We start from the raw sequence: 569,346 nt of genomic DNA, 5'->3' as shown, positions 1-569,346 counted from the left end.
TTTAATCTGCTAAAAGTATTGCACCTACAATTTGGCTGTTAAAAATTTGCGATGGATTAAGCATGGAGGGACACAGCGTCTCCTCAAGGTTTCTCCTGTCTGTTAAGCTCCGTATCAGTGTAACTCCATGTAAAGAGGCGTAATGACGTAGAATCAACTGGCCACACCTACGCGTTTCGTCATCAAAAGGACGTCATCTGGGATAGGCTGCTGGATTCGCGTCATCACACATGCCCTTATTTAATGCCGCAAATCTATCTTGACTAAGGGGAAGAAGCGGAAGGGCTAATGGAAAACACAAAACACCAGCATAGTGAATGCTGGACGTAATAAGGAGCATAACAAAGACTTATGGGATAAATAGATATCTGCCATCTTGTGGTGAAAAAGGAGAAAACATGTAACAGAGCCAACACGGAGAAAAGAGAAAGGAGAACACCGAAAACCTCAAATAATAATTAATTATACAAAAAAACAGAAAATTAATAGATAATCTATATAACAATAAAAATATTACATAGACAAAAGTAAGTGTGATTGACTAAAATAAATCAATAAAATATATTAAAATATATTAAAAATAACAATAAAACATTCTTAAAAAAATATATATAAAAATGAATACAGAGAAGAACTAGGCATTGTTTAAAAAACAATTAATGTCCCAATCGACATTTAACCCATGAGGGACATAAGATTTCATATCGAATATCCACTTCGTTTTGAGTTTAGATATCGAACGAACCTTATTTGTACCTCTCCAATGTGGACACAATTTCTCAATAGGAACAAAAAGAGTCCCTTTAGTTTGTTGATTATGGTACTTAGCATAATGTTTTGATAGGTTGTGTTTGGGAAAACCCTGTATAATATTCCCCACATGTTCTTCTAATCTCACATGGAGGGCTCTCTTGGTTCGTCCGATATACTGTTTAGAACATGGGCACTGGATAAGGTATACTACACATTCGCTGGAACATATAAAAAAAGAATCAATGTCATAACTTATATTTGTCTGGGTGGACTGGAAAGATTCATATTTCCGCCCTTGGAAAGAGATGATTTGACATATCTTATGCCTACGACAAGGGTAATGGAAATTGAGCTTATATGTACAGTACATGAAAGATCTGCTGGAATAAAAGTTCCCAAATACTTCAAGGCTTGATCTGACCATTAAAATTGATAGCTGGGCTTCAGTGATCTCATCATATCATTGGAAATTGCAACTCCCATAGCTTCTGATTTTGAAAGATTGATCTTATAATAAGATAGGGAGCCGTATGTCTCCATTTCTTGGAAAAGATTAGGAAGGGATATCATTGCATTAATCAATGAAAAATGCATATCATCGGCATAAGAGGGGGACATAACTCCACTGGAGATCCACCAAATCATACTATTTCCCACCCCTACATATCATAGGACCGAGAATATAAAATGCCAGTTAAGCCGATTGAAGGCCTTCTCTGCATCTGTCCCCAAAAATACACAAGGGATTTTGGATGAGTTAGCCACATGGATCAAATCCAAAGCCTTGATTGTATTATCCCGTGCTTCCTGCATCTGAACAAACCCTACCTGATCCATTGATCAGGGAGGGAAGATATTGTTGAAGCCGTGTTGCGAGAATCTTAGCAAAGAGTTTCAGATCTGCATTTAAAAGAGATATCGGTCTAGAACTCCAATATTGCGATTGGGTTTTGCCATCTTTAAGTAATACCGTAATTAAGGCTTTCAAGGATTCTGTATGAAAGGAGCTTAAGTCTCCCAATCCATTAAATATTTTTACAAGACAGGGTCCTAGGATAGGGAAGAGAAGCTTAAAATATTGAACAGAAAATTCATCTGGGCCAGTGACCTTGCCTGTCTTTGCCAAACTCAACACTACCTGAACTTCATCTATTGTAATTGGTAATTCCAATTCTTGCTGTTCAGTAGGCGTAAGACTCGGCATTCCAGAAGATGCCAAGTAGTCGTCCACCACAGTCTAGGTCGGGCAGTTTGGGTGTAAGTTGTAAACTTTAGATTCTACATGGAGCTATTTGTCAGACTATAGACAGACAATGCCCAAAAGACTGGAAACCCACTGCCCATGCTTTTTACATGTGCACTATTAAGCCCACTATACTTTAAACATTATCTGACCTTGCATTTGCCCTTTTTCTGATAATATGGCTCATGGGCTTTGTACCCTGCAATATTTTGTTACCTTTACAATCTTTAAATATTACAGTACATGTGGAAGTTTGTTGTTCCCTGCTTGAAAAATTCAAACAATCTTTTGTGAAATAACTACTGTGACAGCTGCCACACTCCTCTCCTACACATAATGGCCACCATCATACCCCCACACTCCGTTTCAGCACAGACTTACCTCTGTCATACTGTCTGCAGTTTCTTCCTGCACATACTCCCTACCATCTTAACCTTCACTCTTCTCTCCTGCACATGTTGTGTGCCATCATGTCCTCTGTGCTTCTCTCTTGCACTTACTGGTCACCTTCATACCATCTGCACTCTGCTCCTGTGCACACTGCCCACCATCAGATCCTCTGAAATCATCTCCACATACTACCTACCTTCATATTTTTTGCACTTTTCCCCTTGAATGCACTGCCTGTCATCATACTCTCTGCAGTACCTTCCTGCACAAACTACCAGCTGCCACACCCTTCGACTCTTGCACATACTGAATGGTGTCATATGCTTCTCACTCTCCTGCTGTGTGCTGACATACCCTTGAATGCCTCTTCTGTGCTTGCTGCCAACCATCCTGTCCTCTGCACTCATTTCCTACACATATTACCTGCCATTATACCCTTCCCACTCCTCTCCCATACACACTGCCTGTCATCAAACCTCTGCACTCCTCTCCTGTGCATACTGGAACCTGCGGCCCGCAAAATCATTCCATCCGCCCCCCCCCCCGTGCCGCTGAGTGTGTGTCTGCGGAGCTGTCAGAAGGAGCCGATGTTTACCTTGTAGTTCCGGCTCCTTCTGACTAGGGGTGCAACGGATCGTCACCGATCTGTGATCCGAATGGGTCACCCCGTTTGGATCGGCACACCCCGCGATCCGCGGAGCGCTCCGGAGCCTCGGCCTAGGAAAGTCCCCGGCTTCGGCCTAGCTCCGGAGCGGCGGCCATCTTGGTACACCCGGCAGCGGCCCTCCTCTCTGTTCACACCCACAGAGGAGGAGGAGCCCACGCTCGAGGGAAACACACGCCGCTGTCTGAGGTCTGCACTACTGTGGGGTTACTGTCTGAGGTCTGCACTACTGTGGGGGTTACTGTCTGAGGTCTGCACTACTGGGGGGGGGTTACTGTCTGAGATTTTTTTTTTTTGCTGATCCGAAAAATAATCCGATCTGTGACTCCTGATCCGAGGAATGTTTGACCAAATATAACAGGCTAATTTTTTAAGTTGATCATTTTGTACAGCCCCCGAAAAATCCAAATGGCCCTTAGCAGAAAAAAGGTTCCCCACCCCTGATGTAGATGGTCAAAGGGAATGCAGAGTTAGAAAGTTCATTAAGGCAGTATTCACACAATAATATAGGAAGAGGTAGAGAAAAGGACCAAGATGAATAAGGGAAAGGGTAGGTATTATTAAGAGAGAAGTAGAGAGGGCTGGGGGGGGGGGGGGTTATGGTAGATTCTGCAAGTCCCAGCCTATAGCACTGTCCATCTAGCTCTGTTAATTATAGTGAGAGGAGGGAGCTATCTAGGTGCAAGTGCCCATTATAGTATAGCCATGGGCTCCAAATCTTCAGATATTGTGCATGAGTATCAGTGAGCATGGAGTTTAGCTTTTCATGTATCATGGTGCCCATAAGTCTTTGCATAACCTCAGAAAAGTTTATTGACTGCCTGGCTTCTCCAAGCTGTGGCTAGAGTTTACCCGGGTACCAGAAACACAAACTGTCATCTTTCTCTGATGTTCATGTGACAGCAGGTATATGTGCAAGAGAACAGTATGACAACAGACAGTATGTGCACGAGGGAATGGCAGCAAGCAGTATGTGCAGGAGAGAAGCGCAGAGATTCTGATAGCCGTAAGCTTGTCCTGGAGAGGCATGCCAGAATTTATGATGGAGTAGTATGTAAAGGAGAGGAATGTGTAGGGACAGAGAGTAGTTTGTGTAGGAGAAGCATGCTGCATAAAATAACTTATTTTGACATTATAGGGAACCTATCAGGGAAAAGTATAAAAGTTGCTTCTGCTAAACTGTATTTTTGAATGTGCATGCTCCTCATCAGTTATCCTCATCCTTCTTTCGCTCCTTAGTAAGGAACTGACCTAAAACAAGCATGCGCATTAAAGATATCAGGGCACCAGATCTACACATGATTGTTTCAAGTAAGTAGGATAAAAGGAAATGCCCCAATGCCACATGCCCTTGAAAAGATAACTAAAATCAGTTTCCATATGTCTAACCTGGTGAGTTCCTTTTAAAAAATCACATAATTCATATCATTTTTTTGCCTCACTTGCTAATGTTTGGTTTTGTACAATCAGTTTGCTCTATTTCACTGAGAACGTACGTTGTGGTTATGCCACACTATGCCGTCCTTGTCTGGATAAAGCTGGTTTCTGTGATGTGATTATTGTGGCAGCAATGTCTACAATAATAAAAATAAACTGGGCACAACTTGTACTCTTACTCATCACTGGATTCATACACTTGTATGTCCGTTCGTGTCTATTCTACTAAATCTTATTCTAGCTTGGCATGATTCACTGACACAATGAAAGGCACTATTCATAAAACCCAGAACACAAAATTCCTTAAGTACTATTGTTCAGTATAAGTTTGACTTTGTTGTCAATGTAACCCCAATATACACTTATAAAGAGCTTACATACCCATCCATCCATGACAATCTGGCTTTTGTGAATTCTAATAATCAAGTGGGAACCGGATATGGTAAGAATAGCTTGATATTCATTAAAGAAAAAGAGGCTTTTTTTTAATAATAGAAAATTCTGTATTGATAAAGCAATGCAGCACTTCGTAACACTTTATATACAGTTTACAAGTATTGCTCGTGTCTAAAGCCATTTTCGTAACAGAATGTTCTTTATTTTGGCATTTAAAATTCAGTACAAAACCAAAAAGAATTACTTTTGTAATATTTTATAACTGGCCACAGTATCTGAGGGGCAGCTGCATATTGGCATAACTGACTGATGGCATGATTTTTTTATTACATGTTGGAGAACTGGAAGAATGTTGAGATTAAGACAAGCAGAAAACCGAGAAAGGTTGATAAACATACAATGGATGCTATACACAAGGAAGTTCACGCAAGAGCAGATGCAGGAGAGGGTTCTCCAAGAGACAGGTCCTCCTTGTATTGCTTTGGCACAGGGGCAGCGAGTGAGAAGGCACTTGCAGTCGGTTATATGAGCTTTTAGGGATCCAGCCCATGCAGAGCAAAGGTTTCACTATGCAAACATCGTCATCTGGAGCCACTGTAAATGAAAAAAGAGACAACCGTAGAGGGTCATTCAAACAGGAGCATTATGCATATTAGTAGATGTAGAGGTCTGAATTATATCAGGTCTTACATTACATTTTATTAGGAAGTATGGTATATATTTAATTAACATATATTTTGATTCATTATTGCAGAATTTTTACCAGCTTGCTCTTTTCTTTTTATGCAGCAATTTGTAGGTCAGCCACTAGACAGTGGGTATAATATCTCCATATACTATGAGCAAATATGGTAAAACCATGTACATATACTGTATATATTTACTGACTAAACATAGGAACAAAGTGTCTTAACTGCTAGCTGACTGTATACTGTATATATACAGCGGCGATCCTGCACTTCTGGGTCTGGGGCATGCATGTGCGCTGCCTGCGACCCGCTCTTGCTGCGATTGGACACAGTGGGAGCCAATCAGCGGGTCCGGCTGAGTCAATATCCGCCAGGACCCACATATTTTTGGCACTGATCACTGTATTAGTGTCACTGGTTCCCAAAAAGTGTCAGGTAGAATCCGATTTGTCCGCTGCAATATCGCAGTTCCACCATAGGTCGCTGATCACCGCCATTACTAGTTAAAAAAATAAAATAAGAATTCCAAAATATATCCCACAGTTTGTAGATGCTATAACTATAAACCAATCAATATATGCTTATTGGTATTTTTTTTATCAAAAATATGTAGCAGATTACATATTGGTCTAAATTTATAATTTTATTTTGGGGGGGAATTTGAAATGTTTTTAGTAGAAAATTAAAATAACACATTGATAAGATTATTAACATCAAGGGGATTCAACTACATATATGTCTAAAAAGTAATTGAAAACAAATTCCCTGTACAGTGGGCATTTCTAAAAAGGCAAAACTTGGGCACTTCCTGATAGTGTTAGAAACTTGCAAAAAAATGTATTAGCCAGGGAAGCTGCCCATCATCGTGATGAGCCAACAGGCAAATGGAGGCCCAATAGCAAACAACAAAACTACCCAGAGGTGTCAAGAGGTTGCCTGTCAGAGCCTTTCTGATATTTGGCCATAACAGGAAGGTTTAAGAGGCTGTTGTAGTTGCATAAATAGCTAATACAAAGATATCATTTAAACTCCTAACATTCTGCATTTATCGATGGCTACAAAATATAAAACTCTGCTACTGCTAGTACAGTCTTAAAGGATAAGTTCACTTTTTGGATAAAAATAACTAATGTATTTTTATTTTGCAGGTGCCCTGATTATCAGTGCAGCCCCAATAGTGCCCAGCAATGCTGCCTTTCAGTGCTGCATTAGTGCCTCCTCATCACTGCCCTCTTTTCAATGCCGCCTCATCAGCGCACATCAGTGAAAGAGAAAAATTACTTATTTACAACATTTTTACGACAGAAACTAAGAAAATATATTTTTTCAACATTTTTGGACTTTTTAAATTTTTTTGGGCAAAAAATAAAAACACCAGTGGTGATTAAATACCACCAAAACAAAGTTCTATCTATGTTGTTTGGGTACAGTGTTGCATGACTGCGCAATTATCATTCAAAGTGCAACACCGCTGAAAGCTGAAAATTGGCCTGGGCAGGAAGGTGGTAAAAGTGCCCAGTAGGCAAGTAGTTAAAATATCAAAGTAATAAATCAAATATTGCGCCAAAAACAAAGAGTAGCTGCTAAACACAACAATGAGACACAAATTGTAATAGTGCAATACAATATAAAGTGTAGCACTGTGAATGTGAATGAATGGGGCAAACCATCAATATCAAAGTGACATAGGTGGAACCATAAAAATGTGATAGATCCTAATGTGCAAATTAATAGGCCCTTTTGATATATGGACAGTAATGTGGACAGTACATATAACCAGAAAAAGGGGATATATAAAGTGTAACACAATATAAATCATAAAATGTGTTAAAAATGATATAAACACAAATGCATCAAAAACAGCCAACACCAATTCAGTGTAAATGGCAAAAAGCGCCCATGAAGAAAGAAATGAAAAAACAATCCTCATAAGGGTAAGTGGTCAGACTCAAAAGCTGTAAGCATTAAACAGTTCATCTATGAATATACAAGTGGGGGGGAGACTTGTCCAAAGTCGCACTGTACTCGATACTTCAAGCGATCTAGATATATTCGGTGTAATATGCAGAATGCCACTCGGGAGTGCCTTCACCAATGGGCAAGGGGAGAAATTAATACTCTTACCCTCCGGAGTGGACCCAACTCACCATACGGTGGTGAATCGCATGCGGTTAATCACAACAAGGACTTGAAGGGACTGGATCTGTACAACACTTCCTCCTCTCCACGGGAAACGGCCTTCTGTGTTAGACCAACCGTTGTGGCATCAAGCTCTGGTCTAACACAGAAGGTCGTTTCCGGTGGAGAGGAGGAAGTGTTCTGCAGATCCAGTCCCTTCAAGTCCTTGTTGTGATTAAGCGCATGCGATTCACCACCGTATGGTGAGTTGGGTCCACTCCGGAGGGTAAGAGTATTAATTTCTCCCCTTGCCCATTGGTGAAGGCACTCCCGAGTGGCATTCTGCATATTACACCGAATATATCTAGATCGCTTGAAGTATCGAGTACAGTGCGACTTTGGACAAGTCTCCCCCCCACTTGGATATTCATAGATGAACTGTTTAATGTTTACAGCTTTTGAGTCTGACCACTTACCCTTATGAGGATTGGGGGCTTTTTGCCATTTACACTGTATTGGTGTTGGCTGTTTTTGATGCATTTCCACTGCATTTTTGTTGATATCATTTTTAACACATTTTATGATTTATATTGTGTTACACTTTATATATCTCCTTTTTCTGGTTATATGATCTGTCCACATTACAATCCATATATCAAATTAAATTTGCACATTAGGATCTATCACATTTTTATGGTTCCACCTGTGTCACTTTGATATTGATGGTTTGCCCCATTCATTCACATTCACAGCGCTACACTTTATATTTGAAAGTAGTTAAAATAGTGTTACAATGACTCAATAATAAGAAGGTAATGAAAAATTATATAAATGAAGAAGAGCATGGAATGGCTTGAAATAAATATGAATGGAAATGTTTTGTACAATTCAAGAACTTACAGAGAAAAGGGTGAAGTTGATAATGCCATCTTTGTCTGTATCCATGTTTTGGAAGAATCCTGAGAAAGAAAAGCATATTGTTATTCTAATATAAAAGTAATTCAGGCATCTCTAGAGAATGGAGTATTTAGAATCCAGACACTTTAATTTGCACAAATACCTATAAGATTTATTCTTTAAAGAAAAGAAGTCCAGCCTGAGCTCATTTGGCTGGGATTCTCCTATGGAGCACAGGAGTGCAATTCGTTTTGCACTCCTGTGACCCGTTTTCAGCAGAGAGCGGTCTGAAGTCCGCTCTCTGCTGATGTCACACAGATCAGTCCAGACACTGCATTATCCTGACTCTGGGAGCATGGATCCACCAGGTGCCTGTCTCAGCCTCTCAACGAGCCGCTGAGATGGCCATTCCCCGCCCCTCCACAGCTCAGCACTCCAGTGAGCGAGGAGGGAGCAGAACGGAGAGCTGCTGATTAACAAGCAACAGCTCTCTGCTCAGAAACCCGAGAAAACCGAGCCATCGGAAATGTTAGATTTTGAGAGCGTTTTGCAAGACAAGCAAAATGTTTTGATACATTTTGCCTTGATATACAAGTGATGTCTTGATAGAAGAGTAGTGTCATGTCACAACCGAGTATAAAAAAAGAAGAGAGGAGCCTCTAAGTGTATTAATATGGTTACATTTAAGGAAAGGTACAACATTTAGCAACTTATTGTTACACTTAGAGGTGCCTCTCTTCTCTTTTATACAATGTTTATACCCTGCTTTGCTATACAAGTGCTTTGGATTACAAGCATGTTTCTGGAACAAATTATGCTCGCAAAGCAAGGTTTTACTGTATACACACACACGCACACTGTGTTGTGAAAAGTATTGGGATGCCTGCCTTTTACATACACATGAAATTTAATGGCGTCTTAGTCTGTAGGGTTCAATATTGATTTGGCCCACCCTTTGCAGCTATGGAAGATGCGCTTATGGATGAATGGACAGCCTTCCCAGAAGAGTTGAAGCTGTTATAGCGGCAAAGGGTGGGCCAACTCAATATTGAACCCTACAGACTAAGACTGGAATGTCATTAAAGTTTTTGTGCATGTAAAGGCAAGTGTCACAATACTTTTGACGATATAGTATATATACACACAGAATAGACAATTTTATTACACTTCAGTCCTAATGAAAAAAAAAAATGTGTGTAAAACTATGAAAATGCTTTGGCTGTCACCTTTTGATAGACTATTTCATTGTGACAAATAAAAAAAATCCCTACAGCGTTATTCTCTAATCCTTTACACAAAATTAATCTCACAAGGACCCTCCAAGAATCCCACCCAATATTAGAGAGCTGTCACACTTTAGCAATCAGCCAATTTATTCAGACACTCTACCAGGCTTGAAGTCCAGCAATCGATAACCCCAACTCTGGAATAATTCAGTTTTTGTTGAAAACCTAAGAGCCCTACAGGAAACTTTTTCTAAGGTCACTTTCACATTGGGGCGCGGGGTGCGGTGGCGGTAAAGCGTTGCTATTTTTAGCGGCGCTTTACCGTCGGAATTGTGGCGGTATTCTGCTGCTAGCGCTGCAGTTTAACCCCCCGCTAGCGGCCGAAAAAGGGTTAATACCGCCAGAGGCGCATTGCCGGCGGTATAGCTGTGGTTTCCCATTGCTTTCAATGGGAAGGAGTGGTGGAGGAGCGGTAAACACACCGTTCATTCACCGCTCCAAAGATGCGGCTAGCAGGACTTTTGGAGCGGTCCTGCTTGTGCACCGCTCCAGTGTGAAAGTCTTCAGGCTTTCACACTGGAGAAACAGCAGCCGCTGTTTCAGATCGCTCTGCAGGCGCTATTTTTAGCGCAATATCGCCTGCAAACCGCCCCAGTGTGAAAGGGGTCTAATGCCACGTACACACGACCATTTTTAATGGTCTAGAAAAAACAATGTTTTTTTCAAACCGATTATTGTTAAACCGGCCCTGCCTACACACGATCGTGAAAAAAAAATGCTCTAGCAAAACGCAGTGACGTACGACGGGGAAGGTCCATTCGGATGGCGCCACCCTTGGGGCTGCTTTTGCTGATTTTGTGTTAATAAAAGACGATTTGCGCTTTTCAGTCTGTTACAGCGTGATGAATGTGCTATCTCCATTACGAACGCTAGTTTTACCAGAACGAGCGCTCCCGTCTCATAACTTGCTTCTGAACATGCGTGTTTTTTTCACGTCGTTAAAGCCCACACGCAACAATTTTTTACAACGTTAAAAACGACGTGAAAATTTAGAGCATGTTCTAAATTTTTAATGGTCATTTCTTACGTTGTGAAAAATGCTCTGGAGCCCACACACATTCGTTTTTAGTGACATTAAAAAAAATATGTAATTTTTTACATCCCGAAAAACGATCGTGTGTACGTGGCATTAGAGAAACATTGTCTAATTTTTAGTCTGTCGAAATTCTAGTTGCTTGACTTCATGAAGACCTACTGGCTTCAATGCTTTGAATCATGGAAACGGCACAAGCATGCATATTTGCCCTGGGTCAGTGCCTTAGAAAGAGCTGTAGACAATAGGTCAGAAAAATAGCCAGGCAACTAGCAAGACAGAAAGACATCAGTCAGCAAAGGCCTCCTCTTTAATTTAGTGTATACATGACCACACAGAAATCCTCTGCTACAGATTATTTCAGCTGGTTCCCAAATAGGAGAAAGTAGCAATGTGTTTATAGCCAGGATTACAAATTAAGAAAACATGCAACAGAATATGTGACTACAGCAAATAAATCTTGGAATAGGTATCTGGGTACTGGAGAAGTAAATAATTGTAGAACGTATTACATTTCAATGGAAAATGCCTGAAATAAGGATTCCACTTACTGAACATGGTCTCCAGTCTGATCAGACAACACACAAAGCAATCGAAATTCACAGACAGATCAGGCTCAGAATATCTGGTGATAATCAGCTGATGCAGGGTGTTGCTCAGTTTGAAACCTGGGGAAAACAGTAGGTAAAATAAATCTATGTACAGACATTATATATCAAGCATAACAACTAATATACAATATACTGAGCAACTGACCTGCAGACTCCACTGCCAGGCGCATTTCATAGGCATTCATGCTTCCCGATTTGTCCATGTCAAACTGTCTGAAAACAGTCTACAAAACAAATAGAAATATTCAGCGTATTATTGGTTATTAAACTGTTGACTAAAATGGACTCTCTTAGTGATGTTATAGTTAATTTTTAAATAGCTTTGGATAAAGTAGGGAAGATACATAGCCTCTGTTAAATTTTGAATGCTGACTGGGTCCCCATTATGGCAATTTCCCATCACTCTCACCTATTGACCAGTGTCCTTGGGACAAGAGGACAAAGACAGCAAACAGACACTGACAGTCATAAAAACAAAAACAAAGATTATCAGTCCTCCCTATGAAAAGTTATACACAATGGGGATGAAGCAACAAGAACCTCATGGGGATCATAAGCCTTTTCTGCTCTCCAAACACATTTTCTCTGGAGTTTCACCTAAACACATTAGTCCATCCAAAATGCATGCTTACATTTTTGATGGATGCAGGAGTGTCACATTAAAAAATAATTGTATACATCTCAGGTGCTCTGGCAGAGATGCTTCTTTTAAATTCCTAGAGCTGCCCAACTGCTAATCTCGGTAGAATGTTTTCTTAATTTTATATTGTAGAAAAGCGGTCTCCAAACTTCCTATAAAGTGCCAATTTACTTTTCTTCAGACTTTAGGGAGCCAGTCTGTGGCTATTGGGAGTAAAACATTTCCCATTATTGTTGTCATTGGGAGGAATTATGCCCCATCATTGGTGTTTTTGGTAGGAATTGTGCCACATTGTTGGTGTCATTGGGAGGAACTGTGTCACTTTGTTGGTGTAAGCAAATGGAATAGTGCCCCAAGGGCTAGATAAAAGCAAGCAAAAGGCCGCATCTGGCCCCCGGGCCACAGTTTGGAGACCACTGTTGAAGAAGATAGAATGAGATTGGAAGTAATCAAAGGTTGACAAAAACAGATAAAACTCCAAGGTGGGTGAAAACAAAGGCTGGAATTATAGCAGGGAGATCTTACCACTGGAGTCTCCAAAAGGTACAGTATGAAGAGCAATTTCATCCCATCAGCTAGCCCCTTATATCTCTAGCACACTCCAGCTAGAAAACCCTGCACCTCTGCCCACTCCTTCTGCAGTCTCCAAATAAACAGTATGAAATAACTTCTCAGTAAATATCAAAAATGAAATATTCGTTTCCTCTAGACCTACCAGGTAATTTTTTATTTTATTCCACAGGACATTAAACTCCAACATTCCAAGTTTTCCATTCCCATCTTTCTGTGGTACAAGTTAAGGACAACACTCCACATCTGAGACATCCAAGTTCAGAGAATCCTGCCATCTAAAGCATTCATTAAAAACTTTGACGACCCACACCATGGAAATGCTAAGCTGACTCCAGTAAACTAAAATGTGATTGGTTGCTATGGGGGTCCACCCTCTGTACATCATGGATGACATTGGTACCGATTTTAAAATAAGCCTGCAATTGCATTAAATAATCTTGATCTACAGAGGATACTGGAGCCTTATCAATATTTTAGAACACAAATGATTACATGCCTTAAAATTATCAATGTCCAAGACCCCTTTCACACCGACAGTGGGCCGCGTTAGCAGAAAAGCTCCGCTAGTTATAGCTTTACCGTCATTTTAGTGGCACTTTTGGCCGCTAGCGGGGCGCTTTTAACCCCCACTAGCCGCCAAGGGGGTTAATAGCGCCCGAAAAGCGGCGCTTCGGCAGAGCTGCTCGTTCATTTCAATGGGCAGGGGCAGTAAAGGAGCGGTCTATACAACGCTCCTCCACCGCTCCAAGGATGCTGATTGCAGGACTTTTTTTTAACGTCCTGCAAGTGCACCACCCTAGTCTGAAAGCACACGCGCTCGCACACTGGGGCTGCAAGGGAGGTGTTTTTCAGGAGCTTTACAGGCGCTATTTTTAGCCCAAATGCGCCTGAAAAACACCCCAGTGTGAAAGGGGGTCTAATAATTAATAGATCAGAGTAACAATAAATATACAGATGATGACTCAAAATTGCACTATACAATTTCAGGATTATGGAGACATTTTTAATGTGTGTTGGCTCCATCTGGATTGAATGTATTCCTACAAAATTGATGACAATGTTAAACAATTATTGGGTAAGTTGGAAGGTTTTATTAAGCTTGAAGCAAATTCAAGAACTGGCCACATAAGTGACCATAACTTTAATTACATTTTCTCTGAGGTGGATTCACACATCGCATGTATTTCTGCATGCATGACAACACACAGATCTCACTGGCGTTGGAGGTGTGAATAAGCCCACATAGTTTTTATTTCCCTATCACACTAAACTTCAGCATATAGATGTGAACCATTTCCTTAGAATGAATGGGATTTCTACTTGTAATGCATTTGTATGCAGCAAAATACAAAGGTTTTGCAGCATGAGGAGGTTTTTTACCCATGCGGCTGTGTCCAATCACAGCCGATCACATGTACTGTAAATGAGGAAGTGCCGTTTATCAGCTCTCCTCGCCTCACACTGACAGAGTGTGAGGCGAGGAGAGCCGATCAGCAGTATCTTGTCGCAGGGGAGACTGTACGGATAATCAGGGCACTGATGATCAGTGCAGCCCCAGCAGTGCCCATCAGTGACACTAATCAGTATAATAACCTTTCAGGTGCTACAGGCACATTAATATGAGGGAAGTGAGTAAACAAAGCCAGCTATTCACATAAATGTGCTGCCTGACCAAATCGCAACCCTCAACACTTGGTGGTGCAAAGAGAGAAATTAGTGGAGGTGTAAAATTTGTTGCTGTGAACTTCTTATTCTCTTGTGCACATAAGTAACAAGGCTTCACCCGTCCTCTAGGACAGTGTTTCTCAACTCCAGTCCTCAAGGCGCCCCAACAGGTCATATTTTCAGGATTTCCCTCAGATGAAACGGCTGTGGTAATTACTAAGGCAGTGAAACTGATCAAATCAACTGTGCAAAAAATTGGTAAGCCTGAAAACATGACCTGTTGGGGTGCCTTGAAGACTGGAGTTGAGAAACACTGCTCCAGGATGTGTAGCTTTCTAGAGGAGCAGAAAGTGGCAACAAAGACAATCAGTTCCTCGCTCCAGCTGTTAGTGCTAAAGTGCAGAGACCAATGGTGACATGAATATCAGAGAGTGAGGTGTGTGCTGGAGTGCAGATCTCACAGATACTGGAAAGTTAGGTGTGCATTGGAGTGCAGATCTCACTGATTTTACAGATACAGTACTGAGGTGAGGTGTTTGCTGGAGTGCAGATTTCACTGGTGTCACAGATACTGGGAAGTGAGGTGTGTGTACTGGAGTGCAGATCTACCTGGTGTAGCACTACCCCCGCAGGAGCTGCTGGTTATGTTTTGGGTGGCACGTTACCTCTGTGTTCTTGCCGTCTAGGGTAAAAGCAGAGTCTGAAGAATTTCAATGTCCACACAATGCTGAGAAACACTCCTGTTTCCAGGAACAGAACACCCGGATAGGTCCCTCTCAATGGCCTAGCAGCTGGGATGGTGCACGAATTAAAGTAAGGTCTCTGCCACAAACCTTCCTTTAGAGATGAGACTCTTTGGTCCAGAATTCTCTGCCACACGATTCAGCACCTGGATCTCTTTAGCTTGGTTTCTTCAGAACTTTTAGATCCGACAGGCGAAACTGTCAAGCCTCTCGGTGTAAGGTGCATCATTCAATGATTCAACGTTTCCAGGCCTTCCCCCAGGATACCAGCATGTTGCTTGGCCCTCTCCAGGATAGGTCCTCCCATGGCTTACTTCATCAAGTGGCTTCCTCCCGCAGGACGGACAGCACAGGATCACCTCTGCAGTGCAGGCCCCAGCCAGACAACTGGGCCCAGCAGACAAAGCCTCAGCCCCAGACCAACGTGGCCCGGAACCAGGATTCAGAGCACGCGCCTCAGGCCAGGCTGGCCAGGAGGCGTGGACAGACGGACAGACCCCGCACCAATGGCGTCTATCCCTTAAGTACCCCTCCCCAGCATGCACAGCGGGCGACCACTTTCACTGATTCGCTACTGAGGGGGACACTCAATACACCCTGACCTTGCTGCTGTCACCCTTGGCCTGGGGTGGTGATGACACCCCCAGGCAAGCAATGGTATATATTCTCAGCACAGCGATGGCTGGAACAGAGGCTAAATTGCCCTTAATCACTTTGGTCTGAGCCAAATAACAGCTCAGACCCCCACTAAATTTAAAACAGCGCCTGTTCAACAGAAGCAGGGCGCTACACTGGTATCACAGATACTTGGAAGTGAGGCGTGTGCGCTGGAGTGCAGCTCTAGTTTGTTGTGTCATGGATACTGGAATGTGAAAAGTCTACTGAAGTGCAGATCTCACTGGCGTCACAGATACTGGGAAGTGAGGTGTGTGCTGGAGTGCAGATCTCACTGGTATCACAGACACAGTAATGGGAAGTGAGGTGTGTGTACTGGAGTGCAGCTCTAGTTTGTTGTGTCATGGATACTGGGAAGTGAGGTGTGCGCTGGAGTGCAGCTCTAGTTTGTTGTGTCATGGATACTGGGAAGTGAGGTGTGTGCTGGAGTGCAGCTCTAGTTTGTTGTGTCATGGATACTGGGAAGTGAGGTGTGTACTGGAGTGCAGCTCTAGTTTGTTGTGTCATGGATACTGGGAAGTGAGGTGTGTACTGGAGTGCAGCTCTAGTTTGTTGTGTCATGGATACTGGGAAGTGAGGTGTGTACTGGAGTGCAGCTCTAGTTTGTTGTGTCATGGATACTGGGAAGTGAGGTGTGTACTGGAGTGCAGCTCTAGTTTGTTGTGTCATGGATACTGGGAAGTGAGGTGTGTACTGGAGTGCAGCTCTAGTTTGTTGTGTCATGGATACTGGGAAGTGAGGTGTGTACTGGAGTGCAGCTCTAGTTTGTTGTGTCATGGATACTGGGAAGTGAGGTGTGTACTGGAGTGCAGAACTCACTGGCATCACAGATACTGGGAAGTGAGGTGTGTGCTGGAAACCAGATCTCACTGGTATCACAGATACAGTACTGAGAAGTGAGGTGTGTGTACTGGAGTGCAGCTCTAGTTTGTTGTGTCATGGATACTGGGAAGTGAGGTGTGTACTGGAGTGTAGATCTCACTGGTGTCACAGATACTGTGGAGTGAAGTGTGTGCTGGAGTGCAGATCTCATGAGAGGCATTCATACTGGGGAGTTATCTGTGTGTGTTGGAGGGAATTTCTCCTCAAGGAGATGAATACCAGAAAGGCAGTTCTGTGTGATGCCGCACACATCTAAGTAGTCTTTCCTCTTGCACTTTGCTTCCTTTGTGCATTTCTACAAACCACTGTTCAATTTTTTATTACAGTTTTTTGATATGTAGTGCCAGTATACAGTAGGCATACATTAAAATTTGACTGGATAACTTTTGGAGCCAAACAAATTGTTATAAAGTGTATATAACACCAACATATAGTATATAATAGCTAAAGGACATTTCATTCAACCTGTACATGAAAGGATACATCCATTAAATTCACCATACTGCGACAAGACTCCAAACTAAATCCTGTAGTGCGAAGGTCTTTATCTGCATTGAAAAAAATTCAGATTACAATCAATACTGCTCTGTTACTGAGCCAAAATTCAACTAAACGGCCAACCTTAACTAACATTTCCAGCCAGCACAAGCGCAGTCCCATTTACTGCAGTGTATCCTCCCTTTTCCAGTATCATAAAACATTCCTTAATCACTTTTCTAACAGGGAAAATGTTTAATTTTCCAGACACATTAAATTAACATTTTTTGGAACAAAATTGCTTTAAACCCCTAAACAATTATATATGTTCTGAAAGCAGGTGTCGCAAGATGTGTGCAACAGTTTGTCAAGCACATATTTTTGGGAAAAAATGGATAGGATCGGTGGCACCCGTTCGCCCCTAATGGACAGGCCGCCACTGCTCCATACCCTTAAAAAAAACGGGTGGCAATGATAGTGCTTCATGGTTACCACAAAGGAAAATTTGCTCTGATTACTGTACTGCACAGTCTGGCGATTCCTTCAGGATTAAAACATTTTTTTTTCAAAGGTATCACTGATATATTGATTTGCCAAATGCTAAGATTTGTGTGGAAATTCTATGTGGATACTTACGCTTAGTTATAATTTTGTTTAATATGGTCTGTAGCTCCAAAACGCTAACTTCCATATCCTGTGTGATAAGAACAAAGCTGTCAATAGGAGGCAACAACTACATGCATATAGCAGACTATACAGACTAAGGTATGACTACAAGGGGTGCAGATGTCAGCGCTCTTAACCATGCCTGTATTGGAAAGTTTGTTCAGCCACTAAACCCCCCTCCCAATCACAGCCTGCCTCTGGCACACACCCCCCTCCCAATCACAGCCTGCCTCTGGCACACACCCCCTCCCAATCACAGCATGCCTCTGGCGCACACACCCCCTCCCAATCACAGCCTGCCTCTGGCACACACCCCCTCCCAATCACAGCCTGCCTCTGATACACACCCCCTCCCAATCACAGCATGCCTCTGGCGCACACACCCCCTCCCAATCACAGCCTGCCTCTGGCACACACCCCCTCCCAATCACAGCCTGCCTCTGGCACACACCCCCTCCCAATCACAGCCTGCCTCTGGCACACACCCCCTCCCAATCACAGCCTGCCTCTGGCACACACCCCCTCCCAATCACAGCCTGCCTCTGGCACACACCCCCTCCCAATCACAGCCTGCCTCTGGCACACACCCCCTCCCAATCACAAGCCTGCCTCTGGCACACACCCCCTCCCAATCACAGCCTGCCTCTGGCATACACCCCTCCCTCCCATTCACAGCCTGCCTCTGGCACACACCCCTCCCTCCCATTCACAGCCTGCCTCTGGCACACACCCTCTCCCAATCACAGCCTGCCTCTGGCACACACCCCCTACCAATCACAGCCTGCATCTTGCCTCACGATGGACAGACTATGGAATACAGACATGCTGTGTGTCTGCATAGTACCCTGTAGACCCGTCCCCCACTATCAGGAAGAAGAGATGCATGGTCGCACTGCTCGACACTACAGTGCGATTTGGCCTGGTGCATTGCAATACAATGAAGCATGACTGAATTTCAGAGCTGCACTAGGCTGTGTGTCCATGCGGTAAAAAACGTGTGTGACCACATTTAGTGTGAATTGGTCATAAGTTATACATAAACGTTGAAGTCAAGGCTAGCACAAACTATGCTTAAAATAGCTCCCATCCACTTTCTAACTTCTATACTAACTACCATGTAAAAAATCATGTAGCTGGATCTCCCAAGAGGCTGGCTTCAGGGGACAGGAGAGAGTGCCGACAACGGATGGCATGCCTTTGCATTGACACCACCCATAGTCTAAAGCCTCGTACACATGCTCGGTTTTCTCTGCAAAACTGCTGGCAGAACTTTCTTGCTGAGTAAACTGAGTGTGTGTACGAGGCTTTCAGGTTTCTGGTCTGGAAATCTCTATTTTCTCGTTGAGATTCTTGTCGGCCTGTTTACCGACGAGAAACCCGAGAGTGTGTATACTTACCTGTCGCCGTGGAAACCCGTGCATGCTTAAAATGACTGATGCAAGCGCGGTAGCTTCCACAGCATAGGTAGGGTGAAGCAAGATGGAGGCGACGGCATCGAATGTGACGAGCGCATGCTCGTTGTACGTGATGATGTCACCGCGTTCTTGCCTTTCAAGAGAACCGCGGTTCTTTTAAAAGGTCTGTGGGTACACTCGGGCAGCAAGAGATTCTTGCCAAGAATCTCGTCGGGAAAAACAAAGTTTTTTTTCTTGACGAGATTCTTGCCCGTGTGTACGAGGCCTTACTGTGGGACATTAATTGTTGGATATCCCTGCTGCTACCTCAAGCCATTCGCTGTGAGCCAATCTGGACTAGAGCGCTCTAGGTAAGTATAGGCACATATAGGTGAGTATAAGCATCTTCCTTTAATAGGATAGTTCATATAGGAGTTAGATGGGGGCAGGAGCCATTTTTAGCATAGTTAGTTCTCCAGAAATCCACTTTAAGTTAGTTATCAAAAAAGTTATGCCAGATACCACACCATACCTTCAGCGGTCTAGTGGGACCTACTCAATACATAATATAAAATACTCCAACAAAAAACATACTGCTTGGGAATATAAATTCTTATAATATACATACTGCACCAGCAAGTTGACTGAAAAGTTTTTTAAATCCTTCATCAAGGTCTGCTTCAGTTACAGCTTTCTGGAAATACATAGAAATGCCAAAGTATTAAAAAGGCATAAAGCATCCATATGTCATTTTAACACATTAAATGATCTTGGCACAGGATCAATGGCAATATGGTGGCACGTCTAGGGACATTTAGCATGAATTTCCCATCAGTGTTTAATTCTAGTATGTCATTCACTGGGCAGCCCTGCATTTGTATACATTTTACAAAATCTATTGTGTAGAATGTCTACCATCTGCTGGACAATGATTGAAATAGCAGAATAGAAATAACTGGCAGAGTGGAGTTTAATGACAACTCTGTACCTTTTTTCAATTGTAGGTGTGGTACATATTTAATAAAAGCAGTAATTTCCTCCTATTGTTACATGGCAGGTTGAAAAAGGCACATGTCCAAAGAGTTTAACCAATAGAAAAATGAATAAACAAATAAATCAACATCTTGCACCCACAGAACCCGATCCCCACAACTGAAGATGAAAAGCCTTAGGCCCAGTTCACACCCTCCACAGTTTCGTACAGTTTTTCTGCACTAAAAATGAATGCACAATGTTTTCCATGTATTCCAATGGCTCTAGTTGGCTCTAGTTCACACCATGCAGTCAGTTTCCGGTCAGTTTCCGATTCAGAAACTGACTGCATGGTGTGAACTAGAGCCAACTAGAGCCATTGGAATACATGGAAAACACTGTTTATGCATTTTGTGCAGAAAATTGCACATGGAAATGAACAGAGCTGCGTGTGGTGTGAACTGGCCCTTATGAAGCATTATTCAGTTTGCTCCAAGAGAGAAAAATATCCAATGATACGATTAGGTTGCTTCCTGATCCCATATCCAATCCCTGAATCAACAATCTGCAGTGTTATTACAAATATTTATAGCCAGTTATTTTCTGTGCATTTAGAAACATATCCAGATATTTATTTTAACCAGTCTACATCAGCTGGCTAGAACTAGCACACAGAAGCCTAAAAATGCCCCGTTTTTAGGCATTCAGGCATTTTCTTTTAGGTATCATAATGCAGCCCATCGTTTTTAATAGGCCTGCGTTTAAAAGGCCTATTAGTATCAGTTTCTGGTTGGTATTTTTATGTGTGTATATGCCACACTTTATGTGTGTGTGCATACACATGGATCCGTGAAAGTGCTATACAGTCTATCCTTGCGTTCTTTTTTGCCAGGAATATCTGATGTTCAGACATCCGTACCATGTGCAAGTACCCTTACTGTGAAGAAGTTTCTCTGTAGGCAGTAGAAACCCCCTTTTTCCTCCAGATGCAAGGAGTGCCCCCCTTGTCATCTGCAATGACCTTCGGGCCAGTTCACTCCATACGCGTTTCTTGCACTGCGTTCAAAATGCACTACACTTGCGATCTGCAGCGGGCGTCAGTGTTACCTTTACAACACCCCAAATGCAGGTTGCAAATGCAGTGCGTTTGACTGAACCGGATCACATGGTACAATGGTACCATGCTATCTGGTTGCTATGTGTTTTGTTAGAGTAGTGCATGCATTACTTTTGGCGCGTTCTGGCATGATTTCAGCCTATTCAAATGAATGGGCTGAAATCCTATGAGAATCACACAGGAATGCACAACGCATTCCTGTCCAATTCATTTTCCGAATTGGCTCTGAAAGTGAACAATTTTGCACCAAGTTTACTATAATATGATCACTTTGAGTAGCAGCTTATTAGAACTGGATATCTACACATAATTTCTTCTAAACTACATTTTGCGATAACACAACAAAAACACTACAGTATTACTAAATAAAAGTATATCAATAAAAGTAAAAAGAAAACGGGCCATACAAATTATGTTTGGCTACTCACCTCAGAGGGTAGATTGGCAGATATTGGATCATCCATTTCACTGAAATAAAATAAAAAATCGTTCTGCTTCATAACTATATATTCTAAATCACTTTTTCAACTTGTCATATAAGCAAAACAATATGATCTCAAAGCTCAGGTACTCAATAATGTACAGATATTTTTTTTGTGTGATTTAATAAATGCTCAGCATACTGTTCTAAATGTTTACTTTTCTGAAGCATGACTATGGACTGGTTCCTAAAAGTGACAACTGTGGACAACGACTCTGCTGGCAGTCTCTAAAAGGAGTGCAAGCAGCAGGGTGACAACACAAAAGCACAAGGGGGAGACAGTTGCCACCTCATAATAGGCAGAGCTAGAACAAAGTCCTGTCAGGATTACCAAGTATTTTAACCACTTAATGACCCGCTCACGTACATATACGTCGGAACTTTAAAGCTGGATATCTCGGTAACGGCAGCAGCTGTTGCCACAACCAAGATGTCCATCTTTTTTGTGAGCGGTCCTGTAAACAATAAAATGTGGTCACCGCAGAGGATTCGCCACAAGATCACCGTTATCGGCGGAGGCGATCGGGTCCTTCCTCCTGCTTGGCTGGGATACGAGTGAGGGCAAGATGGCCCCCACCCATCCCCATAGCATAGCAGGGCGGAAGCGACGTCAAAATGTCACTTCCACCCATGCTTCCTAAAGGCACATTTTCATGTTTTTTTTATTGCATTTTAGTCTAAATATGAGATCTGAGGTCTTTTTGACCCCAGATCTCATATTTAAGAGGACCTGTCATGCTTTTTTCTATTGCAAGGGATGTTTACATTTTTTAATTCAAAAAGCTGTTTTTTTTAAAAAAAAAATGCGCTTTTAAGACCCCTGCGCAAATACGGTGTGACAAAAAGTATTGCAATGACCACCATTTTATTCTCTAGGGTGTTAGAAAAAATATATCTATAATGTTTGGGGGTTCCAAATAATTTTCTAGCAAAAAAAAACAAACTGTTTTAATCTTGATTTACTTTAAAGTGGAACTTCCACTTTAAGAACTCCAGACCCCCTGACATGCCACATTTGGCATTCCCTTTTGTTTTGGGAGGGAGTGTGAACGTAGTTTTGACAGGTACGCAGCTCCCACTTCCGCTTGGGCCGCCTAGGCGGCCCCTCTCTCCCTACAATCTTCTGAAAAACTTCACAAGTCTCAAAAGATTGCCCGGCCATTCAGGACATGCAGCGCGACTCGCGCTCGGCTGTGAAGCAAGCAAGCTGTCACAGCCAGGTGCCCACAGTAGTAATCCGGGCACCGCGGAGAGGAGGGGGGAGAGAATCGAGGCTTCGGGCGGGTGGACTGTGCGACAGGCGAGTATGTATTTATTAAAAGTCTTTTAATAAACACAGAAATGGGTGGAACTCCGCTTTAATTGGTATCTTGTTCACCACACTATCCCAAAACGCTACCAGAAAGCCAACATAAACCCAGTACTTCTGGGTATGGGGGAACATATAACATCCCACTGCCCCCTTCCCTACACATCTCAAACATATCGCATAAAAAATGCTTTGAATTATATACAATCACTTTTAGTGCTTTTAATTAGGCAATCAAGGATTAAAATATGAATATGAACTTTGGATACTTTAGTTTCGTGGTATAAAACAAGTGTTAGTTACCACAATGTTTAAGGCCCACTCTGGGAGGAGCGCAGCTCTGATATAACAATCCCCTGCACTGGAAGTGGCAACAGTAAGGGACCCAGATGGGGGATTTAGGGGAGTATTGCTAGATTCAGCAAATAGGGGGAAAAGGACTGTTAGCATACATTGGGGGGTGGGGGGGGGGGGGGTTAAAGAGTTAAAAAAAAGTTTAAAACTTTGTATTATTCCAGAGTTGGTTAATGACAACCTGCCACCTTTTCCTCATTATGACTAAATCACACTGGTTACATTACATTACATTGCTCATTTCATTAGTTGCCATTGTCACTTACACAGTCCCATGTTTATTTTCTGAAAAGACTCTCAGGACAAAGTCTCCCTCATTATTGGGTTCAAAGGTGGAAGGCACTACTATGTATTCCCCAGGGGGAAGCTTGTGTCGGGTGCTGACTTCTCGCAGGTTAATGAATTGCTCGGATCGTGCACGGGATGCGTTGCTTAGGAAGAAGTCACGCTTGAGATGCACAGCTGACTGTCCTACGAACTAATGGGAAATATTATGTTATTTGAGGATGGCTAAGGACAGTTAGAAAAAAATATATAGTTCAGTAAAAAGTTAAGTTGGATGACAAATGGATATATTTCACATAGTAAACAATATAGAAATGACAATAAAAGAAGAAAGAATAAGGCTAGTCATACATTATGCTATTTTCTTTCTTTCAACCATGGGTTGGGCATTTTAGGTGAAACTGCAGCTCAAAATAATTTGTTTTGTATAGTAGAGATGGGTCTTTGGTGCTGGCTGTGTCCTAATTTTTTTTTTTCTCATTTCTTGTCCTGGTGACCACTGACCCTGATAGAGAAACTAATAGACAATCTCCCTACTTGAGATGACTACTTGCTTCTTATCACTGTAACAGGAAGTGAGGGAAAATCTTTCCTAATGTGGCTAAAAAACTTACAAATTGTTTGTGTTTTGCTTACCTGAACAAAATAATTCGAAATAACCTTCTACAGTGAATCCGTGTGAAATATAACATATACAACAAAAATTGTAATCTGCAGCGCTACAATAAAATATCCTATACTACACAGGTGTCAAACACAAGGCCCGTGGGCCGAATCCGGCACTCCAGGCCATTTCATGTGGCCCTCGCACCTCTCCTGCAGCTGCAGGAGAGCTCCAACCCTCCTCTTGTTCTTCTCCAGACCCTGTACTTTCTGCTTTCAAGCAATGCATCCATCTTCTTCCCAGCAGCAGCATAAGGAAAGGGGGTGCACAGTGATGTAAGGGAGATTTGGGGACTCAACTTCTGATGGTGGGGTGGCTCTTGACATCTAATGTAAGGGGAGGGGGTGCGCTGGACATCTAATCTTACAGATACAACCGGCCCTTTTGAGGGCAATCATAATGCTGATGAGGCCCGCGATAAAATTTAGTTTGACACCCCTGCTACTATAATAGAAAAAAAACAATAAATCAAAATAATGTTTAAAGTACATGAATTGAAATAGTGCAAATCAAATCCAAACCATTTAGAACTAAGCATGTGCGTAGAGGTGCATTCTGTTTTTGCATGGTTTGGCCAGTGGCGGCTGGTGCTCAAATTTTTTGGGGGGGGCGCAAACAAATGAAAAAAAACCAAACAATTGCAGCCTCACTGTGCCCATCAAACGCAGCCGCTGTGCCCATCAAACGCAGCCACTGTGCCATCAAACGCAGCCACTGTGCCATCAAACGCAGCCACTGTGCCATCAAACGCAGCCACTGTGCCATCAAACGCAGCCACTGTGCCATCAAACGCAGCCACTGTGCCATCAAACACAGCCACTGTGCCATCAAACACAGCCACTGTGCCAGCAATTGTCGCCACTGTGCCATCAATTGTCGCCACTGTGCTATGCCAACAAATGCAGCCACTGTGCCATCATTTATCACCACTGTGCCATGCCATCAAACGCAGCCACTGTGCCATCAATTGTTACCACTGTGCCATCAATTGTCGCCACTGTGCCCATCAATTGTCGCCACTGTGCCCATCAATTGTCGCCACTGTGCCCATCAATTGTCGCCACTGTGCCCATCAATTGTCGCCACTGTGCCCATCAATTGTCGCCACTGTGCCCATCAATTGTCGCCACTGTGCCCATCAATTGTCGCCACTGTGCCCATCAATTGTCGCTACTGTGCATGCCAAACGCAGCCACTGTGCCATCAATTGTCACCACTGTGCCCATCAATTGTCACCACTGTGCCCATCAATTGTCACCACTGTGCCCATCAATTGTCACCACTGTGCCATGCCAAACGCAGCCACTGTGCCATCAATTGTCGCCACTGTGCCCATCAATTGTCGCCACTGTGCCCATCAATTGTCGCCACTGTGCCCATCAATTGTCGCCACTGTGCCCTGTAAATTCTGTCAGATGCATTTTGATGTGCTTTCATTGACTTCTATGGGCCTTCCAATTTTTTTTTACATATTGTATTGTTCAGAATGCACTGTAATGCAGTACTGATATGGGAACAGACACTAGTTTTATTATAGGGAAGTTGGGCACATGCCTTTTAGCATGTTACACTGTGTATGGTAAAATGCAACAGTGTAAATGGGCTCCAAGTGAAAAAAAAGTCCATAGATAATGAACAAGGATTATTCAGTCTGTAACTTTTCTTCCTTAATTGATCCAAATTAATTGCCATTTCATAAAAAGTCCTCAGAAGTCGTGTGATCCCCATTTAAAAAACAACTCTCTTGAACCAAAATGTCCTAACCAGCCAGAGTAAAACTCAATTAAGCAGGCCATAGATGGATCAAATCTTGGTCGGTTCAGCAGGCACCAGCCGACATTCTATCCATCTATGGGCAGTCTGGCACAACCAGCAGCATGTCAGATTTATAGCATTATTGACAGCCGCTAAAAGTAATCATTGTGCTCTCCTGGCAGGGACACAATAGCTCTGCGGGAGGAATTTCCCCATCAACACTGATTGTGATTGATAGGAGAATCGCACGATTTTCACAGCTGTATATATCCTAGGGACCCCTGTCACCAAGACAAAAAGTGATGGGAAAACCAAAACTGTCACCAGAACAAAAAATCAGCGTAATCATCCAATGATGACAAGGTTGGCCATACATTTACAACCACTTTATGCTACAGGTAAGCCTATAATAAGGCTTAGGCCTCGTACACACGGGCCAGAATCTCGTCAGGAAAAAAAGGTTGTTTTTCCTGACGAAATTGTTGGCAAGAATCTCTTACTGCCTGAGTGTACACACAGACCTTTCAAAAGAACCGCGGTTCTTTTGAAAGGCAAGAACGCGGTGACGTCATTGCGTATGACGAGAATGCGCTCATCACATTCGATGCCGTCGCCGCCATCTTGCTTCACCCTACCTATGCTGTGGAAGCTACCGCGCATACGTCAAAGTCATTTCGAGCATGCGCAGGTTTCCACAGCGACAGGTAACACACTTTATGGAGAAATATGGGGTCTATAAGACGCTACATCTCTCCTCCAGGCTGGAAAGCGTCAGATCAAAAAAAAAAAAAAAGATCTGATGCTTTCCAGCCAAGATCGCCGCTTTGTTGAAATACGCAGCCCGGACGTGACGGGACAGGGAAGCTGGTCAGAGTTAATGGGAAGATGGATGGAGCCAAATACAAGGCAATATTAAAAGAGGGTCTGCAAAAGATTTTAAACTGGGGCCGAGGTTCACCATCCAGCAGGACAATGACCCTAAACATACAGCCAGAGCTACACAACATCACACCCAGCCCTCCGACAGTCATAGAGATGACTGGTGACCATCTGGTCACCGAAAATCTCTATGATCTTTATCTGGCAGCAGCAGATTCTTTCCCCGGGTCCTTGATGGCACAGGAGAGCCCAGAGAAGAACCGGGGGGCGGGATGTCCCCTCCCGCCATCTGTAAGAACAATCAAGAGGGGGAACTGCCGATATGACAATTATGGTCTCCAGCAAGCAAAGAGTTTAAATCCTGCTGAAACATTACAATTTTACTTAATTGCAACAAAGGAACAGGACTCCACAGAAAACTCATTACTTGCACATGTGATTGCTCAAGATTCTATCAAAAGCCTACACAGTGCTTGAGGTAGGAATATTTGGTATGCCCACTACTGTCAGTAGCTTTACTGCAGTAAGGTGGTCATCTTTTTGGGGGATATACTGGCCATATGACTACAAGGGGAGATGAGGATGTAGTGCTTCTCTCTTTACAACAATTGGACTAATCATATAATAAAGCAGATAGACACCCTCACTTTTTACTTAATTTGAGAAAGTTACTGCAAAACCTGACTTATTATCTATAAAAAAAAGCAGCAGTTAAGAATCTGCAACCAAGCACACTAAAATCCTTGCAATTTATATATACAAAAAAAAAAATAATGACGATTTGTTTCGCTCAAACAAAAGTGTAATTTCACTTAAAGATTTTTTCAACAGAAGCCTAATTTCCTGTCTTTGACAGCCTATGCTTTCTTTACTTTGTCCAAGTGTAAAAAAAATAGTAACTGAAAAGGGTATAGTAAACATGAAAAGTAAAGAGTGTGATTAGTCAGAAGAGTGGTAGACCAGCAATATAAGGAGAACACAGGGCACAACAAGTGAATTATTAGATGCTCAGTTGATCCAATACAAATACAACTTATCTTCTGCATCAGTTGCATGTACATAAGCTTGCATACCTCTCTGGGGACCTGTGGAAAGAAAACAGATATGCAAATTATGAATAAGACTCACTATCTGGTATGTATTATTTTAAAGCTACAATAGTTATAAAGGGGCCTATTCCGAAATACTACTCTACAGGTGAAATATTGGGGAAAACAATAACCGTCTCTGAATTTAGGGCAACCTCGTCATCTCTAAATAGTTTTCAAAACGAGAGAAATATAAAAAAAAGTTGCCATTACTAATCTCCTTCTAAGAATGCTAGTTAGTGGCTGCATGTGGCCCAATTATCTTTAGATTGCATGTTGTCACAAGCCAGGCCCTCATAAACCTCTTAAATGGTATTGTATCTTTACTGTCCCCTTTTTTGGCAAAGTTCTGTTCAAAATAAATTTGGTATAATATAAAAACAATACAATTTAAGGCATAGACCACAACAAGCATGCTTTACATGAAGTCGGAACTCCTGATCTGCATATTTATTCCTGGTGACTGACTCAAAGTATTGGAGCCATTCGATCAGCAGGACAGCCAGGCAACTAAAACTGGCCAACTCTTATACAATTTCCATTAGATTTACCTTAAACTATTTAGTGCAAGGGGCCTGCCTGACTGCATTCAAATTGAAAGTGTTAAGGTTTGATCTCATATTCTATGGTTTAGGCAAATTTACAGGAAAATTGTACTAGAAAATTGTATAATGTGTGGCCAGCCTAACATTTTCAGGAGACCAGAAATGGCAGCTACCAGTACAGGTTTCTCAAAGGAAGAATTTTTTGCCAAGTGTATATCTTTTGTTTGCAACAATTGTTCTGAACATATGGTCTAAACAATTATACATTTATAGCATTTAAAAAAATTCAGAATAATATTAGGGGTCGGCAACCACCGGCATGCATGCCAGACATGGTTCGCCAGGGAAGACTGAGACACCCACCTCCCACATATCAGCAAAATCGGCTGACGGCTGCAGCTGGCTACACAGGAGAGCGCACGGCTGGTTCGTTATTACTTAATTTCCTGCCTGCCTCTGTTCCTGCCCACTTCACGGCTTGTCTGCAGCCAATTTGGAAGCGGTTTTGAAGATGGCCAGATCTAGGGGGTGGCGAGCTGACCTCCCCCACCATGGATGCTGTGCCCGGGTTGTTAAGCTCCTTCTTCTATGCACAAACTCCACTCAGCCCGACAGGATATGCAGCAGAGCCGTTACTACCAACACTGCACAGCTGAGATTGGATTATTTTACAGACACAACCTTGATCTGCAGTGTGTAGATGGCTGTTGCAGTTCTCACCTGTGAAACCCTCAGATTGGTGTGCAGTGGCAACAGCCTGCTTCTCACTGTGCAGATTAAGGTTGAGTCTGTAAAAGAATCCAATCTCTGCTACTTAAAGTTCCCTGCCAGCAGTGACCGATTTTCTGCCTTGCTGACCCCAGCATCTGCCCCACTGACCCCTGTTCTATGCCCTGCTACCCTATCCTCTGACTCCATCATATACCCTGCGGACCCCATCCAATGCCCTGCTCATCCTGTCCTTTGCCCTGCTGACACCATTCCCTTTCCTGCTTACCCCTGTCCCTCTGTCCTGTTGACCCCATCCTCTACCCTGCTGACCCCATCCTCTGCCCCCCCCTTGACTTCTTTTACTGCCAACCCACACACACACATACACAGACAGGCAAGAACTGGTCCTGTTGAGTTATATGCCCCAAGCTACCTGCTCTCATTTTTAACTGACAATTACCCAGCTATTGGGAACTACTAATTTAGAGGTGCAGGAATTGGGACTGATCTGAGGCATAAAGGTGCAGGAATTGGGGAGATCTGAGGTGTGAAGGTGCAGGAATTGGGGAGATCTGAGGCGTGAAGGTGCAGGAATTGGGGAGATCTGAGGTGAAATGGTGCAAAGCTCAATATTAATTTCTTACTATTATTCAAGTCGTCTACAGCATTTACTTTAGAAAAATACCTACTCATTACTGAGTGTGTGAAGTTGGCCTTTTTTTTTTTAAAATCTCAATTTATTTTAAAACCTTTTTTGGCACCTTATGTTAAAAACATTGCCATCCCCTGATCTATATGTTCTCTTGCATGTCTTATGGGTGAACTCATCCTATTTTCGTATATAAATATGTCACACCAAGTATCCTAAATGCTACCCTAAAACTGAGCACTGTAAGCTACCATACCTCATAGACGGCAAAACCGATTGTCTCCATGTCCTTCCCAAATCTTTTCTCTTTTCTTCGGTTTTTCTGCATAAGGGCAATGAGGAAGGTGCAGCCTTTTTCACTGCCATAGTCATCATCTTCATCCTCAATGTCCAGCTTTAATTTAAACTGTGGGTTAATCCAGAACGTAGCTATGAAGGAAAAGAATCGTGATAAAAAGGAGGGGAGAATTTAGCTAGAGAGACATATAAGTCAGCTGCTAATCAGTAAAAATGTCAGCTCAACTGCTACTGACTTGGCAACAATTTCCTAGACATTGTAACCGCTGTACCATCATGTGATCTGATGTTTTTTAAAAAGGGGAATGGGGTATAATGAAGCCCAGAGTGATGTAGTGTGTAAAGTGTAGCACATCTGGTTTGTGAAGTTTAGCAAGATTGAGGGGATAATGGATCCTTATAATAGCCCAAATACTGTGTGCAACAGTCCTAAAGTACATAAAACGATGCTAGTTGCAGGTTTATCTTATGGTAATAAAGTTTACAAACAGTATTACACTGTAGATTCGATTTTTATTACATCTGTTGCTGATGGAGGAGATATGGATAGAAATTAACTATTAAGTTGAATAACTGTATACTCTCAAGCACTTTTTGACCTTTTGTCAAATTAGGGTATAACATTAAAGTGATTGTAAAGTCTTGTTTTTTTTTTTTAATATATATATATATATATATATATATATATATATATATATATATATATATATATATATATATATATACACACATATATATATATGAATGAATGAATGAATGAAAACTTATATAGCGCAGCACATGCAAATTTAATCGCCTCTGGGCGCCTGTTGTTCCTGTCTCCTTTGGTATCAAAAGAGATGAGTCTTGATCTTTCTCCTGAATGCTAAGTGATTCTCCTCCAACCGAATGCTGGTTGGTAAAGCGTTCCATAGTCTAGGCCCTTGGACCGCGAATCTCCTTTCTCCTTTGGACTTGTATCTGGCTTTGGGTATCTGGAGGAAATTTTGATTGGTGGAACGCAGAACGCGGTTGGGTTTATGAGCTTTTATTTTTTCGCATAGATAATGGGGAGCATTCCCATAGATACATATATATATACACACTGCTCAAAAAAAATTAAAGGAACACTTTTGAATCAGAACTCTTGGGATATTGATCTGGTCAGTTAAGTAGCAGAGGGGGAGGGGTGTATACAGAGGGGGTTGTTAATCAGTTTCAGACGCTTTGCTGTTAATTGAAATTAACAACAGGTGCACTAGATGGGCAACAATGAGACAACCTCACCTCCAAAAACAGGAATGTTTTTTCAGGTGGAGGTGTCCGACATTTTTTTTCCCTACTCATCTTTTCTGACTTTTTTTCAATAGTTTTGCATTTGGCCAGGGTCAGTGTCACTACTGGTAGCACAAGGCTATACTTGGACCCTATAAAGGTTGCACAGGCAGTCTAACTCCTCCAGGATGGCACATCAATACTGGTCATTGCCAGAAGGTTTGCCATGTCTCCCAGCACAGTCTCAAGAGCATGGAGGGGATTCCAGGAGACAGGCAGTTACTCTAGGAGAGCTGGAGAGAGCCGTAGAAGGTCCTTAACCCATCAGCAGGACCGGTATCTGCTCCTTTGTGCGAGGAAGAACAGGAATAGCACTGCCAGAGCCCTACAAAATAACCTCCAGCAGCCCACTGGTGTGAATGTCTCTGACCAAACAATCAGAAACAGACTTCACGGGGGTGGCCTGAGGGCCCGACGTCCTCTAGTGTGCTCTGTGCTCACTACCGGACACTGTGGAGCTCGATTGGCATTTTCCATTGAACACCAGAATTGGCAGGTCCGCCACTGGTGCCCCATGCTTTTCACAGATGAGAGCAGGTTCACCCTGAGCATATGTGTCAGACGTGAAAGGGTCTGGAGAAGCTGGGGAGAACTTTATGCTGCCTTTAACATCGTTCAGCATGACCGGTTTGGTGGTGGGTCAGTGATGGTCTGGGGAGGCATATCCATGGAGGGATGCACAGACCTCTACAGGTTACACAATGGAACCCTGACTGCCATTAGGTATCGGGATGAAATCCTTGGACCCATTGTCAGACCCTACGCTGGTGCAGTGGGTCCTGGGTTCCTCCTGGTGCACGACAATGCCCGGCCTCATGTGGCGAGAGCATGCAGCCAGTTCCTGGAGGATGAAGAAATTGATATGATTGAATGGCCCCCACGCTCACCTGACCTAAATCCAAAAGAACACCTCTGGGACATTATGTTTCAGTCCATCCGGTGCTGCCAGGTTGCACCTCAGTCTGTTCAAGAGCTCAGTGATGCTCTGGTCCAGATCTGGGCATACATGTTACAGATTCCTGTGCAGAAAAATTCTGCATGCGATACCAGTGTTGTGGTGTGAACAGGGCATAGAGATGAAAAAAACATTTTTTTTTCTTTGTACCCTTGCAGAATGTGTGCAGAAAAATCTGACATCTCTGCACCACGGTGTGAATGAGGCCTAAAAGTGACATATCTGATGCAGTCTGTCAGCAGCATTAACATGCGGTGGATTCCACCACCTACTGATCCAGCAATCTTCAGTATAGACCTGCTCAAAGCTGCATAGCCTTACTCCTTAACCGCTTGCCGCACGCAGATATGCGTCTGCAGCATGGCACGGGCAGGCAAAAGGACCAACCTGTACGTCCCCTTTACGAAGCGGTTGTTGTGGGTGCGCGTGCCCGGCGCGATCTCCCTGAGCGCGCCCGCAGGTCTCGCAGACTCGATCGCCGCGGGCATACCCTCGATTGTCACACGGAGACATAGAACGGGGAGATGTTAGTGTAAACACAACATCTCCCCATTCTGCCTAGCTGACACGGTCACTAATCGTGTTCCCTGTCATCAGGAACACGATCAGTGACGTGTCACAGCAAGCCACGCCCCCCAACAGTAAGAATGACGCCTTAGGGAACACTTAACCCCTACACCGCCACCTAGTGGTTAACCCCTTCACTGCCAGTGTCATTTTCACAGTAACAAGTGCATTTTTATAGCACTGATCGCTGTAAAAAGGACAATGGTCCCAAAAATGTGTCAAAAGTGTCCGCCATAATGTCGCAGTCATGATAAAAATCACAGATCGCGCTAGTAAAAAAAAAAAAATTAATAAAAATGCTTTAAAACTATCCCCTATTTTGTAGACGCTGTAACTTTTGTGCAAACCGATCAATAATCGATTATTGCGATTTTTTCCCCAAAAATATGTATCGGCCTAAACTGAGGAAGACGTTTTTTTATATATTTTTGGGGGATATTATAGCAAAAAGTAAAAAATATTGAATTTTTTTCAAAATTGTCGCTCTATTTTTGTTTATAGCGCAAAAAATAAAAAAAACGCAGAGATGATCAAATGCCACCAGAAGAAAGCTCTTGTGGGAAAATAAGGACGTAAATTTTGTTTGGGAGCCACGTCGCACGACTGCACAATTGTCCGTTAAAGCGACGCAGTGCCGAATCGCAAAAAGTGGCCAAGTGCTTTAGCTACAAAATGGTCCGGGGCTTAAACGGTTAAGGCCGTATACAGTTTCAGAAGTCACTTTACAGTTTTCCCATAGAATTACAAGAGGCAGCAGTGTTTATGTACAGTATGTACTGGTTGTTTTGGAGATCACACAATGAAGATCTTACATTTTACTACACAGAGGGCTTCCAATAAAATAGACGATTTTCAAAGTTGTAAGAATCAGAAACAAATGCAATATAATTACCTGGAAAGTTTCTACAGCCACCAGCTGTGCTCCCCTTTCTCCAGTTTCCATGATAAAATGTTGTGTTCCATTTGCGAATTTTGCGGGCTTTCAAGGCATCTGGTGTGAGATTGCAAATTTCTAGACGGTCAAATTCCCGGAGAAATTCTTGAAATGACATCCTAAAAGAAAGAAAATCACAAATATACACCAGTGAAAAGGTTTGCAGAAAAATAGGATTTTTAAAACCGCTTACCTGTAAAATCCTTTTCTTGGAGTACAATCACTGGACACGGAGCAGCCGTAGTAATTACTATGTGGGTTATTTTCCCTTTCCCCCCCATAATATAATCAAATTAGGGATGGAGGCACATAGTTGGATATCCGAAAAATGGTTCTTAACCCTATTATGTGTTTATTTTTGAATGGTTACCGTATGTATATTTCTATGCTGCTATATTTTCATTGCTAATGTAATATTGTTGCCATATTTTTTTTTGTTCGTATTTTGAGTTTTTCTATGGTTTGATACATTTTTTCATTTTTAGGCATTTACATTATTTTGTTTTGGGTAGCTTGCACGAGGTGGCGCTGTATGGACTGCATCCGTTTACTGTCCCTCTTTACCCGGGAGCTGCGATGCGTTCTTGGCGCCCTCCCCCCAGCCATCGTGCTGTGCATGGGGGGTGGGCGGGCTTGTCCAGTTGCGCATTGGCACCACGATTGGACGCCGTGCGTGTGACGTCAAAGTTGACGCTATCACACCGGGGTCCCCTCTACAACCAATGGCGTGCCTGTAGGGAGTTTGATTACCCGTTGCCACGGGCGGTTGATGACGCCCTGGGCCTGGGCTCCTCCCTACTTCAGTCATGCCAGCATGAGGCTGGGAGTATGTCCCTGGGATGGCTTGGGCTCCTTCTTGGCCCCCCGCCTGGTTTGGACATCTTCATTGATTGCTGGCTGAAGATGCCGTATCCTCCTCACACCATACCTTTTTGATCCTCATATCTACACATATTAGGTAATTTATACAGATCCTAATGTGAGCCCCTGGTTCTCTTCTCATCACACATTTTCACTTTTTACCCCTTATTTTTTGTTTTGTTTTTCACATCTACACTTTTCTTCTCCTCACTATCTCTCCCCATTTCCTCCTGTATCCTATTTGAATTTTCTAAGATCCATTTTACTGGCCCTCATACTTATGTTTAATGTTTTTTTCAGACCAAATGCATCTTCTCCTGATGAGGCGATAAAGTCGCTGAAACACGTCGAGCCAACAAGCCTTTCAGTATCTATAGGCTATCCTAGATGCATTATGTCACCACAACATGTTGTGATTTAGCTAATTTTAATAATGTTTGTTAACTCATATGTTTATATGGAGCCTGCTGGCCAAGACATCTGTACTTGTGTAACTTTTTTCTAAACATATTCATTATTCCACTTGTGTCTCATTCAAAGTCCCAAACTTCCTTCTTTTAAATATGTGGGTTATACGCCACATATATAGGTGAATGAACACTGGCACACCCAAAAGACAGGAAGTCCCCCTCTATATAACCCCTCCCATACAGGAAGTACCTCAATTTTTGTAGAAAAGCAAATAATACATATCCCAATAAGATGGGAGAGACCTCTGTGTCCCATGATGTACTCCAAGAAAAGGATTTTACAGGTAAGCTGTTATAAAAATCCTATTTTCTTTATCGTAAATCACGAAACACAGAGAAGCCATAGTAATTACTATGTGGGATATCCCAAAGCAACGCCTCTGAGGGGAGGGAGACACATATCAAAGCAGGCCACCATTAGACATGAGGATCTATACTGCTGCCTGCAATACACTGCGCCCAAAAGGGGCATCCTCTTGCCGGCCTTACATCCAACTGATAACATTTTGTAAATGTATGTACTGACGACCAAGTCGCGGCCTCACAAATCATAGTCATAGAGGCTTGGTGATGCATGCCCATGAAGCACTCACTGCCCTGGTAGAGTGCCCTTAAATTGAAAAAGGCAGAACCCTTCTTTTCAAACCATAAGCCTGAATTATAACTTGACAAAATACACTTTGAAATAGTCGACTTCGACACTGCCTGCCCTTTCCTGGGCCATTCTGGCAGCACAAACAAAGCATCAGTTTTCCGTATCTGAGCTATCACCTTCAGATAGACAGCTCTCACCACATCGAGAGAATGTAACAATTTTTCCTCCGGAGAACGATGATCTAGAAAAAAGGAAGGCAGGGAGATATCCTGGTTCAGGTGAAAACTGGACACTACCTTAGGCAGAAAGGTTGCCTGAGGACGCAACACCATCTTGTCCTTATGAATAATTAAGCATGGCTCTTTACATGAAAAAGCTGCCAATTCTGATACTCTCCTTGCCACCAAAAAAAACTTCCTTGTCAACAGGATCAAGGGAATATGGCGCATCGGCTCAAAAGGCTGTCTTTGTGAGGCCGATAAAACTAGATTCAAATCCCATGGGCACAAGGGTGACCTAACTAGAGGAGTTATACGCGCTACCCCTTGTATAAAGGCCCAGATTAAAGAATGCGAGGCAAGCGGCCTTTATAAAAACACTGACAAAGCCGAGATCTGACCCACAATTGTAATCAGGGCTAGTTTCATTTCTACCGCCAAATGTAGGAAGGCAAGAATTCTTCCTATGACATACTTCCAAGGATGCCATCTTTTGGTTTCACACCAGGAAACATAGGACCTCCAGACCCTAATAAAATGGTCCTAGAAGCCAGCTTCATTTAAATAATCAGGGTAGTTACCACTGAGCCTGAAAACCCCTGATTCTTTAAAATGTGGGCTTCAATAGCCATACCGTTAAATTTAGTGATTGTAAGGCAGGATGGAACACTGGTCCTTAGGACACCAAGTCTGGACGGGATGGAAGAGTCCACGGTTTCCCAACAGCCATCCTTATGATTTCTGCAAACCATGATCTTCTGGGCCAAGGCAGGGCTACCAGAATTACCGGCTTCCCGTCCTCTTTGATCTTGCGTAGAAGCCACGATAGCAGCTTGTCGGAACATTTGGGGTTAAAAGAATACACATAAGATCGCACATTTGATATGTTTCATAGTGTTCCATATTCATAATATGTTTAGCAGAAGAGATGCCATTTTGTGTCTTAAACCTGTGAATAAGGCCTTGTTCCCAGAATGACCTATCTCTTCACAAGAAACTGGATGCCTATCTGTGCCATCTCCAAGGTCATATATATTGGGGGTTTAACACTTAGAAGATAAGAGAATGATGAGGAATTCTGGTTTCATGGGAGATGAAAAGCCTGCACAGCATGACACGAAACTCAGCATTGTCTTTGCACTATGAGACTAAGGGGGCTATTCACAATCCCAGTGAAATTATATTATCTTAAATAGTATTGTATCTTTATAATGCCACAACAACAACATGTATATCAGTAATTCACATAATACTACTCGTTAATACATAGACACTACTGGGGTCCCAGGTATAAGATCCTAAAATAACTTCAAAGTATTAGACTGCCTTGATCACAGCCCGACATTAGTTTAAAGGAACTTTCCAAGGCACGTGTGTTGATCATAAAACCTTATCTCAATCATAACTTTAGACGTTGCCAAGATGTCTGACAACTGTTTGACATACAGGACAATTTATGGGGGGGTTTTATAGGCCCAAGTTAGAGAGATCATAAGTCATGATTAACTCTGCTTGACCTCATCATTAGGAATAATTCCTTACACGCTACTGCCCCCTACAGGTTAATATCGGCATTGGTTCAATATAGACTTATCAAAACATATTATTATGTGACATCGGCAGTCATGTGATAGTGATGTGACACACCCACTTCTTGGGAGAGATAAAAAGTGATTACTCAGGACAGAGAGGGAGGCTGATGGGAAGAAGCTTGATGGGAGAGAGATGGCTGATCTCTGGAAGCTGCTCTGATCTCTGAAGGAAGCTGGAAAGCAGAGAGTGACCGCAAACATGTAGGGGCTCTCAAGAGTCCTTCATTAGGACTTTCCCTCATCAAACAGAAAGATCTCTTATTACTGGTAATGTATCATTTTGATCTTACATCCTCTATGCAATAGGTAGTTTAAACAGTTACCAACTGGGGCCACTATATTATCTTAGCAAGTGTTAATTGTACCTGGAATGTCTTTAACTGCAGCATGAGATACTTCAGAGGCAATTACAGAAGTAACGCACAGACGTACTGTATATAGATACTTGTTACATATATCGATCACAATTACATTGTGAGTCCTAGTGAATGGCCTAATGTTGGCATATGTTTAAACAGGTGATGCAGTAGAGATAGCCTTGTGTGTTAAAAAGACATTCTTGGCCAAATTACCAAGAACTGTCCACAGGACATCTTGTCCTTGTGTTTTATGTAGCAGTGGCAAGAGATCTGTTTGTTATTGAGAAGAGATAATTCAATGTCAAGGTTATGTCACTAAAAGCTAAAAGGTTTTAAATACGCCAAGATGATTTAAATATGAGAGCTATGAATGCCTTGTCATAATATTGTAAATAGTCTCTAAACATTCAGCCATCGCTTATTTCTGATTATAGAAGCATATCAATTAATTTTTGTAATACGAATTGTACCCGATTTAGATTTTGCACTGTACCTTTAGTTAATAAATATATATATTTTAAATATTCATTTGTATTGCTTGTCCTCAAAATAGCACGGATAAAAGAATTTTAGATATCTTGTATTGTAGGAAAATTGTATTTCTCCCAAAGCACAGATATACATATTTTCATAATACAATAATATTTTATAGTTCAGAATAAATATTCTGACGGTATGCGTAGGCTATATGCCGAGATACGTCAATGGTTCTGACATATATGGGGGCTCGTCCGGGATCTGTCAACGTTTGAGACAAGTAATATAATTGTGCAAAATTATATATATTTTTGTCATTATTAATTTTTAATTTTTTGGGAAAAAAAAAAATTAAATATAATTTAAAAAAATTAATATTTGTATTGCCATTGTTAGATGCAATATTGAAAAATGACAAAGACTAAAGTTATTTTTAGCGCAGCCGGTCCTGCTGATGCAGAGACTGAAATTGGTCTGCATCACAGACAGTTTGCAAAATATCAGGTATTGTCTTCCATCAGAGAAGTATGGGTAATGAAGACAGAGCTTGGTCCCTATAAGTCAGCTGACGCTGCAATAAGGACAATGGGAACTTTCAAATTTAAGCCCAATCAAAGTACCACAGAACTTTTAAAAGTTCTCAAGAAAGCCCAGGCTGTTGTAAGAAGCCCAGATTTTGAAGCCATGAATTTTCCCGATTATTTGGTAAGGCTTTGCCAAATAAAATAAAGTAAAAAATATTATGGCCAGGGATTATTACCCTAAAAATGGATTGGTTTGGTTAAACAGAACACCATCCTTTTTAGGGTTCTACAGAACCAGAGCTTCAAAAATAAATTTAAAAAGCCCGCTCAAATAATGGCTTAATAAGAGCAAGAACAAAATTGAAGCTCCTCTCAATTAAAAAGTTACACTCAGTTCTAAAAAAAAAAAACTAGAAAGTGGAATCTAGCTGAGATGTTCAAAAATGTAAATGTCTGTTTAAAAGTTTTTTTTTCTTTTCTTTAAAACGGAGTCTTTCACACCCTCCTTTGTGAAAAGGTGGGGGGTGAAAAGAGCAGCCAAGACATGGCTTTGTAGAAACTGACAGGTTTAAGGAATGTCTGTGTGATACCAGTGGGGGGGGCATTGCTCCTTGCTTATACAAACACACAATACTGACAAAGTAAAAAAAAAAAAAAAAAACTGTTCCATGTCATTCATTCCAAGTATATGTGTTTTGTTTTTATATTGTTTTCCTTACAGGTATTTTGTAATAACAGGATACCATATGAATATATGGAATATTTCAAATAAATCCAAGCAATTATGTTATTTCAGAAATATTTAAAATAAATCCAAGAATTTATTTTCTGAAAAATACATCAGCTAAAATTATTTATTTTAAGCTAACTTGGTAAATATTTCAGCACTGCCCTGAAATCAAATACAAATAAAAAGCCCAGTTGTATTTCAACTTAAAAGGGAATGAAGTAATTTATATTCCCACAGGTATAATCAATATGCCCACGATCGATTACAAATGGGTATCGATCTCCTTAACAATATTTATATCCTATTGTGATTTTATAAAAATAATAATGAGGCCATACATGTGAACCTTCTCGGTTCTCTCACATTCAGTGAGTATAAGTGAGATCCATATTTAGATGGCACCCTCATACAGGCATCTCCGATTTTCCCCAACATGAGGGTCAGACAGGAGGATCATACTAAAGTGTATGTCCCCTGGAATATAATTGAGAGGTATGCTTGGAAGGTGATATTCTCAAATGCTCACATCCATACAGTGTATGCTGACTCTATTGAGCTTCGCAATTATACGTAATCCTACTGGGATTGTATGGTATTTTCCCCCCAGGTCAATGACCTGTGGAATATTTATGAGGTTCATATTTATGCCAGGAATATAATCACATTAGTAGAAATTATTAAAATAGTTGATCAATAGTTGATCAATCCTAAAATAAATATTTAGGTACTTCAGGAAATAAATAAATGAATAATCAGTCAATCATTTATTCCTGATAATCAATGACCCAATATATCATGTGTACATTGACAACGATATATTACATTGCTTTGTTATGCACATAGATCTGGTAAATACCAATGAGGTCCAGATTAAAATAAAATCCAAGTAGTTTCATAAATGAACATGAAGCCCTAATATAATCTTGGTTACTGCCAGATGCAGTAAACATATTAGTACCACAAAGGTCATTATTCAGACAGGTACTAATACAATTTTATTATTACCCGGCCATGTATACATAGGCCAAAGATTTTAAAAGAACCCTACTGCATTAAAATGTTTCGCAGACAGGATGTACACAGAAAAGATTTCAGTAAATCACACTTAAATGAAAGAAAAGTTTTCATAGAGTTTAAGAAAATATGTTTATGAAAAGATTCCTGTGACGTGTTATAATAGACATACACATAGCCGGGATCCAATCTGATCCAAGTGAAAACGTACCTTGTGTTTTAAATCAAACATTGTTGTCTTTCCCTAGCTGGCTATGTTTCGCTAGTGGAGACCATTAAGAATTTAAAGGAAAGGAGCTTTGTAGGATCAGTGCACCGGATCTAATGATAATCCTATACTTGATATTCTTAAACTAAATGGTCATTGCGTTTGTATGCTGATCTAAGACAGCTACATAAACGAGTATATATGTACAGCTAAGCTGTGCCATACATTGACCAATGCTGGATACAAAAATACAAAGCGCTAAGTATTTCACAACACTAAGTGATGCCCAATGATGGTGGAACATTCAGGTAAGTCCTGAAGACCCATACAAGCTGGCAGTTAACGGTGGTAAGAAATAGTACAACTGAAACAGAATGTAACTTGGTCAGATAAATTCATGTTTTGAATGTGATTTTGTTTCTGTTTGTTATTTTACATAAGGCCAAGGCCTGATATACCTTCAAGAAAAAGTTTAACATAGGTGGATGATATTTTTGTTGAATAGCAAAATGTTTGAAAAGCGTATCCCAGGGTCCAGATATGTTCTTAACCAGTTGAGGGAGGCGGGTGTTTGAAATTTAATTTCAGGAAGACCAATGGTGTCGCTCCAAGGTTCATCCCCTGAGGCCTACGGTTCGTAGCCTCAGGCCCCATACACACGAGAGGATTTATCCGCAGATACGGTCCAGCGGACCGTATCCGCGGATAAATCCTCTCGAGGATTTCAGAAGATTTCTATGCGATGGCGTGTACACACCATCGCATTGAAATCCGCGCTGAAATCCTCTGCCGATGACGTGTCGCGCCGTCGCCGCTATTATGACGCGGCGACGGGCGCGACGCTGTCATATAAGGAATTCCACGCATGCGTCAAATCATTACGACGCGTGCGGGGAATCCCTTTAGACGGATGGATCCGGTAAGTCTGTACAGACGAGCGGATCCATCCGTTGGAATGGATTCCAGCAGATGGATTTGTTGAGCATGTCAGCAAATATCCATCTGCTGGAAATCCATCCCAGGGGAGATTTATCCGCGGATAAATATCCGACGGAGTGTACACACCATAGAATCTATCCGCAGAAACCCATTTGATGGGATTTATCTGCGGATAGATTCTATGGTGTGTATGGGGCCTAAGTCTCGCACAAGAAGAAAATGGAGACTGTGATGAGGTCAAGAGTATCTGCCAATATCAGTGAATTGAGAACATGTTTGGGTATGGTATGAAATATGAAATTGTATGCTTGTCATCCTAGTTTCCAACCAAGAATGCTGGAAGGTAATGTATAAGAAGAGACTTAACAGGATCAAGAGAATGTAATGTAATAAAAATGACATTGTGATATTTCTCTCTTGACTTACAGATCTCCAAATCTTATACTTCAGCATTAATGTTGATCCTGCCATTCATGGCACAATAATATTATCATTACATCGTTGATGATTGTTAGTTAATTAAAATATAGTTAACCAATCGCTATATCATATATATATAGCATAGTTAGAAAAGGTAAATCTTAATTAACAAGAATATGTATTCATACTGTCTATTTACTCCAATAGAAAATGATTGACAATCCAGACCAGATCGTTGATTGGTAAAGGTGAAGTGATCTACCAAAGACGCAACGTCGCATGGATGATGTTAATCCTTGGCATCCCATTCCGGAGGGAACCGTCACCAAACCACACTCCGGACCCGATCACTGATTGGTAAAGATGAAGTCAACCACTAAAAGATACCGCGATCGTCTGGATGAAGTTAATCCGTGATGCCCAGTTCCGGATGGAACCTGCCGCCACATTGAATCCTTCATCAGGAGTCATGAAGCAAGATGCTCCAGGATTCGTATTGTCGGAAAGAGAGATTTGTTGCAGAAGTCCCTTGTTCATTCGAATCCAAGAATATCCGTCGAAAGAAGGGATATTGAGTCCCATTTACAGCTTGTAACACTACAAGAGCGGATTCACTGAAGAGTTCTTCAATTGCTGGTTTTCCAGTTTTGTTTTTATTACATTTGAAATGGGGGGTGACACCACCACTGCAACAGTTCATTTTGTTTTTATAAAGACTTGAACTCGTCAAGGAAGATCCAAGTCATACAAGAACACTCTTTATCATATGGACGAAGAGAGGAACATTTTTTTTTTTTAGTATAAAGAAAAATAATAATGTGGCCATATCTTTTTAACCACTGATATTTCTTCGGACACCGTTTCTTAACCACTTGAGATCCGCGCTATAGACGAAATACGTCCGCAGCGCGGCTCTCAAGTGCCAAGTGGCCGTTTAAAAACGGCCTTTTATGTGCATTACCCGCGCGCGCCACTGGGTGGCGCGCGGCGGGTAAAAACTGTCCCGACGCATCGCCGAAGACCCGATGCGTGTACCTGGCGGCCGCGATGTCCGCCGGGTACACGCGATCGTCGGTGACACGGCAGGTGACAGCAGGGACGTGGAGCTCTGTGTGTAAACACAGAGCTCCACGTGCTGTCAGAGGAGAGGAGACCGATCTGTGTCTCTTGTACATAGAGACACAGCATCGGTCCCCTCCCCCAGTCACCCCCCTCCCCCCACACAGTTATAACACACCCAGGCTACACAGTTAACCCCTTCCTCACCCCCTAGTGTTAACCCCTTCACTGCCAGTCACATTTATACAGTAATTCGTGCATTTTTATAGCACTGATCGCTGTATAAATGTGAATGGCGTCAAATTTGTGTCAAAAGTGTCCGATACGTCCGCCGCAATATCCCAGTCCCAATAAAAATCGCAGATCGCCGCCATTACTAGTAAAAAAAAAAATAATAAAAAAAATCATAATTCTGTTCCCCATTTTGTAGGCGCTATAACTTTTGCGCAAACCAGTCGCTTATTGCGATTTTTTTTTTTTTTTTTACAAAAATACGTCGAAAAATACGTATCGGCCTTAACTGAGAAAAAAAATAGTTTTTTTAAAAAAAAATTGGGATATTTATTATAGCAACAAGTAAAAAAATATATATTTTTTTTAAATTGTTGCTCTTTTTTTGTTTATAGCGCAAAAAATAAAAACCACAGAGGTGATCAAATACCACCAAAAGAAAGCTCTATTTGTGGGGAAAAAAGGACGCCAATTTTGTTTGGGAGCCACGTCGCACGACCGCGCAATTGTCAGTTAAAGCGACGCAGTGCCGGACGCTGAGATTTCGCCTGGGAACGAAGGGGGTTTATGTGCCCAGTAAGCAAGTGGTTAACATGTGTTTGGCTATTCGCCACACTATGAAAGAACGTGGGGGGGATTTGTCGGAACATTTGGGGTTAAAAGAATACACATAAGATCGCACATTTGATATGTTTCATAGTGTTCCATATTCATAATATGTTTAGCAGAAGAGATGCCATTTTGTGTCTTAAACCTGTGAATAAGGCCTTGTTCCCAGAATGACCTATCTCTTCACAAGAAACTGGATGCCTATCTGTGCCATCTCCAAGGTCATATATCTTGGGGGTTTAACACTTAGAAGATAAGAGAATGATGAGGAATTCTGGTTTCATGGGAGATGAAAAGCCTGCACAGCATGACACGAAACTCAGCATTGTCTTTGCACTATGAGACTAAGGGGGCTATTCACAATCCCAGTGAAATTATATTATCTTAAATAGTATTGTATCTTTATAATGCCACAACAACAACATGTATATCAGTAATTCACATAATACTACTCGTTAATACATAGACACTACTGGGGTCCCAGGTATAAGATCCTAAAATAACTTCAAAGTATTAGACTGCCTTGATCACAGCCCGACATTAGTTTAAAGGAACTTTCCAAGGCACGTGTGTTGATCATAAAACCTTATCTCAATCATAACTTTAGACGTTGCCAAGATGTCTGACAACTGTTTGACATACAGGACAATTTATGGGGGGGGGGTTTTATAGGCCCAAGTTAGAGGTCATAAGTCATGATTAACTCTGCTTGACCTCATCATTAGGAATAATTCCTTACACGCTACTGCCCCCTACAGGTTAATATCGGCATTGGTTCAATATAGACTTATCAAAACATATTATTATGTGACATCGGCAGTCATGTGATAGTGATGTGACACACCCACTTCTTGGGAGAGATAAAAAAGTGATTACTCAGGACAGAGAGGGGGGCTGATGGGAAGAAGCTTGATGGGAGATGGCTGGAGCTGATCCCTGGAAGGCTGATCTCTGATCTCTGAAGGAAGCTGGAAGGGAGAGATTGACCGCAAAGATGTAGGGGAATGAAGAGGGTCCTTCATTAGGACTTTCCCTTCTCAAACAGAAAGATCTCTTACATACTGGTAACGTATAATCTTGATTATTTACCTTTTTGGTAATTCGGAGATTTTCACATACACACACACACAACTAAAACCATGTAAATATACTTGGCAAATATAATTTGGAAATTGGTTATGTCTAACTGCAGCATGACGTAATTGTATTCCAAATATTAAAGACATACGCATTACGTTTGACTTTGAAAAGCTAAGTGCCAATGATGGTAAATCGGTTTTAGAGTGAGGGCGTATGTGAAGATATATCCTCACCAAATTTAACAAAAGCTTGGGTACAACATAACATTTGTTATGTACACATATTTAAGAAGCAGTAGCAAGAGATCTGTTTGTTATTGAGAAGAAATAATACAATGTTAAGGTTATGTCACCAAAAGCTAAAATGTTTCAAATACGCCAAGATGATTTAAATATGAGAGCTATGAATGCCTTGTGATAATATTGTAAATAGTCTCTAAACATTCAACCATCGCTTATTTCTGATTATAGAAGCATATCAAATAATTGTTGTAATACGAATTGTACCTGATTTTAGATTTTGCACTGTACCTTTAGTTAATAAATATATATATTTTAAATATTCATTTGTATTGCTTGTCCTCAAAATAGCACGGATAAAAGAATTTTAGATATCTTGTATTGTAGGAAAATTGTATTTCTCCCAAAGCACAGATATACATATTTTCATAATACAATAATATTTTATAGTTCAGAATAAATATTCTGACGGTATATGTAGGCTCTATGCCGAGATACGTCAATGGTTCTGACAAGCTGAACTGGGGGTAAGCATAAATCAGTGAAAACTGATCCCAAGGGGTTACTAATGCATCTGTCCAGCATGCAAGTGGATCCCTTGTCCTTGACACAAAGTTGTCTAACTTCATATTGAACCTGGACGCTATTAGATCTACGTCCGGGATGCCCCATTTTTGGCATATGGGCAAAAATTGGGATGCAGAGACCATTCTACCGGCAACAATTGTTGGTGGCTCATAAAATCCGCCTGCCAATTCTCCACTCCTGGAATGAAGACTGCAGATAGGCAAGGTACATGCCTCTCTGCCCAAGCCAGAATATGGTTCTCCTCCCTCTGGACTGCGTGACTTCTGGTGCCTCTTTGGTGGCTGATGTAAGCCACTGCTGTGGCATTGTTGGATTGTATCCTGATGGGACAACCCTGCAACCTGAAAGTCCAGGCCATTAGAGCCAGAAGCGCCGCCCGAACCTCTAGAATGTTAATAAGCAAGGCCTTTTCGGACTCTGACCACATCCCCTGGACAGTGGTCTCCTCCAGAACCGCTCCCCAGCCCAAGAGGCTGGCATCCGTCGTTACTACCCTCCAGGTTACTGGCATGAAGGATTTCCCCTTCTGCAAATTTTTGGTTATCAACCACCAATTGAGACCCTTGTGCACCCTTGGGGCCAGATACATTGGGTAAGCAATACAAGGATCTTTTTGTTCCAAGCCGACAAAATACTGTTTTGCAACAGTTTTGAATGAAATTGGGCATAGGGAATGCATGAAGCCACCATTTTCCCTAACAACCTCATGCAAAGGCGAATGGAAGGATCTTTCTTTGCCTTGACCCCATGGACAAGACCTTTTTTAGCCCTGACTTTCATCAGGCAAAAATACTTTTTCTTGGGCTGTGTCTATAACCAGAACAAAAAATCCCCAAGTCTTCTTACTGGTCGTAAGGCTGACTTCTCTAGGTTGAGTATCCAACCCAGGCGATCCAAATACTTGACAGTGTTGGACACACTCTGGTCTATCAGCAGCAGGTCATCTAGGTATGCCATTACTGATATACCCTGGACCCTTAGTCTTGATAGTACAGGGGCCAGAACTTTTGTTAACACCCGGGGTGTGGTGGCTAACCCAAAGGGCAAGGCCACGAACTGAAAGTGTCGCTGTTCTACCACGAATCGCAGAAACTTCTGGTGAGCAGGGAAAATTGGCACATGCAGATATGCATCCTTGATGTCTATTGATGCTACACATTCTCCTCCCCGCAGGGTAGATAAAACTGACCGGATTGACTCCATGCGTAAAGAGTGGAAGGTTAAGAACTGATTTAGATCTTTGATATCTAGAATGGGTCTGACATCTCCATTTGGCTTTGGCACCGTGAAGAGATTTGAAGAAAACACCATGCCCTGCTCTTCTGAGGGAATCTCTATAATTACACCCTGAGACGTCAATCGGGAATAAAGACCTTTTTTTCACTAGGTCTTTGGAAACGTTCGACCTTAGAAAACGAAAAGGTGGAAACACTCAAAACTCTAGTTTGTACCCAAGAGATACCGTGGAGATGACCCATCTGTCTTGGATGTCTTCCTGCCAAGCCCCTGAGAACTGCAGAAGCCGATCGAGCGGGGGTGCTCCTTCATAAGGAGGCTTTGGATCTCTGCTTTGCAGGCTTCTGCCCCCAGGGCTTACCTCTTGAACCTGATGGTGGAGGCCGCCTCGACGCACCTGGTATCGGGGAAGAAGAACGTTTAAATGAAGGACATCTACTACTCCTTTTAACTGGTAAAAGGGCACTCTTACCACCTGAAATTATTTGTATACATTTATCCAAAATCAACCCCGAACAACCATTCCCCATGAAAGGCAAAACCTGCCAATAGCTTTTTTGCATGGCAATTCAGCTGACCAATGCTTCAACCAGAGAATTCTACGCATATGCACCGATAAGAGAGCAAGGTGTGACAACTGATGAATAGAATCTTTAAGAGTGTCAACTGCAAAACATAAGGCTCTAGGTAGCTCAGCTAACTCACGGGCCGCTTCCCCTTGAGCGGGGACACCTTTAATAACCTGCTTAAGTTGGTCTTTTAGGGATTGACATATGCCTATTGCTGCTACTGCAGGCTGTGCTGCTGCACCAGCCACAGCTAAAGAGGCCTTAAGCAAAGATTCCAGCTTTTTTATCGGCTGGGTCCTTAAAAACCTGGACATTGTCCACTGGACAAGTTAGACTCCTATACATAGAAGATAGGCAGCGTCTACTGCTGGCAAACTCCACTTCTTAGTGAATTTTTCCTCCATCGGATAAAGAAGAGACCATCTTCTAGGAGGAAGAAAATACCTATCTGGGTGATCCCAGTCAGCATTTATCAGCCGCACCAGCTATGGGTGTACAGGGAAAGCATGCGGACCCTGTGAAGGCCTTAAAGAACCCAAAAAGGAAAAGGGGGCCTCGGCTACCTGTGCTGGGGGCAACTTGTATCCAGAAAGGACCAACTCCATAAGGGATTGAACTAACAACTTTTGAAATTGCGAGGCTGAGAAGGGCTCTTCTGAGACTGAATCCTCAGAGGAGGAGTCATCTGCCTGCCCTTCTCCCCGGTCACCCAATGGTATCTCAACATCATCTGCCCATTCCTGTTTCAATACTGGAAGGTCAGGAGGAGGAGAAGGGGACCTATAGCGTTTTTTCCTGGACTGGGAGGAAGACGAGAACATATTGGCTATTTTTCCTTCCAAACCAGCTAACGCTGAAGCCAAATCGTCCTTAGTGACATATGCAGAGGCTGAAATGTTGGAAGTAGCTACTATGCCTGACAGCCTAAATGGCTCAGACTGGCCAGTTGCTTGTGGTCTTTAAGGGGAGGATAGTACTGTGGAAGCGTGACTAGGATTCTCAGACCCCAACCGCGGCGCCCTTGCATTCCTCCCTGCTCTATTCCCCCCAGCTTTCTTTTGGGACGACAGGGGTTATTTACGAAAGGCAAATCCACTTTGCACTACAAGTACAAATTGCACTTGAAATTGCACTGAAAGTGCACTTGGAAGTGCAGTCGCTGTAGATCCAAGGGGGACACGCAAGGAAAATAAAAAACAGCATTTTAGCTTGCACATGATTGGATAATAAAATCAGCAGAGCTTCCCCTCATTTTAGATCTACCCCTCAGATTTACAGCGACTGCACTTCCAAGTGCACTTTCAGTGCAATTTCAAGTGCAGAGTGGATTTGTCTTTCGTAAATAACCCCCATAGTCCTAAGCACAAAAGGCAGAGGTACTTACAATATGCATCCACTGCTGAGCTATAGTCCAGCAATGGAAAATATGCCGCCATCACTTCTCAGCCTGATGCCAAGTAGATGTTCCTGTAAGCACTGTATCTAACACCCATACAGTGCTTACATGCCCTTGTGTCTCTCCATCAGCAACCAGACTCTTCCCATAGTCATAACTTTATAGGCAGTAAGCCTTGCGCCTGCGCTGTGTATTACGTGAACGTTTGTTTCCACATGCACGCCGCCGCGCCTAAGCCACACCCCCAACGTCCTATGGTGGCTCTTTAAACAGAGCTGCGCGCAGACATGGCGGTCCCGGCTATCGGGACAGCACGGAGGGGGGGGCTGCAAATATCAGGGGGATGCCGACTACCACGCTCAGGAGGTGGGCGATCCCCCGAGCTTTTTGGCGGCACAGACAGATCAAAGTAAGGGGCAATGCTATCCACAGGAGTGCTGCCAGACACTTGAGACACAACAAAAGGGAAGCATGGTGATGTTAAAACACCAGGCATGTTACAATACACACTCTAGTGGTAACAAACAGGCAAGGCATTCACTACTCAGAAGAAGTCCCATAAAGTGAACCATATGTGTTCCTTTCTAAGGATCGTCTTTTAACTTAACATTCCCGCCGCAGGATACTGCTGGAAACAGAGCCAGACCCAATCTTCCCCCATCATGGCGGGCCATGTCATGACGGACCTTCAAGGACCGGGTCCCTCTTACATACTGGGGTCCACACCCTTGGACCCGTACAGCACCCTGCCAAGACAACCTTTGGTTTAGTCATGTAACCAAGGACCCTGATCACAGGGTCCAGTGCTCAAAAGAGGAGCATTACAGGCAGGACACCTAGCTTATTCTTCCTCGAGGCTCGGGTACCATCCATTTTGGCCATTCTTTTTTTGCCACCTTGAATGGATCCGACTGCATAACCCCTTGATCCTGCAATGGGGCTCTTCTTCGGCATATCACTAACCACCGTGACCAACACCTTGAGACACTGGCAAAAAAACGGAGGTACTTCCTGTATGAGAGTGGTTATATAGAGGGGGACTTCCTGTCTTTTGGGTGTGCCAGTGTCCGTTCACCTATAGGTGGTGTATAACACACATAGTAATTACTATGGCTGCTCTGTGTCCCGTGATGTATGATAAAGAAACTAGGTTTGATTTGTAAAGTCTATAATCTGTACTGAAATCATAACCAAGTTCCTAAATAAACATTTCATTAAGGAAAATACAGAGGCTGCCATCTTGGCTCACCTTTTGAAAATGCTAGCTGTCTGGTTTGCCTGTTCACCCTTTTCCTTTTACACTTTACAAGTCACAGATTTGGAAGAAGTATGTAGATATGTTCTGACTTCACTTTGCCTTGACTTGCTGCATGCATGATTCAGGTTAAGTGGCTCAGAAAGTCAAAGTTGGAGAAAACCACGTAACTAGCTTTCTGTCCAAGGTAAACAGTAGTAACTCCCACATTTCTCAGTGGTGGGTTTCCTATAATGTGGCAGAAGAAATGCTCACATGACAATTGTGACACATATTGATTACAGTGTATCTGCAGCTATAAGCTTTTTTTGACTAGATTGAGGAAGGGTTAGAACCTCTGTCTAATATGTGTGTCCCCATAAGTGATTTCCCATACACAGAAAGAGTATTCGAGACTAAAGCCTCGTACACACGACCGAGTTTCTCGGAAAAAAACAGCAAGAAACTTGCTGTTTTTTTTTGCAGAGGAAACCGGTCGTGTGTACACTTTTTGACGAGGAAACTGTCGAGGATCTCGTCGAGCCAAAAAGAGAGCATGTTCTCTATTTCCTTGACGGGAATGGAGAAAATTGGCTCGCCGAGATCCTCGACAGCCCAACAAGGAACTCGACGAGCAAAACGATGTGTTTCGCCCGTCGAGTTCCTCGGCCGTGTGTACAAGGCTTCAATCTTCCCAAGAAAGCAAGGTTCCCATTCTTCTCCACTCTACCAAAAATTATCACCAAAAAAGTTTTGGCTTGAGTTACACTTTACCCTGCTATAGTAATTTGTCTGGTTGGTCTGCACCAGTGGTGGTAGGCCAATCATTTTATGTTCAGATGGCACCTAGTACTGCTATCCACAGAGCAGCATATTTTGTGTAACCGCCATTCTTTGAAAGAGTGACAGCAGAAAAAGATCAAGTGTCCCATAGCATCTGCCCTCTCTTTTTTTTATTGTGTTTTTTTGTGCTTTTTTGTTTTGCTTGTGTGTGAACCTATGTTTATCCCAAGCTTATTTAAATTCACGTACTGTTGATTGACTCACCACCTCTAGCGGAAGTCAGTTCCAAGCCTCCATTACACTTCTGGTATATTATTACTTTTTAAGGTTACGTTTTTAGTGTATACCGGCGTCATTGGCTGGAGCTGCTGGTTAGCAACGAACATAAGCGGGTGCCTAACGTCATTCCATCACCTCTGAAGAAGTCACGCCCCTTTGGAACCTAACGCGTACAGAATACGTGATCGATGATCGTGACGTCACCCGCGTCCCACACTTTGTCTCATGGAGTACAGATTGTTTTACACGCTGCAAACCCCTGACACCGTGGAACAGTGCCTTACTTGTAAGTGCATAATTTTTACCTTTTATAATAAATTTCATTCAAACGGAGAACACTAGATTTTGTTTTTGCTTTTCCATATATATACACCTTATTGGAGTCGGTTGATGAGATCACTTATGCTCTAAGTACTGGCTTAATATCCTCCTGACCCAGAGTGCCTGGCTTGATCAGCCCATTGAGGGAACCACTCTAAAGACCTGACTGATATATTCAGGGGTCCATTACCTGAGGTGAGCTGCTAGAACTACTACTGGTGGAAGTCATCACGAAAGTCACTTTAAGTACCATCTATTTTGCACTTTGGACACTTGCTGGTGTATGCTCATCACCTCTATTTTGAAGGATTAATATGAAAAGCATGGACTGTGTTCTCATAAAAATATCGATTCTACCATTTTAGATGTGTCTTTTGACGTTTTGCGCTGCACTGCTGTTTTACATTTTGAGATTAGGGATTTCATATTTTGACCCTCAGTGTTGTAGCTGCTGTATTTTTAGGTTGTTTGCGCTGGTTGTTTCACTATTTTAGTTACTTTGGATGACAATGATTACAAGTCAGAATTAAATTAGGTGAACATTTAAATTCTTACCGCAGCTACTTTACAAATGTATACACATTCGCCGCCTATGGCAGAACTCAGCTTTGTCTTAGCAGTGATTGGTTGAGGGAGAAATGAATGTACAATGTACTGTGAATCAGAAATATCTGTAAAGGCCACTGTTCAATCCAACATCATTTTACAAAAAACTATCCTATAGGAACACTCACCAAAATTCACCATCTTCCATTTTTAGTCTGAGATCTCTCTCTGATTGATCCACATAATTCCATTCATTTGAACTAGAAAAATACAAATATGCATTTAAGATAATTAACTTATACCTTTGATTCAAACTCAATATTTCAATACAATAGTAGTCATAAAGAGCATGGCAGACGCCAAGTTCTGACACGTACCCATCACTCCAGGCACCGGTCCACTCAACCTCACCCCAGGGGTTCCTCATGCGAACTAATTTAGTACTTTGGCCTCTGTAATTAACCTTAAATATAAAAAAAAAAAATGCAATCAGGTTTTAAGATTTATTTGCCAAGGATGAAAAGTTGTAATATGTTTCCATAGGTCAAACAATGGTAACACAATATCAGCATAGCATAGCCAGGAAATCCTATTTCATTTGGAAAAATTGGCCTGAGTGATTCATTAAAGATGAAAAATTAGAGGACTGGCTGAATTTCAATCAGTTTGTGGCCTCGACTGATCTACAGAAGTCGATTATTTACTCAAATTCTTTAGAAGGGTCATGTTGAAAAAAATTCAGATGATTAGCGGCTGCTAATCACCTGCAGCCACTGATCAGTGTAATCTGACTTCATCAGCCTCATTCTGAGCATAGGAATTCTGATCTGTATTACCCAACACCTAAAACCTATGTTTTTGTTCCTCTGCTCTTGCTTGCCCATCTGTTTGTGATTTTAATTTTTTTTTATCCAGAAAAGAGTTTATTGAAGAACAAGTAAAAAAAAAAAAAAAACATACATCAAAGCTACATAAACAATCTGATACAAATCCAAACAAAATGAACCATAATATTGCACATACATCACAAACCATTCCCGGCTCTGCCCAACTCCCACCCCCTACCGTGATGAGCTGCCAGATCCCCCAGATGAAACCCAAACGCAAAACATACATCCTGTTCAAGTACCTAGGCCTAGCAATCTGCCCATGACCAGATTCACCGGGGCCAAGCCCGGTACATTCAGCCACGGTCCCCACAACCTCTCAAACTTCTGGGCACAACCCCTATGTTGGTATATTATTTTCTCCTTCCAGAGCATATCCCCCATTGTATTGATCCATTCTTTAAGGGTAGGAGGGTCCTCCGATATCCAATGAGTCATTAAAAGCTTGCGAGCCAAAAACAGAGGTCTAATTACTGCCACCCTTGTGCCTTCCTCCCACTCCAACTCGTCCAGTATATGAAGTAAACATTGTTTTGGATCTGTAGGCAATGAAATCTGGAACACACTGTTTATGGTGCCCACCACCCTCTTCCAATATGAGTGAGGTTTCGGGCATCTCCACAGTAGGTGGATCAAGTCACTGTGGTCTTTCTTACACCTGGTGCACAGCGGGGTGGGCCGCAACCCCATAGCAAACAGTCTGTGGGGGGGTGCAATACACCCTCAGTAGTAAATACAATTGCGACACTCTATGGGACACATTCAGGGAGCATACTGGTACCGCCTGCAGGGTGTGATTTTGATCTTTAATTTACCTGCTGTTCCTCTAACTCACTACTAGACTATTGTTCACTATAGTCTGTCTATGACCAAGCGTTTTATGTTTCAATATATTGTACTTTGTTTTGGACTACTGCTACCAATCCTGGCTTATTTCAGGTTAACTCTCATCACATCCCTGCTATCATGCACTCCACGGCTATTATTGGACTGCTAACATTTAAATAAGCCCCATACCCCACCTATGGATGTACATTCCAACATCTGGCCTTACCACTGCTGCTCTGAGGAGTCCTACTAATGTCAGATAGTTTTAACTCACCAATCATGCAAATTTAAGGCTGTCCATTAATAGGGAGATATCTCATTTGGTTCAATGGGTGGTGAGACATCTGTCAACCTTTGAAAGTGTCACCACAGTGTGTTCTCCCTGTCTTGGTGGTGGTTGAAGTTGCACATAACAAGCCTGTTCTCCAAAAATAATGGAAGGATCAAATGTTGCAGGGATTTTGTGCAATCTCTGTGTTCAATGATGAGTACTTACTTATAGCCAGAAATATTTCCCCCTTGGCAAGTCCTTCCCCATCTAATCAGTGTAGCATAGTTTGTGTTATTCATGGCCATTCTAAGGCCTCATACACACTAGATATTTTTAACGTGGCTGTTAGGTACATCTGGTTATTTTTTTTCTGCCTCTAAACCCCCCTGCATATTATACTTTGTGTCTATGCCCTTAGGGGAGTTTAGAGACAGAAAAGACAAAAAAAACACTGCCAGCACGTCCAGGAGTAGTGGCGTTTTGGCAGAAATGATGCATGTAAACGTTTCTAATCGAACGTTAACGCCAGGCACTTTAAGCACTTGAGCGGAAATTAATTTCAGTGGCCAGAATAAATTTTTGTCTGGCCAATGAAATTAAGATGTACCGTAAGTGCTTGACGCACCTAAAGGTGTTACAGGCGTTTACAAACGTCAAGTGTTTTTTCTAACAAAACACTGCTGCCAGGAGGAAAGGCGTCTAGGAGAGATGACAAAACATCCAGTGTGCATGAGGCCTAAGTGTCTAGAGAAGAAAAATACCTATCCCCAAACCTTTACATTATTTGAGATAACCAAACAAAAACATTCAATCCCAATATATAAAATATCTAGGGTTTTACATCTTCACAAATGTATTTTGCACACTTTCACATTGTTATTAACAAAACAAAAAGCATTCTATAAAACAAAGGGCCATAACATAGAGTATAAAAACTTGAAGATCTGTACTAGGCGCGATCATTCCCTTTGATGCTGTGACATACTTCGGCATGTCATGGTGCCAGAAGAGTTTGATATCACCCAGATTTCTCAATTATGCAAACTAAGTTGGGTTTTGCAGTTTTCTCCAGGATTGGCAACTTCTGGATTGTGTTCTGGAGCCCAGAGGTTTTGTAGAGACTTGAGAGGGATGGAGCCTCTAACCCTGCATCCACATTTTACTGGAAACCAGCATCCTGATTGTGCAGGTGTGCACAGCCTTTTTCGTCAAGGGGTTGTCTATTGTTTTGTACTCATTTCCCTGGAGACCAGCTGTTGGAGGAGCAGCGCGTGTGAAAAGATCCTGGAAGAGTGTCCCATCTGGCCTCACAAAGAGGCCATTTGATCTGACCAGGCAATTGCCCGAGAGAAGTATTAGGACACTGTATGTCCTTAAGCGAGAGCCTGTGCAGCTCAAGCTCTGCTGTTTGTCTTGTCAGAAGATTTAATGACTGGACGTGGTGAGTCTGTGCAGAGACAGGCTCAGGGACTACTCTGTTCAGATAAGCAGGAGGCTGGAAAATTTGCATTTGTTGTTATGTTTTTTTTATTTTTTTTTTTAATTTCCCCTAGCCGAACAAACCCTCATCCCACCCTCATCCCTTAGCCCCACCCTCCACCCTCCCCTATCTCCGAAATTCAGTCTCGTATTGTATCTCTCTTTGCCCGTTATACTTCTTACACTATATCATCCTATCTATATACCTCGATGAAAGTTTAAAATAAACCCAATCCTGCCATTTTAGTTTAAATCCTCCTTCTCCTTCCTCTCCCATGAACCTGAGCTGTTCAGCATAATATATATCATTGATTCTGCAAAACCAGCTCCTCTCTGTTGGACTCATAGGGTCCTTCCATTGTTTGGGGATCAGACTCTTTGCTGCATCTAGTACGTGGGGAAGTAAAGTTCTCATATACTGTTTGGTTGACATTTCTGTCCCGTGGAACAGACAGACCCATGGATCAGGAGGTATTTTAATTCCGGTTATCTCCTCAATTACTAATAATACGTTATTCCAGTATGTTTTAATTTTTGGACAGGTCCACCATATATGTGACATAGTACCCACTTCAAGACAGCCCCTCCAACAATATTTGGAGGTATCATCTCGAAAACGGTGTGCTATGACCGGGGTTATATACCACCGTGCTAAACATTTGAAGTTCATTTCGATTAATGCACAGTTAGTTGAACTAGTATGCGTCTTTTTTAATATTTTCCTGACCTCTAACTCGGTTTTACCCGTTCCCAATTCCTCTTCCCATTTATTAATATAAGGAGGGAAACCGGGATCTTTCAATCCCATCAAAATTTTGTAAATTGAGGAGATCCCGCCTCTTCCTTTTGGTGCCAAACACAAACGCTCCAAAGGGAGCAGATTTCTATCTGACCTCGGGGGGGAGGGGAAGGAATCTACAAAATGCGTCAGCTGCATATATCGCCACCAGTTCAGCTCAAACAATTCTTTTTTTTTACTTAATTCCTGGTAGGTAAGAATTTTGCCGTCTTTTAATATATCTTTTAATTGTGCATCTGGTTTTTTAATCCAGTTACCAAACAGGCCTATTTTCCCTGGTGCAAAAAAAATTGTGTCGAGTAGAGGGATTAATGGGGAGTTAAAGCCCCATCTGTGCTTTTTGTGTGTCCTATCCCATATGGACATGGATGCCAATGTGATCGTGTGCATGTGCGTATTTTGTTGTCTGAAATGTGGCGGTATCCAAATCTCTTTTCCTAATAGTGACTTGTTTGAGCAACTTTCTAATCTAACCCACCTTTTCTCATTGTTATCTCTAACCCAATCAACCACCCGTGCCATGTGAATAGCCGTGTAATATGTGTAAATATCAGGTACCCCCAAACCACCACGTTCCTTATCTCTAATTAATATTTCCATACTTATGCGCGGTTTTTTGCTCCGCCATATAAACCTATTTAATAACTGTTTTAATATTTTAAAGTAAGCACCTGGTAATGCGATTGGTAACATTTGAATTTTATATAATATCTTAGGGAGGATAAACATTTTAAAACAATTTATTCTCCCTAGTAGAGATCTTTGTCTAGATGCAATTCTCTTTAAATCAATTTTAATATCATTTAATAACGGGATAAAATTCTGTAGGTAAATTAGCTCCGGGGATGTTGTGATATTAACTCCCAAGTATTTTATCTCGATATCTTTCCAAATAAATGGAAACTCTTGCTTATATCTCCGTACGTCCTGTGCGTTCACGCTAATATTAAGGATTTCTGATTTTAGAGGATTGATTTTGAAATTTGACACATCTCCATACAATTTAAGAGTTTTTAATAGATTCGGGAGGGTTATAGTTGGGTTCGTTATATATAGTAAGATATCGTCGGCGAATGCTGCGAGCTTATGTTCCCCATCATTTGTTTGAATCCCCCTGATGTCCGGGTTATTTCTAATCCCGTCCAGCAATGGTTCCAAAGATAAAATAAATAAAAGAGGGGACAGGGGGCACCCCTGTCTGGTCCCATTGAACATCTCAAAAGTCCCTGATAGTGTCCCATTCACTTTGACTCTTGCTGTTGGATGTTTATACAGAGCATTTATCCACCCCATCATTTTTGGACCGATCCCAATGAACTCCAATGTGTTCAATAGAAATCCCCAGTCTACCCTGTCGAACGCCTTTTCGGCGTCTATAGACAGGAGTAGACCTGGGGATTTACTATCTTTTAATATCTGTGTTAACAGGAGTGTTCTGATGCTGTTGTCCCTACCTTCCCTCCCAGGGACAAAGCCTACTTGATCAGTATGTACTAAATCTTTCATGATTATTTTCATTCTCCCGGCTAAGATTTTGGCAAACAATTTTACGTCCGCATTTAATAGCGAGATGGGTCTAAAACTAGAACATAAGGAGGGATCTTTATTGCATTTGTTGTTATGATGAAGACCCCTGTAAGGGCAACCTTCTCTGAGTTTTTGAACTATGCTTTTGAATAAAACTGGGCAAAAACCCCAAAACGTGCATCACTAGCTGGACTGAAGTTCACGAAAGGCGCTACATTTGAGTGAACCCACACAGTGCACAGAAATTGGTATACTATATATAGTATACTATTGCAGACAGACATAGTCAGAACCCCCCCTCCATGCAGTGCAAGCAAGGACAATTGTGCTTAGGGGTGAGGCTGGTTCTCAGCCCTGCCAGTGTAAAGTACTGCAGTAAGAAGGCTACAATTTTTACATCTCCTTCTAAAAATGCTAGTTGCCTGGCTGTCATGCAGATGCTTTACTTTCAACGCTTACTATCCCAGAAAATAAGGAACTTTTATGCATGCCTGTGCGGGGTCTTTGACTTAGACATCTTGAAGCCAAAGTGCCAGAAAACTCATAAAAAGGCCACCAAAGCAGCCTACATATTTCTCTCACCTGAAAGACACACTTCAACTTATACATGTGTTTACCCAGAGCCTTAGATCCAAACTACAATAGTAAGTATTTTGATGGAGGACCCGAGTTGTTTCTAGTGACAATAAGTACATTAAACTGAATCGCTAATCATGTGCTAAATATTTTAGTGCTGGATATACCTCTTTGGCTCCAGTGAGTGAGTATGCATGACCTTTGACCAGCTTTTTGAAGGTTACAGCTTCCATATCTGCTGCACCAGAGATCTAAGAAATAAAACCAAGACAGTTAAGAGGGGTAGAACAAAACTGTAAAAACAAATAAAATTATAAATGAATTGAGCAAATGTAGTAAAAGATGGTGGCGACTAAAAAATTCAAGGAGCTGAGCAGTGACTGCTTCCAAACAGTCCCTGTCCAGGTATTCTAGCCGCTGTTTGCTTTGGCTGCTTGAATACAATAGCCATCAGTGTCGATTCCACGTGGATGGAAAAAAATGTAACCATGCAGGAAAGCAAACGAACCAATCAGATTTAATCTCAGATATGTTCTGAGCCATCAGAATAATAAAGAATGGTTGCTATAGTTTACTGCAGATTTACCTTGTAAACTGATGATTAAACAGGAAAACAAAGAATATAATGAGGAAGCCGCTATAGAAACCAAGGCTTTGGGATGACACTGTTGAAATCTGTGGAAAAAAAAACTATTGATTCACTCACATCAATGGAGCAGCCCATGAGAGATCCTCTCTCCAAAGCCTTTGCGATGATTGTAAACAGGTCACCTGGTGGTTTTTTCAGCTCATACCACTCAGTTACTCCTCCAGTAAAGTCTTCAAAGCCCTCAGAGGTGCTCCCTCCTGAGAGAGCCTCATAACTCCCATTAGCTCTACAGTGATGAACAGGAAAAGATAGGTCAGCAAAAGACATCTACACCAAAATCTCACATCTTTAAAATGAACATTTTTGTAGGGGTGAAAATCTAGAATGAAAAATAAAAAGGTGGCTCATACTTTGCATAGGCTTTCTCCAGCAGCGCACTCCAGAATTCATCCCCAGAGGCTGAATGTACAAAGACCAGTTTCCCATCTTTAACTGGAAGGTAATCGTCAATTACGACATCCACCCACTCGCCATACTGCCAGAGCTTTAAAAACAGATTGCATGGTTAATATAATGAAGCAAGCTTTATATCCTACCTTCCCTAAGAGCATTACATAGGCAGATGTAATAATGAGAAATACCACGTGGTGTCGCTGTCAGTCTAAACAATGATTTTGTAAACAGGGCCTAGATAGTTTATTTTTAAGTTTATTTAATTTTGTTTTTAAAGAAAGCTAATCAGAAACATAGCTGTATGCTTAAATTCCACGGTTATATATAAAAAAAATAAAAAAAAGTATAACGAAGAGAAAGGTTTCCGTTTTGTTGTACAGTATCTATTCTACAGGGTCCCCCAACAAGGTTAAGTTTAAAGGACAAAGTTGTAATATATTGAAAAGTTTAAATGTCCTCAGAATAACTGGTTGTACTCAATATGAGGTTAAGTAAAGGGGGAAAAGGCGAAACGATAGTTCTGGAATCGCATGGATGGCTGATCGGTGTAGGTCAGGTAGATAGGGGAAGAGTAGGATAAGGAGGCAATAAGGGTATAGAGAGTTATATGGGGGGGGGGGGGGGGAGCTCCTGCTATGGCTCTAGAGACCGGATTAAGAGTCAGGTCACATGACAGATATTTCAGATGTTGTACCAGTTGTGCCATATTAGTACTAAACACATATAGCTGCTGCTCCCTTCTTTTCCCCATTTATATTTTTACTGTAACCAAATACTCTCGACTTTACTTGAAAGTATATGAAATAAAAAAAGACACATGTAACCCATGACAAAAATACCAGTGCTAATTTCTACCTTATGGAAGTCATCGCCCTGACATGCACATTCATAACTTGCTTGATACGATCTGCTACTCGGTGCCCTATACTATTATGCACCATTCAATTTTGCATATTGTTTGTTTCTTGACTTTTTATAAGAATTTCCTTTATTCACTTTCTGTTTTTTGGCGCTTTCTTAGAATAAATATTTATTTATGCAAATAATTAGCATCTGCATGGTAAGTAGAACCTGTAGTCACAAAAATTGGTGAAACATATTTGTTCAAACAACAGATAAATAACTGATAAAGCAAATAAAGATAACATACTATGGAAATGTAAACAAGCAGTTTATATATATTAAATATACACACACACACACACATACATATATACACCATATTGTCAAAAGTATTGTGACACCTGCCGTGAGAGTCGGTTCACACAGGGGCAACCTGGGATCCGACTTCAGGTCGCCCCTAGTCGCCTCAAGTCGCGCTGCATGAAGAAATGAATGTAAGTGAATGGAGCCGTCTTAAATGTACACTACTGCAGTCGCTCCGACTTGAAAAAAGGTTCCTGTACTACTTCAATCCGACTTGTAAGCGACATGTACCCATTTATTTAAATGGAAGTCGCCTCCAAGTCGGATCCCCATTCACAGTGAGGCAACTTTACAGGAAGTAAGCACGCAGACCAGCCGGTCAGAAAAGGGGTGGGGATGAGCGAGCGCCCCTCCCTCCTGAGCCGTACCAGGGGGCATGCCCTCAACATGGGGGGGTTGGTGCTTTGGGGCGCCTTTCGGCCCCCCACCCTAAAGCACCTTGCCCCTATGTTGATGACCATAGGGTGGGGGGCCGGGATCTGGGGGCCCCCTCATTAAAGGGGGCTCCCGGATTCCAAAAGGAACCCCGCCCGCAGACCCCGAAAACCAACGGCCAGGGTTGTCGGGGTCTGCGGGTGGGGGGCTCATTGGAATCTGGGAGCCCCCTTTAATGAGGGGGGCCCCCAGATCCCGGCCCCCCACCATATGTGAATGAGTATGGGGTACATCATACCCCTACCCATTCACCTGGTGGAAGAAAAATGTCAATAAAAAAACACTACACAGGTTTTTAAAGTAGTTTATTAGGCAGCCCTGGGGGTCTTCTTCCGACTTCGGGGGTCTTTTACGACTTCTCCCTTCTGCCGGGCACCACCGCTGTCTTCTTTCAGCTCTTTTTCCAGCGGGGGCCCGGCCTTCTCTCTTCTTCCGACTTCGGTGGGTCTTCTTCCGACTTCGGAGTGTCTTCTTCCGACTTTTCCGCTCTCTTCTCCCTTCTGCCGGGCACCACCGATGTCTTCTTTCAGCTCTTTTACCAGCGGGGGCCCGGTCTTCTGCGTCGTCTTCTTCTCTTCTTCGATGTTGACTCACGCTGTAATGCCGGGTGTGCGGTGCGCGGCGGTTTATATAGGCCTCTTATGACAACACAGTCCCAGCATGCTCCAGGTGGTGACGACATAAGGGGGCGGGGTATGCTGGGACTGTGATGTCATAAGAGGTCTATATAAACTGCCGCGCACCGCACACCCGGCATTACAGGGCGAGTGAGCATCGAGTCAACATCGAAGAAGAGAAGAAGGTGACGCAGAAGACTGGGCCCCTCGCTGGTAAAAGAGCTGAAAGAAGACAGCAGTGGTGCCCGGCAGAAGGGAGAAGTCGAAAGACCCCAGAAGTCGGAAAAAGACCCCCGGAGCTGCCTAATAAACTACTTTAAAAACCTGTGTAGAGTTTTTTTATTGACATTTTTCTTTCACCAGGTGAATGGTTAGGGGTACGATGTACCCCATACTCATTCACATGGGGTGAGGGGGCCAGGATCTGGGGGCTCCCTTATTAAAGGGGGCTCCCAGATTCCGATAAGCCCCATGCCCGCAGACCCCGACAACCAACAGTCAAGGTTGTCGGGAAGAGGCCCTTGTCCCCATCAATATGGGGGCGAGGTGCTTTGGGGTGGCACCCACCCCCCATGTTGAGGGCATGTCGCCTGGTACGGCTCAGGAGGGGGGCGCTCGCTCATCCCCACCCCTTTCCTGACCGGCCAGTCTGCGTGCTCGAATAAGGGTCTGGATTTGGGGGGACCCCCATGCCGCTTTTTTGGCGTAGGGGTTCCCCTTGAAATCCATACCAGACCTAAGGGCCTGGTATGCTCCTGGAGGGGGAACCCATGACGGTTTTTTATTTAAAATTTGGCATCGAGTTCCCCTTCCTGGTGGCGACTTCAAGTTGTGTTGTAGGTCGCGTTGTGATTCATACTCAAGTCGTGTTCAAGTTGCCTCCCAAAGTCGCACTGAAAGTCGTGTTGCCCCTGTGTGAACCGGCTTTTACACGCACATGAACTTTAATGGTATCCCAGTCTAAAGCTGGATACACACTGTACAACTTTTGTTGTTAGATTTTCTATAGATTTACCTTCATATATGTAGTGCAAGGGCCTGCCCGATTGCATACAATTTGAAAGTGTTTGGGGTGGACCTCATATTATATGGTTTTGGTAAATCTAAAGAAAAAAATCTCAAGAAAATTGTATATTGTGTATCCAGCTTTAGGTTGTAGGGTTTAATATTGAGTGGGCCCACCCTTTGCAGCTAGAAGAGCTTCAACTCTTCTGGGAAGGCTGTCCATGAGGTTTAGGAGTGCGTCTATGAGAATGTTTGACCATTCTTCCAGAAGCGCATTTGTGAGGACAGGCACTGATGTGGACAAGAAGACCCTGGCTCGCAGTCTCCGCTCTAATTTATCCCAAAGGTGTTCTTGCTACACCCCACACTAGACTTGTATGCTACCGTGCATGCGTCAAACTCTTATCAAGCATGCGCAGGTTTACCTGGGACAGGTAAGCATACAGACGACCGGATTTCTTGGCAGGAAACACTCTGCCTGGAAACCTGAGAAAATAGAGAACCCTGCTTTCTGTTTTCCCATCGGGATTCTCGGCTGTTTTCCTGACTGGAAAACTGCTAGGGAGCATACACACAGCTGGGATTCCCGGCCAAATGCTCTCCTGCCGGGAAAACCAGTCGTGTGTACGAGGCTACACTCCTAAACCTTGTGGACAGCCTTCCCAGAAGCGTTGAAGCTGTTATAGCTGCAAAGGGTGGGCCAACTCAATATTGAAACTTATGGATTAAGACTTGGATTCCATTAAAGTTCATGCGCCTGTAAAGGCAGGTGTCCCAATACTTTTGACAATCTAGTGTGTACATGTGTATGTATACACACACACACACACACACACACACAAACTGTATCTATACCTATCTCAAGCAAAAAACAAAAAAAATTACCACGTGGGTCAGATGTAGAGAAAATGGAGTTGTACAAGAGGATCTGGTGAGTTGTTTTTTTTTTTACCCTCTGGCAGTTCTCACTTTAAGCCAAGCAGTTCCAACCCAAAAGACTGATTCATCGCTGCTTTCATTCCATCATGTGACTCTCCATAAGAGAGCAGGGAATCTGTATAAATAGTTCTGTACTGAAATCTCTGGCAATGACCCATCACTTCCACAGCACTTCGTACTTCTGCCTGTGGGTTCCCACATACTGCACTTTCCTGTGTGCATTAACAATGACTGGGCGGGGTAACGATAAACTGACATTACTACCAAGCCCAATTTCCCAGAGTAGTTAAACATAGGTAGATAAAGGTTGGGTCCTGAATGCAAATATGTGACATCTTCACCTAGATAATTGTGTTGCCAAAACATAATCCCAACAGTAAAGCTATACTGACCTTTAATGCACCGCACACCTACAGCTGCAGGTTAGTAGGAAGGGCGGTGCCGTACTAAATAGCAGAATTGTATACTTTTGCGTTAAAGCAAAAATGTTGCTCTGAAAATTTACTTACACTGCCCCACCTCCTCAAGAATACTACCTGTTATTTTTTTTAATGGTGCCATTTCTTATGTTTTCTCATTGTTTATGTTTTCTACTCCCCACCACCATTCTGGCCATTGAGTAAAGTTTCTCTTAAATATGTATACTTTATGTATTTCCCATGAAAACACTAAGTAATAAGGGTGCATATGTATCTTCTTTGGTGGTATGGTCACAGTGCAGACTGCCCTGCAAAGTATCCCCACCAGAACATACACCCTAAACAGTGTAAATGTACAACAGATAGCAAGTCCGCTAAAGAGAACTGATAATATAATGGCCGACTTGACCATATAACTGTCTAAACTGCATTGGGTGTGACATTCTGGAAACCAAAAACATACAAATGATGTTCCAAAAAACAATTATATTGGTCCATGTAACTGGCCACCCATTCTGTGGTGGCCGAGGTCATTTACATGTTGTGCATTTTTGCTGAATTTTCACAACTGGACATAAAACACACATAATCTTCTATGAGAGATAGATCAAACACCCTGGCAGGAAAGGCATGAGACATGCTGGTGTATTGCTGTTTTTTTTAGCTGAATACAATGTGAATGGCCTCAGGATATCTGAATATTTTCATTCTATAGAAATATTTTTTTTATTACGTATCGAAGGTATTCTAAACGCTTTATCAACCAGTTTATTAGGATTATTTGTAATCAATTTAAGTGTTGGGACACACACAAAAACAGTAGAGCAGTGGTCACAGACCAATGAAAGAAAAAAACAAACAAACAAACATAACATGACCTTTAACCTAAAACACATGGGGCTGATTTACTAAAGGCAAATATACTGTGCACTGCAAGTGTACTTGCTACAGAGCTTAGTAAACCAGATACAGCTTTACTTTGCAAAGAATACTTAAAGTGGCTGTAAACCCAATGAAAAAAAAAAACCCTGCAAAATAAAGGCATAATGAGCTAGTATGCATAGCATACTAGCTCATTATGATTTACTTACCTTAGATTGAAGCCCTCGCAGTGGTCCTCATCTCCCCCTCCAGCGGCATTTCTCCAAGGGGTTACTTCCGGGTATTGCGGCTCCGGCGCTGTGATTGGCCAGAGCCGTGATGTCACTCCCACGCATGAACGCGGGAGCAGCCAGTAACAGCACACGGATTGAAGCAATGGTACATAGGTGCCATTGCTTCAGTTTGTCCCAGTGCTCATGTGCCGATGACATGGGGACAAGCAGGGGACAGGGATATCTCCTAAATAAGGATAAGCTCCAGCGTGTTCGCACAGTCCATGTGCAGAGCCCGCCAGGAAGTCGGCACCACACTGCACTAATCACAGGCAGGGAGACATTTCCCGATCTCTGCAGCCGAGCACCATGGATGCCGGAGCTCATCCTTACTCCTAAACCGTGCAGGTTTAGGAGATATCCTGGGTAGCTACAGGTAAGTCTTAATATAGGCTTACCTGTAGAATAAAGTGAGTGAGTGAGTGAAAAACCTGTAAAGCGCAACACATGCAAACTGAATCGCCTCTGGGCGCTTTTTCCATTCCAAGGGTAAGGAAGCCCCTCAACCTCAGAAGAGATGGGTTTTAATCTTTCTCCTGAAGGCCAAGTGGTCCGACTCCAGTCGGATGGTAGTTGGTAACGCATTCCACAGCCGAGGTCCCTGGAGTTTACAACCACTTCAATCACATGCAAAAATAAAAAACAGCATTTTTGCTTGCACATGATTGGATGCTAGAAATCAGCAGAGCTTCCTCTCATTTCAGAGCTTCCCCTCAGATCTAGAGCAACTGCACTTGCAGCGCACAGTATATTTAACGTTAGTAAATCAACCTCCCTCTGAACTGTAGGGCCCCTAATGCTGGAATTGGCAAGAAAACTTCCAGTAAAACAGAACACTGACTGTCACATCACACTGCACAAATATTAAATTGGAAGGCCATCACCCAGTACCTGGAAATGGAACACTCCTGCATAGTTCTGCTGGAAGCTCTGACCATGAGGAACCACTCGATGGAGAAGAGTATCATTCAACGTAAGAGAGGCTATAGCAGCAAGGAGCCAACAGTCACCTAGGCAGAAGAACAAGGAAAATATAAAACAATCCACAATAATATGATTAACATTGTAACCCTATATTCACAGAATAAGTAGAGTCCTGGTGTTACTGCACCATTTATTTTTTTCAGTTCTATAGGCGTTTTTATACTTGTCAAGCTTCAGCGGTTTGCTTCCTAGACTGGGCAAGGGGAGGAGAACAGTTTCTTTTGGAGGGGAGGAGTTCTTTATGCTTAAAAATATGTACGAAAATGCATTTATTGCACATTTACAGGCATTCACATTGATGTCCATGGGGCCAAAAAAAATATGCATGTGTGTAGTGCGTTTAACCTATTCAGTGGACGCAGGTTTGTGGTTTGAAGCACTACTTTGAACTGTCTAATGATAGTGGGGAGACCATCCTCATATGGTGCTTTTTCTTTTCATTTGTACTAATGCTTCTTAATAATAGTTATCCAGTTCTGCGTAATGTTATGCACACTTCCTCATGGTCTACCTTTAATGAATCTCATATCATTTTTATTTTTTCTCTTTAGCTTTTTTGTTTACATTCCGCAGCAGGCACGACTCATCGTTGTTAGGAAGCTGGCGCCTAACAACAAATGCAAATGTGTTTGTTTACATCCGTTTAGATTGGCTTCCTGAATGGACATATGCTTGTCTGTTTTTCATGCCCATGTGAAAGGATCCTCAGAACCCTCTAGCGGTACTTTTTCTAGTATTGCATGTCTTGTAAATCATTTTACAACTTAGGAAACGTTACAAGACTACCATCAACACCTTACCAATTTCTTACACATCATTCAGGAAGATTTGTCAAGAAATATAGATTTCTATTTTAATTCAAATTATTTGGCAAATTATTATTTTTTTACAAACAAAATGTACTAAGCATGGTGTGCTTCTGGGCTCTACACAAAGTGCTTGTTCTGCTAATAGTGTACTTGTTGTGGGTATATATTCTTATTAATTATTTAACATTTACTAAAATGTCTATGTGATGTATTTTTGCCATGTCATGTTGGATTATTTTGTATACAGCTTTTTAAATACTGCCTCTAGCAGTCAACTGTATATAAATATTTCTTAGCATTCTCTGGTTTATGACTTCTGATATATGCTCACTTAGCCTAAAGGCTTAAGATATGAAAGGTGTGAAACTGGCCTATTATAAAAAGGTAATGACAGTGACTGGCAGGTATCCTAGCCTGTCTGACTGCTCATTCCCGAGGAGGGGAACTGTAGATATGAGAAAAGATCAGGGAAATATATATTTTTAAAAAACCAACGTGGTATACTTACCTGCTCTGTGCAATGATTTTGCACAGAGCAGCCCAGATCCTCCTTTTCTCTGACCCCAAGCCGGGGCTCCTTTCCCCCCTTCCCCCTGCAGAGTGCCCCCATAACAAGCCGCTTGCTATGGGGGCACTCATACAGGCTTGCTCCAGAGCCATGGCTCAGGAGACCATAGACACACACAGTGCCACTTGCCCTCACCCTCCCCCACCCTCTTCATTGGCTATGATTGACAGACTCAGGAGTCAATGGCTCCTGCCCTCAGGCACAGCGCGGGATCAAAATCAGGCTCAGGTAAGTACAGTGGGGGCTGGAGGGGTAGCTGCACACAGAAGTTTTTTTTACCTTAAAGGAGAAGTCCAGCCAAAACTTGTTTGGCCGGACATCTCCTATGGATCGCAGGAGTGCAGTTTGTTTTGCACTCCTGTGACCCGTTTTCAGCAAAGAGCAGACTAAAGTCCGCTCTCTGCTGACGTCACAGAAGTCAGTGCAGGCACTGCGTCATCGTGACAATAAAGTCTGGATCTGTCAGGTGCTTACACCCGGCTCATGCTCTCAGCTACCCGCTAAGAGCCTTAGCTGGCCGCCCCCTCTACAGCCCAGCGCTCCAATGAGCAAGGAGGGAGCAGAGCAGAGAGCTGTGACTGACAGTCTACAGCTCTCTGTTTGGGGAGCTCTGAAAACCAAGCAATCGGCGGTGTTCGATCGTTCAGTTGTCAGTGCAGAGGCACCAGGGGGCAGATGCATCATCAGACCGATTCTGCATCCACCGTGGCAAGTATGATTCCTAAGAAAAAACAACCTTTACATCTCTTTTAAAGCATAGATTGCATTATAGTAAAAAACCTTCTGCCTTTATAACCACTTTAATAGGCGAAGAGTGTTCATCAAGCCCCACACATGAAAAAACTATTTAAATAATAATACTTTGAATAATAATCATAATACACAATAGTTTTCTTGTGACTGTCATTGACACTTCCTCTTAGTATGAACAACTGACAACATGGTAGTTACAATGCAGAATGTTTAGTAAATGCACAGCATTCAGTTCTTTTGCATCACTCCTATCACTATGGGTGTGCTCACTGGTTCTTCAACAGAGTTTGACTTGGGTGCATACACTGCCTCTTTAATATAGTTTCAGGTGGGGAATTATGCTCTGTGCTGGATGTGTGGACATACAAATATCCCTCCTAGAAAAGGGAGGGTGGAAGGTTACATACAATGAGGACAGAAATAACACACAGCTGACAGACAATTCAAGGCCATTTCTGCTGGGTGCTGACCAGTCAACCTTGGGTAGCAATGTCTCGCTACTTGCAACCTCACCTTTAGAACTAGGGACTGTTTAAAATCTCTACAGAGACCTCAAAAGATTTATTGTCCCCAGATGACTTTCCATCGTTTATCGACCACCTATTGACCCCTAGATATTACTGATCCTCGGGGGTTGATTGGACAACACTAAAGCCCTGTACTCCCGATCGGTTTGTCTGATGGACTATTTTCATCAGACAAACCGATCGTGTGGGGGCCCCATCGGTTTGTTTTCCATCGGTGAAAAAAAATAGAACATGTTTTAAAAAATTTCTATGGATAAAAAAACGATAGAAAAAAAACGATCGTCTGTGTGGAAGTCCATCGGTCAAAAATCCATGCATGCTCAGAATCAAGTCGTAAGCATTGAACTTTATTTTTCTCAGCACGTCGTAGTGTTTTACGTCACCGCGTCAGACACGTCGGATTTTTGACCGATGGCGTGTAGGCAAGACTGATGAAAGTCAGCTTCATCGGATATCCAATGAAAAAATCCATTGGATTAGATTCCATCAGATATCCGATCGTGTGTACAGGGCTTGTGTTGCTTTACTTAACCCAAATAGATTGTTAAAGCAGAACTATACTTACCTTCAGTCCAGTGATGCCGTGTCCAAGGGCTCCCCGCCGCTCGCTCACATCTTTGAGTGCCCAGTTTCTGGATATCGATTGCTGGCAGCTTTCATTGGCCGCCCAATGTGACTTCACTCTCGCACATGTGTAAGTGTTCAAGTAGCTTTGGAATTGCCAAAATTCTAGAGCGAGCTGCACGTCCAGAGCTCACTGTACAGGAGTGGACAGGCAGGTAGGTAACTTTAATGCAGAAGAGACAAAGCATGTCTCTTCTGCATTAAGAAAATACTGTCTGTGCACCTATTTATATTTATTACATAGAGTTACACTTTAATTTTACAAAGGTAATGGCATTTTGCAAAGGAATCTGCCCCAAAACTTGGTGAATGAGGCAAAACTCTGCTGACTTTTATCACCCAGTTATATGCAAGTAAATACACTTGAAACTTCACTGCATTCACTAAGCTCTGGGGCAAATTCCTTGAAAAGGTGCAACTTCCTCCTTAACTCGGAACTATGACTGCTTTACGCCCATGCTGGCTTTTGAAACTAGTTGCCAAACTTGCCTGACAACCCAAGGCCTAATAGCTCTATTATATTCCTTTTTTTTTGGATGCCTCTAATGCCTAGGCGCCCTCCTATTGCACACAGTGGGAACAAGACCTTAGCACCTCACAATCCCCTGAAGAATGGAACAGAATGTGGGAAGCTTTATTTCGCTTCTTATGCAACATGGTGGCACTAGAGAATGTGTTCAAGGTAACATATTGATCATATTATACCTGGTGAGAACTGCAAAATACCTCCCCACCTATCCCGGCTCCATGTTTTGGGTGGTGCGCAGACATGGGTGAAATGAAACACATAGGATGAACGTACCCTAAAGTTAAAGGATAAGTTCACCCTTCTGAACACGTTACATGTTACACCCTAAACATGGGTGTAACATGTTCAGCATCTGCCTGCTCTTCCCCGATCCCCCATCCCTGTGACAGCAGACCTGGGATCTTTTCCTTGTACCCGCTGACACAAAAAAAAAAACAGATCCATGTGAATCAATGAACTACAACTACCGGGAATAGCAAAAACGGGAACGTGTACTTGTGATTCATATCTTAATGGCCACGAAACAGACAATTGTGAAAGCGTGAAAAACTTTGCTCCTCTATTGCAAAGGTGTGTACATGGCACGCTAGTAAATGAAGAGTTCAAGCAATACTCGCCAATACGCATGATAAATACACACATATCTGGCAACCTTGGTTGGATCAGTTCCTGTTGATGCACCTTCCTACATGCTTTCTAGAATTACAGAGCGTGGAACCCGCCCAGATACGCGAACCATGGGCCCCAGGTGATCTGCATTCTCCACCCTACCCCCTTCTCTCCCCCTCTCCTTCCTTTTTCACTCTTTACTTTCCTTTGTGTTATCTGCTGCTCTTTATAGGTCCAATACATTATTCCCGTCTCCCCAAGGCCATTCTATATACAACTTTATGTTCCCTGCTCAGGAAGGCTGTGAGCCAGTTACTGAACATGGTGGACCCCCTTGTAGTCCTTTTTTTAGATCGAGCTCAGACACCCAGCCTGAGACATGAACTTTACCTCCAGTGTTCCTATGGATGTATTTTTCATCTAGCCCTATAGATTAGGCTCCTGTAACACACACCCCTTCAGCATCTTGATTGTCATGGGCTGCATCTTTTACTCTCAGGCTGAGTGAATTGTCGTATTGGTACCTTAATTATATTACAGATAGCAGCTTTCTGTTAGATCAATGAATATTTGACTGTGGTATTGTTGGTTATGTTCATTACGGTTTTCCACTGATGGTCTATTTGTCAAATATGTTTCTTACCTTAATTTTTCCAATGAAAATATTGTGAAAGAAAAGTGCAACTTCCCTTGCAAAGTGAAAAGTATACTATTTGCCTTTAGTAAATCAACCCCTAAAGCCTCGTACTCACGATCGGATTTTCTGCAGACAAAAGCGTCTGACTTTTGTCCGAAGAGCATTGGCCAGGAACTTGTCTTGCATACAAACGGCACCCAATTGCCGGCCAACAAACACGATCATAGTGATGTACTACATTGTTTTTCAGCTCTTTAGCGCCACCCTTTGGGCATCTTCTGCTAATATTGTGTTTGGTGACCGTTGCTTAAAGCATTAAAGCCTGCCATCCAACATTTGTCCGCAGAAAATCCGACAACAATTGTCCGATGCGGCCAGATTTAAGGCCAACAGTCTGTCAACACACAATTCCAGTTGGAAAATCCAATTGTGTGTACAGGTACGAGGCTTTAGTGTTAAAATTGCAAGGAAAGACATCTGTGTGATAATGCAAAAGACTTTTCTCTCTGCTGAATTAAGCAATAATAATATAGCTCAATGTACAATATAAAGTATATTATAGGTTGATGTATCTGTTGATGTTAGAAACATAGTCCTCAAAAGGAAAGATTTGCTAAATAAAACACAATTACACAGTTGAGCATTAACACAAGATTTAGGGCAGATAGTGTATAATTTAGGTTTCATTCCCTAAGAAACATAATCGTATATTTTAATAACATTTAACAGACTCAATAAAAATTATGAAATCATGAAAAGCAAGACACTCACAGATTCATGAACATAGAATCTACTGACAATGATTTACACTGAACTTGTTATGGGTTGTGTACCCAATGCAATGACCATGCAGCAGTACCACATATGTCTGAGAGCTACATGCTAATTTTATAAGGTGATCACAATGATTCGCATGTATTTTTTCAAATAGTGTGCCTGGCATTCAGAATTAATGCATAGTGTGTGGTCACCAAGCAGACTTAGGCCTCATTCACACATTCGTACTACAGTGTACACCCGTGCACGGACCATGTCTACCCGCATGGGGATGCACAGATGTTCCATGCATCCACTAGTCACTGATCCCAATTTACATCTGTGCTGGTGTGTGTCGTACAGAGCAACGTCTGTGTCAATGCATCGGCTGTGTCCCAACTGACATGAATAGGACTGCCTGAACCAGGATGCGTGGAACACCTGTGGTCCCTGTGCGGATAAACATGGCCCATGCAGGTGTGTACACTATAGAATGCCAGTGTGAATGCGGCCTAAGTCTGCATGACGACGACACAATATGCATTATTTATGAATGCCAGGCACACCATTTGAGGCTGAGAAATATACATGCAAATCGCATTAGAAAATAGCATGTAGCTCTCAGATATCTGTGGTAATACTGCGTGCATCATTTTACACAACCCAGTACACAACCCATAACAAGTGTAAACTATTGTCAGTACATTTTATCTGTGCAGGTCTCTACTTTTCTCTATTTAACAATTTTGAATGAGAGTGGAATTTTTATATAAAAAATTCTGAGTATATTTCTTAGTGAATAAAACACAAAACATACCGTATATGCCCCAAATCTTGTGTTAGTGGTCTATTGTGTAATGGTGTGCAAGCTTTACTTGACATGAATGGGACTGCTTGCACAGGGATGCACAGGGATACGGGGATGCATGGAATACTTGTGCATCCCTGTGTGGGTAAAACACATCCCTCACATGAGTGTACCCTGTAGTATGCCTGTGTGGACAAGCGCTTATAATACACAAATTAGACAACTGAGGTCATTCACTGCATGGTCCCTGCGATATAGGAGAAATCCTTCCGTGTACATACCTGGAACATAGTGCAGGGGAAGATAAAGAGTAATGATAAGTAATAAAGATCCCTGAGTCAGAATCGTAATGTTTATAATACACCTACATATTGCAGCATTCCACAAACAGATTTAGTGGTAATTTAGTATTGTACCAGGTTATCCATTAATTAAAGCAGAAAGTATGGAATTGGAGGTGGGGTGTCTGCAAGAACCATGAAGAGGCAGCCAGTTCCCTGATGGCATAAGAAAAGTAGATGGTGGTGTGTGACCAGGAGTGCGGATTAGAGCAATGGATTAGACCAGACAACTTTAAATTTGCTAGGATACAAAAAAAATGACCTCCCCACCAATGCGCTAAACAACTGCAATTTCCCTTGCTGGCATCTTCTGCCCAGCTTCTTTCAGGTGCCAGGTCTTTAACCGTTATGATTGGCTGGCACAGGATAACATAACACACGCAAAGGAGATTATTTATCCTGGCACACAAGCCCCATATCAAGAATGTAACATGAGCTGCACATTCTAAACAAGAAAGCGAACAGGAAAGTAAGTTTGTTGCAATTTTATGTTTTGGATCTTTAGGCAATAAAAGGGCATCACCTAAACTCAATCCCAACCTTCTACACACATTGGGCTTTGTGTACATGCATGCCCCCCACATACACATTTAAGCTGCTCACACTGCAAGAAACACTGACACGCCTCAGCTCCAGATCAGTGACTCAGAAAAGAGAAATGTGAGACAGGAGGAGGGAGTGACGCCTGAGGGAATCCCTGTGTCACACACCCAAAATAAATCCTCACAGAGCATGCCTTCCAACACCCGCACACACTACGCCCAGCAAAGCCCCTACAGTCTAAACTATTGTTCATGCAGAACAGCAAACCTGAATGGTAACTCTGAATATGTGTCAGTAATCTGTGTAAACAGAAGCAGGTCACCTACAGAACCCATGCTACCGTACACAAGTACCTCTCCATAGGCATCTACATGCTCAGCCCTCCACCTAGAACTACAGGTCTTTGTACTCATGCAATTGTTTTGTAACTCCTATAAAATCAGTACATTTTCCATGTTTTCCACTGCAGAAAAAAAAAAAAGGAGGGGGGAAGAATGTTATAAACTTAGAAACAGCCCATTGCTTCTAGGCCTAGCCCACGTGATCTTTTCACAAGTTTACATCTGGGGACTCGCAGAACGTCAGTTCACATAAACAGGCACACAGTGACAGGGGTAAGTAATACAGTAAAACCTTGGTTTGAGAGTAACTTGGTTTGAGAGCATTTTGCAAGATGAGCAAAATGTTTTAATAAATTTTGCCTTGATATATACAAGCAATGTCTTGATACAAGAGTAGCGTCATGTCACAACAGAGTGTAAAAGAGAAGAGAGGAGCCTCTAAGTGTAGCAATATGGTTACATTTAATGAAGGTACAACATTTGGCAACTTATTGCTACACAGAGGTGCCTCTCTTCTCTTTTATACCCTGTAAAAAAAATGCTTTGATATACAAGTGCTTTGGATTACAAGCATGTTTCTGGAATGAATTATGCTCGCAATCCAAGGTTTTACTGTATTAGCGTGCTAATAGAAGACAAGTATGAAGCCTCGTACACACGACCGAGGAACTCGATGGGCGAAACACATCGTTTTCCTCGTTGAGTTCCTTGTTAGGCTGTCGAGGAACTCGACAAGGCAAGTTTCTCCATTCCCGTAGAGGAAAAAGAAGACATGCTCTCTTTTTGGCTCGACAGAATCCTCGACAGTTTCCTCGTCGAAAAATGTACACACGACCGGTTTCCTCGGCAAAAAAAAAAATCCCAGCAAGTTTCTTGCTGGTTTTTGCAGAGAAACTCGGTCGTGTGTACGAGGCCTGACAATGCTTTTCCTCTGGCAGGAGTGCACTTTATTCTGCACTCCTTTGACACTCGGGAAAGATCCTGACTTTACAGTTGGGATTCACCCAATTGCCTGGACGGGCAGCTGGCTCAGCCTCTCAATGATCCACTGAGAGCCAGCCGCTCCCCACCCTCCACAGCCCAGCACAGTGAAGGCTGGAGGGGCAGAGCAGAGAGCCGGTCACTGACAGTCACCGCTCTCTGCCAAGAGCTAAAGGGGAAAACTGAGAAATCAGCAGTGTTTGAGATTGCTCAGTTCTCAGGGTAGAGCCAGTGGGGGGACAGTTGCAGTTGGGATCAGTGCTGCAGCCATCTAGTATGATTTTTATTTTGTTTCCCTCTGTATTGCTGCACTTTTCTTTTGTTTAAATCATTTTTATTTTAAATTATTTTCCGGTCTTGAATTTATACCCAATAAACCAGACAGTGGAGGTCCTGGCACTGATCCTGGTGTGAGGTCTTAACTGAATTGTTTGGACATTTGATCTGAGGCCAGAATATAACAGGTTATGTTCTACTGGGCTGCTTCAAATCCCATTTCTGCTGCAATATACTAAATTCAGACAGGCAATCAGCAAACTAGCAATACATATCTAAATTATCTTATAATAAGCATGCAGAATGTTTGGCTTGCACTGTAACCCCATATTTTGGGGTTTTACTTTAAGAACAGTGAAACTATTGCTTATTGGTCTCCCTGCCATGCAAGCTCTTATTTGTAGCAGTTTACTTTATATATTTCAACACACAGAAAATGACTGGTGTAAAACGGCATAAGCCCCGGTTCTCACTGGTGCAGCTCTAAAATCGTGCTACATGATTTCAAAGCAACCTGCGACTTCATACAACAGTCTGTGCAAATTGCAAGGAAGTTGGCAAAAAGTAGTGCAGAAACCTTTTTCAAAGTTGCTGAAACATGAAAGGAAGAAAAAATCCTGGATGGCCGCACACCGTTGAAGGCATCTTTATTGAAATCTTGTGTAGCAGATGAAATCCAATGCAGCAACTTCATGTTACAGAAAACAGGAAGAGCTGCTGATGCATTTCACACCGTATTAACATGATTAATCATAGCGAGTCGTAGCAATTTGAATGGTTCCATTGCAGACAATGGGGGACGTCATGCGATTTGGAACTTTCAAATTTCATGAGAAATTGCACCAGTGTGAACGGAGGCTTAGTCATTCTTCTTAAAGGGAACCTAGATACAAGCAAAGTAGAATTGCAGGATATTTCTAACTAATCTTGAAACGGGTCCCTCCACCTTCCTAAAAACCTAACTAACCTGTGGAAGAAAGATCTGCATACTTACCTATTTTCAGTCTGTTCTGGTCATTTAATCTCCCGTGCAGTGTTGCAAGTGACGGCGTTTAAATAAACGCCGTTACGCAACGATTGCCCTCCTGCGGGTAACTAGTAATCTACCTGATTACTTTTACCCTACGGCGCACCGCGTATAGACACTCCCCCTTGCTCGGGATTGGACTATCAAAGTGCAGATCATCTGGCCGTCCAATCCCGAGCAAGGGGAGTGTCTATACGGGGCGGGGAACAGACAGCTATTCAAATTCAAGCTGTAATGTTCCCCGCACGGTGATTAACTAGGCGGCGACGGACGGCATCTAGGTATGGGGAGACACATGGCTCATGGCTGCATACTGTATGTGGGGGGGAGACACATGGCTCATGGCTGCATACTGTATGGGGGGGGGGGGGGAAGACACATGGCTGCATTCTGTATGTGGGGGGACATGGCTGCATTCTGTATGTGGGGGGACATGGCTGCATTCTGTATGTGGGGGGACATGGCTGCATTCTGTATGTGGGGGGGCAGGCCCAGCAAATGCAATACTGTGTACAATTATTAATATCATCATCACACTCCACCTGCCCAGGCAGCAATACTGTACAATATAGATTCAGTGTGCAGTGTGAGTGACACTGCTGCAGTGCACACTGAATCTATATTGTACAGTATTGCTGCCTGGGGAGGTGGAGTGTGATGATGATATTAATAATTGTACACAGTATTGCATTTGCTGGGCCTGCCATATACTGTACTATACTGTATAACTGCACTACAAAATTCCTTTACAAATAATGCATATTTTAAAATGTTATTAGTAATAACATTTTAAAATATGCATTATTTGTAAAGGAATTTTGTAGTGCAGTTATACAGTATAGTACAGCATATGGCAGGCCCAGCAAATGCAATACTGTGTACAATTATTAATATCATCATCACACTCCACCTGCCCAGGCAGCAATACTGTACAAAATAGATTCAGTGTGCACTGCAGCAGTGTCACTCACACTGCACACTGAATCTATATTGTACAGTATTGCAGGGCAGGTGGAGTGTGATGATGATATTAATAATTGTACACAGTACGAAATGTTCTAAAATATTGTATATAGTGTTTTTATTCTTCAATCAGTTAATATAAACATCTTTGATACTAAAGATGTTATATAACGTAATAGCATTGTAGAATATAAAAAAAAAAATCTCAGTTACTTTTCCGAGTAACTAGTTACTTTGCTAATAAAGTAACTGAGTCACTAACTCAATTACTTTTTCGGGCAAGTAACTTGTAATTGTAACTAGTTACTTTTTTAAAGGAAGATGAACAACGCTGCTCCCATGTAAGCTAGCGCCTATTTTAAAAAAAGTTACCTGCCCAGCCATTCTTTCCTTGATGTTCCTCTACTGCCAGTGATTTCACTGCCGTGCGTTCCACACCGGCCCAGGCCGACTTCCTGGTGGCCACGGGACGGATTGAGGCGCTTATAACAACTACCATACCCGATCAGATCTTAATGCTAGAATTAAAGCGGGGGTTCCACAGCAGATCGTTTTTATTTTCTGTTTTTTTTGCATTCAATGTATTTGTAGATCACCAATTAGTACTCACATGTTTGGTGACTTTAAACCTCCCCTGTCTGTTTTCAGGCAAAAGATTAACTTTTAAAATCAGCTCCATTTTGCTTGTGGGCATTGTGAACCCCACAAGCACTGACTTCCTGGAAGCTGTGGACGGTGTGCTCTTGAAAAAGGCACCCCTGGCGGATAAGGAAACCCCCCCCCCGTATTGCGTAGACGCGTCACGAACCTCAACGGAGTTTCCGAAAGTAGCCGAACATGTAGAGCTGTGAGTTAGCTCTACACGGCGCCTGCGCACCGACTAGGAGTCGTGTAGAGCTGACTGCGCAGGCGCCGTGAGAAATTATACTGCTCTAAAACCTGCTAATCCCTTGGCTTTGCTTCCGTCCCACTTAAGCTACGAATAAGCATCACATGATGTGAAACATGTCAGTCACCTTTTTCCTTTTGTTCATTTCATTTTGACTGCATCGCTTTGGTTGTTTTTTGGATTTTATTTGTATAATACCGACATTGTTTTAAGGAGTGCGGCAGTCCAGGACCTTTTTCTATCCAATGCGCAGGCGGCGTGTAGAGCTGACTCGCAGCTCTACATGTTCGGCTACTTTCGGAAACTCCGTTGTTTGTGACGTGCCTGCGCAATACGGGGGGGGGTCCTTATGCGCCAGGGGGGAACTTTTTCGGAAGGACATCACACATCTGGGAGAACTCCCAGATTACATTGCGCCTCAGGATAGAAATGCCTACTCCCGCGGGAATGAGTACCCGGAAGCCGAATTTAAAATAGCGATAATAAGGTATGTACAACCTAAAAAAATAAATAAAAAAAAGTGGCTACTGTACATTTTGGTAGTGTAAAGAATTTGCTCTTATATAGATGTTATTTTGGGTGAACCTCCGCTTTAAGGATGTGGAGTTCATGGAGCCCATGTTGGCTGGCTTGGGTGATCGGGTGGCTCAACATACGACGATATGGGAGTGCTGGTATCTATGGATAGATCCCCCTTGATTGCATGAGTTTCTCCCTGCTTTGTGATGTGAACTTGTCTACAGCCCAGGAGCGACAAGTCTAGCTGGTTTTCTTCTATCCCCAGATATGCAGGCCACACAATTAAAAGTTACCTAATATGCTGATAGTATGTTTGACTGAGGTTCTCCTATTGTTATTACTTAAAGCGGAGTTCCAGCCTTCTTTGATGTTTATTAAAAGTCAGCAGCTACAAAAAGCATAGCTGCTGGCTTTTAATAAACATACACTTACCTGCTACACTGTCCAGCTCCGCTCCGCTCCTCTCCCCCCCTCTCCGCGGGCACCTCAATCCTAACTGTGGGCACCCGGCCGTGACAGCTTTTGGCTTCACGGCTGGGCACTCACTGCAAATGCGCGAGCGCCGCTGTGCAACCTGATTGGACAGGCGATCGCCTGGGACCTGTCACATGGCCCAGGCGATCGCCTACAGGGAGGGGCCCGCCAAAAGGCGATATGATGTATCGCCTTAGCGGTCCCTGGGCGGAAGGAGAAAGTGGGACAGGAAGTCCCACTCCTCCTGAAGCCCCCACCCCCCCCCTAAAAAATTACATGCCAAATGTGGCATGTAAGGGGGCGAGGAGTGGATTAAGCGAGAAGTTCCACTTTGGGTGGAACTCCGCTTCAAGAATTAAGTTTTCACCTTTTGCAGAGGTGTATCACAGCCTCTTTTGTCAATAGGCCATGCCATATTTGATATTTGCGAGTTGCCTTTGTGTTACCCAGAGAAGTTTGTTCTTTTTTTATTATTTTTCTTTCTTCTTTTTCCTCTTTGTGTCCTATATTTTTGTATTGAATGATCAAAACTTAATAAAAATTGTCAATTATAAAAAAAAAAAAAGTAAAAGCCACATAAAAAATAAAATTACTTTTAGAACACTGCATAAAGGTGTTAAATTATTTTGAAAAAACCTGTTTAACCAGACCCCCCCTGCAGGTTTATGACTAAACGTGGTAGTATGCACAGCATAGCCGGAAAAAGGTTTTCTCTGGACAGCCGCACTGAAACTAGTGCTTCGTCATAGCTGACATATTAGCACATTATGACAGATACAGACTTGCCTGTCAAAGGAAGCCCTCCAGCACTGCCCTGTCACCGCTCTTGCTGGTCCCAGGCAATTTCAATTTTTGCCTGGACCTCTTTCTGGGTTCTGTCTCTTCGGCTGCTTGAATAGCTAAGCTGCAAATATGTCGCTCCCCTGCATGTGCACCCGAGTCACATAATCACAACACAGTGATTGTGTGCTGTAAATTCACTCTGAGCTGTGCATGCGCGACTCGGTTTGCATGACAGCTGACAGACAGGGGGAATCATTTAAAAAGGAGAAGCAGGGTCAAAGCTCTTTTGGCCTTACCTCTCCTGTAGGTCACATTTCGTTCAGCACTCCTGTGACCCAGATTTAGCAAACAGCAAGCTTAAGTCATCTGTTGGCTGACATCACTTAGCCGGTCCAGGCACTGGAGAGATCCCAACTTTAATGTTGGAATACACCCAGATAGCTGGACAAGCAGCAGGCTCAGCCTCTCAGCACAGATGAGTATGTAGGTTTGTGTTTTTAAAACCCCATATTTCTCTTTTAAGACACAAAAGACCGATAAGCCCTGTACACATGATCGGATATCTGATGAAATCTAATCCAATGGATTTTTTTGTCGGATATCAGATGAAGCTGACTTTCATCAGTCTTGCCTACACAAACACCATCGGTTAAAAATCTGATCGTGTCCAACGCGGTGACGTAAAACACTACGATGTGCTGTGAAAAATGAAGTTCAATGCTTCCAAGCATGAGTCGACTGGATTCTGACCATGCGTGGATTTTTGACCGATGGATTTCCCCACAGACGATCGTTTTTTTCTATCGTTTTTTTAACCATAAGAAGCATTTAAAACAGGTTCAATTTTTTTTTTAACTGATGGATAAAAAAACGATGGGGCCCACACACGATAGTTTCGTCCGATGAAACCGGTCCATCGGTCCGTTTTCTTTATACAAACCGATCGTGTGTACAGGGCTATAGGGTATCTTCTGTCATATAACACGCAGGCACAGTTTACTCTCTATTTTCAGGGTAAATAAGTGAGTGTTATACGCCAATAAATACAGTATGTGTTTTGATAAATACCCTATACAGTAAAACCTTGTTTTGAGAGTGTTTTGCAAGACAAGCAAAATGTTTTAAAAATTTTAGCCTTCATATACATACTCATGTCACAACGGAGTATAAAAAAGAAGAGAGGAGCCTCTAAGTGTAGTAATATGGTTACATTTAATGAAGGTACATCATTTAGCAACGTATTGCTACACTTAGGAGGTACCTCTCTTCTCTTTTATACCCTGTAAAAAAAATGCTTTGAAATTCAAGTGCTTTGGATTACAAGCTTTCTTTTTTTTTTCCCGAAACGAATTACGCTTGCAAACCAAGGTTTTGCTATACTTTCTTCTAAATTTATTCCATGAATTGTGAAGCTATTGGTCTTTTGCTTTTGGGTCTTACTAATATGCTTTCTGTGTGTGTGGTATGCATTTTTTTATAATAAATAATTTGTAATAAGTAATCTGCACTTTACACCATTAAACTAAAGCCTGTCACTGTGTCATTCATAGAAATTCAAATCTTTATTGGCTACATTTAAAACACAACTGTATCAGGCTAATGCAGCCTTCCTCTTAGCTATACACACAGTAGATCTGATTCCTAAATGTTGATATCTCCGACCATAAAAAAAAAATTATATTAATAGTTGTCTCTACTCCTTACCGAGAGCCCCTTGGCAGATGTCTGTCCTTGTAGCACCATCCACTATAAACTGCGGATTAGACACAAGTTGCTGTAAAAAGAAAAAAAATATATATGAATTAGCACAATGACAATAAAATGAAGATAACTTAAAATATGATTGAATGTATCTGCATATTCAAGCTATAATTTACCAGGCAATGTAAATAAGACGTTAAAGCAAATACTATACATGAAATCACCTGCTATGCCATATGTTCAACATTCATACCATGCATTGAACTTTGACTGCAAAAAGGTCTCAACCACATGGGTGCAGAAAGCCATGCACCATAAAAAAACAAGAGTATTTCTGCACTGGCAGTCACAGTCTGCATACAACTGTCTGTATAAATCAATGACAGGCTGTGACTATATAGTGGTAACTGCACATTCAAGTGTATTTGCATACAGGGACAGATGAACGGCTCTGTACGCAAACATCTGTGTCCAGGGGCGTACAGCCTACTGTCATTCATTTGTCCAGACGGCTGAATGCAAACATCTGACTGCCGGGCAATATGAAATATACTTTGAACACAATGGACTTTTTTTCAAGCTATATAAAAGTTTACGTTACCAATTATCTTTTTTGCTTATCTTTTTCCTGTTATACAGGAAAGCTGAGAGCTGTAAGAAAGTCAATGTCCACACGTTGCGTTCTCTTTTTTCTGCTTTATTTACCAAACGTGGTAAAAGAACAAACAATAGGTTGAAGAGGTGGAAAGGGGGTAAAGGTAGTGGGTTCAGGCGTAGAACTTAGTCAGAAGCACTCCTGCTTCCAGTCATAAACATTAGTCGCCACTCTAGCCAGAGTGGGTATTGTGCCCCTGGATAGGCCTCTCTCACTAGTCCTAGAAGCCAGAGCGGCACACGGAACTTTGGTAAAGTCTCTGCCACGACCTTCCCAAAGGTGGAGATACGTTCGGTCCAGAATCCTCTCAATTTAGGATTAAGCACCCGGATCTCTTCTTGAATTAAATCCTTGTAGATTCAGGAAACTGACAGGCGACCACTGCTCAGCCTTTCAGTATTAGTGCATCCTTCAATGAAGTTCCAGAACAGGTACTTCATTCGGTGGCTTCCTCCCTCAGGACGGACAGCACAGGATCACTTGATAGATGTAGACCCAGTCTGACTACTGGGCCTACCCTGTAGATCACGACTCCAGACCAATGTGGTTCCAGAGCCAGGAACTCTTGGACACACACCCCGGGACAGGAGGGCCACACACAGGGGGTGGTGGGACAACTGCCCAGGGCGAACGACGATAACCCAGAACCAGTGACGTCTGCTCCTTAAATACTCTTCCCCAGCATGCACAGCGAGGCGATCAACCCCCACTGATTGGCCGCTGAGAAAGAATACCCAATGCACCTTGGTCTGACCGCTGCCACCCTCGGCCTGGGGTGGAACCGACACCCCAGGCAACAATAGTGGTCACCTGCAGTACAGCCATGGCTGAAACAGAAGCCCAATTTTGAAAACAAATCAGTCAGAGGTAACTAATCCTCTGACTAACCCCTAAATTTAAAGTAGAGCCAGCATAGAAAACAGCTGCCCGTTACATATAAATAGGACATTTACATGATCTACGGATTCAACATGAATCACATAACCTTTTTATTAACAAAAGATAAGCATGCACAAATATGAAGGACATTTGACAGACTTTGCAACAGTGTAATAAAAAAAAAAAATGTATCTCAAAAATGATACAGATTGAAGAAAGGGCCCATGGTAGTTTGTGTGCCCTGGCGATGTCCGTGTGAAAGATGGGTGCAGAGTATGGATGTGAGAATGGGTGGGGAGGGAGGAAGGGGGTGCTGTATGATGGCAAATATTAGAGGTTAAAAGAGTCATGGCAAAAATAAGAAATAAGAGTGGGGGGGGGGGGTGAGAGGATTGGGGATGCAGGGAGGCCAAGTGGGTATGGGGAGTGTGGGAGAGACAAAGAAAAGTGGAGGGGTGGAAAGGTAGATTTTTGGAATAAGAGTCCCCTGTTGGATTTGCCTTCTCCATAGGTACAGTTTATCCACCAGGATTGAATGGTTTGTCACAGAGCGAGAGGGTGCGATTGGTCAAGAGAAGCGAGGGAAAATAATAATGTTTTTCAGTCTTAAGAGTTTTTATTTCGATCGAGCATGCCCACGTGTTCTAAAATATTAATGATTATTTGACTGCTTTCATCTATAAGGACAACTGACTCACAGATCTTGAACACCACAACTGCTATCACTTCCATAGCTGTGCAGTGTCTTCCTTCTGGGAAACGAATCCTCTCATATATTATAAAACACACTTATGTAATAGTAGTTAGGATGCTGCTTTACATAGAGTAAGGCCTCGTACACACGGCCGAGGAACTCGACGTGCCAAACACATCGAGTTCCTCGGCCAGTTCAGCACTGAAGCCGCCGAGGAGCTCGGCGGGGAGAGAGCTCCCATAGAACAACGAGGAAATAGAGAACATGTTCTCTATTTCCTCGCCGAGCTCATCATCGGCTTCCTCGGCCGAAAGTGTACACACGACCAGTTTCCTCGGCAGAATTCAGCCAGAAACTCGGTCGGAAGCTGAATTCTGCCGAGGAAACTGGTCGTGTGTACGGGGCCTGACAGTTCTAGTTCATTTACAACTCTCTGATGGGAAAACAGAGTTGGCAGTGTGCAGGTACTACATGTTCCAACGCCTCTGCTCTGCCTTCTCTGCTCATATGGCTGTCGTTTGTAAATGTATAAACATAGCAGGAAAGTCTCCTCTTCGATGGACTATATTTACATAAGAAACCAAAGTAGTGGGTTGGCAATTGTACATGATAGCAAAAGGGACATATTTACCTGTATATTTATTTGATTAGACTCTTATGGGCACCCTTGTGTTCCAGTTTTTGTATACTACGCCTTGGGCTTTCAAATTAAAAGAAAAATAGTTGTCTTCAGAAATGTTAAAATTAGCTTGTGTTAAAACACTGATACTACATGCAGAAGACGGTTGAGATACCACCCAAAACCACAAGTGGCTTACGCACATCATTGGAGCCGCAGGCAATAGCTAGATCTTGTGTATAACATGCTTGGACTTATCACAACAGAGACAAATATCGTTACTTTTTTTTTTTACCAATCTTTGTCAATAAATAGGACCGAGGCCTAGAATTGGTAGAAGTACAGGCGACAGTGGAGCAGTAGATTCATGCGAGTATTTCTTTTGAGGATAATCCAGCAATCAAAGCAATAGGGGATTTAAAGGGGTTGTAAAGGTACATTTTTTCCCTAAATAGCTTCCTTTACCTTAGTGCAGTCCTCCTTCACTTACCTCATCCTTCCATTTTGCTTTTAAATGTCCTTATTTCTTCTGGGAAAAGCTCACTTTCTGTTCTTCTGTCTGTAACTCACCACCGTAATGCAAGGCTTTCTCCCTGGTGTGGAGAAAGCCTCTTGAGGGGGGAGGGGGCGAGCAGGCAAGTCAGGACACTCTCTACTTTGCAGATAGAGAAAGGAGCTGTGTGTTAGTTGGGCGTCCTGACCCTCCTGCTCGCCCCCTCCCCCCTCAATAGGCTTTCTCCACACCAGGGAGAAAGCCTTGCATTACGGTGTGGAGTTACAGACAGAAGAACAGGAAGTGAGGATTTCTCACAAGAAATAAGGACATTTAAAAGCAAAATTGAAGGATAAGGTAAGTAAGGCCCCGTACACACGTCCGAGGAACTCAACGGGCAAAACTCATCGTTTTGCTCGTCGAGTTCTGTGTGAAGCCGCCGAGGATCTCGGCGAGCCAACTTTCCTCATTGAACAACGAGGAAATAGAGAACACAACCCCTTTTAAGTGTGAAGTTCTGCTCCAGGACTTGTGTAAATGGGCATTTGCTCAGGTTAGAGCTGCTTTTTTTCCAATAAAGGTCAATGAGAAAGAAAATGCGACATGAAAAGGGCTTGATGAAGGAACCAAGTTCTCAGAAGTGTCTTAGACAGATCTTTAACACTAACTAAATGCACCAGAAAGCATGCCTTTATTCACCCATGTACAGTAAATTTTAAGGCCACAGTATCTGATGCTGCAATATTTTATACCACTAACGAAAATCAAGTTGAATGGCAAATCACATAGCCGGCGAGCGCAAACCCAGAAGAAATACCAGGGGAAGATGTCAGCCCTATCAGCAGTCACAGTACATCGCTAGAGGGCTACATTCCAAAGTGAGTATTTCATAATGTGCTAGTATGCAATGCATACTAGCACATTATTCCATTGCCTTGCAGGTTTTTTTTTTTTTTTAAACAGCCACAGTTTACAACTGCTTTAAAAGTAGCATACCTCTCATGAAACATAAACATTTTTTTTTTTTACACGGCAGATAAAAAAAAAAAATGCCTAGAGTTCCATTTATATGTGGATACATAAAACATGAAGAAAAAAAAAAGGGGGGGCTAACCTGCCCACTGTCATCTTGTGTTACTTTAAGCCAAGCAATATATGTATACACATATAATGGGTGGAATGACAAACCTGTTACAACTAGAAGTGACAATAAAAAATGATCATACATAATTCAGAAGCCAAGTAAAGGGAGAAACCACTTTCTAAAAACTGTATCATGGTAAAGGTGTGATTACCAAGTTGGCAACACCCACTTACCCAACAGTAAATTCAATTAGGCTCCTTTCACACTAGGCAGACTCCGTCAATACAGAATCCACCAGCTCAGCGGGAGATCTGTCCGCTGATCTCCACTGAGCCGGCGGATGACAAGCCCCTCTCACTGAGCGGGGAGGGGCTTGTGTAGCGCCGCTGTCTCCTATGGAGCGATCTGATGAAAACGGACAGCATGTCCTGCCATGGACGGATGGGGACGTCTCGCCATACGTCTGATTTTGGCAGATCGGATCGGGGCGGATGTCAGAGGACATGTCTCCGCTGACATCCGATGGTCCATAGGACTGTATGGAGCGGCCGTTCAGGTCCGCAGTCAAAACTGACAGGCGGACCTGAACGGTCCGTCCTGTGAAAGGGGCCTTAAACATACTTGGGATAAGCACTGGATTATAATCAGCCAAAGAGATAAATTCCAAAACAACAAAACACACAACAGGGAAAGTGGGCTCCCAATTTGAACGCAAGAAGTTGCTAAGAAAAAATAAATAAAAAATTGGGTGGTTTACCTCTCCAACCTTTCCCCAAAATGTATAAGTTTTCTCCCAGTGTATAAAACATACAAGAATACATGCAATGGAAAAAAAACTTGGGTGGGGCACTAAGAGAAATGTGAGAACAAACGTAATCATCAGCAAGGTGGTTATTTTCTTATTATCAACTTTTGCATTCCAAATCTGAGCTACAAGTGTATGTGTAGCCTTGTTTTTCTTTTTTAGTTTTGAATAGAGTGAGGGAGGACTAAAACTCATTTGTTGCCTGTGCACGCTTGAGAAAATTTCCCTTTACTTCCCATCCCAGACTTTAAAAGAAGTTGCCCACTGTGAGCAGGGCTGTCTTTAATATGGTTTGGGCCCTGGGCAAACATTTTTTTTGTACAAAAGGTACAGCAGCCCATTGATTTGAATGGGCTGCCATGCCTTGGTTTCCTGCAGAAAAAAGGTGCATTCAGCATTTTAAAAATACAGTTGCCTTGAAATCCATTCTGCTTTTGCACAATGCTACTTACCTGCAGTTCTTGCACACACAAACGCACTGTGTTTTTAAAAGCGTGACCTAAACGTCTAAAAATGCAGCAAGTTTGACAGTGCAGGAACTGAAGATAAGTCACAGCAGACAGCAGAATGGACAGACAGTGCTGTATTTCAGTGCTTCATGGGCATAGGGGTGCCGTGTGAGCAGCCTATTACATGAGGCATGCGCTTTTCTTTGCAGCCCATTCAAATGAATGGGCTGCTGTGCCTGCGCAAATGTGGGCCGCCAAAACACATACATGTGAACCAGCCAGGCCCAAAATAAGCCCATCAAGCAGTTAAATACAGACAGTAATGCCATGTGCTCTGAGGCCTTACTCAGCCTGGACTGCAGGCCTGGTCTGTGATTTAAAGAGTTCCTCTATTTTACACATGGCATGGGGTCCCATGGTGCTAAAGCAGAATGGACAGACGGTGCTGTGACCCCATGCCATGCCATGTGTAAAATAGAGGAACTTTTTAAAACACTGACCAGACCTGCAGTGAATCATCAAATATTATAAAGACTTTGGGCACACTCTACAGAAAACTTCTATTTACAATATAGATTAGCAAACAGTGACATACCTTGAGGAGCAGGACATGAAGAAGTCAGCCTCGGGAAGAGCAAACTGGGGATGTTATAAAATCACATTCTAATTCACTTTTATATACAAGCAGCACCCAGTGGCAGGAAGGGAGAAGTGCACGTCTAAAGGGAAGCCAGGGGTGCTGTACATTTTATAACATTGGGAAGGGAAGCAGTACTGTCACTGGCTGCGTGCCGCTGATGATTTTCAGCCTGATTTGTGGGCAGCACAGGGGCTTAATGGGCGGCAGGGCCGCCATCAGGAATTATGGGGCCACTTACACAGCTTCATGCATGGGCCCCCTGGAGCAGAGAACCGGGGGGGGGGGCTGCCGCAAATTTAGAAGCGGGGGCCCTTTACAAAAAAAGAAAGAAAGAAAGAAAAATATATATAAAAAAGGGGTGTAGCCATCCGGGGCCCTGGGGACCTCTGGGCCCTTTAATAAAAAGAAAAAAATAAATAAAAAATATATATATATATATTTTTTAAAAAGGGGGTTGCCATCTGGGGCCCTGGGGACCTCTGGGCCCTTTAATAATTTTTTTTTATAAAAATAAATTACAAAAAAAGGGGGGTTGCCATCCGGGACCTCTGGGCCCTTTAATAACAAATAAAATATATATATATATAAAAAAGAAACATTTATAAAAAAGGGGGGGTTGCCATCCAGGGCCCTGGGGACCTCTGGGCCCTTTAATAAAAAATAAAAAAAATATATAAACAAAAATAAAAAAAATAAACATTTATAAAAAATAAAAAAAAAAGGGTGTTTGCCACATGGGAACCTGGGGACCTCTGAGCCCTTTAATGAAAAAAAATTATATATATATATATATATATATATATATATATATATATATATATATATATATATATATATATATATATATAAAAAAGAAATAAAAAGAAAAAAAAGAAATAAAATAATAATAAAAAAAGGGGGGTTGCCATCCGGGGCCCTGGGGACCTTTAATAAAAAATAAAAATATATTAAAAAAAACATTTTTTTTATTTAAAAATAAATAAAAAAAGGGGGGTTGCCATCTGGGGCCCTGGGGACCTCCGGACCCCTAAAAAAAAAAAAAAAAAAAAAAATTTTTTTTTTTTAAAGGGGGTTGCTTTGGGCCCCCAACAGTGACAGGGCCCTGGGCAGCTTCCCCATTTGCCCTGTGGTAAAGACGGCCCTGACTGTGAGGCAAGTTCCCCTCCTGGGCCTTTGACCCTGGAACAGCTGTCCCTATTGGAAGATATCTGGCAACCGCAAAAAAATTTTTTAGGGACAATGGGCACCAGTATAGAAGTGCGACTCTTCCCAGTGGGGACGCAGCAAAAAATAAAAAAAAGTGACCCTTTTCTGCTATATTTTCAAAGGGATACACTAAAAAGTAAACCCGTCATGCAACTGCAGTTCTCCTCCTGAAGTATCTGACCGGAAACTGACTGCATGGTGTGAACTAGAGCCATTGGAATACATGGAAAACACTGTGCATGCATTTTGTGCAGAAAAAAAGCACACGGAACTGAACGGAACTGCGTCTGGTGTGAACCGGCCCTTAGTGTTTTTTGAGTATTTGAGCCAGAACAAGTATGAGGAAAGACAGAACAAAGTCCTTTTCTGCATGGCAGACAGATTTACATCCTCTGCATTTTAAGAGTCTATGGGGATCACCTTCTGGCCAGAGGTAGACGGGACCTATTGGTTTCTATGGCGCTCTACTGCGCAGGTGCAGTCAGGACACAGAGGACTTACATAGGATGTAAACAATCCCTGGAGAATGCAGTTGTCAAATCGAAGTAAGTACTGTATGCGTCTCTGGGGAGGGTATGGGATCTGATGTGTCAACTTAAAGGGAGCTTACGTACTTTAGATGGTTGTAATGTGCCCTTGAAAATATAGCATAAGTGATTAAAGATCAATGACCAATACAAGCAACAGCAATATTACACTATATTGGATTTTTGTCACTGTACAATTGCTTGATATTGTAAATATCTAGGTCATTGGTGCCCAAGCGAAGGCCCTTTGGTACTTGCTGTGCAGACCCCCGCAGTCAGCTGTGGGATTAGAAACGCTGATTTGTAAAGGTGCTCCAATGACAAAAATCTCTAGCAGTAAGACCCCTTTCACACTGAGGGCGTTTTGAAGGCGCTATAGCGTTAAAATTTCTCCTGCCCTTAAAGAGCTGCTCTATTGTCTCAAGTGTGAAAGGCCGAGGGCTTTCACACTAGAGCGGTGCGCTGGCAGGGCGTCAGGAAAAGTCCTGCCAGCAGCTTCTTTGGTGTGCATTAGGAGCGGTGAACTCACGGCTCCTGCCCATTGAAATCAATGGACAGCGCCGTGGTACCGATGGCAATACGCCGCTGTAGAAGCGCATTGCAGGCGGTATTAACCCTTTCTCGGCCGCTAGCGGGGGTTAAAAGCGCCCCGCTAGTGGCCGAAATGCGCCGCAAATCCGACGGTAAAATAGCAGCATTTTACCGCTATTTTACCGGCCACGCTATGGGCATCAGCAGTGTGAAAGGGGTCTAACCTTTCCCTTGTTCACTACACATGCAGCATGTCCACAGTCTCTAACCAACTCCTATAGTATTCAGCAGACAGTCTTCTGTAGTATTTCATATATTAAATATTATGCCCAATCCTTCAGTAATGTCAGGGGTATTGGTTGAGATCCTCTCATCAGTTAACAACCACTTCTCTACATCACGCTGCAATAAAAGGGGTAGAAGGAATGAACTGCCCACCAGAGAAAGTTATGTTGTCCTCAGAGAGGAACATAAAGGTTGCTTTGGGTGGAATGTCATAAAGTATTAATGGCACGGGAGGGGAAGACATGTTAAACCGATAACAACAGGCCCAACAATTGTGTAAATTCACCCCCTGAAGGCTCTTAACTCAGTCAGCACACTGCTTTATACAAGATGGGCCATACGCACGCAACGCCTGACCCTGAAGTTACAGTATGTGGCCGTTTTTCCACAATAGTCTGTTTTATATTGGATACAAAGTAATACAATAGGACTGTTTTAGTTTTAAGGGTTTATGCAATGTTAAATCACAAATGTATTCCATATTTTAGAAATCAGTAGAAAAGTGATTTTTCAAAATTGCATTCATTTTTTAATTCCTATTTTTGACATTTTAGATTGAAAAAAATTATATTGTCAATTTGTCATTGGACATTTGACATTTCTAGATAAAATGTTGACCTGAAAAATGTGTTGATTTGTTGGTTTCTCCATTCTACAAGTATTCAGAACAGAAAAGAGACACAAATTTGTTATAAAAGAATGGAAGGAAAAGGTGGAATGTCAAATTTGTGAAAACATCATGAGGCCTGTTTCACATAGGCTTCAGCTTGTATACAGTGCCTTGAAAAAGTATTCACACCCCTTGAAATTTTCCACATTTTGCCATGTTACAATCAAAAACATAAATGTATTTTATGCGATAGACCAACACAAAGTGGCACAGAATTGTGAAGTGGAAGGAAAATGATAAATGGTTTCAAGATTTTGTACAAATAAATATCTGAAAAGTGTGGTATGCATTTGTATTCAAATAAATATCTAAAAAAAGTTTTGGCATGCATTTGTATTCAGCCCCCTTTGCTCTGACACCCCTTTGCTCTGATACCCCTAACTAAAATTTAGTGGAACCAATTGCCTTCAGAAGTCACCCAATTAATAGAGTCCACCTTTGTGTAATTTCATCTCAGTATAAATACAGCTGTTCTGGGATGCTCTAAGGCCCTGTACACGCGACCGGTTCATCCGATGAGAATGGTCCGACGGACCGTTTTCATCGGTCCACCGCTGAAGTGGCCTGATGGTCTGATGTGTGTACACACCATCAGTTCAAAAACCGATCGGGTCAGAACGCGGTGACGTAAAACACACAACGTGCTGAAAAACGAAGTTCAATGCTTCCAAGCATGCGGCGACTTGATTCTGAGCATGCACGGGTTTTGAACCGATGCTTTTGTGTACTAACCATCGGTTTGGCCCGATCGGTCAGCGGTCCATCGGTTTGATTTTAACGCAAGTTATAACATTTTGGTCCGAAGGACAAAAGACCGATGGGCCGTACACACAATCGGTTTGGACCGATGAAACTGAACCTCGGTCCATTCTCATCGGTTTTGACCGGTCGTGTGTACGCGGCCTAAGAGGTTTGTTATCAAACCTTAGTGAACAAACAGCATCATGAAGCCCAAGGAACTGGGGGAGAAGTGGGGTTAGGTTATAAAAAAAAATCCAAAGCTTTGAACATCTCATGGAGCCCTGTTCAATCCATCGTCTGAAAATTTAAAGAGTATGGCACAACTGCAAACCTACCAAGACATGGCCGTCCACCTAATGCCCAGCCGGGCAAGGAGAGCATTAATCAGAGAAGCAGCTATGGTAACTCTGGAGGAGCAGCAGAGAGCCACAGCTCAGGTGGGAGAATCTGTCCACAGGACAACTATTAGTCATGTGCTCCACAGATCTGGCCTTTATGGAAGAGTGGCAAGAAGAAAGCCAAGAATGCAAGAAGCCATGTGGGGGACGCAGCAAACATGTGGAAGAAGGTGCTCTGGTCAGATGAGACCATGTGTGTTGGAAAAAAAAACACTGCACATCACCTTGAACACACCATGTTGATGGGAAGATGTTTGGAGCCAATTACAGGGCAATCTTAGAAGAAAACCTGTTAGGCCTTGTACACACCACCGGACATGTCCGATGAAAACGGTCCGCGGACCATTTTCATCGGACATGTCCGCTCAGAGATTTTGGTCTGATGGTTGTACACACCATCAAACCAAAATCCCAGCGGACAGAGAACGCGGTGACGTAGACGACACCGACGTTCTCTATCGCGCGAGTTCAATGCTTCCACGCATGCGTCGAATCAATTCGACGCATGCGCGGGATTTCGGTCCGCTGGTTAGACGTACTAACCAGCGGACATGTCCGACGGACAGCTTTCCAGCGGACATGTTTCTTAGCATGCTAAGAAACATTTGTCCGCTGGAAACCTGTCCGCTAGGCCGGAAAATTGTCCGGTCGGCCCTACACACGACCGAACATGTCCGCGGAAACTGGTCCGGCGGACCAGTTTCAGCGGACATGTTCGGTCGAGTGTACAAGCCCTTAGAGTCTGCAAAACACTTAAAGGGGTTGTAAACCCTCGTGTTTTTTCACTTTAATGCATCCTGGCAGTGACCGGGCCCTTACCGAGCCCAGTATTTCCCCTGGTGGGGACACGCTGTACCTCTCTCCACGGGGTGGTGCATACTAGCTCATTATGGCTTTTGCTTTTCAGGTATGAAACAAAAATAAAAAATAGCAGCGGGTTTACTACCGCTTTAATGGACCACAGGGATGTATACAGACGAGGGAAAGATGGTAGGGTAATGAAAGGAAAGGCATATGATGGGATTGGGGGCATGGATTTTAAACCAAGAATCCAAATCTATCATAACTATGAAGGTGATTAAGCTGTATTATTGAAATTTCTAGTTTAATGGAAATGAACCTGGTTTGAAAAACTCTAGAAAGCCACAATCTTGTTATGCCAAAACAATACATTTTGTGACTATTATAGTTGTCAACAGCTTAAAGCGGGAGTTCACTCATAAAACAATTTTTCCCCTTAGATGGATGCTCGTTTTGTCTAGGGGAATCGGCTAGTTGTTTTAAAATATGAGCTGTACTTACCGTTTTCGAGATGCATCTTCTCCGTCGCTTCCGGGTATGGGTCTTCTGGAGCGGGTGTTCCTTCTTGATTGACAGTCTTCCGAGAGGCTTCCGACGGTCGCATCCATCGCGTCACTAGTAGCCGAAAGAAGCCGAACGACGGTGCGGCTCTATACTGCGCCTGCGCACCGACGTTTGGTTTCTTTCGGAAAATCGTGACGCGATGGATGCGACCGTCGGAAGCCTCTCGGAAGACTGTCAATCAAAATAGGAACGCCCAGTCCCGCAGCCCATACCCGGAAGCGGCGGAGAAGATTCATCTCGTAAACGGTAAGTACAGCTCATATTTTAAAACAAATAGCCGATTCCCCTAGACAAAACGAGCATCCATCTAAGGGGAAAAAGTGTTATGTACGGGTGAACCCCCGCTTTAACATAGAACTATAGGCAAAACTTTTTTTTTTTTCACATTTTGAATAGAGTACAGGAGGGTTATAACATCTGTTTTTTTACCCATGTGTGTTCCATTGTGGAGATTTATTTGTCTTCACTTCCTGTCCCATAGGCAAACAAGAAGTATGAGGAAATCCCTACAAATTACCCACTTGCTACAAAATCACGTACCTGTGCGTCATTTCGCTCAAGTGATTGTACTAGAGTGATGCCTGCAGGTTCAGATATCACCCGAGACAGCCGCTCGGCTGTTATTACAAGCAGCGAGAGAGGACATCCCCCCTCCCGCCACCTTTGGTGGCTTGCCCAGGTTCTCCTGTCCCACCGGGAGACCCGAGCCGCCAGCTGGCATGTCTGCTGGCTGGCTGGAGAACCGAACAAAGCTGGAATTGGTTTTGATTGGGTCTCTGATGTAGTAACCCAGAAGCGACGCAAAGCCAACCTTGCCAGTTTTAAAAAAATCCTCCGTATTCCAAAATGCCAATCTTGGCGTTTTGAATACTTTTAAGTGCAGAGAAAGGGTTTGGGGGTCTTTTAGACCCCAGATCTCTCCATAAAGAGTACCTGTCACTGCCTATTACTGTCACAAGGGATGGTTACAATCCTTGTGACAGCAATGAAAGTGATCAGAATTTTTTTTTTTAAAAAGACAGTGTAAAAAAAAAGATAAAATAAGAAAAAAACTAAAAAAGAATAAAACATCCCTCCGTTCTCCAAAGCAAACACATATTGTATGTAGGCTGCAAATGTAAACAGTGTTCAAACCACACATGTGAGGTATTGCCGCGATCATTAGAGCGAGAACAATAATTCTAGTGCAAGACCTCCTCTGTAGCTCCAAACAGGTAACCATTAAATATTTTTAAACATCGCCTATGGAGATTTCCAAGTACCGTAGTTTGTTGCCATTCCACGAGTGAGGGCAATTTTAAAGCATGACATGTTGGGCATCTATTTACTCGGCATAACATTATCTTTCACGCTATACAAAAAATTGGGGTAACTTTACTGTTTTTTTTTTATTTTTATTAATTGAAGTGTATTTTTCCCCAAAAATTGTGTTTGAAAGACCACTGTATGTGACATAAAATATTTCAACAACCGCCATTTTATTCTCTAGAGTCTCTGCTAAAAATGTACACACATACATACATACATACATACATACATACATACACACACACACACACACACACACACACACACACACACGTATATATAATGTTTGGGGGTTCTAAGTAATTTTTGAGCAAAAATATACAGATTTTAACTTGTAAGCAACAAATATCAGAATGAGGCCTCGTACACACGACCGAGAAACTTGACGGGCAAAACACATCGAGTTCCTCGTCGAGTTCCTTGTTAGGCTTGTCGAGGAACTTGACAAGCTTGCTTTGCGTACACACATTCAAGCCAAAATCTCCTCATTCTCAAACGCGGTGACATACAACACATACAACGGCAGGGGAAGTTCGATTTCATGTGTTTGCGTGTTAAATAAAAGTTTGGTAAGAGACATTTTGCACTTTTCAGTCTGTTACAGCTTTAAAAATGTGTTATCTCCATTACAAATGCTACTTTTACTCCCGTCTCATACTTTATTCTGAGCATGCGCGGGTTTCTTAGCTTACAGACGTTTGAGTTTCTCGTCGAAAACCAGCCTGTCGAGGATCTCGACGAGCCAAATCAGACTCCCATCGAGGAAATAGAGAACTTGCTCTCTTTTTGGCTCGACGAGGTTCTCAACAGTTTCCCCAACGAAAATGTACACACGACCGGTTTCCTCGGCAAAAAATATCTCCCAGCAAGTTTCTTGCTTGTTTTTGCCGAGAAACTCGGTCGTGTGTACGAGGCCTTAGGCTTGGTCTTGAAGTTGTTAAGAGAAACCTTTGAGGGTCCCCCAGGTGATCAGAACTAGCGTCACATTTGAAGATTTCCTCCCTGTTCCTTATTGGGGACAACCCAAAATTTGGGATTTTCTTTCACTTTCAATGATAATGGTAAACAAGACAAATAGAGAGGGTGAGTCTCCTTAATGGGGGCGCAGGCAGCAATAAAACCTGACAGGCGTTCTAATCCCTCTCCACTCTATCCAAAACTGAAAAAAAAAAAAAAAGTTTTGTATCCTTAACCCTGAGTAGTAAGTACTTGAGGCTCAAAGTACTCTGAGAAAAAGCAAGCAATATATAGGATCCAAAATGCATTACATGCATTTTAGGCTGGGTTTACACTTATGCGGTTACAGATATTGCATGCGATTCGCACCGCATTCCTGTGCGCATCACATGTAATGTCTGTGCGATGTGAATTCAGCCATAAAGTTTGTATGTCTGAAATCGCATTGCATCCGCATTGGTATCAGATCACATAGGTGTTCAGACCGATCCGATTCCATCCGACTCCACAGTTCGCACTTCATCCTGCAAACCAATTTGGGGGTATCACTAACTTTATATTGACACCTGCAGCGGTTCGCAGAGCTCAGTGGGAACTGCCAGCTATTCAGATGCAATGTGGGAATCCACACAGGAATCGCTGTGGTTTCCACATCGCACCAGTGTGAACCTAGCCTAAAAGATACAAAAGGACAATTGTAAGTTGCAATCACTAAATACAAAACATCCCAAGGGTGGCAGTCTCAAACAATTTATATACCTTCAATTCATAGATTTAAAATTTTCATAAGAACGCCTTACCGCTACTACAAATCAATAGCAATGTAATATGTGTTCTAGTTGAAGCTGAACTGACAATTAAAATTATGTAAAATATACATTTTCTGAATTTCACAGTCTAATCCACTATATTACAGGAAGGTTTATATACTTGCATGGTTAATTCATGGTCGATTAATCAACTTGGGTACAAGCCACCTGCCCATACATGCTGAACCAGCCAAAATGTGAACCGTCTATGGCCGGCTTTAGTAAATGAGGGGAAGTTCAGCTAACTTCCATCATCCAATAATGTTTATTTTTCCTTGCATGTGAATGGGTATTCTCTGCAAAGTGAAGCTTAACCTCATGTACTAAACTCACAGTCTATTTGCCTTTAGTAAATGAACTCCAATTCCACAACCTTGATCAAACTATGATAATAGGTGAAACAAATCTGATCTATGATAAAACAAACAGCAGCACTATTGAAATATTTACATAGGGGGGCCAGGAGGCGGGGTCTAGCTGCACAGTCATGCTGCACTAGAGCTCCGCTCTGTGGGGAAAGAAAACCGCAAATAATTGATTTTAATAGAGCTGCAAACGAACAGAAAACGACGGGTCGAGTTCCCAGGAGGTGAGGAGAACCATTTTATTGAAATATGGTGCTGGGGGGTGCCAGAAATAAGGGTAAATCCAACCCTAATAGCACGGCCCAGCAGATGAAGGGCTCTGTAAAAAAGGCGGCATTCTCCTCAGCCACCTCAGCTACCTCAGAGTCTAATACTGAGGGGAAAGGCAAGCAATGCTTGTTAAAGGGAATGAAATCTGCAGCTTCTCTGAGGAACATGGACACGGACAGTGAGGAGGAGGACTTGTCTAATACCCCACAAATAGCTACATTAAGTAAGACAGTCCCCTCAGAGCTCCTAAGTCAATTCGAGAAAATGCTGAATAAAGCGCTAAAGCGCACCTCAGAGCAAATCACCACTAGTCTAACTAAGGAAATAAGAGACTTGGGCTGCCGCACAGAGACTTTAGAGGCAAAAATGGACGAAATTGAAATTTATACTCAAGATTGCCAATCAGAACTAGATGCGCTTAAAGAGGAGAACTTGGTACTTCATAGCAAACTAGAAGATTTTGAGAACCGCGCCAGGAGATCGAATTTGAGATTCAGGGGAATTCCTGAGACGGTCCTGGACCTTTCAGGTACCATTCTAGCACTGTGTCAGGAGCTAGTGCCGGGACTGCCTGTAGAACGCCTGGAATTTGATAGAATACATAGGGCATTAGCCCCCAAAAAATCTGAGGGACCCCCCAGGGATATCATTGCAAAATTCCACTACTACAGAACAAAAGAGCAGGTTCTGGAAGCAGCCAGAGAGAAGAGCAGTTTAACATTCCAGGGAAACAATTTCCAGATATTCGCCGATCTATCGCAACTGACAATTACCAAACGGCGTGCAATGAAACCCCTTTTAGTGGAATTACAACAGCGAAACATAAAGTACCAATGGGGATTTCCCTTCTCCCTCAGATTTACATTCCAGGGCTCAAAGATAGTGTGCAGATCACCTGATCAATTACACCAAGCTTTAATTGATCTGAAGCTCATTGATCACAGTATCACACACAACTCCTCCCGCAGAAGATCAGCATCAACATCTTCCCGCAATGGCATCATTCAACCTGAAAAGAACAATGGAACTCATCACACAAACAAGCGAGGAAGATTTGTGTCTCAACCCCAAGACCAAGAGGATACAATGGACTGACCACCTTCCAGAGGACCTCATGAATTTCTTCTTCCCCTGGTCACAAGAACACTTCACAAGAAAAGATGTACAGATTGCATGGATTGAGAACTTGATGTTTTTTATTTTTATTTTTATTTTTTTTACTCTTATTTTTTATTTCTACTTTTAAATTTTTCTCTTTTGACCCAATTTTATTCTCATTTTCACCGCTTATTGCGATTCTTATTTTTCATTTTTTACCTTGCACTCCTACCTTTATCACATTCTTACTTCTTTCCATTTTTTTTCCACTTTCCCCCCCACTTTTTATTTCCTCACCTCCTCCTCACCTTAGGGTGGGGAGGAGGGGGGGGGGGAACGACAAGGCCTGCCCCTTCATTCGCAGGGTCCCTCAGACTTATGACATCCCACACCATTTAATTACACCCCGGGGACCTAAGAGACACCTCTAAAACCCATTCTCTTATCCTCCTCTAGTTATAATATCCAAAGTTGCTTCACCACATTACACCACCTCGTGCACTAGTAGCCCAGTCAGCGTCCAGGCGCAAGGCGAGTTTTGGTGTGTAGAATCTGCATTGTTTTAATGGTCAATAGGTAGATACCCAATCTGACATATATCTGATCAATAGAAGCCTAATCTTACCCAAACTATTGGACCTACTTGAGGAATTTTTTCCTAAAATTCCAATGGAACACATGATCCAATTAAAACATCTTTGGTATAGGCTAATGAATTCTACAATCTCTTTATTTAATTAATTAATTAAGGATAGTTAACCCCCTCTCATATCTCTCGCCTAAACAACAGAAGGCGAGTAGTTAGTGTTATCCTGTTCGAAATGTTATTAACAGCTTAGTTGAGAAAAAACACCTCAGACGGTGTTTACTTGAACATATTTACAGCGGTTTTCCACCGCACGGAACCAACCTGTGCTCCACCATGATCTCCTCAGTTCCCCGCAAGATTAAGCGGGGGATTGATGGGATCCCCTTTTCCCCTGGCGGGGGTAGTCCATCCCCGCCACGGGTAAACCTAACAAACTTTATTGGTTTATTGTTGACTGTTTATTTACAATTTTTTTCTGTGTTTACCTTCCTTTTCAAGGTTGAATACCCCATAGACCCCTTTTCCTTTTCTTTCCCCAAGTCTGCAGGGATTGGGCTGGCCAGATGTCCTCCGGTTTATCACGGTAAGATGGACAGAGAAGTAAAGCTACCATGGCACCATTGAATATATTGTCGTTAAATGTACAGGGATTGAATGTGCCACAGAAAAGAACCAAGGCCTTCAGAACATTTCAGGCCAAAAAAGCCCATATTGTTTGCCTACAGGAAACTCACTTTACTACGAACACGACTCCTAGATTTTTTAACCCCTCCTATCCACAAGTCTATTCAGCCTCTGCTTCAGTCAAAAAAAGGGGAACCCTTATCGCTTTTCATCGCACCACACCATTCACTCTAAAAACGGAAATCAAAGATCCAGAGGGCAGATACATACTATTAACAGGCCAAGTGTTAGATACGGAGATCACGATAGTATCTTATTATGCTCCTAATCTAAACCCGTTACCCTTCTTATCGCATCTTTTCCAAATAATTAATTCACATAAAATAGGGACTCTCCTCATCTGCGGAGACTCCAACCAAGTCCTTCTTCCATTCTTAGATAAAACCCCCTATGTCACACCTAAACACCAAGCTAAATGGACCCTTCCCAACTTATTAGCCAAATACAATTTAGTAGACACGTGGAGAGAACACAATCCCACAAAACGTAACTACACATACTTTTCAAACCCACACCAATCCTTCAGCCGAATTGATCATATTTTTGTGACAATCGGTATGGTCCCTGAAATACTATATTCAAATATAATACCCATCCCTTGGTCAGATCACAATGCGGTGTACACCACAATGGCATCAACCATTCCGAAAAAACCATGATCCCACTTGGTATCTTCCTGAAATTATACTCAAACACCCTGCCCATTGCCAATTGATTGAACAAGCTCTAAAAGACTATCTAGAACTCAATGCAAGCCCTGAAATATCCCCACTTACATTATGGGAAGCACATAAGCCAGTCCTCAGAGGAGCATTCCAGCGGCAAATAGGGATCTTAAAAAAGGAGCGAGCACTGATGGCAAGAAAATTGGAAACAGAATTCAACTTAGCATTTCTGGCCCTACAAAACTGCCAAACTCAAACTAATAGAACTCGGCTGGACAAAGCACGTCTGGAATACGACTTGTTCTTAACCGATTCGGCAAATAGAACACTTAATAGATCTAGACATGCTTTCTACAAGCAAGCTAATAAACCAGGGACATATTTAGCTAGAGCGCTAAACACACTCAATAAGACTTTTAAACCCATAAAGTTAAAAATTGCCAACAGGGTTCTCTCCAGCAACCCACTTAAAATAGTTCAAAAGTTTAGCTCACATCTAAAACAACTCTACTCAGAAACTACTGTATTTGACGAATCTAAAGCTGACTCCTTTTTTGCACAAATTAATCTTCCACAAATAAGTCAATCACAGAAAGAACAGTTGGAAGAACCAATTACGCAAGAGGATGTAGCTTTAGCCATTCGGGAACTCAAAATTAACAAAAGACCGGGACCTGACGGGTTCTCGGCAAACTACCTCAAAACTTTTACTGAGTTACTTTCACCCAGACTGGCAGAGGCATTTAACAACTTACTAGAGCAAAAAACCTTCAGACGTGAAACGTTGCTAGCAACGGTTTGTATGATTCCCAAACCACATTCGGATGACACACTTTGTAGCAATTATCGTCCCATATCTATGCTTAACATAGATATAAAACTATTAGGTAAAATACTAGCTACCCGCCTTAACAATTTTATCGGTACTCTAATCAATCGAGATCAAGTAGGTTTCATGCCATCCAGACAAGCGGGCGATAATATACGCAGGGCATGCCTCTTGGCCAACATAGCAAAGAAAAGGGGTATACCGGCGTGTTTTCTCTCTCTGGACATCAAACAAGCTTTTGATTCTGTTTCCTGGGCGTATTTAAAATATACTCTACAGAAATGGGGCTTTGGCCCTAATTTCACTAATTGGGTTATGGAACTTTATAATAACCCTAAAGCTTATGTTAAATACGCAGGATATAAGTCTGACACATTTGATATCAGAAGAGGAACACGTCAGGGCTGCCCGTTATCCCCGTTATTATTTGCCCTCCTTATCGAACCGCTTGCTCAGAAAATCAGATCAGACCCCACTATCCTAGGTATAGAATTAGGAGGTCATAAACATAAATTATGCCTATTTGCGGATGACATTCTTTTATTTCTTTCTTCCCCGCAAGTAACTGGCCCTAATCTCATCCCAATACTTGATAGATTCGCAACGTTCTCAGGTCTAGCCATTAATCCCAAGAAATGTGTAGCACTAAACATATCCCTCTCAAGACTAGAATTAAGTGCAGCCACAGTAGGTCTTCCATTTACATGGTCGGATAAGAGCATCCCGTACTTAGGAACACACGTAACGGCTGATACATCTGATTTATTCTCTTATAATTATCCCCCTCTTCTTAAACAGATAACAAACTTACTCAAATCCTGGTCCCAGCTCCCATTATCCTGGTTAGGTAGGATCAACGCAGTTAAGATGACAATATTACCAAAATTGTTGTATCTTTTTAGAGTGCTCCCGAGTCCAATACCGGCTTACTTTCTGAGGATAATACAAAACAGAATGACGACCTTTATATGGGGCACATCTAGGCCCAGAATAAAGGCGAAAATCTTGCATCTCCCCAAAACTCAAGGAGGGTTAGGATATCCGAATTTTACAAACTACTATAGGGCAGCGCAAATTTCAACCTTGGCCAAATATCATGCAAAAAAGGAAACACCTCTCTGGGTAGCGATTGAGGCAACCGAGTGTGATCCCATCCCTCCAGCTAACTTACTATGGATTCTTCCCAAGCTACGCGGGAAAATCTGCAATCCAATTATTAAACATTCTCTCTCACTATGGGATAGCTATAAATCCAAGTATTCACTGGTGTCCCCTCTCAACCCACTGCTTTCATTTTATAAAAACCCAACATTTTATCCGGCATGGATCTTCCCTAACACATTCAAGGAATGGGTAAGGAAAGACTGTATATATGTCTATAAATTTTTGGATTCATCGGGTGTCATGCCCTTCCCGACAGTATGTAAAAAATACAGTATACCTCAATCAGAATTGTTTCGATACCTCCAAATAAAAAATTTCGTGGAAACACATCTGACCTCTTCGGCTCTGAAAAAACAGATTTCACCTTTTGAAAGTATATGTAAAGATAATCCACATGCAAGAGGTACAATTTCGGTTCTGTACTTGCAGTCACTATCCCACAATAACACAACAAAGCTTCCTTATGTTCAGAAATGGGAGAGTGACCTGGGTATAGAACTTAATACCTCGGATTGGAATCAAATATGGCGAAACACTAAATCGGCTTCCTCGAATATAATAGCATTGGAAGCGGGCTATAAGGTATTAATGAGATGGTACCTGGTGCCAAGCAGAATAGCTAAATATGCACCAAACTGCACCGGACATTGCTATAGGGGTTGCATCACCGAAGGTACATATTTTCATACTTGGTGGACGTGTCCAATAGTACAGAAATTCTGGGATAAGATTTTCAAGATGGTAAATGCGGTGACTAAATTGAGAATACTTCCAGACCCTAAATTGGCACTACTGAATTTAAAGCCCATCAATCTAACACACACGCACTTCAAGCTACTAACACAACTCTTTACGGCAGCCAAACAAACCATAGCAAAAGCTTGGAAAACTCCAATTTTATCAACGACGGAAACAAAAAATAGAATGAATATTGCTATGACGCACGCCAAAATGGAAGCGTTAGAAACGGACACGATCGCCAACTTTGAAAAAATATGGAACCCTTGGATACAATATGCTATACCAGAAAATTTTAATAAAGGTGTAATGATGCCATGGTAGCTTTCCTATACAAAAATAACCGTTGTACATTTCATGCTTTGAGGACGGATCCTAGCCCATCCCTGCAGACTTCCTTACCTGACCCCCCCCCCCCCCCCCCCCATTTTCCTTCCTTTTCTTCCCTTCTTCCTTTTCCTGATCTGATACTGCATAAGGTAGTACCCTCGTGTATCTACCGTTAACTTTGAAAAGGTAGCACATTTTAGAAATTTAAAGTTGATAGGTAGTAAGGTTACATTAAATAAGGACGTATTATCTTTGATATATTATCCACTAGCCACTAGGACAAGTTGTAAGGATTACATATTTGGCTATGTTAACTACTTAAACTCTTCCTGCGATAGTACACAGAACATGGCTAAAATATTCCCGTTTATTGTTTAAGAAAGATGATACTGTTAGTCAATCTTATGTTATAATAACCACCTGATTACTGTAACGAATGTATGCTTCATGTACAATTTATTCTTGCATTTAATAAAGATATTCTTGACAAGGAAATATTTACATAGATGTGCCATCACTATAATAGTTGTTGTAACGAGATCTGTTCATAGATACAGACATGGCTCAAGAGGTTCACTATTAAAAAGGCAGAATGTGACCGATCCTGTTTTTCTTCTGCTTGCTCGGTCTTGCTCGGATAGACCATCTCAGCTCATTGTGTACTGTCAAACATTTCATGAATAAAGCTTTGGCATTTGTTCTGTCTTTTTGGTATTTTCTAAAGAGTTCAAATCCAGTATTATTTACAGCCACACTGACATAAACTTTCAATAAAATGAGCTATAGAGGGAAATAGGGGAATTGAAGGGGTCCAGTGCCAGCCCACTGAATTGGTTTTTCCTCTTAAAATATATTTGTAATCATCACTTGCTGTATCTTAGCATGTATTGTATTTAGTCTGTTGTGTTTATGTGGCTGAACTACAGTTGGAGCTACATTAGATAAGCCAGTCATAGGAAACGCCATGCTCTCCATTATGAGCACGGATTGCAATATCAGTCCTGCTCTGTATAAGGTACTTGTTTTTCATCCTTTTTGGGTCCAGTCAGTCACACGTGTTACCACATGGGGGTTAAGTCACTAAGAGCTATATAACGGAAAATAAGATGCGGTAAAATAACTCTTTCATTAAATCAGTTGTGAAAGTTAAAGGGTCACTAAAGGAAAAAAAAAATTTGCCTAAAATTAATGTCTGCAAGGTAGCCAGACAGAATAGTGTAATGATTCTGTTAAAAAACGAGTAAATACCTATTAAATTCCTTCATCTATATCACCTCCGGAGTTCTAGTTCCTGTTCTCTCATTCACTTCCTGGTTTGCGGTGCTCGTTCATGTAAGAATTACATTTCCCAGTATGAATTGCGGCACGCATAGTAATTCACACCTCCTTGAAGTCTCTAACACATAGAGAGCGTCCTGCCACACAGATGTAGTTCCCAGGAGGGGGCGAGCATGTCACTGAAAACCGCAGTAAAGCCTCCCTTCACGGTGGTCAGTAAAATCAGACAAGCAGGAAGTTAACAGAACAGAGAAGAAATAGAGCAACTTCTGAGCAAAAACGAACAATGAGGAAGTGAAAAGAGGAATGTCTGCAGGTAAAGGATGCTTATTATGAAAAACAAAAAAATTCCTTTACAACCCCTTTAAATTTAGTACGAATTTTGCGTTAAATACCGAATGCAGTATTTTTTCGATTTAGCGATAATTACTGCATTATTTAATGCAGCAATTTACCACATTGAGCAAAAACACACCATATTTAAACACAAAAAAAAAAAAAGCTGTGGGGTCCTCCCAAAATCCATACCAGACCCTTATCTGAGCATGCAGCCCGGCAAGTCAGGAAAGGGGGGCACCCCCTGCCCCAAAGCACCCCCCCATGCTAAGGGCATATAGACTGGTATGGTTCGGGGGGGGGGCTGCTTGCTCGCTTGCCCCCCGCCCCTTTCTGTCCTGCCGGGCTGAATGCTTAGATAAGGGTCTTGTATGGATTTGGGGGTAAGGGGGGCCATGCCATTTAAAAAAATTGGTGTGGGGTTCACCATAAAATTCATACCAGACCCAAAGGGCTTGGTATGCATTTGGGGGGGGGGGTCCCACACTTTTTTTTTTTTCATCATTTTTAATTGTCTGCATTTTTTTACATTACATTGTTAACCTCCCTGGCGGTATTCCCGAGTCTGACTCGGGGTTAGATTTTCATGCTGCGATCGGTAACCCCGAGTCAGACTCGGGCTCGCTGGATCCACAGGGAGTGTTTACTTACCTTTTCCCTGGATACAGCGATGCCACCGCGCTGTGTGAGCGAGCGGGTGCTCGCTCGATTCACACAGCGTCCTCCTGTGCCGCCGATCTCCGTTCCCTGCGACGTTACGACGCACAGGAGCGGAGAACGGCGCCAAATTCAAAAAAAGTAAACAAACACATTACATACAGTATACTGTAATCTTATAGATTACAGTACTGTATGTAAAAAATACACACACCCCTAGTCCCTAGTGGTCTGTCCAGTGTCCTACATGTTCTTTTATATAATAAAAAACGTTCTTTCTGCCTGCAAACTGTAGATTGTCCATAGCAACCAAAAGTGTCTTTTTATGTCAAAAACGGTTTTAGATCAGCTAGAAAACAGCGATAATAAATTATAATCACTTGCAGAATTGTGCGATAGCGATTTGTGGGGAAATTCGTCATAAAAAAAATAAAAATAATGACAGCGACAATTCTGCAACTGAGCAAATTTCAGTGATTTTGAGTTGATTACATTATTGAATAATTTTTATTATAATTATATTATTATTTGTTATAATTATTTATAATTATTTATTATATTATAATTTATAATTTTGTTTTTAAAAAAAATTCATACCCGGGATGCCTACAAGACTCTTGTTTGGTCAGATTTAAGTGAGTTATTCCTAAAAATTACAGGCCTACAGTATAAATCACCAAATTTCCTTGCAAATAATTGTACCGCTTTCAGCACCTTTTTTCTGAAAGAATCATACCGCCAGGGAGGTTAAGTAGTACTTGTTCCAGTTTTTTACTCATATATTCAATTTTAGATAACCTGAAAAAACGCTCTTTGAAATCGGGGAACAAACTAAAAAAGAGGTAATTGAGCAGAACTTCCAAAGTAATATTGCCTGATGGTATCTACTGCATTTCAGCAGAATTACTCAACAGGAAGTCTACTTTGTACAGCCAAAAACCCGTTCCCTGTAATAAACAACTTCATCTGAGGTTTATGTAGTTTGAACATAAAGCATATCTCAAGGCACATACTTTTTCAAAGTTTTGGCTATAGATACACTTTCACCGCTTGCGGACTGCCCCACCCACATATACTGCAGCAGGGTGGCCACTCTGTGCCAGATCACATACCTAGGACGTGATCTGAAACTTCCGGGTTTGGGGCGCGCACGCAAGAAAGCTGCCAGCGACCCACTCCCGCTGTATTTGGACACAGCGGGAGCCAATCAGTGGGTCCGGCGGACGTGATGTCCGCCGGGACCCGCCAAACTTTTGGGAGACAGGCAGAATGGCGGTCTGTCTATGTAAACAAGGCAGCGCAAAAAATAAAAACTACAGAGGTGATCAAATAGCACCAAAAGAAAGCTCCATTTGTGTAAAAAAAAAAAAAAAAGACAAACATTTTATTTGGGTACAGCGTCGCAGTTAAAGTAACACAGTGCCGTATCGCAAAAAATGGCCTGGTCATGAAGGGGGGGGTAAACCTTTCAGAGCTGAAGTGGTTAAAGTGGATGTAAACCTGAATTATTATTTTTTTAGGGCTGGCACAATGTAAAGTATAAGATTTCAAATTATCTGTGCCCAGTCTTGCCACAAAGAGTTAATCCAGCTTTGAGCAATCCTCTTATCTTTTTTCAGTGAGATAAAACAGACAACCAGAGAAAACCTTGTCTGTTCTTCCCCCCTATATTGAGTGACAGGTGATTCACAAGCCTGAGAAGTCATGTGATGACTTTTCTGTGTTTTGACTGGATGTTAGTGATCATAGCAGAATTTAGTGTAAGAAATACACAGGAGAAAATGCACGCTGACAAGGGGAGTGTAGAGGAGGGCGGGGAGTCTACTGACATCACGACTCCACCCACCGAGCTCCAGACAACAGACCCACCCACAGAATCTGCAGTTTTTCAGGTCTGATAACAAACAGAGAGGAGACATTTGACAGGTAAGGATACATGCAGGAGGCATCTACATCCCTATAGATCAGCACTATGGCAGTAGTTTAGAAAGGATGAGAGTGGGTTTACATCCACTTTAAACATACCCTGGTGTCATTTAACAGCTTTTAGTGGATAAATACACATGGGTAACCACAGTATCTCACACCACTTGTTTCTTACTACTTATGGCCTTTTCTCTGCATCATTATTAGGCCTACAGATATGTCTAAAACAGTGTAGGGTCCTGTAATAGACTTGGGTTTAGGAGTAACAAAAGATCAGCAATGCATTCTCCTTCAAGGAAGACGCATCAAATTACCAAATCGTTGATCTAAACAAAAATAAATTCATGCTACAAAATGGTTTCATATTTTGCTTAATAACAGAGCTGGCAAGGCTACAAAAATGCAGCAGCTTATAGATAAGGAAGCCCAGGCAGCACTTCCTACAGAAGCCACTATAGCACTCGATATTCACCATTCTACTAAGCGGTTTGGACTGGAAACTATATTATCCTTATAAATTAGTTTGTGGAACAGATAAGTGGCATCTATAGGACCAGGGGACGCTCAGAGACTGCGCACATACTACAGGAGACGCTCAGAGACTGCGCACATACTACAGGAGATGCTCAGAGACTGCGCACATACTACAGGGGACGCTCACAGACTGCGCACATACTACAGGGGACGCTCACAGACTGCGCACATACTACAGGGGACGCTCACAGACTGCGCACATACTACAGGGGACGCTCAGAGACTGCGCACATACTACAGGAGACGCTCAGAGACTGCGCACATACTACAGGGGACGCTCAGAGACTGCGCACATACTACAAGGGATGCTCACAGACTGCGCACATACTACAGGGGATGCTCAGAGACTGCACACATACTGTAATACAGGAGATGCTCAGAGACTGCGCACATACTACAGGGGACGCTCAGAGACTGCGCACATACTACAGGGGACGCTCAGAGACTGCGCACATACTACAGGGGACGCTCAGAGACTGCGCACATACTACAGGGGACGCTCAGAGACTGCGCACATACTACAGGGGACGCTCAGAGACTGCGCACATACTACAGGGGACGCTCAGAGACTGTGCACATACTACAGGGGACGCTCAGAGACTGCGCACATACTACAGGGGACGCTCAGAGACTGCGCACATACTACAGGAGATGACCAGCCGGGCTCACCATGCACTTTTAGAAGTCGGGGCAGGGCTCCCACTGGGAGCTCTGCTCCTACTACAGCCGTTCCCTCCTGAGCATACAGGCTGCATGGGGTGGGGGTCAGAGCATCAGTGGAGCTCCCGGCCCCGCCCTCTCTCTGCTGGCTGGAGAATACAGCGCTGCCTCCCTCCCGAGTATACAGACTACATGGGGCAGGACCAGAGTGTCAGTGGAGCTCCCGGCCCCGCCCTCTCTCTGCTGGCTGGAGAATACAGCACTGCCTCCCTCCCGAGTATACAGACTACATGGGGCAGGACCAGAGTGTCAGTGGAGTTCCCGGCCCCGTCCCATTCCTTCTCTGATGCCTTACTAAAGAAGCTGAGGGTAAAGGTGATGGACTGGCCAAGCATGTCTCCAGACCTAAACCCTATTGAACATCTGTGGGCCATCCTAAAACAGAAGGTGGAGGAGCTCAAAGTCTCTAACATCCACCAGCTCCGTGATGTCATCATGGAGGAGTGTAAGAGGAGTCCTGTGAAGCTCGGGTGAACTCCATGCCCAAAAGGGTTAAGGCAGTGCTGGACAATAATGGTGCCACACAAAACATTGACACTTTGGGCAGAATTTGTACATTTTCACTTAGGGGTGTACTCACTTCTGTTGCCAGCAGTTTAGACATTAATGGCTGTGTGTTGAGCCATTTGGAGGGAACAACAAATATACACTGTTATACAAGCTGTACACTCACTACTTTACATTTTTAAATGTCTTCAGTGTTATCACATGAAAAGATATTTTATTCTATTTACAAATTATATATATATTTATATATATATATATATATATATATATATATATACACACACATACATACACATACACACACATACACACACACACACACACACACACACACCCTGCAGAGCTGCTTTTTCTGTAAAATGCAATGCAATATGGCTACTTGGAGATGCTCTGTACACAAATGGTGTACAGAACACCCCCCTACCATATGTAATTTCCTGTTTTTGTGACTGGCTTAATGGTTTTCCTAAAAGTGTGCACAAAGATATAACATTTTGGGCATCACCTGCAAAAAAAAAAAATATGGATGCAGATCCTGCCACTTTCCTCATAAGAACTCTGCAAGTGCAGCAGCTGATTGATAATTATAAAATCACTCCCATTCACCTTCCACATAAACAAACAGCTATTTCTTCAGAATAACAAAAAGTAATCTGCAACAAAGTTTGTTAAAATCCCTGCAATGTACATAGATCACCCAGACAGACATATTTTTTTCTCAACAAAAGCCCCAGACCATATTGCTGGTCAAAGACCAGGCCACTTTTTGCGATTCGGCACTGCTTCAATTTAACTGACAATTGCGCGGTCGTGCGAAGTGGCTCCCAAACAAAATTGGCGTCCTTTTTTTCCCCACAAATAGAGCTTTATTTTGGTGGTATTTGATCACCTCTGCGGTTTTTAGTTTTTGCGCTATAAACAAAAATAGAGCGACAATTTTGAAAAAAAATTATATTTTTTACTTTTCGCTGTAATAAATATCCCCCAAAAATATATAAAAACAATTTTTTTCCTTAGTTTAGGCCGATACGTATTCTTCTACATATTTTTCGTAATAAAATAAAAAATAAATCGCATTAAGCGTTGATTGGTTTGCGCAAAGGTTATAGCGTCTACAACATAGGGCATAGTTTTATGGCATTTTTATTACTATTTTTTTTTTTTTACTAGTAATGGCGGCGATCAGCGATTTTTATCGGTACTACGACATTATGGCGGACACTTCGGACACTTTTGACACATTTTTGGGACCATTGGCATTTTTATAGCGATCAGTGCTATAAAAATGCATTGATTACTATAAAAATGCCACTGGCGGTGAAGGGGTTAACACTAGGGGGCGAGGAAGGGGTTAAGTATGTTCCCTGGGTGTGTTCTAACTGAAGGGGGGTGGACTGACTTGGGGAAATTACTGATCGCTGTTCATACATTGTATGAACAGACAATCAGGCATTTCTCCCCCTGACAGGACCGGGAGCTGTGTGTTCTCGCTCTGTAACGAGCGATCGCGGGTGCCCGACGGTGATTGCGTGCATCAGGGGTGCGCGCCCCTATTGGCTGCTCGGCGAGATGACGTCAGCAAGCGGTTAAAGGCCAAGTTCACCTTTGGGAACATGTGACTTCCATTCCAGTAAGTCTGTATCCAGGGCCGATCACTCGCAGGTATTTTCTCCACGAGCAATTACATGCAAGCGGACACGATGAGCTGCATGAGCTGTCAGTCTTCCACTACTTTTAATGGGGCTGCCTCCTGCAGCTAATCGCCAGGAACTCCCAAAGGGGTTCTTGCATGTTACTGCACCTGAGCCCATTCTCAAGTGTGGATTGGGCCTTATCCTTACTGCCCCCCCAAATTGAATCATACAATTTACTTGCATAGTATTTTGTTGCCTTCATATTGTTTTCTTCAATAGGATGTTAATAAAAGGAAGGCGTTCTCATTTCATTTCTCAGAAGATAAATCTGCTTCTGCAGGGATTATAGAAAGTACATTAATAATCTGATATTTAATGTCACCAACATGAATCCACTTATCCAAAATAAACAAGCAGATGTCTTAAAGGGGATGGCATACTCTTTAAAGAATGTACGGAATCAGAGAGGAGAATAAAAAATAAGAAATAAACAGCTGATCTCAAACATGAAGACCCTGTATAAAATGGGGAATTATGTCTGTGCTGTAGCCCCCTTGTATGTTGGTATATTATTTGAGATATATATATATATATATATATATATATATATATATATATATATATATATATATATATATATATATATACATATACATATACACACACACACACACACATACATACATACATACATTCACTCAGGCCTCGTACACACGGCGAGAGCTCCCATAGAACAACGAGGAAATAGAGAACATGTTCTCTATTTCCTCGTCGAGCTCCTCGTCGGCTTCCTCGGCCGAAAGTGTACACACGACCAGTTTCCTCGGCAGAATTCAGCCAGAAACTCGGTCGGAAGCTGAATTCTGCCGAGGAAACTGGTCGTGTGTACGGGGCCTCACACTCTGGATTTCAATATTATTTTCTATACTGCAATCACTGTCGCATACACAGTATATATACCCCTAAACCAGAATGAGAGGCAAATAAAACAAATAATGAATATCTCTTACCGTGGGCCGAATCCATTTAACTCCGTAGGTCTTGGAGGAATTTGGGCCAAGCTCTTTAAAGCCCAAGGAATAAGCACTTGGAGGAAAAGTTTCATCTTTAAACAGAGTTCCATTTGCTAAGCACTCGTGCTGAATCCGCTCAAAATCCTGCCCCAGAAACTTCACAGCATTTTCGTGTTTTCCTACACCCAGCTCTTGGTCCCGCTGTTTCTGTAGCTGGGCAGAGATCCCAGTGGCGTATACGGGAACAATCGCTTCCTCACTCATCTTGACTTCTCCAAAGACCTGAATTCATTTCCACAAAACATGAGTCAGAACTTAGAAATACAAAATTCAAACAGGCTGTTTAAAGGACACAATCAGGTTTTAGGCCTGGTTCACACCTATGCATTTTTCAGTTTTGCAGAAACACACTACACTACATTTAACATGGTTTCCTATGGATGTAGTTCACATCTGTGCATTTTGTGAAAGGGCCAGGTTTTTTTTTTTTGGGGGGGGGGGGGGGGGGTTTGGTTACATAGACTTCAATAGTTTAAAGATGTGTATTAACCACCCCCGGACCATTTGGCTGCCAAATGACCAGGTCACTTTTTGCAATTCAGCACTGCTTCACTTTAACTAACAATTGCGCGGTTGTGCGATGTGTCTCCCAAACAAAATTTACGTCCTTTTTTTCCCACAAATAGAGCTTTATTTTGGTGGTATTTGATCACCTCTGCGGTGTTTATTTTTTGCCCTATTAACAAAAATAGAGCAAAATTTTTTAGAAAAAAGCAATCTTTTTTACTTTTTGTTATAATAAATATCCCCATAAAATCTAATATATATATATATATATATATATATATATATATATATATATATATATATATATATATATATATTGTCCTCTTTTTTCGTTGATACATATTCTTCTACATATTTTTTGAAAAAAAAAAATCGCAATAAGCGTTTATTGATTGGCAAAAGTTATAGCGTCTACAAAATGGGGGATAGTTTTCTGGCATTCTTATTAATAATATTTTTATTGTGACTGCGACATTATGGCGGACACTTTTGGTGCTATTTTGGGACCACATTTATACAGCGATCAGTGCTATAAAAATGCACTGGTTACTGTGTAAATGTGACTGGCAGTGAAAGAGTTAACCACTAGGGGGCTAAGAAGGGATTAAGGGTGTCCTAGGGAGTGATTCTAACTGTTAGGGGGCGTGTATACGAGTGATACGTCACTGATCACTGCTCCTGAGAGAGAGCAGACGATTAGTGACATGTCACTAGGCAGAACGGGGAGATGCTGTGTTTACACTGACATCTCCCCATTCTTCAGCTCTGTGACCAAATCGCGGGACACCGGCGGACATCAAGTCCACGGTCACGGAGCTCGCGGCAGTCGCACGCAAGCACGGTGGCAAATTCAAACTGATGTAAATATACGTCGATTTGTCTGTCGATGCCATTCTGCCGACGTGAGCCGGTCCTTAACCACTTAAGGACCGCTGCACGACTATATACGTCGACAGAATGGCACGGCTGGGCACAGGGATGTATTTTCATATATATACACGTCCCCTTTAAGAGCCCAGCCATGGATCGCGAGTGCGGCCCGCGGGACCCGCCATTAGTAGTAAAAAAAATATATATATTAATAAAAATTCCATAAAACTATCCCCTATTTTTTAAACGCTATAAATTCGAACCAATCGATAAACCCTTATTGTGATTTTTGTTGCCAAAAATAGGTAGAAGAATACGTATCGGCCTAAACTGAGGAAAAAAATAATTTTTTTTATATCTTTTTTGGGGATATTTATTTATTTCTGGGACTGTCCCGCAATTGACATGTCTGTCCTGGGTCCTGGGCACCTTCATTCCAGGACAATACAATGCCCCGGAATGGAATGGAATGGAATAAAGGACACAGCCATGAGCCACCCCCTACTAACTAATAACTACATTTCCGGAACTGGTTGCTAGGGCCAGCGCTGCCTGGCATCTTGCAACCAGTGACAATTTACTCTCAGACCGTGAGACCAGGAGCGAGGCCTGCGCCTAGTGCAGCACTGCTGTCCCCGCCCACCTCGGCGGCACCTCCTTCTCTGGCACCCAGCGGCAAGCAGCAGGGACTGATGTGGTCTTCACTCTCCAGATAGTGACGCCACTCCTTGCCTTCTACGCACGTGGCTCATGCAGAGGGAGTGACAGCAGCACTGCATCTGGTTGCAGGCTATGGGTGGCAAGCGGCACTGCATCTGGTGGCAAGTGGCACATTCACCTGACAAATAACCCGCTGCCAAATTACCCATCAACCACGAGACTACATTACCCCCTGCCCCCTCATCTTTTTGGAGGAAGGTGAGAGAGATGGTGTGTCCCTGAATGGCAGTTTTAAAATGTGGTCACCCTAGTAAGGAGTGTCAACTGAGGGCTTTTTAACTACATCTGAACTGGTCAATTCGAGTAAAAAAAAAAAAAAGGATCAAATCAATTTACATCCTTATTGAACACTTTATCATTTTTTTGTTTTTACATTTATTTATCCGATCCTCTGCTCCTGCTGGCGCTTCTGCACTGGTAGCCCAGTCCAGACAGCACTTTCTCACTTTTACTCCTGTGGTCTAAAACCAATGCAGGGTCCATAGCCCTGCACTGAACACAAGAACAATAAGAGGAATAGTCCACTGCCTGAGCATGGAGGAGGAGAAGATTGTGTAAGTAAAAGTGCTTTTCCATCACCTAAATCCAAACAAGCAGTTGACCCTTGCAGTGTGGGTGCAGCACCACTGCAAAGGGAAGAGTTTTAGTACTACAGGAGTTAGGCTTTAAAGACATTTGGTAGCTTATCCAAGCCACTTCCTCAGGTCTAATGAGCAGTGGCAGCTGGTGCTCTATTTTTTGGGAGAGGTGGCAATGAAACCCCACCCCACCCTGCTTCTCCTTTAGGCCAATCCGGTCTTAAGACCAGCTTCCTGATTGGCCAGGAGTAAAAGCAGGAAGACAATAGTGGATTTTGATTTGCTAATGTCAGAAGTGGGTGGGCCCAACCTTTGTAAATCCAATTAGAGCCTCAGGCTCTAAACATGTGCTTCTTTTTTTATATATCTCTATTTTTTTTTACATCTCTGTTTAATGTGTTTCTCCATTACAATCACATTGTGAAACACACATAAAAAAAAAAAAAAAATCCTAAATACATACAAACACCGCTGCTGATGAGCCACCACTGAAAATGAGTGCCAGGAAGATACCTCAACATTAAAATCCACACCTTAATCCAATTACCATGAATTTTGTAGATGTTGATTGCCACAGAGAACAGGATGGGAGGTGTGAACGTTGTGGAGACACCCTGTTCTAGTTACATAATCCCATAGCTGGTGTCAAGATGACTGCATAGGTGTAAGTTCCTAGGTTTAAACAGCTAAAGTTGTGAACTGTTGTCAAACCATGGGGCAAAGATGTTAAAAATGGGATCATGTATAGAAAACAGATGGTGATTGATTTACTAAAACTGGAGAGTGCATGGCAGCCAATCAGCTCTTAACTTCAGCTTGTTCAATTAAGCTTTGACAATAAAATCTGGAAGCTGATTGGTTTATCTGCTGAGTAGCACCTGATTTTGCACTCTTCAGTTTTAGTAAATAATCCCCATGGCGCCTAATTCACTCACCCTTTTCAGGTATGTTCATGACATTCATTTGAACTGAATAAGTGGCTTGTACGGGCTACAAAGCATCTTCAACATTGCAGAACACGTCCGGTTGAATGGGGCAAACTACTACCAATAGCTAGACCAGGATCTAGATATACGAGAACCTTTAGGCCGGATTCACACTTGTGTGGTGCGAATTCCAGCTCTGTTATCTCTGCAAAGAGATAAGAGAACTGTTCAGCAGATCGTCTCCGTTTTAGCTGCGAATTTGGAGACCTGGGAGAGGGGAGGGGGGGAGTGTATTGAGGAGAATGAGAGAAATCCTGATGAAAATCAGATGCGTGCCCATAGAAGATAATGGGCCGTAACTCGCACCTGAGCCGCACCGCAATGCCTAGAAAACGCACACGTTTTTTGGGCAATGCGCAGTGTGAATGCATCGCACAATGTGAACCAGCCTCATTAAAATCAATGTATTTTATAATGTTATGCGAATTGGATGCGGTTTAAGCGGCACTTAATTTGCATAGGTGTGAACCCGGCCTTAAAGACACACATTGAAATTACACATAATACAGCATAACATGAAACTTAAATTCTGCCTATACCTACGTACTAATACATGTGAGCACAGGGCAATCTCTAAAACAGGGGTCCTCTTTATTTAGAGCAGAAATCTCAGCCTAGGTTCACACTGCTACGAATTCAAAATCGCGGTAAAATGCGCGATTTTACCATGATTTCGCTGCTGCGATTTTGCCGCGATTTCGGCCGCAATTTAATGTAAATCGCAGCCCGAAATCGCAAAAAGTAGTACCGGAACTACTTTTTGAAATCGCAGATGCGGCGTCGCACTGATTAGGACAGTGCCATTGCCGACAATTGCCGCCGATTTGAGATGCGATTTGACATGTCAAATCGCATCTCAAATCGTTCCAAATCGTACCCAGTGTGAACCAGGGCACAATCATACTTTTTGGAAAAGAAAGAGCAAAGCTGGTCACTGTGTTATAAGCCAGGCTCAAAGTATTTGTGAATCCAAAACATTTCAGCTTTGGGTAGAGTTAGGACTGGTTAAGACAGGTGTGTGCGAAGATCGCAGGTATTACTGGTTTTGTGAAAAGTCACAAATAGCCGAGGGCCACCATTAGCCTGTCATTGCATTGTATGGGCTGAACTGATACAGACCTGTCAGTTTAGATTGAGAAATCTACAGATTCCTTCCACTGGAACTTGCAGGGTGTCCTAATCACTATGTGAATGTACACTTTGTAACCAGAACAGGTGTCCACCTTGGAAGATTTACCCTCACCTCCTGTTTCTGTGACAACTAACGTTTTGGAATGTCAATTACTTTTGTAATGGAGAAAATGGTTATGGGGGGGGGGGGGGGGCTGCACCCAGAAAGTTTTTTACCTTAAAGCCCAAAAAAATAAAAAATACATTTAAGTCAGCAGCTACAATACTGCAGCTGCTGACTTTTAAAATATGGACACTTACCTGCCCAACACGCCCGCGATGATCTTACCCGAAGCCGACCCGTCCCTCGGCTCCCGGGTGGAGGCGCCACCATCTTCAGTAAGGGAATCAGGAAGTGAAGCCTTGCGGCTTCAGTCTGGTTCCCTACTGCACATGCGTGAGTCGCGTTGCACGTCCTGACTGCTCCCTGCTGTCTTCTGCAACCTGTGTGTCTCCCAGAAGACAGAGGGGGGCCAGACATGGTGTAGATCGCCGCAGATTCTGTATTAGACAGGTATCTGCCCCCCCTCCTGAAATTTGCCAAATGTGACACCGGAGGGAGGGGAGGAACGCAATAAGCGGAAGTTCCATTAAGATAAAAAAGCCTTCAGTGTGCAGCAGCCCCCCTAATACTTACCTGAGCCCCATCTCTATCCAGCGATGTTGCACGAGAGATTCAGCTGTCCACAGGACTCTCCCTCCTGATTGGCTGAAACAGCAGTGAAACGCCATTGGATACCGCTGCTGTCAATTAAAGCCAGTGAGCCAATGAAGAGAGTGAGGGGGCGGCGGCCGGGGCATGGCTCAGTGTCTGAATGGGCACACAGAGCTGTGGTGTGGCTCGGGTGCCCCCAAAGCAAGTTGCTTGCTGTGGGGGGCACGCAACAGGAGGGAGGGGTCAGGAGTGCCGAAGAGGAGGATCTGGGCTGTTCTGTGCAAAACCACTGCACAGAGCAGGTAAGTATGACATGCTTGTTATTTTGAAATAAAGAAAAAAAAAAAAGACTTAAAGACTTTAACCACTTAACCACCAGCCGCCGTCCACAAACGGCGGCAAGGTGGTTGCTTAACTGGGGGTCGCCGTTCTGAAACGGCGCCCACCAGAAGCAGTAATGCGCGCCGCCTCGGGCGCGCACACAGAAAATTCTGTGCGCGCCGGGTCTATGAGACCCGGCGCTACACAGATCACGGTAACTGACCGGCAACGGCGGTCTTTTACCATGTGATCGCGCCGTCCAATGACGGCGCGATCACATGTAAACAAACCGGCGTCATTTGATGACGCCGGTTCCTCCCTCCTCTCGCTGTACCGATCGGTACAGTGTGAGAGGAGAGCGCGGATGGCAGCAGCAGTGTGGGATGGATCTGTGACTATTGCAGTCACAGATCCATCCATCCCTGCTCAGCCATCCCTGCATTAACCCCTGCAATACTCTGCCTTCCCTGCGCAATACTCTGCAATGCTCTGCCTTCCCTGCGCAATTACTCTGCAATACCCCCTGCGCAATACTCTGCAATACCCCCGCGCAATACTCTGCAATACCCCCACGCAATACTCTGCAATACCCCCACGCAATACTCTGCAATACCCCCGCGCAATACTCTGCAATACCCCCGCGCAATACTCTGCAAAACCCCCGCGCAATACTCTGCAAAACCCCCGCGCAATACTCTGCAATACCCCCGCGCAATACTCTGCAATACCCCCGCGCAATACTCTGCAATACCCCCGCGCAATACTCTGCAATACCCCCGCGCAATACTCTGCAATACCCCCGCGCAATACTCTGCAATACCCCCGCTCAATACTCTGCAATACCCCCGCACCAATACTCTGCAATACCCCCGCGCAATACTCTGCAATACCCCCGCGCAATACTCTGCAATACCCCCGCGCAATACTCTGCAATACCCCCGCGCAATACTCTGCAATACCCCCCCTCAATACTCTGCAATACCCCCGCACCAATACTCTGCAATACCCCCGCTCAATACTCTGCAATACCCCCGCACCAATACTCTGCAATACCCCCGCACCAATACTCTGCAATACCCCCGCACCAATACTCTGCAATACCCCCGCGCAATACTCTGCAGTACCCCTTGCGCAATACTCTGCAGTACCCCCGCGCAATACTCTGCAATACCCCCGCGCAATACTCTGCAATACCCCCGCGCAATACTCTGCAATACCCCCGCGCAATACTCTGCAATACCCCCGCGCAATACTCTGCAATACCTCCGCGCAATACTCTGCAATACCCCTGCCAGTACTCTGCAATACCCCACACACAATACTCTGCAATACCCCCACACAATACTCTGCAATACCCCCACACAATACTCTGCAATACCCCCCACACAATACTCTGCAATACCCCCCACACAATACTCTGCAATACCCCCCACACAATACTCTGCAATACCCCCCACACAATACTCTGCAATACCCCCCACACAATACTCTGCAATACCCCCCACACAATACTCTGCAATACCCCCACACAATACTCTGCAATACCCCCCACACAATACTCTGCAATACCCCCCACACAATACTCTGCAATACCCCCCACACAATACTCTGCAATACCCCCCACACAATACTCTGCAATACCCCCCACACAATACTCTGCAATACCCCCCACACAATACTCTGCAATACCCCCGCACCAATACTCTGCAATACCCCCGCACCATACTCTGCAATACCCCCACACCAATACTTTGCAATACCCCGGCCAATACTTTGCAATACCCCGGCCAATACTTTGCAATACCCCGGCCAATACTCTACAATACCCAGAAAATACTCTGGGGAAAAAAATTTGTTTTAACCACTTCCCGCCCACGTCATATGAGGTCCTTGACTTTGTGCAGGGATATCTAAATGATGCCTGCAGCTACAGGCATCATTCAGATATCATTTTTTTCAGCCGGCGATTCTCTACACCATAAGAACGATCATGGCGGCTGTTCCGCCTCTTGATCGTTCTTACGGGAGGCAAAAAGGGACGTCCCCACTCCCTTCGCCCTCCGGTGCTTTTTCTGACTCACCGCTGCGATCTAAGCCAGGATCGGTTTTTTTCTTGTTTTTTTTCAGGCTTCCCAGCCTAGAGGTGAGATGTGGGGTCTTATTGACCCCATATCTCACTGTAAAGAGGACCTGTCATGCTATATTCCTATTACAAGGGATGTTTCCATTCCTTGTAATTGGAATAAAAGTGATCAAAACATTTATTTTTGGGGAAAAACGTGTCAAACTAAAATAAATTAAGTAAAATGAACAATAAAAATAAAAAAAAAATATTTAAAGCGCCCCTGTTCCCGCGTGCTCGTATACAGAAGCGAATGTGTACGTAAGTCCCGCCCACATATGAAAACGGTGTTCAAACCACACATGTGGGGTATCGCTGCGAACGTTAGAGCGAGAGCAATCATTTTGGCCCCAGACCTCCTCTGTAACTAAAAACATGTAACCAGTAAAAACATTTAAAACGTCACCTATGGGGATTTTTAAGTAGCGAAGTTTGGCGCCATTCCACAAGCGTGTGCAATATTGAAGGGTGACATGTTGGGTATCTATTTACTCGGCGTAACTTCGTCTTTCATATTATGCAAAAACATTGGGCTAACTTTAATGTTTTTTTTTTTTAAAAAGCACAAAACTGTTTTATTTCCCAAAAAAATGCGTTCGGAAAATTGCTGTGCAAATACCATGCGCGATAAAAAGTTGCAACGACCGCCATTGTATTCTCTAGGGTCTTTGCTAAAAAAGCATATATAATGTTTTGGGGTTCTATGTAATTTTCTAGCAAATAAATGATGATTTTTACATGTAGGAGAGGAATGTCAGAATTGGCCTGGGTGTTCCAGAACGCCTGATGGTGCTCCCTGCATGTCGGGCCTCTGTATGTGGCCACGCTGTGTAAAAGTCTCACACATGTGGTATCGCCATACTCGGGAGGAATAGCAGAATGTGTTTTGGGGTGTAATTTGTGGTATGCATATGCTGTGTGTGAGAAATAACCTGCTAGTATGAAACTTTTGTGGAAAAAAAAAAAAAAAAAAAAAAAACCTTGATTTTGCAAAGAATTGTGGGAAAAAATGACAACTTCAAAAAACTCACCATGCCTCTTTCTAAATACGTTGGAATGTCTTCTTTCCAAAAAGGGGTCATTTAGGGGGTATTTGTACTTTTCTGGCATGTTAGGGTCTCAAGAAATGAGAGAGGCCGTCAGTACTTCAGGTGTGATCAAATTGATCAATTTTCAGTAATTGGTACCATAGCTTGTAGACCCTATAACTTTCACCCAGACTAAATAATATCCAAATTTTTTTTTTTTTTTTTTTACCAAAGATATGTAGCAGTATACATTTTAGGCCAAATTTATGAAGAAAAATTCATTTTTTGCAAAATCTTATAATAGAAATGAAGAAAAATTCATTTTTTTACAAAATTTTCGTTCTTTTTTCATTTATAGCGAAAAAAATAAAAAACGCAGAGGTGATCAAATACCACCAAAATAAAGCTCTATTTGTGGGAAAAAAAGGACAAAAATTTCATTTGGTTACAGTGTTGTATGACTGAGTTATTGTCATTCAAAATGTGAGAGCACCGAAAGCTGAAAATTGGTCTGGTTATTAAGTGGGTTTAAGTGCCCAGTTGTCAAGTGGTTAATATCACTTTAAGGCCCCTTTAACATTGTCCGATGTGGTCTGCCTGTCAGTTTTTTTGGGCGGACTTGATCGGACAATCCATTCACTTCTATGGAGCGGCGGATGTCAGCAGACATGTCCACAGCTATCCGATATGATCCTGTCTGGCAAATCCAGATGGATGGTGGTCCTATTTTCTGTCCGTCTGGCGAATCGGATAAAAATGGACAGGGGGTGCGTTTTCATCCAATCTCCCCATACAGGAGAGTGAGACTCTGACAGGTCAGTCTCTGCGCAGTGAGCGGAGACGGACCTGTCATCTGGCTGCTCAGCGGAGCAATCTTTCCTGAGCAAGCAGAGTCCATCAAATGGATCCGCCCCATGTGAAAGAGACCCAAGGTGACTTTAGAAGCACTTCAAGCAAGGAATAATCAGAATTTTATGTTCAGGATACTTGATGACCCAACTGTCTAATGGAGTGTTTTGCCTGACTCTTTCCTCTGACTTGCCAAGTCTAAAGCTGTACATACACTAAGATTTTTCTCATTCAGCCCTGCAGGCTAAACTATGGACGGTGGCAGGGCCGTCTTCAACACAGGGCAAAAGGGGCAGCTGCCCAAGGGCCAGTCATTGTTGTGGGGCCCAAAGCAGCTGCCCCTTGAGCCCACAAATGGTTGATAAGTAGATTTGGGAGGGCCCAAGAAAAATGTTTGCCCAGGGTCCAATCAATATTAAAGATGGCCCTGGATGGTGGAATCTCCTCTCCAGACTTATTGTGCTCTGACAGCAGGCTCCAGTGGCTGTATCTGATTGGACAATTTTCAGCCTGGCTGCTTTGATTTTCAGATTGGAGGATATTGAGCAGAAGAGCCTCAATAGGGCCACCCATGGCTCAAAATATATATATATATATATATATTTTTTTTACACCCGCATATTTTTTATTTTTTAAAGTCAGCAGCTACTAACACTGTAGCTGCTGACTTTTAATAAGGACACTTAACTGTCCTAGGCGCCCACGATTATGGGCCCCCGATGGCGATCGCTTGGTCCTGGCGCCTCCATCCTGACTAAGGGAAACAGGCAGTGAAGACTTACGGCTTCCCTGCCCGTTTCCTACTGCGCATGCGCGACTCGCACGGTGCTTTGTGAATGGGCGGGTGCCTCCCGGGATACACACAGTTCCCAGAAGGCAGCGCGCCCCATTCACCAGAAGACACCGCAACGGAGGATGAAGAAGAAGAGGACCACGGTGGAGGAAGAGGCAGAAGAGCTACTTCTGCATAGCAACAGCCCTTTCTGGTGAGTATATATATATATATATATATATATATATATATATATATATATATATATATATATATATATATAAAGATTTTCGTTAAAAAAAAAAAAAAAAATCAGGGTGGAACTCCATTTTAATGCCCAAATGATGAGTTAGCAAAATAAATAATAATAATAATAATAATAATAGGCCACAGTATTTACATTATGAGGGAGAATCTGATGCAGATGTGCATAGTAACCAGCCAGCTTCTAACATCTGCTTGTTTAATTAAAGTGGTTGTAAACCTAGTTACACCCATTGTACCTACAGGTAAGCCTATAATAAGTCTTGCCTGTAGGTACTGGAAATATCTCCTAAACGTGCATGGTTTAGGAGACATTTACCATATACTCTTGCACCGACATCATCGGCGCATGCGCATTGAAAAAAGTGCTGTTTATAAAGGGCCCATGCCATGACTGGCGGCTCCTGCCTGCATGCGCAGGAGTGACGTCACATGACTCCAGCCAGTCACAGAGCCAGAGTCCACGGCCCAGCAGGAAAGAGGGGTGGAGATGGATGCAGCCACCAGCGGGCACAGCATGGGCTTCGTTTGCAGTAAAGTGGCACATAATGGGCTAGCAATGCAGTCCGACTTCGGAGGCGATTTGACAGAACATCTGTGCGGGTTCATGAACAGATGTCTACACAAAGCACCCCGAAGTCAACAAAAGTAGTACAGAAACTTTTGGGAATTGGTGTGGCATCGCGCCGATTGGACCGTGCCATTGCCAGCAATAGCCACCGATTTGGCATGTGATTTGTCATGTCAAATCTGCCCAATCTGAAGGGGGGGGGGGCTAAAACCTGAATGCTGATTGGTTACAATTCCCCAGATTCTGTGTGCACTTGTTTTAGTAAATCTCCTCCAGTGTTTATAAACAAAGGTGTTTTTTTTTCCATGATGTTTACAAATAATTTACATCAAGGTGACGAAAATAAAAGTCTGTGGTGGGCGTGTCTCTAAATATTGGACTCTGTCGCGTTTCTTTTTTGTCTGTCTAGCTTGTGATGTACTTACTGCAATACCTACCTTCTATAAGATCTATATGTAATGCAGAATACTCCCTCCTGGGTACCAATGATAGAGATAAGAGAGGTGGAGAAGGAAAAGCAAGGGAAGAGGAGATAGATACTCTATGTAGTACAAAATGCTCATTCCTAGGTCCCGGGTGTAAGTATTCTCATTACATTGTGCTGTGATCGTACGATCGCTCCATACACACACATCGGACGGTCCGGTCACATGAACAGAACTTTCCCCGGTTCTGCCCCGTCCTATCACTGTCCATATACTTCCCCCAACCTCCCCCATATCACCATGGACGGGGTATATAGCGCCTACCTGTGATTTCTGCGCTCGCTCTCTCCTTCCTTCTTCCCCTGTAGTTGTCTGCAGTCTCCTCCCTGCTCCCCCTCTGTGTCGGTCACTCCCTGCCTGGGGTTGTCTCTCTAGCAGACACTCCCTGGCTGGCTGGCCACCCCCTCCCCGGCTGTCTGTGGGAGCGGTTCACCCCCGCCATCGTCTTCATATCTGTGCTATGTCCTCCATCTCTTCCCCGGTCCTCTATGTCTGTCAGCATATAGTACACTATGTCTATCACACGCTGGCCGCCATTCCATACAAAGAGTTGTGTCAGTCATGCTGGGTCAGGGTCTGTAGGCAGAGAGACGCCTCGTCCTGCAGCGAGACTCCGAGCCAAAATCCGGCCTGAGGAGAGATCACACCGTATACACGGGGTCCCCTGACAGGAGTATACGGGCATATATGGGGCCCCCTGACAGGAGTACACAGGCATATATGGGGCCCCCTGACAGGAGTACACGGGCATATATGGGGCCCCCTGACAGGAGTACACAGGCATATATGGGGCCCCCTGACAGCAGTACACGGGCATATATGGGGCCCCCTGACAGGAGTACACGGGCATATATGGGGCCCCCTGACAGGAGTACACGGGCATATATGGGGGCCCTCTGACAGGAGTACACGAGATATATGTGGGCCCCCCGACAGGAGTACACGGGCATATATTGGGGCCCCCTGACAGGAGGACAGGAGATATATGGGGGCCCCCTGACAGGAGGACAGGAGATATATGGGGGCCAGTGCCGGCCCAAGACATGGTGCTGCCTGGGACCAAGAATGAAATGCTGCCCATCAAAACCCCCCCCCCCATGCTTTACCTTTGTTTTAGCTGCACTTTTCGGCCGCCATCGGTGGTGGTGCGGTTACAGCAGGGCTCTCTCTCCGGTGGTGCGGGTACAGCGTGACTCCTCTCTGGTTGGTGCGGGTACAGCTTGGCTATCTGGTTGGATGCAGGAACAGCGTGGCTCTCTGGTTGGTGCGGGTAAAACGTGGCTCTCTGGTTGGTGCGGGTACAGCGTGGCTCTCTGGTGTGGGTACAGCATGGCTCTCTGGTTGGTGTGGGTACAGCGTGGCTCTCTGGTTGTGTGGGTACAGCGTGGCTCTCTCTGGCTTCCCCCAGCATGAGCACAGTATTCTATTTTTTCCTTTTGTAACACCCCCAGCAGAGTGCTTGTATGCTGGGGGCTTTAGCATGGTGTCTGTGGACACGCTGGGGCCGCCACTCTTAAGGGACTACATTTCCCATGATGCCCCCAGTCCCCAGAGTCTTCTAATTGGCCCTCTGCTATGGCCAATTATGGTGAGGAAAGCAGGAAGCAAGGCGGCGGCATAGCAAAACCAATTAGAGCCGCTCTCTTTCTTCTAGCTCCAGCTGACAGAGAGGGGGAGGGGGCGATTGGGGGAGATATACAGTACAGACAGCCCATGGTTCTCCTCTCCCTGTCACAGCGCCGCTGCCGAGTTCTCTGGTAAATAGAGCAGCGGCGCTGTGACACGGAGAGGAGAGCTGCGGACTGTCTGTACTGTATATATCCCCCGATCGCCCCCTCCCCCTCTCTGTCACCGGGGCGGCCACACCCGCACAGGCAGCTCTCCTCAGACCCACACTTCCCTCACGCAGGAGATGGAAGAGGTGGGCGGACCAATTGATTGGCGCGGAGGCTGAGCGCTGTGAATGCTGGGGCGGCCGCGGTCTATGACATCACTGGTTGCTAGGTGACGGTCGGCAAGCAATTTTAGCAACCAAACAGCGCACAGCGCAACACCGACCAGCATCTGCTCCGCTTTACTCTCTGCTACGAGTCTCCTCTCATAAAAAAAAAAAACATCTTGCCGGCCGGGCTGCCTCCTCCTCCTAAATGCCGCCTGGAACCATGGTCCCATTGGGTCCCATGGTAGGGCCGGCCCTGATGGGGGCCATCTGACAGGAGTACACAAGATATATGTGGGCCCCCGACAGGAGTATACTGGATATACATGGGGCCCCCTGACAGGAGTACCCGGGATATATGTGGGCCCTCTGACAGGAGTACACTGGATATATGCGGCCCACTGACAGGAGTACACAGGACCTCTGACATGAGTACACAGGGATATATGCGGCCCACTGACAGGAGTACACGGACCCCCTGACAGGAGTACACAGGGATAAATGGGGCCCCTTGACAGGAGTACACAGGGATAAATGGGGCCCCCTGACAGGAGTACACAGGGATAAATGGGGCCCCCTTACAGGAGTACACAGGGATAAATGGGGCCCCCTGACAGGAGTACACAGGGGTATATGCGGCCCTCTGACAGGAGTAAATGGGGATATATGGGGCCCTCTGACAGAAGTACACGGACCCCCTGACAGGAGTACACAGGGATATATGGGGCCCCCTGACAGGAGTACACAGGCCCTCTGACAGGAGTACACAGGGATATATGCGGCCCTCTGACAGGAGTACATGGGGATATATGTGGCCCCCTGACAGGAGTACATGGGGGTATATGGGGCCCCTGACAGGAGTACATGGGGATATATGGGGCCCTCTGACAGGAGTACATGGGGATATATGGGGCCCCTTGACAGGAGTACACAGGCCCTCTGACAGAAGTACATGGGGATGTATGGGGCCCTCTGACAGGAGTACATGGGGATATATGGGGCCCCTTGACAGGAGTACACGGGCCCTCTGACAGAAGTACATGGGGATGTATGGGGCCCTCTGACAGGAGTACATGGGGATATATGAGGCCCCTGACAGGAGTAAGAGATGAGACCGCTCTAAAAACTGCTGATCCCTTGGCTTTGCTTCCGTCCCACTAAACCAAAAAGGGTGCTGGCTATGCACAGGTGCATTGGATAGAAGAAGATCCTGGACTGCCACACTCCTTAAAACGTACATTTTATTGTACAAATAAAATCAAAAAAACAACCAAGACGATGCAGTCAAAATGAAGTGAACAACATGAAAAAGGTGGCTGACATGTTTCACATCATGTGATGCTTACTCGTAGCTGGATATATGAGGCCCCCTGACAGGAGTACATGGGGATTAGGGATGAGCCGAACACCCCCCGGTTTGGTTCGCATCAAGAAACATGCAAACGGACTGAAAGGTTGCACGAACTTTCGAACACCGTTAAAGTCTATGGGACTCGAACGGGAGAAATCAAAAGTGCGATTTTTAAAGGCTATTATGCAAGTTATTGTCCTAAAAAGGGTTTGGGGACCTGGGTCCTGCCCCAGGGAACATGTATCAATGCAAAAAAAGGTTTTAAAACTGGCGTTTTTTCGGGAGCAGTGATTTTAATGATGCTTAAAGTGAAAAAATAAAAGCTAAATATTCCTTTAAATATCGTACATGTGGGGTGTCTTTAGTATGCCTGTGAAGTGGCACGTGTTTCCCATGTTTAGAACTGTCCCTGCACAAAATGTTATTTCTAAAGGAATAAAAATCATTTAAAACTGCTTGCGGCTAGTCCCGGCAATATGGATGAAAATCATTGAGAAAAATGGCATGGGTCCCCAGGCCATTACCAGCTCCTTTGGGACTTGTATGGATATTAAGGGGAACCCCACACCTAAATTAAAAAGAGGAAAGGCGTGGGGCCCCCAGACCCTATATACTCTGAACAGCAGTATACGGGCAAGACAGGGACTGTAGGTTTGTGGTTAAGTAAAATCTGTTTGTAATTTTGAACTGGTACATTTTTAAAGTGTAGCTCCAAACAAAAAACTTTTTGGAAAACATAGGTAAGGGTTATCACCCCTGTAACATTTGTTTTGCTGTCTGTGCACCTGTTCAGAAGATTTCACCTCACGTTCTGTCCCAATGACAAAAGTTTTTTTGAAAATTTGGGCTTTTTAGTGAAACAAGGATTGGTGATGTAACGGAATGACCCGGGACACCCAGAGACTTTGTGAGGATAGGGGATACTCCTGTGTCAGCGTCACTGATAACTCTTGGGTCTGAGTCCACCCTGTGCCGTTTGGGCATGGGGTGGCAAGTGAATCATAATTCATGTCTTACATGAGATAGGACATCACTGATAGTTCGTATTGCAGGATTTTGAGATACTGCAGGATGTTGGACCAACCAGTCAATAGTGACTCATTCTATGATTAGCCCTGACTAGTGACATGCTAATTGAGTCAAGGCCTGGAAGACATTCCATTGTCCTTGTGTAAAGGTGTTAACCCAGAACTGCTCCCAGAACTCTATGCATGCTAAATACTGTTTATGTGTGATAACACTGTCTAAAGCATAATGATGCTCAGAGGTGTGAATAGGTGTCAAGCTGTATGCGGAGACGGAACGTCTGCCTAGGGAACTCAGTGTGTGATGGGGTTTTAAGTTTGTTATGCTGTTAATGAAGGAATGTGCAGTGATTAGACATGATAATTATAGGCTGGCGCCGACCTGTCTAGAATGGTTAGTAATTAGCCTTAGTGTGTGATTAGGGGGGTGGAGATCTCATTGTCCCTTTGAATACTGTCACATGGTTGTACTGTATATAAGACTGAGAAGAAACCATTAAAATTGTCTTCATTTGAAACCAGAGAACACGGAGCAAGTCTCGTTATTCTGGGAAATGAGAGGCCTGCTGGTTTGTCTGTGTGTCGGATGAGCTGTCGTAGTTGATGGAAGGTCGTAAACGGTGGTGACCGTTACAGTGGTGGCACAGCAGTGGGATAATTCCATCGCTTAAAGGACGGCTACAAGGACACAGGACAATGGAGACGCTGTATGAACGGCTGAAGCTCTCTTCCCCCAAGGACTTACTGGAGAGCCGGGGCAGATAGGCCAGCAACCGTAAGAGAAGTGACATTATCGCACAACTTGTCGAAATGGATAGAGCTGAGAGGCCCAGCGTAACAGACAGGACACCCGATGAAGAGTTTTTTGACCGGGCTGTTAGACGTGGACTGGCACAGTATGGACCTAATCCTCCACCGGAGATCATAGACCGGGTTATAGCGGCTGTGGATGCCACTTGGCTAGAGCAAAGAGGTGCTGCAGCAGCAGAAGTCACAGCAGCACCAACTGAAGAGAGGGGAGAGGTACAGATGCCAGTCACCATGGAAGTGGTCAGGGCAATTGGCCCCTCTCCCCAGCAACAAGCTGTGGTGGTAAAGCATTTACCCCCAGCTGAATCCCTGGTCTTGCATGAGATAGGACATCACTGATAGTTCGTATTGCAGGATTTTGAGATACTGCAGGATGTTGGCCCAACCAGTCAATAGTGACTCATTCTATGATTAGCCCTGACTAGTGACATGCTAATTGAGTCATTCCATTGTCCTTGTGTAAAGGTGTTAACCCAGGTCTGCTCCCAGAACTCTAATTATGCATGCTAAATACTGTTTATGTGTGATAACACTGTCTAAAGCCTAGTGATGCTCAGATGTGTGAATAGGTGTCAAGCTGTATGCGGAGACGGAACGTCTGCCTAGGGAACTCAGTGTGTGATGGGGTTTTAAGTTTGTTATGCTGTTAATGAAGGAATGTGCAGTGATTAGACATGATAATTATAGGCCGGCGCCGACCTGTCTAGAATGGTTAGTAATTAGCCTTAGTGTGTGATTAGGGGGGTGGAGATCTCATTGTCCCTTTGAATACTGCCACATGGTTGTACTGTATATAAGACTGAGAATAAACCATTAAAATTGTCTTCATTTGAAACCAGAGAACACGGAGCAAGTCTCGTTATTCTGGGAAATGGGAGGCCTGCTGGTTTGTCTGTGTGTCGGATGAGCTGTCGTAGTTGATGGAAGGTCGTAAGCGGTGGTGACCGTTACAGGTGATAAAGCATCAGTGGAGAGGAGACACCTCTTACAGGAGAGAATTTCCCTTCCTCGGGGTAGATTTCCTCTCACTTCCTGTTGTCTCCTTCAGTTTGCAAGTAGGAGTCGTTTGTAAGTTGGATGTTTGAAAGTAGAGGCCTGCTGTATATATTCTGCAGAAATTTGGGCCTTAGGTGTTGGTGTTGCCACAACACTGTAAGCCCTCACAGTTAGTCTTGGTGGGCGCTGGAACGCCCTGCTGTGAACTATTATATCAAAAATTGTAATTACATGCCATTGTTGAACAGTGGTAGAAGAATTGGGCTTTTGGTGGTGCTGGTGCTGGTGTCACAACACTGTAAGTCCTCACAGTTACTCTTGGTGGGTGCAGGAATGGGCCCTGCTGTTAAATATTAGATCAAGAATTGTAATTACATACCCCTGTTGAACAGGGGCAGAAAAATTGGGCCTTTGTTGGAGGTGGTGGTGGTGGTGGTGCTGGTGCCACAACACTGTAAGTCCTCACAGTTACTCTTGGTGGGCGCTGGAACGGGCCCTGCTGTTAAATATTAGATCAAGAATTGTAATTACATGCACCTGTTGAATAGGGGCAGAAAAATTGGGCCTTTGGTGGTGGTGGTGTTGCCACAACACTGTAAGCCCTCACAGATACTCTAGTTGGAGAGCAGGAATGAGCCCTGCTGCAAAGTATTGCATTAAAAATTGTAATTACACGCCCCTGTTAAACTGGGGCAGAAAAATTGGGCCTTAGGCACTGGTGCCACAACACTGCAACCCCCTTTACAGATACTCTAGTTGGAGCGCAGGAATGAGCCCTGCTGCAAAGTATTGCATCACAAATTGTAATTACATGCCCCTGTTAAACAGGAGCAGAAAAAATGGGCCTTAGCCACTGGTGGCGGTGCCCAGAACCAAAAATGTTCTTACAAGCTATCAGCATGATCATTGAGGAGGAAGAGGATAGTCACTCAGCATCAGCATAGGCAGTCTTGAAGGGATCTGACATTTAAAAAAATATATATTCGGTTACGTCAGCATCAGGTTCTTGGTAGCTGGTGGTGATCCAAGACTGATTCATTTTTATGAAGGTCAGTCGATCAACCGAGTCGGTGGACAGGTGCACCCTGTGATCGGTTACAAAGTCTCCAGCAGCACTGAATGTGCGTTCCGAAAGAACGCTGGATGCAGGACAGGCCAGGAGCTCAATTGCATACTGTGCAAGCTCTGGCCCATGATCCATCCTCAAGACCCAGTAACCCAGAGGATTTTTGGTGGGAAAGATGTCCAAGTCTGATCTTGCCCCTAGGTATTCTTGCACCATGTAAAACAGACGCTGGCGATGGTTGCTGGAACCGGTCATACCTTGGGGCTGCGGACTAAAAAAAATTCTGAACGCATCGGTCAGACGGCCACCTTCTCCACCGCTCCTTCTTTGACTGACCGAAGCCTCAGCAACACGTTGTCCAGGACCAGGATTTTGTAACCTCCCAGTCTCTGGGACCGCGTTGCACAGACCTTTCTGCAAGGCCTCCCGAAGATGTTCCATCCTCTGCTCCCTCTGCGCCAGCAAGATAAGATCCGCAACCTTACCCTTGTAACGTGAATCAAGGAGGGTTGCCAGCCAATAATGATCCCTCTCCTTGATAGCATGAATACGAGGATCCTTCTGCAAGCTTTGCAGGATCAGGGGGGCCATGCAGCGTACGTTTGCTGAGGCATTTGTGTGGAGTCCTCTGGGTCAATAAGGACGACATGATCCGCAGCCACCTCCTCCCAGCTACGTACAAGTCCATGGGTTTCTTGGGACTGTAATTGATCCCTTGAACACTGCTGTTGATGCTGAGTGCTAGGCTCCACCTCCATGCTGACAGAATCCTCCTCCTCCTCGTCCTCTTCCTGTGTGGTAGGCGGGCAAGCAGGAACACTGTCTGGATAAAGGGGGCCTTGAGAGGTAGGAAAGTCCTCCTCTTCCTCCCTCTGTTCTGCCTCAAATGCCCTGTCCATTATTCCACGCAGCGTGTGCTCCAACAGGTGGATAAGAGGGAGAGTGTCACTGATGCATGCACTGTCACTGCTCACCATCCTCGTGGCCTCCTCAAATGGTGAAAGGACAGTGCATGCATCCCTGATCATGGCCCACTGGCGTGGGGGGAAAAAAACAAGCTCGACTCTGTCCTGGTGTTATATTGACACAGATACTCATTGATGGCCCTCTGCTGCGTGTGCAGCCGCCGCAGCATGGCCAACATAGAGTTCCACCTGTCACAGATTAGGCGGTTCTTGTGCAGGTTGTATTTCTTTTGAAGGTCAGCCAGCTGAGCACGTAGAAGGGACAAAACACATAGAGTGGAGAGAATATGCTGCTCACCCCGGTATATACAACAGAGAAAGTTTCCGGAATGGGGTTTTTAGGCAGCTCAATTAGACAAGTAGGATGCAATTTAAGTGAAAAAAAGTATTTATTCACATGTATCAAAAGGGGAAAAAGGGAAGAATAAATAGGATATGAGTTGCGGCAATACAAAAGACATAAAAAAATCATACAGTATTATGCAGTACGTAACAAATCATTTATACGGCTGAATACAATTATTGCATGTATAAACAATATCCTATGAGCTGAGCACTGGCATTATATGACCAGCAGAAATGCACACACAGTTTCCTGGCCTGCTTTAGGACATCCTGTTAGCCCGGGTACCTGCCCAAGAACTGCTGCACCTCCAAGTTAAGTACGTGAGCCAAACAGGGCACATGGGTCAGTTGTCCCTGTTTGAGGGCGGAGAGGAGGTTGGTGCCATTGTCGCAAACCACCATTCCTGGCTGAAGCTGGCGTGGCGTCAACCACCTCTGAGCCTGCCCTGCAGAGCTGACAGAACCTCTGCCCCAGCATGGCTCTTATCCCCCAAGCACACCAGCTCAAGCACTGCATGGCATCTTTTTGCCTGCGTACCTGCATAGCCCCTTGAACGCCTACAAAGCACCACTGGTTCTGAGGACAAAACAGCACAGGAAGAGGCCATGGAGGAAGAAGAAGAGGAGGGGGTAGAGGAGAGAGGTGTGTCACAATCACCAGTAGTAGCATTTTGGGGGCATGGTGGCGGAACAACCTCCAACACTACTTTGCCCTGTCCTGCATCCTTCCCAGCTGCCAGCAGAGTCACCCAATGCGCTGTGAAAGATAGGTAACGTCCCTGTCCATGCCTGTTGGACCATGAGTCAGCGGTAATATGAACCTTACCGCTGACCGCCCTGTCTAGCGAGGCATGGATATTGCCTTCCACATACCGGTAGGAAAAAAGTGGCGTTTGAGAACCTGCCACTGAGGTACCGCACATTCCACAAACTCACAAAAGGGGGCATAGTCTACCAGCTGAAAAGGCAGCAGTTGGAGTGCTAGAAATTTAGCCATGCTAGCATTCAAATGCTGGGCATGTTGATGGCTGGGAGCAAATTTCTTTCGCCGGTTTAACAACTGGGGTAGGGAAATTCGCCTGCTACAATCGGACGTTGGTGTAGCGATAGCAGATTGTCCGCAAGCACTTGCCACACCTAATTCTACACCTTCATTCCTCTCAGTGCAGGTTTCTGAGAGAAATGAAGGCATAGTGGGGTTGGAGATACCAGCTGATGAGGAGCAAGGAGAGGTCCGCCTTTTTCTTTGGTGTGGGTCTTTTAAGTACGCTTGCCAACGCACTGCATGGGAGTTCGACATATGTCTGGTCAAGCATGTGGTGCCCAAGCGGCTGGTGTTTTGACCACGCTTGATACGCTTCAGACATATGTTGCAAATAGCAACTGTGCGATTTGCTGCACACGTCTCAAAAATGTCCCACACCAAAGAACTTTTTGAAAAACGCACATGTGGAGCTCTGCGGTGTGATGCAGTCGTGCTGCCCTCAAGCTGGTCCCTGGAGGGCATCCTGCCTCGTTGGAGATGTGCCTCCTCTCTCCTATCAGGCACCCACGTAGAGTCAGTGACCTCATCATCCCCTCCCTCCTCGTCACTGGAGCAAACTTGGCAGTATGCTGCAGCTGGGGGAACATGACTGCCAGTTTGTTGTCCTTCTTGGGCACCCCTCTACCTAAGCTCACGTTACTGCCTTCATCCTCAACCTGGGTACCATCATCAGAGCCTTCAAAATGCTGCTCATCCTCCTGCAGCATGTACCCCACACTGTGGACGAACAGTTCGGGGGACTCCTCAGGTCATGATGGTGGGGCTAGGAAAGGAGTAACAGATGACCTTGAGCCAATGGAATAGGCCGCTTTGGCACCTTCATTGGCAGCCAAGGAACTCTGACTGAGACTAAGCACTGATCTATAGTGTGAAACGCGTAGGCTGCTATCCCCATTTTTGTGCTGTATTCTGTAGTGCAATTTCCATCCGTTTTACAATAAAGACAACCTAAAGGTTTTCTGGAGTGCGGCTGTCCATTTTTTAGCCTCTACAATTTGAACTCTGACTGAGCCTGGGTGACAGAGGATGAGGAAGATGAGGACGGCTTGGTCATCCACGCTACCGGAAAAAAGAACAAGCGTGCCCCACGGCCACGTGCTGAGAATGCACCGCGTCCACGACCAGCACTGTTGGCTCTAGACACAAAGCCTGCTTGCCCTCTTTTAGTGGCCTGTGAGTGTCTGCCTCTCCTTGGTGGCCTTCCAGACATACTGTATTTGATGTATTTGAATAGGTACACCAGTAATGGCCTGCAGTGAGATGTAGCTGCACAAAGCTGGGATGTATATATATACTGAATACACTGCAGCTAACTGAATCAACTGCCTGCCTGTAGTATATTAGGAATAGAACAACAGGAACACTCTGCAGTGAGGTTTAGATGCACACTGTGCCCAGGATACAGTATACTGACTGAATATACTGCAGCTACCTGAATTAACTGCCTGCCTGTCGTATATTAGGAAGAGAACAGGAACGCTCTGCAGTGAGGTTTAGCTGAACACTGTGCCCAGGATACAGTTTGCTGACTGAATATACTGCATCTACCTGAATCAACTGCCTGCGTGTAGTATATTAGGAAGAGAACAACAGGAACGCTCTGCAGTGAGGTTTAGCTGCACACTGTGCACAGGATAAAGTATACTGACTGAATATACTGCAGCTACCTGAATCAACTGCTGGCCTGTTGTATATTAGGAAGTAGGGATGAGCTTCGAGTTCGAGTCGAACCCATGTTTAACTCGAACATCACCTGTGCGTGCAAAAATTTGAGTGTCGCGTCCCATAATTCACTGCAGCATCGCAGTGCATTGCTGGCTGATGATTGGCCAAGCATGCACTATGACCTGCAGAGTGGCTTTGGCCAATTATGTCTCAGGGGGTTTAGTACACGCCCCACACTATATAAGACTGCGTGGCGGCCTTGTGTAGTGTGTTGCGGCGGGGGAGAAAGATAGACAGAGAGAGAGAGACAGTGTCGTTTCATTTCATTTGAGTTAGATAGAGCAGGCAGACGAGTCATTTAGCTGCAGTTACAGTGTATGCAGTATATATACAGTACAGACCAAATGTTTGGACACACCGTCTCATTCAAAGAGTTTTCTTTATTTTTATGACTATGAAAATTGTAGATTCACACTGAAGGCATCAAAACTATGAATTAACACATGTGGAATTATACATAACAAAAAAGTGTGAAACAACTGAAAATATATTTCATATTCTAGGTTCTTCAAAGTAGCCACCTTTTGCAGCAGACACATCTCTAGAACTGTTAAGAGGAGACTTTGTGAATCAGGCCTTCATGGTAGAATATCTGCTAGGAAACCACTGCTAAAGAAAGTCAACAAGCAGAAGAGACTTGTTTGGGCTAAAGAACACAAGGAATGGACATTAGACCAGTGGAAATCTGTGCTTTGGTCTGATGAGTCCAAACTTGAGATCTTTGGTTCCAACCCCCATGTCTTTGTGCGACGCAGAAAAGGTGAACGCATGGACTCTACATGCCTGGTTCCCACCGTGAAGCATGGAGGAGGATAGTGTGGGGGTGCTTTGCTGGTGACACTGTTTGGGGATTTATTCAAAATTGAAGGCATACTGAACCAGCATGGCTACCACAGCATCTTGCAGCGGCATGCTATTCCATCCATCAGGACAATGGGCCAAATCTTCAAAGGAGATACGCAGGCGGAACTGCTGTTCAGCCTGCGTATCCCTGTGCCTATCTTTGGAAATGATCCTCAGAAGGATTTTTCCAAAGATAGGCAGAAGATCCGACATCTGTAATAGACTTACACTGTCGGATCTTAGGATGCAGTACCGCATCCGCCGCTGGGGGCATTTTGAGTCGAAATGCCGCTTTGCGTATGCAAATGAGTACTTAGGCAGATCCACAAAGCTTTTTAGCTTTGTGTTTTCTGCGTAAGTTACGTTTTGCATGCGTAAAATTAGGGATGCTTTTACAAGGCTTAAACTGTTTAGACCTTGTAAAAACAAACCTTTTTTTCGATCGCCGCGTTTTTTTTAAAATTTCGAATTTTTTTTCCTGGCGCGTAACTTTTTTTTTACCCGACGCAACTTTATTGTCCCGTCGCAATCCACAAAGCCCGACGTAAAGTACGTTCGCGCGATGGACGTCGGGAAAAATGACGTCACACGCATGCGCCGAACGTCCGGCGCGGGAGCGCGCCTCATTTAAATAGGAGTCGCCCCCTCGATCAGACGACCGCCTTGTGACGGAGGCACTTAAGTTACACGGCGTGTAATTTCTAGGTAAGTGCTTTGTGGATCGGGCACTTAGGTAGAAATTTAACGCCTGTGTAACTTAACTGCTGAAAGTTAAGTTAGGCAGGTTTTTTGAGGATTTGGCCCAATGACCCCAATCACACCTCCAGGCTGTGTAAGGGCTATTTGACCAAGAAGGAGAGTGATGGGGTGCTGCGCCAGGTGACTACCTCTTGAAGCTCATCAAGAGAATGCCAAGAGTGTGCAAAGCAGTAATCAAAGCCAAAGGTGGCTACTTTGAAGAACCTAGAATATGAAATATATTTTCAGTTGTTTCAAACTTTTTTGTTTTGTATAATTCCACATGTGTTAGTTCATAGTTTTGATGCCTTCAGTGTGAATCTACAATTTTCATAGTCATGAAAATAAAGAAAACTCTTTGAATGAGAAGGTGTGTCCAAACTTTTGGTCTGTACTGTATATGCATCCCAGGTGTTGTGTGTATATATATATATATATATATATATATATATATATATATATATAAATATATATATATATATATATATTAGGGTTGTCCCGATACCGATACTAGTATCGGTATCGGGACCGATTCCGAGTACTTGTACTCCCGCAAATACCCCCGATGCCTCATCCGATATAACTCCCCCCCCGCCGTCGCCGTTACGCCGCATCCCAGCGCATCCCCGCTGCCTGGTTAATACGGGCGGGGAACATTACAGCTTTCATTTGAATAGCTGTAGTGTTTCCCGCCGCGCCGCGTATAGACACTTCCCCTTGCTCGGGTGAACTGTCCAATCCCGAGCAAGGGGGAGTGTCTATACGCAGCGTGGCGCGAATCACTACAGCTATTCAAATGAAAGCTGTAATGTTCCCCGCCCGTATTAACCAGGTGGTGGCGCGGCGGCATGCAGGTAAGGGGGACATGGCTGGATATGGGGGGGACATGGCTGCATATGGGGGACATGGCTGCATATGGGGGGACATGGCTGGATATGGGGGGAGACATGGCTGCATATGGGGGACATGGTTGGATATGGGGGGGGGCATAGCTGCATATGGGGGGACATGGCTGGATATGAGGGGGGACATGGCTGCATATGGGGGACATGGCTGCATATGGGGGGAGACATGGCTGGATATGGGGGGAGACATGGCTGCATATGGGGGACATGACTGGATATGGGGGGGGACATGGCTGCATATGGGGGGACATGGCTGGATATGGGGGGACATGGCTGCATATGGGGGGACATGGCTGCATATGGGGGGGGGACATGGCTGGATATGGGGGGAGACATGGCTGGATATAGGGGGGACATGGCTGCATATGGGGGGGACATGGCTGGATATGGGGGGGACATGGCTGCATATGGGGGGACATGGCTGGATATAGGGGGACATGGCTGCATATGGGGGGGACATGGCTGCATATGGGGGGGACATGGCTGCATATGGGGGGGACATGGCTGCATATGGGGGGGACATGGCTGCATCTGTGGGGGGACATGGCTGCATTTGTGGGGGGACATGGTCGCATTTGTGGGGGCACATGGCTGCATTTGGGGACACATTTAAAAAAAAGTATCGGTATTCGGCATCGGCGAGTACCTGAAAAAAGTATCGGTACTTGTACTCAGTCCTAAAAAAAGTGGTATCGGGACAACCCTAATATATATATATATATATATGTATATATATATATATATATGTATATGTATATATATATATATATATATATATATATGTATATATATATATATATATATATATATATATATATATATATATATATATATACACTGTATTCAGTTCAGCTAGATCTGTTCCTGTTATTCTCTTCCTAACATACTGACAGGCAGGCAGGTGATTGTGTTAGCTGCAGTATTTTCAGTTAGTGTACTGTGTCCTCTGCACAGTGTGCACCTAAAGCTACCTGAAGACAATTACTGGTGTTCTCATACTAGTAATACCACAGGCAGGCAGCTGCAGTATTTTCAGTTAGTGTACTGTGTCCTTTGCACAGTGTGCATCTAAAGCTACATGAAGACAATTGCTGGTATGGGGTGAGTCTGGCCAGTGGAACTTCCCCTCCTCGGCGGCGCTGGCTCCTCTAGCAGGCAGCTCTCTACGCTCCTCCCATCAGTCCCAGCCATAAATGATAAACCCCTCCCGCCGTGACGTCACGCCGCCAGGACAGGCGCCAGGCAGGGCTGTAAACTAAGCGGAGCAGCGGCAGTGCGATGATCACATTGGCTGGCGGCAAATAGGGGCGGGCCACGAGAGCGGAGTAAATGTATGCAATGCAACACACGGACAGACCCTGGCCTGTCCGATGTGCCCACCGATGTGCAGAAGGCGGCGTGTCATTATGGAGCGGACGCCCATGTCCCCATCAGTGGGATTTTTTATTGGATATTTGACTACTTTTACTTGAAGTTGAGTTCCACCCAAAAATGGAACTTCCACTTTTTGGAATCCCCCCTCCGGTGTCACATTTGGCACCTTTCAGGGGGGGGGGGGGAGCAGATAATCCAGGTATTTGCTCCGACTTCATGGCATAGATCACCGCGGTAATCAAGGTGACCTACGACACTTCCGGCGTCTACTCTGTCCACCATTGGTGGCTGGTGCTCACATTTTTTGGGGGGCGCAAACAAAGAAAAAAAAACCATCAATTGCAGCCTCACTGTGCCCATCAAATATAGCCACTGTGCCCATCAATTGTCACCATTGTGCCATCAATTGTCGCCACTGTGCCATGCCATCAATTGTCGCCACTGTGCCATCAAATGCAGCCACTGTGCCATCAATTGTCACCACTGTGCCATGCCATCAATTGTCGCCACTGTGCCATGAAACGCATCCACTGTGCCATGCCATCAATTGTCACCACTGTGCCATGCCATCAATTGTCGCCACTGTGCCATGCTATTAATTGTTGCCAATGTGCCATGAAACGCAGCCACTGTGCCATGCCATCAATTGTCACCACTGTACCATGCTATCAATTGTCACCACTGTGCCATGCCATCAATTGTCGCCACTGTGCCATGTCATCAATTGTCACCAGTGTGCCATGCCATCAATTGTCACCAGTTTGACCCCCCCCCCTCCCCATCGCCCGCCACTTACCTTTCTCAGATCAGCTATCCTCCTCCAGACCTCCACGCTCCCTCGATGTCGATTCAGCCAATCAGGTTACCGGTAACCAGACCCAGTGAACCTGATTGGCTGAGAGGCATGTGGCTGTGCGCCCTATGGTTAATTGGAAGCCGATTACAGCCCACAGGCTGGCTCTGATAGGCACTTCCAAAACACACCCACCGCCGGCCACCGCTGTAATTCAGATGGCCCATTGACGTCTATGGGACTCGAATGTTCGAATTCAAAAGTGCTCATTTTAAAGCCTAATATGCAATTTTTGTCGTAAAACGTCTTTGAGAACCCGGGTCTTGCCCCAGGGAACATGTACCAATGGAAAAAAAGTTTTAAAAACAATCGTTTTTTTCAGGACTCATGAAAAAACGACCGTTTTTAAAACTTTTTTTCCATTGATACATGTTCCCTCGGGCAAGACCCGGGTTCTCAAAGACGTATTTACAGGCATACTATAGACACCCAGCAGGTACAATATTTAAAGGAATTTTTCTCTTAGGAGCAGTGATTTTATTAAAGCTTAAATAAAAAAAAATGAAAAATTCCTTTAAATATTGTACCTGCTGGGTGTCTATAATATGCCTTATGAAGTGGCACGTGTTTAGAACTGTCCCTGCACAAAATGAGATTACTATAAGAAAAAAGTAATTTAAAACTGTTTGCGGCTTTAATGTAATGTCTGGTCCCTGCAATATGGATGAAAATCATTGCGAAAAATAGCACAGACTTGAGGTGCAAACTACAGAGCACACGGCCAGTACACACCAACCACGTAAGAATACTGCAGCTAGCACAATCACCTGCCTGCCAGTAAATTAGGAAGAACTGATCTAGCTAAACTATACAGTGTATAAATATATGTACAACACCTGGGATGTATATATATCCTCTACACACTGTGGGCCGGATTCAGATAGCAGTTACGACGGCGTATCTCCGGATACGCCGTCATAACTCTGAGTTGCGGGGTCGTATCTATGTGACTGATTCATAGAATCAGTTACGCATAGATTTCCCTATTTCCCCGTCAAATACGTGGGGTCACAATAATTTAAGTAAAACACGCCCACATCATCCACATTTGAATTCCGCGGGCTTACGCCGGACCACATAAGTTTCGCCGCCTTAACTTAGGGCGCAAGTTCTTTCTGAATACGGAACTTGCGCCCTAATTTACAGCGGCGTAACGTATTTGAGATACGTTACCCCCGCCGAAAGATACACTATTGTATCTGAATCCGGGCCTGTAACTTTAACTGACTAGACTGCCTGCCTGCGCTATCTACCTGCAAAAAATGACACTCTCTCTGTCCTCTCTTAACCACCGCAACACACTACACAAGGCCGACCTGCAGGCGGCCTTTTATAGTGTGGGGCGTGTACTAAACCCCCTGAGCCATAATTTGCCAAAGCCACCACCCTGGCTTTGGCCAATTATGGCTCTCCGTTTTTTGCAAGCTATGATTGGCCAAGCATGCGGGTCATAGTGCATGCTTGGCCAATCATCACCCAGCGATGCCACAGTGAATTATGGTCTGTGAAACGTAACTCGAATTTGTCGCGAACGACCCAAAACGTTCGTAATTTGACGAACGATCGAACATACAATGTTCGAGTCGAACGTGAGTTCGACTCGAATACGAAGCTCATCCCTACTCCTCTAGATTGAGGGATAGCCGCATTTTCTGCCTTTCCAAAACTACACAAGCAGCTCCCTCTAGGGACAAAAACAAAATGCAACTATTTTGTAAAATGTATCAAGGGTCCTAATGGTGAACTTCAGAGTCAGGGAGAGCCGACATCCTTCTTTGTAGAGTGGGTTACTAGGCATAGTGGGTGTAATGCAAGATAGAATGATTAGGCGCCAGTCACTGTTTGAATGCAAACAAAAGGGATTTATTGTCTCCTAACAAGAGCTGGGGGAGAGAGTGTTAGGGCCTGAACACCCTTTAGGCAGATGCAATAGCAATTGGCAGACTCCAAGACACAATAGGCTGACAGCTATACAGGTTGAGGACCTTTAAGCTGGTTGCAGCACTGTATTTGTAGAACTGCTGTTTCCTATGGCAACTGAACTTGTAGGTTGACTTCAACAAAGATCTATACACATACCAGACTTGGTATCCCCATTGTGTAGGACCTGGCCTTTATCTCACAGCCCCCCACTGTAGCATTTTTCACGAAGCTTCCAGTCTTCTCACCAGAAAAAAACAAGAGGGGAGAAGATTTTGTACAAGTTTAATAAAAAGGAGGAAAAACAATGGCAACTCACATTTTAGGAGTTAAAAGTTTTCAGTGTACTGGGAACAAGGTTCCTGTTCCCTTGACGGCTGCCTTGAGCATGGATGAAACTACGTGTAGCGCTACCCCCTCAGGAGCCGCTGATTGTTGTTGGGATCGGCATATTAAGTTCCCTTTTACCATTGTCTAGGGGTGAAGTTGATGAGTAGATTTAGTGAGCGAATGTCAAAACAATAAATGAAGATTTTCTGAATGCTTTATTCTCGGCCCAACATGACCAACATCAACATGAGGTATAGAGAAAAGGTTGATGAAGCAATAGAGAACTTTGCAGTATCAGGCCTGGATATGAGAAAGAGCAATCCTGCTTTCAGTAGTAGTAGATACAGTTCGTCGCCACTCTAGCCAGAGTAAGTGAAGTGCCTCCGGACAGACTCCTGCCACGAGCCTGGCAGCCGAAGTGCCACTTAAGGTTGCTGGAAGGAACAGACCTCTGCCACAGACCTGGCTCTAGGGACCTCTGCCACAGGCCTAGTACTTGAATGAGCTAAATGAATTGAACGAATCCTCCCAGTAGATTAGATTAGGGTCACCGGGTGACAGTTGAAGCATACCTGTCAATGTCCCGGTCACCAGATCCGGATGGTTCGTCCAAGCCCCTCAGATAACCCGCCTCTGGGTTCTCCTTGAGCCGATCCCCCACGATCAGCACATAGCTTGGGATCTCTTCAATAGAGCCGGGGACCCAGCAAGTCACTGGAGCCCCTTTCATCAACATGGAGCCCCGCGTAGCGTGCGACCCCGGCCTGGTAGGCCATAACGCCGGGGTCCGTTGGATGCGCACACCCTAAAGGTGGGTGCTGGAACCCGGAACCCACGAAGAACCAACAAAAATGGCATCTGCCACCAATATACCCTCCCCCAGCATGCCCTGCGAGGGAAAACTCCTCTTAATTGGCTACTGGGGAAAAGCGGCTCTGCCAGAACCCCTCTAGCGCCAACAGTCGCCCAGGGGTGGGATCGGCACCCCCGGAGCGCAGACTGACCCACAGGACAGTTCAGGAATGACAGCAGCCCAAATTTAGCAAATTATGAATGGGAGCAAAATAACTCTCCCATTTCCCACTAACTTTAGCGTAGTGCCCATACTGAAAGTAAGGGGGCGCTACATACGTCTCAGAGTTTGCAGAAAAAAACAAAAATACTCTCAAGCCTGATTGGATGTCCAGGCAAAAACTGGCATAGGTGGGGTAACAGGGAAGGACAAACAAAATAACAATACATGTGGCGTATCACATGAAGCAGGTATACATAACATGTGTACATAGGTAAGTGGCACACAAGGGCAGATAAATAGAAGACTTACTTTTTACAGTTTTACGTGTGGTGTACAACCCTAACAAGTGAGGGGAAAAATACAATGACAGGAATAGCCTTATATCCTAATTCTCTACTATATACACCTGTAAAGAACAGAAAGTCTAGCAATGTTTTACAAGCTGCGGTCAATGTCTCTCCTTAACCAAGTAAGGCGCGATGGGTGCTGGAACACCTGTAAGAGAAGAAAACAGAGCATAGAAATACATCCTATTCCTATAGCAATACAGTGTAATATGTTCATAGGCGAAGCTTGTTCACTCTAAGCCGAGAGCAAGAAAGTGGTACAAAAATAAAACACAGTAATATATCTCAATATGCATTTAAGTACTTTAGGAATGACTATACCTAAACGTATGTAAAGTTAAAAATGGGCCCCACCCTGTTTCCATAGCATTACTGGAAAATAACTTTTACTTATCAATTTACATTGAAATATTAGCAAAGCTGCAATCAAGACTCACTCAGGTTGGCGTTCTCTCGCCACCTACAGGGAGTGCAGAATTATTAGACAAATGAGTAATTGGACCACATCATGCTCTTTATGCATGTTGTCTTACTCCAAGCTGTATAGGCTCGAAAGCCTACTACCAATTAGGCATATTAGGTAATGTACATCTCTGTAATGAGAAGGTGTGTGGTCTAATGACATCAACACCCTATATCAGGTGTGCATAATTATTAGTCAACTTCCTTTCCTTTGGCAAAATGGGCCAAAAGAAGGACTTGAGAGACTCTGAAAAGTCCAAAATAGAGAGATATCTAGCAGAGGGATGCAGCACTCTTAAAATTGCAAATCTTCTGAAGCGTGATCATCGAAAAATCAAGCGTTTCATTCAAAATAGTCAACAGGGTCGCAAGAAGCGTGTGGAAAAAACAAGGCGCAAAATAACTGACCATGAACTGAGAAAAGTCAAGCGTGCAGCTGCCAAGATGCCACTTGCCACCAGATTGGCCATATTTCAGAGCTGCAACATCACTGGGGTGCCCAAAAGCACAAGGTGTGCAATACCCAGAGACATGGCCAAGGTAAGAAAGGCTGAAAGACGACGACCACTGAACAAGACACACAAGCTGCAACGTCAAGACTGTGCCAATAAATATCTCAAGAAAGATTTTTCTAAGGTTTTATGGACTGCTGAAATGAGAGTGAGTCTTGATGGGCCAGATGGAAGAGCCCGTGGCTGGATTGGTAAAGGGCAGAGAGCTCCAGTCCGACTCAGACGCCAGCAAGGTGGTGGTGGAGTACTGGTTTGGGCTGGTATCATCAAAGATGAGCTTGTGGGGCCTTTTCGGATTGAGGATGGAGTCAAGCTCAACTCCCAGTCCTACTGCCAGATTATGGAAGACACCTTCTTCAAGCAGTGGTACAGGAAGAAGTCTGCATCCTTCAAGAAAAACATGATTTTCATGTAGGACAATGCTCCATCACACGCGTCCAAGTACTCCACAGCGTGGCTGGCAAGAAAGGGTATTAAAGAAAAAAAACTAATGACATGGCCTCCTTGTTCACCTGATCTGAACCCCATTGAGAACCTGTGGTCCATCATCAAATGTGAGATTTACAAGGAGGGAAAACAGTACACCTCTCTGAACAGTGTCTGGGAGGCTGTGGTTGCTGCTGCACGCAATGTTGATGGTGAACAGATCAAAACACTGACAGAATCCATGGATGTCAGGCTTTTGAGTGTCCTTGCAAACAAAGGTGGCTATATTGATCACTGTTTTGTTTTTGTTTTATTTTTGAATGTCAGAAATGTATATTTGTGAATGTTGAGATGTTATATTGGTTTCACTGTTAAAAATAAATAATTGAAATGGGTATATATTTTTTTTTTGTTAAGTTGCCTAATAATTATGCACAGTAATAGTCACCTGCACACACAGATATCCCCCGAAAATAGCTAACACTAAAAACAAACTAAAAACTACTTCCAAAAATATTCAGCTTTGATATTAATGAGTTTTTGGGGTTCATTGAGAACATGGTTGTTGTTCAATAATAAAATGAATCCTCAAAAATACAACTTGCCTAATAATTCTGCACTACCTGTAGTGGTCAGTATCAGAGAACAGTCCTTGTGTGAATTTATTCAATAATCCGAGTTTCAAGGTGGGAACTTGCCCTTTTTGCCACAGCATATCCTACCCAACTAACTAACTAAACACCCCCAGTGGCATTGAAGCCCCATGTCTATCAATCTTCCCACTGGAGGTGCAGCAACATGCACAGCAACAACTTTGCCCAGTAGTTTCCCTTCTTCATAAGGACAACTCCGGGACAGGGTGCATGGCTGTATACAAACAGCACTTTAGCCATGCCGACATACAAGGGACCATAATTCTTGAAGAACTTGTCCATCTTCCTGGTTAAGTTCTTAAAGCGGCGAGTGGTTTTAAATTGTTTTAATCTGGTTCCACTGTGACCCATATCGGGTAATAATTCTAGTGGAGTTATTCTTGGGGGTACTTGTTTGGGGTCCTTTTTGGATTGTAAAAGATCCTGACGTTTACATTCAATTACTCTTTTTTTGGCCCTCCTAATCAGTGCTTTAACTGGGCCGGAACGCGGCGGTACTCAGTACCGCCACTTCCAAAAATGGCCCTGGAGAGTACCAGCACCTCTCCGTGCGCCCAGTACGTGGTTTTACAGTACCGGTACCGAAAGAAACTGTATGCCGCCCCGCCGGAGCCGACTCACTGCTGCCGAGTGCGCTCCTGGCTCCCTTTCCTCTCTCCTGTCACTCCTGTCCTGTGCGTTTCCTCGACCCCCCCCCATGGAGGAGAGTTGGTTCATTCCCCGGCGTGCGCCGCGTGACGTCACGCCGGAGGCGAGGTGAGAGGAGGACTCGCGAAGGGAGCTGTGTCGGCGGCAAGGAAAGAAGCCCAAGTCACGAGGAGCCTCAGCTCAGCCTGCATCTACAGTTCCTAGTGCTGCTACTGTCTGGATCCTGGACTCAGGACTGCAACAGAAGAAAGTAAGAAAATAATTGACTGTATTGGAGGGAGGGGGGTTGGACTGAGGTGACCATCAGTTTTTTAATAAAAAAAATGGCACAAAAAAATATTTTTGAGTTATTTTGAGCTTGCCTTCTCTAACTAAAAAAAACCCCCATTAATTGCAGCCTCACTGTGCCCATCAAACGCAGCCACTGTGCCCAAACGCAGCCACTGTGCCCATCAAACGCAGCCACTGTGCCATCAATTGTCGCCACTCTGCCCATCACACGCAGCCACTGTGCCACCAAACGCAGCCACTGTGCGAACACACGCAGCCACTGTGCGAACACACGCAGCCACAGTGCCATCACATGCAGCCACTGTGCCATCACATGCAGCCACTGTGCCAACTCACACTGCCACTGTGCCATCAATTGTCGCCACTGTGCCATCACATGCAGCCACTGTGCCCATCAAACGCAGCCACTGTGCCATCACACGCAGCCACTGTGCCATCACACGCAGCCACTGTGCCACCACACGCAGCCACTGTGCCACCATCAATTGTCGCTACTGTGCCCATCTAATGCAGCCACTGTGCCCATCAAATGCAGCCACTGTGCCCATCACACGCAGCCAAGGGTATTTTCATGTTCAGTATTGGGGGGGGGGGCACCGGCGCCTAATAGAGTACCGGCACCTCTTTTGGCCCACTTAAAGCACTGCTCCTAATACATCCGTGGGAGTAACGCCTCTCTCGGAATCTGTGATACATGTCTGCTGCTTCAACCTGAAAATCTCTCTTGTGAGCAGTTTTGTTTAATGCCAAGAAACTGTCCCACAGGTATCCCCTGTACTAGGGAGTGAGGATGTTGACTGGTGGCCTGCAACAGCTTATTGGCTGCCATATCCTTACGGTATGTCCTCATGGAGATTCTCCCCCCCCCTGTAGCTCAATAGTTAAGTTCAGGAAGGGTAACCACTGTCTATGAAAGGAATAGGTAATATTGATATTTCTAATATTGGTGTTAAGCTCCTCCATAAAGATGGACAGTTGTTCACTGGTTCACCCCCCCCCCCCCCCAAACCATCAGCACATCATCAATGTACCTCAGCCACAGTCAAGTGAAAAACCACCTCCTCCTTCCATAAGCCCAGATGCAAGCATGCATATGAGGGTGCCTCTGAGTTGCTGGTAGTTGGCCCCCAGGAATTGGAAACAATTATTTTTCAGCATAAACTCAAGTGTCTCAACAGAAAACACATTGTGGGCACCCAGTTGCGGAAATTTCCGTTCCAGAAAGTGCATTACTCTGCAAAAACCCCATTCATGGGGAATCAATACCAACCAATAGGGCTCTTTCAGGGAAGTTAATAGACTCAAGTCTATGGAGGACATCTCTAGCATCCTGCACAAATGAGGGTAGATTTCACACTAGTTCCTAATCAGGGCATCTATAAATTGGCCCACTCTTTCTAACAGGCCCTTAACAGCTGAGATCACAGGTCTCCCCGAGGGGTATTAACCAATTTGTGAAGTTTGGAAATATAAAATCAATTTTTTTTTTTTAGAAACCAACCCAGCTTCATGTATCAATTTCAACCCACATTTAGGGGGCATAGACAATTGATGGGAAAAGACTAGTAGTTCGTTTTTTGTATATAGGTGCGTCAGTAAGTTGGCACATAACTTCTTGTTCAAACATCTCTTAAGTTAACAAAACTATATTTTCACCCTTGTCACTGCCCTTAATAACCAGGTTGGAAGCCCCTTCAAGTTTTTTCTGGCTTTCCTCTCTTCCTTAGTTAAATTATCTGGGCCCCTCCACTTCCAGTTGACTTTAGTTAGATCCTTTCGTACTTGATCGAAGGCCCCATACACACGAGAGGATTTATCCGCGAATACGGTCCAGCGGACCGTTTCCGCGGATAAATCCTCTCGAGGATTTCAGCGGATTTCTCTGCGATGGAGTGTACTCACCATCGCATTGAAATCCGCGCCGAAATCCTCTGGCGATGACGTGTCGCCCCGTCGCCGCGATTATGACGCGGCGACGTGCGCGACGCTGTCATATAAGGAATTCCACGCATGCGTCGAATCATTACGACGCATGCGGGGGATCCCTTCGGACGGATGGATCCGGTGAGTCTATACAGACCAGCGGATCCATCCGTTGGGATGGATTCCAGCAGATAGATTTGTTTAGCATGTCAGCGAATATTTGATCTGCTGGAATCCATCCCAGGGGATAAATATCAGCGGAAACAGATCAGCTGGAGTGTACACACCATAGGATCTATCCGCTGAAACCCATTCGCTTGGATTTTTCAGCGGATGGATTCTATCGTGTGCATGGGGCCTAAGAATAGACCTATCCATTTATGTTTGGAAAGGGGGTGCATTTTAAGTGATCTAATCTGGACATTGGGTGATCTTTTAAAACTGGGGGAATGTGTGTATTGATCGGTGTCCAAGTCACTGTCAGCATTTTCTTCTAGAAGCGATACCAGCGTTTTTAATGCTTCTTCATCTTTATCTACCTGGTTCAGAACAGAGTCTACTTGTTGGTGGTTGAACCAATATTTAAAGATCACCACAGAAAAAGGCTGACATTCTTGAAAACCTCCAATTCATTCATGTATAAGGTAGGCGAGAAGGACAAACCAGAGATGTGATGTTGATTCAAGAAAAATTAGAAAGTTTTGTGCATATATGGAAGTATAGTGCAGCGCTACAATACTAACAACTCCAATGCCACACCACGTGAAAATAATAAAAATTCTCAATCTTTAACACAAAGCTTAAAACAGCCCTTGACTGTTGTGATTATTCTTTGATCTCCATAGTTTTCTATAAACACTGTATACGTACGTGTGCACGCCTCCACAGACTATTTTTACCTGCTCACCTCATAGATGAGGCAGATCTGCTGATGAAGACCAATCAGAGGTCAATAGAGATCAGTGGCGGCTGGTGAAGTTTTAGGATGGGGGGGCGCAAGACCCCGCCCCTCCACATTTGGCCCCTCCCACTTTTCATAAGCTACACCTTTTATAGAATCCACCCACTCCGTCCCCTGTATTCCACTTGCTTCCACCCATAGTGTCAGGAGTATACATCTTAGCATCACAGGACAGAGTATATAGCCCCAACATCACAAATCATGGTATATAGCGCAGCCTTACAGATCGGTGCAAACAAACTAAAAAATTACACTGTTAGTATTAGTAATGAAGGACTCTAAATGGACATTAGATTACCAGAGACTGCGGACATACTGCACAAGATTACCAGAGACTGCGGACATACTGCACAAGATTACCAGAGACTGCGGACATACTGCACAAGATTACCAGAGACTGCGGACATACTGCACAAGATTACCAGAGACTGCGGACATACTGCACAAGATTACCAGAGACTGCGGACACACTGCACAATATTACCAGAGACTGCGGACATACTACACAAGATTACCAGAGACTGCGGACATACTGCACAATATTACCAGAGACTGCGGACATACTGCACAATATTACCAGAGACTGCGGACATACTGCACAATATTACCAGGGACTGCGGACATACTGCACAAAATTACCAGAGACTGCGGACATACTGCATGATATTACCAGAGACTGCGGACATACTGCATGATATTACCAGAGACTGCAGACATACTGCATGATATTACCAGAGACTGCGGACATACTACACAAGATTACCAGAGACTGCGGACATACTGCACAATATTACCAGAGACTGCGGACATACTGCACAATATTACCAGAGACTGCAGACATACTGCACAATATTACCAGAGACTGCGGACATACTGCACAATATTACCAGAGACTGCGGACATACTGCACAAAATTACCAGAGACTGCGGACATACTGCACGATATTACCAGAGACTGCAGACATACTGCATGATATTACCAGAGACTGCGGACATACTGCACAATATTACCAGAGACTGCGGACATACTGCACAATATTACCAGAGACTGCGGACATACTGCACAAAATTACCAGAGACTGCGGACATACTGCACGATATTACCAGAGACTGCGGACATACTGCACAATATTACCAGAGACTGCGGACATACTGCACAATATTACCAGAGACTGCAGACATACTGCATGATATTACCAGAGACTGCGGACATACTGCATGATATTACCAGAGACTGCAGACATACTGCATGATATTACCAGAGACTGCAGACATACTGCATGATATTACCAGAGACTGCGGACATACTGCACAATATTACCAGAGACTGCGGACATACTGCACAATATTACCAGAGACTGCGGACATACTGCATGATATTACCAGAGACTGCGGACATACTGCACAATATTACCAGAGACTGCGGACATACTGCACAATATTACCAGAGACTGCGGACATACTGCATGATATTACCAGAGACTGCGGACATACTGCACAAAATTACCAGAGACTGCGGACATACTGCACGATATTACCAGAGACTGCAGACATACTGCATGATATTACCAGAGACTGCGGACATACTGCACAATATTACCAGAGACTGCGGACATACTGCACAATATTACCAGAGACTGCGGACATACTGCACAAAATTACCAGAGACTGCGGACATACTGCACGATATTACCAGAGACTGCGGACATACTGCACAATATTACCAGAGACTGCGGACATACTGCACAATATTACCAGAGACTGCAGACATACTGCATGATATTACCAGAGACTGATACAGATGTGCAAAGTTGGGTGAAAGTCGGGTGTTTGAAGATAGTCCCACAATATCGGGGGGGGGGGGCGCGGACACTATTTCCGACGATACCACAGAACAACTGAAGAACAACTGAATGAGCGGGTGGGTGGATGGGGGATGCCGGGCGCAGAGCCGAACAGGGGGAAACTGCTTCTGAGAAGCTTTGCCTACCTCCATGCTTGGCTCACGGAGGTGCGTCCCTTTGGGCTAGAGTGCCGACGTCACTTCCTGACGTCGGCACAGGCACAGTAATATACTGGGTGTCGTGCACCCGCACGGCCAAAGTGAACGTCCATTGCATCGGAAGCTGTGGCGCTATGGGCATAGCCACAAAGGCAATTTTTTGCTGCCAATGTAGCGCCACGTCTGCAATCTCGTGATTGCAGACGTGGCGCTACTCACACTGCACTGTGCCGGCGCCCAGCGCCCGGACACAGTGCACGTAAGGACATTTTTTTTATTTTTTTTTATTTAAAGGGACATGTTTAAATAATTTTTTTTTGGGGGGGGGGGGGCGGGCCAATGAACGGGCCGCCACTGATACAGATGCAGAGCCAATTACGTCACGCAGCCACGGTGATGAGCGAACGCTCTTATTGCATACAAATGTGATTGTTTTACTTTCATTTTGTAAGTGACCTTTTTATAGGGGGGTTCGTTTTTTAAATACATTTTAAAAAACAGAGAGCACTATGACCAATTTATTTGAAATTACATGATACTAGAAACAAGCATTTAAGAGGAGATTCTACAGAGAGGCTGTTTTATACGAGAGATCAACCCTTCCATCCATGTGCAGCAAATTGTGAGCAGTTAGAATTGCAGAAGGGTGGATTGCGAGCAGCCGATCCATAGTAACGCATGTGAAAGACAGGTATGCCCATCCCCCTTCCCTCCCTAAAAGGGCCAAATGTGGCACCAGAGGAGTTGTACAATGAGCAGAAGTTCCACTTTTGGATGGAACTCTGCTTTAAATTAATGATCTAATATTGTATTTATTGATGCTTAGTGGAAAGGAAATAAAATGGATAGAATATATAATGGACTAATGTACACCATTTGTTGAATAGGGAATCTTCATCTCTGCCTTATGACATTAAGAATAAAGGCCTAGATTCACATACGGCCGCTTTACGTTGCGCAGGCGTAGCGTATCGTATTTACGCTACGCTGCCGCAACTTAGAGGCAAGTGCTGTATTCACAAAGCACTTGCGTCCTAAGTTACGGCGGCGTAGCGTAAATGGGCCGGCGTAAGCGCGCGTAATTCAAAGTAGGCTGGTAGGGGGTGTGTTGTATTTAAATGAGGCTTGACCCCATGCAGATGCATGGCCGAACGAACGGCGCATGCTCAGTATCACGTCGTAATTTCACCCAAAGATACTTTGGCTCAATGCCTGTGACGTGAACGTAACTTAGGCACAGCCCTATTCGCGTACGACTTACACAAACGTCGTAAAAAGATACGCTTGTTCCGACGTCCATACTTTGCATGGGCTGCGCCACCTAGAGACATGCTTTATCTTTACACCGGCGTATGTCTTACGTAAACGGCGCAACTAATTGCCACGGGCGTACGTTCGTGAATCGGCGTATCTTGCTCATTTACATATTCGATGCGGAAATGAAGGAAGCGCCACCTAGCGGCCAGCGTAATTATTGCAACCCAAGATACGACGGCGTAGGAGACTTACTCCGCTCGTATCTTGGCCAAATCTATGCGTAACTGATTCTATGAATCAGGCGCATAGATACGCCGGCGACCATTCGGACTTACAAGAGCGTATCTGGAGATACACCGTCGTAAGTCTTTGTGAATCTGGGCCATAGTGTTCTACTCCCCTCTCTCTCCCCCTTTGTCTTTTTTTGTGTCCCAGCAAAACCAACCAGTCTGGATACTTGTCCTATATGCAGGCGCCCTCTTGTGCTTACTCTCTATACTTTCTCCAAGTAAATAAATCCTATGATGGATGCTTTCCATGCACCAATGCTATATGCACCATAGTGCTTCTGTACTGTCTTTTGTATACAGTAGCCATCTGCCTTCCTAGATATTTTTTTTTGTTGTTGGCCTGGTCGTTGTGTTGTCCTGTGGCCGCATGGTGCTTCCTCGCTTCTGTGGTGCCGTTCCTAGTGGTAATATGGGGGCTTGCTGTGGTAAGCGTGGGGATGGGTGGATAATGGCAAGTACTTTCTATATTTAAAATGCATATATCCTTAAATATTTATATTTCTTGATATTGTACTCCATTTTTCTGTATAGTTTAACATGCTTTCCTGGTGGTTCTCAAATCCCCTGATCCCAACACAGGCAAAACATGCCAGGATAATACAGTAACCCTTAGCCACCGTAGCGCTGGCATCTCACTTGATTGACCACCAAAATGGAGATGTATAATGAAGGATTGTATTTTAAATCGGGTCTACAATAAATGATGTTTTAATTACTTCTTGTTTATATTACCATCTGTTGGCACCGTTATAATACTTCCCAGTCATCATGTTAGCAGGTAAACCTTCCCAGTGACAACTTTCTGGCAGAGGGCAGCAGATTTTTTTTTTCCAAAAGTTCAGCATTTTTCCTCTATGCCAACAAACACTCTAGTCCCTGCTGCAGAGAAATACCCCATAACAGGATAATACCACCTCTATGCTTTACTGTAGGAATGGTGTTATTTGGACGGCGAGCTATATTGGATTTCCAGACATATTTAGTGTTGAGGCCAAATCATTTTTTCGTCTCATCTGACCACCTTAAAAAAGGGGTTGTAAAGGTTTGTTTTTTATTTTCTAAATAGGTTCCTTTAAGCTGGTGCATTGTTGGTTCACTTACCCTTTCCTTCAATTTCCCTTCTAAATGTTTTTTTTTGTCTGAATTTCTCACTTCCTTTTCCTCAATAAGCTGTGCTAAATGACTTTCCACCGTTCGGATGATGGTGGAAAGCTTACTGAGGAGAAACAGGAAGTGAGAAATTCAAACAAAGAAAAACATTTAGAAGGGAAATCAAAGGAAAAGGTAAGTGAACCCAACAATGCACTAGCTTATAACCTCTTCCCCCACCTAGCCATAGTAAAATAAAGTCGGTGGGGACCTCTCGTCCTTCAGACTGGATGTCATATGACGTCCTGGCTTTTTTCGGCCGCTAGGGGGGCGCGCACCCGGTGTGCGTGCCCGGCAGCCGCGATGTCCGCCTGGCACCCGCGATTACCCGCAATCACGCGGGACCATGGATCTGTGTGTGTAAACACACAGATCCATGTCCTGTCAGCGGTGAGGAGACCGATGTGTGTTCCCAGTACAGAGGAACACACATCGATCTCCTCCCCTTGTAAGTCCCCTAACAGTTATAACACACTTTAGGGAACATATTTAACCCCTTCAGCGCCACCTAGTGTTAACCCCTTCCCTGTCAGTCACATTTACACAGTAACCAGTGCATTTTATAGCACTAATCACTGTGTAAATGTGAATGGCCCAAAAATTTGTCAAAAGTGTCCGATATGTCGGCCGCAATGTCACGGTCACAATAAAAAAAAAAAAACGCAGATCGCCGCCATTACTAATTAGTAAAAAAAAAAAAAGCCATAATTCTATTTCCTATTTTTGTAGACGATAGAACTTTTGCGCAAACCGATCAAATACGCTTATTGCGTTTTTTTTTTCTACCAAAAATATGTAGAATACGGATCGGTCTAAAGCAGGGATATGCAATTAGCGGACCTCCAGCTGTTGCCAAACTACAAGTCCCATGAGGCATAGCGAAACTGACAGCATCAAGCATGACACCCAGAGGCAGAGGCATGGTGGGACTTGTAGTTTGGCAACAGCTGGAGGTCTGCCAATTGCATATCCCTGGTCTAAACTGAGGAAAAAAGTAATAAAAAAAAAAAAAATGATATTTATTAAATCAAAAAGTAAAAGATAGTGTTTATTTTCAAAATTGTCGCTCTTTTGTTTATAGCACAAAAAATAAAAACCGCAGAGGTGATCAAATACCACCAAAAGAAAGCTCTATTTGTGGGGAAAAAAGGGTGACAATTTTGTTTGGGAGCCACGTCGCACGACCGCGCAATTGTCATTCAAAGTGCGACAGCGCTGAAAACGAAAAATTGGTCTGGGCAGGAAGGGGGTGAAAAGGAACCAATTTAGAAAATCAAAGACGAACCTTTACAATCCCTTTAAAGATTCTGAGGCCACAAAGGGGTTATGTCAGATGAGACTAAAATTGAATTATTTGACCTGAACACCAAACGATATGTCTGGCAGAAATCCAACACAGCTCACCATTCCTACAGTAAAGCATGGAGATGGTAATATGTTATGGGGGCATTTCTCTGCAGCAGGGACTGAAGCAAGGAAAAAAAAAAAAAAAAAAAACACACGACTTGAGGAAAAACTGCTGCCCTCTGCCAGAAATTTGTCAATGGGAAAGATTCACTTTCCAACATGACAATGACCCAAAGCACACAGCAAAAATGACCACACAGTGGTTGGAGAAAAAGGTGAATGTCCTTGCACAGCTTAGTCAGAGCCCAGACTTGAACCAAATTGAAAATCTGTAATATCATGAAGACTGTCCAAACAATCACTATCAAATTTAATTGAGCTTAAAGTGTAAGTTCACCTTTACAGAAAATCTGTAAAAAAGAACTTGCACCAGACCCTGCCCCCATCCCCCCGGTCCCGCTAACCTGGGGTCCGGCAATCGTTCATTCTGACAGCTTGCATCACCGCTTTACCAGTCAGGGGATTTGAAATTCCTGCGGCCTTCTCGCCTCCAAGCCCAGTGATAGATAGGATGGGCTCCACAGGTTCTGATTGGTCAGCACTGCCCATGCGACGGCTCGGACCAATTAGAATGCTCCTAAATGTACCTCCTGACTAGGTATGTTTGGGAGATTAAGCCAAGGGGATTTCCAAGACTGGACCAATGAGGAAGCGACCTGGTGCGTCAGTGTGGGTGATCGCCGCGCTCCAGGTCAGCAGAATCACGGGGGATATTCCTGTGTGAGTTCACCCTTACAGATTTTTCTGTAAAGGTGAACTTACCCTTTAAGCAGTTCTGCAACAAAGAGTGGGCAAATATTGCAAAGTCTGGATGTGCAAAGTTAGTAGAGACATATCCCAACAGAATAAAGGCTGTAATTAAAGCAAAAGGTGGTTCAACAAAATACTAACATAAGGGGGTGAACCCTTCCCCCCCCCCCCAACTCTGCGATTCTGTTTTTGAATTTTTTTCTGATAGGTTGACGTTAAATCTTTCATTTGGGTGTTTTACATTGCATTAGTAAATACAGCTGGATAAAACAAACTTCATTTTAGGCTGCAAAGCAAGAACATTTTAAAAAAGGGGCGATTCTTTTCTTTACCCAGTGTATGTACCACAGTGGAGCTCTGGTACTGGAGCTCCACATTGATAACCATACCAGTGTGTCATATGGGTGGGACACAGAAAACAATTGTTTGATGGGTCCTTTGTTACTAGCATTGATCCAGTGTGCAAAAAAAGAGATTTTTAATACAGCTTACCTGTAAAATCTTTTTCTTGGAGTACATCACGGGACACAGAGCGGCATTCATTACTATATGGGTTATATGGAGTACCTTCAGGTGTAGACACTGGCAATCTCAAACAGGAAATGCCCCTCCCTATATAACCCCCTCCCTATATAACCCCCTCCCATAGGAGGAGTACCTCAGTTTTGTAGCAAGCAGTATGCCTCCCAAAATGGTCCTCAAAAAAGAGGGGTGGGAGCTCTGTGTCCCGTGATGTACTCCAAGAAAAAGATTTTACAGGTAAGCTGTATTAAAAATCTCTTTTTCTTTATCGTACATCACGGGACACAGAGCGGCATTCATTACTATATGGGATGTCCCAAAGCAATGCTTACAATGAGGGGAGGGAGAACATCTCCAAGACAAAAGGATTTAATTTAGAGATATACTCAAATCATAATAAATCCAACTTAGTTGAGAAAAATAAAAATTTTAAATTTAACTCGAACAAGAGGAGCCCCCGGAATCCGAGGGTCTCAAACTGCAGCCTGCAGCACTGCCTGCCCGAAGGCAGTATCAGTATTCCTTCTTACGTCCAACTTGTAGAATTTTGTAAACGTGTGGACAGAAGACCAGGTTGCCGCCTTGCAAACTTGAGCCATAGAGATCTGGTGGTGTGCTGCCCAGGAGGCGCCCATGGCTCTAGTAGAATGAGCCTTTAATGATACTGGAGGAGGCAACCCTTTCAAGCCGTAGGCCTGAGTGATTAATTGCTTAATCCACCTAGAAATGGTGGACTTTGCAGCTGCCTGCCCCTTCTTGGGCCCATCCGGTAGAATGAACAGCACATCTGTCTTCCGGATCTTCTTTGTAGCTTTAAGATAGGCCTTCATGGCCCTGACAATATCCAAGGTATGCAGCAACCCTTCCTTTCTGGAAGAAGGTTTAGGGAAGAAGGATGGTAATACCAAATCCTGGTTCAAATGAAAACTGGATATGACCTTCGGAAGGAAGGAAGGATGAGGGCGGAGAACGACCCTGTCCTTATGAAAAACAAGATATGGTTCCTTACAGGATAAGGCTGCCAGCTCCGAAACTCTTCTTGCGGAAACTATGGCAACCAAAAATACTAACTTCCTTGTCAGTAGAACCAAAGGAATATCAGCCAACGGCTCAAACGGTTGTTTCTGTAAACTTGACAGAACAAGATTTAAATCCCACGGACAAAGCGGGGATTTAACTGGAGGTCTAATACGTAAGACCCCTTGAAGGAAGGTCTTAACCAGCGAGTGGGTGGCCAGCGGCCGCTGAAACCACACTGACAGAGCAGAAATCTGTCCTTTGATTGTGCTTAATGCCAATCCTTTATCCACTCCTAGCTGGAGAAAACTTAATACTCTATCGATGGTAAATTTGCGAGAAAGCCATCGCTTGGACTCACACCAGCCTACATAGGCCTTCCAGACCCTGTAATAAATCACCCTAGAGACCGGTTTCCTGGCTCTGATTAGGGTAGAGATTACTTTCTGAGACAGACCTCTACCCCTGAGAATCAGGGATTCAGCTTCCAGGCCGTCAAATTTAGATGCCGTAAGGCAGGGTGGAGGATCGGACCTTGCGATAGCAGGTCTGGCCGTAGAGGAAGAGTCCACGGGTCTCCCACTACCATCCTTAAGATTAGTGAGTACCATGCTCTTCTGGGCCATGCTGGAGCTACCAGGATGACTGGTATGTGCTCCACCCGGATCCTGCGCAGCAGGCGGGGTAGTAACTGGAGCGGGGGAAACGCATAAAGAAGTTTGAACTGATGCCAAGGGCAAACCAACGCATCGGTTCCGCAGGCCATCGGATCCCTTGAGCGGGACATGAACCTGTCTAGTTTCTTGTTGAGTCTCGATGCCATGATATCCACGTCCGGCACTCCCCATCTTTGGCAGAGTGCTTGAAAGACTAGTGGATGCAGAGACCATTCCCCCGGCCATAGAGTCTGGCGGCTTAAGAAGTCCGCCTGAAAGTTGTCCACTCCTGGAATGAATATTGCCGATATGCAGGGCACATGAGCCTCTGCCCATAGAAGAATCAAGCTCACCTCTCTCTGAGCGGCTTGACTCCTGGTTCCCCCTTGGTGATTTATGTGTGCCACGGCCGTGGCATTGTCTGATTGAATTCTCACCGGGAACCCCTGCAATTTTGACGTCCAAGCCCTGAGGGCTAGTCGAGCAGCTCTGAGCTCCAAGATGTTGATGGGCAACTGCTTCTCTGGCTTTGCCCAAGTACCTTGGCGAGTGCAACCATCCAAAATTGCTCCCCAGCCCGTCAGGCTGGCGTCTGTGGTCACTATCTTCCAAGCCACTGGGCTGAAAGACCTCCCCTTCAGTAGATTCTGAGGGTCTAACCACCAACACAGACTTTGTCGGACTCTTGATGAGAGCGGCAACGGGATATCCAAGGCCTGTGGCCTTCTGCTCCATGCTGACAGGATGGCTGCCTGTAGGATGCGAGTGTGGCTCTGGGCGTATGGTACCGCCTCGAATGTGGCCACCATCTTGCCTAGTAACCTCATACATAAGCGAATAGTCGGTTCTTTCTTGCTTAGAACCAGTAGGATTAATTCCTTGATGGCTTTTACCTTCCTCAGAGGTAGGAACACTCCTTGTTGTTCTGTGTCTAATCTCATGCCGAGATATTCCAACTGCTTTGTGGGCTGGAAAGCTGACTTTTCTCGATTTAGGACCCAGCCGAACCTCTCGAGGTATTGGACCGTGAGGGCCACTGCTCGCTCCAAGCCGGGAGACGAGTGATCTATGACTAGGAGGTCGTCCAGGTATGCTAGGATCGTGACCCCTTGGATCCTTAGTTTGGCTAGGATTGGAGCTAGGACCTTCGTGAACACCCGGGGGGCCGTAGCCAACCCGAAGGGAAGCGCCACGAATTGGAAGTGACGCGAAGCCACCATGAAGCGTAGATATCTTTGATGTGGCTGATAAATTGGAACATGAAGGTAGGCATCCTTTATGTCTATGGACGCCATGAAGTCGTCCTTCTGGAGTGTGGCAGCTGCTGACCGCACGGATTCCATCCGAAATGAGCGGATCTTTAGATATGCATTTACCATCTTTAGGTCCAAAATTGGCCTGACATCTCCATTGGATTTTGGGATGATGAATAGGTTGGAGTAGAAACCCAGCCCCTGTTCCAGGACTGGTACCTCTACTATTACTTCCTGGGAAAGTAGATGATCTAATGCCGATCTTAATGCGGCTCCCTTTTCCGGATCGTTTGGAATCCTTGACTTCTGGAAATGAGGAGGAGGAAACCTTAGGAAATCTAATTTGTAGCCTGTGGCCACGGAAGACCGTACCCACTCGTCGGGAATGCTCCAAATCTCTGAAAAGAGTCGCAGCCTTCCCCCCACCTTCGTGGGTGGGGGCGCCCCTTCATAAGGTTGGCTTGGGGGCTGGTTTTGCTGGTTTGCGAAACCACTGCCTTTTGCCTCTAACAGCCTGTCCTTGTGATCTGCTGTTGAAGCCGAAGTTTGCTTTTGCAGGAGGCCGTCGATACTGCTTGGCATTAGAGGGCCCCTGCCCAGGGGAATACTGTCGTTTAAACGCAGGTCCCTGAACCTTCTTCTTAGTTGGCAAGAGAGTACTCTTGCCGTTTGAAATGGTCTGAATGTATTTATCTAGGTCTTCTCCGAAGAGTCGTCCTCCATGGAAGGGGAACCCTACCAGGAGCTTCTTGCATGGGGGCTCAGCCTCCCAGCTTTTTAACCATAAGAGTCTTCTCATATGGATAAGGGATAACGATAAACGTGACGCTTGCTGGATAGAATCCTTGATTGCGTCTACCGTAAAACATATGGCCTTAGGGACATCCGAAAATTTTTCTGCCTGCTGGGCCGGAATAAGTTTAAGCATCTGCTTAAATTGATCCGATAATGCTTGAGCGACCCCAATCGCAGCCACAGCTGGCTGTACTACTGCCCCTGCAGTAGTGAAGGAGTTCTTAAGTAGTGCTTCCAAGCGCTTATCAACTGGATCCTTGAACACCTGTATGTTTTCTACAGGGCATGTTAACGATCTGTTAACACATGAGATGGCTGCGTCCACTGCAGGAGTAGCCCATCTTTTGGAAAATTTTTCTTCCATAGGATATAGGACAGAGAACCTTTTAGGTGGTAAGAAGATCTTATCTGGCTTGTTCCAATCTTGGAACAAAATTCCCTCTAATAGAGGATGGATCGGAAACACAGCATTGCTTTGAGGCGCCCTCAGTGAGCCCAAAGCTGAAACCGTCGATACTTGGAGATCTGGTACTGGCAAGTTGAATGCCCTATGGACCAAGTCCGACAATCCTTGAATCCACCAGCTCTCCCTCAGGGAGACTGCCCCAGACTCCTCTGTATCCGGGTCTTCGATCCCTGAACCTACTTGGTCCTTGTCCAAGAGGTCGTCCAATTCCCCTGAGGAAAGGACCTCCTCTTCTGAGGGTCCGCGCTCGGGCGACGGAGATCTATTCCGCTTACTGCCCCGCATAGCTGCGGCTATCATTTTTCCCATGCTTTTCTGCATCTCTTTTAAAGAGGTGAGTAATACCTCCTCCGTGACCATCTTAGGGTTGGACTGACCCGCGTCAGCTCCAGCCCCAGATCCCGATGGCCCCAAGGCTCCCTGTAGGGAAAACAGCGGCATACCATGGTACAATACCGAGGTACACCTGCTACCTATTGGTATTTGGAACTATAAAAGTTAATTGTCCAAACACCTGTTTGGGGGATAAAAAAATGCTTCCTCTCCCCTAGATGACTTTTTTTTTTCTTTTTTGTTTCAAATCCAGGAAAGAAAAAACATTCTGTCCCCCTGAGTAGTATTGCAAAGAAAAACTATGAGATGGAAAAGAAACAGCCTATTTCTAGGCTTGAAAAAACAGTCCTCTGAAGACTGCAATATCCTTTCTGGCCACTGTGTGTCCTCGGCGCCCCGTGCTGCCGCTCTGGTCTTTCTCCTCAGTTCCAAAGTATTGAATGGAACAAACAAGGAAGGGCCGCCCCTTCCTTTAAGCCACTGACCCGCCCTTCCCCCCCCAGCAATCTCAAACAGGAAATGCCCCTCCCGACAGGGGGAGGGGGGGGGGATTTTGGGAGGAAGGGACCTCTCTGTTCCAGCAAACTGCAGCCTGGAACCATGAGGAGGTCAGCGTTTTGCCTGCTTGCAGGCTCTGAGGAGGAAGACTGAATGGAGCATCGCCTGGAGGCCTGCAGGTAAGCAAAGCTCTCTGACACACACATATATTTTTATATAACACAGGCCCCACTCAATGCTTTTCCAACACTACAAGGGAGGTCACATCTTATGGGGAATAATACATAGAGAGCCATCCTATCTTTATGATATGTGACTAGTTTGCCAGATGCAGTGCATAACTTTAGGCATGTCCCCTGTGACCCCCCAGAAAAAAACCTGCTAAGAACCAAGTTCCGCAAGTTTTCCCCTCACTTACCTGCTCCATGCCGCAGGACTTTGCCAAGCAAGAGGCCCAATCTTCCCCCATCTCCGTGGGGATGTCTAGACCTTCAGGCCCTGGGTTCCTATGAAGGATCCACTGTCCTGGGCCCATATAGCACCCTGGCAACAGAAAACTTTAGGTACCCAAAGGTTTCTAAGTTCTGGGCCCAGGGTCCAGCTCTCTAAAAAGAAAAGCATTATGGGCTATACCCCAAGGGTTTGGGGTCCGGTTACTGACCACTTTAGCGCTGAGGCTTTTTTGGACAGAACCGGTAGCTCACCTAATCCCAAGGATGCGGAGGCAAGCTAAACCATGACTAACACCTAAGACACTGGCGTAAAAAACTGAGGTACTCCTCCTATGGGAGGGGGTTATATAGGGAGGGGCATTTCCTGTTTGAGATTGCCAGTGTCTACACCTGAAGGTACTCCATATAACCCATATAGTAATGAATGCCGCTCTGTGTCCCGTGATGTACGATAAAGAAATCACTGTACATAGTGTGAACAAGACCCTAGTAGTGTTGGGCTTGGGCTTATTTGAGATCCTAGTCCCAAACCCACCTGCCCGATCCCACCAGCCAACACTGCACATCACAGGTAGTGAGACATTTCCTGGTCTAGGCAGCTGCGGATCCAGGAAAGGTCTCAGTGCCCGTGATTAGTGGTGTGCAGTGTTGGCTTCCTGGCGGGATCAGGCAGGTGGGTTGGGACTAGGATCCTGACCACACCTGAGCCCATCTCAAGTCCTTAGTCTGTTCCAATGGAAGACATTCATTTTATTTCACCAAATTAAGAATGTTTCACTTCAATTACCAATCATGTGCAGAGGAAATAGACGTGCTTTTCAAATAATGAATACATTTGGTGTGTTAACATTCTCACAACCTTTAGTAATCAGCTTTAATGTGATTACAGCTAAACATGATTTCCAATGCTGCAATGCACATATGTAATCAGTGGCACAAATGCAATTTAATTTTCTATAAATTGTGTAGCTCAAACAAGACTCCATAAAAGTAACAGCTTTGGCAGGTGCAGGATTTATTCAGTGCATAAGTAGTCTCATCGTACAAAAAGGAAATGTACACAATATGTAAAATGGCAATGTTACAAGGTTGATAAAAACAGGAGTAAGACTAATGCAGGAATTCGGAAGCGGTATGAGGATCGGCAGGCTATGATCTGGATGCCGTGATTTGTTGTATAAAAAAAATTTAATAGATTATTTTCCAAGCTGCTCCTGTAAAGAAAAAAAAAAACCTTTAACACATGGCATTTCAACTTACTTTCTTTCACTCTGTATCTATGTCCAACAGTCCTCATTGCTATTCAAGTCTACTTTGCCAATGGACATGCCACATCTAAAATTAGATTATCCAAGCACACATTTTTCAGTGAAAGCCAGCACATACACAAGGCAAAATCATCCATCAGATTTTCACACTTGTTGAAATTGGGGTGATGCTTTTTTTTTTTTCTTTAATTGTAAGCTCTAATAAACGGGGCCCTCGGATTCCTCTTGTACCAAATTGTAACGTAACTAATGTCTGCCTTTATTTTGTCAAGCGCTGCGCAAACGGTTGGCGCTATATAAAACCTGTATAATATAAATAATGCTGGTTTTAAAGTAAGCCAGGCAATGACACTTCAGTTTAAAAAAAAAAAAAAAATACTGATTTAGAACTTTAATATTTCTAGAGTTGCTGCCAGCTTCTGCATACCCAGAGACGTATGCTATGGGCCTGTGAAACAAATTTGTGTGCTCAATGTCTTGCACTAAACAGGAGAGATGTATAGAAGGTGGCATTGCTCGTTTGATTTTAAGGCTGGGTTCACACATTTCCGGTGATTCTTCAAAGTACATTTTACAAGAAATAAAAAACAAAAGCATTTGTTCAGAGGTTCAGGTGCCCTTTTTGATGCAGTTTGGATTTGCATTTGCAAGGCTCAGGACTGAATTTTTGTCACAGCTGAGATGTCAGTGCTGGCCAATACATAGTAGATAAGAGTGCAAGCTGTGCCAAAATCCTGAACAGAATCCTTAACATATGTGAGTTTCAGAAGCGTTCCCATTGAACTCAAGCCTGGAATTTGCACCTGCACCACGGCGTTTAGAAAAAACACAGGACTTTCTTTTAAAGTCACACTGCAGATGCACCACATATGTCAACAGCTTCAATGGAAGTACATTTTATTTCATGTCATGTGAATCAAAAAAACATCCAATGCGCATATAAGCAGGGTGGATATAAATCAAATATGTTTTTTTTTATCAAAAATATTTTTTTGATTATCAAATTTGAAAAAAATGCTTTTGGAATAAAAAAAAAAGATTCAAAGATAAGATTTCTAGTTAAGATACATTAATAATGGAGTTTATTCAGCATGAAATGGAGCTTGTGTAGCATGAGGATGTATATTCTGCAATATTTACTTTTTGGTAAACTCATTCAATGAATGCAAGCTGAGATAACGCACTGCATTCATACAATTTCACAGTAACCATGAGATAAAACAAAGTTCAGGAATATTCCTTTATCCCATTGTTTTGAAAATCTATGTACACTTTCCTTTATCCCATTGTTTTGAAAATCTATGTACACTACAAACTATGATTGAATCAGTACTGATATCGCCGGTTTACTAACCTGGCAGCTTATTATTCTAAATGGTAAACCTTCATTTTGTTAGCAAATATTAAAGAATAAGCCCTTACATTTAAAGAGCACCTGTCATTTCAGATCCACCATGTCAGCGATTGTTATCGGGCATACCCCTCACCTGCTGCCACCACGCCCCTCACCTTATGCCACTGCCGCATTACCAGCTGTCCCATTAAAGTGAATGGGACCGTCGGTGAGTCAACAGCAGGTTCGAGATGAGTTGCTTTTTAAAAAGTATGATTTAAATCAAATACACCCTGCATATAAGGAAACCGAGCCTTCAAGTCAAAAGCTCTGGGACGGTCATCATACAGTTTTGTGAGTATTTAACCTGCAATAATCATGTTCACCCAACATTCCTGTTCGGCAACAGTGATTTACAACATGGCTAAGAAAGGATACGCATGAAGCTTGCATCTCCACCAATACACTTGTACTAGAAGCTTTATTTCTGTCTCAACAGGTTTTCCTTTAAAACTCCGTCTTATTTAACCTTTATAGTGCACCTACATCAAGAGAATGTTTCTAGCGTGCATGTTTTACTGCATTTGTGCTGCTATATATTGCGTTATGGTACCAGGGGTAGCTCAGGTTAAAGTTCACAGCCAGAAATAAATGTTCATATCCAATGCATCTAGAAGCATGCATTAAAGGATAATTGTACATTTAGTATAGTTATCCTTTAACTGCCCCCTTCTTCCCCATATCTATCCCTCCAACTTCATATTATGTGTATGCACATTTATTCCTATAGTGAGGCCATCCACTGTTGGGATGCATAATAGATCGATCCATAGGAATGAAGGGCATTTAATACATGCAGGAAAGCAACTGGCCACAAGACTTCATAGCAATGGCTGTGCAGCTCCTTGCGGGTACATAGTGAAGAACTGGCAGGGGTGAGCACAATAGTTTGGAAGGGTGCCAAGGAGGAAAACAGTTAAGAAAGAACTTTATTAAAGCTAGCCACACACGTTTCCATTTAGCCTGCTGACCCAACGTAAAACCAAACAGACAACTCCATCCATGCTACACAGCACAAATATACAAACGTTCTGCTGTGGCCATTGTACTCTGACAGCTGGCAGGACCACTTTCAAAATACCCAAACAGTGCCTGCATCGGATTACATGCAGGTGCTGTTCAACCAACACATTTTTCACCTTGTTCATCAGGAACTGGCCAAATATGAAAAGTTTATGACAAGCTTATGGCTCACTACCACCCACAATAGCCTTTCCAAACTAGAGTTAAAGGATATGTAAAGGTAATTTTTATATTTTTTTTAACCACTTTAAGCCCCGGACCATATTGCTGCCTAAAGACCCAAGGGGTTTTTACAGTTCGGGACTGCGTCGCTTTAACAGACAATTGCGCGGTCGTGCGACGTGGCTCCCAAACAAAATTGGCGTCTTTTTTCCCCACAAATAGAGCTTTCTTTTGGTGGTATTTGATCACCTCTGCGGTTTTTATTTTTTGCGCTATAAACAAAAATAGAGCGACAATTTTGAAAAAAAATGCAATATTTTTTACTTTTTGCTGTAATAAATATCCCCCAAAAACATATATAAAAAAAAATGTTTCCTCAGTTTAGGCCGATACGTATTCTTCTACCTATTTTTGGTTAAAAAAAAAAATCGCAATAATCGTTTAGTTTGCGCAAAATTTATAGCGTTTACAAAATAGGGGATAGTTTTTTTGCATTTTTATTTTTTTTACTACTAATGGCGGCGATCAGCGATTTTTTTCGTGACTGCGACATTATGGCGGACACTTCGGACAATTTTGACACATTTTTGGGACAATTGTCATTTTCACAGCAAAAAATGCATTTAAATTGCATTGTTTATTGTGAAAATGACAGTTGCAGTTTGGGAGTTAACCACAGGGGGCGCTGTAGGAGTTAGGGTTTACTTTGTGTGTGTTTACTAGTGTAGGGGGTGTGGCTGTAGGAATGACGTCATTGATCGTGTCTTCCCTATAAAGGGAATGACGCGATCGATGCGCCGACACAGTGAAGCACGGGGAAGCCGTGTTTACACACGGCTCTTCCCGTTCTTCAGCTCCGGGGAGCGATCGCGACGGAGCGGCTATAAACAAATAGCCGCGCCGTCGTCCCGGATCGCTCCCCGAGCGGACCCGACCTACGCATGTACCGGGGGGGTCCCGATCGGACCCCCCACCCACGTCTAGCAGAGGACGTACAGGTACGTACATGTGCCTGTCCGTGCCATTCTGCTGACGTATATGTACATGAGGCGGTCGGGAAGTGGTTAAAAACATGTCATACTTGCCTCAACCTGGTCTTCTGGGGTCCCTCGTCAGCTGTCTCGGCTCCCCCTCGCAAGAACTCATCACCTTCATGCAAACGAGCTTGCATGGTGATGAGTTGTTGCGGGCGCGCGCTCCTGTGATATAGCCGCTCACTGTATCACTCGGCCCTGCGTCATTGGATATGATTGACAGCAGCACGAGCCAATGGCTGCACTGCTTTCAAACAACCAATGAATGACCCGAGAAGCCTGCGCGTTCACGGGGGCTGAGGGGCAGCTATTGCACGGATGTGCAATAGAATGCATTAAGGTGAAAACTTACCTTTACAACCCTTTTAATGCCAGAACCAGAGCTCCCCAGGTCTGAGGTCATGATGCTCAGTTGCCTATTCAATAGACTATGAATAGGCATTATAATCCTACTATGGCATTAGTTTAAAATGCTTCCGATATCATTCAAAATTAATTTACAAATCTAACTTGACGTTAATGTCCCACCAACCTGTATTTGACCTCCAGGAATTAGGTTTTGCTTTTGAATAGACTTGTATAGTAATGAAAAAGCAAAAAAAAAAAAAAAAAAAAATGCAACTTCAGCACTTTGTCAGGTTTGAACCATCAACTCCTTCACCATGCAAAAAAGTTTATTTTTCTATAAATACCTTAGTTTTTTCCCCCATTTATCCTACTTGTGAGTGAGCCTGGCTGCTGAGGGGAGGATCTAGGCAGGCTGTATACAATTGGGGGAATGGGAAACTACATTTGCCATAATTCCACATGGTGGGCGGTGAACAGTGCTGTGCATGGTAGAGGTGCAGAATTTTGTTAAGCTGCCAATCTAAGCTTTGGGTGGGTCATCAACGGGTGCTGTGTAGTTGTACTTACTACACTGGATCAAGTCACTGCCCTCCACTCATGTAAAGCATGTATAACACCGTGGAGGAAATTCAGCCAGACACCATTTTTCCATAGGAAGAAAATTCTATGTGCTTGGTTGCAACAGTGCAAATGTCCCCAATAAAAAGGGTACAAGGAGCACATTTGGTAGCTCAGTGGAATGAGAAAAACCAAGACACAAAAGTTAATAGCCAAGTGGCTTGCCGATATGCACTCCCTGGCTGAAGTCCAGCTTTAAAGCCAATAGCCTGTCGACGCAGGCCCTTAGAGTGGCAGCACTATGCAAAGCAACAGAGCCTGATATGGTCACAATCCATAAATCAATCGGATATCTCCCATTCAGGAGATTAAAAGACAGAAATACAAAGCTTTCATTATTGCCTAAATACTGAAACATATTGCAACTATTGGACAAAACGTGTTAGTATGTTCCTGAAGTTCTGCTTTAGGCTGGCCATACACTATTCAATTTTCTTTAGCTTTACCTTCAACTACATAGTGCAAGGGCCTGCCTGACTGCATACACATTGAAAGTGTTTAGGTTTGACCTATTATATGGGTTTTGGCAAATCTAAAGGAAAACTGAATAAGAAAATTATATAAATGCATGGCCAGCTTTAAGCTGCCCAGACATGAAACCATTATCACTTCAGGCCCCTTTCACACAGGGCAGGGGAGGTGCAGTAGCGGTATAGCGGCACGATTTTTAGCGCCGATATATTGTGATATTCGCCCGCAACGGTGCGGTTTTAACCCCCGCTAGCGGCCGAAAAAGGGTGAATAACGCCCGCAATGCGCCTCTGCAGAGGCATATTGCTTGCGGTTTCTCATTGATTTCAAGGAGCGGTGTACACCGCTCCAAAGATGTGGCTAGCAGGACTTTTAGGGCGGTCCTACTAGCACACCACTTCAGTGCGAAAGCCTTCAGGCGATTTTTTCCGACGGTATAGCAGCGCTATTTTTCGTGCTAAACTGTCTGAAAAACGTGTCAGTGTGAAAGGAGCCTTAGCTTTAAGTGCTTACTGTGTAAGAACATAGAAATCAACTCATTTAGCTTCTATACAAACTGCAGGAGACATACCTTCAACTTCTTTTCCAGCTTTACAGCATCTTCAGTAAACTTCCTGATCCCATCCGACAACTTTTCTACAGCCATCTGATCTTCATTGTGTTGCCAACGGAAATCCTTTTCAGTCAAGTGGATCTTTTCCAGGTTACAGGCCTGAGCTGTACAAACAAATATAGAAACAGACATTAAAAATGTGTTCCTCTCTTCACACCTCAGTTCTGTTATAACCTTTCATTTACTGAACAGACAAATTGCTCATCGCTTGCCGACCAGCTGCTGTCATACTGCAGCAGGTTGGCACGGCTGTGCGAATCGCCATAGGTTTACATCAGCCGCTTTAAGAGCATTAGCAGGTGCCCGCAGAACGACACGATGCACATGGCCACCGTAGGAAAAAAAAGCCATAAATATATCCCCTATATTGTAGACACTATAACCTTTGAGCAGAGCAATCAGTATACACTTATTAGAATACATATTGGTCTAAATTGAAGATTTTTTGGATATTATAGCAAAGAGTAAAAAAGTTTTCAAAAATAAATAAAATATATATACACACACACACACACTGCAAAGGTGATCAAATACAACAAAAAGAAAGCTCTATTTTTAAAAAACAAAAGGACATCAATTTGTTTGTGTACAACGTCCCATGACCGCGCAATTGTCAGTTAAAGTGACGCATCATAAAAAAATTACCTTGTCATTAAAGGGGTAAATCCTTCAGAGGCTAAAGTGGTTAGATGCTTTTTATTGAAAGTGCAACTTCATTGAAACACTGATTTGTAATCCTCATGCTGCCAGCATTGGTAGATAGGAAAGCAATATATTTACTTGTTTTAAACTTTTTTGTAAACATTTCAGTTACTTCCTGGTTTCTAGACAAATTAGGTCATACATCCCAGAAGTCTTCAGGAGAGAAGGGGTTCTCAGCTAGGCACACTCATAAATGCATGCTTGAGCTAAGGGCAGATGGATTTTGCCATTTGCCCTTAAGATGGCCAAAAATGCTAGGGGTTGTTTTTCAAAGTGATTTCTCAACAAAAACCATAGACACATGGATGGATGCAATAAAACATTAAAAAAAATTAAATGGTGTTTTTGGCGCTCGGATGCAGCGAAGATCTGTTTTAGGCTCACATCTGTAATGCAGATCCAAGTCTGGTCACAAGATGGCACTGCTGCAACACTGATTAAAGGGGTGGTAAAGGTTTGTTTTTTATTTTCCAAATAGGTTCCTTTAACCAATTCAGCCCAGACAAATTTTGCTGGTCAAAGACAGTCCACTTTTTGCGATTCGGCACTGTGTCGCTTTAGCTGACAATTGCCCGGTCATGTGACGTGGCTCCCAAACAAAATTGAGCTCTTTTTCCACAGCTTTCTTTTGGTGGCATTTGATCACCTCTGTGGTTTTTATTTTTGGCGCTATAAACAAAGCGACAATTTTGAAAAAAAAACACAATATTTATTTTGCTATAATAAATATCCCTAAAAAATATATATATAAAAAAAATATTGTTTTTCCTCAGTTTAGGCCGATACGTATTTTTCTACTACATATTTTTGGTAAATTGCAATATAGCATCTACAAAATAGGTGGTAGTTTTATGGCATTTTTTTTACTAGTAATGGCGGTGAGCAGCAATTTTTATTGTGACTGCGACTTTATGGCAGACACTTGACACATTTTTGGGATTGTCATTTTTACAACGATCAGTGCTATAAAAATGCACCGATTACTGTAAAAATGACACTGGCAGGGAAGGGGTTAACCACTAGGTGGCGCTGCAGGGGTTAAGTCGGGACTAGGGAGTGATTCTTAGTGTTATGGGGGCGTGGCTACAGGTGACAAGTCATTGGATGACCGTTCCCGATCACGGGGAACAGCGTCACTAGGCAGAATAGGGGAATGCCTTGTTTACAAAGGCATCCCCCTGTTCTGCCTTTGCTGACCGCAATCGCGGGGCCACCCGGGAACATTGAGTTTTCGGGACTCACGAGCAAGCTCACGAGGCACGTGCGCGCCGTCCCGCAAATTTAAAAGGACGTACAGGTACGCCAATGTGCCTGCCCGTGCCATTGTGTCGACGTACATCTGCATGCGGCGGTCGGCAAGTGGTTAAGCTAGAAAGAGTCACCGCTCCAGGTGGGTCTACTATATGGTCACATGTGTAGGACAGGATACCAAGGGTGCTGGCAGTGCACTAGGCAAGCATAAAAAGTAGATGAAAGATGGATGGCCGCACTCCAAAAAAACATCCAGGTTGTCTTTTATTCAAATAAACTGCAAATACATCACCAAATCATAAAAACAGCTGTTCCCCTGTTTCTGTTTTTATGATTTGGTGATGCATTTGCTGTTTATTTGAATAAAAGACAACCTAGACGGTTTTTTGGAGTGCGGCCATCCATCTTTCATCTACTTTTTATAAGTGGTTAAGCTAGTTCATCGTTTGTTCACTAACCTTTCCCTTCGATTTCCCTTCTAAATGTTTTATCTTAATTTCTCACTTCCTGTTCCTCCTCAGTAAGCTGTTCTGGCTGACTAACCCCCAGTCAGAACGGCGCGGATGATGGTGGAAAGCTTATTGAGGTGAAACAGGAAGTGAGAAATTCAGACAAAGAAAAAAACATTTAGAAGGGAAAGGTTAGTCAATTAATGCACTGGCTTAAAGGAACCTATTTAGAAAATGAAAAACACCTTTACAGGGTTAGTAAAGGATTATTTTTTTTTTTGCTTTAAAATAACAAACATGTTATACTTACCTCCACTGTGCAGTTTATTTTGCACAGAGTGGCTCCGATCCTCGTCTTCTGGGGTCCCTCGGCGGCTGTCTCTGGTCCTCTCCGCAATTACTGACCACAGTCATGCGAGAGCTCACATGGTGGTGAGTAATTGCGGGCGCGCTCCCGTGATACAGCGAGCAGCCATAGCCGCTCACTGTATCACTCGGCCCCGCCCCTCGGCGCGCCATTTCACTGAATGTGATTGTCAGCAGCAAAATAAGAAAAATGCCATAAAACTACCCCCTATTTTGTAGACGCTGTAACTTTTGCGCAAACCAGACGCTTATTGCGATTTTTTTTACGAAAAATATGTAGACGAATACGCATCGACCTAAACTGAGGAAAACTTTTTTTTATATATTTTTGGGGGATATTTATTATAGCAAAAAGTAAAAAAAAAAATTCTCAAAATTGTCGCTCTATTTTTGTTTATAGCGCAAAAAATAAAAACCGCAGAGGTGATCAAATACCACCAAAAGAAAGCTCCATTTGTGGAAAAAAAATTAAAATATGCCAATTTTGTTTGGGAGTCACGTCGCACGACCGCGCAATTGTCAGTTAAAGCGATGCAGTGCCGAATCGCAAAAAGTGGCCCGGTCATTGACCAGCAATATGGTCCGGGGGTTAAGTGGTTAAAAACCTACGTACAGCGTTTTACTTTTGAAATTTTTCCCAGGTGAATGGGTAGGGGTACGAGGATGTTTTTTGTTAAGCTCACAGAAGTGTCAACGGCACTGCATTTCTGGCAACATGAACATGCATTTCCTTTACTTGCTGAAAATGTTCTTAGCCCGAAAAATGAAAACGAATACAGCCACTACGCTTGAGTAAACGACATTATGTTTAAAGTTTTTTTGGTGCAGATACGCTTGAAGTAATTTCAGCATGGAGGAAGCACACACATCTATTGTACCTTCTTTAACAGTGAGTGTTGGAGTGAGCTTGGAGACGTCTTTGCTGAGCTCTCCCAGCAGCTTGGGGGAAATGGTGAGATAATCACATCCAGTAAGTGCTTTAATCTCCCCAGTGTTGCGGAATGAAGCGCCCATCACAATGGTTTTGTACCCAAACTTCTTGTAATAGTTGTAAATCTTGGCAACACTCTTCACACCTGCAAAAAAATGAAGAGGTAGCTTATATATTCATTTTACCACTAAAATAGCTTTGAGCCTCATCATACTTTTCCATCTTAGTGAGCATGTGTTACATTAGAACCGCCTATTCATCAGCATGCCGACTCCTGAAAAGACAGACGTGCAGCAATTTTTCCAACTCAGCACCCCACAGCTCACCATTATGAAAATGGAAATTTTGGTGGTGAAACAGAAAATGCAGGATGCACTTGGCCAAGAATGACAGATATATATATATATATATATAACATTATATTTGACTTTTTAACCACTTGCCACCCAGGCCAATTCTGACACTTCTCTCCTACATGTAAGGAGATGCTAGAAAGTTACATAGAACCCACAAGCATTTTTTTTTTTTAAGCAAAAGACCCTAGAGAATACAATGGCGGTTGTTGCAACTTTTATCTTGCACGGTATTTTTCAAACGTTTTTGAAGCACAAAACAGTAAAGTTAGCCCAATGTTTTTGCATAATTTGAAAGATGAAGTTACCCAACATGTCACGCTTCAAAATTGCACACGCTCAGGGAATGGCAATAAACTTTGGTACTTAAAAAACCCCATAGGCAACGCTTTAAAATTTACTGTTACATGTTGAGTTACAGAGGAGGTCTAGAGGCAAAATGATTGCTCTCGCTTTAACGTTTGTGTTGATACCCAACATGTATTACCGCTTTCATATGTGGGCGGGACTTGCGTATGCATTCACTTCTGCGCGCAAGCACACGGTGACAGGGGGCGCATTACATTTTTTATTGTTAAATTATTCTTTTTAGTTGGACACTTAAAAAAAATTGCTCACTTTTATTCCTATTACAAGGAATGTAACCATCCCTTGTAATAAAAATATGGCACGATTGGTCCTCTTTACAGTGAGATATGGGGTCAATAAGATCTCACCTCTAGGCTAAGAAGCCTGAAAATTAAAAAATAAATTAAAAATAAATCTGCTTCCCAGCCGAGGGGGCACTGATTGAATGCAGAGGTTGGGCGTGACATAACATTGTGCCCCGGCCTCCGAACAACCAGAGACTCCGGCGACCATCTGGTCCACCGGAAATCTCTATGGTCAACATCCAGGGCCGGCAGATCCAGTCTCCAACTTGCCGATCGTAGTAGTGCGTCGGTAGCAGCACCAGAGGGCAGTGGGAGATGGGTGTCCCCTCTCGCTGCCCGTAACAACGATCAAGCAGTGGAACAGCCGCTAGAATCATTCTTATTGGGTAGGGAATCACCAGCTGAAAAAAGCTGATCTCTGAATGATGCCTGTAGCTGCAGGCATGAGTCGGATAAACCCACACAAAGTCAAGAACGTCATATGATGGCGGGCGGCAAGTGGTTAATATGATTAATTTAAATATGATTTTTTGACCGATATGTTTTGGCAGCCGAAAATTTTGGTGCATCTCTCATCACGATAGTGTGTTGCAGCACATGCCTCAGGTGTGTTCCCTTAGTGCTGCCACTGCAAATGAATGGCACCAAAGCGCATTAACACATAACCAGGTTCTGATAATGGTCCTTATACACACTTTAGCAAACATATGAAAACAGGTATTCTTGGCGCACACACATAGTTGTACATAAAGCTAGTTTACTGCATTAGAGTAAACATTAACCCACCAGTCCCCAATCGGACTTTCAAAATGCCAAATACCATAAACTTTATTGGCCATATAGTACCAATGATGTCACCCGAATGTGGTATTAAACTGTAAACCAAAAAATGTAATATTTTGCAGCTTGGCAATCATTAGATGTGGCGACTTCATTTGTTTTCACCTGGTGATCTGGCCAGTAACCCCTCCTGTATTTGGGTGCCTCCATTTCTGGATGAAGGAACACATTTGCAGCTGAGGACAGCAGCATTGTCAGTCTGGGAGGAGGAGGGGGGGGGAGGGGGTGTTAGATGGACTAGAGATTTAATACAACAGAACCAGCTAACACTTCTTGGGCAGTTGCAGCAAACAGCTTTTTTCCTTTTGGGATAAAGGTTTCATATGTATAAAAGCTGATCACTGAAAGCACCAGTCAGTAATAAATGGTTTATCTCAACCCTGTAACTGCTACATCTGCAGAACAGCTTGTTCTGTTGAAAAACAGACTTACTGACAGGATCACCAAGTGGAAGAAAAGAGTTTAGAAATGTAGAAAAGCAAAAGTCCATTGTAAACAGTAACTAGAGATAAACTGAGAAGTCCTGTCAGTCCATGGCAATGGCCACTTCAAGCGCTACTTATCAAAATGTGCAAAATCTTGCTTTTAACCTAAATGTGAAATCTGTAATGCACTCATCCAGAACACCTTTCATGCCCTAGCCATGCATGTGCATAGACACCTATGGGACAGTCTCCATGCACATCAGAGGTCAGATACAGTGGCAGCAGGATTGAGGCAAGAACGCATCTGGGGTGGAGGAGGGTGCAGTAATTTAGGTCAGGGAAAGGGAGCAAATATATAAAAGGTATTAAAAACACAGTGCACTTATCCTTTAGAGTGATTGTAAAGGTTTACATTTTTTTTATTTTTTTTAAACACCACATTATACTTCCGAGTATTGCACACAGCAGTACTGACCCTCCCTTCTGCAATCTCCCACTGGCCCCTTTGCACAGTGCCTCCATAACAAGCAGCTTGCCATGTGGGCATACCACCTCAATCCCAAGCCAGGCTATGTGCGTCCGACAGTGCAGCTCAGCGCCATCCCCCTGCTCACAGGATTTGACTGACAGCAGTAGGAGCCAATGGCGCCTGCTGTTGCCAAGTTTTGAGCAAGAATAGGGAGAGAAGAGCAGTTCTGCTGCAAACAAGCACAGCACTGGATCAAGATCAGGGGGCTAGGAGGAGCTGAGATGGCAGGTTGTGTGCCTTAAATGTAGACAATGCATTAGGGTAAAAAAAAAAAAATTAATTACCTTTACAACCATTTAAAAAAGGTAAATCTGAGGGTTTCTATTTTTACAGACTTTCCCACAAACTTCCCTCTACCGTTTCCCTTTGTACACAAACCTGCAGTGCCAAGTTTTGTAAAAGAATTAGGGCTGTGACTGATTAAAATTTGTGTTCGATTAATCGTTTTGTTTTTTAATCGATTAATCGACTAATTTCGATTAATTAACGCACATACAGATACAACTACTTTTAGCTGATCTCCTTGCATTGTAACTCTGCATTGGCCAGTGGTAAATGTGGTGGGGGCAGCATGGGGGCAGATGTGTATATTCTTGCAGTATGGGGGCAGATGTGTATATTACAGCATCTGCCCCCATGCTGTAATATACACATCTGCCCCCATGCTGTAATATACACATCTGCCCCCATACTGCAAGAATATGCACATTTGCCCCCATGCTTTAATATACACATCTGCCCCCATGCTGCAAGAATATACACATTTGCCCCCATGTGTACATTACAGCATGGGGGCAGATGTGTATATTCTTGCAGTATGGGGGCAGATGTGTATATTACAGCATGGGGGCAGATGTGTATATTCTTGCAGTATGAAGGCAAATGTGTATATTCTTGCAGTATGAAGGCAAATGTGTATATTCTTGCAGTATGAAGGCAAATGTGTATATTCTTGCAGTATGAAGGCAAATGTGTATATTCTTGCAGTATGAAGGCAAATGTGTATATTCTTGCAGTATGAAGGCAAATGTGTATATTACAGCACGGGGGCAGATGTGTATATTACAGCATGGGGGCAGATGTGTATATTCTTGCAGTATGAAGGCAAATGTGTATATTCTTGCAGTATGAAGGCAAATGTGTATATTCTTGCAGTATGAAGGCAAATGTGTATATTCTTGCAGTATGAAGGCAAATGTGTATATTCTTGCAGTATGAAGGCAAATGTGTATATTCTTGCAGTATGAAGGCAAATGTGTATATTCTTGCAGTATGAAGGCAAATGTGTATATTCTTGCAGTATGAAGGCAAATGTGTATATTCTTGCAGTATGAAGGCAGATGTGTATATTACAGCACGGGGGCAGATGTGTATATTACAGCACGGGGGCAGATGTGTATATTACAGCACGGGGGCAGATGTGTATATTACAGCACGGGGGCAGATGTGTATATTACAGCACGGGGGCAGATGTGTATATTACAGCACGGGGGCAGATGTGTATATTACAGCACGGGGGCAGATGTGTATATTACAGCACGGGGGCAGATGTGTATATTACAGCACGGGGGCAGATGTGTATATTACAGCACGGGGGCAGATGTGTATATTACAGCACGGGGGCAGATGTGTATATTACAGCACGGGGGCAGATGTGTATATTACAGCATCTGCCCCCATGCTTTTATAGACACATCTGCCCCCATGCTTTTATAGACACATCTGCCCCCATGCTTTTATAGACACACCTGCCCCCATGCTTTTATAGACACACCTGCCCCCATGCTTTTATAGACACACCTGCCCCCATGCTTTTATAGACACACCTGACCCCATGCTTTTATAGACACACCTGCCCCCATGCTTTTATAGACACACCTGCCCCCATGCTTTTATAGACACACCTGCCCCCATGCTTTTATAGACACACCTGCCCCCATGCTTTTATAGACACACCTGCCCCCATGCTTTTATATGGATGGTTGTCCTCGCTTACCTACATCAGGCGGCAGACCCATCCGCAGAGTAGCTGACACGTGCAAAAGGGAAGATGATACGAGCAGGCGGGCGGGTGACTATGACGTCAGCGCGCCGCTACTCGGCTGACGCCGGGTGGATCAAGATGACCGCGGCTCCGGAGCTAGGCTGAAGCCGCGGTCTTTCCTATGGGCGAGACCGCGGAGCTCACTCCGCAGATCGTGATCGATCAAAATATTTTTAGTCGATCAAAGAAATTAACGATTAATCGAACAATCGTTAATTTCCGCAGCCCTAAAAAGAATGCTTATTTTTTCATTAAATCTTTTCATTTCCCCCTCTCAGCCCCTTCATCTGTAGAACAGAAAGGAACTGGCAATGAAAGGCACTGAATTTTTTTTTTACAAAGAGCTTTTCAGGTTAAAGCGGGGGTTCACCCAAAAAAAAAAAAAAGTCCAACATTACATTGAGCCGAGTTGTGTGAATGACATTAGGCTGTTTTTTTATCTCCTTGCCGTACATACCGTTTTATCTATATTTTCACCGCGGCTTCCGGGTACGTGATCTGCGGGACTGGGCGTTCCTATTCACATGTTAATTGATTGACATGCTTCCGACCGGCGCATACAGCGCGTCACAAGTTGCCAAAAGAAGCCGGACTGCGAGTCGGCTCTATACGGTGACTGCGCACCGACGTTTGGCTTCTTTCGGCAACTCGTGACGCGCTGTATGCGCCGGTCGGAAGCATGTCAATCAATTAATTGATTAATTGTCACAAAATTGTACTCATTTTAAAAAGGAAAAACTAAAGGTTCCCATTTAAAAAACAAAAAACAGGTATTAATTTCCTCCACTGTGCACTTGTTTTGCACACAGTGGTCCCTGATCCTGGTCTTGTGGGGTCCCTCGGCGGCTGTCCAGGCTCCTCCCTGCATCAGGTAACCCCCTTCATGGGAAGAGCTCTCCTAAGGGGTTAGCTTGCGTGCATGCTCTTGCGATACAGCTGGCGGCCATAGCCGCCGACTGCATCACACAGCCCTGCATCATTGCATGTGATTAACAGATGCGCGAGCCAATGGCTGCGCTGCGATCAATCTAGCCAATCGACGGCCAGATTCAAAAGAGGACACTGGGGGACACGCAGCAGATTTGGGCTCAAGCAAGCAAAATGGGGGGGGGCAGGGGGCCGTCATTGCCAGTTTTTTTTTTTCATTTTAATGCAATACAACCCTTTAAAGTTATGATTAAATGTACCTGGGTCTTCATTTGGTTCGAAACTCTTCTTGCCAGAGTTGGCTACATGCCAGTCCAATATTCTGCCCACAAATGGAGATATGAGGGTAACACCGGCCTCGGCACAGGCCACAGCCTGAGCAAAAGAGAACAGCAGCGTCATGTTGCAGTGTATTCCATATTTCTCTTCAAGCACCCTAAAGAAATAATTTACAAAAAAGAATCCAGGTTACCAATTTCATTTAAAGGAATTATATTGAGCTACATTGTTAATACAACTTATCTGGTGAAGAAAAAAAAATAAAAAAAACTTTGGCATTTCCAACATTGCCACAATTTGCAAATATCAGTTATGAAGCTCATAGCGCGGTATCAATGTGTGGTTCTACATTTTTAGTGTTAAAGTAGCAAAGCAGGCAATAATGTGCACAGAGAAAATGGCTATAAAGAGAAGAGCCTCCAATTCCCTTCACCTAACAGGGGGCGTTGAAAAATTCTGCTTTCTTCAGTAATTCAATACTGTCCTCTAGAATATACTTTGCACTTCTTTCTGCACATACTACCTGATAAGACTTTAGTATTGTTTGCTGAATTTCAAACCTTTGTTATGGGAAGACTTGCTACCTGATCATTAAATACATTATGCAAAGTTCCTCTGCACCCACCTCAGTGTGGCCACATACCTACTTCGTGAGCACCTCATATCTTCACCGTGTGGCCCAACACAGCACAGGCTCGGCGCATCCTGCCCTCTGCTCACTTTATTATTTTTTACCACCCAGACATTAAGATTAGCACAGCCTCAGCATATGAATGAATAGAATGAGCAGAGTGCAAGCTCAGAAAGCACAGGATGCAGCCAGGAACTTGTGCAGTCCAGGGCCACACAGTGAACATCTCTGTAGAAGGTATGAATATAGGTATGTGGTTACAGTGAAGGGGGTGTTTTTTTTTTTAAAGGACAGTACTAAGGCTGTCTGCGCACATTTGCTTTGCATTTTAAAGACCTCAACGCACCTATGTTGCCATACAGTGTGGGATCTCCGGCACTGCTGTCTGACTGCTAGTCTCAGGGGCTTTGGAGTCCGATTCGGTGAGGTCACCACTGCTGCTCATGGCTGCACTTCCTGGAGGCTTTAACATGAGAAAGGCTCCGCCTCTCCACCTCCACCAAGACACGGTGAGAAACAAGGCATGGCAAGTCAATTGGATGCCTTACATTTACCAGGTACAGGTCTTTGTTTTCATTGTATTAGCTATACACCCTCAAAAGCATTTTCTGTACTGTGCCATTTTTTTTAACATGTCTATTTTTTAATACATTTTTTTTAATACATTTTCTGTAATAAAATCAAAAGTTTTATATTCAACTTTGTGTACTGTATTTAGTCCGAAAAGTGAAGTTGCCATTTAAAGTGTCACTTCACCTAGAATTTTTCTAGCTTGGGTTCGAATCTCTCCCGCCGCCAATGGTGATCTTGCAGCGAATCCGCCGCAGAGACCACCATTATCGTAAACTGGACCGCCGAAAAGATGGATACCTCTGTTATGGCAGCAGAGAGATCCATCTTTAAAGTGCCGATGTGTATGTGTATGTGTATGTGTGTGTGTATACATACACACAGTGCAGAAGTGGTTAACAATGTATTATACCAATAAAGCGGTATTAAACCCCAAACCAAAAATGTAATATATTGCAGCTTACCAATCAGATGCGACGACTGAATTTGTTTTATTTGATCCCCCCCCCCTATTCATCAGGTGATCTGGCTAGTAACAGCTTCTGTATTAGAGTGCACACATTCTGGATGAAGTAGCACAGGGAGCACCTTTTGACAGTAAAATTATCTGGGGGGGGGTTAGTCGATGAGCTTTAGATATACCAACAGAATTTAATACATTAACAAAATTAAGCTAAACTCTAGCTAATACATTATAATCAGTTACAGCAACAGCGTTTTGTTTTTTGGGATAAAAAAAAAAAAAGAGAATCTTACTTGCCAGCTTGTATTCCCTCCCAGGTTGAGGACAACTTGATCAAGATTCTTTCCTTGTCGATACCAGCTTCTTTGTAAAGTGCAATGATGCGCTTGGCACGTTCAATCATGCCATCTTTGTCAAAGGACAATCTACAGAACAAAAATGAAAAAGTTGCATTATGCTCATAATATAGACCGTTATATTAAATGACCTGAAAGTATCATCGGTATAAAACCTAGGACAGGATCACCAAAAGCTTGCTACATCACACCATGCCAATTCTGCATATTCACCAGAGTGCACAGTACAATGTGGCAGTCATTGGGAAACTGATGCCATCACACATGCAGTGGTTTTTAAAAGTAGATCCTCTTGATAGAAGTCCAAACCTACCATTTGTCCATAATCCTCACCCAAGACATTACAAGCGTTTCATCCGATCCAGAATGTTCAGTTGGCTTAAGTGAACTAAACGCCAATGGTTAAAGATTAAGCTCCACACTGTCTCAGCCGAAAATGAATTCTCCATCCAGCATCTCATCCATACAATCACGTTATTCAAGCACGCTCAGATCTCCCTATTAAAGGCAGCAGACATCAATGACAGACCAAGTAAATGCAATTATGCCTTTGAGCGTCATTATCTGATCAGCAGTCCTTGCTGGCCAATTATGTTTATAGCTGAACTCCAGGCAGATATGGTAGACTGCAATGCAGCTCTGTATTTATCATCAATACATGCTTTTTTGTATCTGAAACTAAATTGTGTCCGCCTCTTAAAATCCCCGCAGAGGGACAAGTAGCCAGTTGTGTTGTAATGCTCATGCAACAAAGGACATGCTGACTGACGGAGCTACTCATCAATCTGCTGCTCCTACTTTCACTGTCCAGTCAGGCTGGGAGTGTAACAAAACCATCAAGGGTTAATATGGAACTACATCTAGCCTAAAGATAGATGAGAGCATGAAGCCCTTTATGCAGACACTATGCCTCAGCTGTCACACACCTTCCTGCTTGCAGCCTTCTATTGAATCTACACTGAGCAGCACATGCGCAGCCAAGCACGTATTCCCGGCACATTCAGATTGTGAAAGAATGATGGACTCCCATGCAATTGCACAGGACATCATCCCCACAGGCCACTCAAAAGGCTGAAAACCTGACACCCAGTAGGGGATGTAACCGCTGTATTCCTGGAAGCTTGAGGCGAGTATATGCCAGCGTTTAGTTTGCTTTAACTGCAGCAGTGGAAAATCCAGGTGTCCTGGTCTGCCAGACAGGGCTGTGCTTGGTTTCAGAGCCGAGGAAAAAAATCAGGACAGGATGGACAAAAAAAAATCATTTTACCGGTAAAACCACCTCTGTTTTTGTAATTAGCAGTCTGCCTAAAGCTCAGCTTTAAGGAATGATGTTTCAGACACCTGCAACCACCTTACAAAATTCAGACTGACGTAGGGAATTGAAGAAAGGTACCCAGAGATGCCAGCATATAAATGTCTGTGGGATGAAGACACCACAGCAGTTTCCAGTAGGGGGGACGGCAAACCACTCCTCGTTCAGCATCATTTTAATAACTACTAAATGATCACATAAAATGCACTCACAGTGCTCAGTGGGTGAGGGCTTGCCAGGTGCAGTGGTGGAAGAAGCCGCTGGTGGATCCTATGTTTGCCATGAGTGCCGGTTGTCAGCTGAAGCCTCGAGGGAAGATGGCAGGTCGTTCTCTCAGCATTAAGGTATTCTGGAGCAGTCGGCCTGGGTTCCGCCTACCACAGTTCTTGGCCATTCAGTACCAAACACTGTGGTAGACAGCTCCAGAATACCTCCACTCCGAGCCGGCGTCAGAGTCCCCTCGAGGCTTCAGCTGACACACGGCACTTGTGGCGAACATCATAGGATCCACTGGCAGCTTCTTATATCACTGCACCAGGCAAGCCCTCACCCGCTAAGCACATTTTCTATTGTTATTTTGTAACCATTCATTAAAAAGATGCTGCACTAGGAGCTTTGACCGTTTCCTTTTTTCCCTGCCCTCTTGTTTTCAGTCTCCAGCCCGTGCCTGAAGTGGCCTCGCCATCAGCCAATACTACAGAAACTTTCTGATAGGGTTTACCCCTTAGACTTTACCAAGAGTGACTTTTTCATCTTTTATTAATTTTTCTACAAAAGATTAACTTTTACATATTTAAACACTATCCATGGGTGTCATACACCATCTTGCAGTCCTTGGGTTCTAGCGCCGAGTTTCACACTGGCTTTGTGTGCCTTTATTTTTTATGTTCCAGCTTTCTAGTAGCCTGTCACTTGCTCCAGCATCCCTCAAAGATCATAATGGGGCAGAAGCTGCTACAGCCTTAAAGTGGTTGTAAGGTTTACATTTTTTTTTTAAAACATATCACACTGTGCAGTTCGTTTTGCACAGAGTGGCCCCGATCCTTGTCTTCTGGGGTCCCTCGGCAGCTGTCTTGGCTCCTCCCTGCATCAGGCAACCTCCTTTTGGAAAGTGATTTTCCAAGGGGGTTAGCTTGCGGGCACGCTCCCGTGTGAGAGTGGCGGCCATAGCCACCACTCTATCATTCGGCCCCAGCACGCCACGTCATTGATTTGATTGATAGTAGCACAGCAATTAGCTGCCACTAATCTCCAATAAAGAGCCGCCTCAATTTTGGGGAAACCATTGCGCCCACAGAGTTTTGTGGCTCAGATAAGTGAAACAGAGGGGCTGGGGCCCCGAGAGTGCAAGATATTTTTTCACCTTAATGCATAGGATGCATTAAGGTCAAAAAACACAAAGCTTTACAACCCCTTTAAATAGGAAGGTGGAAGCCATTACTTGTTAAAGAAACCATTTTATCAGTTCTATACAGAGCACAAGTTGTAGGAATTTGGGTAAATCTTAAGGACATAAAATACAAAGCACATCTTTATAGACCTAAGCTACTGATCTAAAAAAAGGAGGTTGCTTGCTATAGTTAGGGCTGTAGGTCAGCCTGGCCCTAGATGGGCAGACCTCTCTTTAAAGGCAAGAAGCATGTACTTGAACTCCTCACACCAAATAGACTTGCTGTTATCTTAACCCCCAACTCAACAGACTACCGGTGGCAAAAAAAAAATAATTGGCGATTGTTAGAAAATGTGTACATGCAGCAAAGCGCATTTGTGGACATGCTAATTATGGTTAATGTCACACCTCAACTGCTGCTTCAAGTGATGCTCCAATCTTAGAATGTCCTTTTATTGCAATGCATATCGCCACCCTAGGACAAGAACTCAATTACATTCTAATTTGATCTCTTGCAAGTAATCAGTGTCATCTACTGTGACTTTAGCTTTAAGACAACCAGTCAGGAATAGATATTTGTAAGAACCAGAATATCCAATCTTAAAGTGATCCTGGTCATTTATCGCGTTGCACACCTGTAATAAGGAAGTATGTATATAGTTATCCTTCCTCCAGGAAACGGCATTGAAAAGCCTCTACTCCCCAGCCACTGCATGCATTTGACTGTCACATGGGTCAAATACTTGCTTTGCCAGCTGTTGTGGTTCCATCAACTGGTTGATACATCCTGTAGCTGTGCAAAAACTGTCAGGAGGAATCGGTGGCTGGAGAGAAAGCAAATATTCTACACATGGAAATGTAAAATACATGCAGCAGCTGGGAACCTAAGAGGCAGATTTTTAACTCACTGGCTGCAAAAAAGTTAAAGAGTAAGGCCCCATACACACCATCAGATTTACCAAAACCGTGTAGTACAAGGGCCTGCCTGATTGCATACAATTTGAAGCTATTAAGGTTTGACCTCATATTATATGGTTTTGGTCAATCAGAAGGCAAAAATTTGCAGAAAATCCAGTAGTGTGTATTGGATCTAATCCCACTTTTGTTGAGAAAAAAAATTTTTCCCTCTAGGATAGGGATCCTCAAACTATGGCCCTCCAGCTGTTGCGGAACTACACATCCCATGAGGCATTGTAAACCTCTGACATTCACAGACATGACGGAAATCGTAGTTCCTGAACACCTGGAGGGCCGTAGTTTGAAGATCAACCTACTTTGTTATTCTGTAGAAATATTTGTTTGTGTCCACGTGCAAAGAATCTGTATAGGAGTGGTTTTATAATTATAAATCAGCTGTTGCACTTGCAGGACTCCAATAAGGAAATTGTCTGAGTCTGCATTTCTTTAAACACGATTTCCCTTTGGGAGTATCTAAAAAAAAAAAAATGTATTGCAGGGGATGCTCAAAATCTACACTGGTGTAAACTAGAGTCATTTGAATACAATGGAAGACACTGTACATGCATTTTTAGTGCAGAAAAGCACACGGAACTGCATCTGTGTGAACTAGCACTAAACCGCCATTTTAGTCCCAAGACCAAAACGAAATCTGCTGCCAAAATTAACACCGTCAACAACGGTAAACAGGACCACTATAAAGGGGGCATCTCCCCAACGAGGCCACAGACAGCAATGAAAACTGACAGGTGTTTAAATTCTTCCCCACTCCAAAAAAAAAACATTGTCTTAGTCACACTAATGTAATCCTGACAGCAACTGAACGGTTTTAATGTCTTATAACTGAGCTCAGGGAAGAGATGGTCTTCTAGCCCAACACACCTGAGAGAAGGCAAAAAAAAAAAAATGGAGTTTCAGATCAAGATTATAAAAGATAAAGTAGGAAAAAACACTATTCTATGTTTCCAAGTATTACTACAAAAAAAAAAAAAAAAAGTAGATTAATTGCCTAAAGCTCCTGTTTTTTCCCCACACCAATGCAGAATGCATGTTTTATATCCAGTGCATTATTCTCAAGTGACAACCTTTTGGAGGCGTTCTAAAACCTTACCTGGCATCTACCTCTGTGGAAACCCGACCAGGAACCACCTTCAGGATTTCTATTCCAAATGACACAAAAAGTTTGTCCATGACATTGTTGATCTGTTCCTCTTCAGAACTAAAAAAGGAAAAATCTGTTAAAACTGAACTGTAGGCAGATAAAGTTAATGCAGCTCTGAACCCATAATATATACATACACACACACACACACACACACACACACAAAGATATACACATACTTTATATACTCGAGTATAAGTCGAGGCACCTAATTTTACCACCAAAAAATGGGAAAACTTATTGATGCGAGTATAAGCCTAGGGTGAGAAATGCAGCAGCTACTGCAAGTGGAAAAGAGGGTCAACAATGCCCATTGCAATCTCTCCGATCCACATACATGATTCTATACCCCTGTGTGCCAGATTATGGTGCACTACAGAGTCAGACGGTGGGCGGCCATTCTTGAAAAGTCGCACCGCCTCCTGGTTCTGTTCCGTTATTGGCGGAAACACGCAGTTTCCCAGCAGACACTGTTTAGTGTTACACCTATCACGGAAATTTTTTCATCCTCGGCCAAGAGGATGAAAGAATGTCCGTGATAGGCGGAACTCTAAACACAGTGTCTGCTGGGAAACTGCGTGTTTCCGCCCATAACGGAACAGAACCAGGAGGCGGTGCGACTTTTCAAGAATGGCCGCCCACCGTCTGACTCTGTAGTGCACCATAATCAGGTACAGTCAAGAGAATAGACTGGAGTATACTCGAGGGGGAATTTTCAACACACACACGCCATTTGAGTGCAGCAAAGATTGCACATTTTTCTTGTTTCAATTTTTTATTATTTTAAGTTGAAAACAAAATGATTTTAAACATTGGCTTTACCTTGTAATTTCTGGTACAAGCTTTGCTTTGAGCAGTCCAATAACCTTTGCCAAGGTGTCCCCTAGATTTTAAAGGGGCACACTACAAGACCCCTCCACACTCAGCTCATCTGAAGGCTTGACTCAGAAACTGACTTTTTGGATCTTGTTGGGATTCAATAGCTAATGGTTATGGATAATCTCACAATGGCAGGGGAAGTTCACTGCACCACAGAGGTTTGCCATTTGATACATGGCACTGTATGGGCACTTGCATGTAAAACCTTTTCAGACAGAAACCATTTAGGCAGAGATATAGGTTTTGTTACAGAACAGCAACGGAACCACCTAATCCTTAAATGGAACCTATTGTGAGGACTGCATGGGAGTAGCCTTTGATCCCAGGTGGATTACAAGAGGGCACATCTCCAAAATGCATTTTTTTCCCTAATACAACTTTGCACAGCTGCACTTCTGCTACTGCCTACATGGCAACAGGGAATCTCATTCATTATTCAAATACAGCTGCCATCTACAGCAGCAATTAGCGAACTGTCAATGAAAATGGAGAAAATCAACACTATTGTTTAAGGTCCATATGCATTTGTCCGCTTGTAATTTTAGCACAAAACTGATGGATTTTACCAACAGTATGGGATTAAAGGGGAGTACTATAAAATATTTTACTACTTGTAAAGGAAACTCAAGGCATGAAGATCTATCACCTTTGACAGCTGTTGCCAAACATGCATCCCCATTGTAGAATTTCCCCCTTTTCCTGAATCCGCAGAAATTTTTTAAATTCCACAACAGTCACTGGGACAGAAAGACTTCAAGTAGAAGTTCAGCTAAACCTAATCTAATAGACATGTGTAATTTTTGTTTCGTTCCAAATTCGTTTTGCGACTAAATTCAACAAATGTGTTAATTCGGAAATTGTCGAATTAACGAAAACCAGTTTAATTAAATTTTTCCGAGATTCAAAAAATCCAAAAAGAATGAAAATCCAAGAGAACGAAAATCTAGAAATTAGAAACCCCGAAAATTCTAAAATCTGAAACCACTATTATTATTATTATTAAATGGTGGGTATTGGAATTTTCTTCCAAATTTGGCTGTTGGTGAACGTAACGAATACAAATTTAGCCAAAGTTACGAATTATCCAACGAATGCCGCTCCTAAACGAATGGAACGCAACAACTTTTATCATTATATACGTTCATTCGTTTAGATGTGGTATTCGTTATTTTAGACTATTCGTAATTTAAAATAAATTTGAAACGTTCACCAACAGACAAATTTGAAAGGAAATTACAATACCTATAATTTAATAGTCATTTCGGATTTTCTGTCTTATTTCCGGATTTTCGAAATGCCGGATTTATTCTAAATAATTAATTTTGATCATAACGAATGATCCAAAAAAATTTAAATATTTTATGTAAAGAGATCGCTATACTCAAGTGTTCTGCAGCCAGTCCTGTCCCATGCTGAGCTGTCAGTGATGGCTTCAGTTTGTAGGATTGTGCAGGAGAGGCAGCAGACAACAGAAGATTCATAGCAAGTCTATGGGTAATGTCACTTCCCAGCCGTCGTCGGTTCTCTCCTGCACACAGCCGCCTGAGGCCAGACCGATTTGGCTTCAGAAGAGGCATGCATAGTGTTTTTTGTGCATTTAACATACTTTAAGCATGTCATTTACCTGTAACACCAGCTGTGAAACCCACAAGCCTTCACCGCCTGTTTCCCTTACTTGAGATGCCTGCACCCAAATCCAACTGAAGGGCATTGTCGGATCCCTGGACAGGTATGTGTCCTCAGATTAAAAGTCAGCAGCTATGGTATTTGGGTGGCCACAAGATTAAAGAATATTCTAACCAAAAGTGACGCTGCGTTTGAAGGAACACAAGATCTGTTTATCATTATATTTACCCTCCAAGCTTCTTCCCATACTGGATTGCATCTTCTACCAGATGTTGGTATGCTGGCATTGCAGCTGCTGCCAGGATCAGAGATGGGTTTGTAGTGGCATCCTGTGGCTTGTATTCTTCAATAGCTAAAAAAAGAAAATCACGCTATAAATGCTCACTCTCTACAGAAAACCAATATAAAAATGCCAAGTGTTTTAGTGATAACATGCAGAATATACTTTTTAAATTAATTAGCTTCCAGCTTTGCTTGATTACATTATCCCCTCTATAGTCCATTCACTCCCATGACACTGCAAAGACGAACACCAAGCACAAGTCAGTACAACTCATAGGATATAAGAAAGGCAAGTCTGGGCAGATGAGTGCCCACAGAAACTTAAGCCTACCATGAACAAGTAGGCTGAAGATGCCTTTGTACCCCACAGAAAAGGGACCCAAGTCTTACTGTCCTAAATTGGGCAGAAAATAGCCGACACTGGCTGGTAAATCTTAATAGTTATAAAAGCAGATTAATGTAGCTCTGTTTACATTAAAAACGTAACTGTTTTTAAAGTGCAAGTACCTAACTGACTCGTAGAGAATAGCCCTACAGGCTGGGAAAAAAGCAGCACAAGCAGCCAGTTCACGTGATAAAGCATTCCGAGTGACAGGTGAGCTATGTGGTTTCTACTTTACTGTGCAGTCACAGGCAGGGGGGCAAGTCCACGACAGCCTGTCTAAGGCTGGGTTCACACTACTACACTACTTTCATCCTACTTTGCTCTGCTACATTGGTCCTACATTTATCCTACATTGGTCCTACATCCATCCTACTTTCATGAACAGGATACTACTTTGGTCCGACTTCAATGATATTCAATGGGCCTGAAGTAGGATCAATGTAGGACCAAAAGTAGTACAGGGAGCATTTTCAAAGTCGGACCGACTTGTGTAGGACGCTACAAGACGCTCTCATAGGGAAACATTGAACACAGAGCAAAGTAGGATGAAAGTAGTGTAGTAGTGTGAACCCAGCCTTATACAAGTGAGTGATCCTGGCTGTCATTCAACCAGGAAGACGGATGACATCTTGTGGCAGAATAAAAGTACTGCTGTGAAAAGCTACAGATGTCAGTAAAAGTTATTTCAACATTTAATGTTTTTTTTCCCCCCATTTTCCTGGAGTACCAATTTACATTTTGCCAATCTGTACCAATCATTGGGCAAACTAGCCCATCACAGCCAAGACCAAGGTGACTTTCATACAGGCAGCTAGGGCCAGGAAACTGGTCGTTGAGCTGCAGTTTTAGCACCCCTGAACACCAACCTAAAGCCTACAATATAGCTAGAGGGGATTGTTCACATGCTGTGGCTATGCTGCTTTGGGTTGCAGGAAATTTAAAGGCCAAGTTCAGCTTTTGTAACAAGTTACAGCCATATTAAGGGAGCAACATGTTCCTGCTCCTTCCCCCTCACCCCAATGCCTCAGTGACAGCGGGTGGGGGATCTTCAACCATCTGTGTCCCATTGCATAGATCTCCCTTCACTTCCTGACATAGCCAAACAGGAAGTGGGGAAATCCCTGCAAACTAAGGGAATTTTGTGGGGACCCCCCAGGTCACCAGAACTTGTGTTCCCATTGGATTTACCCTCCATTACTTTTCTGGGTTCTTTAACTTTCACAGTTAATGGTAAACAAGACAACTAAATAGTAAACAAGACAACTAAATAGTAATCTCCTCAACAGAGGCAAACCGGAAAAAAAAACCTGACTGAGGTTTTTAGCCATCTACACAATCTAAATATAAATAAAAAAAAGTTGCCTTTAGTTCTACTTTAACCACTTGACTACTGGGCACTTAAACCCACTTAATAACCAGACCAATTTTCAGCTTTTGGTGCTCTCACATTTTGAATGACAATTAGTCATACAACACTAACCAAATTTTTGTTTTTTCCCCAACAAATAGAGTTTATTTTTTTTGCTATAAATGAAAAAACGAAAATTTTGTAAAAAAATAAAAAAATGAATTTCTTAATTTCTATTATAAAATTTGCAAAAAAGAATTTTATTCATAAATTTGGCCAAAAATGTATATAAGTTACCCATTTTTGGAAAGGGCACAGGCGGCACTGGTGTGGAACTGATGGGCAAAGGCGGCACAGGTGTGGAACTGATGGGCAAAGGCAGCCACTGCTGGACACTTACAGTTTGTCTCTAATTGCTCGCCTCTCACGCTGGATCGGTGTGAGGAACGAACTAAAAAGTAACCCCTTGTTTGGTTTGTTTACATTTGTGATCGCGCCGTCATTGGACGACGCAATCACGTGGTAAAGAGCCGCGTTCTTTGGCCCTTTACCGCGATACCTTGTTGCTGCTGGTCTCGTGGACCCGGCGGGCACCCGAGGGGCCGCGCAGGAACGATTGTCTGCGAGGTTGTCCATGGACGTCCTCCCAGAGTTAAGGAACTACCTTGTAGCCGTAATTCGGCTATGGGGCGGTGATTAAGTGGTTAACCGCTTCAATACAGGGTATTTTCACCACCTTCCTGCCCAGACCAATTTTTAGTTTTCAATGCTGTCGCACTTTGAATGACAATTGCACGGTTAATGCAACACTGTACCCAAATGAAATCTCCCCCCCCCCCCCCCCCACAAATAGAGCTTTCGTTTGCTGGTATTTGATCACCTCTACGGTTTTTATTTTTTGTGCTATAAACAAAAAAGACTGACAATTTAAAAAAATAAAATAAATTAAATTTGATATTAAATCAAAAACAATTTCTCAGTTTAGACAGAAAAAAAAAATTAAGGAAACTTAACACCAAAAATATCGCAATAAGCGTTTATTGGTTTGAACAAATGTTATAGCATCTACAAAATAAGGGATAGATTTATGGCATTATTTATTTTAATTTTTTTACTAGTAATGGCGGCGATCTGAGATTTTTATTGTGAACGTGACATTGCGGACGGACACTTGACATTTTTGGGACCATTTACATTTATACAGCGATCAGTGCTATAAAACTGCACCGATTACTGTGTAAATGTGACTGGCAGGGGTTGATATGTTCCCTAGGGAGTGATTCTAACCATAGGGGAGGAGACCCACAAGGAGAGGAGACCGATCAGTGTTTCTCTGTACTGGGAACATACATCTGTCTCCTCACCTCTGACAGGTGGATCTGTGCGTTTACACACTCCTGCTGTGATTGCGGGCAATGGCAGGTGCCCAGCAGACATCGCTGCCGCTAGACACGCGCACCGAGCGATCATTTTCAGCCAAGGAAGCTGCCATCTTTGCCTCTGTTTAATCTACAACTGTCATGAAGCTGCACTTGTGATCAGTTATAACACCAGCCATGGGATGGTTTGACAGTTTGGTTGAGAGCTCAACCAATGAGTGTTACATTTCTGGCACGTCCCGAAAATGAAAGTTTTCTGGATGGGTTTACTTCGGTTTTGAAGGGTTTGTTACCCCAACATTTCATATTCCCGATATGTGCCTGCTGTACATGTATGAGAAAGTATCCTGATCACTTCAGATATCAGATAAATCATCTGCGTTGGCTGCTTCTCGGTTTTTACCACAAGTAGTTTCATTATTTTTATAGAATGAGATTAAACTAATCCTTTCCACAGCTGAGATTTTCCCTGAGATATCCTGAAGGAATGGGGTGTGGTGGACCTAGAGATACAAGACTGAATAAGCAAATGAAAGCTTCTCATTACTCACAGTGACTATGCAGAAAGCATTGAAATGAGGAAAAGACTTTTCAATTGTAAAATCAGGAAGCCAAGTATTTCCACACAGTGTTGCTTTATAGTATTACAAAGTAAAGTCCCCTCTTCCTCATATGTACACAATCATGAAATGAATTGACCACAGAGCCTTCGGTCTCAAGGTCCATGCTATGTTTGGGGAATGCAAGGTTAGCGGACATTCCTCAGAACACGGCCTAGTCAGGGGACTAGACCAGGTTTAGTGGGAACTACAAAGAGCAATGGCAGTCTGCTGCATGACATTGTGAATTAGATTGTGAACACTCCTGACCCCAAATTGTAGATTAGCCCCCAAAACTTCCAGCGCACTTACACCATAGCAAGCATGTGAATGTGCTGGAATGCGTGCTTTTAGTTCTCGCTATAATGCAGTATACGGACGCATTTCAGGTGCTTATGAGATCCTTTTAGTTCTAATTCAATGCTTTACCTGAGCAGTGCGACATTTAACCCCTTAAATACAGGGCATGTTCACCCCTTCCTGCCCAATTTTTTGTTTTCAGCGCTGTCACACTTTGAATGACAATTATGCGGTCATGCGGCGTGGCTCCCAAACAAAATTGACATCCTTTTCCCCCACAAATAGAGCTTTTGTTTGGTGGTATTTGATCACCTCTGCAGTTTTTTATTTTTTGCGCTATAAACAAAAGGGCGACAATTTTGAAAAAATTAAATAATTTTTTTGATTTAATATCAAATTATTTTTTAATTACTCAATTTAGGCCGATATGTATTCTACATATTTTTGGTAAAAAAAAAAAAAATCCACAATAAGTGTATATTGATTGGTTTGCGCAAAAGTTATAGAGTCTACAGAATAGTGAATAGATTTATTGCATTTTTATTTTTTACTAGTAATGGCGGCGATCTACGATTTTTATTGTGACCGTGACATTGCGATGGACATATCGGACACTTGACACATTTTTGGGACCATTCATACAGCGATTAGTGCTATAAATGTGACTGGCGGGGAAGGGGTTAACATTAGGGGGCGCTGAAGGGGTTAAATATGTTCCCAAGGGAGTGATTCTAAATGTAGGGGGGCGACTCACAAAGGGAGGAGACCGATGCGTGTTCCTCTGTACTGGGAACACACATTGGTCTCCTCACATGACAGGACATGGATCCTGCTGTAATCACACGCACCGAGCGTGCAAAAAAAGCAAATGTTTTCCTCAGTTTAGGCCGATATGTATTTTTCTACATATTTTTGTTAATGATCGCAAAAAGCATATATTGATTTGCGCAAAAGTTATAGCGTCTACAAAATAGGACATATTTATGGCATTTTTTACTAGTAATGGCGGCGATCTGCGATTGTCATCAGGACTGCGATATTATGGCAGACATATCGGACACTTGACACATTTTTGGGACCATTGGCATTTATACAGCGATTAGTGCTATAAAAATGCACCAATTACTGTGTAAACGTCACTGGCAAGGAAGGTGTCAACACTAGATAGCGATCAAGGGGTTAAATGTGTTCCCCAACTGTGGTGGTAGGGGACCAGCTTGTAGGAACTCACGATCTGCATCTCCTCACAGAACAGGGATGTGCGTACACACACAAACACACACACAAACACACACACAAACACACACACAAACACACACACAAACACACACACAAACACACACACAAACACACACAAACACACACAAACACACACAAACACACACAAACACACACAAACACACACAAACACACACAAACACACACAAACACACACAAACACACACAAACACACACACGTTCTGCCTCACGTGCCCGCAATCGGTAGTGGCCGGCGGTTATGAGCATCGGTGCCCCCGCTTAAAGGGACGTACAGCTACGACGGTTTACAGAAATGAGCCGACCTGCCGCAGTATAATGACGGCGGCTGGTCGGCAAGCAGTTAATGCAGATTTAAATTCAAGTACAAAAAATGTACATATTGCAGCATACCAGTCCTGAAGATGTAGTGACTGCATTTGTTTTCAATGTTCACATTTCCGGCAAGTACAAAAATAAAAAAACTTTCTCTTGCCAGAAACGCAGTGTCCTTTTCATTTCCTAAGAATGAAACCAAAATTTCAAACAATCTGTCCTGCAAGCTATCTCCTATAAAATACAAACAGGATTGGCAGGTGACAAAAGGTCTTAAAAAAAAAAAAAAAAAAAAAAAAAAAAAAGCAGCCACCACATCTAAGGCTCCATTCACACCTAGGCAGACAAATTCGCGGCGTTTTGTCGCCGCAAATCATGGTACAAATAGAGTCGTTTTGTACCGTGATTTGCGGCGACAAAACGCCGGTATTGTCCGTCTAGATGTGCCCCAGATTGACCCCCTCTATGGAGATGGTTCCCATCTCCTAGCCGAACGCCGAAAGCCGCCTGAAAAAAAGGTCCGGGACCTTTTTTCAGGCGGCAGGCGTCCGGCGTTCAGCGTGGAGATGTGAACCATCTCCATAGAGGGACATGTGTTTTCATCCCTCTGGCGGCAGCGGCGTAGCACTACAGGCGTAAAAATGCCTAGGTGTGAATGGGGGCTTAGGATTGCTAAACTTCAATACATTACATTTTGTTTTTGCATTTAAAGTGATTTTAAGATTTTTTTTTTTTTTTTTAAATAAGCATGTTATACTTACCTGCTGTGTTTACTGGTTTTGCACAAAGCGAGGGGGGGGGGGTCATAGGGGGAGCCGATAAAGAAGATTGTATAACCACTTTGAATACGTTGTAAAAGCTCTTGCAGTCTATAGGTCTCTACAATATTGCAAACAGAACTTTTTTCATCACTGATGTTTCCACATTCTTTGATGCAAGCAATTGCCAAACCATGTGGGGAGAGTAAACTAGTTTAGTAATTGGATTAACGTCCCTCAAAACAAGGAACTTGGGATTGAGAAATAAGAGCACTGCCTATGACTTCATCTAGTAACTTATTACACCTAAAGAATTGGCCAACCAGTGTACTTAAAGTGGAACTTTAAGAAAAAAAATGCGAACAGGCAGGTTTATTGCAGAAGAGACATAATTGGGTTGATTTACTAAAACTGGAGTGTGCAAAATCTGGTGGAGCTGTGCATGGTAGCCAATCAGCTTCTAACGTCAGCTTGTTCAGTTGTGCTTTGACAATAAAACCTGGAAGCCGATTGGTTTCCATGCAGAGCTGCACCCGATATTGAACTCTTTTGTTTTAGAAAACTCAACCCCACTAGGTATCATCTGCATTAAAAGGGGTTGTAAAGGTTGGTTTTTATTTTCTAAGTGGGTTCCTTTAAGCTAGTGCATTGTTGGTTCACTTAGCTTATCCTTCCATTTCCTTTCTAAAAAATGTTTTTCTTTTTTCCTTTGTCTGAATTTCTCACTTCCTGTTCCTCCTCAGTAAGCTGTTCTAAATTACTGTCCACCACTCGGATGATGGTGGAAAACTTACTGAGGAGAAGCAGGAAATTCAAACAAAGAAAATAAACATTTAGAAATGGAAATTGAAGGTAAAGGTAAGTGAACCAACAATGCACTAGCTTAAAGGAACCCATTTAGAAAATAAAAGACAAACCTTTACAACCCCTTTAACCGCTTAACCCCCGGACCATATTGCTGGTCAAAGACCAGAGCACTTTTTGCGATTCGGTACTGCGTCACTAACTGACAATTGTGCGGTCGTGCAAAGTGGCTCCCAAACAAAATTGGTTACCCTTTTTTCCCACAAATGGAGCTTTATTTTGGTGGTATTTGATCACATCTGCGTTTTTTTTAGTTTTTGCGCTATAAACAAAAATAGAGCGACAATTTAGAAAAAAAATGAATATTTTAAATTCTTTCCATAATAAATATCCCCAAAAATATATAAAAACTATTGTTTTCCTCAGTTTAGGCCAATACGTATTCTTCTACATATTTTCCATATAAAAAAAAAAAAAATCGCAACAAACGTTTATTGATTGGTTTGCGCAAAAGTTATAGTGGGGTAGTTATGGCATTTTTCTTAATATTTTTTTTTTTTTTTACTAGTAATGGCGGCGATCAGCGATTTTTTTTCCGGTACTGCGACATGGCGGACACGTCGGACACATTTTTGGGACCATTGGCATTTTTATAGCGATCAGTGCTATAAAAATGCATTGGATTACTATAAAAATGACACTGGCAGGGAAGGGGTTAAAACTAGGGGGCGGGGAAGGGGTCAAGTATGTTACCTGGGTGTGTTCTAACTGTAGGGGGGGTGGCCTCACTAGGGGAAATGACTGATCTCTGTTCATACATTGTATGAACAGACGGTCAGGAAATTCTCCCCCTGACAGGACCGGGAGCTGTGCCACCTCCCAAACTATTTTTCCGCTTATTCCCATGTACGATGGACACTCAAGGGGCTGGAGCTGAGAGTCTGCCTTCGTACACGTGGGATGAGTGCAAATATCCGGCGGAGCTTTCACAGAGCTTGTTGAGCTTCAACCCGTACCTCGCCCTCTTACTGGCGATATATTGCTCGAATTCCCAGCAGGCCTGTAAAATGCACCAGGGATTCCTCCAGAGCGATGTGTTTGTCAGGGACAAAGTTTGCCAAACCTCTTGGTGAAAAAAATAAATAAATTCGAGGGCAAATCTTATATAGTTGGTCAAAATTTGGGTGATTTCACAGAGTTATCACTGAAATGCAGGAAGCACATTATAATTTCATTTCAGGACCTGGACATGATTGATGAAAAAACTGGCATGTGGTGGATAGGGTTGGTCAACCAATATTTATGCACTTAATTTTTTTGTAAGCCCCATGTTGAGCATTAGGCCCAAAAACAATTTAAGATCCTCCACCGTTAGACCTCTTTCACATTGAGGCGTGGAGCCGCGGTGACGGTATAGCCGCGCTATTTGTAGCGCGGCTATACCACCATATTTACCGCAATATTCGGGCACTTTCCCATTGATTTCAGTGGGAAGGAGCGGTACAGGAGCGGTGAACACACCGCTCCTATACCGCAGTATAGATGCGGCTAGCAGGACTTTTGGAGCGCTCCTGCTAGCGCACCGCTTCAGTGTGAAAGCCTCAGGCTTTCGCATTGAACACTACAGGGCAGGATTTTTCATGCGGTATAGCAGCGCTATTTTTAGCACTGTACCGCATGAACAACGCCTCAATGTGAAAGGGGCCTTAGGTTTCTTTATTCAAAAGGGCGGGCATAGCTGGATGCAATGAATTGTTGGGCAAAAAAGATTGGTTTGGTCCACTATGCCATGAATTCGTTAGAGAAAAATCTTCAGTGTGGACCTGCACACCTGGCTGTGCTGTGAAATGGGGGTTCGTGGCTGACCCTGTGATGGAAGGCAGCCACAATGGGTTTGCCAAGGCATCTGGAAGCTGGGTTTTGGCCCCAATTCTTTGGCGTGCACTTGTACTGGGCCTCCCCTCCTGGGGTCTAGCGCCGTTGGCACTGCTGGTAGCTTCTGGATGTTGGGCAGCTGAGGGGCACAGTTCATATAAACGGTACTGTAATGTGTAACTCACCATTGGCTTCACACGGTGTGTGAAGAGGAGAACCCAGCAACAGCAGTTACATACAAATGTTTGTTTACATTTAGTGACTGGCTGTGTCACATCATAAAGAGCCAATTTCATTGGCTCTTTACCCTGATCGGCTATATCCGAAGGAAAAGCTTTAGCCCTAATCGGCGCGCATGAGTGCCGTGCACGCCGCTTTACATGCCGCTCTGCATAATGAGCGGCTGCGATTTGATTCAGCCATCACGCTGCTCCGCTGCCCGCTCATTGCGCTTATCGGGGGAACAACTGTGTCCCAAGGGAAACGGCAGATCCCTGATCGCCGCGGGTCCGCAGTAGCGGTGGTAAGCCAAAGATGTCATGATGCATGCCCAGGATGGGAGATCCCATCTACAGACATCATGACTATGGCTGGGTAATGAAGTGGTTAAAGACTAAACCTTTTCTGACACTTGTTGCTTACAAGTTAAGAATCAGTATATTTTGCTAGAAAATTACACTTTTTTTAGCAGAGACCCTAGAGCAGGGGTCTCAAACTGGTGGCCCTACAGCTGTTGCAGAACTAAAAGTCCCATCATGCCTTTACCCGAGGGAGTCATGCTTGTAACCGTCAGCCTCATGGGACGTGTGGTTTCACCAGCTAGGAGGCCCTTAATTTTAGACCCCTGACCTACCGTGTTTCCCCGAAAATAAGCCCGGGTCTTATATTAATTTTGGCAACAAAAGACACAGTAGGGCTTATTTTTGGGGTAGGTCTTACCATGTAATGTGCTGTCTTCTCTTTCCCTCTCCCTCCCTGCCTGTCAGGAATCCCCAGTGTGAACTGAGTTAAAATGCTTGTAAAATCCTATAATCCACTCTATTACAGTAGTATATAATGTACAATGTGTGTGTTTCTGTAATATAATTGTGCCAAATACCTTCATTATAGCACCGCTCTGCGCTTTTGTGACCTGCCAGAGCTCTCTTCCCTGCATTTATGTTACAGAAACACACACATTGTACATTGTGTACTACTGTAATAGAGTGGGTTATAGGATTTTAAACTAGGGCTTATTTTCGGGGTAGGGCTTATATTGCAGTCCTCCTGGAAAATTACGCTAGGTCTTATTTAAGGGGTAGGTTTTATTTTCAAGGAAACGGGGTAGAGAATAAAATGGTGGTTGTTGAAATATGTCACTTTTTGCACAGCGTTCTTTCAAATGCAATTTTTTGGGGGAAAAATGCACTTTAATTACTAAAAAAACTAAACAGTAAAGTTATCCCAATTGTTTTGTATAATGTAAAAGAGGTTACGCTGTGAGAATCATGATCTATGGTGACTGAGTACCCTTTTTCTTTGTTTACTATCTAAATTTACAGATGATCTTGAATCATGCATGATCTTTAGTCAAAAGCAAAAAAAAAAAAATGTCATTGTGATTCTCATTTTAGCCAGAATCGTGCAGCTCTAAGGCCCCGTACATACGTCCGAGAAACTTGACGGGCAAAACACATCGTTTTGCTCGTCGAGTTCCTTGTGAAGCCGCCGAGGATCTCGGCGAGCCAAGTTTCCTCATTGACTAACAATGTTCTCTATTTGGCCCGACGAGATCCTCGTCGGTTTCCTCGGCCAAAAAAGTGTACACACGGCCGGGTTTCTCGGCAGAATACGGCTCCGATCAAGTTTCTGGCTGAATTCTGCAGAGAAACTCGGTCGTGTGTACGGGGCCTATCAAGTACTCATGTAAATTGCTCAGCATCACCACTGACACCAATACCAGCATCTGTATCAATGCTAAATGTCTAGTCCAGGCCAAGGTTCTCAAACCCTGTATTGGTGACATCAGCAGTTCCAACTAATCAGCATGAAAGGACTTGTGACAAGCAGCTGCCAGAAATCACTAGAACATCCTATCCATTGTGTAGGGGTTACCGAAAACATAATACTTGCAGTAAGACTCAATTAGAATATTGGTTTTATATCACAGTCCAGATCCAAGGTAAAAGCTACAGGATGAGTTGGCAATTTTCTAATACCCCCACTGGGAATGCCAACCAATCAAGATGTGAACAGCTTCATTTTAATATTACTGAATGGTCAATTACATTCTATAGACCATAGCCATCAGCAATGGAGATCCTTTTGTTTCTGCTAGCAGGTAGGTAAACCAAAGAGGAAATTGATCCTCTGGGAAGGCCATTTATTGCCCCTATTTTTTAGCATTTTGTGCCCACAGCATTGGCTTTTTAGTAGACAACTGAAAAGTTCAAAACTAGTAGAACCTAGGTTCTACACCTCTGATAAAGACATACCCAGGGAAGGACAAATCTCAGGAACCAGGTAGCCAATGTCCTTTAAAACGTAAAGCTGGCGCCAAACTTTTGAAGTTCCCTAGCTGTGAATGGACCTGGTATATAGAAAATATTCTGCTGGTTCCTAAATTCCATAACAACTTGCACACCCCAGACATTACCCATTCTACATATCACAGGTATGAAGTTAAAGGGGTTGTAAAGGAATTTTTTTTCTCATAATAAGCATCCTTTACCTGCAGACATTCCTCTTTTCACTTCCTCATTGTTTGTTTTTGCTCAGAAGTCGCTCTATTTCTTCTCTGTTCACTTCCTGCTTGTCTGATTTTACTGACCACCGTGAAGGGAGGCTTTACTGCGGTGGTCAGTGACATGCTCACCCCCTCCTGGGAACTACATCTGTGCGGCAGGACGCTCTCTACGTGTTCGAGACTTAAAGGACGTGTGAATTACTGGGCGTGCCGCAATGCATACTGGGAAATGTAGTTCACATGAACGAACGATGCAAACCAGGAAGTGAATGAGAGAACAGAAACTAGAACGCCGGAGGTGATATAGATAAAGGAATTTAATAGGTATTTACTCGTTTTTTAACAGAATCATTACACTATTCTGTCTGTCTACCTTGCAGACATTCATTTTAGGCAAAAAAAAAATATCCTTTAGTGACCCTTTAACCATATAGAGATCATACTACTAGAGATTCTACTTCCGATAATGATGGCCAAGTCCCACAAACTCTGGAGCTCCACCATCCGGTGCCAACTGTCAATACCAGACCCACAAAATTCAACTGTCACATCTTCCATCATTCCAAAATAATATCTGTTGATAACTATTGGGCAATCGCTACCCTGATCAGCAGAGACGGTAATATTGGGATCTTGCTTATGTACAGAGAACTTTAGTCCTTTAAGAAAATAGCATAATCATTACTCGGCATAATAAGATTCTATTCACCACCCATAGTTTGCCACATTACAGTATATTTGCAGAGTTCATGATTGCAAAGCTTTAGTCAATGTACTTTTAGATATTCAAACAATACGACTTCCAAAAGTTTGCACCTTTATTTACCAAACTTTGCTTTACCACTCCCTGTCCTCACCAGGTTAGCTGGGGTAAAATGATGAAGCACAATGGAGGCAGGTTAGAACACAGACTACTGAACAAGGTGCCTTGGGTTTAGGTGGATTACATACCCACACACTATCTACACCAACTTCCAATTTGGTTGCTTTGCTTTTTTATTCAATTATTCCAAAAAGTTGAATATTCTTCTAACTTTTTACGAGTAGTGTTTTATGCATAAAAGCTGCAGGAAAGGGAAGAGTTTCGATAAAGGGCGCTGTTGTGAACATTACTACCAGTTGGCTGCACAAGAATGGGGTGTTAGCTTAGCCTAATGCCGCTCTGGAAGAGTTGGACCCAAAAGCCCTGAATGGCAATATTTCCCATCACCGCTCAAGTGTCTGAATGAGAAAGAGCGGACAGAAGCCAACTGATTACAGAACATACGAAAACTGCTGTGACCAGTATGCTTTGTATATCAAATATCACACCCTGGGATGCCAAATCAATTGCTTTATTAAAACCCAGCAGGATACATTTCTTATACGGTTTGCAACAAAGTAGCATGTTCAGAACTGAATCCTGTTTGAACTATGGCCTCCCATTAACTATGCACTTTATTTAGGCGTTTGTTTTCCCTTGGTCCCCCTGTAAAGCACCACAAATATTTGTTGACCCTGCCAGTGAAGCCCCCCAAGGTTAAAGGTTATGTGGCAATGATGCTGCACTGCTACTGAAGTCACAGCAGAGTTGTCACTCATGTAGGCTGTGTACTTGTACCACAGAGGGAAGGTGACAATCAGCACTGTCACTGCTCATTCAAAAACCTTTGGCTTGCACCTGGTCACATAGTCCTGCCTGTTGCTTCCCAGGTAGCAGCACTGTCTCTGCTACCGCAACCTTCCCAGTGTGAGCTGCAGTGCCTGGGAGGGCGAGCATGAGACAAAAAAATTGAGGATTTGGCCATGGGCCGATTCACACCAGTGTGTTTTTAAACCACATCCAGAATGCATGCAGTATGTGTCCTATAGTACCAAGGCCCCAGTTCCCACCAGTGCAGTCATTTCCAGTGCTTGCAATAAAAGTACAGCATGCTACATTGTTTTCCTTCAGAACGCACCAAAATGCTTGTAAATGCATGCAAGCACACCAGAATGTACATTCTTCTGACTGAAAAATAGATATTTTAAGTCAGAAATTTGCACTGGAACGCATCAAAAACACACGTAAACGCATATGCAAAAACTCACCCAGAACAGATATTGTGCGCATAGACCCTCAGTCAGGGTGGGTAAGGCTCCATGCACACTGGGCCTAAAAAAATGCCACTTCCCTTTGCAGAAAATAGCGCCCATATAGAGCGTTTTATGCACAAACTTTAGACAAGTTTAGGAGAGTTGTTTTTTTTCTGCAAGAAAGCTTTAATCAGAAACGCAAACTATACGTTTTTTTTTCCTGCCTCTACAGCTGGGTTCACACATACGCAATGTCAGACATCACATTGGCGTGCACATCACATGCGATGCAAATTCAGCCATAGTTTTGCTGAAATCACATCGCATTCACACCAAAATGGTGCAGGACCCTTTTTTGGTCCGCGCAGGAATCGGATCACATGACAGGTCACACTACATTCCGCAAACCGCTTTGGGGGCCTCATTAACTTTCTATTGACACCTGCAGCGATTTGCAGAGAGCAGTGTGAACTGCCTGCGAGTTCGATACGGGAACCCGCACAGGAATCGTGCCTCTTCCCGCATTGCATGTGTGAACACAGCCTTGAGCTCAAAACATGCCCGTAATCCTATTTTGCATGGACACATAGGATAACGCTGAGCTGCTTCTACAGGAAGAACACAACTCCTGTGCAAGCAGCGATTTTTAAGCCAGTGTGCATTTAGGTGAAGACTCCTTTCAGGCATGTAAAGCTAGTCCTGCAAGCAGCATCTTAGGGCATTGCGGGAGCCGTGTATACACCGCTCCTCCACCACCCCTGCCCATTCAAATTAATGGGCGCCGCTTTCAAATCGCGGTAAAAGTGTTTTGAAAGCAGCGATAAGCAGGTACTTTTAACCCCTTCATTAAAAGCGCCCCGCTAGCACAGTCAAAACAGTGGTAAAGCGCCGCTAAACTAGCAGCGCTTTACAGCCAACGCCTGCACTGTCCCAGTGTGAAAGGTGTCTAAAGGAAGCGTTTCACTTCATGAGCTTGTATCACACAGTACCTGGACTAGGACTTGTTCAGACTATCAATGCAGAGCCTCCGTTTTCCAGACTTCAGTACTTATTGAAAGTATGCAGATCAGAGTATAATCTCGCCTCGACTACTGCAACTCCCTCCTCATTGGATCAACTTTGCATAGACTATCCCACCTTCAGTCCATAATTAATGCTGCTGCAAGACTCAGCCACCTTACCAACCATTCAGTGTCCTCCACCCCTCTCTGCCAATCCCTCCACTGGCTTCCACTCACCCAAATTCAAAGTGCTAGCAAAAATTTAAAAAGCCATACATAACTATTCCCCAGCTACATCACTAACCTAGTCCTAAAATACCAACCAAGCCGCTCTCTTCGGTCCTTCCTAGACCTCCTTGCTCTCCAGCTCCCTTGTCCCCTCCTCCCATGCTCACCTCCAGGATTTCTCCCGCGCTTCTCCCATCCTTTGCAACTCCCTACCCCAATCTGTAGGACTGTCCTCTAATCTACCCATCTTTAGACGATCCCTGAAAACCTCTTTAAAGAAGCTTATCCTGCTTCTAATACCGTTTGCTTACAGTGCCTCAGCCAATCAGGAGTGTCCCAGGTGGCTTAGGCACTTGTGGACATCGCTGGAGAGAGAAGGGGCTCAGCCTTTACAACCCCTTTAACCACTTGCCGACCAGCCGCCGTCGTTTTTCTCCCCTGCGCGAGAGCACGTAATATAACGTCGGCTCTCGCGCAGGCCACTAGGGGCGCTTGCGCGATCGCCGCCGGGCACACGCGATTGCTCGTTTCAGAGCGGGGACCGGGAGAGAAATGATGATCTTCTGTTAATACAATGTATGAACAGAAGATCAGTCATTTCCCCTAGTGAGGCCACCCCCCCCCTACAGTTATAACACACCCAGGGAACATACTTGGCCCCTTCCCCGCCCCCTAGTGTTAACCCCTTCACTGCCAGTGGCATTTTTATAGTAATCCAATGCATTTTTATAGCACTGATCGCTATAAAAATGCCAATGGTCCCAAAAATGTGTCAAAAGTGTCCGCCATAATGTCGCAGTACCGAAAAAAACGCTGATCGCCGCCATTACTAGTAAAAAATAATAAAAATGCCATAAAAATATCCCTATTTTGTGAACGCTATAACTTTTGCGCAAACCAATCAATAAGCGCTTATTGCGATTTTTCTTTACGAAAAATATGTAGAAGAATACGTATCGGCCTAAACTGAGGAAAGAAAATGTATTTTTATATATTTTTGGGGGATATTTATTATAGCAAAAAAAAAATTATTTTTTTCAAAACTGTCACTATTTTTGTTTATAGCGAAAAAACTAAAAACCTCAGAGGTGATCAAATACCACCAAAAGAAAGCTCTATTTTGGAATTTTTTAAGGGCTGCTTTAGAGGCTCCAAAAACAAAAACTAACGCACATTTTTTTTTTACATGCAAAAAAAAAAATTTTGCATTTATTCTTTTTTGTTAAAAGGTGAACTTGTTCCTTTAATGAATAGAACACATCAAGTGAATAAAATAAAAAAAACTTTACCACTAGCGGAAAGGAAGAAGAAATGTACAGATGTAAATGACCATTACGTGCCATTTGTACACCGATCTTCTAGCCAGCCATTTAATCACAGCGGTGATTATGAGCTCTTAGGGTCTGTTAAAATGGGGCGTGTCCAGTCTGCACAATATGACATCACTGATCAGATCCCACACTGAATTGTTGAAAAATTAACTCATTTTTTGTGACATGGCTGCTCATTCAATTTTTTGCTGGAGCTTTCTGGACCCCATTTAAATCTATGGGCAGCCCATTGTAAACACAACTGTGTCCAATCACATCAGACTATGACGGATCTGTCATGCTTAACAAGCAGGCAAACCTTTTCTGCTTTTTAGACGGTTAATTGGCTGTAAATGGGTTCAATTCCATTTACATGCGGCCACTCAGACAAAGTGCCTGTAAACCTCAGTTGATCGGCTTTTCCGCAGACGTGAGGAGAGCCGATTGTTTATCGGCGCAGACCCAACCCCCCCCCCCCCCCCACGAATGCCCACCCAGGACCACTAGGGATGGCCACCAGGGATTCTCACAAAAGGTATGCCACCCTGGATCACCAGGCAGATGGCAATCAGTTCTGCCCATAAGTACCCATCACTGCAGCCTTTCAGTGCCCACCAGTGCCACCCCATCATTGCCCGTCTGTTACCAGTTAAAGGGGTTGTAAAGGGAAACAAAAATCCTAAATAGCTTCCTTTACCTTCGTGCAGTCCTCCACTTACCTCATCCTTCGATTTTGCTTTTAAATGTCCTTTTTCTTCTGAGAAACCCTCACTTCCTGTTCTTCTGTCTAACTCCACACAGTAATGCAAGGCTTTCTCCCTGGTGTGGAGTGCTCGTCCCCTCCCTTGAGGGGGCGAGCAGGAGAGTCAGGACGCTCTCTACGTTGCAGATAAAGGAGCTGTGTGGTAGTGAGCGTCTTGACTCTCCTGCTCATCCCCTCAAAGGAGGGGGCGAGCACAACACTCCACACCAGGGAGAAAGCCTTGCATTACTGTGTGGAGTTACAGACAGAAGAACAGGAAGTGAGGATTTCTCAGAAGAAATAAGGACATTTTAAAAGAAAAATGGAAGGATGAGGTAAGTGAAGGAGGACTGCACTAAGGTAAAGGAAGCTATTTAGGGGGAAAAAAATCCTTTACAACCCCTTTAAGGAGGAAACTTTACAACATTTTATAACCGAAACAAAAGAAAACGTTTTCAAAATTTTCAGACTTTGTTTAGCAAAAAATAAAAACCGCATAGGTGATCAAATACCACCAAAGAAATCTATTTGTGGAAACAAGATAAGATCCAGATCACACTGGGGCGGCACGACTTCAGGGGCGACTCGGCAAGGCGTCCTGAAGACGATTTGAGGAAACTTGCAAAATGACTTCTGTATAGAAGTCAAAGCAAGTCGCCCCCGAAGTCATACAAGAACCTTTTTCTAAGTCGGAGCAACTTGCGTCGCTCCCATTAGAACGGTTCTATGGAATAGAATGGGACGCGACTTGTCAGGTGGCTGAGTCGCCTGACAAGTGGCCCCAGTGTGAACCGTCCCTAAAATTGGGTAAAGTGTAGCGTAAATAGTTATTTAAACAGCGACATCGCTGAAAGCCGATTTGGGCAGGAAGGCGGGCAAGTGCCTGGTATGGAAGCGTTTAAAGTCCATGGGGTAGATTCAGGTAGGACTTGCGCCGACGCATCTCCTTTTTCCCCCGCGCAAGAATTTGCGCCCACGCAACTATGCGGATGACCCAGAAAAAGCTACGCCTGAAATTAGGCTTCTTCCTACGGACGTAGTTTCTCTCCGCCGACGCATTTAATGGCCATTTTTACGCTGTGCGCATCTTGCGCTCCCATTGTTATCCCTCTGCAAATATGCAAATGAGGAACAAACGTTGATTCACAAACCTGCGCGTGTCAGCCGCAGTTTGCGCACAAAGCGCACAAGCTGTACGTAGGAGGGCACGGGAGAGGATATACCGAGTGCGCAGGAACGTCTTTGCCATGGGGGATTCGGAGGTGTTTCGCATGTTTAGATTCAGCCCTGAAGTCATCCTGGAATTAGCCACAATCCTGCATGATGACATCACCAGCCAGACACATCGTGGACATGCAGTGGAGCCATTGGTCAAGGTAGTGGCAACACTGCATTTCCTGGCCAGTGGATCTTTTCAGCGTACAAGTGGAGCAGTGGCTGGGATGTCACAATCCTCCATGAGCAGATGTGTGCACCAGGTTATCCCCGCAATCCTCAGACGCATGTCCCACCACTTCATCAAACCCATCCAGGAGGACCTGCGGCAGAAGGCAGTGACAGATTTCTATCAAATTGCCAGATTCCCACGCACTGTGGGGGCCATTGATTGCACACATGTGGCACTACGGCCCCCCCCGTGACATAGAGCACATATACTGCAATAGGAAGCATTGGCAATCAATATCCAGGTGATAGTGGATGCCCAAGGCCTCATATGGCATGTCCGTGCCAAACACCCAGGGTCCTGCCATGACAGCTTCATATTCCGTCAGAGCCACATCTCCACAGAATTGGAACAGAACATGTATGGGGACAGCTGGCTGGTTGGTGAGTGACATGGGTGTCAGGCATGACTGTCCCCCCCCCATGATGCAGACATCACGAGGGGCACATACACGACTAACATCCTCCTGTCTTTTCCCTTCCAGGTGACGCGGCATATGCACTGCGACCCCATCTCATGACTCCATTCCGGGATCCCCAAACCCCAGGAGAGGAAAGATACAATGAAGCACACACGTACACGTGCAGTGGTGGAACGCACATTTGGCCTCCTGAAGTCCCGTTTCCGATGCCTGGATAAGTCTGGGGGGACCCTGTTGTATTCCCCAAACTTTGTGTGCCAGATGATCGGGGCATGTTGTATTCTGCACAACTTCGCCATGAGAAAGGGCCTGCAGATTGACATACGTGATGACCTGCCCCCCGACCCACGCAATCCCCCCCTAACCAACTCTACTCGATCTGCTGAGGGAAGAGCAATCAGGAGTGGTCTCGTGGAACGCCTCTTTGCACGTTAAACACACATTAATCATGTCACAAGTAGAATGCACACCACTGTGGTCCCTAGCACACACACACCACACATCCACCAAAAATTGGATTAGACCCAAGAATAACACACGGTACTAGGGAGCAGCAACGCCACGCCAAGGCTCAAATTATGTTGCTGTACATTCATACACCTTTCACGTGGCAGAGGGTGACACCCCTTTTCCAGCAGGAGTGACACCCCCCCACCATTCACACACCAGTCACACTGTAGTATACACTCCTCACCGTGTGTAGGGACTACAAAAGAAAGCAGAAAACTCAAACTTTGAGCATAAAAATGAAACAAAAAAGCTCATAATCTGAGCATACAAATACAAAAAAGCTCATAATCTGAGCATACAAATACAAAAAAGCTCATAATCTGAGCATACAAATACAAAAAAGCTCATAATCTGAGCAGAAATCTTAATTAAAAAACAATTTCAGAGCCGCAGAAAAATCCTCATCTTTTCCTTTTGGCCATCCTGGTGCCACGGCTCCTCAATTGGCGTGGTGGAGCCTGGGGTGAAGATGGAACCTGCGGTGGGGATGGTGCATGGGGTGGGGATGGAGCATCATCCCCTACTTGCTCACTCCTGGCAGGTGGTGCCTGCCTGCCCTCCATGGCGTTGGCCAGGCGGGTGAGCACAGAGTTTGTCTGTGCCAGCATCCGAAGCTGCCGGGTGGTGTTGTGCTGCTGGTGCCGCCGGGTTAGTCTCCGCTCCTCCCACACAGCAGCAGTGTTGGCCTCTACCGCCCCTGCCAACCTGCTCACCTATGCTGTGAGCAATGCTGTGGCCGCCTGCTGCTCCACCATGCAGGTGACCATCGCCACACTATTGCAGCTCACTTCCTCCAGGCTCTCCGTATTTTTCCTGCCCAGCTCAGCATGCAGGGTGAGGGCCTGCTGCACTGACGAGGAGGAGGCCAGGCTGTCCACCACCCGCCTCAAGTCTCCCACCATGGCCCCTATATGGCGGGTCTGCCGGCCCTGTTCCTCCTGCCGCCCAGTATTTGCATGGGGGCTGATTGGACCCCATGATGATGTGGGGATGGCGCGGGTCGCCCTGCAGCCAACGGCCCCAGCTTCATCCTCAACATCTGTGGATGACACAAAAAAACACATGTTGGTGGAGCCACACACTTGTCACATGTTCCCTTCTACCCCCTCCCATGATACACACCAAATAGGAGATAAAACACACTTACCTGTCCCCAAGTCCCCAACAGTGGAGTCATATCCTGGGACGCCCTCCACCTGCTCCTTCGCCAAACATTGCGCTATAATCTCCTCCGCAGTTAAACGCAATGGGCAGGCTGGTCCCCCTCCCGTGCCCCTGGCATGTTTGCGGATTAGGACAAGTTTGTCACGGACCCGACGCCACATATCATTCAGTTTCTTCTGAATCTTCTCCCATGTCCTCTCTTCATTCCCAATGGCATTTATGTCCAGGGTGATGGATTCATATATTGCCCTCCTCTGTGCCGTGCTGGTATTTTTACGCTGGGCACCATGCAGGGCGGCATCATACTTGGTCAGTGCCGCCAACATGACCTCCATCTCCCTGGAATTAATTTTATTAATTTTTATTTTTTATTAAAATTATTCTTCCTCTTTTTTACCCTCTGAGGAGGTGCCATAGCAAATTTGGGGCAAAATGACCTTGCTCAGGGGGGGGTGAAAAAAGCAGGATGTAATTTTGCGCAGGACGTGCGCATGTCTGCCCCCATTTATGTGCTCAGCGTAAGCAGGTGGGCCGGCGTAGCCCAGGAAGTAGGACGGGCGTAGTTGCACGCATGCGCACATGGAAGCGCTCGATCTGCGCATGTTCCGTCGAGGATACGCCGGGCGCAAGCCACTGCTGAACGGTCAGCCCATCATTTGTATAGGGGCACACCCACTTTCACTTGCGCCCTCAAATTTACCTTACGCCGGCCCAAAGTAACGCGAAAAGGCATCCTGAATCAGGTGGTAACCTCACACGATTGCGCCGGCGTAGCGCATATGAACTACGCTGCACATGCATAAGGATGCGCAAATCTACCCCCATGATCACTATGTAAAATCTCCTTTAGCTTTACCAGAATGTAATGAGAATAAGCGACAATCCATTCAATTTGTACCCAATCAGGCACACCCGGGTACTACATCGCTGATGAAAGATCTACAAAAACATTGTCCAGATTGTATAGTGTATGGCCAGCTTTACATTAAGTTTCCGATTAGGTCCACCTTATACAATAATCAATTTCCTTTACCATTACCTTCAACTACGTAGTGCAATGGCGTGTCTGCATACAAATTACAAGAGTTTCCATTTGACCTCCTTATACGGTTTTAGTAAATCTAAAGGAAAATTGTATAACGTATGGGCAGGCTAAGCGCACACCCTATGGTCCACATGATGCCTCACACAGCATTGCTGAGTAATATTGTGGTCCTATGAGCAGATCTCACACCATCACTTGTAACACGGCCCTGAGCAGAACAAATCGCACTCCAGATCAGATCTCTCCAATAGCGGCCATACACAGAACTACCTTATACAAGATCCTATGAAGGGATTTCCCATCCAATCAGATCATTTGATGCACCATACACTTATCAATTTACTTTCCTACAATCACATTTTCTGTCCAGACCAATCAGAAAATGGAATTGCTTAAAATCAATGACATCTCCTGACATTCATAAAGATTGTCACAGATTTTGTGAAAGCGTCTCGTGTGCGTTCCCCGCTGTGTATTGCGCAGAATTCATAGATCACAACATCCAATTGTGTGAAGAATCGCGCTGATCATTCTAAGGGTGACCATATACTATACAATCTGATTGCACAATCCTCTGTAGATCTACCATCAGCTGTATACTACAGGTTCCTGATTGTACAATCTCTTATAGATGGATCTATACAATCAGATTGTAGAATGTGTGGCCAGTAGTCTATGACAGATGAAGAATGTATAGAATCCATAGAGTCGGCTGTCATGTGCCCCCCAATCACACACATGTAGGTAGGTAGGTAGGTCGGTCTGTCGGTCGGTCTGTCGGTCTCCCCCCCCCAGGGATGCACACATCACATGGAAGACTCACTTTTGAAGTCCCCGGTATCAGCCACCACCACCGTGTACTTCTTCAGCTGCTCCAACGCGGACTCTTCCATCTTCTGCTTCTTTACTGCACAATTGGACATAACAGGGGTCTGAATGGGACCGACGGGTCTTATATATACCTGCGGGTGGCCGGGGGGCGCGTATCAGTCCGTCCAATGGGAATGAAGGGATGGGGGTGGCAAGCGCGCGACACACACCACGCGAGGAGGACAGCGCGAGTACGAGCAGAAGCGTCACTACCAACCAATCATGGACCAGTACTGGGGAGCGCGTGTCCCTACCCCGCCTACTCACCCGCGGGGTGTGGGGCGGGCTCGTTGTGAAAGACAGGAAATAAGTGACGGGCGCACGGACCAATGAGAAGAAAGTGGCTGATAACTCGGGCCAATGAGAAGAAAGTGACTGATAACTCAGCGTGCAATGAATGAAATCCGTTCTGGTGATTGTGAAGTATAGGGCAGAACAAACAAGGACATAATTACAAGTCACATGGCCACATGAGTTCATACAACTTAGTGTAATACTGGAAATCAGGGGAATAAAAATGGAGAACATTATAAGATTTCCTTCCCATAGCAAAGCTCCACCTTTACTTCAACTATCACTGATCCCCCCACACCCTACACAACCAGTGGTGGTTCCTGACCTCCTCATGGCCTGCCCCCAACTTCTCACAGTGCCTCCCAGCAGGGTGCCCACGTGTCCCGGATTGCCCAGGACTGTCCCACAATTTACATGTCTGTCCTGGGTCCCGGGTACCTTCATTCCCGGGACAATACAATGTCCCGGAATGAAATAGAGGACACAGCCACCCCCTACTAACTAGTAACTACATTTCCGGAACTGGTTGCTAGGGCCGGTGTTATAAAAAAACATCGGACCTATGCAGAAATCGGACAACGTCACTTCCGGAGCTGCTCCCTACCCAGAAGTAGCCGGGGCCCGGAGAGCGAGACTTGACAGGCTGTGAGGCGTGTGGCGACGGGTAGAGAGTTGCTGATTGACACCATTACTAGTTAAGAAAAAAAATGTCCCCGGATTTCATTTAAAAAATCTGGTCACCTTATAGTAGGAGCACCGACTGTATTTGAAATTGCCCCAGCCTCTGTTCAAATCCAATCCGGGGACAAAACCAGGGACAGACTTGGTCCGGGGACAGTGTCCTCAATCTGGGGACTGTCCCCAGGGGATTTCTGGTCACCCTATCGCAGGTCGCAGGTCCAATGCGCATGCGCCGCTTCACCGCGATATACCGCGCATGCGCAGGCGCTGTTTTAGTCTGGGAAAATCATAGACTCGGGCGGGCGGAGGCGGAGCAAGATTCTTAATGATATTATCGGCAGCACCGCCTCCAGTCCCGTCCCTAACACACACTTGCCTGTTCTGGTGAAGGGGGGCGTGCCCCTTGTAAATCAATGGACCCGAGGTCGAGAAAAAATCTAGAGCCACACCGCCTCCAGCCCCGCCCCCTAGCCTGCTCTGATGAAGGGGGGCGGGCCCCGTGTATATCAATGGCAGGTCCAGGAAAAATATAGGCCCGGATTCACAAAGCACTTACGCCGACGTATCTCGAGATACGCCGCGTAAGTCTAAATATGCAGCCATTGTGCCCACCATATGCAGCCACTTGTGCCCGTCATACGCAGCCAGTGTGCCCACCATATGCAGCCACTTGTGCCCGTCATACGCAGCCAGTGTGCCCACCATATGCAGCCACTTGTGCCCGTCATACGCAGCAATTGTGCCCACCATTTGCAGCCACTTGTGCCCGTCATACAAAGCCATTGTGCCCGCCATATGCAGCCACTTGTGCCCATCGTACGCAGCCATTGTGCCCACTATTTGCAGCCACTTGTGCCTGTCTTACGCAGTCATTGTGCCCACCATATGCAGTCACTTGTGCCCATCGTACGCAGCCATTGTGCCCACTATTTGCAGCCACCTGTGCCCGTCATATGCAGCCACTTGTGCCCATCATATGCAGCCACTTCTGCCCATCAAATGCAGCAAAGCGCATCCCCCGGCTGTCAATTCACGAATCCCCCCCCCTCCACGCGTGCAGCCGGTCTGGCGACACTTACCGAATGACGGGACTTCCTCCTCCTCTTCTGTAGCAGCGGCTGTGGCTCCTGTATCTGCTTGGCTCCTCAGTCTTCCTCCGCTATGTCTCCTTTCCTGCCAAAGCGTTAGGCATCCAATAGGATCGCCTAATGCTTTGGCCAATCGGGAGACAGGTTTTACTGACCTGCCTACTGATTGGCAAGGAGGAACTTTAGTGTGAAAATAGCCTCTGGCTCTAATCACGTGCTTCAAAATACACCCCCCCCCCACCTATCCCCACCATAGTATTTCATGTGTCCGGCGTCCTGAAAGGGGCCGGGCACATGAATAGGGAGGGCGGCAGAGGTGACGGGGGCGGTGCCCATGCATTGTGGGCCCACCATGCAACCATGCAGGGGCCACCACTGATCTCTGTCAAGTGATGGGGTCTGGATCGCCTCCACTGCTTTTCCTCCAATCGGGACAAAGAAGCTGCGTGCGAGTTTCCCTATAGCCCTCACACTGGAGACTTGTACACCATCATCATGGCATCCCAGGACGGTGGGTACCAGGTCACGGGAGGGCAGAGCGCATGTGTGACCCGCTTTGGGGTCACTGGTGGCTTAGGGAGAAGGAGAGGGCCCCTGGGTGGACGTGGGAGAAGGAGACGGCACCTGGGTGTTTGGAGGAGGAGGAGAGGGCCCCTGGGTGGCCATTTAGTGAAAAAGAGGGCCCCTGGGTGGCCGGGGGAGAAGGAGAGAGAACCTGGGTGGTTGGCAGAGAAGGAGTGGGCCCCTGGCTGTTTGAAGGAGAAGGAGATGGCCCCAGTGTTGGCCAAAATTGGAAGAGCTGGTCCTTGGGTGGTCGGAGGAAAAGAGGGTGCTACCCTTCTTCCCTAAGGATGAGGACACCCTTCTCTCCCCAGAGGTACGGGGACACCATTCTCTCCCCCGGAGGACAGGGACACCATTCTCTCCCCCGGAGGACGGGGACACCAGGGCTGGAGTCAGGCAAAAAATTTTCATCCACTTTGACAGGTCTCTCTCATGGCGGCCGGACAAACCCAACCCCCCCCCGGCCGACCAACACCGATGGCCACCCAAGCCCCACCTCCCCCTTCACTAGCCATTAGCCGTTCTACTTTATTAGAGTAGAACGGCTGGTACTGGTACTCTCCCAGGCCATAGCTGTTGAGTCAGCTGGCTGTCCCCTCCCTATGCTCCTTCTGGTCTCCTGGTCTCCCCCATGCTCCTCTGTCTCCCTCCCTGCTCCACTGGTCCTCCCCCTGCTTCTCTGTTCCCCCACATGCTTCTCTATCCCCCCTCATGCTTATCTGTACCCTCATGCTTCTCTGGTCCCCCCCTGTGCTCCACTGGTACCCCCCCCCCACTTCTCTGTTCCCCCACATGCTTCTCTGTTCCTCTCCTGCTCCTCTATTTCCCCCCCCCCCATGATGCTCTGGTCCCCCATGCGCCTCTACCCCCCCGTCCCCCATGATGCTCTGGTTCCCCGCAACGCTCACCTCCTCTCCCTGGCTAGTTAACTTCAGCGTGACTGAATACAGACATGCTCCTCTTGAGTCGCACTCAGAAGCTCATCATACGATCCGGAAGGACAGCGGCCACACGCAGCTGTGACATAAGCTTCCTCGGCACTCGTTCTCCTGGTCTTCACTTCCCCCGCTCTCCAAGTAGGTTCTCCGCAGCAGCAGACAGGTTGGAGAGTGGGGGAAGAATAGACCAAGAGAACGAGTGTCACAGCTGTGTGTGGCCGCCGTCCTTCCGGATCGTATGATGAGCTTCTGAGTGCGACTCCCGAGGAGCATGTCTGTATTCAGTCACGCTGAAGTTAACTAGCCAGGGAGAGGAGGTGAGCATTGTGGGGAACCAGAACATCATGAGGGATGGGGGATAGAGGCACATGGGGGACCAGAGCATCATAGGGGGGAAATAGAGGAGCAGGAGAGGAACAGAGAAGCATGTGGGGGACCAGAGAAGCATGAGGGTATAGAGGAGCATTGTGGGGGGGGGGGGTTAAGGAAGCACGTGGGGGAACAGAGAAGCAGGGGAGGACCAGAGGAGCAGGGAGGGGGACAGAGGAGCATGGGGGAGACCAAAAGGAGCACAGGGGAGGGGACAGCCAGATGACTTAACAGCTATGGGCTGGGAGTTTCTCACTTCTGCCTAATCTTTTCCCATTAGGGAGGGCAGCGAACTGATTCTTTGCCCCGGGTAAAATAATGTCTAGCTTTCCCACTGGTACTGCCTAAAAGAGTACCAGTACCAGCCGTTCTACTCTAATAAAGTAGCACGACTAATGGCTAGTGAAGGGGGAGGTGGGGCTTGGGTGACCATCGGTGTTGGCTGGCCGGGGGGGGGGGGGGGCAGGTTTGTCCGGCCGCCGTGGGAGAGACCTGTCAAAGTGGATGAAGTCCAGGGCAAAATTTTTGTCCGAGTCCAGCCCTGGTGTCCTCGTCCTCCGGGGGAGAGAATGGTGTCCCCGTCCTCCGGGGGAGAGAATGGTGTCCCCGTCCTCCGGGGGAGAGAAGGGTGTCCCCGTCCTCTGGGGGAGAGAATGGTGTCCCCTACCTCTGGGGAGAGAAGGGTGTCCTCATCCTCAGGGGAGAAGGGTGGCACCCTCTTCTTCTCCAACCACCCAAGGATCAGCTCTTCCAATTTTGCCCAACACTGGGGCCATCTTCTTCTCCTTCAAACAGCCAGGGGCCCACTCCTTCTCTGCCAACCACCCAGGATCTCTCTCCTTCTCCCCCGGCCACCCAGGGGCCCTCTTCTTCACTAAATGGCCACCCAGGGGCCCTCTCCTTCTCCAAACACCCAGGTGCCCTCTCCTTCTCTCACGGACACCCAAGGGCCATCTCTTCCTCCAAACACCCAGGTGCTGTCTTCTTCTCCCACATCCACCCAGGGGCCCTCTCCTTCTCCCTAAGTCACCAGTGAGCCCAAAGTGGGTCACACATTGCACTCTGCCCTCCCGTGACCTGGTACCCACCGTCCTGGGATGCCATGATGATGGTGTACAAGTCTCCAGTGTGAGGGCTATAGGGAAACTCGCACTCAGCTTCTTTGGCCCGATTGGAGGAAAAGCAGCGGAGGCGATCCAGACCCCAGCACTTGACAGAGATCAAAGACCAGTGGTGGCCACTACATGGTTGCATGGTGGGCCCAAAATGCATGGGCACCACCCCCGTCACCTCTCCCGCCCTCCCTATTCATGTGCCCGGCCCCTTTCAGGATGCCGGACACATGAAATATTATAGTTGGGATAGGCGGGTTGTGTATTTTGAAGCATGTGATTAGAGCCAGAGGCTATTTTCACACTAAAGTTCCTCCTTGCCAATCAGCAGGCAGGTCAGTAAAACCTGTCTCCCGATTGGCCAAAGCTGTAGGTGATCCTATTGGATGCCTAACGCTTTGGCAGAAAAGGAGACATGGCGGAGGAAGCCTGAGGAGCCAAGCGGACACAGGAGCCACAGCCGCCGCTACAGAAGAGGAGGAGGAAGTCCCGTCATTCGGTAAGGCCCGTACACACGACCGGATCTGTCCGCTGGAATTTATCCGCGGATCAGTTCCAGCAGATAGATCCGGTCGTGTGTAGGGCCTAGCGGACATTTTCAAGCGGACATTTTTCCAGCCGACGGTTTTCCAGCGGATAAAATTTTCTTAGCATGCTAAGAAATCTATCCGCTGGAAACCTGTCCCTCGGACTTATCCGGTCGTCTGTACAGACTCACCGGATAAGTCCGTCCGATCCCCATCCCTCGCATGCGTCGAAATGATTCGACGCATGCGTGGAAGTATTTACCTTCCAGGGTCGCGCACGTCGCCGCGTCATCGTCGTGGCGACGGCGCGGCCACGTCACCGCGGATGTTTTCCGTGGGGATTTTGATCTGATGGTGTGTACAGCCATCAGATCAAAATCCGCCAGCGGACATATCCGATGGAAACGGTCCGGCGGACCGTTTTCATCGGATATCCGCCCGTGTGTACAGGGCCTAAGTTTCGCCAGACCGGCTGCACGCGCGCGGGGGGGGGGGGGATTAGTGAAGTGACAGCCGGGGGATGTGCCTGGCTGCATTTGATGGGCAGAAGTGGCTGCATATGATGGGCACAAGTGGCTCCATTTGATTGGCACAAGTGGCTGCATATGACGGGCACAAGTGGCTGCAAAGAGTGGGCACAATGGCTGCGTACAATGGGCACATGTGGCTGCATATGGTGGGCACAATGGCTGCGTATGACAGGCACCATGGCTGCGTATGATGGGTACAATGGCTGCGTATGGCGGGCACAAGTGGCTGTGTATGGTGGGCACAAGTGGCTGTGTATGACGGGCACAAGTGGCTGCAAATGGTGGACATAATTGCTGCGTATGATGGGAACAAGTGGCTGCATATGGTGGGCACACTGGCTGCGTATGACAGGCACAAGTGGCTGCATATGGTGGGCACAACGGCTGCGTATGATGGGCACAAGTGGCTGCAAATAGTGGGCACAATTGCTGCGTATGACGGGCACAATGGCTGCGTATGACGGGTACAAGGGCTGCGTATGACGGGCACAAGTGGCTGCATATGGTGGGCACAATGGCTGCGTATGACGGGAACAATGGCTGCGTATGACGGGCACAATGGCTGTGTATGACGGGCACACTGGCTGCGTATGGCGGGCACAAGTGGCTGTGTATGGTGGGCACACTGGCTGCGTATGATGGGCACGTCAAACGCAGCCATTGTGCCCACCATATGCAGCCACTTGTGCCCGTCATACGCAGCCATTGTGACCGTCATATGCAGCCATTGTGCCCGTCATACGCAGCAATTGTGCCCACCATTTGCAGCCACTTGTGCCCGTCATACACAGCCACCTGGGCCCGTCATATGCAGCAATTGTGCCCACCATTTGCAGCCACTTGTGCCCGTCATACGCAGCCAGTGTGCCCGCCATATACAGCCACTTGTGCCCGTCATACGCATCCATTGTGCCTGTCATACGCAGCCATTGTGACCGTCATACGCAGCCATTGTGCCCGTCATACGCAGCAATTGTGCCCACCATTTGCAGCCACTTGTGCCCGTCATACACAGCCACCTGGGCCCGTCATATGTAGCAATTGTGCCCACCATTTGCAGCCACTTGTGCCCGCCATACGCAGCCAGTGTGCCCGCCATATACAGCCACTTGTGCCCGTCATACGCAGCCATTGTGCCTGTCATACACAGCCATTGTGCCCACCATATGCAGCCACTTGTGCCCACCATACACAGCCAGTGTGCCCACCATATGCAGCCACTTGTGCCCATCTTACGCAGCCATTGTGCCCGTCATGCACAGCCATTGTGCCCGTTATACGCAGCCATTGTGCCCGTCATACGCAGCCAGTGTGCCCTTCATATGCAGCCACTTGTGCCCGTCATACGCAGCAATTGTGCCCACCATTTCCAGCCACTTGTGCCCGTCATACACAGCCACTTGTGCCCGTCATATGCAGCAATCGTGCCCGTCATACGCAGCCATTGTGCCGTCATACGCAGCCATTGTGCCCACCATTTGCAGCCACTTGTGCCCATCATACGCAGCCAGTGTGCCCGCCATACACAGCCACTTGTGCCCGCCATAGGCAGCCAGTGTGCCATCATACGCAGCCATTGTGCCCGTCATATGCAGCCATTGTGCCCACCATATGCAGCCTCTTGTGCCCGTCATACGCAACCATTGTGACCGTCATACGTAGCCATTGTGCCCGACTTATGCAGCCAGTGTGCCCGTCATATGCAGCCACTTGTGCCCATCATATGCAGCAATTGTGCCCACCATTTGCAGCCACTTGTGCCCATCATACACAGCCACTTGTGCCCGTCATATGCAGCAATTGTGCCCACCATTTGCAGCCTCACCAGTGCCCAGGAATGCAGCATCACCTATGCCCAGGAATGCAGCCTCACCTGTGCCCAGGAATGCAGCCTCACCTGTGCCCAGGAATATAGCCTCACCTGTGCCCAGGAATGCAGCCTCACCTGTGCCCAGGAATGCAGCCTAACGTGTGCCCAGGAATGCAGCCTCATGTGTTCCCAGGAATATAGCCTCACCTGTGCCCAGGAATGCAGCCTCATCTGTGCCCAGGAATACAGCCTCACCTGTGATCAGGAATACAGCCTCACCGGTGCCCAGGAATGCAGCCTCACGTGTGCACAGGAATGCAGCCTCACCTGTGCCCAGGAAGGCAGCCTCACCTGTGCCCAGGAATGCAGCCTCACCTGTGCCCAGGAATGCAGCCTCACCTGTGCCCAGGAATGCAGCCTCATGTGTGCCCAGAAATATAGCCTCATGTTTGCCTGGGATCAACGAGGAGAAAAGAGCAGGTGTTCTTCCGAAAATGGATGGATCATCACACAGACACTGGGGGGGGGGGGGGGGGGGTGTCAGGCAAAATAATGCAAGGCCTGAAAGCATGACTTATTAGGGCGGCTTGAGGACTGGAGTTGAGAAACACTGACTTAGAGTCCCAGAAATGTAGTAATGTCATCGTTCCATAGACATTCCTCACGTTGGTGGTGCAGTGGTGAGCATAGCTGCTTATCCAGCAGCTGACCCGGGTTCGATTCCCGGCCAACGCAATTGCCAAGATGGCTGCCTCAACTGCTTTGTCCACAGGTAGAAGGCTGCTGTGCAAATTAAATGCTAATGGTCTAAAATTTAAACCAAAATTAATGCGTTTAGTTATGAATCTTGTTAAGCACTTTTGAATAATATATTTTTTTGCACAAGAATTTGATTGTTTTGTATTATAATTTTCATCCAGGAGGTGGAGCACTCAACTCCCTTTCAGGTATTTTCTAGGCTATCTTTAGCAACTTGGCTGAAAAAAAGCCTGCTTTACTATATAGCTCAATAGCTCTCTCTAACCAGGGCCAGATTAAGAACATCATGGGCCTGGTGCTGAGGATTTTGGTGGGGCCTTTTAGGCTGCATTCACACCTCCGCGACAAGAAACGCGCGTACGCGGCGTATTTTGCCGCGAATAGTGTAACTTTTTTTTACAAATCCTTCCTATTGCTTTGTATGGCCGAACGCCAATGCCGCCTGAAAAAAAGGGTCCGGGACTTTTTTTCATGCCGCAGGTGTACGGCGTCTATGAGATGTGAACCATCTCATAGACAGCAATGGGAATTCTGCCCTCCAGCGGCACGAGCGGCCGGCGTCAGGCGTTTTGTCGCGGAGGTGTGAATGGGGTGTAATAAATAATAAATAAATGCGTGGGAATGACATGAACGCAGCCCAGCCAAGGCAAGTGACCAAAGGCACAGAACCCAGAAGGAAGACCGGGTGAAGATGGAAGTGCCCGGGCCCCGCCTGATTCATCGCAGCACTGGAGGGCTCAGTCTGAAAATTGAAGTGTACACTAATGTGCTAATATGCTGTGCATACTTGTACATTGTGGCATAACCTACCCCAGGGCCTCTAAAAAGTAGTAATGTCAGGAAAGTTTACTACCGCTTTATTATCACAGGATCCCAGGAGCCTCTCATGGGGCCCCCTACTGACCTGGTGGACGGTGGCCCTTGGGCAGTGCCTAAGTGCACAGTTGCCAACATTTAAAAAATATTTTCAGGGCCACTTTTTTATATAAGTGCTATATTTAGAGTAGCTGAGATCCCCGATGTTCCTCTAAACATCATAGTAGTAATCACAAAATTAAATGAGTACTAATAATGGGGCAGAACAAATATGAGAACTGATATTTCCTTTAGTTGAACTAACAAAAGTGTGTCCATTCTAGAGCTGGTAACATTGAGGATATTCAGTATAATTTTAAAGAACTGTTTTTGTGGGTAAGCGACATAGGGGAGGAGTATGGACGGTATATAAGTGGGAAGTATGTGCAGGTGAGGGAGAGGAATGTGGAGGGTCTAACAGTGGGCACTATGTACAGGAGAGGAGTACAAAGGGTATGGCAAAAAGCACTATGTACAGGAGAGGAGTGTGAAGGGTATGACAATGGGCAGTATGTACAGGAAGAGTGAGGGGGTATGACATAGGGTAGTACGTACTAGAGAGAAGTGTGGAGGGTATGATGGGGCAGTATGTACAGGAGAGGAGTGTGGAGGGTATGACAGTGGGCAGTATGTACAGGAGAGGAATGTAGACGGTATGATAGTGGGCTCTATGTATAGGAGAGGAGTGTGGAGGGTATGACAGTGAACACTATGTATAGGAGAGGAGTGTGGAGGGTATGACAGTGGGCACTATGTATATGAGAGGAGTGTGGAGGGTATGACAGTGAGCAGTATGTACAGGAGAGGAGTGTATGACAGCAGGCACTATGTACAGGAGAGGAGTGTGAAGGGTATGACAGTGGGCGCTATGTATAGGAGAGGAGTGTAGAGGGTATGACAGTGGGCACTATGTACAGAAGAGGAGTGTGTAGGGTATGACAGTGGGTACTATGTATAGGAGAGAAGTGTGGAGAGTATGACAGTGGGCACTATGTACAGGAGAGGAGTGTGGAGAGTATGACAGTGAGCACTATGTACAGGAGTGGAAGGATATTTAGGGACTGAGTAGTGGTTAAGCGGGTCATACATGGATTGAAATTACGCCAATTATGCAGAGACCAGCCATAGTCAATCTATGTATGGGCTAGCTGGTTTTACACAAGTCAATCTATTAATCAACTTGAGTACAACCAGCCTGTTTTTTTTTCTTAAAACAATCAGTGCTGCCAGCTAAAGTTAGCAACACTGATCATTGTACTCACTGGCAGAACACAATAACACTGCAGGAGTGATTCCCCCATCCACAGGTCAGCAGGTGAGAGGGTGTGTGGGGACAGGCTGGGGAGAGATACTAGTGAGTGGCTGGGTAGGCACTGGTAGTATCAGAGCCAGATACACACAGGTTACATACGCCACGATCGTTAGAGCGAGAACAATAATTCTAGTACTAGACCTCCTCTGTAACTCTAAACATGTAACCTAAAAAAATGTAAAGCATCGCTTATGATACCAAAAAAAATTGTGCTAACTTAACTAACTAACTGTTTTTTTTAATGAATGAAACATTTTTTTCCAAAAAAACATGTTTGAAAAATTGCTGCGCAAATACCGTGCTAGAGCTGCACAATTAATCGTTAAAAAAATTGTGATCTCGATTCAACCCCCCTGACGATCTTCAATGCAGAGTCTGCTGATTCTTTCATATAACAAGTGGAGAGACTTTCAGGCCCCGTACTCACGACCAAACATGTCTGCTGAAACTGGTCCGCAGACCAGTTTCAGCAGACATGTTTGGCCGTGTGTAGGCCCGAGCGGACCATTTTCGGGCGGATCGGACAGGTTTCCAGCGGACAACTGTTTCCTGGACTTGCTTTAAAACAGTCCGCTGGAAACCTGTCCGCCCGGACATGTACGGTCGTCTGTACAGACCTACCGTACATGTCCTGCCGCCCGCCATCCCTCGCATGCGTAGAATGACTTCGACGCATGCGTGGAAGCATTTTAAAGGCAGGCCGCCTACGTCGCCGCGTCATTGTCGCGGCGACACCGCGTCATCGACGCGGCGACACCGCGGACACGCCCCGCGTATTGTTTACGCGCGGACCTCTGTTCGATGGTGTGTACGCCCATCGAACAGAAGTCCCCGGGCAGTCCCCGGGCAGACATGTCCGATGAAAACGGTCCGCGGACCGGTTTCATCGGACATGTCTGCTCGTGAGTACTCGGCCTCAGCTGTCAAAAGAAAATATCTGGGCAGTCTGCCAAGTTTTTAACAGGAAACATTGTAACTAACCTTCCTTCTTAGATCAAATGGATACACTTCTGTGTGTAAAGAACAAATCTGGGCAGTCTGCAAAGTTTGTAAACAAAATGAAACATTGTAACTAACTAACATTGTAACTAAATTTAACCACTTAAAGTCCAACACTTGTTTCTTAAGTTAGAAAGCAATATTATTTGCTAGAAAATTACTTGGAACTGCCAAACATTATATATATTTTAGCAGAGACTCTAGGGAATACAATGGCTATTGCTGCAATATGTTATGTCACACTGCATTCTCCCACTTCAATGAATAATAAAAACCATAAAAACAAAACAGTGAAGTTAGCCCATTTTTTTTTTTTGTTTTTTTGTTTTAACGTGAAAGATGATGTTACGCCGCAACAATCGTGAGAGAATCGTGATCTATCTTCTAAGCAAAAAAATTGCAATTCTCATTTTAGCCAGAATCGTGCAGCTCTGTACCCTGCAACATAAAAAGTGCAAAGACCACCATAGAGTAATTTTCTAGCAAAAAACAAATGATGATTTTTACATGTAGTAGAGAAGTGTCAGAATTGGCCTGGGTGGCAAGGGGTTAATTACCATGAGTAATATACAAATAATTATTATAAGCACTGTGATCCTATCAGTCTGCTGCAGTGTGTCAGCTTGTATTTATATTGGCCGCTCTGAATGTAGCTTCTGACAGGCTGTGCAAGCAGGCACGTATCTCCGGAACCATAAATGATAGCCGTCCCATATTTTAACCAGTTGTGGGGTAGCTCTTCCCATGCCTACCCCCAAATGTGGGGTTTCTGTGACCTCTGGTCACCGAGCTACAACCCCCCAAATTCGATCTTAGAAAAAAAAAATCTTAAAAAAAAAAATTTTTTTTTTTTTTTGGGCAAATGGGCCTATCTTGAGAAAGGGGCCTGGAGCTGCAGCTCCATCAGCCCCATTGTTAATCCGGCCCTGTCTCTAACAGCAACCCTCCCTGTAACCAAAATACTAGACCTCTCTCTACTGTATATGTATGGAGTTCCGATATAACTCTTCCTCAATCTATGCAAAACAAAACAGAAATAATAATAATACTTTTTGACACCTCAAGTTCAAACATATTTAATACAGCCAAGAAAAAAACATTTGTACTCTGCCCCAATCACAGAGAGAGTCATTACTCCATAAACATTTGATTATTACGTTTTATTTCCAGTGATCACAATATTACAGGTTTTCACTGTGATAAGTGAATGTTTTGCACTTACATTTTCATTGTTATTAAATAATTTACCAAGACATTGTATTTGTTACTTTTCGGTAACTTTAAAGAACTGAAACATATCTTAAATGAAAAAGGGGGATTCAGACATAAAAAGACTAGATGTATGCTTGCATGATGACGTTAAGCTTGTCTTGCTCCTGAAGAATATATGTCAGGCAAGTGAATCCTAGTTAGTTGGGTACACATGAGCGTTTTGTAATATTTATGAGATGTGTTCAGGCACTGAATGGCTTCCCAATACTTCGCAAAGCTAAGATTGTAAAATCTGGACATCTTTATGTGGGGCCCTTGATCTGACACAAAAATCATGTTTATATCTAAAATACATTTTGCATTAATATTGAATTCAAGGCTAAATAAAACAATGTCCAGTCACAGCTCTTAGGCCCCTTTCACACTGGGGCAGGAGGTGTGCTGACGGTATAGCGGCGATATTTTTAGTGCCGCTATACCGTCGGAATTGCCACAAAATTTTAACCCCTGCTGGCGGTAGAAAAAAAGGGTTAATACCGCCGGCAATGCGCCTCTACAGAGGCGAGATTACCGCGGTTTCCTATTTCTTTCAATGAGAAGGAGCTGTGGAGGAGCTGTAAACACATCGCTCCTTCACCGCTCCAAAGATGCTGCTAGCAGGACTTTTGGAGCCTGCTAGCGCACCGCTCCAGTGTGAAAGCCCTCGGGCTGCAGTTTTTCAGGCAGTATTTAGGCGCTATTTTTAGCGCTAAAACACCTGAAAAACTCCTCAGTGTGAAAGCGGCATTACTGTGTGTACCATGAGTGGTGATGGTTGTTGTGTATGTGAGCCAATCATTGAGCTGAACATCACCCAACATGCACTTCCAGTATATATTGTACTTGTGGTCTATGAATATTTAATGTGCTGTTGGGTCACATTTTAATAGCCCATATTGCTCAATCTACTGCAGTAGTATCCTTTGCAGTAGCTCCTAAAGCAGGTCATACACAAGCAAATCTGAATGTTCATCTTTGGATGAACAGATTTAATACCCACAACACACATCCAAATGACAGTTGTCTCAAAAGCTTTGCGGCAATAACAGGTGACATTGGCTTATGTTTTCTGTATCAACAACTGAAGTCAATGGACTCAAATTTTCCAACTGGTTATAATCATCAGTATCCAATTTACAGAAAGATAATTGCATTTCTACACTGATATCATTTAGATTGTGTGACGATCTCGTTTCAAGTGTGGTCAACTCAACACAAACTTAACCCAACTGTCATGCAGACCTTTAAAATTGTTCTTATTGTACAAACATATTTCACTATGTGTGATTAATTTAAATATGTGCCATTTATGTCAGTGTTAACAGACAGCCATAAAGCTGCATATTAAAGTGAAGCAGCGCAGAGGGGGAAAAAAGGCGTTTCATTTTAGGTGTCCCTTATCATCCAAATAAATCATTATATTTATAATGAACTGTAATAATTTGTGGTGAAGCGTTTTTCTGTATTGCGAGCACGGCTATTACAGACCAAGCAGAAGCACACGGGGTCCACATTGTTCAATCCCAAGGCCATCTGCAAAATTATATCATATTGGTCTGTAAGTAGGATAACCCCTTCACTGCCAAACAATCAATTGCTGAGATGTTTTCATTTGCCCGACACAGACTCTTGGCAAGGCTCTGCCTGGCTCCAGATGTCTTTGCACAAAATCAGTTTATAAAATAAAGGAATATACATATAAAAATAATACTTTCATGCAATACTTATAGCTCATACCCCTTTTCACCTTTTAACTGCTATAAGAACAGCAGGCCTCGTAGGCAGCAAAGAAAGGAAACAAAGTGTAGAGAAAATAAAAACGGTAGAATCCATGAGATATACAAACATAAATATGTGAATACTATATATATATATATCTATACATACATGCAGATGTCGTGTGCTGGCTTTGCTGTGTGCTGCAGGCATGTTAAATGTTTAGAGGCAACAATGGTTGAAAATACTCTGCAATGCACCACATGGTCCACTAGGGGGAAGGAAAGAACTTGCTGCATATTTATATGTATACATTTATATATAAATATATATATACTGTGGAGGTCCATAATTCTTGTCCCTTGCTTTAACAATTTACAAAGGTACATCCAAAATCCTTTTGCAGCCCAAGGCATACACAGCAGCGAGTGATTCTGCAAGGCTATGTGGATCGTTGCATAAGATAGAGAGCGTCTTGGAGGAGACATTCTGTTAGTTATCGCCTTCTATCTTCTCTTGACGCCTTTTCATGATTTCGCTGAGTTCATTCCCACCCTGACTTATCTGAAAAACAAATGTGTTTTAATTAATAAGAATATCACTACACTCCTTAAATCCAATGTTGATGCTCTTTAGGAAGACACGGCTTACAGACATCAAGCTTAAAAGAAAAATGTGAGAAACTGCAGGGCTGTAGGTCCTGACTCAGCAGGGGGGGTGTTGGACCTCTGCAGGAAGACCTCTGCTTCAACAGCTTCCATGGGTGTTTCTCCCTGCAGCATTCTTGTAGAGGACAGGATATTCTACTGTTGAAGCCACATTTAAACAAAACATTTTGTAAAGCCCTGTACACACAACCAGGAATCCCGGCGGGTTTCCTGGCAGGCTTTCCCTGAAAAGCCATGTGTACACACGGCCACACAAAAACCTGCAAGAACGCGGTGACGTCATCGACTATGATGAGCCGGTGTCTCGTCACATTCGATTCCGTCGCCGTCATCTTGCTACACCCCACACTATCGTTGTATGCTACCACGCATGCATTGAAGTGTTATTGAGCATGCACGGTTTTTCTACCCTGCAGGTAAGCATACAGAGGACCGGTTTTCTCGGCAGGAAACACTCTGCCGGGAAACCCGACGGGAAATAGAGAGCCAGGTTCTCTATTTTCCCGTAGGGATTCCTGGCTCTTTTCCTGACGGGAAAACTGCAAGGGAGCATACACACCACCGGGATTCCTGGCCAAATGCTCTCCTGGCAGTTTTCCTGCTGGGAAAACCGGGCTTAAGGCCCTGTACACACGAGCAGACATGTCCGATGAAAACGGTCCACGGACCGTTTTCATCGGACATGTCTGCTGGGATCTTTTGGTCTGATGTGTGTACACACCATCAGACCAAAATCCCCGCGAACAGAGAACGCGGTGACGTAGACGTCACCGACGTTCTCTAACACGGAAGTTCAATGCTTCCACGCATGCGTCAAATCAATTTGACGCATGCGTGGGATTTCGGGCCGCTGGTTATACGTCATAACCAGCGGACATGTCCGATGAGTCGTACTAACCATCGGACATGTCCGACGGACAGGTTTACACCGGACAGGTTTCCACCGGACAAGTTTCTTAGCATGCTAAGAAACTTTTGTCGGCTGGAAACCTGTCCGCTAGGCCGTACACACGGTCGGACATGTCTGCGGAAACTGGTCCGTGGACAAGTTTCAGCAGACATGTTCGGTCGTGTGTACGAGGCCTTAGACTTTTAACACCTTTTGTTTTGATGCAGCTGGAAAATAGTTAACTCAATAAAATAGAAAAGTTTCATGTGGGCTTTAATCAATTTTTGTGAAATGTAAGCAAAAGTGAATAGAAAGCTCCAAAACCACCAATAAAATGGTCAGCATAAGGCAGTTCCAGCCCTATGTTCTTGGCATTTTAAATACACATATAGCAGTATATCAGGTGAGACACAGCTTTTATTATTTATTGGGACTTGACTGGTAGGTTTTTATTTTTATCTGGACTTCAGATAAACTCAACTTCAAAATAATATTTTTACTGTTTACAAACTGCATAACAGCATACAAAAGGGTACACCAATAGGCTGTATCCAAGAACTGTCATCAAGAACATGTCAGTCTATATCTTAACTGGTGTAGCTATAGGGGTCGCAGGAGTTGCAATTATGACCCAACCCTATGCTCCAGGGGGCCCGTGAGGCACCTCTGTCACATTTTACACCTGGATAGGGGGTGCAGCAGGAGTGGCAAATAGAGGAACCGATCCCCTCCATTTTACACTGCCCCACTGAAAGACAGTTTCTCCTCCTCTCCCTCATGCTGCCATTCAGGAGCTACAGGAGAAAAATTAAGGGCATCAGTTCCTCTATATTCTGCCCCTCCTATTTAGGTTACTTGTTTCCTGCTGCCCCAGGGCCCCCGTGATCTCCTCTGCCCCCCCCCCCCTCCCACCACAAACTGCTTGAATGTCAGTAGGGCAGTGATTAGTGTTAATAGGGAAGTATCAGTAAGGCAGTGTCAGTAAATAGAGCAGTGGATGATGTCAGTAGGGCAGAGGTTGGTGTCAGTAGGACAGTGAATGGTGTTAGTAAGTAGAGCAGTGGACAGTGTCAGTATGGCAGTGGACATGGTCAGTTGGACAGTCCAAGGTGTCAGTCGTTTTTTTAACTTTTGTTAATAAATTTTTTGCCATTTTATTTTTTACTATTTTTTACAATTTCTTTAGAAGCCCAATTGGGGGTCTTTGGTGAATTATCAGAGATCTAGCAGACCTCTTATGTTTCACCTTTGACACAGAAAAAGGAGATTAAGGATAATAACTCTGTACATTCCGAACGGTAAGGATCTGGATTTACTGGCTCCTACCTCCGCTCTCCATCCTGACAGATTGAGGGGTTGCAGGAGGAGCACGGAGGGGGACAGCAGCACGGAGGGAGAGAGCAGCATGGAGGGGGACACGGAGGGAGACCGCAGCATGGAGGGGGACATGGAGGGAGACCGCAGCATGGAGGGGGACACGGAGGGAGACCGCAGCATGGAGGGGGATACGGAGGGAGACCGCAGCATGGAGGGGGACACGGAGGGAGAGAGCAGCATGGAGGGGGACACTGAGGGAGAGAGTAGCATGGAGAGGGACACAGAGGGAGAGAGCAGCATGGAGGGGGACATGGAGGGAGAGAGCAGCATGAAGAAGGACACAGAGGGAGAGAGAAGCATGGAAGGGGACACAGAGGTACACCGCAGCATGGAGGGGGACATGAAGGGAGACCACAGCATGGAGGGGGACACGGAGGGAGAGAGCAGCATGGAGTGGGACATGGAGGGAGAGAGCAGCATGGAGGGGGACATGGTGGGACACCGCAGCATGGAGGGGGTCTCTGGTGAATTATCAGGCGTCTAGCAGACCTCTTATGTTTCACGTTTGACACAGAAAAAGGAGATTAAGGCTATTGACTCTGTACATCCCGAAGAGTAAGGATCCAGATTTACTGGCTCCTACCTCCGTGAGACAGCAGCATGGAGGGGGATACAGAGGTAGACAGCAGCAGAACGGAGGGGGGCTGTAGGAGGATGCAGGGACAGTCAGCGGTGATCGTGTGTGGGGGAGTTACAAGCACCGATCACCGCTGAATTCACTAAATCAGCTGAAAGCCGCGTGGGGGGAAGAGAAGCGGAGAAACGGCTGTCAGACTTTTAAATCTATACAGCGGTGATCAGTGCTTGTAACTCCCCCACCGCACTGATCACCGCTGACTGTACAAGTATCGGGTGAAGCATCGAGAGCATTTGCCCGAGTACAAGTACTCGGGCAAATGCTCGGTATCGGTACCAATACTATACAGTATGTGCTCGGGAGACTCTCAAAATTATAGAGTTAGGACTGCAGTACACTGGGGTGCCGTGAAGTGGGCGCTGCAGCTTACGCATGTATTTGCATATGTGTGCAAACGAAATCCCTTGTTGTTAACATGAACTTGAACTGTTAGACAGGGTCAATTGGGTTTGTTGCAGGCTGGCTGGTAAGTGAGCTGGGAATTTTTGTTTGTTGTTTTTTCACATTTTATTTCTACCCTACAGTGGTGAAACCAGCTGATCTAACTGAAACGCTGCATGCTCCTGAGATTTCTATTGAAGGTTACATATCCTTCTTTTGCATGCAGATGATTATTTAGAATTTACACTAGCTCAAACTTTTTTTCTATCATCTAATAGTCCAGCTGATACTTACCTACTGTGTGAGTAAAGTTGTAAATTGACAATGTGAAAATATAATTTTACTTGTTACCACATTTGCTTCTTTTCTCAATTAAAATATTTCTACAATTTGTATCACCATCTCTGATAATTCCATGGGTGTAGACACTTACCTCTAACTGTGACTTTTGCACAAGCAGCTGACTGTATACTCTTCCACCCTCTTCTCCACATACCTTCCTTAACTCATCTTTGTTTAGAGAGAAAATCTGTGCCCCATTTAAAATGCCCAGTTGGTTTGCTGTCCTAATAAATAAAAAATAAGATGCCTTAGCTAGTATAGAAGACATGGCATGACAGTGTGAACACGTACACTTTTTAAAATCACAATATAAAGCGCAATTGCTCTGTGCAAGCAGAGACTGCAGGGTAAATCATATTTGTCATATGTGTGCTGATGCAGCAAAAAAAGCATTTGTGAGGTTAGGTATGGATGTTGGCTCACAATTGGCATTCCAATTATAATCAAAGGTGTTCAAACGAGTTGAGGTCAGGGCACTGTGCAGGCCACTTAGGTTACTAGCACTGACAAGGTCATAGGCAAGATTACCCCTTCCCACCTGCCCCAGCGTACCTTTAAATGGGTTATTATGCCCAGGAGGTGGGAAAGTCTGCCTAATCATGTGACCACTGTTATTGGCTATCACAGTGGTCACATGATTGGGAACTGGTCCCTGATCATTAGTACAGACCGAGAGGTGTCTTTGACAGATCACGTACTTAGCTGGGAACACACAACATTTATATATAAGTATAATAAAGAGGGTATGGGTTATTACCCAGAGTCAGTTTACTTTTGCTATTACTTTTGGATACTATTATCTAGTAGTATCATAAACAGGGAAGGTAAATTAAATATCTCCATTAGGGGCAGGATCAGCGTGACATAGGCAATTTGTATCATGATTGGACACAAAATAAATTGATTGTTGAAGTAGGCCCTCAAATAAAATAGCTTTGATAAATCTAAGATAGATTGTGCATAGATTGTACAATCAGAGTGTAATGTGTGTGAGCAGTGGGGTGGATTCAGGTAGGGGCGCGCACTACTACGGAGGCGCAGCGTACCGTTTTTACGCTACGCCTCCGTAAATTACCTGCGATACGCTTCATTCACGAAGCAGTAGCTCCGTAATTTGCGTGTGCGCTCCGGAAAACTGCCCGGCGTAAGCACGCAGAATTTAAATGATCCCGTAGGGGGCGTGGATCATTTAAATTAGGCGCGTTCCCGCGCCGAATGTAGTGCGCATGCTCCGTCGGGAAACTTTCCCGACGTGCATTGCAGTAAATGGCGTCGCAAGGACGTCATTTGCTTCAACGTGAACGTAAATGGCGTCCAGCGCCATTCACGATTCACTTACGCAAACGACGTAATTTTTAAAAATCGTGACGCGGGAACGACGAGTATACTTAGCATTGGCTGCCCCTGCTAATAGCATGGGCAGCCTTACGCAGAAACCGCCGAACGCAAACAACGTAAAATGCGAACGCAGGGCGCGCGTACGGTTGTGAATCGGCGTGAGTATGCAATTTGCATACTCTACGCTGAACACTACGGGAACGCCACCTAGCGGCCATCGTAAGAATGCAGCCTACGATACGACGGCATAAGAGCCTTATGCCAGTCATATCTTAGGCTGCAGTCGGCGTATCGACCTTTCTGAATCAGGAGCAGTTGATACGCCGGCGCAACTAAGCAATTGCGCTGCGTATCTATGGATACGCAGACGCAATTGCTTACTGAATCTACCCCAGTGTTATTAGTCCACTGGTAAGATCTTGTCATGGATACATGTAAGTTGTAATCACACATACAAAACCTGATTATTACTTACGGTTTGCTAAAACCCTTAGCTTCCAGCCAGGTTTTCACTTCCTCTGGGTCAGACTGGAAAGTTAATGGAACATGTACTTGCTGAGCTTTTTGTGTTACAAAATTCCGTTTAGGTGGTTGATTACTTGTGATTTTCTTTAAGAGTTCGTCATTCACTTCATCCATGTGGTGAATTAACTCTGAAGAAATAAAATGAACATGTTGAGAACTATACAACAAGCCAATGGAGAGAAGCACTGTCACAGAATATATGATAGGCTGAAATTACAGAACCATAATAAGAACTATTATGCCGCGTACACACGATCATTTTTCGGCATGAAAAAAAAACAATTTTTTTTGGCATTTAGAAAAAACAAAGTTTTTCCAACTTCATCATTAAAACGACGTTGCCCACACACCATTGTTTTTTAAAAATGCTCTAGCAAAGCGCGGTGACGTACAACACGTACGACGGCACTATAAAGGGGAAGTTCCATGCGGATGACCCCACCCTTGGGGCTGCTTTAGCTGATTCAGTGTTAGTAAAAGACGATTTGCGCTTTTCTGTCTGTTACAGCGTGATGAATGTACTTACTCCAATATTAACGGTAGTTTTACCAGAACGAGCGCTCCCGTCTCATAACTTGCTTCTGAGCATGTGCAGGTTTTTAACGTCGTTTGAGAGTATGAGACGGGAGCGCACCTTCAGTAGAAGTAGCGTTTGTAATGGAGATAACACATTTGTCACGCTGTAACAGACTGAAAAGTGCAAATCGTCTCCTACCAAATTTTTACTTAACACGCAGTAACATAAGATTAGCAAAAGCAGCCCCAAGGGTTGTGCCAGTGGAATCGAACTTCCCCTGCTGTCGTACGTGTTGTACGTCACCGCGTTTGAGAACGACGAGATTTGGTCTTGATAGTGTGTACGCAAAGAAAGCTTGTCAAGTTTCTCGACAAGCCTAACAAGGAACTTGTCGAGGAAAACGATGTTTCATTTACGACCAGTTCCTCGGTCGTGTGTACGAGGCCTCAGTCGCATTTTTTATGATTGAAAGGGGTCAAAGGAGTCTTCTGGTGGGTTTTAAGTATATAGCTCACTGGTTAGATCAGGTTGTGGAATGAAAAGCAGGTAGGAAAGCCATTGCAAACACAGGGTGTAAATGTTAGGCCAGGTGTAGCTCTGTAGAACCAAAGCCTAACTTACTTTCTTTGGTGTTCTGACTAGTTGACCATCCAGTCATCTCACTTCCCCATTTATCTCCAGCATAACTACTTGGAAGCTTGAATACAGGGCTAACGGGACTTCTTGGATTTCCTTCTCGGTATTTGCTTCCACTCTAGAAAAACATAAGCACATATGTATATTTACCAACAAAGACATGCATATTACACAATAGGGTTGATTTACTAAAACTGGAGAGTGCAAAATCGGGTGCAGCTGTGTATGGTAGCCAATCAGACAATGATCACAAAATTGAATGTCCTTATTCTCTAGGTATACAATTTTAAACTTTTTAAAACACATCATCCAGCAGATTTAAAAAGAAGATATCTGAAAATTGGCTAAACCCTTTTAACTTGTTTTCTTTAGAACAGCAGCTAGTCAGCTACTTAGATCAAGCCACTCGCACATGAGGGGCCAGATCCACGTAGCTCGGCGTAATTTTAAGCAGGCGTAGCGTATCGTAGTTACGCTACGCCGCCGCTACTTTGAGAGGCAAGTGCTGTATTCACAAAGCACTTGTGTCTAAAGTTACGGCGGCGTAGCGTAAATGTGTCGGCGTAAGGGTGCGGAATTCAAATGACAAAGATGTGGGCGTGTTTTATGTTAATTCAACTTGACCCCACGTAAATGACGTTTTTTTTGAACGGCGCATGCGCCGTCCGCGGGGGTATCCCAGTGCGCATGTTTGAAATCACGTCGCAAATAGTCAATGTTTTCGACGTGAACGTAATTTACGCAAAGCCCTATTCGCGAACGTTTTACGCAAACGACGGAAAATTCGACGCTGTCCCGACGTCCATACTTAACATTGCGTACGCCTCATAGACCCAGGGGTAACGTTACGCCGAAAAAAGCCTTACGTAAACGACGTAAAAAAATACGCTGGCCGGACATACGTTCTGAGAATCGGCGTATCTAGCTAATTTGCATACTTTACGCGGAAATCAACGGAAGCCTAGCGGCCAGCGTAAATATGCACCTAAGATCCGACGGCGTACTAAGACGTACGTCAGTCGGATCTAGCCCCCATTCAGTCGTATCATGTTTTGTGGATACAAAACAAAGATATGACGGGGCATCCTAGAAGTTACGCGGCGTATCAATAGATACGCCGACGTAACTTCTTTGTGGATCTGGCCCATCATCTTGTTACAGTTATCTCTCATATATCCTATATGGGTAGGAGGGCATTTGTTATGTTGCCCTTAGGACAACTTCTGCCTTCTTCCTTTAATAAATATATTATTACATTGCCATATGGTCCATCTATCTGGCTTTCTTCTGTTGATACTACATCGAGAATGTTATATGGGACATAGCCTTCCTGTCCGATGGTGTTTCTCAGCTTCCACCACTGTTTGTTATCTTCCAGAATCTGTAAAAAAACATATAAAAAGTCACATCTAACACCTTAAATATACAGCAGCATCAAAGATTTGGCCTGAAGACATTTTATCATCTTTTGAAATTTGAAGAAAATAATAAAATTCATAAAAGCAATCCTACCTCCAGTATTTCATCTTTCATTACTGACAATTCGTTGGCATTTCTGGCAGTGAAGTCATAACGAATTTTGGCGCATTTCTGTGGCTGTGCAGGCAGTGGTGCTTCATAACTGTTTGAAAAGAAAGATGGCAGACGACTATGATTTATAAACTTTCCTAAAGTTGCTGGGAATTATAGTAACCCTAAAAACATATCACAATTAATACATTTTAAAAACATTGTTGGTGTTAAACTTTAGTTGTTTTGTCATGTATATCCTTATAGATCAGCACTATGGCAGTAGTTTAGAAAGGATGAGAGTGGGTTTACATCCACTTTAATGCATTCATTCCCATCCCTAAACACTTACCTGACACCTTTCACTAATCTGACACTGTAACAGCTGCAACACAGCTCCTTTCCCTTCCTGGATTCACAGGAGACACTGAAAACAGCCGGAGCCATGGGCTCCTGTTTAGGGTGACCACATTTCCAAACTGCCATTCAGGGACACCCCCCCCCCCTTCCTAAAAAAAGATAACTTTAATTAAAATTTTTTTTTTACCCCCCCCCCCCATAGTTTTCACTGGTTCATCCTGGGAGTGGGACCTGTAGTTCTTCACTAGTTGGGGGGGGGGGGGGTGTCGCATCTTCAGCTCTGAGGGGTTTTATGGTGGGACCTGTAGTCCTTCACTTTTTTGGGGGTCACATTCCCCCCAAAAGTGAAGGACTATAAGTCCCAGCATGAACTCCTAATATCTAAAGACGTGACCCCCCCCCCCAATTTGAAGGACTACAACACCCAGCATGAAACCCCTGAGATCCAAGGGTGTGATCCCATAGATTTCACAGGTTTATGCTGGGACCTGTAGTTCTTCACTATTTGGGGGGCAGGGGGTCTCACATCTTCAGCTCTGGGGGGGGGGTTCATACTGGGACCTGTAGTCCTTAACTTTGGGGAGGTCACACCCCCCCCCCAAAGTAAAGGACTACCAATCCCAGCATGAACCGATGATATCTAAAGATGTGACCCCCCCCCCTCCAATTTTGAAACTCCCAGCATGAACCCGCGAGATCTAAGGGTGTGACCCATAGATTTCACAGATCTATGCTGGGACCTGTAGTTCTTTACTAGTTTGGGGGGGGGGGGTGTCACATCTTAAAGTGGAGGTTCATCCAAAAAAATAAATTTTTAACATTAGATTGAGGCTAATTAAGGGGAGCAGAAACAGGTATTTTTTTTTAAACCAATGCCGTACTTACCGTTTTAGAGATAGATGTTCTCCCGCCGCTTCCGGGTATGGTCTGCGGGACTGGGCGTTCCTATTTGATTGACAGCCTTCCGACCGTCGCATACAGCGCATCACGAGTTTCCGAAAGTAGCCGAACGTCGGTGCGCAGGCGCCCTAAAGAGCCGCACCGACGTTCTGCTTCTTTCGGCAACTGGTGACGCGCTGTATGCGACCGTCGGAAGGCTGTCAATCAAATAGGAACGCCCAGTCCCGAAGATCATACCCGGAAACGGCGGGAGAAAATCTATCTCTAAAACGGTAAGTACGGCATTGATTTAAAAAAAAATACCCGTTTCTGCTCCCCTTAATTAGCTTAAATCTAATGTTACATTTTTTTTTTCGGGTAAACTCCCGCTTTAAGCTCTGAGGGGTTCATGCTGGGACCTGTGTCAGTTTCATTCCGGGACACTGTATTGTCCCAGAGTGAAGGTGCCCGGGACAGACCTGCAGAATGCGGGACTGTCCCGGGCAATCCGGGACACGTGGTCACCCTACTTCTGTTGCTGTCAGCTAAACTCCTGTAAGGAGGGAGCGGAAGTTTGACTTACCAGTGCTGTGTTTGTCTATGTGCCCCCATGGCACACAGCGCACTCAAGGGAGGAAAAGAGGGCAGATAGTAATATCATTGCACAGAGCATGCAAGTAAAACATATTTTTTTTTATATTTTTTGCAGAGCGTTTATTATCACTTTAAAAGAAAAACCTTGTCAGTTTCTCTCTTTTTTTGGCTCTTCACTTCATGTCCCAGAGTGAACGTGAGAGTAAATCTTTCCAAAGTCACGGGAATTTGCCTTATAGATAGTTGTCGCCAGAACAGGTTTTGGAAGATTTACATCACCTACTTTGGTGACAAATCTATAATATTGAATTTTCATACACTGTCTGTGATGTGACAATGCTCATTGAGGCAAATAGAGAGGGTAAAATGTACCCAGCAGAGGTAGACAGCAATACAGGGGTCCTAATATATCTCAACTCTATCCAAAACTAATAATAAATGAGCTATACATACACTTTTATTATCTAATGGAAAATTGGTAAGCTGCCAAGAATCCCATTAAAGCTGTACATGCAGTTAGTACTTCCTTCAAAACAGCATACGTTGCAATTTCTGTGAGTAAGCAGTTTGTAAAAATTCAATGGATAAAGACATACATTCTCTATAGTGGACACAGCTGTCATCACTCATTGACATCTGGCTAAGTACTGGACACATTATTCTCCATATTTGATGCATAAAGTAAAACTCTGAATATCCAGGAGTAATAAAAAAACACATGTGCCTGTGTTGAATGCCTTTTTGTAAACTTTATCTGAGAACCCTACATAAATTAGTGCTCTAAAATACCCTTCTGTAGACGAAAACACTTACATATAAGGTTTAGCATATAAGATACAATGCCTTCAGGGTCATGACAATACAAGCTTTCAGTATTGGTACAGCGAGGGAAAAAAAGTATTTGATCCCCTGCTGATTTTGTACATTTGCCCACTAACAAAGAAATGACCAGTCTATAATTTTAATGTTTATTTTAAAGCGGGAGTTCACCCGAATTTTTTTTTTTAACATTAGATTGATGATCATTTTGTCTAGGGGAATCGGGTGTTTTTTTTTAAATCGTAGCAGTACTTACCGTTTTAGAGATAGATCTTCCCCGCCGCTTCCGGGTATGGTCTTCGGGACTGGGCGTTCCTATTTGATTGACAGGCTTCCGACGGTCGCATACATCGCGTCACGAATAGCCGAAAGAAGCCGAACGTCGGTGTGGCTCTATACGGCGCCTGCGCACCGACGTTCGGCTACTTTCGGAAAATCTTGACGCGATGTATGCGACCGTCGGAAGCCTGTCAATCAAATAGGAACGCCCAGTCCCGCAGCCCATACCCGGAAGCGGCGGAGAAGATCTCTCTCTAAAACGGTGAGTACAGCTTTGATTTAAAAAAAAACACCCCATTCCCCTTGACAAAACGAGCATCAATCTAAGGTTAAAAATGGGAGTGCTCCTAATCTCAGCTTGTTACTTGTATAAAAGACACCTGTCCACAGAAGCAATCCATCAATAAGATTCAAATCTCTACAACGTTCCTTGGATAAGACTGACAGGCGTCTCAGCCAATCAGCTTCACCGGTTCTGGGCAGCGGCAACAATTGGCACAGTGACGACAATGGCACAGTGGCGACAATGGGCACAGTGTCAGTGGCATCAATTGTCAGAGTGGCGACAATGGGCACATTGGCGACATTTGGCACAGTGACAGTGGCATCAATTGGCACAGTGGCGACAATTAAAGGGCACAGTGGCATCAATTGGCACAGTGGCGACAATTGATGGGCACAGTGGCTGCGTTTGATGGTATGGCACAGTGGCTGTGTTTGATGGCATGGCACAGTGGTGACAATTGATGCCACAGTGGCTGCGTTTGATGGCATGGCACAGTGGCGACAATTTATGGGCACAGTGGCTGCGTTTGATGGCATGGCACAGTGGCTGCGTTTGATGGCATGGCACAGTGGTGACAATTGATGGCACAGTGGCTGTGTTTGATGGCATGGCACAGTGGCTGCGTTTGATGGCATGGCACAGTGGTGACAATTGATGGCACAGTGGCTGCATTTGATGGGCCCAGTGCCTGCATTTGATGGGCACAGTGGCTGCATTTGATGGGCACAGTGACTGCATTTGATGGGCACAGTGGCTGCATTTGATGGGCCCAGTGGCTGAATTTGATGGGCACAGTGAGGCTGCAATTGTTTTTTTTTTTTTTTCGTTTGTGCCCCCCCAAAAAAATTTGAGCACCAGCTGCCACTGCATCTGAAGGTCGCTGGGACCATAGTCACCAAGAAAACAATTGGTAACTATGCCGTGAATGACTGAAATCCTGCAGCACTTTCAAGTTTCCCCTGCTCAAGAAAGCACATATACAGGCCAGTCTGTTTGCTAATGAACATATGAATGATTCAGAGGAGAACTGGGTGAAAGTGTTGTGATCAGATGAGACCAAAATTAAGCTTTTTGACATCAACTCAACTCGCTGTGTTTGGAGGAGGAGGAATGCTGCCTATGAACCCAAGAACACCATCCCCACCATCAAACATGGAGGTGTAAATACCCTTTACCTCGGACTCCCAAAGTACCAAATCACTCGTCTGCAAGTCGTTCAAAACTCGGCCGCCAGACTGGTGACTGGGAATCGATCTCACCTTCACTGAGAACCCTTCACTGGTTGCCAGTAAAATATAGAATTGCGTTTAAAGCACTCTGTCTGATACATAAGGGCATCCATGGGAAGGCCCCCCAATATCTATGCGAAAAAATAAAAGCTCATAATCCCAATCGCGTTCTGCGATCCACCAACCAAAATCTGCTCCAGATAACCAAAGCCAAATACAAGTCCAAAGGAGAGCGAAGATTTGCGCTCCAGGGTCCCAGACTATGGAATGCTTTACCAACCAGCATTCGGTTGGAGGAGAATCACTTGACCTTTAGAAGAAAGATCAAAACTCATCTCTTTTGATATCAAAAGAGACAGGAACAACGAGTGCCCAGAAGCGATTTAGTTTGCATGTTCTGCGCTATATAAGTTCTTCACTTACTCACTCACTCACTAAACGTTATGCTTTGGGGGTGTTTTTCTACTAAGGGAACAGGACAACTTCTGCATCAAAGGCACAATGGATGGGGTCATGTACCATCAAATCTTGGGTGAGAACTTCCTTCCTTCAGCTAGGGCATTGAAAATGGGTCCTAGATGGGTATTCCAGCATGACACTTACCCATAGCACATGGCCAAGGCAACAAAGGAGTGACTCAAGAAGAAACACATTAAGGTCCTGGCGTGGCCTAGTCAGTCTCCAGACCTTAAAGTGGATGTAAACCCAAACAAATTTTTTTTTTTTGATGTCACAATGTAGAGAATAAGATTTCCTATCATCTGTGCCCAGTCTTGCCACACATACAATAAAAGAGGATTGCTCAGAGCTGGATTAACTCTGTGTGGCAAGATTGGGCACAGATGATAGGAAATATTATTCTCTACATTGTGACATCAAACAAAACATTTTTTTTTTTGGGTTTACATCCACTTTAATCCAGCTCTGAGCAATCCACTTTTATTGTTCAGTGAAAATTAACAGACTTCCAGATAAAAACCTGTCTAAATAAAAAGTCCTTTCCGTCCCCTTGCTTCAAGTGACAAGGTTTTTACATATCTTGTGCACTAGCTTGGACACATGCACATTCCTGGATGTTTATCATAATATGGGGGTCATCCATGGTTCATTGTGAGAGGTAATGTATGTCATTCGAAGCAAGGAGACTGAAAGGACTTTTTATTTAGACTGGTTTTTATCTGGAAGTCTGTTAATTTTCACTGAACAATAAAAGAGGATTGCTCAGAGCTGGATTAACTCTGTGTGGCAAGACTGGGCACAGATGATAGGAAATCTTATTCTCTACATTGTGACATCAAAAATAATTGTTGGGGGGGTTTACATCCACTTTAATCCTATAGAAGATATGTGGAGGGAGCTGAAGGTTCGAGTTACCAAACGTCAGCCTCGAAACCTTAATGACTTGGAGAGGATCTGCAAAGAGAAGTGGGACAAACCTGATGTGTGCAAACCTGGTGGCCAACTACAACAAACATCTGACCTCTGTGATTGCCAAAAAGGGTTTTGCCACCAAGTACTAAGTCATTTTTTGCAAAGGGGACAAAAACTTATGTCACTCATTAAAATGCAAATCAATTAATAACTTTTTTGAAATGCGTTTTTCTGGATATTTTTGTTGTTCTGTGTCTCACTGACAAAATAAACCTACCATTAAAATTATAGACTGATCATTTATTTGTCAGTGGGCAACCATAAAAAAATCAGCAGGGGATCAAATACGTTTTTCCCTCTATGTAGATTGGTTCTGGTAGTTTTCAGTGCAAAGCACAAAACTGATAAAGTGATGCCCTACCCTAAGGCCGCTTTATGGTAATCTTTCCTTTTAACCCTAACAATATCTCTCACCGTAACCGCAACACTAACCCTCAAACTAATCCTACCTCAGTGACGGCTGGTGAAGTTTTAGGATGGGGGCAGACCCCGCCCTTACTTTTTTACCCCTCCCACTTATCATAAGCCTCACCCCTTATATAATTCACCCACTCTGTTTCCTGTATTCCACTCCTGTATACATCTCAGCATCACAGGACAGAGTATACAGCCCCAGCATCACAGGACAGAGTATATAGCTCAGCCTCACAAATCAGAGTATACAGCTCAGCATTACAGATCAGGGTATACAGCTCAGCCTCACAGATCAGGGTATACAGCTCAGCCTCACAGATCAGGGTATACAGATCAGAGTATACAGCTCAGCCTCAGATCAGGGTATACAGCTCAGCCTCAGATCAGGGTATACAGCTCAGCCTCAGATCAGGGTATACAGCTCAGCCTCAGATCAGGGTATACAGCTCAGCCTCAGATCAGGGTATACAGCTCAGCCTCAGATCAGGGTATACAGCTCAGCCTCAGATCAGGGTATACAGCTCAGCCTCAGATCAGGGTATACAGCTTAGCCTCAGATCAGAGTATACAGCTCAACAGGGGTGACCGGGACTTTGAAGGCATGCACCCCCTTCCCTCAAGGGAGGTCTGGCACTTATCAGGCTGTAGTGTCCTCTCCTCCTGTGTCTCCTGCAGAGTGCAGGCAGCAGCGGCGGCGGAGATTTCCATTCCCTCAGCACGTGTCTCCTCTGAACTTTTCCTCTTCCTAAACACTAGACATCCAATAGGATTGCCTGGCGCTTGGCCAATCAGGAAACAGGTCTGAAGCGACCTGCCTCCTGATTGGTGGGGAGGATCGTTAGTGTGAAAATAGCGAAAATGTATTTGCTATGGTCATACAACAGGGTGGGATTGGGACGCAGTGCTCTGCGTCCCAAGCCCACCATATTTTGAAGCCTATTAGAACCTCTGGCTCTAATCACATGCTTTAAATACACACACACCCTGTATTCTTGTTCTGGTGACCACTGAAAATAAGAGATTTTTTCTCACTTTTACTTTTGGTGATAATGGGAACCAGGACAATTAGAGAGGGTGAATCTCCCTAAGAGACACAAACAACAATAAAAGCCAGACAGGTGTTCTAACCCATCTCCACTCTATTCAAAACAAAAAAGAAAAAGTTTTGCTCACAGTTATGCTTTAGTTTAGGCTCAGCAATACTCACTTGGTAATTTTAGAGCCTGGGTTGTATTCTGGCTTCATTTCAGGCTGAATTGGTGAAGGTTGCTGTCTGAAAGATGGAGTCCTATAAGGATTTGCACTTGGAGGAGAAGCCTGGAAGACACAAATTGGACATTTAAATCACATTCAGTGTGACATTTATGACTTTGTATGGGTTATCAATAGCTACACCTATTGCCAAGTCCACACTGTAATAGGACAGTAGGCCATAGGAACCAATCAACAGTTGCCTTTCATTGTTTTAACTCTGGAGTCTCCAAACTTTTTAACTTTTACTGTTCTTTAGACTTTAGGGGGGGTTGGAGTATGATCATTGGTAGCAGAAATTGCCCCAGCTTCAGTGGGATTAAACAATGCTTCAATGGTGGTTAGTGGGAGCAAGAAAGTTACTTAGCGCCTGTGGTCAGTGGGAGGGGGTTTAGTACCCCAACATTAGTGTCAATGGGAGGAATAGCGCCCCATTATTGATGCCATTGGGAGGAATAATGCCCCATTATGGGTGTCAGTGGGAGAAATAGTGCTTCATCACTGGTGTCAGTGGGAGGAATAGTATTCCATTGTTTATATCAGTGGGAGAAATTACCGCCCGCTGTTTGTATCAGTGGAAGCAATAGTGTTCCATTGTTAGTGACAGTGGAAGAAATTGTGCCCCATTGTTGGTGTCAGAGGAAGGAATCATGCCCCATTGTTGGTGTCTGTGGAATGAATAGTGCCTCGTTACTGGTGTCAATAGGGGGAATAGTGCACCAAGGGCCAGATAAATGCAAGCAAAGGGCAGCAGTTTGGAGATGACTGTTCTAATTGGCTGCTAAGGGTTACTTTTCATTTTGCATTATCATTATCTTTATAGATACATTCCAGTATGTATATAGGTGTATTTTGGATATGTAAAGTGTGTTTGTTTGTTTTCTTAAATACATGCTAATGATCTTAACTTACTAAAACATGCTTCACTTGAGTGCGTAATCCATATGAGAGGACCACTCCCAGTGGCTTGAGAAGTCACAAGTTCATATCAGAAGGCTTTGGTGTAAGTTGTGTTATTTCTATTATAGTGCTCAGCTGTGAAGCATGTACCTGCTTAAACTATATCTAAACCCAAGAACAAAAATGTGTGTGTGTGTGTGTATATACACAGTATATAAGAAGGCCAGTGTGGTGGCCTGCATTTATGGGAGGAGCCTGGGGGGTATTTAAGCAGCCCACATACCTGCATTCCTTGTCGGTTCCGGTGTATGATACCCTCCCACCATTCCCCTTTTCTGGGCACTTCCTTGCACATCCCTCTTCTACAATCATCCATTACTTATCTTGGGTATTCCCCCTTTTTTTGGCATACCGACCAGCTGACCAGGGCACACCTCAGATCTGTGTTACGTTGAGAGTCTTGTGGTGTCTTTATGTGGTTCCATGTCTGTCTCAGTTGGAGGGCTCCAACCATAAATATATATATGTGGGTTTCCTCTGGGTACTCTGGTTTCCTCCCACACTCCAAAAACATGCTGGTAGGTTAATTGGTTCCCGTCTAGCGTGGCCCTAGTATGTGTATGTATGAATGCGAGTTAGGGACCTTAGCTTGTAAGCTCCTTCAGGGTAGGTATGATGTACAATATATATATATATATATATATATATATATATATATATTAGTGCTGTCAGTTAAACGCGCTATTAACGGCGTTAACGCAAACCCACGTTAACGCCGTCAATTTTTTTATCGCGCGATTAACGAGGCAGCGTTCGGGGGTTATACCGAGATGATGCCTGCAGCCGCAGGCATCATCCCGGTACCGTTGTTTAGAGCGGGCGATCGGCTATCCAAACATAACAACCGATGCGGCTAAAAGCCGCTCGGTTGTTATGCCGGAGGAGCGGGAGGGGACACCCCCCCCCCTCCCGCCGCCTTTCGCCGCTCTGACCGGGCCTCCCGTCCCACCGGGAGACCCGATCCTCCATCCGGCGCCTTCTGTGTCCAGGCGGAGACTGACACTAAGCCGTAAGCGGCTTTGATTCAGTCTCCGCATTGAAACCACGGAAGCGACGTCATGACGTCACTTCCGGGTTTCTCGGCTGCCAATGGCGCCGGATTTAAAAAAGTACACAGTATTCAGAATCGCCGTTTTCGGCGATCTGAATACTTTGAAGTGCAAAGGAGGGCTCGGAGGTCTTTTAGACCCCCGATCCCTCCATAAAGAGTACCTGTCACCACCTATTGCTGTCACAAGGGATGTTTACATTCCTTGTGACAGCAATAAAAGTGATAAAAATGTAAAAAAATTTAAAAAACACAATTTAATATTATAAAAAAATAAAAAATAAATAAGAAAACAAAAATTTTTTTTTTTAAAGGGGAACCTCCTTAATGGCGCGATTAATCGTGAGTTAACTATGACATTAATGCGATTAATCGCGATTAAAAATTTTAATCGCTTGACAGCACTAATATATATATATATATATACATATATATATATGTAAACCACTGCATAAACTGACAGTGCTATATAAGTACCTATAATAAATAATTAAATACTTTTGGAAATGCTAGTAAAAACTTGGCTGTGAAGTAAATTTTGGGTGTTGTGTCAGTATATTTCAGCAGCGGCGTTGCTAGCACATAAGCACAAACACACTAACCAGGTACCCCTCTGTCACACCTAATGATAATTTATTAGGCTGAAATAATGAGGCTACACTTTCAACCGCATTTTCACCAGCTAGCACTAGTAGATGAAACATTTGCTGAGATTCGTAGGGACACAGGAGGTGGCACTTACATTTCTAGGTCCATGGTTTTCTACTGGTTTGGGTGGCTGCAACAAAGGTATTAATCGCTGTTAGTAATATTAGTATTATTAGGAAGTTGTAAGGTGATTATACATAAATAGTGAGATACATTGTTTTTAATACAGAGAGCAAAAAGAGGTTATGCCAGTCTTGTCACATCATAGATATAGAGAGGGTGTCATGATCTGTGTCATGACTCTGGTCACCTGCTGGTGGCACTGTTCTCTTCAGTAACAGGGGTGCAGTTCTGGTGGCCTCCAGCAGGTGTCGCTCAATACAGATTTGCACAGGTATTTAAGCCCGCCCTAAACTGGAGTTCAGGGCTTCAGTATTTGCTTGTCAGCCTGTTCCCTGCCTGACCTGTTGCCCATCTGTTCCTGCTTCGCTCCCTGCCTCTGGATCCTGTCGCTTATTGACCCCGGCTTGTATTTTGGACTTCGCTGCTCTCTCCTATCCTTGACCCCTGGCTTGGACCTCGGACTTGCTTATGCCTTATCCCTGCATTACCTGCTTAGTCGTTTTTGGTTGCTGTGTCACGCTTGCTTCCATTGATTGTTTTTCACGTGTGCTTTAACTTAATAAACATATATATATTTTTCACTATGTTGGTGCCTGTTTCCATTAGTGCAGCCCATTGACCTGTAACTCAGTACTCGGATGCCTGCGTGGGCATCCCCTGACATAATACTGAAGCCATATAAACAGGTCGGCTGCACTTGGGAAATTGGCTCTGGGCATTTGGTTTTATAAAAATGCATCTGGAAGATATTCTGTATCTGTCACTCTTGGCAACAGATGACAGAGATTTCTGCTATCAGGAATTAAGTGAATACACTAGTGAGCAGTTGTTGGAATGTATCCGTATGGCTCATGTTTTTATTGATCATGGCAGTGTTTTGTTTGATGATGTGCAGCCATTGATTCGGATCTGCACAGAGTTGGCTCAGTCTGATGCTGCTAATGGACGTGACGATTACACACCTCCTTTTAGTGCAGCTCAGGTAGAGTCTTTGGTGTGGCTGTTGGAGGATGATTCAGCCTTCTTTCATGAGCAGTACTCAGCTTGTCCTCAACAGGTGCTTGCAGCATGCATTAATTCTGTGCAGTCTCTGGTCAGACAAGCCAGGTGCAAATCTGATTTTGTACAGCCATTATTACAAGCCTGGTCCAGTTTGTTGTACTCAGCCCCTGCCAGCTTCCAACCATCCATTTCTAGTTACCAACCTGCTGGGATGTCTTTTTCTTTACCCCCAATTCCCACTTTTGCTGAACAATACACCCTGCTAACAACAAAGTACCAGTCCTCTGTTTCCTCCTGCTGCACCTACCCTGCCTTTAACCCTTCTGCTGCTTCTCAACTGCCTCCATTTATTCCACCAAGATCCTCTTCAAGGTCGGAACCTTCTGTTTCACCACCCCTCCGCTCTTCACCCTTACCAACTGTATCCATTACCTCCAACCCTATACCCATATGCAAACCCTCAGTGGTGAAACCAAAGAAGAAGAAGAAAAAGTTTTTTCCAACCCACTCGATCCTGCCACTAACCCAATCTGCATCCACTTCAGCCAACCTGCTTCTGCCTGTTCCAGTGCCATCTGTTCAGCCTGTTGTGCCAGTTGCCCAGCCTGTTGTGCCAGTTGCCCAGTTTGTTTTGCCAGTCGCCCAGCCTGACGTGCCAGTTGCCAAGTTTGTTGTGCCAGTTGCCCAGCCTGACGTGCCAGTTGCCCAGCCTGACGTGCCAGTTGCCCAGCCTGACGTGCCAGTTGCCCAGCCTGACGTGCCAGTTGCCCAGCCTGACGTGCCAGTTGCCCAGCCTGACGTGCCAGTTGCCAAGTTTGTTTTGCCAGTTGCCCAGCCTGACGTGCCAGTTGCCCAGCCTGACGTGCCAGTTGCCCAGCCTGACGTGCCAGTTGCCCAGCCTGACGTGCCAGTTGCCCAGCCTGACGTGCCAGTTGCCCAGCCTGACGTGCCAGTTGCCAAGTTTGTTGTGCCAGTTGCCCAGCCTGACGTGCCAGTTGCCCAGCCTGACGTGCCAGTTGCCCAGCCTGACGTGCCAGTTGCCCAGCCTGTTGTGCCAGTTGCCCAGCCTGTTGTGCCAGTTGCCCAGCCTGTTGTGCCAGTTGCCCAGCCTGTTGTGCCAGTTGCCCAGCCTGTTGTGCCAGTTGCCCAGCCTGTTGTGCCAGTTGCCCAGCCTGACGTGCCAGTTGCCAAGTTTGTTGTGCCAGTTGCCCAGCCTGACGTGCCAGTTGTCCAGCCTGACGTGCCAGTTGTCCAGCCTGACGTGCCAGTTGCCCAGCCTGACGTGTTCCAGTCTGCTGCCCAGCCGGAGGTGTTCCAGTCTGCTGCCCAGCCGGAGGTGTTCCTGTCTGCTGCCCAGCCGGAGGTGTTCCTGTCTGCTGCCCAGCCGGAGGTGTTCCTGTCTGCTGCCCAGCCGGAGGTGTTCCTGTCTGCTGCCCAGACGGAGGGGTTCCTGTCTACTGCCCAGCCTGATTTGCCACCGTCTGCTGATCTGCCACCATCTGCGGCCCAGTCTGGCGGCCTGGTTCCTGTTGTCCGCCCCGACGTCCTGGGTACGGGCTCCCAGCCTGACGTGCCTGACTTTCAGTTCGATGTGTCACTTTCCCAGCCTAATGACCCTAAATTCGCTGCCTGGCCTGTTTCCACCTCTAGATACCAACTTCCAGACCCTGGTGGTGGTAGGATGCAGGTTCCGTTTCCGGACTCGGGGGGCTGGTCTCCCAATGGGTTAAAGGGCTGGGACCGAAGGACTATTTGGGACTCTTCTGCATCCACATGCACTACCAGGGCAAGGGCAGAATGGGGTGTCCAGAGGCCACCCCTTGGGGGGGGGAACTGTCATGATCTGTGTCATGACTCTGGTCACCTGCTGGTGGCACTGTTCTCTTCAGTAACAGGGGTGCAGTTCTGGTGGCCTCCAGCAGGTGTCGCTCAATACAGATTTGCACAGGTATTTAAGCCCGCCCTAAACTGGAGTTCAGGGCTTCAGTATTTGCTTGTCAGCCTGTTCCCTGCCTGACCTGTTGCCCATCTGTTCCTGCTTCGCTCCCTGCCTCTGGATCCTGTCGCTTATTGACCCCGGCTTGTATTTTGGACTTCGCTGCTCTCTCCTATCCTTGACCCCTGGCTTGGACCTCGGACTTGCTTATGCCTTATCCCTGCATTACCTGCTTAGTGGTTTTTGGTTGCTGTGTCACGCTTGCTTCCATTGATTGTTTTTCACGTGTGCTTTAACTTAATAAACATATATATATTTTTCACTATGTTGGTGCCTGTTTCCATTAGTGCAGCCCATTGACCTGTACTCAGTACTCGGATGCCTGCGTGGGCATCCCCTGACAGAGGGTGTGGTTAGTTAGGATGGATTAGGCCTTTCTTGTAGGAGAAACGCGTCAGTACCCACTTCCCGACCGCCTCATGTAGATATACGTCGGCAGAATGGCACGGACAGGCACATCAACGTACCTGTATATGCCTGCCTAGACGTGGGTCGGGGGTCCGATCGGGACCCCCTCCGCTACATGCGGCGGTCGGATCCCCTCGGGGAGCGATCCGGAACGACGGCGCGGCTATTCGTTTATAGCCGCTTCGTCGTGATTGCTCCCCGGAGCTGAAGAACGGGGAGAGCCGTATGTAAACACGGGCTTCCCCGTGCTTCACTGTGGCGGCGTATCGATCGAGTGATCCCTTATATAAGGGAGACTCGATCGATGACGTCAGTCCTACAGCCACACCCCCCTACAGTTGTAAACACACACTAAGTGAACACTAACTCCTACAGCGCCCCCTGTGGTTAACTCCCAAACTGCAACTGTCATTTTCACAATAAACAATGCAATTTAAATGCATTTTTTGCTGTGAAAATGACAGTGGTCCCAAAAATGTGTCAAAATTGTCCGAAGTGTCCGCCATAATGTCGCAGTCACGAAAAAAATCACTGATCGCCGACATTATTAGTAAAAAAAAATAATTAATAAAAATGCAATAAAACTATCCCCTATTTTGTAAACGCTATAAATTTTGCGCAAACCAATCGATAAACGCTTATTGAGATTTTTTTTACAAAAAATAGGTAAACGAATACGTATTGAATTTTTTTCAAAATTGTCGCTCTATTTTTGTTTATAGCGCAAAAAATAAAAACCGCAGAGGTGATCAAATACCACCAAAAGAAAGCTCTATTTGTGGGAACAAAAGGACGCCAATTTTGTTTGGGAGCCACATCACATGACCGCACAATTGTCTGTTAAAGCGACGCAGTGCCGAATTGTAAAAACCCCTTGGGTCATTTAGCTGCATATTGGTCCAGTCCTTAAGTGGGTACAGGTAACAAAAGTCTTATCTTGGCAGCATTTTAATTACAGCAAATTTACTAGCATGTAAAAACCACAATGTCAAAGAAATGAATAGGTCAATTTAAGCTCAAGATCAGTAAAAGGGTAACATCAATGAGAAGAGTGAAGCCCTGTACACAGGCCCGGGTTTACTCCCTTTGCCGCCCCAAGGCCGGGTCCTTCAATGCCGCCCTGCCTGCGCAGTACATGGGGGACATTATCCACGGGGGACTTTTTCGGCAGGACACTGAGAAGCAGGGGGGGGTGCTGCTGCCGAAAATGACATTGAGAGGCGGGGGTTGCTGCTGCCGAAAATGACATTGAGAGGCGGGGGGGGGGGGGATGTTGCTGCTGAAAATGACATTGAGAGGCGGGGGGGGGGGGGGAAGTTGCTGCCGAAAATGACATTGAGAGGCGGGGGGATGTTGCTGCCAAAAATGGCATTGATCATTGGGGGGTGCTGCTGCCGAAAATGACATTGAGAACCATCTCACCTCCTCTTCCCTCTGTTTTCTCTCCTCTCACCATCCGGGACATGACAGGGGGGGACTCCCAAATTAAAAGTGTCCTCTCCTCTCAGCTGCAGTGCCGCCCCTGCACCCACTGCCGCCCCGAGGCCTGGCCTTGTTGGCCTTGTCTGGAATCCGGCCCTGCCTGTACACACAGGCAAGAATCTCGCACCGGGTGACACCCGCTAGAGGGGGGACACCATCCCGACTCTTCTGAGGGTTAGGAGGGCCCTGGCATTTTTTTAGCAGCTGTCATGGCCGGAACATCACCAGCGCCGCAGCCGCGCTTCCCTGGTCTGTGTGTCCTTCCTTCCTCATACTTTCCTGCTGCGTGCTGAGCCTGTCACATGTGTGTCAGGAACTCTGCCCAGGCGGCGCGGCTGCACACTGTTCTCTCCTCTCCAGCTGCCGCCCGGAAAATGTGTATAAATGTTCTACTGTTTGCCTAGCCGCCTGCCCTGACCTGGACCCAAGCTGGTGCTGTAACGGGCGGGAGCCAGGAGGGTGTAAGCATGTGTTAAGGGGGTGACAGCCGCCGACCCGAGCCTGAGGTGAGAGGAGGGGGGATTGCCATGGTGTCGGTACGCCACTCAGTTACACCTGAGAGCTAGTGTGGGACTGGCAGAAGTGTATATGTCTAACCTGTGCTTGTCTGATAACTGAAGGGGGGGGGGGGGTTGGGAGCTGGACACAGCTATATATATATATATAGGGCGGGGGGGGGGTCTGCATGGGGGGGTCTATGCTTTTTGAGAGGGTGCCTGCACTAAGGGGGGTCTATGCTAATGGAGAGGGGGGTCTGCACTGAGGGGTATCTAAGCTTATGGAGAGGGGGGCCTGCACTGAGGGGGTCTATGCTGATGGGGGGGTCTGCACTGAGGGGGAGGTCTATGCTGATGGGGGGTCTGCACTGAGGGGGTCTATGCTGACGGAAGGGGGGTCTGCACTAAGGGGAGGTCTATACTGATGGAGGGGGGTATGTACTTAATGGGGGGGTTTATATTGAGGAAAAGGAGTACTTAGTTGGGGGGGTCTATACTGAGGGAGGGTGGTCCGTACTGAAGGGGGACTATAGTTGGTGGAGGGGGGGGGTGACACCAATTTTTTTCGCACCGGGTGACACCAACCCTAGTGACGCCACTGAATTTCAGTCTGGTAGGTTGGCAACACTGGCAGCGCAATGTCAGTACAATGTCATTAGCTAGTGTTAAAACATAACACAAACATGCACATAAGCACAAACACACTAACCAGGTACCCCTCTGTCACACCTATTGATAATTTATAAGGCTGAAATAATGAGGCTACACTTTCAACCGCATTTTCACCAGCTAGCACTAGTAGATGAAACATTTGCTGAGATTCGTAGGGACACAGGAGGTGGCACTTACATTTCTAGGTCCATGGTTTTCTACTGGTTTGGGTGGCTGCAACAAAGGTATTAATTGCTGTTAGTAATATTAGTATTATTAGGAAGTTGTAAGGTGATTATACATAAATAGTGAGATACATTTTTTTTTAATACAGAGAGCAAAAAGAGGTTATGCCAGTCTTGTCACATCATAGATATAGAGAGGGTGTGGTTAGTTAGGATGGATTAGGCCCTTCTTGTAGGAGGAACGCGTTAGTACAGGTAACAGAAGGCTTATCTTGGCAACATTTTATTTACAGGAAATGTACTAGCATGTAAAAGCCACAATGCCAAAGAAATGAATAGGTCAATTTAAGCTCAAAATCAGTAAAAGGGTAACATCAATGAGAAGAGTGACGCTAAAACAGACTATAAAACATAACAGGCTCAATTCACCAAGATTAATTAATTATTCAAATTATTTATGAACTTATCTCTTAAAAATATTCACTTTAGAAACAGATGTTGGTTTTGCCTGCTGAAAGCCTTATTGTGTCATAAATAGAAACTTTTTTAAGTATTTTTTGATGACAACTAAAAAAAGCAACTTTTTCTGCTCTACCTGTATCATGACTGCTGTAATTTATAGCATATCATGCCTGTGGTATAATATTAAAATGTCACCTTTGTTTGTAGCCTACATATAATCAAGCTATATGTAGAGCAGTCAAACACACAACAAAGACAAGCTCAGTCTGAGTAAAATTTAATTAGAAATGAGAAAATTTATAATTTAAAGCAGGATTTATTGCGCTAAAATTAGAAACTCACAAAAAGGCAAGTGGTAAAATGCTCATCAAACATCCCCCACTATCAGGGCATCAAGTCTTCAGCTATCCGCTGTATGAAGGTGGAAGGCACAGGGGGGTTCCTGCATGACGTCCTCAGCTGGATTACCAAAAGCATCCAGGTGCAGCGGGCAGGGCTGCTGTTGGAAATCACGGGGCCCCATACAGCCTACCAGGCAGGGCCCCCCTCAAATATATCAAAACAACATTTTCACTTAAATATACTAAAATCGTTCTTAGCGGATACAAAGATAACAGAGAAGCTGTTTGAATTGGCCCTTTTTTAATTAGTTTTTTACATTTTTGAACAAAAACATTTTATAAATAAAAAAATAAATTAAAAAAATGTGAAAAAAATAATAATTTTTACAGTTTTTACAAATAATTTTTTTACAATTTTTTTCAAGAATTGTATTACATTTTACAAGGGATTAAAACAATACAGGGTTATAATTTGTTATTTTTTATGTGACAGGGAAGCCGTCAGCTGTGTCTTTGTCTCTCCCTGCAGCAGCTGAAAGTCGGCAGGAGGGAGAGAAACCAGTTTCCAGCTGCTGCACAGAGTCACATAGGGCATCCTGTAATTGCCCCTCCATCTGACCGCACTGATTCCCTCTGCTGTTTGGGCCCCCCTGTGAGCCCGGGTCCCCTACAAGAGGACTGGTGGTCCCCCCCTATCAGCAGCCCTGGCAGCGGGGGGGGGGGGAGGCGGACGTGATGTCCCTCATGATGCAGCACGGGTGTCATGACGTGTTTGTGGAGCATGCGTTCTCTTTCTTATGGCCTGAGGAAGGAGCATGCATGCTCCCCAAACACGGATGCCTGATAGCGGCGGATGTTTGATGAGCATTTTACCACTGTCTTCTTGTGAGTTGCTAATTTTACTTTCAATAATTTTCCTTTGAAAATTTGAAGTCAGACAAAGAGAAAATACCGTTAACGTTACAAAAGCCAGGACTCTGGCACAAGCTTTACAAATACAGTAAGTAATAAACATGTCTCCAAAACTAGAACAATTGTTAAAACTGGAGGAAAGCAAAATTAACATTGTGAAGCTGAGTAGCCTCGGGCAATGTCCGTCACGATAGAAGGCAGGACAGAGCGTCTAGAAAAATCGTTACACAAATTACGCCAAGGACTACAGGGAGTGCAATAAAGCATGCTTTTAATCCACTTACTACACTCAACTGGCGCTTGTCTTTGCTGTTCATTTGTCTGTGCTTATATTATAGAATTGCATCCTAGCTCTAAAAACAGGCTACCTGGAGTGTATGTTAACCCATTATTTACTGACTTTTTATGGACTAAATATAGACTTCTTTATGGACCTTCAGACACTTCTGTAGGTTTTTTCTATTTATCACCTGGGCCATATAATTTCTTTGCTCTGAAGCCCTGTACACACGATCGGTTTGTCTGAAGAAAACAGACCGATGGACCGTTTTCATCGGACAAACTGATTGTGTGTGGGCCCCATCGGTTTGTTTTCCATCGGTGAAAAAAATAGAACATGTTTTAAAACTTTCCTATGGATAAAAAAAATGATCGTCTGTGTGGAAGTCCATCGGTCAAAAAGCCACGCATGCTCAGAATCAAGTCAACGCATCCTCGGAAGCATTGGACTTCATTTTTCTCAGCACGTCGTAGTGTTTTACATCACCGCGTTGGACACGGTCGGATTTTTGACCGATGGTGTGTAGGCAAAACTGATGAAAGTCAGCTTCATCGGATATCCGACGAAAAAATTAATCGGATTAGATTCCATCAGATATCCGATCGTGTGTACAGGGCTTTATATGTAAAGTTTTGCTTACCTCTTCTTGGACCTTGAGTTTAAAGGGCTCTGGTGGATGTCCTAAGTCCAGTTCCCAAGGAGCTCCCAGGAAGATGTCTGGAGGAGGTATCCAACCACTGTTAAATTTTGGAATGTACTGAGGAATCAGAGGCTCTCTTGGCCATTCTGCCCTAGAATGAAAAGTGTTCTTCCTTGTTAGTTGTCTAAGAATACACATATCTTACTAATTAATACACCTTTAAGATATTGTATTTATCTATATAGTGTGGAATAGTACACAATATTTTGCACAAAGCCCACTTCATCTGATAAAAGTCATATTCTAAAGTCCTTATTTCACAGTTACACACACACACATTAAAGGAAGTCCCGGAGTAAAAAGAAGAATGCAATAGGCGAAGGGCCGGCATGACAGGGGTTAAAGAGGCTTGGTATGGTTGGGGAAGTTGGGATAATTAAAAGTACACAAGGAGAAAAAGCTTTGCATATTGGACTAGGTCACGGAGGGGTGGAGCTGCAGGGGGGGTTGTTTGGTGGCTAAGTGGGGAGGGCTTCAGTTGGAAGTCAGCAAGAGAGGGAAAACATCCCACCCTGTTCTTGTTGGTGTCTTGGCACTGTATGACACAGGGAGCTATTCAATTAGCCATAATACTAATGCTGCATATACACGATCGGAATTTATGACAACAAAACCATGGATTTTTTTCCGACGTCATTTTGGCTCAAACTTGTGTTGCATACACACGGTCACACAAATGTTGTCGGAAATTCCAAACGTCAAGAACGCTGTGACGTACAACACTGCAAAGAGCTGGAAAAAAGTTCAATGATTCCGAGCATTACAGACGATCGGAATTTCCGACAAGAACTTTTCCTATGGGAAAATCTGAGTACCAGCTCTCAAATTTTTGCTGTCTGAAATTCCGACAGACAATGTCAGATGGGGCCTACACACGGTCGGAATTTCCAACCAAAAGCTTACATTGAACATTTCTTGTCGGAAATTCCAATCGTGTGTACGCGGCATTAGAATATAACTTACATAATCTGTGGTTTGGAGATGGATAGACAACTGGTACTGGTACTATGCAGCTTCCCAAAATTCAAGTGAATTAAATCTACCAGTTAGGAACCATTCAACCACTCAGGAATATTTTTAGTTATGCATTGTTTTTTATGTGCTGAATGTGCCATAACCTGCTTCATGAGCATTTTGATGGACTGTCCTTGCACACCATTCTCTCTGATGTGTATGGTGATTTGATTTACCTGACATGCAGTATTATTTGTGTCTTCTGCTGTACAAATTGAATAAACATTCTTTTGTGAAAAAAAAAAGAATAATCTACCAGTAACTTGGAAAGGGTTACTGTACCTAGGTCTTTGCACAATAGGCACCCTATTCTAAAATGTAAAATGTAAAAAAAAAAAAAAACAACATCCACACATGTAGAACAATGTCAGAGATGATTTATTCTTCCAAAGCAAATACAGATTTGCATACTGGTACTGACTAGTATTCCAATGTTTCTCTTCTCCCTCAGTTTCTATTCCTCACTCAGCTAATGTGAACCCAGTACTTACGGAGAAGGGCAGGAAAGGGACAAACAAGGATGCTGTGCAAGTTCATGATGTACTTATCAACCAATGATGTCATTGGTGGTTAGGATTATGGCAGCTGGAAGGTTGGCATGGTGCACAATGAAAACCTGTGGCTTTGGGTACCTAAAAGGCAGATTTCATCCACCCATTGGCTTGCACACAATCTCTGGGCAATTTTTAGGCATTTTGCCAAGTCACCCCTGAAGAAACCTGAAGGCACTCTGAATGAAAAAGGCTGACCTAGGTGATGCCTAATGCCCCATACACACGATCGGAATTTTCGTTGAGATAAACTCTGATGAATTTTTCTGACGAAATTCCATTCAAGCTGTCTTGCATACACACTGTCACACCAAATTCCGACCATCCAAAACGCGGTGACGTACAACACTACGACGAGCCGAGAAAAATGAAGTTCAATGCTTCCGAGCATCGACTTGATTCTGAGCATGCATGTTTTTTTCTCCGTCAGAGTTCCATAAAGACGAACAGGATTTCCGATAGAAGTTTTTTTCATCGCAAAAAAAGAGAAGATGTTCTAAGGCCTTGTACACACGACCGAGTATCTCGGCGTAAAAGAAACATTGTTTTCCTTGACGAGGTTCTTGTCAAGCTTTCCTTGCATACACACTGTCGAGACAAAATCTTGTTGTTCTCAAATGCAGTGACGTACAACACGGCGCCACGCTTGGGGCTGCTTTTGCTAATCTCATGTTACTGCGTGTTAGTAAAAGTTTGGTGAGAGACGATTCTCGCTTTTCAGACTGTTACAGCGTGACGAATGTGCCATCTCCATTACGAACGCTACTTTTACCGAAGGTGCGCTCCCCTCTCATACTTTATTCTGAGCATGCGCGGGTTTCTAAGCATACACACGAACGTGTTTCTCGTCAAATACCAGCCCGAAGAGAAACACGACGAGGAAATTGAGACTTCCGACGAGAAAAAAGAGAACATGTTCTCCTTTTTTGTCGTCAAGATCCACAACAGTTTTCTCAACGAAAAACATACACACGACCGTTTTCCTCTGCAAAAATGCTCTGCCAGCATTTTTCTTGATGGATTTTGCAAAACGGTCGTGTGTACGAGGCCTAGGTCCATTGGAATTTCCAATGGAAAAACTCAGATGGGGCATACACAAGATCGGAATATCTGATTAAAAAATTCCGTCTGACTTTTTCCATTGGAAATTCCGATCGGGTGTACAGGGCATATGAATTAACCCAGGTAACCATATAAGAGTTGCATCATTGTGTTGATCTTTGAAAGATAAAAATATAACCTTCTTGAGAAGCCCCTCTATAGAATAAGTTACTGTTTTTGCATCACTACGCCATCTTGACAGAGGCCAGTTCTTCAAAATCCTGAGCATAAGATCTGCATAAAACTTTAATTTTCCTTTTTACTTGCCTTGATTTGGTCCATCGTTCTCCCAGAACTTCCCACGTCTGCATTTCTTTTGGGGTGAGATGCCCCCTCAGAAAATTTGTAGCATCTTTTGAAAGGAGAGGACAGGTGATTGATCTTCCCAAATCTGGACCTCCCGAGCTCTGAATTATCTGTAGGAAATAACACATATAAACTGTACAGTACATGCACATGTATATCTAGCCAGCTGGCTAGAAAGAAGCATAAAAAAATACTGCAAACGCATTTATATTTATAAATCACCTATACCAGCCATGTCCAAAGTCTGGCCCGGGGGCCAATTGTGGCCCGCGTTCCGGTTTAATGCGGCCCCACTGGTAATTTGGATATATCTCTTTTGTAGCCCCCAACGAATCCCGAGCATCATGTATTCAGAGGGCTGCATTCATGTAAATGATGAGGCTGCATTCATGTAAATGGTGAGGCTACATTCATGTAAATGGTGAGGCTGCTTTCATGGCAATGGTGAGGCTGCATTCATGGCAATGGTGAGGCTGCATTCATGGCAATGGTGAGTCTGCATTCAGAGGCTGCATTCATGGCAATGGTGAGGCTGCAGATTGGCACTGATTAGGCTGCGTTGAAGGGCAATGACCCTTATTTTGCTTCACAATCCTTTATTTAAAATAAAAAAACTCCCCTCTTACAGTTAAAGTGTGCGTTATACGCCAATAAATATGGTATATCCAAATAACACGCCCGAGCTCATCCTTAGAATCTTGACCACACACAGACAAAAAGGCAAGAGAATTCTTGTTGGGCAGTGTATTAGTTAATTTGCATTTAATTTTAATGGTTCAAAGAATATCAGGCAAAATGGTCGGCCCTCACGCATGTTCACTTCATCAAATCTGGCCCTCTTTGAAAAAAGTTTGGACACCCCTGACCTATACCCTTTGCCAGATCCAAGAAGCAACCGCCATCTGATTCTAATCCAACACAATGAATAACACAATGACAGCTATTTTGGTAATATAATCTACATGAAGTATGTTTTTTACAGACAAGGTGACACAAATCTAAACATTAGCTCACCAGGTCCAGTGGCCCAAAGAGAAAATGGATAAGCTCTGCAGCACTAGGATTCTGGATATGTTTTTTCAACTTTGCCTGAAAAGACACATTATGCAAACAAATGATTATAGAATTTAAGGGATATTTTTAGAAGTCAAAGGCAAACATTGATTATATCAAATTCTGGCCTTGAACATGTCAATCGAGGGTCACCTTGAAGCAGAACTGCTGCATCTTCAAATTAAAGGGGTTGTAAAGGTTTGTTTTTTATTTTCTAAATAGGTTCCTTTAAGCTAGTGCATTGTTGGTTCACTTACCCTTTCCTTCGATTTCCCTTCTAAATGTTTTTTTTTCTTTGTCTGAATTTCTCACTTCCTATTCCTCCTCAGTAAGCTCTCCTGGCTGACTAACCCCCATGGATGATGGGGGCAAGCTTACTGATAAATTCAGACAAAGAAAAAAAACATTTAGAAGGGAAATCAAAGAAAAAGGTAAGTGAACCAACAATGCACTAGCTTAAAGGAACCTATTTAGAAAATAAAAAACTAACCTTTACAACCCCTTTAAATGGATTTGAGGTGTGACATCTTGTATAGATGCCCCTGTGAAGATCTATTATTTGTATTTTTTTAGGAAAAGATCAGGGAACATGCTAAAGGGATATGATCACTTGTCCTTGGAAAACTTTGTAATCCCCAATGTTACATGTTGGCCAAGCAGTGACAAATGGCAAAATATGGTTACGTCTGTACTGAGATGTTTAATGCATTGACCCCCTAATTTATAAGCAATAAGAAAATGATGATGATAAAAATAAAATATGAACAGGTATACAATAAACAGTAATAACATGTAGAATAATCAGTTCATGCAGGTAGTACAGGAAATTATGTCAGGTTCTTGTTTGCAAACCCATAAACCGAAAACACAAATATATACAATGAATAAAATGTTCTGTATTATATCTTATCTAATCTGATATTTAATATAGTTTTTGCAGTAAACAGGGATGAGCAACAATTAGAGTTTTCATTACCCTGCAGGGGAATTTTTGCAAAGTTTGCCAAAGTTTTCTCCAGAGCCTCTCCCATCCTCTGGAACTCGCTACCTCAACCTGTCCGGCTATCCCCTACTCTTGCTACCTTAAAGCGGGGGTTCTGCGGGAAATGGTTTTTTCTTTACATGTGAATCTACTGCTTTTAACATTGTTAATCGTGTACTCACTTGCCTGTATTTTCTAGGCTTCCGCAGTGACATTCGGCTGTAAATAATGACTTTTAAAATTTCGTGCAGGAAAGTTCCATCTTGCTTGTGGGCATTGTGAAGCCCACAAGCAAATACTTTCAGGAATCGGCCGGCGTCATGAATAGTGCACGCCCTGTTGTGATGATAGGCACAGGTTCTTGAATCGTCTCCTGGGAAGCGTGACACTGTGCTCCCAGGAGACGTTGCGAAATAGTCCCAGCAAACACTGGGGCGCTAAGAGATGAAGCAACATGCCCACTCCTACGGGAGGGAAACCAGGAAGTGCCTGCTATTGACTCCGGATTAAAGGTATTGCAATGGTATATAAAATTATGGATAGCAATCTGTATATATACATACTGAGCTGCTCTGATAAAACAGTAGTTTCGATTTAGGGTGAACCTCCGCTTTAAGGCGATCCCTGAAAACTCATCTCTTCAGGGAAGCCTACGATCTGTCTCCAATGAATCTTTTACCACTTCCATCAGCTCATTCCCCACAGTTACAACCTTTTGTACCACCTGAAATGATGGGGTGAGTATTACCGCGCTTACCACGAGAGTGGGGGAAGGGGGAGAGAGAAGGGGTACAGCTGCTGCATTGGATGTTGTATCAAACCAGGAACAAATAAAGAATAAAGGGGTAGTGCTGCGCTGTGAATGGGGAATGGGGTAACGTGCAGAGGAAGCATGGCAAATCCTTATATATGGAAAAATATACTCTGACTAGTGATCATAAGTAACAATAATAAAGAATGATAGTGGTATATTCTAACAAGTAAATAACATCAAAATAAACGTGCTACAATGCAGCCAAGGCTAGCTGCCAAAATGTGAAGTAGTACAAAGTGACAGTGCAAGTGTCATACAGTGGAATAAAGTAGTACCAAATGTACTGATACACAATAGGGGGTACAACGTGCCAAGTACAACACACAACAATGATTGTAATAGAATAGATTAAATGTCCATGCAGCAGATAACTGTAAACGTAACAGCAGGCAAAAGCCAAAGTAAAAGTGCTGGTGTAGATACCAAAGTGATGTGAAGAAAGGTTGATTTCAGGTGTTTTCTTCAGTATAAGTGAGGATGTCCCCTTACCTTACTGCTGTAAGGTAACAGCATAAAAACCCAGGTACACTTTTCTGGTCATATCCACATACGGTATCATCCAAATGGGCTGTAGTTGAAAGGGTAGATCCCTCTTGGTAGTCACGTCCAAACAGTGACAGTGACTCGCATCCAGGGAGATAAAAAGTGCCAATAGTGTAGTATCGTTTAAAAAAGGGGTTTATTCAAACAAAATAATACACTGGGTACTCACATTGTTGTGATAAAAAACAGGCATATAAAAACAGGGCGTGAAGAAGTCACGAGAAGTGACGAATGTGCGTATGAGTGTAACAAAAAGTCCACTAAGAGGTACCGGAGGTGACGTTGGCGAACGCCCTGTTTTTATATGCCTGCTTTTTATCACAACAATGTGAGTACCCAGTGTATTATTTTGTTTGAATAAACCCCTTTTTTAAACGATACTACACTATTGGCACTTTTTATCTCCCTGGATGCGAGTCACTGTCACTGTTTGGACGTGACTACCGAGAGGGATCTACCCTTCCAACTACAGCCCATTTGGATGAAACCGTATGTGGATATGACCAGAAAAGTGTACCTGAATTTTTTTCAAAAAAAGTTCCTCCCACCCTTAGTTGCCCAGCTTGGTGCCCAGGAGGAAGGGATAGGGTCAGATGTTTTAGCGGTGTTCATCGAAAAAGCTGTCCAAACCACATGCTGGATACTTTATCTAAACTCTTGTTCAACACCCAAAACGTTTGAAGTGACACATCTGAGGGGCATTATTGCTTTAGATTAGGGTATACTAGTGTTGTCCTCTGAAGAGTGATGCACAGTGGAGAGGGTGTTTGACAGGTGGCAAGGAAGCATTATATTGCTTCCTCACCACTTTAATAAATCCCTAAAAGCCTGTACCCCCTCACTGCAACTACGTTCATTGTACATGGTTGTGAGGCGTCCCCATTCAGTGGAGTGGGTTGCATTTGTCCACTCAACGTGATAGGGGGATATTTTTGTATACCCCCATTTTCTGTCTTTGCCGTTGCCCCCTCCTAACCACTGCACTCTGTACATTACATATTTTAGACCCCTGCATTCTATGCATTACCCACTCCTGACCCCTGAACTATGTACATTACCCACTCCTGACCCCTGAACTATGTACATTACTCATTCATGACATCTGCACTCTGTATATTAAACACTTCGAACCCCTGCACTATGTACGTACCCCTGACTCCTACAAACTGTATGGTACATATTCCTGAAACTACACTGTGTATGTTACAAAGTCCTGACCCCTGCACTCTGGACATTACATATTCTTGACACCTGCATTTTGTAAATTATATACATACACCTGATACCTACCCTTCTTCTGTTAGTGCAGTTTAACAGCGGGGGAGGGGTGGTTGGTTGGGCTCAGGCTGCAGGCCCTGTCAGGTAGGCTTTAGGGAGATATCTAACAGTGGCCCTGCATGTACAGCATTCAATTATCTGGCACAAATTACACATATTTAATTGTATTCTTACCAAGAGGTTTATAGCCAGCTTGATCTTCTGATAGCAGTCGATGAATTCCAGCTCATTGGGTGGCCGAGACCGTAATGTCAGGACCCCCTCTGTGATTTGAAATAGCAAAAACGGTTGTTATGTTATTCAGATATTTCCAAAATGCAGAAATGTAACATGGAAAGACAGGATTCTAAATAATTTTCTATATCAGTCAAAGAGGGTGATTTATCAAAAGAGGATTTTAAAGTGAACCCTGCTTAAAAAAAGAATACAACTAAATCTCAAATGGCATTTTAGTCAAAAGATTATAAAATGTAATTAAAATTTGATGTCAAAATTAACAGTGGTCAAAAAACAATATTCTTGTTTGCTTATGAAACTTGGTTTTATTCATAAAGATGTTACTTGATACTTGTTTCATTATTAAGGCCCCTTTAACGTGTACGGATCCCTTGAGGAATCCCTATGACTTGGAAAAAGGTTCCTGCACTACTTTTGGTGCGACTTTGGTAAGACTTGCATTGACTTCTAAGGTCATGCCGAAGTTGCGCTGGGGTCCGACGTGAAAGTCGCGGGCAGTGTGAACCCGAGCTACAACTCATTCGAAATTTGATGTAAAAATTAACACTGGGACAGAGTCTGGAAAACAGAGAATTCAGAATAGGGCAGTGATACAATTATAAATAGATAATTACCTGCCGGCCCTTTCTTTTTATTCTTTTTGCCCTTCTTCCTTGCATTCAGCTGCTTGAAAGCTTCAGCTGCTTTTTGGAGTTTTGCCACAAATAATTCTATGTCATCCAATGTGCAGTTTAAGCATTGCTGCAATAGAGATGTACAGATGGGATGTAACTTCATTACAAAATTGGAAAAGACACACACAACACCCTGTCTGACTCCAAACGATCCTCTTATCCATGAATAAGGAACCCATATCAATAAGATTTAGCCAACAATTGTGGGCAAATCTATAAAATATTACCAACCCACTCTTGACTGCGATTTAACAATGGCACTACATCAATAGCCTGCTTTACCTATAGACACAAGAAGCATTGCACTTTATGGTTTTCCATATGATATACACATTAGGGAATTGTGCCACTTTAGGCAGGATCAGGTGACATCTTAGATGTTAATGAATGTCTCAGCCGCTAACCTCTGCTGATAAAACGGAGGGTGAAAGTCTATATCCAACTCAACAAACAGATAATGTTCCTGAATAAGAGTGACACTATACTGGTAAACACATGGATATGCCAGCTCCCTGCATATCATATGACAGTTTGTCAAAAGCAACATAGCTTGATAATCAGTTTGATCATCTATGTCTGACATCATTTTTAAGAGAAGCAATAATAGAATATATTTGAACTTTTACCAGCATATATATACTGTGAATATATATATATATATATATATTTATATATATATATACAGTATATACAGGTCATTCTCAAAAAATTTGCATATTGTGATAAAGTTCATTATTTTCTGTAATGTACTGATAAACATTAGACTTTCATATATTTTAGATTCATTACACACAACTGAAGTAGTTCAAGCCTTTTATTGTTTTAATATTGATGATTTTGGCATACAGCTCATTAAAACCCAAAATTCCTATCTCAAAAAATTAGCATATTTCATCCGACCAATAAAAGAAAAGTGTTTTTAATTAAAAAAAAAGTCAACCTTCAAATAATTATGTTCAGTTATGCACTCAATACTTGGTCGGGAATCCTTTTGCAGAAATGACTGCTTCAATGCGGCGTGGCATGGAGGCAATCAGCCTGTGGCACTGCTGAGGTGTTATGGAGGCCCGGGATGCTTCGGTAGCGGCCTTAAGCTCATCCAGAGTGTTGGGTCTTGCGTCTCTCAACTTTCTCTTCCCAATATCCCACAGATTCTCTATGGGGTTCAGATCAGGAGAGTTGGCAGGCCAATTGAGCCAAGTAATACCATGGTCAGTAAACCATTTACCAGTGGTTTTGGCACTGTGAGAAGGTGCCAGGTCGTGCTGAAAAATAAAAATCTTCATCTCCATAAAGCTTTTCAGCAGATGGAAGCATGAAGTGCTCCAAAATCTCCTGATAGCTAGCTGCATTCACCCTGCCCTTGATAAAACACAGTGGACCAACACCAGCAGCTGACATGGCACCCCAGACCATCACTGACTGTGGGTACTTGACACTGGACTTCAGGCATTTTGGCATTTCCCTCTCCCCAGTCTTCCTCCAGACTCTGGCACCTTGATTACCGAATGACATGCAAAATTTGCTTTCATCCAAAAAAAGTACTTTGGACCACTGAGCAACAGTCGAGTGTTGCTTCTCTGTAGCCCAGGTCAGGTGCTTCTGCCGCTGTTTCTGGTTCAAAAGTGGCTTGACCTGGGGAATGCGGCACCTGTAGCCCATTTCCTGCACACGCCTGTACACGGTGGCTCTGGATGTTTCTACTCCAGACTCAGTCCACTGCTTCTGCAGGTCCCCCAAGGTCTGGAATCGGTCCTTCTCCACAATCTTCCTCAGGGTCCGGTCACCTCTTCTCGTTGTGCAGCGTTTTCTGCCACACTTTTTCCTTCCCACAGACTTCCCACTGAGGTGCCTTGATACAGCACTCTGGGAACAGCCTATTCGTTCAGAAATTTCTTTCTGTGTCTTACCCTCTTGCTCGAGGGTGTCAATGATGGCCTTCTGGACAGCAGTCAGGTCGGCAGTCTTACCCATGATTGCGGTTTGGAGTAATGAACCAGGCTGGGAGTTTTTAAAAGCCTCAGGAATCTTTTGCAGGTGTTTAGAGTTAATTATTTGATGCAGATGATTAGGTTAAGAGCTTGTTTAGAGAACCTTTTCATGATATGCTAATTTTTTTAGATAGGAATTTTGGGTTTTCATGAGCTGTATGCCAAAATCATCAATATTAAAACAATAAAAGGCTTGAACTACTTCAGTTGTGTGTAATGAATCTAAAATATATGAAAGTTTATCAGTACATTACAGAAAATAATGAACTTTATCACAATATGCTAATTTTTTGAGAATGACCTGTATATGCTGGTAAACGTTCAAATGTAATTAAACCAATAATTAAACATTCAAATATAATTAAAACAATATATATATATATATATATATATATATATATATATATATATATATATATATATATATATATATATATATATATTTGTTTTAATTACTAAAATAACAATTAAACATTTAATAGAAAGTGAACCCATGTCACAAATTTTGCTACTAAAGAGAAAGCCTGGCAATGGCTTCTCACTTTTTGACTGCTTCAATCTAACTGAAAATCCAGGTGGATCTAAAGCCTCGTACACATGATTGGACTTCTAGCTGACTTTTCCGTGGATTTTGGTCTGAAGGGCGTTGGCCGTGAACTTTCTGCATACACACGGCACAACATTTTCAGCCAACATTCCCCAAATCACGTGGTATTTCAGCTCTTTACTGCCACTCTTTGGACAACTTCTGCTATTGTTGTCTGATGTTTAGCATTGGTTCTAAGCATGCGTGTTTGTACTTTGGATTTTAGTTAGACAGACTTGCGTGCACACGATCGGATAAACCGACGTAACAGATTTATTGCCCAACAATTGGTGAGCATGAACCGACAACTTTTGTTGTTGTTAATTCAGCCAACAATTGTCTGATGGAGCATACACACAGTCGGACTATCCGACACAACACGTCCATGAGACAATTATGGCCACAAACTTGGATCGTGTGTGTAGAGCAGATAGGGCATATTCCCCATTTAGCTGTGAGTGTTATTGTTCTACCTGTATATATGGACCATTCATATTTCCCTGTCTAATAACATAAACATGATAATTGCTGTTGTCATCCCTGAACATGTTAGATACATGTGTGAATACACTGTGAGGGAGAGAATACAGGGGAGAGACCAATATTGGCTGGACAGTGCAGTGTTTATTCCACTTTGTGGCTGCATTTAAATGGTATTCAGAAAAAGTAGGCAGCGGTGTGGAGCTTTGAGCATCACATGGGGTTCTCTCTGCCTAACACTGCAGCAGGGGCGTTGCTAGGTGGCAAAAAGACCAGGGGCTTCAGCGGGGGTGTGTGGTGTATGTGGGTGGGGGCCCATTAATGCTGACCAGTAAACTCACCTGCTTGACACACTGATCTGCCTGACCTACATACATACACTGACCTGCCTGACCTACATACATACACTGACCTACCTGGACCTACATACATACACTGACCTACATACATACACTGACCTGCCTGACCTACATACACTGACCTACATACACTGGCCTGCCTGACCTACATACATACATACATACACTGACCTGCCTGTCCTACATACAGTGACCTGACTTACATACACTGACATGACCTACATACACTGACATGTCCTACATATACTGGCATGACCTACATACATTGACATGTCCTACATACACTGACATTACCTACTGGCATGACCTACATACACTGACATGTCCTACATACACTGACATGTCCTACATACACTGACATGACCTGCTGGCATGACCTACATACACTGACATGTCCTACATACACTGACATGACCTACATACAGTGACCTGACCTACATACACTGACATGACCTATAAACACACTCGCTGACCTACCTCAGCTGTGGTGTGCGGTGTGTGGCGCTAGAGCGCCCAATGTGCCCATCATAGTCATAGACATGCAGCCAGAGGAGGAGCCGAGGAGGAGGAGAGCCGCCGAACAGAGCGCCGAGCAGGGATGTGGCATGGCGCAGCGGGCAGGATTTTAATTTCCGCCTTCTGGAGCTTATAGCCTATGATGGACTTCACACGTCCCGTGGTCCCGGCATTGGACCAGTGGGATGTCCATCATAGGCCTTGCATTCTCCAGAAGGCGGGACCTGCTATGTCTCTCGGCCACACTTGGCGGCGCTCGGCGGCTGTCAGAATCAGAATGGTCCCTGCTCGGCGGCGCTCGGGGCTAATAATTAAATACAGCATGCCTGAGACTCTGGGCTTTTCAGGGACCCATTTGGGGCTCCAGCTTCCCCAGCTTTACTAAAACTGAAGAATGCTAAATCTGGTGCAGCTGTGCATGGTAGCCAATCAGCTTCTAACTTCAGCTTGTTCAATTAAACTTTGACAAAAAAAACAACAAAAAAAAACAACTGGAACCCCCACTGTGATTGCAGGAAAGCCCAGTAACATGAGTCTGACAAGTCATGAGACCAGGCTTTCCTACAGTAAACTCATACTACTGCTTTTTAACCGTGCCCCTATGTGGTTGTTTTATTATCTATAGCCTTCTTTAGACAGTTTGAGATGCTCTTTTTTTAACTTATTTTTTTAAAGGGAAAAATAGTTGCACTGCTCATTAGCATCTTGTTATAATTTTCAAATAATTATTGATCAACACCCAATAAAGTTGTAGTGTCGCTTACTGTTTCTTTTTCAATTTTTCTTGCTAGAGCTTCCCTGGATTCCTCTTGCTCCTGGGAGATGTTACTTCTTCGATCAAATTCTGCCAACATAAGCATAAAAACATAATTCATGCTACCATCTGGAAAACGAAAGGCAGCAGATACTGTATTTGGCATATAAAGTCTTTAAGTGATTCATTGCATGTTTTTGCATGTCACAAACCATACTAAATTACCCAGAAAATGTGTTAGCAACAGAAAAAAAGAAATTACACCTTTTACTACAATAAAACAATATACAGGGAGTCCTCGAGTTACAGACATCCGACTTGCGAACGACTCCTAATTACGAACGGGAGGCTGTGTGGCCACTTTTTGATGGTGGGCACATTCAATGGAACCTTTTCGACGGCGGGCACATACGACGGGACCTTTTCGACGGCGGGCACATTCGACGGGACCTTTTCGACGGTGGGCACATTAGACGGGACCTTTTCAATGGCGGGCACATACGACGGGACCTTTTCAACGGTGGGCACAATCGATGGGACCTTTTCGATGGCGGGCTCATTCGACAGGACCTTTTCAACGGCGAGCGCATTAAACAGAACCTTTTTGACGGCGGGCACATTCAACGGAACAAAGGAAGATGACGTATCTGCTGTTCTGCGCATGCTGTACTGACTTACGAACATATTCAACTTAAGAACAAACCTACAGTCCCTAACCCATTCGTAACTCGGGGACTGCCTGTATGCTTGTTCAATATGGCGAAGAGAAAAAAAATCAGAATATACCTTTCAGTGATCTGATTTCTGTAAAGAGAAACCAGATTAGTTGCTTTCAACATTCTAAATATGCCCTTCAGTTGTTTTAGATCAGCAGTTTTCAAACTGCGGCCGGGGGCCAGATGTGGCCCTTTGCTTGCCTTTATCCGGCCCTTGAGACACTATTCCTCCCACTGATACAAGACACTATTCTGCCAATTGACATCAACAATGGGGCTCCATTTCTCCCACTGACACCAACAATTCCTCCCAGTCAGGCCCCCCTAAAGTCTGAAGGACAGTAAACTGGTCCTTTGTTTAAAAGTTTGGAGACCCCTGTTTTAGATAATTACTCAGCAAGGCCAGTCATAAACATTACAGTCTACAATGTATTTGTATAATCTCTGTACAAACGAGTTTAGATTTACCAACAACTAGGCTTTATGAGGGCCAACCTGGACCAGATGGAATTCAGTGTGTATCCAAATAGGTATGCCCTTGTGCTGCATTATTGTTGGTAATGCCAATTAGATTGTACAATCAGATGACAACATACAACTCCCAGCAAACAGATAATTACACAGATGTGTAGGAACTGATTTACTTGCAAGTGTTTCTTTATTTTGACTATTTAGTCCTGGGATTAATATAGCTCTGAAACACAGCCAGCCCAGTGACCTGACATTTCCCTGCTGCATTTTAATACATAAGTATATTAAATCATCGTTATGAGTTTGAAAATTGTAAATGATATCTTACCAATCTCATTGGCTGCAGCTGGTGACATCACACGGTTTTTGTTATCTCTGTAGGCTGGTTTGGGGGCAGTGGAGGGTGGAAGGATTGAGTCTCTTTGCTTGATTCGCTCTTGGTTAACCCTACAGTTGAGAATAACACATTCATTGCAGTCATAATGAGGTATTATTGTTTCACAGAACCATATAAAAAAAAAAAAAAACACAGGGGCATTTATCCTCTGGCCCCCAAGGACGACTTACAAAAATAAGGACGACTTACAAAAATCAGAGCATTCCAGGATGAAGAAGTGGTTCCCAGTATGCACCATATGTTTATTGCTACAAACATTAACATACCTATGTGGTTCATGTATTTTATAGCACACTATGCAGCAAATTTGCATTACAGTTTAATGTCCAGGGGGATGTCCATTGTTGCGCCCCCCCCCCCCAGCTTGGAGCCTTTAGTTACCTATAGACATGAGGTATCTTGGTGACTGTATGCAGGAGTACAGTGGGGAAAATTGGGGAAAGTGGGGAAAATTCTTCCCGACTGTATGTTTCAGTGAAAATAATTGTGTCCCATTATTGGTGTAAGTGGGAGGAATTGTGCCCCATCGTTGATGTCATTGAGAGGAATTGTGCCCATAATTGATGTCATTGTGCCCCATCGTTGGTATCATTGGAAGGAAATGTGCCCCCTTCATTGGTGTCAGTGGGTGAAACTATGCCCTATTGTTGGTATCAGTGGATGAAATAGTGCTCCAAGGGCCCGATGAAAGCAAGAAAAGGGCTGCATCTAGCCCCCGGGCCACAGTTTGGAGACCACTGCTATAAGTAACCATGCCTAAATAACCCATGTGGTCACTCAGGACTGAGCATGGCATTGTGGGACAGGGGTAAAGCGCATATTCCTACTAAAGCCCCATATACACGGTCAGACTTTTTGAAAACAAACTTCAAAATGAGCACGTTTTTCCAAAAAATCTTGCCGTATGTATGCTACATCGGACAAACTTTTTCAGTTTTCATCGGACAAAAGTCCGCTCTGCAAACGGACAAACTTTTCGGCAACAAAAGTCCTACGGTGCAAAGTCCTATCGTGTGTACAGAAAGTACAAACACGTATGCCCAGAACCAATGTTAAAATCAACCAACAATAGCAGAAGTTGACCAAAGGGTGGCGGTAAAGAGCAGAAAAACCACGTGATGTTGGGAAAGTTTGCGGAAAAGTTTGCGGAAAAGTCCTGCCGTGTGTATGCTATGGGTGTGCCCGGCCAACTCCCTTTAAACAAAAATCCACGGTAAAGTTAGTTTGAAGTCCGATTGTGTGTATGAGGCTTACGAAACAGAAGATAGGCAGGAATTCTGCTGACAGTCTGGTCAGAGGACAGTAAAGCCTCATACACACGGTCAGACTTCAAACAAACTTTTCCGTTGATTTTTGTTCGAAGGGCGTTGGCCGTGAACTTGGTATGCATACAGGACTTTTTCAGCAAACTTTCCCAAAGTCACTGGGTTTTTCAGCTCTTTAGTGCCACCCTTTGGTCAACTTCTGTATTGTTGTTTGATATTTTGCATTGGTTCTGAGCATGCGTGTTTGTACTTTGGACTTAAGTCCAATGGATTTCTTTACACACGGCAGGACTTTGCACCATAGGATTTTTGTTGCCGGAAAGTTTGCCTGTTTGCAGAGCGAACTTTTGTCTGATGAAATTCGATGGAGCGCACACACGGTTGGATTTTTTGAAAAACCTGGTCATTTTGAAGTTTGTTGTCAAAAAATCCAATCGTGTGTATGGGCCTTTAGAGTGTACATGCATTATTGACTAGCCCTTTAAGTCTATGTGCAGATTTAGGGCCAGATCCACAAAAGAATTACGCCGGCGTATCTCTTGATACGCCGCGTAATTTCAAATTTTGCGCGTCGTATCTTTGTTTTGTATCTACAAAACAAAATACAACGGCATCTCGGATCGATCCGACAGGCGTACGTCTTAGTACGCCGTCGGATCTTAGGTGCAACTTTTTGGCGGCCGCTAGGTGGTGTTTCCGTCGAATTCCGCGTCGAGTATGCAAATTAGCTTGTTACGGCGATCCACGAACGTACATCCGGCCGGCGCATTTTTTTTACGTCGTTTGCGTTCGGCTTTTTCCGGCGTATAGTTACCCCTGCTATTATGAGGCATACTCAATGTTAAGTATGGCCGTCGTTCCCGCCTCGCATTTTAAAATGTTTACGTCGTTTGCGTAAGTCGTTCGCGAATAGGGATTTGCGTAGAATGACGTCACCGTCTTAAACATTGGCTTGTTACGGTTTCATTTCGAGAATGCGCACTGGGATACCCCCACGGACGGCGCATGCGCCGTTCAAAAAAACATTGTTTACGTCCGGTCACGGCGTATTTACATAAAACATGCCCCCATTACATCCATTTGAATCCCGCGCCCTTACGCCGCCAAAGATACACTACGCCGCCGTAACTTACGGTGCAAATTCTTTGAGGATTCGAAAAAAAAAAAAAAGTTACGGCGGCGTAGTGTATCTTAGATACGCTGCGCCCGGTGGAAAGATGCGCGGAGGTACATGGATCTGGCCCTTACTGTTTACTAGGAAAGGCTTAATCAGCTAGTTCCTGTGCTGGCAATTCCTTTATGAGACTAATATACTGTACATACATAGTATTTCTGTAATAACGTGGGAGTTGGGTAGGGCTAGAATTTATTTTAGGGCTTGGTTTATAGGTAGAGCTGACAGGTTAATACCTGTGGAACAGATAGCAAGTAAGTGAAACGTTCTAACTCTTCCTCACTCTTTCCAAGTTTAAGTTCAAGTTTGGCACGCAGTTCTGAAAACCATAGATCATTACAGGCATTCCCACTGAAGTCTATGAAGTCAAAAATTCTGCCTTAAATGTGTCTCGTGTAGCTTTTGACGTGTCAGGTTTGGAGCTACCGGCGTCTGAGAGCTCATATGTGAATAGCCACCTTTGAAATGCATTTGAATGTTGAGAATTTTGAAGCTACAGAATACTCAATATACAAACAAAAAAGTGCAGTGCTCTAATCAGGGCAACCTCATAGATCATAGGGTGAAGTTCACAATAGGGTGCTCTGGCTACGGTGCCCTCCAGACAACACATTTCAATAGGAAAAGCCAGGAACTCCAAATCCATATGAAAAACATGTGCTAATATTTATTAGCACATGTTAACCACTTGCTGACTGCCTAACGCACATATACGTCGGCAGAATGGCATTGGCAGGCAAAGCAATGTCTGCTGGTGTCCCGTGATCGTGTCACGGAGTGGCAGAACAGGACACTGATCTTCTGCTTCCTGTCATCGGAAGCAGTGATTAGTGTCCTGTCACTGGTAGCCCAGCACCCACACTGTTAGAGTCACTCCCTAGGACACACTTAACCCTTTCTTCGCATCCTAGTTTTTAACCCCTTTCCTGCCAGTGTCATTTACACAGTAATCAGTGCATTTTTATAGCACTGATCGCTGTATAAATGACAATGGTTGCAACATACCATCAACAATGTCCGATGTGTCTGCCGCAATATCGCAGTAAAAATCACAGATCGCCACCATTACTAGTATAAAAAAAAAATTGATAATAAAAATGCCATAAACTATCCCTTATTTTGTAGACGCTATAACTTTTGCGCAAACCAATCAATATACGCTTATTATGATTTTTTTTTACCAAAAATATGTATCAGACTATCGGCCTAAACTGAGGAAAAAAATGTGTTCTTTTATTTATTTTTGGGGGATATTTATTTAGCAAAAAGTAAAAAATATTGCTTTGTTTTCAAAATTGTCTGTCTTTTTTTGTTTATAGCGCAAAAAATAAAAACCGCAGAGGTGATAAAATACCACCAAAAGAAAGCTCTATTTGTTGGAAAAAAATGCCGTCATTTTTGTTAAAGCGTCGCAGTGCCGAATCGCAAAAAGTGGCCCGGTCATTTGGCAGCCAAATCCTCTGGGGCTGAAGTGGTTAAAAGAGAACAAGGGGCTTTGAAATGCATGAGATTTTGAATGTTGAGAGTTTTGAAGGTGTAAATGAAGCCTAACAATTCAGCTGTTCTAAAATGGACTAGTTATTGAATGGGGTCCTGCATTATTAATACAGGGAGCTGCATTAAACAAAACAGTCATCTCAATGTGGATATATGAAAAAAACTATATGTCAGATGATGGACTTTGGAGGCGTATATATATTAAAAATTGGATATTTATTGGAGAAACGACATAAAAATCATTAAAAAGCATATATAAATAACAAGAAAAGGCTATTCCTAAGAATGCCTAAGGACACTGGAAAAATAGCACAACACAACACCTATAACCTAGGGATACAGTAAATAAATAAGAGTGGAGAATTAGCAACCACTTCCTACTAATAATTGTAAAACAGCCCTTATGGTTTGCAGAAGGTGATGTGTCATGCGAAGCTCAGCCCGGCATGTTGCGCGTTGCGAGATAAACGCTTCTTCAGGAGCTTTAAGCGGTTATTCCAAACATGGAAAATGAGAACGGAAAGGAGTACGGGCAGAGAATGTAACAGTAATCAAAATTGCAGATAGGTACTTAGAAGGTAATCCTTTTCTTGCTCCAGAGAGAACCAGTTCATATAATCAAAGAACTCAGGTAGGGATCCTTAATTGGAATATTACCCAGAAGTCTGATACTGGAAGAGGTGCATTCAAAAAACCTGCTCACTAATGAATGCTGCTTATAATAGAGTTCATGGAGTAAGGATGGACCTTCGCATCAGTAAGAGGAATACAGCATAGACTTCTCCAAAAACTGCATCATTGATGGTATTGAATCCAGCAAGATTACCTCCGCCTGTAATGACAGTCTTGACGTCCACGAGAGCTGCGTGGACGCCGAGACTGTCATTACAGGCGGAGGTAATCTTGCTCCTTTTTTATTATATTATATTCTTTTATTTTCTATTATATTCTTTTCTATTCTATTCTATTTTTTCTATTCTATTCCTTTATTTTCTATTCTATCTTATTCTCTTTGAAAATTTGAAACATTTTCAAATTCGAAAACGATTTGCATTTGAAAAAATTGAAATAACAAATTTAAATGAAACTAAATCATTTTTCTTCATTCTGCACAGAATCTGCATTCTGTCTAGAAAACATGTTTTCTTCAAATATATTTTTCAAATTTGACTTACTGCTGTCCTTCAGTAGATGTAATAAATATAAACCTTGTACTATGTGACATGCTCGCTGTTCCTGAGTTTTATAACACTCTTATCAACTAAAGTCTATGTTATTTTTTTTTCTAACCTATGATACACCCAAGAAGGGTGCAACACCAAAGCTAATGCTGGCATAGACTCAGTGTAAGGTATACTTACCTAAGGGTCAGTCTAATAGAGTTATTCATATAGAAATTGAGAATACAATGCACTTAAATGCAATCTTTCATAATAGTGTGGCTCTTCCAGTGTTCTCCTTATGGTCTTCTCTATGCTAAATAAATAAATCATTTAGATACTGTCCCTAATTTGACATTTGTTCTGGGTTCCCAGGGTGTAACTCTAGTCTCTCTGAGGTTCAATGTCTGTACTGCTCTCCGATGTGTAGCATCTAAAAGCAAGGTACAATAGGACCTCATTGATCTATATTCAGATACAGTGCTGTTTGAACCATGCGTAGCTGTGGACATTGACACAATTCTAATCTTTTTGGCTCTATACACCACCACAATGGATTTGAAATGAAATGAACACAATTTGCTTTAACTGCAGACTTTCAGCTTTAATTTGAGGGCATTCACATCCAAATCAGGTGAACGGTGTAGGAATTACAACAGTTTGTATATGTGCCTCACACTTTTTAAGGGACCAAAAGTAATGGGACAGATTACCAATCATAAATCAAACTTTCACTTTTTAATACTTGGTTGCAAATGCTTTGCAGTCAATTACAGCCTGAATTGTGGACCGCGATGACATCACCAGACGCTGGGTTTCATCCCTGGTGATGCTCTGCCAGGCCTCTACTGCAACTGTCTTCAGTTCCTGCTTGTTCTTGGGGCATTTTCCCTTCAGTTTTGTCTTCAGCAAGTGAAATGAATGCTCAATTGGATTCAGGTCAGGTGAATGACTTGGCCATTGCATAACATTTGACTTATTTCCCTTAAAAAACTCTTTGGTTGCTTTCGAAGTATGCTTCGGGTCATTGTCCATCTGCACTGTGAAGTGCCATCCAATGAGTTCTGAAGCATTTGGCTGAATATGAGCAGATAATAATATTTCCCGAAACACTTCAGAATTCATCTTTCTGCTTTTGTCAGCAGTCACATCATCAATAAATACAAGAGAACCAGTTTCATTGGCAGCCATACATGCCCACGTCATGACACTACCACCACCATGCTTCACTGATGAGGTGGTATGCTTTGGATCAGTTCCTTTCCTTCTCCGTACTCTTCTCTTCCCATCACTCTGGTACAAGTTGATCTTGGTCTCATCTGTCCATAGGATCTTGTTCCAGAACTGTGAAGGCTTTTTTAGATGTTGTTTGGCAAACTCTAATCTGACCTTCCTGTTTTTGAGGCTCACCAATGGTTTACATCTTGTGGTGAACCCTCTGTATTCATTCTGGCGAAGTCTTCTCTTGATTGTTGACTTTGACACACATACACCTACCTCCTGGTGAGTGTTCTTGATCTGGCCAACTGTTGTGAAGGGTGTTTTCTTCACCAGGGAAAGAATTATTCGGTCATCCACCACAGTTGTTTTCCGTGGTCTTCCGGGTCTTTTGGTGTTGCTAAGCTCACCGGTGCGTTCTTTCTTTTTATGGATGTTTCAAACAGTTGATTTGGCCACAACTAATGTTTTTGCTATCTCTCTGATGGGTTTGTTTTGTTTTTTTCAGCCTAATGATGGCTTGCTTTACAGATAGTGACAGCTCTTTGGATCTCATATTGAGAGTTGACAGCAACAGATTCCAAATGCAAATAGCACACTTGAAATTAATGCTGGACCTTTTATCTGCTACTTGAAAATGGGATACTGAGGGAATAACAGATGTTGTTTGGCAAACTCTAATCTGAGCTTCCTGTTTTTGAGGCTCACCAATGGTTTACATCTTGTGGTGAACCCTTTGTATTCACTCTGGTGAAGTCTTCTCTTGATTGTTAATTTTGACACACATACACCTACCTCCTGGAGAGTGTTCTTCGTCTGGCCAATTGTTGTGAAGGGTGTTTTCACCAGGGAAAGAATTATTCGGTCATCCACCACAGTTGTTTTCCGTGGTCTTCCGGGTCTTTTGGTGTTGCTGAGCTCACTGATGCGTTCTTTCTTTTTAAGGATGTTCCAAACAGTTAATTTGGCCACAACTAATGTTTTTGCTATCTCTCTGATGAGTTTGTTTTGTTTTTTTTCAGCCTAATGATGGCTTGCTTCACTGATAGTGACAGCTCTTTGGATCTTGAGATTTGATAGCAACAGATTCCAAATGCAAATAGCACACTTGAAATGAACGCTGGACCTTTTATCTTCTCCTTGAAAATTGGATACTGAGGGAATAACACACACCTGGCCATGGAACAACTGAACAGCCAATTGTCCCATTACTTTTGGTCCCTTAAAAAGTGTGAGGCAAATATACAAACTGTTGCAATTCCTACACTGTTCACCTAATTTGGATGTAAATACCCTCAAATTAAAGCTGAACATCTGCAGTTAAAGCGCATATCTTGTTTGTTTCATTTCAAATCCATTGTGGTGGTATATAGAGCCAAAAAGATTAGAATTGTGTTGATGTCCCAATATTTATGGACCTGACTGTAAAACATGTCTTGGTGTTGTTTCACAGGAGCTCCCCATCTTTTACATTAGGAAATTGAATTTCTTTGTAGCCACTGACTATATACACTAATGGCTGGCCATTAGAAGAATAAATTACACGTTGTCTAGAATAGTGGAACATAAGGTCTGGGTCATAGTCGTGGAAGAACAACAACTCTCAGCATGTAATCCAAGCCTTGATGCCAGTTGATGGCTTCCATGACAAGCTAGAACTCTTAAATAGTCATAAAGTTGACCATCATTGCTCTGTATTTACTGTATAAAACCTGATACAGAGCCTCAAGTATTGCCTGATCAATCATAATATTTTAGCATTAATTATACTCACTTGAGTGTCTGTGGTCTCATTTTGTTCCCATGTTTTATGTCAGCAAGGGCACTTTCAATATCAGCATGGACCATATCAGCCTACAAAAAAAGATACAGTATATATAAGTCATATAATCATTTTGCCCCTACAACCTAACAGGATTAATAGCATGCAGCCATATTCAGTAAAATATTCATTTTTTTTTGCGGTTTTTTTTGCGTACCTTTGAGGAAACTCCCATTTACTTCCTGTCCCATAGCCAACACAGGATGTGAGAGGAAATCCCTGGTTGCCACCATAATTAGTGTCCACATTGGATTATTCCCCCTCTATTCATATAACCTTAAATTTGGGATTTTCTTTCAAACTGACTCTTGGTAATAATGGTAAACAGGACAAATAGAGGGTGAAACAACCTACAAGGCCACAGATAGCAATAAATAACTGAGCCACTATCCAAAATGTAAAAAAAATCTGTTCTACTTTAGGTATTAACTATTAAGGGGGTTGTATCTGGCCCCCTGTTTTACTCACCTGAGCCCTGAATTTCCGTGGGCGCGTCGCCGCCGTCCTTCTCTCCTTGGAGTCCCGGCCTTGATTGGATAGATTGATAGCAGCACAGCCATTGGCTCCCGCTGCTGTCAATCAAATCCAATGATGCAGCGCCGGGGGGCGGTGCCGAGTCATACATAACGCAGAGTATATGACACAGGAGCGCGCCCCCAAAAGGTAACCCCCTCGGGAGACAGCTTCCCAGAGGGGGTGGGGAGGAATCAGGGGACCCCATATTCGGGGAGGAGCCACAAGAGCTGCCGTGGGACCCCAGAACAGGAGGATCTGGGCCACTCTGTGCAAAATAAACTGCACAGTAGAGGTAAGTATGACATGTTTGTTATTTAAAAAAAACAAAAAAACGGGAACCTTTAGTGTCACTTTAACTCTTTGGTCGGAACCTATAGAAAACAAACAAAATGTACTCTGAAGTACTCAGGCCAGTACAAGATGAATCCTTATAGCTTTCCAAAGGCTTTTGCATTTAGGAATTAGCACTTGAATTAAACTTGTACTAAGGGAATATGGGCTGTTATTGCAGACCTTGCTCAGACATGCTAGTTACTAATTGATCCAAAGTCATTGAGTCAGAGAAAGCATGGGCCAACTGAACAGAGAAAGGAATTCAGAATTCATGCATGTTTGTTTTAGGTCAGTAAGTTAGAAAGTACTACAACTACTCGATTATCGTAATAGTCAAGCTACTAGCATTTGCAGAAGTTATTGCCCTTACTCCTTACTCTTACGCCTAAACTACTGCCGTGTTTTTCAGGCTGTGGGAATATCCAAGAGCGTCTTCTTAGCTAAAAATACATTTTGTTGCTACTAATCTTGTTTTTTCTTTACTGACTACTAGTTTACCTGTTTCAGCACATGCTTGCTGGAAAAACACTGGATGAGATACTGATCTTATGTCGACAGCTTTCCTGCTTGTCCTGTTTTAGGCATGCTTTATGGTAGTATTATATGGTATTATATGCCATGGTGTTATATGGAAATGAGAGGGCGAGAGTTAAAATTTGGTTTTGGGGCCCCATGATCTGTAGTTACTACCCTGCCAACATGTGCCACTGACTGTGAGTCCCGGTCTGATTATTGTCTGAGTAGTGAAGTAAATTTGTTCAAAGTGTTGCAATGGCAAAATTGATGCTGATACTCAGAACTGACAATAAAATGATGTATATATATATATATATATATATATATATATATATATACACAAGCATGTGCCAATCAGTTGTAACATTATAACCACTCACCATAACCCGTTGAGTCATGGGCTCCACTACACCTCTAAAGACATGCTGTGGTACCTGTTTGATCAATATTCCTATTGCACACGTTCCTGGTAGAAATGGTCTTGTGTACGCGGCATAAGCCTTGTTTCCTTGTCGGAGGTATGGATTTTTGGCCATATCTCTTCCATGAAGACCACTTCTGGACAGATTTCTTTCATATTAATATCCTTACTATTCTCATGTGACAGCAAAACAAATCTAAAATCAACAATGTAAATAAACATTTCTATGATATCTCAGGAAAGCTGCCATAAGTAAATGCAAGGCTGTGGTTGCTAATCTTCATTTTTAAATAATCATTGTCTGCGCTTTCAAGTTGACCCTCGGACTCCAATACAGTCTGTGCCACTTACCACGATCAAGTATGCAGATCAAAGAATCAAACTTTTCTCTGGCTTTACTAGCTGCATGCTTGTTTTTTGTGAGACATTAAAAAAAATCATAAAAATCAGCATGGCAGCCAGGCAACTATCATTTTCAGGAGGTCAGCAATGGCTGCCCAGCATTTCTTTTGTGACAGTTTTTAAATCCTATTTGAATCCTACAGTATATCTGTACTGCCCTAAAGAACCAGAAGGTGGTGCCAAAACGCCATGCAGACTTCATGGATCAGGGAGCGCAACTTTAAAAATCCCTCATAACCTCAAATACTTGTAACCAAAGAAAAAAAAGGAAGACTACCTAACATTATAATAATTATTTTATATTAATTATGTAGATGACTTTGACAAAAGTTTAATATTTTTCATGTTTTATTCATGTTTTTATATAAATAATGGTTTTCTTTCTTCTTGTTCTTGAACACTTCACTATGGGGAACATTTATAAAGTGGTAAATGTCATTAGTCCACATTTACTGGAGACAATTGATTTATTTTTAAAGCACTTTTACTATTCAGATTTGGCTCTACATTCCCCCCTGTCAAGGGACATTTTCTAACTTTTGCAAACATCTGTTTTTAGTGGAAAAGGTGTTATATTATATTCTCTCCACTAAAAAAGCAATGACTAAACATGAAGACCACAGTTTTGAACCTGTGTTTTACATGCACCATGAATGTGCAGCCCCCATGCCCTTATCTACTAGAAGGGCAAAGCATAGGTGTGCGCAGCCTATTGCATTAGGGTGTGCACTGCAAAGTTCAAACACACATGTGCAGTAGAGCAGTGGATGGTGTCAGTATGGATGAGATTGGGGGTCAGTATTTTTTTGTTTTTATTATGTTATTTTGTTTGAACATTTTAATTTTTTTAGAATATTATTTTGGTTTATTATTTTGGTTTTGGTGAAATAGCAGAGAAAGGGACTGAGAACAGAGATACCCTGGTCCCTTTCTCAGTAGCATCAACTGCCACTGGGGTTCAGCAGGGAGAATCTGCATTGCACAAGGTGATTAGGGTGTGCCCAGGCACTCCCGGCACACCCTGTGCGCACACCTATGGGCATGCCCCCCTCCCCCGGCTCCCCCCAAAAAAGGGGAAACTCTTGCTGAGCACATTTAGTATCCAGGAAGGGGAGCAGGCAGGGAAAGGATGATCAGCCCTCCAATGGGAGGTAAGCAAAGTTTTATCCCTTCCCCCCAGGGAATCAGTAATGGTCTTGCAGACCCATTAATTGTTATCTAGTATCTGTAAATCACTTTAAAGTTCTTGAAGCATATCGGTACTTTTCCCATACTTTTCTCTCGGTCAGAGACTACACATGACTAAGGACCCTACCCTCACATGACAGCGCTGGGACCTTACAATTGCTTTCTTTGGTTTCCAGCAATGCATTGTGAGAGATAAGGAGAGAGTCACATGCTTCCCCATACCTGGAAGTACCAGAGTGTTTCACATTGCAGGCGAGATGGTTGAAAACACTGGCAGTAAGTAATTAGTAATCAGTAATTATCAGGCAGTCAAGGCACTCAGGTGTCAAACAAACCTGCAACTTTTTCCTGCTGGCACTGCCCAGGGACACTTTAAATAATGTAAATAATTTCCAATACTATTCAGAAGATTTTGCACTGGAGGTCTCCTTTGGGTCTCTGGGACATCCTTGCTCTGACACCATATTGTCAGAGCAAGGATGAGAGAAGGGCAACCAAACTAATAAGAGGAATGGAGGAGCTCAGCTATGAGAAAAGATTAGAGGAACTGGATTTATTCCCTCTCGAGAAGAGGAGAATAAGGGGGGATATGATCAATGTGTACAAATATATAAGGGGTCCATATAGTGAACTTGGTGTTGAGTTATTCACTTTACGGTCAACACTGAGGACAAGGGGGCACTCTTTACGTCTAGAGGAAAAGAGATTTCATCTCCAAATACGGAAAGGTTTCTTCACAGTAAGAGCTGTGAAAATGTGGAACAGACTCCCTCCAGACGTGGTTCTGGCCAGCTCAGTAGATTGCTTTAAGAAAGGCCTGGATACTTTCCTAAATGTACAGAATATAACTGAGTACTAACATTTATAGGTAAAGTTGATCCAGGGTAAATCCGATTGCCTCTCGGGGGATCAGGAAGGAATTTTTTTCCCCTGCTGCAGCAAATTGGATCATGCTCTGCTGGGGTTTTTTGCCTTCCTCTGGATCAACTGTGGGTATGGAGTTGGGTGTATGGGATTGCATTGTGTTTTTTATTTTGTTTGTTTATTTATTTATTTATTTTTTGTGGTTGAACTGGATGGACTTGTGTCTTTTTTCAACCTGACTAACTATGCAACTATGTAACTATGTAACCATATTTAGTATAATACTTTATAGGGCGAATTATATTAATAATTACATACTTTACCCAAATTAATTTAATGTTATTCCAAATATGAGGTTAGAGCCAAATAATTCATATAGCTATTATGCTCTCATCAGCATACTCCATGCCCCCTTTCTATAGAAATAGCAGACTGTTTGCATTGTGTGCAAGATTGATAGAGTTGAAAAAAGTGTGGAAACACAGGATTGTCGCTATGAAAAGCACTGCGTGTGCATTCAACACACATTGCCTGCACATTTGTCACATTTGTTTTAGTGAAATATTATTAATGTGTGAATAGTCCAGGCAAATTCAGGCTGCAGAATTTGCCTGGAGTCATTAGATTGTTATTTTGTTATAGCACAAAAAAGTTTGCAACCTGTTACAAAATCTCAGTGCGTGGAGGCTCAGCTTTTGTAATTTAAAACAGAAGGGAGTGTTTACTTATGTCTCTATTGCTTCTGCTTGTTTGTCAAGTCACTAGCTCTAGTGTGGCGGAAATGTCGCGTCACCTGTTATTGTTGGAAACACATCTTTCCCCATCAATGACCATTCTACTGGCCCAACAACTCTCACAACTTTAAATAATAATTGTGATATTCATTTAGCCTTTTGCTGCCAATGACTTCATTGGGAACCTATGAATTTAGGGGTAGCTAGGGCTTAATGATGCATGCACCAAATTTGTCAGCAGTTTGCAATCTGTTACCTCTCTGCCTCTTACCTTGCTAAAAGTAAACCTGTACTTACTGTATGTACCCAAACACAAGTTCACAAAGACAGTTTATAGCAGGCACCCCATCTGTGCTGGATTAAACTCTGTGGAAGCCACTAGGCAGGCGCAACCTTGGGGCCCCCTCACAGGTTTCTGGAGGTTTCTTGCACTTTAGTGGGACAGCATTGAACTAGTAATGTGCACATTGGCTGCTAGATGGACATGACCATCTCTATTGTATATTACACATACATAGGTTGCACCTACATTTTTTTACAAACTGACAGCTGAAATAAGCTTTTAAGATGACAAACTGCAATGTGAAGTTTTTGTTTCTTTGAGTTGATTTATCTTCTTTATCTTTATCTATATTTTGTAAACAGTTTAGGAAAGCTTTAGTGCCGGTTCACACAGGGGCAACCCCACTTTGCAAGGCGATTTGGAGGCGGTTTCATTGTGATTTTAAGAAAATTACAACGCGACTTGAAGTTGCCTCCAGGATAGGCGACTTTGGTTGTGGCCAATCACAGAATAATCAGCTCTGTGGAAGTGAGGGGTTTGCCTGGGTAAACTATTTTCTTTTCCTGTAAAGTTGCTTCAGTTAAGATGGAGATCTGACTTTGGAGGCAACTTCCATTGAAATCAATGGGTACAAGTTGCCTAGAAGTTGCCTTGAAGTAGTACAGGAACCTTTTCTGAAGTCGGAGCGACTTCAGTAGTGTGCATTAAGACGGCTCTCATTCACTTCAATGGAATTTCTTATGTCCAGCGACTTGGGGCAACTTGAGGTCTGACAAGTCGGATCCCAAGTCGCTGTAGTGTGAACCGGCACTTATTGTAATTTTTTTTCAAAATCAAATCAATATTTTAATCCATTGTTGGGGGGCCCTTAAATGGCATGGGGCCCACAGGTCAGTGCCTATTCTGCACCCTATACAGGTCCTTTGAACTGGTTCTATCTAATGCCATCTCCCACAGCTGCTATTACATATCTACCCTTTCTTTCCCAGATGTCCTGTTCTCTTGTGAAACATTAAGATACACACCCAGTTCTGATGGGTAGAGGGCAACATGTAAGTCACTTTCCTTCCACCCAAGTGATAGCGCTGCTTCTTGCCATTTGGTTTCCCAGGTACTTAGCACTGTCATATGAAGGTGGAGAGAAAGTTGTCAACCTCGTGTAAGCTCCAAGTCAAAACTTTTACCTAACACAAGGCTTCTTCTTCTCCTTGCTTCTGCAAGCAAAGAGATTAAGGAGGGAGTGAGGGAAAGTAAGTATAAGTTGCTGCAGGGGGATCACAACCCTTCCCCTAGTAATGGAACAGTACATGTGCCTACTGATTGACTGAAGCCTCGTACACACGACCGAGGAACTCGACGGGCGAAACACATTGTTTTCCTCGTCGAGTTCCTTGTCAGGCTGTCAAGGAACTCGACAAGCCAATTTTCTCCATTCCCGTCAAGGAAATAGAGAACATGCTCTCTTTTTGGCTCGTCGAGTTTCTCGACAGTTTCCTCAACGAAAATGTACACACGACCGGTTTCCTCGGCAAAAACATATCTCCCAGCAAGTTCCTTGCTGGTTTTTGCCGAGAAACTCGGTCGTGTGTACGAGGCCTTAGAGGTTTGAGTGCTGTCACAGGGGAGCAGGTAACATTCTCCCCCATAACAGGAAGTGCTGGGTATTCTCGCCAGCTGCAAAGGAGCAAGAAACTGTGAGGGAACACAGGAAGGGTAAGTGCATGGGTGTCTGGGTTACTCTTTGCAAAGACATTGCCACTTCACTTTAGCCATGAATGAGCCAAGCACTCTAACAGCCCTGCTCACGCAAAACAAGTCAGGTCACAAAGTTTTGTTTTTTCCTCAAATTCTCATTTTACTGGCTCCTCACTTTTTTGATCACTTAAAAAATTGGGTTGTTTATTAAATTCTGTCTAGCTAATAAAACAATAACGTTTTGCAATATTCTTATCTTTATAGTCTATCAATTATCAGCATCAAAGGTTGACACATTAGTACAAAAATAAACTTTTATTGCATGTTAAATATGGAACAAGACTATATAGCTGCTACAGCTACGTGAGTTACTATTTGAAAACAGAAAGTACTTAAAATTTGACACTTCCTTTTTTTTCATAAATATATTTAAATTCTCATGAGCTGTTTGAAAAGCAAAATGACAAGTGACAATAGAAAAAAGGGCAGCATGGTGGATTTGTGGTTAGTTTTTCAACCATCTTTGCCAACTCTAATTTATCACCAAGGTATCTATCTAGTAATTGAACCGCTTGATTACACCACAATGGGCATTAAGTTGAATGCTACGTTGTGTTGCCATTTAGCATTAATTGCACCTGAGCACATATATACAGTGTGCTGCAGTAAGCCTGTGTTGTAGTGCAACTAAATGAACATCTTTCTGTTTTTCAATTTGAAAATAGAGTTTAATTATTATTTGTTTTGCTTGTCAAGGTGCATTCATAGCTCATTCAAAATGAATAGGATGCCTAATTCAGCATGTAGGTTCATGTCGGCAATGAGGCAAACTGAGGTGACCAACTCAGGTGGGGATTACAGTTTCCAGACCAGACACGCTGAGGGTTATTTACTAAAAGCAAATCCACTTTGCACTACAAGTGTACTTGGAAGTACAGTCGCTGTATATCTGAGGGGGACACGCAAGGAAAATAAAAAACAGCATTTTTGCTTGCACATGATTGGATGATAAAATCAGCATAGCTTCCCCTCAGATCAGCAGCAATCTGTAGCGATCTACAGCGATTGCACTTCCAAGTGCAGAGTGGATTTGCCTTTAGTAAATCAACCCTGTTCTCACTGCAGCTTAGTAATGTTGTCTTGGTTGGTAGGACATTGGCGTCACCTCCACTGTACCAATCAATTTGCTGTGCAACCCAGCCACTTGTGGCCTAGCAATCAATAATCCTGTGTGTCCCAGCTGCCTGTGTCCTAGCAGCCAATGACAACCCATCCACAAAACATCATTGGTTGCTAGGCTGCAGGTGGCAATGACACAGCAACATTGGAGTCTTAGCAACCATAGGTGGAGGTCAGCAAAAAAGGCCATCTCAGGTGGTAATTCATCTGGGCAGGCTCCTGGCAACATGCACCAATGCACACAGTTACATGCATTAATGTGCATCACATTTGGGTAGAAAGCTGTTCTAGCAATCAAAGACACTAGCAAATGTTGATATTGTTCAGTTTTATATTGTAGTGACAATGTCTAGGAAACATAATAATACGTGTCTATCACTTACCTCCATTTCACAGTTAAAGAAGTGAATGTCAGGCTTGTTCTGATCCGGCTCCTGACATACTAGTAGGAGTACATTTGGATAGCGATGTGGGCCTTGTATACTCTGGCAGTGATGGACAATGGACAGTGGGAAGTTCTCCAACTCTTCCTAATATAGAAAATAAATGTTTGTCAGCCTACATTGTAGTATTGAGCATTCCCCTGAAACACTCATGTACATTTTCCTCTATATTTATGTCTTGCTATACAGCCATAAATGCATTTGGTTATCTAAAGCCAACAACTAAACTAGGTATCACTAATACAGTTGTGTCGCCACACATGTTCAGCTTGTTTTCAATAGAAACCTTAATATGCACACCTACAGGCACATCTAGGCCTCCCATAGTAAATGCCATTGAAGGTCTCACTTAAACTTCCTTCAAGTGGATGTAAACCCTCACATATACCCAGTGAAGTGAACAGCATCAGATGATACACAGAGATGAAACAAATCTCTCTACATACGTTTTGCATGTATATCTGCTGTGTTCAGCTTGCAATATTCTTTAGAAAGTGAACATTGTGTTAGAAATGTTTTCTTCCTGTTCAACACTGGGTGTGGATTATTTGTTTACACAGCTGATTGGAGGAAAAGCACCCCCCCCTCCACATAGGCAGAGGAAAGAAGGAATGTGCCAAGCTGTTCTGTGAATAGACCAGCTCTCTGCTAATCTATTTATAGCACCTATACACATTTCAAGCTGGTTTTATCTCGGTTGTCAGAGAACTTGTCAGAAGTTATCATGCTGATAACAGAAGAACGGAGCAGCAAAAAGACACTGGACTTAGGGCTTTTGGAGAGAGATAAGAAAACACTGCAGATATATGTGCTTAGGTCAAATTTCATGAATCAGGTTTACATCCACTTTCAGCTTGAGTCAGGGCCCAGTTACAGTTATGCCAACAATAGTTGTGTTTATAAGGTAATATTAATACTATTTGATATACTATATCACAATATACCTGTGTGGCAGAGTCCAGAAGGCTGATAGAATTGCTTATAACCTGGAGAACCATTTCCTGGGCCCATATTTTATCCTTGGATTCTAGTTGCATCAACCGTTTGATGGCGTCATCCACTGTGCCCAGAGCATCACTTTTATCCATCAAAAATGTAGCCAGATGCTAGAAGACAGAAATAAAAGCTGATTTTCTTTTATATTACAGATAAAGGTTTCAGGGTGCATTCTAAAGTATACAAAACAACTGCTGTCCTTATGTAGCTTTTCCAGTTAGTGTTTTTGCACAGTAGTCCCCAGTCTGTGGCCTTCAGGTCAGGCCAGTTTCACTGCTGAAAACCATTGTGATCTATAATACGTACACTCATGCTTCTGACCTAGTGCTTCTAGTCTTTACCCAAAATGTAACTCTTATTTTAAAGCCAACTCCTCCCAAAATGTTTGTCTTTAGTTTTGAAAAGAGTAGGGAAGAGTCAAAATGTCTATCAGATTTTTATTTCTTCTCGGGATCCCAATGTGAAGTAGACATGTGCATTCGTTTTCATCCGAATGCATTTTTGTTTGAATCTCAGTTTTTTTCGCATTCGTTTTAACAAATGATAAAGAACGCACATGATTCAAAATCCGAAAGATCCGACATAAAAAATGCTTTATTTTCGTTTTTTTGCGACAACAGTTTGATATAGATAGAAGATTCGTCATGACGAAGACAATAGAGATCTGTGTCTTTTAAACCTGTGGTCAAATGTGCCTAACCTAACTCTATTAGTCCAAGATTCGACATAGAGAGAAAGGATTCGACATTATAGCGACATGAAGATTCGACAAAGCAGCTAAAAACATACGATTGTCACGACCGCCACATTTATGGTCAAATGCTCGGCCCATAGGCTATAGAAGAATTCTAATGTTGGTTGACTAGTAATAATAATTAATAAATATAGTTATTACTAGTCATACAACATTAGAATTCTACTATAGCTTGTGGACGAAGCATTCCACCGGAAATGTACGATTGCGGCGTCATACAGTTTAGCTGCTTCATCGAATCTTCTTAGAAAATTTGACGGACACCATAAGCCTTCAATGACAGATTCAACCTTAATTAATTTGGATTTCGGATGAATGCATTTTTATAACGAAACTGAATAAATAAAAACTAATTTTCGGGAGTAACTAAATAAATATATTTTTCGGATGAAAACGAAATTCCGAAACAAAATATTTCAGTGTGCACATGTCTACTGTGAAGTGACAGGAAGTGAGACAAAATCTCTCGAATAGAGACATATATGGCAATAAAATCCTGCAAGAAGCTCTAATTCTTAATCATTCTACCCAAATTGATCATGTTGTAGTTGGAGTTGGGCTTTAATATATCAATGAACATTAACTCTATCATTAAAAAATAGAAATTATTTGTATATTCTGGGAGACACAACTAAAAATAATGGTTAGAGATGGTTAGAGAAGCTGAACACATGAAGGCCTTGAGTTTATCTGGCAGATCACCACTTTTTTAGTATTCGGTACTATATGTTCAGCAGCTAATTCTCCCTAGGGATGAGCTTTGAGTTTGAGTCGAACTCATGTTCGACTCGAACATTGCCTGTTCGCCGAACAGCGAACAATTTGGGGTGTTCGCGGCAAGTTCGAAAAGCCACAGAGCACCCTGGAAAAGTCTATGGGATAAATCTAAAGTGCTAATTTTAAAAGCTTATATGCAAGTTATTGTCAAAAAAAGTGTTTGGGGACCTGGGTCCTGAAAAAAAAGTAAAAAAAAAAACGTCCGTTTTTCGAGAGCAGTGAATTTAATAATGCTTAAAGTGAAACAATAAAGTGAAATATTTCTTTAAATTTCGTACCTGTGGGGGAGGGGGGTGTATAGTATGCCTGTAAAGCAGCGCTTATTTCCCGTGCTTAGAACTATCCCTGAACAAAGTGTAATTTCTGAAGGATAAAAAGTAATTTAAAATCACTGCTCCCGAAAAAACTGCAGTTTTTAAAACTTTTTTTTGCATTGATACATGTCCCCAGGAGCAGGACCCGGGTCCCCAAACACTTTTTAGGACAATAACTTGCATATTAGCCTTTAAAATTAGCACTTTAGATTTCAAACGTTCAAGTCCCATAGACTTTAATGGGGTTCTAAAGTTCACACAAACTTTTGGTCTGTTCACAGGTTCTGGTGATTGTGTTTCATTCTATTGCATACTCTTTCTGCAAACCTTTGAAAACTCGAAACTAATTCTTATTTCAACCGTACTGCAAGTGCTTTAAGTACTGGAATGTTTCTGTATAATGTAATCCACTGGGACACAGACAAACAAAGGCTCCCAGGACACTATGGGGTGTATTTAAATAAAAAAAATTGACATTGCTTGAAAATTATTTCTGTACGCAGGGGGAAAAATAAATATATTCTCTGCAGATAGAATGTGTGAATGGGGAAAATACTGCATTAGGACCAATAGTTGGCACTGATGAGCAGCCTTATTTCATATGATACTCACTGCCATCTAATGTGTCATGTTCCTAATTTTCACATACATTCTGTAAAAGTGTAGCCTAAGAACATTTCAGTTTTCCCAATTAGCACAGGATGTTTTTTTTTTTTTAGAAAACTCTTTACTAGTTTTTAGTGATTGTAGGGTAAACAAAATATGGGTAGTCCAGGGCACGCAGGGGCAGACTACCTGAACAAAAACAGGTACATAGTACCAACAGTACAGTAAAAAATAAAATAAAAAGCATTTTAAAAACATACAGAAAGCAAGCATGTGTGGCTCTAGTTGAAGTTTACAGAGATGTATCATGATATTAAACACAACATCAGTCCGTGCCCTCCCCCAAGGAGTCAGGATAAAGAGAAGGGTTACATATTCTAATCAGAACCCACCCCCAGGCCCAGGCTCTAACATAAATAAAAATCTGGGTAGCTGCTATCAAACTTGCGGATGCAGCCACTATTGGTAGGTTGGAATTGGCTAGTTGCTTCCAATAGGCAATGGTCTGAACTAAGGTTTTTTTTTCCAATGGAGCGTGAGGGCCTTCCTGGCATAGAAAAGTATAATCCAATTAGAGTCTCTCTAGCCAATGTAGGTGAGAGGCCTTCAGCAAGGCCCAATGAACAAATTCTTAAAGAGAATGTGGCACAGAATGAATTTACATGTAGTTTTGATGAACAAACAGCCATGCACTTTTTTTTAGTAATACAGTCCTATGTAAAATGTTAGGTATTGTCTCCTTTACAAGAAACCTGGCAGTCCAGCCAAAGTTGGTGATAGGCCTCGTACACACGGCCGAGGAACTCGACGTGGCAAACACATCGAGTTCCTCGGCCAGTTCAGCCCTGAAGCCGCCGAGGAGCTCGGCGGGACGAGAGCTCCCATAGAACAACGAGGAAATAGAGAACATGTTCTCTATTTCCTCGCCGAGGTCCTCGTCGGCTTCCTCGGCCGAAAGTGTACACACGGCCGGGTTTCTCGGCAGAATTCAGCCAGAAACTCGGTCGGAAGCTGAATTCTGCCGAGGAAACTGGTCGTGTGTACGGGGCCTAAAACTCTAACATAATGCAGGAAAAAAAGACTCATTAAAGCAGTCTGACCTACCTTACCAGCACAGATGCAGTAACATAGCTAAATACACGGTAACACAGTGGGGTTGATTTACTAATGGCAAATACACTGTGCACTTTGTAAAGTGCAGTTGCACTCTGCAAGAGCAGTTGCTCCACAGCTTGGTAAATGGGCAGAAGCTATGCTGACTTCCATGACTTGCATCATCCAATCATGTTCAAGCAAAAAAAAATGTATTTTTATTTTCCTTGCACGTGATTGGGTGAAGTTTTACCTCATTTACTAAGCTTTGAAACAACTGCCCTTTGCAAAGAGCACAGTCTATTTGCCTTCAGTAAATCAACCCCACTATGTACTTATATAAATCTTCAGGATGTTTTTGTTGACCACCATCTCACATTGCTAGTTTCCTGGGATTTTTTTTTAACTTCAGTGCTTTCTAAAATACTGGCCTGGAACAAGTAGGGATGGGAAAGTCAAAACTTCTAATAGATATGCTTGTTGCAAGTCAGGGACTCTGAAAGTACTAAAAACTAGCGGATTAAAATGATAGCCAGGAATAGGTATTTTGAGAAGGTGAGGTTAGCAATGGTAGCCTGCAGAGGTGAAGCAGAATGTTCTGATTACTGGCAGAATGACATAGTCCTTGAAAGAAACTTTAGTCCCCAATACAGAACTGTATATGCCTTTTAGGCCCCGTACACACGTCCGAGAAACTCGACGGGCAAAACACATAGTTTTGCTCGTCGAGTTCCTTGTGAAGCCGCCGAGGATCTCGGCGAGCCGAAAATTCCCATTGAACAACGAGGAAATAGAGAACATGTTCTCTATTTGGCCCGACGAGATCCTCGTCGGTTTCCTCGGCCGAAAGTGTACACACGGCCGGGTTTCTCTGCAGAATACAGCTCCGATCGAGTTTCTGGCTGAATTCTGCCGAGAAACTCGGTCGTGTGTACGGGGCCTCACACATCCAGAAAAGCTCCACAGAACTATCCAGGTAGCTCAAATAGATTCCTTCTCTTATCATACGAGAAACATTTTTGTGTTTGTCCCTTTGGATATTTTCGCACAAACTGTAGTGATCGGCTCTCAAAAGCTGTGTACTAATGATCAGATTATCGGATGATCGCTTAGAAATGCGTATATTTAATTTTCTTATTGCGTATACTAGGCATAACTTTCTTTTGCCATACGAAAAACCGACAGCTATTTATTATATAATAAAGTCAGGTCCATGCGCCCAAGACAGATCCATGCGCTCAACCCCATTCTGAATTCAGCCCTACTTTCTTTCCAGGGTTTTTCTAAAAATGAAGAGATGTGCTCCATCTCCAGGCCATAAAAAACAGCTGAAGGCTAGGTTCACACTGCTGCGAATTCAAAATCGCGGTAAAATCGCGATTTTACCGCGATTTCGCGGCTGTGATTTTGCCGCGATTTCGGCCGCGATTTAAGAGACATCTGTGCAGTGTTCAATGTAAATCGCGGCCCGAAATCGCAAAAAGTAGTACAGGAACTACTTTTTTAAATCAGTGCAGCGGCGTCGCACTGATTAGGACAGTGCCATTGCCGACAATAGCCGGCAAATGCCGCCGATTTGAGATGCGATTTGACATGTGAAATCGCATATCAAATCGTACCAAATCGTACCCATTGTGAACCTGGGCTCAAGCTCGGAGCTACAATTTCAAACAACATTTCAGTTTCAGCTCATAGTGGTCAATCAGAAGTTTTTTTTTCTAGAAAATTCAAAGTGAAATCTGAGTTGTTCCTATTGAAAGCAACTCCAATTTTGAGCTCATTTTCTTCCTTCCATGTTGTACAGTTCATAAAATACACATTGATCATGCTAATCTTTGTAATTAATTTACGGTGGCGTAATGGTTAAGGTTTCTTCCTTGTATCATTGGGGTCCTTGGTTGGAGTTCCAGTCAGAATACTGTCTGCATGGCTTTTGCATGTTTCTCCTGTGCTTGTGTGGCTTTCTGCCAGGTACTCTATTTTCTTCCCACACTCCAAAGACATACTGGTTGGTTAATTGGCTTCTTTTGAAAACTGGCCATGTTATGATATTTTACTGAGTGCATTCAAGATGGCTGCCTCACCATGTGCCCCAACAGATAAAGAACCAAGATTCCCTGCTGAGATAAGTGCAGTAAAAATGTTAATGAAAACAAAAAAAATCCACAGGCTGCCTGCATCCTATTGGCCCATCACTTTAAAGGACTGCTTCCGTAGCCAATAGCAATGGTGTTGGAAGGGGGTTCCAGGCAATGTAGGGGCATGGAAGGCTTTTGCAGCTTTACTTTTAGTTGTCAGTTAGGGTTGCCAACATCTATATGTCCCTTATGTAGCGCTCACCCCGAAGGAGCCGCTGGATAGAATTGGGATGGCGTGTTACCTCTGTGAGCGTTAGGGGTAGATGATGAGAGCAGCAATGATGGAATGTCCAAACAGCAGGTGTCTTTTCTTGTGCTTTATTTTACCCAACACGGTAAAATACAAACTTGAGGTAGACTAGATAGCAGGGATAGATGAGGAGAAGAAGTAGCAGACTCAGGACCAACAACACAGAGGCAATCCTGCTTCTAACGACATTTCACTTTCGTCGCCACTCCAGCCGGAGTGGGTATAGTGTACCTGGACAGGCCTCTCACACCGACCTGACAGCCAGAGTATCACTTGGAAACTTTGAGGGAAAAGATCTCTGCCACAGACCCTCCCTAGAACTTAGATCATGGAGACAATCCTCCTTGGTAGAATTTGAGCTTGCGTTTTCCTCAGGTAGTTTTCTCCTTAGGTTACCGACTGACAGGTTGTGGACATCCAACCTCTCAGTGTCCGGTTACCTCGATCCCCGGTGGATTGTCTAGGCCCTGTTGGACCGCCAGCCTCTCATTGGCGCTCCTCACACGGACTCCTCACCGAACAGCTATCTCGCTTGGGATCTCCTCAGAATTGGTAACCCAGTAGATCATTGGGGCCCCGCCACAGCCCACAGCTTTAAATGTTCTGGGCCGACATGGTCTCGGAACCATGAACACTGCGTGGCACCCGCACCCCGGCCTGGTAGGCCATATCGCCGGGGGGCCATGATGTGTGGTCACCCTGAAGGTGGGTGCCACACCCGGAACAGGACTCCCGCCCAAAGGCGTCTGCTCCAGAAGTACCTTCCCCCAGCATGCCCCGCGAGGGAAAACCCCTCCTGATTGGCTGCTGGCAAGAGGCACCCCAGCCTGGTCTCCACTGCTGCCACCTGCCGCCCCCGGGGTGGAAAAGCACCTCAGGAACACAGAATGTACCGATAGTACAGCCCAGCTGAAACACAGGCCTAATTTGTACAAATCACTTGGATGAGAGCTAACTAACTCTCTCTTCCCCCTTAAATTTAGAAGAGCACCTGTACTGAAAGTACACAGGCGCTACACTTACAATACACTAGAGTTCCCATTATATATAAGAGATCCATATATGATTCATCTAATCAGTACTACGCTAAAATAAAATATCACTTTTGAGAAACAAGGTCTGTATAGCAAAAAATCACTTCAAATGTCAATGTATGGTTTTACAGCCTCCACTGCAAATCTGGGTAAACTTCAGAAGTTAAATTAAAAAAAGAAATCTATACTAAAAAGAACCTGCTAGCCCTAGGGACAAGCTGCACGTAGGCTTTTTCAAGCAACTTTCACTTATCACTAATCATTTAGCAAAGTGAAAAGTCATCTGAAATTTGCCATCTTTTCCAGTAAGTTTCCGGTGACCGTTGACCAGATGTAATCATTCTTGATACTTCTGCACTGCTGCCTTATTATGCAACTGCAATGTAATTACTTACAATGGGAGAGAATTAATGCACACAGACCTGTACAGCAGCAGTAGCGCATGTAGGGAAAACCAACATCACAACCCTTTCTGTGTCTAAATGCCGCCTGTAATCACAATGTTCATAATTCATGATAGAGTAATTGTAGCTCAATGACAGCTATATATTTAAGCAGTATCAACTGACACTGAACAGTCTTGTCTCACGATTTGAAGGTCAGTGGGTTAGGGGTAGAGTAGGTCGGTGGAGGTCTAGGGATTATATTGATGTTGTGGTTTGGGTGAGATTAAGGGTAATTTGCTTAGTAATTGCTTTTTGGGTGTGATAAATTCATTTGTTGGGTGCTTTAAACATGTGCAGACTATATAGGGGGAGCATCACTGTTAAAAATTTATTTTTTAACAGTGGGGTTGTTGATTTACTAAAGGCAGTTGCTCCAGCATTTATTAAATGAGCATAAATTCTGCTAACTTCCATCATCCAATCATGTGCAAGCAAAAATGCTGTTTTTTTTTATTTTCATTGCACCTGATTGGGTATTCTTTGCGAAGTAAAGCATTACCTCATTTACTAAGCTATGCAGCAACTGCACTTGTAGAGTGCAACTTCACTTTGCAAAGTGCACATTCTATTTGCCTTTAGTAAATCAACACCAGGATGTTTGTTGCTAAATCCCAGTCTGTGTCAAAAATGGTGCCATATGCCTATTGGACTTCCATTACTCAAAAAGGGGGAACCAGATGGGACTTTAGCCGTGTCAAATGGACTAGTAAAAGAAAATGTTGTAAAATATACACTTTATTGACAAAGATTAAAATAACCAATGCATCAATGAAGCTCTGCATCATATGAAGTTCTATCCATTAAGGAGTCTTGGCAACAAGAGAACCTCAATGTGTTTCAACTCCTAAAGAGTCTTTGTCAGAAGGAAAAATATATATTTTCAAGATGCATTAATTAAAAACAATAAAGAAATGCATGTCCATGTCAGAGACCCCAGATAGGAAACGAGATATACAAGGCAGACAAGGCTCAACTGAATCCTCAGTGATGGTAAGGAATAATGACCTTATACAAATCGGTAACAGAATCCAGGGCTCTCAGGATCGCCTCCATGACAGCAACAGCATTGGTGTGACCTTACCATCATTGAGGAGTCAGTTGAGCCTTGTTTCCCTTGTATCCTATCTGGTTTCCTATCTGAGCTCTTTCACTTGATCATGCATTCCTCTATTGTTTTTATAAATGCATCTTGAAAATATATAATTTTCCTCCTGATGAAGACTTTTTATGAGTCGAAACGCATTGAGGTTCTCTTGTTGCCATCTGAATGACACCTTAATGAATGAAACTTCATATGATGTACAGATTTACTGATGCATTGGTCGTTATATACTCTTGATGTATGGTAGTTTTTAATCTTTGTCAATAGAGTGTATATTTTACAACATTTTCTTTTATTAGTCCATTTGGTATCGCCAAAGCCCCATCCTGTTACCCCTTTTTGAGAAATTACAGTACTCTTGAACAGTAAATTAGGAATGAAAATTCTTGTGGCAAAATTGCGCTGACACACTGATGCTCAAAAAAAAACAAAAAACAATGGCACATTTGGGAAGAGCACTTATGTTTTAGCACAGGTGCAATCTCTGATCACTCACATGCACAAAGCATTACAGCTTTCTTAACAAGCAATGGCAAAGCTTGACTTGATTCCGCACCATCAATCCTGTAAATCTCCTTGCAAATCACCTTAGGTAAATCAGTTCAACTGCAGTCCCTTAGGCAGAAAACACAGTACTGTATACGTTTACTAGCTATTTAAATATATATATATATTTTATCTTTCTGTTTGTACAGCTTTCCCACATCATGCATCAACATAAACACAATATTATTTTTATTTTCTAGCCTGTGCTATAGAAATAACGAATAAAGGCCTCGTTTGCATGGGGCGCGCCAAACCATATGCCCATGCAGGGCCGTGTTTACCTGCACAGGGAGGCACAGGAGGCACAGGCAGTCCTATTCTTGTGTATTGGGACAAAGCAGCTGCACAGACACAAGACACAGCTGCTGCTCTCAATATGGGTGGATGTGGGTGAGTGCGGGTGCATGTCCCTGAACTCACACTGCCTACGTTGAGGGATTGCACCCACACCGACAGTCCGACACAGATGTCATATAGGGAGCAGTGGCTGTGTCTCAACAGATATCTATGGGACTGCCTACAGGGGGATGCACAGAATATCTGTGCATTCCCGTGGGTGTAAACATGGCCCCACATGGATGTATGGGGCACTATGCCCCGTTTGTACGAAGCCATGTTGCATTTTATAATAAACAATTTATTAAGGCATAACTACAGGTATAATTGCATTATAAATAAAAAAAAAATTGCAGAGTTGCCAAAGTTGGAGTAAAAGTTTCAGCTTTTCCTTACTCTTCAGAAAGTGTCTTTATAACTGTTGTGACCCTGTAGGAGTAATTCACTTCTAGACCTGGTGACAACTTTGTAAAAAGTAAATATGCCCCATTGGGGCAGCAACAAATCTGACAGGAGTTGTAATCCTTTCCTATTCTTACAAATCTCAAGTTTAAAATTTCCATTTGTTCACCTTTCAGTACAATAATTATATAAACGTGTAGCGCCCTGCTCCCAATTACTGGGGCGCTATTCTAAATCTAGAGGGTGTCTGAGTCAATCGTGGGCACAGACTTTGTTGAATTTCATTCAAATTAGCCTCTGTTCTGGCTATGGTTGTGCTTGAGAGGACTTTCCCCTGTTGCCTGTGGGTGGCGTTATCACCTCAGGCCCATTTTGGAATACAAGCGAACCATGGTGTGTTGAGTGACCCTTCTCGGCAGCAGCCCAGTGGGAGTGGTGCCCCACTATGCATGCTGGGAAGGGATACTTAAGGGGCAGATGCCGTTTTTCGGGGTCCTTCGCCTCGTGGCCCTTCTAGCGCGAGGCACGTGTGTGATCTCGACCTCACATCTGCATGGAGTGGGCCCAGTTATGCTGGCTGGGGCCTACGATTCAAAAGAGGATCCCAAGCTGTCCATCCAAGTGGGGGAAGCTGCTTAACGAAGGGAACCGGGGGAGGACCTGCCCTGGAGGAGCCCAAGCAAGGCAAGCTAGTGTCTGGGGATAGGCCTGGTGACTTCGTTAGAAGGGGATCCATTACTCTATTGGTCTTACAGTCCGCCGGGTTGGCTTAAAGGCTCTTTTACTGTAAGGATGGAAGTTCGGCACTCAAATCCTGGGGCAGAGGATTCCTGGCTATCCATCTTTCGTTCTCAGACGGTCTGTGGCAGAGACTGTTTTCATACTGTTCGTGCATCATCCCGGCTGCTAGGCCATGTGAGAGGGGCTTATCCGGGTAAGCAATACCCACTCAGGAGTGAGTGGTGAATACTGGAATTCTAGACATCATTTTGTGCATTCTGTACCGTGTGCCTGAACCTTCCCCCTTCTCTCTATACTCTCCACTTTCTTCACAAGTTTTATGCAGCAAAAATAAAACCTAACAGTTGAAGGTTTTATATCTTGTGTGGACATCTCATTTTCTACAGACTTTCTTCCCTGAACAAGGAATTTAGGGGTAACGTGCAAAACCCAAATCTAAACCAGCAGCTCCTATGGGGGTAGTGCTACAAACGCAAAAATGTTTTTCTTAAAACATTTTCAGTTCTGAAAAACCCAAGAAACTTACAATATATATTCTGTATAATACCACTCTTTAATAATGGATTATTTTTATATTTAGTTTATTGTATTTTCCTATATTTGGTTTGTGACATAAAAAATTGAATCTGGTTTTAAAAAACAATCTGGCTTTAAAAAAACAACATCACAGAGATCCCATGCATTGAAAAATTGGGGCCTGCTAGGATTGCGGCAAGGGAGGAACCAACAAGTGCAGTCAGGCCAAGCTATATGTGGTCAGAGACTGTCATGTGCATGGTGGTGGATAAGGATAACAGTTAGGTCACATTGACTAGCCTCCCTTGTTTAAGTAACCTACATTATCTGGGAAATATAAACAAACTTCATGTAGATAAAGTTCTCCTACATTTTAATGTACCTGCCTTTCCACACATTCAGATGCCAAAGAGTATCTAATCCACTCCAGATTCTCAGAATTCTATTTTCTGTAAAGGCAGCTAAACTCAGAGGGCCAGATTCACAAAAGAGATACGACGGCGTATCTCCTGATACGCCGTCGTATCTCTGTTTTAGACTGTTTTACACTGTCGGATCCTAGGATGCAATACTTCGGCCGCCGCTGGGGGGAGTTTGCGTCGTAAACCAGCGTCGGGTATGCAAATTAGCAGTTACGGCGATCCACGAAGGTTTTTCCCGTTGTTACGTCGGCGCAAGTCTTAGATTCCCGTCGCAAAGATAGGGCTGCTATTAACATGGTGTAAAATTACTCCACCATGTTAAAGTATGCCCGTCTTTCCCGCGTCGCTTTTGAATTTTTTTGTTTTCCCGGCGTAAGTACGTTACACACGTCGCGATTCTCAACACGTCGGCGCGTCGTAATTTCGCGCAAAGCACGTCGGGAAACTTGCGAACGGAGCATGCGCAGTACGTCCGGTGCGGGAGCGCGCCTAATTTAAATGGTACCCGCCGCCCCATTTGAATTGGGCCGCCTTGCGCCGGACGTGTTTACGATACACCGCCGCAAGTTTCCAGGTAAGTGCTTTGTGGATCGGGCACTTAGACTGAAAACTTGTGGCGGTGTAACGTAAACGGGTTACGTTACGCTGCGCCGCAGGTACGAGAATCTGGCCCAATGTGCCTTGCTGCTGGTAATACCGTGTGTGGATTATACCTTTAAAAATAATTATATTTATTATGTGTTTAAAAATGGTGTATTAATTAATTGATTTTATTTTTACCAAGAAACACATTCTATTAATGATCAGGCTGAACGAGGGCCCCTTTACACAAGTGGCAGCATTGGTGTGCGCAGCCTATTGCGTTAGGGTGTGCACCCCAAAGTTCAAACACACATGTTTGTGTGTGTGTGTGTATATATATATATATATATATATATATATACTGTATACACAGTGTCTTTAAAAAGTATTCATACCCCTTGAAATGTTCCACATTTTGTCATGTTACAACCAAAAACTTAAATGTATTTATTGAGATTTTATGTGAAAGACCAACACAAAGTAAAACATAATTGTGAAGTGGAAGAAAAAAGATAAATGGTTTTCAAAACTTTTTACAAAAAAAATATCTGAAAAGTGTGGCATGCATTTGTATTCAGCCCCCTTTAGGCTGGCCATACATAGTCGAATTTCGAAAGAATTTTCTTTTGAAAATCAGAAAATGTGCGCGTTTTGTGATCCGATGGCGCCACCATTGATTTCGAAATTCGACCAACTAAGCCTTCAATTTCACCTCATGATGCTACAGAAAATAATTTTCGTGGCTAGGAATCTTCTTTTCATTACGGGAATTTTCTTTTCTTGCACATGCGCATTGCTTTTTCGATTGCATTTCTCGCACGATCCTCCATCATTGATTAGAAAATGGTTTGTTTTTCCAAAAATGTACAAGTCCGATTACTCAAATTCAGCCGCACAAAAATCGGCTGTTGCTACAACCCACTAATGGTGCGAAATATGAATGAAAATTCTAAGGCCCCGTACACACGACCGAGTTTCTCGGCAGAATTCAGCCAGAAACTCGGTTCAGAGCTGAATTCTGCCGAGAAACCCGGCCGTGTGTACACTTTCGGCCGAGGAAGCCGACGAGGACCTCGGCGAGGAAATAGAGAACATGTTCTCTATTTCCTCGTTGTTCAATGGCAAAAGTCGGCCCGCCGAGTTCCTCGGCGGCTTCCACACTGAACTCGACGAGGAACTCGATGTGTTTGGCACGTCGAGTTCCTCGGTCGTGTGTACGGGGCCTTAGATAAGATTTTCAAAATAAAATTCTTTCGAAATTCGACCTTACTCTGATACCCCTAACTAAAATCTAGTTAATCCAATTGCCTACAGAAGTCACCCAATTAGTAAATAGAGTCCACCTGTGTGTAATTTAGAGTTCACACCATTGCGGATTGGATGCGGGATCCCCTCATCCAATTCGCAATAGCACAATCTGCACTCTATGGAGCCGGTTTACATATCTCCGCAGTAAGTCCGGTCCATTTTGCACAAAAACGTGTGCGTCTTTTGGTCTGTTTCAGGTCCCAATGCAGCCCAAAATTTGGGCTGAAATCAGATCTGAAACGATAAACTAGCACACGCCAGACCTCTGCTGTGAGCCGCATACGGCTCATATATGAACCAAGCCTTAATCTCAGTATAAATACAGCTGTTCTGTGAAGCCCTCAGAGGTTTGATATAGAATCTTAGTGAGCAAACAGCATCATGAAGGCCAAGGAACACACCAGACATGTCAGGGATAAAGTTGTGGAGAAGTTTAAAGCAGGATTAGGTTATAAAAAAATATCCCAAGCTTTGAACATCTCATGGAGCACTGTTTAATCCATCATTCGAAAATGGAAAGAGTATGGCACAACTGCAAACCTACCAAGACATGGCCGTCTCAGATGGACAAATCTGTCCACAAGACAACTATTAGTCGTGTATTTCACAAATTTGGCCTTTATGGAAGAGTTGCAAGAAGAAAGCCATTGTTGAAAGAAAGCCATAAGTCCTGTTTGCAGTTTGTGAGAAGCCATGTGGAGGACACAGCAAACATGTGCTACATGTGGTCCTACAAAGTATTGACTCCGGGGGGCTGAATACAAATGCACACCACACTTTTCAGATAATTATTTTTTAAAAAAACTTGAAAACCATTTATAATTTTCCTTCACAATTATGTGTCACTTTGGGGTTTATTTACTAAAGGCAAATCCACGTTGCACTTCAAGTGCACTTGCAGTGCACTTGGAAGTGCAGTCGCTGTAGATCTGAGGGGGACATGGAAGGAAAATAAAAAACAGCATTGTTGCTTGTACATGATTGGATGATAAAATCAGCAGAGCTTCCCCTCATTTCAGATCTACCCCTCAGATCTAAAGCAAATGCACTTCCAAGTGCACTTGTAGTGCAAAGTGGATTTTCCTTTAGTAAATCAATCCCATTGTGCTGGTCTATCACATAAAATCCCAATAAAATACATTTACGTTTTTGGTTGTAACATGACAAAATGTGGAAAATATCAAGGGGTATGAATACTTTTTCAAAGGACTGTACTCACTGGCCACTTTATTAGGTACACCTGTTCAATTGCTCGGTAACACAAATTGTTAATCAGCCAATCATTTAGCAGCAACTTAATGCATTTAGGCATCTAGACGTGGGGAAGACAACTTGCTGAAGTTCAAACCGAGAATCGGAATGGGGAAGAAATAGGAATTTAAGTGACTTTGATCGTGGCATGGTTGTTGGTGCCAGGCGGGTATTTTGAAAAATGCTGACCTACTGGGATTTTCACACACAACCATCTCTAGGGTTTACAGAGAATGGTCAGAAAAAGAGAAAATATCCAGTGAGCGGCAGTTGTATGAGCAAAAATGCCTTGTGGATGTCAGAGGTCAGAGGAGAATGTGCAGACTGGTTTGAGATGATAGAAAGGCAACAGTAACTCAAACAACCACTCGTTACAACCAAGGTATACAGACTACCATCAACAGCAGAAGACCACATCTATCACCTAAGAACAGGAAACGGAGGCTACAATTCGCACAGGCTCACCAACACTGGACAATAGAAGAGTGGAAAAGGTTGCCTGGTCTGATGAGGCTCAATTTCAGCCGCGACCTTCAGATAGTAGGGATGGGATTTGGCGTAAACAACATCAACGGTTCAGGCTGGTGGTGGTGGTGTAATGATGTGGGGGATATTTTCTTGGCAGACTTTGGGCTTCTTAGTACCAATTGAGCAGCCTAACTGAGTACTGTATTGTTACTGACCATGTCCATCCCTCTATGACTACAGTGTACCTATCTTCTGATGACTACTTCCAGCAGGAAAATGCACCATGTCACAAATCATCTCATACTGGCTTCTTGAACACCTTTGGGATGTGGTGGAATGAGAGATTTGCATCATGGATGTAAAGCCGACAAATCTGTAGCAAACTGCGTGATTCTGTCATGTCAATATAGACCAAAATTTCTGAAGAATGTTTTCAACACCTTGTTGAATCTTCCTGGTTCTTTTATGCTTCTTTTTTTGGTAGCAGACTGTTGGGACTTGCTGGGCAGAGGTGCTGTCTCTGGGCAGACTTCAGTCTATTAACCACTTCCAGACCAGCCGCCACAGTCACTGCTGTCTGCTCTGCCCTCCTTGAGCTCACTGGAGCGTTAGGCTGTGGGGTCGACGGGAACGGCCGGCTCAGGCTCTCAGCAACTTGCCGAGAGGATGACCCAGGTGCCGGTACAGGGTTCTGGAGGGATCCTGACCATATGGTCGCAATCCTTCCTATTTTGAACCTTCTTCTGTCCAGTCACATGATCCTGCAGCTCCAGCTCCCCTGTGTCAGTGAGCAGCTGCTGCAGGAGGGAGTTCCGGTGATCTGACGATATGGTTCCTCCCATAGAGATGGTTCCTGTCTTGACTGCGCAGGTGTAATCCTTGCCGACGGAAATCACCGAACCTCCAGGGCGAAGTGGAATTTGAGGTAAGTGGCCAGTCGGACAGCTCGCTATGCTCGCTCGGCCTCCTGGCTCTTTTTTTTAACATCCTCCAATCCACGGGGATGTTAAGGAATGAGCCTGGATGCCGCCCGAGGTTCGGAGATTTCTGTGGGCTTCGTCCATGCCTGCGCAGTCAGGCACAGAACCATCTCGATAGGGAAACTAGATCGACAAGACACCGGCAATGGCTGGGCCATGGGAGCCTATGGGTGATGTTGCAGCTCTGAGAAATCAGTACCGTTGTCAAGCGCTCCCTTACACAGCTAAAGGGTCACATTACCAGAATGGAGCGTATGGAAAAGCGGTAAGTACAGTTTTTTTATACAGGGTACAGAGGATAGGTAGGGGAAGGAGGGAGGGAACGTTTATTAAGATTAGATATAGTTAGGAATTTGTTCCACTTTAATGAGCTTGCTTATGGGCTGATGAACAATAGGTATTGCATTAACGCAATAGTTAAGCAGTCATGTAATTAGGTAGATCCACAATCATAAGACTGAAGTTAAAATGTGAACAGGAAACTGTAAATTTTTACTGTTAATAGTCCTACTATATCAGGTTGTTGGTATATTGGTTCAGGATCATTGGAGATGTAAATAGAAAGGTTGTCAGGAAATATTCTGTTTATTCTGATAATGGCAGCTGCGTAGGCTGTATAATGTTTCAGTAGTGACCGAATTACAGGGTTACTACATAGCGCCCAACTGTTTGGAGGACTGTCCCTTTTTTGGAACCAAATCCCTCTGTCCTGCTTTCCTCCTCAGATGTCCCTCTTTTTATTCTGATATATAGACCTCTTTCAAAATCAGTGGCGGCTGTTGCTTAATTTTCTTGGGGGGGGGGGGGGTCAATTAGAACCTCAGCCTCCAATTATGTGCTTTGAAAAAAAAAAACATTGAAATCCATGCGTTCTGCATGAGCGTCCACCACTGATCAAAATAATGATTTACTTGACTACCAAAAGTGCTATACTACACTAATGCCACGTACACACGACCGTTTTCCTCACAAGAAAAATGCAATTTTTTTAATTGGACATGAAAAACGGTTGTGTGTATGCACCAGAGCAATTTTCTCGATGAGAAAAATGGGCGTTAAAAATTTAGAACCTGCTCTATTTTTTCTCGTCATTATTCACATTGTGAAAAACGATCGTGTGTAGGCTTTAACGAGAGGGAAAGAAACGCGCATGCTCAGAAGCAAGATATGAGATGGGAGCACTCGTTCTGGTAAAACTAGCATTCGTAATGGAGATAGCACATTCGTCACGCTGTAACATACTGAAAAGCACGAAGACTGAAAAGCGCAAATCGTCTCTCACCAAACTTTTAATAACACGCGGTAACACAAAATCAGCAAAAGCTGCCCAAAGGGTGGTGCCATTCGAATGGAACTTCCCCTTTATAGTGCCGTCGTGCCACTGTACTATTAGCCTTGAGGCCAACCCCAGCATTGTGGTTGCTGCAGTGTCATCATAGTCTGGGTTTTTTGAATGGGAAAGGGCACACAGGGGATGGAGACATGGCCATTTGGCAGGGTCACCTGTGAGGTGGTAAGTAGAGTGTCAGCTGTACTTCCACAGGGAGCTTACAAGGGCTTGTATATGATTATCAAAGATAAGAAAAACGTATAAAGCCGCGCGGTATCATGACGAGGCAGGATGTACAGCAGCAGATGTATTTTCACAGGGAGCTAGCAAGTGATTTTATATGTCAAAGGAAAGAAAGTTAATAAGAAAGTAAAAGTGGTTGTAAATTAAATCTCTAAAATAAAAAATAAGAAAAGCATATTCTTCTATAATGTGTACACCTAGTGTTATTTCTGTCTTCCCTCTCATTACTATGCTATCTGCATGAGTCAACACCTGCATCATGTAAACATCCATTGTAATAGAAATAAGCATGACAGGTCCTCTTTATTGAGAAATATGGAAACCTGGGGCCAAAAAGACCCCAGATCTCTCATTTGCCTTTAAAAGCCAAAAAAAAAAAAAAAAAAATCCCTTTAACCTCCCTGGCGGTATCCCCGAGCGTGACTCGGGGTGGATTTTCCATGCCAGGATCGGTATCCCCGAGTCACGCTCGGGGTGGATGTGCAGAGTGTGCAGCGGTGCGGCTTACCTGCTCGCTGAATCCACAGACAAGTTACTTACCTTGTCCCTGGATCCAGCGATGCATCCCCGCTGTGTGAGCGAGCGGGTCCTCGCTCGATTCACAGTGTCCCTGTGTGCCGCCGATCTCCGTTCCCTGCGACGTTACGACACAGGGGGGCGGAGAACGGCGCCAAATTCAAAAAAGTAAACAAACACATTACATACAGTATACTGATAACAGTACTGTATGTAAAATAAAACACACCCCCCTTGTCCCTAGTGGTCTGCCCAGTGTCCTACATGTTCTTTTATATAATAAAAATGGTTCTTTCTGCCTGCAAACTGTAGATTGTCCAAAAGTGTCCCTTTATGTCAAAAATGGTTTTAGAGCAGCTAAAAAAAAGCGATAATAAATTATAATCACTTGCAGAATTGTGCGATATCGATTTGTGGGGAAATTCGTCATAAAAAAATTTAAGTAATGACAGCGACAATTCTGCAACTGAGAAAATTTCAGTGATTTTGAGTTGATTACATTATTAAATAATTTTTATTATAATTATATTATTATTTGTTATAATTATTTATTATATTATAATTTATAATTTTGTTTTTAAAAAAAAATCATACCCGGGATGCCTACTACACTCTTGTTTGGTCAGATTTAAATGAGTTATTCCTAAGAATTGCAAGCCTACAGTATAAAACGCCAAATTTCCTTGCAAAATAATTTTACTGCTTTTGGTACGTAATTCCAGACAGAATCATACCGCCAGGGAGGTTAAGCCCGAGAGGTGGAAGTGAAGTCAGACACCACTCTGGTCCTCCAAGGGCATAGAGCCGAGTGGGGACTATCTTGCCATAACCCTGGTATTTAACATCAAAGTAATGATGTATATTCACAGTTAAGCGGCAAAAACATCTGCCCTGGAAATCATAAACACTGGCACAGACAGATTTTGTGAAAGTGTGTTCTAAAAGTGGTGCAGCATTAGCCAAATTCATGTACCCGTCTAGAACTTGTACTTGAATGTGACGTATGCTGCGCCACTTTTAGAACACACGTGAGACTGTTTTGCAAAATCTGTTCATGAACCTGCCATAGCACAGTTTCTCTCAGTACACCAAAAGAAGGTTAGTCTTAATTAGCTAAACTTTTGTAAGATGAACTGTTTGAATTTGGCGCTATCAATACACCACAATGTAGAAGTGGCACATTTTTTAACTACCTGAAATTGGTGCACAAACCAAAATTGTTGCAGATGCTTCATAAATTTGGTGCAAGGATTCAACAGTATGGTTTTCCAGCATGCTCATTTGACAGAAGCCTGTCATAAGACCTGCGTCTGTCAGACAAGGTGTTGTACACAGGGGTCAAAAGTCCGGCAGTAGCTGCCAAACTCATAGTTTTTGGCTGATTTTCAGCGTGTGTGTGTACCTAGCATAAGGCTTCATTCATAATTATGCAGGAATAACAGAACATGCATATTTATGCACAATTTTGTGCATTACACTTACAGAAACCCATTCATTTTATCTGGCTGCCCTACACACGAAAATCACAAAAAATAGCATTTTTTTTTAAACCAGTTTCATACCGGGCCATAGTAATATGATGCCGGCATGAACACTCTCCTATCCCGGGTGGACGTCATATGATGACCTCTCATTCTCGCCGCCGCTGCAGGCCCCCGGGGGCCCGCAGCGTGGGGATCAGGGTTGAGGCGTGCCCCTCAGGACGCAGCCCATCTCAGATCAGTTTAAAAAGCCAATAAAAATGGTTCTTTACCACGTGACTGGCTGTGTCCAATCAAAGTGGGGTAATTTTGTGGGTAATTCCATTGTCCTGGTGCTCCAGGGCCTTCAAAAGTGTAATAGGCCGTTAGGAAATTAGATGTGTAATTTATGCTCCTAGAATGCCTGATGGCACTCCCTGTATGTTGGACCTCTCTATGTGGCCAGGCTGTGAAAAAGTCACACACATGTGGTATTGCCATACTCGGGAGGAGTAGTAGAATGTATTCTGGGGTGTAATTGTAAGTATGCATATGCTGTGTGTGATAAATAACTTATTTATTTAGACAATTGTGTGTAAAAAAAACAAAAAAATATTTATTAATTTTCCCAAAAATTGTGGGCAAAAATTGCAACTTACAAAAACTAGCCATGCCTCTTACTAAATACCTTGGACTGTCCACTTTTCAAAAAGGGGTCATTTGGGGGGGTATTTGTACTTTCCTGACATTTCAGGGCCTCAAGAAATGATAGGCGGTCAGGTGTGATCAATTTTCAATGATTGACATCATAGCTTTCAGGCCTCGTACACACGACCAAGAAACTCGACAGAATCCATCAAGAAACTTGGTGGGGGAGCTTTTTTGCCGGTCGTGTGTACGTTTTTCATCAAGGAAACTGTCGAGGAACTCGACGAAGAAAAAAGAGAGCAAGTTCTCTTTTTCCTCGACGGGAGTCTCAACATCCTCGTCGTTTTCCTCGTCGGGCTGATTTTCAACGAGAAACTCGAGCGTGTGTATGCTAAGAAACCAGCGCTTGCTCAGAATAAAGTATGAGATGGGAGTAAAAGTAGCATTTGTAATGGAGATAACACATTTTTCACACTGTAACAGACTGAAAAGTGCAAATCGTCTCTTACCAAACTTTTACTTAACACGCAAACACATGAGATTAGCAAAAGCAGCCCCAAGAGTTGTGCAAGTGGAATCGAACTTCCCCTGCCGTTGTATTTGTTGTACGTCACCGCGTTTGAGAACAAGGAGATTTTGTCTTGACCATGTGTATGCAAAGCAAGCTTGCCGAGTTCCTCGACAAGCCTAACAAGGAACTCGTTGAGGAAAACGATGTGTCTCGCCCGACGAGTTACTCGGTCGTGTGTACGAGGCCTCACACGCTGGAGATCGGGTTGGATCGCCTGCAGAAAAGGTATCTATGCAGATTATTTTTTTCAGGGCTAGATAGGTTAGTGTTAGAATGTCTATAGATGCACGGATTTCAGTTTTTGCATGAACTTCCACTTTAATACTACTTTAAAGAGGAAGTAAACCCACTAGAAAAAAAAAAGCACCACCTGCAAGACAAAGGCATAATGAGCTAGTATGCATAGCATACTAGCTCATTATGTAATGCTCACCTCAGATCGAAGACCCCGCAGTCATCCTTGTTCACCGCTCGGGTGGCCGACATCTCTCCCGGCTGTTACTTCCGGGTATCGTGGCTCCGGCGCTGTGATTGGCAGGAGCCGCGATGACGTCACTCCCGCACATGTGCGCGGGAGCTGACAGTCACATCATGGCCTCCATTAGGAACGGCACGATCGCCCTTGTTAAAGTGCGCCTGCGCCGTTGTCTACAGCACATGTGCCATAGACATAGTCGCCCGTGATTTTTGTAAGTATCTCCTAAACCGTGTAGGTCTAGGAAATATTTCAAGCACCTACAGGTAAGCCTTAATCTAGGCTAAAATCTGTAGGTTAAAGTGGTTGTAAAGGGTTTACAACCACTTTAACAGCCTAGATGTCCGCTATAAAATTGCAAATCTGTTACATCTGGAGCTTGTTCCACTTTAATACAATGTATTATTTTTTAACATGGATTTTAGCATTTGCTGATGCTGAAACACTTCAGTTCATCAGTGACCACGGAGCTACTGACAGCAATTCTGCTACACAAATTGGAACAGCCCAGGGCCCTGAGGGTTTTGTGAGCATGTGTCTATTTCAGGAAGACTCTGGGAAGTATAAGACATGGTCTACGTCAAGGGTTTTAAGTGGTCCATGGATGAAGAGCAGAGGAAGGGACAGATAAATATGTAAATTACCGGCCCCTTCCTTTACTGAATTGAACACATTGAGCGATCGCTTGCTCCTGTGTCCTGTGAAAACTGGGCAGAGTAAACTGTGTGTTACTCTGCTTCAGTTTATGAATGGACAGGAGCCTCTGTCTTCTATCCATTTATCTTCAATGCAGAGAAAGTTACTGTGGAATCTCTGTCCTGAGTCCCTTTCTCTTTCTCAAAGAGGAGATGTCAGGGTTCCTGACAGGCGCGAGTAGAGGAGATTGATCGACTGCTCTCCTGATGGGGGTGTCTGCGCTAATAATCAGCCCACTGGAGACCACCAGGATGCACAATGGAGACCACCAGGGATGCCCACTAGAGCCCACCAGGGATGCCAATCAGTGTTCATTAGGGATGGCACTCTGTGCCTGCCAGTGCCTCCTCATCAGTGCCACCCATCAGTGCCACCTATAATTGCCCACCAGTGCCACCTATGAGGGTACCCATCACTGTCCATCAGTGTCACACATCAGTGCCACCTATGAGTATGCCCATCAGTGCCACCTATGAGGGCGCCCACCAGTGCCACCTATGAGTACCCATCATTGCTGCCTATGATTGCCCATCAGTGCCATTTATCAGTGCTCATCAGTGCTACCTATCAGTGCCCATCAGTGCTGCTTATAAGTGCCTCATCAGTGCCACTTCATCAGTGATAATCAGTACTGCCTCATCAGTGCCTGTCAGTGCACCCTCATCAGTGTTCATCAGTGAAGGAGAAAACTTACTTATTTACAAAGTTTTGTAACAAAAATTACGTTTTTTTTTATTTGTAGTGTAAAAAATAAGAACCCCAGTGGTGGTCAAATACCACCAAAAGAAAGCTCTATTTGTGGGATTTTTTTGATAAAACTTTTGTTTGGGTTCAGTGCTACATGAATCAACATTCACTACTTTTAATGTGGTTAACATTAGTAAATGGGTAGAAAGGTCTATTATAATTTACTTGTTTTTAAATTAAGATTTCTTCAGTTTCTTGCTGGTTTCTGGCCTAGGCCCAATGATGTCAACCATCCCATAAGCCTTCATGGGCATTTTTGTTTATTTTTTCAAAAATCTGGTATACATGGAAAGATGGGTGAGTTTTCTCTAAATATTGAAAATGAATTACATAGGGTTTTCAGTTTGTGGTCCATTAGAAAAAATATTATAAACATTGTTTGCGATCACTAAGCTCCTATGGCAGGGATATGCAATTAGCAGACCTCCAGCTGTTGCAGAACTACAAGTCCCATGAGGCATAGGAAGACTCTGACAGCCACAAACATGACACCCAGAGGCAGAGGCATGATGGAACTTGTAGTTTTGCAACAGCTGGAGGTCTGCTAATTGCATATCCCTGTCCTATGGTCTTGTTTGTCACTCGATACACCAGTCATCTATCCTCATCACCTTTAAACAATCCAATGTCAATTAAAGGAGTGGCTTTGTCGAGCCATGTCTGAACTTTGAGTCTAACCTGCTTGTCTGTGTCACGGGGTAATGCTGAGCAACCTTGCTGTGCAGAGCTACCTAACTGTTCTGTGTACACTTCTTACCACTGATACTCTGTATCTGCGTTGACCCTTTTCAACTTACCAAACAACATTATAGCGCTTTTTCAAAGGGATTGTATCGCCTTTCACCTTTTTTTTAGATATAAATAATCTAATCAGTGTAATTTTAGAGCCTTGTTTCTATATATAATCTGTAATCATATATGTACACACGGCAGCTATATTTTCTTACATGCTCAGGCGCTGCTTCCTGCTTCTACCTGTAGTCTTATACTACGGTTGTGCTTTACCATTGTTTGTTGCAATGCAATGCTATGAAGTTGATTTCCTAAGGAGTAGAGGCTGATCACTAAGCAAATTGACAGCTAGTGAATGAGGTGAACTTGTGATTGTGTAGAGTACTCAATCATGTGCATATTCAAAGGGAACACAGCTTTACTTTCTTCATTAACTTTCACTTTGCTATGTAAACTAAGGTGACCAGATTTTTAAAATGAAATCAGGGGATATATTTATTTTTTACTAGTAATGGCAGCAATCAGCGACTCTCTACCCGTCACCGCCCCCCTCACAGCCTGTCAAGTCTTAGGCCTAGTACACACGTCCGAGAATCTCGTCAGGAAAAACCCGTTGTTTTCCCTGACGAGATTCTTGGCAAGAAACTCTTGCCGCCGGAGTGTACTGACTGTCCTTTCAAAAGAAACACGGTTCTCTTGAAAGGAAAGAACGCGGTGACATCATCGCGTATGACGAGCATGCGCTTGTCACATTCGATGCTGTCGCCGCCATCTTGCTTTACCCTACCTATGCCGTGGAAGCTTCCGCGCATGCGTCAAAGTCATTTTGAGCATGCATCTCTCGTCGAGATTCTGGCCAGATTTCCTGACGAGAAACCTGGATGCCTCGTACACACGAACGGGAATCTCAGCAAGAATCATTTTTTTTTGCTGTTTTTTTACGAGAAACCCGGTCGTGTGTATGAGGCACTTGAGCCAAGGCAGAAGAACATGCGAGCAAAGCTGAATGGGCATGCACCCGAAACTGAAAAAATATGCACTCCATTCCAACCAGCACATGATCATCAGAAAGGGGCACAGATAATGGGAAAAATACACCCCCTAAGCTAGTAGGCCTGGCGGAGCGGGGGTGTGTAATCCAGAATTATTATTTTATTAATTCTGCACTTTCAGTCTTTGAAGTTGCCCCAGCCCCTGTTCAAATCCAATCCGGTGTCAAAACCAGGGACAATCCGAGGACTGTCCCCCGAAACCCTAAATCCCCTGTAAACAGCCTTTAGTCATTTAGAAAATCAAGCACCATAAGCGGATCATCTCACTAAAAGCAATGGAGTTTATGTATGAGTAGAGACTGTTCCCCCAGCAAAGTGAATATTTGGGCCTTATTCACATAGGACGTACTGCAGTAATGTAATGGCCATTCTGACCTGCAAGAGTCTGCACAAGTGTTTAGAGCAGGCAGTCCCTTTGATTGCAATTGGGATTTAGAGGTTGCACAAACACAGCTGCTGCCCCATTTTGACATCTGTGCGGGTGCACAGCCCCAAATGCAGATAGTGTGTGTTTGGGGCCGTGCACCCGCATGGATGCCAAAATGGGAGCATCAGCTGTGTCCATGCAGCTGCTGCATCTCAACTGTCATCAATGGGACTGCCTGCCATGGGATACCTCTGCACTTCCTGCGCAGGTAAACACAGCCCTCACATGAGCATTTCCTGTATTATGCTCAACGCCTTACAAATGAGTGTTCACCTAGCTTAGTGAATAAGGTGAAGCTGTGTTTGCTTCAATCAACCAATCAAAATTGTTGTTTCTTTCTAACAGAGTAGGGTATGAGAAAGCACATGACCTGGTCCATATGGCAGTGCCCAGACCTTAGCGGCCAATCACCTGGCCCAAACACTGTCAAATGCGGGGGAGGGGACATGGAGCGTTACCTCACCCCTTGTCAATACTGCGACAGCAGTAGACACCATCGCTTAGACAGGCAGGGATTTAGTGAAAGTGATAATAGTATAGATAGATAATAGATAATAGTTTGTAATAGAGTATAGCCCAGAAAGTCTAAAACCCTCGGGGTGGGCTATCTGCATACACTGCAACTGTGCCCCGATAAGGCAGGGACGGCGTCCATTTAAGTTGTAAAATGTCAGCACACCCCATGACAGATATTTTGGTGGTAAGCAACATAAGATGAATAATCCAATAACTTCTTTTATCTCTTGAAGACTCCAAAGGTGAAATCTGGTAAGAATTCCACTTTCCAGACCAGATTTCCTGATACTGCCCTCTACCCTAACAGAGTTATACTGCCCCCTGCTACCTTTTCCTCCTTATTATGTATTCTTCATAAATATAAAGTACATTTAAAGATAATAGCGAAAAAGAGATTTAATGAAAATGGATAAAACAGGCAGTTATTAAAATCAAGAACAGAAATTTTGGATTAGAACCTTAGTGAAAGAATACAACTCCTACAAGTTGCTTCAGTCCATCCGCATCTATCAAAAATTAAAATAACTTGAACGGACTGGCCAAGACGGTGACAGGGAAAATGCACCCTACAGTCTGTAGTTTTCTCTTGGGGTGTCCTCATAAGCCACGTATACCCAAGCCCATATGTAAACGACAATTTCTGTGTACACACTACACAGGAATAACCTAGGATCCAATAAATATACAGAATCACAGCTCTAAGCTGTTATAGCCAAACCAATTAGACAAACTGATTTAAAAAGAAAAATACGGGAACACAATGCAGAGTCTGTAACAGCTTGCATGTCCATATCAACAAGCATTGCCTTCTACTACAAATCAGAGCCTTTTCTTGATAGGTTTGTACGCAAACAATACTACGAATCAACTGCCTTTTGTACACATTGGGGTTGATTTACTAAAACCGGAGAGTGCAAAATCTGGTGCAGCTCTGCATAGAAACCAATCAACATCCAGTTTTTTTCTTGTCAAAGCTTAATAAAACAAGCTAAAGATGAAGCTGATTGGCCACCATGTGCAACTGCACCAGATTTTGCACTCTTCAGTTTTAGTAAATCAACTCCATACAGTTCATGTTACTAAACTGTTCACACACCCATTACGGTACTGTACATTTCAATCTTTGGCCCTATCTACACCGGAGCTGTTGTCATCCAGAACCGTCCATTGCCCAATGCCAAAAATATTTAAGGAAGCAAAAATAAAAGTAACATTTAATTTCTTATGGCAACCATGCAGAATTCATCTTTGATATATGATAGTAAACTGAAATACGATTGGTTGCAATAACAGTGGACATTATCTTTGCACTTTATATAGCCTAACTACGTCTATTTATACGTTGTATTACACGTAATAGACCTAACACAACCACCCCACATAAAACATTGTACGTCACACAGAGGTTGCATGAGCAAACACCAGGCTTTTTACATCAACGACTATGTAGGGTAAAATAATGTTTTTTGACAGAGGAATACATAGGAAATAACATGTACATACACATTGATATATAACATCTGATAAAGATATGTAGTATGGCACCCTACAGTGACAGAACTATGCACCGTCCACACCCATGTTTATGGTTCTAGAATCCATGAGAACCCATAAGACCAATAAAGTCCATTACCAATCAGTTTCCGGTCACCTATACACCTGCCAGGTACAAAAACACTTACCTCTACGTTATACTGAGATGTTTCGTGCATGATGACATTTGAGTTGGAATATTTTTTCCTCTGTTCTGTAAGATAAAACATAAGTATAAAATAAACGTAGATTATGATTATTGAAACGATAAAGAGAAATGAATCACCAACATTTTTTTAAATCTCATATAAAGAACTGTAGAATACAACATACATACCATTAAATAGTGGGGCTTCCCAGGGCTGATTGTTATAATTGTTATATTGATTCATGAGTTATACAGATCTATGCCTTCAGCTCACCGCAGTAATAGGAATACACAGATCCGAGCAGTGACAGGTTTTCCTCTAACTATCTCAGTTACAGAAAGCAACATCGTATTGATGTCAGAACACGCCCACTTTCACCTGTCAGCCCTCCTCTTTAACCCCTAAAGAGTTGACTGCACCTTAATGGGGAGTGGGCAGGTATATGAGAACCTCTTTGAAGCAATTTCCTTTAGTTTACCATTATCTTTTATGGCCTTGTGCTAGAGGTTATTATAGCAGGTTCTTAGCGAGACTGGGCATGGCTGTTTTACAGTGGTTAGTGGTTCAAGGTACAAGAGCTCTTGTTCTCATCTCATAATGCCATTAAAATAAATCATTATGAATGCATTCCCAGATTTTAGAAACACTAATAAGGACTTTAAGAACAAAAGATGTGGATGATTTCAAAAGGCAAAAACACACGCTTTACTAAATAAAGAGAGTGGCATATAGCACTATGCTGTGTGGCTACGTATTGAACAATTTAATTGTACAAACCCTGCTTCTGAGTTTATTTAAATTGCCTTTGGATTAAAGTGGCTGTAAAGTCAGAAGTTTTTTATCTTAATGCATTGTGTGCATTAATCACTTACCCCCCGGACCATATTGCTGCCCAAAGACCAGAGTACTTTTTGCGATTCGGGACTGCGTCGCTTTAACAGACAATTGCGCGGTCGTGCAACGTGGCTCCCAAACAAAATTGGCGTCCTTTTTTTCCCACAAATAGAGCTTTCTTTTGGTGGTATTTGATCACCTCTGCGTTTTTTATTTTTTGCGCTATAAACAAAAATAGAGCGACAATTTTGAAAAAAATGAATATTTTTTACTTTTTGGTGTAATAAATATCCCCCAAAAATATATAAAAAAACATTTTTTTTCCTCAGTTTAGGCCGATACGTATTCTTCTACATATTTTTCGTAAAAAAAAATCGCAATAAGCGTTTATTGATTGGTTTGCGCAAAAGTTATAGCGTTTACAAAATAGGGGGTATTTTTATGTCATTTGTATTCATATATTTTTTTTACTAGTAATGGCGGCGATCATCGATTTTTTTTCGGTATTGCGACATTATGGCGGACACTTCGGACACTTTTGACACATTTTTGGGACCATTGGCATTTTTATAGCGATCAGTGCTATAAAAATGCATTGGATTACTATAAAAATGCCACTGGCAGTGAAGGGGTTAACACTAGGGGGCGGGGAAGGGGTTAATTATGTCCCTTGTGTGTTCTTACTGTGGGGGGGGTGGCCTCACTAGGGGAAACACTGATCCTCTGTTCATACATTGTATGAACAGAAGATCAGCGTTTCCCCGCTGACAGGACCTAGAGCTGTGTGTTTACACACACAGCTCCCGGTCCCCGCTCTGTACCGAGCGATCGCGTGTGCCCGGCGGCGATCGCGCCCGCCGGGCACACGCACGGGAGTCGGGGGCGAGCGGGGGGGGCGCGCACGCCCCTAGTGGCGGCTGAGAGAGAGGACGTTATACTACGTGCTCTCGCCCAGCCGAGCCGACCTGCCGACGTAGAACGGCGGTGCGCGGTCGGCTAGTGGTTAAGATAAAAAAGCCTTCTGTGTGCAGCAGCCCAGGGATGTGCAGTCAGGTGAGGCAGCTGCCTTACCTGCCATCAACATAAAAAACAAAACAAAAAAACAATTGAGCTTTGAGGGTCATAGCTCAGTGACCTGGGTTAGGTAGCTGGAGTCCTTCCCCACCACTGGTCAAAATGTGGGGCTCCTAGAACCGACGGTTCTGGAGATATGGGGCTCCTTGCACAACCTGTCAGAAGCTACATATAGAGCGGCCAGTTTAAATACAAGCTGGCACACTCTGCAGCAGACTGAGAGGATGAGCTCACAGTGCCTCTCACTTCTTGTCAGAGGCACTGACCTCAATGGACAGCTTGGAGCCTTGGACCAATGGTATAGTATTATTGGTCCCAGCTGTCCAATAAAAATGCTGCAGTGGAGGCACGCCTCTCACTGCAGTGTCATAGAAGGGGGCATGTGTCTAAAAGACACATGATCCCTTCCAGCCCAGCCCTCTTAAAGGGGTTGTAAAGGAATTTTTTTCCCCCCTAAATAGCTTCCTTTACCTTAGTGCAGTCCTCCTCCACTTACCTCATCCATTGATTTTGCTTTTAAATGTCCTTATTTCCTCTGAGAAATCCTCACGTCCTGTTCTTCTGTCTGTAACTACACACCGTAATTCGAGGCTTTCTTCCTGGTGTGGAGAAAGCCTCTTGAGGGGGGAGGGGGCGAGCAGGAGTGTCAGGACGCCCACTAACACACCGCTCCTTTCTCTATCTGCAAAGTAGAGAGTGTCCTGGCTTGCCTGATCGCCCCCTCCCCCCTCAAGAGGCTTTCTCCACACCAGGGAGAAAGCCTTGCATTACTGTGTGGAGTTACAGACAGAAGAACAGGAAGTGAGGATTTCTCAGAAGAAAGAAGGACATTTTAAAGCAAAATCGAAGGATGAGGTAAGTGGAGGAGGACTGCACTAAGGTAAAGGAAGCTATTTATGGGGGAATTTTTTTTTTCCTTTACAACCCCTTTAACTACAAGGAAAAAACATGTGTTTACGTGTATAAGATTTACCCATAATCCCATGTTTTTCTCACACAGTTAACAGGGAGAATGAGAATGTTCTGCTGCTGAAAAGGTACTGTTTCAATCAAGCTATTTCATATATTATTATATGTTATAACTTAAAGCGGAGCTCCGCTGTTAAAAAAATATTAAAAGCCAGCAGCTACAAATACTGCAGCTGCTTAATATACTGTCAGAGCACAGTGATTATTTCTAGCGGCTATAGTCCCTGGCAATAATTGCATGCTGATAATCAAACATGCTGGTTGTACCCTAGTCGATGGAATAACTTGGGTACATTCAGCCTGCCCATAGATGGTTTGAATCTCGACCGGTCCCTGATGAACTGGATGAGATTCAAACCATATTTTTTTTTGTAAGGGGGGATGCTGTGGACTCCTGTGTAAAGGGGAAATCTGATGTAAGGGGCAGTGGCGGCTGGTAAAAACCTCTTTGGGGGTGGGCTTAAAAAAACAAACAGAAAAAACCCATCGGAATCCATGCACCTGGCGTTCGGCTTGTAGATTAGGGGGCTGATTTCATGAATAAGGGGGGGCGGCACTGGTGCTCCCTGCATTACGATCCACTACTGGTGAGGGGGTTTCTGTTCACCAAAGCCCATACTTACATTAGAGTTTCCAGCATGTTCCCTTATGTCAGGTTTCCCAAAGCCCCCCTTACATCAGAGTCCACAGAACACCTCCTTAAATGAGTCCCCTTTACCTTTTTGTACTTTGCTTGGAGGCAGGAGAGAGATGGAAGTTAGGGAGGGGGAGGACTTCAGTCACAGACAGTGGATGGTGAACTCACTTACCTGAGGTTGGAAGCTCAGGCATCAGTACCTTTCATCCAAAAAGTATCTGATGGCTGCTGGCCTTCAACCCCCTCCGCCCTGAGGTGCAGCATGCAGGATTGGAGTGTGGGCGGGCAGACACAGAGAGGTAAGGGTGGCAGAGGGGGGCATATTGAGCCCTTTCTCCTTTCTTATCTGTGTGTGTGTGGGGGGGGGGGGGCTGTGGGCAGTGTGAGCAAGAGTTTCACAGACACTCAGCATAGACAACTACAGCCAGCCTTGTGGATATTTGGTAAACATGGTGATCAAGGTGTGCATCCCAAAACTCAAACACATATGCTTGTGTGTGTATATATATACACAATGTATATATATATATATATATATATATATATATATATATATATATGTTTAATTTTTTAATAAAACATGGTCAGTGATTATGTCATTTTTACAATATTATTTTTTTTACACATTTTTTAGAAGCCCCGTTGAGGGGCTTTGGTGAAATATCAGGAGTTTAAACAGACCCCTGATATCTCACTTATGAGATAGGGAAAGGGACTGAGGACAGAGATTCCCCAGTCCCTTTCTCTGCAGCCTCAGCTGCATGAGACAGGGAACGAATAGAAGGTTCTCTGATCATTTCCAAACTGAAGCATAGTTAACACAGTTTATTTATTTTTTAAATAACAAACATGTTATACTTACCTACTCAGCCCCGATTCTCCTCTTCTTGGGTCCCCCGTCAGTACTCTGGCCTGCCCCCCCCTCCCGCTTCTTGACAGTGTACAACCCTCTGCAGCCATGTGAATGTAGTCGGTTGGCTGGATTCAGACTTTTGCATGCAGCTCGACAGTAAACATACATTGATATACATTACATTGCGCAATTGGGTTGACATGGCCCATTCCTTGTAAATGAGCTGCCAACGCACTGCAATGGATCAGAAAAATCACATGATCACTTTTAGCAGCACAGTGCCCCACAAGAGCATGCTGTGTGCATTGTGCATTGCCCTCTGCTGTACAAGTGCGTTGGAGTGTCATTCACAATGAATGGCACTGCAACACACCGCACACAGGGAAGGTGCATTAGGGTAACATGCAGTTTTACCATGTGTTATCACAGCACACAAGTATTAATAAGCCCTCAATGTATATGATTTATTATTTATGTTAAAGAAAAATGAAAAGGCATTTGTTCTGGGCTAAAATATTTATGGTAAATAGCCATGGTCCAGGTTCTTAATAAATATAAGGTTTGACAAAGTGAACATACTGGCCCAGATTCATAAAGCACTTACGCCGACGTATAACAAGTTACGCCGGCGTAAGTGCAAATGTGCGCTGTCGTATCTGTGCGCCAGACCCACAAACAGATATGCGCCTAAAACCAGGCTACACCCTGCCGACGTAGGGTGGGCGCACATTTAGGCTGGGTGAATGGTCAAACATTCAAACATGCAAATGAGGGAAATACGGCATTTCACGAGCCTGCAAGCGCCCGACGCAGGCTACGCGAGGTGCGCGTAAGTTGTACGTCCGGCGTAAAGTTATTCCCCATAAAGGAGGTGCAACCCAGCAGCAGACATGCAAAGGTCTGCACTAGGGAACACAAGCCGGCGTATTTTACGTTGGACGTGTGTCTGGCTGGGAGTAGGTTACGTTCACGCCGTACGCAGTGATCCGGCGTAGTTTAGGCAGTTGTTCTGACGTGGTTGTGAGCAGGCGCAGGGGGATGCGTCCACGTCACGGCGCTGGCGCAGTTCGTGATACGTATCTGTCTGGCACTCGGCCCATCATTTGCATGGGGTCACGCCTCATTTGCATGGGTCACGCCCACTTCCACCTACGCCGGCGTACGCCTTCGAATCCCACGCCACGCTGGCGCAGCGTTGGGAGCACTGGCTTGCTGAATGCATTGCTTGCCTCTCTGCTCTGCGTTGGCGTAGCGTACATTGGTTACTCTACAGCGGCGTAATGTGCGCCCACACTCTGTGAATCTGGGCCACTGTTTGCAGACAATATTATATATAGTCCAATTTATAGATGATATAAAATATACAAAGGTCACTTTTTAGACCCTGACATTTATGAATCTCTCTGGGTTACTGGTAGTAAAATATTCCACCCCGATGTTAAGATAAAATTCCAATCCAAAGCCGACTTCACACCTTGATAATTCAAGTGAAGCCTGTAAAGCTGAACAAAATACTACTTAAGCCATGTTTAAAAGGGTTGTAAAGGTTTGTTTTTTATTTTCTAAATAGGTTCCTTTAAGCTAGTGCATTGTTGGTTCACTTACCTTTTCCTTTAATTTCACTTCAAAATGCTTTTTTTGTTTTTGTTTTCTTTGTCTGAATTTCTCACTTCCTGTTCCTCCTGAGTAAGATAGGGTGACCAGACATCCCCAGTTTCAGGGGACAGTCCCCTGATTGAGGACACTGTCCCCGGACCAAGTATGTCCCTGATTTTGTCCCCAGATTGGATTTAATAGGGGGCAGGGGCAATTTCAAAGACAATCAGTGCAGAATTAAAATACAAAAATTAGAATTACACCCCCCCCCCCGCTCCACCGTGCCTACTAGCATAGGGGGGTTGTATTTTTCCCATTATCTGTGCCCCTTTATGATAATGATGTGCTGGTCGGAGCGGAGGGAATATTTCTTCAGTTTCGGGGGCGCATGCCCATTCAGCTTCGCTCGCATGTTCTTCTGCCTTGGATCAAATCCTGGCCAGCCACCTGCCTAACTCCTTTTGCTGCCATTACTAGTAAAGAAAAAATATTTCCCTGGATTTCATTTAAAAAATCTGGTCACCTTACAGTAAGGTGTTCAGTAAGCTGTTCTAAATGAACAGCTAGGGAAACATTTAGGGAAATGGAAGGAAAAGGTAAGTGAACCAACAATGCACTAGCTTAACCACTTGCTTACTGGGCACATATACCCCCCTCCTGCCCAGGTGAAATTTCAGCTTCCGGCACTGCGTCGCTTTAACTAACAATTGCGCGGTCTTGCGACGTGGCTCCCAAACAAAATTGACGTCCTTTTTTCCCCACAAATAGAGCTTTCTTTTGGTGGTATTTGATCGCCTGTGCGGTTTTTATTTTTTGCGCTATAAACAAAAAAGAGCGACAATTTTGAAAAAAATACAATATTTTTTACTTGTTGCTATAATAAATATCCCAATTTAAAAAAAAAAAACACATTATTTTTTCTCAGTTTAGGCCGATACGTATTCTTCTACATATTTTTGGTAAAAAAAAAAAAAATCGCAATAAGCGACTGGTTTGCGCAAAAGTTATAGCGCCTACAAAATAGGGGACAGAATTATTATTTTTTAATAACACAGAGTTTCCGCGCTGCGCGCTCTGGAGCGCGCGCGGGGAACGCCCAAGGGGGCGGACGTCTATTGACGTCTTGTTGGATTTTGGGATCCGCGCTGTAGCCGTCATTTGACTATAGCGCGGGTCCCAGGAGGTTAAAGGAACCTATTTAGAAAATAAAAGACGAACCTTTACAACCCCTTTAAGAAAGCAGTGAGAGCAACATGGTGAAAAAAAGATTCAAGAGTCACGGTCCAATAGAATCAATAGTTCCCGCAATTATATAAAAGTATCACACATGAAGAAAATAGGACTTTCTGTGCTTTAAAAGGATGTAATCTTTATATTTACTATACCAAACCAAGGTACAAGCAGAGAGTTGATAATGATGGTGGCCTTGTACCCCCTGTAACATCTTTATCCTACATGTACATTGGTGTAATATATTGGTCCAATCTTTTTTACTCATTGAGTGAATGTAGTGTTATAGTAAGTGTGAAAAAGTACCAAAGTTTGGACTTCTCGCAGCCTAGGTTTACACTAGTGCTACTTCATAATCAATGTGTTTTTATAGCACATTGTTGCATGTGTAGCGGTACCCTCATAGGCATGCGCACAGGGTGTGCCGGATGTGCCTGGGCACACCCTAATCACTATGTGCAGTGCAGATTCCCCCTGCTGAACCCCCGTGGCAGCTGATGCTACTAAGAAAGGGATTGGGGAATCCCTGTTCTCAGTCCCTTTCTCTTCTATTTCACCAAAGCCCCTCAATAGGGCTCCTGACGAATTTGTAAAAAAAACTCAACCAAAATAATATTATAAAAAAATGATAATTAGAAAATAAAATTGTAAAAATAAAATTAAAATAATAAAAACAAAAAACTACGAACACTAATCTCATTTGTACTGACACCAGCCACTGCTCTACTGATACCATCCATTGCTTTGAACTTTGCGGTGCACACCCTAATGCAATAGGCTGGGCACATCTATGGGTACCCTCATGAGGGCTGCTCAGTATAGTAGCCCACCTGTCACCCTGCCCAACCAGGCACATGATTTCCAGTCACTCTTATGCAGCGTACACACAATAGGACATTCCGACAACAAAACTGTGGATTTTTCTCCGATGGAATGTTGGCTCAAACTTGTGTTGCATATGCACGGTCACACAAATGTTGTCAGAAATTCCGAACGTCAAGAACGGGGTCACGTACAACAGTACAACGAGCAGAGAAAAATGAAGTTTAATGATTCCGAGCATGCGTCAAATTCATTCAGAGTATGTGTAGGATTTTTGTGCGTCGGAATTGCATACAGAGGTTTAGAATTTCCGACAAGAACTTTTATTGTCGGAAAAAATGAGAACCAGCTCTCAAACATTTGTTGTCGGAAATTTCGACAGCAAATGTCCAATGGCGCCTACACACGGTCAGAATATCCGACCAAAAGCTCACATCAAACATTTGTTGTTGGAAATTCCGATTGTGTGTACGCGGCATAAGACAGAAAACAGTCCATGCACTTTGTTTTGTATTTTTATTGCAGATAATTAACTTGGATAGAGTAAGGGTATATGGGATTCCCAGTTGCAGTGGCGGCTGGTGCTCAATTTTTTTTTGGGGGGGGCGCAAACAAACTGAAAAATTCTGAAAAATACTGAAACAAAAACATCAATTGCAGCCTCACTGTGCCATCAATTGCAGCCACTGTGCCCATCATATGCAACCACGGTGTCCATCATATGCATCCAACTGTGCCCATCATATGCATACAACTATGCCCATCATATGCATCAAACTGTGTCCATAATATGCAGCCACCCATGCTCATATTATGCAGCCAACTGTGCCCATCATATGCAGACTCTGTGCCCATCATATGCAGCCACGTCTGCCCATCATATGCAGCCACTTGTGCCCATCATATGCAGCCACTTGTGCCCATCATATGCAGCCACTGTGCCCATCATATGCAGCCAACTGTGCCCATCATATGCAGCCAACTGTGTCCATAAATGCAGCCAACTGTGCCCATAATATGCAGCCATCTGTGCCCATAATATGTAGCCAACTGTGCACATAACATGCAGCCACTTGTGCCCATCATATGCAGATTCTGTGCACATCATATGCAGACTCTGTGTCCATCATATGCAGCCACTTGTGCCCATCATATGCAGCCACTTGTGCCCATCATATGCAGCCACTTGTGCCCATAATATGCAGCCACTGTGCCCATCATATGCAACCACTGTGCCCATCGTATTCAGCCAACTTGAAAAAAAGAGGGGGGGTGGTGTCTGCAGTGTGAAGTAAATACAAATGGAAGTGGTACAAAACCCACAACGTGGGTAACTAAACCAAGGGGTGTGGGAAAATAAGTGTGTGAAGAACAAGTACAAAACAGACCAATATGAGCTACCTGCCATCACTTTATCGACTTGGTGGTTCACATTGTATGTTTATTTATTTATTCACTTGCTTGTTTGAGCACTTCCATATCCAGTATAGTTCATATTGGTCTGTTTTGTACTTGTTCTTCACACACTTATTTTCCCACACCCCTTGGTTTAGTTACCCACGTTGTGGGTTTTGTACAACTTCCATTTGTATTTACTTCACAGCGCAGACACCACCCCCCCTTTTTTTAATGTTTTCCTTTTTTCTGGCAAGGACAGATTACCAGGTGTTTGCAGCAGTGCCCCTCAGCCAATATCCCTGATAGCGCAGGAGCTCACTTTATACATATTCAGCCAACTGTGCCTATCATATGCATCCAACTGTGCCCATAATATGCAGCCACCTGTGCCCATCATATGCAGACTCTGTGCCCATCATATGACGTCACTTGTGCCCATAAGATGCAGACTCTGTGCCCATCATATGCAGCCAACTATGCCCATCATATGCAGCCTCTGTGCTCATCAAATGCAGCCACTGTGACCATAATATGCAGCCAACTATGCCCATCATATGTAGCCTTTGTGCCAATAATATGCAGCCACTGTGCCCCCCACGCCCGCCCACTGTCTGTCTGGCACTTACCCCATCGTAGTGGTGGGTCATGCAGCAAGCTGTGGGATGGTAGCACAGGGATGGGTCCTGTGTGTCCTCCAACTCCTCCGTGCATGTCTTCTTCCGGTATTCCTTGCTGTGCCTTCAGCCAATTAGGTGCCCAGTATTACATCTGGACCTCCTGATTGTCTGAGAGGCGGTTTTGTGTTAGCAAAGGAAATATTCATTTGCTTTGCTAACACACCTGGGCACACTGCGCAGGTCACCCTTATTGATGAATATTAGAGCCTATGGCTCTAATCAGGTGCTTTAAACCCCCCCTTGCTGCTATAATTCAGATGCCCGGCATGCAAAAAGGGTCCGGACGCCTGAATAGGGGGTGTCTACAGCAGCCGTGCACAGAGGGGGTGGCTTGAGAGAGGGGGTGGTGCAGAGCGCCCTTAATGAACGCACCGCCACTGCCCAATTGATTGAAGAAAATGTACATGGGACACAACTATATACACTCTCTATATATACACTCCAGTCTTCACTCCAGCACAACACTTGCTTGCAGACTAATACTCCTCGATACCTCCAGCACTTCACTTGCTTATATTTCCAGGACCAGCTACCCCCGATTTGTAGGCCGGAACTGACTCAGCCAGGCCCAAGGTAGATGCCCTTGCAGAGATCACGGGCGCCTTTTAGTGTAGCAACAAAAAAAAGGTAGTTCTATAGTGCTAGCTATCTACGTAGCTACTGAGCCCAGTATCACATCTTCATGCCCTGCCAGCCGTCCTGGCAGTGGCTGCCGATGCCTCTCTCCACTGCCCATGTTTCCACAGTTCTCTCACCTGGTTCTGCACCCATCTCAGACTGCAATCTCCCAGTCCTCTCAGGTGTTCCTCCCCAGTTCTCTTTTCTGGTTCTACACCTATCTCAGACTGCTCTCTATCAGTCCTCTCAGGCATGTCTCCCCAGTCCTCTGAACTGTGCTTCACTCATCAGCCCTCATCGGCACATAGGATGCATTAAGGTGAAAAAACATTTACCTTTACAACCCCTTTAAATAGACATGAGCCATGCCAGCAGGGGAGTCGGGTGGAAGATGGAGAAGCAGTACTGAGGAGAGGCTGTCAGTGGCCCTTGAGGGCCCCCTACCGGGGAGGGGTTTTATCTCGGGCTGGAGCTCAGGAGGCTGGCCTGGAAAGATCCCACCACTGGAGGCAGTTCAAGGGACCCTAACCGGAGAGGCAGCAGGAGCAAGGAGACAAGGTGAGAGACTGCCAGCTGTAGCAGTACTTTCTTGAAAACTTTGGATGCCAATACTGTTTACTACTAGTGATATACACACACAGTATACATACACACACTGAAAAGGTACTGAAGAGGCGGGGAGCTATAATCTTGGGATTTCTAAAGAAACACAGATTTTTACATACTGTCCCTGGTTTTACTGAGGCTGGCAACCCTGATGGGGCCCCCTAGTGGCATGGGGCCCCCGGGCAGTGACCGAGTGTCCGAATGGTCAGTCTGCCCCTGCTGACAGGTACCGCTAAACTCCTATTGAAGCAAGCAACACAGAACAGCCCTTACATGATAATTCCTCGAACATCACAGAGGTTTTTGTTCACTTGAGGTGTTGTGGACTTTAAATAGACTTGCACTAATGCACATTAATTGGGGGGGGGGGGGGGTTATATCGCGTATATAATGGTATACAAATGAATGTTGTATACTGTGTTGTTTCATTTATATACCTGTGTGATTATTATTTGTTGTATACAGGTGTTAGATTTTGAATTTATTACTATTTTATGTGATAAGGGTTTCTGAGAATCAATATTTAAACATGGTAATTTCGAAGGTTGATGAGGAAAGAGAAAGGTCAGTTGCTGTGTAGATTACATGTATTTTTGGAGATCTACGTCAAGACAGTGGGTGGAGATATGTTACTTAAATATACTCTAGTGGGTGTTACGTTTGTGACAGGAGCTCACCACCTTTCTTGGAGCTAGTCTAAATGTAAATATGCTTAGCTTGGCTTTAAAAACAGTATAAAAATCCATGTGGTGTGAGTAGCTAGTTAGGGACCTCGGGTCACCCGACCCTACAGGGAGATGGGGGTAGGAAGCCCACCCTGCTGGAAGGGACTTCTCCCAGCAGCAGATGATGTACCATCATATCATTCCGTCTAAAACCTTCTGAATTACCATCCTGCCATGTGTTATCAGTTGCCAATATGTAAGCATTGACTGTTTGCTTGTCCTGTCTTGAAGAATAAACTTTGTACTTTTAAAGGAGACCTGAGTCTTGAATATTGGGAACGAAGCGCCTGGGAAGAAGACACTACTTGACATAACATATGACACATGTTAAAAATGTCCCCTCTCTTCCACATTCAACAACAGGGTGCAAAAAATATAGCGTTATTTACCATAAAACGCTGTACATACGCTTAATAATATTTTGTAAACTATTATATACAAGCCCTGAATAGTGCCCAACCTTTGAAGCATTAGCCTTTCTCAAAATATCCTCCGTAACATGAATGGAAAGATTTCTTTAGTATTTCAAAATGGATATATATAGATACACAATGGACTTTTATATTATAGCATTATCTTATATTTTAGGAAGCTATGACCTGTAATAAATAATATATTATCCAAACATGTTGTTTTAGAATATCTACTATATGTAAATTGCCTAAAGGATGAATAATGAAAATGTAGGCCTAAAAATAGAAATAACATGTAAACTTATTTAGCATTATGTTCCTAAGAACATATTTTCCCCCTTCGGCATGGTAAGCAGGGTGTGACCAGTGTATTTATGCACTCAGTATGTCACTTTTGTCACCTGTGGCTGGATAAAAATAACAATTACCTGAGTAAAAAAAATAGCAGGGAATTTTTTTTAGGTTTTCGTTTTTTTTACTTTACAATTAGTTTACATTTTGACATTGGTACATAAGTATTTCCTTTAGCTTCTGCAGCAGAGGGTTATCCTTTAATTTATATTGGGTGATCAGTACTGAAAAGTATACAGGTGCATCTCATAAAGTTAGAATATCATCAAAAAGTTAATTTATTTTAGTAATTGAATTAAAAAAGTGAAGCTCATATTTTTTATATAGATGCATTACACACAGAGTCAGAGTGTGATATATTTCAAGCATTTCTTTCTTAAAATGTTTATGATTATGGCTTACAGCTAGTAAAAACCCCAAATTCAGTATATCAGAAAAATTGAATATTACATAAGACCAGTATGTCCATGTACAGTATAGTATGCATTCAATACTTGGCTGGGGCTCCTTTTGCATGAATTACTGCATCAATGCAGTGTGGCATGGAGGTTATCAGCTTGTGGCACTGTGCTGAGATGTTATGGAAGCCCAGGTTGCTTTGATAGCGGCCTTAAGCTTGTCTGCATTGTTGGGTCTGGTGTCTTTCACCATCCTCTAGACAATTCCCCACAGATTTTCTATGGGGTCAAGGTCAGGCGAGTTTTCCGTCCAATAAGCACAGTGATACCATGATTATTAAACCAGGTATTGGTACATTTGGCAGTGTGGGCAGGGGCCAAGTCCTGCTGAAAAATGAAATCAGCATCTCCATAAAGCTGATCAGCAGAGGGAAGGAAGCATGAAGTGCTTGAGAATTTCCTGGTAGAGGCCTGCGCTGACTTTGGACTTGGAAAAACACAGTGAACTAACACCAGCAGATGACATGACTCACCAAATAATCATAGACTGTGGAAAATGTTGCATTCCATTCGGAAATCAAGGACCCAGTTTCCACAGTCAATGATGATTTGGCGACATGTGACATGTCTCAGGAGGCCGTGGACAGGAGAGTGGACAGGCCGTGGATAGATACATTAAAAATGAGTTTCCATATGTACAGATATCATGTAGGCAGCAAAAAACGAAAAAAATATAATAATATAATATTGTATTATTAAAAACATTCCCGCTGGCCAGTTAGGGGGTGAACGCCGTCTGTGGGCGAGCCCCCGCCTACGTCGGAGTTCCTCCTTGCCTGTGCCGTGCTAGCGTGACGTTGGTGACAGCCAGCGTGCACCCGTGCGGGTGGCTATATTTGAGCTCCCCACAACACAGTTCAGCTGCCATATCTTGGAGACGCCATATCATATCATCTTACTTCACCTCCTCCCTCCCCTGGTTGGGATCCAAGGACGCATATAAGGTTTTTATGCCCACTACATTCATATCTGGGCTTGTCTTTCCCTGATTTGGCGTTTATACAATCTGATATATTGTCCCTATATTCATTTGTAGAACTCTCCTCTGGCTATCACCATTGGTTTATTGCATGTTCCAACATGAACACCAACATCTTGTTTCCTGTGTCTGTGGGGAGACCATGTAGCGCGTCCCGCAGGTTTGTGCCTGTATGTCACCTTAGCTCCCATGACGGACTAAACTATTTGCCGTGGCTCCATACCTTCCATTCCTGTCACACTGTTTCCATGTAAGTACTCTAGATGGGCCTCACTGCCTCATCATTTATTTTTCTAACCATAAACAACATTTAGTAACTACATTCCACTATACATTTTATAGATATCCCAAAGCACCAGCCCCTGATGAGTGTCTTATGTACACGAAACGCGTCGGGAAACTGGGACTCAGATATAACACCCATCCAATCTGCCAACATTGAACTTTTTGGTTTTACTGTTTTTTAATAATACAATATTATATTATTTTATTTTTTTCGTTTTTTGCTGCCTACATGATATCTGTACATATGGAAACTCATTTGTAATGTATCTATCCATTAACATTGACCACCAATGTGGCGCTGAGCTATACATTGTTGTTCAATCCAATGCCTGTATTGCATGGGCACATAATATATGTGTGTATGAATATGTGGAAACGATATGCACTATAATGTTGTTTCCTCTGAATGACTATTGTTGTTTGTGATGTGTCATACATTTGTTTGATTAAAAAATATGTACATTTTTTCCAACTTACCTACACCATGTCTGCAGCCTCATTTAAAGTCCCAAACTCCTTTACTATTTCTCTTGAATTAGGGATGGAGGTGCACTACATATGCGCCTCATTTAAAGTCCCGCCCTTCCCCCCTGTGCTGCTATTATTGTTTATAGTGCAAAAAATAAAAACTGCAGAGGTGATAAAATACCACCAAAAGAAAGCTCTATTTGTGGGAAAAAAAGGACGCCAATTTTGTTTGGGAGCCACGTCGCACGACCGCGCAATTGTCAGTTAAAGCGACGCAGTGCCAAATCGCAAAAAGGGGCAAGGTCCTTAACCTGCATAATGGTTTGTGTCTTAAGTCGTTAAATCAGTAACATTTTTCAGCTCTCAACTCATCAGGCCTTCACTTTAGGCAACTAGTGAAGTAGTCAGTGCCTTTTGACAGCCTTATACGAATTAGGCCTCGTACACACGACCGTTTTCCTCGACAAAATCCATCAAGAAAAATGCTGGCAGAGCATTTTTGCAGAGAAAAACGGTTGTGGATCTCGATGAGAAAAAAAGAGAACGTGCTCTCTTTTTTCTTGTCGGGAGTCTCAATTTCCTCGTCGTGTTTCTCGTCGGGCTGGTTTACGATGAGAAACACGTTTGTGTGTATGCTTAGAAACCCGCGCATGCTCAGAATAAAGTATGAGACGGGAGCGCACCTTCGGTAAAAGTAGCGTTCGTAATGGAGATAGCACATTCGTCACGCTGTGACAGACTGAAAAGCGCGAATTGTCTCTCACCAAACTTTTACTTAACACGCAGTAACATAAGATTAGCAATAGCAGCTCCAAGGGTGGCGCCAGTGGAATCAAACTTCCCCTTTATAGTGCCGTCGTACGTGTTGCACGTCACTGCGTTTGAGAACAACGAGATTTTGTCTTAACAGTGTGTATGCAAGGAAAGCTTGACAAGATTCTCGACAAGCTTGACAAGAACCTCGTCGAGGAAAACAACGTTTCTTTTACGACGAGATTCTCGGTCGTGTGTACGAGGCCTGAGACATGTGCATGACAAAAAAATGTGTTTTGTTCCGTTTCGATTAGTTCATATAGTTTTGTTAAGTTTGGTTAATTTGTTCAATTTATATTTGGGATTTATAGTACTAATTCGTATTCGGAATTCGTTTTATGTCGTTTTCAAATTTTCGCAAAACTTACAGATTTTTTTATTCGAATGTGTCAAAGTGAACAAACAAAAGAAAAATCTTCATCCAATGATTACAACTCTTTACATCACATTTAGCTTAAAGCGGAAGTAAACCCTTCAATTTGATAGTTACAAAAAACAGTTAACATTCCCGGCATGCCGGAAGTGCTAGCTGTCAGGCCTCGTACACACGACAGAGATTCTCGGCAGAATTCACCGAGAAACTCGGTCAAAACCCGGATTCTGCCGAGAATCTCTGTCGTCTGTACAGTTTTGGCTCGATGGAGCCGCCGAGGAACTCGACGAGAAAATAGAGAACATGTTCTCTATTTTCTCGTTGTCCTCGTTCTTCTATGGGAGAAGCCGGCCCGCCGAGCTCCTCGGCGGCTTCATCCCAAAACTCGACGAGGAACTTGACGTGCCAAGAACGTCGAGTTCCTCTGTCGTGTGTACGGGGCCTTACATTTGCTTGTGCTCTCAACCAAACTGTCAAACCATCCAATGGCTGGTTTTATAACTGATCACATGTACAGCATCATGGCAGCTGCAGATTAAAGAGAGGCTAAGATGTCCGCTTCCATGGCTGAAAACGATAGGAGGGTTTACTTCCACTTTAACAAAAACAGCATTATTTTGAAATGGTATTCTAATAACACACACAGTCTTTGATTTCAGAAATATGTTTACAGAAAGAATTCGAATGGAGTTCAATGTAAAATTTGATTCAAATTTTGATTTGAATTTCGTAAATTCGGACGAATTTCGTTTAGTTATTCGGAGCATTCGGTAAATCTTGTCTACATTGTAATTCGGATATATCCGAATCTCCGAATAACAAAAAATGTGTCTGAATATTTATTCAGAAAGAAACAGACTGCATATGTCTAATACGAATGCTACATCACTAGATTCTGCAAATGGATCTCAGGAACGTAATAGGAATTCTCACAAGATTTCACCAGCCTTATGAGATTTCGGGATTTCATTACCAAAGACCCATGCCATCTTAATTTAGGCATCATCTAGGGCAGGGATATGCAATTAGCGGACCTCCAGCTGTTGCTGAACTACAAGTCCCATGAGGCATAGCAAGACTCTGACAGCCACAAGCATGACACCCAGAGACAGAGGCATGATGGAACTTGTAGTTTTGCAACAGCTGGAGGTCCGCTAATTGCATATCCCTGATCTAGGGTCACCATTTTTTCATGGACTGAAATTCTCTCTTTGGATGTCACTATGACGTTCTATTATGTTCTGGGCTGTTTATACTGTACACATATCTCACACAAATCAGCTTCTACTGCTTTCACTATGTTGTGACTTGCAACAAAGTTAAAAAGTTCCAGCCAGAGTAATAACTAGGGAAGGAAGAATAAAGAACCTACAAATAAGTTTACTATCCTGTCACAACCTGTAGGATAAGCCGTGATTCTCTCATGCTCTTGACATCAAGTACTACTATACTAATTATATCAACTTGATTCAATCCACTAGTCAATTGTCTTGTTCATTTGATATAAGCAATACTATCTTTTCTTTATATGGGCCAGATTCAGGTAGAATTGCGGTGGCGTAACGAATCGTAGATACGTTACACCGCCGCAAGTTTTCATCGCAAGTGCCTGATTCACAAAGCACTTGCGATGAAAACTACGCCGGCGGACTCCGGCGTAAGCCCGCGTAATTTAAATTGTGCGAAGTGACGTAATTTTTTCGACCGGCGACGCGCGTAGCGTACTTCCGTATTCCCGGACGTGTTACGCAAACGACGTTAAATTTAAAATTTCGACGCGGGAACGACGGCCATACTTTAGACAGCAATACGTTTGCTGACTAAAGTTAAGGCACCCAAAACTAGACTAGCGGCGACGTAGTGAACGCGAAAAACCGTCGTGGATCGCCGTAACTCCTAATTTGCATACCCGACGCTGGTTTATGACGCAAACTCCCCCCAGCGGCGGCCGCGGTACTGCATCCTAAGATCCGACAGTGTAAAACAATTACACCTGTCGGATCTTAGGGATATCTATGCGTAACTGATTCTATGAATCAGTCGCATAGATACTCTGAGAGATACGACAGAGTATCTGAGGTACTCCGTCGTATCTCCTTTGTGAATCTGGCCCATGGTTCCTATTTGTACAGCCCTTCTTTCTACAAACATATCGAATAATAAAAAAAAGAATGAAAAACCACTAGCCTAAGAGCAATCACTTGACTTGAGCCCAAGGACTGCTTTTTCATGAAGCACATGCTCTGATATTTCTAAGCAGGTATTGTATATATACATTTTTACAAACGTGTGTACTAAGCGCTCAAACTAATAGACAGGTGAACAGAGGCTGATATGCAAGCACATGCAATGATCAGACATGCCTATGATGAGCAAATATTATAGACTTTCCTTTAATTTATCGATAATCAGAAAATAACCATAAGAAACTTACCAAACAAGTCCTTTGCACTCATTTTTCCTGTTCCTCCACTGAAAGAAACATACAAATTATTTTGTATATAACACGAAATATGTGTAAATTATGTGTATGATATAATTTTAATATCTTTTTTTTTATAAAGCTTTGAGTTATTTAATCATTTATAAATACTAAAATATGAACTCCAGGTAAACTTGAAATATATGGTTGGGATATATATAGGGGGGCTGCCAAAGGGTTTGTATTTTTTGTCGATTAAGTCCTCAGATTTATGCAGCTCAGCCTAGTGAGAACAGCAAGGTTGATGGCTTTTCTCTGCTAATGTTTAAGTAAAAATGAAGGCCATCTCTGTACCATTGGGGAAGCTTCCCTTCATATCCTGTCCCACAGACACAACAAGAATTGGGAGGAGATCTCTCCAAATTGAGGGACTCTCTGGTTGTCACAAGGGTGACCAGAACTAGCGTGCCTATTGGATTATTCCCCCTCTATTCCTGTTCTTGTGATGACCCAAAATGTGGATTTTCTTTCACTTTCACTCTCCGTGATAATGGTAAACAGGACAAATAGGGTGGGTGAATCTCACTAACACGCGGCATAGACAGGAATTACAGTAAGACCTGTACAAAATAATCCCAAAGATAAGTAAAGGTGACAGGAAACGAATGCACTCAATACTTGATAATACTCTATAATGATTGTGAAACCAACACCCAGCAAAGATGTCACACAAAATATTTTGTAGTGGATTACACTGTGTGCATTGTGTATTCTTCCTTCTCCTGTGATATCTTTGCAGAGGTGACTATTGGTTGCTGTGTGGCCTCCCTGCTTTCTGTTAACTGAATTCCCAGTGTGGCTCCATATATGCTCATGGCCCCTAGTGGGTTGACACATGTGGATTATTTGTTTACACATTGAACACGTTCCGGATATGGACTCTGTGTTTTATCAAACAAAATCAAAGAATATTCCCAGCTCAATTTAGCAACCAGCCTACAACCAACCAAATTATCCTGTCTAACAGAACGTGTTAAAAACAGGGAATTCGTTTGCACACATTTAAAAATACATGCATGAGCTGCAGAGCCCACGTCATGGCACCCCAGTATTATCTGCAGTCCTAACTCTATACATTTTCCAGAGCCTCAATAGTAGGAGCGCATGCATAATAATGGATAGATAGAGACAGGTGGGATTGCAGGGAGTCAATCCCTCATTAAAGGCACAGGGGCGTACTGGATACCCAGCATATACCACAATGGCAGCAAAGGTGTCCAGTGCATCCCCTCACCAGTATTCCAACAGCGCCATTGTGCTACACGCTGGGTGTCCAGTACGCCCCTGTACCTTTAAGGAGGAGTGGGGTCCCTGCAGGCTCACCTGCCCTCTATCTATCCAATACTATGCATGTGCTTCTACTATGGAGGCTCTCAAAAATGTATAGAGTTAGGCCCCGTACACACGACCAGTTTCCTCGGCAGAATTCAGCTTCCGACCGAGTTTCTGGCTGAATTCTGCCGAGGAAACTGGTCGTGTGTACACTTTCGGCCGAGGAAGCCGACGAGGAGCTCGGCGAGGAAATAGAGAACATGTTCTCTATTTCCTCGTTGTTCTATGGGAGCTCTCTCCCCGCCGAGCTCCTCGGCGGCTTCAGTGCTGAACTGGCCGAGGAACTCGATGTGTTTGGCACGTCGAGTTCCTCGGCCGTGTGTACGAGGCTTTAGGACTGCAGATAATACTGGAGTGCCATGGTCTCTGCAGCTTACGCATGTATGTTCAAATGTGTGCAAACTAAACCCCTGTTTTAATGCATATTGTTATGTCTCGTACACACGGTCAGACTTTCCGAGAAAAAAAGTCAGACGGGCTTTTTTTCTCGGAAAGTCCGGCCGTGTGTAGCCTCCATCTGACTTTTTTAGTCGGAAGTCCGATGGACCTTAGATAGAGAACCTGTTCTCTATCTTTCTGTCGGACTTCCAACAGACTCACGGTGGACTTTTGCATGGTCAAAAGTCCGACCGTGTATACAAGGCATGTGACAGGATAATTTGGTTGGTTGCAGGCTGGTTGATATGTTGAGCTGGGAATTTGCTTTGGTTTTGTTTGACATTCATCACCCTTCCACGTGCTTCTTGCTGCAAAGGCCAGTTATAGGTGGGGGGCAGTGGCCATTTGTTTGTTAATTTTACTGTTCAAGATATCACTTTTCTTTATTTAGTTTATTAACATAAAATACTTTTGGAAGTTTGATGATCAGTGTTATAGCCCTGTTTTTTTTTATTATTGCCACATATAAAGGGGTAGTACAATATATTTCGTTTTCCGTTTCCATGGTTCATAACTTACTACACTCTCGGGTTGCATCAAAAGATGTGAAAAAAATTATTTCTGCTCCTGTTAATTATTTCTGATTCCTGAGCACCTAAGCATCTAATGACTATGGGTCTCTGTATTTCATTTAAAGATCAATTTACTGATGCAGTAATAAAGGAGATAATAGTTCTTACTTGGAGGATCCATGCTTGCTTCCAGTAGATCCTGACTGACTCATCGCTGCATCAGCTGTAAAAAAAAACAGAAAAATAGTTCTTACTAGGAGACGGACACAGATATTAGGCAGGGTTCACACTGATACTACACGACAGTGATACGACTTTCATGAACAGGATACTACTTTGATCCGACTTTGTGATAGTCTGACTTTGTTCTTTGACCAACCAAAACAATCCCAGAGTGAGATAAATTCATTTTACTGCTGCTGTAATCACAATGTCGGATGTCACAAGTCGGATGGTTAGGACAAGGATCCTACTTTGATCCGACTTCAATGATATTCAATGGGCTGAAGTAGGATCAAATTCAGACCAAAGTAGTGCAGGAACTTTTTTCAAAGTCGGACCGACTTGTGTCGAACCAGTTAAGACAGCTCTCATAGGAAAACATTGATTTTCATACGTCATGCGACATGAGCTCCTAATGTCGGAGCATTTGTCGGACCAGTGTGAACCTAGCCTCACACAACTATTTAAGCCCCCACACACCTGAGTGATTTGAATGCTTTTTCAGAAATGCTTCAAATGTTGATACTCTGATTTCCATATCATCCTATTGTACTCATTTACACTTGAGTGATATGCTGTTGCTCAACACTCAAAAAAAGTATGGGAGCTTTTTTGGGGCATGATCATGCATTTTTGGCCCCCATATTCATTAATGGGAGCACCTGAAAAATGCCTGAAAAAACACTTAAAACACAATTTTTTTGCATGGTTCCATGCCTTACAGCTGTCTATTCCTCCTAGTCTCTTGCTTTCCATTGGCTAAAAACAAAAACATTTAAGCCAGAAAACACAAAGACCATGCAAAAAATGACCAAAGTTGTAGAAGCTCAAGTGGCAATGTAGCGCACAAAAATTACAATAAGTTACCATGCATTGTGGTACATAGCAACGCACTTGTGTTGGCAAGAAGTATTGGGGTGCCATTATGAGTGAGGGGCACCACACTGCATCAATAAGAAAAACATTTTCATTAATTGAGGGAACAAACACAATATGAAAACAAAAATTTTATTACATACACAGAAAACACTAGTCAGTAATCTAGCCACATATCTTGTGTTCTGTTAAGACATTGGGGGTTATTTACAAAAGGTAAATCCACTTTGCACTACAAGTGCACTGCAAGTACACTTGAAAGTGCAATGGCTTTAGATTGCTGTAGATCTGAGGCGAAGCTCTGAAATTAGGGGAAGCTCTGCTGATTATCATCCATGCATGTGCAAGCTAAAATGCTGTTTTTTTATTTTCCTTGCATGCCCCCCTCAGATTAACAGTGACTGCACTTCCAAGTACACTTTCAGTGCACTTGTAGTGCAAAGTGGATTTGCCATTCGTAAATAACCCCCAATGTGTTCAATGCCTTTGTCAATGGGCCATTTATCACTGGAGAAGGTATTCTGTTTTGCTCCATTTTTGACCAGTCGTTATAGCAACCTTTCTTAATCAGGATTCCATTGAACCCAAGGTGTCTCCAGGAGTTTCTAGGGGTTCCTTGAACAATGCATGATCTATTTCTGTCTATCAGAAACAGTTACCACCTATACTATTGCTTTTTTTTTAGCTATAAAGTATGTAAGGGGGGGCCTTTCTTCCTAATGACCCCCCCTGCAAGAGGCTCTTTCTCTCACTGACCATCAGTAAAGGGACCCTTCCTCTACTGACCACTAATGTAAGGCAGTCCTTCTCCCACTGACCACTAATGTAAGGGGAATTCTTCCACTGACCACCAGGAAAAAATCTTTCACTCTCTGCCTTTCTTCTTTTGGCCATGATTTTTCTTTATTTAATTTTCTTGTTATTACTGATTAGAAATGATATGAGCTGTAGATATAGTAATTATGGAGTTTCCTGAGACCTAAAGCCTCGTACACACGATCGGAAATTTACCACCATGTGTATGCCCCATCGGAGTAATTCCATTGGAAATTCCGATGGGTCCATCGGAGTTTACATAGAGAACATGTTCTATTTTACTCTGATGGAATTCCGTCGGAATTCCGATGTGAATTTGGATGGACAAAGGTCCGATCATGTGTACAGGGCATAAGTGTACTTTCAAGTTATACTCCATGTAAAAAAATTAAGAGAGGCTGCTTTAAAGTATTTAGTAGAAGTAACAGCCCTAAACTGACTCCCTAAAGGTTGTTTGCTGGAACAAAGGGCACTCTGACTGTGCACTTTGTATAGAGAAATTGTTATTTATTAGTCTCAGTTTCTACATCAAATAGCCATTTTGATTAATATAATAAGGCAGTGCAAAGTATAATGATTGTACAAACTACAACGACCCACATCAACCAATCCAAATAAATTTACTATAGCTATGTATACCAGCAAAGAAATTATTTCTTTGTGGTTGTTGCACTTTGCACATTGTCATTACTTAGTAAACAAAGCCCCACAGCATAGCTGGGTTGGCATTAAAGAATAGTTTACATGGATATACATTTAATTTCAAATGTCAAATGTGCAGGACTGTAAATCAGGAGGTCTGACTACCCTGTGATTTACTAATCTGCATGCTGGTTACAGGTTAGTGATTCAAAGAGTATTAAAGCCAAAGATTTTTTTTTGTATTAGTTTCCAGTAAAGCAAGATTATATCTTTTCATCAATAAAATTGAGGGGTCTATCTATCTATAGACAAACATGCAATGCTATATTCCATAGCTAAATAACAAAAGTTTATAATTAGTTGAAGGTGATCTGTTTGGATAATACAACCTACTTGTGGCGTGATTAGTTACTACACAATAACACTTTGTTTATGTTAATTACAAGGCACTCCAAAACCTTAAACATTTCATCATCATTCATTTATTACATGTCAAATTTAGCAAAATTATTCATAGGGATGAAAGGTGACTTTTTAAGCCATATTGTGCCTTTGTGGCAGTGCCATGTTTCATACTGTTTTGTTGTATATCAGGGTCCTCCAAGCTGTGGCCCATGAGCCAATTGTGGCCAGCTGCAAGATTTTATGTAGCCCTCTGATGTAAAAAGGGACTCTAGTGGGGAACCGATTGTAAAGAAGACTTCTTTGTACAGGGGCACTCTGATGGGAACTCCAATGTAAGTGGGCACTCTGACGGAGACTTTAATGTGAAAACTTTATTCAGAGCTTTTTTGCTTAATTTTACTGATGTTTATTTCTGTAGTTTTAAACCACATCATGCTGAATACAATAAAACTCCAATTCAATTTTTAATTTGATAAATTCATTTATAAAACCGATATTATTTTTACCCAACAAATATTTGTAAAACATACAATGTGGTCCTCGTTCTGAAAAATTGGAAATCCCTACTATATATAAATGCACAGACTGCTACAGACAGTAGAGTTTAAAGTGGACGTAAACTCAAAAAGTAAGGCTTTAAAGGGAACATGTTAACTATGCCAAAGCAGTATCCTGAAAATGTACTTTTGGTCTTGAATTTCTCCTAAAAAACAGCAGTGTACTTCATGTGCCTAGACCAGTGGTGGTGAACTGTCTGAATATAGGGGTCTCAAGTGAGGTCTTTGATATAGTCAAAGGGCCACGCAGAATATTTATTCAATCTACAGAAAGCTGAGAGTGGCTGAAGGTTTTCAACAGGAAATGGTCAAAGGTTATGTGCATTTTATAAGAGATGGTCAGAGACTGGGGACCTCTACATGCGATAATCAGAGACTGCGAACATGCTATAGGAGTGTGTGGAGACACACTTCAGGAGACAACCATAGATTCTAGACATATTACATGGAACTGTTAGAGATTACTGTTATCACAGCCCCTTTAGATATCAATGCATCCACATTTGTGCTTCCCAACAGTCCTCTTAAAAATTACCTGTTTCATACATAAAGTGGTACTAAAGGCGAACCTTTCTTTACCTTAATGCATTCTTCGCAGTAATGTATAAAAGAAGGTGCACACTAAAAACAAAGGGGCCCAAAGTGCACTTCCCGGCGCCAAAGAAAATAATTTATCTGTTAATGAGGTTCCAAAAATGGAATATAGAAATAATCGTCCAATAAGTAAATAAATAAATCAATATCACAATCTGATCAGTATGATATGATAAACAATGCAGCAGCTGTTTAAAATAAATGAAAATTTCATCTATCAAAAATTTAAATTAAGAAACCCCCTTCTTTTTGGGATAAGGAGGGTTTTTTTGCATGTCGCAAGTGCCTACCATGTAGGGAAGCTGATAGACCATTAAGGCCCCGTACACACGAGAGGATCCATCCGCTGGAATTGATCCGCGGACCGGCTCCAGCGGATAGATCCCCTGGTGTGTACAATCCAGCGGATCTGGGATGGATTTCAAGCGGATAAAAATTTGAAGACATGCTTTCAAATCTATCCGCTTGAATCCATCCCAACGGATTGATCCACTGGTCTGTACAGACTCACCGGATCAATCCGTCCGAATGGATCCCCCGCATGCGTCGTAATGATTCGACGCATGCATGGAATTCCTTTTATGACAGCGTCGCGCACGTCGCCGCGTCATCATCGCGGCGACGTTGCGACACGTCATCGCGACGGGATTTCGGCGCGGATTTCGATCCGATGGTGAGTACACTCCATCGGATCAAAATCCGTGGAAATCCTCGGGCGGATTTATCCGCGGATACGGTCCGGTGGACCGTATCCGCGGATAAATCCTCTCGTGTGTACTAGGCCTAAGAGCTGTCGAATCTTTTACCTCTACATCCAACAATATTGAGTTCCCTATAAAACAGTTCATTAAATGCAACACCTCATTTGTGGTCTACATCCTAGAGTGTCCTTGTAAACTTATGTACATAGGCCACACAAAAAGATTGTTAAAAGTGAGGATAGCAGAACATGTAGCAAATATCAAGTTAGGTTTCAAGGACCACAATGCTTCATTACATTTTAAATTATTTCACGATCAAAACCCTGCAGGTCTCACATTTTGGGGAGTTGACCACCTTAAACCATCATGGAGGGGGTCTGACCGCGTAAGGGTACTGTACAAACTTGAAACACAATGGATATATTCGGTTGATACCTTGTTGCCGTAAGGGTTGAACGTTGATCTCGATATCAACTGTTTTATTAGCGATTTTTAAAACTACCCTCTCCTTATCCTTTTATTACTTATATGACACAGACATATTTTGATAATATTTTTAATATACTCTTAATATATATATTTTAAATATATATTTTTAATGAGTAGCTGGCACAGTCTTAAGTACATGTCTATCATATTTGGGAATATTATACATTCCATATATTTATGTAATTTTAGATATATGTATTGGTTATATATGTAATTTTTCCCTATAGGGCACCTACCTTATTAATCCTATGCCCAGCAGGCATCTGTTGATACGAATCTCCTCCAATCTTCATGATCTATTTATTTATTTATTTACTGTATTAGTCCTTTGTGGACATCAATCAGTTAATTTTCTAGACGTCTACTCAGTTGATTTTTGAGTTCCGTCTGTTTTCCCTTCTTTTTCCTCTTCCACATATATTTATATATTTATTTATTTACTCATATATTTTTATTTATATATTATATATGTGTATGTATTTATTTAGGTATATTTATTTATTTAGGTATATACCTTTATATGTTTTACAATTGTGTTTTTTTTAAGGTTTAATATGCATACAGTTGTCCCATTATTGACACTCTCTGCCGTGTAACTCCGGCAGTACTGAATACAATGGGCCAGATTCACAGAAGAGATACGACGGCGTATCTCCTGATACACCGTCGTATCTCTGAGATACGATTGTCGTATCTATGCAGCTGATTCATAGAATCAGTTACGCATAGATAGCCCTAAGATCCGACAGGTGTAATTGACTTACACCGTTGGATCTTAGGATGCAATTCTAGGTCGCGATTCCATTGCGGTCGGCGTAGAATATGCAAATGACTAGTTACAGCGATTCACGAACGTACGCTTTACCCGCCGCTCTAACTTTACGTTGTTTCCGTCGAGATACGCCGCGTAAAACTAAGGCTGCCCTCTAGGTGGACTAGCCAATGTTAAGTATGGCCGTCGTTCCAGCGTTGAAATTTGAAAAATCACGTTGTTTGCGTAAGTCGTCCGTGAATGGCGCTGGACGCCATTTACGTTAGCGTCGAAACCAATGACGTCCTTGCGACGTCATTTAGCGCAATGCACGTCGGGTAATTTGACGGACGGAGCATGCGCAGTACGTTCGGCGCGGGAACGCGCCTAATTTAAATGGTGCCCGCCCCATTTGAATTAGACGGGCTTGCGCCAAGCGGATTTACGTAACACCGCCGCAAGTTTACAGGTAAGTACTTTGTGAATCAGGCACTTACGCTGTAAACTTGCGGCGGTATAACGTAAATGGGATACGTTACGCCGCCGCTGCGCAACGTATTTGTCTGTGAATCTGGCCCCATGTTCTTACAGCTAGGCAGTTCCTTGTAAAAAAGGTTATTTTTTATACAATGTCATCAGTTAGCATGAAGTAATTATGTAAACATGCAGTATTGAGCCATTCAATTGCTGTTTGAATTATACGTGCAGTTTTTAAAATATTTAAAATTTTAAAATAACTATTATGAATTATCCCGGTGACATGGCCGACATCCGGCCTGACTTCCGCTCTCTAATGCACCAACGGGAGCGGGCGGGCAGTGTCGTCCGATCCAATGGCCGTGGAGGAGGGATGTTAAATAGACTTTAATGACGCCGTTACGGTGGCGTAACCAGGAAGTGACAGGAGTGCGTTCCACCGCTGACTCAATCGTAACCAGGAAAGGTATCTTCAGCATTGTGCATCCAGCACAAGCGCGGCCCCTGTGTTCGGAGGAGAGCAGTGAATACACACTTTTTTATGCTCTTTACAAGTTGATTTAATGTACGTTATATAGGAAGCGGGGTGTTGGGATACAGGTTCTTTTACATTAAAGCAGAATTACACTATGTCAGTGCCTTTGTGTTTTATATGGACCTTGCTTACTGCTTCTGGAATGATGGTGGAGGTCTAATAAGGAGGATTTTCTTTTTACAAGGCTCAGCTTATTCTGTTATCTGGTGAGTGTGAACCCCAGAGGGGAAGTGTACCTCACTTTTGTGGTGAAGATTGGGAGTTGGTGTAGGGTGCACTACTATTTCAACCCTAGAAGCACTTACCACTGTCTGAACTTTAATCTACGAAACTACTTTGGGACTTTCCATAATTTATTCATTTTGTATTTACATATGTGATTTTGGACTTTATCCATCTTTAGCACTGTTTTATCATTTTATGATCCAGTTCTGGGAATATGTGTTGATACAATTTTTTAATTATTCTTCGCAGTAAGGTAAAAACATTTTACAGCTTGCTGTCTTCCCCCACCTCCCTGAATACCTACCTCAATTGATACAGCACTGTGCACTGCTGGATGTCTTCTGCCCTCTCTTCCTCTTTACATACGGACTCTATAAGCAGCAGGAGCCATTGGCTCCTGCTGCTGTCAATCAAATGCTGTGAGAAGGAAGCGGGGCCAAGCTGTGCTGTGTATGTGTGTGTATGGAGGATGTTTGAGGCTGCTCTGTGCAATACACAGATCAGGCGAGTATAACATGTTTATTATTTTAATTAAAAAAATCACTTTAATGCTTCTCTCAGCAAGATTCATTATAAAAGAACAGAGGGGAAAACATAAAAAGTGACAGACTGCACACAAAAGGTAAGTGTGAAATAAACAGAACCATTTAACTATATAAAATATTTTTCCTTCACTGGCCTGAATAAGCAGGTGAATATGGAAAACACTGATTGTGACTGCAGGAGCCACGAGGGCTGCACAATTAGTGCTAAAGGTCCGCAGGATGGGCAGTCTAGATACTGCTATGCCTTGAGCTGCCTAACCTATATCTGCAGTGTGAGATCATCCAAGGCACTGTGGGCCAGATTCACGTAGATATGTTACACCGCCGCAAGTTTTCATTGGAAGTGCCTGATTCACAAAGCACTTGCGATGAAAACTACGCTGGCTTGCGACGGGAAACTAGACTAGCGGCGACATAGCGAACGCGAAAATCCGTCGTGGATCGCCGTAACTCCTAATTTGCATACCTGACGCTGGTTTACGATGCAAACTCCCCCCAGCGGCGGCCGCGGTACTGCATCCTAAGATCCGACAGTGTAATACAATTACACCTGTCGGATCTTATGGATATCTATGCGTAACTGATTCTATGAATCAGTTGCATAGATAGAAACAGAGATACGACGGCGTATCAGGAGATACGCCGGCGTATCCCTTTTGTGAATCTGGCCCTGTGTCTCTGACTACTAGTCTTAGGAGATTTAGCATGAGATGTAGTGGTATTGTCACTACTGTGCTGCTCACTTTTCTCCTTACTGGAGAGGAATCTGTACCTAAGGGCCTTCCATGCAAGGATTGCCCTGCTTCTGCTTCAATAATTTTGCAGGTAACTTGCCATTGTGGGCAGTTCTGACATGAGAAAGCAAACCCCACTACCAAATGGCCCCTATGCAACAGTGCAGAACAAGATGTAGTAGATTAATAATGGCCAAAAATCAGCTACAGGGAGCCTATAGGCAATACTGGTGTCTAGTCCTTTGCCCACTGCTTGCCTTTTTTTTAGGTCATGGCTTCCACAGTGCAAGTTCTCTTTAAATGCAGCAACATCTTAGATGTGTTCTCACAGGGAGAGGTAGTAGCCTATTACAATACCAACACTGTAATGTAAGCTATATTTGTGTATAAAAAATAAAACAAATTTAAATTACAATCCCAACACTCTTACTTTTTTCCCCTTTGAATAAAGAGTTTCTTTTCACATTTCTTGCATGCTTAACAGAAAAACTGGAAGGAATTGTATGACCATATATAGTGACATGCAATGCGATGCCACTGAAAGGTATAAAAGGCTCCAGTGTTTGCTACACAATCTTTTCAAAATGTCTGTCTCTGAAGTCTAAAAAATGACCTACAAACAGCTGAATCCATAGATTCATAATCTGTTTTACTGAGCACTGCTTTGGATCATAATGTGCATTATGCTTATTATTCTAATGGCAGTCACATTCGCTTTTTTAACTTTAATTTAGTGACTTTAATTATGTGAAAGTTCATGACTTAAGGTAACTGTTGTACTCTATTGTTATTTCTGTAAATAGGAAGCAGTTAGTACAGTATAAGGGGGTTTCTATCTAATTTGCACCATTTAGTCCCATCTTTACAATGTCCAAACAAGCCTACAGGAGGCAAGTGAAGCAGTAGGTGAGTTCCAAAAAGATAAGTATCAGTAGCAGAGGAGGTGCGATATCAAGAGGACCTTAAAAAGACAAAGTGAAATGTTCACTTTAACATTTAAATTGACTGAGTCTCTTGAAAGAACAATCCCTAACCATCACCAATTGATAACCAATAACCACTATCTCCATGCTTGCCTGTTGCTTCATTCTTCAATGAGAGCTGGGAGTCCAAATCACACTAACCTTGGTGATGGCAGGTTTGCCCTAAATTGGCAGAGTGGCAGTCTCTTTAACACTTAACCCAACACCTGCAACAGCGCAGAATGTGTAGATCAATGAAATCGTCCAGGTTCTGCACACTACTGTCCTTTTGTACTATCTATGTTGACACACAGAGATTGTATGCTGGCACCTATTAATAGATAAATGTGAACCTTAATTGGTGATATTAAACGCATGGTAAGTGCCAAGTGACCTTACTGGTTAGCTGTTCAGAGCATAGATTAAAGTGTTTTCATATTTATGACCCAATTGCAATATGATATTTCTTACACATAGGCTAAGGATATCAAAATGAAAAAAATCAGAACAGGAAGTTATCTCTTGGTTTCTATTATAAAACACAAGAAAAGCTTATGTAAATGATATGGGTACTTTTTTTTAACTCACCCCAAAATAACCTAAGTTAGTTTGTTTAAGGTTAACATACGTTATTGTAAACCTAAAACCAATTTTAGTTTTGGATATAGTAGAGAATCTTGCCCCAGAGTATGGAATCTGTGCCCATTGAGGAGCTTTCCCCTCCACTTTCTGTCCTTTACAGTCATTAGTGGTGGACATGACATGGATCTGCTATAAGGCACAATAATAGCAGTGGCAGCTGGTGGGCCTTTCTTTTGGGGGACGGAAAACAAGCACCCCTCCATTTGGCCACAACAGCATCCCCCAGGCGGCCCACGGCGTGGCACTGACAACTCCCCTGGGCGGCCGGTGGTCAGGCGCCTATCTGATATAGGGCTGGAAGGCTGTGGTGTCCTCTCCTCCTCTCCCAGGGTGCAGGCAGCGGTGTGTCTCCTAAGCACTAGGCATCCAATAAGATCACCTGACACTTTGGCCAATCGGGAAACAGGTCTCACGACCTGCCTCCTGATTGGCAGGCAGGTACTTGAAAATAGCAAAAATTGATTCGCTATCGTCACAGGGTGGGATCAGGGTGCAGAGCCCACCCTTTTTGAAGCCTATTAGAGCCTATGGCTCTAATCAGGTGCTTCAACCCCCCCCCCATTAGAATCCATAGTCTGGTGTCCTAATATGTAGATCGGTGGACCGGACACATGGATATGAGGGGGGCGGCCCCTGTGCGCCCTCTATGGACGGGCCGCCACTGAATAAAAGACTGCCAGTTCGTGTAATGAGGTACTGATAGGGACTGACATTTTACCATATGTCAGAGCCCCTCCTTTCCTTGTATTATGCTTCAAATACTGAGGAATAGAGTAATACGAGAGTTAATGTTGCTGATGCTGCTGGCAATAATTGCATGAAAAATCCTGCACACTGGTTGTATTCAAGTTGACTGATCAATCAACTTGGGAACAATCAGCCTGCCCATACATGGTTTGAATCTCAGCCGGTTCAGCAGGAAATGGCCTATGGCTTTAAGCAATGGAGGGGCTGAGTGGGGCACCATTGTTGGGCTGTGCTTAGAGCATCATGTGATTTAATCTGGCCCAAGTAATGTGGGACAAGATCCAATGTGGGACAATATCCAATTTACTTCCACAATGAGATGTGGCAGAGATTAGTTCATTGAAATGATTGTCCAGACCCAGTCATTTATTCTTTATTGTAGCTGCACTAAATAAACTCATATAACAGCAGGATTAATACATAGTAGAATGTCAAGAGGCCAAGACACAGTTTGCAGTATTTTCATTCAAGCCAATTTATCTTTGTTGGCCAAGTGGTCTTGTGACAGGCCAATTTGTGTGTAGCATGGCTGGAGGCCACATTGCAATCTTGGGGCCCCACAAACAGAAGAATAATTTATTTTCACCTGCCAGTGACTCCTGTCCTGGCACAGACCATAGAGCCATTTCGGGAGTATCAGTAGTGTGCTGTCTTTCCCCACTAGCTCTAACACTTCACATTTATTCACCCCTTCAGCCAATAGGTTGTGAGGCCTCGCACACTGTGGTTCCAGGCTGGGTCTTAGGACCAGATTCATTCTACAATGGGGCCCTAAGATAGGGACCCAACTGCTCAGAATGGTGAACCCTAGCTACCAATCCACCCCTCCTATGGGGGCCTCAATCTCCCAGCCACTACCACTTCCATACTTGAGCTGGCTGCTGCTCCTTCCCATATCTTCACTCACTTTGTTACCCAGAGGGTTAACCAGAAAGATGCACACTTTGTTCGCCAAAGCATATCCACAGTGGACTCACATTCTTCTTCACAAGAACCAGGCTAGGCATGTAACTCAGCCAATAAATGCTTCACTTTTCAATTTACACCCATCACATACAGTTTTCAGGAGGATTGATAATTATCCTACTGGATAATTCATGTAACATCAGTGGAACAGAACTTTTTCACATTCTCCCTGGATTAAATTAATGCTGTGGTGTTCAAACCTGTCCAGTGCAAGGATGACCCCATAAGGTAACGATATTATAAAGTCTAAAGACACTCAACATAATTAACTATTTAGGCACCTGCCTACAAGCAGATGACCATGAGCTTCATTACAGTCTGAAAATTGTTTACTGTACCAAAAAATATTTTGAAAATAATATATGCAATAGTTATATGTTCAGTAAATGTACAGTAGTATATTTAACATACTGCTTATTCACCAGTTCAGTTGACATGCTGTGCTGATGCTACTTACTGTATATGATGCAAATATTTGATGAGACAATATTAACAATGTAATCTCCTAAAAAGCCAGCTGTTTCAACAATGTGGTAGAGCACCGGACCTGCAGATAAGTACAGTACTCGTTTGTTATTCTATGTTGTAGTACTCTTAATTTCCCTTTCACTAATGCCTTGGCTACTAGTAAAATTTACAAGGAGGCAGAACACTTAGCATAGCCTCTTCTTATCCCTGCACTTGCATGTAGTAGCGTTTGAAATGGAGATAGCACATTCGTCACGCTGCAGAAATTATTGCATCGTTTAAATGCTGCGCATTTAAATTATCTTTAGAATGGTACAAAAATGGTACAAAAATTAACAATAATGATCTTCTTTTGCTGCTGATATTCACACAGAGTTCTGACTAACTTTTTGTAAAATTTTTCATACTGATCTCATGAATAATTTTGAATAATTTTTATAGCCAGATATTTTTTTTTTTGAAATACAGATCTTAATTTTTAATTATTATTTAATTTCTAGTCATCTCCATGATTTATTTTTTAATTTTGTTGTGTCAACTTACCACCATTGTAACATTATTGTTTGGTCTTATCTGATCTGTCCCTTTATAATTAGACCTTTTGTATTTTTTTTAAAGTTAACCTGCCTACTCACAAGCTAATTTTTTGGGTTGATTAAAAACACATAGGCAAGTATGAACTGTAAAACAACTGTAAAACAAAATGACCATTTATTCTGGTAAAGAATAGAAATAAAATAAATACAAGGCAGCACTAAAGAACTGCAAGTCCTATGAAGAACGAACTGAAAAACAGAAACGAGCGGACAGGAACACACTGTAAAACAAATACGACCTGAAAGACAAGATACGAACCCACAAGCACAAACTGAACCGCAGAAAACAATCTGAAAGCACGAAGACTGAAAAGCGCGAATCGTCACTCACCAAACTTTTACTAACACGCGGCAACACAAGATTAGCAAAAGGGTGACGCCAATAAAATAGAACGTCCCCTTTATAGTGCCGTCGTACGTGTTGTACGTAACCCCGTTTGAGAACGACAAGATTTTGTCTTGACAGTGTGTACGCAAAGAAAGCTTGACAAGATTCTCGACAAGCCTGACAAGGAACTCGTCGAGGAAAACGATGTTTCTTTTACGACGAGTTTCTCGGTCGTGTGTATGAGGCCTCAGTGCTATAAAACTGCACTGATTACTGTGTAAATGTGACTGGCAGGGAAGGGGTTAACACTAGGGGGCACTGATGGGGTTAAATATGTTCCCTAGGGAGTGATTCTAACAGTAGGGGGAGGGGACTCACAAGGGGAGGAGACCGATCTGTGTTCCTCTGTACTGGGAACACACATCAGTCTCCTCACCTCTGACAGGACGTGGATCTTTGTGTTTACACACACAGATCCACTGTCCTGCTGTAATCACAGCCAATCGCAGGTGCCCGGGCACGCGCATCGGGTCATTTGATCAAAACGATCAAATCCACAAAAAACAGCTATGACTTCCCTTCAAATCAATCTAGACTTTGTTTTAATTGGATTTGATCAAAAGTAGTTGATCGCCTAGGGTGGAATAATAAAGATAATTTTGTATCAATTGCCAGCACTGAGATACTTTGCTCATTAATTTTAACCATATGTAATGTATTTCAATCCATCAGATTACTTTACATATTGGAAACAGAGATAACCCATGATTGTAAGTTAATTTGGTATCTTAATTATTAATTGAAATCCTTTTCCAGTTTGTGGCATATTGATCAAACGGGTAATCAACTATAGATTGATTATTCCTGTTGGAACAGGTTAATTGGAAAATAAATTGATTATTTATTGAAGTGTATATGGCCACCATAAGTTCGGATAGTCACATACGGTACATCTAGCTCTTTATGATAAAAGTTTGGAGACCTCCTCAACCTCCAAGATAGGGTCAAGGAATGATAAGAACTTGACTTCCTTTAGTTACTGCTGTCTTTGAGAAATAAATACTTTTGTGGAACCACCCAACCCGGACAAATTGAATAAGTGATTGTGAGGATGTAATTCTCTCCCAGTTCTATTCAGAAGAGCCATTTGTTCTGTCATCACAAATGCTGTTTCTAGATCCAATATTAGCAAGCCCATAAAACCTGTGCCTCTGTATTAGTCATTCCAATAAGGTTTTATTATATCTTGGAATAAACGGTGTAATAACTCCTTGTGCAATCTTAATCTTCCTGTTTTGAACCCTTTGTACTTAGGAGATAAATTATATATGCGTCACCGACGTGTAAAACTATAGATCAAAAGATACGGAACACTTTCCAAGTTCAAAGCGATAAGAGCTGTTTGTCTGCAGACTAAAATACTGACTATCCAGAGTAGCACATTCAATGCCTTCCAAAATCGAACATCTGAATTTACAGAAGCTGCCACAACTTTTATTACCTATGTTGTATGCCAGTAAAGTCACAAACATTGTGGTTAAAGATTATTAATAATTTGTTTCCTAAGGCTAAACAGGTTTCTCAAGTATCCCTTTTGTCCAATGAAAAGTCTTAATTTTCCGCATTACCATTGTGGAACTTTTTTCCTTAAATTTGCTAAATAAATTTCAGGCACAGAAAATGTTTCCAGAGCCTATTATTTCTGAAAATTAATCCTTTTACTGCCAGAGACAATTTTCATTTTTATGTACATGTGAAAATGCACATTTTAGGCCAGAAGATTACTTAAAACCCCCCAAAACAACATACTGAAAAAGGAGGAGTATCACTTTTTCAACTACATTCTCTGAAAATTAGATTTAAATTTAAAAAGAAGCATTAGAGCTGTTCTTGATGGCTGTTGAAGTGGATAAAGCCAAGAGCTAAATTGGAAGGGGAAATAGTTGGACATGAGCTACAAAGGCAAATTCTGCTAGCCTTGCTTTCCTGTAGTGTGGGAGCTGCCATGACCAGGACAGGTTTAATCGAAATACCTGCAATTTATACTTGCTTGCAGCTCTAATTAATTTTTTCGTAAGTGATCACAATATCTGTTCTCTGCTGCATAAGGTGTTTGGAGAGGTGGGGGAGAAACAGAAGGGGGGGGGGGAGTCAGCAGAAGTCTTTGCCATTGGAGGACATGTAGGTTGTGCTCCCAGCACATCCAGAAAACTGATAATGCTGGGATGGATTTGCTTTAATGCCAAGCATGGTCAGTTTGCAATAGGAAAGCAGGGGGACTGGCAGGATCACTAGGTATTTTACTTAAAGGAAGTAATACAATAAGAACAGGATACTTTTTAACACAAATACATGGTACCACAGACACATATCAGGAATGTGAAATGCTGGGGTAACATATTATTTAGCCATGGTGTCATTTGAGGGATGGTAATGGTAGCTCATTACTAGTGCAAGGCAGAACATCAGGGGGTCCCTTGTTTGGTAAGCTCTATATAAGGTTTGTGGGAAATGTCTATTTAACATCAATTCTGTGTCTCTTTACTATCCAATTGTCCCTAATTTTTATACAAATATTGGTCCCTTTTCCTGTTTCTGAAAAACAAAGCCTGCTAATGAATTTTGTCTTTGTCATAGAACCGAGTGTCATTGTGCATTGTATTCCTGGTGATGTACCGTATCTTAGCTAATCGATATATAGTAGTGAGGTAGTAAGGTAGTAGTAAGGTAGTGAATGCATATACAATGTTCTAAAATATAGATTTTTTATTTATTTATTCTTTTGGCTTTTGCAAACCTTTGGAAGGTGCGTGTAGTTAAAGGGAGTTACAGACAACATTTGGCCTGAAGGCAACCTAATGTAGTTGAAACCTTTACTTTAGGGTGTTGTACAGAATGTCGCATATTAGTAATCTATCGCCTTTATTTTTTTCTTTAATATACATATTGAAATAGCCTAAAGCTGGACTAAGCTTGTACGCTTCTCCACCCCCTGTGTATGATTGAACAATAAAGGAGGGCAGAAGCAGACTGGTGAGGTCACAACTTTCCTCTCACTCTGACTACATTTGCTGACAGCACATCTACATTTGCTGACTGTACAGTAAAACCGTGATTTGACAGTATCTTGGTTTGAAAGTGTTTTGCAAGACAAGCAATTTTTTTTTTATAAACTTTGACTTGATATACAAGCGATGTCTTGATATACAAGTAGCGTCGTGTCACAACTGAGTGTAAACGAGAAGAGAGGCGCCTCTAAGGCCGGGTACTCACGAACAAACATGTACGGTGAAACCGCATGCGAGGGACGGCGGGCGCCTGGACATGTACGGTAGGTCTGTACTGACGACCGTACATGTCCGAGCGGGCAGGATTCCAGCGGACGGTTTTAAAACACGTCCACGAATATTTGCCCGCTGGGAAAAGGCCCGGCGGGCAAATGTTTGCTGGAATTCGGCCCGCTCGCGCCTACACACGACCGAACATGTATGCTGAAACTGGCCCGCGGACCAGTTTCAGCATACATGTTTGGTCGTGTGTACGGGGCCTTAGTGTAGCAATATGGTTCCATTTAATGAAGGTACAACATTTAGCAAGATATTGCTACACTTGGAGGAGCCTCTCTTCTCTTTTATACTCTGGAGCTCCTGCTGGATTTTGCTTCTAATCCCCTTGGGGAGGCTGCCATTTGTGGATGGACATTTTATGGTTACACAACTTATTACATTGCTATACTCTTTTTATATGGACTACAAACTGAAGGACTTATGAATAAATGGTTGTGGAATGAATCATTTGAGTTTCCATTATTTCTTATAGGAAAATTTGCTTTGATATACAAGTGCTTTGGATTACAAGCATGCTTCTGGAACGAATTATGCTTGCAAGCCAAGGTTTTACTGTGCTTACACAAGTCTCATAAAAACTGTCGTTTTTTTAAATATCTACATAGAGTAATAGTATTCAGCTTCAAAGTTTATTTTATAAAAATGTTATTGAGTTTTACAGTTAGAAAGTCCAAACAGTAAGAAACAATCCAAAGTGTAGGGAATATTAGCACATAGGTGGGTGTGTATCTATAAAGTTGATGTCTAGGAATTTTTAGACCGACAATAGCACATCATTCAGTCAAATTGCTTGGTTAGAGGTTGCAGCACGGCCCTATTCAATTGCATGGTTGGTGGCGGCACTGCCCCCTGAGCAGGAACATTTTTGCTGGGCTTCAATTGCGTGGTTGGTGGCGGCACTGCCCCCCGAACAAGATGTTTTGTATACATTTTTCTGGGCTGAATCATGATTGTGACAGTTAGAAATAACAAGGCCACTGGCCATGTTAACTTTGGCTGGGTGGTCAAGGGGCAGAAAAACAGTGGCTCAACCACCAAGTTTACTTTGGGAACAAGGGGTCTTAGAAGGGAGCATAATGAGGTAAGTATTGAGGAAAGGAGGGGCCCATTAAGGGTTAAAATTGCTAGACTGAGGGTGGTGATAAAGGTCAGGCCCATTATGGGTTTAGATAGTTGCACTGAGGATGTTGGTAGAGAAGGGGTTTCATTATTTGTTTTGATGGTTGCATTGAGGATGTTGGGAAAGGAAGGGTTCATTATGGGTCTAGTTGGCTGGGTTGGAAATGTTAGGAAAGGAGGGATTGATTATGGGCTTAGATGGCTGGATTGAGGATGTTGGGAAAGGAGGGATTCATTATGGGTTTAGAGGGCTGGATTGGAAATGTTGGGAAATGAAGGGTTCATTATGGGTTTAGATGGCTGGATTGAGGATGTTGGGAAAGGAGGGGTTCATTATGGGTTTAGATGGCTGGATTGAGGATGTTGGGAAAGGAGGGGTTCATTATGGGTTTAGATGGCTGGATTGAGGATGTTGGGAAAGGAGGGGTTCATTATGGGTCTAGTTGGCTGGGTTGGAAATGTTAGGAAAGGAGGGATTCATTATGGGCTTAGATGGCTGGATTGAGGATGTTGGGAAAGGAGGGATTCATTATGGGTTTAGAGGGCTGGATTGGAAATGTTGGGAAAGGAAGGGTTCATTATGGGTTTAGATGGCTGGATTGAGGATGTTGGGAAAGGAGGGGTTCATTATGGGTTTAGATGGCTGGATTGAGGATGTTGGGAAAGGAAGGGTTCATTATGGGTTTAGATGGCTGGATTGAGGATGTTGGGAAAGGAGGGGTTCATTATGGGTTTAGATGGCTGGATTGAGGATGTTGGGAAAGGAAGGGTTCATTATGGGTTTAGATGGCTGGATTGAGGATGTTGGGAAAGGAGGGGTTCATTATGGGTTTAGATGGCTGGATTGAGGATGTTGGGAAAGGAAGGGTTCATTATGGGTTTAGATGGCTGGATTGAGGATATTGGGAAGGAAGGGTTCATTATGGGTTTAGGTGGCTGGATTGAGGATGTTGGGAGCTCATTAGAGCCACCAAGCACATGGCCTCTAAAGAAAAAACAATGGCCACACAAGTATATATGCCTCATTTATAAGTTAATACCCTTTATTCACAAAAGTTTTTGTTATAGAGCCAAAAAAACACATATACAGCACCACTAATCACCATTTCCATTACACAACAGTTCAATATTAAAAAAGTAGGACTAGCAAACATGATCAGTTCTCAAACTGCCTAATATCAATTACAATTTTTGCGCCCCTAAACGGTGTGGCCTGCTAAAACTGGGACAGACAATCCAAGTATGTTCAAGCCAAGGCTTAATTAGGAGAAAGCTTTGAAATATTGTGGTTTTAGGATTCTAAAATGCTGGTGGAGGCATACCTAAGGTGCAGTCACAGGTTTGCTAGGCCTAACATCACTTCATTAGCCAGAATTACTTATTTATAATGAGAAATATTATGGAATCAATCTTTTTAAGGATATATTTTACTGACGTTATATATGCTCATGAGAAACATAGAGTAATAAAGGCCCGTTGACTCCATAAGCAATTAAAGGTTTTTATAACAGTGTTAACAGAACATTGACCTTCATTATGCGTTGTTTATGGAGATACAAAATTCCAAGAATGTATTTATTGTCTTATTTAACATATTGTATTTCTAGGCTACAACTTCTGTTCTCTGATTGGACAAGCAGAGATTGTGACATTATCCTCCTCTCCACCTTGTCCAATCAGAGAACACCTCCTATTCATGTAAAAAATACATGATGCTCTCAGAAGGGCAGAGATGTCCAGCAAGTGAACCCCTGTATTTGAATCAGTATTTTCCAAAAATAATCCATACACCAGGGGTGGGTAGGTGTATATGATTCCACGCAAAGGAAAAAAGTACCAGCAGGGAAATGCCACGTTTTTGAAAAAAGGAAAAAAAAGGGGAAAAAGGGAAGGAATCAAGAGAACTGCTGCCTCTACTAATTACTACCACCTAAGTGGAGCAAATGAGTGGAATGGAGGGAGTGGAGTAGATGTGGTGCTGTTCAATTGATTACAAATGTGCTAATAAGACCAACCTGAGTGTTAAATTAAATATGATTTTTTTTTTTTGTAAAATATATTATAAATAATGATATTCTTTATTAAAAATTTGTCTTAATACACCTATAATTTAGTGATTAATGTGATACACAAGATGATCCAATATGCTTACAATAATGTGCAAAAAACGTATATAAACACCACATTTAGTGTGATAAACAAAAATGCAGATAACCAGTTATGATAAAGTCTAAATATTTGATGTTCAGATAAAAGTGCTATGTGCTGGTGAGAAAAACTCTCTCTATTCTCAAAGCCCTCTTCGGAAGGTGATCGCACCATGCGTGACTTATCCATGCTCCTATAGTGGCTGCACTCACATTGCCATTGTATATTCCCTCTTACACTGTTGGCTGGTGTAAATGCTCTTATTACATTGGTGTCAGTGTAGAAATCCCCCTTTCTATTGGTGGGTGTTGTAAAATCCCCCATTTCATGGTGGTCAGTGCAAATTCTCCTTCACATTCATGGTCAGTGTAAATCGACCCTCACATTGGTAGTCATTGTAAATTCCCCATTACATTGGTAGAATCCTCCACTATATACTTGCCAAAGATTTCCAGCTTGGCTCTACATGATTCAGAATTTGTACTAACTAATCCCATCCCCAACCACTGTCACTAATCCAATCAACCACCCAGCATTGGCACTGATCACACAACCACCCCCCCTCCCCCAGCATTGCCACTGATCCCAGGAGTCCTAGGATTCCTAGGAGTTTTCTGTCTATGGATGGGTCTCCTCACTTCCCCAGTCCATTGTTTGCAGGCAGTAAAAAGATTATGTGCTGTAACCTTTAGCAACCAATCAGTGAGCAGTAATGCTGTGCACTAACCTCTTGCAACCAATCATTGAGTGGTAAGGATATGCAGTAACATCTAGGAACCAATCAGTGAGCAGTAATAATGTGGAGTAATGTGCAGTAACCTCTAGCAACCAATTTGTGAGTGGTAAAGATGTCCAGTAACCTCTAGCAATCAATCAGTGCGCAGTATTGATGTACAGTAATCTCTAGCAACCAATCAACAATCAGACGTCATATGCTGTAACCTCTAGAAAATAAGCAACATCCCATAATGTGTGCTGTAACCTCTAGTAGCCAGTCAGAGAGTGGTAATGATACACTGTAACCTCTGGCAGCCAATCGCAATCGCTGCCTTATCTGATTCAGTAAACTGATTTTGAGTCTAGCTGCTATTTATTGTATGTCTCAAAGCATATGGAGAGCGAAATTGCATGGAAGAGGGGGCCCAAGTAAATGTCCAGTCAATATTAAAGACGTCCCTGACCGCAGTCCATTCTCAACACTGATGCTCTAGGATGGCGGGATGGGACTCCACAATCTGGGCTCGCCGACCCGCCATCAGAGGGCTCATGTGGCCTGCGGCTCAACAGTTGGGCACACCTGCCAGACACATCCACTACCTAATGGCCCTGTAATCTATTTTTCATAAAAAGTTTCTTACTGTATTTTTGCACACTACACATCCCATAGTCTATAGTCCCTGTTCTATCTCAGGAGCAAGCAAGGGAAGGTGGCTATGTTCCTACATACAGTGGGGACTTGAATGAACACACTCTAATGCCGCGTACAGACAATTGGACATTCCGACAACAAAACAGTAGATTTTTTTCCAACGGATGTTCCAACGGATGTTGGCATGCATACACACGGTCGCACAAATGTTGTTGGAAATTCCGATCGCCAAGAATGCGATCACGTACAACACGTACGACGGCACTATTAAAAGGAAGTTCAATACCAGTCGTGTTAGTAGAAGTTTGGTGAGAGACAATTTGCACTTTTCAGCCTCGTTTATTTCAGTCCGTTACAGCGTGACGAATGTGCTATCTCCATTACGAATGCTAATTTTACCAGACCGAGCGCTTCCGTCTCGTACTTGATTCAGAGCATGCGTGGAATTTTGTGCGTCGGAATTGTCTACACACAATCGGAATTTCCGAGAATGGATTTTGTTGACGGAAAATTTAAAACCAGCTCTCAAATTTTTGTTGTCAGAAATTCTGACAGCAAATGTCCGATGGAGCCTACACACGGTCGGAATTTAACAAGCTCCCATTGAACATTTGTTGTCGGAAATTCGGAGCGTGTGTACGCAGCATAACATAAAGTCAGATCAAAGCAGCAAAAACAAAGGAATTTGACCACTTGAGACCCGCGCTATTGACAAAAGACGTCAACAGCGCGGCTCTCAGGTGCCAATTGGACGTCTTTGGACGTCATTTAAAAGCATTACCCGCGCGCGCCACTGGGGGTCGCGCAGCGGGTAAACACTGTCCCGGCGCATCGCTGGGAAGCTGATGCGTGTACCTGGCGGCCGCGATGTCCGCCGGGTACACGCGATCGTCAGTAAGATAGCAGGGACGTGGAGCTCTGTGTGTAAACACAGAGCTCCACGTGCTGTCAGAGGAGAGGAGACCGATCTGTGTCCCTTGTACATAGGGACACAGCATCGGTCACCTCCCCCAGTCACCCCCCTCCCTCCACACAGTTAGAACACACCCAGGATACACATTTAACCCCTTACTCACCCCCTAGTGTCAACCCCTTCCCTGCCAGTCACATTTATACAGTAATTAGTGCATTTTTATAGCACTGATCGCTGTATAAATGTGAATGGCGCCAAATTTGTGTCAAAAGTGTCCGATACGTCCGTCGCAATATCGCAGTCCCAATAAAAATCGCAGATCGCCGCCATTACTAGTAAAAAAAAAAATATAAAAAAAAATCATAATTATGTCCCCTATTTTGTAGGCGCTATAACTTTTGCGCAAACCAGTCGCTTATTGCGTTTTTGTTTTTTTTTACAAAAATACGTCAAAATACGTATCGGCCTTAACTGAGAAAAAAAATCGTTTTTTTTTTTTTAAAAATGGGATATTTATTATAGCAAGTAAAATATATATATATATTTTTAAAATTGTCGCTCTTTTTTTGTTTATAGCGCAAAAAATTAAAACCGCAGAGGTGATCAAATACCACCAAAAGAAAGCTCTATTTGTGGGAAAAAAAGGACGCCAATTTTGTTTGGGAGCCACGTCGCACGACCGCGCAAATGTCAGTTAAAGCGACGCAGTGCTGTAAGCTGAAATTTCGCCTGGGAACGAAGGGGGTTTATGTGCCCAGTAAGCAAGTGGTTAAAGATTTGTAGGAGGCTGAGAGCAATAGAAGGTAGTTTTCTAAGTTAACAATAAATACTTGAGTAGATATTTTTTTTTTAAAAACAGAGTTTAGTGTCACTTTCAGTACACAAATGGCAAGTCACTTGAGCAGCACCCAAAAGTGATCAATGATGACTATAAGTAGCACAGACTACTACAGTGAATTTCTGCATCCCCAGATGTGCAATATGAAACATTAGATAAAACCAAGCTGGACCAATGTAAGCTTAAAAAAAGATCATTCCTGGAGTTCTGCTTTAAAAAATCCACTTATGAGAGCCATGGTGGACATAATCACCAATAGGCCCGAACAAAGAATAATTTTAGGCCCAGCAGTCAACTATTGGGCAAGTACAATCATTTATTCACATTGAATGGACAAATGGAGAAATACTTTGCAACCCCTTGAACTTTCTCATGGTCTGTAATATGCATTTAAGGCAGACAGCAAACACCCTTTTTTACTTCTTGCCCAAATGTTATCAGGAGATAATAGAGAAGCACCCCGCATGACTGAGTTCCGGTCAGTCAGGGAGTGAAGGTGGTGTTCGCTGCCCATCCACATTTGAATATTACAAACTGAGATAGCCCTCTGATTCCTATTGTATTTAAATGTATTGTAACTGTACTGTCTGCCCTCATGTTGTAAAGCACTGTGCAAACTGCTGGCACTATATCCTGTATGATAATAAAATAATAATAATTAGGACATCATGCCTCCTGCTTCTCATCTGCCCTGTGAAGGTCTTAGTGACAATTAGAGGAGCTCAACATGCTAAAAAAAATTCTCACATTAACCCCAGCATATACATTTTAGACCCCTTATATCCAGAGCCACCAGAGCTGGTGCAGTCAGCACAACTGCAATTTGATCATAAAAAAAAAATATATAGAATAGAAAAAAACTGTGCCTGCACTCACAGAGATTTATTGAAGAATTGCTGGAAACACCAAATATGTATAAACAACCCCTTCCCATCAACTTTATAGCAATATTAGGCCTCATGCACACTGCACGTTTTGCTATCTCTCCTGGACTCCTTTCCTCAGAGTTTTGGCGTTCAAGCACTTAGGGGTAATTCGTTTCATAAACTTCATAAAACTAATTAACACTCAAGCACTAAATGAGCCTAGCGCTTAGGCGCGTTTAGATGTATTTACACCCGTGTAGATGCGTCAAGCGTTTTGTCCTGCCAAAACTCTGCTGCTCCTGGACACACTAGCTGTGTTTTTCTTTCTGCCTCTAAATGTCCCTGCTCAAAACTCCGCTAAACGTTGATGTGTGCATGGACACATAGGCTAAAATGCAGGGGCGTTTGGAGACAGGAACAAAAACAGCAAACGCCCCTAGAAGCAGAAGAAAAAACACCCAGTGTACACAAGGCCAAAATTTATAGATCTGTATTATTAACTAGTAAAGGACAAGAAGGATTTGCCCCCTTAATGACCAGGCCATTTTTTGCGATACTGCACTGCATCGATTTAACTGACAATTGAGCGATCGTGCATTGCTGAACCCAAAGCGTGATACCGCTTAAAAAAATATTTATTTGGATAAAAAAGTGTTGAGATATACTAACATTCACTTAGAAATGACAGACATCAATTGCTGACACAAGCGCCTCTGTAGCTCTGCCCGATTACTGGGAACAGTAGATCGCCCCCTCATCACTGGGTTTGATTGACAGCACTGACAGCCAATGGATCCCGGTGCCCCAGCAAAGCCAGCGACACCTGGAATTGAGGAGAGAGAAGAGCTGCAAAATGTATAGTGCTGGATCGAATGATGGCTTAGGTCAGTTAAAGTTGGAGGCGGGGGTGCTGATGCCTAAAAATTTTTACTAGGGTTCTCCTGATATCGGGACCAATACCAAGCATTTCCTCGAGTACTTGTACTCGGGGGAAAATGCTCCGATACTTCACCCGATACCTGACTGTCCCTGTATCCTCCTCCAGTTCCCCCATCCGTGCTGCTCTCCCCCTCCGCACTTTGTGTCCCCCTCCGTGCCGCTGCTATGCTCCTCCGTTCTGCTCTCCCCCTCCAAGGCTCCGTGTCCCCCTTCCGTGCCGCTGCTGTCCTCCTTAGTGCTGCTCTCCCCCTCCATGCTCCGTGTCCCCCCCTCCGTGCCGCTGCTCTCCTCCTCTGTTCTGCTTTCCCCCTCCATGCTCCGTGTCCCCCCTCCATGCCGCTGCTGTCCTCCTCTGTTCTGCTCTCCCCCTCCATGTTGCTGCTTTCCCCCTCCATGCTTGGTGTCACCCTCAATGTCCCCCTCTGTGCTCCGTGTCACCCTCCATGTCCTCCTGTGCCCCCTCTGTCAGAATGGGCTCCTACCTTTTCCGAATGAACAGAGTCAGTGTTGTCCGGGGGACCTACAGCTGGGGAGCACTGATTTTTCAAAGCTGGGCACCCCTTCCATAGACTCCCATGTTAAACGGTCATTTCTCTGGTGAATTTGGGGACCCGGTATCGGCCGGTCGTAGGTCCCCTGGACCCGGAACTTGGCACACATGTAGCCCCATTTCTCCTCTACAAGTGTGCAAAGTTTGTTATCTGGGGGACCTACGGCTTTTTCAAAGCCGGGCACCCCTTCCATAGACTCCCATGTTAAACATCAGTCTAGTCATGGATACAGTGAGGCATGGGCACAGTGAGGCATGGACACAGTGAGGCATGGGCACAGTGAGGCATAGACACAGTGAGGCATGCACATGCACACAGTGAGTCAAAGTGAGGCACAGTGAGTCATGCAGATGGACACCCTAGGCTTATACTCGAGTCAATACATTTTCCCAGTTTTTTGTGGTAAAATTAGGTGCCTCGGCTTATATTCGGGTTGGCTTATACTCCAATATATACAGTAATTATCAACATATTTGAATATTGGTTACTTCTTGTATTATTTAATGATGTTGAATAAACTTTAATGGGAAAAAAAAAAGAACTGACGGGAAAGAATTATAGAAACAATTTGGAATGAATAGTGGATTCTGGGCAGGATGTGATTATAATTATGGCTGGCCACTCTACCAAACCATGAGAAATGTAATTTATCCCATAAATACTGTATTCGTCCCTGAACAGAGAAGGGAGTAAACACTGGACAAGTTACGTGAGTATAGGATCTCCAGAAGTCCATATCTGTGTTATATATACCATAAATCTACATGCTTATCTAAGGGATACAATTTACATTCCACAATATAAGTATAGACTTCTTTTTTTTTTTTTTCTGTACTTGGAAGATTTTTAGTCAAGTGACTAACTAGATTAGACAACTCAAAGCTCTAATCAACCAAATTCCTGACATCTATATGTGGAGATTACTACCTTCAAGGGTGCAGTGTTCTCCTTCAATATAAGCGCATAGATTAATTAATATATAAGTTCATCAGTGATCATGAAAATAATATTTATAAAATAAAATACAATAACTTATATACACAAATAAATATATAACAGAGAGTCCATCTTTCAGTGCCAGGACATAAAGATATATGTATAAAGTCCACAAATCGTGTAATTCCATACACCAAAAAAAAAACTGTGTTTATCGACCTGTGTTTACCACGGTGCCCTTCACCCCACATAAGGGAGTCTTCTAACCTGCTTGGGTGGACCCCCCTACCTAAAGGAGGTCAGTATAAAGTTCCACTGCTTCCACTGACCGATCAAATCCAGTCCACAGCTCTCAGCGTAGTGTCATATATGTAGGAAGCAAGAGGGAAAAACCATAGTGCAGTTTGCCCATACAATATACTGTATTTATTAAGAGTAGAACTATCCTCAGCTTGCACAGCTCCACCTGGCTATGTTACATCACCACCCACCTCACGCATAATGCCCAATGGGCTTTCTTAAAGGGCTAGGCTTTTATGATCACTGATGAAATTTATATATTAATTAATCTATGCACTTAACATATTGAAGGAGAGCGCTTCACCTTTGAAGGTGGTATATGAATTGCATTTGCACAGGTGATTGGATGCAGACTGGTGTTTAGTTGCCTCCAATGTCATTTAGTTTTTGTAGCACAGTGGGCCAGATCCTCAAAAGGGATACGCCGGCGTATCTACTGATACGCCGTCGTATCCCTGTTTCTATCTTTGGAACTGATCCACAGAATCAGTTTCCCAAAGATAGGCAGAAGATCCGGCATGTGTAAGGGACTTACACTGACGGATCTAAGGATGCAGTACCGCATCCGCCGCTGGGGGCATTTCGAGTCGAAATGCCGCTTTGCGTATGCAAATGAGCACTTACGGAGATCCACGAAGCGGTTTAGCTTCGTGAAATCTCCGTAAATACTTACGTTGCAATCGTAAAATTAGGGCTGCTTTTACAAAGTGTAAACTGTTCACACCTTGTAAAAGTAGACCCTTCTTTGCAGCGACGCTGATTTATTTCTTTTTTTTTCCCGCCGTATCTTTTTTTTCCCCCCGACGCAACTTTTTTTTCCCGACGCGATTCACAAAACACGGCGTAACGTAATTTCGCGCTATGCCCGTCGGGAAAATTACGTCACGAGCATGCGCAGTACGTCCGGCGCGGGACCGCGCCTAATTTAAATGGGACTCGCCCCATTTGAATTGGGAACGCCTTGCGCCGGCCGGATTTAAGTTACACAGCCGAAAATTTCTAGGTAAGTGCTTTGTGGATCGGGCACTTAGGTAGAAATTTTGCGGCAGTGTAACTTAAATCAGAATATTTAAGTTACGGCGGCTCTTTGTGGATCTGGCCCAGTGTTTCTAGATTTAGCTATAGGCATAGAGCAGAAGGTTTATTTTTATATTTATATATAAAGTATGTGGAGATTACACACACTTTCAACAATGTCATCATGTTCATACTTCATATTGACTCCTGGCCTGATATACACAGATCATATTCAGCTGATTTATGAAAAAACAAGACCCTTATATGGCCAATCAGATTTATTCTTTCACTAAAACGTATTGGTTGCTGTAGATAGCTGTAGCTTGCAAAAATTCACTCTGCTGATGCACCAATCAGTGCATCCTTTATAGTTCATTTGTAAATAATACTCTAAAGTATAACTAAAAGCAATGTGTCTTTATTTTAGTTTTTCCTTTTTTTTTTGCCACCCCCTTTCGGAGGTTTCCCTTCACTTCCTATCCCATAGTCAAAACAGGAAAGGAGAGAAAATCTTTCCAAAATGATGGAATCCCTAGTTGTCACCAAGGCTACCAGAACTAGCTTCCCCATTGGAATATTTCCCCTCTAATCCTGTTCTGAAAATCAAGATTTGGGGTTTTCTTTTACTTTAACTTTTTGTGATAATGATAAACAGGACAAATAGAGAGAGTGAATCTCCCTAACGGGGAAAGGGAAGCAATAAAAAACTGATAGGTGTTCTAATTCCTCTACAGTCTATCCAAAACGTAAAAAAATCTCTGCCTTTAGTTATACTTTAATGTCTTCTCTATTATCACTGACATTGGTCGTACACTTCCTAATATTGAGGCTGCGTTCACACTGGTCCGACAAACGCTCCGATATTGGGAGCTCATGTCGCATGACGTGTGAAAATCAATGTTTCCCTATGAGAGCCGTCCTAACTGGTTCGACACTTGTCGGTCCGACTTTGAAAATGCTCCATGTACTACTTTGGTCCGACTTTGATCCTACTTTAGCCCATTGAATATAATTGAAGTCAGATCAAATTAGGACCCTTGTCCTTACCATCCGACATTTGACATCCGACATGGTGATTACAGCAGCAGTAAAAGGAATTTATCTAACTCTGGGATTGTTTTGATTGGTCAAAGAACTATCACAAAGTCAGATCAAAGTAGTATCCTGTTCAATGTGGGATCAATGTAGGACCAATGTAGGACCGATGCCGCAGAGCAAAGTAGGATGAAAGTCGTACTACTGTCGTGTAGTATAGTGTGAACCCAGCCTGAGTAGTGATGTCAATGAGTTGAACATTGCTTGCCATTATCATGTAACTATTGGTCCCATTTAGGCTCTAATTACAGAGATGTTCTATCCTGCTGGAAACTTGTAAAGGAGAGCTCAGTTCTTACCTCTTCCATGAGAGAATGGATCCGCTCTTTCACTTCAAATTAATTACCACACTTGCTTAGCAATGATGACCAGTGAACTATGAATTCTGGTTGGTACCTGTGGGTTACTACACTCAGCACTTTGTACTTTGCTTTATTGAATAAACGATAAGGGACATTGTAGTGCTTTCCTTTAAAAAGATCGACAGATATCGTAAATGCTTGGCAGAACTGACTGTTTATAGACAACTGAAAGAGAACAAGTCCTCAAAAGGCATCTTTAATAATTGTTATTAGGGGTGAAAAAGTGTGTGGTGGCAGAGCTATTGGGGAGAGACAGCACTCTATGTCAGTGTTTCTCAACTCCAGTCCTCGAGGCGCCCCAACAGGTCATGTTTTCAGGATTTCCCTCAGATGAAATGGCTGTGGTAATTACCAAGGCAGTGAAACTGATCAAATCACCTGTGCAAAATAATGGAAAGCCTGAAAACATGACCTGTTGGTGCGCCTTGAGGACTGGAGTTGAGAAACACTGCTCTATGTTGTCACTCCCGAAATGACTCTGTAGTCCGTGCCAAGACAGGAGTCACTGGCAGGTGAAAAAACATTGATAAATAAACACTACCATATGACCAAGGTGCTATGTTTTCCCACAATCAGGATACAGCTGGATCCTGATTGTGGGAAAACATACATGCAAGAAGCCCAGGAATCAGGAGAGATCACCTGGCCATCATTATCTCCACCAGTGTGCAGCTTGCGGCATCTCACAAGGTCAGATATCGGCAGATCGTACCTTTAAGTACAACGGATGGAGGGTGGCTGTTGAGTGAAAAGGATGTCTGGAGTCCATCGATACCGGCATTCCCGGATCCATCCCAGACCACGCAGAGGGCTATATCTGCAGGTGTTGGTGACCTCGCTATAAATAGGAGGTCCACTCCATCTGGTAAGAGTTTATTACTTTCCCCGGTGTATAACCCAAGGAGAGGCGTATCCCATGTTCCCTTTCGGTGGTTGTGGAAACTTAGGACCTCTTCCCATCTTTCTTGTACCGATATCACTTTTTAATTGGATTCACTTATCATCATTTGTGGACAATGCCTCTAAATATCACTGTAATTTTTAGAGACTATAATTTAACAGTCACTTTGTTCACTTATGTATACCTGTATTAGAATATGTATAACACTATATTGAATTTACAGTATTTTAGGATTTAATTTTCATCCTATTTGCGCGACTAATCTCTTTTACCCATCAAGTAACATACAGTGGGGGAAATAATTATTTGATTCCCTGCAGATTTTAGGATTTACTTTTTATCCTATTTGCGCAAATAGTCTCTTTTAACCATTTTGTTTTACATGAATATATTGCATGTTAAGTGTCACAGCTTTTCCTTTACAGGAACATAATTTTTTTTTCTTTTTAGATTTATAGCACTAGCACAGTATATACACCTTTTTGATTACATGTTACTTTATGAACATTATTAAATACACTTTTTATATATAGAACAACAGATGTGCTTTTGTTTTACTACACAAGGAATAAATAGAAAACTAAACCACATCTATAAATACAGTTTATTTACCTTTAATTATTAAAGCAGCAGCATTTGTTAATTATTAATGCTCATTTTTTGAGCATGTCAGATACATACTTTACTAGTTTGTTATCTTTAGCTGTCACAATGCAGTCACAGTTAAAGTGATATTCAACCTTTGGTTTTTTAAGCGTTTCCAGTACCTGATTTAATCACATACTAAATATGCAGCTTCTTTATCTTTTAGAAAAAGAAATTGGGGGAAAAAAATGTCAAAAAAAAAACACATTACACAGGTTTTTAAAATAATTTATTAAGCAGCTCCGGTGGTCTTTTCCGACTTCTTCTCCCCTCTTCAGCTGTTCTGCCTCCTCCACTGATGTCTTCTAGCTCTCTCCGGTTCTTCTCCCTCTGTCCGGTGTCTTCTGCCGGGTCTCCTCCGCTATCTTCTGCTCTTTTGCTCTCTCTTGCCCAGTCTTCTCTGTTGTCTTCTTCCCTCTGCTCTTTTTATGATGTTGACTCGGCACTCTCTCCCGCTCTAATGCCCGTTGCGTGGTGTGCCACTACCTATATTGGCATGGGGCGGGGTCTCTCTCTGACGTCATCCGGAGCCCCTGCCCCTTATGATGTCACCGCCCATCATGCCCTGAGGGATGATGTCATAAGGGACGGGGCCCCTGGGTGATGTCACATCCTCCCACAGCATGCACGAGTGGCATAAACCTTATACTGGATTGGCAGAAGGCAATATAAAGACTCATCGCATAGTATGACCAGGGATACCAGTACTACTGGCAACACTGAGAAATCACAAGCTAACTTAAAGTGTAAGTTCACCTTTACAGAAAAATCTGTCCTGCAGAGCGTGGCGATTTCCCGTTCTGAGCCCTGCTATAGCCCTCCTGACGGGGTACATTTAGGAGATTAAGCTTCAGGGATTTCTAACCCCCGGAGCTGTGAGGCGGCTATAGCAGGGCTCACAACGGGAGTTTGCGGTGCTCTGCAGGTAAGTGGGACTGTGGGGGTGGTGAGGAGGGCATCATGTGTAAGTTCACCTTACAGGTTTTTCTGTAAAGATGAAGTTACCCTTTAAGCTTAGGGAAAAACCAGGTGAAAAACAATGCAATTAGCCTGAGCTAAACTACAGCCCAGCCAAAGACTCTAAGAGGGTCGTGGCCAAGATGTGGAGACTGTAGCTGAAGTTTCTTTGTGTCTATCAGTGGATGTGGCTGGTTACAGTGGAGCATGCCCCTGACATTGCTGTTGGCATTGTTAATGGAGTGAAATATGCTCCTTAAGGGGCTGGCACCCACAGTGGGAGGTGAACCGATGAAAGGACAAGCAGGAGGCTCTTGTATATAAGTTCACATCCAAGGCCACTAATATGTCCCAATACACGCGTAACCACTCAGATGGGCGGGTATAGGCGTACAGCTACGCACAGCATCTGTCAATCTGTTGTTAATTTGTTAAGGCTGCTGGCCATAGCTGTACACCAATACCTGTGACTCCAAAGTGCAGAAATCGATTTAATTTTGGCGTTTTGTATCCCTGAATGCGCGTGTGTGTGTATCAGCGCTTACAGATAAATTGTGAATAAATAAGTATTCATATGGATACATAAACAAATGCATAGCATTGATCTATATATATTGCAATAGATAGATAGATAGAAAGTGTTCTATCTATCTATACAGTATCTAGATCACACACCTTCCAAACATGCTGTGTTGTTGCCACATGTATGTACAGAGCCAAAGGTGATGACTTTATTTGTATTGTAGAGATGAGGGCAGCAGAAAAGCAAATAGGAGCTACAATGGTTTTAACTGCTAAATAAACATAAATGCAGGGTCACTGGTGGGCTGACTACCTACTCCAATGGGCATATCACTGAAAGACTAATATGTGTTAAACATATGTTGCGTATGTATATGTCACATTCAGTGATGAAATATGTGGTTTACTTAATAAACAGCTGCTTGTCAGTGCAGGAACCACCCTAACAAATTCCTCTGTCAGTTGGTAGACAAGAATTTAATTTGATCTCTCAAAGTAAAAATGTAATAAATAACCCTTAACACACTCTGTGGGCCCATTGTTGTCTGAGAGATGTATGGAAACCACCATTGATAGCATTGCCTTTTGAAGATTATATTGCCTTTGTTTTCATGCTAAAGCAATGGCTTCAGTACTTCAATGAACAAGTATGAAGACCAGGGATGCAGACTTCATGTGCTGCATGCTTGTTCTTGCTTAGCGACTCAAAAAGTTTTGAAGCCAGAGAATTAACATGGTCACCAGGCTACCAGGAGGTCAGAAATAGCAGCTCCCATATTTTTTTTTTTTTACAGTAGTATTAAACCATAGTATTAAACCATTAAACCATTAAACCAGTTGTCTCTTTGGGATTAAAGATACAGGGGCAGATCCACATACGTACACTGCGCCCGGCGCAGATGTAAGATACGCTACGCAGCTATAACTTACTTGGCTTTGGTTTGAATCCTCAACGAATTTGCGCCGTAAGTTACGGCGGCGTAGTGTATCTCTCGCGGCGCCAGGGTGCGGAATTCAAATTGGGCGGGTAGGGGGCATGTTTCATTTAAATGAAGCGCGTCCCCGCGCCGAATGAACTGCGCATGCGCCGTCCGTTAAAACTCCCAGGGTGCATTGCTCCAAATGACGTCGCAAGGACGTCATTGTTTTCAACGTGAACGTAAATGGCATCCAGCCCCATTCACGGACGACTTACACAAACGACGTAAAATTTTCAAAATTAGACGTGGGAACGACGGCCATACTTAAAGCGGGGGTTCACCTTAAAAAACAAGTTTCTACCATGCCATCCAGCATACTAGCGTGAGCTACAGTATGCCTTAATTTATTTATTTTGCGCCGTACTCACAGTTTAATCCCTTAGTTAAGTTTCAGACTCCCCGCGGGGAGTAGGCATTCCTATGCAGAGGGAAACATGATTGACGGTCGGCTATGGCGCGTCACGCTTCCCGAAAATAGCCGGAGTAGGACTCGGCTCTTCACGGACTCACAGACTAGGAGCTGACTGCGCAGGCGCCGTGAAGAGCCAAGTCCTATTTCGGCTATTTTTGGGAAGCGTGACGCGCCATAGCCGGCCGTCAATCATGTTCCCCTCTGCATAGGAACGCCTACTCCCCGCGGGGAGTACGGCGCAAAAAAAATAAATAAAGGCATACTGTAGCTCGCGCTAGTATGCTGGATGGCATGGTAGAAAAAAAAAAAATGTTTTAGGGTGAACCCCCGCTTTAACATTGAGTACGCCACCATATAGCAGCTTTAACTATACGCCGGAAAAAGCCGAACGGAAACGACGTAAAAAAATGCGACGGCCGGTCGTACGTTCGTGGATCGTCGGAAATAGCTAATTTGCATACTCAACGCGGATTACGACGGGAACGCCACCTAGCGGACGCAGAAAAATTGCATCTAAGATCCAACGGCGTACGAAGACGTACACCTGTCGGATCTAACACAGATGACGTCGTATCTTGTTTTGTGGATTCCAAAACAACGATACGCACAATTTGAAATTACGCGGCGTATCAAGAGATACGCCATGAAATTTCTTTGAGGTCCTACCCCAAAAGCTGCGTTACTGCAACACTGCCCAGCACAGTCCCAGTGGAAGACAAGACGAGGAGCCTTGTTCCCTATAAGTCCAGTTCACCCCAATGCATTGCAGTGGTATGCACTGAAGAAAATAGTTTTCTTTTCAGCTTAGCATTGTGCAACACAGTCTACCAACTTGCGCTTGTCACTTGTGACATTTTAATGAAGAAAGGAGAAAAAAAAGGAAAAAGCTAACAGTGCGATACACCGGAATTGGTGCATCAACAATGTTTTCGTCCAGTGGACATCTAGCAGCGGTACGTTTAATGTGGCTTGCTGGTGTAAAAGAAAAAACTGTAGGTCAATTCAAAAGAGCAAAACAGTTGTAATTTGGCCCCAAAAACACTTCCATTCCTCTTAGCTCAGGGTTCGACAAACCCTGGGCGCCAGGTCGCCATTGCGCCTAGAATTAGCGACCTGGTGCCTGGGCCGGCACAGCTGGGGTATCCTGTGTCTCCGTGCGCCCCCACCTCCCCCGCCGTGCGATCGCATCGGACCGCGCCGGCCGGTAATTGAGGCCGCGGCTTTGTGGCCTTCTGCAGGCCTATGCTTCCTTCTGTGATATGGCGCCATCTTGTGGTTGCCGTTGGTATGACAAGACAACCAGCAATGCTAATTGAGCTTGCTCTGTCTGTTTTCACTGCTATCTTCTTCCCTCTAATTAGAACCCCCAAACATTATATATATTTTTTATTCTGACAACCTAGAGAATAAAATGGCGGTCGTTGCAATACTTTGTCACACCGTATTTGAGCAGCGGTCTTACAAGCGCATTTTTTGGGGAAAAAATACACTTTAAAAAAAAAAGACACCAGTAATGTTAGCCCAATTTTTTTTTATCTTGTGAAAGATAATGTTACGTCAAGTAAATTGATACCCAACATATCACGCTTCAAAATTGCGTCCGAGGTTGCATGTTTTGAGTTAAAGAGGAGGTCTAGGGCTAGAATTATTGCCCTCGCTCTACCAATCGCGGCGATACCTCACATGTGTGGTTTGAACACCGCTTTCATATGCGGGCGCTACTCACGTATGTGTTCGCTTCTGCGCGCAAGCTCAGCGGGACGGGGCGCGTTCCTGGCTCCTAACTTTTTTAGCTGGCTCCTAGATTCCAAGCAAATTTGTCAAGCCCTGTCTTAGCTCCTCCTCTTACTAGTGGTTTCCTTAAACTTCTGGCTGCTGAGTGCACGAAAAGGAGTGTTGGTACTAGGCCCAGCAAGGATCATGCACATAATGGTGGTTACTCTGGAGCTTTAGGGGGACCCAATAAGACAGCATTCCCACCCATTAGGGACAGCAAGCCAGGAAATATATGACGCACACTGCTAGATACTTGTTTTCCCCCACAATGGTTAAATGACACTTAATGGGTCAGTCTGCTCAGAATTTAAGTTACAGTTTTTGCTAACTGCTGGGGAGTTAAATCAACTGACAATGTATTTTAACTTTGGGAAACTTTATTGGAGAGATCTCTACTCTTGAGTTCAGAGGTCTGTACATCTGCTGTCACTATATTGATGGATCCCACTCTCCCTGATGGATTTTTTTGAAGTATAGAGAATGCAGCAGGGCGTTATGTTTTTTTTTTTTATTTTAGGTACACTGTCTTTCACTGAAACCACAAATGGAGCTGTCTGATAAAGGATAAATTATTGCTAACTCATTAACTTGTGTGTAAATTTCAGCTTGAGCTAAACTGTGTAAGCAACAAGATTTTTGTATAAGGGAGCAGGGCAAACAGAGGAAACATGTGGAAATAAACCTAAAGCTCCACCTGCTGGCTGAAAATACAGAGTATTCATATGCAACATTTTATATTTATCTGACATACCAAATGTAAATGCGATTTTTTTTTGGTCCATTTAAAAAAAGTAGATAAATATGTTTAAATCTACTATAATTCACCTTTAATTAGAGCCTGTCATTTGCTAATTGTAGGCCAATGAAAAAAGCTAAGCTAAATCTTAGATGGCGTCACCTAACAGAAAACTGTCATGAGCCTGTCTTTGTATTGAATAGAAGAAGAGTACTTATTATAATGCCACCTGACATTCCAAAACACAACTAAAAACACTTATCTCTTCCTGCATATAATGTTGCTGCTAGTGAAAAAAAATACGTACGCACGCCTCAAGAAAGAAATGTGACAGGGGTCAAAATAAAACCAGCTTAACAGGAAGTTTAAAACGATACAAATTATATAAAAAGAAGAAAATTATCTTAAAGCTATTTCTGGTAGGAGCACTAGTAAAAAACAAACAAAAAATATATATTAACCACTTCCTGCCGGCCGTACGACTTTGTATGGCTGCAGTGTGGATCCCAATTGCCGGGAGGCCGTCTATATACGGCCTCCAGCCACTGGGGGGCACGCGCGTGCCTGCCACATCACTGAGATGCCGATGCGCGTGCCTGGCGGCCGCGATGTCTGCCAGGCACCCGCGATCGGTGGTTACACAGACAAGGACATGGATCTGTGTGTGTAAACACAGAGATCCACGTCCTGTCAGGGAGAGAGGAGACCGATGCTGTGTCCCTTGTACATATTTCAAAATTGTCGCTCTTTTTTTGTTTATAGAGCAAAAAATAAAAACCGCAGAGGTGATCAAATACCATCGCCTGGGCAGGAGGGGGGTATATGTGCCCAGTAAGCAAGTGGTTAAAGAAAGACAATTATATAAAATAATAATGATGACAATAAATAATAATAAATATAATAATAAGTAATAATTGCACACACACTAACACATGCACACAGGTTAGTCATTGATGAGCATGCTAGAGCTTATTGCTAACAATGGCATCACATAAAAATCCAACCTATAGTTTATCTAAAGCCAAAACTTTTTTTTGTTTTGGATAAAGTGGATAATAGTGCAACAGACACCCTTTCATCTTTTCATTTTCATGTATGTTCCATGGAGTGGATTTCCCATAACCTCTGTTCCTGTAAACATTGTTGTTTGAAGCATTAAAGTGGTTGTAAACCCTTTACAACCATTTTTACCTACGGGTAAGCCTAGATTAAGGCTTACCTGTAGGTGCTCAAAATATCTCCTAAACCTCCACGGTTTAGGAGATATTTGCAAAAGAGACGGGCACCAATGTCTACGGGCGCATGCGCTGTAGACAACGGCGCAGGCGCACTTTAGAAACGGCGATCGTGCCCTTTCTAAAGGAGATTGTGCCGTGACTGGCAGCTCCTGCGCATTCGCAGGAGTGACGTCATTGCGGCCCCCGGCGAGGAAATCAGGGACATCGCAGGCCTAATATTCAGGTAAGTGACACATAATGGGCTACCATGCAATGTTTTTCTTTTGGTCCCTTGTGGAATCAAATAAATACATTTGGACTCTGATAAGCATTTGTTTGCCCCTTCTCAATATACTGTACATACACACTATTAGCTGGATTCAGGTACACGTGCCTAACGTTAGGCAGGCGTAGCGTATCTCATATACGCCAAGCCGCCCTAAGTTAGAGAGGCAAGTGCTGTATTCACAAAGCACTTGCGTCCTAAGTTACGGCGGCGTAGCGTAAATGTGCCGGCCTAAGCGCACCTAATTCAAATTGTGAAGAGGTGGGCGTGTTTTATGCTAATGAATCGTGACCCGACGTGATTGACGTTTTGAACGAACGGCGCATGCGCCGTCCGTGGACATATCCCAGTGCACATGCTCCAAATTACGCCGCAAAGACTTATTGGTTTCGACGTGAAAGGAAATTACGCCCAGCCCCATTCACGGACGACTTACGCAAACAACGTAAAAATGTAAACATTCGACGCGGTTCCGATGTCCATACTTAACATTGGCTGCGCCATCTTTTTGGTGGAATATCTTTAGGCCTGAAAATGCCTTACATAAACGGCGTATCTTTACTGCGACGGGCAAGCGTACGTCGTGAATAGGCGTATCTCGCTGATGTACGCATTCTAGGCGTAAATCAGCGTACACGCCCCTAGCGGCGGGCGTAAATAGACAGCTAAGATACGACGGCGCCGGCAGTCGTATCTTAGCTAGATTTAAGTGTATCTCAATTTGAGAATACACTTAAATATACGACGGCGCAGATTCAGAGTTACGACGGCGTATCTATTGATACGCCGGCGTAACTCTACCTGAATCTGGCTATATATTACCAAAAGTATTAGGCCGGCCTTTACGTGCACATGGACTTTAATGACATCCCAGTCTTAGTCCGTAGGGTTCAATATTGAGTTGGCCCACCCTTTGCAGCTATAACACCTTCAACTCTTCTGGGAAGGCTGTCCACAAGGTTTGGGAGTGTCTATGGGAATGTTTAACCATTCTTGTAGAAGGGTATTTGTGAGGTCAGGCACTGATGTGGACAAGAACGCCTGGCTTGCAGTCTCCGCTCTAATTCATCGCAAAGGTGTTCTATCAGGTTGAGGTCGGGACTCTGTGCAGGCCAGTCAAGTTCCTCCACCCCAAACTCACTCATCCATGTCTTTATGGACCTTGCTTTGTGCACTGGTCCAAATCATTTGGTGGAGAGGGGATTATGGTGTGGGGTTGTTTTTCAGGGGTTGGGGCTGGCCCCTTAGTTCCAGCGAAGGGAACCCTAAGGCGTCAGCATACAAAGACATTTTAAACACTTTCATGCTCCCAACTTTGTGGGAACAATTTGGGGACGGCTCCTTCCTATTCCAACATGACTGCACACCAGTGCACAAAGCAAGGTCCATAAAGACATGGATATCTCTCATTGAGTAAGAAAAACACGACAACAGGTTTTGCCTTGAGTTACACTGTAACACATACCTTTCTGTTACACATACATATGACGTAGAAAAGGCCTAACTCTTGCACTACTTTATAGAAAAATCCGATGTGCATGCATTTTAACTGCTCAAGTATTTTGCCATTTGTACATACATTAGACACAATAGGATTAATTCATGAACAAGTAGAAAGGAATGTATAAGCCATTCCTCAGGGCTTTGTGATACCGCATAAGGTTACATTTATTTTGAAATAGCCTTGCCTAATTTAGCCAAGTGTGAATCCTAAAATTAGATTTTGCTTGAGTTACGATTTTTTGTTTGCAGAAATAGATTTATTTATCAGAAAAATGCCTTCAGACATTGACCTGAGTAAAAAAAAAAAAACATGAAAAACAGGATTATGCCAATATGTATGATGTATGACAAATGTGTGCAAGAAAGGCTAAAAAAAAAGAAATGGAATCCTCTAAAACGAAGCAGATTTATCATTCCACGGTGATTAAAGCAGTAATAAACTAAAACCAAAAATGTATTTTGTTGCGGCTTAGATGTGGTGGCTGCTTCAGTTTTTATTTCTTTGTTTTTTTCTCTCTCTGTATTTACCTGGTGATTTGGCCAGCAACACATTTCTTGTATTAGTGAGACACAACTCTAGAGGAATGATAACAGGAGCACAGCAGCATTGTCAGTTTGGGTGAGGATAATGCTGTATTAGCAAATTTGGAACCACTAACAAATTGAAGCCAAAATCCAGCTCACACTGTATAAGCAGCTGATTTTTTTTCTTTTAGGTTAAAGGTTTTATATAAATAAATAAAAGCTGATCATTGTAAGCACCCCTCTCTAGTGGTCAGATTCAGCATTACTATTCAGCATTTCGATGTGACGCCACATCCTGGCACCCACATACGCTCCACACTGGTCCCGGTCTCTTCCTGCTGACGTCACATCCGAGTCCTGCGTTCCATGCTGGTCCCGGCCGCGCAGCCGTCATTCCTGGTGCTTCCTCCTGCAGCCCCCCTCTGCTGGTCTGTTGGGACTTTCTCCATCTAGCTGCAAACTGGATCACCTCTGGGACTACCCGCCACTGAACTTCTGACCTTATCTACCATAATAAATCTTGTTCATTTTTCATTCTAGTAAGTGTGTTTTTTTTTTTTTGGGCAATTTAATTATTGTGTTTACTGTACTTAGAGGAGCTTTCTGTTTGTTTTGTCCTTGGTTGCTAGAATGCAGGCAGGTTCTGTTGCTTAGCATTTTTTTGTTGCTAAGATGCAGGTGGTTTGAGATGCCTAGTATCCTAGCAACCAATAGTGCACACTTGCGCTGTACACTTGTATGCATGTAAACAATACAGAAACCTTTACATGCGTACAGTGCACAGATAATATTTCACACAGTTTCTGGCAGAAAGATCCAGCAATGATAGCTGTATTTTAATTACATGGTATAATTTACTGAAGTTTATATGCAGGATCGTGCCAGAAGAAAGATTCTGAGTAAAAATTCAGTGTATACCGAGGAAAACAAACTCACTGTTAGATCTCATTTACATAGCTCTTTTTTTTTTTTTTTTTTTTTTTTCACGTCAGACATAACCACAGCAAGAGACCTGCTCATGATTTTATTCATAATTCCGTCTCTATTTCAGGTATAGCATCATTTGTGGTAGTTTATTTATATTTTTTTTTTTTCTTGATTCTATATTTGTTATTCTGCTATTTGCATATTGTTTAAAATTTTTTTTTTTTTTTTTTTAAGCATATCTTCTTTCAGCCCTTTAACAATTTAAACGGGCTAGAGCGTTCCTCATATATACGAGATCCAACATGCTATCATTACGTAATGACGTGACACATCACCCCATCCCAGTCCCCTCCCTCCCCTCCCTCCCCCCCACTACCCTTCCCACCCCTCCCAGACCATCTCCCGACTCCACCTAGTATTTTTATTTCCTATATTGCTGCAGTCTTATTCCTCTCTCATGTTTTCTGCGTATTTCCGAGACTTTTTAAAATCAATCCATGTTTCCCAGATATCCTTGTTTCCTGCCTTGTTCTTTTCGCCACCGTATTTTACTTTCTCCCTCCTATAAGTACCCTCTACAGAGTCGATCCATTCCCATATTTGCGGGCTTACCGGGTTTCTCCATTTTAGGGGTATCAATCGTTTCGCAGAGTTCAACAAATGCGGAATTAGTGATCCCCTATAATCGTTCACTGGCGTTTCTCCCCCATGAAAGAGGACTATCCAAGGATTATTTTCCAATTCTTTTTTAGTTATCTCTTTTATCAAAGCCAAAACTTTTCCCCAGAACGTTTTGATTTTTACACAGTCCCACCACAGGTGGGCCATCGTTCCTCTTGCCTCGCATCCTCTCCAACATTCCTCTGACTCCCCTACTCCGAATTTGGCCATTTTATCTGGGGTAGTGTACCATCCTGTCAGACACTTGAAGTTCATCTCGGCGGTTTTTACATCAACCGCCGAAGTATGTGTCAAATTAAGGATTCTCCCTATGGTCGTCTTCCCCCTTGGAACTCCTAGGTCTCTCTCCCATTTCTGTATGTAGTTTAGCGTATCCGACTCGTCTATTTTCTGTAAATATTTATATACTTTGGAGATATTTCCTTTTGAGCTTTCGGTACTACACATCTGTTCCAATGTAGTGTACTCCTCTCGTGACCTCAATGGGTGTGGGAGGCACTTAACGAATGACACCAACTGAAGGTATCTCCACTCGCTGAGTGCCTCCATTTCAATCCTAATTTCGTGAAGGGTCATAATTTTGCCCTCTAGTGTTATGTCTTTTAACTGTGTTCTATTTTTAATCCACTTACCACCTACCTCTTTAGTCCCAGGTGCAAAATATTCGTTTTCTTTCAAATCTATAAGGGGTGAGTTGAATTTCGTTTTTAATTGTTTGTGTAATCGATCCCATACCCTTAAAGCGTTATGTGTAATTGCGTGTGTTGACGTGTGTAGGGTTCTATAGTGTGGGGGGTTCCAGATTAATCTCCCTAACTGTGCCCTCGCTAAGGTGCATTCAATACTTATCCACCTTTTATCCTGTGACTCTTTAGCCCATTCTATGACCCGTGTGAGGACCGAAGCGTTGTAGTATAATCTAATGTCAGGTACAGCCAGGCCGCCTTTTTTCTTGGTTCGTTTTAGAATTTGGGCAGAGACTCTATGTTTTTTATTGTTCCATATGTATTTCATTAGAAGGGAGTTAATTATTTTAATATATGACGGAGGCAAATAAATTGGGACCATTTGGAATTTATACAAAATTTTGGGGATAAGTACCATTTTTACCACATTTATCCTCCCAAACCACGATATTGGTCTATTGTATATAGTTTTAATTTCTCTTTTAATTTCGTCGAGAAGGGGGATAAAGTTTATTCTATATATTTTTTTCAAAGTATTTGCCATTTTTATACCCAAATACTTTATCTCTCTTTGCCAGGAGAAATTAAATTTCTTCCGCAAATATAGTTCTTCGTCTTTGTGGATATTAATATTCAAAATCTCCGTTTTTGTTGTATTCATTTTAAAGTTTGAGACCTCGCCATATTGTTTTAAGGTATCTATTAACTTCGGGAGGGTGACTCTTGGGCTACTTATGTAGAATAATAAATCATCAGCAAAGGCTGACAGTTTATGCTCATCTTCGCCTACTCCTACCCCATAGATTTCTGGGTTTTGTCGGACCATTGCCAGGAGGGGTTCCAATGCTAGGACAAAGAGGAGGGGGGATAGGGGACATCCTTGCCTAGTCCCATTTTTCATCTCAAAAGGGGCGGATAAGGATCCGTTAATTTTGATCCTTGCACACGGGTGGAAATATAGGGTTTTTATTCTCCTTATCATCCCTGGACCTATTCCTATGAATTCTAGAGTTTGTATCAGGAATCCCCAGTCTACCCTGTCGAAAGCTTTCTCAGCATCGACCGACAGGAATAGACCGGGGGTCCCACTTTCTTTGATCTGCTCCAGGAGAAGGAGCGCCCTCACACCATTATCCTTTCCCTCCCTCCCAGGTATAAAACCTACCTGGTCTGGGTGGATGATGGCTGTCATCGCTCCCTTCATTCTTTCCGCTAAAATTTTTGCATACAGTTTCGTATCTGCGTTTAGGAGTGAGATCGGTCGATAACCCGAACAAGTCGTATTTTCCTTTCCCTCTTTTTTGATCACTGTAATCGTTGCTGTTAAAGCCTCTCTACTCATTTCATAGTCAGTTCCAAGGCCATTAAAGTATTGGCAGAGTCTGGGGATTAAGATGGTACTGAACTTTTGTAGGTAGGCAGATGTAAAGCCATCTGGCCCGGGACTTTTCCCCTTAGGAGTGTTTTTTAAGGCCTCCCTTATTTCCTGTTCCGTTATTAAACCTTCCATCTCTTCTACCTCCTCTTCTTCTAATTTTGGGAGATTGGCTAACTGTAGTATTTCCCTACTCTTGTCCATTTTTTCGCGTGGGCACCTGATCTTTTGTTGGATATCGTAAAGTTCTTCATAGTAGCTCCGGAATACTTCTGCTATTTTATTTGTCGCATATACTAAGTCACCATTCCTGTCTCTGATTTTTTCTATAAAATTCCTAGTTTTCTTTTTTCTTACCATTCTGGCCAAATTTTTACTAGGTTTGTTTCCCCAGACGTATCTTTCTCTCTCTGTCCGGTCTATATGTTTCTTAGTTTCTTGTTCCGCCAGAGCTCTATATTCATCCCTTCTTATACTCAACTTATGAAATATTTCCCTCTTTTGCCCCTGTGACTTATGTTCCTGTTCTAGCCGATATATCTCCTCCCTTAGTGTTTTTAATTTACTCGATCTTATTTTGTTTTTCCTTGCCCCTTCTACAATAAAGATTCCCCTTATATACGCTTTATGGGCCTCCCAAAGGGATGCTCTTGAGATATCCTCCTTGTCGTTCTCCTGAAAATAACATTCCAACTCTTTCTGTATCCTCTCCGCTACCTCCTCGTCCCCCAACAGACTCTCGTCCAATCTCCATTCTGGTGGTGTGTCTTTTTGTATAGAAGTTTTTATTTTTAAAGTTATAGGGGCGTGGTCTGATAACGTCATGATCTCACACCTTGCTTCTATCACACTCTCCAGAAGTCTGTGGTCGACGAGGGCATAGTCGATCCTCGAGTACGTCCCATGCACAGGTGAGAAAAACGTGTAGTCGCGGGCCCTCGGATTGAGGATCCGCCATACATCCACCATTTGATTTTGTGTCATTTGTTTAATCAGTATTTTTAGTTGCTCACGATTTGTCCCCTGTGCACAGGACGTACTATAGAGGCTTGGACTCATACAGAAATTGAAATCTCCCATCAAAACTACATGGCCCTCTTCAAATTCTTTTAGTTTTCTCATGATTTTACTAATATATTTAACCGAGTTTACATTGGGGGCGTATACATTAGCTAGGGTATAGATCTCTCCTCCCAGTTTTATTTTCAGGAACAGAAATCTCCCCTCCGGGTCTGTTTGTCTATCCACCAATGTGAATCGTATTCTACGAGCGAATCCAATAGCAACCCCCCGGGATCGCGATGAGATTGTATCCCCATAATACCATATCGGGTATTCTGTTGAGTAGAGCTTTATATTGGATTCCAAGGTAATATGGGTCTCTTGAAGATAGGCAATATCTGTTTTATACTGTGTTAATTCACAGAGAATTTTGTGTCTTTTAATATGGGAATTTAGTCCCTTTACATTATATGAGAGAAACTTGACATCTGTCATATATCTTTTTTTTTTTTTTTTAAGTGTTTGGAATATTTTCTTGTGAAGTCAGTCAGATGGTCTCTCTGCCTCCCCCCACCCCCCCACTCTTCCCATTCCCTCCCCCTCCCTCCTCCATCCCATCCCCCCTCCCTCCCTCCTCCCCCCTGGCCTATTTTTGGCCTATGAGCCTTGGAAGGGCGATTTCTCATCTTCACCCTCAACTCCTCTAATTGTGGTGGTGCTCAGGCACTCCCCTGGCTCCCCCCCTCCCCCCCCCCCCCGGTCCATAATCCCGGGATTCCAGGCAATTAATGCCTATAAGGCATGCCGGGAAGCCCCATTGGTACTTTATATTTTGTGCCCGCATCAGCTCTAAGAGTGGTTTCAGATGCCTTCTCCTTGCCAGTGTTTCTTTAGATAGATCAGAAAATATTTGTAAGTCAGTCTCTCTATATCTCAGGGGGGGTTTCCCCCTAAGTCTTCCCCAAATTTCTGCTTTATCAGCAAAATTCTTGAACCGAACAACAACATCTCTTGGCCCGTATCTATCTATCATCTGAGGATTTCCCACTCGATGCACTCTTTCGATTTTGAGGGGCTTCGCATCTGCTGGTCTGTCAAGTAAGGGGCAAAAAATTGTATTCATGACCTCCATGAGGTCTTCCTCCTTTTCCTCAACTATCGCTCTAACTCTAAGGTTCTGTCGCCTGTTGCGATTCTCCTGGTCCTCTATCCTGTAAGCCGCTACTCTCTGACTCTCGGTCAGGGCCTTAACCTGCCCTTTCAGGACTTTTATTTCTTGATCCTGTTCTTCTAATCTCCTTTCTGTCTCTACTACTCTTTCTCTGAGTCCTCCGAGGTCCACTCTCACCTTATTGATCTCTGTCTTTATGACATTTTCCATCCTTAATAGCATAGCGTTCATTTCTGCCTTTGTAGGGGGCTGTGTGTCCTGTAAGTCTGGGACCAACACTTCAGTGTTATTGTGGTCTTGCTCACTTTCTATTGTAGTTTCACTTTTAGAGCTCTCCGCACTATTCGCTCCCTTTTTTGATTCATTCTTCTTCCTTTCCGTCTTTTTTGCGAGTCCCGGACTTTTAAGACTCCCCTCTTGTGTCATATATTGCTGTATAGAGCTATTCCCCGGGTTGTTCTTAGAGGGTTTTATGGTGACACCTCTCGTTGACCTATTCATTTTATTGGAGGGTCTAATTCTCTTCCCCAGTTTGAATGAGGATTTTTTCAATCTACTCTTAATGATTTTTTCCCCCCTTTTTTTTTTTTTTTCCAACCTTGCCTTAGCTCCTCTATATGGGGGTAACTATTCTCCTCTTGTTATTTTCTCCTCTCCCTTTAAGAGGAGAAATAAGGCGCAGTGGGATTACAGATGACAAAGAAGAAGAGGGATATGGCCAAGAGCGTCAGCAAGGAAAGAAAATACAGGGGAGGAATCCCCCGTATAACGCACCGGGAGAAGGGAGGGCCAGACGGGGGAGTAAGAAGTAAGAAGGCAAATGAAAAGGGCCCGGAATAGGGGCACCTCCTCTCCGCCTCCCTATTGAGTCCCGCCTACTCCCCGTCCGCTACCTAGCTTAATTATTGCAATGGACAAACCAAACTGTTTTTTTTTTTTTTTTTTTTTTTATCTTCTTGTGTCTGAACTGTCTTCCATATGATTTTAAATTTTGAGCTGCGGTGTTTTCTCTGGCTTGTCCTCCTAACCCATAGGGGGCTTTCTACAGGTTAGATTCCCCAGGATTTTAACTCTTTATCTATTTTGATTGTCTTCACCCGGTTAAACACTGTATACAATTCTCAATGTTGTCTGGCGAGATGTTATAATCTTCTATAGGCACCTGGAGGTTAAGCTCTATTCAGCATCCCTTGGCACGCTATTACCTTCAGCCTATGGTTACATTGCCGGACTAGTTATCCTTATTTGATCAATACAGTCCTTTTGTATATAGGGGGAGTCCTGCTCCTTCATAGGTTAGTGTATTATATACAGATTTTTTTATATGTATACCAGAGAAAAGTAGGACTCACCAGTATGCCTTCCCTGGTCCAACTGCCCCTCAAAATACTGGCTGCAAGGTATGCTCACCCTACCGCCATAATACACAGAAGGAGATCAGGCAGGGAAGGAACACTGATGAAGAGGGGGTGAGAAAAGGAAAGAATAAAAGGCGAAAAGAAGCGCGTGTCAAAGTCCGCTCAGCATCCAATAGGATTTCTACCACAAGTCTCTTTCCTGTAGGGTAGGCAACTTATATCTCTTAATCTTTAGAGACACTTGTCAGCTTGGTACTTATTTAAAAATCGCCCATAAACGTTCAGTCTCTTGCTGGTGATCATGAAAAGCAATACCTTAATAATAATGACAAATAGTCCCACTATCTCATTGTATCAAGACCATGGCTCAGTCCTTATCCCCGTGTATACAGTTTTAGCTCATTGCATATATAGTAAAGCACTTATAACCGCTTAATCAAAAAAAAGATTTTTTTTTTTTTTTTCCCATTTGTCTCCTGGGCTGCGGCACCTGAAAAGAGTCCCAGCGCAACAACACAATACCAGGGGGATCAGGGGGGGGGGGCCCCAGGGAGGAGGAGGGGGGGGGCACGGGGTGGCACCCGACCCTGCTCGGCTCTACTGAGCGTCTCACCCAACCTCAGGACCTCCTTGGCGACCTGTTGCTGCCGCTGCCAGTGCTGCTGGGGCTCCGTTTTCTGTCCTGTGTCATCCCCGTTCGTAGCACCGCGTCCTCCGCTCCACAGCTGCTCCCGGCGTGGTGCTGGCCAATCACGTGGCTTCTTCCGGGTCACCAGGTATCCCTCTGGGTCCCGACCGTACGGGGGGGTTCTTTCGTCGAGCCGTGCAGGGCGGGGGGTGAGTCTCCGACTCGGTCGCCGGGGGTGTCAGCCTCTCACTCTGACATCCACCGGCCCGCTGCTGGATCCGTCGGCTCTCCACTCCCGCTCCCGTGACCGCACGCCATGGAGCGCTCCGGCACCTCCCACCTACACCTCCCACCTACACGTGCGCGCACATCCTCGCCATTTACATAGCTCTTAATGCATAGCACCATCCAATAGCATGTGCATAATGAGAAGCGTGCTGCTGTCATAGAAAGAAACAAGCTTATAGCAGAATGACAAAGGGGGGCACTAATTGGGGCGCACCTGCGTGAGACTGTGGTCAGCACATCTGGGACAATTTGTATAGCCAGGGGGTTTAATTGGATGACTGTCTCTTTAAAAGTTCTGTTGCAGGTGCTGGAGGTCCAATGGGATTGCTGGGAAGGTGCTGGAAGCCTGGACAGCCTATAAAAGGGCAGTTGCAGAGGGGCTTATTCCCCCCCCCCTGGACCGGATTAGAAGCAGAAGAACTCCCTCCCTCTCCTAGTCGTGTGCACCTGTTATGTGGTAGGGTCACCCTGGATTTCCGGGGGGGGGGGGGACTGTTTGGTTAATTAAAATAATAAAAGGTTGTTTACTGGCTGCCCGAGTTCTGATAACTGGGCAGTAATTTGCTATTTTGATAATTTTATTGAATAAAGTGAGTCGTTAAGATGTTAAAACCAATAAAGGTGCCGCGGCCATATATTTTTGCCAAAAGGTGTTTGTGGTTATTTAAAAGAATGTATGGGTGGTGGTAAAGGTGGGTGGGTGTGTGGCCTACAGTCTCACTAAAGCCCACATAATACCCACCTCCATTTCAGCAATGCGACCACTGATTCCTTTGCTGGCCGCTGACATCTTCTTTACAGGCTTATTCCAGGTGCCAGGTTTTCAGCCTCTAGATTGGCCAACAGGTATGGCATTCTTTGCATGTGCACGGGAGTCATTCATCTCGGCACACTGGCAATGTGCTGAGAATGTATGCCAAGCTGTGCAGATGCAGCTCAGTGTACATTCAATAAAGAAACCCCCCGTAGCTGGACAGGAACAGGATCAGGCTATAGTTAAAGTGTTACCGTCAAGGATCTCAAAAGCATTATGTCTGTTTTTTGTTTGCTCAATTTGGAATGTTTATGATCGTTATTTAATAATATGTATTTTGTTAATAAAGGCCGGGCTCGACCATTTACCCCAACAAACTAGTTTGTGTTCTGTTCTGAGGTAAAGTGGGTTTAAATGGGTTGGGGTTACGGTAAGTGGTATGGTAAGCTCTTAGCTACCCTAGTCAAGAACTGTATGTTCTTTATGCAATAAAAAAAAATGCCTTTTCACTTTTTTTTTGCTTTAGTTTAACATTAATTGCAATATATTCATATGACAACCGAAACATCAAATACATTATACAGCTTGGTAACAGCAATCTGTAAATAAAATATAGCACATAAATTATCCCACCATACTAGAGGAACAACAGCTGAACTCAGCAGAGGTGAAAAAGCTTGCTTGCTTACTGGCATGGCAGTAACTGTCAGTAAATGGTTAAGGGCACACAAAAACTCTGAGCCACCCGTGTGTGGATGACAAAGGCCTAGTAACTCTACACCTCAGCGCCTGCTCTCTGCCGTGTGCCCCACGCCCCCTATTCGGTTAATATTTCATAGCATGCAGGTGTCCTTCTGTTCCCTTGCCAAAGATCCTCTGTTGGAGACATTAGGCGGAGGGGTATAAGGTTTCCACACCATATAGCTGGCTGGCTTGGGGATTTCTACAGGATATAGATATATCAACATTGTATATGGTAGCTGGGTTGCATTTATTTGCTGGTCACTTGTAATCAATGTAGAAAAAAAGCAGAATATATATTTATAATAATACTCTGGTTTGATAGCGTATGCTTACACAGAAGAGAGATACAATACAATTTTCTGATCTGTACAGGTATATTCTCTTTGAAACATGCAAAGATGGGCAAGAATTGGCCAAAACTGACAGTTGTACAGGAACAGGTATCAGGACTTATAATAGGGGGATCTTGCTAAAGATATTAACTAGCAAGTCCTCACTAAATAGTAAAGAAAACTTAGAAAGTATAATAAAACAAATATCATTGTAAAATATAAACTTAGCCTACCTTTAAAGTAGACACTGGGGTAGATTCACATAGACTTACGACGGGCGTATCAGTAGATACGCTGTCGTAAGTCCGAATCCCCGCCGTTGCAACTTTAAGCGTATTCTCAAATTGAGATACGCTTAAATGTTGCTAAGATACGACCGGCGTAAGTCTCCTACACCGTCGTATATTAACTGCATATTTACGCTGGCTGCTAGGGGCGTGTACGCTGATTTACGGCTAGAATATGTAAATCAGCTAGATACGCCGATTCACGAACGTACGCCCGGCCGTCGCAGTAAAGATACGCCGTTTACGTAAGGGGTTTTCAGGCGTAAAGATAAACCACCAAAAACATGGCGCAGCCAATGTTAAGTATGGCCGTCGTTCCCGTGTCGAAATTTGAAAATTTTACGTTGTTTGCGTAACTCGTCCGTGAATGGGGCTGGCCATAATTTACGTTCACGTCGAAAGCATGACGATTTGCCAACGTCATTTGGAGCATGCGCACTAGGATACGTCCACGGACAACGCATGAGCTGTTCACTAAAAATGTCAAATACGTGGGGTCACTAGTATTTTACATAGAACATGCCCCCAACGAGCCTATTTTGAATTAGGCGGGCTTACGCCGGCCCAGTTACACTGCGCCGCCGTAAGTTTCAGCGCAAGTTCTTTGTGAATACAGGACTTGCTGCTCAAACTTACGGCGGCATAGTGTATCTGAGATACGCTATGCCCGCCTAATTCTACCTGAATCTAGCCCATTGTCTGTCAGTAGAGCAGTGGACAGTGTCAGTAGGACAGTGATTGGTGTCAGTAGGGCAGAGGACGGTGTAAGCAGGGCAGATGATGGTGTCAGTAGGGCAGAGCAGTTCTGTAGAGCAGTGGACATTGTCAGTGGGGAAGGGGAGTCACCGCTCAAGGTAGATTTGTGTTTGGACTCTTTCACATGGGACGGATCCCCGCTGAGCTGGCGGATGACGGTCCGGCCCCGCACACTGTGCATGGACCGCCCTGTCAGATCTCTGCTCTCCCCTATGGGGGGATCGGATGAACACGGACCGTCTGTCCGTGTTCAACCGATCTGATCCGCAGACGGATGGAAAAAATAGATTTTCCTCCATCTGCAGAATCTGAGGATTGCGGACCCGGATGAGATGTTCATCCGCTGACACCCGCAATCTCAAAGGGATCAATGTATGTCCCTTTTTCATCCGTAAACGGATGGATGAAAAAGCGGACATACGGTCCGCATGTGTGAAAGAGCCCTATGTGATGAACCTCTTCACCGAATGAGAAGCCACAGGTGCTGGCAATGCATATAGCAATGATGATAAGAAGAGATGTCTGGACAGCCACACTCCAAAAAAGTTTGCCTTTATTGGTAAAACATGATCACAAAATACACGCCACAGCAGACGGAAAAACAGCTGACGCGTTTCACACTATTACTTAGTGTTTAATCATAGCTAACAATCACAAAAATGTATGTCAAATACTCATGCCTATTAACCATGTGAATGAAAAATTGGTAAATAATCCAATTAGCAAATTGGTAATTGATACCCTCTGTGAACACAATCAACAGTCTAGACTAACAAATGTGATTGAAAAAATGCCCATTCTTATAACTAGTGAAGTGAAGTAAAAATATAAATATAAATAAACATACCTGTGTATAAATGATTTAAAAACATGTATGTGTACCCCATACCTAAATTGTATGGAGAGATATATAATAAGTGATGATATATCTATTGATTCCCAATAGATCCTCCTGTAGCAGCTGAATGCCGGAGTGAAAAAGAGGAGGAAAAGCCAGCTTTCAGCTGCTACAAGAGGAAAATACAGGGGATCGGTTCTTGTAAATGTCCTCTATGCTCCTGTCCAGGTTCCAGGGGTTGGCAAGGAAGGAACGAAATCTACCTTTCCCCTGCCCACTATCGCCAAGTTGCCGACCCTGACTTAGATCCTTCAGACTTTGGGAGGGACCAGACTGTGGCCAGTGAGATAGAAAATGCATCAGCATCAGAGGAGTGGATAATGTTTCAGGCTTGGTGGTTAATGGGAGTAAAACTATTACATAGCACGTGTGGATGTAGGAGGAGTAATACTGCCCCATTAGTGGTGTTAGGCCTCGTACACACGACCGAGAAACTCGATGGGCGAAACACATTGTTTTGCTCATCAAGTTCCTTGTGAAGCCGTCGAGAAACTTGTCAAGCCAATTTTCTCCATTCCCGTCAAGGAAATAGAGAACATGTTCTCTTTTTGGCTCGTCGAGTTTCCTCGACGAAAATGTACACATGACCGGTTTCCTCTGCAAAAAAATATCTCCCAGCAAGTTTCTTGCTGGTTTTTGCCGAGAAACTCGGCCTGAGTGCGAGGAACAGTGTCCTATTGTTGGTGTCAGTGGGATAATTGGGCACTAATTACCCCACTGACACCAACAATAGGACACTATCCTTTGCACTAATACCACTGTTTATATCAGTGGGAGGAATTTTGCCCTATTTTTGGTGTCAGTGGAGGGAATAGTGGCCCACTGTCAGGCCCCGTACACACGGCCGAGGAACTCGACGTGCCAAACACATCGAGTTCCTCGGCCAGTTCAGCCCTGAAGCCGCCGAGGAGCTCGGCGGGCCGAGAGCTCCCATAGAACAACGAGGAAATAGAGAACATGTTCTCTATTTCCTCGTCGAGCTCCTCGTCGGCTTCCTCGGCGAAATTGTACACGCGGCCGGGTTTCTCGGCAGAATTCAGCCAGAAACTTGGTCGGAAGCTGAATTCTGCCGAGGAAACTGGTCGTGTGTACGGGGCTTCAGTGTTAGTGGAAGAAATAGTGCCCCACTGTTAGTGCCAGTGGAAGTAATGGTGCCTTATTATTGGTGTCAGTAAAAGGAATAGTGCTTTGTATCAGTGGGAGGAATAGTGCCTTTCATTAGTGGGAAGAACAGTGTCCAAAAGGCCACAAAAAGGTGGGCAAAGGGTTGCATCCAGCCCAGGAGCCACAGTTTGGAGACCACTGTTTAAAAATAATAAATACAGTTTTTTGATTGCTTAGAAAGGAAGGTGAACATTACTCTTTACATTAACATTATATAGAAAAAATGCACACGTGAATTTGAAAAGTGATATGCAAATAAAAGCAGCCAGCAAAACATCACTTAACTGTAGCCAGGTCCATTAAAAGATAAGCTCTGAATGTTTGTAAAAGGATTATGTTCTTTACACATCACCATTGCTGCTTTCATTGCCTAAACTGAAAAAGCATGATTTGAAGTACATACTCTTTCACATGGGGGGGATCTGGGGGCCACCTTGTTAAACAGATTCTGATAACCCCCCCGCCCGTAGACCACCCCAACCACTGCCCAGGGAAGTAGAGAGAAGACATTGCAGGAAGTGGCAGCAGAGAAGAACCCCTCTGTGATTGACTTCCATTGGGAGGTTGAGGCTTGTCAACGCGATCCCCTTGGATAATCAAAGGCCCTGGCTGGATTTAGAGCCACAAGTGTTCGAGACCTCTCGTGATAGGAGGTCTCAGGAGCTGGTAAGTGGCCAATTCATCAGGTAGGGGTGTTTTTATTTCTATTGGCACTATCGTTTTGGTGAAGTTTCCAATACCAAGGGGTTTCGTGGATATAATGTCACTATATGGACTTGTTTTGCATATTATATATATTAACTTTTTATCACATTCTTTAAAGCGCAGTTTATTTTTGATTTATTTTGTGGGGAAGAAGGTGCTCTGGGGGGGCAGAGACCTCCTACCCCAAATGACCCCCCCCACATTGAGGGCATGTGGCCTAGTATGGTTTAGGATGGGGGGGGGCACTTGCTCTTCCCCACCATTTCCTGACCTGCCAGGCTACATGCTCAGATAAGGGCCTGGTATGGATTGGGGGGGACCCCACGCCATTTTTTTACCAATTATTTTTATTGCCTGCAATTCTTTTTTTACATTCAGCTGTCAGTGGGGAACCCCGCTGACAGCTAATGACTCATTCGTTGTTAACGACGCGGTGGCTGGCTTCCCAGCCCGCTCCTTAACAACCAGCTATACACAGTTTGTTATGGAGGAAAGAAAACACAGAACTCAAAACGCTTGTAAAAATGCATCAAAAACGCAACACTTGCATTTGTGGTGTGGGTCCATTGAGGTCTATTATATGCAAAACCCAATCTGCTGCAGAAAAAAAAGTCCCTGACCCTTTACAAAGACGCACTGGCTGAAAAACGCATAGATGTGAACGTGTACCATAGGAAACAATGTTAAATGGACTATAGTGCGTTTCTGCAAACTGCAAAACGCACTAAAAAAGGTCATTAAACTCTGGTGCAACTGCCCTTGCAGAGTGCACAGTCTAGTTGACTTTAGTAAATCAACCCCTATGTATCTGCCCTGGTTTGTGTGCCTTAGGTTGCCTATCTTTGATGTAAACTATTTTCCAAGGAGGTTAGCAATTTTTGGCATGACATGTGGCATCATCTTTGCTGGTCCAAAATGATGTAAGCTTACAAGTCCTGTGCATGCACATATGTGCGTCGTATGGGCTACAGTAGAGTTTAGCAGACCAGGGATACACTGGTCAGATGACTCCAAAGATTACCCAGACTGAAAAGTCTGCGTTCCTAGTAGGGGTGCAACTGATCATCAGTGATCCGTGATTCGAACGGCACACTACACGATCCGCGGATTGTGGCCATAGGAAAGGCCGCGGTTTCGGCCTAGTTCCGGAGCAGCGGCCATCTTGGTACACCCGGCGGCGGCCTAGGTGAGATGTGGGGAGATGTGGACAATACGGGGGGAGATGTGGACATTACAGTGGGGGAGATGTGGACATTACAGTGGGGAGATGACATGGATATTACAGTGGGGAGATGTCTGTAGATATTACAGTGGGGAGATGTCTGTAGATATTACAGTGGGGAGATGTCTGTGGATATTACAGTGGGGAGATGTGGATATTACAGTGGGGGAGATGTGGATATTACAGTGGGGGAGATGTGGACATTACAGTGGGGGAGATGTGGACATTACAGTGGGGGAGATGTGGACATTACAGTGGGGGAGATGTGGACATTACAGTGGGGGAGATGTGGACATTACAGTGGGGGAGATGTGGACATTACAGTGGGGAGATGATATGTATTTTACAGTGGGGAGATGATATGTATTTTACAGTGGGGAGATGATATGTATTTTACAGTGGGGAGATGATATGTATTTTACAGTGGGGAGATGATATGTATTTTACAGTGGGGAGATAATATGGATATTACAGTGGGGAGATGTCTGTGGACATTACAGTGGGGGGGATGTGGACATTACAGTGGGGGGGATGTGGACATTACAGTGGGGGAGATGTGGACATTACAGTGGGGGGAGATGTGGACATTACAGTGGGGGGGAAATGTGAACATTACAGTGGGGGGGGGATGATGTGGATATTACAGTGGGGGAGATGTGGACATTACAGTGGGGGAGATGTGGACATTACAGTGGGGGGGACATGTGGACATTACAGTGGGGGAGAGATGTGGACATTACAGTGGGGGGGGGGATGATGTGGATATTACAGTGGGGGGGGGGAGATGACGTAGATATTACAGTGGGAGAGATGACGTGGATGTTACAGTGGAGGAGATGTGGACATTACAGTGGGGACTATATATGGTGGTGATCCGAAAAATGATCTGATCTGTGATTCTGATCCGAGAAACGATCCGAACCGTGATTTTTTTGATCCGTTGCACCCCTAGTTCCTAGCAACTTGGAAGCAAACAACTGTTTAACTGTGCATGCAAGCCTATAGGCTGATTTAAAATAGAAAACAAAGGGCACTTAAAATAAGCTCATTGAGCATGTGCCTGAGTTCCTTGCTTTACAGGAGAATTTCCAAAAGTCATTAAAGGTCCAATTTAACTGTAACAGAGAAAGTGGCATCAGATTTCTGGCTATGAAGTGTGGCAGGGGTTTGTGAATCAAAAATTGGCTGGACTAAATTACATATGTAGCGCTCACCCCCGAAGGAGCCGCTGAATTATCGGGTCTTCTGTCTCACCTCTGTGACCCACCACAAACAATGAATCCACAGCACACCAGCACACCTTGTGAAGCTTTATAACAGATTTAATAACTGTGGGATAGAGCAAAAGCCCTTAACGTCTCCCCACTCTAATATAATACAACTAATAACAGGATGAGATAATACGTTTAGATTGAATGCAATGAACAGTAATATATATATATATACTTAGCGGTATCTACCCCACCCTAAACTACTGGCCAGTAGTACTGTCCTAGGCTAGCCAACGTTGGGGCCCTGGTGTAGGAAGTACACTTGTTGCAATGGCCAAAGGCCGCTTACCACTTCTAGTGTCTCTTTGGGAAAGGAGGATGATTGTCTGCGGAAGCGAATGTCCCTCTCTCCTCAGACCGACAGTTGTGAAATGGATGCAGTCTTTTAAAGCCTTCGGCAGGACAACTCAGATCGTCTAGGGGCTGTCTGGGGAATCTGGCAATAACCTCCGTCAGCTGTCCTCACTCAGTTGGGCAGGCTGGATTACTCCGGTGGCTGGATCGGCCCTGCGACCAGGCCTCAGTTCTATCGCTCAAAACACAGTCTCTCTCTGACACAGTAGACGAACATCAGTCTCTCCAAGAACTATTGCATAGAGCCTGTGTCTCAGTGGCAAACACACAGCTCTGACACAGGCTGTCTTAAATCACCCTCTGATGCAGATCTGTCTTGCCTGGGTCCTTGTTCCAGACTCCCTCTCCTCACTACTTCCTCCTGACTCCCCTCTCTCCTGGAACTTCCTGTCTTCAAGCCTCCTGGGAAAAATGCAGTTATCCAGCCCCTTGCTGTAGAAATGTATCTCTATGTCTGTTCTGTACTGCAGCCTCCAAATATGTGTGTGAAGCATGTAATTCTCCCTGCTTGTTTTAGAGATATTGTGTGTGTTAGAGGTAAAAAGGGTTCATGTGTTACAGGCTGATTGATATGTTAATGACCCTTCCTCAGCCAGCTCCCTAGTTCAAATGGTAATTCATTTATTGTGTGTGGGAAGGAGACCGGCCTTACTGTTTACAATGATTAGATAAGTGGCTCATGTTAATTATTCTGATTGCTTCATTGTGGTCAGGCTGTTACACCTAGTAATTAACTCCGCTGATGTCCTTATCTAAAGAAAATGTGTTTTCAGGTCGGCTCCGAATTATCTGGCTATATTCTGTATGAGAACTCCAGAGTGGGTGAAAAGGGGGTGGAGCTCCCATTGTTCCTTGATTAAGGATTTAGCTTGTAAAACTGTATTTATAACCAGCAGCAAGCTGCCAATAAATCAGTCTTGGTTCCAGCATCCAGTCTTGACTCATGTGTGGGGGATCCTGTGATGTTCTTGTATGGAGAGGAGGGAATGCTTGACGGGGATATCATACCGATACCGTCACAAATTGGTTGGTAGCAGCGGGATTTTCCCTTCTACTCCCCTTCACACCCGGATTCCAAGCCGACACTGGAAGAACTACTGGAAGTTCGTGGAAGGATTGCTAGCAACAAAACCAAGCGGGTCATCATAGCAGAATCAATGGAGCTAGACCAGGAGGACGGGATTGCAGCAACGCCAGCAGTACAAGAGATGGAGACACCAGTGATTCAGGAGGAGGAATCGCCAGCCAACAAGCTAATGAGAGAGAAGCTAGCGTGGTTCGGCCCGAACCCAACGCCGGATGTGGTGCTGAAAGTGATGGACCTGTTAGTAAACGCAGAGCTACAGAAGGCTAAAGAAATAAGAGACGCAGAGCTACAGGAGGCTAAAGAAATAAGAGACGCGGAGCTACAGAAGGATAAACAAATAAGGGACGCAGAACTACAGAAGGATAAACAAATAAGGGACGCAGAGCTACAGTTAAAACTGGCAGCAGTCCAACAAGCAGCCGCACCTTCTACGAACAGTGAGTACAGCACAGCAGACGCAAGGAAGATTCCGTTTAGCGCTTTTAAAGCTTTTGATGAAAAGGACTGTGAGATTGATAACTACCTGGCGGATTTTGAGCGACAATGTAACCTGCACCGAATAGCTAGAGGAGAGTGGGTTTCAATATTGTCAGGCAAACTGTCAGGCAAAGCTTCTGATGCTTTCCGGACCGTGCCAGATCAGGATATCCATAGCTACGCCAGGGTTAAAGAAGCGCTCCTGGCTCGTTATGCAGTAACCCCAGAGTCCCACCGACAGAAGTTCAGGGACTCACGCAAAACCACGAAAGACTCTTACGCAGAATGGGCATGCCAGCTGTCCCTGTCGGCCTCTAACTGGGTTAACAGCAGCCAGGCCACCACCGCAGAGGACATTTTGCAACTAATGCTCCTGGAGCAATTTTACAATCACATCCAGACGGACGTCAAGGATTGGGTGAGAGATCGCAGGCCCATGACTCTACCAGAGGCCGCGAAGTTGGCAGATGAATATGCGGATACTCGCAAGACAAACCAGGTCACACCACGGGTACAACCCCCACAACCAACGGCGCCCTCACACCCACCAGCCGCTAGATACCAACCGCCTAACAGACCGATGACATATAGCCCTCGCTACCCACGCCAGGAGGACAACGAACAACGCTGCTTCCGGTGCAAACAGTTGGGTCACTTCAAGCAGAATTGCCCCATGAATGACAACACCAGGTCAAATTGGTCTCAACCTGGGTACCGCCCACCAGCAGCAGCCCATTGTGTAGACTCAGCTTGGGATCCCCAGGAGCTGGGTCAGGAAGAACCATTGGGCACCCCTTACGAAGCCCTCATGGTACAATCTGTTATTACGGACAACAGGGAACACCATTGTCAGCTGGTCATGGGCGACAGCCATGAGCCGGAGGGGCCTTGGAGGGAGCTGGGCAGAAAGAGGCACCGCCAGCTACCCTCCAAGAAGAAGAGGTCCTGGAAGTCATATAACCAGCGGACCTGGGAGGAGAAGAAGCGACTGGAGGAGAGGGAGTCGCAGCGGGCGTCCCAGATGCGGGCCGAGATGTTCGCCAAGGGCCCACCGGTGGCCCCTTACACCACCACCCAGTTCCTGATGATGAAGGACCACGTGGAGAGCCTGCAGGACATGAGCAAGCAGGAGCTGATCCGTGAGTACATAGAGCTGGGGGAGTGCATAAGCCGCATGGAGGAGGAGAACAACCACCTGAGGTCACAGCAGGCTGTCCCCCCCAGGCTCCATGAACTGGAGATGGAGCTGGAGAAGCTCCAAGAGGAGAACCGGCGGCTGCGGAGGGAGCAGGGGGTGGCTGACCTTATGGGGCTCTGAGTCCCCTTCCCCCCCCCCCCCCCGGACTCTGAGCACCAGTGCTACAGCATTTCAACAAATATAACTTTTTCTTTTTATGAATCTCCTGTGATTGTCACTTCAGAGCCATAACCTGCCCCCTCCCATAGCGGGACACCTAGACGGCGGCGCACAGACCCATTCGCTGTCTTCACACTGACTTCTGGTGACTCTGCAGATCGCACAAAGACTTGGGGACTGACCGGCGTGGGATCTGACGACCCGGTGGCATACCTGAGTCTGAAGCAGTTGCCAAGGGAGGTCAGTCACGCCAAACGGAGTTAACCTCGGACTAAAAGCTCTGAACCCATCAACCCTACTGGACCAGGGAAGGTCCAACCGGGTTTGCCGGAGCAGGGAGAAAAAGGGGGGCCATTGTGAAGCATGTAATTCTCCCTGCTTGTTTTAGAGATATTGTGTGTGTTAGAGGTAAAAAGGGTTCATGTGTTACAGGCTGATTGATATGTTAATGACCCTTCCTCAGCCAGCTCCCTAGTTCAAATGGTAATTCATTTATTGTGTGTGGGAAGGAGACCGGCCTTACTGTTTACAATGATTAGATAAGTGGCTCATGTTAATTATTCTGATTGCTTCATTGTGGTCAGGCTGTTACACCTAGTAATTAACTCCGCTGATGTCCTTATCTAAAGAAAATGTGTTTTCAGGTCGGCTCCGAATTATCTGGCTATATTCTGTATGAGAACTCCAGAGTGGGTGAAAAGGGGGTGGAGCTCCCATTGTTCCTTGATTAAGGATTTAGCTTGTAAAACTGTATTTATAACCAGCAGCAAGCTGCCAATAAATCAGTCTTGGTTCCAGCATCCAGTCTTGACTCATGTGTGGGGGATCCTGTGATGTTCTTGTATGGAGAGGAGGGAATGCTTGACGGGGATATCATACCGATACCGTCACAATGTGCTCTCTGGCTCCACCTGCTGCAATATATATATATATATCTACATCCTCTTAAATGGCTGAAAATCACAACAGGGCTACATTCTCCCCCTACTTAAAGTCTTTGGGGTCCCCCCCAAAGGGTAAACTGTATTTGTAAGTTCTACAGACAATATATACAGTATGAAAGGCACATATAAAGTTTATACTAGACCATCTGAATACCTTTACTGCGCATAGATAGATGCAGTCTATGACAACGTCTAGCAAGTGGAGGGGGCAGAGGAACACTCCACCAAGGTGTGCTGATGGTCGGGATTGGACACAAGTCCTTTGATACCTCTGTGGTTAGGGTGGACACTTTGGGTGATCTGCGTACAGTAGTGATAGCTTCCTCTGTGCTGTTCCCTGGTGAGTCATAAGTGAGTCTCTGAGGAGGTCGCACCAGTCGTTTGGACCTTGATTCTAGAAACCCGGATGGGCCTTCATCTGCTGAGTCCTCTTCTACTTGCTGTGTTAACTGAGGGAATTCAGTTTCCTTTTCAACTGGCTCAACAGGGGTATCTTCTAGCACTGAGGTTTCCGGCAAGAGACTTTCCACTTGAGAGGGTACAGAATTATCCTCGTTTGCTTGAGGCACAAATTCAGGGGCATCTGGTCTCAGATTGCTCAAATCCGGCTCAGGAGTCATAATAGTTGGATGAACATCCATAGGTTCAGATGGCCACATCCAACTCGGACACACATCTTCCTCATCGCTGTCGTCCTCACTTTCTCTTGTAGAAGGTGGCTGTTGGGACCGAGTAACAGGTGCTTGACGGGAAGTGGATGGAATGGGTGAAGGAGACTCATCTCTATCTGGTACCCGCACAGCTTCATTCAGAGGTAGGAGATGATTCCGATGCCAATTCTTCAGTGGCCCGGTCTTTCCCTCTGGTCGAATCTGGTACACTGGCAGGCCAGGCAATTGTTTACAGACGATGTAGATCTGAGAACTCCATCTATCAGCTAGTTTGTGTCTGGCCGAAGCACCCAAATTTCTTAATAGAACTCGATCACCTGGCTGTAAATCCTGTACCCGAACCCTCAAGTCATAGTTCCGTTTGTTTCTTTGTTCTCTACTCCCGGATGTCAAACGGGCCTTCTCAAATGCAGAAGCCAGGTTTCTCCTCAGTCTATCCACATAACCCTGGTGAGAGGCAATAGACGTCTGGTCAAGGGAGAGGCCAAAAGCTAAATCTACTGGTAATCGGGCTTCTCTTCCAAACATGAGGCGGTACGGTGAGTATCCTGTAACATCACTTTCTGTGCTATTGTAAGCATGCACAATGGTAGAGATATGCCGACTCCAGTGCTGTTTCTCCCTGATCGACAGTGTTCCCAACATATTGAGCAGAGTCCGATTGAATCTCTCCGGTTGTGCATCACCCTGGGGGTGATAGGGGGAGGTTCTTGACTTCTGAATCCCCAATAGATCCAAGAGCTGCCTGATGAGTCGACTTTCAAAGTCTCTGCCTTGATCAGAATGGATCCTCTGAGGTAGACCATAATGAACAAAGAACTTTTCTACTAGGACTTTGGCTACAGTAGGAGCACGTTGATCTTTGGTTGGAAAAGCTTGAGCATAACGGGTAAAGTGGTCTGTCACCACTAGGATATTTCCCTGTCCACTAGTGTCAGGCTCTAAGCACAGGAAGTCAATGCACACCAGGTCCATAGGCCCTTGACTCTGCAGATGGCTCATTGGAGCAGTCCTAGAAGGTAAAGTTTTCCTCTGGATACATCTTAGACAGGAATGGCAGTAGCTTTCAACTTCGGATCTCATGCAGGGCCAATAGAATCTGTCTCGGACCAGTTTAAAAGTTCTCTCTGCTCCTAAGTGACCATGGTCATCATGCAAAGCTTTCAGCACATTTTCTCTATGCTTCTCTGGGAGGAACAACTGCTGCTTTTCTTCTAAGTCATCCGAGGGGCCCCTTCGGTAGACCACCCCGTCTAGCAGTTTCAACCGTTCCCACTCTTTGTGGACCAGACGAGCCTCTTTTGGTGAATCGGTTAGTAGGAGCCCTCTTTGACCCGCTTTCATTGCTCTCAGAGTTAACCCGATCAAAGGATCTTCCGCCTGATCTACTCTCAGGTCCTTCTTCGTGAAAGTAGGCAGGCCCTCACTCCTCAGCTGTGTAGGGTTACAATACATTTTAGGGACACCGGCAGCCATGACTCCTATGGCCTCTGCTCCAATCATTCCTTTGGTTCGGCACTCCACCCCTTGGCATAGGGCTTGAACTCCATCTGGGGTCAAATGAGTCCACTCTGTTTCTGGGACCCCTGTGCTATAGGGTCTCCTAGATAAGGCATCCGCGTCTTGGTTATTGACCCCAGGGCGATATTTGAGGCTGAAGCGGAATCCTGACAGGGCAGCCAACCACCGGTGCCCAGTGGCATCCAGTTTGGCCGTAGTGAGAATGTAAGTGAGTGGGTTGTTGTCAGTTCTGACCACGAAATTGGCCCCGTACAGGTAGTCTTTTAGTTTGTCCACCACTGTCCACTTCAAGGCCAGGAACTCCAACTTGTGAGTGGGGTAATTCTTCTCAGAAGGGGTGAGACCCCGACTCACATATGCCACCGGTCTCAGGAGGCCATCATATTCCTGGTATAGTACTCCTCCTAGCCCTTCTCTGCTAGCATCCACATGTAGTTCATAAGGCTTGGCAGGATCAGCGTAGGCAAGGACAGGAGCCTGTGTTAGACTTCCTTTCAATTGGAGGAAAGCTTTTTCACATTGGTCGGTCCATTCCTCCTGGATTGATTCACGAGGCTTCCTAGTTCCGTGGGCTGATGAACCCGGCTCAAAGGACATTGATTCATCTTCTGCTCCTTCCATTCTTAGAAGCGTGTTCAGAGGCTGAGCTATCTTGGCAAACCCCTCTACGAACCTCCTATAGTATGAGCAGAATCCTAGGAAGGACCGGAGTTCAGTAATATTACGAGGTCTCGGCCATGAAGCCACAGCTTCCAACTTCTTAGGATCAGTTGATATGCCTTCTGCTGAAACAACATGTCCCAGGTACGTGACTGAAGGCAGACAGAACTGACACTTCTCTAAGGAAAGTTTCAATCCTTCTTCATGCAGCCGCTTCAAGACCTTTTCCAACCGCTGCTCATGTTCTTCCAGTGTTCTTCCGAAGACTATTAGGTCATCTAGATACACTAGTACCTCGATCAGGTGCATGTCCCTCACCGTCTTTTCCATTAGTCGTTGGAAAGTTGCTGGGGCTCCTGTGAGGCCTTGGGGCATTCTATTAAACTCAAAGAATCCCAGTGGACAGATGAAAGCAGTCTTCTCTTTATCTTCAGGATGCATGGGTATCTGGTGATATCCACTTCGCAGGTCAAGTACACTAAACCACTTTGCTCCTGACAGACACTGTAAGGCATCTTCTATTCGAGGAGTAGTGTATTGGTCGGGAATGGTTCTTTGGTTGAGTGTGCGGTAGTCTATGCACAAACGGATGGAACCGTTTTTCTTGCGAACTACCACGATGGGTGAGGCATAAGGACTCCTGGATTCTTGGATTATCCTGGTCCTTTTCAATTCAGCCAGCTGTTCCCTTAGGTCATCTAGATCTCCCAATGGGACTCGCCGTGACCTTTCTCGAAAGGGCTTGTCATCTTGGAGGCGAACGCGGTGCTGAGTGCTCCTAGCACACCCCACATCAAACTCATCCTTGGAGAATAAATCTTGCCACTTGAGGAGCTGAGACTGAATTCGCTTCTTCCACTCAGGCGAGATAGGGGCATCTTTAGGATAGAATCGTTCAGCTGGGATCTCTCTGTCTACTCCATCTATCAATTCAGTGGGTGAGAGGGGTGTGGCAGTGGCCACTTGTCCAATCGGCATCCGTGCCTTCAAGGTCACTGGGGAGTCTGACACATTGCATACACTTACAGAGACTCTCCCACGGGCCCGCTGTAGAGCTCTGGTGGATATTATCTCAGGCACCAATTCCACTCCAGATCTCTTCATATTTCTGGGATCAGTTTCCAGGACCACATAGGGGCCTGGTTGTGACCAATTCAACTTGACTGAGGCCCGGAAACTAGTCATTTCTCCTGGCTGTAAGACCTTCTCTGCTCTTTCTAATCTCCAAAGCCGTCCCACTTCTGCAGGGGCCCTCTGTTCTTGAATAATCCGCTGGTAGATTGGCCGCAACATCGGGTGCATCTCCTCTGAAGTAGAACTCTCTTCCGTCACTAATGGAGTTATAAGGCGTCTCACCAAGTCAGTATTTGTTCCCACAATCATAGAACTTCGATTAGCTCCTGGTGGGCGGGGACATACAATGGCTAAGGCGTCACAGACCCCTGGTTGTCCAACAGTTGCCGAACTGAACTCCAGCTTCACTTGTAGACACCCATCATATGGAAGCTTCTGAGTCCCAATACCCCAGATTTCGAGATCCTCTAACTCCATCAGGGGTAGATGCTTCAAATGCTTCTGGTAGAAGTCCCGGTAAATCAGTGTTACTTGAGCACCTGAATCGAGGAGAGCCTTTGTGTAAACCCCTTCTACTTGAACTGGGATAATGGGTGAAGGGCCTATCAACTGGTCAGGGAACTTCTTCGGAGTAGTAGAAGGCATAGACCCAGTCGGCTGCACTCTAGCCCTCTTCCTCGCTTGTGGTGGTTGTTTTCTTCCCCCTTTCGGGTGTTTAGGTTGTGGGTGTGCCTTGCCTCCCTCTGACACAGGACCAGACGCCAGGGGAGGGGATCTTTTTGTCGTAGCAGGTGAGGCTCTGGGTAAAGACTTGGGCCACTTATTGGTATCCTGGGAATCAGAGCAGTCTTCAGTAGTTGGGCACCCAGTTTGCTCCCTCACTGGGGCCCTCTGTAGTTTCCCGCCGGTCGATAACTTCCTCTTGCATTCGATGGGCTCGGACAGGTATTTCGGTAATGACCCACTCCTCCGCAATTATAGCAGATGTTTGACGGTTTCTTGATAGGCACCACCTGAGTAGTAGATTCAGGAACTGGTTCTGAAGTGACTTTTTCAAGGGGCGACTTGACACCTGCAGACAAAAGGGTTAGCATTTGCATCAGCTGGGAAACTTGAGCCTTTAATTGGTCCACTTCTGAATTCCCATTCGACACATTGAGCATTCGAACCTCAGCAGCAAATGAAAATCCTGAGCCCTTCTTTTTCTCCTCTAGGATAGCCTCTTCCTCCCTTACCATCTTAATGAGATCAGAGTATTGCAAAGAGGTACCCCCTTGTAAGGTCTTCAACTGGATCCAGATGGGATCGGAACTCAGAGCGCCTCTCAGGATCTGTTTCATTCTAACTTGATCCATATCCCTGGCTTCTATTCCTTTCTTTAGTACAATCTGGTATAGCATTTTGTTTAGTCGTCGAATATACTCGGAAAGCTGCTCATTTTCTCGTTGAAACATGTGTTCAAATAGGAAGATTAGATCTGTAGCTTTCTCTGTGCGCCCAAACTCATCTTGTAGCATGCGAAGATAGTCATATGCTGTACAAGACTCCTGACTGAATTTCAAATTTCGGATGGCTTCTGCTGCAACGCCTTTCAGACTTTCAGTAATGCGTTGTTTCTTTTGAGCCTCTGGAACATCCCATTCTTCCAGTGCTTGCATAGCCTGTTCCATCCAGGTTTCATACTCTTCTTCTCCAGGAGGTACAGGCTGCACTCCAGAAAAAATTCTCAACTTCCTGTAGCCATAGTTCACAGATGGCGAGGACATTTTTCTAACGCTCTCTACCAGTTTTCCTATGTCCATGAAGAAGGAAGCTGGGGGGTAGTTAGTGGTTGGTACAGAAGTGGTAGTTACTTCCACTGTGTCTGACATGGCCTGGCTTGGTCCCTCCAGACAACTTGCTGAGGTGAGTAGAGGGAATAACCGTGCTTTAACTTCTCCGGCTAGCTGGATGCTATCACCCTGGAAGCAGGTTGGGACTCCTTTCTTCCATTCTAGTAGGGCATAGGTATGGGAGACTTTTTGATCTATTTTCGTGTCTATTACAAACACTTTCTGGTCAGGTGCTAGTGTAGTTACTGCTTGACGGATCTGTTCCTCTGTCCATTTGTCAGCAGGAATGTCCATTACTATACTCAGCCCTAATTGGCCATTTTGTTCTTTGCACCACTCTGCTGCGGTGTTTGGATCCATTGCTGGCTCGTTTGTGCGGTTATCACTTTGCGAGAGGTATCAGAAGAAATCCCGGACGAGCACCCCACGTGTAGCGCTCACCCCCGAAGGAGCCGCTGAATTATCGGGTCTTCTGTCTCACCTCTGTGACCCACCACAAACAATGAATCCACAGCACACCAGCACACCTTGTGAAGCTTTATAACAGATTTAATAACTGTGGGATAGAGCAAAAGCCCTTAACGTCTCCCCACTCTAATATAATACAACTAATAACAGGATGAGATAATACGTTTAGATTGAATGCAATGAACAGTAATATATATATATATACTTAGCGGTATCTACCCCACCCTAAACTACTGGCCAGTAGTACTGTCCTAGGCTAGCCAACGTTGGGGCCCTGGTGTAGGAAGTACACTTGTTGCAATGGCCAAAGGCCGCTTACCACTTCTAGTGTCTCTTTGGGAAAGGAGGATGATTGTCTGCGGAAGCGAATGTCCCTCTCTCCTCAGACCGACGGTTGTGAAATGGATGCAGTCTTTTAAAGCCTTCGGCAGGACAACTCAGATCGTCTAGGGGCTGTCTGGGGAATCTGGCAATAACCTCCGTCAGCTGTCCTCACTCAGTTGGGCAGGCTGGATTACTCCAGTGGCTGGATCGGCCCTGCGACCAGGCCTCAGTTCTATCGCTCAAAACACAGTCTCTCTCTGACACAGTAGACGAACATCAGTCTCTCCAAGAACTATTGCATAGAGCCTGTGTCTCAGTGGCAAACACACAGCTCTGACACAGGCCGTCTTAAATCACCCTCTGATGCAGATCTGTCTTGCCTGGGTCCTTGTTCCAGACTCCCTCTCCTCACTACTTCCTCCTGACTCCCCTCTCTCCTGGAACTTCCTGTCTTCAAGCCTCCTGGGAAAAATGCAGTTATCCAGCCCCTTGCTGTAGAAATGTATCTCTATGTCTGTTCTGTACTGCAGCCTCCAAATATGTGCTCTCTGGCTCCACCTGCTGCAATATATATATATATATCTACATCCTCTTAAATGGCTGAAAATCACAACAGGGCTACACATATTTTTTGGCGGGTAAAACAGCACACATAAGTAATTCATCTATATACTTGGCAGTTTATCTTTCCTAAACTAAACAGTATAGCCAATTATTCCAGTGTGTAATACCTACTAATGCTGTCACAATACTTTCATAATGCTGATCGCTACACGTGAATGGTGAGGTCAAGGATTCCATGCACGTATTCACAATGCAGCTTTCATGTCATATTATAGGGTATGATCCATTAATCACAGACCGTGATGTCTGAACAGACGTCACGTTTCCGATTCAGTTTTTCATAGATTGGAATGTGACAGCTAGCTATGTGTGCATCTGACATGTGTTCCACCTTGTGGGTGTGTGACATTTTTAGAGGTCCCTCCCGTCTGTGTACTGCATTGCTGTGGAGAAGAAAGCCACTTGAATGGCCTTTTTTAGATGATAATGTAAATTGAGCAGCTTGGACTTGGAAGGCCTCAGGCTGACCGGTGTCAAAGTGAGAACAAAAGGGGCCTATTTATCCCTTTTGGTTTTGCAATTGTGTCAATCTGCATGTGCTGTGTTGCCCTATCTGTATTGTTATCTGTCACCTCTGAAATTGAGATAAAAGATAGAGAGTTGCCAAACAGGTTATACAGAGCAGTATTTTTTTTTTTTTTATACGAAGGCTGGCCATACACGGTGCAAATGTCTTTCCTTCAACCAAGAGTTGCAATTAAGAAATTCACACGATTCCCTCATCAACACAAAACAGTGCCGACAGGGTAATCAGCAATTGTCTGCTCCCGGCAGTGCTGACAGTGTAATCAGCAATTGTCTGCTCCCGGTGGGGGCGAGGGAAGTTTTGATTGATCAACTTGGTAAATTCAGCCTACCCATTAACAGTTCGGATCTCGGCCGCTTCCTACTGAACTGGCCAAGATTTAAACTGTGTAAAGCCTCATACACAAAGCGTAGGACTTTTGTCAAACATGAAACTACGTGGGTTTTCAGCTCTTTAACCTTCTTGGCGGTATCCCCGGGCTCGACTCGGGGTGGTTTTTCCATGCTAGGATCGGTATCCCCGAGTCACACTCGGGGTAGATGTGCAGAGCGTGCAGCGGCGCGGCTTACCTTCTCGCTGAATCCACAGGCTTGGTTTACTTACCTTGTTCCTGGATCCAGCGATGCATCCCCGCTGTGTGAGCGAGCAGGTCCTCGCTCGATTCACAGTGTCCCCGTGTGCCGCCGATCGCCGTTCCCTGCGACGTTACGACGCACGGGGGCGGAGAACGGCGCCAAATTCAAAAAAGTAAACAAACACAATACATACAGTATACTGTAATCTTATAGATTACAGTACTGTATGTAAAAAATACACACCCCCCTTGTCCCTAGTGGTCTGCCCAGTGTCCTACATGTACTTTTATATAATAAAAACTGTTCTTTCTGCCTGCAAACTGTAGATTGTCCATAGCAACCAAAAGTGTCCCTTTATGTCAAAAATGGTTTTAGAGCAGCTCGAAAACAGCGATAATAAATTATAATCACTTGCAGAATTGTGCGATAGCGATTTGTGAGGAAATTCGTCATAAAAAAATAAAAGTAATGACAGCGACAATTCTGCAACTGAGCAAATTTCAGTGATTTTGAGTTGATTACATTATTGAATAATTTTTATTATAATTATATTATTATTTGTTATAATTATTTATAATTATTTATTATATTATAATTTATAATTTTGTTTTTAAAAAAATTTCATACCCGGGATGCCTACTAGACTCTTGTTTGATCAGATTTAAATGAGTTATTCCTAAAAATTACAGGCCTACAGTATAAAACGCCAAATTTCCTTGCAAATAATTGTACCGCTTTTGGTACGTAATTCCAGACAGAATCATACCGCCAGGAGGGTTAACCTCCCTGGCGGTATTCCCGAGCGTGACTCGGGGTGGATTTTTTGTGCTAAAATCGGTAACCCCGAGTCACGCTCGGGGTAGCTATGCAGAGCCTGCAGCGCGCGCTGGCTTACCTTGTTCCTGGATCCAGCGATGCCACCGCGATGTGTGAGCGAGCGGGACCTCGCTCGATTCACACAGTGTTCTCCTGTGCCGCCGATCTCCGTTCCCTGTGACGTTACGACGCACGGGGGCGAAGATCGGCGCCAAATTCAAAAAGGTAAACAAACACATTACATACAGTATACTGTAATCTTATAGATTACAGTACTGTATGTAAAAAATACACACCCCCCCCCACCCCTTGTCCCTAGTTGGCTGCCCAGTGCCCTACATGTTCTTTTATATAATAAAAACGGTTCTTTCTCCCTGCAAACTGTAGATTGTCCATAGCAACCAAAAGTGTCCCTTTATGTCAAAAGTGGTTTTAGAGCAGCTAGAAAACAGCGATAATAAATTATAATCACTTGCAGAATTGTGCGATAGCGATTTGTGGGGAAATTCGTCATAAAAAAAAAAAAATAATGACAGCAACAATTCTGCAACTGAGCAAATTTCAGTGATTTTGAGTTGATTACATTATTGAATAATTATTATTAGAATTATATTATTATTTGTTATAATTATTTATTATATTATCATTTATAATTTTGTTTTTAAAAAAATGTCATACCCGGGATGCCTATTAGACTCTTGTTTCGTCAGATTTAAGTGAGTTATTCCTAGTTATTCCTAAGTTATTCCTAAGTTATTACAGGCCCACAGTATAAAACGCCAAATTTCCTTGCAAATAATGGTACCGCTTTCAGCACCTTTTTTCTGAAATAATCATACCGCCAGGGAGATTAAAGGGATGTTCCAGCCTTTTTTTAAGTTTATTAAAAGTCAGCAGCTACAAAAAGTGTAGCTGCTGGCTTTTAATAAACAGACACTTACCTGCTCCACGGTTCCAGCGACGCGCCGGCCGGGGCTCCGCTCCTCGCCCCCCTCTTCATTCCTAGTGTGGGCACCCGGCAGTGACAGCTTTCGGCTTCACGGCCGGGCACCCTCTGCGCATGCGCGAGCGGCGCGGTGCCGTCCGATTGGACAGGCGCTCGCCTACAGGGAGGGGCTGCAATAAGGCGATTAAGCTAATCGCCTTACCAGCCCCTCGGCGGAGGGAGGAAGTGGGACAGGAAGTCCCACTCCTCCTGAAGCCCCCACCCCCCCTAAAAAAAATGACATGCCAAATGTGGCATGTAAGGGGGCAAGGAGTGGATTAAGCGGAAGTTCCATTTTTAGGTGTAACTCCGCTTTAAGCTTTTCCATCAGGTCTTCATATTATCATTGTGGTGTGCTGTGAGGAAAGAGTTAATTTTTCTGTCTGGGAGCTGCAATTCAGGTTTGCTTCTCCTGTTTGGCGGAAAGAGCCGGTTTATCTGCCTTGATAATAATGACAACCAAGAAAATGTACTTACAAACGCCTATAGTGAAGATGATTCAGCAACGCCCAGAAACCATTAAAATCCCAGCAATGCCAGTTACGTCACTTTTCTTTACCAACTGGCAAGTATTCCTGTCATTTGCTGTAATATACACAAGGATAGCTAGAAAGGTTGGTATAAATCAGGATATTATTAGTGTATCCAAACAAAGACGGATACTAATGTTGTATCCATGCAATCACTGGCTTAGGTACCTTTGGTTTCATCTCATACCATGTAACACATGTATCCTATGTCTTGTAGTACAAGAGAACGGTTTCAAACATCACACTATAGGTTGTTCACCTCAAAAATTATGATAAAAAATATATTTTGCAAGTTTAGATGTTTTTACAGTTTTACCCTCAGACAGCAGCATGGACAGACTGTCTATAATAGGGATGAGCTCCGGCGTGTTCGCACAGTCTACGTGCAGAGCCTGCAAGGAAGTCTGCATGGCGCTGCGCTAATCATAGGCAGGGGGACATATTCCCGATGCTCGGCTGCAGAGAGCGGGAAATGTCTCCCTGCCTTAAGCCCAGACAAGAGACTTTATAGTAGGATGACCAGACATCCCCAGTTTCAGGGGACAGTCCCCTGATTGAGGACACTGCCTGTCCCTGGTTTTGTCCCCAGATTGGATTTAATAGGGGGCAGGGGCAATTTCAAAGACAATCAGTGCAGAATTAAAATAAAAAAATTTGAATTACACCCCCCCCCCCCCTGCTCCACCGTGCCTACCGTAGGGGGGTTGTATTTTTCCCATTATCTGTGCCTCTTTCTGATGATCATGTGCTGGTCGGAGCGGAGGGAATATTTCTTCAGTTTCGGGCGCATGCCCATTCAGCTTCGCTCGCATGTTCTTCTGCCTTGGATCAAATCCTGGCCAGCCACCTGCCTATCTCCTTGCCTTCCCTGGCGGAGTGATCTTCCTCCGCTCCCCATCCAGTAGTAGCCGGGGGCCCGAAGAGTAAGACTTGAGAGGCTTTGCGACGGGCAGAGAGTCGCTGATTGTTGCCATTACTAGTAAAAAAAAAATATGTCCCCGGATTTCATTTTAAAAATCTGGTCACCTTACTTTATAGGGCCTTACACCCTGACACTATTTTAACAACTAAAGTCAATTTTTTTTTTTTTTTTTTTAAGTTTTGTATAGGGTGGAGATAGATTAGAACACAGTTCAGAGGCGGCCCGTCCATTAGGGGCGCCCGGGCGCAATCCCCTCTCTCCTCGCCACCCCCTATATGCAATGGATAGATTTATGCATCCATGGCCGCTGCGGCCGCCTCCTATTCATGTGTCCAGCCCCTTTCGGGTCACCGGGCGCATGAGTTATAGGGTACAGGTTTTTAATTTTTTTAATCACCTGATTAGAGCCATAGGGGGTGGGGGTGTTTTGTTGTTTGCCACCCCCCCCCCAAACAAAAAAACACCAGCCGCCACTGACAGTTTTTATTGCTATCTGTGCCACCATTAAAGAAGAAGTCCAGCCTCAGCTCGTTTGGCTAGGCTTCTCCTATGGGTCACAGGAGTGCAATTGGTTTTGCACCCCCTTACTCAATCCAAAATGAAAAAAAAGTTTTACCTATCGTTCTAATTAAATAGGGTTGATTTACTAAAAGCAAAGAGGCTGTTCACTTTGAAAGGGAATTTCCCTTAACTTAGAGAATAAGAAGAAGCTCTGTTGACTTCTATCATCCAATCAAGATGCACCAAGATAAGGTGTCTTCTGCAAAGTGAATTTTCAACACATTCACTAAGCAAAGGGAAAATTCCCTTGCAAAATGAACAGTCTATTTGCTTTAGTAAATCAACCCCAAAGTGTAAGGAAAGCTTTTTTTCTAGTTGTCGTTAGGGAGGTGAAAGTTTCTTTCTCAATTTTTATTTTGTGTTCCCGATAAGTGTCTTGCTTGCCATTGTCCGAAGACAGAAAATGGAGGCAAATCCTAAATTTTAGAGTTGTCACAAGAAAAAGAGGTTTAAAGGGGGGCAAATGTTCTGGTGACAACTATTTAAAGTGCAGCAACAAATTATCTGACAGGGGTGGCTATACATTCCCTATAAAAAAATCAGATTCTTACAAATGCCTATTCCCAATTCTCTGTAAACAGGGCTGGTGCAAGGATTTTCGCCACCCTAGGCGAAACCTCATTTTGCCGCCCCCTTGGCTCCACCCCCTTTTCCCTGCCCATGTAAAGCCTACCTTTTTAATGAAGCGCCCATCAATGCAGCCTCACCAGCGCCCATCAATGCAGCCTCACCAGCGCTCCATCAAATGCAGCCTGACCAGTGCCCATCAAATGCAGCCTCACCAGCGCCCATCAATGCAGCCTCACCAGTGCCTATCAAATGCAGCCTCTCCAGCGCCCATCAAATGCAGCCTCACCAGTGCCCATCAATGCTGCCTACCAGTGCCCATCAATGAATGTTTGCTTGCTTCCATTCAGTCCTCCACTGTGGGAATGGAACGGCGGCTGCCTGCTGATGCTGAGACTTAGTTGCTTGCTGCAGAGAGAAGAGAGTAGGAAAACCAGTGGTTGGGCGCCCTAGGCAGCAAGGCGCCCTAGGCGGCTGCCTAGTTTGCCTAGTGGTAGCACCGGCCCTGTCTGTAAATACATATTTTATTCTTGGTAAAAGCAGTACATCAGTACGTAGACACTTAATGTACTACTTTTTATCTACACACACACACACACACACACTGCTTTCCTTTCTACATTTCTGTTGTTAAGCTGGCCAGCAAACTTTTGATAGTTTCCCCTATTCTATCACACATCAGCAAATAACAGCTCAAGTATCACTTGGAGTTACTGGTAGCAAAGATAAATGTGCACCTCCACTGTGCAAAATCAATAGCGGAGAACCTGCCAAGAAGTGCCAAGAATCCCAGGCTGAAGTTAGAGAAACAGCAAAATCAAACATCATTCATCTCCTTTTTATCAGATGGGAAAGAGGAACAATTTGTAGAGCAAAAGGACAAACCCTGACCACACCCCGAGTCATATGGAAGCAAAGAATTCCTGCGTATAATGGTTAGTTCCTTTCTATAGCATTAGAAAATAAATGCGATAACAATCTGCCTAACACCATATATCCAGCCCTGGTAGTTCAATGGGCCCTACTAGCATACCTCCCAACATTTTGAGATTGAAATGAGGGACACCTACTAACAAACGTATGTAGGCATAGGACACACCCCCTTAAAGGAGAATTAACAAAAAAAAGTTTAATTAAATCCACAAAGGCTTTTTTTACCATTATTATTCCTTTATATTGGCTTTCAAACTTTACAAATGCAACAATTTAGAAATTGGATGAAAGGCTTAACACTGGGAAACACTTTTTGAAGATAAAAAGTGCATTTTATATACAACTATATGGATCAGACCAAAGTGAGGGACAAATGAGGAGAATGAGGGACAGAGGGACTTTGCTCCAAATCAGGGACAGCTGGGAGCTATGTATTAGGCTTTTTAAAATCCAGAATACATGGAATAGAAGCACATTTACTCTGATCTTTTCGGTGCTACGTGTTTCATGCTTCCCTCCATTCCAGCATTGTAGCCTCCATATATACCCTGTATGGACATTGGGCTTGTGTCATTGGCATCAGTATGACATCATTCTGAGACACTTCTGAGATTATTAGGTGTATTTGGCCTGCACTTGACCTCCTTGTGAAAATGCAAACCTAATCTGACATGAGCAGAGCGTCTAAGAGCGTTGGTTACCCGGGTCCCCTGCCGCATGCTTTAGTTCTTCTTGGACCCCTACATCACTACAGGAGACAGTAGCGATGGAGACTTCAGGGATGAAACCAAGGCATTGGACGGGGACACAGGTATCCAAGAAATTTGAATGTTTAAGAGTCTCACAAAGGCTGCAGCTGAAACAAATGAAACATAGGAGACACAGGCCATTAGAGGGAAAATCGAAGGAAAAGGTAAGTGAACCAACAATGCACAAGCTTAACTGCTTGCCGACCAGCCGCCACAGTTATACGGTGGCAGGTCGGCTCCCCTGCGCGAGAGACCGTAGCTATACGTCGGCTCTCACGCAGGCCACTAGGGGCGCGTGCCCTGCTCCTGTGCGCGTGCCTGGCGGGCGCGATCGCCGCTGGGCACACGCGATCGCTCGTTACAGATCGAGGACCGGGAGCTGTGTGTGTAAACACACAGCTCCCGGTCCTGTCAGGGAGAGAAATGCTTTAGTCTTCATAGATATCAATGTAAAACGTTCTGGAATCGCATTGATGGTTCACATATGTGCGAATTTCACCACACTACTTTCCACATAAAATAGGAAATACACAGGAAGTTAACACCTTTTTTTTTACATTATGATTCCTATGGCTAGATCATCAATCGCAGAATGTCTAAAAACAGGTATTTGCACCCACTTCCGGCCACACAGTCTCGGGCAGACTGCGGGCATGACGTCACCCCCCCCCCCCCCGTTGTGTTCTGGGAACACTCGGCTCCCAGTACACAACGGGAGCCAATCGGCAGGCGTAACGCGACTCGCGCATGCGCCGTGGGGAACCGGGCAGTGAAGCCGGAGCGCTTCACTTCCTGGTTCCCTCACCGAGGATGGTGGGGGGGGGGGGGGCAGCAGAGTGACGAGCGATTGCTCGTCCTCTGCTGCGGACGGCGCTGGACTCCAGGACAGGTAAGTGTCCAAATATTAAAAGTCAGCAGCTGCAGTATTTGTAGCTGCGGGCTTTTAATAGTTTTTTTTCAGCGGACATCCGCTTTAAGCTAGTGCATTGTTGGTTCACTTACCCTTTCCTTCGATTTCCCTTTTCTTTGTTTTCTTTGTCTGAATTTCTCACTTCCTGTTCCTTCTCAGTAAGCTGTTATGGCTGACTAACCCCCCGGCCAGAATGACTCAGATGATGGTGGCAAGTTTACTGAGGAGAAACAGGAAGTGAGAAATTCAGACAAAGAAAAAAAACATTTAGAAGGGAAATCGAAGAAAAAGGTAAGTGAACCAACAATGCACTAGCTTAAAGGAACCTATATAGAAAATAAAAATAAACCTTTACAACCCCTTTAAGGCGAGTAAGAATGAATAGGGTGAGGATTAGCTGCAAACTCCAACACTACCCAGAAATGCTTCTGACTGGCAGAGCCAGGGAATCAGCTGTAACAGGAAGGTTTGAGAGGCTGTGTACAAATATATTGGTGCCTGCACTAAATACCCGCAGCAATGTCCCTCTCTTGCCAGGTGACAAAGTCTCTTTAATAACGTTATTTTTAAACGTAATTTTTGCCTTTGTAATTCTAGTGCCATCCATTTATCTGAAGGCAGCACTTTTCCATGTGTGCAATAAAATTAACAAAAGTAGCTGAATGTACTGTCGGTTTCAGACGTCTGTGGCCCCTGAATGAGTATAACGGAATAATGGGCCACAGGAGTCTCTTTATTCTACAATGAATGAGATGTTTGCTTTCATTTTCATTGGTGATAAAAGGAGGTGTGTATAATTAGCTTTGGTAATTAAGAGGACCTTTACCTACAATATGCATTCTCAGTTTTGGGTAGGAGCAGTGGCGGCCAGTGGTATATACTTTTTTAATCTGTCCGCCACAACCCCCCTGGCACTTGTTTGGTTGGGTCTCCAGCACCCCCCTGTCGGTCGATCGATCGGTCCCTGCACTTACCCCATCTAGGTCGCATGCTTTCTCCAGGCGGCAGCTTCACCATGCGTCTTCTCTTTCCTCTGCTTCATGGCAGCCTGGCCTCCTCTGCGTCTCCTCCCTCCTCGGCAGCCAATAGAATTGCTTCTCTTCTTGGCCAATCGGGTCTCAAGATCCACTTCTTAAGCCGGGATGAGAATCAGGAAGACAATAGCGAATATTAATTCGCTATTGTCACACAACTGGGTGGGCTTGGGGTACAGAGCTATGCACTCTGAGCCCACCCTTTTTTTAAGCCAATTAGAGCCTCAGGCTCCAATCACATGCTTCTTAAAAAAAAAAACCCTATTGGAATCCATGCGTCCGGCGCCTTGCATGTAAATTAGGGGTCGGACGCATGGATTAGGGGGGCGGCACATATAGACAGGCAGCCGTTGAGTAGAAGCTAGGCAGATCTTAAATAACACTTGATCCCCGACATCACACTCTTCCCACCCAGTTTGGTCTTTACTGCTGCCTTGTAGCCAGGTTGTGAAGTGGCTGGTATGGCAAGCTATACACAAACCAGTGTTGGTTTTAGCTCATCAAGAACTAAATCACAGAGGTGGTTATAGGGACTTTACAATGCGCCACCTTGATTTCTCTGTTATCTTTAGAAACTGTACATTTTTTTTTTACATATATAAGGACAGTGGGCCCATTTCACAAAGAGTTATTTTTCTATTTAAAATTGGAGTAATAGGTAGCTTATAGCTATTTTCACAAAAAAAAATTGCAGTTCACAAAAACAAGCATGAGTTATTTTATCAAAATATGAGGTATTTATCTCTTGAAACCATTTAGTATATTTTATCTCTGTGATATCCAGTGGAAAGGATACAGTGGAGAAGCATTAGATCCCCAGTCAGTTTTTATAGATAATAAAGAGGTAAAATGGTTTAAACCATAGAAATATGCCAACTCATTAGAGCGGGAGTTCACCCGAAAAACAATTTTTAACATTAGATTAAGGCTCATTTTGTCTAGGGGAATCAGGTGTTTTTTTTAAAATCGAAGCAGTACTTACCGTTTTAGAGAGCGATCTTCTCCGCCACTTCCGGGTATGGTCTTCGGGACTGGGCGTTCCTATTTGATTGACAGGCTTCCGACGGTCGCATACAGCGTGTCACGAGTAGCCGAAAGAAGCCGAACGTCGGTGCGACTCTATACGTCGCCTGCGCACCGACGTTCGGCTACTTTTGGAAAATCGTGACACGATGTATGCGACCGTCGGAAGCCTGTCAATCAAATAGGAACGCCCAGTCCCGCAGCCCATACCCGGAAGCGGCGGAGAAGATGCATCTCTAAAACGGTAAGTACTGCTTTGATTTAAAAAAAAACACCCGATTCCCCTTGACAAAATGAGCCTCAATCTAATGTTAAAAATTACGTTTTTGGGTGAACCTCCACTTTAAGTCAGTGCGGTCCCTGCAGCATATGTATTAATACAGAAATAAGAAGAAAAGTGACTAGAATACCAGTCAAATGAAGCTGCTTTTAGGACACATGTGTTTAATTGAATGAAAATATAAAAAATCACGCACGTATATAAATATCCTTCTTCTACCATTAAAAAATAAGTTGTCGTTGGGGAGATTTCCCTTCACTTCATGTCCCATAGTCAAAACAGGAAGTGGGAGGAAATCCCTACAAATTAAAAGAAACCCCATTGGAAGATTTCCCCTCTATTACTTTTCTGGGCATAACCCAAAATTTGTGATTTTCTTTTACTTTCACTTTTAATGATAACAGTAAACAGGACAAATAGAGAGGGTGAATCTCACTAAGACCCCTTTCACACTAAGGGGTTTTTCAGGCGGTACAGCGCTAAAAATAGCGCTGCTTTACCGCCTGAAAAACTCCTTCACTGCCTACTCAATGTGAAAGCCCGAGGGCTTTCACACTGAGGCGATGCACTGGCGGGAGACAAAAAAATCTCCTGTCAGCAGCATCTTTGGAGTGGTGAGAGGAGCGGCATGTATACCGCCCTTCATCGCTCCTTCCCATTGAAAACAATGGGAAACCGCGGCAATACCGCCCGCAATGCGCCTCTATAGAGGCGCATTGCGGGCGGTATTAACCCTTTATCGGCCGCTAGCGGTGGTTAATACCGCACCGCTAGCGGCCGATTTCCGCGGCAATCCAGGCGATATAACGCCGCTATTTTTAGCGGCGTTATACCACCATCGCGGCTCCCGCCCCAGTCTGAAAGGGGCCTAAGGGGAGTGCAGACAGCAATAAAAAAAACTGACAGGATTACATGACACCATGATACATGTTCAACGTCAGATATGTGACTACTAATGTTTTAGAGCATATTGAAAGCATTCTCGAGTAAATATCTGAAAGAATTGATGCATAATGCGATCTGTATTTTTCTGCAATTGCATATTCTTGTATTGTAAATGCAAATAATAATAATAAAATGTTATTTGGAAATTAAAAAAAACGGACAGGGGTTCTAATTCATCTCCACTCTATCCCAAAAAGTTTTGCCTTTATTTATACTTTAAGCAAATCAATGCCGTTTCCCCTGGGGGCACTTGTGCATGCTTGCTCCTGAGCCCTGCCCCCGCTCCCTCATCACTGGCTTTGATTAACAGCACTGGAAGCCAATGGCTCCTGGTACCCCAGCAAAGCTAGTAAGGCACGGACGTGAGGGGAGAGAAGAGCTGCAGACGTGCACAGCGTTGAATCAAATGAGGGCTCAGGTAGGTATAAGGGGGGTGTGAGGGGCCAAATTTGATGCATAAATCTATTCTACCTTAATGCAAAGAATTCAAAAAAGGCTTTAGAACCACTTTAAATTCCCCATGCCTGGACTACTACCTACAGTGGAGATCGAAAGTTTGGGCACTCCAGGTAAAAATTTGTATTAATGTGCATAACGAAGTCAAGGAAAGATGGAAACATCTCCAAAAGGCATCAAATTACAGATAAGACATTCTTATAATATGTAAAAAAAAGTTAGATTTTATTTCCATCATTTACACTTTCAAAATGACAGAAAACAAAAAAATGGCGTCTGCAAAAGTTTGGGCACCCTACAGAGTTAATATCTTGTACTGCCCCCTTTGGCAAGTATCACAGCTTGTAAACGCTTTTGGTAGCCAGCCAAGAGTCTTTCAATTCGTGTTTGAGTTATCTTTGCCCATTCTTCCTTACAAAAGTCTTCCAGTTCTTTCTGGGCTGTCTGTCACGCACTGCTCTTTTAAGGTCTATCCATAGATTTTCAATTATGTTGAGGTCAGGAGATTGTGAAGGCCATGGCAAAACCTTCAGTTTACGCCTCTTGATGTAATCCCCCGTGGATTTTGAGGTGTGTTTAGGATCATTATCCATTTGTAGAAGCCATCCTCTCTTTAATTTCAGCTTTTTCACAGATGGCATCAAGTTACCATCAAAAATTGCTGAAATTTTATTGAATCCATTTTTCCTTCTACTCGTGAAATGTTCCCTGTGCCACTGGCTGCAATACAACCCCAAAACATGATTGACCCACCCCCATGCTTAACAGTTGAACAGAGGTTCTTTTCATTAAATTCTGTGCCCTTTCTTCTCCAAACGTACCTTTGCTTATTCCGGCCAAAAAGTTATATTTTAACCTCATCGGTCCACAGAACTTCTTTCCAAAATGCATCAGGCTTGTCTATATGTTCATTTGCAAAGTTCAAACTCTGATTTTTGTGGTGAGGACGTAGAAGAGGTTTTCTTCTGATGACTCTTCCATGAAGACCATATTTGTACAAGTATCTCTTTATAGTGGAATAGTGTACCACAACTCCCGTGTCTGCCAGATCTTTCTGGAGGGATCGTGCAGTCAAACGTGGGTTTTGAATTGCTTTTCTCACAATCCTGCGAGCTGATATTTTTCTTGGTCTTCCAGATCTTTCTTTAACTTCCACTGATCCTGATGACTGCCATTTCTTAATTACATTCCGAACAGAGGATATTGACATCTGAAAACGCTTTGCTATCTTCTTATAGCCTTCTCCAGCTTTGTGAGCATCAACTATTTTCAGTTTCAGTTTTCTAGACAACTGCTTAGAAGAACCCATGGTGCTGATTGTTGGGGCAAGGTCAGATGAGTCTGGGCATTTAAAACCTTTGAGATTGACATCCCCTGGTCTTCCCAGACGATGATTGAGAACAATCCATGACACTGGCAGGTCTCAGCTTTGCAAAGGGGGCAGTGCATGCTATAAATTCTGCAGGGTGCCCAAACTTTTGCAGACACCATTTTTTTGTGAAAGTGTAAATGATGGAAATAAAATCTAACTTTTTTTAGAATTTTTTAAAGAATGTCTAATCTGTAATTTGATGCCTTTTGGAGATTTTTCCATCTTTCCTTGGCTTCGTTATGCACATTAATACAAAATTTTACCTGGGGTGCCCAAACTTTCGATCCCCACTGGTATTTAACTCATGCATTTATTTAGTGAATTGAGCTTAACATAATTTTATGGAAGTTTTTACCGAGTGTTTTTGCGTTTTAAGGTAAAATACCTCATGAGGTAATTGCATTGACATTTTCATTATCTCATGAGCTATTCTTTAGTCAATGGAGTCCAATGCTGTGCTTGCCATGGTGGGTACTAAGGGACCATTCTGAGCACAGCCAGGTGTAATAGCCATATACAGTAGTTTTTTTAGGGTATCTGCTGGTCTGTTGCTGCCCTTAGATACAATCTGTGAGTTAATGCACATTGTTTCTTTATGCAGCCTTTTTGTCTTGCTTTTGTATACTATGTACTATAACTATTGGAGATTGATTGATAACGTGGGTGGGAGCACATGAATGCGAGAGGAATACTGTCCTCAACAAAGTGTGTTTGACTGACAGCTGGAATTTCAATGACTGCTATAGACTACCTTTGAGATTGTTTTCAGTGAATAGATTACATGTATGAAAGTATACGAGTGCTTTTACTGCGTACAAAATAAACACCCCTCTGCCAGCTCCTGGCTCATGTCTGAAACAGAGATGCAGGTTTGACAACTTTTTTAGGCTTTGTTTACATGGACAGCCAATGGATGTCCTGGGGTGAGCACCCCCATCGCCAACCATAGTAACAAGTTAACTCTAGAAACACAGCATCAATGGGTAATTTTGGTCCCTAAAGTCATAAACCATATAACAGTACAATAGATATATCTCATAACATTTTTACACTTCATATACATCACATAAAACTAACTTAAAACTAACATATCAAGGCTGGTAGATAATATGCATAGCCACAGTATTTCAGAATATTCTTTAAAGACATATATTCCCTTTTGATTTATCCTGGTTTTTTTTAAAGAGGAGTTCCACCCAGAAATTGACCTGTCCGCTGATCGGACCCCCCCTCTCCGATGTCACATTTGGCACCTTTCAGGGGAGGGACAGCAGATACCTGTTAAATCCAGGTATTTGCTCCCACTCCCACACACAGGTCCCAGAAGACAGCCGTGACCATTCAGAATGCGCAGCGTGATTTGCGCATGCGCAGTAGGGAACCAGGAGTGAAGCCGAAAGTCTTCACTGTCTGGTTCCATTACCAGGAGCAGCACCCGTAAGTCGATCTGAACATCAGCTTTGGGTGCCGACATTGCAGGCTCCCTGGACAGGTATTGTGATAAAAATTACTATGATATATGAATATTAAAATTATGCCATTTAATAAAAGATAACTAAATGATAAAGGCTGCTACCATTAAGTAGTGTTCTGCCACAAAGATAGGTATGATAAAATAAGCAATAGTGTGCCCCAATCAACCTCTTTCTAAACACTGATGTGATAATAACATGAAAAATATATAAACGTGCAAAGTAACTGATGGTAAAACGTGCAAATTATCTGATAATATAACCATTAAACATATAAGTAGGACCAGTAATTATATGTATTAAATATTATATATGAAAGTCAATCAATCAATTAAGTCTATTCACATGCAAGGTGTAAATTCTCAGATGAAAATCTTCCTGGTAATTACTCCAGCTCGCAATTAGTTTGTCTGCCAATGATCCTAATATTTCCCTTTAATTCCTCTTAATGTTTTTATCCAGATTGTTTATCATATACCAGCCTGTTCAGCGAGGAACGATCAGGCAGGGATAGCGTGTAGTTTTCTCACTCTGCATCCAGTGTACTGATACACAATGGATATCGTCACTCTAGGCTCCTCCCGGCCCCTCGAAAAAGTCACGTGACATGTGACGCAACATGCCGGAGGAGCCTAGAGTGACGACATCCATCATGTATCAGTACACTGGCTGCGGAGTGAGGAAACTACACGCTATCCTTGCCTGATCGTTCCTTTTACACGCGCTGAACAAGCTGGTATATGATAAACAATCTGGATAATAACATTAAGAGGAATTAAAGGGAAATATTAGGATTATTGGCAGACAAACTACCGTATATACTCAAGTTTAAGCCGACCCGAATATAAGCCGAGGCACCTAATTTTACCACAAAAAACGTGGAAAACATATTGACTTGAGTATAAGCCTAGGGTGTCCACCTGCATGCCTTACTGTGCCTCACTTTGCCTCACTGTGTCCATGTGCATGCCTCGCTGTGTCCATGCCACGCTGTGCCCATGCCTCACTGTGTCCATGCCTCACTGTGTCCATGCCTCGCTGTGTGCATGCCTCACTGTGCCCATGCCTCGCTGTGCCCATGCCTCACTGTGTCCATGCCTCACTGTGTCCATGCCTCACTGTGTCCATGACCAGACTGACGTTTAACATGGGAGTCTATGGAAGGGGTGCCCGGATGGGGCTACATGCGTGCCAAGTTCCGGGTCCAGGGGACTTGCCTCTTCACGGCGCTATACGGCGCCTGCGCACAGACATCGGAGCTGACTGCGCAGGCGCCGTGAAGAGGCAAGTCCTATTTCGGCTATCTTCGGGCAGCGTGACGTGCCATAGCCGGCCGTCAATCATCTTCCCTGTGCATAGGAACGCCCATTCCCCGCGGGGAGTCTGAAACTTCACTACGGCGGTAAACCGTAAGTACGGCGCAAAAAAAAAAGAAAGAAAGGCGTACTGTAGATCGCGCTAGTATGCTTGATGGCATGCTAGAAAAAAAAAAAGTTTTTTTAGGGTGAACCCCCGCTTTAAGGATTTAGAGAAGATCTGTAAAGAAGAGTGGACCAAAATCCCTCTTGAGATGTGTGCAAACCTTTTTTTTTTTTTTTTTTTAGGGTTATAAACTCTTTAAATTGCTCATGGGGGTTACAGAAGGTCCCTTAAACTATCTTGGAACTGTTTTTGTGCCAAGAAATTACCACTCACTGACCTCATTATTCATGTTTTTCACTGAAAAAAAGTGGCAGTACACAAATAACAATAAAAATAAATAAAAAAGGCAAAAAATACAAACACCACTAAATGAAATACATTACACTATGCACAGACACACACACACACACACACACAAACACACACACACACACACACACACACACACACACACACACAATAAAACACACCCTCTTAGTATAAGACAAGATGATCTAAACAGGTCCCCTGTCAGTTTTTCAGATGGACCTGATAGGAATGTCCATGCATTCCTATGGGTGGGTGGGTGTAAGTGGACCTGGGTCTCTTTACACCTGCCTACCTCCAAGTTCGATCTGGTCCACCTAAAAAAAAGCGGAAGGGGAGGTGTTCTCTTCTGTTTAAGCGGATCGGATTGGAGGGTAGTTGGGTGCAAACGGACAGCAGCTCCTCTAAAGAAACAGAGAATCCACCTGCTTTGCTTCGATCAGCAGGGGAGCGGTGAGCGGAATCCTCCCCATGTGAAAGTGCCATAAGCCTTTATATTAACCTGGAGAGTGAGGAACAGTGAGTGAGAGTTTCCATTTTATATTTGTATCTGTTGTAAAAACAAAACACCATAGCAGATTTTCTTCTCAGAAGGACTGATAGCATTTTGTAATCCCCAAAACCCCTGCACCACCCCATATGTGCTGAAAAACAATGGCCATTTAAACAGATTTTTTTAATACATAGTTGGCACTGATGTGTATGTTTCTTGTTGCCTTACACAGCATTTTTAGAATCAGCTGCCTAGTCTCTGCCACCCACAAGATCAACAAAGTCGTCTCCTGAAATTATTATTGTTAACACACCTTGCATATCCGAGTGTTTGGGCATTTTGGGCTAAGGAGGAGGGGGCGAAATGGGACTTCCTTTTGTGTCTCTATATTTTGTAATTGTTTATTAAGTGAAGAATAAAGAATATGTTTCCATAAACGAGACAGTTTGCAATATTACCATACAAAACACAGTAGAAAATATTGTCATAAAATAGAGATGAAGGAAAAGAATATACCGTATAAGGGCTATAAGCCCCACCTATCATATGGCTGTGCATAACGGAAGAGTACATTCCAAGATGGCCCATTTATAAAAAGGGGTCCTAATGCCCCGTACACACAATGCGAAAATCGTACGGAAAATGACGCTTTCGAAACGATCGTACGATAATCGGATCATTAGTACAGCGCTTCCGAGAGCCGATCAGGACAGTTCATCCGATTTTATTTATCGGACATGCACGAAAAAAAAATTCGTACGATGCCAGATCGTCCGATTTTCATATAATCAGTACAGCGGTCGTTCGAAAATGCAATACAAATGCATTACAACACATGACATCACTTTCGATTTTTTATTCTGCCATACGAGAATTTTCGTGACTTTAGTAAACTCATCAGATTCGATGTGAGATTAACATACAAAAAAAAACGGACGATCATTCGTCCGATAATCGGATCGTGTGTACGGGGCATTAGCCAGGTACACCCTTCTACCACTGGGCTGAACGAAAAAAAAAAGCTGACAGCTCTGGTTGATCCGACATTAATACAGCGATCTCCCCTGCTATGCAGCAGGGGAGATGAACACTGTCCAGTGTTCTCAGCCAATGGCTGATCAGAAGCCATTCGGTTGGCTGCTGGTTTTCTAGCATACTCATCCGACAGAAGCTGGCCAAATGGTCGGCTTCTGTCGGACTGGCTGTCACGCACATAGGCTGAATGTCGGACATTTTTTATTGAACCAGCCGATGTCGTCCGACATTTGACCCGTGTGTACTAGGCTTTAGGAGAGTTAAAAGGATGGATTGGAGCTATGATGAATTCTAAATTCCAGTTGATTTGGCACCAAGCAGATCTAGTCCAAATCTTATGCCACGTACAGATGATCAGACATTCCGACAACAAAACCGCTGATTTTTTTCGACGGATGTTGGCTCAAACTTGTCTTGCATAAACACGGTCACACAAATGTGTGAGAAATTGCGAACGTCAAGAGCGCGGTGACATACAACACGTACGACGAGCCGAGAAAAAATTAAGTTTAATAGCCAGTGTGGTTCTTCTGCTTGATTCCGAGCATCCGTGGAATTTTGTGCATCGGAATTGTGTTCACACGCTCGGAACCAGCTCTCAAATTTTTGTTGTTGGAAATTCCGACAGCAAATGTCTGTTGGAGCTTACGCACGGTCGGAATTTCCGACAAGCTCCCATCGAACATTTCTTGTCGGAAATTCCGACCGTGTGTACGCGGCATTAGTTAGTTGAAAAGGTAAATGAACCAACAATGCACTAGCTTAAAGGAACCTATTTAGAAAATAAAAAACAAAACCTTTACAACCCCTTTAATAAATATCTTCCTTGCACCATGTTAAAGAGATTTTACCAAATTGTTGTGTTTCTTCTTGCACCAGTAAGGCTTTGCTCAGACTCTCTTTGTTATTGCATCTCCTTCCACCCCATTATGTGTGCAGGCAGCCTGTAGAGGTAGATGCAGATGTCGCAGCCACATTTAGCAGCATGTCAACTTTTGGCATGTGGGCAGGAGTGGGTGCATGGCTCTGAATGCACACTGTCTGTGTTTGGATCTGTGCACCTGCAGCTATGTAGCCACTGTACCTGCATCCACCTGAACCATACCTCCCAACTTTTCCAGATGGGAATGAGGGACACCTATCACCAAAAGTATCCAGGCATAGGACACACCCCTTGCCACGCCCCCTTAAAAGAGAATTGTACAAAAAACAAGATTGGTTAGACCCACAAGTGCTTTTTTTTACCACTACTATTCCTTTATATTGGCCTTTGTAATTTAATAATGCAGCAATTTAGAAATTGGATGAAATGTTTAGAACTGGGAAACACTTTTTGATAGATAAAAAGTGCATTTTATATACATCTATATAGATCAGACCAAAATGAGGGACACATTTGGAGGAATGAGGGACAAAGGCACATTGCTCCAAATCAGGGACAGTCCCTCGAAATCAGGGACAGTTGGGAGCTATGTCGGCCTCACACAGTCTGGGGCAGAGTCGGGAGCAACAACAAAGGAACCATGCACAATGGGTGCCAGCACTTGTCTAAATGAAGCCAAAGAAAAAAAGTGAACTCTACCCTAAAACGAAACAACAAAATTACTGACGGATATGCTGTGCTATCCATCCAACATAAATTAAGGCCTCTTGAGTCCCTTAGGGAAAGAGAGCCTTGACTGATGGGGGCATGGCCAGGTACAGGACAAGGTGGTGGTCACCCGAGGATTGGTTGTTAGAGGGAATGGGATGGGCCTGAGCTCGGGTATAAGTGTTGCCCCAGGGAATTCTGGGTCTTTCGAAAAACGTGTTTGGAAGAGCTGCCCACTCTTCTGACCCTTTTATCGATGGTATGTCACAGCTTGCTGCTGCGGTTTCTTGACCTTGCCAGCATAAAATGGTTGTAATGGGCCATGCCCTTGATGGAAATCGGAAGTAGGCCCCCTTCACACATGAGTGATTTGTTGCATATTTCCAAAAGCAATAAGATTTCCGCTTTCATTTTATCTGAGTGATATGAACGATGAGCTGCTATTTGTTGCGTCAAAGAGAACAGGCACCTTTATAGGCAGGATTATGTGTTTTTGATTCAATAGATTTCAATGAGAGCACTTGACAAACTGCACATAACATGTATTGTCATACTTAACAGCCAAATCTTTTTTCTATTGGCCTGAACAAAATTGCCTACATCTGAAAACACAGTGAGAACGCATTTAAAAAATTAAAAAACCTATTAAAAAAAACTTTGATTTGAATCTGGACAGTTGTCACTTTTCTGTCCTGGTAATTAAGTTCACTAGAACAAAGGACAACGTTTTGTCTATGGACACTATAATTAACTTCTTTTTACATTTTAAAAGCTATGAATACTACAGCATGTCTTAAGTCTCCAAATGTGTCTGGGAAAAGGTAGCAAGTTTGAGTACACTAATTACTGTTTTCTTGTGCCATTCTCATTAATCATATGGTTTCAAAATGAACGAGTAGGAAATTCAATGATGTTTCAGTTTTTTAATAATGGTGTGTGCGATTTGTCTCCATTGTAAATCACTTAGGAAATTTATAATACTATGTAATTAAATGATAATTATAATAATTTTGGATATGTCAATCATAGCGCAAAAATATTATCACCTAATACGGTAATTATCTTATCACAATGACCACATCTGAGTAAACTGGTTGATTGTTCCAAAATAATGCCTTATGAAAATCCAATTTGATAAAGGTGCCTCTAAGGGCTCATTAGATACTCAGCCAAAGAATTCCTGTTTCCTTCAAAGCAAAAATTAATAAACATATTCCTCTATAGTGTGTACTTGTACTTAATGTGACTTTTGTCTCCTCTGTAATTCCTCTACTGTCTGCATGATTCACTTCTGAAAGGTCATGGGACACCACAGAAAATCGGAAGACCGCCCTGCCTACCCTCCAGCACACAGAAGGTGATTGATAGTCTCTGCTGTGCATGTTTCCCTATAAAACTGTTTAGAAGTGTGTCTGTCTGTTCCCTCCGCTTCAGCTTTCTGCTCTATGCTGTGCAGTGTGCGAAGTCATGGCCCTTTCCCCTGCCTGCTGGAGCTGAGAAATAGCCTTTGATTTGTGTGTTTTAAAAGGCTGTAGAGAAGAGAGGGCAAGGATTTACATGTAAGGATACATGTAAGGGGTTACAACCACTTTAAACAGCAGCACAGGAGCGGTCTAAATGTTGCTTTTTAGGGGCATCGTTTTGTCAGGAGACTTTGGATCCAGTCTACACATCCAACTGTTTTGTGCAGGGATGTTACTGATTAAAATTTTCGTGTTCGATTAATCAATTTTTTTTAATCGACTAATTTCAATGAATTATAACGTACATACATTTTTCGGATCACCACCATATAAAGTCCTCACTGTAATATCCACATACATCTCCCCCACTGTAATATCCACAGACATCTCCCCCACTGTAATATCCACAGACATCTCCCCCACTGTAATATCCACAGACATCTCCCCACTGTAATATCCACAGACATCTCCCCCACTGTAATATCCACAGACATCTCCCCCACTGTAATATCCACAGACATCTCCCCACTATAATATCCACAATAACCCCCACTGTAATATCCAAGACATCTCCCCCACTATAATATCCACAATCACCCCCACTGTAATATCCACAATCACCCCCACTGTAATATCCACAATCACCCCACTGTAATATCCACAGACATCTCCCCCACTGTAATATCCACAATCACCCCCACTTTAATATCCACAATCATCCCTGCTGTAATATCCAAGACATCTTCCCACTGTAATATCTACAATCACCCCCACTGTAATATCCACAGACATCTCCCCCACTATAATATCCACAATCATCCCCGCTGTAATATCCAAGACATCTTCCCACTGTAATATCCACAATCACCCCCACTGTAATATCCACAATCACCCCCACTGTAATATCCACAGACATCTCCCCACTGTAATATGGTACACATCTCCCCCACTGTATAGAAGATTAGTGCTTGCTTAGTCCTACCAGAGAAGTCGGCCGAACACGAGCAGTTGAGGCCGGGTGATGACGTCAGCGCGCCGCCCTAGGCTGACCTAGGACACTGCCGGGTGGACCAAGATGGCCGACAGTCCGGGAGCTAGGCCCGAAGACGCGGCCTTTCCGACGGATCACGTGGTGTGCCGATCCGCATATGGTGACCCGTTCTGATCACGCATCATTTACGATCCATTGCACCAGTAGTACCGATCAAAAGAATTTTGATCGATTACAATTTTTTACGATTAATCTAAGAATTAATCTTTAATTTCCACAGCCCTAGTTTTTTGATAACTGTGGTAAGTTCTAGGCCTGTGTCACAACATAAGTGATTTTCTAGTAGACATTTGTAGCCGCTAGTGGCCCGGATTCAGATACTTTTTCGTATCTATCGGCGGGCGTAACGTATCACAGATACATTACGCCGCCGTAACTTAGGGCACAAGCGCGCCTAATTCAAATGTGGATGATGTGGGCGTGTTTTATTCAAATTACTTGTGACCCCACGTATTTGACGTTTTTTATGAACGGCGCATGCGCCGTCCTTGAACTTTTCCAAGTGCGCATGCTCCAAATTACGCAAACTGTCAATGCTTTCTTTCGCAAACAATGTAAAATACGACGCTGTTCGGTCGTTTCCGACGTCCATACCTAACATGACTTACCCCTGCTTTATGAGGGGTAACTTTACGCCGGAAAAAGCCTTATGTAAATGACGTAAAAAAAATGCACCAGGCGGACGTACTTTTCTGAATTGGCGTATCTACCTAATTTGCATATTCCTCGCGTAAATCTACGGAAGCGCCACCTAGCGGCCAGCGTAAATATGCAGCCTAAGATACGACGGTGTAAGAGACTTACGCTGGTCGGATCTTAGGGAAATCTATGTGTAACTGATTCTACGAATCAGTTGCATAGATACGACCCCGCACACTCAGAGTTACGACGGCGTATCCGGAGATACGCTGTCGTAATCTCCTATCTGAATCCGGGCCAGTATCTTTATTGCTAGTAAAAACTGAATTGCACTCATGAAAGATCTGTGTGATTCCAGTGATGTGTAGCTCAGATACTAAGCTATTGACTTTTTGCAGCAATTTTTTTTTTGCGCTAGAAACAATAGCAATTTATAAAGAATAAAATAAATACTGTGCTTCCCTAAAAATATCTGTAGTGGGCAGCCAACACAACAAAAGGATAATTGTAGCAAAATAAATAAACAAAAGTGCAGTGCCTATTTCAGGAACTCTTACTAATAAGAGTTCTAAGTGGTAAAAATAAAGTGAAAAAACAATTCCACAGTGCCACAGTGAATATGTTATTACAACTTAACATATATAACATATAATATAAATGTTATTACAACTTAACATATATAACATATAATGTAAATGTCCAAATAAAGTGAAGAATATCCAAGTGATAAAAATGATCCCTGTAGAATCAGCATGAAAGGTTTCCCTTCAAGAACGTGATCCCTCCAGAAACAAAAAACCGAATGGAATACCCTTACCGGATAAGGTGGACCCAAACTACACCATGCGGCGGTGGGTCATACATGCATGGAAAGCCGATTGCTCAATCTGGTCGCTGCTTCTGAAAAGCTCCACACTTCTGCCAGGCTGATGATCTCCTTGACAAAAGACTGAATAGATCAGCTTCCAGGTGACTCACTCCGTTCCAATTTCAAATGAAGGAAATAGGGGGACAAAAAATCAGCTATCATTGGACCCGATGGGCTCCAGGCATGAGGGAAAAGAAAGAAAAACAAGGAGAAAGACTGATCCATTCAGTCTTTTGTTAAGGAGATCATCAGCCTAGCAGAAGTGTGGAGCTTTTCAGAAACAGCGACCAGATTGAGCAATCGGCTTTCCATGCATGTATGACCCACCGCCGTATGGTGTAGTTTTGGTCCACCTTATCCGGTAGGGGTATTCCATTCGGTTTTTTTTTTCTGGAGGGATCATGTTCTTGAAGGGAAACCTTTCATGCTGATTCTACAGGGATCATTTTTATCACTTGGATATTCTTCACTTTATTTGGACATTTACATTATATGTTATATATGTTAAGTTGTAATAACATCTATATTATATGTTATATATGTTAAGTTGTAATAACATCTATATTATATGTTATATATGTTAAGTTGTAATAACATATTCACTGTGGCACTGTGGAATTGTTTTTTCACTTTATTTTTACCACTTAGAACTCTTAATAGCAATTTATGTCTAATACAACTGCTTGTGATCATGACCCACCAGAGATGTCTGGATGCACAGGCATGCACTATAGTCAGCTACGGCAACTCTATAGCCAGCTACAAATCGCAGGACAAAATTAGCAGAGAGATGTGTTGAAGCTACAATAGTTTGCTACAAAATAGTGTGATATAGCCCTTAGGCCTCTTTCAGGCTTTTTTTTTACTTTCTCTCAGCTGCCAACCTAAAGTGATTGTAAAGGCTTTTTTTTCTGTTTGTTTTTTAATAACAAACATATTATACTTACCTCCTCTGTGCAGTTGGTTTTGCACAAAGCAGCCTGGATCCTCCTCTTCTCTGGTCCCTCTTCGCTGCTCCTAGCCCCTACCTCCTTTGAGTGTCACTCAGCCAGTAGCTTGCTAAAGGGGGCACCCAGGCCAAGTCAGAGCTCCATGTATCCATTCAGACACAGAGCCCAGACCTGGCCCCACCCCCTCTCTCCCCTGATTGGCTGACTGACTTTGATTAACAGCCATGGGGGCCAATGGCTGCCCTGCTCTGTCTCAGCCAATCAGGAGGGGTATCCTGGATGGCTGAGGGGGTCGTGGACATCGCTGGAGAGAGAAGGGGCTCATGTAGGTAATTAGGAGGGTGATGGGGAGACTGCTACACACTGAAGGGTTTTTTATCTTAATGCATATAATGTGTAGTGCCATGCTCCCAATAAGTATGCGCTATATGTTAAATTCTAGTTTCCTGAGCTGTAGTTTAGCTCAGAATAATTATGCTAAATTGTTGGTTCTGTTTCAGTTCAGCTGGGTTGCACAATTTTCCCCTTGATGGTGGGTGTCAGTGTTACCACAGGTCAAGGTTGGAAAGGCAGCAGGCTGGATGCATTGGGTATCGCTTTCCTAGAAGCAGCGCAGGGGGCATGGTCAACCCGCTGTGCATTCTGGGGAGGGGTACTTAAGGGACAGACGCCGTTTTTGGCAGGGTTTGTTTTTCCAATCCTGACCTGAGGGCCCTCCTGGCCTCAGAGATGTGTGAGCTGTTTCGTAGCCTCCGGCTGGCCCGAGGCCTTGCAACTGAGAGTAGGCCCAAAAGTCTCTGGGGCCTACTTATCCAGGAAGGGTCCTTCGCTACCTTACCTACAGAAGGAAGCTGAACCAGTGGGATTCAATTGATGGACATACCCTGGCAAATTTATCTTGCCATGCTGCCGGTCCGGCTGAAAGATTCTGGCACCGCGAGACGCGTACTTTATTGGAACTATAAAAAGTCTGCGAGTGGTTACGCGATCTTGTGGCAGAAGATTGTGGGACGGCCTGACAACAATTATCAAGTCTGTGGAAGAGACTTTGACGAGCTTCGCACCAGCTGCTAGCACAGTGAGAGTAGGCCTATCTGGTGGTTGCTGAAATACAGTGTGGAGCTGAGTTAATCCTCTGGAGCTAAGTTGTACCCGTGATCCGCAAAGCAAAGTTACCCGAGTCTTTCCCCATCCCTCTACCCCTCTGTTGGAGAACTTTGGCATGCTTCCTGCACGGACATCACTGAGCGGGGGAATCGCGCTCCCTGCTTTTCAATGAATCACACACATTTAGTGTTAGAGGTCACGTGACTGCAAATAAACTTTACAAAGGTATTTTATCAGTATTTTAAATAAATGAATATATTAGAATGTTAAAGCCATCTCATAGGGACCATTTAACCTGCTGTTAATCTTCTGAATGTCCTTGTCATTACAAAGATCATCATTAATAAAAGTGTTCTTAATAATCATAGTTACATGTTCCCTTTTGTTTGCAGCAGAACAGTAATTCTCATTAATAGGAAAAGTCAAATTTCTCTGCCGGCAGACTAGAAGTAGAGAAGGCCTGCCCCTTTAATGGGCATTTACTGCTGTGTTTGACGGATCAAGGTTCATAATTTTATGGTGACATTAGGAAAGCAAAGAGCATAGAGCAATCCAGAATGTCGTCTGAAGTCTAACCACTCCCTGGGTGGGTGCATTAACCCGTCACTTACTCTGATAAATAATCATGTGAATTAATCCTGACCTTTGAGCTGTTATCAAGTTTTTTCCTGTAACACTACAAGGAAATAAGTCTTGCATTTTTATAACCTTTACAGATACACCTGTACATTTATTGATGTTTGGGTGTTTCTATGCGTCATAAACCTGCAGAGGGCCCTCGTACGTAACAAAAGTGTGTGTGTCTCTCCAGGATCCATCACTCTGGCAGGCCTTATTGTAGACTTGCCACACTTTGTCAGCGTGCCAGGCATCTGTTTATTGTCTTTTCTTCCATCGTGATATCCCCATTGTCATTTGCATTAGTGGAAAACTGAGAAATATGTAGACTGCCCTTTCTGACTTTCCCTTCTGAAAAATGCTTGTTCGGTGGCTGAAATCCTGTCCAATGAAGTCAAAAACTGCAGATTAAAGCGGAGTTCCACCCAAAAATGGAACTTCTGCTTTTCGGAACCCTCCCCTCCTCCAGTGTCACATTTGCCACCTTTCAGGGGGGTGCAGATACCTGTCTAAGGGCCCTTTGACACTGGGGCGGGAGGTGCGGTGGCGGTATAGCGCCGCTATTTTTTGCGGCGCTATACAGTCGAAATTGCGGCGGTATTCGGGCGCTAGCAGTGCGGTTTTAACCCCCGCTAGCGGCCGAAAAAGGGTTAATACCGCCGGCAATGCGCCTCTACAGAGGCGCATTGCCAGGGGTATAGCCGCTGTTTTCCATCGCTTTCAAAGGGGAGGAGCGGTAAACACACCGCTCCTCTCACCGCTCCAAAGATGCTGCTTTTGGAGCAGTCCAGCTAGCGCACCGCTCCAGTGTGAAAGCCCTCGGGGTTTTCACACTGGAGAAACAGCAGCCGCTGTTTAGGGTCGGTTTGCAGGCGCCTGCAAACACTGCATCAGTGTGAAAGGTGCCTTAGACAGGTATTTACACCCACTTCCAGGCATAGACTCCTGTGGGAGTCACAAAACTCCCAGACACCCCCCCCCCCCCCCGCTGTCTCCTGGGAAACACACTGGTCCCAGGAGAGAGCGGGGCCCTGTGAGGGCGCGCCGCGCTACTCGCGCCGCAACAATTCACTTCCTAATTCCCTCACCGAGGATGGCGGCAGGGATAGCCGAGAGACGAGCGATTGCTGGGCCTCGGTTGTCGACATCGCGGGCACGCTGGACAGGTAAGTGTCCATTTTTTAAAAGTCATCAGCTGCAGTATTTGTAGCTGCTGGCTTTTAAAAAAAAAAATTGGGGTGGACCTCCACTTTAAGTGACTTTACTATGTTCTGATCTTGTTTTCTTATGGGAATTAGTACATTTTTATCTTTATCTAAAGCTGAACTCCTGGAATTAGTTGTATTACAAACTTACATTGGTCCAACTTGTATGCATGTGTCATACCTAATAGGCCACTGGAGAAGCTGACAATCACTGTTGTTGTCAGCGCTACTGTGGTGACAGCTATGATCTTCTGGGTTCTGTGCAAGCAGTCTCCCCAACAGAACGTAGGGTTATTTGTTTGCCACTGCCACCATTGAGAGTACGCCTTGTTTCTTCCAATTAATACAAGGTATTCTCTAACTGAATGAGGTAGAATGGTGGGGCGGTGAGGGTCACATTGTGATTTTCAACCTGTCCAATCAGAGAATGGCTTGTATTAATGAAAAACATGACAAGGTTCCTTTTTTTTGTTGCTGACTTTGGTGCAGTCATGTTACCCAGGGCTGGCCTTAGGTGTTCAGGCGCCCTGTGCAAGCTAAATCTGTGGCGCCCCCCCCCCCCCCCATCTTCACCCCTCGCCCCCTGGTCACCTAAACATACACAAAGAGGAAAAAAATATTAAGTCCCTTATTTCCTCCTCCCCTTCTGTGTGTAGGCTGGCTATAAAAAGTAAATACTTTTCTTTTTTTCTGAAAAAGTGGATGCATGCAGGGCCAGGGGCTCATTGTGATTTACCTTTCGGTGGATGGTGCGGCTTTGCATTTAAAAATTGCGTTTTCGGGCTTTCCCAAGCAGCGGCGCATGTGCAGTGTGCCTGTCGGAGCCGGCAGCAGCCATTTTTTTTTCAGGTGCCGCAGCTGATGCTCTTCACCCAGTCCCAGGGCAGGGGGACCTGGCAGCGCGCAGGGGGACCTGGCAGCGCCTGCTGCTGTGACTTGTAGGAGTCGGACTCCTGTGATAATCATGTGAGTGACTGACTGTGACTCACATTCTGCGAGCTGTGATGGGTGCACGGTACCCCTGTTGCCCATGGCGCCCTGTGCGGCCGCACAGCTCGCACACCCCAAAGGCCGGCCCTGATGTTACCCTGGGATCCTTTCCTTGCTGCAGTGGTGGTAAGCGAATCTCAAAAATGCAGAGAACAGTACCATGTAGTGACAAGAGCGCCGTTCTTTATATCATTCCTCTATGAGCCCAATGGAAGATTGATGACATGCTGCCAGGGGTACTTTCTTTGCCCCCCCCCCGGCACACAGGAATTGAGTTGAATGAAGTTGGGTGTCGTTCAACCCATAGAAGGAGCAGTATACAGTAGGCGTAGAGTGCATGGAAGGGCCAGTAATGTTTTGTAACGTTTTTTTAAGAGGCAGCTGGGAGGGAAGGGATTAAAAATAAAAAGATTTGTCGAGGAGGGGGGAGGGGCTGCTGATCAAGATGGCTGCTCCATAGGATGAACATGCTACAGGAGGAGCATGTTTTAGAGCAATTGGACGGCAGAGTAAAAAATGCTGAATGCTGAGCCTGAATGCCGAATATCGAGCATTTGTGAAGTGAAGATTTGTGAACCACACCACAGATATACTGCGGCAGGGCGGCTCTATTGTGTGAAACAATGTACCTGTACATCATTTCATGCAGTAGACTGTGGGGGAGCCAATCAGCGGGTCCGACGGGATTTGCTGATCGTTCCCTGGAGAGGCAGAATGGTGTTTAAATCAGATGGGAGAATTTCCATTTTTCATTCAGTTGCATAATAATTCTGCGCACTAATAGTTGCCCAATAATTGTGCATACATAGATATTCTTCCAAGAAAGCCAAAACTTCACTTTTACATTCTTAAAGCACAAAAAGTGAACCTCCGCTTTTTGGGAACCCCCCCCCCTCTCTGGTGTGACATTTGGCACCTTTCAGGGGGGAGGGGGTGCAGATACCTGTATAATACAGGTATTTACACCCACTTCTGGGAATAGACTCGCGGGAGTCACACCCCTCCCCCCACTGTCTTCTGGGAAACACACTGGTCCCAGGAGACAGCGGGACCAGTGAGTGTGCGCCGCGCGACTTACGCATGTGCAGTACGAAACCGGGCAGTGAAGCCATCGCGTTTCACTCCCTGATTCCCTCACTAAGGATGGCGGTGGGTGCAGCCAAGAGACGAGTGATTGCTCGGCTTCAGCTGCCGACATCGCGGGCGCGCTGGAGAGGTAAGTGTTCATTTTTTTTAAAAGTCAGCAGCTGCAGTATTTGTAGCTCCTGGCTTTTAATATATTTTTTTTTAGGTGGACCTTCGCTTTAAATATTTAGGTTTGAGGTTTATTAATTACATTTATTAATTACATTTTGGATTGACCCAGAGCACTTTAGTTGTTTAATAATGAAATGAATCCTCAAAAATACAACTTGCCTAATAATTGTGCACACGGTGTACGTATTTACAAAGATGCAAACAGACATAAAAAGGAACAGAAATGAGCGAGGGGGCATAATTAGTGCCCACAGCATGGGATTGTGGCTATCCCATTCAACAGTGAGGATAGGAAAAGGGTTTATTAGGCTTAGAGTCGTGAGGTAGTTTGGGCGGGAAGGTCACGTTTTTAAACAGAGGACACAGGTGTTTTAGAGCGGGAACATCACGTGTACTGCAGGACGCAGACACGTGATGTAGAGGGTATATAAAGCTTTCCCTCACAGAAGCAGGCAGGCAGTTTTACCTGACAGGATTGAAGAGCTCCCCCACCCCCCCACCCTGTCGCAGCACCTTTCATGTGGTTTGTCACCCTTGTATCAAGGGGGGACTTTTGTTTAATAATTTATTGATGATACTCGCTCGAGTCCTAAGACTGAGTGAGAATTTTTTGAAATATTTGGAAAATAATTTAATTTTTAAATATTTATTTATTTATTGATCGGATTGAATAAAGATAAGTGTTAATTTATATTTCGATGTTTGTATTATATTTACACCAATAAAGGTGCCGCGGCCCATTTATCACCATCTTTGATGGTCTTGGTTTGGTGTGGTTATTTATTAAGTTAAGAGTTGGTATAGCCTACATTCCCATGTATTTTGGATTTATTTCACTTTAATGGATTCGTTTATTTAGCATTATATTTAGTCGCTGTACAAATTTACTCTTTGGTTTAGTTTATGCAAGAGTGTTTAAAGATGAAACCAGAGAGCAATTTTCGAATGAATAAGCTAAATAAAATACTGCCATTATTATTGGTAATACTTATCTAAATGGCTTGTTTTATATGCCTCATGTGTTACATGAATGCAAATACATTATCAAGAACTTTTATCTTTTGGTTTCCCGCAGTCTATACGGAACTCTTACTTACTATTTACACATCACGATCAGTGTAGACATTGGGCTCAAATAGTACCCACTGATAATACTGCTAAGACTTGTAAAAGCTTGCTTACAAGTTGACATGGGAAAAACATGCAAACTTCTTTTGACCTTCAGTCACACGGAATATAAACAAAGCAGCCTGATGGAACTGGAGAGCTTGTATGCCCAGGAAAATATGGCAACTGCCGAATAGTTGCTGTGTAATCATTTAGTACTGAGTTTTGGATTTATGGTCACCTTAGGGCTCCTTCATAGGGTAGGGTGACCAGACATCCCCGGTTTCAGGGGACAGTCCCCGGATTGAGGACACTGTCCCCAGACCAAGTCTGTCCCCATATTGGATTTGAACAGGGGCTGGGGCAATTTCAAACAGTCAGTGCAGAATTAAAAAAAATATAATTCTGAATTACACCCCCCCACTCTGACGCTCCTATTAGCTTAGGGGGGGGGGATTTTTTTCCATTACCTGTGCCCCTTTCTGATCATGTGCTGGTCGGAGCGGAGGCAATATTTCTTCAGTTTCGGGTGCATGCCCATTCAGCTATGCTTGCATGTTCTTCTGCCTTGGCTCAAGTCCCAGCCTGCTGCCTGCCTGCTTATCTCCTTGCCTTCCCTGGAGGAGTGATCTTCCTCCGCACCCCACCCAGCAGTAGCCGGGGCCCGGAGAGTAAGACTTGGCAGGCTGTGAGGCGGGGGGCTGCGGCGATGGGCAGAGAGTCGCTGATTGCCGCCATTACTAGTAAAAAAAAATATGTCCCCGGATTTTATTTTAAAAATCTGGTTACCTTATCATAGGGGCGCTCAGTCCCATATAGCATGCAGAGCTATTTATTTATTTCCATATATATTTCCACAGCTGAGTTTAACAGGTATTCAGGGACAGGTGTACAAACCCAGACACAGCCTGTGTGTCCAGGTCCCTGCGTACCTGTCCAACTCAACTGTGCAGGTGATTCAATAGAGCCAATGCCTACCCATTCACTTTATTTGGGCTGAACGCTGATCAGTTATAGTAAAACAAATAAACACACTTCTCTGCCTGCTGCATGCAGCTGAGCACCTGTGTGAATAAGCCCCCTAATTATCCTATGTAAATCCACTGTATCCACATTACACCACATTTTGCTCTTTATAAATGGCAGGTTAAAGCAGAGCTCCACCCAAAAGTGAAACTTCCGCTTTAAGGCCTCCTCCTCGGCTCCTGTTTGTGAAACTGAGATTTTGGAGTGGGGGGGGGGGTGGAAGGAGGGAGAGAGCAGGTACTCGATTCTGACAGGTATGTGCTCCCACTTCCATTCCGGTTACCTTAGACGATCGGGAGTGGAAGTTCTCCCTCTCAAAGTCTTCTGGGACACATGACAGGTCCTAGAAGACTAGGACCGGAACGGTGGCACCGCAGAGGGGGATGGAGGCAGGGGGAGATTGGAGGCAGGGGGTGTTGGTGGCACCGCAGAGGGGGATGGTGGCACCGCAGAGGGTGGGGAATGGAGACAGGGGTTGTTGGTGGCACCGCAGAGGGGGATGGAGGCAGGGGACAATGGAGGCAGGGGGAGATTGGAGGCAGGGGGCCTGGGGGAGATTGGAGGCAAGGGGAGATTGTGGCACCACAGAGGGGGATAAAGGCAGGGGGTGTTGGTGGCAGAGGGGGATGGAGGCAGGGGGTGATGTTACTAAACAATTTAACTTATTATATCGAAAATAACAACAATATGTTTTTTTTACCTTAATATCTACCTTAAATCACCTTGCTATTTGCCTAGCGTACTTGTTTGTAGCCTAAATACTGAAATTTGCACCTAAAAATGTAATTTTGTAACTTTTGTGAAATGCCAGTAAAAACGTGGCTGCGCCAGTAAATTTCGGGTGTCCTGCCAGTAAATTTCGGGTGTCCTGCCAGTAAATTTCAATCTGGTAGGTTGGCAACACTGCACCAGCCTCGTGCTCGGTGTCCCCCAGACAGGTTCTCCATCGATCGGCTTCCTCCCACTTTGGACGAACAGCACAGGACCACTTGCAAATTGTAGACTCAGTCTGCCTACTGAGTCTACGAGGTAGATAAATGCTCTGGACCAATGTGGTCCCGGAGCCAGGAACACTGCAACACACACACCTCAGCCAGGAGGGCCACACATGGGGGTGGTGGGACGACTGCCCAGGTGGAAGGTGGAGAGTCAATTAACTCTCTAACCCCCTTCTAAATTTACAGCAGCACCTGCTATGAATGTAGCCAGGCACTACATATAGGTAGTGAAAAAGCCACCTAAGGTCATTTACCATGGGCTTTCATTTCTACCAACCCAACAGGCATTTCCAAGAGCTTGCAGTTTGGTGTGGATCTGTTGTAGAGCCTTCAGGACCTAGGAGGTCCCTTGGTTGTCTACAGGAGATCAAAACCGGGTATCTGTAGGTGCCACTTTATAGTTTTTTGTATGCTCACAGGTCCAGTTTCAATAAGGCTCGATCAACACTGCCGTAACCTATGGTGCGTCTTTGCCAGGCGACTTCCTGCCGATTTGCTAGTATGACTTGATGCGACTTTGCAGCAACTTTCAGGGAATGCCTGGGTAATCTTCCTGTGATGTTGGATCCAAATCACATCAATATAGATGAGGATCCGACTTGGAGGCGACTTCCATTAAAGTCTATGGGCACAAGTCATTTAGAAGTCACCTTAGAGTAGGAACAGGAACCTTTTCTAAAGTTGGGTGACTTCAGTAGTGCTAATTAAGTCAGCTCTCATTAACTAACATGGGATCTGACATGTCACACGACTTGAGGTCTCACAAGTTGGATCTCAAGTCCTGGCAGTGTGAACTGAGACTTAAGAGTAACTCCACTTTTGTGGGGGGAAAAAAATAACATATGAAGAAAAAAAATAATATAGCGTATACAATTGCGACACAAGTTATCGTATTTATCGGCGTATAATGCTCACTTTTTCCCCCTTAAAATCAGGGGGAAATCGTGGGTGCGCGGTATACGCCGATCCTGTCTTTGTTGGCTGTCTCAGTGCGCCTCCGACAAAGACCGACAAAGACCGAGCCGAGCCGAGTGTACTGGGCACTCGGCTAGGCTCGGCCACGCTCGGTTCCGCCCACAGTCACGCGAGAGAAGCCGAGAGGAGCCGAACACACCGGAAATCCGGCTCTGCACAGCTCGACTGAGACGCCAAACTCAAACAGACAGACGCCGGACAAGGCCGCCGATGGACGCCGGGCAAGACAGCAGACGGACATCGACAAGGCTGGACGGACCCCGTGCAAGGCCGCAGACTGACACCGGACAAGGCCGCCGGGCAAGACAGCAGATGGACACCGACAATGCTGGACGGACCCTGCGCAAGGCCGCAGACGGACGCCGGATAAGGCCGCTATGCCGGACAAGGCCGCTCATGGACGCCGGGGAAGACATCCAAAATGTACGTTTTTTCCTTAAACTTCCCTTCTAAACTTGGGGTGCGCGTTATACGCCGGCGCGCTCTATACCCCTGATAAATTCGGTATATTGTAATTAAATGTTATTAACAAACTACCTTTCCTTTTCAAACTGCAGCTCTGTAATTTTCTGAAAATGGAATGCAATATGGATTCCTGCAGTTGTTCTGCATACAGAATGTGTACAGAATGCCCCCCAGAAACATAATTTCCTGCTTGTGTGATTGGCTCAGTGATTGAAGTCTGCCCAAAGGCTCCGTTCACATCTGGGCGTTGCTATTTTTACAGACGTTTTTCAGGCATTTTCTCTGGCTTTTTGACTGCTGTTTTTGCAGCGTTTGTGCAGCGCTTTTGTGCAGGTGCTTTGAGTTGACAAGTGACCGATGTCAAGCAGTAAAACGCCTGTAATCTGCCAAAAAAGAAGCTCATGTATTTATTTTTTTGAGCGACGGGTGTTTTGCTCAAGGCGAGAGAACGCTCAGATGTGAACAATTGCCATTGAAATTAATGATTTGTCTTGTTGGGCGTTTTTAGAGCTAAGGCTCAGGCCTCGCACACACAACTCGATAGAATCCATAAAGAAACTTGGTGGCAGAGCTTTTTTGCCGAGGAAACCGGTCGTGTGTACGTTTTTCATCGAGGAAACTGTTGAGGAACTCGACGAGGAAAAAAGAGAACAAGTTCTCTTTTTCCTCAACGGGAGTCTCAATTTCCTCGTGGTGTTCCTCGTCGGGCTGGTTTTGGACGAGAAACACGATCGTGTGTATGCTAAGAAACCCGCGCATGCTCAAAATAAAGTATAATACCTTAGGTAAAAGTAGCGTTTGTAATGGAGATAGCACATTTTTCACGCTGTAGCAGACTGAAAAGTGCAAATCGTCTCTTACCAAACTTTTACTTAACACGCAGTAACATGAGATTAGCAAAAGCATCCCCCAGGGTTGTGCCAGTGGAATCGAACTTCCCCTGCCATTGTATGTGTTGTACGTCACCGCGTTTGAGAACGAGGAGATTTTGTCTTGACTTGAGTACGCAAAGCAAGCTTGTCGAGCTCCTCGACAAGCATAACAAGGAACTCGTCAATGAAAACGATGTGTCTTTTCCGACGAGTTCCTCGGTGGTGTGTACGAGGCCTCAGAGCAGAAAATCGCCCAAAAACGCCTAGATGTGAACGGAGCCTAAAATACAAGTCAGATTTCCGGCATCCCTGGTGAGATACTTGCACTATGAAATCACGTCTGAGGCCTCGTACACACGACCGAGAAACTCGACGGGCGAAACACATCGTTTTGCTCGTCGAGTTCCTTGTTAGGCTGTCGAGGATCTCGGCGAGCCAAATTTCTCCATTCCCGTCGAGGAAAAAGAGAACATGCTCTCTTTTTGGCTCGACGGGATCCTCGACAGTTTCCTCGTCAAAAAGTGTACACACGACCGGTTTCCTCGGCAAAAAAAAAAAAGCAAGTTTCTTGCTGGTTTTTGCCGAGAAACTCGGTCGTGTGTACGAGGCCTCAAGGGATGCAGGCCCAGCATTTTTCTTATGAGACCCCTGAATGTGCACAGCTGATTGATAATTATGAAACCACTCCCATTAGATTCACTTTCCCACGCGAATACAGACCACCACACAGGGATTTCTTCAGAATAACAAAAGGTAGGAATCTGCAACAAAATGTATTATAATCTTTGTAATGTACATAGATCACCCAGAGGGGGTTGTTTTTTTTCTCAACAAAAGTAGAGTTACGCTTTAATGGTGTTCACTGCCTACCGATTTCTTCAGCAAAAGTCCCTACCGAGATATGATGAAGATCAGAAGATCCCATTACTGAATGGCTGTGCACATTCAGTACACTATATTTTGCATGCAAAACTTGGCTTGGCCCTTGTGAACAAGACCATTTCTGTCTATAGTCCTACACTTTGCCATGGGCTGACTTTATTCTCCCTGCACCACAAGTACTCCTTTTTCAGTATTACATTACAAACAAACATTTTATAAATAGACACATTTTTGCATGTTCTGTATAAAGACATGCTTGTTTCTAGACAAGCTCCCATACACAAATACAGTAAAACCTTGGATTGTGAGCATAATTCGTTCCGGAAACATGCTTGTCCAAAGCACTTGTATATCAAAGCGAATTTCCCCATAAGAAATAATGGAAACTCAAATGATTTGTTCCACAGCCATTTATTCATTAGGTCCTTCAGTTTATAGTCCATATAAAAAGATTATAGTAATGTGATTGGTTGTGTAACCATAAAATGTCCATCCACAAATGGAAGCCTCCACAAGGGGATTAGAAGCAAAATCCAGCAGGAGCTACAGAGTATAAAAGAGAAGAGAGGTGCCTCTAAGTGTAGCAATATGGTTACATTTATTGAAGGTATAACTTTTAGCAACTCATGGTTAATGATTAACCACTTGCCGTCCGCCGCAACATGGCATAGGCAGACATATTGGCGTACAGGTACGTCACTTTAAATTTGCCGCCCAGTGGGCATGCGCCGCGTGTCTAGCACGCGAGTTTTCGGGAGTCCCGCGATTGCGGTCGGCAAGGGCAGAACAGGGGAATTGTAAACAAGGCATTGCCCTATTCTGCCTAGTGACACTTTCACTGATGACCGTTCCCCGTGATCGGGAACAGTCATCAGTGACGTGTCACGTGTAGCCACGCCCCCTAACAGTAAGAATCACTCACTAGTACTGACTTAACCCCTGCAGCGCCACCTAGTGGTTAACCCTATTCACTGCCAGTGTCATTTTTACAGTATTTTTATAGCACTGGTCGCTGTAAAAATGACAATGGTCTCAAAATGGTGTCAAAAGTGTCCGATGTGTCCGCCATAATGTCGCAGTCACGATAAAAATCGCTGATCGCCGCCATAACTAGTAAAAAAATGATTAATAAAACGCATAAAACAGTCCCCTATTTTGTAGAAGCTATAACTTTTGTGCAAACCAATCAATAAACGCTTATTGTGATTTTTTTTTTACAAAAATATGTAGAAGAATACGTATCGGCCTAAACTGTGGAAAAAAAGATTTTTATTATATATATATTTTTTGGGGATATTTATTACAGCAAAAAGTAAAAAATATTGTTTTTTTTTTTCAAAATTGTCGCCCTTTTTCTATTTATATCGCAAAAAAATAAAAATTGCAGAGGTGATCAAATACCACCAAAATAAAGAGCTCTATTTGTGGGAAAAAAAGGACGCCAATTTTGTTTGGGAAAAGAAAAAACAAAAGAGGGAGGACGCACAGACCTAGTGCATTATCATAAGAGATTTTTATTTTAGTAAAAACAAGTAATTTATACTCACAAACGAGAGTTTGAATACAGCTTTGTAAATTAATCAGACCAGTCTTCTTGGTCCCTGCCAGCAAGACTTGATGATACCGAGGATTCAATGGTACCCTTTAGCGGTGGAACGGCTAACGTTTCTGGGGCGCACCCCTTTCCTCAGAGCCTGAGAGATCCGGTATCATCAAGTCTTGCTGGCAGGGACCAAGAAGGTCTGATTCATTTACAAAGCTGTATTCAAACTCTCGTTTGTGAGTATAAATTACTTGTTTTTACTAAAATAAAAATCTCTTATGATAATGCACTAGGTCCGAGGTCGGTGCGCCCTCCCTCTTTTGTTTTTTCTTTTCTCATAGTATGTGAACACCCATGGTTCAGATGAGGGCTGCAAGACCTGTCATTTTATCATACGATTGGACTGCTTTACCCCATAACAAAAACACCAGAGCGCAGGAGAATTTTTTTTATAATTTTGTTTGGGAGCCATGTCGCACGGCGGCGCAATTGTCAGTTAAAGCAACGCAGTGCCGAATCGCAAAAGGTGGCCTGGTCTTTGATCACCAAAATGGTCAAGGGCTGAAGCGGTTAAAAGAGGCACATCTAAGTATGCAGGCATCCGGGGTTAAGCTGTCTTCAATCGTGACCGGGAAAACTACCCTGCAGTAGAGCGTTCTGAAAACGAGGCTTGAAATGCTCGTGGAGACAAGGGTGGAAAGGACGACGTCAGTGGTGGCGAGGAGGATGGTCTATGTGGACATCTTTACCCTGGTTCCTGCATACTTAGATGTGCCTGTTTTAATTGTCAACCATGTGAGTTTCTAAATGTTGTACCTTCATTAACCCCCCTGGCGGTATTCCCGAGCGTGACTCGGGTGGATTTTTTGTGCTAAAATCGGTATCCCCGAGTCACGCTCGGGGTAGCTATGCAGAGCCTGCAGCGCGCGCTGGCTTACCTTGTTCCTGGATCCAGCGATGCCACCGCGCTGTGTGAGCGAGCGGGACCTCGATTCACACAGTGTCCCCGTGTGCCGTCGATCTCCGTTCCCTGCGACGTTACGACGCACGGGGGCGGAGATCGGCGCCAAATTCAAAAAGGTAAACAAACACTATACATACAGTATACTGTAATCTTATAGATTACAGTACTGTATGTAAAAAATACACCCCCCCCCCTTGTCCCTAGTGGTCTGTCCTGTGTCATGCATGTCATTTTATATAATAAAAACTGTTCTTTCTGCCTGCAAACTGTATATTGTCCATAGCAACCAAAAGTGTCCCTTTATGTCAAAAATGGTTTTAGATCAGCTAGAAAACAGCGATAATAAATTATAATCACTTGCAGAATTGTGCGATAGCGATTTGTGGGGAAATTCGTAAAAAAAAAAAAAATAATGACAGCAACAATTCTGCAACTGAGCAAATTTCAGTGATTTTGAGTTGATTACATTATTGAATAATTTTTATTAGAATTATATTATTATTTGTTATAATTATTTATAATTATTTATTATATTATAATTTATAATTTTGTTTTTAAAAAAATGTCATACCCGGGATGCCTACAAGACTCTTGTTTGGTCAGATTTAAGTGAGTTATTCCTAAGAATTACAGACCTACAGTATAAAACGCCAAATTTCCTTGCAAATATTGGTACCGCTTTCAGCACCTTTTTTCTGAAATAATCATACCGCCAGGGAGGTTAAATGTAACCATATTGCTACTCTTAGGCCCCATACTCACGACCAAACATGTCTGCTGAAACTGGTCCGCGGGCCAGTTTCAGCATACATGTTCGGTCGTGTGTGGGCGCGAGCGGGCCGAATTCCAGCAAACATTTGCCCGCCGGGCCTTTTCCCAGCAGACAAATATTCCTGGACGTGTTTTAAAACCGTCCGCTGGAATCCTGCCCGCTCGGACATGTACGGTCGTCAGTACAGACCTACCGTACATGTCCAGGCGCCCGCCGTCCCTCGCATGCGTCGAATGACTTCGACGCATGCGTAGAAGCATTTTAAAGGCGGGCCGCCCACGTCGCTGCGTCATTGTCGCGGCGACACCGCGTCATCGACGCGGCGACACCGCGGACACGCCCCGCGTATTGTTTACGCGCGGACTTCTGTACGATGGTGTGTACAACCATCGTACAGAAGCCCTCTGGCAGACATGTATGGTGAAAACGGTCCGACGGACCGCTTTCACCATACATGTTTGTTCGTGTGTACCCGGCCTTAAAGGCGCCTCTCTTCTCTTTTTTACCCAGTTGGGATGTGACTTTACTTGTATATCAAGACATCGCTTGTATATCAAGTCAAAATGTATTGCTTGCCTTGCAAAACGCTCTTAAACCAAGTTACTCTCAAACCAAGGTTTTACTGTAATAAAAAGGTTCAGCATACAGCCAAAAACACCATAAAGAATAGAATTCCTCTTAATCCATCGTATAGTTAGTGTTGTATCAACTATAGCAACCAGCCAGCCAATAAACAAAAAGAATAATAGCAAAGAAAATAGTACGCTGAGGGATCTATAATCTATGAGCAGTTTGTGTTAGGAAAGAGACAGTTCTGTGAAGGAGTTAAATGTCAGGTTATATATTACATGAGCCCTGTGTGACCATGCAGCAGACGTGTAGTGACATTAATATTGCCACACTCACATTCCAGAGCTGGGACACTCAGCCTCCCGTCAGGGGCTGGCGGTAATGGAGCAGGAATTTGACCCTGCTATTCACATGTGAAGCCTTCTATGACTAAACCTCTAATTAGAATCGACTTCTTAGCATTTGTTTGCTCACTGCATTTTTTGCTTGTTGTGACAGAAGAGCATTGTGAGAAGAACAAAAAACATCTGACACATTATATGGTGTAGGTATATATGGAAACCATATACCGATACGTACATGACACATGGTATGGAGGCGTCTCTCTTCCACAAGTCAACAAGGTTACGAGAGATGAGCAGTAATAATGAAGAACATCAACTTGTAATAATGACCATCAAAGCCAGTGTTGTATATTGGTGACTATTTAGATTTTTATTATTATCATTATTAACCACTTGCAGACCCGCTGCAGTACATACTGTATACTACGGCGGGGCGGCGCGTGCAGGTACTGTTATGTACCTGTACATCGGGGATTTCTTCCGGGTCCATTTGCACCAGGAAAACCGAGCTGTCATTCGCTGCAGCACAAGCCGATCACCAGGTCCCAGCCAATCATTTATGTCTGGGACACGCTGATCAGCTGAGTGAATGACAGAAGAGAGCCCTGTGTTGGTATACAACACAGGGCTCTTTACAGACAGCAGCGATGTGCTGTTTTTTCTCTCCCTGCAAAGCATGGAGTAAAATACAGCACATTGCTTAGTAAAAACAGCACACAGTAAACATTGTTAGGCACACAGTTAACAGCTTGATGATTACCCCTAAATGTTAACCGCCTTCCCATACAGTGTCATTAGTACAGTGGCAGTATACATTATTAGAACTGATCACTGTATTAGTGTCACTGGTGATGTCAGTGCCAGTTAGTTCCCCCACAGCATCAGTTAGTGTCAGATTGGCCTCCGCACCATCACAGTCCCACTGTGCCTGTTCCAGTGCCGGTTTCAACATCGCATAGGACTCGCAGGCAGTTTACACTGCCCTAGGGGAACGCTGCGGGGGTCAATAGAAAATTAAAGTATTACTAAACCAAGTAATATGAAAATAGTTCATCCTACCCCGCACAATGCCCACAGCTTATAAATCTTCTTTTTACATTAAAATACTGCCACTGTATACCTTTTTGGATGATCTGTATACCACGGCTACATGATAAACTGCACAGTTTCTTCAGTGCTGAGAGTTCACGTAGAAGGAGATTTCCACTGCAGCCTGTATAAACTCCCACACGTGTGATGTCAATATCATGTGACCTGGCTAACTCTGAGAACAAGTAAATGTTCTCTCCAGCATAAAAGACGCAACTGAGCATGTGCAGGTGCAGAGGATAAACCCCTTAGGTTCCACAGCGAGTATAACAAGCATGTTATGCTGCATATACAGACTGATTTTACTGTTGTGGGTTTAGTAACACTTTAATGTCACCCCCAGATCGGTTCGCAAGCTGTCAAATGGTGCAGGAATCGGATCCCATGGGTGTCCCATGGGTGTCTAAGAAAGGTTTGCACCCACTTCCAGGAATACTCTTGTGCGGCAGCCCCACCCCTACCCGCAACCCCCCGCTGTCTTCTGGGAAACACACTGTTCCCAGGAGAGAGCAGGGACCAGTTACGGCGCTCCGCACTACTCGTGCATGCGCAGTAGGGAACTGGGCAGTGAAGCTGCAACGCTTCACTTCCAGATTCCCTCACCGAGGATGGCGGTGGGTGCAGCCGAGGCCTTGGCTGCTGACATCGCAGGCGCTCTGGACAGGTAAGTGTCCATATTTTAAAAGTCAGCAGCTGCAGTATTTGTAGCTTCCCGCTTTTAAAAAAACAATTCGGTGGAACCTCCCCTTTAAGAAACCTTGTCTTAAAGCGGGAGTTCACCCATAAAACATTTTTTTCAAAGAATCCCCTTAGATGGATGCTCGTTTTGTCTAGGGGAATCGGCTAGTTTTAAAATATGAGCTGTACTTACCGTTTTCGAGATGCATCTTCTCCGTCGCTTCTGGGTATAGGTCTTCGGGAGCGGGCGTTCCTTCTTGATTGACAGTCTTCCGAGAGGCTTCCGACGGTCGCATCCATTGCGTCACTAGTAGCCGAAAGAAGCCGAACGTCGGTGCGGCTCTAAACTGCGCTTGCGCACCGACGTTCGGCTTCTTTCGGAAAATCGTGATAGGGATGGATGCGACCGTCGGAAGCCTCTCAGAAGACTGTCAATCAAAATAGGAACGCCCAGTCCCGCAGCCCATACCCGGAAGCGGCGGAGAAGATGCATCTCGTAAACGGTAAGTACTGCTCATATTTTAAAACAACTAGCCGATTCCCCTAGACAAAACGAGCATGAAGCTAAGGGAAAAAATTGTTATGTACGGGTGAACCCCCGCTTTAAAGTAAAAAAGTTCATTGTCCATTTGTCCATGCAGGACAAAGCAACAGGTTCACTTTAAGGTCAGAGACTCAGAGTTTGTTTCAGTTGTATCCATGGTATGGAGGAAGATAAAAGACAACCTTGATTCCCTTGGACAAGCAAGAAGAGGGGTGCGGGGCAGAGTTACAAATACTTACGTGTACAGAGACTTACACAAAATGTAACGCATTGCATTTAAAATGTTGGGTTTTTTGCCTTCCTTTGGGTCAACTGTGGGTATAGAATTTTTTTTTTTCCCCCTCTTATTGGTTGGACTTTTTTTTCAACCAGACTAACTATGTAACTATTAGATGTGGTGGTTTCATTAATTTTCTTTTTTAGGCTTTTCCCCCTCCATTTTCACTTGGTAATCTGGCCAGTAACACACCTCTTGTATTAGAGGAGCAACATGGACACCTTTGGATAGAAGCATTGTCAGTCTGGGGGAACGGAATGTTAAATGCACTAGCAGATTTAAATACACTAGGAGACTGAAGCCAAATTCCAGCAAACACTTGCTGGCCAGATCACTAGGTGAAAATAAGGGGGGGAAAGTTTACAAAGAAAACAAATGCAACCATTACATTTAAGAATTGGTAATCTGCAATACAATACATGTTTGATTTTGGGTTTAATACTATTTTAAGGCACAAACAAAAGGCTGGGAAAGTTAGATGTCAGGCAGGGGGGGGGGTAAAACATCTAGCACTATCATAAACTGTATCTGGAAGAGTCTGCAAAGCCTCCTAATAGAGCTCTGTTGTAAATAACCGTAAAACTGTCTATAAGCACTTACACATCTGTGAGTTTCATTTTATTTGAACTCAAAACTGCACTTTTTTGCTTCCAAATTGTAATCATATTCCATATTTCCTGCTGTGATGGAGTTAGCATAAAAAAACTGTTAGATGTCAAGCACCCTTATGCTACAATACAAACAGAATACATTAAATATTCTAAGTGCTAAATGCATCTGATTAAAATATCATATTTGGCCTCTAACAAATTGTAATATCATTCTGTTCATAAATAATGTCGGTTGTCAGGTTGTAAAACCAAAAAAGATCTCATTCTCATTCAAAACTGCACTTTTATGCTTCCAAACTGTACTCATATTCCATATTTCCTGCTGTGATGGAGTAAGCATAAAAAAAACTGTTAGGCCCCATGCACACGAGACGCTGCTAAACTCGAGTTCAGAGGCATTTGGGCATTTTTTTCAACTGCCCCTGAACACATTTAATGTTATCCTATGTCAAGCACCCTTATGCTACAATACAAACAGAACACGTTAAATATTCTAAGTGCTAAATGCATCTGATTAAAATATCATATTTGGCCTCTAACAAATTGTAATATCATTCTGTTCATAAATAATGTCGGTTGTCAGGTTGTAAAACCAAAAAAGATCTCATTCTCATTCCAAACTGTAAAAAAATCAATCATAGTTATTTATAATAGCTCTAATCTAATACATCAGATTGTGTTTACCTTACTAATGAAGACTCTACACAAAAACCAGGTGAACTTTGTTAAAGACGAACCTAAGGCAGGCCATAGATGATGCGATTTTCTTTCCATGGGTGTCCCCGCATCCAATTCGCATGACAGTAGAGTGTGAGCGACTCTCTATGGAGCCGGTTTACATATCTCCGTTGCGGCTGTGGAGCTGCTTGCACAGGAACGCTGTGCGTCTTTTGCTCTGTTTCAGGGCCAAATTTAGGCAAAAATTCTGCCCTGATTTGTCCCTAAAACAGAGAACAGGGACGCACCGGACCCCTGCTGCGAACCGCATCCATCGGAGGTGTGAACCCAGCCTCGGTGTTGATTGGTGCTATTGTGTTCTCCTGGCAGGGGGAGGTGGGAAGCCATTCCTGCTGGGGGAATACAGTGATTATTGCTAGCGGCTATAGCCACTGGCAATAATTGCATGTAAAAATCTGACATGCTAGTTGTACCCAAGTCGTAGGTGTACCCACGCATGTGTAGATATTCCGAAGGGCTCTGCCAGGTCCCACAAGACAGGCAGAGCCCTTCCACCCACCTGTACATGCGTGGAATTGGGCGCAATGACATTCTCACATAGGCATGAAAAAGGGAAGTGCTATCCTAAAGCACAAAAATATTATCCAATTATGGGAGAGAGAGGGGCTGGAGCCAGGTGCAATCTATATGCTTTTATTCTTCACTTTTTTCAGATTTATTTTACAGTTGCTAATTGTCTGTTTAGATCTTTTCTGTAAATATTTTCTCTGTATTCATTTTTTTTATTCATGCAAGGGGATGTATACGTTCTCGTTAACCACTTGCCGACCAGCCGCCGCAGTTTTACTGCGGCAGGTTGGCTCGGCTGGGCAAATCGACGTTACCTTACGTCGCTTCCTATTGTGGCCACTAGTCTCTTTCAGGGGAAGTGCAGTCGCTGTAGATCCAAGGGGGACATGCAAGGAAAATAAAAAACAGCATTTCAGCTTGCACATGATTGGATAATAAAATCAGCAGAGATTGCCCTAATTTCAGATCTACCCCTCAGATTTACAGCGACTGCACTTTCAAGTGCACTTAAATTTGTACTGAAGTTTGCACTTATAGTACAAAGTAAATTTGCCTTCCATAAATCACCCCCATTGTGTTTTTTTTTTTTCAAAACTGTCGCTCTTCTTTTGTTTATAGCGTAAAAAAAAAAAAAACGCAGAGATGATCAAATACCACCAAAAGAAAGCTCTATTTGTGGAAAAAAATGTTTTGTTTGGGTACAGCGTCGCACGACCGCGCAATTGTCAGTTAAAGCAACGCAATGCCATATCGCAAAAAAATTACCCGGTCATTGGGCAGCCAAATCTTCCGGGGCTGAAGTGGTTAAAGGGAATATATCATTTTTTCAATTATTATTTTATATTATAGATAAAGACGTCAGACACCAAGATATATGAATGATACAATTTGCAATGATATATGTACATAGAAACAGCCATATTTGTAAAGCGCTGCGCAAACTGTTGGCGCTATATAAATCCTGTATAACAATTAGTTATTACACATGCAGGCTTTGATTCCTGCTTTGCATTGCTATGCAACGGTTTTACTTTACACTTCTTGATTCATTATTTTTGAGATTATTTTTATAACAAATAAACAACAACAAAAGAAAAAAAATGAAAACTAAAAAAAAAAGAGTGCCTTTCCTTTTTCTCACTAAGGTTAGCCATGGATGATGCAATTTTCTTTCCTGCATGTTACTGAATCCCTCCCACAGCTATATTGTGTTCTGCGTTGGGGAGCCTTCCATGCTGGCAGAACACAATGATTAATGCAGACAGCTATAGCTGTCGGGGGTAATCACTTGGAAAAAATCTGACGTGCCCCAGACGACGTCATTTGTGTGACAAAACGCGCGTCGGGAGGAGGAGACGTGCTGACGTCATCGCGTTCTAGTCAGAGCGGACGGGCATTCGCTTAGCCGGCCGGCTTTCATATACATGCTGTTTACACATCCTTGTTTGTAAGTTCTCTTATCCTTATTACATTTTTTATATCCAACAGAGTGACATCCAAACCTGTTTGAGGAGCCATTGATCCCCCAGAGACAACTGTCAGTTGCTGCAGTCTATTGTTAAAGGCCTGGGCTGGGGTTTACAGCTGCAAGCTATCCTTGCTTACCATTTGGTAAGCGTGTATTCTTTACAGTGCATTCAATTTTTGGTGGTGGATTTTCTTCATTTGAATCACTTTTTGGCGTTGTGTTTGGACTTTATTGAGCATTTTTGACATTTTCACATTTATTTGTCATTGACTCATTTATTGTTTGCATTATTCATTTTGATGTTATAACACTACTCACATTAGTATTTATTTATTATATACTGTATGTCACAGCGCAGCTACATCCTTTTTATTGTTATTTTGGTGTGTATTTTCACCTTTTAGTTGCTGCTTATTTAATTGATCACATGTAGCGCCGTATTCTTTACACCAAAAAATCTGACAGGCTTGTTGTACTGAAGTCGATTGATGGACCGGCTCCAGTACAACAAGCCTGCCCATAGATGATTTTTTTTTGCCATCTGTGTCCCATTGCAGAGATTTCCCTTATTTTCCTGTCCCATAGCTAAACAAGAAGTGAGAGGAAATCCCTGCAATTTAAGGGAATTCCTTGGGGACCCCCAGGTCACCAAAACTAGTGTCCTTATTGAAAGATTTCCCCTCTATTACTTTTCTGGGGACAACCTAAAAATGTATATTTTATTTGATTTTCACTTTCCATGATAATGGTAAACAAAAAAAGTTTTGCCTTTAGTTATACTTTAAAGCGGGAGTTCACCCATTTTTTTTTTTTCTCTTTTCCCCTTAGATGGATGCTCGTTTTGTCTAGGGGAATCGGCTAGTTGTTTTAAAATATGAGCCGTACTTACCGTTTTCGAGATTGTACAGGACACCGGGGGTGGGTCCTGGACGGGTGCTATACGGCACCACTGTTTGGACTATGGTCCATTTAAATAGAGGTAGAAGGTTCAGGGGGTCACCCAAAAGTGGGTGAAAAGTTCCAGGCAGGCGCTAATTCAGAGAGGACTGGCTCGCAGTCTTCTCTATCTTAATAAAGTAGTTTGGGGCCTGGAATTTTGGAGGCTCCAAAGTGTTATTTGGGTGGGATGGAGCCTCCACTCCTAAACCCTGGAAGCCAGCGCACAAGGGGTTAAAATCTCTCAGACAACCACCCATTAAAGCAGGAAGTGATGCTGGAGGGAGTGAGTGAGTTGGGAGAGTGCACCTGTGAGGACAAGATGGAAGTCTGCTAGCTGCTCAGAGAGGACTTTTGAGTAGTTTGGAAGTGAAGCTGTGTCTGCAGGGAAGGTCTGGAGGACTTCTTACTAAAAACGTATGTGCCTTTCTTTTGGTTGTTTTTTCTGAAGAAAGACTTTTTCCTAATTTATGCTGGAAACAAGCAGGACTTTTGTTGTGACGTTTTGGATGCTGAAGAAAAGCTTTATTTTGTTTTGTTTGGTCACCAATAAAGACCCTTTGCTTTACTGACACGGTTTTACGCACTTGTCTCGCGGAGCTTAAAGACCCCCAAAGTTTACAATTGGTGGAGAATGCGGGCAAAGTGCATTTGCAGGCGCAAAAACCGTTTAAAACTGACATTTAAAGAGACAGTATACTTATGGCATGTCTTGGGTGAAGTCAGCCCAGGCGTTACAAACAGCAGACAAAGGCATGGAGGAGGTCGTTAAGGCTTTGGCACAAGCCACTGTGACCCAGCAGCAAGCCACTGTGGCCCAGCAGCAAGCGTCAGCAGAGTCAAACCGTCGCCATGAGGAAGCGATGGCTCAGCAGCAGCAGGCCCTGGCACAGGCTATAGCTGCGCAGCAGGAAAATACACGGCTGCTATCCGCCCAGTTTACGGCCCAGCAGGAGTCCACTCAAGCACAGGTGGCTGCCTTGCAGGAGGCAGTACAGCAGCTGGCTCAGGGACAAGCGCAAGCGGTCGTTGCCGTTAGCAACCCAGTGTCTGTTAGAGCCAGCCATTTTTTGCAGAAACTAACACCCAGCGATGACCTGGAAGCCTTTCTTACCACCTTTGAAAGGATAGCAGAGAGAGAAGCGTGGCCCCGGGACCAATGGGCCGGCATTATATCGCCTTTTCTCACTTGTGACCCGCAAAAGGCCTATTTTGACCTCCCAGCTGAGCACATCAAAGACTATGAACGTCTAAAAGCTGAAATCCTGGCCCGCCTGGGAGTGACCACAGCTGTCCGGGCTCAGAGGGTGCATCGCTGGCGGTACAAATCGGACCAACCACCCAGGTCCCAGATGCATGAACTAATTCAGTTAGTTAAAAAATGGCTGCAGCCAGAAAAGTTGTCAGGTCCACAAATGGTGGAACGAGTGGTGATGGACCGGTACCTACGGTCCCTACAAGATGACCTACAGCGCTGGGTAAGCCATGGAAACCCTACTAATGCTGACCAGCTGATCAAGCTGGTTGAACGGTATACCGTGGTGGAGGACCTGCTTGGGCCTGCCAAGCGTCGAGAACCCACGCCAAGGACACCCAGACCAGCCACCAACCTGAGGAGAGAAGCCTTGCCAGATGTTGGCGTCCGCAGGTTTACACCATCTGCCCTAGAACCACGGAGGTCAGTTCCTGTACCAAAGATGGGAGACATACAATGTTGGCGATGTCGGTCCTGGGGGCATACCCGGGCACAATGCCCACTGCAGGAGGAGCCTATGGAGTGCGGAACTGGTCGGAGAAGCTCCTTCTATGTGCAAAGTGTGTGTACCACTCATCTTGACCTGGCTGCAGGACGGTTTGAGTGTGAAGTGTGGGTGAACCACCTTCCTGCCAGGGCCCTACTGGACTCCGGTAGCATGGTAACATTAGTACATGCCAGGGTACTTGGGAGGCTTAGACCAGTGACTAAAACTCTTCGGGTGGTATGCATTCATGGGGATACCAAGGAGTACCCCTTGGTTCCGGTGACTGTCTCTTATGGCCATGCCTCAGTTACACAGGAGGTCGGGGTGGTAAACAGTTTAATTCATGACATCATAGTGGGGCGGGACTGTCCACTATTTCTGGAACTATGGAACGAGGTGCAAATGGCACCATCAGGGGAACTGGGGGCACTGGGCCTGGAAGGGACAGGGTGCGAGGGGTCCGGAGCTGAAATACACCCCTCTGATATAGAAATACCTACCATTGATAATGAAGTCGCAGGGAATGCTAATGTGGAGGATAATGCCCCTGACCCAGGTCTTAAACCCGGGTTGATCTCTGAGGTGGGGGAGGTCTTCCCATTACAAGTCATGTTGGGGGAGGATGACGAGGAGCTCTCCCCGGTTGAGGAGGATGAAGGGGAAACATCCTCAAGGCCAGTACATCCAGATCTAGACGTGTCCAGAGGTGCATTTGGTACCGCCCAATTACGGGACCCTGCCTTGGTCAATGCTCGAGAGCAGGTTTCTGTTGTTGATGGGGTCCCACAAATGCCAGATGCAGACCAGAGGTTCCCTCACTTTGCGTTGAAGGGGGACTTACTGTATCGAGTGGCTGAGAGCCGAGGGGAAACTATAGAGCAGTTGCTGGTTCCCCAACCGTATAGGCGGATGCTCCTCGATCTAGCCCACAACGATGCACTGGGAGGACACCTGGGGGCGGAGAAAACAGAGGCCAGGATAAACGACCGGTTTTACTGGCCAGGGTTGAAGGCCGAGGTTAAAAGATACTGTGCGTCTTGTCCCATTTGCCAGTTAACCGCCCCAGTGCCACACTATAGAAACCCTCTGGTGCCCTTGCCGATTATCGAAGTCCCGTTTGAACGGGTCGCTATGGATCTGGTGGGACCCCTGGTAAAGTCGGCACGGGGCCACCAATACATATTGGTCATCCTAGATTACGCAACTAGGTATCCAGAAGCTGTCCCTTTGAGGAAAGCCTCCTCTAAGGCCATCGCCAGGGAGTTGTTTCAAATGTTCTCACGAACTGGGTTCCCCAAAGAGATCCTGACAGACCAGGATACCCCTTTTATGTCAAAGGTAATGGCGGACTTGTGCAAATTGTTTCAAATTAAGCAGTTGCGGACGTCTGTCTACCACCCACAGACCGATGGCCTAGTCGAAAGATTCAATAAAACCCTAAAATCCATGTTGAGAAGAGTAGTCCAGAAAGATGGGAAGGATTGGGATATGTTACTCCCTGCCCTGTTATTTGCTATCCGGGAGGTCCCGCAAGCATCCACAGGTTTTTCGCCATTTGAATTAGTGTATGGACGAAGGCCCCGGGGGTTACTCGATCTGGTAAAAGAGACATGGGAAAGTGAGTCCTCACCACACAAAACGGTGGTAGAGCATATCTCTCAAATGCGAGAGAGGGTGGCTAAGGTGATGCCACTGGTGAAGGAGCACATGCAGAAGGCCCAGGATGCCCAAAGAAGAGTGTATAACAGGTCGGCTAAAATTAGACAGTTCCAAGTAGGAGACCGGGTGGCTGTTCTAATACCCACGGTAGAGAGCAAATTCTTGGCCAAATGGCAGGGCCCATTTGAGGTAGTAGAGAAAGTCGGTGAGGTGGACTACAAGGTACACCAGCCAGGGAAAAGAAAACCATACCAGATCTATCACATCAATTTGTTGAAACCCTGGAGAGACAGAGAACAAGTGTCAGCGGTAGTAGGGGTACAGTCAGGGGACCAGGCAGGGATCGACTTGGTGCAGGTTACTGCTACCCTGACTAGACCTCAAACCCAGCAAACAAAAGAGTTTCTACAAAAAAATAGAGATATGTTTTCAGAGTTGCCCGGTCGCACCAACGTCATCGAGCATGACATTGTGACCGAGCCCAATGTAAAAGTCAGGTTAAAGCCTTACCGTATCCCAGAAGCTCATAGGGTGGCAGTGTCCGAAGAGGTTAAAAGAATGTTCGAGCTTGGAGTCATTGAAGAGTCGCAGAGCGAATGGTCAAGTCCAATTGTGTTGGTACCCAAGCCCAACGGCACCCTCCGCTTCTGCAACGACTTCAGAAAGCTTAATGAAGTCTCCAAGTTCGACGCATATCCCATGCCACGAGTAGATGAGCTAATTGAAAGGTTGGGGCCTGCCAGGTACATTACCACGCTAGACCTCACAAAAGGGTACTGGCAGATTCCCCTGACTAAGGAAGCCAGGGAGAAGACAGCCTTCTCTACCCCAGAAGGCCACTTCCAATATAAGAGGATGCCATTTGGTCTACACTCAGCCCCGGGCCACGTTCCAAAGGGCCATGGACAAAACTCTGCGTCCACACCAACGGTACGCTTCTGTCTACCTAGATGACATAGTTATCTTCAGCACTGATTGGGAGTCCCACCTTCCCCGGGTTCAGGCAGTCGTAGACTCCTTAAGAAGAGCAGGGTTCACCATCAACCCCGAGAAGTGTGCCATTGGGATGGAGGAAGTAAAATACCTAGGGTATATTGTGGGTAGAGGGCTGGTGAAGCCCCAAATGAGTAAGGTGGAGGCCATACAGGACTGGCCCCGTCCCCTAACCAAGAAGCAGGTCAGAGCGTTTTTGGGCATAGTTGGCTATTATAGGATGTTTGTCCCCAACTTTGCCACTGTTGCTGCACCACTGACCGACCTGACCAGAGGCAGAAAGTCAGTGATGATAAAGTGGAACGCCGAGGCCGAGACGGCTTTTCAAAAGCTTAAGACAGCTTTGTGCCAAGATCCGGTGCTTGTAGCTCCAGATTTTACAAAAGATTTTGTAGTACAGACAGATGCTTCAAGCGAAGGGTTGGGAGCGGTCCTGTCTCAGGAAATCAATGGGGAGGAGCACCCTGTGGTCTTTCTTAGTAGGAAGCTGACGGCAGCTGAAAGAAACTATGCGGTGGTGGAGCGGGAGTGTCTGGCCATCAAGTGGGCTCTAGACTCCCTGCGATATTTCCTCCTGGGCAGAAAGTTCCGCTTGGTGTCAGACCATGCTCCGCTTACCTGGATGAGACAGAATAAACACACCAATGCCAGGGTAACAAGGTGGTTCCTTTCTCTCCAGGAGTTCAATTTCATGGTAGAGCACAGACCCGGGAGACAGCATCAGAATGCCGATGCCCTCTCCCGAGTCCATTGTATGGTGTCTACTGTTGCCTCCAACACCTCCGCGTTGAGGCAGAGGGGGGGGATATGTACAGGACACCGGGGGTGGGTCCTGGACGGGTGCTTTACGGCACCACTGTTTGGACTATGGTCCATTTAAATAGGGGTAGAAGGTTCAGGGGGTCACCCAAAAGTGGGTGAAAAGTTCCAGGCAGGCGCTAATTCAGAGAGGACTGGCTCGCAGTCTTCTCTATCTTAATAAAGTAGTTTGGGGCCTGGAATTTTGGAGGCTCCAAAGTGTTATTTGGGTGGGATGGAGCCTCCACTCCTAAACCCTGGAAGCCAGCGCACAAGGGGTTAAAATCTCACAGACAACCACCCATTGAAGCAGGAAGTGATGCTGGAGGGAGTGAGTGAGTTGGGAGAGTGCACCTGTGAGGACAAGATGGAAGTCTGCTAGCTGCTCAGAGAGGACTTTTGAGTAGTTTGGAAGTGAAGCTGTGTCTGCAGGGAAGATCTGGAGGACTTCTTACTAAAAACGTATGTGCCTTTCTTTTGGTTGTTTTTTCTGAAGAAAGACTTTTTCCTAATTTATGCTGGAAACAAGCAGGACTTTTGTTGTGACGTTTTGGATGCTGAAGAAAAGCTTTATTTTGTTTTGTTTGGTCACCAATAAAGACCCTTTGCTTTACTGACACGGTTTTACGCACTTGTCTCGCGGAGCTTAAAGACCCCCAAAGTTTACAAGATGCATCTTCTCCGTCGCTTCCGGGTATGGGTCTTCGGGAGCGGGCGTTCCTTCTTGATTGACAGTCTTCCGAGAGGCTTCCGACGGTCGCATCCATCGCGTCACTAGTAGCCGAAAGAAGCTGAACGTCGGTGTGGCTCTATACTGCGCCTGCGCACCGACGTTCGGCTTCTTTCGGAAAATCGTGACGCGATGGATGCGACCACCGGAGGCCTCTCGGAAGACTGTCAATCAAAATAGGAACGCCCAGTCCCGCAGCCCATACCCGGAAGCGATGGAGAGGATGCATCTCGTAAACCGTAAGTACTGCTCATATTTTAAAACAACTAGCCGATTCCCCTAGACAAAACGAGCATCAATCTAAGGGGAAAAAGTATATTGTAGGGGTGAACCTCCGCTTTAGGCTTACTAGACCTACACAATACAGTATTAAGATGACAACAATAACTTTGGTCTAATTTCCAGACTTGTGATCAAACGATCCATATTAAGTCATGACCCTGGGTTACAGAATTTATTCCCATTCACTGGAGAAGCTTTTCTTATATTTGGCAGTCTAGAACTAGTTCATTCACTAGATTGTTAGGTGTCAGAGCTGCATCAAGGCTGTCAAAGGGTCACAGCTAAGCGTAAGGTCAATGTGACAGTCACAGGAAGCGATGTATTATCCAGATAAAGAGGACCTATGCTACACCTTTTTGAGTTATTATAGTAATTATTGTAATTATAATATTGTTATATTTTTGTAATTAGACATGACCTTTGATATTTTTACTTTACAGTATGCCATATTTTCATGTTCCTTTTTGTTTCCATGTAGCTTTTCTTTAGATAAAATCAAATGAAAATATGTATAGCATTGAAGGACTGAGATAAGATCAAATAGCCAGAAGCTGAATTGCAATGTCTACAGGACACGCCATTGTTTACTTCATACTGCACCTGTATTTTACATATCATTCCTAAAATGCAGAGGGTGGTGCGGAGCCTGCCGTGTCCTTCAAGCTTCAAGCTGAAGTGTATTTTTTTTTTCCATTTTGGGATATAGCTGAAAGGGGTTGTAAAAGGTACAATTTTTTTTTTCTTAAATACCTTCTTTTACCTTAGTGCAGTCCTCCTTCACTTACCTCATCCTTCCATTTTGCTTTTAAATGTCTTTATTTCTTCTGAGAAATCCTCCCTTCCTGTTCTTCTGTCTGTAACTCCACACAGTAATGCAAGGCTTTCTCCCTGGTGTGGAGTCAGGACGCTCTCTACTTTACAGATAGAGAAAGGAGCTCTGTGTTAGTGGGCATCCTGACTTTCCTGTAGTCCAAGGGAGGGGGCGAGCACGACACTCCACACCAGGGAGAAAACCTTGCATTACTGTGTGGAGTTACAGACAGAAGAACAGGAAGTGAGAATTTCTCAGAAGAAATAAGGACATTTAAAAGCAAAATGGAAGGATGAGGTAAGTGAAGGAGGACTGCACTGAGGTAAAGGAAGCTATTTAGGAAAAAAATTTGTACCTTTACAACCCCTTTAAGGGCCCTTTCACACGGACATCAATCCCCTCTGAGCAGGCAGATGACAGGTCTGTCTCTGCACACTGTACAGGGACCGACTTGTCAGAGCACCGCTCTCCCCTATGGGGGATCGGATAAAGATGGACCGTAGAGTCCGTCAGTCCGTTTTCATCCGATCCACCAGACGGATGGAAAATAGGGTTTCCATCCGTCACTCTTTAACAGATCGGAGCGGGTCGGATGTCAGCGGACAAGTCACTGCTGATATCCGTCACTCCATAGAGGTGCACGGAGCGTCTGTTCAGGTCCGTCACATAACTTACCTGTATTAAAGTTTATTGCTGATTGCTCATTACTGTAAAAATCGCTTCGGTGAAGCTGAGTCTTCTTCATAGCGTTGAACTTCTGGTCCTGCATGGGTTAACTGCTTTGGTTCTGTAACAGGCGCTCCACGCGCCTGTTACTTTCTGTAGTAGCTGGCGCTTTCAGCGCCGTAATGCTTTCCATGCTGGAACGCATACGGCGCTCGCGCAATGACCTCAAATGGGCGCAAACTTATTCTTGCGTTCTTGTTCTGCACATATAAATGGGGCATTTGCACACGTTGTAAATTACTGACCAAAAAAGCAGATTTTTCTATTTATTTTTTTACTGAAGAATGCACGCCGCTTGTTTACGTGCCTGTGTGCATAAGCACATTACAATTAATGGGCTGTATTTTAGCTCAGTAAAAAAAAAAGCTGTACTGAGCGTTTTCAAGCTGGCCTAAAAGTGTTATTTGGGCTTTACTTACTTCGAAAACAAACAAAACCAAACAAACATTTATTGTGCTGAAACATTTTTTTGAAAGGCAACAGTATGGCAATAAGAATGCTGCCCCACTGATTAATAAATAGGTGGCTCAGTCTAATTTTTATCAGTCTGAACAAACTGATAGGCCTGCACTATGAGAAACAGTAAAGTACAATGAATGTGCTGCATAAGTAGGCCGGCCATACACGGTTCCAATCTCGGCCGGTTCAGCAGGAACTAGCTGAGATCCGAGCCATGTATGGGCAGGCTGAATGTACCAAGTTGATCGATCAATCAACTTGGGTGCAACTAGCATGCTGGGTTTTACCTGCAATTATCGCTAGCGGCTTCTATAGCCTCTAGCCAATAATTACTGTCTTCTCCTGATGGCTTCCCCTGCCCTCCCCCCACCGGGAGAAGACAATTGCCTGGCAGGAGGCATTTCCGAATCTACACAGTCTGCATTGATGTGGAATCAAGCCAATTTCTTTCCTGTGGTTGCAGGAAAAAAAATGACTCTGGGCCAGATTCTCAAAAGGGATACGCCAGCGTATCTACTGATACGCAGTCGTATCCCTGTTTCTATCTTTGGAACTGATCCACAGAATCCGTTTCCAAGAGATAGACAGAAGATCCGACATGTGTAAGGGACTTACACTGCCGGATCTTAGGATGCAGTACCGCATCCGCCGCTGTGGGGAATTTCGAGTCGAAATGCCGCTTCGGGTATGCAAATTAGAACTTACGGGGATCCACAAAGCTTTTCTGCTTCGTTTTTTTCTCCGTAAGTATTAGTTTGCCTGCGTAACTTTAGGGCTGCTTTTACAAAGTGTAAACTGTTTACACCTTGTAAAAGTAGACCCTTCTTACCCACGACGCTGTTATTTATTAATTTTTTTATTTTATTTTTCCCGCCGTATCTTTTTTTTTTCCCGACGCAACTTTTTTTACCCGGCGCGATTCACAAAACTCGGCGTAACGTAAAACCGCGCTATGCCCGTCGGGAAAATGACGTCACGAGCATGCGCAGTACGTCCGGCGCGGGAGCGCGCCTAATTTAAATGGGACTCGCCCCCGTTTGAATAGGAACGCCTTGCGCCGGCGGAATTTAAGTTACACACCCGAAAATGTCTAGGTAAGTGCTTTGTGGATCAGGCACTTAGGTAGAAATTTTCCGGCAGTGTAACTTAAATGGGAAAAGATAAGTTACGGCGGCTGGCTGTGGATCTGGCCCTCTGTGTATGGCTGGCCTAAGCAGGAAGAAAATCCCACCTATGTAATGAGCATATATATATATATCAGGGCTCAAAATTTCAAGTCCTAAACTACCAGCCAGGCCTCAAGAGCTTCCGTCAAATTCTGCGTAGATACCTAGTATTCTAGGTAGATACGCGAATTCCTGAACGTACGCCCGGCCGACGCAGTAAAGTTACGCCGTTTACGTTAGGCTTTTCCCAGCGTATAGCTACCCCTGCTATATGGTGGCATAAGTGCGGAGTAACAATGTTAAGTATGGCCGTCGTTCCCGCGTTAAGATTTAAAAAAGTTACGTCGTTTGAGTAAGTCGTCAGTGAATGGGGCTGGACGTCATTTACGTTCACGTCTAAACCAATGACGTCTTTGCGGCGTACTTTGGAGCAATGCACACTGGGAAATTCCACGGACGGCGCATGCGCCGTTCGGGAAAAACGTTAATCATGTCGGGTCACAGTACATAAAACACGCCCCCCTGATCCAAATTTGAATTAGGCGGGCTTACGCCGGCCGATTTACGCTACGCCGCCGCAACTTACGGAAAAAAAGTGCTTTGAGAATACAGCACTTGCCCGTCTAAGTTGAGGCGGCGTAACGTAAATCGGATACGTTACGCCGCCGCAGAGATACGCCGCTGGACGAGAATCTGGCCCGATAAGTGTAGCAAAATGCTCTTTGCATCATTCATGTTAGGACACAGGTCAGCGTGTGCAGCATGGCTACTATTTGACCGCATGTTTGACTAAGCTTGTCATATAGATTTGTGTACGCATGATAAGCCCAGTTCACCATGGAGCTGTAGATTCTGCCTGTAATAATGATTTGTGTCAGCACATAAAGGAAATACTAGGGTTGATTTACTAAAGGCAACAGGCTATTCTTTTTGTAAACCGACCCAACATCGGACAAAGCTGTGTTTTATCAAGCCATGTCTGTTATGATATACTTATTCACTGGTGTGTTTAGAACCTTATTGGTCCATCAGGAGCAGTCTTTACAGGGTATATTCAAATTCCTACCCTTCATGTGCCATCGCAAGTCAAATGGTCTAGTGCTAAGAAAGGAAGGTACATGTCATTCCACTCAGAACCAGCTACCCATATACAAGCTTCCATGCCCACATGGCAGTTTGAGTATACCTCCACAGTCTTACCACAATATGGTAGTCTTTCTATTATTCTACAGTCTCTTGGTAACTTGCTTTGCTCGCCGTGACATAGAAGTCTTTATGTAACTTGGCAGTCTCGTGTTTCATGGCACTGGTAGAAGCAGGCTAGGGTTTCAGGGGCATGCTCTGGGTTTGACCAGGTTGAGGGTACTAGCTGTTTGCAAAATTGGATTGCAGAGTACGGGTCTACAAAAACAATTTCTACTCTAGCACAGCCTTTCTCAACCAAGGTTCCTCCAAAGGTTACTAGAGCCCGGTACACACGATTAGAAATTGCGACAGCAAAAGTCCGATGTGAGCTTTTGAACTGAAATTCCGACCGCGTGTATGCTCCATCAGACTTTTGCTACAGACGATTGGAAAATCGGATCTTCTGTAGCAATTCCGACGTGCAAAATTCGGACGCATGCTCGGAAGCATTGGACTTAATTTTCTTGGCTCGTCATAGTGTTGTACGTCACCGCATTCTTGGTGGTCGAAAGTTCAGAGAACTTTTGTGTGACGGTGTGTATGCAAGCCAAGCTTGAGCGAGATTCCATCAGAAAAACCATCCAAGGTTTTTCCGACGGAAAATCCGATCGTGTGTACGCGGCATTAGAGTTCCTTAGGAAGAGACCAGTGGCAGACTGATCTCCTGCCTACACTGAACACCAAGGAGGCACTAAATTATTTACTGTGTTTGTATCTTTTCTGGTGATTATTATTATTATTCCCTTCATTCAATTTTTTTATTTTTCTGGAGACTCCATTCTTTATTCTTTTATTTCAAACTATGTACAACTTACTGATAACACTAATATGCCATAAGCTGTAGGTGTTTTTAGCTTTTTAGTGGATGGGTTCCCTGACATCTAAAAACTATTTTAATGCCTTGTACGCACAACCATTTTTCTCGCCAGGAAAAAAACAGCGTTTTTCCCGACGTGAATACTCTCCAGCCTGACTTGCATGCACACGTTCATGCAAAAAAACGTCCGACCAAAGCGCGGTGACGTACAACACGTACGACGGGACTATAAAGGGGAAGTTCCTTTCAAATGGCGCCACCCTTTGGGCTGCTTTTGGGCGGCATACTTGATTCTGAGCATGCGCATTTTTTTCCCCCTCGGAAAAGCATACACACGACCGTTTTTCACGACGAGAAAAAGACTGACGGGAAACACAACGAGAAAAAAGAGAGCTGGTTTCAATTTCTTTGTGGGTAGTGTTTTCGTCGAGAAAACTGCTAGGGAGCATAAACACGGTTTTCACGACCAATATAAAAAATGGCAGTTTTCTCGTCGTGAAAACCGGTCGTGTGTACAAGGCTACTACTCCATGCTAAAAAAAAGTTTGAGAATATGGAAATTTCAATACAAATTCTTTAATGATAAAAAAAAATGAAAAAAGTTTGAGAAAGACAATTGTAGCGTGAGGATTGGTTTAGAAAATGCTCTTCAGTACATTATCCTTATAATATACAACACTGGTTGTCACCACAACCTGGCTGCTTTCACCAACATTCTTGCCTAGACACCGGGCAAATCCAGCTAGATCTAACAGAGCGTATGAGTTAAGCCGCTGTCTGAGCAGTCACTTGTTATGAATGACTTAAAATGTCAGCATACCTTTAAAATGTGCAATAAAGGATCAGCTACGTAAAGAGGAACACCACTATGGGAAGTTGCATGAATCCATACATTAAAGGTGTGAGATGATTAATTAATGATACTACCAGCCTTCCCGTTTTCTTTCCAGGGAGCATATCTATAAACAGGTACTGGATTATTTAACCCATGACAGCCATCCAAAGTCACTCAGTAATCCTATTCAAAATTTGTGCCATATTAATAAAATATGAAGACTAATGCCCCTTACACACGATCGGAATTTCCGATGGAAAAAGTCAGACGGAATTTTTCCATTGGAAATTCCGACCGTGTGTATGCCCCATCGGATTATTTCCATCGGAGTTTAGATAGAGAACATGTTCTCTTTTACTCCGTTGGAATTCCGATTTGATTTTGGTCGGACAAAGGTCCGATCGTGTGTACGGGGCTTTAGCAGCATAGAAACAAATATGTTTTCTATCTGCTTATAAACAACAACAGTGGGGTAGATTCACGTACCTTTTATGGCGGCGTATCTCCAGATACGCCGCCGTAATTTGAAATCCGCGCCCGCGTATCGTTACGCCGATTCTCAAAGGCAGATACGCTTAAAAAATAGGCTTCCTCCACCGACGTAACTTGATTGCGGCGGCGTAGAATTGTGTTCAATATAACGTTGGCCGCTAGAGGCGCTTCCGTTGTTGTCGGCATAGAGTATGTTAATTACCTAGATACGCCGATTCACAAACGTACGTACGCCCGGCGCAATTTATTTACGTCGTTTACGTTAGGCTTTTTCGGCGTAAGGTTGTTCCTGCTATTAGGAGGCGCAGCCAATGTTAAGTATGGACGTCGTTCCCGCTTCGAAATTTGAATTTTTTACATTGTTTGCGTAAGTCGTTTGCGAATAGGGCTGGACGTAATTTACGTTCACATCGAAACCAATACGTCGTTGCGCCGTACTTGGGAGCAATGCACACTGGGATATGTACACGGACGGCGCATGCGCCGTCCGTACAAAACGTCAATCACGTCAGGTCATCATATATTTACATAAAACACGCCCCCTCTTCCACATTTGAATTACACAGGCTTACGCCGGCCCCATTTACGCTACGCCGCCGCAACTTACGGAGCAAGTGCTTTGTGAATACAGCACTTGGTCCTGTAATTTACGGCGGCATAGCGTAAATACGATACGCTGCGCCGCCGTATCATTGTGCGCCCCTACCTGAATCTACCCCAATGTTTCTCAAGTTATTTTAGAATCTTTTTTATTCAGTCTACATTTTTACCTTCTACACATAGCTGAATAGCCAGTTTTATCTTCACATCTTTTATTTATGGTTTAGCTTTTATGTCACAGCCACTTTGAAAGGCATCTTCACAGTACCAGCCAATCAGCAAATTCTCTCATATACTAGGATGCAGTTTATGGCTTTATTGCACTAGGTGTATAAATCTCGCTGTACCATTCTACTAAAATCATTATCTCTCTATTGCAATTTCTTCCAGCCATACTATCTGCTTAGTTAACATCAGTTTTAAACATTTATAGTAATTCAGTTATTTTGCAAGACTCCGTACAGAAAACTTTAATTTGTTAATTCCAAACGAGAGTTAATATGTAACCGAATGTTGTTCAGCCATGATGTGTGTGGATATAAATATACAGAGCTTTTTTTCTCAAAAAATAGGTGCAGGAACTCAACCACGACCCCATTCAAATTTCACAAACAGTAGAAGGGTCTTAAAGGGGCATTAAATACCAGGATTGCATTACATACAGAGTGCAGAGTTCAGGGGGTTACACACAGAGTGCAGAGCTGTCACTTGTAAACACAGAAACCAGACTTCTGTGTTTACAAGTGATTGTGGTGAGCAGGCACCAAAGGGTCTGAGCCAGAGGTGGTGGAACTGAGTTCCCCCAAGTTCCCCCTGAAAAAATGCCCTGTAAATATATATATTTTTTTCTACATGCCTTATACAGGTCGATTAATGTATTTAATCAGAAGCTGCAGCCAATCAGAAGCTGACTTTCAGTTGACCTAGTTGCTGTGGGTTGCGGCACACCATTGCAGGTAATAAATACATTTGAATAGTTTCTCATCCCCACAGACTGTGCCAAGTTTACAGGACAAGGAATGCCTACTCGATGAAGCGCTTTAAACAAGACTTGCATTAATGCCAGAATTTACTTTCACTTCAATAAACCACTTGCCAAAGCTTCTAGTAATGAACACAACAAGAAGCAGCTTGGGGTAGTGCCAGACCCTCTCTCATATTACATGGTGCCTTGCCAAGGGGCCCACAAAAGGTACAGAGAGAGAGGAAGTGATCGGCTCTTCCCCACCTATTCTACAGCATCAGTTCTTTACAACTCAGGTACATTGCTGGTGCTTTCCACTAGCTTTGATCACATCACTATCTGTTATCAGGATTAGCGTCTTCCTAGGTTGTGCTTTGCCCTTTGGTCTGATTAACACAATACTGTTTTTTTTTTTGTTTTTTTTTATATATAGCTGTACCATCAATTCATTTTTTCAATATCTAAAAAGTATTCACGTATTATTTCCTCTCATATCTCCTAATCATTTATAGTTGACATTTTTTAAAACATAACTTTTTACTACAGTGTAATTATTATGTAGCAACATCATTAATTCAATTGTTTGCTCTCATCGGTTTCCTCTATTCAATCAATGTGCCCATTGTTAGCCCCTTTCATTAGTATGTAGAGTCACATTCAGCTTAGTAGATGGTTAACAGGCCAACAGGTACTCACCGTTTTAACTTGCCCGTAGTTTCGCACCGTGTGCCTTTAATCCAATCTCCTAGTAATTCCAGAGGATGCAATAAAAGAAAGGACTTGCTGTGTTGGGGCTCCCCCTTGGATGTCACTTTGCCTGGATGCCACTAAACTGCTTTCTGTAGTGCTCTGACAGCAGGTGAATGTTTCACTGTGAACAAACAGAGGTGGAGTTAAACCAGAAGGACAGGTCTAGTGATACTGGGAGGGGACACCTGCAGGACAGCTCCAGCCCTGTACGCTGTGACTAGACAGGAGGGAATGTATGTGTGCATACTGCTGTTTATTTTCCACTTCGCTGTCTATTAAACCAATAGCAAGTCCCAGGTTTACAAAGATACATAACCTCATATACTAAGAATCCCACGCATTTTGCTAATGACATGGCAACCTTGCATGACAATGATGATGGCGATTAGCTGTCACAATGTAATAACCAGCTTTATTATTTTCCATGTTTTACACTTTCATGCAGTATCTTTATTCATAACCATATTTTCGGCTGTAAACATTTACCATTTTAATTTCTACAAAAACATGCTGCATAATTTCAAGAGTAATTCCAGCCAAAACTTTATTTTTAGTCTTATATAAGCTGGTCGGGTCATAAACTCAATGCTGTATCCTGGACTAGGAAAGCAAGGCCCAGGCCTAGGGCAGCACTTTGCAGGGGGGCATCACAAAAAGAGTCCCCGCCGGCTGTTAGGCAAATTAGTCTAACCCCCCCGCGGGGGGGGGGGGGGGGGGTTGGGGCGCCGCTTCTACTTTTGACTGTCCTATCATTCTGGACAGGGGTCAAGTCCTGGGGAAAAAAGTGTGGGAACTCCCACCCAAGATCCACTCCCACACCAAAAAATAAAAAGATACGCTCATATGCATAATTACTAAACCATATGGTTTTTTTTTCCGATCCACTGTACCTTAGTAATCCTTTATGTTACTGGCCGCTTCCGGTATATGGATTCATCGGGTAGCAAGTTCTTTCTAAATCCCACGATAACTTGCGGCAGACCTCCGCAATGTCTCCTGGGAACAATGACAAAAGCTCCCAGGAGATATTGCGCATCGAGGAAGTGACGGAATACCCACACACTATCTGATGAATCCATATACAGGAAGCGGTCAGTAACAAAGGATTACTAAGGTTCCCCTGCCCCTGACAGTGACTCGAGCTGGGCATCGCCGCTTAGTGAAGGATTGGCACGGGCGGCTCGACTGCTCTAGTCCTGCAAAGGGAACTGAGTTCCTACTGTGAAAAAAGTGCAGGAACTCCGTTCCCATGCGTTCCCGCAGGACTTGAGCCCTGATTCTGGACCACAAACCTTCCTCACTGTGCTAAATGTTTCTGCTGCACCATTGGCATGGTTATATCCTCTTAGTCCTCTACATAAAAGTATAAGAAATGTGTGCTTAAAGTAGAATTATAGGCAACACTTTATTTTTTTTTATTTGGATAGAGTAAGGCCTCGTACACACGACCGAGAAACTCGACGGGCCAAACACATCGTTTTGCTCGTCAAGTTTCGTTGTGAAGCCGTCGAGAAACTCGACAAGCCAAGTTTCTCCATTCCCGTCAAGGAAATAGAGAACATGCTTTCTTTTTGGCTCGTCGAGTTTCTCGACAGTTTCCTCGACGAAAATGTACACACGACCGGTTTCCTCGGCAAACAAAATATCTCCCAGCAAGTTTCTTGCTGGTTTTTACTGAGAAACTCGGTCGTGTGTACGAGGCCTGAGGGAGGGTTATAGCCCCTGTCAGTTTATTTTTTTACCATCCCTGTCCAATTGCAGAGATTTCACGTCACTTCCTGCCCCATAACCAAACAGGAAGTGAGGGGAAATCTATGAAAATTCAGGGAATCCATTGTCCCTCCCAGGCCCTCAGAACTAGTGTCCCCACTCGAAAATTTCAAGGTGGGTCTTAAACAGCAAGGGGTGCGGCCTTGACAGAAAGGAGTGGGTCATATTTAAATTATTGGGTGCAGGAGTTTAGTCAGGCCTAGGGCAGCACAAAACCTAAATACACTACTGCATACACTGTAATGCCGTGTACACACGATCAGGCTTTTGCCCGGCGAAATCCCATCGGAAAAAAATAGAACATGTTCTATATCTAAACTCCGATGGAATTCATCGGAATTTCCGATGGAAAAAACTCAGATGGGGCTACACACGATCAGAAATTCCAATCGTGTGTACGGGGCATATGACTTCTTTTATCTGAACATGAAATCTTTATCGATTCCCCTGTCCACACTGTTCAACATGGATGGAGGAATCTCCATCATATTCTGACATTTTGCACCCGTGACTGAATGTATACAGCCAGGGTTGCCATTAGAAATCATGGTGCCCCATACTGCCTTACATACCTTGGATAGGGATGAGCCAGGCAGAGTAATGCTTCATGCTGTGGCTCCTGACAAGTAAATCGATTGTAACCCAAAATGTAAAAATGTAAATAATGAACATGTCCTATAAACGAAACACAAAGGGGTGGATTCAGTAAGCAATTGCGTCTGCGTAACCATAGTTACGCAGCGCAATTGCTTAGTTGCGCCGGCGTAACGACTTTTTCTGTATTCAGAAAGCTCGTTACGCCGATTGCAGCCTAAGATATGACTGGCATAAGGCTCTTATGCCGTCGTATCGTAGGCTGCATTCTTACAATGGGCGCTAGGTGGCGTTCCCGTAGTGGTCAGCGTAGAGTATGCAAATTGCATACTAACGCCAATTCACAACCGTACGCGCACCCTACGTATGCTGTTTACGTTGTTTACGTTCGTCGGGTTCCGCGTAAGGCTGCCCATGCTATTAGCAGGGGCAGCCAATGCTAAGTATACCCGTCGTTCCCGCGTCGCGACGTTTGAAAATTACGTTGTTTGCGTAAGTGAATCGTGAATGGCGCTGGACGCCATTTACGTTCACGTTGAAGCAAATGACGTCCTTGCGACGTCATTTGCCGCAATGCACGTCGGGAAAGTTTCCCGACGGAGCATGCGCACTACGTTCGGCGCGGGAACGCGCCTAATTTAAATGATCCGCGCCCCCTACGGGATCATTTAAATTACGCGCCCTTATGCCGGGCAGTTTTAAGGAACGCCCGCGCAAATTACGTAGCTACTGCTTCATGAATGAAGCGTAGCGCAAGTAATTTACGGAGGCGCAGCGTTAAAACGGTACGCTGTGCCTCCGTAAGAGGGCGCAATTCCTACCTGAATCCAGCCCAAAGTGTGTAAACTCCTGAGCTCCCCTTGTGTATAAGTTAAATCAATACTTATAAATAATACAGTGGAAAATTACCAAAACCAAAAACAGAAGTGTGAATGGTTGTTGTCCCCTGAAGTCGCATGAAATCTGTCCCATGAAGTCTCCTGAAGAAGTCATGTGGGCATGACGTAACGTGTAGGCTGTCTCTGAGACTGGTGAGTGGGATATGCTTGAGAAAGGAGTGTAGCAGCCAATCCACTTGCTGCTTTAAACTTGGAAACGCGTTGCATCAGCTGTGACCTCATCACTCCTCGTCTGCTCTCCACCTGCGTTCCACACCTCGGGCTGAGGATCCTCCATCTTAGTGGACATTCACCGCTCTATGATGAAGTGACATCCCCCCGCACAGCGCTCCCACAGACTGGAGAAGGAATCCACTCCCAGATGACAGTTCACCTTCCAAAAGGAAATAATTCTACATGCCTATCTTACAGTGCCTAAATGTGAGTGAGATGATTATGTTTTTATAATTAAATTGTTCTTAATCTACTACACCCAGAGGCGCCTCTCTCCTTGCCTTTTTTTCTTAGAATTGGAACATGGTTTCTGTTCCCCCTTGATGGCAGCCCTGAAAGTGTGTACCCACATCAAACAAATCACAGACTTTTGATCGGTTTACATTAACCATCATTTATTGACTTTTGCTCATCTCCCTTGTTTCCATACTAATATGTGCTGTTCTGACACCTGAGACTTTGTGTAACTTTGCGCATTATTTACTTGTTTTGTACTGATGAGTGGGCTCTTGCCAGAGTCAGGAAGGTCCGTGTGACATCAGCCTTGGATGTAACATACAAGCTGATGAATAAGGCAACTCATAGCATGTTGCATGTCCACATATTTTAGTATTGCTGTTATTATTTTTATATATGGATGATGGAGAAAACAAATATGTCATTCACATGTAAACAAGGATGTCAGTTGGCATTGGACTTAGTGTGAGGTTTTGTTTCCTCATTGCATACCCAAGAACTGAGTCTCTATAGTTAGTCAGGTTGAAAAAAAAGTCCATCCAGTTCAACCATAAAAAAATATAATAATAATAACAATAATAATATCATACAATCCCATATACCCAATTTTATACCCACAGTTGATCCAGAAGAAGGCGAAAACCCCCAGCAGAGCATGATCCAATTTGCTACAGCAGGGGAAAAAATCCTTCCTGATCCAGTGAGAGGCAATCAGATTTTACCCAGATCAACTTTACCTATACATGTTAGTGCCCAGTATTATGTACATTTAGGAAAGTATCCAGGCCTTTCTTAAATCAATCTACTGAGCTGGCCAGAACCACCTCTGGAGGGAGTCTATTCCACATTTTCACAGCTCTTACTGTGAAAAAACCTTTCCGTATTTGGAGATGAAATCTCTTTTCCTCTAGACGTAAAGAGTGCCCCTTTGTTCTTTGTGTTGACCGTAAAGTGAATAACTCAACACCAAGTTCACTATATGGACCCCTTATATATTTGTACATGTTGATCATATCTCCCCTTCATCTCATCTTCTCAAGAGTGAATACATTCAGTTCCTCTAATCTTACCTCATAGCTCTTAGGAACTCCTCTTATCAGTTTGGTTGCCCTTCTCTGCACTTTCTTCACTTCCTCGATATCCTTTTTTATGAACTGGTGCCCAAAACTGAGCTGCATATTCCAGATGAGGTCAAGAGGGCGCTGAAGGGGTTAAGTGTGACCTCATCTCTGTTTCTAACTGTAGGGGGGTGTGGCCATAGGTGTGACGTCATTGATTGTGTTTCCCTATATAAGGGAATACACGATCGATGACGCTGCCACAGTGAAGAACGGGGAAGCTGTGTTTACACACAGCTCTCCCCGTTCTTCAGCTCCGGGGACCAGTCGCGGGACTCCAGCGGCGATCGGGTCCGCGAGTCCCGCGTCCGCGGTCACGGAGCTTCGGACCGTGTCACGTGCATGCGCCCGTGGCGCGTCCGCGACCCCGCGGCTGGGTTTAAAGGGCAACGTACAGGTACGTTGATGTGCCCAGCCGTGCCATTCTGCCGACGTATATCGGCGTGAAGGGGTCCTTGAGTGGTTAACCACTACTCTCTGAATTCTGTCTTTTAGCCAGATGCAAATGTAGTGGTACTCCCGTAGGAGCTGCCAGGGCCGGATTAACAATGGGGCTGATGGAGCTGCAGCTCCAGGCCCCTTTCTCAAGATAGGCCCATTTGCCCCAAAAAATTTTTTTTTTTTCTAAGATCGAATTTGGGGGGTTGTAGCTCGATGACCAGAGGTCACAGAAACCCCACATTTGGGGGTAGGCATGGGAAGAGCTACCCCACAACTGGTTAAAATATGGGACGGCTATCATTTATGGTTCCGGAGATACGGGCTGCTTGCACAGCCTGTCAGAAGCTACATTCAGAGCGGCCAATATAAATACAAGCTGACACACTACAGCAGACTGATAGGATCACAGGGCTTATAATAATTATTTGTATATTACTCATGATAATTAACCCCTTGCCACCCAGGCCAATTCTGACACTTCTCTACTACATGTAAAAATCATCATTTGTTTTTTGCTAGAAAATTACTCTATGGTGGTCTTTGCACTTTTTATGTTGCACGGTGTAGAGCTGCACGATTCTGGCTAAAATGAGAATTGCAATTTTTTTGCTTAGAAGATAGATCACTATTCTCTCACGATTGTTGCGGCGTAACATCATCTTTCACATTAAAACAAACAAAAAAAAAAAAAATGGGCTAACTTCACTGTTTTGTTTTTATGGTTTTTATTATTCATTGAAGTGGGAAAATGCAGTGTGACATAAAATATTGCAGCAATAGCCACTGTATTCCCTAGAGTCTCTGCTAAAATATATATAATGTTTGGCAGTTCCAAGTAATTTTCTAGCAAATAATATTGCTTTCTAACTTAAGAAACAAGTGTTGGACTTTAAGTGGTTAAATTTAGTTACAATGTTAGTTAGTTACAATGTTTCATTTTGTTTACAAACTTCGCAGACTGCCCAGATTGTTTCTTTACACACAGAAGTGTATCCCTTTGATCTAAGAAGGAAGTGTCAGTTACAATGTTTCCTGTTAAAAACTTGGCAGACTGCCCAGATATTTTCTTTTGACAGCTGAAAGTCTCTCCACTTGTTATATAAAAGAATCAACAAACTCTGCATTGAAGATCGTCAGGGGGGTTGAATCGAGATCACGATTTTTTTAACGATTAATTGTGCAGCTCTAGCACGGTATTTGCGCAGCAATTTTTCAAACATGTTTTTTTGGAAAAAAATGTTTCATTCATTAAAAAAACAGTTAGTTAAGTTAGCACAATTTTTTTTGGTATCCTAAGCGATGCTTTACATTTTTGGCGTAATTTCAATCCATGTATGACCCGCTTAACCACTACTCAGTCCCTAAATATCCTTCCACTCCTGTACATAGTGCACACTGTCATACTCTCCACACTCCTCTCCTGTACATAGTGCCCACTGTGATACTCTCCACACTTCTCTCCTATACATAGTACCCACTGTCATACCCTACACACTCCTCTCCTGTACATAGTGCCCACTGTCATACCCTCCACACTCCTCTCCTATACATAGCGCCCACTGTCATACCCTTCACACTCCTCTCCTGTACATAGTGCCTGCTGTCATACACTTCTCTCCTGTACTTAGTGCCCACTGTCGCACCCTCCACACTCCTCTCCTGTACATACTGCTCACTGTCATACCCTCCACACTCCTCTCCTATACATAGTGCCCACTGTCATACCCTCCACACTCCTCTCCTATACATAGTGTTCACTGTCATACCCTCCACACTCCTCTCCTATACATAGAGCCCACTATCATACCGTCTACATTCCTCTCCTGCATATACTGCCCACTGTCATACTCTCCACACTCCTCTCCTGTACATACTGCCCCATCATACCCTCCACACTTCTCTCTGGTACGTACTACCCTCTGTCATACCCCCTCACTCTTCCTGTACATACTGCCCATTGTCATACCCTTCACACTCCTCTCCTGTACATAGTGCTTTTTTCCGTACCCTTTGTACTCCTCCCCTGTACATAGTGCCCACAGTTAGACCCTCCACATTCCTCTCCCTCACCTGCACATACTTCCCACTTATATACCGTCCATACTCCTCCCCTATGTCGCTTACCCACAAGAACAGTTCTTTAAAATTATACTGAATATCCTCAATGTTACCAGCTCTAGAATGGACACACTTTTGTTAGTTCAACTAAAGGAAATCTCAGTTCTCATATTTGTTCAGCCCCATTATTAGTACTCATTTAATTTTGTGATTACTACTGTGATTTATAGAGGAACATCAGGGATCTCAGCTACTCTAAATATAGCACTTATATAAAAAAGTGGCCCTGAAAACATTTTTTAAATGTTGGCAACTGTGCACTTAGGCACTGCCCAAGGGCCACCGTCCACCGGGTCAGTAGGGTGCCCCATGAGAGGCTCCTGGGATCCTGTGATAATAAAGCGGTAGTAAACTTTCCTGACATTACTACTTTTTAGAGGCCCTGGGGTAGGTTATGCCACAATGTACAAGTATGCACAGCATATTAGCACATTAGTGTACACTTCAATTTTCAGACTGAGCCCTCCAGTGCTGTGATGAATCAGGCGGGGCCCGGGCACCTCCATCTTCACCCGGTCTTCCTTCTGGGTTCTGTTCCTTTGGTCACTTGCCTTGGCTGGGCTGCGTTCATGTCATTCCCACGCATTTATTTATTATTTATTACACCCCATTCACACCTCCGCGACAAAACGCCCGAAGCCGGCCGCTCGTGCCGCTGGAGGGGAGAATTCCCATTGCTGTCTATGAGATGGTTCACATCTCATAGATGCCGTACACCTGCGGCATGAAAAAAAGTCCCGGACCCTTTTTTTCAGGCGGCATTGGCGTTCGGCCATACAAAGCAATAGGAAGGATTTGTAAAAAAAAAAGTTACACTATTCGCGGCAAAATACGCCGCGTACGCTGCGTAATGCAGCCTAAAAGGCCCCACCAAAATCCTCAGCACCAGGCCCATGATGTTCTTAATCTGGCCCTGGGAGCTGCTGATTAGTTTTGGGCCTACTCTCTGACCTATCCACCCCTGTAACAAGCTTGAACCCTCCCTTGGCACAACCGGCAACTGATAATGTATTGTGATGTCCCTCGTTTGGCTAGGACCCCAATGACACATGTACATACACAAGAATATGCAAGAATGTTGTTACCTTCTTCTCTGGATGCAGTTCTCAGGAGCAAACACACCTTACACAATTAATATAGTAAACCAAGGGTAACTTTACTTGGCATAAAAGAGATAAAAAAATAAACAGCAGATAACACACATATAAACAATATATCTGACTCTGCAAGCATCCCTGCAAAAGTCAATAAAACAAAACTAGAAGGTTAATATTACTAAGTAGCTATAAATAGTCTATGCTCGCGAGCTCCCCTAGTGGGCAATTCTGTAAAAAGTACAGTTACGGATAATCTTGGCTAAGCTTAACCCAGACAACTCAAAAATGTTCCTCAGAGGTGAAATCTATCGTGAAGACGTTGGTGCACTTTAACATATTTGTAATCCAAGGATACTTAGGCTCAGTCAAAGGGGTATGGTAAATACAGGTGCTTGTAGACCGATCGCCCAGTCAGCATCGGTCAACTCGGCCAGCGTGACTTCCAGACGTTAGGCCTCGGGGTTAAATCAGTAGACAGTACGCTGCTCTGGTTGGATTGGAATAAATACTTATAGAGCGCCGAATGCGAGTTGTGAAACTCGCGTCTAAGCGCTTACCAACAAGCTGGGGGTATCCAGTTCCCAAGAGCAAAAAGAAGAAACTAGGACATCTAATTAAAATAGGGGAACAGACAAGAAATAAACAGAAATATAAAAAGAAGGGGGGGGGGGTGTCAGGGCACAAAAAGCCTATCCCTACTCCCTGACCATGGACCGCAGCCTGGGATTAAGGCAGCGTCCTGCTAAGGGCTTGGAAGGCCAAGTCTCTATCTGTAGGCTTGTGAAAAAAATCAAGGAGGAGGATGCTCGGAGCTGATGAGGGTGCTGGTTCCAAAGAGAGTTCCCCAGTGTTTGGAGCCGGCGGCCACCTTTTGAAGCTGATCGACTAGATTGAATAATTGCTAACAGGGCGTCAGTCGAGCGAAGCTCTCTGGGTGGACAGTAGTGTTGTGTCATATTCGATAAGTACATCGGACCTAGTTGCCAATAGGCCCGAAACACCAGACAGAGTGCCTTGAACTCAACCCGTTTTGCTATCGGGAGCCAGTGTAGATTCTTAAGCACCGGGGAGATGTGATTCCGCCTTGGGCAGTTTGTGACTAGTCTTGCAGCATGATTCTGTGTAATCTGCAATCGTTTTATCCACTTCTGTGGGAGCCCTAGAAAGAAAACGTTAGAACAATCTAACCTAGAGTGGATAAGTCCATGAACTAAGATCATACGTGGTATGTGTAACACTACAAGTCACAAGACTGAGGTAGTATTGGAATTTTGAGCAGGTGCCCTCTCACCCGAGCATCCACCTGAGTCCCTCACGAAAGATGCGCTGATCAGTGGCCGCTCTGCAATGCGCAGTTTCCGGCTCTCCGCTATTACGACTGTCAGCCGGTGAGTTTCCCCCGGTCTCTTGGAAGCACGAGCTGAAGGCACTTGGTCTTGTCTCTCTCCGGATGGCTGGCCTCCAGATGGATCCCGCCTCAGGCTTCAGGCCTAGCTGTTCCACAGAGGGAAGAAGGCCGATCCCAAGAGAGCAAACTCAGCTCCTCCCCGCCTTTAAATAACCTCCCCCATAAAGCTGTGTGGGGTTGCAATGTTATCTGGGAAGCCAATGCATTCTGGGTAACGTAGTCTATTCCTACTACCGTCAATGGAGTCCTAAGCATTCAAATCCCACAATGCATTGCTTTAGAAACATAAACACATATGTCCAACATGACTGGAACTCCTGGGGAATTCAGGTTTACATACTATCAATAGTCCATGATAGTATGACACAAATGTCTTTAAATAAAATATATCCTCATCAACACTTGGAGGCTGTTACTGGTCATTTGAACACAATTCAAGTTTGCATTTTCTATAATGTGCAATAAAGGAATACAATGTGAATCCAACAGGGAGTGAATGAAGCTGGGAACTCAAGTGCAGGCACTCACTGCCAAGTCCTTGAGTGCAATAAGAGCCAGCAAATTAATGTTCAGGCATTTATCCAAAGCAGAAATATTAGCTCTGGATGAACTCTAAGTATATCTAAACCCAGGAACAAAAATATAATATATCTCACCATTTATTAGATGTGGTGTAGTACATTTGTTTTCTTATATCACTCTTTTTGTCTCTTATTTTCACCTGTGATCCTTTCCAAGACACATTTTGCACAGACATGGCATCCTATTCATTTGAATGGGCTGTGCCAGTACCGTTTCTCCTGAAAGTGTAGGGAAAAGGTCCCTGCTTTTTTCTTATTTTTTGGAAACCACAAGTGAAGTATGGTTCCAAGTGCAGGAAGTGTCTGCTGTGATTTACAGTGTGTGTGGGGGCCATTAGGATAAATTAGGATTTCTTGGGTTTTCTGTGCGGGTGGTTGCGGCTGTAGGGATGGGTGCAGACCCACAGCGGGAGCCACCCAGACGAATGTGAACCAGGCCTTCAGGTCCTAGGGTGTCAAATGCTTACTTACCATGCTGTATCTATGGAATAGTAGCATTGTCAACCTAGTACCAGACACAGAACACCTCCTCCTCTCTTCTTCTCCATAACATGGCAGAAGTGTTTTGTAGTCCACAGAGCTAGCTGGGAATAATATTACTGATAAGGGTGATAACAGGCAGGGAGCAGAGGAAGTCAGGTCACAAGATTTCTGGTTTATATTTTCTTAATTTATCAAGCACATACAATGTTTTCTTTGGTATATTTAACAAGTGAGCAAATAAGAAAAACCATAACTGAATGACATTTTTTTTTAGTTTCATAGACAATTATCATGCTTTCTCATAAACCATTTATTTTCACCTTTTTTTCAACTCGGTTCTGCTAATCTCATCCAGCCTTTTTCAACCACTTCCCACGTACATTAGATGCACTCACTTCAGCAGAGTCTGCACAGTTATTGCTCTGGACCAGCTTCCAGATAATAAAAGTGGTGGATGAAGCCTGTCCAATATGTGTCAGCACAGCCATTTCGCACGCAAAAATGTATGCATACGTAAATCGCGCCCGCAAAAGTAAACTGTTCAAACCACACATCGCCGCAATCGTTAGAGCGAGAGCAATCATTCTAGCACTAGACCTGCTCTATAACTCTAAACTGGTAACCTGTAGAAAAGTTTTGCCTATGGAGATTTTTAAGTATCTCCCAAGGGTCCCAAGTATCTCCCAAGGGTCGCTGCTAAAATATATATATATATATATATATATATATATATATATATATATATATATATATATATATATATATATATATATATGTGTGTGTAGCGCCTGTGTACTTTCAGTACAGTTGCTATGTTAAATTTAGAGGGGAATGAGAGAGTTATTTTGCTCTCATTCAATGTGATTTTTGTTAAATTAGGTTTCTGCCTGGCTGGACTGTTCTGTGGTTTCATTCTGTGTTCCAAAGATACCGTTCCATCTTCGGATAGCAGGTGGCGCCAGAGGGGTCCAGGCGGAGGCGCTTTCCGTCAGCAGCCATTTAGAGGAGTCTCTCCCTCGCGGGGCATGCTGGGGGAGGATACTTCTGGGGCGGACGCCATTTTGTGGGGTTCTACGCACGTTCCTGGTTCCGGGTGCGGCACCCACCTTTAGGGTGTGCGCACAATCATGGGCCCCGGCGTTATGGCCTACCAGGCCGGGTGGCACCTGCTACGCGGAGTTCCTGACTCTGGGCTCTCATTGCCCGGAGCAACTGGTGCTGCCAAGGGACCCCAGTGACTTACTGGGTTCCCATATTCTATGAGGAAGATCCCAAGCGAGTTATGCTGTTCGGTGGGGAGTCGGTCTGAGGTGAGCCCGGAGGCAGGTGATCCAACAGGGCTTAGATGAACCATCGGGGATCTGGGTGGCCGGACACTGAGAAATTGAATGCTGCAATTTGTCAGTCGGTGACCCCAAACTGGAAAGTCTACCTGAGGGAGATTCAGGCAAATTATATTGATTGGGAGGATTCGCTCTACTATCCAAGTTCCTGGTGTTGGGCCTGTGGCAGAGGTCTCATCACTAATCCAAAATTCTATTAGAGCCAAGTCGGTGGCACTGGCAGAGACTTGTTCCTTCCCAGAAGCTCTAAGTGATACTCCAACCTTTCTCTATCTACCTTGAATTGACTGTTGCCGTGTTGGGCGAGAAATAAAAGCACAGAAAACGTCACCCTGTTGTTTGGACATTCCATCATTGTATGGTATATGCGTAGTTACATAAATCCAAGGTGAACCAATGTAACTATATAAAAAATGCCATACTTGGAACTGTCCGTGAAGCTGGCCTACATGTTTTTTTTTTTAACAGAGATGTTTTATTGAGACAAAAAAAACAGGGTTACAGTGTCACATGTATACAAAAGCACAGCACAATACAAATATCAGGGGGAACTTATAGGGCTTATAGCAAGTCCGAGTCCCTAGCCACTACACAATGTCAGGGTGAAAAACAGGATATCTAAACCCCCACTTGTACCATAGGAAGCATACCGGAGTCCATGTCAATGCCCACCCCCCTCCGAGGATCATACAGGAAAGGAGGAGTAATAGACCAAAGTGCCCAGAGAGGGGGGGGGCTGGGGGGAAGGTTGGGGGGGAGAAGGCAATAAGGAGCAGCTTTTATTATACAGGAATAGTTCAGCAGCCAAACCAGAAACCACATCTAACCCCTGGCGTCAATCCACCCGGACCACACCTTGTCAAATTTCGCCGGGCACTGTCTGCTCTCATACGTGATCCTGTACAGCGGGAGTACTTTATTGATAGACAGGGTCCAGGAGTCCACCGTAGGCGGATCTGCCGCCTTCCACTTGAGGAGGATTTCCCTCCTGGCATAGAAGAGGGAGAAAGTAAGAAACAGCTTGGAGAACCTGTCCCCCTGTATCTCCTCCAAATGGCTCAGGAGGAGAACCAGGGGCTCCAACGGGACCTGCAACTGAGACACCGCGCCCAGGACCTCGGCCACCCGGCCCCAGTAGGGCTGAATCCTGGGGCAGGACCATACCATGTGCCAAAACGAGCCCTCCTGGACCCTACAGCGCGGGCAGAGGGGGTCCCGCTGGGGGAAAATACGAGCCAACCTTTGAGGGGTGTAGTAGGCCCTATGTAGGAATTTAATTTGGATAAACCTGTCTCTAGCTGCTATAAGTGACGGGATGAACACGGAGACACATTCCTCCCACTTTTCGTCATCCAAGTCAGGTATATCAGCCTTCCATTTTTCAAGTGTGCGGGTCGACCCAGAGTCATACGCTACCGTCAGATAAAGATAAAGGGTAGATAGCGGACGCCCCATAGTACGTGAAGTCAAGAGTCGCTCGACCTAGTCTGATTGGAGTGTGAGTCTGTCCGGGAATTGGGCCCCGTATGCGTGTCTAAGCTGCCAGTACCGGAACGTCCACTGCGGCGGAACCGAGTACCGGTTTCTTAGCTCCTGAAAAGTCATGAGAGTGCCGTCGGAAACAATATGTTTAAGGGTTGTTATCCCCTTACCAGCCCACACCGAGGGGTCGGGAAGAGAGTGGAAGTGGGGCAGGAGGGGATTACCCCAGAGAGGCGTATGAGGGGAGACATGGGAGGGTTTTGTGTATATTCCCCTAGCGTCCTTCCAGGCCCTGATGGTGGTTTTCATGGGAACCGTGACCGACGGGGTGGCCCGGCAACCCCGGAATGCTAGGTTGCTCAGAGCGGCGTACAAGCCCAGAATAGCAGCCTCCAACGTAACCGCCGGGTTCTGCTTGGGCTGGGCAAACCACCACCGGACAGTAACCAAAACTGCCGCCCAGTAATACAGCTGAAAGTTTGGAAGCGACAGGCCACCGCCCGAGAGGGGTAGGTACAACGTTTTTTTAGCTATCCTAGGGGTCTTACCCGCCCAAACAAAAGCCCCCAGCTGACTCTCCAGCTTCTTGAAAAATTCCCTCGAAAGGTGGACTGGGGTATTCCGAAAAAAGTACAAAAATTTGGGCAGGAGTACCATCTTCAGGAGGTTAATCCTACCCACCGGTGTCAAAGGGAGCGAGCGCCACGCCGCAAGTTTAGTGGTGACCTGTCTCATCAGAGGTTGAAGGTTTCGCGCCACGAAATCGTCCAACACCGCAGTGACCCTGACCCCGCAGGTACCGCAGTGACCCCTACCCATTTAAGCTGTGACCGAGAGTTAGAGCTAATAGGGGAGGGATGGAGTGAGAAGAGTTCCGATTTGTCCCAGTTGATGCGGACTCCAGAGAAGCCCGCAAAGCGGTCAAATTGGGCCAGTGCCTTGTCAAGGGATCTGGACGAGTCGGCTAAGTACAGTAAGGCGTCATCAGCGTAGAGGGAGATTTTTTCGTGTAAAGGACCCACCCGTACCCCCCGAATCTCTCCGTCCGCCCTGATAAGAGCCGCAAGGGGCTCTATGGCCAGCGCGAACAGACCCGGGGAGAGGGGACAGCCTTGCCTCGTGCCGCGCTGCAACGGGAATGGATCCGACAGACACGCATTTGTAGAGACCCTGGCCCGGGGGGCGTCGTAGAGAAGCCTGACCCAGGAAATAAACTGGGGACCAAATCCAAATTTGGCAAGGACCGCCCACAGGTACCTCCACTCAACAGAGTCAAAGGCCTTCTCGGCGTCAAGGGAGGCCACCAGAGTTTGACCCGCGTCGTCAGCCCTAGCAATATGGGTATGGAGCCTCCTAAGATTAATGTCAGTACCCCTACCCGGCATAAAACCCGTTTGATCGGGGTGCACCAAGGCCGTGATGACCATGTTCAACCTAAGAGCCAGGACTTTAGCTAGCAGTTTAGCATTGACGTTCAGTAATGAGATGGGCCTGTAGGAGGGGCAAAGGGAGGGGTCCTTGCCTGGCTTTGGAATAACCACAATTACCGCTTCGCCCATGGAGGTGGGAAGAGAGTGCAGGCGGTCAGCAGCCACCAGCACCTCCCGGAGCCTAGCAGCTAACACGTCAGGGTACTGTTTGTAAAGTTCTACGGGGAGACCGTCGGGTCTGGGGGTCTTGCCCGGCTGCATGACCTTAAGTGCCTTAAGTATTTCGTCCAGGGAGATGGGTCTGTCAAGGGCAGTTCTGTATTTATCAGACAGGACAGGGACGTCAACCTCGTCCAAGTAGAGGGCCAATTCGTCATCCCCAAAGGTCACCTGTGATGTGTAGAGACGCTGGTAGTACTTGGCAAAGGTTCGGGTGATCTCCTCTGGGGTGTACAGAAGACCCCCGTCCAGACCAGCAATTTGGGGGACGGCCATGCCCCCCGAGTGCTCCCTAGAGAGCCACGCGAGGAGTCTGCCCGACCTCTCCCCCTGTTCAAATATACGGTGGGATTGAGCCAGCAACTTTTTCTGAGTCAGGGAAGTACGGAGTGACATAACCTCTCTAGTGAGGGACTGCAGTGTGATATAGTGTTGGGGGTCACGGGAGCGGACATACAATGCCTCCTGCGCTGTGGCAGCAACCTCAGCCGCAACCAGCGCAGAACGCCTCTCCTTCCTAACTCGAGCTATAATGGTCTGATACTGGCCCCTGGTGAAGGCTTTGAAGGTATCCCAGACCACAACCGGGGAGGCCGTGTCTGGATTAGTAGCCCAAAAGTTGTCTAGTACCCCCGTGAATTGAGACTCAACATCCTGGTCCGAGATCCAGAACCGTGACAGCCGCCACAGACCGGCCCGGGTCCCCGTGTCACCCAGACTCAGCCACAGAGGGGCATGGTCTGAAATACCCCTGGGGAGTATCTTAATCTCCCTGACCCTAGAGAGGACCGACTGTCCCGCAAAGTCCAGGTCTATGCGGGAGAAGGAGGCGTATGAGGCAGAGTGACAGGTGTAGGCCCGCTCCTGAGGGTGCTTCCACCTCCAGACATCAGTCAAGCCGTAGGCCTCGGCCCAGGAAACCAGTCCCGGGGAAGAGGGACCCACACCCGCCATCCTGTCCACACCCGGGTCAGGGGCCATGTTAAAGTCACCCAGCACTATCATGTGATCCGAAGCAAAGTCAGCTAAAATAGCAGTTATCTTGTTTAACAGTACCAAGGAGGCTGGGGGGGGCAGGTAGAGACCCACAATAGACCACGTCTGGGACAGGATTCTAGCATTGATAACCACATATCTACCGTCTGGGTCCAGCGCCAGGTCCAGGAGCTTGAAAGGCAGGGATTTATTGACTAAAATGCTCACCCCTCTAGCAAAGGTGGAGTATGTGGAGTGATAGTGGGCGGCCACCCATGGCTTTTTAAGGGCCAGAGTTCTACTACCCACCAAGTGGGTTTCCTGAAGAATACAAATGTGAGGGTTATGGGACCTGATAAATTGGAACACCAGTGACCTCTTAACCGGAGAATTGAGGCCCCTGGTGTTCGAGGACATAATGTTAAGTGCCGCCATGACGAACACCGGGAGGGTAGTGGACCGGATCATAGAAGTAAAGCTCCAGGGAAACTGGCGCCAGGGCCCGAGGCGGGTCCCGCAGCATAAGATTAGGCAGTGTACAGTACCGTGCATACCCAATAAAACATCTGAACATAAACTCAAAGAAAAACAAAAAACAAAATGAGAGAAAGGAGAAAAAAGCACATAGTATAACCAGCCCAGATCGGGCAACAAACCCCCCCCCCCACCCTGCTCAGTCCCTCAAAACTGGGAAGAGCTTCCATTCCCCAGTCCCACATCAGCGCGCTGGCTGCAAAAGGGGGTAGATGTGCAAGAGGCGAGCTGGGGCCCACCGGTGATCCGGGGGGTGTCCGCTTGAGCACGACGCCTCTCCGCTCCTGGCCTTTCCAAATGGATTTAACAAGCGGGTGGGGCAGCACATCAAAAAGGGATCCCAAGTCAACGTTCAGTGTGCCGTCCTTGCCCCCCTGCTAGGGTACTGACCTCCAACAGTCGTGCCACACCTCAAAGAAACAAAAGGGGGGAAAAAATAAAAAATAAAATAGAAAAAACCCAACAGGCGGAGGGTGCAGACTGCACTTTATATGAAGAAGGCTTTACTTAATGTTCTCCTGAGATACTCAGGGGCCCAAAAATTGTGTTGCAACGTCAGATATAAACAATGTCTCTTTGGTAAGGCCCTCCAACCAACAAACCCCTGAAGGGGATGCAGGGACCCCCCGAAAATCTCACTGTAGGGCCCCCCCACAGGCCTTCCAAGGCCAGGGTAGTGGTCGGGGGAGGGGGGCCTCGGAGGGAGAGACATCCAACCGAAAAAGGGGGGCAACAAGCCACCAACATGAGGGTCAGAGTCCTCACCCGAGATGTAGGGATCAGTACATCAAATGAGACGGGGGAGAAAACAAGGGAGGTACTCACGGATACTTGCTCAACGATGCGGAGGTAGGGTGTCAAGCCAGTCAGAGGCCTCTCTCGGGTGTTAAAGAACCGGAGGGATTCGCCATCTTGGACCCTGAGCCTGGCCGGGAAAAGGACGCTGTACTTGATGTTTCGGGCCCTCAGGGCTCCCTTGACCTGGTCGAAAGACTTGCGTTGCCGTTGGGTCTCAACGGAGTAGTCAGGGAAAATCATCAGCCTGGAATTTTGAAAACGGATTTCTCCTTGCTGCCTGGCCGCCCTGAGGACCTCGTCTCTATCCCTAAAATTCAGCAGCCGCAGGATGAATGTCCTCGGGGGAGCTCCCGGAGGTCCCGACTTAGGGGGAACCCTGTGTGCCCTCTCTGCGGTGTAGTGGGGAGAGAAGCTCGCATCAGGGAGAACGGAGCGCAGTAAGTCCTCCACGTAGGCCGTCGGATCCTTCCCCTCGACCCCCTCTGGGAGGCCGATGATGCGGAGGTTGTTCCTCCGGTTTCTATTTTCGGCATCTTCCGCCCTAAATTCCAAGGCCTTCACCTTAGTGTGGAGTGTGCGGAGGGAAGCCGAGTGTTCCATGGAGTCGTCCTCGAGCAGCCCGATGCGCTGCTCCGTCTCCGTGACTCGGGAGCGGAGCTTATCCATGTCCTGACGGATGAGCCCCACATCGAGCTGCACCTCCTCTATCTTGGCCGTCAGGGTGGACTGGCAGGTCGCTATGGCGGCCATCACCTCCGGGAGCCAGGATGGTCTGGGGTCCGCGGGATCCGCAGGCGGGTGAGACGCCATGCGGGAGGAGCGCGTGGCGCGTGGCTCCACGTGGTAGGCCGGAGAAGGCTGAGACACCTTCGTCTGCAGAGGGAAACTAAGCCTCTTTCCCTTACCGGACTGCGCCCGGGGAGTCCCTCGCCTCATCCAGGTGGTAACGGGCGGAAAGGTGTAAGGCTGCAGACCGCGGGAACGGATCTAAAGGGAGAAGCCAGCGGAGCTCACGGAGGATGCGACCGCTCACGTCGCCATCTTGGACACGCCCCTGGCCTACATGTTTAGATTTTTGCTTGAATATACAGTATTATGAAAAAATCATACATTCTTTCTTGCCATCATTGAGTCAACTAATTTAATTTGAACACTTTTAAAAGGTAAGTTCATCTTTTCACAAAAAAAAAACGAAAAGATGGACAAACTCCAAATATCCTCTCTGAACCCCATTGAACATAGATGCTGTGATGCCCCATGCTACCGGTGTAGCTCGTGCACCACAATACACAGCCCTGGAGAGAATATACATGTGACTGTGCTGACCAATGGAACACCCTACTGGAAGAAGAAGCCTCGAATTGGTCAGCATGGTCATGCGGCTGCGCTGACCAATGGCACTTTGCAATGCGAGCATTATGAGGGATACTCACTCCAGGACTGTGTATTGCAGTACAGGTTACGAGAGTCCCCGAGTTACGAACATCCGACTTGCAAACAAATCCTACTTAGGAACAGGAGGCTGTGTGGCCACTTTTCGACGGCGGGCACATTCGACGGAACCTTTTGGACAGGGGGCACATTTGACGGGACCTTTTCGACAGCAGGCACATTCGATTAGAACCTTTTAGACGGCGGGCACATTTGACAGAACATTGGAAAACAACGTATCTGCCATTCTGCTCATGCTGTTCCGACTTACGAACATATTCGACTTAAGAACAAACCTACAGTCCCTAACCTGTTCGTAACTCGGGGACTGCCTGTATACAGTGTATGGACCTTTACACAGGCAGCACAGGGCACCATGGGTCTGGAGGGGTGGCCAGGATATTTAGAGTTTGTTTACCTTTTCATTTTTTTTTTGTGAAAAAGTGACCCTACCCTTTAACCTGCCTAGCGGGGTTCCTGTGCTACTATCGGTAACCCCGAGCCACACTCGGGATTTCCTCGCTGGATGCTGGAAAGGGTTACTTACCTTTTCCCTGGGATCCAGCAATGAATTTCCGCAGTGCACGGCGGCCGGATACTCCGCCCGATGCACTGAGTGTTCCCCTGATTCCCTTCCCTGCGAGCGTCGCGACGCAGGGGGGTGGAACGGCGCCACATTCAAACACAGTATAAAGTAAAACACACTGATACAATGTAATACTATTGGATTACAATAAAAAATAAAATTCAGTGACCTTAGATTGCCCCCCAGTGCTTTCTCCAGTGCCCTTGTCTGCAGATTTAATGTACTGTGTGACTGTAAACTGCACAGCGACCATGGCATCAAAAAAGCGTGCCTCCACCTCAAAATCGCTATGCGACCTGCTGGAAAACAGCGACAGCGATACAGAATCGCTTGCAGAGGAGTTGAGTGACAGCGACTCATGGGGAAGTTCGTCATCAGACGCAGAAAGTGATTTCAGCGATGATCCTGCGACTGTGCCCAGCGATGTGCGGACTTGGTGCTCAATTGATTGCGGTACGGATCACGTAGCGCCACCAAGATTTCCATTTTACTGGAGCACCTGGGATCAAAGTGGATGTTGAGGATGACAATCTCTTGGCATACCTCCAACTTTTTTTGACGGATTAACCTCCCTGGCGGTATGATTCTTTCAGAAAAAAGGTGCTGAAAGCGGTACCATTATTTGCAAGGAAATTTGGCGTTTTATACTGTAGGCCTGCAATTCTTAGGAATAACTCACTTAAATCTGACCAAACAAGAGTCTAATAGGCATCCCGGGTATGACATTTTTTTAAAAACAAAATGATAAATTATAATATAATAAATAATTATAACAAATAATAATATAATTCTAATAAAAATTATTCAATAATGTAATCAACTCAAAATCACTGAAATTTGCTCAGTTGCAGAATTGTTGCTGTCATTACTTTTATTTTTTTATGACGAATTTCCCCACAAATCGCTATCGCACAATTCTGCAAGTGATTATAATTTATTATCGCTGTTTCTAGCTGCTCTAAAACCATTTTTGACATAAAGGGACACTTTTGGTTGCTATGGACAATATACAGTTTGCAGAGAGAAAGAACCGTTTTTATTATATAAAAGTACATGTAGGGCACTGGGCAGACCACTAGGGACAAAGGGGGTGTGTATTTTTTACATACAGTACTGTAATCTATAAGATTACAGTATACTGTATGTATAGTGTTTGTTTACTTTTTTTAATTTGGCGCCGATCTCCGCCCCCGTGCGTCGTAACGTCGCACACGGGGACACTGTGTGAATCGAGCGAGGTCCCACTCGCTCACACAGCGCGGTGGCATCGCTGGATCCAGGAACAAGGTAAGCCAGCGCGCGCTGCAGGCTCTGCATAGCTACCCCGAGCGTGACTCGGGGATACCGATTTTAGCACAAAAAATTCACCCCGAGTCACGTTCGGGAATACCGCCAGGAGGGTTAAGTTATCGCCAAAAATGTTTTTGAGACAAATCGCTACCAGGAGCAACAAGCTGCTACCCATCATTTCAAGGCGCAGAAAATGGGAACCAGTAACCAGCGAGGACATCTGGAAGTTTCTTGGCCTTATAATTTTACAGGGAGTGGTGGGGAAACCCCTGCAGAAATGGTACTGGACAACCAAAAAATTATTGGCCACACCTTTTTTTGGCACCGTCATGTCGGAATATAAATTTTCGCTGATTATGAAATATTTGCACTTTGCAAATAATGAAGACTTTGATGAGAGTTCTCATCCAGCTCCAAAGCTGAAAAAAATTTGGAAGATTTACCAGCTTATTTTGAATACTTTTCAGCAGACCTATGTTCCAGAGACAGACATAACTATTGACGAAAGTCTCATGTCCTACAAAGGTAGACTCAGCTGGATACAGTTCATCGCATCAAAGCGCGCTCGATTTGGCATAAAGTCATTTATGCTGTGTGAATCCAGCTCTGGGTACATCTGGAATTCAGTCCTATACACTGGGAAAGGGACCAAATTCTGCCAGCGATTCAGCAGTTTTGGAATGGCAACCGCTTCGGTTCTTTCCTTGATTGAGCCATTGCTGAACCAGGGCTACTGTGTCACCACAGACAATTTTTATACTTGCCCAGAACTCTATGAGTTCCTTCTCCTGAACAAGAGGGACGCATATGGGACTGTGAGGCCTAACCGGCGTGACATGCCGTCAACCTTTGCCAATAAGAAGCTCGGGGCAGGAGAAGTAGTTGCCTGGCAGAAAGGGAAAATTATGACACTGAAGTGGCGGGACAAAAAAGACGTGTGCCTTATGAGTACCATTCATAACACCTCGACCGTAATGGTACACACCAAAGGTGGAAAGGATGTGATGAAGCCACAGGTTGTGTTGGACTATAACCACACCATGGGAGGTGTGGACAGAGCTGACCAGGCCATGACCTTTTATCCAGCAACAAAAAAAATACCATAAAAAAAAATTTCCGGCATTTTCTGGAACAATGCTTCTGGAATGCCTTCATTCTGATGAAAAAAAAAAGTGACATGCCTATGGTCCATGCCGACTTTGTGTGGAAGGTTGCAGAACTCATCTTTCTAAAGCACCAGACGCCAACGTCTGTAAACCGTCGGGCTGCTGGTGTTGTGAACCCTGAACGACTGACTGGTCGTCACTTTATGGACCACATTCCACCCACTGAAAAAAAAACAGCACCCACAAGGATGTGTGTGGTTTGCTGCTCCAAGCGTGACGACACCGGAAAAAAAATCCGAAAAGAAACACGTTTCTATTGTCCTGACTGTGACGTTGGACTTTGTGCTGTACCTTGTTTTAAAATTTTCCATACCGGAGACGTTTACTGACTAATAAAATTGCACCCTTGTTTGACCCCTCCAAAAAATCTGAGTTTTGGAATATATTATTTACTAAAATGTGTTGAATAAAAAGTATTGTTATTATTAAATTATTATTTGTTATTATTTATTATATTATAATTTATGATTTTGTGTTTCAAACTTTATCATACCCGGGATGTCTACTAGACTCTTGTTTGGACAGATTTAGGTGAGTTATTCCTAAGAATTACAGGCCTGCAATGTAAAACGCCAAATTTCCATGCAAAATATTGGTACCGCGTTCAGCACCTAAAATCTGAAAGAATCATACTGCCAGGGAGATTAAAATGTTGTCCAGACTTGCAACTGGAATGGGATCCCAAAGGTATTAAATAAGCTTTCATTCTAATATATCCAATTTTACTGACAGTTCGTTTCAGAAGAAATTTCCATCTTCCTCCTTTGAATTTTTGCATCACTGCAGTAGAAAATTTAGGTCAATTTGATCCCACCGACCATTATAAAATCAAATGAATGTTCCTAAAACAAACATTTTTTAACTAAATTGTTCTGGTGCATGGCCAACTTTTATTGTACATCATTGCTACTTGCTCTTCTCTGTTAAAAGTTTTGGGTTCACAATAGTTTACTGTTATTGGAAGTGCAAATCTATAATTATTACTACATTAATGAGCCCAGGCAATCTGATTCCTGAAAGAAAAATGTGTGTTAAAGCGGGGGTTCACCCTTAGAGGGCACTTTTCCCCCTTAGATTCCTGCTCGTTTTTACTAGGGGAATCGGCTATTTATTTTAAAATATGTGCAGTACTTACCCGTTTACGAGATGCATCCTCTCCGTCGCTTTCGGGAATGGGCGTTCCTTCTTGATTGACAGTCTTCCGAGAGGCTTCCGACGGTCGCATCCATCGCGTCACGATTTTCCGAAAGAAGCCGAACGTCGGTGCGCAGCGCAGTATAGAGCCGCACCGACGTTCGGCTTCTTTCGGCTACGAGTGACGCGATGGATGCGACCGTCGGAAGCCTTTCGGAAGACTGTCAATCAAGAAGGAACGCCCGCTCCCGAAGACCCATACCCGGAAGCGACGGAAGAAGATGCAGCTCGAAAACGGGTAAGTACTGCTCATATTTTAATACAAATAGCCGATTCCCCTAGACCGAACGAGCAGGAAGCTAAGGGGAGAATTTTTTTTTTTTTACAAATGGGTGAACTCCCGCTTTAAGCCCTGTACACGCGATCGGTTTGTCTGATGAAAACGGATGGATGGACCGTTTTCATCGGACAAACCGATCGTGTGTGGGCCCCATCGGTTTGTTTTCCATCGGTGAAAGAAAATAGAACATGTTTTAAAATTTTTCTAAGGGTAAAAAAACATTAGAAAAAAAACGATAGTCTGTGTGGAAGTCCATCGGTCAAAAATCCATGCATGCTCAGAATCAAATCGACGCATGCTCGGAAGCATTGAACTTCAATTTTCTCAGCTCGTCGTAGTGTTTTACGTCACCGCGTTTGGACACGGTCAGATTTTTGACCGATGGTGTGTAGGCAAGACTGATGAAAGTCAGCTTCATCAGATATCCGACGAAAAAATCCATCTGACTAGATTCCATCAGATTTCCAATCGTGTGTACAAGGCATTAGAATGCTATTTGTATTTAGACTGCTCTTCAGTCCCATGAGTATTACACGGCTAATAGCAAATCTGTTTAACTGAGTTACTTGGAAGAGTAGTTTACTTTAGTTGACATTCACAGCCTCTGTGACATTTCTTCTGAGGCCTCGTACACACGGACCGACTGTCCGCTGAAATCGGTCCGCCGGACCGTTTTCAGCGGACATGTCCGCCCGGAGATTTCTGTCTGATGGTTGTACACACCATGAGACAGAAATTTGCGCGTACACGATACACGGTGACGTGGCCGCGCCATCGCCACGACGATTACGCGGCGACGTGCGCGGCCCTGGAAGGTCAATGCTTCCACGCATGCGTCGAATCACTTCGACGCATGCGAGGGATGGCGGCTGAGCGGACATGTACGGTGAGTCTGTACAGACGACCGAACATGTCCGACGGACAGGCTTCCAGCGGACATGTTTCTTAGCATGCTAAGAAACATTTGTCCACTGGAAAACGGTCGGCTGGACAAATGTCCGCTGGAAACCTGTCCAGTCGGCCGTACACACGACCGAACATGTCTGCTGAAACTGACATGTTCGGTCGCGTGTACGGGGCCTGACATCCCCACTCAGTCGGTTGTATAAAGACAGACACAAACAATTTCTGTCCAGATAAAAATAACATGTGCATATAACCTGCACAAATCCGCACAGGTGAATGTTCATAATTCTGTATACAGAACGCACCCATTAATGCTCATTGTCTATTGTGTTTTACTGGTATGTAATATTTAGAGCGCTCTACGTTCCACATAAAGGCCTAGTTATATAAAATTGCATTGCAAAAGCTCCTGGTGGACCTTTCAATAATGTTGTTGTTGCATAAATAAATCCTTGATTTTTTTTTTTAAGAAAAAAAGATAACATTTTTAATAACTTTGCCTAGGCTGGAATGATGTTGTCAAGCATTTCCTCTTGTCTCCTTCAGACATTCACATGGTTGTGTCATTTCTGAGACACAATCTCAATCCAAAAAGTAGATGCGGACTGTGGATTATGCCTTAACGAAGATTCCCATGTTCCTATGGAATGAAAATCAGATGAAGGAATTGTCAGGGGAATAATGTGATCTCTGTGAAGGGTGCTGATCTTCCAGAATGTCCTATGAACTGTTAATCGGGGTTGTAAAGGTTTGTCTTATATTTTCTAAATTGGTTCCTTTAAGCTAGTGCATTGTTGGTTCACTTACATTTTCCCCCGATTTTCCTTCTAAATGTTTTTTTTCTTTGTCTGAATTTCTCACTTCCTGTTTCTCCTCAGTAAGCTTTCCACCATCATCCGAGTGGTGGAAAGTCATTTAGAACAGCTTGCTGAACACCTTACTGAGGAGGAACAGGAAGTGAGAAATTCAGACAAAGAAAACAAAGAAAAAAAATTTAGAAGGGAAATCAAAGGAAAAGGTAAGTGAACCAACAATGCACTAGCTTAAAGTAACCTATTTAGAAAATAAAAAACAAACCTTTACACCCCCTTTAAATCGGGGTACGAATCTGCAAATGTCTGCTTTCAGCTCTAAAGGTGGAGCTTTGGTTCTCTATTAAACTGCAACTTTGGGTCAATGAGGCCAAAAATATTGTGGGATTTCGTTTTTCTAAGAATTGGCAAAGTGCAGAGTAGTTTTAAGTACAATAATTGAACAAAAATCCTGTATATTTGTGTCTATAGGCTGGTGACTACTACATGTTGTGGATATTTGTGCTAAACCAGACCATGGCAAACTGCAGTCCGGGAGTATAGTAATGCTTTTGTTCTACAAAAAGATATAATTCTCTGTTTTTGTTTGTAAACACAATGTGGTTCTGCTTCTCACCTTCTGTATGCTGGGTGTAATTTTCCATATTTTTTTTTTTTTGTATGTGTTGATGCTGCAGAGTACCAATTCTTTTGCTGTGTATGTTGGGTGTAACTCTTATGCCGCGTACACACGGTCGTTTTTCCGTCATGAAAAAAACGAAGTTTTTCAGCATGTCCAAAAAACGAATTTTTTCCAACTTCATCATTAAAAACGATGTTGCCCACACACCATCGTTTTTGAAAAATGATGAACAAAGCGTGGTGACGTACAACACGTACGACTGCACTCTGGAGGGGAAGTTCTATTCGCCTTTGGGCTGCTTTTAGCTGATTCCGTGCTAGTAAAAGACGATTGGCGCTTTTTTGTCTGTTACAGCGTGATGAATGTGCTTAGTCCATTATGAACGGTAGTTTTACCAGAACGAGCGCTCCCGTCTCATAACTCGCTTCTGGGCATGCGCGGGTTTAAAATGTCGTTTTAACCCACACACGATTATTTTTTACAACCCGAAAAAACGACATTTTAAAAAACAACGTTAAAAAATGCAGCATGTTCGAATTTTTTTGTCGTTTTTCAGAAGCTGAAAAACGATGTGAAGCCCACACACAATCATTTTAATGCCGAAAAACGACCGTGTGTACGGGGAATAAGTATTCGTATGAACGTTGCATAGTACTTCCATTCTGGAAGTAATGATTGGCATCTGCTCTCTATTTGTAGTCTTCAATAAAATATGTTATGCTCTTGTAAGGCCGGTTCAAACGTCTGTGATATGTGAAAAGAGGGAGGCGATTTAACTACCAAGACACCACTAAAGTCTTACCATAACTATGACTGCCAAACCTTGTTAGATCTCAAACTGGACATTATCAGCTTGGACTGTGATAAACCTGTAGTTCAACCCAACTGCTATTGAAGAAATAATAGTGAGATCTCATTTTGACTGGCAGAAAGTAATCAAATTATATAAACATAAGTTGTGCCTATAACTATGAAAAATCACAAATAATAAGTGACATGTATAGTGAAAGAAAAATTGATAAATGATAAACACACAATTAAGTCCATATATCAAAAAAGGAAAAAATTGATTGTGAAAAAACTGATTTACCGACTTAGATTTCTTCAGCCGAGTGTGCCGTGACCAGCAGCTCACGCACGCATGCTCAGGAGTGACGTAACGTGGCTCCAGCCAGTCACAGAGCCACAGTCCGTGGCCCTTGAAGGAAGATGGGCGAAGATGGATGCGGCCTGCAGCGGGGATGACTGAGGCTTCATTTGCAGGTAAGTGTCACATAATGTGCTAGTATGCAATGCATACTAGCACATTATGCCTTTACTTTGCAGGAAATTAGAAAGGAAGAATAACTAAGTTATGTTATGCTGTTCTGATAACATGTTTCCTGCATTTTCCTGATGTGACTCTTTTCTTTGTCATATGTTTTGCTATGTACTTTGAAATATGCTTAATAAAACGTTTGAACAAGAAAGAAAAACACAGGAAAAAAAACAACTCTGTCAAAAAAAAGTTATTTTGAGCACTACAGGCTAGTATGATTTACTTTGACTTTATGTAATGCAAAAAAAGAGCAATTTCCAAACAAAACAAATTATGTGCCACAAGTGCTTACTTGCTTGTTAAGGATGGTATAATTCTGACAACTTAATTAATGCAAACTTGGAACAAATAAAAAAACAATTTTTCTGTCTGTCTTGCAGTGCCCAGGTAACCAGCAAAATACAATTCATGTGGCGACATGCTGCCTTCTGATCCTATAGGCTCCTACAACTTACTGCAATGCAGACAGGAGTTATAAGACAATTTCAGATTTTTCTTCTTAAAAAATAAACTGCAAGAAGAGACACATAGAAACATAGAAAAGTGATGCATACTAGCTCATTATGCCTTTGCCTTACTGGGGTAGATTCAGATAGATTAGCGGATCTTTAGATCCGCATAATCTATCTGATTTACGATCCTCCGGCGCAAGTTTTTTAGGCTAGTGCTGTATTCAGAAAGCACTTACCTCAAAACTTGCGGGGGAGTATCGTAAATCCCCCGGCGGAATTCAAATTCTGCGGCTAGGGGACGTCTACAATTTAAATCAGGCGCGTCCCCGCGCCGATCCAACAGCGCATGCGCCGTCCGCGATTTTTCCCAGCATGCATTGCTCCAAATGACGTCGCTAGGACGTCATTGGTTTCGGCGTGAGCGTAACTTGCGTCCGGCCGTATTCTGATTTGACTTACGCAAACGACGTAAAAATTCAAAACTCGGCGCGGGAACGACGGCCATACTTAACATAGGATACCCCTCACATAGCAGGGGTAACTATACACCGGAAAAAGCCGAACGCAAGCGACGTAAAAAAAAAGCGGCGGGCGTTCGTTTCTGAATCGGCGGATCTCCTCATTTGCATATTCGTCGCGTACAAAAAACGAAACGCCACCTGGCGGCCAGCGGGAAATTGCAGCCCAAGATCCGACGGTGTAAGTCACTTACACCTGTCGGATCTTAGGTAAATCTATGCGGAACCTGATTCTATGAATCAGCCGCATAGATCCGACCATCGGAACTCAGAGATACAACGGCGTATCAGGAGATACGCCGTCGTATCTCTATCTGAATCCGGGTTACAGTGGGGTTTTTTTTGTATTTTTTTTTCTGCGGGTATACAACCGATTTAAAAGTATTAGCTGGAATTTGGCTTCATTTTGTAAGTGTATCTAAATCTGCAAGTGCATTTAACACTGCTGCCCCCCCAGATTCATAATCCTTTTTTCCAAAGTTATCTAACGCATGAATCAAGATAAAATAGTTTATTCTAAACAAATTGGTATATACAAAAAAAAATACTACATATTCATGAATAAATAAGTTACAATATTCTCATTTGATAAAATTGTAAAAAATGATGCCCATACAAGAGATTTATTTATTTATTAATTGTATCCCTTGTATGGAAATCAATTTTAAATTTTTTATCAAAAGAGAATATTGTAACTTATTTATTCATGAATACGTAGTATTTTTCTTTGTATATACCAATTTGTTTAGAATAAAAAATGTAACTTGATTCATGCGTTATGTCGTGTGACTTTTTTCTTCTTTCATACATAGCCAGCCTAAAAATACATGTTGCAGGGCATCACCGTTGTTCAGCCCAAACACTTTAGGGCTCATTTACACTTGCTTTGGCTTCCACGCAAATTAAAGCTCCTACTGCTTCAGCAAGCTTTTGTGATGTGTTTTTGATGCTTCGATGAGGCGTGGCAGATGCCCTGTGTGCGTGTGTTGATATCTCACACCTGCAATTTCTCCAAAACATAGCGAAGCTAAAGCTGAATTAAAGCCTCGCAAAAGCTGCATGTGCGTCAAGCGAGCTTTGTCATAGACTTCTATGGAGGCTTCAAAGATGCTTTGAAGCATCACTTAAGCTACATGGGGTATCATTTTTGAAGCAAAGCATAGCAAACGTAGGGTGTAAACAGGACTGTAAGGGCTCATTTATACTTGCTTCAGCTTCAACACACAACAGCTAGTTTGCACTTGCTTCGAAACATGGCTTCGGACAGGCTTTGTTAAAGCTCTCTGAACACTAGTCAAAGCTCCTGTCACAAAATAAAATGGTTAGCTTACAGTCCTTTTTACACCTGCTTTTGCTTGGTGCTTCAGTGAGGCTTTGGTGGGGCTTCGATGAGGCTTTGGTGGAGCTTCGATGGGGCTTCGGTGAGACTTTGTGGGGCTTTGATGAGGCTTCAGTGGGGCTTCCAGCGAGCTTTGAAGCACCACTAACTAGCGCTACATGGGGTATACTTTTTGAAGAGAAGCCAAAGAAAAGCAAAAGCAAGGTGTAAACAGGACTGTAAGCTAACCATTTTATTTAGTGATAGGGGCTTTGACCAGCATTCAGAGAGCTTTAACAAAGCCTGTCCAAAGCCATGTTTTGAAGCAAGTGTAAACTAGCCGTTAATGTGTGTTTAAGTCAAAGCAAGTGTAAATAAGCCGAGAGAGCTTTAACAAAGCCTGTCTGAAGCCATGTTTTGAAGCAAGTCTAAACAAGCCCTTACTGTCCAGTGCACGGACAACCCCTACTTCCCGAGAGCACTCAAACAACTGGTCCACATGTAAGTTTCCAAGGGACAGACAGCCATGTTTGCTTTGTGGTCTCATTACACTGTGTTGACTGCTGCTCCCCAGTCGGAAAACTAGGCAGGGTTACCAACTGCCCATATATTTACAGATAGTTTGTAAAATTCTGCCAAATTACAAAATGTCTGTAAATGTCCATTACGGGCAGCAGCTGCCCATAATGAAGGCCTCTTGAGCCCCTTAGGGAAAGAGAACCTTGACTGATGGGGGCATGACCAGGTACTGGACAAGGTGGTGGTTACTAAAGGATTGGTCAATTTGGGGGATGGGGTGGGCCTGAGCTTGGGTAAAACATATCGCCCCAAGAAATTCTGTGTCTTTTGGGAAACGTGTTTGGAAGAGCTGACGTGTTGGGAAGAGCTGCCCCTGACTGACCCTGACTGACTGAACCTGCCCCTCAGCCATGGACACTGAGCAACTTCTGTCCAGGGTTCTGTGAACTGGCTCTTCAAGGTCAGGCCGACTGGCTCTTCGCCCTCCTCTCCCCTGAGGTGGCCCCCTCTACCCCTCCACCCCCACCTGTGGCCTCTGCTGTGGGGTCCCCGGCTCCTCAGGCCAGGAGGCGTGTCTGCCCTCCTTCCCGTTTGAGCCCCATTGCTTCCAGGGCCTCCTACACTCCAGGCTCTGTCTCTTCCCCTCCTGGGAGGCCTGGCTATCTGGAGCCCCAGGGCCGCGTCTCGATCCTCCCGTTCACCTACTGTTGCTCCTTCCCCTAGCTGCCTACTTGAGCCATCTTGGCTGGATGCCGCAGCACTCCCCGTCCCCGATCCTCTATTGCGTGTGCCTGCTGTGTCCTCACCTGGTCCCGCCCCCGTTCCCACGGCCTGCGGGGGGATGGTGGCTGGCGGTGGCCCACGCCGTTCCTCCCGGGTGTCCGCTGCCAAGTCCTGCGCGGGTGGAGGCCGCCGGGGAGTCTCTCCTGTGTCCCCTCCTCATGCCCGCTCCCATCGCCCTGCTGGAGGTTCCGCGGCTCGTCCAGCTCCCGCGCTGCTGCCCCCAGTGGCTCCATCTCTCCCTGCGCCCTGCAGGGCGGGAGTTTTAAATGTTTCCCTATCCTCTGCTCTGCCAGTGCTGTCCATCTAGGATCTCCCTGCACCCGACTGGGTGGGAGATCTGTACAATCCCCCAGTTGCCCTCCCTGCCCTTAAATCTCCTGGCTGCTATGATATCCCTGCGCCCGGATGGGCGGGAGACAGCCGCTTTACGCCAATCACCCCCCCCTTCCAGCTGCCTGCATTGCACCAGCGTCTCCCAGCGCATGGCAGGAAGGGAGACCACCACTCTGCATCTGCCACTCACCTCTTGCAACTGCCTGCTGTATGCCCGGGGTAGATCTAATGACGCTCCTGTATCGGGCCCACCAGATGAACGCATAGCTACGGTCGTTAAATCGGTCTTGTCTCAGATGGGGGTATCGGGTCCGGCGTCTGGTTTGGGCTCCATCTCCGGCGGCGCTTTGTGGGAGGTTTCACCTACTGGCACGCACTTGACAGATGAGGTTAAAGGTAAAATCTGGCGTTGTTTCTTGATTTTATTGCGCTCATCCCTCCAGACAGGCAGACGATCAACAAATCGCGTCGGGTTGATGTCACAGTGCAGGGCGAAAAATCAAAACAGCTTCCTTGAACGTTCGTGAACTGGCATCAGGGGTTCTGCGCTTACGCCGGAGTGCTTTGTGAGCGGTTCTCGGAGTTGGCTGCGTCCCTCTTTTGCTATTTTGACCTTATTTGGGGTGCCTACAAGATCTATGGGGGCCAGTGTTGGTTTCACTACGACACTCAGTTTCGCCAAAAAATGGCGGCGCGTAAGAAGTTCCGTTTTGGTTGTCAGGATGGTAGCCTGTGGTTGTTACTTATGTGCTCCCACAGGCCTTCGTCCTTTCAGTCCCGGCCGGCGCTCCCTCTGGAGCTTCGGCTGCCCCCAAAAAAGGTATCTGCTGGCTCTTCAATGAGAGCCACTGCAAGTGGTACACCGCGTGCAGTTTTAAGCACGAGTGCTCCAGTTGCGGCGGTGCTGACCCCGCCAGCCGATGCTTCCGGTAGGGGAAGCAACCCCTTGCCAGGCTGGGAGCCAAGCCTGACCTTTCTAAACCAGAGGTCGCCAGTGAACGTGTTAGAGATGCTTCTCTGGCTAGACCGGTACCCCCTTCATAGGGAGGCCTTGATCTTGAGAGACGGCCTGGACCACGGTTTCTGGATTCCCTTCACTCCTTCGGATGTGCCTATCATGGCGCCTAATTTGAAATCCGCGATTGAATTTGAGTCCGTTGTGGCCGAGAAGCCTTAGAAGGAGCTGGAGTTGGGGTGGATGGCGGGCCCATTTGATGTTTCCCCTTTTCACAACCCTCCCCGTCCCCTCTCCGTGTGGTCCCGAAAAAGGCGGAGGGAAAATTTCGATAAGGAGGAATCCCGGGTCCACTATGCCTCTTTTGATAGGGCGCTTCAGCTGGTCAGGGCTGCCGGTCGGTGTTGTTGGCAAAGGCGGACATCCTCCTGGTCCATCCGGACTGCTTTCACCTCCTGGGCTGCTATTTTCAGGGAAGCGACTTTTTTGATATGTGCCTGCCCATAGGCTGTGCCATCTCGTGTTATTTCTTTGAGCTGTTCAGTAGCTTCCTTGAGTGGGTGGTTGACCAGGAGGCTGGTTTCCAGTCCACGCTTCATTACTTGGACGACTTCCTCTACGTTGGCCCAGCGGACAGTGGTCGGTGCCAGCATCTCCTCTCTGTTTTTCAGGACACCTGCGATCGGTTTGCCGTTCCACTGTCCGCTGACAAGACCGAAGGCCCTGTGACTGTTTTAGCCTTTTTGGGCATAGAAATAGACACGATGGCGATGGTTTTTCGGCTTCCCAGCGACAAGCTGGCCAGGCTCCTCTCCCTGGTCCTCTTGGCAAGAGGGGCCAAAAAACTGCAATTGAAACAGCTTCAGTCTTTGATGGGTTATTTGGTCTTTGACTGTAGGATCATCAGCATGGGGCGGGCTTTCTGCAGATGCCTGGCATGGGACATGAAAGGGGTGGCTGCCCCCCACCACTATGTCCATATCACCAAGCCCATGCGAGACGACTTGGGGATGTGGCTATCCTTTCTCCAGACCTACAATGGCCATTCTTGTTGGCTACGAGAGGAGGTGCCGAACTCGCAGCTGGAGCTATACACAGACGCGGCGGGCTCCTGTGGTTTCGGCACCTTCTTTCAAGGGAAATGGTCTGCCGAGTGTTGACCGGCCTCATGGGCCTGCATGGATTTGTTGCGCAATCTCACCCTGCTGGAGCTCTTCCCGATCGTTGTCGCTATTGAGCTGTGGGGCGACCACCAAGTCGTCATCTGAACCGACAACATGAGTGTGGTGCAGGTGGTTAACCAACAGTCTGCTAGATCCCCTGCAGTCGTATCGCTGCTATGCTTTTTGGTTTTAAAATGCTTACAGTTTAACATTTGTTGTAGGGCCAAGCATGTTCCCGGGATTGCTAATGATATCGCTGATGCTCTCTCCCATTTAAAGATCGATCAATTTAGCTCCCTGGCTCCCTCGGCCTCCCTGGAGGGCCTCCCCTGTCCGGCCTACTTGTGGAACCTTGTTTCCGATGTTTGCTAAACCTCCTCTGGGCGTCGCTGTCTCCACGGACTTGGGCGTTATACCGTCGAGTGTGGGACGAATGGGTTCAAGCGTCGGGCGGTGAGTTCACGATTACTTCTCCACTCGACAGACGCATGGCCTTGTTTACTTATCTGGTTTATTTGCAGCAAAAAGGTGCGTCGGGTTCCACGGTTTTGTCTAACATGTCGGCGCTGTCCTTTTGGTTTCAACTCCTTGGGTGGGAAGACCTCACAAAAGCTTTTCCTGTCTGACAGGTACTTCGGGGGTTGGAGACGTGTCACCCATTCTCGCGATTCTCGGCGTCCAGTTTCCCTTCAGTTCCTCTCTGTTATCTTTTCCCTGCTGCCATCCATGTGCTCCTCTTCGTTTGAGACGCTTCTTTTTCGTGTGGTGTTTTCTTGGGCGTTTTTTGGGGCCTTTCGCATTGGTGAAATGGTGTCAAAATCCACATCCTTGGCGGGCGGCATTCTAACGGAGGATGTATCCTCTGAGCGCTGCATCTCGGTGCTGTTGCGCACCTCGAAGACCGACGGTTTTGGCAAGGGTAGACAGATTGTTCTGTACCCTTGCGGTGGCCCCTTTTGCCCTGTGGCATTAGCCTCCCCTTTCGTGGCTGCGTGCCCCCCGTCCCCCACCTTCTTCGTCCATGCGGATTCCTGGTCCCTGAGCAGGTTCCAATTTTGCCCATTGATGCCATTGTGCCCAGTATAATGCTCATTGATGCCACTGTGCCAAGTATAATGCCCCTTGATGCCACTGTGCCCAGTATAATACCCCTTCCCCCCACCCGGCACTTACCTTTCTGCGGGTCAGCCATCCTCCTTCCACATCCCTCGATGCCTTTTTCCGTCCTCGATGACGCTTCAGCTGATCAGGTTACCGGTAACCAGAACCGGCGAACCTGATTGACTGAGACGCCTGTCAGTCTTATCTAAAGAACGCACCACCCGTACAACCCTTAGATAAGCTTCCGAGAGCCGGAGGGCTGTACTCGGAAAGCCTATCAGAGCCGCTGGCTCTGATAGGCACTTCCGCACAGCCAACCAGCTGCCGTTATTCAGGTGGCCCGCAGGTGGCCGGCGCTTACCGGTGGCAGCGGCTGGCAAAAATAACATAGATTCATGCAATGCATTAAACTATGTTATTTCAGTGGCGGTGCGAGAGCCAGAGGGGGCGGCGCTCCAGCGCCCTCTATAGATGCACCGCCACTGCTTTCCAACCTAATAGTTGTAAGCGTGTTTATTTAATAAGGTGAAGGGGCAAGGGGGAAGGTTTTTATATACATATATATTACAGTTAAGGGGTACCTGGGCTCATTGCACCTCAGCAGTCATGGACTGATGTGAATACACTAAGGTAATGGGCAACACTGATATAAATATAGCTGATATAAATGTTCCCGTCTATATCAGTAGACCCACCTTGCCTTAGTGTATTCCCTAAGCAGGATGTGGTCTGTGGCCATCAGTGTTCCTGGATTTCCCCTTAAATCAGTGTCCTCAGAGTTCCCATTTACAGTGCAAGGGGGAACTCTGCGGACCCTGATGATAAAGGGAATTCTGATGTAATGGGCAATGCTGCAGACCCTGATGTAAGTGGGAACTCTGATGTAAAGGGGAACACTGCGGACTCTGGTGACCAGAGACCATCTTACATCAGAGTTCCCTTTTACACCAGACTCCACAGCATTTCCCCTTACATCAGAGTTCTTAGAGTTCTCCTTTACATCAGAGTCCACAGTGTTTCCTTTGACATCAGGGTCTGCGGAGTTCTCCTTTGCATTGTAAAGGAGAACCCTGCAGACTCTCATGTAAGGAGAAACTCTGTGCTGTGTTACATTAACTTCACCATCATGTAAAAGAAGAAATATGTTTTTTGCTTTTTGTTATACTTTAAGCACATTGCTAATTGCACTAGAGGCCCAGAGGCAATTCAGTTTGCATGTGCTGCGCTATACAAGTTTTTCACTCACTCACTAGCCATATATTTGTAGCTTAAATATTATTATTTGCACCAAAAACGGCCATGTCGGCTAGCTTTTTGAACGGTCATTAAAAATTTGTCTATGTCAGTAAATTATTTGTGTTGGGTCAGTAAATTTCTCTTCAGGAGGTTGGTAATCCTTGGACTAGGGGAAACACCAACCTCTGTATTTTGGCAGGATACTCTCTCGGCCTCTCCTGTTCACCATCCCTTCTACCATTCTCCCTTTTGGATAGATGTTAGAGATGGTGGGCATAGTAGAGATGGTCTTCTATCAAGAAGGAAAAAAAAATACACCTGGACCCTTTTTCTCTACCTATCTTCTGGCAAAATAAGGGTCCTAAGCCTGAGCTCCACCCACCTTATAAAGGAACACCCATGTGACACTTCAGCAAAAAGAACCCCTCTGTTTTTTTTGCTGGAACATTTCCTTTGCCCTAGGTTTAATGTTTGGGAAATGGAGAATATGGGAAGGAGGGCACGACTGCTCTAACTTTTGTTTAGGGCCAGGTGAGATGTTAAAAAAAAGTAGCTAATGATTTCAGGGATTATAAAGGTGAACAAAGCCAAACAGTTAAGGGCTCTTTTTCTTCTGGCAAACATAAAATTAAAGGCACAAAGACTTGCATGGAATATTTTTGCATTGTATAATAAATGCATCTTTGTATAACAAGCAGGAAACACAACACTAATGACAGAGCTCCAGGAAAATAACCGGCACAGTAGAAGATACACAGTGAACAAGGAAACAGTAAGTCCTTTGTATGCAACGTGAGAAGAGAAATCTGGGCCATCTTTCTCATGGCCGGAATGTCCTATTTCACTTGTCAGATCAGTAGGAATTTACATTTTCACTCACTCTAAAACGTCTTTATTTTCTAAAAATATCTTTTTTTCTAAATACTACTAGCTAGATTCAGGTACGGCGGCGCATCTTTCAGGCGGCGTAGCGTATCGTATTTACGCTACACCGCCGTAAGTCAGAGAGGCAAGTGCTGTATTCACAAAGCACTTGCCTTCTAAGTTACGGCGGCGTAGCGTAAATGGGGCCGGCGTAAGCACGCCTAATTCAAATGAGGGGGGCTTGTTTTATGTAAATGAGTGGTGACCCAACGTGATTGACATTTTTTACGAATGGCGCATGCGCCGTCCGTGTACATATCCCAGTGTGCATTGCTTTAAAGTACGCCGCAAGGACGTATTGGTTTCGACATGAACGTAAATTACGTCCAGCCCCATTCACGGACGACTTACGCGAACTACGTAAATTTTTCAAATTTTGGCGCGGGAACGACGGCCATACTTAACATTGACTAGGCCAGCTATTTGTTCAACTAACTTTACGCCAGAAAAAGCCATACGTAAACGACGTAAAAAAAATGCGCCGGGCGCACGTATGTTTCTGAATCAGCGTATCTAGTCATTTGCATATTCTACGCCAAACTCAACGGAAGCGCCACCTAGCGGCCAGGGGAAATATTGCACCCTAAGATACGACGGCGTAGGAGACTTACGCCGCTCGTATATTAGCCTAATTTAAGCGTATCTGGTTTCCAGAATACGCTTAAATTTAGGACGGCGTAGATTCAGAGTTACGACGGCGTATCTACTGATACGCCGGTGTAAAGCTTTTTGAATCCAGCTATACGTCCGCCAGTAGCTTGAATTGAACTGTTTTGCGATATTCTGCCCCAAAAATACTGTGGCTGATCCTTAAACTGGTAAAAAATGAACCTGTGTCAGTTTTCATAATAGCCAATCAGATTTAAAGTGGTTGCAAAGCCTCAAGGTTTTTCACCTTAATGCATTCTATGCATTGAGGTGAAAAACTCTTCCCAGACCCCCCTTTTCTTACCTGAGCCCGATCCGATCTAGCGATGTGCACAAGCGTAGCAGCTCCAGCCGCTGTGTCTCTCCTCATTGGACAGATTGATAGCATGCTGCCAATCAGATCCAGTGACACGGTGCTGGGCCAAGTCCTGTTGTCTGTATCAATAGACTCAGCAGCAGGACTCTGTAGTGACTTTCCGTGGGGGTCCCTGATGAAGAGGAGGGGCTGGAGTGCCGGCGGGGGAACTCCAGGAGAAGAGGATCAGGCTGCTCTGTGCAAAACGATTGCACAGAGGAGGTGAATATAGGCATGTTTGTTATTTTTATTTAAAAAATACCTTTTTGCTTTATATTAATGTAGCACTACCCCCTCAGGAGCCGCTGGTTGTTGTTGGGATCGGCATATTAAGTTACCTTTCAGTGTTGTCTAGGGGTGTAGTTGATGAGTAGAGTAGTGAGCGAATGTCCAGTCAATGAATAAAGGTTTTCAAATGCCTTATTTCCAGGCCCAACATGGCCAACATCAAGTAGAGCAAGAAGGTTGATGAAGCGAGAGAGAACCTTGCAGTATCAGGCCTGGATATGAGAAAGAGCAGTCCTGCTCTCAGTAGTACAATAGTAGTAGATACAGTTCGTCGCCACTCTAGCCAGACTGGGTGAAGTGCCTCCGGACAGACTTCTGCCACAAGCCTGGCAGTCGAAGTGTCACTTTAGGTTGCTGGGAGGAACAGGCCCCCGCCACAAGCCTGGCTCTAGGGCCTCTGCCACAGGCCTAGTACTTGGATGAGCTGAATGGATTGAGCGAATCCTCCCAGTAGATTAAGTAAGGGTCACCGGGTGACAGTTGAAGTGTACCTGTCAATGTACCGGTCACCAGATCCCCGATGGTTCATTCAAGCCCTGTTGGACAACTTGCCTCCGGGTTCTCCTCAAGCCGACCCCCCATCGAACGGCACACAGCCTGGGATCTCTTCAGTAGAGTTGGGAACACAGCAAGTCACTGGGGCCCCTATCAGGAACATGGAGCTCCGCGTAGCATGCGACCCCGGCCTGGAAGGCCATCGCCGGGGTCCGTTGGATGCGTACTCCCTGAAGGTGGGTGCCGCACCTGGAACCCGCGAAGAACCACACAAAATGGCGTCCGCCACAGATATACTCTCCCCCAGCATGCCCCGCGAGGGAAAACTCCTCTAATTGGCAGCTGGGGAAAAGCGGCTCTGCCAGAACCCCTCTAGCGCCAACTGTCGCCCAGGGATGGGATTGCATCCCTGGAGCGCAGACTGACCTACAGGACAGTTCCGGAATGACAGCAGCCCAAATTTAGAAAATTGTGAATGGGAGCAAAATAACTCTCCCATTCCCCACTAACTTTAGCGTAGTGCCCATACTGAAAGTAAGGGGGCGCTACATTAAGTACAGGTATTTTTCAGCGGAGATGTTGTTTTAAGTGCCCAAATTCCCAATGTATGCCTGAGAAACGTACTATAACTATTATGTGTTTCATAACTCCTATTAATTGTAGGCATCTAATTCAGGACTGGTGCAAAGATTTTTGACACCCTAGGCGAAACCTCATTTTGCCGTCCCCCCCCTGGCTCCACCCTTTTTGCCCTGCCCATGTATACCCTGCCCTTTTAACAAAACGCTCATCAAATGCAGCCTACCAGCACCCATCAAATGCAGCCTCACCAGCGCCCATCAATGCAGCCTCACCAGCACCAATCAATGCAGCCTCACCAGAGCCCATTAATGCAGCCTCACAAGCGCCCATCAATGCAGCCTCACTGGCGCCCATCAATGCAGCCTCACCAGCGCCCATCAATGCAGCCTCACCAGCACCAATCAATGCAGCCTCACCAGAGCCCATTAATGCAGCCTCACAAGCGCCCATCAATGCAGCCTCACCGGCGCCCATCAATGCAGCCTCACCAGCGCCCATCAATGCAGCCTCACCAGCGCCCATCAATGCAGCCTACCAGTGCCCATCAATGCAGCCTACCAGCGCCCATTAATGCAGCCTCACCAGTGCCCTTCAATGCAGCCTACCAGCACACATCAAATGTAGCTTCACCAGCACTCATCAAATGCAGCCTCACTAGCACTCATCAAATGCCGCCTCACCAGTGGGAATCAAATGCAGCCTACCAGTGCCAATCAATGATTGTTTGCTTTCTTCCATTCATTCGGAAGCCGGGACACAGACAGAGTTTTCCGCCACCACTGCGCCTCTTACACTATGTGCGAATGGAACAGCGGCTGTGTGCTGATGCTGAGACTTAGTTTCTTGCTGCAGAGAGAAGAAACACCAGTGGCCGGGCACCCTAGGCAGCTGCCTAGTTTGCCTAGTGGTAGTACAAGCCCTGATCAATTATTAGCAAGCAACCAGATTATGGAAACCAAATCTAAGTTAAAGAGGTCAATATAGACAGGGGGCATATTGTGTACCTTTGCAGACGAAAAACAGTCATCTAACAACTAGAAAAGATCTCTATAAAGCTGACCTCCAACTTTACCTTCAGTCTTGCACCGTTGTACAGACTCCTCTCTTGTGTTAAAATTGCTTGCTTTCATTTCATTGCACAGTTCTCACAGTGTGCACTAGAAGCTGCAGGAAGTAAGATAGAGCTTCCTCATGTAATGGCTGTAGGATGTCCAGCATTATCCAGCTCTTTCCTCAAGAAAAAAAAAAGTAAAAATCCACAGAGTTCCCTTTTACATCTGAATCCGCAGAGTTACCTTTCACTGTAGGGGGGGGGGAGACTCTGCAGACTCTGATGTAAGGGAGAATTCTGGGGACTCTAACATAAGGAATGCTCTGGGAACCCTGATTTAAGGGGGGAACACTGAGAACTCTGATGTACGGAGAAGACTCTGATGTAAGGGTAAACACTGTGGCCTCTGGTGTAATGGAAAACTCTGATCTTAGGGGTGCGCTGAGAACCCTGATTTACCTTAGTGTACTCTCTCAAAGGCAGGAGAGAGAAGTGGGGGAGACTTCAGTCAGAGACAGGGATGGATGGTGAGCTCACTCCTTGGCAGTCAGCAACTCTCATCCCGATGTATCTGAGGCTGCTGGACTTCAAATTTCCAGCCCCTACTTTCTTTTTCTGAGGCACAGCACCGGAGATTGGAGCGTGGGTAGATACAGAGGGGAAGAGCGGGAGGAAGAGGAGCAGATCGAGCTCTCACTCCTCTCCCCTTTGTGTGTGTGTTGGGGGGGGGGGGGTTGTTATTATTGTTAGTGCTGGCTTTGGGTAGTGTGAAAGGGAGTGTAACAGACACACTCAGCTTAGACAACTGCAGCCAGCAACCCTTCTGGGAATCCATAGCCCAGTCTGTATAATGTGTCTGGGTTTCAGGCAGTCTGAAACCCGGGCGCTTGGTTCCAAACCCGAACTGTCCGGGTGAATACCGAACAGGTGGCAACCCTAGTCACTGCTGACATCTGCTGATTCAGGAGTGAATGGAGGCTCCGATCTAATTGGAAAGCCTATGTGAAAGGGCCCTTACTGTCCCCGGTCCACCCCTTCCAGGCTTCCAGTCATTGGATTTCAGTTCTGACAATAATGGTGGCTCAGCATCAGGTGTGCCTTATTACCTAGAGCAGTTTGCATGCAAAGGGAGGCATGTCCACATCTCCAGGCTGACATTCACCCATCAAGGCATTTTGATATCGTAGTTGCAGAAAATAATTTAGCTCTGTCTATGGCCAGCCTAAGTATGAAACCTGTTCATCAGGTCGTAGAGATAATAATTCTTTATTGTACTTTACTCATGGAACGCTCTTCACCATTAATATCAGGAACTTGTTTATATAAGCTATGGGGCAGATCCACAGAGCGAGTACGCCGGCGTACTTTCAAATTACCCGCGTCGTATCTCTGTTTTGAATCCTCAAAACAAGATACGACGGCATCTGGGTTAGATCCGACAGGCATACGTCTTCGTACGCCTTCGGATCTAAGATGCAATTCTTCGGCGTCCGCTGGGTGGCGTTCCCGTAGTTTTCTGCGTTGAGTATGCAAATTAGCTATTTCCGACGATCCACGAACGTACGAGTAGCCGTCGCATTTTTTTACGTCGTCTCTAGACGGCTTTTTTCGGCGTATAGTTAAAGCTGCTATTTCGTGGCGTATAGTTAAACCTGCTATGTTAAGTATGGCCGTCGTTCCCGCGTTTAATTTCAAATTTATTTATTTTTTGCGTAAGTCGTCCGTGAATCTGGATGGACATAATTCACGTCTATGTTAAAAAAAATGACGTCCTTGCGACGTCATTTAGCGCAATGCACGGCGGGAAATTTAGGAACCGGGCGCATGCTCAGTTCGTTCTGCGCGGGGACGCGCTTCATTTAAATGAAACACGCCCCCTAATCGCCGATTTGAATTACGCGCCGTTACGCCGCGAGAGATAGACTACGCCACCGTAACTTACGGCGCAAAATGTTTGAGGATTCGAACCAAAGCCGGGAAAGTTACGGCGGCGTAGCGTATCTCACATACGCTGCGCGGGTGCAGATCTCTGTGGATCTGCCCCTATGTCTTTGCAGCAGAATCACAATGGTTTCCTAGAGTGAAAATTTCTGATGACAATTGTAAATACACAAACGCTGTAAATATATAAATAAAGTTTGGGGTTTTATGTAAATACACATATACTGTAAATATATAAATAAAGTTTGGGGCTTTACGGAAATACCCATATAGAAAGTGTAACTAGTTCCAAAGCTATTTCTGTCACTGAAATTCTGAGACATCACTTGCCTTAAACACGTGGCGAGATTGTTTTACCAAGACAACAGGATGAGATATGCAATCTCTAATTAGAAGTGGCAGAGGTGTGTGTTGGCTGATACACATTTTATTGCTGCCTGAGAAATAGAATGTCACTTATGTGAGGGTGTCGCTGATTACTCATATGTATGACATCAGACTTCACCTGTAAAATAGTTGCATGACACCCAGCTGTCATCTGAAATTTTAGGAACAATTGCAGGTGACTGTGCAGTACTTATAGCTGAACTCCGGCCGTACCTTTAGTCTTGTTCCAGTCCACAGTCCTATGCCTTGTACACACGACCGTTTTTCCCGACGGGAAAACTGCCATGTTTGCTTTTGGTCGGGAAAATCGGCCGTGTGTATGCTCCATAGCAGTTTTCCCAACAGGAGAACTGCGAGCAAAAAAATGAGAACTTGTTCTCTTTTCTCCCTCCGCGATTCTCTCTGTTTTTTTGCTCTGCAGTTTTCCTATGGGAAACACTACAGTGGAGCATACACACGGCCGGTTTTCCCGACCAAAGCTGCCATGGCAGTTTTCCTGACGGGAAAACCGTCCGTGTTTACACGGGGAAAAGCAACCAAGCAGGTTCTCGGTTTTCCTGGCAGACTTTTGACAGGAATTACAGGCATTACAGTATTCTCTCCTTACTGAAATAGTTTATTCTGATTTTACTGCACACTGTGAGATTGAGATTCTCATAGTATGCATTCACAGGGGCGGCCTGACCATTAGGGTCGCAGGGGCACCGGGGTCCCTATCCATGCATCCCTCCCCCATGCAGGATGCCGGATGCATGGATTCCAATGTTTTTTTTTTCGACGCATGGAAATTAGAGCCAGTGGGCCATATTCTCAGTAGAGTTACGACGGAGTATCTCAGGAAACTCCGTCGTATCTCTCTTTTTTTACCCGCGTATCTATGCGAGTGATTCCTAGAATCATTTTCGCATAGATACGCTGAAGATCCGACATGTGTAAGTCACTCACACTGTCGGATCTTAAATGTAATTCGCCGCCGGCCGCTAGGTGGCGTTTACGTTCAGGTCTCATTTGTTTATGCAAATGAGCCTGATACGCCAATTCACGAACGAAATCGCGTCGCGTAACTGTCGCTTACGTCGTTTGCGTAATCATAAGGTTACCCCTGCTATATGAGGGGTAACCTTACGCCAGTCCCACGTATGCCATGTTAAGTATGGCGTCGGGTCCGCGTCGTCTTTTCCCGTCGGGTACGTCGTTTTCCTAAGTCGTTCTTGAATACGACTTTACGTCAATGACGCACACTTCGGCGTCATTGACGTTTTCCGCCGAGAACTGGAGCATGCGCACTGGGCTATTTTTAGCCCGGCGCATGCGCAGTTCGAACTAGGATTCAGGACAGGGGGCCCACAAGGTGCGTGGGACGACAGACCCCAACAGTGACGACGACCTCGCCCTAATGGCGTCTGTTCTCTTAAAAATTCCCTCCAAGGCATGCACAGCGAGCAACCACTCCCACTGATTTGCTGCCAAGAGGAATACCCAATGCACCTTGACCTTGCTGCTGCCACCCTTGGCCTGGGGTGGTAAGGACACCCCCAGGCGAACAATGGTGGAACTCCCAGCACAGTCACGGCTAGAACAGAGGCTAAATTGCACTCAATCACTCTTGTCTAAGCCAAATAACAGCTCAGACCCCACTAAATTTGAAGCAGCGCCTGATCAACAGGAGCAGGGCTGTCATGGACAAGTCTGGGCGCTAGATGGCGGTAGCGGCGCATCGGCACGCACGGGCGCGCGCAATCGCAGTAACGGCGCACGCCATCTTGGCGCCAAATATAACTATTTAAGGGAGCTGACCCTGGGGCCTCTTGCTGCTTGATCTACAGCGTGTTCTGAGCCAAAACCTGACACCCGTTATCTGTATGTACCTGTTCCTGAGACCCTGCTTGCCTCTGACTACCCTTGATCTCCGCCTGCCCTGACCTCAGCTTGTCTGACCACGTTTCTGCCTGTTCCACTGATCTGTCTGCTGCCCGCCAGGGGCTAAAGGTCGCCCGCCAAGGGCTAAAGGTCTATCTGTACATCTAGCCAATGAATCAGTTTTAAAATCTGCGCGGGTCATACAAGAGACTTTGGCCCGGATTCACATACATTGGCGCATATTTATGCCGGCGTAGCGTATCTAATATACGCTACGCCAACATCGCGCAGAGAGGCAAGCACCGAATTCACAAAGCACTTGCCTCCCAAACTGCGTTCCCTCAGCGTAAGCCGTCGTAGGTGGAAGTGGGCGTGAGCCATGCTAATGAGGCGTGACCCCATGCAAATGATGGGCCGAGTGCCATACAAGTACTTAAAACGAACGGCGCATGCACCGTCCCGTGGACGTATCCCAGTGCGCATGCTCAGAATCACGTCGGAACTACTCCCTAAGATACGACGGATCACTGCCTACGACGTGAACGTAACCTACGCCCAGCCCTATTCACGTACTACGTTAACAATGTAAAATACGACGGCTGTGTTCCCTGGTCCATACCTTAGCATGAGTTGCGCCTCATATATGGGGAATAACTTTACGCCGGACGTACGACTTACACAAACCGCGTATATTATGCGCCGGGCGCAAGTACGTTCGTGAATCGACGTATCTCCCTCATTTCCATATTTGAATAGGAAATTAATGGGAGCGCCACTTGCGGCCAGCGTAAATATGCGCCCACGATACGCCGGCGTAGGAAAGTTACGTTGGTCGGATGAAGCCTATTTTCAGGCGTATCACAGTTTATGGGCACGGCGCATTGATATGACAGCGCATATTTACACTTATGCGGCGTATCTCGAGATACGTCGTTGTAAGTGCTTTGTGAATCCGGGCCATGACCTTTAGCCATTACCATTTCTAGTAACCATCGGGAATTTCTCTGTCTAGACGTCATCCAGTCTCCCCTGTTTCCCATAATCCTGGGCATACCATGGCTCCAGGCCCATAATCCCCAAATTAATTGGACAACCGGGGAAGTCAGTTTCAGCTCCCCCTACTGCCGACAACATTGCCTACAACAAGAGACATTGTGTCCTCCTTCTCTGCTCTGTATGGACTCTGACACCGAAACCCGTCAATCCGTTCCCGAGGTATACCACGACTTTCTAGACGTTTTCAGTAAAAAGGGGGCTGAGGTTCTTCCCCCACACAGACCCTATGATTGTCCGATTGAGCTCCTTCCCGGAGCCGAAATCCCCTTTGGCAGAATCTTTCCTCTGATGGAACTGGAACTCGAAACCTTAAAGATCTATATCGATGAAAATCTCAAGAAGGGGTTCATTCGTCCATCTACTTCACCAGCAGGGGCAGGAATTTTCTTCATTGAAAAGAAAGACCGTTCTCTTTGCCGCCTGCGTGGACTATCGCAAGCTTAATAAATTGACAATCAAGAATCGGTACCCCTTCCCCTGGTACCTGAGTTATTTCAAAGACTGGGAGCCGCAGTTATCTTTACAAAGCTGGATCTTTGAGGGGCTTACAACCTGGTGTGCATCCGGGATGGCGACGAGTGGAAAACGGCCTTTCGTTCCAGCTTTGGCCACTTTGAATATCTTGTGATGCCTTTCGGACTGTGTAACGCCCCTGCTACGTTCCAGAATTTTGTAAACAATATTTTCAGAGACTATATCAATCTTTTTGTCATCGTTTACCTTGACGACATTCTCGTCTTTTCTCCTTCCCTGGACAAGCACCGAGAACATGTCAGGAATGTGCTCAAGCGACTTCGAACGCACAGACTATATGCTAATCCTGAAAGTGCGAGTTCGAACGTCAAAGCATACAATTTTTGGGACTAATAATCTCTGTGAAGGGCATCGAGATGGATCCCCAGAAAGTCACAGCGATTCTCGACTGGCTGGCGCCTGTAGACAAGAAGGGCGTTCAGCGCTTTGTCGGATTCGCTAATTTCTACAGAAAATTCATTAGGGGATTCTCTAACATTATCGCCCCTATAACCAACCTAACTAAGCAAACCGCCCATTTTCACTGGTCACCTGAAGCTCAAGAGGCTTTTGACACTCTCAAGAATCTGTTCACATCTGCATCAGTCCTCAGACACCCTGACGCAAGTCTACCTTACATTCTGGAGGTAGACGCTTCAGGCTCTTTTGCACCCGGTTGCCTTTTTCTCCCGCAAGCTGTCCAAAGCGGAGAGGAACTATGACGTAGGGGACCGGTAATTTACACAGACCACAAGAACTTGTAATACTTGAAAGTCGCCAAGAGATTAAAACCACGTCAGGCCAGGTGGGCGCTCCTCTTAACCCGATTCTCATTTCACATAACATACAGGCCATGGTCGAATAATACCAAGTCTGATGCCCTTTCACGGATGTTCTGCAATTCGGAAGCCACTACTCCTCCGGACATTATTCTGTCTCCAGTAAACTTCTTGCTGCTGCAGGATGACCTTCTGTCACGAGTCAGACAAGCCTCTGCGGGGATCCCTCCTTTTTCCGGCATGGATCTTCAACTCAAGGATGGTCTACTGTGGCATAAAAACAAGATCTTTGTACCAGAGGGTCTATGGGTCAGTGTTCTAAATGCCATCACGACCATGAACTGGCTGACCATTTTACTCAAAAACTTCTGAACTGCTGCAGCGGACGTTTTGGTGGCCTCAGCTCTTAAAGGATTGCAGGAGCTATGTGGAATCATGCACCATATGCATCCAGAATAAGGGGAGCAAGTCTAGAGCCTGGGGACTCTTAAAACCTCTACCCGTACCAGAAAGGCCATGGAGGATGATCTCTATGGACTTTATCGTGGAACTTCCTCCTTCCAAAGGTTTCACTACTATCTTCGTGATTGTAGACAGGCTGTCCAAAATAGCACATTTTCTGCCCATGAAGGGTACAACCTCTGCCCCTGAGACAGCTAAAAATTTTATTAAAGAAATTGTGAGGCTCCACAGCATACCTGCAAACATCGTGTCGGATCGGGGGGTGCAATTTACCTCTAAGTTTTGGAGAGCACTCTACGAGTCCCTTAAGATTGACCTGTCATTTTCATCCGCCTACCACCCACAATCAAACGGCCAGACTGAAAGAACAAACCAAACACTTGAACAATATCTTTGTTGCTTTTCATCCTTCTCACAAGAGGACTGGGTATCTCTGCTGCCATTAGCTGAGTTTGCATGCAACAATTCAGTTCATTCCACTACTAAGCAATCCCCATTCTACGCAAACTATGGCCATCATCCGCTGTTTATGTCCAACTGTATCCCGGAGTGTACAGTACCCGCTGTCCAGGAGACATTGGATTTCTTCAATACCAATAACAAACTGTTACAGGAGACTAACAAGGAAGTGTTTGATAAGAACAGGAGGGGAGAACTCAACTTGGAACCCGGAGATCAGGTGTGGCTGTCCACCCTTAACTTAAAACTTGCCTGTCCTTCAAAAAAACTGTGTCCTAGATTTGTGGGGCCCTTTCCAATCAAAGGGAAAATTAATAGCATAGCCTACAAACTAGAGTTACCAGATTCGTTCCGCATCCACCCGGTTTTTCACGTTGCTCTTCTGAAACCTAATGTCCCTGATCCCCTTCCTGGGCGAAGCACTGACCCGCCCGAACCAATCCTGGTTGATGGCGAGGAGGAGTTCGAAGTCGAGTCCATCCTGGATTGCAGGAAAAGGCGGAACCAGGTCCAGTTCCTGGTTAAATGGAAAGGATACGGTCCTGAAGAGAACTCTTGGGAGCCTGAATGCAATATAAATGCAGAAAGATTGATTCAATCCTTTAAGGACTCTCACCCACTTAAGTTGGCCCAGTTGGGCATCCGGAGGCTGCCCATTGGAGGGGGGCAATGTCATGGACAAGTCTGCCCGTTAGATGGTGGTAGCGACGCATCGGCGCGCACGGGCGCGCGCAATCGCGGTAACGGCGCACGGGCGCTCGCAATCGCGGCACTTTGCCACGCACGGCCGCGTGCACGAGTGCTAACGGTGCGTTGGCACGTGTGGACGCCATCTTGCCGCCAAATATGGCTATTTAAGGGAGCTGACCCTGGGGCCTCTTGCTGCTTGATCTACAGCGTGTTCTGAGACAAAACTTGACACCCGTTATCCGTATCTACCTGTTCCTGAGATCCGGCTTGCCTCTGACTACCCTTGATCTCCGCCTGCCCTGACCTTGGCTTGTCTGACCACGTTTCTGCCTGTTCCACTGATCTGTCTGCTGCCCGCCAGTTGCCAACCCGGCTTGGACCATGACTCCACTCCTGCTCTGACCCCGCACCTGACCCGGCCTGCCTGAAACTGCTTCTGTCTATTTGTACTACGATACACCTTCCTCAGTGCTGATCCCGGCTTCCTGCATCCAGCCCCAGTCACCTGCTGTCCAGTCTCCCCCAGCACCGCTGACACCACTCCGGAGTGTACAGGATTCCAGTTCAGCCCAGCACCAGCGTTCCGCCAGGCGCTTGTGCGACTTGGCACTCTTGGGTTCCCTGTTCTTCCTATCGCGTGTAAAAAACGAAACGCCACCTAGCGGCCAGCGGGAGAATGCAGCTTAAGATTCGATGGTGTAAGTCACTTACACCTGTCGGATCTAAGGGAGATCTATGCGGAACCTGATTCTATGAATCAGCCGCATAGATCCGACCGTCGGATCTCAGAGATACGACGGCGTATCAGGAGATACGCCGTCGTATCTCTATCTGAATCTGCCCCACTGTCCCCAGTGTCAGGAACAAGGGCACTCAAGCCTGTGGGCCTGCATCTGAACCTTAACTGGGATGGGAAAGGGTGGAGAAGAAAATAGGAACACAGTATGTATTAACACGTTATAACAATACACAAATTGACATTATTATTCCTTTCCTATCTATCTAACCCGCCCATTCTCCGGCAGTCTTGATAGAAGATCTGCTCACCTAAAAGAGAACAGAAAAACACAGGCACACACACATAACAATCCTACTCCTAATATATACAGTTAAGACAGAGCAAAGCTGCACCTTCGTAAAGGTGGAACTTTCCTTCTTCCTCCTAAAGAACACAAGATCTAGGCTTAAAAAGTCTTTCCTTAGTCTTATTGACTACTGCTGCCTAGTGGCAGAAATCACAACCAGAAGTTTGCACAAATCCTTGGGCAAAAAAATAAGTCTTGATCACGGAGTCCTCAGAGGCCCTCGTCCTAACTGACTAGTTCCTCCCCTCCAAGGTTTAAACACTTCAGCAGGTGAAGAAATAAAGCTCCTTTTTGGAACTTCATTAAAGAAACTTTCACAAATAAAACTGGGGATTCGGCAGGGTCAGGGATTTTCCATTCTTATCAAGGGTGGTGATGAAGTACACTCTGTCATCCTTGCCAGGCCTTTGGATGACCACCCGGAATAAATGTGTCAGCCATAACTCCAGAGCTACCGATATCCCTCAAAGCGGTGAGCCATAATAAAAGAAAAGTCCAAGTTTCGGGACGGTTTAGGCACCTTTAAATAGTCCCATATGTCTTCTGCATACCACTTTTCACGGTTGGCCTCGATCTCCTCCATAGTTGTTTTTGGCACATAAGGAAACTCCAAGCCATAGTCAAGAGCTACCCTTTTCATCAATACCCTTTGCAAACAGGCGAGTTTGGGTAGTGTGCGGGAGTGTCCCAGTCCTGGCATTACACATGCCTCCGGAGACCTTTTCAGAAGAGGTGTAATAGAAGGGAGCTCAACTTTTACCCCAGAAACAGTTTCTGCATCAACGACAACTTCTAAGTGCATACCTGGGGTTTCCGCCTGAGGCGTCCATAGAGGAACATTTCTCTGAGTTGTAAGTGAAGGCAGGTCTATATCTTTTATCCCACGTTAGATCGGGGAACTCTGGTTCAAACCAGTGGTCATCACCTGCATCTGACAGAGAGTCCAAATCAGAGTCTGCATACTCTTTTGCAGGCAAATATGTGCGCACAGTTTCTGTCAATTTATCTCCAGCCTGCTTACCAGTTCCTGCTGTGGACTTCACAAGGGAAACCTCTCTCTCGGAGTCTGGTCCCGGTAGATGCTGGGGTAGGCCTCGACCGCGGCCACGGGAAGCCTTAACGCAGCCCACCTTCTTTCTGGCGGGTGTAGTAGGAACAACTGCTGTGCAAACATTTTCAGGAACAACATCTGCTGGTGGCTCCGGAACACTTGCAACAGCGACATCTTGGTTGGTGTCACTCACCGTAGCAGGCACGGCAGGTGTAGGTCTGAATGTAGGCCAAGGAGTTGCTTCCTCCAAAGTGACAGCGCCTGTAACCCAGTCCACTCGATAGGCGCATGGCAATCCGGTGGGCTGATCAACTCCAAACAAGTACTCCCCACACTGCATCGGCTGAAAGGTAGGAGTTGGACTGCCAATCCCTCATATTTTGGGCACAACATACCAAGCGCCTCCATGTTGCTGCTGGTATACAGCACGAAATGCCCATGCAGTTTCATCCGGATGCCTGTATCCATCAGTACTGCCCCTTAGCGGTGCGGAACTCACACTAGCTCCAGACAGGAACATAGTAGGCCTCAGCCCCATCTGTGGCAGTGAATACATGACACGACCTGTACTGCTGTCCTCTCTCTCTGATCTGCCAATCAATGTCCTTTTTCACACCAGACACACACACGCATCTCACACAGGGGCGGAAACCCCTCCCCTTCTGGTTCTTTTTCTAGCATGTCGCTCCACGTGTAGCCGACGTCTCCGCTAAGCAACTTGACCTTAACCCTTTCTTTCGCGAACACAGTTCAACACCTCGTAGAGTTCAGACTCTCAATAAGCGGAATAACTTTCCAATTCCGTTGCCAGAGGTAACAGCCTATCCCGGATGACGCCCCCACGTGTAGCACTACCCCCGGAGGAGCTGCTGGTTATTTTTGGGTGGCACGTTACCTCTATATTTTCGCTGTCCAGGGTGAAAGGAGAGTCTGAAGAATTTCAATGTCCACACAATGCACTTCTTTTTCTTGGGTTTATTTTGCAGAACTTCAGTAGAAAAGAAGAATGAGGGGTGGAAAGGATAGGTAGATTCAGGTGCATAATCACAAATAGGCAAAGACTCCTGCTTTCAGTAAACAGTTCTCGTTGCCACTCTAGTCAGAGTGGGTATTGCTCACCCGGATAGGTCCCTCTCACTGGCCTAGCAGCCAGGATGGCGCATGAATAAAGCACAGTCTCTGCCACAGACCTTCCTTTATGAGGAGATACTTTGGTCCGGAATCATCTGCCACAGGATTCAGCAACCGGATCTCTCCAGCTTAGCTTTAGTAGAACTCTTAGACCCGACAGGTGACACTGTCAATCCTCTCGGTGCGTCCTTCGATTAAGTTTTCAGGCCTTCTCCCAAGGTACCAGCCTCTTGCATGGCCCTCTCCATGATAGGTCCTCCCCTGGCTTCCTTCATCAGGTGGCTTCCTCCCGCAGGACGGACAGCACAGGATCACCTTTGCAAGGCAGGCCCCAGCCAGACTACTGGGCCTACCAACGAAGTCACAGCCCCGGGCCAACGTGGTCCCGGAACCAGGATTCAGGACACGCACCTCATGCCAGGCGGGCCACCAGGCGCATGGGACAACAGACCCCAACGGTGACGACGACCTCGCCCTAATGGCATCTGTCCCTTAAATACCCCTTCCCAGCATGCACAGCGAGCAACCACTCCCACTGATTTGTTGCAGAGGGGAATACCCAATGCACCTTGACCTTGCTGCTGCCACCCTTGGCCTGGGGTGGTAATGACACCCTCAGGCGAACAATGGTGGAACTCCCAGCACAATCACGGCTAGAACAGAGGCTAAATTGCCCTCAATCACTCTTATCTGAGACAAATAACAGCTCAGACCCGACTAAATTTGAAGCAGCGCCTGATCAACAGGAGCAGGGCTGTCATGGACAAGTCTGGGCGCTAGATGGCGGTAGCGGCGCATCGGCACGCACGGGCGCGCGCAATCGCAGTAACGGCGCACGCCATCTTGGCGCCAAATATAACTATTTAAGGGAGCTGACCCTGGGGCCTCTTGCTGCTTGATCTACAGCGTGTTCTGAGCCAAAACCTGACACCCGTTATCTGTATGTACCTGTTCCTGAGACCCTGCACATATATGGCTGGAGTATTCCCGCCCGGTAGCGCATGTCTACAGGCCCTTATATAAGTGGCGGACTTGCACACATAGGTTCAGGCATCAGTCTGAACACGCCTGAGTTCATCACTAATGGTGAGCTTTAGAGGGTTCCAAAGAGTTCATTCTACAGTTTTTAAACTTCTACTTTTTTTAATGGAGGTGCATGTCTTTTCTTGCAACAGATTTAATTGTGTAAATAAAAGAACTTGTAGCGCCCCCTTACTTTCAGTATGGGCACTACGCTAAAGTTAGTGGGGAATGGGAGAGGTATTTTTCTCCCATTCACAGTTTTAGGGTGTGCGCATCCAACAGACCCCGGCGATGGCCTACCAGGCTGGGGTCACATTCTACGCGGAGTTCCATGTTCCTGAGAGGGGCCCCAGTGACTTACTGGGTCCCCAGTTCTATTGAAAGGATCCCGATTGGGGGGTCGGCTTGAGGAGAACCCGGAGGCAGGTTGTCTGACAGGGCCCGAACGAACCAATCGGGGATCTGGTGACTGGAATGCTGACAGGTACACTTTGCTGTCATCCGGTGACCTCTGCTAAAATCTACTGGGAGGATTCGCTCAATTCGTCTATTGAGCTTATCCAAAGTAATAGGCCTGTGGCAGAGGCTCTAGAGCCAGGTCTGTGTGAGAAACCTGTTCCTCCCAGCAATCTAAAGTGACACTTCGGCTGCCAGGCTTTTGGCAGGAGTCTGTCCAGGGGGCACTTCACCCACTCTGACTGGAGTGGCGACGAACTGAAATTGATACTACTGAGAGCAGGATTGCTCGGTTCATATCCAGGCCTGGTACTCCAAGGTTCTCTCTCTTTTGCTTCGTTTCTTTCCCATTTGATGTTGATGTTGGCTGTGTTGGCCTGGAAATAAAGCATTGGAAAATCTTTATTCACTGTCTGGACATTCGCTCAATACTCTGTTCTCCAACTGCACCCCTAGACAACACCAAGGTAACTTATTACGCCGATCCCAACAACAAATTAGCGGCTCCTGAGGGAGTAGCGCTACAAACTTCTCCCTTTTGCATCGCAGGAACAACAGTAAGGAGAAAAGGAAGTCTATCAATTGTAATGCACATTTTTCTGCAATAAAATTACATAGCAAGTCGTATTTGGAATAGCACGAAGGAAACAAAATGACGCCCGATATTGCATGTCTTTCCAGGATTGGATGGGTTAACAAGGGACAAGAAGGCAACCCTAGATAGAATGTTACATGGTTGACTGCACTCTGTTGTGCTTCTTCCTTCCTTACGGGTGAGGTATCGGCTTTTGTAATCAGCTTGCGATGACAGACTAGAGAGGACACCTTCAGAGAGGAAGCTGATTAACTCCAGCGGGTAACACCTGAGCCTTGACATAAGCCTCTTCAAATATGTCTCTCTTAAATATTTTAAAGCAATGCTGGCCAGTCCAGCTTCTTAAGTTGCGGATGATTACATCCCTGTTCACCCCAGCCCCTGTGCCATGCCCAGCTAGTCTTTATACAAACTACAGGCTACATGTCCCTGATAGTGTGTGGCTAGGAAGGCACCAAGCTGTAAGAGGTAAAGTGCACTTCTGGGCAAAATAAAAACATCTCCGGAATACATACACATGTTTTGTCTATTTAAAATATGTTGCAGGTACAAAAAAGTATTTTGGTGAGTCCCTAACATTTTGTAGTAAGCTGCACTGAAATCCCAAAGAAGTGTTGTATTTGAGGGGGGGGGGCATTCTGTAATCTACTGGGCGAGAACCCAGATGGGGCTAATTTACAGTGTTTTAAAGGGATAAAATATGGAGAAATGTGCATGTAGACAGAGGGCTAGATTCAGGTAGAATTAGGCGGGCGTAGCGTATCTCAGATACACTACGCCGCCGTAAGTTTGAGCAGCAAGTCCTGTATTCACATAGAACTTGCACTGACGAGTTACTCAAACGATGTAAAATTTTTACATTTTGACGCGGGAACGACGGCCATACTTAACATTGGCTGCGCCATGTATTTGGTGGAATAACTTTACGCCTGAATACCCCTTACGTAAATGGCGTATCTTTACTGCGACGGCCCGGGCGTACGTTCGTAAATCGGCGTATCTAGCTGATTTACATATTCTAGGCGTAAATCAGCGTACACGCCCCTAGCGGCCAGCGTAAATATGCAGTTAAGATACGACGGCGTAGGAGACTTACGCCAGTCGAATCATAGCAACATTTAAGCGTATCTCAGTTTGAGCATACGCTTAAAGTTGCGACAACGGGGATGCGGACTTACGACGGCGTATCTACTGATTCCACCCAGCACAGTCTGTGATTTTGAAGGTAATTATGAGAGACTTTTTTTTTTAAATCCTTTATTGTTATTATAGCAAAGTTTCTCAAATACAACAAGTCATGTCAGTCTCGTAAGCAAGGGTATATTCAATCAGCATACACCGAAAACCAGCAGGACTTAGGAAGTAATTTTTGACCATTTATAAATTACTTTGCCTATACGGTAACACTAATAAACAATGAAACCAAGGGGCCTAAAGGGCCCATAGAAACATATACCATTTAAAGCAAACAAAGTTTCATCAGATGAGTTAGTGATTCTAATGATATCACATGATATATATATTTTGAAAGACCACAAATTCTATGATCACTTATAATTTTTAGAACAGCCGTAACAACGACTGAGATGCAGAAAAGTAGTAGACAAAGAAAGAGAGAAAGAAAGAAGGAAGAGGGGGTGGGAGAGGGGGAAAAAAAGGGGAGGGAAGAGTCGTACTCCCACAAAGTTAACAAAAGACCAGGCACATTGCTCTGATCTGCTGGCAAATCAATTCAGTTCAGTGGTGTGTGTACTGCCCGTGTCCTCTGCAGTGTGCACCTAAAGCTATGTGGTGTGTACTGCCTGTGTCCTCTGCAGTGTGCACCTAAAGCTGTGGTGTGTGTACTGCCTGTGTCCCCTGCAGTGTGCACCTAAAGCTATGTGGTGTGTACTGCCTGTGTCCTCTGTAGTGTGAACCTAAAGCTATTAGGTGCATACTGCCTGTGTCCTCTGCAGTGTGCACCTAAAGCTACGTGGTGTGTGTACTGCCTGTGTCCTCTGCATTGTGCACCTAAAGCTACGTGGTGTGTACTGCCTGTGTCCTCTGCAGTGTGCACCTAAAGCTACGTGATGTGTGTACTGTCGGTGTCCTCTGCAGTGTGCACCTAAAGCTACGTGGTGTGTGTACTGCCTGTGTCCTCTGCACTGTGCACCTAAAGCTATGTGGTGTGTACTGCCTGTGTCCTCTGCAGTCTGCACCTAAAGCTACGTGGTGTGTACTGCCTGTGTCCTCTGCAGTGTGCACCTAAAGCTACGTGGTGTGTACTGCCTTAGTCCTCTGCAGTATGCACCTAAAGCTACGTGGTGTGTGTACTGTCCATGTCCTCTGCAGTGTGCACCTAAAGCTACGTGGTGTGTGTACTGCCTGTGTCCTCTGCAGTGTGCACCTAAAGCTACGTGGTGTGTTTACTGCCTGTGTCCTCTGCACATTGTGCACCTAACGTAAAGCTGGTGTTTCTGATATTTACTCCTAGAAGCAGGGATCTGCTCATATTAATACTACAGGCAGGGTATATTGCTGCAAGTACTTTCACGTGGTGTACTGTCTGTGTCCTCTGCAGGCCATTAGTATGTCTGGAAGGACAACAAGGAGAGGCAGAGAGTCACGAGCTGATAAAAGAGGGCAAGCAGGCTCTGCGTCTAGAGGCAACAGTGCTGGCCGTGGGACACACTCGTCCTTTTTTTCGGCAGCTGGCCACGTTGAGCCGCAACATGCCGAAGACTTGGTAGAGTGGATGACCAAGCCGTCCTCATCATCCTCTCTCACCCAGGCTCAGGGTACTTTGTCTGGCAAAGCAGCTGCCAAGGCGGCCTCTTCCCTCTGCTCAATGGCATCAGTCACTCCTTCTCTAGCCCCACCATGTCCTCCTGAGGAGTCCCCCGAACTGTTTCACCACAGTGTTGGGTACTTGCTGCATGAGGATGTGCAGCGTTTCGAAGGCTCCGATGATGGTACACAGCTAGAGGAAGGCAGTAACGTGAGCCCAGAGAGAGGGGGTGCCCAAGAAGGACAGCAATCTGGCAGTCATGTTCCCCCAGCTGCAGCATACTGCCAGGTTTTCTACAGTGATAAGGAGGGAGGGGATGATGAGGTCACTGACTCTACGTGGGTGCTTGATAGGAGAGAGGAGGAGGCACAGGCACATCTCCAACAAGGCAGGATGCCCTCCAGGGGCCAGCTTAAGGGCAGCACACCGACTGCATCACAACGCAGAGCTACGCATGTGCAGGGTGCTGCTGTCTCTCAGCGTTATTCAAAAAATTTCTTTGGTGTGGGCCTTTTTTGAGACAAGTGCATCAGATCGCACCGCTGCTATTTGCAACATATGTCTCAAGCGTATCTCGCGTAGCCAAAACATCACCCGCTTGGGCACCACATGCTTGACCAGACATATGTCGACCTGCCATGCAGTTCGTTGGCAAGCGTACCTCAAAGACCCACACCAAAGAACAAAGCGGACCTCCCCTTGCTTCTCATCAGCTGGGATCTCCAACCCCACTATACCCTCAGTCCTCTCTGAAGCCTGAACTGATAGGACTGAAGGTGTAGAATTAGGTGTGTCACAGCCAAGTACTTGCGGGCACTCTACTATCGGTACAGGGGCATGTAATTACAATTTTTGATGCAATACTTTGCAGCGGGCTCATTCCTGCATTCCAACTAGACTATCTGTGAAGGGTTGCAGTGTTGTGGCACCAGCACCAGTGCTTAAGGCCCAATTTTTCTGCACCTGTTTAACAGGGGTGTGTAATTACAATTTTTGATGCAATACTTTGCAGCGGGCTCATTCCTGCGCTCCAACTAGAGTATCTGTGAGGGGTTGCAGTGTTGTGGCACCAGCACCACAACCACCACCAAAGGCCCAATTTTTCTGCCCCTTTTCAACAGAGGCATGTAATTACAATTCTTGATCTAATATTTCACAGCAGGGCCCATGCCTGCGCCCACCAAGAGTAACTGTAAGGACTTAGAGTGTTGTAGCGCCAGCACCAAAGGCCCAATTTTTCTACCACTGTTCAACAATGGCATGTAATTACAGTTCTTGATATAATAGTTCACACAGCAGGGCGTTCCAGCGCCCACCAAGACTAACTGTGAGGGCTTACAGTGTTGTGGCAACACCAACACCTAGGGCCCAAATTTATGCAGAGTATATACGGCAGGCCCCTACTTTCAAACATCCAACTTACAAACGACTCCTACTTGCAAACGGAAGGAGACAACAGGAAGTGAGAGGAAATCTACCCCTAGGAAGGGTAATTCTCTTCTGTAAGAGGTGTCTCCTGTCCACTGATGCTTTATCACTAATCCTCGTTTCACTAAAAAACCCAAACTTTCAAAAAATCATTTGTCATTGGGACAGAAAGTGAATTGCAATCTTCTGAACAGATGCACACAAACAGCAAAACAAATGTTACAGGGGTGATAACCCTTCTCTATGTTTCCAGAAAAGCTTAAAAATAGATTTTATGGCTGGAGCTACACTTTAAAAAAGTACCAGTTTAAAATTAAAAACAGATTCTACTTAACAACAAAAGTACAGTCCCTGTCTTGTTTGCACCGCCTGTATACTGCTTTTCAAAGTATATAGGGCCAAAGGGGCTTGTAATGACCTGGGGGGAGTGGGGGGAAACCCATGCTATTTTTCTCAATGATTTTCATCCATATTGCAGGGACCAGACATTACATTAAAGCCGCAAGCAGTTTTGAATTACTTTTTTCTAATAGTAATCAAATTTTGTGCAGGGACAATTCTAAACACGTGCCACTTCACAGGCATACTATAGACACCCAGCAGGTACGATATTTAAAGGAATTTTTCAATTTTTTTTTCACTTTAAGCATCATTAAAATCACTGCTCCAGAAAAAACGACAGTTTTTAAAACTTTTTTTTCCCATTGATACATGTTCCCTGGGGCAAGACCCGGGTTCTCAAACCCTTTTTACGACAATAACTTGCATATTAGGCTTTAAAATTAGCACTTTTGAATTCGAACGTTCGAGTCCCATAGATGTCAATGGGGTTCTAAATGTTCGCGCAAACGTTCGGTCCGTTCGAAGGTTCTGGTGCGAACCAAACGGGGGGGTTCGGCTCATCCCTACTCACCACCATCCGACACTGTAGATTGTTAATTCTTATTGCCTTAAGGCAGGAGTGTCAAACTCAATTTTATCGTGGGCCGCATCAGCATTGTGATTGACCGCAAAAGGGCCGGTTGTATCTGTAAGATTAGATGTCCAGCGCATCCCCTGCCCTTATATTAGATGTCAAGAGCCACCCCAGCATCAGAAGTTGAGTCCCCCACTCTCCCTTACATAACAGTGTACCCCCCTTTTTTATGCTGCTGCTGGGAATAAGCTGGATGCATTGCTTGAAAGCAGAAAGTAAGGGTCTGGAGTAGGACCAGAGGAGGACTGGAGCTCTCCGGCAGCTGCAGGAGAGGTGCGAGGGCCACATGAAATGGCCTGGAGGGCCAGATTCGGCCCGCGGGCCTTGTGTTTGACACCTGTGCCTTAGGGAATCAGGAAGGGCATTTTTCCCTGTTGGAGCAAACTGAACCATGTTTTATAAGGAACAACTGGACCATGCTTCTTCCGGAACAAATGAGGGTGTAGTCAGGGAGGGGACCAAGAACCCGGTGGTCACTCCGACAGAGCGCCAGCATTTCTCTGTGGAGAAAGAAGGACCTTCCAGTAGAACAACCATCTCTGCAGCACTCCACCAATCAGGCCTGTATGGTAGAGTTGCCAGACTGAAGCCACTCCTCAGTAAAAGGCACATGACAGCCCACCTGGAGTTTGCCAAAAGGCACCTGAAGGACTCTCAGACCATGAGAAACAAAATTCTCTGGTCTGATGAAACAAAGATTGAACACGTTGACCAGAATGACAAGCGTCATGTCTGGAGGAAACAAGGCATCGCTTATCACTTGGCCAATACCATCCCTACAGTGAAGCATGGTGGTGGCAGAATCATGCTGTGGGGAGGTTTTTCAGGAGCAGTAACTGGGAGACTTGTCAGGATCGAGGGAAAGATGAATGCAGCAATGTAAAGAGACATTCTTGATGAAAACCTGCTTCAGAGTGCTCTGGACCTTAGATTGGGGTGAATGTTCATCTTCCAGCAGGACAACGACCCTAAGGACACAGCCAATATATCAAAGGATTGGCTACAGGACAACTCTGTGAATGTCCTTGAGTAGCCCAGCCAGAGCCTAGACTTGAGCCCAACTGGACATCTCTGGAAAGATCTGAAAATAGCTGTGCACCGACGCTCCCCATCCAAAATTATGGAGCTTGAGAGGTGCGGCAAAGAAGAATGAGAGAAACTGCCCAAGAATAGGTGTGCTAAGCTTGTAGCACCATACTCAAAAAGATTTGGTGTTTTAATTGGTGCCAAAGGTGGTTCAACAAAGTAAAGCTGTGAATACTTATGTACATGTAAATTTTTTCATTTTTAATAAATTCACAAAGATTTTAAACTTCTTTCACATTGTCATTATGGGATATTGTTAGTAGAATTTTGAGAAAAATAATTGGAATAAGGCTGTAACATACCGAAATGTGGAACAAGTGAAACACAGTAAATACTTTCCGGATGCACTGTAAAGCAGCACACATTTCTATGTGCATCATGCATAGCAAAAACAAGGCAAACTGCTCAAACTTTATAAAATTAGCTAGGCTACAATGAGAGGGGTAGTTCACTAAAAGCAGAATGTAAAATATTTAATTTATAATAAAGCTGATGTCTCACTTGCATGTATTCCCAAATATAGATGCAAGCAATGCATTGTGTTAGGGTACTTCTGTTCCATCTCTAGTTCTGCTCTATGCTATGGGATCCCAACACTGGAACAATAGGCACCTAAAGATCAGCATCAATAGCTATCAAAAGATGTCTAGACTCGCTTACGCAAATACATAACAGTAACGCAGCATATCCATTTTTGTTGTCTGGTTGAAAACTAAGAATGACCCTAGAAGTGGCAAGACGTGTTGTGTAGCTTAGTACAGCAGTCTTACTTTATCCATGAATACCTGTTATATCCAATCTGTCATCATATTGCAGGGTCATATGGCAGCAAGGGTATTGTTCCATACAGAATGAACGCTCAAGAAAAGATTGTTTTTGTAATATTTTCTTTTTTCATTTTCTGGCTTTTCTTGTTTGGTAAAGGCATGAATCACTGCTGGATTTTGTTTAAGGAGACCTTTCCAAAAGAAATAAAATAATATAAGAGAACTGTAGGTAATGCATAAGGCATTAATGAGGAAAAGAAAACTTGCATTAGTTGACTTGCAGCCTTGATAACAGGCACTACTAGTTCAAAAAAGGATGTACTAGACACTGGGTCGCTTTGCAGGTGCTATAATGCTAAAAATAGCGCCTGCAAACCGACCTCGAGGGCTTTCACACTGGAGCGGTGCATTAGCAGGATGGTGAAAAAAGTCCTGCTACCAGCATCTTTGGAGTGATGTGTATACCGCTCCTCCATCGCTCCTTCCCATTGAAATCAATGGGGCACCGCGGCTATATCGCCGCCAAAGCACCTCTGCAGAGACTCTTTGCTGTGGTTTTTAACCCTTTCTTGCGTGCTAGTGGGGAAAAAACGGCCCACTACTGGCCGAATAGCGCAGCAAAATTGACCGATGCTTTACCCCCGCCGCTGCCGCCCTCACCCCAATGTGAAAGGGGCCTTAGGGTGCTAGAGATCCTAAAGGGAAAATCCCACCATAAAATAATGGCCCTGGGTGGAGCCAAGTGCTGTCGTACGTGTTGTACGTCACCACACTTTGCTAGATCATTTTTTAAAAACGATGGTGTGTAGGCAATGTCGTTTTAATGATGAAGTTGGGAAAACGTGTGTACGCGGCATAACATATACCCAGTGAAGGGAATATCCTCAGCTGATACACAGAGATTAAACAAATCCTCCTAGATAAGTTGTATCTGTCTATCTGCATACGGTCGTACAGACGGTCGTTTTTTGTGATGAAAAAAAACGACATTTTAAATCATAAAATAAAACAACGTTTTTGAAACTTCATTTTCAAAAACGACGTTGCCTACACACCATCATTTTTTCAAAATGCTCTAGCAAAGCGCGGTTACGTTCAGCACTCTTTTCCATTGAAGCTAGCTTCATAACTTGCTTCTGAGCATGCGCGGGTTTAAAAACGTCGTTTTAAACGTCGTTTTGCCCGCACACTATCATTTTAATTGACACAAAAAACGACGTTTTGAAAAACGACACAAAAAATTCAAGCATGTTCGAATTTTTTTTTGTCGTTTTTCAGAAGACATAAAACAACGTTTTCCCCACACACGGTCATTTTAAATGACGTTTTCAAAAACAACGTTTTTTTTATCACAAAAAACGACCGTCTGTACGCGGCATTAGAGCTGTTTGAAGGGAAGAGGCATCTCATGGGCTTTCCTAGAAGACGACTAGGGAGAAATCTGTGTTCCATATTGAAATAACTGTTAAGTTGCATATTGAAACAAGTAAAGTTTCAATAGTTCCAGAAGTTGCCCAAAGGGTGACGGTAAAGAGCTGAAAAAACACGTGATTTGGTAAAAGTTGGCTGAAAATGTTCTGCCGTGTGTATGCAGAACAAGTTCACGGCCAACGCCCATTCGGACAAAAATCCACAGAAAAGTCTGATGGAAATCTGATCGTGTGTATGAGGCTTAAAGCGGAGGTTCACCCTAAAACAATTATATACCATTCCATCCAGCATACTGCCAACATGTACAGTATGCTGTTTTTATTTTTTTTTTCGCTGTACATACCGTTTTATACTTCTTTTTCTTTTCAGACTCCCGCGGGTAATAGGCGTTCCTATGAAGAGGCGTAGATGATTGACGTGCGGCTAAGGCGCGTCACGCGTTACGAAAATAGGCGGACTGGGACTCGACTATATACGGCACCTGCGCAGTCAGCTCCTAGTCTGTGCGCAGGCGCCGTATATGTTACGGAACCATGAACCAGACGTACAACAAGAGATAAGTGAAAATAAGAAGGCTTTATTGAATATCAAGCATTAAAGCAAAGTCCAAACGGATGGTGAACCCGAAGCAGAGTCTTGCGAAGCCAGAGGTCAGGAACCAGAAGGGTAGTCAGACGAAGCCAGGATCAGGAACCAGCAGGGATGTCAGACGAAGCCAGGATCAGGAACCAGCAGGGAAGTCAGACGAAGCCAGGATCAGGAACCAGCAGGGAAGTCAGACGAATCCAGGATCGGAACCAGAAGCAGCAGCAGTCTTAGAAGCATGTGAACACAGGAGGACCAAGCAAGGAACTGAAGCCACAGACCACCTATATATATGAGCCAGGCATCCAGCTCCTCCCAGTGGGAAGGAGGAGCCGCAGGGTGGGAGGCTACAAGAGACCCAGAAACCAAGATGGCCGCCAGCACATGTCAAACGAAGGAGACAGGAGAGAGGTAAGACCATGACAGTACCTCCCCCTCAAGGTCCCCCCCTCCGCGGTGCAAAAAACGGTTTCCGAGGGAAGCGTGCGTGGAAGGCTCGGAGCAAGGCAGGAGCATGGACATCTGCGGAGGGAACCCAGGAACGCTCCTCTGGACCATAACCACGCCAGTGGACCAAAAACTGCACCCGACCGCGGACCAGGCGTGAGTCCAGGATATTGCTCACCTCATACTCCTCATGATTGCCCACTTGGACCGGACGAGGCCGAGGAACCGAGGAAGTGAAGCGATTGCACACCAGTGGCTTCAACAGGGAGACATGAAACACGTTGGAGATCCGCATGCCAGGTGGAAGCGCAAGGGCATAGGCTACCGGGTTTACCCTGCGAAGCACTCGGAAGGGACCAACAAAGCGAGGAGCTAGCTTGGGAGTGGGCACTCGAAGGTTGAGGTTGCGGGTGGACAGCCATACACGGTCTCCGACCTGGTAGGAAGGAGCAGGCGCTCGTCTGCGATCAGCCTGGAGTTTCTGGCGCTGCGCAGAGACCTCAAGGGACTTCTGGATCTGTACCCAAGAAGCACGTAGGACGGAAAGGTGATCCTCCACAGCCGGAATATCCTGGGGAGAGAATGCCTCCGGTAACACGGCAGGTTGGAACCCATAATTGGCCATGAAGGGAGACGTCCCAGAGGAAGAGTTCACCGCCGTGTTCCTGGCAAACTCAGCCCAAGGCAGGAGGTCAACCCAATTGTCTTGGTGATCGGAGACATAGCAACGAAGGAATTTCTCCAAGGCCTGATTGGATCGTTCTGCGGCCCCATTGGACTGAGGGTGGTAGGCCGAGGAGAAGGAGAGATGAATCCCCAACTGGGAGCAAAAGGCGCGCCAGAACCTGGACACAAACTGACTCCCCCGATCCGACACAATCTCCCTGGGCAACCCGTGCAACCGGAAGACCTCCCTGGCAAAAATCGTGGCCAACTCTTGTGCAGAGGGTAACTTCTTGAGAGGAACACAGTGGCACATTTTGGAAAACCGATCCACAATCATGAGAATGACCGTATGGCCTCGGGATGCAGGGAGGTCCACAATGAAATCCATCCCCAGGTGTGACCATGGGCGCTCCCCGGTGGCTATGGGTTGCAGAAGGCCCAACGGAAGGTGCCGAGGGGACTTACTCTGGGCACAAACGGAGCATGCCGCTACATATGCGGCGATGTCGGAACGTAGGGAAGGCCACCAGAACAGACGTGAAACAGCCCAGGACAGCTGATTCTTTCCAGGATGCCCCGCGGTCTTGGAGTTATGGTAGGTTCGCGACAACCGAGTGCGCAACTCCTCAGGCACAAAACATCTGCCGTTGGGTCTCCCAGAGGGAGCACCAGATTGAGCCGCCAAAATCTGCTCACCCAGGGGAGAGGTCAGGCTGGTGCGAATGGCGGCCAGGATCTGATTCGGAGGTATGACCGAAGTCGGAATCGATTCCTCCCTGGACAGCTCGGAGTACTGCCGTGATAAGGCATCCGCCCTGATGTTCTTGGAACCGGGTAGGTAGGAGACCACGTAATTAAAACGTGACAAGAACAGAGCCCATCTGGCCTGACGTGGTGTCAATCTCTTTGCCTCAGAAAGGTAGGTCAGATTCTTGTGGTCCGTCAGGATGAGAACCGGAACCACCGAGCCCTCGAGCAAGTGCCTCCATTCTTTAAGGGCCTGCACGATGGCCAATAACTCCCTGTCACCAATCTGATAGTTGCATTCCGCGGGAGACAGTTTCCGGGAGTAAAACCCACAAGGAAGCAGAGGACCCTCTGGTGTTCTACGCTGAGACAGAAGAGCGCCTACTCCCGTCTCAGACGCGTCCACCTCGAGGACAAAGGGCAACCCAGGGTTGGGATGCGACAGAATCGGAGCCGACACAAAGGCGGACTTTAGGGCCTCAAAAGCTTGGATGGCCTCGAGCGGCCAGACCTGGGAATTACTGCCCTTCCTGGTCAGATCCGTGAGAGGCTTGGCCAGCATGGAAAAGTCCCTGATGAACTTCCGATAATAATTGGCGAAGCCCAAAAAGCGCTGCAGGGAACGAAGACCACTGGGCTGGGGCCACTGTAAGACAGCCGAAACCTTCTCAGGATCCATGGAGAACCCCTCAGCGGAAATGATGTAACCTAGGAAGGTTACCTGGGATCGGTGAAATTCGCATTTCTCAAGCTTACCGAACAGCTTGTTCTCTCGTAACCGTTGCAACACTCGTTTGACATCCAGAATGTGGGCCTCCATGGATTCAGAATATACCAAGATGTCATCCAAATAGACCACCACACACTGCTGCAACAGGTCACGGAAAACATCGTTGATGAATTCCTGAAAGACTGCGGGCGCATTGCACAACCCAAAGGGCATAACCAAGGATTCATAATGACCGGTCCTGGTGTTAAACGCGGTCTTCCACTCATCGCCCGCCTTGATCCTTACCAGGTTATATGCCGCCCTCAGGTCGAGTTTGGTAAAGACCGTGGCCCCTTTAAGGCGATCGAACAGCTCGGAAATCAAGGGTATCGGGTAAGCGTTCTTGATCGTGATGCGATTGAGACCCCTGTAATCGATGCAAGGCCTCAACTCACCGCCCTTCTTTTTCACAAAGAAAAATCCAGCCCCTGCCGGGGACGAGGATTTGCGAATGTGACCACGGGACAGCGCCTCCATCACGTACTCCTCCATGGCCTCATTCTCCGCAATCGACAGTGGATAGACCCTGCCGCGAGGAGGAACGGCACCAGGTTGTAACTCTATGGCACAATCATATGGGCGGTGCGGAGGTAGGGCAACTGCGCGTACCTTATCGAATACATCCCGGTACTCCTCGTATTCAGGAGGCAACAGAGAGTCCGAGGAAGTACACAGCAACTTGACAGGCCCGTGGATGCACTTAGCCCCACACTGTGGTGACCATGAGAGGATCTCGGCCGATCTCCAGTCGAAAGTCGGATTATGCTTCTGGAGCCAGGGGTACCCCAAGACCACCGAGTAGTGTGGAGACGAAATAACTTGGAAGCAGACCGACTCTCTGTGAGCGGCACCAATGGCTATCCCCATTGGAAGGGTCTCATGAGTCACGTGTGACGGCTGGAGGGGTCTGCCGTCTATCGCCTCTAGAGCCAGCGGGGAACCTCGAGCCTGTAGAGGAATGGAATTGGCGGCAGCGAACTCACTATCAATGAAAAAAACACCAGCACCAGAGTCCACCAACGCCTGGGTCGTCACCGAGCCCCCGACCCAGGAGAGGACAACAGTGATCAGTGGTTTATCAACACGGGAAACCGGGGACGAGGAGACTCCACCCAAGATCTGCCCCCGACAGGATCTCAGGTGCGAGCGTTTCCCGGACGGTTCGGACATGCCAACCGAAAATGCCCACCGAGACCACAGTACATGCATCGGCCCTCGCGTCTCCGGAGTACCCTCTCCCCCTCGGACAGGCGAGCAAACCCCAGCTGCATGGGTTCACCCCCAGACAAGTCAACACCAGGAGGCGTGGGAGGAGAGGGAGGCACGGGTGGGACAGCAAACGTAGGCACCAAACTGTTAGGAGGCCTCCGCAGGCTCTCCTTAAAGGAAGGTCTCTCCCTGAGTCTGGTGTCAATCAAAATCAGGAAAGAAATAAGAGCCTCGAGCTCCACTGGTAGGTCCTTAGCTGCAACCTCATCCTTCAAGGCATCCGAGAGACCATGAGAGAAAGCAGCGACCAGAGCCTCATTATTCCAACCTACCTCTGCTGCCAGGGTACGAAACTCAATGGCGTATTCGGCTACGGATCGTGAACCCTGTCTGACGGACATAAGGAGCTTCGCAGCAGAGGCGACGCGAGCCGGCACATCGAATACCTTCCGAAGAGAAGCAACAAAACCGGAAAACTCGGCAACCACCGGATTGTTGTTCTCCCATAAAGGGCTGGCCCAGGCCAAGGCCTTGTCCGAGAGCAGCGAGATCAAGAAGCCCACCTTTGATCTCTCAGTGGGAAAGGCATGTGGCAGCAACTCGAAATAAATGCCCACTTGGTTAAGGAAACCTCGGCACTGAGTTGGCTCTCCCCCAAATCGCTGTGGAAGGGGGGCAGAACCGGTCATACCCCGAAACACCGCAGGCGCAACAACAGGTGTCGGGGTAGACTCTGGCGCAACAACCGGAGCGGCAGTAGGAGCGGGCCCAGGAGCGACAACCGACCCATCGGCAACGGGAGCGAAATGAACCGTGCGTTCAAGCAGGGTTTGCAACGCCACGGCGAACTGACCCAACAGAGACTCCAGCTGATCAAGTCTGGCAACCAGCGTGGGTAGCGAGGATGGCTCTGTACCGTCAAAATTCATGGCTTGGTCCTAATGTTACGGAACCATGAACCAGACGTACAACAAGAGATAAGTGAAAATAAGAAGGCTTTATTGAATATCAAGCATTAAAGCAAAGTCCAAACGGATGGTGAACCCGAAGCAGAGTCTTGCAAAGCCAGAGGTCAGGAACCAGAAGGGTAGTCAGACGAAGCCAGGATCAGGAACCAGCAGGGATGTCAGACGAAGCCAGGATCAGGAACCAGCAGGGAAGTCAGACGAAGCCAGGATCAGGAACCAGCAGGGAAGTCAGACGAATCCAGGATCGGAACCAGAAGCAGCAGCAGTCTTAGAAGCATGTGAACACAGGAGGACCAAGCAAGGAACTGAAGCCACAGACCACCTATATATATGAGCCAGGCATCCAGCTCCTCCCAGTGGGAAGGAGGAGCCGCAGGGTGGGAGGCTACAAGAGACCCAGAAACCAAGATGGCCGTCAGCACATGTCAAACGAAGGAGACAGGAGAGAGGTAAGACCATGACAGTATAGAGCCGAGTCCCAGTCCGGCTATTTTCGGAACGCGTGACGCGCCTTAGCCGCACGTCAATCATCTACGCCTCTTCATTGGAACGCCTATTCCCCGCGGGAGTCTGAAAAGAAAAAGAACGATAAAACGGTATGTACAGCGGAAAAAAAAAAAAAAACAGCATACTGTACATGTCGGCAGTATGATGGTTGGAATGGTATATAATTGTTTTAGGGTGAACCTTCCGCTTTAAGAACGCTTGAGCTCACTTCAATTAAAACAATAAAGATTGGTCAAGGACTACCTAAGCTATTGACTGGATTGTGATGGAACAGGAACACTCTTTTTTCATTTAGCTCCTTGTGAATTTCACATTGTAGAAAGCACTAAATGGCTTACAATGCTGCCGCTGCCTCTACTATAGGATTATATACAGAGAACTGCAAGAAACTGATATAAACACCAATGTACTGTTTACTTTCAAAGATTTTTATTGTTTTTCACAAAAAAAAAAATAGACAAGTTGTACTGTAGTTACAAATATAGGGCTCAAAAGACATACCAAAGCCCAAACAAGATAATATAGCAAAAAATATAGGGCCAAATCCACAAAGCAGATGCGCCGACTTAACTCGAGATTTCTAATTTTACTCCGCGCGTATCTTTGCGCCCGATCCTCAAAACGAAAAATCTGGTTTTTCCGTCCTACCTAAAATAATTACTCCGGCGCATCCTCTGACGCAAATTACGCTAGTCACGCCGCTTTATTTGATAGGAAAAGATGCAAATAAGGGAGATAGGGCGATCCTCAAAATTAAGTGTGTGCGCCGTAGATTACGCCCTGTGCGCCGTAGATTACGCCCTGTACGCACCTGTTCGTTTTCTGGAGCAAAATTAGACTTTATAAAAGCAGCTCTAATTTTACACCAGCCCTGTAAAGGTCTGCTGAAGCAACACCATTGAGGAAGAGCTGACAACACTTCTTTGCTGGACTTCATTCTGACTGCCAAAATGCCCGGCCCATCCATGATTATAACGGCACTCGCAACTTTACAGGCGCAGAGAAGGAGGAGGGCACAGAGGAGGAGGAGGGCACAGGAGAGGGTATACCGCCCACGCCAAGATCTCTTTGGCATGACTGCGTCTGAGGTCTTTGGCAACTTCAGATTTAACCAGGAAGCCATCCTGCAATTAACCAGGATCCTGCAGGATGATCTGAACACCCCAACCCAACGATCTCATGCCCTGCCACCTCACATCAAAGTTATGGCCACCCTGCATTTTCTTGCCACTGGGTCTTTTCAAAGAACATGTGGAGGTCTGGCTGGGATGGTACAGTCCTCGATGAGCAGGTGTGTGCACCAGGTTGTCCCTGCAATACTGAGACGCATGGGCAGTCAATTTGAAAAGCCCACCGAGGAGGACCAGCGAATGAAGAGCATGGCCGACTTTTATCAGATTGCCCGATTCCCACGGACCATCGGGGCCATTGACTGTACCCATGTGGCACTACAGCCCCCCCATGATACAGAGCACCTGTTCAGGAATCGCAAAAACTGGCATTCCATAAATGTGCAGGTAATCGTAGATGCCCATGGCCTCATCTGGCATGTCTGTGCCAAATTTCCGGGTTCGTGCCATGACAGCTATATCTTCAGGCAGACCAACATATCACATGAATTGGAGCTGAACGTGTATGGAGACAGCTGGCTGATTGGTGAGTGACATGGGTGTCAGGTATAACTGTCCCCCCCCATGATGCAGACATCACAAGGGGCACATGCATGACTAATATCCTCCTGTCTTTTCCCTTCCAGGTGACTCTGGATATGCCCTGGGACCTCACATGATGACCCCCTTCAGGAACCCCCAAACCCCAGGAGAGCAACGCTACAACGAGGCTCATATTCGCACCCGGGCAGTAGTGGAGCGCACATTTGGGCTGCTGAAGTCCCGCTTCAGATGCCTGGATAAGTCTGGGGGTACACTGTTGTATTCCTCAGACTTTGTGTGCCAAATAATAGGGGCTTGTTGTATTCTTCACAACTTTGCAATGAGAAGGGGACTGGAGATTAACTTACGTGCTGACCTGACCCCCCACCCAGGCAATCCCCCCCTAGCCCACTCTACCCGGTCTACTGAGGGCACAGTAGCCAGGAGACGCCTCGCAGAAGGCATCTTTTCACAGTAAATGGCCATAAATCATGTCACAATGATATTATTTGTTTTCACTGCAAACGCACATGAATTATGTCACAATGATATTATTTGTTTTCACTGCAAACGCACATGAATTACGTCACATTGAGAATGTTGCTTTGCACAGTAAACGCACATGAATAATGACACATTGAGAATGTTGTTGTCTCTGGAAACGCACATGATTTATGTCACAATGAGAATGCATGAATGCACATCACTGTGGTCCCTAGCACAGACACATCACATGCACATCGAATTGGATTAGATCCAAGTACCCCCCCCCCCCCTTGGTACTTGGGAGCAGTAACGCCACGCCACGGCTCCAATTATGTCACTGTGCATTCATACACCATTCAGGAACCTAGGATCACTTCTCCCTGGTCCTGGGGATCCCTTCTCCACCAAAACTGAGGGTGACGCCCTTATTTTGTCAGGAATGCCACCCCCCCACATTCACACATCATTCACACTCATAAACCAAATCATAAGTACAGTATAATAAACAAAATTATAAAACCAAAAAAAAAAAAAAAAGTACCCCTGGTATTTAAGTCCGGCGGCGAGTGCTCCGTCTGGGCTGCCAACGGGCAGGGGCACGGGCACGGGCACCTGGAGTATCTTCATGGGGGGGGAGCAGGGGAGGGAGTATCTTCATGGGGGGGGGAGCAGTGGAGGGAGTATCTTCATGGGGGGGGGCAGGGGAGGGAGGAGCCTCCCCTGGTGTCTGACCTCCGGCTGGCCTGGCCACTGCTATCCTGTTCAGGCAGACAGTGATGGCAGCCGTATTGGCCTGGCCAGCCCGGGTGTTGTCCTGCACAGCCCGGGTGTTGTCCTGCACAGCCCGGGTAAGGGCAGTCACCTTCTGGGCCACGCCTGTTGTGGCGGTATGCAGGGACCACAAACAGGTGATGACACCCAATGAATTGGTGGCCACATCACTGAGTGACTCCCTCATTACATCCAGGCTGTGCTCCATCTTGGCCATAGTTTTTTTGATGTCACCCAGACTGCGGGTCTGCTGGGCATTGTCCCTCAGCAGACTGGCCGGCATATGCTCAGACCCCCCCCTGGTCTCCTGGGTCGCCATCCTGCCTGCCCCTGAGGCTTGTGGCCAGGGAGGAGGGGATAGAGTGACCCTTGTGGGTTGCGGCATGTTGTGGGAGGAGTGGGAGGGGCTACCCCTGATGGTGGCCTGACTGGTGCCAGCCTCTGGGGTAGCCTCTGGGGTAGCCTCTGGGGGAGCCTCAAGGGGAGCCTCAAGGCTAGCCTCAAGGGTATCGTCAAATGTCATGAGATCAGTGGCAATAATGATTTCCCGGCCAATCTGGAGTTCTTCTTCCTCCTCCCCCTCATCCTCCTCCCCCTCATCCTCCTCCCCCTCAGCCTCCTCATGAGGGGAGGTTTGGCCACTCCCCTCCCCTGGGGACTCCTCAGCAGCCTCCTGTCTTTGGGGTGGTGCAGCAGCCTGGCCTGATGGCCCAGCAATCTCCTGGTCATCTGTGGAAGACACCAAACAATCACAGGTTTGAGGATCCACACACTTGACACATGTTCCCTTCCCCCACCCACACATGCTAATCACCAACTAGAAAAAAAAAAACCTTACCTGGCCTCACAGGAACATCAGACTGATAGTCAGGCAGGCCCACCACCTGCTCTGGCTCGAAACACCGGGCCACTGCCCATTCCTCCTCAGTCAGCCGGATGGGGCATGGTCCCCCTCCTCCAGTGCCCCTCCTATGCGCAGTGAGCTTGGCCAACTTATTGCGGACCACGCTCCTCAGATCATTGATCTTTTTCTTAATGCCAGCGGGGGTCCTCGTCTCCCCTCCCCCCGCCGCATTTATGTGATCTGTAATTTTGGCATAGATCCTCTTCCTTTGGGACGGGGAGGTGTTCCGGCTATCAGGCCCATGTAAATATCTTCCATATTGGATGATATACCTGGCAAGGATTTGCTTTTCAACATGGGAAAAATTCAGCTTCCTGCGTTTGGGAGCCATCACAAACACCACACAGCAACAAGAAAACAAACAGGACAAACACACAAAAATACACACCAAACAAATACACAAAAATACACACACAAGCAGACAGCTACTACAAAGTCAAATACAAACACACAAAAACCAAACACAAAATCCAAGCAGAAAAAAAAAAATAAACTTAGCAGAAACAATCAAACAAAAAATACACTTATCACAAACAAACAACAACTACTATCTACTACTCCTCCAACACTTCTCTATCACACACAACTTACCAACAAACACTGACAAACTAAGAGCAGAAGCAAATTGCTCATGGAAGGGAACACAGGGAAATACTTTTGCAAATGAAGTGTGTTTGACTGGGGCTAGTTAAGCACAGGGCGATCCTCAAACTAAGTACACTTGGCCTTTTACCTATCTCACTGATTGGGCCAAGCAAAGTTCTGCACATGTGCAGTGAGCAGCAGATTCCTGCGCGCATGCGCAGTACGGCCGGACCTTCATTTGCATGGGGTCACGGCTCATTACAATGAAGCACGCCCACTTCCTTCCCACTTGCCATAACCCCGCCTTACACCTCCAAATTTAGGTTACGGCTGGCGCAATTTTGTGCGCAAATGCGCTGTGGATACGGCACTTACGACACCAACTTAGGGCGCCGTAACTTAAATGACATAAGTTTTAAAAAACTTATTTTGCGCCGCTGGCTGTGGATTTAGCCCATAGTGTCTAGCTATTTTCAATATATAGAACAGCTTTTAGACATAGATACTTCTCCGTACCTCGAAAAATATCATTCTGAATCTAAATTAAAGGGAAGCAACATATAAGAAGAAAAATCTACAATCGAAGGCTCTGTTATATAGTCACACCTAACAGAGATGTTAGCTTCATCAATATATATACCCGGATCAGAGGAACATATAGGTTCTGGATCTCAGTTGTTAAATTCATATAATTGTTCGGCTACATAGCAACCAGGTCCGGCACCCCACTTGGGCTCAAATTGTGCAGAAACTAGCTGCACACTAGATTCTAATTTACTACCTGGACCGACATTCATCAAATATGCAAACCTTTCTTGAGATCCATAAAGAGGACTCTACATATAAAATTAAGATTATAAAACCATTGATGGGTAATATTCCCATGGTAGGAGAGTTTGTAATACAGAAACAAACATAAATCTAAGGATATGTCTTGTGTCCCTATTTGAATATCAAAAAATATAGAGAGAGAGGACAGGACTGAAAGGATAGCGTATATACTAGCACTATCCAAAAAATAAAAAAAAAGGAAAAAAGAGAGGAAAAGAAGAAAGCGAAAGGAGAGACAAAGAAGTCTAGTAGAATATCAAAGAAATAAGTAAATACGAGTCAGCTCGCCAATACACTCCTCGATTAGAAACCATTGAGCCAATGTACTGTTTAAAACTACATTACAGCTGAACTCCAAGGAGAGATAAGAGACACATTACTGCAGCTCTGAATTTATTAATACATCATAAAAAATAATAATCAAATGCAAGCATTGTAAGTACCTGCATTTTACTTGGTATCAGCCTCTGACAATCCCATTAAAGCAGAGCTCAGACTGCAGGAGGATGAAGCAGCACATCAGCTGTGCTGCATTGCAAGAAGCATGCAAACAGATTAAGGGGCAGATCCACGTATCTTTGCGCCGGGTGCAGTGTATCTAAGATACACTATGCCGCCGTAACTTATTTATTTTATTTTGAATCCTCAAAGAATTCGCACCGTAAGTTACGGCGGCGTAGTGTATCTTTTGCGGCGTAATGGCGCGGAATTCAAATGGATGTAATGGGGGCGTGCTTTATGTTAATACGTCGTGACCCGACGTAAACAACGTTTTTTTTTTTAACTGCGCATGCGCCGTCCGTGGGGGTATCCCAGTGCGCATGCTCGAAATTAAACCGGAACCAGCCAATGCTTACGACGGTGACGTCATTCTACGCGAATTCCTATTCGCGAACGACTTACGCAAACGACGTAAAAAATTCAAAATTGGACGCGGGAACGACGGCCATACTTAACATTGAGGACGCCTCATAACAGCAGCTTTAACTATACGCCGGAAAAAGCCGAACGCAAACGACGTAAAAACAATGCGCCGACCGGACGTACGTTCGTGGATCGCCGTAACTAGCTAATTTGCATACTCGACACGGAATTCGACGGAAACGCCACCTAGCGGCCGCCGAAAAATTGCAGCTTAGATCCGACGGCGTACTAAGACGTACGCCTGTCGGATCTAGCCGAGATGCCGTCGTATCTTGTTTTGTGGATACAAAACAAAGATACGACGCGCAAAATTTGAAATTACGCAGCGTATCAAGAGATACGCCGGCGTAATTTATTTGGGGATCTGCCCCTAAGAGATCAGAGTTATAGAGCAATTAGCTCATCAATGTGCTGCTTCTATTTTTACCATTCAGTCGCAGTATGGGGAGGAGGCCTGCAAGTGAAAGTGAACCTGCAGCACAGAAGCTCCTTCCTTGACGGGCATGGTTGTGTTGTATAGCAGAGCTGTGTACATTGCAGAAGTGATTGGACAGAAATTAAGATCTTTTGCAAGAATAAACAGCTCCCTTAAATGTAATTCTTTTTTGTGTAGCGCCTGGTTACTTTTCAGAACCGGTGCTAGTGTAAATTTAGAGGGGGTGAGAGAGTTAAGTGACTCTGACCAGGTTAATTTGTTTAAATTTGGACCCTCTGTCTCAGCTTTGGCTGTGCTGTGGGTTCATGCTGATGTTTCTGGGGTGCTGATCACACCCCAGACCGACAGATGACAGCAGTGGAGTCAAGGGTTTAGATACTTCTTCCCGCTAGCCTATCAGGAGGAGGTTTCCTCGCTGTGCATGCTGGGGAGGGGTATTTATGGGGCAGACGCCATCTTCTTGGATCCTCTTCCCGTGTGGTGCCCACCTTCAGGGTAGCCATTCCACTGCACCCCGGCAAATGGCCTTCCGGGCCGGGGTGTGCGTGCTACGCAGTAATCCTGGTTTCGGGACCATGTTGGCCCAGAGCATCTGATCTGCTGCTGGGGCCCAGTGAACGACTAATCTGATGAGGTCCTGAGCTGTCCGTCCTGTTGAAGGAAGCTGTTCAGTGGAGAGTCTGCCTGAGGAGTGCCAAGAGAGGCTGGTGTTCCAAGAGGGGCCTGACCATCCATGGGGGCAAGTGCGCACTGACCATTTGGCCACTAGGGGGCCCCATAAGGGATGCCAGCCTCAGTAAAACCAGGGACAGTATGAAAAAATCTGTTTGTTTTTTTTAATCCCAAGATTATAGCTGCCCCAGTACCTTTTTAGTATGTGTATGTGTATTCAGTGTGTATGTATACTGTGTGTGTATACTGTGTGGCCCCATGATCTATTGCCTGGGGGCCCCATAATCTTCTATTGTCCGGGGGCCCTATAATCTCCTATTGCCCGGGGGCCCCATAAGTTGTCAGTCCGCCCCTGCATGGAGAACCAGGAAAACCGGGTACTGAGAGGCTGGACGTTGGTCGCCTATTAGTCGGTAACCTAACCAAAACTACCTGAAGGAGATCCGGTTGTTGAATCTAATAGAGAGGATTCTGGACCACCTTTTTCTTCAACCATTAGGAGGGTCTGTGGCAGAGACTTAGCCCCAAGTTCCGAGTGACATTCTGGCTGCCAGGCTTGTGAGAGAGGCCTGTCCAGGTGCGCTACACCCATTCTGGCTGGAGTGGCGAAATAAAGTGTCGTTGGAAGCAGGACTGTTTCCCCGTGTTTAGTTAAACCTGGATCTGCTGCAGAGCGAATCCTCCAAATAAATCACTTCAGGGTCACCGGTTGACAGTGCAAGTGTACCTGTCAGTGTCCGGTCACCAGATTCCCGATGGTTCGTTCAAGCCCTTTTGGATAAACTGCCTCCGGGTTTTCCTCAAGCCGATCCCCCACCGAATGGCATACAGACTGGGAGCTCCTCAGTAGAAGTGGGGACCCAGTAAGTCACTGGGGCCCCTTTGTGGCATCAGTTGCTCCAGGCCAGAAGGGCCCAGAGTCTGGAACTCCGCGTTGCGCATGACCCCAGGCCAGGTAGGCCATAGTGGTGGGGCCCGCGATGTGCGCACACCCTAAAGGTGGGTGCCGCACCTGGAACCAGGAATCCTGCGAAGAACCAAGAACAACGGCCTCAGCCACAGAAATACCCCCTCCCAGCATGCACAGCGAGGCTCAACTCCTCTCATTGGCTGCTGGGAAGAAGTGGCTCCACCTGAATCCCCTCTGGCACCATCTGCCGTCCAGAGATGAGACCATATCCCTGGACACACAGACTGACCCACAGGACAATCCAGAATTTGGCGACAGCCAAATTTAACACAATCAAGAATGAGAGCAACTTACCCCTCTCATTCTTCCACTAACTTTAGCGTAGTGCCCTTACTAAAAGTAAAGGGGGCGCTACAAAGGCACAGAAAAGTTACCTGTTGTGTGGACATTCCAATTACTACAACTCTCACCAAGTACCCTAGACGGTGGAGAAACAGAGGTAACGTGCCACCCAAAACAAACCAGCAGCTCCTTCGGGGGTTAGTGCTACATTTGTATTTATCTTTTTGCTGGAGTTTAGCTTTCAGGATTTTTTTTGGATTAATACATACCTTAGTTTATAAGGTTATTTTATATCTGCCACACATTTGCATTAAGAACTGCAGTGTGCTGGGTCACCTTTCCATTGCTGGTTATCGTTAAACAATATACAAGCGTGTAACAGAAACAAAAATCTATTAAGATCTTTTTATCTTCTTTAGGTTTAGCATCTGGCTTGCCCTTTAAAATCTGGTGTGAGTGTTATGGCAGTGAGTCAGGTGCAGGCTGCAAACTACATGTTCTTGTTTTGATAGGTGTTTGGCTGACGACGCTCATTTTTTCTGCTGCCTGCTGTTAACTCCCTAGTTGGGTGTGAAGCATACCACTTATAAGTCAATGTCCTGTATTGTCACTGTTATTAAACATCTTTATTTATCATGGCAGAAAAACTGCAGGGTGCAATATAATGTTTCATAAGATTTCTCAGTCATTAGAAAAAAAAAAGAGGAGGGCAATGGGCAGAGGTTGGCAGGGCATGCTGGAGTTTGTGTTCCTTTCTATGCAATGTACAGTACCATGTTTGCATTAACCTAAATAAAGAATTAAAAAAAAACTGGAAAGTAAACCTCAGCTCATACTAATTATGGATTTCAGTAAGTTTTTTTAACATCAAGATCTGGCTGTTTTAGCTAATTAAAGTTGCTGTAGACATTTAGTCAAATACAAGCTAAAAAAAAGCACTTAGTAAGTACTAGATATTTTTTGGTCAAGTCTAACAAGCAGACAGCAGGGGTCTTCATCTTCATATTAGAGTAAGCCTTTTGGGGGGGATATAGGAACTGTCACTGCAAACCTCTCTAAAAATGAGTGGTTAAAATATATGTAAACCCTCACCTTGTAAAACAACCCATACAGTTTAAAATATAAATCAAAGGTGTGTGTATATATATAGCACTACCCCCGTAGGAGCTGCTGGTTAGTTTTGGGTCTGCACTCTGCCTATCAACCCCAGAAATTTGGCTCCAACCCTCCCCTGGCGCACCTGGATAATAACTTGATTGAGGGGCACACTAGCAGTAGAGAACCACAATAATACCATACAGAAAAAACGTTACCTTGTTGCTGGTTTTCTGCTCCACACATGCAACAGACAAAGTCTCACACAAGAGATAGCTTAACCAAGGATGAGTAGTTTACTTGGTAAAGAAAATAAACAAAGATTATACAGGTAACATTTGACTTCAAACAGGGCCCTGTAAGAGTCAATGGTATAGAGTTCTATAACAGGCTCAGAGTTAGGCTATACAAAAAGGTCCTAGTAACACAACCTGAGACTGGACCTGAGTAAGTACACAGTGGAACAATCCCCCAATGCAATGATGCCAGCATGGGGATACCTTTCCACCAAGTCTCATCCAACTCCCTGAAATAGCAAACAACTATGAAAAATGAATACAGACAGTTATATCACGTGTATGAGTTTGTATGATCTTTGGCTCCCTCCAGCGGACAGTTCCACCGACACGTGTCCTGCTGTGTCAGCTTAAACAACAAACTGAATTAATGATTGTTCCTTCAAGTTGAGGGTAATCTTCTGCTAGCTTTAGTTGGTGCACTTTAGTAATTTGTAATCCAACAAGAGATATGAAGAAAAGAACAAACACCCAAAATATGTAGTGTGATAAAGGCGCTGTAGGGCAATAAAGGCGCTGATCCTCCAAAAGCGCAATGTCACTCCGGGGTGCAATGTGTCCCTACTTGTGGCACGGCAACTTCCAGAAAGTGTAAGTGAGGCTATGGGAATCACCTTCCTGCAACACAGTTATTTATGTTGGTGGGCAGGTGCCCTCTCACTAAATGAGGCCTCGCCTCGCCGGTATGCTCCGTCTGGACTCTACTGACTCTCAGTCTCTCCTCAGCTTCTGGTCCCTGGTCCTTCACGCAGCCGCTCACAAAGTGCCGGTGGGTAGGCGACTCCGAATGCTGTGGAGCGTGGATCGGTTCCTCTCCCAGGTCAGATCAGCAAAGCCGTGGTAAGGATCCCTCCGTCAGGCGATCCGATCTCCGCAACTTTAGGCTCAGGCTTCTCGGCCTAAACTCACTCAATGAAGGCCTCTTGCCTGTTGAGAGATGGAGTCCCAAGAGGCCGGAACAAAGCCTTCTCTCACCTTAAATAATTTCTCCCAGCAGGCTGTGCGTGGCGCAATGCACTTTGGTAGCACAGTGGCGCTGTGGGCATTGTAGTCTATTTCTAATCCACAGTAATAGAGTCTCTGTCTCTCTGTACTACAATGTCCGTCATGCATTGGTCCCATATAGCTGAACCAAACAAACTGCTACACCTTGCTACAAACATATATATATATATATATATATATATATATATATATATATATATATATATATATATATATATATATATATATATATATATATATATATATATGCACAGTATATATAAAATAATAAATACCTTTTTTCCCCCTTTTTTTTTTATAAGTTATCACATACTCTCTGTTCTCAGCATAAAGAGGTGAGGGAGGAGAAACAGCAGTACATTCATCTTCCCATTAAATAGCTGTGCAGGCAGGGCATGTCAGAACAAGTCTGATCAATGGAGGACAGCAGACTGAGTTTCCAGCACAGCTAGAAACCTGATCATGCTGTGCACTCATGCCTAGTGTGGTCAGTTTTTAAATAGTAAATCAGTGTAACTGGCAGGGACACCGGGTATTTCACACAAAGGAAGCAATACAAAGAGAACAGGATACTTTTTCATACAAGTACATGGTACAACAGTCGTACCAGGAATATGAAATGTTGGGTTTACATATTCTCTATTAAAGGTATGCACATTTCTCTCGTGACTGCTTTCCTAAAATATATGTAAAGCCAAAACTTTTTCTTTTATTTTAGATAGAGAGGAATATATAACCCTGATGTGGGTTTTCACCCTCTAGTACAAAACATTAAAAAAGGTTTGGGCTTTAACTACACTTTAACCTGCTCCCGCCGGCAGTATAGACAGATGACAGTAGGCAGGATACACTCTCGTTATGGGCTGATGTCATATAACGTCGCCCAGTCTCACCACGATAGCGTGCCCCCAGAGGCTTGCAGCGCGGTGATCGTGGGCGCGCTGTGGTCCTGGGACTGGCACGACCCAGATCTCAGTAAAGAGTCAATGACACGGGTATTTACCCATGTGATCGGCTGTGTACAATCACAGCCGATTACATGTAAACACCTTAGTGCCGTTAATTGTCTCTCCTCGCCTCACACTAACAGAGTGTGAGGAGAGCCGATCAGCGACATCTCCTCACAGGGGAGTGCCCTGATGATCAGTGCAGCCCCATCAGTGCCCAGTAGTGATACCAGTCTGTGCCCATCATTGACTTCAATTGGTGCCCATCAGTGACGCCAATTAGTGCCCATCAGCGAGGCCATTCTGCACCCATCAGTGCTGGCTCATCATTGCCACCTATCATTGCCCATCAGAGCTGTCTATCAGTGCCCATCAGTGCTGCCTATCAGTGACCATCAGTGCCCATCAGTGCTGCCTATCAGTGACCATCAGTCCTGCTTATCAGTGCCCATTAGTGCTGCATATCAATGCCGCATATCAGTGCTGCATATTGGTGCCTCCTCATCACTGCCATCGGGCAGGTTACCCAGCATGCACCTCTTGATCGGTTATCCAGGAAGAGGTTGCGATTGGGCTTCATATGCCCACTCTCATCATGGCCAGAAGAAGATCGGCTAAATCATAAAATCAAAAAAATAAAAATATGATTACTATTCACTAGCATATACACATATAGCCAAATTCAGGTACATCGGCGCATCTTTGTGCCGGCGTAGCGCAAATCTTATATGCGCTACGCCGACGTAACATTGAGAGGCAAGCTGAGTATTCACAAAGCACTCGCTCCCATATTTGCGCCGGCGTAACGTTAATTGGCAGGCGTAAGCCCACCTAATTCATAGTAGGGAGGTAGTGGGCGTGATCTAATAAAAAGAAGCGTGACCCCATGTAAATGAATGCCTGAACGAACGGCGCATGCGCGCGCATGCTCAGAATCACGTCAAATTTACTTCCTATGATACGCCGGCTCAATGCCTACGACGTGAACGTAACCTACGCCCAGCCCTATTCACGTACGACTTACGTAAACAACGTAAAATACGACGGCTGTTCCGTCGTCCATACCCTAACATGACTTACACCTACTTTAGGTGGAAAAACTTTACGCCGGACGTACGCCTTATGTAAACGGCGTAGATTACAGCGACGGGCGTAAGTACGTTCGTGAATCGGCGTATCTAGGTCATTTACATATTCAACGCATAAATCAATGGAAGCGCCCCTTGCGGCCAGTGTAAATATGCGCCCAAGATACGATGGCGTAGGAGACTTACGTCGGTCGGAACAAGCCAAAATTCAGGCGTATCATGTATTGGAAAAAAAACTGATACATTTTGGTGGCCGGAACTCCGCTTTAAGTTATGGCTTCCATGGATGGAAACAAGGGTTTTTCATGCATGTGTTGCAGTCACAAAGCTATAAGGATTCAGGAGATATTGGCTTCTTTCAAAAGAAGGTTCAAGTGTCAGTTCTATGACATGTGTGCACCACCCATTTGTTAAATGACTGGAATTCTGTGTATGAGTATTGTAACGGACCTATGAACTATTCTGAGCTCAAAGGGTTAATTGTAGAGTGACTTTTTCCACTGCTGAATGCTAATATTCCCTTTGCATAGCTAATGGACTCTCCTTTGTGTAGTAACAGCCTCCTGCCAGGTGTATGCTAACGTGATGATCTGTGAGTGTATATTGTTCTAAAGGTTAATTGAATTCTATTGAGAAAGGAATGTGCCCGGCCAGGTCATGTTAAGTAGATTTCGGTGCCGGAACGTCTAGAGACTGATTGATTCAAGGAGATCATTGTGTTTGAGTTCTGGTAATGAAGAAATGTTTATAATTAGCTCAAAGAAGGTGATTGAAGCTTCCCCACGGTGTGATGTGTGGGTGGGGACAGTTTGATTGTTCATGTGCCTTGAATACTGTATAAAATCTCAGAGTGAACCATTAAAAATCAGTCCTGCTTGACTCTGCAAACATAGCCCGTCTCGTTTCTTGAAAGGGCGTTCGATGGGATATACCGGCGGTACCTGCATATCGCAGCTTGCCAGGGAAAAGGACTTCTCCAACGGCTGATACCCTCTCACTAGCCCGGGTAGCCATTACAAGTATTATATAATTAATGTGCAAAGGATGGCTGCACAATATAGGGGTCTATTTAGCAATGTTTTCACCCGTAATTTACACAAGTTTCAACCATAATTTACCCATTTTTACATTATGGTAGCTTTAATTAGAAAAATGTGTTAATTTGGGGTAAAAGTTTTATAGATCTTAAATGGAGACAATGATAAACAGATGTCCCAGGACTGGAAATTTCTAAAAATTGTTGATTGCGAGAGTTGGAAACTTTCAGCTCATGGGAGTGCCCATAACTAACTGCCATAGCGCACAGCTTATGGGGTTCATGTATGCAGTATTTGTTCTGTACGCATGCTGTTTTTATGAGGAATCTTTTATTGATTACAGAACTTAAAATAACCAATAGGCACCACTCAAATGCTTTTTACATGAATACATTGTGAAAATACAGAATCCTGGTCCTGTGTGCATCTGGCTGTGTTTGCTACAGTACATGGAAAATGGAGCTGAACTGACATTGCTAGGAAGATTCAGTGAACCCTAAGAACAACTTGGCTGCTGTGTACTCAGGTGCTGACTGTACACTATCAATATAAATTTGAATGTACTTTGTACACAGGATTCTGCAAACTGAAATAACAGAGTATCTCCCTTTGCCATGCATCAAACTTGTGTTAAAGAAGCATTGGTGTTCCAGTAACATGTCTGGAAACAGAAGTCATTAGAGCAACGCCATTACAGCATAAAGATGCATGCTCTTACACAACAATTTCACATTGAAGTGTAGGCAGAAGACAGTTATGTATTTCCAAAGAACACCTGTAATTATCATTATTGCTCCGATAGTACTATGACATACTGCATCATGCAGCATTATTTGGAATCTCTGAATTACAGGTGAAACTCGAAAATTTTTAATGTTGTGCAAAAGTTCATTTATTTCACTAATGCAACTTAAAAGGTGAAACTAATATATGAGATAGACTCATTACATGCAAAGCAAGATAGTTCAAGCCGAGATTTGTCATAATTGTGATGATTATGGTTTACAGCTCATGAAAACCCCAAATCCATAATCTCAGAAGATTAGAATATTGTGAAAAAGTGCAATATTCTAGGCTCAAGTGTCCCACTCTAATTAGCTAATTAAGCCATAACACCTGCAAAGGGTTCCTGAGCCTTTAAATGGTCTCTCAGTCTGGTTCAGTAGGAATCACAATCTTTGGAAAGACTGCTGACCTGACAGTTGTGCAGAAAACCATCATTGACACTCTCCATAAGGAGAGAAAGGCTCAAAGGGTAATTGCAAAAGATGTTGGATGTTCCCAAAGTGCTGTATCAAAGCACATTAATAGAAAGTTATGTGGAAGGGGAAAGTGTGGAAGAAAAAGGTGCACAAGCAGCAGGGATGACCGCATCCTGGAGAGGATTGTCAGGAAAAGGCCATTCAAAAGTGTTGAGGACTTTCACAAGGAGTGGACTGAGGCTGGAGTCGGTGCATCAAGAGTCACCACACACAGACGGATCCTGGACATGGGCTTCAAATTGTATTTCTCTTGTCAAGCCACTCCTGAACAACAATGTCAGAAGCGTCTTACCTGGGCTAAAGAAAAACAGACATGGTCTGTTGCTCAGTGGTCCAAAGTCCTCTTTTCTGATAAGAGCAAATTTTGCATCTCATTTGGAAACCAAGGCCCCAGAGTATGGAGGAAGAATGGAGAGGCACACACTGCAAGATGCTTGAAGTCCAGTGTGAAGTTTCCACAGTCTGTTGATTTGGGGAGCCATGTCATCTGCTGGTGTTGGTCCACTGTGCTTCATTAAGTCCAGGGTCAATGCAGCCATCTACCAGGAGATTGTGGAGAACTTAATGCTTCCTTCTGCAGACAAGCTCTATGGGGATGCTGACTTAATATGTCATGTGTCAGTGTTTTTTTTTATTTTAAAATTTAAACTTTCACAATTTTTTTGTTGTTTTTTTTACAATGCTTTCTGGGGGGGGGGGGGGTGGATGGTGTCAGTGTGTTTTTTATTTTAATGTGTATTATTTTTTACAATTAATTATTTTTTATTATTTATTGCTATATTTTTTTTCTTAGCCATGTTGGGGGGGCTTATATAAATGAACAGGGTCAGTGATCACTGACTCTGTTCATTCGGAAAAGGTAGGAGCCGGGTTTAGCGGGGAGAGCAGAACAGAGGAGGACAGCAGCGGCACGGAGGAGGGACACGGAGCATGGAGGGGGAGAGCAGAATGGAGGAGGACAGCAGCGGTACAGAGGTGGGACACGAAGCGTGGAGGGGGAGAGCAGAACGGAGGAGGATAGCAGCGGCATAGAGGGGAGACACTGAGCATGGAGGGGGAGAGCAGAATGGATGGGGGAACTGGGGGAGGATACAGGGAAAGTCATGTATGGGGTGAAGTACTCTGGGAAATGCTTGGTATCGGTCCCAATACCGATGCTAGTATCGGTATCGGGACAACCCTAATAGTAACCATGCTAGACATATGGCAACATTGGGTTGAACAACACATAACAAGAGAGACTTCTAGGACTCAACTGCTTAAAACGGAGTTCCACCCAAAAGTGGAACTTCCGCTTATCTGATCCCTCCCCCCCTCCAGTGCCACATTTGGCACCTTTCAGGGGGGCGGAGTGGATACCTTCTAGGAGACCGGGCCACAGTGAAGTACGTCACAGCTCGGTCCCCCTCCTCCTCCCTCCCCTTCTGCCAGGCCAGTAAGAGAGGGCAGCGCGATTCGTGCAAGCGCAGTAGGGACCCGGTCATGAAGCTGATAGGCTACACTGCTGGGTTCCCTTACTGGCAATGGAAGCACCTGACAGCTGTTGGAAACATCATCTGCAGTGTTAAAAGTCAGCAGCTGCAGTATATGTAGCTGCTGACTTTTAATTTTTAATAGGACAGGCGGCCCTTCGCTTTAAACAGACAACTTATTATATAAAGAAATATCATAGCATACAAGAAACACAACAAGGCTGATTTACAAAAATTTGTGTGAATATTCTCAAAACCTATGTGTAAGAATTCACTTATGCCATCATGTGCAAACCTATTGTATGTAGGATGTACCATCGGTCCACTCCGACAAAGATTCAGTGAGCATCGGAGAAAGCTAGGTGTTGGCAAAGATAAACATAGCGTCCCTCGGCATTTCGCTGAACACCATAACAAGTCCACCAAAGGTATGGATCATTGAGCAGGTGCCTAAAAATCTATCTGAAGCAGAAAGATTCCATAGGCTCCGTGAACGTGAGACATATTGGATATACTCTCTAGATACTTTGTCACCTGGAGGAATTAATAAGGAACTAGAAGTGTCCACCATTCTATGACATTCATGCCTAATGTCCCCTTCTTTTTCCTTAGGTGATGTTGTTGCGCTGATCTAGAAATAGCGGGGTGGTGGGCTGGTGTTCCTCCTAATAGTAAGTAATAGATATGTGCATTCCCGTTCGTACGAATGTTATTTTCGTACGAAAATGTTCATTTTCGTACCCGCAGAATAATGTGTACATACGAAAAAAATAAAGCACCAAAATACGAAAACGACAGGATTACGAATGAGCTGCATAACGAACAACCGCAAATACGAACGAACGATCTGACGAAAATACGACAAAACGAAAACAGCAAAAGGACAAAAATTACATCTATAACAAAAGATTTGCATTCTGTATCCTGTTTGAATCCCTTCTCTGTTCGCACCCTCAGTCGTATGCTCACACGACATCCACAACAAAAGATTTGCATTCTGTATCCTGTTTGAATCCCCTCTCTGCTCGTATCCTCAGCCGTATGTTCACACGACATCCACAACAAAAGATTTGCACTCTGTATCTTGTTTGAATCCCTTCTCTGTTCGCACCCTCAGTTGCATGCTCACACGACATCCACAACAAAAGACCCGCACCCTGTATTTTGAATTCCTTTTTTCTGTTTGTATTTTGGATTCAACAGAATGCAAATCTTTTGCCACAGATGTCACACGAACACACGACCGAAAACACCAAAAGAAAAAGGACCCAAAATACAGAATAGAAATCTTTTTTTATAGATGTCATTTTCGTTTTTTTGAATGGGCAGTGAGTGTAGTTAGTAAAGCAGCTTCTCTTTTGTGCTGAGTAGTACAGTAAAGCCAAATAAACTTTTCTGTGGATTTTCATCTGAAGGGAGATCAGTTGGCCAGACTTTTGAACCCAAAAATGGTTTTCTGATGGAGTTTAAAAACGAACAAATTTTCTGAGAACGAACGGAAAACGATCGTTTTTATGTTTGTTGTTAAAAAAGTCTGACCAAGTGTATGGGGCTTAACAATCGTTAATATGGATGAGACGCGTGTTGAAAGTGCCGCGAATCCCCGCGATATATTTACGAAAGTACAAAATGACGAAAATCCTTTTTCTGTTTGTATCTTCAGTCGCATGCCCACATGACATCCACAACAAATTGTCATAGATGTCACACGAACACACGACCGAAAACACGAACAGAAAAAGGAATCCAAAACACAGAATGCAAATCATTGACGAAAATTCACGAAAATGATTGTCTAACGAGTAACGAACATGAATTAAACAGAATAACGAACCATCCCGCATGTACGAAAATAAAACGGTAACGAAAATACGAAACGATCGGAATACGAAAAAATCTCGTCGTACGAAAAACGAACGGGAACGAACAGGAAAACGAGCGTCTTACGAAAAACAAACGGAAACGAACCTACGGAACGATACGAAACAGAACAAAAAAAAACGAAAATTCGAAGAACCAACACTGATTAGGGTCAGCATCCCCCCCCCCCTTTTGGTTTTTCTTGTCCCTCCCTTTTCTATATACATATACAATACATTATTTAACCATGGTGTCACGTCTATGGCACTATGATTAATAATTAGCTTTAGTATTAATATGCCTAACATTAGCTATATAACTAGCAGTATATGACCATTGTTTCCCATCAATCTGTGGACCAACTTCTTTCATATGATTTCTCATTATTATCCTTATAAAAATATACATAAACAAACCCTTTCCAGATGATCTTAGATTATTGTCACTATTGTCATTATTGTATACATATGGAGGGATTTCTGTGCATGTATTTTATACATCATAATAGTAATATAATAATATTTTTTTTCATATTCAAATTATATATATTAATTTTATTGTTTTAAGCCCTTTCCGGACAATTTCTAGGTACTATTAACAGACACTCCATGGTCACACCATAGTCCAGCACATGAACTAAGCCCAATTAATTAATCAATCCATTTTTAATAACATTTTTTCCCCCCTCCCCTGCTTATTTCACGTCTTGTATACAAATGTGTTCTTATGTGTATGTATGTGTATATATATAATTTTTTGCATACTTTATATAACAATATTTCATTTTTTAAAGTACATGTGTATATAACAGTTTAGTTGAAATCGATTATCTTTTATTATACGGTTGTGTATGTATTTCGCTATATATTTATAGAGACACATTGTACCAATCAGTCGTAATGTAAATCTTTTTGTTTTTATGTATGGAGAAAAAATACTCCTCTCCCCACTAGATGGCAGCATCTATAAGGCACATAAAAGGCTGTTTTCAGCCGTTATCACATTAGCTTGAGAAAACGAGTGCACACTATGCACATCTTTCCAGTGCGCATGCTCCGAAACGCGTCGTGAGCATGCCAGTGACGTCATCTCGCCCAGAGCTGCATTCAAGCACCTCTTGATTGGACCTCTTCTGTGCTCCAACCCTGGGTTTGGATCACGCTTGAGTGCCACAGTATCCTGCTGGCCAGAACGTTCTGTTCAGTCTAGACATGGGGAACGCGGAACTCAAATACAGCATAAATGATTGATGGCGTGGCTCACTGGACCCCAATGTGCCTACACACAGTCAATTCTATGTGAGTTTTTAATGCACCTTTTATATTAAATATTGCAGTCCATACTCAGAGGCGCCTGCGTTTCTTTTTCTCTCTCTTTGCATGTTTGGAGTTTGCTTCGACTTCCCCTGCAAGGCTTGCCCTGACACAGTGGACTGATCTGTTAAATAGAGCTATAAGCTCAAATGACTTTTTATGGAATGGTGTTTTTTTTTAACCGATTCAGCCCCGGACCATTTTGGTGGTCAAGGACCAGGCCACTTTTTGCGATTCAGCACTGCGTTGCTTTAACTGACAATTGCCCGGTAATGCGACATGGCTCCCAAACAAAATGTACGTCCTTTTTTTCGCCACAAATAGAGCTTTCTTTTGGTGGTATTTGATCACCTCTGCGGTTTTTATTTTTTGCGCTATAAACAAAAATAGAGTGACAATTTTGAAAAAAATGCAATATTTTTTACTTTTTGCTATAATAAAAATCCCCCAAAAATATATATATATATAAAAAAAAAAAAAAATTTCACAGTTTAGGCCGATATGTATTCTTCTACATATTTTTGGTTATAAAATCGCAATAAGCACTTATTGACTGGTTTGCGCAAAAGTTAAAGCTTCTACAAAATAGGGGACTGTTTTATGTCATTTTTATTAATCATTTTTTTTTTACTAGTTATGGCGGCAGATTTAAATGGACGTACCTGTACGCCAATCTGCCTGCCCATGCCATTCTGCTGACGTACATCGGTGTGCGACGGTCGTCAAGTGGTTAATAATCCATTAGGCTACGCCACTACCCCATGTATTTTTTCTTGTAAATGAAATAAGCAAACAGGGATTTTCTTTTCACACAATTGGATAATTTAAGTGGATAGTCACACAATTGAGTTTGTGAAAATTCTCGAAATCCTCTGTTAAATCACCCACAGCATTTTAGGCTCAGCTTCCTAATTATATTGTGGGCAAAACAATTTACCCTTAACCGGTTCCCAACTGGCTCACGCAGATATACTGCGGCACAATGGCTTCCCTGGGTGAAATCCCGTATGGGTACATCCTTCCATTTTCCAGCAACCAGAGGGGGCGCGCGCGCCTCCCGCTGCATGGCGGGCGACCCGTTGAGCGTGGCCAGCGGGCGAACCGATGTGTGTGGCTGGTGGGCACGATCGCCGCGAGCCATGCACCAGCATGGGGATTTGTGTGTGTAAAAAGGGAAGTGCTGTCAAGGAATAGTTTGTTCCTACTAAGTATGAAAAACGATATGTCTCCTCTCCTAGTCACTCCCATCCCCGCACAGTTAGAACATGCTGAGGGAACACACAGTTAACCCCTTGAGCGCCAGTGACATTTACACAGTAATCAGTGCATTTTTATAGCACTGATCGCTGTATAAATGGCAGTGGTCCCAAAAATGTGTCAAAAGTGTCCGAAAAAAGTTTCTAATACAAATCACTTTAAAGCGGAGCTCCACCCTAAAGTGGAACTCACGCTGATCGGAACCCGCCCCCCCTCCGGTGTCACATTTGACACCTTTCAGGGGGGAGGGGGGTGCAAATACCTGTCTAAAGACAGGTATTTGCACCCATTTCCGGCCACACGTCATGGGCAAAAGACGGGTTTTTCCTGACTTCCCGTCTGTCCCCGTTGTGTGCTGGGAACACTCGGCTCCCAGCACACATCGTGTGAGCCAATCGGCGGGCAGAGCGCGACTCGCGCATGCGCCGTAGGGAACCGGGTAGTGAAGCCGGAGCGCTTCACTTCCTGGTTCCCTCACTGAGAATGGCGGGGGGAGCAGCAGAGAGACGAGCGATCGCTCGTCCTCTGCTGCGGACGGCGCTGGACTCCAGGACAGGTAAGTGTCCTAATATTAAAAGTCAGCAGCTGCAGTATTTGTAGCTGCTGGCTTTTAATATTTTTTTTTACTGGCACATCCGCTTTAAGTCCCACTTTTTCTAGTTTTACAATGCAAGTAGCAGTAATCTTATCATGTGGGCACACTTGTGTGCATTCCATGCCCTGGAGCCCACATCAAGTCTATGACTAAGAGCTGCCAGCAAGAGGAAACTCGTTAGCTTGCTTCGCAGTCTATGGGCCTTGTCTAGATGCCAGTTTCCTTCGCTGTTCCAACCTGCATAAACTTTAAACTTCAAGTTACCATTTTTTTCTGTCTTGGTCCTTCTAAATTATATTTATCTATCTCATACTTTTTAACATTTCATCATTAAACTAATACTAGTTACAGTATAAGTGTGTAAGATATATGGTCGTCCTCTTTTTAATTAAACTGGTTAATCATTAATGCTGAAATAAGATAGGCTAACAAGCTCAAAAGTTTTCCCACTGCAGTAAATCAAAGCAATTTGCCTCAACGCGCTGCTAGATTTCCTATACACAGATTTGCATTTGTGTAGAGAATTTCCTAGTTTGGCAGGACATAAGCTATGAAGATCTAGTTCCTAGATTTGTATATCTTTGCAGATCACCTCTGCTTACTTTCCCCATCACAAAGGTAAAATTACAGAAACGACAGAGGCTTCTGTATAAGAATAAAGCTAGGGTTCCATCCTGAATTCTGCAACAATTAAGCAGGCTGGTAGCAGAGGATTACTTGATATCTGGGATTATTTCTTAGACCCTAAACTCTAATGGGTATCTTTAGAGGAAAATAAATGAATAGTAGCAGGACTAAAATAATATACATATACAGAAAAAGCTTTGTTTGAGAGTAACTTGGTTTGAGAGCGTTTTGCAAAAATTTTTCATAAATTTTGACTTTCTATACAAGCGATGTCTTGATATACAAGTAGCGTCATGTCACAACTGAGTATAAAATAGAAGAGAGGCGCCTCTAAGTGTAGCAATATGGTTACATTTAATAAAGGTATAACATTTAGAAACCCACATGGTTGATTAATACAGGCACATCTAAGTATGCAGGCATCTGGGGTAAAACTGTCCACATAGACCGCCCTCGTCACCGCCATTGATGTCGTCCCTTCAATGAGCGGTTCAAGCCTCGCTTTCAGATCGCTGTACTGCAGGGTATTCTTCTCGGTCACGATTGCAGACCGACAGCGGTGAGAGCTGGCGATGAGGAGGATGGTCTATGTGGACAGCTTTACCCTGGATGCCTGCATACTTAGATGTGCCTGTATTAATCATCAACCATGTGAGTTGCTAAATGTTGTACCTTCATTAAATGTAACCATATTGCTACACTTAGAGGCACTTCTTCTCTTTTATACTTTGTAGCTCCTGCTGGATTTTGCTTCTGATCCCCTTGTGGAGGCTTCAATTTGTGGATGGACATTTTATGGTTACACAACTTATTACATTGCAATAATCTTTTTATATGGACTATAAACTGAATGACTTATGAATAAATGCTTGTGGAACAAATCATTTTGAGTTTCCATTATTTCTTATGGGAAGATTTGCTTTGGATTACAAGCATGCTTCCAGGACAAATTATGCTCGCAATCCAAGGTTTTACTGTTGATAAAAAAAAATTAAACATCCAGGTAAGAAATAACGAGTGCTATTAAATCACCCTGTAGACAAAGTGCAATCTTATAAGTGACCACTTAGTACAAATAAAGTATTAATAGATGACTAAGTTCCAAATCAAGCTTAAAGGGTTGTAAAGGTAAAAAAAATAAAAAATCCTAAATATCTTCCTTTACCTTAGTGCAGTCCTCCTTCACTTACCTCATCCTTCCATTTTGCTTTTAAATGTCCTTATTTCTTCTGAGAAATCCTCACTCCCTGTTCTTCTTAGAGATGCTACTAAGTGTAGCAATATGGTTACATTTAATGAAGGTACAACATTTAGCAACTCACATGGTTGATGTTTAATAGAGGCACATCTAAGTATGCAGGCATCCGGGGTAAAGCTCTCCTTTTAGACTGTCCTCCTTACCGCTCTCCTGTAGTCCAAGGGAGGAGGCGAGCACGACACTCCACACCAGGGAGAAAGCCTTGCATTACTGTGTGGAGTTACAGACAGAAGAACAGGAAGTGAGGATTTCTCAGAAGAAATAAGGACATTTAAAAGCAAAATCAAAGGATGAGGTAAGTGAAGGAGGACTGCACTAAGGTAAAGGAAGCTATTTAGGAAAAATAATTATATCTTTACAACCCCTTTAATAAGTAGTGCAAATGATGCAAATCAATTCAACGTTTCTTCGTTTCTTATTTGGTGCAAAATAAACTCCACTCCAGTGATCCAGTGCTGGTGCCCTGAGAAGTGAATGACTCGCCAAAACGATTTGACCCTTTACAAGGGAAGATAAAAAAAAGCTGAATCTTTTTTCTCCAAATCAAGCCCACTTTACATCTAAATCTTTGAAAAGCCATCCAGCAGCCAAGAAGAGTCCTAGGAATCAATGGAAAGAGGTCATCTGTCCCACTCACCAGAGCAAACATATAGGAAACAATCGGGGAAGAGGCTTATTGCATTAAACCGTTTATTTATTAAAATCTTGCAAAAAAATTAACAGTAATGTGTTAACAAAATGTTGTGCCTGCAATCAAGATTTCATGATTGTTCCTTTTGATAATCTGTACTTTCTTGGCCTGGAGTTGAGCAAGTACAGGCTGTTGTATCCTTAAAGTAGAACTATAGACAAAACTTTTTTAAAGTTTGGATAGAGTAAGTGAAGGTTATAATCCCTGTAATTTTTTTGCCATCTGTGTCCCACTTGGGAGATTTCCCTTCACATTCTGTCCCACAGCCAAAACAGGAAGTGAGATGAAATCCCTGCAAATTAAAGCGGAGTTCCACCAAAAAGTGGAACTTCCGCTTAATCCACTCTTCGCCCCCTTACATGCCACATTTGGCATGTAATTTTTTTTGGGGGGGGGAGTGGAGGCTTCAGGAGGAGTGGGACTTCCTGTCCCACTTCCTCCTTCCGCCGAGGGGCTGCTAAGGCGAATAGTCTAATCGCCTTTTGGCAGCCCCTCCCTGTAGGCGATCGCCTGGGACACGTGACAGGTCCCAGGCGATCGCCTGTCCATTTGGATGGTGCAGCGCCGCTCGCGCATGCGCAGTGGGTGCCTGGCCGTGAAGCCGAAAGCTGTCACGGTCGGGTGCCCACACTTAGAATTAAGGTGCCAGCCGTAGAGGGGGGGAGAGGAGCGGAGCCCCGGCCGGCGCGTCGCTGGAACGTGGAGCAGGTAAGTGTATGTTTATTAAAAGCCAGCAGCTACACTTTTTGTAGCTGCTGACTTTTAATAAACATAAAAAATGACTGGAACACCCTTTTAGGGGGATCCCTTAGGGACCCCCAGGTCACCAGAATTAGTGTCCCAATTAGAAGATTTCCCCTATTTTACTATTCTGAGGACCACCCAATTATTTTATTTTTATTTTTTACTTTCACTTTCAATGATAATAGTACACAGGACAAGGAGAGAGGGGTGATTCTACGTCATGGGGGCACAGACAGCAATAAAAACAGGTATTCTAATATTTTTGCAGGAGATGCTGAAAATCTGATTTGTATCTTAGTGCAGACTTCTGGGAAAATCAGTGAGCCACTCAAGCAGGAAATGACATATCTGAGGGGTGTTCTTTACACCATCTGTATACAGAACGCCTCCAGGTAGCCATATTGCATTGCATTTTACAGTTCATTTTTAGTAACATTCAAATACAATATGACTTGTGTTGCACTTGTATATTCTATATTATTATTATTTTTTTGATTTGACCATTTTTTTCCAACGGAAGCAGAGTTACCCTTTAACTTCTGTCAGATTAAATAAACGTCTTCAACAGGAATATCAACAGGAATAACAACATTCCTCATCTAATATATTTTTGTATCTTCCTTCACTTTTTACAGTCTCCTCAAATCCAGCTCTTTTCGAGCTTTACTCATCTTAGACCCCTTTCACATTGAGGAGTTTTTCAGGCGGTACAGCGCTAAAAATAGCGCTGCTATCCCGCCAGAAAAACTCCTTCACTGCAGACTCAATGTGAAAGCCCGAGGGCTTTTACACTGAGGCAATGCGCTTGCGGGAGACAAAAAAATCTCCTGTCAGCAGCATCTTTGGAGCGGTGTATACCGCTCCTTCACCGCTCCTTACCATTGAAAATAATGGGAAACCGCGGCAATACCGCCCGCAATGCGCCTCTATAGAGGCGCATTGCTGGCGGTATTAACCCTTTTTCGGCCACTAGCGGGGGTTAATACCGCACCGCTAGCGGCTGATTCCAGCGGCAATCCCGGCTGTATAGCGCCGCTATTTTTAGCGGCGTTATACCGCCACCAAGGCTCCCGCCCCAGTCTAAAAGGGGCCTTGGGGCATTTGCTGAAGGTGCTGCCTTGAATTCTTTTGTAAGCTTACACAGGGTTTATATCCTTCTTCCTCCCCTCATGTGACAGTGATTGGGCATGGCAATGGGCTGCTCAGGCCCAAGCACTGCATCCTGGAAGGAAGATGAGAAGGTCACATGTTCCCCTGATGAATACAATAAAGAGGACAGTAAAGAAGCAACAGCAGATGATCATCCTTCTGCTTACCCTTTTTTCTCCTTCTCTTACCACATGTAAGCACCATACCATTGTGGCCAAGACTGAGAACTGAACAGTCACATGACTGCTGATCACTCAGTTCCTGGTTCGCTCGGAGCAGAGAGTAGTGATTGTCAGTCACCACTCTCTGCTCTGCTCCTCCAGAGCCCATTGGAGCACTAGGCGGTGGAGGGGGCAAGTGACATGCAGAGAGGCTGAGCAAGCTACCGGTCAGGCATCTGGGTCGGGATCCTTCCAGAGCCTGGGCTGGCTCTGTGACGTCAGCCAACAGTGGGCTTTAGCAAATATAAGTGCACATGTGAGCCACAAGATAAATATGACTAAAAAAGCATTGGCCGTATTTCTCTTTTAATAGATGTAGCACCCTGATGTTTAGGCAGGGTTGCTCTTAAATTCATCTGCCAAATGATAGTTGCCTTGGCCAAATGCTAGGAGGTCAATTGATTTCACCCTAATTCTGGAATTGCTGCATTTCTCTCTTTTGTTGCTAGATGGCCGGGTATCTGGTGACATTAGATAATACAAGGGCATTGCAAGGACAGGTTAGGAATAATGGGGTGTTGTAAATCTCCGCCCCCTCACACTGGGGCTTCCATACAGATTATAGGCAGACACGACGGAGCCGATGCTGAAAACACATTTTCTTTAGACAATGACATCAAGGACGCTGATTACTAGTTGTACTAAATACATTAACTAGACAACTCGACCCCGCATATAGAGAGATAATTACCACACTGGAGCAATCAGAATAATTAACACAAGCCACTTAAACACAGATCTCCTTCACACAACACAATAGATCAATTAACCTTTAGAAATAGTGAGGGGACATTAGCACGTCAATAACCTGCTAGCCGAGGACAGAATCACCCAGGGCAAGCAGGGAGAATTAGACTGAGACATATAGGCAAATGCATCACAATGGCCCCCCTTTTTCTCCCTGCTACGGCAAACCCGGTTGGACCTTCCCTGGTCCAGTAGGGTTGACGGGTTTAGAGCTTTTAGTCCGAGGTTAACTCCGTTTGCCGTGACTGACCTCCCTTGGCAACTGCTTCAGACTCAGGTATGCCACCGGGTCGTCAGATCACACGCCGGTCAGTCCCCAAGTCTTTGTGCGATCTGCAAAGTCACCAGAAGTCAGTGTGAAGACGGCGAATGGGTCTGTGCGCCGCCATCTAGGTGTCCCGCTATGGGAGGGGCAGGTTATGGCTCTGAAGTGACAGTCACAGGAGATTCATAAAAAGAAAAAGTTGTAGCACCGGTGCTCAGAGTTCGGGAGGGGGGGGGAATCAGGGCCCCATAGGGTCAGCCACCCTCTGCTCCCTCCGCAGCCGCCAGTTCTCCTCTTTGAGCTTCTCCAGCTCCATCTCCAGTTCATGGAGCCTGGGGGGGTCAGCCTGCTGTGACCTCAGGTGGTTGTTCTCCTCCTCCATGCGGCTTATGCACTCCTCCAGCTCCATGTACTCACGGATCAGCTCCTGCTTGCTCATGTCCTGCAGGCTCTCCACGTGGTCCTTCATCATCAGGAACTGGGTGGTGGTGTAAGGGGCCACCGGTGGGCCCTTGGCGAACATCTCGGCCCGCATCTGGGACGCCCGCTGCGACTCCCTCTCCTCCAGTCGCTTCTTCTCCTCCCAGGTCAGCTTGTTATACGGCTTCCAGGACCTCTTCTTCTTGGGGGGTAGCCGGCGGTGCCTCTTTCTGTCCCGCTCCCTCCAGGGCCCCTCCGGCTCATGGCTGTCGCCCATGACCAGCTGACAATGGTGTTCCCTGTTGTCCGTAATACCAGATTGTACCGTGAGGACTTCGTAAATGGTGTCCAATGGTTCTTCCGGACCCAGCTCCTGGAGATCCCAAGCCGAGTCTACACAATGGGCTGCTGCTGGTGGGCGGTACCCAGGTTGAGACCAATTTGACCTGGTGTTGTCGTTCATGGGGCAATTCTGCTTGAAGTGACCCAGCTGTTTGCACCGGAAGCAGCGTTGTTCGTTGTCCTCCTGGCGTGGATAGCGAGGGCTAGATGTCATCGGTCTGTTAGGCGGTTGGTATCTAGCGGCTGGTGGATGTGAGGGCGCCGTTGGTCGTGGAGGTTGTACCCGTGGTGTGACCTGATTTGTCTTGCGAGTATCCGCATATTCATCCGCCAACTTCGCGGCCTCTGGTAGAGTCATGGGCCTGCGATCTCTCACCCAGTCTTTGACATCCGTCTGGATGTGATTGTAAAATTGCTCCAGGAGCATTAGTTGCAAAATGTCCTCTGCGGTGGTGGCCTGGCTGCTGTTAACCCAGTTAGAGGCCGACAGGGATAACTGGCATGCCCATTCCGCGTAAGAGTCTTTCGTGGTTTTGCGTGAGTCCCTGAACTTCTGTCGGTGGGACTCTGGGGTTACTGCATAACGAGCCAGGAGCGCTTCTTTAACCCGGGCGTAGCTATGGATATCCTGATCTGGCACGGTCCGGAAAGCATCAGAAGCTTTGCCTGACAGTTTGCCTGACAATATTGAAACCCACTCTCCTCTAGCTATTCGGTGCAGGTTACATTGTCGCTCAAAATCCACCAGGTAGTTATCAATTTCACAGTCCTTTTCATCAAAAGCTTTAAAAGCGCTAAACGGAATCTTCCTTGTGTCTGCTGTGCTGTACTCACTGTTTGGAGAATGTGCGGCTGCTTGTTGGACTGCTGCCAGTTTTAACTGTAGCTCTGCGTCTCTTATTTGTTTATCCTTCTGTAGTTCTGCGTCTCTTATTTCTTTAGCCTCCTGTAGTTCTGCATCTCTTATTTGTTTAGCCTCCTGTAGTTCAGCGTCTCTTATTTGTTTAGCCTTCTGTAGTTCTGTGTCTCTTATTTGTTTAGCCTCCTCCGCTAACAGGTCCATCACTTTCAGCACCACATCCGGCGTTGGGTTCGGGCCGAACCAAGCTAGCTTCTCTCTCATTAGCTTGTTGACTGGTGACTCCTCCTCCTGAATCACTGGTGTCTCCATCTCTTGTACTTGTTGCTGCAATCCCGTCCTCCTGGTCTATCTCCATTGATTCTGCTATGATGACCCGCTTGGTTTTGTTGCTAGCAATCCTTCCACGAACTTCCAGTAGTTCTTCCAGTGTCTGCTTGGAATCCGGGTATAAAGGGGAATAGAAGGGAAAATCCCGCTGCTGCCAACCAATTGTGACGGTATCGGTATGAAATCCCCGTCAAAGATTCCCTTCTTCCATAAGAACATCACCCAATATTCCACTAGGAGGAATATTCCTGAGATCGCCCATTAAGCCACACATTAGTCCAGGCTTACTGCTAGAACAAGACAGACTTTAATGTTATAACACACACAGCTTATATGTCATTTCCAAAACTGTTACAATGACAAATCTCTGCCCCCTCACACTGGGGCTTCCATACAGATTATAGGCAGACACGACGGAGCCGATGCTGAAAACACATTTTTTTTAGACAATGACATCAAGGACGCTGATTACTAGTTGTACTAAATACATTAACTAGACAACTCGACCCCGCATATAGAGAGATAATTACCACACTGGAGCAATCAGAATAATTAACACAAGCCACTTAAACACAGATCTCCTTCACACAACACAATAGATCAATTAACCTTTAGAAATAGTGAGGGGACATTAGCACGTCAATAACCTGCTAGCCGAGGACAGAATCACCCAGGGCAAGCAGGGAGAATTAGACTGAGACATATAGGCAAATGCATCACAGGTGTCTTAGCCAATAGGCAGAATTTATTGGGTCCCTTGGCCTGCTGGGAGAGCCTATTTATTTGGGTGGAGTCAGGTGATCGGGGTTCTGTGCCACCTGGACGGCTGTCTGGGTGGATGTGTGTTGTGCTGCCCCAGGCTGCTATGCCAGAGTCTGACGCCTATTTCAAGGACATCTGGCTGCTAGGCTGTCTGAGGGCCTAACCAGAAGCAAGAGAGCAGCGTAGGGTTGGGATTGAAGCTTGCAGTCCAACCAGAAGTAACAGTTCTGCCAGCCAGAGAACCTGTCATGGTTGGAGGTAGAGGGGAAGCTGTCGCTGCTAAGGGACCATCAATCCTATTACCAGGGACCACTGTAAGTAGCTGAAGCAAGTACCTGAGCAGTATTCTCACCAACCGGGGATGGTGAAGAATTGGGAAACTTCAGCAGATGTCACACCAGGGACCCAGTGGAGGTGATGCTTATTGTGTGTCAAGCCAGGGACCGAGCAGACCAGTGGGGTGAAGCTTGAAGAGTATCTGTGAGTGTCAATCTAGGGACCCAGCATGGATGTGTGGGTGACACTCAGGGCCGGACTTACCATTGGGCTTGACTGGGCTCAAGCCCATGGGCCCCGCCCAATAGGGGGCCCCCTTTTTTTTTTTTTTAGGGGTCAGGAGGTCCCCAGGGGCCCAAAGGCCCCCAGGGCCCCAGACGGCAACCCCCCTTTTTTTTATATAAAAAAAATGTTTTTATATATATATATATATATATATATATATATATATATATATATATATATATATGTTATTAAAGGGCCCAGGGGTCTCCAGGGCCCCCAGATGGCAACCCACCATGGGGCCTCAGGGTCCCATGTGGCAACCCCCCCTTTTTTTATTTTTTTTATAAATGTTTATTTTTTTATTTTTGTTTATTTTTTATTAAAAGGCCCAGCGGTCCCCAGGGGCCCAGAGGCAACCTACCTTTTTTTATGTATTTTTTATAAATTTTTATTCTTTTTTTATTAAAGGGCCCAGAGGTTTATTTTTTATTTTTATTAAAGGAAGGGCCCAGAGGTCCCCAGGGCCCCGGATGGCTACCCCCCTTTTTTATATATATATATTTTTTTCTTTATTTCTTCTTTTTTTTGTAAAGGCCCCGTCCGCTTCTCAATTTGCGTCAACCCCCCCCGCTTCTCAATTTCAGGCGGCGGCCCCCCCCCCCCCCCCGCCCCGGTTCTCTGCTCCAGGGGGCCCATACCTTAAGCTGTGTAAGGGGTCCCAAAATTCCTGATGGCGGCCCTGTGCATACCTCCCAACACGCACGGATTCTGCGGGACTTTCCCACACAGACAGCTTCTTCCCGCAGTCCCGCAAAAGGGTTAATTTTCCCGCACTGCAAGAGGAGGCAGCACGGAAGCAAGAGGAACCGGAGCGGTGTGTGGAGGACTGTGGCTGCTGAAGGGAAGAAAGCCGAGAGACGGGCTAATGACAGCCTGTGGCCCTGGCTGTTGGCACAGGTGAGAGGCACTCCCCCCCTCTCAACAACTGCAAACCCCCCCCCCCCCCGCTCAACAACAACAACTTTAATGCGCCCCCCCCCCGCTCAACAACTTCAATTCGCCCCGCTCAACAACTTTGACCCCCCCCAATTCTCGGCTCCAGGGGGCCCCTTCAACACTCAAGCCCAGGGGCCCCCACCACCCTAAGTCCTGCCCTGGTGACACTTGAGGAAGATACTCAGTGAGAAGATTGGAAAAGCTCAGGAGATGCAGGAGATGCAGTGGATAAGCGGGTCTGAAGTGATAGACTGGGAGCTCAGTTGAGTGAAGATCTGAAAAGAAGATTGTGGAGGACCTTTACAACCTTTGTTAGAAACTGTTCAAGATTGTTGCCATAGGAGACAGCATGTCTACAAATGCAGATGTGGTGTGCGGCTGGGTGCCTTTCCCTGCATGGCTGTTTACCTACAGAAGTCTCGGAGTCCTGGTCCTAACCCTCTCTCCCACAGTTCTGTTTAAGATAGGGTGACCAGACATCCCCAGTTTCAGGGGACAGTCCCCTGATTGAGGACACTGTCCCAGGACCAAGTCTGTCCCTGGTTTTGTCCCCAGATTGAATTTAATAGGGGGCAGGGGCAATTTTAAAGACAATCAGTGCAAAATTTAAATAAAAAAAATAGAATTACACCCCCCGCTCCGCCGTGCCTACTAGCATAGGGGGGTTGTATTTTTCCCATTATCTGTGCCCCTTTATGATGATCATGTGCTGGTCGGAGCGGAGGGAATATTTATTCAGTTTTGGGCGCATGCCCATTTAGCTTCGCTCCCATGTTCTTCTGCCTTGGCTCAAATCCTGGCCAACCACCTGCCTATTTCCTTGCCTTCTCTGGCGGAGTGATCTTCCTCCGCTCCCCATTCAGTAGTAGCCGGGGCCCGAAGAGTAAGACTTGAGAGGCTGTGAGGCGGGAGGCGACGGGCAGAGAGTCGCTGATTGTTGCAATTATTAGTAAAGAAAAAATATGTCCCCGGATTTCATTTAAAAAATCTGGTCACCTTAGTTGAAGAGAAAATAAATCTCTTTGCATTCAAGAAGTGTCTGGCGTCCATTAATCTACTTTACATTGCACCCACCATTCGCACTCTACACATAAGGATGTCAGCTGTATCTAACTCTGGAGGTCACCATTAGGCCTGGAGATGCCCGGGACTTGGCTACATATATAACCTGTATTTACTTTTTTTTGTTATGTCTGCCAAGTGTGTAGTGCTACAATAACACATAACGCACTAGCCTTCTTCAAGAAAACAGTATTTAGATGTCCCAGCTCAGTGAAGCATAGGCATGAGCATGAAAGCCAGGCAAAGATAATTTTTAGAAGGAGAGATCAACAGTAGTAGAACACACTTGTTTTGTGACTCAAGAAAGAGCAATGGGAAAAAGCAGTAAAACAAGGCAAAGATCTGTTTTTATCCTAGATGGATCAAGGGAAATAAATTTTTGATGGGTGACTCTACATTATTATTACACTGTGCCCTGCTTTACTGAACAAGACAGGGACATACTGAATGGTGCAAGGAAAGAGAAAAAAGGGTGCAGAGTGAAAAGTCTACGTATGACACCTGGTGGTTACAAAGAATAGATCACACCAAGTTTGCTATAGCAATATTAAAGTGGTTGTAAACCCTTCTTAGCAACTTTATGCTACAGGTAAGGAAGCCTATATTAAGGCTTACCTGTAGCTACCCTGGATATCTCCTAAACCGGCATGGTTTAGGAAATATCCCCTGTGTCTGCATGTGCCAAACTTATCGGCACATGCGCACTAGGGCAAACAGAAGCAATGGCACCTATGTGCCGTTGCTTTAGTCTTCGTGCCGTTACCGGCGGCTCCCACGCGCAAGCCAATCACAGTGCCGGAGCCGCAATACCCGGAAGCAAGCCCCCGTGACATGTTGGTGGTCGGAGGGGGAGACAAGGACGGCTGCGGGGGCTTCGATGTGAGGTAAGTAATTCATAATGAGCTAGTATGCTCAACCTCGCCAGCCAAGGGGTAGCGCCCTCCAAATGAAAGTCCCCATACACTGTTCCACCTCCTTAAAAAAGGAATTGGGTATCCAGGTTGGGCAAATATAAAAAAAACGTATAAGAATTTAGGAAGAAAAATTATTTTAAGGAGGTTAATCCATCCCAAGAGGTAAAGGCAAGATGCCCAGGATGCACACTTTGCGCGTAGTTGGGATAACAGGGGGAATAGATTAGGATTAGAAATGCTGGTCAGGTCCCGCCGGACCTGTACATCCAAGTACCTCAACTGATCTACCCACAGCAACTGGGTAGGGCCTGGGGGTCTAAGGAGAACAACGTGGATTTATTCTAATTAATACAAACTCCCGAGAATTTCCAAAATTCATCAAATAGGTCGAGGGCTGCCCTTAGCAAGGAATCAGTATCATGCAAAAAAAGAGCATACAGGGAGATATTTTCCTCTAAAGGTCCTAATCTCAACTTCATGGGATCCCCCAATTAGAATGGCCAACGGTTCCAGGGCCAGGGCAAAGAGGGAGGGGGCGGGTGCAACTCTGACATGTGCCTCTCTGCAACAGAAATGAACCAGACAGCCTATCATTAGTGCAGATTCGAGCCCCCAGAGGCACAGCATAACATCCCAAACCACTGTAGAAATTTGGGGCCAAATCCGAATCTACCAAAGACTTCCCACAAGAAAACCCGTTCTACTGAGTCAAGCGCCTTTTCGGCATCAAGGGAGGCGATGACCCACTGCCGGCTATTCTTATGGGGTATTGATAGATTTAAAAAAAGGCAGCGAAGATAAATGTCTGTTCCCTTCCTGTGCATGAACCCAGTTTGATTCACATGTATAATCTCCTCAAGAACCTTAGATAAACGATTAGCTAAAATCTTTGCCAAAAATTTTGGCATCCACATTGATCAGGGATATTGGCCGATACGAGGAGCACTCCTCAGGGTTCTTGCACGGTTTGAGCACCAACACCACCACAGCCTCTGACATAGAATCTGGGAGAGCACCTAACTCAAAGATCTGTTCAAATAAAGAGGCGAGTTTGGGAGCAAGCAGGTGTCAGATACCATGAATCAGACGGAGACAGAAAATGCAGTAAAAATCACACCTTTTAATAAAATGGTAAAAAAAGTACAAATAGTAAACTTAGTCAAAACATGGTACGGTAGCTAAAGCGGATAGTCAGAGCAAGCCAGTAAATCAGGAGGCCAGAGATCAGTGTAGTTGGAGGCAGCAGACGGGATAAGGAACCAAAAGGGACTACAGCCAAGCAAGTCTTTAACAGGAAGACAGCAGAGATTCTCCAGATATGTTTGACCAAGGCGAAGGCATGGACGAAATTAACCAGGCAGTGAGCCACTGTAGAATGATGAGTACTGGCAATTAACTGACAGCTGAGCAACCTGAGCACTGAGAAGGGAGGACTAGGAGCCCAGCCCTGACAGTACCCCTTCCTCAATGACCCCTCCCCCTCGGAGGACCACCAGGTTTGAGGGGGAAAAGACGTATAAAAATTACGGAGGAGGACAGGAGCATGTACGTCTGAGGATGAGACCAAAGAGTGTTCCTCCGGACCTCACCCTTTCCAATGAACTAGGTACTATACTGTACACGCCCACGCCAGCTCAGAACAGAGGGAATGTGATCACTTATAAAAAAAGGGAAAAAAAAGTGTCCATAATGTTTTTTTATATTTATACAAAACTGTTTTGCATTCCTATTTTAACCACTTGCTGACCGCGCACCGTCGTTATACGTCCACAAGGTGGCTCTGCTGGGCGAGAGCACGTAATATGACGTCCTCTCTCCCAGCCGCCACTAGGGGCGCGCGCGCGCGCCCCGCGCTCGCCCCCGACTCCCGTGCGTGTGCCCGAGGATCAGTGTTTCCCCTAGTGAGGCCACCCCCCCCCCACAGTAAGAACACACCCAGGCATACTTAACCCCTTCCCCGCCCCCTAGTGTTAACCCCTTCACTGCCAGTGGCATTTTTATAGTAATCCAATGCATTTTTATAGCACTGATCGCTATAAAAATGCCAATGGTCCCAAAAATGTGTCAAAAGTGTCCGCCATAATGTCGCAATACCGAAAAAAAATCGCTGATCGCCGCCATTACTAGTAAAAAAAATATAATAAAAATGACATAAAAATACCCCCTATTTTGTAAACGCTATAACTTTTGCGCAAACCAATCAATAAACGCTTATTGCGATTTTTTTTTAGAAAAATATGTAGAAGAAAACGTATCGGCCTAAACTGAGGAAAAAAAATGTTTTTTTATATATTTTTGGGGGATATTTAGTATAGCAAAATGTAAAAAATATTCATTTTTTTCAAAATTGGCTCTCTATTTTTGTTTATAGCGCAAAAACTAAAAACCGCAGAGGTGATCAAATACCACCAAAAGTAAGCTCTATTTGTGGGGAAAAAAGGACGCTAATTTTGTTTGGGAGCCACGTCGCACGACCGCGCAATTGTCTGTTAAAGAGACGCAGTCCCGAATCGCAAAAAGTACTCTGGTCTTTGGGCAGCAATATGGTCCGGGGGGTAAGTGGTTAAACTGATTGGGTTGTTTTACAAGGTGATCGTTTACAATCAATTTAAGTGACTTCTTTGAACGTGGCATGGTTGTTGGTGCCAGACGGGCTGGTTTGAGTATTTAAAAAACTGCTGATCTACTGGGATTTTCACTCACCTCTATGGTTTACAGAGAATGGTCCAAAAGAGATTATATATATATATATACAGTGAGTGGCAGTTGTGTGGATAAAAATGCCTTGTTGATGTCAGAGGTCTGAGGAGAATGGGCAGACTGGTTCAAGATGATGGAAAGGCAACAGTAACTCAAATATAAACTTGTTACAACCAAGGTATGCAGAATACCATCTCTGAAGCACGACACATCAAATCTTGAAGCAGATGGGCTACAACAGCAAAAGACCACACCAGGTGCCACTCCTGTCAGCTAAGGAACAGGAAACTGAGGCTACAATTCGCACAGGCTCACCAAAATTGGACAATAGAAGATTGGAAAAACATTGCCTGGTCTGATAAGCCTCGATTTCAGCTGCGACATTCATATGGTAGGGTCTGATTTTGGCGTAAACAACATGAAAGCATGGATCCATCCTGCTTGTATCAATGGCTTAGGTTGGTGGTGGTGTAATGGTTGGGCGATTAATTTCTTGGCACACTTTGGGCCCCTTAGTACCAATTGAACATT

At 44.4% G+C, this 569,346-nt stretch overlaps 3 protein-coding genes and 1 non-coding gene across 8 annotated transcripts; 1 reads left to right on the top strand and 3 right to left on the bottom strand.

Moving 5' to 3' along the window:
• Positions 1-4,966: 4,966 nt before the first annotated feature.
• On the bottom strand, positions 4,967-125,092 carry CAPN1 (calpain 1). The gene is made up of 22 exons (XM_040328635.1): positions 124,986-125,092; positions 112,761-113,045; positions 82,315-82,384; positions 66,761-66,879; positions 60,052-60,185; positions 59,759-59,927; positions 59,220-59,303; positions 53,063-53,148; positions 52,874-52,945; positions 34,067-34,227; positions 30,298-30,470; positions 28,122-28,133; positions 23,732-23,943; positions 21,750-21,789; positions 19,861-19,926; positions 17,809-17,866; positions 17,179-17,243; positions 12,873-12,941; positions 11,663-11,741; positions 11,458-11,574; positions 8,591-8,649; positions 4,967-5,477 (listed from the first exon to the last, which is right to left on the bottom strand). The coding sequence occupies exons 2-22, from the start codon at positions 113,025-113,027 to the stop codon at positions 5,451-5,453; spliced, it is 2,139 nt and encodes a 712-aa protein (XP_040184569.1). The 5' UTR covers positions 113,028-113,045; positions 124,986-125,092; the 3' UTR covers positions 4,967-5,450.
• Positions 125,093-164,027: 38,935 nt separating this feature from the next.
• Positions 164,028-212,068, bottom strand: TALDO1 (transaldolase 1). Of its 2 annotated transcripts, none has more exons than XM_040328633.1 (8): positions 211,832-212,068; positions 189,290-189,413; positions 186,506-186,613; positions 181,673-181,804; positions 179,697-179,872; positions 173,613-173,810; positions 169,925-170,070; positions 164,028-164,250 (listed from the first exon to the last, which is right to left on the bottom strand). In XM_040328633.1, exons 1-8 carry the CDS (start codon positions 211,929-211,931, stop codon positions 164,233-164,235), a joined length of 1,002 nt encoding a protein of 333 aa, XP_040184567.1. In that variant the 5' UTR covers positions 211,932-212,068; the 3' UTR covers positions 164,028-164,232. The 2 variants fall into 2 exon arrangements, with proteins under 2 accessions (XP_040184567.1, XP_040184568.1); XM_040328634.1 differs by lacking the exon at positions 211,832-212,068 and adding an exon at positions 200,905-201,010.
• An 8,386-nt stretch (positions 212,069-220,454) lies between these two features.
• Positions 220,455-220,526, top strand: TRNAD-AUC. The gene has a single exon. It is a non-coding gene; the product is annotated as a tRNA-Asp (tRNA).
• Positions 220,527-226,146: 5,620 nt separating this feature from the next.
• On the bottom strand, positions 226,147-464,712 carry EPS8L2 (EPS8 like 2). Of its 4 annotated transcripts, XM_040328628.1 has the most exons (23): positions 464,527-464,712; positions 335,540-335,594; positions 333,042-333,079; positions 314,429-314,493; positions 287,217-287,378; positions 286,213-286,359; positions 277,651-277,730; positions 269,494-269,612; positions 267,989-268,068; positions 263,233-263,359; positions 262,556-262,644; positions 258,726-258,800; positions 257,673-257,821; positions 254,680-254,830; positions 252,058-252,093; positions 245,795-245,830; positions 243,001-243,110; positions 235,506-235,614; positions 235,249-235,374; positions 233,979-234,111; positions 232,791-232,968; positions 231,069-231,201; positions 226,147-227,247 (listed from the first exon to the last, which is right to left on the bottom strand). In XM_040328628.1, the coding sequence occupies exons 2-23, from the start codon at positions 335,581-335,583 to the stop codon at positions 227,176-227,178; spliced, it is 2,259 nt and encodes a 752-aa protein (XP_040184562.1). In that variant the 5' UTR covers positions 335,584-335,594; positions 464,527-464,712; the 3' UTR covers positions 226,147-227,175. The 4 variants fall into 4 exon arrangements, with proteins under 4 accessions (XP_040184562.1, XP_040184565.1, XP_040184566.1 ...); XM_040328631.1 differs by lacking the exon at positions 245,795-245,830; XM_040328632.1 differs by lacking the exons at positions 245,795-245,830; positions 252,058-252,093.
• Positions 464,713-569,346: the final 104,634 nt, after the last annotated feature.

The sequence above is a fragment of the Rana temporaria genome, chromosome 11 (genome assembly GCF_905171775.1).
Source record: "Rana temporaria chromosome 11, aRanTem1.1, whole genome shotgun sequence".
NCBI lineage: Eukaryota > Metazoa > Chordata > Amphibia > Anura > Ranidae > Rana > Rana temporaria.
Note: the sequence above shows the minus strand (reverse complement) of the source record. Positions and strands in the feature narration are given on the sequence as shown.

Coding starts and splice junctions, on each gene's coding strand:
- CAPN1 (XM_040328635.1), bottom strand. CDS start 113,027: ATGAGTGAGGAAGCGATTGTTCCCGTATACGCCACTGGGATCTCTGCC. Junction 17,867..19,860: donor TCAGTCAACTTGCTGGTGCA/GTATGTATATTA, acceptor CTTATCACACAG/GATATGGAAGTTAGCGTTTT. Junction 5,478..8,590: donor TCAACTTCACCCTTTTCTCT/GTAAGTTCTTGA, acceptor TTTCATTTACAG/TGGCTCCAGATGACGATGTT.
- TALDO1 (XM_040328633.1), bottom strand. CDS start 211,931: ATGTCCAATTGTGCAGTAAAGAAGCAGAAGATGGAAGAGTCCGCGTTG. Junction 189,414..211,831: donor TGATACCGGGGACTTCAAAA/GTGAGTCTTCCA, acceptor TTCTTTTTTTAG/CTATTGAAGAATACAAGCCA. Junction 181,805..186,505: donor TCCACAGAGGTAGATGCCAG/GTAAGGTTTTAG, acceptor TTTGTTCTGTAG/ATTGTCCTTTGACAAAGATG.
- EPS8L2 (XM_040328628.1), bottom strand. CDS start 335,583: ATGAGTCAGTCAGGATCTACTGGAAGCAAGCATGGATCCTCCAA. Junction 333,080..335,539: donor AGCAAGCATGGATCCTCCAA/GTAAGAACTATT, acceptor TGTTTCTTTCAG/TGGAGGAACAGGAAAAATGA. Junction 258,801..262,555: donor AGCTGGCTATAAACCTCTTG/GTAAGAATACAA, acceptor GTGTCTTTTCAG/GCAAAGTTGAAAAAACATAT.